At 47.0% G+C, this 424,621-nt stretch overlaps 13 protein-coding genes, 5 long non-coding RNA genes, 2 other non-coding genes and 4 pseudogenes across 69 annotated transcripts, besides 75 other annotated features; 12 read left to right on the forward strand and 12 right to left on the reverse strand.

Annotated features, from left to right (window-relative positions):
* Positions 8,198-8,407: a silencer, noted in NCBI's record as "silent region_6337". NCBI's record gives its function as "represses an Ori minimal core promoter by ATAC-STARR-seq in GM12878 lymphoblastoid cells {active_cell/tissue: GM12878}" and the evidence as "EXISTENCE:reporter gene assay evidence [ECO:0000049][PMID:35858748]".
* Positions 16,384-16,678: an enhancer, noted in NCBI's record as "tiled region #12089; K562 Activating DNase matched - State 5:Enh". NCBI's record gives its function as "activates a minimal TATA promoter and a strong SV40 promoter by Sharpr-MPRA in K562 cells {active_cell/tissue: K562}" and the evidence as "EXISTENCE:reporter gene assay evidence [ECO:0000049][PMID:27701403]".
* Positions 16,733-16,842: an enhancer, noted in NCBI's record as "active region_9246". NCBI's record gives its function as "activates an Ori minimal core promoter by ATAC-STARR-seq in GM12878 lymphoblastoid cells {active_cell/tissue: GM12878}" and the evidence as "EXISTENCE:reporter gene assay evidence [ECO:0000049][PMID:35858748]".
* Positions 17,587-61,636, reverse strand: CCDC32 (coiled-coil domain containing 32). Of its 13 annotated transcripts, none has more exons than NM_001382438.1 (5): positions 61,570-61,636; positions 59,366-59,621; positions 53,810-53,966; positions 35,833-35,949; positions 27,659-28,896 (listed from the first exon to the last, which is right to left on the reverse strand). In NM_001382438.1, exons 2-5 carry the CDS (start codon positions 59,607-59,609, stop codon positions 28,893-28,895), a joined length of 522 nt encoding a protein of 173 aa, NP_001369367.1. In that variant the 5' UTR covers positions 59,610-59,621; positions 61,570-61,636; the 3' UTR covers positions 27,659-28,892. The 13 variants fall into 13 exon arrangements, with proteins under 13 accessions (NP_001369368.1, NP_001369367.1, NP_001369369.1 ...); NM_001382437.1 differs by lacking the exon at positions 27,659-28,896 and adding an exon at positions 30,934-32,192; NM_001382439.1 differs by lacking the exons at positions 27,659-28,896; positions 35,833-35,949 and adding an exon at positions 17,587-17,769.
* On the forward strand, positions 26,164-26,236 carry RNU6-516P (RNA, U6 small nuclear 516, pseudogene; annotated as a pseudogene).
* MRPL42P5 (mitochondrial ribosomal protein L42 pseudogene 5) lies at positions 28,478-29,144 on the reverse strand (annotated as a pseudogene). Its single transcript, NR_002208.1, has one exon. The product of NR_002208.1 is annotated as a mitochondrial ribosomal protein L42 pseudogene 5 (transcript).
* Positions 40,281-40,380: a silencer, noted in NCBI's record as "silent region_6338". NCBI's record gives its function as "represses an Ori minimal core promoter by ATAC-STARR-seq in GM12878 lymphoblastoid cells {active_cell/tissue: GM12878}" and the evidence as "EXISTENCE:reporter gene assay evidence [ECO:0000049][PMID:35858748]".
* Positions 40,531-40,630: an enhancer, noted in NCBI's record as "active region_9247". NCBI's record gives its function as "activates an Ori minimal core promoter by ATAC-STARR-seq in GM12878 lymphoblastoid cells {active_cell/tissue: GM12878}" and the evidence as "EXISTENCE:reporter gene assay evidence [ECO:0000049][PMID:35858748]".
* Positions 50,137-50,226: an enhancer, noted in NCBI's record as "active region_9248". NCBI's record gives its function as "activates an Ori minimal core promoter by ATAC-STARR-seq in GM12878 lymphoblastoid cells {active_cell/tissue: GM12878}" and the evidence as "EXISTENCE:reporter gene assay evidence [ECO:0000049][PMID:35858748]".
* Positions 50,606-51,226: an enhancer, noted in NCBI's record as "OCT4-NANOG-H3K27ac-H3K4me1 hESC enhancer chr15:40846211-40846831 (GRCh37/hg19 assembly coordinates)". NCBI's record gives its function as "activates a minimal SCP1, AML or CMV promoter by ChIP-STARR-seq in naive H9 embryonic stem cells {active_cell/tissue: H9 hESC(naive)}" and the evidence as "EXISTENCE:reporter gene assay evidence [ECO:0000049][PMID:30033119]".
* Positions 55,248-55,297: an enhancer, noted in NCBI's record as "active region_9249". NCBI's record gives its function as "activates an Ori minimal core promoter by ATAC-STARR-seq in GM12878 lymphoblastoid cells {active_cell/tissue: GM12878}" and the evidence as "EXISTENCE:reporter gene assay evidence [ECO:0000049][PMID:35858748]".
* Positions 62,035-62,084: an enhancer, noted in NCBI's record as "active region_9250". NCBI's record gives its function as "activates an Ori minimal core promoter by ATAC-STARR-seq in GM12878 lymphoblastoid cells {active_cell/tissue: GM12878}" and the evidence as "EXISTENCE:reporter gene assay evidence [ECO:0000049][PMID:35858748]".
* Positions 62,564-62,858: an enhancer, noted in NCBI's record as "tiled region #4500; K562 Activating DNase matched - State 5:Enh". NCBI's record gives its function as "activates a minimal TATA promoter and a strong SV40 promoter by Sharpr-MPRA in K562 cells {active_cell/tissue: K562}" and the evidence as "EXISTENCE:reporter gene assay evidence [ECO:0000049][PMID:27701403]".
* Positions 63,811-63,990: a silencer, noted in NCBI's record as "fragment chr15:40859416-40859595 (GRCh37/hg19 assembly coordinates)". NCBI's record gives its function as "represses an EF-1alpha promoter that drives an FKBP-Casp9 reporter gene in an ReSE screen in HepG2 liver carcinoma cells {active_cell/tissue: HepG2}" and the evidence as "EXISTENCE:reporter gene assay evidence [ECO:0000049][PMID:32094911]".
* Positions 65,835-66,164: an enhancer, noted in NCBI's record as "active region_9251". NCBI's record gives its function as "activates an Ori minimal core promoter by ATAC-STARR-seq in GM12878 lymphoblastoid cells {active_cell/tissue: GM12878}" and the evidence as "EXISTENCE:reporter gene assay evidence [ECO:0000049][PMID:35858748]".
* Positions 65,893-71,543, forward strand: RPUSD2 (RNA pseudouridine synthase domain containing 2). 2 transcript variants are annotated; one of them, NM_152260.3, is made up of 3 exons: positions 65,893-66,537; positions 68,198-68,494; positions 70,121-71,543. In NM_152260.3, the coding sequence occupies exons 1-3, from the start codon at positions 65,932-65,934 to the stop codon at positions 70,853-70,855; spliced, it is 1,638 nt and encodes a 545-aa protein (NP_689473.1). In that variant the 5' UTR covers positions 65,893-65,931; the 3' UTR covers positions 70,856-71,543. The 2 variants fall into 2 exon arrangements, with proteins under 2 accessions (NP_689473.1, NP_001273336.1); NM_001286407.2 differs by having other exon boundaries at positions 65,893-66,354.
* Positions 66,226-66,725: an enhancer, noted in NCBI's record as "H3K27ac hESC enhancer chr15:40861831-40862330 (GRCh37/hg19 assembly coordinates)". NCBI's record gives its function as "activates a minimal SCP1, AML or CMV promoter by ChIP-STARR-seq in primed H9 embryonic stem cells {active_cell/tissue: H9 hESC(primed)}" and the evidence as "EXISTENCE:reporter gene assay evidence [ECO:0000049][PMID:30033119]".
* Positions 66,475-66,524: an enhancer, noted in NCBI's record as "active region_9252". NCBI's record gives its function as "activates an Ori minimal core promoter by ATAC-STARR-seq in GM12878 lymphoblastoid cells {active_cell/tissue: GM12878}" and the evidence as "EXISTENCE:reporter gene assay evidence [ECO:0000049][PMID:35858748]".
* Positions 86,766-86,815: an enhancer, noted in NCBI's record as "active region_9253". NCBI's record gives its function as "activates an Ori minimal core promoter by ATAC-STARR-seq in GM12878 lymphoblastoid cells {active_cell/tissue: GM12878}" and the evidence as "EXISTENCE:reporter gene assay evidence [ECO:0000049][PMID:35858748]".
* Positions 90,393-90,442: a silencer, noted in NCBI's record as "silent region_6339". NCBI's record gives its function as "represses an Ori minimal core promoter by ATAC-STARR-seq in GM12878 lymphoblastoid cells {active_cell/tissue: GM12878}" and the evidence as "EXISTENCE:reporter gene assay evidence [ECO:0000049][PMID:35858748]".
* On the reverse strand, positions 90,419-90,500 carry TRS-GCT4-2 (tRNA-Ser (anticodon GCT) 4-2). The gene has a single exon. It is a non-coding gene; the product is annotated as a tRNA-Ser (tRNA).
* Positions 90,563-90,782: an enhancer, noted in NCBI's record as "active region_9254". NCBI's record gives its function as "activates an Ori minimal core promoter by ATAC-STARR-seq in GM12878 lymphoblastoid cells {active_cell/tissue: GM12878}" and the evidence as "EXISTENCE:reporter gene assay evidence [ECO:0000049][PMID:35858748]".
* On the forward strand, positions 90,843-160,936 carry KNL1 (kinetochore scaffold 1). 2 transcript variants are annotated; one of them, NM_170589.5, is made up of 27 exons: positions 90,843-90,986; positions 99,509-99,560; positions 101,704-101,743; positions 102,987-103,046; positions 105,441-105,502; positions 106,839-106,891; positions 107,393-107,470; positions 108,072-108,105; positions 111,935-111,972; positions 115,553-115,605; positions 117,234-122,234; positions 124,664-124,802; positions 125,205-125,272; positions 125,867-125,965; positions 137,506-137,621; positions 141,591-141,681; positions 142,250-142,366; positions 143,581-143,668; positions 146,895-146,972; positions 147,138-147,177; positions 148,065-148,166; positions 148,599-148,699; positions 151,503-151,571; positions 153,636-153,745; positions 153,949-154,067; positions 155,933-156,055; positions 158,668-160,936. In NM_170589.5, exons 2-27 carry the CDS (start codon positions 99,526-99,528, stop codon positions 158,780-158,782), a joined length of 7,029 nt encoding a protein of 2,342 aa, NP_733468.3. In that variant the 5' UTR covers positions 90,843-90,986; positions 99,509-99,525; the 3' UTR covers positions 158,783-160,936. The 2 variants fall into 2 exon arrangements, with proteins under 2 accessions (NP_733468.3, NP_653091.3); NM_144508.5 differs by lacking the exon at positions 107,393-107,470.
* Positions 91,003-91,322: an enhancer, noted in NCBI's record as "active region_9255". NCBI's record gives its function as "activates an Ori minimal core promoter by ATAC-STARR-seq in GM12878 lymphoblastoid cells {active_cell/tissue: GM12878}" and the evidence as "EXISTENCE:reporter gene assay evidence [ECO:0000049][PMID:35858748]".
* Positions 103,806-103,906, reverse strand: LOC124903601 (small nucleolar RNA U13). Its single transcript, XR_007064828.1, has one exon. It is a non-coding gene; the product is annotated as a small nucleolar RNA U13 (small nucleolar RNA).
* Positions 107,774-107,985: a silencer, noted in NCBI's record as "fragment chr15:40903378-40903589 (GRCh37/hg19 assembly coordinates)". NCBI's record gives its function as "represses an EF-1alpha promoter that drives an FKBP-Casp9 reporter gene in an ReSE screen in K562 erythroleukemia cells {active_cell/tissue: K562}" and the evidence as "EXISTENCE:reporter gene assay evidence [ECO:0000049][PMID:32094911]".
* On the reverse strand, positions 112,259-112,522 carry RN7SL376P (RNA, 7SL, cytoplasmic 376, pseudogene; annotated as a pseudogene).
* Positions 172,892-173,092: a silencer, noted in NCBI's record as "peak2302 fragment used in MPRA reporter construct". NCBI's record gives its function as "represses an SCP1 promoter by STARR-seq MPRAs in K562 erythroleukemia cells {active_cell/tissue: K562}" and the evidence as "EXISTENCE:reporter gene assay evidence [ECO:0000049][PMID:32103011]".
* RAD51-AS1 (RAD51 antisense RNA 1) lies at positions 190,328-191,699 on the reverse strand. The gene is made up of 2 exons (NR_040058.1): positions 191,606-191,699; positions 190,328-191,389 (listed from the first exon to the last, which is right to left on the reverse strand). It is a non-coding gene; the product is annotated as an RAD51 antisense RNA 1 (long non-coding RNA).
* Positions 190,758-190,937: an enhancer, noted in NCBI's record as "active region_9256". NCBI's record gives its function as "activates an Ori minimal core promoter by ATAC-STARR-seq in GM12878 lymphoblastoid cells {active_cell/tissue: GM12878}" and the evidence as "EXISTENCE:reporter gene assay evidence [ECO:0000049][PMID:35858748]".
* Positions 190,758-191,447: a biological region, named in NCBI's record as "H3K27ac hESC enhancer GRCh37_chr15:40986424-40987021".
* Positions 190,820-191,417: an enhancer, noted in NCBI's record as "H3K27ac hESC enhancer chr15:40986424-40987021 (GRCh37/hg19 assembly coordinates)". NCBI's record gives its function as "activates a minimal SCP1, AML or CMV promoter by ChIP-STARR-seq in naive and primed H9 embryonic stem cells {active_cell/tissue: H9 hESC(naive and primed)}" and the evidence as "EXISTENCE:reporter gene assay evidence [ECO:0000049][PMID:30033119]".
* Positions 191,298-191,447: an enhancer, noted in NCBI's record as "active region_9257". NCBI's record gives its function as "activates an Ori minimal core promoter by ATAC-STARR-seq in GM12878 lymphoblastoid cells {active_cell/tissue: GM12878}" and the evidence as "EXISTENCE:reporter gene assay evidence [ECO:0000049][PMID:35858748]".
* Positions 191,327-228,934, forward strand: RAD51 (RAD51 recombinase). Of its 10 annotated transcripts, none has more exons than XM_011521857.3 (10): positions 191,327-191,414; positions 195,351-195,439; positions 197,658-197,795; positions 202,771-202,888; positions 205,619-205,710; positions 215,399-215,493; positions 225,305-225,418; positions 226,099-226,228; positions 226,447-226,568; positions 227,649-228,934. In XM_011521857.3, exons 1-10 carry the CDS (start codon positions 191,327-191,329, stop codon positions 227,770-227,772), a joined length of 1,110 nt encoding a protein of 369 aa, XP_011520159.2. In that variant the 3' UTR covers positions 227,773-228,934. The 10 variants fall into 10 exon arrangements, with proteins under 10 accessions (XP_011520159.2, XP_011520163.2, NP_597994.3 ...); NM_133487.4 differs by lacking the exons at positions 191,327-191,414; positions 202,771-202,888 and adding exons at positions 191,768-192,019; positions 198,400-198,520; NM_002875.5 differs by lacking the exon at positions 191,327-191,414 and adding an exon at positions 191,768-192,019.
* Positions 191,918-191,977: an enhancer, noted in NCBI's record as "active region_9258". NCBI's record gives its function as "activates an Ori minimal core promoter by ATAC-STARR-seq in GM12878 lymphoblastoid cells {active_cell/tissue: GM12878}" and the evidence as "EXISTENCE:reporter gene assay evidence [ECO:0000049][PMID:35858748]".
* Positions 192,015-192,612: an enhancer, noted in NCBI's record as "H3K27ac-H3K4me1 hESC enhancer chr15:40987619-40988216 (GRCh37/hg19 assembly coordinates)". NCBI's record gives its function as "activates a minimal SCP1, AML or CMV promoter by ChIP-STARR-seq in naive H9 embryonic stem cells {active_cell/tissue: H9 hESC(naive)}" and the evidence as "EXISTENCE:reporter gene assay evidence [ECO:0000049][PMID:30033119]".
* Positions 192,613-193,209: an enhancer, noted in NCBI's record as "H3K4me1 hESC enhancer chr15:40988217-40988813 (GRCh37/hg19 assembly coordinates)". NCBI's record gives its function as "activates a minimal SCP1, AML or CMV promoter by ChIP-STARR-seq in naive H9 embryonic stem cells {active_cell/tissue: H9 hESC(naive)}" and the evidence as "EXISTENCE:reporter gene assay evidence [ECO:0000049][PMID:30033119]".
* RMDN3 (regulator of microtubule dynamics 3) lies at positions 232,481-251,848 on the reverse strand. 7 transcript variants are annotated; one of them, NM_001323894.2, is made up of 13 exons: positions 251,793-251,848; positions 251,191-251,384; positions 248,580-248,772; positions 248,020-248,163; positions 241,571-241,853; positions 240,641-240,743; positions 236,727-236,787; positions 235,095-235,170; positions 234,559-234,636; positions 234,222-234,320; positions 233,882-233,935; positions 233,718-233,798; positions 232,481-233,188 (listed from the first exon to the last, which is right to left on the reverse strand). In NM_001323894.2, exons 2-13 carry the CDS (start codon positions 251,375-251,377, stop codon positions 233,135-233,137), a joined length of 1,413 nt encoding a protein of 470 aa, NP_001310823.1. In that variant the 5' UTR covers positions 251,378-251,384; positions 251,793-251,848; the 3' UTR covers positions 232,481-233,134. The 7 variants fall into 7 exon arrangements, with proteins under 7 accessions (NP_001310823.1, NP_001310825.1, NP_001291731.1 ...); NM_001323896.2 differs by having other exon boundaries at positions 240,641-240,821; NM_001304802.2 differs by having other exon boundaries at positions 251,707-251,848.
* Positions 237,123-237,995: an enhancer, noted in NCBI's record as "H3K27ac-H3K4me1 hESC enhancer chr15:41032727-41033599 (GRCh37/hg19 assembly coordinates)". NCBI's record gives its function as "activates a minimal SCP1, AML or CMV promoter by ChIP-STARR-seq in primed H9 embryonic stem cells {active_cell/tissue: H9 hESC(primed)}" and the evidence as "EXISTENCE:reporter gene assay evidence [ECO:0000049][PMID:30033119]".
* Positions 243,187-243,356: a silencer, noted in NCBI's record as "silent region_6340". NCBI's record gives its function as "represses an Ori minimal core promoter by ATAC-STARR-seq in GM12878 lymphoblastoid cells {active_cell/tissue: GM12878}" and the evidence as "EXISTENCE:reporter gene assay evidence [ECO:0000049][PMID:35858748]".
* Positions 251,239-251,453: a silencer, noted in NCBI's record as "fragment chr15:41046843-41047057 (GRCh37/hg19 assembly coordinates)". NCBI's record gives its function as "represses an EF-1alpha promoter that drives an FKBP-Casp9 reporter gene in an ReSE screen in HepG2 liver carcinoma cells {active_cell/tissue: HepG2}" and the evidence as "EXISTENCE:reporter gene assay evidence [ECO:0000049][PMID:32094911]".
* Positions 251,569-251,778: an enhancer, noted in NCBI's record as "active region_9259". NCBI's record gives its function as "activates an Ori minimal core promoter by ATAC-STARR-seq in GM12878 lymphoblastoid cells {active_cell/tissue: GM12878}" and the evidence as "EXISTENCE:reporter gene assay evidence [ECO:0000049][PMID:35858748]".
* Positions 251,989-252,108: an enhancer, noted in NCBI's record as "active region_9260". NCBI's record gives its function as "activates an Ori minimal core promoter by ATAC-STARR-seq in GM12878 lymphoblastoid cells {active_cell/tissue: GM12878}" and the evidence as "EXISTENCE:reporter gene assay evidence [ECO:0000049][PMID:35858748]".
* Positions 252,199-252,308: an enhancer, noted in NCBI's record as "active region_9261". NCBI's record gives its function as "activates an Ori minimal core promoter by ATAC-STARR-seq in GM12878 lymphoblastoid cells {active_cell/tissue: GM12878}" and the evidence as "EXISTENCE:reporter gene assay evidence [ECO:0000049][PMID:35858748]".
* LOC124903474 (uncharacterized) lies at positions 257,068-257,862 on the reverse strand. Its single transcript, XR_007064599.1, has 2 exons — positions 257,401-257,862; positions 257,068-257,320 (listed from the first exon to the last, which is right to left on the reverse strand). It is a non-coding gene; the product is annotated as an uncharacterized LOC124903474 (long non-coding RNA).
* On the forward strand, positions 257,191-257,468 carry SUMO2P15 (SUMO2 pseudogene 15; annotated as a pseudogene).
* Positions 260,226-260,675: a silencer, noted in NCBI's record as "silent region_6341". NCBI's record gives its function as "represses an Ori minimal core promoter by ATAC-STARR-seq in GM12878 lymphoblastoid cells {active_cell/tissue: GM12878}" and the evidence as "EXISTENCE:reporter gene assay evidence [ECO:0000049][PMID:35858748]".
* Positions 260,226-261,207: a biological region, named in NCBI's record as "H3K27ac-H3K4me1 hESC enhancer GRCh37_chr15:41055946-41056811".
* Positions 260,342-261,207: an enhancer, noted in NCBI's record as "H3K27ac-H3K4me1 hESC enhancer chr15:41055946-41056811 (GRCh37/hg19 assembly coordinates)". NCBI's record gives its function as "activates a minimal SCP1, AML or CMV promoter by ChIP-STARR-seq in primed H9 embryonic stem cells {active_cell/tissue: H9 hESC(primed)}" and the evidence as "EXISTENCE:reporter gene assay evidence [ECO:0000049][PMID:30033119]".
* Positions 260,662-264,302, forward strand: GCHFR (GTP cyclohydrolase I feedback regulator). The gene is made up of 3 exons (NM_005258.3): positions 260,662-260,810; positions 262,421-262,515; positions 263,820-264,302. The coding sequence occupies exons 1-3, from the start codon at positions 260,775-260,777 to the stop codon at positions 263,941-263,943; spliced, it is 255 nt and encodes an 84-aa protein (NP_005249.1). The 5' UTR covers positions 260,662-260,774; the 3' UTR covers positions 263,944-264,302.
* Positions 261,755-304,067, reverse strand: DNAJC17 (DnaJ heat shock protein family (Hsp40) member C17). Of its 2 annotated transcripts, NM_018163.3 has the most exons (11): positions 303,963-304,067; positions 276,522-276,591; positions 276,139-276,197; positions 275,817-275,904; positions 273,136-273,221; positions 272,790-272,886; positions 272,147-272,190; positions 271,625-271,702; positions 270,950-271,030; positions 270,321-270,431; positions 261,755-264,656 (listed from the first exon to the last, which is right to left on the reverse strand). In NM_018163.3, exons 1-11 carry the CDS (start codon positions 304,038-304,040, stop codon positions 264,534-264,536), a joined length of 915 nt encoding a protein of 304 aa, NP_060633.1. In that variant the 5' UTR covers positions 304,041-304,067; the 3' UTR covers positions 261,755-264,533. The 2 variants fall into 2 exon arrangements, with proteins under 2 accessions (NP_060633.1, XP_047288744.1); XM_047432788.1 differs by lacking the exons at positions 261,755-264,656; positions 270,321-270,431 and having other exon boundaries at positions 270,958-271,030; positions 271,562-271,702.
* Positions 261,985-262,774: an enhancer, noted in NCBI's record as "NANOG-H3K27ac-H3K4me1 hESC enhancer chr15:41057589-41058378 (GRCh37/hg19 assembly coordinates)". NCBI's record gives its function as "activates a minimal SCP1, AML or CMV promoter by ChIP-STARR-seq in primed H9 embryonic stem cells {active_cell/tissue: H9 hESC(primed)}" and the evidence as "EXISTENCE:reporter gene assay evidence [ECO:0000049][PMID:30033119]".
* Positions 265,235-265,853: an enhancer, noted in NCBI's record as "H3K4me1 hESC enhancer chr15:41060839-41061457 (GRCh37/hg19 assembly coordinates)". NCBI's record gives its function as "activates a minimal SCP1, AML or CMV promoter by ChIP-STARR-seq in naive H9 embryonic stem cells {active_cell/tissue: H9 hESC(naive)}" and the evidence as "EXISTENCE:reporter gene assay evidence [ECO:0000049][PMID:30033119]".
* Positions 266,472-267,090: an enhancer, noted in NCBI's record as "H3K4me1 hESC enhancer chr15:41062076-41062694 (GRCh37/hg19 assembly coordinates)". NCBI's record gives its function as "activates a minimal SCP1, AML or CMV promoter by ChIP-STARR-seq in naive H9 embryonic stem cells {active_cell/tissue: H9 hESC(naive)}" and the evidence as "EXISTENCE:reporter gene assay evidence [ECO:0000049][PMID:30033119]".
* Positions 266,472-267,133: a biological region, named in NCBI's record as "H3K4me1 hESC enhancer GRCh37_chr15:41062076-41062694".
* On the forward strand, positions 266,574-269,043 carry C15orf62 (chromosome 15 open reading frame 62). Its single transcript, NM_001130448.3, has one exon. It carries the CDS (start codon positions 267,090-267,092, stop codon positions 267,615-267,617), a length of 528 nt encoding a protein of 175 aa, NP_001123920.1. The 5' UTR covers positions 266,574-267,089; the 3' UTR covers positions 267,618-269,043.
* Positions 267,044-267,133: an enhancer, noted in NCBI's record as "active region_9262". NCBI's record gives its function as "activates an Ori minimal core promoter by ATAC-STARR-seq in GM12878 lymphoblastoid cells {active_cell/tissue: GM12878}" and the evidence as "EXISTENCE:reporter gene assay evidence [ECO:0000049][PMID:35858748]".
* Positions 267,091-267,707: an enhancer, noted in NCBI's record as "H3K4me1 hESC enhancer chr15:41062695-41063311 (GRCh37/hg19 assembly coordinates)". NCBI's record gives its function as "activates a minimal SCP1, AML or CMV promoter by ChIP-STARR-seq in naive H9 embryonic stem cells {active_cell/tissue: H9 hESC(naive)}" and the evidence as "EXISTENCE:reporter gene assay evidence [ECO:0000049][PMID:30033119]".
* Positions 288,909-290,108: an enhancer, noted in NCBI's record as "MED14-independent group 3 enhancer chr15:41084513-41085712 (GRCh37/hg19 assembly coordinates)". NCBI's record gives its function as "activates an origin of replication core promoter dependent on BRD2, BRD4, P300/CBP and CDK7 cofactors, and independent of MED14, by STARR-seq in HCT116 cells {active_cell/tissue: HCT116}" and the evidence as "EXISTENCE:reporter gene assay evidence [ECO:0000049][PMID:35650434]".
* Positions 290,185-290,479: a silencer, noted in NCBI's record as "tiled region #2594; K562 Repressive DNase unmatched - State 8:EnhW". NCBI's record gives its function as "represses a minimal TATA promoter and a strong SV40 promoter by Sharpr-MPRA in K562 cells {active_cell/tissue: K562}" and the evidence as "EXISTENCE:reporter gene assay evidence [ECO:0000049][PMID:27701403]".
* Positions 296,317-296,858: an enhancer, noted in NCBI's record as "NANOG hESC enhancer chr15:41091921-41092462 (GRCh37/hg19 assembly coordinates)". NCBI's record gives its function as "activates a minimal SCP1, AML or CMV promoter by ChIP-STARR-seq in naive H9 embryonic stem cells {active_cell/tissue: H9 hESC(naive)}" and the evidence as "EXISTENCE:reporter gene assay evidence [ECO:0000049][PMID:30033119]".
* Positions 303,346-303,435: an enhancer, noted in NCBI's record as "active region_9263". NCBI's record gives its function as "activates an Ori minimal core promoter by ATAC-STARR-seq in GM12878 lymphoblastoid cells {active_cell/tissue: GM12878}" and the evidence as "EXISTENCE:reporter gene assay evidence [ECO:0000049][PMID:35858748]".
* ZFYVE19 (zinc finger FYVE-type containing 19) lies at positions 303,683-311,678 on the forward strand. Of its 7 annotated transcripts, NM_032850.5 has the most exons (12): positions 303,683-304,007; positions 304,849-304,972; positions 305,713-305,834; positions 306,002-306,052; positions 306,446-306,564; positions 306,665-306,810; positions 307,243-307,351; positions 309,293-309,496; positions 309,932-310,011; positions 310,307-310,405; positions 310,537-310,664; positions 310,742-311,678. In NM_032850.5, the coding sequence occupies exons 1-12, from the start codon at positions 303,883-303,885 to the stop codon at positions 310,818-310,820; spliced, it is 1,386 nt and encodes a 461-aa protein (NP_116239.3). In that variant the 5' UTR covers positions 303,683-303,882; the 3' UTR covers positions 310,821-311,678. The 7 variants fall into 7 exon arrangements, 6 of the variants coding, with proteins under 6 accessions (NP_116239.3, NP_001070736.1, NP_001245350.1 ...); NM_001077268.2 differs by lacking the exon at positions 304,849-304,972 and having other exon boundaries at positions 303,683-304,462; NM_001258421.2 differs by lacking the exon at positions 304,849-304,972 and having other exon boundaries at positions 303,683-304,265.
* Positions 303,896-303,945: an enhancer, noted in NCBI's record as "active region_9264". NCBI's record gives its function as "activates an Ori minimal core promoter by ATAC-STARR-seq in GM12878 lymphoblastoid cells {active_cell/tissue: GM12878}" and the evidence as "EXISTENCE:reporter gene assay evidence [ECO:0000049][PMID:35858748]".
* Positions 303,986-304,035: an enhancer, noted in NCBI's record as "active region_9265". NCBI's record gives its function as "activates an Ori minimal core promoter by ATAC-STARR-seq in GM12878 lymphoblastoid cells {active_cell/tissue: GM12878}" and the evidence as "EXISTENCE:reporter gene assay evidence [ECO:0000049][PMID:35858748]".
* Positions 304,666-304,715: an enhancer, noted in NCBI's record as "active region_9266". NCBI's record gives its function as "activates an Ori minimal core promoter by ATAC-STARR-seq in GM12878 lymphoblastoid cells {active_cell/tissue: GM12878}" and the evidence as "EXISTENCE:reporter gene assay evidence [ECO:0000049][PMID:35858748]".
* Positions 311,679-312,044: 366 nt separating the features above from the next.
* PPP1R14D (protein phosphatase 1 regulatory inhibitor subunit 14D) lies at positions 312,045-325,302 on the reverse strand. Of its 2 annotated transcripts, NM_001130143.2 has the most exons (5): positions 324,981-325,302; positions 313,826-313,941; positions 312,764-312,847; positions 312,556-312,588; positions 312,045-312,355 (listed from the first exon to the last, which is right to left on the reverse strand). In NM_001130143.2, the coding sequence occupies exons 1-5, from the start codon at positions 325,233-325,235 to the stop codon at positions 312,241-312,243; spliced, it is 603 nt and encodes a 200-aa protein (NP_001123615.1). In that variant the 5' UTR covers positions 325,236-325,302; the 3' UTR covers positions 312,045-312,240. The 2 variants fall into 2 exon arrangements, with proteins under 2 accessions (NP_001123615.1, NP_060196.1); NM_017726.8 differs by lacking the exon at positions 313,826-313,941.
* Positions 321,808-322,308: an enhancer, noted in NCBI's record as "H3K27ac hESC enhancer chr15:41117412-41117912 (GRCh37/hg19 assembly coordinates)". NCBI's record gives its function as "activates a minimal SCP1, AML or CMV promoter by ChIP-STARR-seq in naive H9 embryonic stem cells {active_cell/tissue: H9 hESC(naive)}" and the evidence as "EXISTENCE:reporter gene assay evidence [ECO:0000049][PMID:30033119]".
* Positions 322,309-322,809: an enhancer, noted in NCBI's record as "H3K27ac hESC enhancer chr15:41117913-41118413 (GRCh37/hg19 assembly coordinates)". NCBI's record gives its function as "activates a minimal SCP1, AML or CMV promoter by ChIP-STARR-seq in naive H9 embryonic stem cells {active_cell/tissue: H9 hESC(naive)}" and the evidence as "EXISTENCE:reporter gene assay evidence [ECO:0000049][PMID:30033119]".
* Positions 322,805-323,099: an enhancer, noted in NCBI's record as "tiled region #7770; K562 Activating DNase unmatched - State 5:Enh". NCBI's record gives its function as "activates a minimal TATA promoter and a strong SV40 promoter by Sharpr-MPRA in K562 cells {active_cell/tissue: K562}" and the evidence as "EXISTENCE:reporter gene assay evidence [ECO:0000049][PMID:27701403]".
* Positions 322,805-323,099: a silencer, noted in NCBI's record as "tiled region #7770; HepG2 Repressive non-DNase unmatched - State 6:EnhF". NCBI's record gives its function as "represses a minimal TATA promoter and a strong SV40 promoter by Sharpr-MPRA in HepG2 cells {active_cell/tissue: HepG2}" and the evidence as "EXISTENCE:reporter gene assay evidence [ECO:0000049][PMID:27701403]".
* A 7,284-nt stretch (positions 325,303-332,586) lies between the features above and the next one.
* SPINT1-AS1 (SPINT1 antisense RNA 1) lies at positions 332,587-341,118 on the reverse strand. Of its 3 annotated transcripts, NR_146466.1 has the most exons (3): positions 340,773-341,118; positions 335,137-335,280; positions 332,587-332,876 (listed from the first exon to the last, which is right to left on the reverse strand). It is a non-coding gene; the product is annotated as an SPINT1 antisense RNA 1 (long non-coding RNA). The 3 variants fall into 3 exon arrangements; NR_146468.1 differs by lacking the exon at positions 335,137-335,280; NR_146467.1 differs by lacking the exon at positions 332,587-332,876 and having other exon boundaries at positions 335,009-335,280.
* Positions 340,080-340,262: a silencer, noted in NCBI's record as "fragment chr15:41135684-41135866 (GRCh37/hg19 assembly coordinates)". NCBI's record gives its function as "represses an EF-1alpha promoter that drives an FKBP-Casp9 reporter gene in an ReSE screen in phorbol 12-myristate 13-acetate-treated (for megakaryocytic differentiation) K562 erythroleukemia cells {active_cell/tissue: K562(+PMA)}" and the evidence as "EXISTENCE:reporter gene assay evidence [ECO:0000049][PMID:32094911]".
* Positions 340,215-340,786: an enhancer, noted in NCBI's record as "NANOG-H3K27ac-H3K4me1 hESC enhancer chr15:41135819-41136390 (GRCh37/hg19 assembly coordinates)". NCBI's record gives its function as "activates a minimal SCP1, AML or CMV promoter by ChIP-STARR-seq in primed H9 embryonic stem cells {active_cell/tissue: H9 hESC(primed)}" and the evidence as "EXISTENCE:reporter gene assay evidence [ECO:0000049][PMID:30033119]".
* Positions 340,215-340,793: a biological region, named in NCBI's record as "NANOG-H3K27ac-H3K4me1 hESC enhancer GRCh37_chr15:41135819-41136390".
* Positions 340,424-340,653: a silencer, noted in NCBI's record as "silent region_6342". NCBI's record gives its function as "represses an Ori minimal core promoter by ATAC-STARR-seq in GM12878 lymphoblastoid cells {active_cell/tissue: GM12878}" and the evidence as "EXISTENCE:reporter gene assay evidence [ECO:0000049][PMID:35858748]".
* Positions 340,642-354,801, forward strand: SPINT1 (serine peptidase inhibitor, Kunitz type 1). 9 transcript variants are annotated; one of them, NM_001386873.1, is made up of 11 exons: positions 340,642-340,872; positions 341,084-341,623; positions 349,718-349,845; positions 350,083-350,221; positions 350,305-350,523; positions 350,654-350,680; positions 350,991-351,116; positions 351,233-351,283; positions 352,486-352,656; positions 352,870-352,917; positions 353,364-354,801. In NM_001386873.1, the coding sequence occupies exons 2-11, from the start codon at positions 341,149-341,151 to the stop codon at positions 353,567-353,569; spliced, it is 1,590 nt and encodes a 529-aa protein (NP_001373802.1). In that variant the 5' UTR covers positions 340,642-340,872; positions 341,084-341,148; the 3' UTR covers positions 353,570-354,801. The 9 variants fall into 9 exon arrangements, with proteins under 9 accessions (NP_001373802.1, XP_047288924.1, NP_857593.1 ...); XM_047432968.1 differs by having other exon boundaries at positions 350,305-350,475; NM_181642.3 differs by having other exon boundaries at positions 340,642-340,780.
* Positions 340,734-340,793: a silencer, noted in NCBI's record as "silent region_6343". NCBI's record gives its function as "represses an Ori minimal core promoter by ATAC-STARR-seq in GM12878 lymphoblastoid cells {active_cell/tissue: GM12878}" and the evidence as "EXISTENCE:reporter gene assay evidence [ECO:0000049][PMID:35858748]".
* Positions 341,084-341,323: a silencer, noted in NCBI's record as "silent region_6344". NCBI's record gives its function as "represses an Ori minimal core promoter by ATAC-STARR-seq in GM12878 lymphoblastoid cells {active_cell/tissue: GM12878}" and the evidence as "EXISTENCE:reporter gene assay evidence [ECO:0000049][PMID:35858748]".
* Positions 354,676-354,725: an enhancer, noted in NCBI's record as "active region_9267". NCBI's record gives its function as "activates an Ori minimal core promoter by ATAC-STARR-seq in GM12878 lymphoblastoid cells {active_cell/tissue: GM12878}" and the evidence as "EXISTENCE:reporter gene assay evidence [ECO:0000049][PMID:35858748]".
* Positions 368,435-368,724: an enhancer, noted in NCBI's record as "active region_9268". NCBI's record gives its function as "activates an Ori minimal core promoter by ATAC-STARR-seq in GM12878 lymphoblastoid cells {active_cell/tissue: GM12878}" and the evidence as "EXISTENCE:reporter gene assay evidence [ECO:0000049][PMID:35858748]".
* Positions 368,808-370,828, reverse strand: RHOV (ras homolog family member V). The gene is made up of 3 exons (NM_133639.4): positions 370,526-370,828; positions 370,278-370,336; positions 368,808-370,095 (listed from the first exon to the last, which is right to left on the reverse strand). Exons 1-3 carry the CDS (start codon positions 370,731-370,733, stop codon positions 369,652-369,654), a joined length of 711 nt encoding a protein of 236 aa, NP_598378.3. The 5' UTR covers positions 370,734-370,828; the 3' UTR covers positions 368,808-369,651.
* Positions 370,336-371,182, forward strand: LOC124903475 (uncharacterized). The gene is made up of 2 exons (XR_007064600.1): positions 370,336-370,517; positions 370,904-371,182. It is a non-coding gene; the product is annotated as an uncharacterized LOC124903475 (long non-coding RNA).
* Positions 370,363-370,882: a silencer, noted in NCBI's record as "silent region_6345". NCBI's record gives its function as "represses an Ori minimal core promoter by ATAC-STARR-seq in GM12878 lymphoblastoid cells {active_cell/tissue: GM12878}" and the evidence as "EXISTENCE:reporter gene assay evidence [ECO:0000049][PMID:35858748]".
* Positions 381,541-381,590: an enhancer, noted in NCBI's record as "active region_9269". NCBI's record gives its function as "activates an Ori minimal core promoter by ATAC-STARR-seq in GM12878 lymphoblastoid cells {active_cell/tissue: GM12878}" and the evidence as "EXISTENCE:reporter gene assay evidence [ECO:0000049][PMID:35858748]".
* Positions 387,271-387,320: a silencer, noted in NCBI's record as "silent region_6346". NCBI's record gives its function as "represses an Ori minimal core promoter by ATAC-STARR-seq in GM12878 lymphoblastoid cells {active_cell/tissue: GM12878}" and the evidence as "EXISTENCE:reporter gene assay evidence [ECO:0000049][PMID:35858748]".
* Positions 388,589-388,638: a silencer, noted in NCBI's record as "silent region_6347". NCBI's record gives its function as "represses an Ori minimal core promoter by ATAC-STARR-seq in GM12878 lymphoblastoid cells {active_cell/tissue: GM12878}" and the evidence as "EXISTENCE:reporter gene assay evidence [ECO:0000049][PMID:35858748]".
* Positions 390,760-390,929: a silencer, noted in NCBI's record as "silent region_6348". NCBI's record gives its function as "represses an Ori minimal core promoter by ATAC-STARR-seq in GM12878 lymphoblastoid cells {active_cell/tissue: GM12878}" and the evidence as "EXISTENCE:reporter gene assay evidence [ECO:0000049][PMID:35858748]".
* VPS18 (VPS18 core subunit of CORVET and HOPS complexes) lies at positions 391,044-400,569 on the forward strand. Of its 2 annotated transcripts, NM_020857.3 has the most exons (5): positions 391,044-391,453; positions 392,532-392,673; positions 395,501-395,592; positions 395,738-397,608; positions 399,210-400,569. In NM_020857.3, exons 1-5 carry the CDS (start codon positions 391,363-391,365, stop codon positions 399,933-399,935), a joined length of 2,922 nt encoding a protein of 973 aa, NP_065908.1. In that variant the 5' UTR covers positions 391,044-391,362; the 3' UTR covers positions 399,936-400,569. The 2 variants fall into 2 exon arrangements, with proteins under 2 accessions (NP_065908.1, XP_011520145.1); XM_011521843.3 differs by lacking the exons at positions 391,044-391,453; positions 392,532-392,673 and adding an exon at positions 395,302-395,405.
* Positions 391,770-391,859: an enhancer, noted in NCBI's record as "active region_9270". NCBI's record gives its function as "activates an Ori minimal core promoter by ATAC-STARR-seq in GM12878 lymphoblastoid cells {active_cell/tissue: GM12878}" and the evidence as "EXISTENCE:reporter gene assay evidence [ECO:0000049][PMID:35858748]".
* Positions 402,765-403,059: an enhancer, noted in NCBI's record as "tiled region #6315; K562 Activating non-DNase unmatched - State 12:CtcfO". NCBI's record gives its function as "activates a minimal TATA promoter and a strong SV40 promoter by Sharpr-MPRA in K562 cells {active_cell/tissue: K562}" and the evidence as "EXISTENCE:reporter gene assay evidence [ECO:0000049][PMID:27701403]".
* Positions 402,765-403,059: a silencer, noted in NCBI's record as "tiled region #6315; HepG2 Repressive non-DNase unmatched - State 4:PromP". NCBI's record gives its function as "represses a minimal TATA promoter and a strong SV40 promoter by Sharpr-MPRA in HepG2 cells {active_cell/tissue: HepG2}" and the evidence as "EXISTENCE:reporter gene assay evidence [ECO:0000049][PMID:27701403]".
* Positions 402,765-403,328: a biological region, named in NCBI's record as "Sharpr-MPRA regulatory region 6315".
* Positions 402,989-403,328: a silencer, noted in NCBI's record as "silent region_6349". NCBI's record gives its function as "represses an Ori minimal core promoter by ATAC-STARR-seq in GM12878 lymphoblastoid cells {active_cell/tissue: GM12878}" and the evidence as "EXISTENCE:reporter gene assay evidence [ECO:0000049][PMID:35858748]".
* Positions 403,403-405,945, forward strand: LOC105370943 (uncharacterized). Its single transcript, NR_135836.1, has 2 exons — positions 403,403-403,479; positions 405,423-405,945. It is a non-coding gene; the product is annotated as an uncharacterized LOC105370943 (long non-coding RNA).
* Positions 403,979-404,038: a silencer, noted in NCBI's record as "silent region_6350". NCBI's record gives its function as "represses an Ori minimal core promoter by ATAC-STARR-seq in GM12878 lymphoblastoid cells {active_cell/tissue: GM12878}" and the evidence as "EXISTENCE:reporter gene assay evidence [ECO:0000049][PMID:35858748]".
* Positions 404,249-404,378: an enhancer, noted in NCBI's record as "active region_9271". NCBI's record gives its function as "activates an Ori minimal core promoter by ATAC-STARR-seq in GM12878 lymphoblastoid cells {active_cell/tissue: GM12878}" and the evidence as "EXISTENCE:reporter gene assay evidence [ECO:0000049][PMID:35858748]".
* Positions 411,891-412,558: an enhancer, noted in NCBI's record as "H3K4me1 hESC enhancer chr15:41207495-41208162 (GRCh37/hg19 assembly coordinates)". NCBI's record gives its function as "activates a minimal SCP1, AML or CMV promoter by ChIP-STARR-seq in primed H9 embryonic stem cells {active_cell/tissue: H9 hESC(primed)}" and the evidence as "EXISTENCE:reporter gene assay evidence [ECO:0000049][PMID:30033119]".
* Positions 421,780-422,625: an enhancer, noted in NCBI's record as "H3K4me1 hESC enhancer chr15:41217384-41218229 (GRCh37/hg19 assembly coordinates)". NCBI's record gives its function as "activates a minimal SCP1, AML or CMV promoter by ChIP-STARR-seq in primed H9 embryonic stem cells {active_cell/tissue: H9 hESC(primed)}" and the evidence as "EXISTENCE:reporter gene assay evidence [ECO:0000049][PMID:30033119]".

Genomic DNA, 424,621 nt, shown 5'->3' on the forward strand with positions numbered 1-424,621 from the left:
GCTCTGAATCTGGTGATTGGCTAAGGAATTAAATTTGTTTTTTATGTTAATTAGAACATAATAAAGAAAAGTATCTTTTAAAAATCTGAAGATGGACATTTGTTTAAAAAGGCAGTAACAGCCGGCTCACGCCTGTAATCTCAACACTTTGGGAGGCTGAGGTGGGTGGATTGCTTTGGGCACAGGAGTTTGAGACCAACCTGGGCAACATGGCAAAACCCCATCTCTACAAAAAACAAAAAAATTAGCCAGGCGTGGTGGCATGTGCCTATAGTCCCAGCTACTCCACCTACTTGGGAGGCTGAGGCAGGAGGATCACCTGAGCCTGGGAAGGTCAAGGCTGCAGTAAGCCATGATCGTGCCACTGCACTGCAGCCTGAGTGATGGAATAAGACCCTGTCTCAAAAAAAAAGTCACCTTGGATCATATTATCATATCATATGCTTATTTATTGTATGTACTAATGTAGGGCAGGAGTAGGGATCAACATTATGCAATAGATGCTTTGTTTCAAATAGTCTTATACAAATACAATATGTTGTCCGGGTGGTGGGTCATGCCTGTAATCCCAGCACTTTGGGAGGCTGAGGCCGGCGGATCACCTGAGGTCAGGAGTTCAAAACCAGCCTGGCCAACATGGTGAAACCCTGTCTCTACTAAAAATACAAAAATTAGCCAGGTGTGGTGGCAGGTACCTGTAATCCCAGCTACTTGGGAGGCTGAGGCAGGAGAATTGCTTGAACCCGGAAGGCAGAGGTTGCAGTGAGCCGAGATGATGCCACTGCACTCCAGCCTGGGCGACAGAGCAAGACTCCATCTCAAAAAAATATACACACATATATATGTGTGTGGGTATATATGTATATGTATATATACATGTGTATATATGTATATGTGTATATACATGTGTATATATGTATATGTGTATATGTGTATATGTGTATGTATATGTGTGTATATATACATATATATAAAATATATATACATACACACATATATATAAAAAATACGTTCTGCTCTTTTAACTCCTCCCTTAAAATGGGGAGACCTTTCTGTCTATGAATAAACTCCAGCAGCCACAAAAAGAAAAGATGGACATATTTTAACACACTAAAAAGAAAAACTCTCCTGCATGGAAAAAATGCTGTAAGCAAAGTCAAAAGACAATGTAAAATTTGGGGAAATATTTGCAACTTGCATCACAAAAACTTGATTTTTCGACCGGGCACGGTGGCTCACGCCTGTATCCCAGCACTTTGGGAGGCTGAGGCAGGCGCAAGGTGAGGAGTTCGAGACCAGCCTGGCTAATATGGTGAAACCCCATCCCTACTAAAAATACAAAAATTAGCCAGGTGTGGTGGTGCATGCCTGCAGTCCCAGCTGCTTGGGAGGCTGAGGCAGGAGAATCACTTGAACCTGGGAGGCAGAGGTTGCAGTGAGCCAAGATCACACCACTGCACTCCAACCTGGGCGACAGAGTGAGACTCTGTCTCAAAACAAACAAAAAACGTAATTTCTCTGTTACATGGGAATTCTTAGAAATAAAAACCCGAAACTAATAACCCAATAAAAAATGAGCAAAGGGTATAAGAGTTTATACACAGGAAAAAAACACAATGAGCTTTAAATATATGAAAAGATGTTCAATCTCATTCGTAGGATATATGTAAATTAAAACTACACTGAAAACCTTCTTCACGAAAAGTTTGGCAAGCATCCAAACCTTTGATAACACACTCTGTAGGTGAGGGCATAGGAGGGTGATGTGGGACAGCCTCTGCAGAGAGCAATTTGACAATATCTCTCAAAACTGCAAATGCACTTCCTTCCATCCAGCAGACTCCACTTTAGAAATTTACCTTAAAGATAAACTTATGTGTAAAATGACATGTATAATAGGTTATTCACTGCATTATTGTTTGTAATGGCAAAACATTGGAAACAACCTAAATGCCCACAGATAAAAGGACTGGAAAATTAAGTTATGGTACATTCATACAGTGAGATAATATCGTATTATTTGAAAAATATTTTTTAATGAGAAAGCTCTCTATAAGCTGATATATAAAGATTTTCAGCTGGGCAAGGTGGCTAACACCTATAATCTCAGCACTTTGGGAGGCCGAGGTGAGAAGACTGCTTGAAGCCAGGAGTTTGAGACCAGCCTGGGCAACAAAGTGAGCCCCATCTCTACGAAAAAATAAAAATAGCTGGACGTGGTGGCACATTCCTGTAGTCTCAGCTACTCAGGAGGATGAGGTGAGAGGATCTCTGGAGTCTAGGAGTTTAAGGTTTAGGTGAGCTATGATTGCGCCACTGCACTCCAGCCTGGGCAACAGAGTGAGACCTTGTCTCTAAATAAATAAATTTTAAAAATAAATAAATGAAAAGATCTTTAAAATATATTAAGGGGAAAAAGCAAGATATAGAGCAGTGTGAAGAGTATGCTATATTTTGTGTAAAAAGGAGGGGAGCTTATTCCTCTGTGTGTGTTGGTGCATAAAGCAACTCTGGGATCAGATTAATAAAGTAGAAGGAAAACAGATGGGAAGGGTGGCTAAGAGATGCCATAGGAAGGAGACTTTGTGAAAATGTTTTAAATATCTCCTGACGGTTGAATCTTGTTAACATATTGCCTATGCAAAAAGTTAAATGTAAAAAAATTCACATGATTTCAGTGAACTTTTTTTGAGACGGAGTCTCACTCTTGTCACCAGGCTGGAGTGCAGTGGTGCAATCTTGGCTTACTGCAGCCTCCGCCTCCTGGGTTCAAGCCATTCTCCTGCCTCAGCCTCCTGAGTAGCTGGGATTACAGGCATGCGCCACCGCGTCCAGCTAATTTTTGTATTTTTAGTAGAGATGGGGTTTTACCATGTTGGCCAGCATGGTATCAATCTCTTGACCTCGTGATCCGCCCACCTTGGCCTCCCAAAATGCTGGGATTACAGGCATGAGCCACTGTGCCTGGCTCAGTGAACTTTTAATTCTACTTTGGTAGGATGATGGTGGTCTTAGGAAAATTTGAATCTTCATGACTAGTGACATAACTACATGGTACAGACCATCCTGTATAGCGAATTGCTTCTTGTGCCTAAGTCTTGTCTTCCCAGTGAAATCAATCGCTGGCCCTCCTCACCTCTTTTGGAACCTCTGCAGTGTTTAACCTGGGAACCCAGTGAATATCTGAGAACAGACAACTGGTTGATTAGGCCTCTCAGACTTTCATTCCATTTCATCATGAACACTTCTCATATATTTACAACTTTTCCTTTCAAGTAAATCAAAATATTAACGTACAAGGACAAGTCAGACAGAAAAAGGCACATAGTTGCCAGGTAAATTGGGCCTCCTCAGAGTGTATCTTCAGGTTTTTAACAAAAGGCAGTTTCCATCTTATTGATGAAAATGTGTTTGCTTTCTATTCAATTACCCATTGTATGTTAGATGGTATTTCGTGGTTCAAATGGCTGTCTGTACAAAATGCTAACATTTAAAATCTATTTCCTCCACTCCTGTTTCAATGTCGACAACTCTATTGTTAGAATCTGTGAGTTGGTGTCTTTGCAACCAAAGGAATATTCAGCTGAGATGTTTGATTTTACTATTCGATGTGATCTCACTTCTCCATGTAAGCAGCTTCCAACAAAATCACTTACTGGAGAAAAGAGAAAAGACCTAACAGTCCAGCGCGCTGTGTATACCGCGGGGGCCGTGTCAGGGGAGCAGGCTCTGGAACACTCCCGCCAAGGCCAAGAGGGCTCCCGCCTCCCCTCCAAGCGGTGGAAACCCGCCCTCCGCCAGACTCTGGCGGTGGGAGCGGCTCCCCCTGCAGGATCTGCAGAGACGCCTCCTGGGCTTTCTGTTCTGGCCTCGCGTTTCCCGGGCGCCTCGGTGTGAAGGCAGCTTAGTGCTGTGCCCGCCCGCCTGCTGCTTCCCAGTGGGGGAGTTTGGGTGAGCAATGGGAAGCCAGGGGGCCCGAGAAGCTGGCGAGGGGTGATGTTGCCGGCCAAACCCCGGGCAGGACCCCAGAGCTCAGCCGGGACAGCCCTGTCTCCTGCCTGTAGCCGGGGCTCTTCCCCCAGCACACAGGACGGGACGGTTCGAGGCTGGCTCTCCTGGGTTAGCATCTCTTCACTCCCACCTCACAACCTTTTCTTTTCCCAGCCCCAGCTAGAGAGACTCCAGAACACATATGCCTGGGCTAATTATTCTGAGGCAATTAACGTGGCTGGGTCTCAGTTTCCTTTTTTTGTGTAATAATACCAAATTGACAATCCCTTTAGAAAACTATTTGGTAGTTTCTTATAAAGTTAGGCTGGGTGCGGTGGCTCACGCCTGTAATCCCAACACTTTGGGAGGCCGAGGCGGGAGAATCGCTTGAGCCCAGGAGTTTGAGACCAGAGAGAGAGAGAGAAAAAGAGAAAGAAATTAAAATCTATGTCCACCGAAACACTTGCCCACAAATGTTCATAGCAGGTTTATTCATAATAGCCAAAGACTACAAACAACCAAACGTCTATAAACAAAGTCATAATACATTGTGATGTATTCATATGATGGAATACTAAGCATAAGAGGAACAAACTACTGATACATACCACAGCATAAACGAATCTCAAAAGCACTGGATTAAATAAACCGCTCTACAATTCTGTATGAAGGTCTGAAAACACTAAGCTAATCTGTCGTATTAGAAATCAGAACAGTGGCTTCTTTGCATAGTACAGACTGAGAAGGGCACAGGGAACTTTCTGGAGTGATGGAAATGTTCTATATCTTGACTGAGGTGATGGTTACATGAGTACATACATTTGTCAAAACTCAGAATTGTACTTTAAAATTTGTACATTTTACTGTATGTAAATTAAGCCTCAAATTTAAAGTACCTTTATTTATTTATTTGTTTGTTTGTTTATTTATTGCAGAATCTTGCTGTGTTGCCCAGGCAGGAATGCAGTGGTGCAATCACGGCTCACTGCAGCCTCTACCTCCTAGGCTCAAGCAATCCTCAGCCTCCTGAGAGTAGCTGGGACTACAGGTATGTGTCACCACACCCAGCTAATTTTTTCATTTTGTTGTAGAGATAAGGTCTTGCTTAAAATACCTTTATAAGCCAGGCACAAAAACACATACTTTGCATGTTCTCATTTGTGGGAGCTAAAAATTAAAACAATTGAACAACTCATGGAGCTAGAGAGTAGAACCATGGTATGAGAGGTTAGGAAGGATAGTGGGGAGGGTAGTGGGGTTAATGAGTATAACAATATACTTGGATAGAATGGATAAGATCTAGCATTTGATAGTACAACAGGGTAACTACAGTCAACAATAATTTATTGTACATTTAAAAACAGCTAAAAGAGGCCGGGTGCAGTGGCTCACGCCTGTAATCCTGGCACTTTGGGAGACTGAGGCGGGTGGATCACCTGAGGTCAGGAGTTCGAGACCAGCCTGGCCAACATGGTGAAACCCCATCTCTACAAAAAATACAAAAATTAGGCCGGGCGCGATGGCTCACGCCTGTAATCCTAGCACTTTGGGAGGCTGAGATGGGCGGAACAGGAGGTCAGGAGATCGAGACTATCCTGGCTAACATGGTGAAACCCCGTCTCTACTAAAAATACAAAAAAAATTATCTGGGTGTGGTGGCGTGCGCCTGTAGTCCCAGCTACTCAGGAGGCTGAGGCAGGAGAATTGCTTGAACCTGGGAGGTGGAGGTTGCAGTGAGCCAAGGTCATGCCACTGCACTCCAGCCTGGGCAACAGAGCGAGACTCCATCTCAAAAAAAAAAAAAAATACAAAAATACAAAAATTAGCCCGGTGTGGTGGCACATGCCTATAATCCCAGCTACTTGGGAGGCTGAGGCAGGAGAATTGCTTGAACCTGGGAGACAGAGGTTGCAGTGAGCCGAGATTGTGCCACTGTACTTCAGCCTGGGCAACATAGCGAAACTCCATTTAAAAAATAAAAAGCTAAAAGAGTATAATTGGAATGTTTTTAACACAAAGAAATGATAAATGCTCGAGGTGGTAGATAACACACTTACCCTAATGTCATTTTTATTTTTATTTTTTTTTGAGACACAGTCTCGATCTGTCACCAGGCTGGAGTGCAGTGGCACGATCTTGGCTCACTGCAACCTCTGCCTCCCAGGTTCAAGGGATTCTCCTGCCTCAGCCTCCTGAGTAGCTGGGACTACAGGCACACGCCACCATGCCCAGCTAATTTTTGTATTTTTAGTAGAGATGGGGTTTCATCATGTTGGCCAGGATGGTCTCGATCTCTTGACCTCGTGATCTGCCTGCCTCGGCCTCCCAAAGTACTGAGATTACAGGCATGAGCCACCGCGCCCAGTTCCTGATGTGATTATTATGCATTATATGCCTGTATCAAAATATCTTATGTACCCCTAAATAGATACACCTATGCAGCCATAAAAATTAATAATTTAAAAATATCTTTGAAAAAAATAAGTTTCTACTTCATAGGGTGATTGTAATTATTAAATGAGTTACTATGGAAAGTGTTTAGAGCAGTACCTGGCATTTAGATGTTACCATATAAATATATAGCATTTATAGTGTGTGTGTGTGTATATGTCATATTTACACAGCATTTATATGTAGTATTTATAATTAGTTTGAAATCTGTGACACTGTGGAAAAGATTTACGTTTTGAAGTACTGTATGTTCAGAATTTTCCGTGAAGGAAATTCACAATGTGGAAGAAGGAATCACTTTACCACTGTTTCAGTCTCATAAGGGGTTGTGAGGATCGAATGAGGCCATATACCTCAGCTACATTTGTATTTGATTAATAAAAGAAAATACGGGTGTAGGTAGTTGTCATCCAACTTAACTTGCCAACATAATTTCTGTATCTGAGAAATGCTGCTTCAAGTCCAAAGCAGCATAAAATGATGCAAGAACATCACACATTCTCATGACCTGCACATCACATATGCAACAATTCCATGAATGCTCATAGAAGCACCAGAAGATATCACCCAGACATGGTTCTTTAAACTGCTGCTCTGTGAGACTCCTTGGGGAGGGGAAAGAGCTTGACTGCCTGGGTTTGAGTGCTGGTTCTGTCACTTATTACATGTGATACTGGAGGAGTTACTTAACCTCCCCAGGCTTCTGTTTCCTCGTCTGTAAAATGGGAATGATATCTACCTCCTGGATTTCTGGGCAAGTTGGATGAGAAAAGCTATGTGTTTCAGAAATAAAAACTGTTGCTGACCTCTGCAGACTGTGGATGCTGGCGATGCAAGTACTCGTTGAGCAGGCTGTCTTGTGTGGGTGACAGTGTGTATTCCCACGAGCAGTCTTGGAGAGGCAGGACCCGGGTGATCTTCTTAGGGAAAGGGGAGAGATGGAGAGTCCAGAGGAAGATCCTGGAGGGAGCACTTGGGGCTGGGCAAGATTCAGAGACTGCTCAGAGAAAGGGTCCATGAGAAACAGCCAAAAAGGAAAACAAGGGAGAGATGTTTAATGGAAAGAAATGCTTCACCCTATTGTTGTATGTATGAAAAATCTCCTCTTTCCTTGGTCTCCTCTATAAGCCTTCAATAAAATCCACCTGTGTAGGTGGCTTCTTTTGGGAGGAGTGAGAGCATTGGTAAACCCTGCTTCGAGGATTCCTTAGGGAGGAAAGGTAGGTTGCAAAACACCCACATCTGAGTTACTTCTGTAATGTGCCTTGCACAGTCCTAGGTTCAGGGTATGTGCGTAATAAGTGACAGACATTTTACGTCGTGTTACATGTGTGCACACATTCTGGTAAAAACTTGCCTCACTCCACGCCGCAGGCTCATGTCAGCGGCCCAGCACGAGTGTTTCTATGACAACCATGGCGTCTCTACGCCTTCAAGGTGGGCGCTCGTGAATGGGGATGTGGGTATAGTGGGTTCCAGTTCCGCCAGTAGACCAGCAAATCCTCCCTCTTTTGGCAAATTATTCTCTTCCACTCGCCACTTAGTTCACGCTGGTTGTAGGCGCCAGGCAGTGAACCGCGTCTCCGCTCTTCTGTCCCGCAGCGATCGCGCAGGTCCAGGGCCCGCTCCAGGGCACCTGGCCACGGTGGCTCCTAACCCTGGCAGATAACAGGCCTCTGTGCGCTCCGCTTGACCCCAGCGCGGCCCCAAGCTCCGAGGCGGGCTGGGGGCGTCCTCACTGCGCGCCCTCTGATCATGGCTCTGGCCTCACGCCTCTAGCCGCCGCGTAAGAGCCGAGGAGCGCGCAGGGGCAGGTTCCCTGGCCGGACGCTCCCTCCCCAGGGCCCGGGTCAGGGTCAAGGTCTCGGCTCTGCTCGTACGCAGCACCGCCCCTTGGCGCAGAGCCTGCGGGAATGTGCGGGCCGCCCCAGCGCCGACCTCGCGCAGCCGGTTCTGCCGCCGCCTCCAGGGCGGAGACTGGCTGCCCGCTTGGACTAGGCGGCGGGGCGGAGCGGAGGCCGCGGTCTGGGCGTCCGCGCGGTGCGGACTGTATGTGCCTCCCACGATGGCCCGTGGGGCCTGCGCTCTGCCCGATCAGATGGAAAAGAACGTTTTAGATTGAAGTTTTAAGACGACTCTCCCGATGCCGCTTGAACTGGGTACAGGTGTGTGTAAAAACAGGGTCACAGGCTCAGTGCATTCAGTGATGATGCAACTGTGGCTGAGCGCCAAGCCCTCCGGCAGGCAACGCCGGACAGGCAGCCCTCCAAACCCACAGAGGAGCGCGACCCCTCCCCATGTCTGCACCCCACCCGCCTCTGCCCTCCTCTCTGCTCCCCAAACCTCTACTTTGGGGATAAGTATTAACTCTCCTGGCTCTGACATCCCACCTGATGAATGTCCCTCTGCAAGGATCTGGGGTTGCCCTACACGTGTTTGGGCCCTCTTTTTTCGGGCCTCTGGCTTTAGCCATAGACCTTGGTCTTTGTCCTGCTTTCTCCTCTGCCTCACCATCACCCTGTTTTCCGTATGACCCAATCTCCTTCCAACACCCCAGTCCCTTCATCAGCAGCCCCAATCCTGATGCCTGAGCAACTTCATTAAAAGTAACTACCATCCACCATCAGCCCAGGATCACTCAGCTCCTTCAGCTGTAACCCTAGAATTCAACTCTCATAGCTATCCTCGCCTTCATTTCTTAGACTTCACAATTCTGTGGTTATTTCTGTCTCTCTATTCCCCATGCTCACTAATCTCCATCCTTAACATGCCCCCACATGCTGCCCTCCAGCTTTTTTGTCTCCATGGTCCCTGACTCAGACCTTCCCTCCTGAGTGGGGCCCCCACCTCCCTTGAATCTGGGATCACTGGCCCAGCCCAGCACAGAATCTTCTCCTGATGTTGGCCTGATGGAGTTTGTGTGTCCTGCTGGTGTCCGCATGTTGAGACTCCAGCTGCTGCCCTGCTCCAGGCCCCAATCCCAGCCTGCATCCTCATGTGTGCTCCCAAACCGGTCAGTGGAGTCCAGAGACTTGGCAGGACCCTCTTCTGTCCAGCAGGCCTGCCACAGTCTACAGAACAAATTCCAGTTCCTGCTGCTTCTGCTGAAGGAATTGGAATCCCATTTCTTTTTCTTTTTCTTCTGTGTTTGTTTTTGTTGTTGTTGTTGTTGTTGTTGTTTTTGAGACAGTCTTGCTCTGACACCCAGGCTGGAGTGCAGTGGTACCATCTAGGCTCACTGCAACCTCTGTCTGCTGGGTTCAAGCAATTCTCATGCCTCAGCCTCCCAAGTAGCTGGAATTACAGGCGGGTGCCACCATGCCCAGCTAAATTTTTTTGTATTTTTAGTAGAGACGAGGTTTCACCATGTTGGATAGGCTGGTCTCAAACTCCTGGCCTCAAGTAATCAGCCCACCTCAGTCCCCCAAAGTGCTAGGATTACAGGCGTGAGCCACCGTGCCTAGCTGGAACCCCATTTCTTAATCTCACCTGCCATTAAAGGTCCTGCATCCTCCTGGGTCCTCCTGGAACAGAAGTTATACTAGCCTTCACGGTGAAGGAGGAGCAGCGCTTAGCCTCATCCTTCCTCCCGGCACACCCAGGGATGCTATTGGGTCAGCCAAACATTACCACCAAGAATTGGTAAAGGAAACAAAGGCTGGTTTGATCTTCAGAGTCTTGGCTGCTCCTGTTTCCTAAAATTGATAGTGACTACATCGTTACTCTCTGAGTACCTACTGAGTATAGTAAGGGACTCCCAGAAGGGGAAAGCATCGTCCTCTTCCCTGGCTTAACTAAATCCTACCCCTTCCATCAAGGCCCAAGTCCTACACAGCTGAGGGCTTAATTAGAGCCTACCTTTATCACTCGCTGTGGTCTTCTCTGTCATTGCTGTTTCCAGAAAGAGACAGTGATGTCATCTCTGTGCCTCTGGTCAGCTCTGGAGCATCCGCCACATCTTAGGCTGGACAGCCAATCACATGCCAAGGGAGGCTGGGCTCCCCCTTCCAGGGGCTCTCAGGGTGTGTGCTGTGGATGTGTGCCCAAGAAGGTGTGTGTGTTCATGCGTCTCTCCTGCCCCAGGAGGCCTCTGCGGAGTTGTTCTTGGCCCATCACTGAGGACATGCTGTGTCCTGCCTCTGGATTCTGGATGAGAGCAGGAGTCCATCCTGTTGGGGATTCACACTAAAATACTGCTTCCCACATTTGAGGATTTCTTGCACCATGAAAGACTTCGTGGGGAGGGGCCAACAGGGGATGGCTAACTTTTTACTTTGCCAAGCAAGTTCATTCAAAATAATTACTATTGGCTGGGTGCAGTGGCTCATGCCTATAATCCCAGCACTTTGGGAGGCCAAGGTGGGCGGATCACTTGAGGTCAGGAATTTGAGACCAGCCTGGGCAACATGGTGAAACCCCGTCTCTACGAAAAATACAAAAATTAGGTGGGTGTGGAGGCGTGTGCCTGAAATCCCAGCTACTTGGGAGGCTGAGGCACCAAGAATCGTTTGAACTGGGGAGGCGGAGGTTGCAGTGAGCTGAGATCCTGCCACTGCACTCTAGCCTGGGCAACAGAGCGAGACTCCATCTCAAAAAAAAAAACAAAAAACCCAACAAAACAAAAAACCACCATCTACTATCCCATCAGTTCATAAATAAAGACTTTCTAATTCCCAAAATATGGAAATGACATCATTTTAGATGAATATCCATTTGTTTAACTTTTTGTTTTAGAATAATTTCACACATAAAATTTGCTACAATAGTACGATGAACTCCTATATACTCTTCACCCAGATTCACCAGTTGCTAATGTTTTGCTATATTAGGTTTATGAGTTTCTTTTTTAAAAAAAAAATTTTTAAGACAGAGTCTCACTCTGTCACCCAGGCTGGAGTGCAGTGGCTCAATCTCGGCTCACTGCAACCTCTCTCTCCTGAGTTCAAGCAATTCTCCTGCTTCAGCCTCCCAAGTAGCTGAGATTACAGGTGTATGCCACCATACCCAGTTAATTTTTGTATTTTGAGTAGAAACATGGTTTCACCATGTTGGCCAAGCTGTTCTGGAACTCCTGACCTCAAATGATCCACCACCTCGGCCTCCAAAAGTGCAGGGATTACAGGCATGAGCTACTGTGCACAGCCTTGGTTTATGATTCTGTCTCTCTACATTCATACACACAGAGAAAGAGAACACGTGCACAAGACAGAATACTCCCTGTTTATATAAATTTCTTTACTGAATTATTTGAGAGTAAATTATAGACATTGCACCTCTTTACCCTGAAATACTTATGTACTATCACCAAAACCAGGAAACTTAACATCATTGATATAATATTATAATCTACATAATTGATTAAAATTTTGCCAATTATCCTAATAATGTCCCCTCTCCCTCCCCCTGCTGCTACTTCTCTCTCTTCTCCCCTTCTCCTCCTCCCCACCCTCCTTTTCTTCCTCCTTCTCTACACCCTCTTCCTCCTCTTTTTCTTTTCTTTTTCCTCTTCTAGGCATTGCTTTCTCTGGCCCAGGATCCATTCTAGGATCACACGTTGCTTTTGGTTGTCATGTCTCTTCAGTTTCCTTCAATCTGTTGACAGTTTCCTCAGGCTTTCTTTTGTCTTTCATGACATTGACATTTGTGTGTATGAAAAGTACAGGCCTGTTATTGAGTAGAAGGTCCCTCAGTTGGAGTTTGTCTGATGTTTGCTCATGGTTACACTCAAGTAATGCATTTTTGCCAAAATACCACAGAAATGATACGTCCTTTCTCATTGCATGACATCAGAAGGCATATGACATTGGTTTGTCCTATTTAAGAGATGTTAACTTTGCTCTCTTAGTTAAAAGGGTGGCCACCAGATTTCTCCACTGTCAAATTACCATTTTCCCCTTTGTAATTAGTAAATAATTTGTTAAGTGGATTAATAAGTCTTTTAAAGGAAATAAAATCTTCATTTTACGTCTTCCTAAATGAGTCTTTTTTTTTTTTTTTTTTTTTTGAGTTGGAGTCTCGCACTGTTGCCCGGGCTAGAGTGCGATGGCGTAATCTTGGCTCATTGCAACCTCTGCTTCCTGGGTTCATGCGATTCTCCTGCCTCAGCCTCCCAAGTAGCTGGGATTACAGGTGCACCCCACCACACCTGACTAATTTTTTGTACTTTTAGTAGTGATGGGGTTTCACTGTGTTGGCGAAACTGGTCTCGAACTCCTGACCTTGTGATCTGCCTGCCTCAGCCTCCCAAAGTGTTAGGATTACAGGCGTGAGCCACCCCACCCGGCCAATAAGTCTTTTAAAGGAAAAAAGGCTTTTTGAAAAATTCATAACATAATCCTTATTTTGGACTGACTCTTAAAAACCCTGGCACAAGAATGCAAGCAAATTACTCATTTATCTATCAAATCCTTGAGTACTGCATGTGCCAGGTACTGCTCCAGACCCTGCCTTCTCCATCTAACTCCCTCTTTAGTCATCCTGGACAGACTGGCCCCAGGCTTGGGTCCCCAAAGTCATTTCTTGAGCCGCTTGAAGGCAGGAGCTGATACAGAGACACAGTAGGTAGTGGTTCTGGAATCTAGTGTACCCACAGTGTAACAAGGAGACCTGCTCTCAACTCTATGGATACAGCAAGGCTCTTCTGTGATGAAAGAAATAATATTGCTGACATATGTGTTTATATTTTAATTAGCTTTCTCTGAGTTACACTGTAGTAACAAATAACCCAAAACTCTTAGTGGCTTACAGTAAGAAGGGTTTATTTCTTATGCACATTTTATGTCGGCTGTGGTCATTGGTGGTTCTGCTCTGTGTTGTCCTCTCCATTCTGGGATCTGGGCAGAAGATGTAGCCTCTATTTGAAATATGTAATCCTCATGGCAGAGGGAAAAGGAAAGTGATAGAAGTCTGCCATAGTTCTTAAACCTTCTGCAGGGAAAAGCATAGTCATTTCCACTTACATTTATTGGCCACCTCAAGTCGTGTGACCATGCCCGCCATTAATGGGACAGTGAAGTGTATTCCTCCTAAAAAGGAGTGCCGCAAGTCACATAGCAAAAGGAGAGGACGTATAATCACCTCACAGGAAAGGATAGAATAAATCAGAACCAATAATGCAACCAACTATGGTAGAATTCTTTTTTTTTTTTAATTGAAACAGAGTTTCACTCTTGTTGTCCAGGCTGGAGTGCAGTGGTGCGATCTCGGCTCACTGCAACCTCCGCCTCCCAGGTTCAAGCAATTCCCCTGCCCCTTCTGAGTAGCTAGGATTACAGGCGCCTGCCACCACGCCTGGCTAATTTTTTGTATTTTTAGTAGAGACGGGGTTTCACCATGTTGGCCACACTGGTCTGGAACTCCTGACCCCAGGTGATCCACCCGCCTCGGCATCCCAAAGTGCTGGGATAACAGGTGTGAGCCACCGCACCCAGCCGGTAGAATTATTTTATACAGGTTCTCTGCACCAACCTTCCAATTTACAGAAAACAGAGAGGGCCAGAGGAACAAGTTAAACAACACCATGAAGAAACACTCACTCAATCCAAAATGTGGAACATTCTGTAAGAAAGCTGGCCTGGAGTCTTCAAAAAGACAATGTTATAGAAAAAGAAAGAAGCGACTCTTCCAGCTTAAAGGATACAACAATTCATAAGCTTGGATTGAATCTGATTTTTAAAAATCTATAATTAGGGACAATTGGGTAAAATGTTATATAAACTAAATATTAGATGATATTAGAGAATTATTGTTAACTTTTTAGGCATGATAATGATTTTGTAGTTATGTAGGGGAATGTCCCTCTTTTAGGAGATACATGCAAATATATTCAGAGGTGAAGTGACATAACATTTGCAATTTACTTTCAAAAGGTTAAGCAAAAAAGTATTCATGGCTGGGCATGGTGGCTCATGCCTATAATCCCAGCACTTTGAGAGGCCGAGGTGGGCAGATCACCTGAGGTCGGGAGTTCAAGACCAGTCTGACCAACATGGAGAAACCCTGTCTCCACTAAAAATACAAAATCAGCTGGGCGTGGTGGCGCATGCCTGAAATCCCAGCTCCTCGGGAGGCTGAGGCAGGAGAATCATTTGAACCCAGGAGGCGGATGTTGTGGTGAGCCGAGATTGCGCCATTGCACTCCAGCCTGGGCAACAAGAGAGAAACTCCATCTCAAAATATATATATATATTTATAAAGAGAGAGAGCAAAGTTGTATAATGCCTAAAATGTTGAAGCTTGGTGGAGAGTGGAGGGGTGTTAATACTATTCCTTCAAATTTGCTGTTTTTAAAATTCGTAAAAATAAAAAAATAGGAGAAGTATATAGGTGTAGTTGTGATTAATAAAAATAAAGCGGCAGAGTGCAGTGGCCTCACACCTGTAATCCCAGCAGTTTGGGAGTCTGAGGCGGGGTGGATCACGAGGTCAGGAGTTTAATACCAGCCTGACCAACATGGTAAAACCCCGTCTCTATTAAAATCAGAAAAATTAGCCAGTCATGGTGGTGGGCGCCATTAATCCCACTACTCAGGAGGCTGAGGCAGGAGAATCCCTTGAACCCAGGAGGCGGAGGTTGCAGTGAGCCGAGACTGCACCATTGCACTCCAGCCTGGGCAACAGAGCGAGACTTGGTCTCAAAAAATAAATAAATAAATAAATAAAGCTCACTTTAAAATGTTTCTGAATTTATCTTAAACAAAGTAACATGAGGAGAAAAAGAAAAATTATTTTGAAAAAGAATAAAATGTTTCTGAACTTATAGTATTTTTTAAATCGTTATAATTTTCTCTATTGGTTTAATCTCCACTAACATATGAGGAGAAAGCCCTTAATTTTTATTTTATTTTATCTTAATTTTTTTAGAGACAGCGTCTCAGTCTGTCAACCAGGCTGGAGTGCAGTGCCACGATCATAGCTCACTGTAGCCTCAAACTCCCAGCACTGTGGGAGGCTGAGGCAGGAGGATCACTTGAGCCCACGAATTTGAAGCTGTAGTGAGCTATGATCACGCTACTGCACAAAGTGAGACCCCGTCTCAAAAAAATTAAAAATAAATAAATAAGGTAGAAAGCCTCCTAATTAAGCCTTTCTGGAAAGTCTTAACTAATATACTGTATTATATGAAACACCTTACAAACTTCATATCCACTTTGTCTTGGGAATTTAACTAAGAAAAGAACCGTGGATTTCTGTAAAGATTCAGCAACAAGGAAGTTCATCCCAGCATTATTTACTTCAGTGAAAAAAAAATGGGTATAATTTAAGTGTTCCAACAATAGTTGGTTAAATAAACTATGGCCCAGTCACCCAAAGAAAGGAATACAATACAGCCATCAAAAATTATGTTGTGGGCCGGGTGTGGTGGCTCATTCCTGTAATCCCAGCATTTTGGGAGGCTGAGGTGGGTGGATCATTTGAGGCCAGGAGTTTGAGACCAGCCTGAGCAACATGCGAAACCCCGTCTCTACAAAAAATACAAAAATTAACCAGGTGTGGTGGTACATGTCTGTAATCCCAGCTAACTCAGGAGGCTGAGGTGGGACGATTGCTTGAGCCCAGAAGGCTAAGGCTGCAGTGACCAGAGACTGCACCACTGCACTCCAGCCTAGGTAATAAAGCAAGACCATGTCTCCAAATAATAAAATAAAATAAAAGGTATTGCAGAACAACAAGTGAAAGATACTCATACAATGTATTTAACAAGTGGAAAGATACTCGTACAATATATTTAGTTTATGAAACAACAGTATGTACTGTATAATCCTGTTTTTGTTAAAAAAAGAAAAAAAACAGAAAAAAGACTGGAAGAATATACACTCAAGTGCCTAATATCTTGGTTATCTCTGGAGGTTGGATTTACAGATAATTTTTATTATTTTATTTTTCCTTATATCTACTTTAAAAATGTTATAAAGTGAATGTGAATTACTTTTAAATTAAGAAAAAAACATAAAAATGATATTTGAAGGAAGGCTACTGAATTGCCAAATATTTTCTTCTGAAGAACATGAAGGAGCCCCCTTGTGGGTCCCTGGACCCTTAATCAGAGCTGAGACCAACCCAAGCCGCAAGGTGGCAGTGCTGTTCGCTGAGGCTGCCCTTGGGCTGAGCACTCTTGGGCCACACCCGTGAGAGTGCCCCCTCCCCCAGTTTCCCTTTTACCCCAACACACATGGGCACCCCCTGAAAGAAGAGACAACTTGGTGTGCACAGCTGCTCTGCCCATCTTTGCACCTAAGTCCAGGGTGACAGGGGAGTGGAGACGACAAATCAAGAATGTCCTTTCCTTGGAGGAAACTGGGAGGCTTCCCCCAACAACCATTGTCTCTGAATGTGGCTCCAGCTGCCAGATTGTGTGTGCGTGTGTGTGTGTGTGTGTGTGTGTGTGTGTGTGTGTGTGTGTGTGTATTCTGCATGTTTTGCTTATTGTATCGTTTTTCTTGGATGTTGTGTATTTGTTTTAATGTTTAGAACTTGTTCTTTTATTTCAGAACAATATGAACAGAACACAATGTTGAAGAAAATACATTTACTTTGTACCCAATTCTATGCATATTTTCTTCTGCTTTCCAGTCCACACGTTGTTCATCATATTGGAAATCCTCTCTACACCTGCTTTGAAGCAGGATCAATGCACTATACTGATATAATTTCAGCAAATAACTACTGACATGAATTCATAAATGGCATCATTTTGCATTCTGCTCTGTAGGCTTATAATAAAAGTACTTCGTCTACAAAGCAATAATGCAACTTTATTTATAAAATCATTTTCCAATTAAGAAAATTTTCAATGGTTTATAAAAGTGGACATTTGCACAATCTTTTTCATAATTCATGAAATTGTTTAAAGTGTAAAATTCAGTATTTTTTAGTATATTCACAGAATTCTGCAACATCACCAGAATAAATTTTAGAATATAATTGAATCTTGAACAACGTGGAGGTTAGGGGTGCCAGCCTCCCTGCAGCTAAAAATCCATGTATAACTTTTGACTCCCCCAGAGCTTAACTACTAATAGCCTTCTGTTTACCTGAAGCCTTAGTGATAACATAAACAGTTGATTAACGCATATTTTGTCTGCTATATGTATTATACTCTTACAATAAAGTAAGCTAGAGAAAAGGAATGCTATCAGGAAACTCATAAGAAAGAAAAAACTATGTTTACTATTCATTAAGTGGAAGTGGATCATCATAAAGATCTTCATCCTTGTCATCTTCGCGTCGAGTAGGCTGAGGAGGAGGAGGAAAACGGGTTGGTCTTGCTGTCTTGGGGTGGCACAGTCAGAAGAAACTTTGTCTATCAGTGGACCAGTGCAGTTCAAACCTGTGTTGTTCAAGAGTCAACTGTATTTTCATCACCCCCGAAAAAGAAACCCTATATCCATTAGCAGTCACTCCTCATTTCCCCTATATATTTGCATATTCTAGACATTGCATATAGATGGGATTATACAACGCGTGTCTTTTGTGACACTTTTCTCACTTGGCATAACGTTTTCAAGGTTCATCCACGTTGTAGCATGTATCAGTACTTCATTCCTTTGTAGTGCCAAATAATATTCCATTGTATGGAATTTTATTTATCCATCCATCAATGGATGGATATTTGGGTTATTTCCACTTTGGGCTACTATGAATAATGCTGCTATGAATATTCATATACACGTTTTTGTGTGGGATATACCTAGGAGTGAAATTGCTGCATCATATGACTGTTTTCCAAAGTGGATGCACCACTGTACGTTCCCACTAACAATGTATGAGGGTTCCAGTTTCTCTACATCCTCGCAGACTCTTGTTATTGTCTATCTTTTTGATAATAGCCATCCTAATGAGTGTTAAGTGGTATCTCATTGTAGTTTTGATTTGCCTTTCCATGATGGCTAGTGGCCATTTCTGTATCTTCTTTGGAGCTATGTCTATTCAGATCCTTTGCCCATTGTTTAATTGGGTTATTTGTCATTTTATGATTGAGTTGTTAAAGTTCTTCATAAATTCTAGACAGCAGTCCCTTATCAGATATCTGATTTGCAGATATTTTATGCCATTCTGTGAATTGTCTTTTCACCTTCCTATTGGTGTTCTTTGAAGCACCAAAATTTATAATTGTGATAAAGTCCAGTTTATCTATTTTTTTCTTTTGTCACTTGTGCTTTGGCCCATACCAAGGTCACAAATATTATTCCTATATTTTCTTCCTATATTTCTTCTAAGAAATATATGGTTTCTCCAAAGTAATGCAGATTATTTAAAAAAAGAGAAAAAAAGAAATATGTGGCATGTAGGGTGTCAGATAGGGGTCCAATTTCATTCCTTTGCAGTTGTATATCCAGTTGTCCCAACACCATTTGTTAAAAATACTATTTTTTTCTCCATTCAATTGTCTTGACACTCTTGTTGAAAATCAATTAATCATAAATGAAAGGGTATACTTCTGGACTCACAATTCTATTCTATTGCTTTATGTCTATCCTTATGGCAGTACCACACTGTCTTGATTACCACGGTTTTATAGGAAGTTTTGAAATTAGGAAGTGTGAGCCCTCCAACTTTGTTCTTCTTTTTCAAGACTGTTTTGGCTATTCTGGATTCCTGGAATTTCTATATGAATTTTAGAATCAGCTTGTCAATTTCTACCAAAAAATCCAGCTGTGATTTTGCTGTAGATTGCAATGAATCTGTAGATCATTTTGGGGAAAACTGGCATCTTAACCATGTTAAGTCTTCTGATCAATGAACATAGAACGTCTTTCCTTTAATTTAGGTGTACATCTGCTTTTTAAATGTTACTGGGCAGGGAGCTTAAATATCAGATGGTTCTAGTTTATTCTCAAACACTTGGGTAACTTGAGTAAAGCCCATTAAGCATGTAGATGTCACTCAGCAAAGCCTGAGGAGGACAGTCCCTACCTTTGCAGTACGGACAGTTGCTCAGCATAACTCAGAGGTGCTGCCACAGGTTTCTGGTTTTCCTTTCTTTTTTTTTTTTTTTTTTGAAACTATTTCGCTCTTGTTGCCCAGACTGAAGGGCAGTGGCGCAGTCTCACTCACTGCAACTTCGGTCTCCAGGGTTCAAGCGATTCTCCCGCCTCAACCTCCCGAGTAGTGGGGATTATAGGAGTATGCCACCACGCCTGGCTAATTTTTGTATTTTTAGTAGAGAGTGTGTTTTCGCCATGTTAGTCAGGCTGGTCTTCAACTCCTGAACTTACCTAAGGTCAGGAGTTTGAGACTAGCCTGGCCAACATAGTGAAACCTCATCTCTACTAAGTGATCCACCCACCTCAGCCTCCCAAAGTGCTGGGATTACAAGAGTGAGCCACTGTACCTGGCCAGCTGCTGGTTATCTGTTACAAGAAAAGGTGGATAAGCGCTGGGCGCGGTGGCTCATGCCTGTAATCCCAGCACTTTGGGAGGCTGAGGTGGGTGGATCACCTGAGGTCAGAAGTTCAAGACCAGGCTGACCAACATGGAGAAACCCCGTCTCCACTAAAAATACAAAATTAGCCAGGCATAGTGGCGCATGCCTGTAATCCTAGCTACTCAGGAGGCTGAGGCAGGAGAATTGCCTGAACCTGGGAGGCGGAGGTTGTGGTGAGCCAAAATCCCGCCATTGCACTCTAGCCTGGGCAACAAGAGCGAAACTCCATCTCAAAAAAAAAAAAAAAAAAGGAAAAGGTGGATAAGTCTCTCTGGATTTATTTTCCTTACCTGTAAAAAGGAAATAACCATAATTACCTCAACTACTTCAGTAAAATTGTGTTGAACAAATTTTTTGAATTATAAAAGTAAATAGGTAAAAGATAGTTTATTAAATAGGATATAAAAAGGGTCAATAAACAAATGAAAATATGCTCAATATCAATAGCCAACTGAGAAATGCAAATTAAAGCCACAGTGAAATACACACCCACCAGAATGGCTAAAATTAAAGACTGATACTACCAAGTCCTGATGAACACATGGAACAATTAGAACTCTCATTCATTGCTGGTGGGAGTGTTAAATGGGACAACCACTTTAGAAAACATATTGGCAGTTTTTAAAAATAAAACTAACAGACATAACAGTAGTTCCATTTTGTGGTATTTACCCAAGATAAAAGAAAATGTATATTCACAGAACAGCTGTACATGAATGTTCATAGCTGTTTTATTCACAGTAGCCAAAAACTGGACACAAATATCAGTTGACGGGAGAATGGATAAGTAAATTGTGGTATATCCAGAACAATTAAAGACAAGTCAGTAATTTAAAAGAAGAACAAATTATTGATACACACAACATGCATAATCTTTTTTTTTTTTTTTTTTTTTTTTTTTTGAGACGGGAGTCTGGCTCTGTCGCCCAGGCTGGAGTGCGATGGCGCGATCTCGGCTCTGCAAGCTCCAGCCTCCCAGGTTGACGCCATTCTCCTGCCTCAGCCTCCCGAGTAGCTGGGACTATAGGCACCCGCCACCACGCCCAGCTAATTTTTTGTATTTTTAGTAGAGACGGGGTTTCACCGTGTTAGCCAGGATGATCTCGATCTCCTGACCTCGTGATCCGCCCACCTCGGCCTCCCCAAAGTGCTGGGATTACAGGCCTGAGCCACCGCGCCCAGCCACAACATGCATAATCTTAAAAATATTATGTTGAGTGAAAGAAGCCAGACACAAAAGAGTATGTACTGTATAACTGGATTTATGTAAAATTCTAGAATGGACAAAACTAAGCTATAGGGACAGCAGATCAGTGGTTGCCTGGGGCTTATGGGGGTTGGGGCAATTGGCTGCAAAGAGGCATGAGAGAACTTTCTGGAATGATGGAAAGGCTCTGTCTTCATTGGGGTGGTGGTTACATGTGTGTATACCTTTGGAAAAATTCATCAAGCTGTTCTTTTTCTTTCTTTTTTTTTTTTTTTTTTTTTTTTTTTTTGGAGACTGGGTCTTGTTCTGTTGCTCAGGTTTTCTACAGCCTCGACCTCCTGGGGTCAAGCAATCCTCCTGCCTCAGCCTCCTGTGTAGCTATGATTACAGGCCTATGCCACTATGCCCAGCTAATTTTTTAATTTTTTGTAGAGGCAGAGTCTCGCTATGTTGCCCAGGCTGGTCTCCCAACTCCTGGGGCTCAAGCATTCCCCTCACTCAGCTTCCCAAAGTGCTGGGATTACAGGCATGAGTCACCATGCCCAGCCAAGCTGTTCTTTTTTTTTTTTGAGATGGAGTCTCACTCTGTCGCCCAGGCTGGAGTGCAGTGGCACAATCTCAACTCACCGCAACCTCTGCCACCCGGGTTCAAGCAATTCTGCCTCAGCCTCCAGAGTAGCTCGGATTACAGGCGCCTGCCACTGTGCTTGGCTAATTTTGTTGTATTTTTAGTTGAGATGGGGTTTTACCATCTTGGCCGGGCTGGTCTCGAACTCCTGACCTCGTGATCCACTTACCTTCGACTCCCAAATTGGTGGGATTACAGGCGTGAGCCACTGCGCCCGGCCAATTTTTGTATTTTTAGTAGAGACAGGGTTTCACTATGTTGGCCAGGCTAGTCTCAAACTCCTGACCTTAGGTAATCCGCCCGCCTCAGCCTCCCAAAGTGGTGGGATTACAGGCATGAGCCACCATGTATGGCTGAGCACTCTTCCTCTAAAGTCTCCCCAAACTATGTTATGTCTCCTAAATTCTGAAAAAGTCCTTCTAAATATTCTAAAGCCACACTCTTTTAGACTTATTTCCAAGACCTCAGGGAGGCCTACCAGTCCTTCTCAGGCCACTGTAACTGACCTGAAGTGTCCTCTTACCCAGACCTCAGCTCCTTTGACCTCACCCTGGCAGGCCACTGGGACCTCGCCTGCTCCTCAGAGCTGACCCTGCCTGACACCCCTTGTTTCTCCCTTAAGCTTTGAGTGCAGAGACCCAGGACATTCAGGATTCAGCCACAGGTGCTCAGGGAATACTGGGTGGCCTCTGGCCTGGGTTCTCCAAGCCTTAGAAGCCACCCACCCATAATGTCTGGTCCACCCAATGCCCTGGCCCTTGGATGCTCATACTTTGGTGTCTCTCCTTAGGTATAAATAAAATAGTGTCAATAATTACATATCTTTGTCCTTGGCCTTTTTTTTTTTTCTCTCCATGACCTGCAAGTCACCGTGGATGGTGGCTGGGGTGGTTGGGCTTTACTGTTCTTTCCCACTGAGAGTGCAGACGAAAGACCTCTGCAACAACACCTGTGAACTGCCTGGTGCCTGTGTGGGCCCACTGCGGCCTCACCTCACACAATGTGGGCTGTGTAGACCAGAGCCAGAGAAAGTTAAAGCTGCTCATGCACTAGGGATAAACACAATTGACAGTGGTTACTGTCCTTCCAGAACATTTTTTTTCATGAAAATATGTGGGCTTGTTTGTAAGTGTGTGTTGGGGGGTCATTTGTTTTTAACAGGCTGGGCTCATGCTCTTTCAGCTCAATAAATATTTATTGATTAGCTACTGTATGCCAGGTACTGTTTTATATAACTGAAAATAATACTGTAACTTGCTGTTTTTTCTTAAAAGCATAAAATCTTTCCACATCAGTACATAATGATCTCCATCATTATTATTGACAGTCACATGGTAGTCCATAGCAAGGCAGTTTCACAACTCCAGAATTTAACTAATTTTAGACATTCAGATTGTCTCCATATACTTTTCCATTACAAGTAATGCTGCAGTGAATGCCTTTGTCATATGACCTTGTACACATTTGTAAATATTTCTAATAGACTCCTATAAGGGAAACTGCTTAATTAGAACAAATGTGCTGGCTGGGCGCAGTGGCTCACACCTGTAATCCCAGCATTTTCGGAGGCCGAGGCGGGCAGATCACCTAAGGTCAGGAGTTCAAGACCAGCCTGGCTAACATGGCAAAAACCCATCTCTACTAAAGATACAAAAATTAGCTGGGCATGGTGGCATGTGCCTGTAGTCTTGGCTTCTCAGGATGCTGAGGCAGGAGAATCGCTTGAACCTGGGAGGTGGAGGTTGCAGTGAGCGTCACTGCACTCCAGCCTGGGTGATAAAGCGAGACTCTGACTCATAAAAATAATAATAATAAAGTAAATATACTGAATTTTTTATTTTACTTTCTTTTTTGAGACAGGGTCTTGCCAGAGCAGCAGTACACCGATACAGGAGTACAGTTATGTGATCTCAGCTCACTGCAACCTCTGCCTCCCAGGTTCAAATGATCCTCCCGTCTCAGCCTTCCAAGTAGCTGGGATTATAGGTGCAGGCCACCATGCTGGGCCGATTTTTGTATTTTTAGTAGAGACAGGCTTTCACTGTGTTGCCTAGGCTGGTCTCGAACTGCTTTTTTTTTTTGTAACACTGTCTCACTCTGTCACCTAGGCTAGAGTGCAGTGGCACGATCTCAGCTCACTGCAACCTCTGCCTCCCGGGTTCAAGCATTTCTCCTGCCTCAGCCTTCCGAGTAGCTGGGACTACAGATGTGGGCCACCATGCCTATCTAATTTTTGTATTTTTAGTAGAGATAGGGTTTCACCATGTTGCCCAGGCTGATCTCGAACTCCTGATCTCAAGCGATCCACCTGCCTCGGCCTCCCAAGGTGCTGGGATTACAGGCGAGAGCCACCGCACCCCACCGAATGTTCTTAATTGTTGTACATAGGTGCTATGGTTTGAATATTTGTACCCTCCAAAACTCTTGTTGAAACTTAATTCCCAGTGTGGCAGTATTGGGAAGTGGGGTCTTTAAGAGGTGATTGGATAATGAGGGCTCTGCTTTCTCACAGATGGGTTCTTTCATTCATAAATTCGTGGATTAATGGGTTACTGTGGGAGGGGAGCTGGTGGCTTTATAAGAAGAGGAAGAGAGACCTGAGCTAGCACATTAGCACGTTCAGCCCCCTCACCATGTGGTGCTGTGCTCTGCCTTGGGACGCTGAAGAGAGTTCCCACCAGCAAGAAGGCTCTCACCAGATACAGCCCCTTGACCTTGGACTTCTCAGCCTCCATAAGAGTAAGAAATACACTTCTTTTCTTTATAAATTGCTCAGTTTTAGATATTCTGTTATAAGCAACAGAAAACAGACTAAGATACCAGGTATCAAGATTGTACCCATTCATTCCGCTACTACTAGTGTACAAGAAGGCCCTTTCCCCTACTCCCTGTGGCCTATCTTCAGTAATTTTGTCAATTTGATAGATAAAAATGGGCAATAATCTTTTCAACAGAAATCAGCCTCAGCGGTCGATACTGACTGAGCAGTTTACAACCTTCAGCACAGGGCACTTCTAAAGTGTAAACTGAGAGAGGCGAAGCTCTGGCCGCTCTCATGGGGAAGATTCGGATTTGGCTAACACTTGCACGGTCAGTCATGTACGTTCACACACTTGGTCTTCTTTCTCCCTCACCACCACCCTCTAAGGTAAATGTCATTATCTCATTTTTTCAGATGAGGAAACAGGCCCAGAGAGACTAACTTCTCTAAATCAAAAAGTTAAGAAGTAACAGCCCAGGGGGTGGGGGAGTCTGAGAGTGAAGGGAAGAGTAGCAGAGGCAAGGCCATCATTAACCCTGGAGCTTGCGTGGAGCCAGGACTGGGTCTCAAGGCAAGGCCAGACCAAGGGAGGAGTGGAGGAGGGAATGACATGAAATTCTTTGCCATGGGATGCAGACTGTGGAATCTGTTTTGCCTGTGCTCAAGGCTTGTCCTGGTTGGGCATGAGGTAGAGGCTGCAAAGAGTCCAGGGCCCTCAAATCCAGGGAGGGGAAGACACCAGGTCTGGTAATGCAGAAGGCCTGAGGAGAGATTGGGCAGGGATGTTACCCTGGTGATGACGGAGGTGGGTTGGAGTTGATTATATGGGTGCAGGCCTTGTCCACAAGCGAATGGGAAACTTCTTCCGTCCTCCTAGCTGGCCTGCCCAAAGCCCTTAGCACAGATCCCATTTCTCAAAAAACTATTAAAAAAAAGAGAAGAAAAGAAAAGTAAAAGAAAACCCCTCAACAGTCCTCTTTGCATAATGGTGGCTCTGAGCCTGGGATTTCCAAGGACAGACTCGTGTCTAACCACCTCTGGCTCCAGCACGTGCTGAGTGGTATTCAGCGCTCAGCATTCTGAAGAAATATTTTCAGCAGTCTTTCGGTGGGGACCCAGTAGGCAGCTAAGTGCCTTTGTCTGGAGATTCTCTTCCCTGGTGAAGGTCAGCTCAGCTGGACAGGCTTCCAGGGTCACAGAAACCTCTGTGGACCCACACGTACACTAGAAGCTGCCGCTCTGCAGGGGTGGCTTCATCTCAGCCCCTTTTCCCACACAACCTTGGTGCACAATATGCTACTCTCTGCCAGGGGTCTTAAGGGGAAGCTTAACACATGGCAGCATCACTGGAGTGGTGGTTTGCCGGTGTTTTCAGATGACAGAGGTCCGAAGAATACAGAAAAGGGCCTTGCATCCTGAACCTGGTGAAATTGTGGCCCAGGATCACAGGAAAAGAGCACACCTTTCCTCAGTCTTTTTATTTGTGAAAATAGTACAAATAATAGAAACTCTATTCTTTGGTTGGTTATGTGTTTATTCTTAGGAAATGCGTTTATATGCAGAGAGAAAAAGCAGAGGGAGAGAGAGCAAGCACATGCACATAATGTGGTAACGTCAGTGAATCTGGGGAAAAGGTATTTGGAAATTCCTTGTACATTCAACTTTTCTGTAAGTTTGAAATTGTATCAAAATAAAAAGTGAGTACTCTCTTCCCGCAGTGCATATACTAAAATTGGAACATACAGAGATTAGCATGGCCCCTGCGCAAGGATGATCAGATGGTTTGGATGGTTTTTTTTTTTTTTTTTTTTGAGACGGAGTCTCGCTCTATCGCCCAGGCTGGAGTGCAGTGGCGCGATCTCGGCTCACTGCAAACTCCGCCTCCCGGGTTCACACCATTCTTCTGCCTCAGCCTCCTGAGTAGCTGGGACTACAGGCACCCGCCACTGCGCCTGGCTAATTTTTTGTGTTTTTAGTAGAGACGGGGTTTCAGTGTGTTAGCCAGGATGGTCTCGATCTCCTGACCTTGTGATCTGCCTGCCTCGGCCTCCCAAAGTGCTGGGATTACAGGTGTGAGCCACTGCGCCCAGCCGGTTGGGATGCTTTGTCCCTTCCAAATCTCGTGTTAAAATGTGACCTCAGGCCGGGCGTGATGGCTCACACCTGCAATCCCAGCGTTTTGGGAGACCAAGGTGGGTGGATCACCTGAGGTCAGGAGTTCGAGACCAGCCTGGCCAACATGGTGAAACCCCATCTCTACTAAAAATACAAAAAGTGAGCCAGGCGTGGTGGCACATGCCTGTAATCCCAGCTACTTGGGAGGCTGAGGCAGGAGAACTACTTGAACCTGGGAGGTAGAGGTCGCAGTGAGCCAAGATTGTGCCATTGCACTCCAGCCTGGGCAACGAGCGAAACTACATCTCAAAAAAAAAAAAAAAAAAAGTGACCTCCAATGTTGGAGGTGGGCCTAATGGGAGATGTTTGGGTCATGGGAGCAGATGCCTCATGAATGGCTTGGTACTGTCCTTATGGTAGTGAGTGAGCTCTCACTCTGAGTTCACGTGAGATCTGGTTGTTTAAAAGAGCCTGGCACCTCCTCTCTCTTTTTCTCTCTCTCTCCCTCTCTCTCTCTCTCTGGTTGTTTAAAAGAGCCTGGCACCTCCTCTCTCTCTCTCTTGCTTGGTCCCTCTCTTGCCATGTGACACACTAGGTCCGCTTTGCCTTCCACCATGATTGTAAGCTTCCTGAGGCCTCACCAGCAGCAGATGCTGGTGCCATGCTTCTCATACAGCCTGTAGAACCGTAAGCCAAATAAACCACTTTTCTTTATAAATTACCCAGTCTCAGGTATTCCTTTTTTTTTTTTTTGAGACAGGATCTCACTCTGTCACCCAGGCTGGAGTGCAGTGGCACAATCTTGGAACTGACTCCCGGGCTCAAGTGATACTCCCACCTTAGTTAGCTTCCTGGGTAGCTGGGATTATAGGCGTGCGCCACCACCCGGCTAATTTTTGTATTTTTTGTAGAAACAGGGTTTTGCCATGTTGCCCAGGCTGGTCTTGAACTCCTGAGCTCAAGCAATCCACCCATCTCAGCCTTCAAAAGTGCTGGGTTTACAGGCATGGGCCACCGCACCTGGCCAGATATTCCTTTAGAGCAATGCAAAGTGGACTGATACAGATGACATGCAAATTTGTGAAGTGTTCCATATTTTTTACTGCATGTTCTCATTTATAAGTGGGAGCTAAATGTGTACACATGAACACAGAGTGTGGAATAGTAGACACTGGAGACTTGGGAGGGTAGGAGGGTGGGAGGTGGGTGAAGGATAGGAAATCAGGGGGTACAATGTGCATTATTTAGATGATGGTTACACTAAAAGCCCAGACTTCAACACTGTGTAATATATCTATGTAACAAAACTTCACCTATACCCCTTAAATTTATATTTCTTTTTTTTTATTTTTTTTTTGAGACAGAGTCTCACTCTGTCACCCAGGCTGGAGTGCAGTGGCGGGACCTCGGCTCACTGCAACCTCCGCCTCCCAGGTTCAAGCGATTCTCCTGCCTCAGCTTCCCGAGTAGCTGATATTACAGGTGTGAGCCACCGTGCCTGGCCAAATTTATATTTTTAAAAAGTAACAAAAAGAATTACAAAAACCAGAGGAGCATTTTTAGGTAAATTAATCTTCATTCCCACAAGACTAGCGCAAGATTGGGTTTAAATTTTGCATAGATTTTGATTTTTGTTGTTGTTGTTGTTTGAGACAGGGTCTTGCTCTGTCACCAAGGCTGGAATGCAGAGGCATGATCACCACTCTCTGCAGCCTCAACCTCCTGAGCTCAAGCAATCCTCCTACCTCAGCCTTCCAAGTAGCTGGCACCACAGACACACATCACCACACTTGGCTAATTTTTTTTAGAGATGGGGTCTATGTTGCTCAGGCTGCTCTCAAACTCCTGACTCAAGCGATCCACCCACCTCGGCTTCCTAAAGATTTTGTGTTTTTTTTTTAAATATGAAAAGACATGTTATTATTATTATTAGTGCATACACCAGATTGCACTGTCTCCAATGGCAAATGAGGCAGAGGGTAATATTTCTCTTTAATTCCCCAAGAACCTCAATATCATCTGTCTTCTGGAGGTTCCGGTTTCTTCTGACATCTGTGCTAATGTCCACGAAGATGCCAACCGTACTTAGCATAAAGAACATTTTGCTAAGTTGTTCTATTATGGGTTCTCGCTCAAGGTGTTCACTTTTTTCTTCTCTAGTTTTCAGCACTTGACCATGTGTTTCTTCATTATTATACACAGGATCTGGTCAAGGGATAGGTTTTGTGCGTTCATATGGAATGTCTATAGAAGGATGGTAACATACTATTGTCCTGGCATCAGGTGTCAAAGCAAATTCTACTTTGCAATTGTAGTCACCTGGAAAAGAAGAGTACGTAGATTTATGACAAACATAAGGCTCCATTTTGGATTGAAGATAAATGTTTCCAGATAGTTCTCTTTGATATCACCCGTCTTACTGCTGCTACTGCCATGTAGCAAGACACTTATCAGGTAGTATGAAAAAAGATGCTTCAAAGAGAATCTGCTTCTGGGCACATTAATTTTCATCCCTGCTTCACAGCTGTTCACCATGAGCCCATCATCTTGTCTCCTTATTTTTGCATAGATCTTAAATTATTTTTACCCAGTTGTAATCATGGACAAATTTGTAGTCTGCTTTTTTTCACTTAACATTAGTTATAAACTGTTCCATACTGCTGCATATTCTTTGTAATTATAATTTTAATGATTTATAATTTAATTGTTTTACTTGAATTTGTTTTCTTTCTTTTTTTTTTTTTTTTTTTTTTTTTGAGAGAGAATCTCACTCTGTCACCCAGGCTGGAATGCAGTGGCATGATCACAGATCACTGCAGCCTCGACTTCCCGGGTTCAGTTGATCCTCCCACTTCAGGCTGGCGCGTGCCACCAGACCTGGCTAATTTTTTTTATTTTTTGTAGAGGTAGGGGGTTTCACCATGTTGCCCAGGCTGGTCTCAAACTCCTGTGCTCAAGCAATCCTCCTGCCTCAGCTTCTCAAAGTGTTGGGATTACAGGCATGAGCCATTGCACCTGGCCAATTTACAATATTATATATCATAATTTCTATTCTCCTGTTGGTGGACATGTAAGAGGAAGAGGATAATGGTTCATCATGAGCTCTGTACCAGGTGCTGCCCACCACAGGCTACATACAGGCATTATCTTGTTTGACCCTCATGATCCTGCTATGCCCCAGGCTCTGTTCTAGTCTTGGGAACACATCAGCAAATTAAATAGACAAAATGGAACTTACATTCTAGTTGGTGTCAGGGTCGGGGGCAGATGTGCAATTAAAAGTATACATAATGCTGAAGAATTAAATGTTGAAGGAGTTTAAATTTTGAAAGTGTTTGCTATACATAATTGTCCTGCATTATTATTATTTTATTTATTTATTTTGAGATGGAGTTTCCCTCTGTTGCCCAGGCTGGAGTGCAGTGGCGTGATCTCAGCTCACTGCAACCTCTGCCTCCTGGGTTCAAGCGATTCTCCTGCCTCAGAAGGAGTAGCTGGGACTACAAGTGCGCACCACCACGCCCGGCTAATTTTTGTATTTTAGTAGAGACGGAGTTTCACCATATTGGCCAAGCTGGTCTCGAACTGCTGACCTTGTAATCCACCCACCTCAGCTCCCAAAGTGCTGGGATTACAGGCATGAGCCACCATGCCTGGCCATTGTCCTGCATTGTTATAAAGAGTTTTCAGCACGTTTTTTAAAAAAGGATACACATAATAAATAAGAAAAGTATGTATTATAAGATGCCAAATAATGTGTAAAAATAGCAGAGTAAGGAGAGTAATGGGTTTAGGAGGAGGGAGTGTTTTCATTTGAAATAGAGTAATTGGGGTAGACCACACCGAGAACATTTGAGCAAAGACTTGGAGGAGATGAGAGCAATCCCTGAATAACACATGAAGAAATCAAATTACTTTTACAATATGTTCTCGCTATGCCGTTAGAAAGCAGGCATTAGAAGGGCTAAGATCCCAAGAGGGGCTGGTGAAACTTGTATATATCTACATCATTGGCTAAAATATAAATCAGCCCAGTTCTTTTGTGAAGCATTATGTCAATTCACACAGCCATTTAAAATATTAATGACTTTTGACCTGGTAATCCCACTCCTGGGAATTTGTCCTAAGGAAATTTTTGCAAAGAAGAGAAAAAGCTCTATGTGGAAAGATCACTGCAGCAGTATCCATTTGTCTTAGTCAGGTCTAACCTTAGTCAGGTTTATTTCTCACAGTTCCGAGGTTGGAGTCTGAGAATTGGGGGCCAGCAGGGTCCAGTTCTGGGAGAAAGCCCTCTTCTGGGTCTCCAGCTGTATTAATCCATTCTCACACTGCTATAAGAACATACTGGAGACTGGGTAATTTGTACAGGAAAGAGGTTTAATTGGCTCACAGTTTGGCATGGCTGGGGACGCCTCAAGAAACTTACATTCATGGCAGAAGGGGAAGCAAATATGTTCTTCTTCACAGGGCAGCAGGAAGGAGAATGAGAGCCGACTGAAGGGGGAAGCCCCTTCTAAAACCATCAGATCTCGTGAGAACTTACTATCACAAGAATAGCATGAGGGAAACTGCCCCCTTGATTCAGTTACCTCCCGCTGGGTCCTTCCCACCACACGTGGGGATTGTGGGAACTACAATTCAAGATGAGACTTGGATTGGGACACAGCCAAACCATATCACCAACTGTCTACTTCTCATTGTATCCTCACATGGCAGAAGAGAACTAGCTAGGTCTCTGGCCCCTTTTTGTAAGGGCACTAATCCCATTGATAAAGGGTCCACTCTCATGACCTAATTACCTCCCCAAAGTTCCATCTCCATATACCATCACATCAGGATTAGTGTTTCAACATGTATATTTTAGAGGGACACAAACACACAGTCCATTGCACCATCAAAGTGAGGAAGTGATGGGCTCAGAATGGTCTTGGAGTCAGATGTCAGGGTCTGAAGGCTTGGCTGTATGATCTGCCACTTGGTATCTGTGTGGTCTTGGGTTTAGTGACTTGATCTTCCCGAGCCCATGCCTGCCGTGATGGAAGGAAATCAGTTTGGGAAAGTCCTGGGGGACCAGACTGTGGAGGGTCTTGACTGCTAAGCCAGCGACTCCAGGCTCTGTGCAGTCAGCAGGAGAATCATTACAGGTATTTGATCAGAGCTGTGCATCAGGAAGATTAACGTGACGGTGGCATATAAGATGAATGGAATGGGGGAGAATGCAGAGGTGGGGAGGCCACTTAGGAGACTTCTGCAGTAGTCTACATGAGAGGCAATGACTAATTAAATGAAACAGCCCAAACTGTATGAGCACCTTGTAGGTGATGAGCCATTATCATAGATCTCCAGCCTCTCCATAGCATCTGTTTTAAAGTCTGCACTGAACAGAAATATTACAGAATAATGCTTTATATTTCTAACCCTTTGCAGTTCAAAAAGTGCTTTCATGAGCATTCTCTCATTTGATCTAGGGTGTTTACAAATTTATATTTTGAAGGAGTTTTTCCACATATTGAAATTGGGCCTATAGATTTATAGTTTTCAGGGCCCGCCCCTTCTCTCCTCCTCCACTCAGCTTCCTTTCGTTCAGTCTTCAGGCACTTCATGGTTCTTTATTCCTTTTCACAACCAAAAAAAAAAAAGAAAAAAAATAGTGCATGCTGAACAACACACCAGGCTCCTTGCTAAGTCTCTCCAAAAGCAGGGAAGTCATCAGTGTGCGGGATTTGAGCACATGTGGTTTATTTAATCATTCGTTCATCTTTCTCTGATTGCAGTGGAGTTTCACACGTTCCACCATATGCTGTCCCTGAAATGCTCTGCACACACTAGTGAGAGCCCATGAGGGGGCCTAGCCTTTGCCTTCCCTCCTTGTCTGCCAGGATTGAAGGAGGAAATCAGGTTGGGAAAGTCCTGTGGGACCAAATTGTGGAGGAGCTTGACTGCTAAGCCAAGGACTCCAGACTCTATGCTGTCAGCAAGAGAAACATAGGTATTTGATCAGAGCTGCCCATGAGGAAGGTTAATCCAGCAGCGACTCCCTTAATCCAGCAGTGACTCCCTCCAGCTTCAGCCCTTCCCCAGTCTCAGGGTTGGAGGGAGTGTCTTTTGCTGGAGTCCCCCAAAGGGGTCCCAAGTCACCAGGAGACACAGGACTAGCGATCACCCAGGAGGCCTGCAGCCTGGGTCTCCACTGTGATTGAGGCTTCCTAACTCTGGCTTCTTGGGCTTCCAGAAGCACTAATGAGCAGGGCTGAGCAGTAATTAAGACTGTGCTCTGTTCCACATCATCACGCAGCACAGCTGCAACTGCTGGGAGGAAGGGGAAGGAGAGAAGACCGGGAAGATGCCTTTAGCCCTGTCTTCCCACTCTGAACCTACTTGCTCTCAGGCTCTCCAGTGCAGCAAGGAGGGGTTGGTAAAGCCATGGGATGAGGGAACAGCTACAGGAGATGGCTGCCCAGGGCTGGGGAAATAGCGTTCAGACACCAGCCAGCTGTTGCTGCTCCATTCTGCATCCCAGGTGGGGTGCCAATGGGCCAAGCCATGATTTTCTCAGAGGTGAGGACCCCTGTCTTGCAACCAGCCTGGCACTACAGGCCCTGCAGCAGGAGGGGGCTGTGATCTGGCCAGGGGGAGCTGGGTGGAGGACGAGTATGACACATGAAATTATGAGTCTCGGACCTTCTCTGGCTCACATCCCAGAACAGGGGCCTCTCTTGGCAAGGGCCCACTGCAAGAACAAGTACTCAATGAGCAACACAGAGCCAAGCTCTGGAGGTTCACAGGTCACACTACAAGCCAGTTCATTCCACGGAACACACTCTCCAGTGGAGAAGTGGAGGTCAAAACAGAGTCATGACTGCTACGATGGTGATGAGAAAAAGTTCCATGGGGCCACAGAGTCACCTAGGGTCGACTGAGGACAGCTTCACTTATATGGTGGCACTTGAACTGAACCTTGAAGTAGAAGAGGGATTCACCAGAAAATATGGTTTTGGCAAAGGGAATAGAGAACAAAGGCAGGTGGCATGAGATAGTCAGCTGCCAGGAGACGTGGTGGGCCTGGCCCAGAGCATGAGTGGAGCGAGAAGGGAAGGATTCTGGAGAAAGGAACCAAGAGAATCTAGAATTCTAAAGGACCACCAGGGGCTCCAGGCCTGGCAGGAGCAACTAACAGGATGACCCACCTTCCCCAACTTACACCACCTCAGGCGCTGGGCAGATGCTCTGTGACTTTATCAGTATCCCTGGGGAGTGGTGCCAGCCCCAGGTGCTGAGCTGGAGGGGGGATCACAGAGGAATCAAGGGACTCAAGGAGGGAAGGCAGCTGGAGGGAAGGGGCTTGGGCAGAACGAAAGAGGAAGGGGCTTGGCCCTGGGCTCTCATCCACTCCTGAAGCCCATGCAGGGAACAGTGAATGATGCAGTGCCTGTGTCCCAAGGTCCCAGCCTCGTGTGGGACCATCGGGGCACTAGCAGCCTTCCTGTCTCCTACCCCTTGCTCTGGGGGCCACGGGTACATGAAGGTTTCCAGAACCCAGGGAAGAGGCCAGAGGTTCAGTAATAGCTCTACAGGAGCATAACTAGAGAGTGATGACCAACTCCCAAAATACAGAATGTTTATTTTGAGCTCCACAATACATGTCAGTCAGAGAAAGGTTCGAGTCTCAAAAATGCTGGCTCTTGGCCAGACGCGTTGGCTCATGCCTGTAATCCCAGCACTTTGGGAGGCTGAGGTGGGCGGATCACTTGAGGTCAGGAGTTCAAGACCAACCTGGCCAACATGGTGAAACCCCGTCTCTACTAAAAATAGAAAAATTAGCCAGGCATGGCAGTGGGCACCTGTAATCTCAGCTACTGGGGAGGCTGAGGCAGGAGAATTGCTTGAACCTGGGAGGTGGAGGTTGCAGTGAGCCGAGATGGTGCCACTGCATTCCAGCCTGGGTGATAGAGTAAGACTCCGCCTCAGAAAAAAAAGCTGGAGCTTCAGTAATGCTGACCACTTTTAAATATATGTAATCAGCACTCATTTCAAATAGTCTTTTAGCAGCATGCTAACTTATGACTACAAGGTCTGCGGTCCCCTCTCCTGCCAAGTGTCCCCTTCCCCTGTACAAGTGGCCCAGAGGCAGTTCTCCAAGGGGATTTGGGGACTGTACTCCTGTATAAAAGAAAGCCTGTGGTGCTGCTGTGTTAAGTTACCCACCTATTGGCTGGTGAGTGCCCCCTTCATGTCTTTCCTGAAGGTAGATTTTCAGTAAATAAGAAGACCACATTTTTTATTCTGAGGCTATGGTCTTGTTTTCCATAGCAGTGTGTCCCAGAAAGCTCGAGATCTCTTGCATGGCCATGATTTGAAAGTCTGGAAATGGGATCCACTGGTAAGCTATGTTCTCCATGGAGCTCACCTGAGGCTGCCCTGCACCCCTCGCCTCTCCCTCAAGGGGTCACAGGGCACCTGTGGGCACCTCTTTCTGCTGCCTGTATGTCCGCCCCAATAGGAGAAAGAGGGGGCATAGAGGGAAATGAGTCTCCTTCACTGGTTCGAATTAGCGGGAAGCCTGTGAGTCCAAGCCCCCCTCAAATTCAGGCAACGACCAATCCGGCTTCCCTTTCTGTGCCCTTGTCAGAGAAGAGGCCGCTGGGCCCAGGCCTGTCCCTTTCCTCCAACCTGGCAGGCATGGGAAGCAACTGTGGAGGAATTTTAGAGCTGGGAGAAGCAGAGGGAGGATTGGAAAGCCTTTTATTTTCTTTGAACTTTTCCATTTAAAATATTTCTATTTTTAAAAGAATAATTTGGTTCTTTTTAATTTAGCATGTTTTCCTTAGAGCAATAAAGGCTTTTGCAATATGGAAAAGGTGACATTTGATCTGAAGGAGTCTGGGGGAGCTCTGAGTATAGGGAACTGACCTTTAGTACCCACCCATGAGCGCTGCCAACTGGGGGCCTGAGGTCTAGTGCTTGCCACAGGTGGGCTCACCGCAGGAGCCTGCTGGTGACCAGCCTGTCCCTCTTCCCATGGGTTCTCTAGCTGGCTCTGACTAAAGCCCTGTCTCTCTCTTGGCTCTCTCGCCAGCTGTCCCACTTCTCAGCTTCTCCCTTTCTTCATTCAGCCCAGCCCAGAAGCCCTGAGGGCTGGGCCAGAGGGAAGTAGTTGTTGCTGTTTCTCCCCAGCTCCCGCTCAAACCTGACACCACAGAAAGGTCAATCCCACATGGTTCTGCACATCCCTGCCTGGCCCGCCCTGGCTGTTACCATGACGACTGCTGGGCTGGAAATGTCCTTCGCCACCTCTGCTCAGCACACTGGTGGCTGTCCCACGCTCCATCCTCAGAAAAGCTGCTGCTGCCAGGGGTTCTGGAGTTACAGGGCCTATGGGAATAAGACAGACCGACAGAGACGAGGAAGATAGACAGATACAGTCAGAGGCACACACTAACAGAGTCAAAGAGAGACAGGCATACATAGGAGCACCGAGAGTGCGAAGGTGCGAGGAAGTGAGGTGTCGACACAGCCTCAGCCGTGCAGGACTGCAGGAAAAATAAAGCAAAGTGGAGCCTGAGACAGAGACAAGAGACAAACGGAGGCACAGGGGACACGGGGGCCCGTGGCACCACAGCAAGAGGCCAGGCAGAGGAAGAGAGGAAAAGCAGAGACCAAGGCAGTCAGCTCTCCGCTGCCCCTGCTCCCATCCCAGGAAATTTCCTTGCCCAATAGGTCTCTCTTGGCCTCCTGCTCTCTGAGATGTCAGGCAGGGTCTGTCTGAGTTGATTTGTTGGCCAGGCTGTTCCTCTGGCTGGACAACATTTGCCACCTTAAGAGGGGCCCTCCCCTAATAAGAGTGATCAAACTGTTGCCACACACACACACACACACACACACACACACACACACACACCCCGCTCCTTGCCCTTGATTCCATGTCACCCCAAACTCATCATAAATACCTACTCAGCCTCACTTCGCCCAGGTGGTGAAATGGGCATTGGAACAGTGTGAAGGGTTGATTTTCAAATTGCGGCAAAATCTAGGGAATAAGTGTGAACCTCAGAGATGATGATGCCCCTGGAGGTAATGAATGGGCAAGAGGAGGGAAAAGACAGACTGAACAGTGAGTACCAGACAAGAGTGTGGGGCCCAGAGGGTGGGAGAAGGGATCAGGGAAGAGAGAGACAGGCTCAGAGCTCTGACTAGGGCAATCCAGAGGAGTGGTAACAGGAGGGCTGGGCCAACTGGATTGGCCTTTAGTGCCTGGCAGGGAACACTGCCTCTAACATCAGTGCCATGATTTCCCATCTTTGAAGTGTCTCCAAGGCTTTGAGGGAGGCTTCTCAGGGTCTTTGAATTCTTTGTCGTTCTTCTTAGCATTTTTTTCTTTTTCTTTTTCTTTTTTTTTTTTTTTGAGGTGGCGTCTCGCTCTGTTGTGCAGGCTGGAGAGCAATGGCGTGATATCGGCTCACTGCAACCTCCGCCTCCTGGGTTCAAGCTATTCTCCTTCTTCAGCCTCCCGAGTAGCTGGGATTACAGGCGCCTGCCACCATGCCTGGGTAATTTTTTGTATTTTTAGTAGAAACAGGGTTTCACCATGCTGGCCAGGCTGGTCTCCAACTCCTGGCCTCAGGTGATCTGCCTGCCTTGGCCTCCCAAAGTGCTGGGATTACAGGTGTGAGCCACTGCACCCAGCCCAGCATTTTCTTCTTAGAAAATGATTAGGCTGTCAATACAGGAAACTCTGGGGCCGGGCCAGTCTCTCATCTATCCTAACCTTGACCACAGTGTGAAAGGACAGTAGAGTCAGTGCCCCTAATGTCACCATGTTCCAAGCTCACATATGAGTGTTGAACAGGTGCCAGCCTGGAGCGTCCATTGCCCTGGTGCCCTCAGTCCAGAGAGCCCAGTGAGAAGCTGGGCCAAGAAGGAAGACTTGAACCCAAGAGAGCAGTGTGTGGACATTCAGACTAGGCTGGGCTGAACTCACCCCCGGGGAGAACCACTTCCCACACTGGGCCACAGAGACCAAAATGTCAAAACCAAAGGTCCCGCACAGCCCTGGAAGGCGGATCCTGGCCTGGGCGGGAAAGAGACTGTGCCAGATGCTCACGCGCTGCCTCACATCCCTCCAGCCCATTTCTGTGACCAGCCGCAGCTGCAGCGGATGCTTCTGGTACATGCTCAGTTTCCCTCCTCTCTCCTCTGCGTGAGGCTTTTCTTAGCCCCTGCAGGGCTGCCTGAAAGTGGCAGGGGCTTAATACCTCCAAAGAGCAAACCTCAACCAATGAAGGATGGGCACTGGTGGAACTGCAGCCCAGATGTGCCCCGTCAGTCAGTGGCAAAATTCTGAGCTGTAATATTTTTTTTTTTTTTTTTGAGACGGAGTCTCGCTCTGTCACCCAGGCTGGAGTGCAGTGGCTCCATCTCGGCTCACTGCAACCTCCGCCTCCCGGGTTCAAGCAATTCTCCTGTCTCATCCTCCCAAGTAGCTGGGACTATGGGCACACACCACCAACCCGGCTAATTTTTGTATTTTTAGTAGAGACATGGTTTTGCCATGTTGGCCAGGCTGGTCTCGAACTCCTGACCTCAGGTGATCCACCCGCCTCAGCCTCCCACAGTGTTGGGATTACAGGCCACCGCGCTTAGCCTAAGCCATAATCTTTATGTCTCCTCAGAGTGATCCCAGGGCGACAGCCCTAACTACCCACAGTGGACCTACTCAACACAGGGAGCTGTCTCATTCTCCTCCCTCCCTCACTCCTGCTCACCCCCTAAAATCAGCCACCTACATACAGGTCCTTGTCTCAAGGTACACGTTCAGAGAACATAAAACAGCACAAGAGCGACCTTTTTGTGATCTTCCAACCCAAGAGTCTGTCCCTCAGGGTTGAGCTAAGATAAGAACTGTTGGAGGGCTCTGCCTCTGACCACTGACTGGTAGGTGATCAGGTGTTTGTCATTATTATCTAGGGAGGAGAAAGAAGAACTCACCAGCTCTCCCTCCCAAATGCTGGGGAGACCAGGGCTGACTTAACAGCAGCAAGCCCCCATAGGTCTCCAGTAGCCAACCACAGATTTTCATAATTGGAAAGGACCTTAGGGGTGACCTGATCCAACTTTCTACACAATGCAGGAATCCCCTTTACAACCTTTCTGACATCTGCTGACACACCTCCAGTGACAGGGAATTACTATCTTCTACAAGGCCACCCTATTGTTGAACAGCTATTAGAAAGTTCTTAACACTGAATGGTAATTGGTCTTCCTGAAACTCCCTGCCATTGGTCCTAGTTTGTCCTTTGTACTTCAGTGTGTCTCAGCTTTCTACCCAATACTCCTTCAAATATTTTAAAGCCAACCGGGTCTCTCTTAAATCTCTTTTCTATGGAAAACAATCTTATTGTCTTGTCCTGTCTTCAAATAACTCGATCTGAGCCTGCTCACCCTGGACCCCTCCTCTAGGGAGCATTGCAGTTTGTCGATGTTCCTCTGTAGGAAAAGACCCTGTTGCAAGAATGGCACCACCTTGAAGCAAAACTGCCATAATGACTGATGTTTGACTCCTGCATACCAAGGCATTCCTGTGGCAAGGTCAAGAAACAATGCCTGGGCCGGGCGCAGTGGCTCATGCCTGTAATCCCAGCACTTTGGGAGGCTGAGGCGGGAGGATCACGAGGTCAGGAGATTGAGACCATCCTGGCTAATACGGTGAAACCCCGTCTCTACTAAAAAATACAAAAAATTAGCCGGGCATGGTGGCAGGCACCTGTAGTCCCAGCTACTCAGGAGGTTGAGGCAGGAGAATGGTGTGAACCCGGGAGCAGAGGTTGCCACTGCACTCCAGCCTGGGGGACAGAGCGAGACTTTGTCTCAAAAGAAAAAAAAAAAAAAGATGCCTGGCCAGGTGGGGTGGCTCATGCCTATAATCCCAACACTTTGGAAGGCCAAGGTAGGAGGATTGTTTGAGCCCAGGAGTATGAGACCAGCCTGGGCAACATACTGAGACTTTTCTTAAAAAAAAAAAAAAATTAGCCAGGGGTATAGTCACAGCAAACTCAGGAGGCTGAGGAGGGAGGACAGCTTGAGCCCGGGAGGTTGAGGCTGCAATAAGCTGTGATAATGCCACTACACTCTAGCCTGGGTGACAGAGCCAGACTCTGTCTAAAAAAAAAAACAAAATGGAAAAGAAAGAGAAAAAAGAAAAGAAAGAATGCCTGTAGCATAAATAACCCCTCATAAAGATGCTTATCTAACCTCCCCAGTGGTCATGAAACTTGCAATAAAGTCTGAGGTGTGACCAGCTGCACATGTTTTCCCCTAAAAACTTGTTATACAAAGGATACTTTCTGGAGGGCGGGCATGGAAACCACCATCTCGTGACCAACCAAGGTATGGCTTCTGTGCATAAGTTTCTATTAAGCATTTATCTCTGAGAAACTAGATTCGTCAGCCTCTCTCTCTGTTTTGTTTTTGTTGTTGTTGTTGTTGTTTTTTTGAGACAGAGTCCCACTCTGTCGCCCAGGCTGGAATGCAGTGGCATGATCTTGGCTCACTGCAACCTCTGCCTCCCAGGTTCAAGAGATTCTTCTGCCTCAGCCTCCTAAGTAGCTGGGAGTACAGGCGCACGCCACCGTGCCCAGCTAATTTTTGTATTTTTAGTAGAAATGGAGTTTCCCCATATTGGCCAGGCTGGTCTCAAACTCCTAACCTCGTGATCCACCCACCTCAGCCTCCCAAAGTGCTGGGATTACAGGTATGAGCCACTGCACCCGGGCTTGTCAGCCTGTTTCTTTGGCCCCTCAGCTCTCTTGGCCTTTAGGGGTAGGTTTGCATAGACCTGCTCACTGCAGAACATCCTCTTGCAATGTGGTGCCCAGACGATGCTTTCAGAGAGGCATGACCACTGCAGAATATATTTTTACACTACTATGTCCCAGGTACACAGGTACATTTCCACTATTGATTCCTAGAATTATAACTTTTTTTTAGCAGCACATAACACTGCTGACTCCATTGAACTGTTAAGACACTGAACACCTGTTTGGGGTTTTCCATACCACTTTCCCCTTTCTTCAGCCAACAGCAATCCTCTTTCACTTCCCATTCTCATATGGTTCTGGTGGGACTGTTTACCACAGTATCCTGTACCCCTAACCATAGATCTTGCCCTTGTCATAGTCAGTGCTCCAATGATGAGCATGTGACCCAGGCCAAGCCAATCTGAGTCCCTCCCCTGGAATGTATTTATTTATTTGAGACAGGATCTTGCTCTGTCGCCCAGGATAGGGTGCGGTAGGGCAATCATAGCTCACTGCAGCCTCAACCTCCTGGGCTCAAGCAATCCTCCCACCTCAGCATCCCGAGTAGCTGGACTACAGGCATGCAGTACCACGCCAGGCTAATTTTTAAATTTTTTTTTTGTAGAGACGGGGTCTCTTTCTGTTGCCCAGGCTGGTCTCAAACTCCTGGGCTCAAGTGATCCTCCCACCTTGGCCTCCCAAAGTGCTGGGATTGTTAAGCCTAAACCACTGTGCGGAGCCCCCTGGCATCTATTATATGGGGTTGGAAAGTGTTATCTTTCCTCTGGACTTCCTAAACTGGAATCATGTCAGCCCAGAGCTCCCTGTGCTATACCAACACACAGAGAGAGTCAACAGTGGGAGGAAGAGAGGCTAAAGATACTGCTGGAGTCCTGAGGTCCAGCTAACTGAAGCCAGCTCTATATGTCTTAGACTAGAATTGAGTCCGGCTTGGATTTTTTTTTTTCAACAGCCTTGGAAAACTTTCCAGAGTCTGGCTTCTTGGCTTCTGTCACTAGAACAAACTAATAAATACTCTGTTCTTCTCTGTCCTCTAGTTGTGTAGTTAATTTCTGATCCCAAATGAAAGATTTCACATTTATCTGTATCATGTTTCATACTTTGTCCCATCACTCTAGTCTATAGAAAAATTTTAGAATTGTTATTCTTTTATTCAATTACCTACTCCTCTCACTTTTGATAAGGTTACCTTCTATTCACTCAACCAAATCATTGATAAAGATGTTGAGCTGAACAGAGGAAAAAGAAACCAACAACATGTCAGTTTATCAATCCAAGAGTTTACCTTTGGGATGATTGTTCTAACAACTGTGGGTCTCCTCTACCATACTCTTACCCAATGTACACTCCGCATCCTGTCTGCCTTGATCAGGCACCATGCTGAAGACCACACTGCACCTTGGCATTCTGCTAAGCCAATATTTGATGGTCTCATCCCCAAAGGATGTAAGATTAAAGAGCCAAAACTGGTCCTGGAAATATCTGTTCTTTAAAATGCTCATAAACTCTCAGTAACCTATCTGCTTTCTTCTGCACACATACACACACACACACACACAATCCCTCTCACCTTTGCCTCCTCCCTTTCTACTTATCTGCTAAAGAAGTAATTTTTAAAAGTGGATTACGTCAAAATGAAGGGAGGAGAGAGTCAGTTTGTTTGGGAAAAGAAAACCTTTAGAGCAATGTGTGACACAACACTTGGGACAGAGGAGGTGGAGAGAATGGGGGGAGATGAACATCTCTCTGCCACACATTGACTAATAGGAATAGTACATTGAGGGCTTAGGAAAGGCTGGGGCTGGAGGCTAGGGAATCGAGGAGCAAAGGCCCACTACTGTTCCACTTTGGCCTGTAGGAGGTGGTGTGGGGTACCAGCAGAGAGCACAGGCACTGGAGAGCTAGGCTTGGCTCTCCATCCTGGCACCACCACCTGCTAACCACCCACTACTACCTGCTGAGAGCCTGCAGCTCCCAAGACAGACACTCAGGTGCCACACTTCCCTCCACTCAGTGACCAAGCCTCAGTGGTTCTCCTTGCAAATGCTCCCATATCCACTTCTCTCTAGCCTTGCCGCCACACCTCATTCATGTAACTATCATCTCTTCAAAGATTTATTCTGCCTCATTCTCTCTCTCTTCACCTTCTGAGGCTGGAATCACATGTATATTAGACTGTTATTGTCCCACAGCTCTTATAGGTTTTGCTTTGTTTTGCTTTTCCCCCATCCCAGTTTCTCTTTGTGTTTTAGTTCAGAGAATTTTTATTGACCAGTTCAAGTTCACTGGTTCTTCACCTATGCCTACCTACTGAAAAGCCTGTGGAAGCAATTCATCTCTAATATCATGTTTATTTCTAGCATTTCCATTTGACTTTATTTTTTCTTTTTCTTTCCTTTTTTTTTTTTTTCTGAGATAGGGTCTCACCCTGTCACCCAGGCTGGAGGGCAGTGGCATGATCTTGGCTCACTGCAACCTCCGCCTTCTGGGTTCAAGTGATTCTCTTGCCTCAGCCTCCCAAGTAGCTGGGACCACAGGCACGAGCCACCATGCCTGGCTAATTTCTGTATTTTTTGGTGAGATGAGGTCTCATGTTGCCCAGGCTGGTCTCAAACTCCTGTGCTCATGTGCTCCTCCTGCCTTGGCCTCCCAAAGTGCTGGTATTACAGGCATGAGCCACCACGTCCAGCCCCATTTCACTTTCTCTTAGTTTCCATGTCTCTGCCAAAATTCCCTATCTGTTCATGCAAGTTGCCCACCCTTCCCCACCAGACCCCATAGTAATTATAATTATTTTAAGTCCCTCTGTGATAGTTCCAACATCTGTGTCATTTGTGAGTCTGGTTCTGTTGATTCATCTTCTGATAATGGATTGGGTTGTTTTCTTCTTGTCTTTTTGTGTGTTTTGCAATTTTTTTTTTTTTGAGACAGTCTTGCTCTGTTGCCCAGGCTGGAGTGTAGTGGGGCCATCTCAGCTCACTGCAACCTCACCCTCCCAGGTTCAAGTGATTCTCCTGCCTCAGCCTGTGGAGTAGCTGGGACTACAGGCACACACCACCAACACCTGGCTAATTTTTGTATTTTTAGTAGAGATGGGGTTTCGCCATGTTGACCAGGCTGGTCTGAAACTCCTGACCTCAGGTGATACACCTGTCTCGGCCTCCCAAAGTGCTAGGATTACAAGTGTGAGCCATAGCGCCTGACCTATGTTTTGCAGTTTTTTAACTGAATGCCCATGGTGTATAAAACAGCAGAGACTGAGGTAAATAGTATCTGTATCTGGGAGTGGGGCTGCCTCTTCTGTCAGCCTGTTGGTCTGGGGGGTTGAGTCAGTCTTGTTAGGAATTGGACAGGGTTTGGGTTTGGTTGTGCTCTCATTACCTTCAGTGCACCCCAGGTTTCAAATTCCTCTAGTGGTGGGCTGCTTAGAGTGGGGACTGGGGTGTCAGGGCTTCCTCAGTGCTGCTGTCCCACACTCAGCTTTTCAGCTGGCAGAAGACTTCTGTTGCTTGTGATCTGGTGCCAGGCTCAGGCAGGGCAGGGCAGGGTTGATTCTGTTACCCTGGCCCGGCTTCAGTCTTAAATAGGTCCTAGGCACCCGAGCTTCAGCAGTGGGACTTTCTCAGTGTTTCTGTCCCTCTTCCCTATGGAAGCCAAACTCTGCCTTATATGTGGTTCATCTGGGATTAGCCAAAGTTCTTGCCCTCCCCACAACAGAGTGGACCTTCGCTTGAATCTTCAGCCCAGGACAGTTTCCTGCTTCTGCCCCTGGGTAGGGGGTTTCTGCTTCTAGTCCCAGGAGCAATGGGTCTTTGCCTGTTCAAGAAGGGCAAGAAGGTTTTGACACCTCACCAGAAGCAGATAAGTTTTGCTTTTATTCCTCCCACTGAAGCAAAAGTTTGTTACCCCTCCCGCCATGGCTTAAGGCTTTTGCTTAAAGGAGAGGATTGTGGAAGTTGAGGCTTTTTGCCTTCCACCAGCAGCCGCCTTGATCAACCTCTGCATGCATGCATCACCAAGGAAGAACAGTCCCTCCCTTTCCTGACCTGTTCCCACTTTTCTCCATGAACCCCAGGGGAGGCCTGTACAAAAAAGGTTGCCTTTGCACGCACTCTCGTGTCTAGAATCCTATTCAGCTATTCTAAACTGATATGCTAGGCCACATGTGGACTTTACAAATTTGTTAACATTTTTATTGTCTTTTTCTTACCCACTTGTAAGACAGCCACATCTTTGCCAAAGTTGAAACAGTTGATGGGTCACTATCTCTCCTTCTATTTCCTCTCACTCCTATTCATTTCTATGAACTCAGCTCCCCTAACACTATCTCTCCTTTATTTGGTTGCCTTGTGGCCTTGGCTTTCTGATGGGCTCAAGAAAAGTTATGATTTTGTACCTGCTTTTTCACATTGTTAGGACGGAAGGGACATTTTCTTGCAGTATTCTACATCCTAAGTGGAAAAAGTCCTCAAGTACTATCATCTCTTTCTTAGACAACTGCAACCACCTCACAGCTGGTCTCCTGTGTCCAATTTTGCCCCTCTCCCTACTGTAGCCAGCATAAGTATTAAATTCTGCAACCATCGCAGACTAGAGGGGGCTGCAAAATAAAATACTTAAAAATTAGCTACTTAAAACCTGAAGCTTAGCTTATGGTGCATTGGTTATCTATTGCTGAGTAACAAATCAACCCAAAACTTAGTGGTTTAAACCATGACATTTATTGAATCTGTAGGGCTTTGCAGGGACAGCTTGTCTCTGTACCACTTGGTGTCACCTGGGACAGCTTAAAAACTGGGGGATGAAATCATTTGAATTACTTACTTATATGTCTGATGCCTGGGGTGGGAAGACTCAAACAGCTGGGACTCCCTGGGCTTCTCTACCTCTCTGTGGCCGACTTCTTACATGCCGGCTCAGAACTACCAAGGAGCATGCTGAGAGAGAGAGAGAGAGACCCCAGGTGGAGTGCTTTCATGACCTTGCCTCAGAAGTCCCATTATTTATGCTGTACTCTATTAGCAAGGCAGTTACATAGGTCTGCCCAGGTTCAAAGGGAGGGAATATTGACTGAAGATCTCAGGGGAGGAGTGTCCACATCACACTGGAACATGAATGAGTGGGATGGGATACACTGATTTGGCCATCTTTGGAAAATACAATCTGCCATACATGATTCTACTTGTTCTGTAATAGTGAAAAAATAACAAGAAAAATTGAAGTAGAAAATAAAAACAAAGAAAAACCATTTCACATAGACATGTATCGCTGCCAAGTGTGAATAACTTGTCCACCCTCAATCACTTTAATTATGGCAAACCCATGGCAGCCATAACCTTCTAGATGTAAATCTCATCTTGTCACTGCCCCTCTTAAAATCAGCCATTAGCTCCCTGTTCTCCCACAATAAACTCCAAACTCCTTAACATGGTTTATAAAATCCTTCACACCTGGCCTTGTTTAGTAATTTCCACCCTCACCTCTCGTCTGTCCCTCCTTTGTTCTTTGTGCTCCAGCTACACTGAACTACCTTCCATCCTCCAAGTTCCCTTTTGCTTTTAGGGCTTTGCACATGCTGTTTTCCTCTTCCAGGACTCCTCTTGGTCCCCATGCTCTTACTCTTCTATTTCCTCTCACTCCTATTCATTTCTATGGACTCAGCTCCCCTAACACGGCCTCTCTCCTACCCCACTCCAACTGGTCTAGGGCTCTCATATCTCCTTCCCATGTGCTCTCAAAGCACCTTGTGCTTACAACTTCCACAGAATTAATGAGGTAGGCTCTACTCCCCCCTCCATCATTCTATGTGGGAAGATGCCGTTCTGCTTTATTTAACACCATGCACCATGCCTGGAACATGGCAGGGGCTCAACAAATATTGGTTAGATGAATGAATCTCTGCCTTAAATAACCTATTTCTGGGCTCAAGTAAACAGCCCTCGCACAAACCTAACATCCCAATGGCAGTATCCTATCTTGAGTCTTATAACTGACGTAGGGCCAAAGCTGGTTGGGATAATTTAGAATTTTCAAGAAAACCTTGCCTGCTTCATGTGGCTGGGGCTGTTCTCAGCCTTGGAGGACTCCTTCCAAAACAGGGCCAGGGAGAGGCTCCAGGGCTTCCGTCTTCCAGCAATGGTCCTGGTGGGCAGGTCTGCTTGGAAGGGTGCACCTCGGCCACAGCTGGCGGGACGTTTGTTTACTTGCTGTGCCTGCAGCCAGGGCCTATTTCTGGATCAGGTATTGGATGCATGCCTGTGTCACTCCAGCCCTGATCTTGCCAGGCGCTGAGTGATGAGCACGTGTGTGTGCCGGGAGAGAACAGCAGCAGTCCCTTAGGTTATCTGCCTGGCTGCAGCCCAGCCTTCTCTGGGTGTACCAAGTCATTACGGCTTGGCCCGTGTTGGTGATTACCCTCCCCTGGCTCTAAAGCTTTAGCACTAAATATTGCTCCATTTGCTCTAACTTGCTGTCTATTTCACTAAGGAGGAAGAAGGAAGAAAGTCAGGGGTGATAAGTAAGATTCTACCAACTTACAAATCTTACTAGGTTGAGGAAGCCCTAACTGGAGTTCCTTGGAGTTTTCAGGGTCAAAGGAAAGAGATCAGCATTTTAGGCCAATACTATTTTTTCCTATGGTTAGTCCCATTACTGAAAAGGAACTGGAACATGAAGAGGTCACTTGACTTATTTGTGACCATTCAGTAAGCCACAAGACAGATAAAAGACAGCACCCAAGACTCTCAGTTTCAAATTTAGTGCCACTTCACTAGCCTAAGATAAATCTGTATTAACAAGTTAGCTTTGGGAGCTAGTGTCAAATTTGGTTTTGGTAAATGGAGTTTCACCTTTTTTTAGAGCCATTGTTTACGCTGTCACCTCTAAATCAATTAAGAAACTATAGCTACAACTCACTGGGTTCCCTTCCGTGGAGTCGTGCAGAGCTCCTCTCACACCGCACCCAGGTTTACACATGGGCTAGAAACCATTCAACTTACAAACTCTGTTTCAGTTCCTCTAAAGCGATTCTCCACCCTCTCATATTCCAATTTCTGTTTCTGAGGTAGAAAATGGGAAGTAGGGAAAAGGCAAAGCTAGAATCTTGCCTGAATGACAGAAACACTATTTTCGGGTACAGAAACATTCTCTTACCATCCCATGATCTGCACTTTGGGAGAGTGTTTTGGGACCTCATTGCTTTTTTTTTCTTAAACTGTTGTTTCTGAGGAAGAATAATTGTTGTTTGTTTATCATGCAGGGAGAATAAAAATTTTAGTTTTTCTTTCTTTAAAAAATCCATCCTGGCAGGGCACGGTGGCTGACGCCTGTAATCCCACCACTTTGGGAGGCCGAGGCGGGCGGATCATGAGGTCAGGAGATCCAGACCATCCTGGCTAACACGGTGAAACCCCGTCTCTACTAAAAATACAAAAAATTAGCCGGGCGTGGTGGTGGGCGCCTGTAGTCCCAGCTACTCGGGAGGCTGAGGCAGGAGAATGGTGTGAACCCGGGAGGCAGAGCTTGCAGTGAGCCAAGATGGCGCCACTGCACTCCAGCCTGGGCAAGAGAGTGAGACTCCATCTCAAAACAAAAAAATCCATCCTGAAAGCCATCAGATGGCCCTGGAGAGGAGTGAGGCCTGGCATCTGAACTCCAGGTGGAGATGGCAGCCTGCAAGCCTGGATGACCGTCAATATTCTGGCTTCCTCAATGTACCCAGGGGCCACAGAGAGCCACTCTCTGTGTCACACGTATCCTGCCAATAAAATGCAGTAGGAATAAAGCGACTAAATCTACTAATAAAGGTGTTAACCCAGTCCAGACAACATGGCGAAATCCCATCTCTACAAAAAATATAAAAAATAAGCTGGGCATGGTGGTATGCACCTGTAGTCCCAGATACTCGGGAGCCTGAGGCAGGATCACCTGAGCCCAGGAGGTCAAGACTGCAGTGAGCTGAGACCGTGCCACTGCCCTCCAGCCCTCCTGGTGATAGAGTGAGACCCTGTCTCAAAAAAAAAAAAAAAAAAAAAAAAAAAAGGTTAACCATTAGTCAATGAAAAGAGAGGAAAGGGCCAGGCATGGTGACTTGCACCTGTAATCCCAGCACTTTGAGAGGCCAAGGTGGAAGGATAGCTTGAGCCCAGAGGTTCGAGACTAACCTGGGCAAAATAATGCGACCCTGTCTCTACAAAAATTTTTTTTAAAAATTAGCCAGGCATAGTGGCACATGCCTATAGTCCCAGCTACTCAGGGGAAGCTGAGGCAGAAGGATGGATTGAGCCTGGGAGGTTGAGGCTGTAGTGAGCCATGATTGTCACTACACTCCAGCTTGGGTGATAGAGTGAGGAGACCTTGTCTCAAAAAAACAAAAAAAAAATAAAGAAGGAAAAAAGAGGAGCGGCCAGGCGCGGTGGCTCATGCGTGTAATCCCAGCACTTTGGGAGGCTGAGGCGGGCAGATCACCTGAGGTCAGGAGTTCGAGACCAGCCTCAACATGGAGAAACCCCAAATCTACTAAAAAAAATACAAAATTAGCCGGGCGTGGTGGTGCATGCCTGTAATCCCAGCTACTCAGGAGGCTGAAGCAGGAGAATTGCTTGAACCCGGGAGGCAGAGGTTGCGGGGAGCCAAGATCGCGCCATTGCACTCGAGCCTGGGCAACAAGGGCAAAACTCCATCTCAAAAAAAAAAAAAAAAAAAAAGAGGAAAGTATATTTGAATATTACAATAAAAATATTTGTATCACTAAGCAAGTATATGGAACCACCTAATTGGTTCCTATCCTTTTGGGCAAGACAAATACTTGATTTAGAAATGAGCAAACAATAGCCGGGTGTAGTGGTTTGCACCTGTAATTCCAACTACTCAGGAGGCTGAGGTGGGAGGATCACCTGAGCTCAGGAGTTTGAGGTTACAGTGAACTATATGATTGTACCATTGCACTCCAGCCTGGGCAACAAAGTGCGACCTCAAAAAAAAAAAAAAAAAAAAAAAAAAAGCAAATGTTCTCAGAAGATTTATTTATTCTATTTTTTCTTTTAGCTCCTCTCTCGATCGGAAGATTTTTACAGCCACCCTACTGATCTTTAGGGATTTGTAAACTATTACCCAGGAAGAAGGCCCATGGAGCTAAGGCCTCAGAACACCAAAGTCTGGACTGTCTGAGGGCACATGCTAATAACAGGAGGCTGGCAAAGTGGCCAGCTCCCATGCCTTTGCATGCATTTGTCTTTACCTCCTGCTGCCTGGGAACATCCTTCCAGGAGCAATCGAGTCAACAGCACCACAGACACTGCTATTCCGTTGAGAAAAGTTTTATATGGAAACACATACTGATCATGAACACAATAAACAGGGAGGGAAGCTCGGGCTCAGCCAGGAAACCTGCCACAAGGAAGATGTTTGGAACTATCCAGGAGTAGTGTCAAACACTAACACCATATTTACAAGTCTAATTTGGAACCTGGCCCTTTTTAAGTGCAGGAGGAAGTTGGAGGAGAAGCCATGCATGAAGTAAAAAATACATATACACAGACATAAACACCCACATTTTCACACTTCTTTTGCCCATTTGTTCCACAAGGAACAAATGAGAGAAAGAAGCCCAGCCTCTCTCCCTGGAGTCCGTATACTTACTACAGATTTGTTAGAGAAGCCCCAGATGGGGCTTGGATTCAAGGAGCAGACTTCACTCTTACTGGCCCCACTCACGTGACAATTCACCAAGGGAATGCTTGGGACACAAGCATGAATGTCCGGAAGAGGCAAGAAAATATATGGCTCACTTAACTTACACATTACACATAAGAGGCCTCAGTTTCTCCAAGTACTTTCACATTTGATCTTTAGCAGACTTCTAACCTGCAGAGACAGAGCTCAGCCAAGCTGTGAGACACAGAGGAAAGCAGCATTTTGATCCAGTGTGCACTGGGTCAGTCACTTCATCCGAGACAGTCACACATGCCAGCCCCAGGTAAGTCCCTGGGGGCTTGCAGCTGTTTTCTTTGTGGAGTGGAAATTTGGGTTTTTTCCTTCAGTGGATTTCTCCCTGCTGCTGTCACTGAGCTCCACGCTGCTCGCTCTGGACCCGAGACAGCTGCTCGGCGTGTGTGTGTGTGTGTGTGTGTGTGTGTGTGTGTGTGTGTGTGTGTGTGTGTGTGTGTGTGTAATTTACTGTTCTGCTGCTGCTGGCTTGTCCCCGGCTGCTGGCTCGTCCTCGGCCACTGGCTTCTCAACCTGTGACTCTGGAGGAATCAGATACTGGACCTCCTCTGTGCTGACGGCTACTTTATCTGGCTGGAGCCACCTCTTGAAATGTTCCAAGGTGCTATGAAAGGGCAGAATAAAAGGGTGGCTGTGTCAGACCTCACTGATTAATTACTTAATGATTATCTCAGTTACTCAAACACTACCTTCCCGCCCACCAGCAATTTCTTCCTACAATTGTTTTTCACTGCTAAACTGGGAAGTACAAGGATACTCCTAATGGCAGCTGTGCATCCTGGCAGCTCTGCGCATAATTTACCCCATAGTGGGCACTTTGACTACAGGCAGCAGCAGGCCCCCTTCAAATGCAGAGCCTCTGAAGGCTTGATGAGAACCGCTGAAGAGTTTACGCCTCAGTCCTAAAGACCTAAAGATAGGTCTTTTTTCACTCAAAACAGGAGAGGAGAGAAATTGTCAAGGGGAAGAAACACTCAAATAAATACCAAATTATTATTGAGGCAGAAATCTGAGTATCTTTTGCCTCTTATAGCTGAGGCAGTCTGGGACTCAATTATAGCACTTACTTGCACTAAGTGATTTTTTTTTTGTGTGGGGTTTTTGTTTGTTTATTTCATCCTATAGCAAGTCCCTAAGATAAAAACATCTGAGCAGCAAATATTCCCCACAAGAGAATGACCACTATGCCAGAGGGCTGTCTTTTTGTTTGGATCTGTAGGGAGAGGGGAGATGTAATTGTCAAGCTCAAGGTCCCCTACCCGCCTTCCTTACAGGACCCTATACCCTAAAGCTATTAGACGTTCACAGTAAAATATAAATGACTAGAAATAATGTAAACCTTATTCTATGCTCCTCAATAGCACAAAGTCTTAACCCAAGAAAGAATACCATAACAGCAGATTTTAGGCATCTCTTGGTATATGGGGGAATTTATGTTTTGGATAGTCGGATTTCTCAGCCCATTACTCCCTTGCCAAAAGCATACCACAAGGAGGATCACCTACCTGGCCCTCACATACGTGAAGACCTATACAACCCCATTGTAAAATGGCCTCTGTTTAAAAGATAAACTTTGAAGAACTAGTGTTTCCTGGTGTTTGTTCTGGATAATGATAGAAAGAAACATTCCCACAGATGTAGGCTCTGGGGAAAAATCTAAATGTCAGAGGGCAATGAGAGCGGCTGATTGACTCTAGTGCTCACAGCTCAGGGGAATCAGGTGTGACACAGCATTTAATCTTCATTTACCACACTTTTCATCAAATTGTTCAAATTATTTCCATAGAGAAGGGAAATCTACATTATTTTACATATTGATAAATACGTAGGAACATGCTGATCTGATTTCAGAGAAAGAGGATTTCTACTTGAAAATGACACAGGAGAAAGTTTTGTCTTTTCTTCTCAGAGCTGGAGAGAAGAGAGGTATTCAGGGGGACAGAATATAAGTAAATACCAAATTATCAGTGGGTCAGGAGTCTGCATCTTCAAATCTCCTATGTTTGGAGCAATTTAAGACTTAATTAGGTTGGACCTTTAGAGATAGAAAAGAGCAAAATGTATATAATTTCCTGAACCCTCAGAGGAGAGTTGGCCTGACCTTAGATGCTACGCTGATTTCTGAAGCATCTAGAGGCATGCTGATTAAGCATTTGAGATAATGTAAGTGAAAGTATTTTACACATTTGCAAGTAAATGTACCTATGAAGTTTTATTCACATACTGTCCTGATTTCGGCAGCAGTACTTCTTCTGATATGATGGGATTCTCAACACCAATGTCCATATGTTGGAAACTCAAGTTAAATCACATTCCCCTAAGATCTTTTGTTAAAATTCAATTTTTTACTCCCCCCCATTGATTTTTACTTTGAATAATTTCTTACCAAACTCTAAAATTCTGTAGGAAGGATAATATTAGTAACAGCCAACACTTCTATAGTGCTTACCATGTGCTAGGCATTGTTCTATACCCTTTACAAATAGTAACTCATTTAACCCTCATAACAACTTATGAGGTAAGAGCTGATTGCTCCCATTTCACAGATCAGGAAACTGAGGCACACATAGGTTACTTACCCAAGAACATACAACCAGTAAGTGGCAGAGCCGATTTCCTGAGTGTCGAGCCCCATTCCTGCTCATTGTGGCAGGGCAGCATGCCCTCTCTATCTTTCTGCATCTAAACTACTTGCAGGTACTGTTCAAGTCCTGCCTCCCTCTATGGCAAAACACCAAAGCCAGGAGGGAGCTCAGTGGCCTCTCAATTCCCAAAGCACATTCTGTCACTTCTACTCAACTGGCCCTTCTCTTATTAATGCCTGGTATTGTTAGGTATGTCTTTATATATATTTGTCATCTGCCCTCAAGTAGTTTTGAGGACAAAAACAAATGGGTTTAAAACTTCCTTACACCATTCCCTCCATGACACCAAGCACAGTGCTATCACACAGTGGATGCTTAATAAATTCATTAATTTAGTCTGCGTAAATTCATTGAGTGGCTACAATCTGACAAAAATTCTGTAAGGCAGGCCAGGTGCAGTGGCTCCCGCTTGTAATCCCAGCACTTTGTGAGGCCGAGGCAGGCAGATCACCTGAGGTCAGAAGTTTGAGACCAGCCTGGCCAACATGGTGAAACTCCATCTCTACTAAAAATACAAAAATTAGCCGGGTGTTGTGGCACACGCCTGTAGTCCCGGCTACTCAGGAAGCTGAGGCACAAGAATTGCTTGAACCCAGGAGGCAGAGATTGCAGTGAGCCGAGATCGTGCCACTGCACTCCAGCCTGGGCAACAGAGCGAGATTCCATCTCAAAAAAAAAAAAAAAAAATCTGTAAAGCAGTGGAAATTCAGAGGTAAGAAGAGATGAAGAGATAGTTCCAGAAAATAATCTCTCTGAGGAGTAAATGGTTTTTCCTTTTGTTACAGTAACATGGTTTCCAAACCTCATGAGAAAGAATTCAAGAACATGAGAGACTGATTAGTTACTACTTTCTCAAGTTCATTGCATACTTAAAAATGAACACAATGCTTTATCCTTAACTCTATTCAATCTGTGACCAACACGTAGCTGCAGTATTTGCCTTTTGGCAAAAAAGTCTGTTCTTAAAAATCTACTGCTGGGCTAAAAACAAATAGAACAACTACATAAAGGATGATTTCAGCTGGAACTAGACGGGGAATCGATTACCTCTCATCAGAATCAAGTCCATCCACAAAGAACTCTGAAGCTAACTTCTCCTGGAGGAACCGATCCCAGCATTCCTTCTTGGCTTGGGCCAGAGTTCGAAGCATGTCCTTGGAAGTCACTTCCTGATTTAAACCTTTGATTCTTCTTAGCTTCTTCTCTAGAGAGAGAAGTAGAGCTTAACAAGGAAAATGAGCATGACATGAAATTTTAACTAAATCTAAAACTCAAAATACTAACTTAAAAAATCTCTCACCGATGAGGACATCCACACTCCCTGCCAAAGAGGTCATTTTTTAAGGACAGATAAAAGGGAATTGAACATTCTTCCTTTTTCCTTCACAAAGTCCTCACCCTGCATTGTATCAAATAAATGTTTAACCCGAGAAAAGGGAAAAGCCATAGGTTCTCATAAATAAGTCAATGGCATGTTTTCTTTGAAATCACGTAAGCCCAGCAGGTATCTCTCTAAGGAATGCTTGTTTTCCCTGGTTTGACATGTGTATACTACTGTCTTTTTTCAACTCCTTGAAAATAATCTCTCTGAGGAGTAAGTGGTTTTTTCTTTTTGTTACAGTAACATGAAGTGGTTTCCAAATCTCATGAGAAAGAATTAGAGAAAATGATGAAAGATCCAACGGTTCATTAGATATTAAAATTGACTTGATGAGAACTCAATAAGAGACCTTTAAAATCTCTATGTGTGATTAAATTCTTAATAAAAAGAATCTCCCAACATTTTTTAAAGTTGCTCAACTTGTGGCCTAGATGTTGGAGTCTAATAAAAACAAATGTCTTCTAATCCCATGACAGTGCTCCATATGGCTTCTTGATGATAGAGGTTAAATTACTCTTGTTTGCATTTTAACTCTAATTGTTTAACAGATTTCCCCTTTCGAAGAATACAAGAAAGGACATCACCATTTACCGTCTGCCTTAATTTAGTTTGCCTTCAACTATAAGTACATAGGTTAATGATGGCATGGTGGGGTGGTGAACATCAAGCTTAGAACCAATAGAAACTATGATTTGCAGTTCTGTTTTCATTTCTAAAAAAGTCACATCAGCTAACACCCACTGATCAAAACAAATACCTTTTGTTCCTGTTATTACCACCATGAGCTCACCCATGTAAAAAAAACCTGCAGTTGATAAATGTTAAATATTTGCAGGGTTTGTTTTCTCCTTGAGGATATAAAAAGGGTTATCCATAGCATACATTTAAGTTTTTAATTATTGCTGTTATCAGTGGATTCTCTTTGATATAGGTTATTTAACAATAAAAACAATCTTCATATTGTCTGGCCTCAGTTGTCAAAGTGGAAGGTACTCTTTTGGGCCGGAAAAGGTCTTCCTCTCTCTAAGTATGCTGAGTCCCTGGTCAGGTGTGATTTCAATAGGGCAAGCAGAAACAGGCACTAACACGTCCCTTCTGCCGCTGTCTCCCAGTCCATGCCATAGGCAACAGAAATGACTCTTATTTTCTTCAGAGATGAAAACTTCTTAACTGACTTTAGAGAAGATCATTAACTTTCCAAGCCAGTCTTCACTAATCAAAATCATCACTGTCTTCATTACACTTTTTCTTTCTTTCTTTTTTTTTTTGAGACGGAGTCTCGCTCTGTCACCCAGGCTGGAGTGCAGTGGCACGATCTCACTCAGCTCACTGCAAGCTCCGCCTCCTGGGTTCAAGCGATTCTCCTGCCTCAGCCTCCCAAGTAGCTGAGATTACAGGCGCACACCATCACACGTGGCTAATTTTTGTATTTTTAGTAGAAACAGGATTTTGTCATGTTGGCCAGGATGGTCTTGAACTCCTGACCTCATGTGATCTGCCTGCCTCGGCCTCCCAAATTGCTCTCTCTCTTTCTCTTCCTTCCTCTCTCTCTTTCTCAACAAGGTCTTGCTCTGTCACCCAGGCTGGAGTGCAGTGGCATGATCACAGCTCACTGTAACCTTGAACAACTGCTAGGCTCAAGCAATCCTCCCACCTCAGCCCCCTGGTAGCTGAGATTACAGGCATCTACCACTTCAGGCTAATTTTTAAAAATGTATTTGTAAAGACAGTCTCACTATGTTGCCCAGGCTGGTCTCAAACTCTTGGCCTACACGTGACCCTCCCACATCGGCCTCTCAGAGCGCTGGGATTATAGGTGTGAGCCACCATGCCTGACTTTCATGAAAGTTTCTTAGAAGCCCTTGTCATACAGCACCAACAAGCCAAGGGATCTCGTTCTATAGCTTTATCCAATTGTTGCCTCTTCTCCTTATCATCATTAAACAGATGCTTTGGCTACCACATGCAGAATTTTCATCCCCTAGGCCATGGCTGCAAGCATTGCTATCCTATCTTTGGTGGCTTCCTGGCAAATTTCACATTACTCCCTATCTTTCTATCACTCCACCTATGTTTTTCTCATATCTTTTTCCTCCAGTACATCATTAACAAAATCCCTTTTGTTTTTGCAAGATATTTCTTAGCTATCATGCAAGCTCTCTTCTGACTCTTCTTTCTGTCTTTCCTCAGAAGCTCCTTCTACCTGAATTGCCTTTCCTTCCTCAAAAAATTATTCCCAGGTTTGTAGCTGATCTTCGACAAAGCATATAACAACACAAATTGGGGAAAGGACATCCTATGTAACAAATGGTTCTGGGAAAACTGGCTAGCCACCTGTAGAAGAATAAAACTAGATCCCTATCTCTCACCTTATACAAAAATCAACTCAAGATGGATATAAGACTTGAAATCTTCAAAATTCTAAAAGAAAACCTAGGAAAAACTCTTCCAGACATTGGCCTAGGCAATTTTTATTTTGAGATGGAGTCTCGCTCTGTTGCCCAGGCTAGAGTGCAGTGGTGCGATTTCAGCTCACTGCAACCTCTGCCTCCTGGGTTCAAGCGATTCTCCTGTCTCAGCCTCCCGAGTAGCTGGGACTATAGGTGTGCGCCACCACGCCCAGCTAATTTGTGTATTTTTATTAGAGACAGGGTTTCACCATGTTGGCCAGGATGGTCTCGATCTCTTGACCTTGTGATCTGCCTGCCTCGGTCTCCCAAAGTGCTGGGATTACAGGCGTGAGCCACCGTGCCCGGCCTAGGCAAAAAATTTATGACTAAGATCCCAAAAGTAAATGCAACAATAACAAAAATAAATAAATCGGATCTAATTAAACTAAAAACTTCCGTACAGCAAAAGAAATAATCAGAGTAAACAGACAACCCATGGAATGGGAGAAAGTATTTGCAAACTATGTATCTAACAAAGGACTAATATCCAGAATCTACAAGGTGCTCAAACAAATCAGAAAGAAAAAAACAATCCCATCAAAAAGTGGGCAAATGACATGAATAGACATTTCTCAATGGGATTTGAGAAGATATACAAATGGCTAACAAACATATGAAAAAATGCTCAAAATCACTAATCATCAGGGAAATGCAAGTCAAAATGGTGAGCTACCACCTCACCCCAGCCAGAATGGCCACTATTAAAAAGTCAAAAGACAATAGATGTTGGCACGGATGTGGTAAAAAGAGAATCCTTATACACTGCTGATGGGAATGTAAATCAGTACAACCTCTATGGAAAACATATGGAGATTTCTCAAAGAACTAAGAGTAAATCTACCATTTGATCCAGCAATCCCACTACGAGGTGTTTACCCAAAGGAAAAGAAGTCGTTATATCAAAAAGATACCTGCACGCATGTTTCATAATTCATAATTGCAAAGATATGGAACCAACCTAAGTGCCCATCGAGCAATGAGTAGATAAAGAAAATATGGAATATATACACCATAGAACACTACTCAGCCATAAGAAATAATAAAATAATGTCTTCTGCAGCAACTTAGATGGAGCTGGAGGCCATTATCCTCTAAGTGAAGTAACTCAGGAATGGAAAACAAAATGCCATACGTTCTCACTTATAAGTGGGAGCTAAGCTATGGGTACACAAAGGTATACAAAGTGGTATATTGGCCGGGCACGGTGGCTCACACCTGTAATCCCAGCACTCTGGGAGGCCGAGGTGGGTGGATCACGAAGTCAGGAGTTCGAGACCACTCTGACCAACATGGTGAAACTCTCTATCTACTGAAAATACAAAAATGAGCCAGGCGTGGTGGTGGGCGACTGTAATCCCAGCTACTCAGGAGGCTGAGGCAGCAGAATTGCTTGAACCCGTGAGGCGGAGGTTGCAGTGAGTCGAGATCGTGCCACTGCATTCCAGCCTGGGCAACAGAATGAGACTCCGTCTCAAAAAAAAAAAACAAAACAACAACCAAAAAAAAAACAAAACACAAAGTGGTATACTGGACTTTGGAGATTCAGAAGTGGGGAGGTTTGGAGAGGGGTGAGGGATAAAAAACTACACATTGGGTACAATGTCCACTACTTGGGTGATGGGTGCACTAAAATCTCAGACTTCACCACTATACAATTAATCCATGTAGCCAAAAACCGCTTGTACACCAAAAGCTATTGAAATAAAAAAATTAGGGCCAAGCGCGGTGGCACACGCCTGTAATCCCAGCACTTCAGGAGGCCAAGGTAAGCCTTATTCCCAGGTTTGGCTTTGTGAAACATGGATGAATCTCATGGTTGTTCCACAATAAAAGGATATTACAATTCTAAAGACTGCCCCTCACCGCCCTAGACTGATATTTCTTTTTCCCCTAGCATGGGACAATTTGAATCTCTTTCCTGTGTTTGGAATCTCTCTAGATACTTATACTATGGCCGCAGGACAGGGTACTGAAAATGTGTTCAGGAAATATTTTTAAAATAAAATGGCTAACAAGAGGCAGAATGAATCTTATGTCAATATGCTCCCATTCTCAACAATCAATCTATTTATGTAAGTTTTTCAAACTCCAGCATCAGAAATCCACATGTAGCCCTGGGGCCATCACATTTTCTTGCAGGATGGCATAAGGTTTAACACTTTTGAGTTATTTGAATATACGGGCAACCAACAGTAGGCAAGAGGGTTCTACAGAATGCCAAGAAATCAAACACAGAATTTAGATGAACTGGGCAGAGGCAGGAAGTGACAAAAACTGTTTTAAGAGCTGTTCGGGTAGTCACGGCGGCTCATGCCTGTAATCCCAGCACTTTGGGATGCCGAGGCAGGTGGATCACCTGAGGTCAGGCATTCGAGACCAGCCTAGCCAACATGGTGAAATGAAACCCCATCTCTACTAAAAATACAAAAAATTAGCCGGGCATTGTGCCAGGCGCCTGTAATCCCAGCTACTCGGTAGGCTGAGGCAGGAAAATCGCTTGAACCCGGGAGGTGGAGGTTGCCATGAGCTAAGATCACGCCACTGCACTCCAGCCTGGGCAACAAGAGTGAAAGTCTCAAAAAATTAAAAATAAAAATAAAAAAAGATCTGTTCAAGGAAAAGGGGGCTGCTTCCCAACAGCCGGCTTGAAACATCCCTTGGAATTATATCTGACAGATACGTGTGACAGGAATAACAACAACACAAAAGAATAGGAAACCAAGTTTGATGTAACAGAACTTCAATATGCTTCCCTAGAGCCGTCAAACTTACCTAGAGATGCTAAATACACTTCTGAATCCTGCAAGGGAGCCCAAGGCTTTACAGCTGGCTGGACAGCAAAGTCAGCCACCTCCCTCTGGCCTTCACCTTCAGGGCAAGAATCCACAAAGGAGTCTGAGAATGCATTGTTGGCACCATCTTCTTGTTCAGGATTTGGCAGACAGGAACAAATTTCAGCCCAGAGATCCTGGCCAGATCTTGTGGCTGTAGAGTCAGCGCTCTCAAACATTTTCATTTGGAATCTGAGCTATAAAACAGAAGCTCAAGTGAGTAAGAACTGGCTTTAAGAATACAGCATAAGGTTGAGCACAGTGGCTCACGACTGTAATCCCAACACTTTGGGAAGCCGAGGCAGTCAGATCATTTGAGGCCAGCAGTTCGAGACCAGCCTGGGAAACATGGCAAAATCCCATCTCTACTAAAAATACAAAAATTAGACAGGTGTGGTGGCACATGCCTGTAGTCCCAGCTACTCCGGAGGCTGAGGTAGGAGGATCACCTTAGCCCAGGAGATAGAGGCTGCAGTGAGTGGTGATCACGCCATTGCACTCCAGCCTGGGTGACATTGCGAGGCCCTGTCTCACAAATAAATAAATAAAATAAAAATAAAAATGGAATTCCTACAAGCCATACACAAAAGGCAGATACTGTGATTCCACTTATATAAGGTACCTGAGTAGTCAAATTCATAGATACAGAAAATAGGATGGTGGGAGCTGGGGGCTGGGAGGTAGAAAGAATGGGGAATTACTGTTTAATGGGTACACAGTTTCAGTTTGGGAAAATGAAAAAGTTCTGGAGGTGGATGGTAGTTATGGTTGCACAACAATGTGAACACCACTGAATCATACACACAAAAATAGTTAAAATGGTCAATTTTATGCTACATATATTTTAACACACACACACACACACACACACACACACAAATCTGTAGGGCATTTCCAGGTTGGACAACCAGCCTGCACTTTTCTCCAAAGATCTCCAAAATGCAACAGTTCTATCTCCAGTCAATTAAATTCTGTTTTTTTTTCTTTCTTTCTTTCTTTTTTTTTTTTGAGACAGAGTCTCGCTCTGTCGCCCAGGCTGGAGTGCAGTGGCGCTAACTTGGCTCACTGCAACCTCCGCCTCCCGGGTTCACGCCATTCTCCTGCCTCAGCCTCCCAAATAGCTGGGACTACAGGCACTCGCCACCACGCCCGGCTAATTTTTTGCATTTTTTAGTAAAGACGGGGTTTCACCGTTTAGCCAGGGTGGTCTCGATCTCCTGATCTTGTGATCCGCCCGCCTCGGCCTCCCAAAGTGCTGGGATTACAGGCGTGAGCCACCGCGCCCGGCCCCTAAATTCTGTTTTCAACAGAACACAGACTAAAGGTCTTTCCACAGTTCCATATACATGAAGATCCTGCTTGGTAAAAAGTGTCTGTCAGAGAGTACTGTTACAATGCAAGGGCTGTGTGCTCAGCGCATGCAGTTCAGCCGTATGTCTCATGCTCTTATTTTAATACAATCACTGAAAGGTAGGTATTTTCACCATTTTACAGATGAAAAAACAAGTTCAGAAGGGTAACTTGCTCTAGGGCACATTACTGATATGTGGGGAATCCTTGACAGGAAAACCAGATCTGTGCTGCTCCAGAATCCATGTTTTTATCAAATACCATCCTGCTTGTTTGGAAAATATAACGAAAGCAGCCCAAGCACGGGCAGGTAGGAAAAGCTACGCAAAGAGCCTGGAGGCTTTTATAACTATCTAGGCATATGAGACAGGCTGACACCTTCTTTCAAGAGGAGACTTAGAAATCAGGAAGGCTGCCTGAGGCAAGGTCTGAATAATGCCAGGAGACAGAGCCCAGCCAGCGTAAAGGCCGGAAGTAAAAGGGACAGCTATGACACGGCGGTCCTGGGTGAACTGATGTCTAGCGCTACAGTGAACCCCCAACCCGAATTCGTCTAAAGCCACCCAAAACCAAAACTTTGCTCACACCAGAGCCCCGCATGGCCCCTTACCCCAGGGCAGGGCGTCCAGAACCACGCAGGAAATTCCGGCGTCCAGATCCCAGGCCTCAGTCGCTCAGGTCTCTAGGGCTGTCTGGACGGGATGAATCAGGTCCCAAGGCCTCTATGTGGTATTCCGGGGCCGGGCCAGAGTGGGAGATCCAAAACGCTGGGCACCCCAGCCCCTCCTCACTTACCGTAACAGCTGCCCAGTAAACGCTTGGCTCAGCTCTGTCGCCTGTAGCCCGGAGGAAATCGGGAGGGGCGGAGTCCCCTAGTGACGGAGCCCAGGAGTCCTCCAACTACCTTCCCACCCGACGATGTTCTGTGCGTCGATTGGTCGAGAGGAGCTCAGCGTGGTGAAGAAGTGAGGAGCAGCAAGAGGCGAGCGGTGGACGGGGCTCTGGTTGCCGGGAAACGGTGGAGTCACGTGCCCTGAGCATTGCCCCTCCCCTCCCGAGGGCCAGGTTGATTCCTTGCAGATCCAGGGTTCCAGTCCCTGCTTGGATAGGGAAGTCGTTTCCAAGACTTTTGACTTTTCCTAGTCGCCGGAGCCAGTTCACCTCCTCCACAACTTTCTCTGTCGGTGTTTGTCTTCTAAAAATTTCACCCCTTCGTTACCCAAATTAGAGCACTTCGGCGGCTTCTTTCCTTACTCTCCCAGGAGACTCGTGTCTCATTCATCAAATTATGAAGCTTTCCTTCATTCATTTAGTCAATAGATACCAAGCACCTGCTGTGTTCTAAGCATTGTGTTAAGCGTGAAGTTAAGACACATATGACTTGATATAAGTCCTGGAGATCCTTACAGCTTAGTAGTGTAGGAAGGGGGTCCGCCATGGAGGCATAAAAGTTTACAAATAACAGTAAACAGTGATAGACAGCCGGGCGCGGTGACTCACGCCTGTAATCCCAGTACTCTAGGAGGCCGAGGCAGGTGGATCACCTGAGGTCAGGAGTTCGAGACCAGCCTGGGTGAAACATGGTGAAACTCTGTCTCTACTAAAAGTACAAAAATTAGCTGAGCATGGTGGCACATGCCTGGAATCCTAGCTATTCGGGAGGCTCAGGCAGGAGAATCGCTTGAACCGGGAAGGCAGAGGTTGCAGTGAGACAAGATCGCACCACTGCATTCCAACCTGGGCAACAGAGCAAGACTGTCTCAAAAAAAAAAAAGGAGGGGGGCGTTGAGGATTATAGAGTATATGATGGAAGTGTGGCCAGAGTACATAAAGGAGAGAGTGGTCATAAGAAGTGTGTGTCAGAATGCTTTGTTGTTGTAGTTGTTAAAGGAGATGACCTTTGATATCCTTCAGGGGATAGATACCAGCTTGTTCATTGAGATCGACCCCTCCCCATCCCCAGCTTCCAGGATCAACACCAGTTACTCTCTCCCAAGAAACACGTGATGAAAGACATCAGCCAACCATCAGTAGCCAAGTAACTTGGCTGAGGAAATAGTTCTCACTCCAGCCTGGGTGACAGAGCAAGACTCCGTCTCAAAAAAAAAAAGAAAGAAAGAAAAAGAAAACAACAACAACAAAAACAACATAGTTTTAGGATTACAGATGTGAGCCACTGCGCCCAGCTAAAATACAATTTAAAATTCAGTTCCTGGCCGGGCTTGGTGGCTCATGCCTGTAATCCCAGAATTTTGGGAGGCTGAGGGGGTGTGGATCACCTGAGATCAGCAGTTCGAGACCAGCCTGGCCAACATGGTGAAACCCTGTTTCTACTAAAAATACAAAAATTAACTGGGCGTGGAGGCGCATGCCTGTAATCCCAGCTACTCAGGAGGCTGAGGTAGGAGAACTACTTGAACCCAGGAGGCGGAGGTTGCGCCACCACATCCGGCCTGTAATCCTAACACTTTGGGAGGCCAAGGTGGATGGATTGTTTGAGCCCAGTTTGAGACCACCCTAGGCAATGTGGCAAAACCTCGTCTCTACTAAAAATACAAAAAATTAGCCAGTCATGGTGGCACATGTCTGTCGTCTCAGCTACTAGGGAGCCTGAGGTGGGAGGATCACTTCAGTTTGGGAAGTCAAGGCTGCAGTGAGCCAAAATCGTGCCACTGCACTCCAGCCTGGGTGATGGGAGTGAGATCTTGTTTCAAAACTTGTTAAAATTTTAATTAATTTAAATTTAATTAGCCACATGTGGCTATTGTACAGCACATGGCTAATGGTGATCCTATTGTATAGCACAGGATTGGAGAATATTACATAGTTCACAGAACCTCAAGGTGAGTGGAGAGTCAGGCTTTAGGTCTATACAGCCAGGGACAGTATCTGAATCTCACTGAGAGACTGCTCAGGGAACACCCCACAGCCACTGAACATCTATAGCTGGCATTATTCGTCGATTGGGTACTTGACACAAGAACCTCCCCGACTGTTGGCCTCCCAGATTAGATGCCTCCAATGCTACCTTGTTAGACACGGATTTCACACTGAGCCTGCTTCCGCGGCTGTGTGCCTCTGAACCAAAGCCTCTGTCTAAGAGATAGAGCCCAGGTCAAATGCCTATGTCCAAGCTGCAAGAGAGTGTGGGAAGGCTCTGGCTTCTACCTTTTGGGGGCAGTAATGAAATGTGAGAAATTCCCCACCCAAAAGAAGGGTGTTCGGAAGATGCTGGATGTTTACAGAATATGACAAATGTCTACTCTACATGGTCTATGCCAGTGCTTCTCAAGCTTTAATATGCAGAAAAATCACCTGAGGATCATGTTAAAGTGCAGATTCTCATTTAGTAGGTCAGAAGGGGAGGAGGAACAAGATTCTGCTATGTTTTCTGTCTCCACAGTTTTGCCAGGCACTAGTCCAAGTATTTTACTTGAATTAACTAATTTAATTCTCCCACCCCAATCCTATGGAGCAAAGAGGCTAGCTAAGAATACATACTTTTCTTTTGGATAAGGTTCTGCTTTCACTGTAAATATCTTAATGAAATGATGCACTTGAGAGATGATGTCCCTCCTGTGAAGTAGTTTGGTTCTAACATACCCCACAATCAATGGAGAATTCTACCTCTTATTTCTGGAGGTAGTCAGGAATCAGACTTTTCAGCATATGGAGTTCTGCAGCTGTGGATACCTCAGCTGCAGTCCCTCAGTTAGTTTGGTGAGACTAATGACTTGAAGAAGGAATTTAGCTAAAAAAGATTTCCCTTTCTCCTCTCCAGAATACAAATGCCTAGGATAAGAATTAGACTGTCTTTTTTTTTTTTTTTTTTTTGGCAAACTAACATTGAAATGCCTCCTTATTTGGAAGAATCCCACTCTGGATACCAAAGAGGGTTAGATTCTTGGCCGGGCGCGGTGGCTTACGCCTGTAATCCCAGCACTCATAATATAAAAATTAGCCAGGCGTGGTGGTGCGTGCCTGTAGTCCCAGCCACTCAGGAGGCTGAGGCAGAAGAATGGCTTGAACTCAGGAGGCGGAGGTTGCAGTGAGGTGAAATCGCTCCACTGCACTCCAGCCTGGGCGACAGAGCAAGACTCCGTCTCAAAAAAAAAAAAAAAAAAAAAAAAAAAGAGGGTTAAATTCTTCCATCTCCAGGCACCCTGGAAGTGAGGGCTCAGAGCAATGAGGTTTGGCTGATGGAAGTCCTCCCCTGCAGGACTCTTAACCTTGGAAGAGGGACACAGAGACACAGGGAGATTTAGGGGTCTCCAAGGGGTGGCAGGGCTGCAGGAAAAAGAGTCCTTTGGCACAACATAGTTTCTTGTGTCTACTGCATCCCAACTGGGTTTCTTCCCTGACATGTCTGAAGCCAGGCTCTCAAAAGGCTTGGTTTCCCTTGATTTGGCCCTTTTTCTGAGCCTAGTCTCCAGTTGTCTTGTGAATTCTATGAGGCACTAATATACTTTCCATAATTCTATCTCTGATGAAATTAGCCAGAGTTGGTTTATTTTGCACTTAAGAACCCTCGCCATATATCCTCTGATCTATTTGCAGTTTTAATCTCAGGATGGAAGCATGTGGGAGGCGAATGGGGATCACTAATCCTTCTCATGCTGTTAGGGGGAAACACAGGTGTGAACACATTGCTTCTGGGGTGCTTGTGTGTGTTTTAAATACATATATAACAATCTTACTGAGATACAAGTCACATACTATAATATTGACCCTTTTAAAATATAGAATACAGTGGGTTTTAGTATATTCGCAGAGTTTAGCAATCTTTATTCTGGTTGTTAGTTTTTGTTTTGTCTTAAATAAAGCTCCTTTCAAGCGTTTCTTCAGACCCAAGGGACTACTCGGAATTTACACGACCTACTCCTGTCATGGCCTTTACACGGAGCAATTCCAAGGGTTTCCTTTATAAATAACGTCGTATCTCCCTAATAGGAAGACGTCTGAGTAAGGTCACTTTTGGTGAGACATTTACAGTCTCTCATCTCTAAGCTCACTCAATTCACCTAATTTAATTCGAGCAGCTCACTCATTCGCTCACTTATCGCAGACCCCGCCTCGGGACTGGGCCTCCCTGATTCGCTGGGGCCGAGTGACGTCCTCAGATCGCGACCCTGGGAGTGGAGTGGGGGCAGCGTGGTTATGTGGCTGGACCGCCGCGGATGGCTCAGGGTTCTTGGACATTGGCGCTACGACCTTAGGCGCCCTAGCTTTACCAGGACTTGGAGTGGCGATAAGGGCCCAATGGCAGAAACAGTGTCTACCCAGGTTGGGACAGAGGGCGGGCTGAGGGCTTCGCATCAGCAAAACGGTGACGCTGGTGGCGACGCGAAGGTTGAGCTGTCCCCCGGGCCCCCGAAGCCGGCTGGCCGGGAAGTGGAGCCGGCCCCAGTAGGCGGGGAGCATCCCTCGGCTGCAGCCCCAGGCCCGGGCAAGCATAAGAAGCGGCGGGGCGCAACCAGGGAGCGTGTCGTGCCGCCCCCGAAGAAGCGGCGGACCGGGGTGAGCTTCGGAGATGAGCACTTTGCAGAAACCAGTTATTACTTCGAGGGCGGCCTGCGTAAGGTGCGGCCCTATTACTTTGACTTCCGGACCTACTGCAAAGGTCGCTGGGTGGGCCACAGCTTGCTGCACGTCTTCAGTACCGAGTTCCGAGCTCAGCCCCTGGCCTACTATGAGGCCGCGGTCCGGGCGGGCCGCCTGCAACTCAACGAGAAGCCGGTGCAGGACCTCAACATCGTGCTCAAGGTGGAGTCCTGATGGGGCTGGCCAGAAGCGGGCGAGGAAAAGGGGCCGGGTTTTGTTTTGTTTTGTTTTGTTTTTTAGTCTTAGTAAAGCATAGGTACTGGATTAAAATCATGGCAATTCTAAAGCGTTCTCGCTTTCATTTGGAACACTATTTTAGCCCGTTTCCCACCTCCGCAAGTGGCCAGGGTGTCTGTGCTTCAGGACTCAGCCTGTTTATCCTCTTCCTCAAGGCAGCTTCCTTGTTTCCAAGGGACAGAAGTTGGAATTTTCATAATTCCTTTAAACACCGTCTTGTGGCAAGGGCACTGATCACTTTACCCTGCGTTGTAGATCTCTGTGCAAATAGTAATAATAGGGGCTATCATTTATGTCTCTTTACTGTGTGCTGGGCACAAAGTTAAACATTGTATGTCCACTAATTCTAATGACAGCCTTGTGAAGTAGGTATTGCCACTCCATTTTACCTCTGAGGAAACTAAGGAAACTCACAGGGGTAAGGCTATCAACAGTGCCACTACCAAAGCCTATGTTCCTATAACTACTACTTAAACTATTTAACATAGAGTTATGAGATGTCAGGGATAGAGACTAGAATTGTTTAGCCCAGTGCTTTGACTCCTTTAAAATTCCATCACATCTATGAGGTACCAGACACCCCTGTCAGAAGTAACACTGTTTACCTCTCAGTAACACTAGTTTACCATGGTTGTGAGTGGAGAAAAGGCGATTACAGCATTTGGGGAATGGATGGTTTTGGAGTAACTTGTTCCATTGATCAATCGATTTGCGTCAATATATCATACATTGACGAATTCCCTCTCCTATCCCAATTTCTAAAGCACAGATCTGGTCTAACCCTCACATTCCACAGGAAGCAGAGACCCAGAAAAGATAAATGACTTGCCCAAGAGCATGTAGCGAGCCTGTGGCAAATCCTGGTCTAGAGCCCATATCCCTGGACTTAAGCCTTAGTTTTGTTTGTTCAAGATCGTAATAAGTGATGATTTATGGAGGTTTTTTCCTCCATTAAAAAAATTTTACCTTGATTATTTATTTTTTTTTTTTTTGAGACAGAGTCTTGCTCTGTTGCCCAGGCTGGCGTGTAGTGGCGCGATCTCGGCTCACTGCAACCTCCGCCTCCCAGGTTCAAGCGATTCTCCTGCCTCAGTCTCCCAAGTAGCTGGGATTACAGGCATGTGCCACCACGCCTGCTAATTTTTGTATTTTTAGTAGAGACAGAGTTTGACCATGTTAGCCAGGATGGTCTTGATCTCGTGATCCACCCACCTCAGCCTCCCAAAGTGCTGGGATTAGAGGCGTGAGCCACTGCGCCCGGCTAAAAAATTTTACCTTTTAAATACCTTTATTGTAGAGAAAATACAATTAGCAAAGCCAAAAAACATTCATAATCTAACCACCCAGAGATAACACAGTTAACATTTTTGCATATGTCCTTCCAGTACTTTTTCAGTGCCAGCTATCTGCCTGTGTCTGTCTGTATTTTTACAAAATGAGATCACACTCTGCACACTGCTTTTTCAGCCCAAGATGTGCTTTCACCATTTTTCCATGTCAGTGAGGAACAGGGGAAGCTGGATATGAAGTTGACTGATTACAGGCTGCGGTCCCTAGGCTGACTTATTACCTATGTCTTTGACAGGACAATGATTTCTTGCGGAACACAGTGCACAGGCATGAGCCACCAGTCACAGCAGAGCCCATTCGCCTGCTAGCTGAGAACGAAGATGTGGTGGTTGTAGACAAGCCTTCCTCCATTCCCGTTCACCCCTGTGGCCGCTTCCGACACAACACAGTTATCTTCATCCTAGGCAAGGAGCACCAACTCAAGGAGCTACACCCCTTGCATCGGCTTGACCGCCTTACCTCAGGGGTGCTTATGTTTGCCAAGACAGCTGCAGTCTCTGAGAGAATTCACGAGCAGGTTCGGGACCGGCAGGTGAGTCAGGCTTTTGTCTCCTACAGGCCACTTCTTGGGCTCACGAATGCTCTGTGTCAAAAGGGCATCATGGAGTTCCGAAGTGGTCCTTCATATTTATCTGGCCATCCTTCCTACCTTCCTACCTTAAGGCAGGTCAACACCTAAAGTGCCAAATGCAGGATATCTCATATGTTTCCAAAAAAATCTTTAGAGATGGCATACACTGCCTCTCTTAGTAGTTTGCTATTTTGAAGCTTTAAAATGCTGACAAGGCCAGGCTCACACCTGTAATCCCAGCATTTTGGGAGGCTGAGGTGGGAGGATAGCTTGAGCCCAGGAGGTAGAGACCAGCCTGGGCAAAATAGGGAGACCCTATCTCTACAAAAAAAAAAAAAAAAGGCCAGGCGCAGTGGCTCACGCCTGTAATCCCAACACTTTGGGAGGCCGAGGCGGGCAGATCACGAGGTCAGGAGATCGAGGTCATCCTGGCTAACACGGTGAAACCCCGTCTCTACTAAAAAAAAATACAAAAAATTAGCTGGGCGTGGTGGCGGGCACCTATAGTCCCAGCTACTCGGGAGGCTGAGGCAGGAGAATGGTGTGAACCCAAGAGGTGGAGCTTGCAGTGAGCCGAATCGCGCCACCGCACTCCAGCCTGGGTGACAGAGTGAGACTCTGTCTCAAAAAAAAAAAAAAAAACTTACCCTGGCATGGTGGCACATGCCTGTAGTCCCAGCTACTTGGGAGGCTGAGATAGGAGGATCACTTGGCCATGGGAGGTTGAGGCTGCAGTGAGCCATGAGCATGTCACTGCGTTCCAGCCTGAGCTATAGAACAAGACTCCGTCTCAAAGAAATAAATTAACATAAGAAAATAAAGTGCTGACAGGCTGAGCAAGGCTTTTAAGATTATGGGGAGAGCCTGCTTGGTGAAAAGATTCTAGATGTAGTTGGAAAAGTCTTGGGTAGAGGAGTTTAATGGTAATGATTGTTGTCCTGAGACTTGTAATTCTGGATCTGAATCATAATACATTTATTGAGTGCATGCTATATACCAGGCTTAGTATCAAGCACATTAGAGCCTAACTTACTGAATGCTTATCACAGCCCAATGAGGTAAATGCTTTTCTTTTCTTTTCTTTTTTTTTTTTTTTTTTTTTGAGATGGAGTTTCGCTCTTGTTGCCCAGTCTGGAGTGCAATGGTGTGATCCTGGCTCACTGCAACCTCCGCCTCCTGGGTTCAAGCAATTATCCTGCCTCAGCCTCCCAGGTAGCTGGGATGACTGGCATGCGCCACCACGCCTGGCTAATTTTGTATTTTTTAGTAGAGACGGGGTTTCTTCATGTTGGTCAGGCTGGTCTCGAACTTTCGACCTCAGGTGATCCACCCACCTCAGCTTCCCAAAGTGCTGGGATTACAGGCGTGAGCCACCTCACCCAGCTGGTAAATGCTTTTCTAATTTCACATTTTCTAGATGAGTTAGTAGGATTTAGAGGTTAAGTAATGTACCCAAGATCGCAAAACTGGCGAATGGTAGAGCTGGAGTTTGAATTTTCTGACACTGGTCCTTATCACTCCACAAAGAGTTTGGACTCCATGAATTTAGGCTTTGTACTGACTTTCTCCCTCTTCCCTCCTATGTAGCTGGAGAAGGAGTACGTGTGCCGGGTGGAAGGGGAGTTCCCCACTGAGGAAGTGACCTGTAAAGAACCCATCTTAGTGGTGTCTTACAAAGTAGGGGTGTGCCGTGTAGATCCCCGGGGCAAGCCCTGTGAGACAGTGTTCCAGAGGCTAAGCTACAATGGCCAGTCCAGTGTGGTACGGTGCCGGCCACTCACAGGCCGCACACACCAGATTCGAGTCCACCTTCAGTTCTTGGGCCATCCCATTCTCAACGACCCCATCTACAACTCAGTTGCCTGGGGTCCTTCTCGAGGCCGGGGCGGCTACATTCCCAAGACAAACGAGGAGTTGCTACGGGACCTGGTAGCAGAGCACCAGGCCAAACAGAGCCTGGATGTGCTAGATCTCTGTGAGGGTGACCTGTCCCCAGGACTCACAGACTCTACGGCCCCCTCCTCAGAGTTGGGCAAGGACGACCTGGAAGAGTTGGCTGCAGCTGCCCAGAAGATGGAGGAAGTAGCTGAGGCAGCCCCTCAGGAGTTGGACACAATAGCCTTGGCATCAGAGAAGGCAGTTGAAACAGATGTCATGAATCAAGAGACAGACCCACTCTGTGCAGAGTGCCGGCTGGTGCGACAGGATCCCTTGCCCCAAGACCTTGTGATGTTCCTACATGCCCTACGCTATAAAGGGCCAGGCTTTGAGTACTTTTCACCAATGCCTGCCTGGGCACAGGATGACTGGCAAAAGGACTGAGGGTGTGGCCAATGGAGGGATTGCTTCTTGGGTTGTGACAAGGATGGGCTATAGGGCAAGGGCTGACCCCATGGGCTAGTACTTGGGGTTTCTATAGGAATGAGGACGGGCTTCTAAAGAGACCTGCTCATACTTGCTACCTCCTTCCAGTGGGAATTTGGAGACTTTTTGGTTTGTAAATATATCCCTTTTTCTAACATCTTTGATGTCTGGTTTTCTTCCGGCTTCTTTTTTATTACTGATGTAAAATTCACATAACATAAAATTAACCACTTTAACTAGCCAGGCACAGTGGCTCATGGCTATAATCCTAGTACTTTGGGAGGTAGAAGTGAAAGGATCACTGGAGGCCAAGAGTTCAAGGTTAAAGTGAACTGTGATTGTGCTGCTGCACTCCAGAGCCTAGGTGACAGAGTGAGACCCTGTCTCTTAAAAAAAAAAAAAATTAACCAATTTAAGATGTACAGCGTAGTCACATTTAGTACATTCACAGTGTTGTACAACCATAACCTCATATATTTCCAAAACATTTTCATCACCCCAAAAGGAAACCTGTACCCATTAAGTAAGTGGTCACTTTCCACTCCCCTTCCACCAGCCTCTGGCAACCACTAATCTACTTTCTGTCTGTTTGGATTTGCCTGTTTATTCTGGACATTTTATATAAATGGAATGATAAAACATGTGACCTATGTCTCTGTTTCCCTTGGCATAATGTTTTCAAGGTTTATTCAACTTGTAGCATGTATCGGTACTTCATTCTTTTTTTATGGCAGAATAAGCTGTTGTATGGATATACCACGATTTGTCTATCTGTTCATCAGTTAATGGACATTTGGGTTGTTTCCACCATTTCATTATTGTGGATAGTGCTGCTGTGAACATTAAATATGTTTTCAGTTCTTTTGGGTATATACCTCACAGTGGAATTGCTGGGTCATATGGTAATTCTATGTTTAAATGTTTGAGAATCCACCAAACTTTTCCACAGCAGCTGAACCATTTTATATTGCCACCAGCAAGCATAGGGTTTCAATTTCTCTACATCTTCACCAACATTTGTTTTGTTTTGATTATAGTCATCCTAGTAGGAGTGAAGTGGCATCTCATTCTGGGTTGTTAGTCTTTTTGTTGTGGAGTGTAAGTGTTCTTTATATATTCTGGATGTGAGAGTCTTAGCAAAAAGACTAACAGCCCAACTTAAAAATGGGCAAAGGATTGGAATAGACATTTTTCCAAAGAAGATATACAAATGACCAGCTAACATATGAAAAAAAAAAAAGCTGAACATTATTAGTTATCAGGGAATGCAAATCAAAACTGTGGCATTAGTATAAGAATAGACATAGAGTGATGGAATAAAATCAAGAGTCAAGAAATAAACCCATCCATCTAAGGTCAATTGGTTTTTGACAAAAGTGCTAAGACTGTTCAGTGGGGAGAGAATAGTCTTAAACAAATGTGTTTTTTCTTAAACAGTTCGTGCTGGGAAAACTGGGTATTCACATAAAAAAGAAAAAAGTTAGACCCCTACCTCATACACAAAAATTAACTGAAAATAGGCCAAGGACAATGGCTTACACCTACAATCCCAACACTTTGGGAGGCCGAGGCAGGAGGATCCCTTGAGGCCAGAAGTTTGAGAACACCCTGGGCAACATAGCAAGACCTTATCTCTACAATAAATAAATAAATCAGCTGCGTGCGATGATGTACGCCTGTAGCCCTAGGTACTCGGAAGGCTGAGGCAAAAGGATTAGTTGAGCCCAGGAAAAGTCTTAGAAGAAAATATTGGGGTAAATCTTCAAGACCTTAAATTTGGCAATGGGTTCTTAGATACAACACCAAAATAATAATCAATGAAATACAAAATAAATAAATTGCACTTTATCAAAATAAGGACTTTTGCGAATCAAAAGACACTATCAAAAAAGTGAAAAGACAGCCTACAGGATGGGAGGAAATTCCAGAAGAGGAATAGTTGGGTATATGGTAATACTAATTTATATTTTTGGAAGAGCCTCCATACTGTTTTTCATAGTGGTTGCAGCATTTTACAATCCTACAAACTGCACAAGGGTCCGATTTCTTCACATCCTCACTAACACGTGTCATTTTTTTCATTTTTTGATAGTGTCCATCCTAATGGATGTGAGATTATATCTCATTGTGGTTTTAATGTACATTTCTCTGATGATTACTGAGAACATCTTTTCATATGCTTGTTGGCAATTTTTATATCATCTTTGGAGAAATGTCTATCCAAGTTCTTTGCTCATTTTTTGATTTACAATTGTCTTTCAGTATCCATGCATGATTGGTTCTAGGATACCTCCACCTTCATCCCAAGATACCAAAATTCACAGATGCTTAAGTCTCATATAAAATGACATATTATTTGCATATAAACGTCCTCTCGTACACTTTAAATCATCTCTAGTTTACTTACTATACATAGTAAATGCTATATAAATAGCTGTTATACTGTGCTGTTTAGGGAATAATAAGGAAAAAAAGTCTGTACATGTTCAGTACAGATGCAACCATCCATTTTTTTTTCCAAATGTTTTCAATCTAGGATTTGTTGAGTCCACAGATTCAGAATCTATGGACATGGAGGGCCAACCATATTTGATTTTTTTGTTGTTGAGCTGCAGGAGCCCTTTATGTATTCTAGGTATTAACTCATTATCAGATACATGCTTAGCACATATTTTCTCTTATTCCATAGGTTGCCTTTTCACTTTCTTGATTGTGTTCTTTGATGCACAGAAGTTTTAAAGTTTAATACAGTCCCATTTGTCTGTTTTTTGTTTTTATTTATTTTATTTTATTTTATTTTATTTTATTTTATTTTATTTTATTTTATTTTATTTTTTTGAGACAGAATCTCATTCTGTCGCCCAGGCTGGAGTGTGGTGGCACAATCTCGGCTCACTGCAACCTCCACCTCCCGGGCTCAAGCATTTCTCCTTCCTCAGCCTCCCGAGTAGCTGGGACTACAGGCACACGCCACCACACCTGGCTAATTTTTGTATTTTTAATAGAGATGGGGTTTCACCACGTTGGCCAGGCTGGTCTTGATCTCCGGACCTCAAGTGATCCACCCACCTTGGCCACCCAAAGTGCTGGGATTATAGGCGTGAGCCACCATGCCCGGCCAGAATTGTTTTCTTAATTTCATGTTTAATTATTTATTCATTGGTAGTCTATAGAAATATGACCGATTTTTGGCTGGGGGCGGTGGCTCATGCCTGTAATCCCAGTACTCTGGGAGGCCAGTCGGGGGATGGATCACCTGAGGTCAGGAGTTTGAGACCAGCCTGGCCAACATGGCGAAACTTCACCTTTACTAAAACTACAAAAATTAGCCGGGTGTGGTGGCATGCGCCTGTAGTCCCAGCTACTTGGGAGGCTGAGGCAGGAGTAACACTTGAACCCAGGAGGCAGAGGTTGCAGTGAGCCAAGATGGTGCCACTGCACTCCAGCCTGGGTGACAGAGTGAGACACCGTCTCAAAAAAAAAAAAAAAATATGACTGACTTACGTATGTTGATTTTGTACTCTGCAATTCTGCTGAATTTATTAGCTTTTTTTGTGGATTCTTTAGGGATATATATTATCTAATACACAAATTATACTATATATTATATTTATATATATATATATAATCCATGTCATCTGCAAATAGAGATAATGTTACTTCTTCCTTCCCCATTTGGATACCTTTTGTTTCTTTTTCTTGTCTAATTGCTATGGATAGAACTTCCAGTACAATGTTGAATAGAAATAGCATAGGGAAAGTGGGTCTCCTTGTCTTGCTCCTTATCTTAGGCGGATAGTTTTCAGTCTTTCACCATTGTGTGTGATGTTACCTCTGGGCTTTTCATAAATGCCCTTTACCATACTGAGGATGTTCTTGCCCTGCATTTTTTTTTCTTTTTCTTTTCTTTTTTTTTTTTTTTTTTGAGGTGGAGTCTCGCTCTTTCACCCAGGCCAGAGTGCAGTGGCGTGATCTTGGCTCACTGCAAGCTCTGCCTCCTGGGTTCATGCCATTCTCCTGCCTCAGCCTCCCGAGTAGCTGGGACTACAGGTGCCTGCTACTGCGCCCAGCTAATTTTTTGTATTTTTAGTAGAGACAGGGTTTCACCGTGTTAGCCAGGATGGTCTCGATCTCCTGACCTCGTGATCTGCCTGCCTTGGCCTCCCAAAGTGCTGGGATTACAGGCGTGAGCCACTGCGCCCGGCCTTTTTTCTCTTTTTGAGACAGAGTCTCGCTCTGTCGCAAAGCCTGGAGTGCAGTGGCACTGTGTCGGCTCACTACAACCTCCGTCTCCTGGATTCAAGCAATTCTTCTGCCTCAGCCTCCTGAGTAGCTGGGATTACAGGCGCCCACCACCACATCCAGCTAATTTTTGTGTTTTTTAGTAGAGACTGGGTTTCCCAATGTTGGCCAGGCTGGTCTTGAACTCCTGACCTCAGCTGATCCACCCACCTTGGCCTCCCAAATTGCTGGGATTACAGGCCTGAGCCACCGCGCCTGGCCCTTGCCCTGCATTTCTGCTTGTTTCTTGCCCTGCATTTCTGCCTGGACAGCCCTTTGACTTCTGCTCAGGCAGAAACCTTTTCTTTCCTGTTCCTTCTGTTGTACACCTGTCATGTATTTCCTATTTCGTTGGAGTACTCATAAAGAGAACCATGGATTTTTGTTTTCAGGTAACTTCATGGTGAATAACAAAGGCTTATTCATACCGAATCCATTGCCTTTGACCAGAACATATGGAGCAGAAGTAGTGTAGGCGGGGAAAGCAATTGTGTTTATATTCTTTTAGTGGTTCATATTGGTCGTTAACCACCTACTATATGCCAAACATTATTTATTGCTGGGATACAGAGATGAATGGCTGGCCCCTGCCCTGTTAGAACACACATGATGAAATGTGCAAGTACAAAGGGAACCAGTGGAAATATGATATAATTCTGTCTGGAAGTACTAGCATAGATTTCCCAGAGAAAGAGGCATTTAACAGTGAGTTAGAATTTGCCTACTAGAGATATAAGAGGATTCCAGATAGAGGGACAATTTGAGAGAAGGTGGTCATATTCTAGAACTCGAAAAGACAGAGGAGGAGACACCCAAGGAGAGCGTTTAACCCTGGGGCTCTAGTATATGTCTCCCTATCACTTACTATTGAAGCCTTTTTTTTTTTAAATTTGAGACGGAGTCTTGCTCTGTTACCAGGCTGGAGTGCAGTGGCGCAATCTCAGCTCACCGCAACCTCCGCCTCCCGAGTTCAAGCAATTCTCCTGCCTCAGTCTCCCGAGTAGCTGGGACTACAGGTGCACACCACGCCCAGCTAATTTTTGTATTTTTAGTAGAGACAGGGTTTCACCATGTTGGTCAGGCTGGTCTCAAACTCCCGACCTCAGGTGATCCGCCCACCTCGGCCTCCCAAAGTGTTGGGATTACAGGCGCCGGCCACCGCACCTGGCCTATTGAAGCCTTTCAGTGGCTTGTATATCACACCAGTGATAGGGGATTCTCATGAATCTGAGTATTTGCTCAGCTTCAAGAAAACCCTATCTCCATTCCATGAGCCAGCCAACTCTCCTTATCACTGAGACCCTCCATAACTCAGGAGCTGTGGGGTCCTAGGACTGGGAAGAATGAGATATCCAATAAAATGAATTCATATGGCAGATATTTGAGAGCCAACTATGTGCTGGATTCACACTAGGCTCTGGGTATATAATGGTGAGTAAGACAGATAAGGTCTCCACTCTTATGAAGTATACAGTCCGAATGTCCAGCACAATGTGGGAAAGTAAACAGTAAACAATGTGGTAAATGTTCTGTGTGACAGGAGAAGGAGGGAGGCACACCTAGTGTGATTCCTTCCAGGATCCCAGGGTTCTGAATGGGAGCATTAGCATTTGCCCATTTTCCATCTCACCTCTTAAGTTCTGAATTTTACCCTCTCTAGTGCTGTTTATCCTATTCTCATTATTTCAGAGGTTCTTGAGCTAGAGACACATGGATGGGCTTGAGAGGATCCCTGGATCTCTTGAAATTTTATGTAAAATTTGGTATATGTGTATACTTTTCTGAGGAGAGTCTATATATTAATTTCTCAACAGATCTTTTAAAGCTGCGTTGTCCAATGCTAGCAACATATGGCTATTTAATTAAAATTAAATAAAATTTAAAATGCATGGGAAGCCGAGGCGGGTGGATCACTTGAGTCTTGGAGTTCGAGACCAGCCTGGCCAATATGGTAAAACCCTGTCTCTATGAAAAATACAAAAATTAGCCAGCCATGGTTGCATGTGCCTGTAATCCCAGCTACTCAGGAGGCTGAGGCAGGAGAATCACTTGAAGCCAGGAGGTGGAGGTTGCAGTGAGCTGAGATCGTGCCACTGCACTCCAGTCTGGGCAACTGAGTGAGACTCTGTCTCATAAAATAAAATGCAGGCCGGGCATGGTGACACATGCCTGTAATCGCAGCACTTTAGGAGACTGAGGCAGGTGGAATGCCTCAGCTCAGGAGTTCGAAACCAGCATAGGCAACATGGTGAAACCCTGTCTCTACTAAAAATACAAAAAATTCACTGGGCATGGTGGCGGGTGCCTGTAATCCCAGCTACTTGGGAGGCTGAGGCAGGCAAATCTCTGGAACCCAGGAGGCAGAGGTTGCCGTAAGCTGAGATCGTGCCACTGCACTCCAGCCTGGGCTACAGAGCAAGACTCTGTCTCAAAAAAAATAAAAATAAAAATAAGCCAGGTGCGGAGCCTCACGCCTGTAATCCCAGCACTTTGGGAGGCCGAGGCGGGTGGATCACAAGGTCAGGAGTTCAAGACCAGCCTGGCCAAGAGGATGAAATCTGGTCTCTACTAAAAATACAAAAATTAGCTGGGCGTGGTGGCAGGTGCCTGTAATCCCAGCTACTCGGGAGGTTGTGGCAGAGAATTGCTTGAACCCGGGAGACAGAGGTTGCAGTGAGCTGAGATCGTGCCACTGCACTCCAGCCTGGGGACAGAGTGAGACTCCGTCTCAAAATAAATAAAAATAAAAATGAAACAAAATGCAGTTTTTCTGCTGTATTTGCCCCATTCCCAGTGTTCAAAGCCACTTGGTCTAGTGACCACCATATTGGACAGCACAGACATAGAATAGTTCCATCACCTAGCAAAGTTCTATTGGGTGCCATTGCTTCAAAGGATCTCTACACAAAACAAGAGTTCCTAACTACAATTACTCCACTAGTCTGCAGATGCCTAAAAAGCAGGGTGTGTGTGTGTGTGTGTGTGCATGTGTGTTCTTCTATCTTGCACATACTAATCAAGCAATTGGTCTCTCTGTGTTAATTAAATGCTGTGCTAGGTGCTAGTGTGTCCGTTCCTTCGGGTGGGTTCTTGGTCTCCCTAACTTCAAGAATGAAGCCACAGACCTTCGGGTGAGTGTTACAGCTCTCAAAGGTGGCACGGACCCAAAGAGTGAGCAGCAGCAAGACTTATTGTGAAGAGCGAAAGAATACAGCTTCCACAGCATGGAAGGGGACCCCAGTGGATTGCTGCTGCTGGCTTTTGGAGGGGGTGGGGGTGGCCAGCTTTTATTCCCTTATTTGTCCCTGCCCATGTCTTGCCGATTGGTCCATTTTACAGAGTGCTGATTGGTCCATTTTACAGAGTGCTGATTGGTGCATTTACAATACTTTAGCTAGACACAGAGGGCTGATTGGTGCATTTTTACAGAGTGCTGATTGGTGCATTCACAATCCTTTAGCTAGACACAGAGCGCTGATTGGTGCATTTTTACAGAGGGCTGATAGGTGTGTTTACAATCTTCTAGCTAGACAGAAAAGTTCTCCAAGTCCCCACTGACCCAGGAAGTCCTGCTGACTTCACCTCTCACTGGAATGTTAATACAAAACCTGTGACAAAAGTACTACCTATAAGGAGCCCAGGTTGAATCTAGTTGTCCTTTGCTATGCTGAACAGTTGGCTGTTCTTGAATGTGTTTTTTATCCTTATAAAATGGTATCCTTTTGGCTGGGTGCAGTGGCTCATGCCTATAATCCTAGCACTTTGGGAGGCCAAGGCGGGCAGATCGCCTGAGCTCAGGAGTTCCAGACTAGCTTGGGCAACACGGTGAAACCCTGTATCTACTAAAATACAAAATAAATTAGCTGGGCGTGGCAGCGTGCGCCTGTTGTCCCAGCTACTCAGGAGGCTGAGGCAGGAGAATTGCTTGAATCCGGGAGGCAGAGGTTGCAGTGAGCCGAGATCGCGCCACTGCACTCCAGCCTGGGCGAGAGAGCAAGACTCTGGCTCTACAGAAAAAAAAAAAAAGTATCCTTTTAAAACTTTTATTATAGCCCCCTTCCCTCACCCCTGCTCTGGAGGTAACCACTATTAATAACTAAGGGGTCCCAAAGGGGTGGGGGTGAGGCAGAACAAGGTCTGGAGGCAGGGAACCTAAGGCCATTTCACACTGACTTCCTAGAACTAAATTGATAGGAAAGCCCTAACTGTCCACTCCTAATAACAAAAGGACCAGAGGTTACTCCCTTTGCAAACCCCCAACTTTTCTGCCCCGCAGATGGGAAATTGAAAGTACCTCTGATTGGTTGCTTTTTGCAATCGATCAGATGTTTCCATGGGACTGTGACCTTTGTAACATCACTTCAGCCTCCGATTGGTTGTTGTCTGCAACCAATCAAACTGATTGCTGGCCAAGTCTTCCTTTGCATAGAAGTGCAACTTTGTAACTTCAGTTTAGCCTCTGATTGGTTGCCTTTGCAACCATGAGGTGAACACCAAGTGGCCAACGGGAAACCTCTAGGGGCTATTTGGACCCGAGAAGATTCTGTATTGGGGGCCCTTGAGCCACTGCTTGGCCCACTGCCACACTGTGGAGTGTACTTTCATTTTCAATAAATCCCTGCCTTCATTTCGTTCCTTTCGTTGCTTCATTCTTTCCTTGCGTTGCTGTGCATTTTGTCCTATTCTTTGTTCAAAATGCCAAGAACCTGGACAACTTGCAGTCAAGACCCTCTAGCGGTAATGGGGAGGGGGGAAAATAATGATAAAAATAAAGGGTTCTCCTGCCTGTTTTCTATTCATAGATACAAAAATCTATATGTATTTCCTTTAATAAAAATAAAAATGAGATCATGCCATGCAAATTGTTCTGTAACTTGATTTTTTGGATTTTTTTTTTTTTTTTTTTTGCGACGGAGTCTCTGCCACCCAGGCTGGAGTGCAGTGGCGCAATCTTGGCTCACTGCAACTTCCGCCTCCTGGGTTCAAGCAATTCTCCTGCCTCAGCCTCCGGAGTAGCTGGGACTACAGGCACACGCCGCCACGCCCGGCTAATTTTTTTTTTGTATTTTTAGTACAGACGGGGTTTCACCATATTGGCCAGGCTGGTCTCCAACTCCTGACCTCGTGATCTGCCCGCCTCAGTCTCCCAAAGTGCTGGGATTACAGGCGTGAGCCACGGTGCCCAGCCTTGATTTTTTTTTTTTTTTTTTTTTTGAGACGGAGTCTCGCTCTGTCGCCCCAGTCTGGAGTGCAGTGGCGCGATCTCAGCTCACGGCAAGCTCCGCCTCCCGGGTTCACGCCATTCTCCTGCCTCAGCCTCTCGGAGTAGGTGGGACTACAGGCGCCCGCCACCACCCCCGGCTAATTTTTTTTTTTTTTTTTTTTTAGTAGAGACGGGGTTTCACCGTGGTCTCGATCTCCTGACCTCGTGATCCGCCCGCCTCGGCCTCCCAAAGTGCTGGGATTACAAGCGTGAGCCACCGCGCCCAGCCGATTTTTTTTTTTATAGCTGCATTGTGTTCCATTGTACTACAATCTATCTTCTGTTGCTGGAATTTTAGGTGTTTGCAGTTTTTCACTATTCTCAGGCCATAGTAAACATCCTTATATACCCTTCCACACTTGTAGCATAGTTTCTACAGGACAGTTTTTTAGTGTAATTATGGGGTCAATGGCTTTAAATATAAATAGGTAATAGGAAACTGCCCTCCAAAAAGATTATACCAATTTTCATTCTGTCCAGTCATGTGAGAGGCTGAGGCAGCTGAATGCAGCAACTGAAAATGCAGCTGGTCCAGCAGCTGCATTTTTCAAAGTTGGCATTGTTTCCAGTCAGGGTTGGAACCATGGGTTTCCCTGAATGTCTGTATCTTTTCACGGATGACCTAGACTTGCTTGAGTCAATCTTGCTTCCAAAGACTTTAGAGAAAATGGACTGATTTCAAAGCCTTTTCGAGGTTTGGATGATTGATCCTCAAGACTCACATATTCTAGAACATAGGATTATTGAAAACCAAAGACAGAAGCAGAACAGCCATGGAATGTGACCAGTTTTTAGTTGGGTAAGTTTACTGTGGTCCTGACGAGGTATCATCACCAAAGGCACTCATTCTGCTTAGAACACTGTCTTGTACATGGTGAACAATATTGTCTATGATTATGATTTTTGTTTTCTTCCCCTCCAAGTCCTCTGTCATCCTCTTCTTTTCATTTGAAGCTTGTCCACGTTTTCAAAACTGCAACATTTTTGTCAACCATTAACTAGGTGAAAACAGTTAAGAATTGCCTACTAAAGTTGAACACACACATAACCAATGACTCTACTTCTAGCTATCTACCTACAGAAACACTTGTACATGTGCCCCAAGAGACATATAAAAACAGTCACAGCAGTGTTCTTGCAGCAAAAGACTGGAGATAACAAAAATATCCATCAATAAGAGAATGGATACCTAATTGTATGTTCAGATAATTGCAAACTAATCAGCAGTGAAAATGAACGAATTATACGGATAAAACAGTGTCCAGTGACAGAAGTTACAGATGAATACGTTATATAAAATGAATACATTATATAAAATTAAAAAACAGACAAAACATATTTAAGACTACAAATATGTATAAATATGTATATTTGGTAAGAAAAACAAGAGAATGATTAACATGAAATTCAGAAAAGTTGTTATCTTTGCCAGACACGGTGGCTCACGCCTGTAATCCCAGCACTTTGGGAGGCCAAGGCAGGTGGATCACGAGGTCAGGAGATCGAGACCATCTTGGCTAACACGGTGAAACCCCGTCTCTACTACAAATACAAAAAATTAGCCAGGCGTGGTGACATGCACCGCAATCCCAGCTTCTCGGGAGGCTGAGGCAGGAGAATCGCATGAACCCGGGAGGCGGAGTTTGCAGTGAGCCGAGATCGCGCCACTGCACTCCAGCCGGGGGCGACAGAGTGTGACTCCGTCTCAAACAAACAAACAAACAAACAAACAAAAAGTAGTTACCTTTTTTTTTTTTGGAAATGGAGTCTCACTCTGTCTCCCTGGCTGGAGTGCAGTGGCGGGATCTTGGCTCACTGCAACCTCCGCCTCCCAGGTTCAAGCGATTCTCCTGCCTCAGCCTCCCGAGTAGCTGGGATTATAGGCGCCCGCCACCACGCCTGGCTAATTTTTTGTATTTTTTTTTTTTTTAGTAGAGACAGGGTTTCACCATATTGGTGAGGCTGGTCTCAAACTCCTGACCTCGTGGTCTGCCTGCCTCATCCTCACAAAGTGCTGAGATTACAGGCGTGAGCCACTGTGCCCGGCCAAAGTAGTTATCTTTTTGGTGGGAGGATGCCTCCAGGAAGGGACACACAGGAAGCATCAAAGGTGCTAGTAATCTGCCACCTGCCAAGAGGGTAGGAAAAAAAAATTAAAATAATTAAAAATCATTTTTTAAAAAAGAAACAAAGGGGCTGGTAATGTTCTATTTCTCAAGCTGGGTGGTGTATATACAGCATTGCTGTTTTTTTCTTTCTTTCTTTCTTTCTTTTTTTTTTCGGAGACAAGGTCCTGCTCTGTTGCCCAGGCTGGATTGCAGTGGCACGATCATGGCTCACTGTACTCTCGACCTCCCAGGTTCAAGTGATCCTCCCACTTCAGCCTCCTGAGTAGCTGGGACCGCAGCACACACCAGCACACCCAGCTAATTTTTGCATTTTTGGTAGAGACAGGGTTTTGCCATGTTTCCCAGGCCTGTCTGGAACTCTTGGGCTCAAGTGATTCACCCATTTGAGCCTCTTGAGTAGCTGAGAATATGGGTGCATACCACCACACCTGGCTAATTTTTAATATTTTGTAGAGACAGAGTCTCACTGTGTTACCTAGGCTGGTCTCGAACTACTGGCCTCAAGCGATCGTCCCCAACCTTGGCCTCCCAAAGTGCTGGGATTACATGTGTGAGCCACTGCACCTGGCCTTATTATTGTTATTTTTAAACTGTACATGCATATTACATTACGTATGTATGTATTGTATAATTGTGTAATACTATCAAGATAAAACTTTTAAACAACAAATATTAAAATATCTCACCTCTTTTTTTTAACATTTGGTTATCTCTGAAATAGTGACTCTCCTCTTTCAGTCCCACTGCACAACTCTTTAAGATCCATTTGACCTTCACACAGCTGGTGGGTGCTACTCCAAAGTGCCTAGACCATGGGTTGTTTTCACCAGTGGTGGAAAGATAACACCATACACCTAGTATTTTGGAGACTATAATGGTAAGCAATAATTAATAATTTGCAAAAATGGGCCAGGCGCTTGGTGGCTCACACCTATAATCCCAGCACTTTGGGAGGCTGAGGTGGGCGGATCATGAGGTCAGGAGATCGAGACCATCCTGGCTAACACGGTAAAAGCCTGTCTCTACTAAAAATACAAAAAAAAAATTAGCCAGGCATGGTGGCGGGCGCCTGTAGTCCACCTACTAGGGAGGCTGAGGCAGGAGAATGGCATGAACCCAGGAGGTGGAGCTTGCAGTGAGCTGAGATAGCGCCAGTGCACTCCAGCCTGGGCGACAGAGCAAGACTCCGTTTCAAAAATAATAATAATAATAATTTGCAAAAATGACTAACTGCTTTAATTTGCCTTAGCAGATTCAAATACAACTTCTCCATCATAAAAGAACTGAGGGATCTAAAAGCAGTTCATGGCTTTGGAATTCTAGACCCCGCATGCTCTCCGACACAAAGAGCCCAAGAACTTGCATCTTCTATCTCTTCATTACCAAGACATCTAGACAAAAGGTTCTTGAAAATGTTTTAGTAATTCAAGTAAATAATAAGTGATGCAATTATTCTGGTTCTTTTTTCTTTCCAACATTCCAAATGTTGAAGTTAAAGTAGGTTAGGAATTTTAAAAGGAAAGCTTTATATCTGATCTAAATGCCAAATCTTCCAGAATCACAACTGAAGCAAAATTGCAAGGATTAGTCATTTTATAAGCCAAGATATGCCAGAAACTGCCAGTAAACTACAGAAGCTAGATGAGAGATATGAAATAGATTCTCCCTCACACCCCTCCTAAGGAACCAACCCTGTTGACACCTTGATCTCAGACTTTAGCCTCCAGAACTGGGAGACAATAAATTTTTGTTGTTTAAGCAAAATTTTTTGGGTTTTTCTGAGACAGCCTGTCACCCAGGCTGGAGTACGGTAGCATGATCAAGGCTCACTGCAACCTGGAACTCCTGGGTTCAAATGATCCTCCTGCCTCAGCCTCCCGAGTAGCTGGGCCCACAAGTGTGCACACCCATGCCTGGCTAATTTTTTTTTTTTTTTTTTTTGAGGTAGAGTCTCACTCTGTTTCCCAGGCTGGAGTACAGTGGCACAATCTCGGCTCACTGCAACCTCCATCTCCTGGGTTTAAGTGATACTCCTGCCTCAGCCTCCTGGGTAGCTGGAGTTACAGGTGCATGCCACCATGCCTGGCTAATTTTTGTATTTTTAGTAGAGATGGGTTTTTTTGCCACATTGGCCAGGCTGGTCTCGAACTCCTGACCTCAGGTGATCTGCCTGCCTTGGCCTCCCAAAGTGCTGGGATTACAGGCGTGAACCACCGTGCCCAGCCGCCTGGCTAATTTTTTTAATTTTAATTTCATTTTTTGTAGAGACAGGGTCTCACTGTATTACCCAGGCTGGTCTCGACCTCTTGGCCTCAAGCAGAACTTCTGCCTTGGCCTGTCAACATGCTGGGATTACAGGCATAAGCCATGGCACCTGGCCTCAAAAAAGAATTTTAAAGCCTTGCATCTTGGGCTGAAATAAAGGCCACCTCTGATACCTCCTAGGTTATATAAAAAATGACTACTGACAGTCATTGAAAGGAGAGTTGATTGGAAGTGATCCTTTCAGTGAGTTCCCAGAAACTGACATTAAGGAACTATTTCAGTTTTTTAAAGCTAAAAAATCAAAACAAAAACAAAACATTTTTTCAGATGTCAAGTTTCTGTGTTATTCAATAATTTAAAAATCAGAATTCTAGACCAGGCACGGTGGCTCACACCTGTAATTCCAGCACTTTGGGAGGCTGAGCGGGGCAGATCACCTGAGGTCAGGAGTTTGAGACTAGCCTAGCCAACATGATGAAACTCCATCTCTACTAAAAATATAAAAATTAGCTGGGTGTGGTGTGGCGCGCACCTGTAATCCCAGCTACTCAGGAAGCTGAGATGAGAGAATCGCTTGAACCTGGGTGGCGGAGGTTGCAGTGAGCCAAGGTCGCGCTACTGCACTCCAGCCTGAGTGACAGAGTGAGACTCTGTCTCACAAAAAAAAAAAAAGGAAAAAAGAAAACGATCAGATAAACAACTGGCTAACTATCCATCACTACCTCAGCTTGGGATATACCATAAAGTGTTATTCCCTATTTCCCTGAGTCTTTGGCATTTACTCATTCATCTTGGCTTTCCTAGACAATGTTACTAAAACTGGATTTCCGTTTTGCTCTACTGATCTTCAATATGAAAATGTTATTTAGTTTTCAGTTCACTAGACATTCCTAGAAGTTGTTGTAGTATTTTCACACGATAGAGTACATCTCAGGGAATGATTTTAGAAAAGAAAAACGTTTTGGGTCGGTGTTGTAGACTCAGAGCAGAATGCATGGATTCACTATGGAACCTCTCCAGACCCTGTCATCACTGTGTTCCCAGAGATGGTTCTCCAGTGGGAGAACCTAATGGTAAGGAACAAATTGACTTCACTTCTGTCATTGCCTGCCTCTCAAAACCAGTCTTTGCAAGTCTTGGAGCCTGAGGTCTGGGTTTTTCTTGCAAGAGTTAAGAAATAAACTTTAGATGTGTCAAAAAAAAAAAAAAAAGCCAAACCGAACAAACAAAAACAAAGCATTGATTTCAATTCTTCCTTCAGAGCTATGTCATATAAGGGCTGCTGCTGACACACACAGCCTGTCTGGGCTGTGGACCAGTTTATTATTTCATAATAAACATTGGCCATTGATTCCCAGAGAACCTCATTTTCAAAAGAGGGAATTGGTCCTCTTAAAGCTGGCCCCAGATAATGAAGACGCATTGCCTAACACTCCAATAGTAAAAGAGCTGGAATATCTTGGTAAGATATTTATGCAACAGTCCTTTGCTGTGGTCTTCCAGAGGTTGAGGTGTCCTGCAATAGTTGAGGATAGTACTTGCAAGGAAGAACGTTGGTGTTGGTAGAGAACGGTTTCTTTGAGCTGTGGTTTGTTGAAGAATTTGGGGAGTTAATGGAGATCTCTGTAGACGAGAGCATCCATCTCGGTAGACGAGAGCATCCATCCCTGTAGATAAGAGCATCTTGTCCGAGTCTTGCAGTTGCAGCTGCTCCAGTAGATGGCGCCTCTAACTCTTTTCCTGTCAGCTTCTTACAAGCTTCTCTTTCCGTTTCTAATTGAAGTATTTCTTTTTCTTTCCCTTGACTTTTTTTTTTTTTTTTTTTTTTTTGAGACGGAGTCTCGCTGTGTCGCCCAGGCTGGAGTGCAGTGGACCGATCACGCCTCACCGCAGCCTCAACCTCCGGGGCTCAAGCGATCCTCCCACCTCAGCCTCGCAGGACTACGGGCGCTAGCGACCACACCAGCCTCTTTCTTTCTTTCTTTCTTTTTTCTTTCTTGTCTTTCTTTCTTTCTTATTTTCTTTTTCTTTCTCTTTCTTTCTGTCTTTCTTTTTCTCTCTCTTTCCTTCTTTCTTGAGACAGATTCTCCCTATGTTGCTTGGGCTGGTCTCGAACTCCGGGACTCAAGCAATCCTCCCACCTCAGCCTTCCAGAGTGCTGGAATTACAGGTGTGAGCCACTGTACTCAGCCTAAAAAAGTGAGTTTTCAACTCACAATTTTTTTCTTTTTTTTCCTCTATATTCTGCCAGTACATTTCATTTTCATAACTTATACAGCTGAAGATTTTCCTTTGAAAAAATAATCTTCCCAGCCCATGCAGCACGCCGTCCCATCCAGCATGGCCAACATGGTGATGTTGCGGGACAATCAAAAGATGGGAGAGACCGAACAGAGTGAGTTCAGGAAAGGTCTTTATTAAAAGGTGGTCACTTGGCCCAGTAGGACTAGCCTCCAGGAAAGTCTGAGCCCCAGACAAAGAAAGTAGCCACGTTTTACGCAGTCAGTGGCCGGGAGCAACGTGATGCAGGAAGGGTACTTACAGAAGCGAGAACAAAGACAGTTGATCAGTCTTTTACATTTATCTATACTACACGTTCCACATCCCTGGGAAACCATGTTTCTGTACCAACCTTATAACTTTGCAGCTGCCCTAGGGAGGGGAAGCAGGAACTCGCTGAGCCTCAAGGAATGTGAAACTAGCAAGTACAGATAAGGCTCGCCGAGCACAGAAGGAAAAGCAGGCAGTTAGTATTCTTCTCTAACTTGGCCGGGGGTCTTCTCTAACTTGGCTGGGGGCGGGGCGGGGGGGAGGTGGCTACACTACACTTAGCTTTTGAAGGAAAAAGTAAAAATTTTCGGTTGTCTTTGATTATACTTGTAAAATTCATGAATTCCTTCTTCAGTGAAACCCAGTCTCTCTTAAAAATACAAAAATTAACAGGGCGTGGTGGCACACACCTGTAATCCCAGCTACTTGGAAGGCTGAGGCAGGAGAACTGCTTGAACCTGGGAGGTGAAGGTTGCGGTGAGCGGAGATAGTGCCACTGCACTCCAGCCTGGGCGACAGAGCGAGACCCTGTCTCAAAAAAAAAAAAAAAAAAGTCTACCCATGCTCTGCACAGACGTTGATAGACCTATAGTTATCACTGCAAGAAGCTGGCAAACCTCAGGAAAATGATGCAGCCCTGGCGTCTCTAGAGAAGTTGCAGCACTAATGGGCAATGTAAATAAAAATGTATTTACAAATGCATTCCCAGCACTTCCCTGGCAAGTGCTGGGAAAAGCCTAGCAGGCCACAGAAGCGTCTAGGAGGGTTACAAAGGTCCAGAAGCAAGAGAGAGCGCACGGGCTAGTTGAAATGGAAGAGGGAGCTGCAGGTTGCAGGGCTTGTTGATGGGGGTGACCTCTAAGCTCAGATCCGAAGGAGAAGCAGGAGCCGCCCAGGCAGTGACATGATGGGAAAGAAGAGGGTGGGGTCAGGGGTATGTTGCAGGGAGAGGAGCAGGGACGGTATCTACAAACGTGTTGTGGAAAGAGAAAAAATCCTAGTTCAAGGAAAGGTAGATCTGTGTCTCCAGGGAGATTTAGAAAGGTCTCTCTCAGGGGCTCTTAACCTTTTTTTTGTGACACAGACCCTTTTGGCAGTCTGGGGAAGTCTAAGGATCTCATCTCAGAATTTTTTTTAAATTTTGATTAAATTTTTAAATTTTTTTGTAGAGACAGGGGCCTCACTATGTTGCCCAGACTGTCTTTGAACTCCCGGACTCAAGGGCTGCTCCTGAGATTTCAGGCATGAGCCACCATGCCTGGCCAGAATGTTGTTTTTAAATGTATAAAATTAAATATGTTAGAATACAAAGGCAACCAATTTTGTTGGAATAGTTGCCAAAATATTCTCAAAGTTTGTGATGTAATAATATAATAATGCATGCACTTTTTTTTTTTTTTTTGAAATGGAGTCTTGCTCTGTCGCCCAGGCTGGAATGCAGTGGCATGATTTTGGCTCACTGCAACCTTCACCTCCCGGGTTCAAGCAGTTCTCCTGCCTCGGCCTCCCCGGTAGCTGGGACTACAGGCACGTGCCACCACGCCCGGGTAATTTTTGTATTTTTAGTACAGATGGGGTTTCACCATGTTGGCCAGGCTGGTCTTGAACTCCTGACCTCAAATGATCCACCCACCTCAGCCTTCCAAAGAGCTGGGATTACAGGTGTGAGCCACCGCGCCCAGCTTAATGCATGCACTTCTTTATGAATGCATAACATTACAAGACATAATAGCAGGTCTAAAAATTACCACAATTTTGAAGTAGCAATGAGCGTAAAGCAATAACAGTAATCTGATATAAAAATATCTGTGATTTCTATTGGTGACAAAATAATGGATAAGGTTAATATTACTGTAGTTAGTTGCTTACCGTTATTGAAGGATGTGCTTTCAATTAGGGAGTGTGGAAATAAGGATGAAATCTTTTTCTGAACCAAATAACCCACTGAATTCTATCCATGGACCCCTTGGAAATGCGTGGAACCCAGCAGAAACCCTTCCTAGCAGCAGGGTAGAGAATGCATTGGAGAGCAAGGCTAAGGAAGGGTGACTCAATGTCCTGAGCCCAAGGAGGTATCAACATTCCCAACGGATTTGGATCTGTAACAGAAAGAAGCCACTGGAGCCAGCAGAGAATGGGGCCACTGCTTTCCATACTCAGTGCCCAAACCTTGCTGAAGCACCTGCCAGAGGCCGTGTTGTGGAGCATGGTGCAATGCAGACAGCCTTGTGGAGGAGACAATCTGTAAACCATGACTGCAAAAGATTGATAAATACTGATTATTAATCTACAGCACAGTGTAGGATTGATAAATACTAATTATTAATCTACAGCACAGATTAGAAGGGTGATTAAGCCAGCGTCTAGTAGATTTGGGTTACACTCTCCTTTCTTCAATTTAGAAGCTGTATAACCTCGGGCAAGCTAATCTTTCAGTCTCCTCATCTGTAAAATGGAGTAATAAAAATATTTGTCATGATCAAGGGTTATAGTGATGTAATTCATGTAAAACATGTGGTGCCTGTAGATAATAAATACCGGATAAAGTGTCTCATGGTAGCTTTTGAAGTGAAACCTGGTATCTCATAATCAGGACAGGTGTTAAAAACCCCAGAGTAACAGTCTACAATAATTGAAACTCCTCAGTTAGGAGCTGTGTTAAAGTTGGAACAGAGCAGCATTGGAACATATGGGATGGTAATAATTGTGGAATTCTATTCACTGTTGTTAACTCCATATAAAAAGAAATTAAATCCAGCATGATTTCTGATTCCTGGAAAGTCTCTTTCCCTCCCTTTTCTTTATCTGTGATGTCAGAACGTTCCAAATACTGTATTTCAACATTTCAGGCCTGAAACTGATGGTGCCAGATTAATTGAGTAATAAATAATAAGTATTCAAGTTTTTCCGCTCTGCAAATTTACTTTGGTTATTAAAAAATTTATTCTGCTCTGCAAATTTACTTTGGTTATTAAAAAATTTATTCTGCTCTGCAAATTTACTTTGGTTACAAGCAAAAGTAAGCCACCACATCGACGAGGATGGGATTCGAACCCACGCGTGCAGAGCACAATGGATTAGCAGTCCATCGCCTTAACCACTCGGCCACCTCGTCCCGGTAAGTTACTGTTTCCTGATTGCTATAGGGAGTAATATCAAGGGGCTGTGACGCAATGTTATGGAAGCCGCCATTTTGTACGGAAGCCAAAGTCCAATCACTTCCATAGCAAGCAATCGAAAGAAGATGGCCGCTCCCACGATTGTGGGGGAGGTCTCCACTGGGGAGGGGCAGAGGAAATTCGGTCGAAAAAGAGATAAAGCTGAAGGAAATAAAATTGGCACGGAGTCTGGGAAAGTAGTTTCCCTAAAGGAGTCTTAGAAATAGGGTTGGTCTGGAACCTAAGGGGCGGAGCCGACGCGTAGAGCCGCTTTGCGCGTGCGCATCACCTAGGCGGTTAGATTTGAATACTTCACTGAGGCGAGCCGGGCGTTGTGAGCGGACTGCTAGAGGCGGCTGTCTGTTTCCGCTCTAAGGAAACTCAGAGCGTGTGGACCCCAAACAAGTCTGCGCAAAATTTGTCGAGGAGGTTTGCCGCGGCAGGTAAAGAGAATGACTCTTTCGTTCTGGGCTTCAGGGAAGGCTTCGGGTTTTGTCTGGGCGCCCTGAAGTTCCTGCGGTGGGAGGTAGGGTACGCTCCCTCAGCCTGGCGGCCTCCGTTAGCGCCGGGCCGAGTAGACGCCCCTGCCCCGGGCCGGGCACACTGTGCCCTTTTTCCCCTCCTCGGCCTGTACGTTGTGCCGCCTCCCGCTTCCCTAACACTTCTCCGCCTGCACCTCGGCCCCTCCGGCCACCCGGCTCGGGTTGCTTGTCCGTCGCTCTCTTGGCGTCCTCTTCCGCCCCGCCCTGCCGTCCTCTGTCAGGGCTCGCGGACTCTTCTTGCACCCCTGCCGCTCTTCCCTAGGGACCTCTCGGCTGTTTGTATTTCTCACTTAAGCTTTTTTTGGCTCTAAATGAAGTGACAGCAATGAGTGATTTTAAAATTCTCAGCTCTTCGTGGTTTAAGGTGTCTGCTCGGAGTGCTGGCCGCACGTAACAGATTTTTCGTTTTCTGCAAGTATAATAACCTTAACAAATGAAGTCAATATTAGTACTGCGCAAATTAGTTTTTAAAAATCCTCTTCTGTTCATTATTCCTCAGGATTTAAGCCCTTATTCTTCACGTTTATTTAAATACTCAAGTTTGAGGGAGGAAAAAGTATTGCCGATTGGAATTTTACAGATAGGTTTAATAGGCATTAACAGATAAAGGATGTGGATGAAGACCAAAGCAGAAGCTTATTCCAGTCTAGATATTAAAATTGATGTTTTCACTTCCGTCGAATCCTGTAGATATTTATTGGGTTCCTTATCCTGTGATAGGGCCGGGGACAGATGATTCCCAAACCTAGAGGGGTTTACAAAGGGAAATAACTAATATACACAAATAACTAGAATACAAGACAGAATGTAAAAGATTATAGGACATTCTAAAGTGGTGTGGGAGCACGGAAAAGGGAGAGCTTATTTGATGCTTTTGGTGATGGATTTGTGGAGAAGACCGCATTTGAGGTGGACGTTGGTTGGAGAGATGATTTACAGATGGGAGTTAATATGTGGTAAAATTTTGGTAATTAAAGGTTAGGGTCAAAGCAGTATAATTCTTGACTTTGCGAATGGCTGGAAATCTTTACAAGATGATAAATACATGTAAATTGAATTAAAATGTTTGGAATGGTAGTATTAATGATGTGTTCGATGTTAAATAATAGACTGTAAAAGATACTGACTCTAGATATTGCCAGTAAAGCAGTGCTGTCCAACAGGGCTTCCTGTGAAAATGGTAATGTTTTATATGTGCACTCCAACATACTACCCATTAGCGACATGGGACTATGGAGCACTTGAAATGTCATTATTGTGACCAAAGAACTGATTATTAAATTTTATTTTATTTTCATTAATTTAAATGTAAATAACTACTATATTGGACAGCACAGGTCTAGAGTCTCTGTCATTTCACTCTTATCCTCCTACAATCCCGGAAAATACTAACTCTAGATATCGGTCGTATAAATGTAGGAGTGGGCAAAGAGCCAGATAGTAAATATTTCAGGCTTTGCAGGCTACATGGTCTTTGTCACATATTCTTTGTTTAGTTGTTATTGCTTGCCTTGTTTTCTACAATCCATTAAAAGGGTAAAAAAACACTCTTAGCTCAAAGGCTAATTGGGCTCAGTCGCTGTTTGAGGACCTACGGATTATTTAGAGTAGTGGTTCCCAAATTTTCTTGATGCATGGCACCCTGAGATCAAAGAAATACCTAACAGTCTATTTATTGAGTACAGTGGTTGGGTCCAAACATTAAGTATATATGTCCCAAACTTAGTAGCCATTTAAAAAAATACAGAAATTGAAGGAAAATATGATATTTTAAATTTTATTTATTTATTTATTCTTTTTTGTGAGACGGAGTCTCGCTCTGTCACCCAGGCTGGAGTGCAGTGGTGCTATCTTGGCTCACTGCAGCCTCCGCCTCCTGGGTTCAAATGATTCTCCTGCCTCAGCTTCCGCAGTAACTGGGATTATAGGCACCCGCCACCATGCGCAGCCAATTTTTATATTTTTAAGTAGACACGGGGTTTCACCACGTTGGCCAGGCTGGTCTCGAACTCTTGACCTCGGGATCCGCCTGCCTTGGCCTCCCAAAGTCCTGGGATTACAGGTGTGAGCCACTGTGCCTGGCCAAAATTTTATTATTAAATAATCACACTTACTGATTGGATATCTGTGCCTGTTGGACACTGCACAACTTCTGAAACTTTGGAATCAGTTTATACCCTGTCACCCTCATTTCCTGTAGTACTTTAATAAAAAATACTTGCTTTTGGGCCGGGCACGGTGGCTCACACCTGTAATCCCAGCACTTTGGGAGGCCGAGGCAGGCAGATCACCTGAGATCAGGAGTTTGAGACCAGCCTGACCAACATGCAGAAACTGCGTCTCTACTAAAAATACAAAATTAGCCAAGCGTGGTGGCGCATGCCTGTAATCCCAGCTACTTGGGAGGCTGAGGCAGGAGAATCACTTGAACCTGGGAGGCAGAGGTTGCAGTGAGCCAAGATTGCGCCATTGTACTCCAGCCTGGGCAACAAGAGTGAAACTCCATCTCAAAAAAAAAAAAAAAAAAAAAGGTACTTGCTTTTTATCACAGCAACTGCAAACAGTTTATCTTTACAGTGATGTTATTAAAACTAATGTAATGCAAATGTACTGTTTTGATCTAGTAGTTCACACAGTACCTGACAGGTGTTCAGAACTGCTGTGCATCTCTCAAAATTTTTAAATATCCCAGGACACCATTGTGAGTATGCTGCAGCACCCTTGGGTGCCAGGTACACAGTTTGGAATCAGTAACTTTTTTGTTTTTTTTTCTTTTCGAGACAGAGTCTCACTCACTGTGTTGCCCAGGCCAGAATGCAGTGGTGCCATCTCAGTTCACTGCAATCTCTACCTCCTGGGTTCAGGGGATTCTCCTGCTTCAGCCTCCCAAGTACCTGGGATTACAGGAACACGCTTCCATGCCTAGCTAATTTTTTTGCCCTGCTAATTTTTTTGTAATTTTAGTAGAGACAGAGGTTTCACCATGTTGTCCAGGCTGGTCTTGAACTCCTGGCCTCAAGTGATCCACCCACCTCGGCCTCCCAAAGTGCTGAGATTACAGGCTTGAGCCATCGCACCAGGCCCCGGGAACCAGTAACTTAATGTGTCAATAATCAAGAGTTTGGCCGTACCAGTGTTTTATAAATGAGGCTTAACTTGTGAGTCTGGAGTCTCCTATTTGTGTTGAAAGTGGAACTTAACAGTTACAGAATATTTTAAAAGGGGGACTTCAGTAAGTTTGAATTTTATCAGTTAATTGCTAACTGATTGGTCTACAGATTGGACAGGAATTATGCTTAATGACTGTTTTAAACAACAAAGATATTTAGGTGATCTTGAGTTGATAGTAGTTATTATCTGTGAATTTTGAACATGTGCACTGAATTTGAAAATATTTCCCCTGGGCGCGGTGGCTCACGCCTGTCATCCCAGCACTTTGGGAGGCCGAGGCGGGCAGATCACTAGGTGAAGAGTTCGAGACCAGCCTGACCAACATGGTGAAAACCCGTCTCTACTAAAAGTACAAAAATTAGCTGGGCGTGGTGGCAGGCGCCTGGAATCCCAGCTACTCTGGCGGGTGAGGCAGGAAGGAGAATCACTTGAACCCAGGATGGGGATGTTGTGGTGAGCTGAGATGGCACCATTGCTCTCTAGCCTGGGCAACAAGAGGGAAACTCCGTCTCAAAAAAAAAAAAAGAAAAAGAAAAAAAAAGAAAATATTTCCAAAGGAGAAAAAATATGCGAGTTGGTGGTCAAATAATTGTTTCTTAATTACTCATTCAGCAAATGTTTATTGAGGCTGGGCCTGCTGGCTTATACCGGTAATCCCAACACTTTGGGAGCAGAGCTGGAAGGATTGCTTGAGGCCAGGAGCTCATGACAAGCCTGGGCAGCCTAGTAGACTCCAGCTCTACAAAAAATAAAAATAAAAAAATTAGCCAGGAATGGTGGCAGGTGCCTGTAACCCCAGCTCCTCAAGAGGCTTGAGGATTACTTGAGCCTAAGAGTTTGAGACTGCAGTAAGCCTAGATCACACCACTGCACTCCAGCCTGGACAACAGAGCAAGACCCTGTCTCCCTGCCCCCTCCGGCCCCCCAAAAAAAACAAAAAAATGAGTGGGTTGGGGATATTGGGGATATATATTGGAAATCGAATTAGATGTTGGATTGAATAGAAGTAAATGGCTGTCATACTTTTTGGATCTTGGAAAGTTTTCAAAGTTTAACTATTAAGTTGATCTTTCCTATTAGTTTTTTGAATATATACTGTTAACTTACCTTCTATTTCTCGTTTGCTGTATTAAAAAGAAATTTTTTTAAATTTGTTTTCGAGACAGGGTCTAGCTCTGTTGCCCAGGCTGGAGTCTAGTGGCGTGATCACGGCTCACTGCACCACCTACCTTCCAGGCTCAAGCTATCCTCCTGCCTCACCCTCCCAAGTAGCTGGGACTACAGGCATGTGCTACCATACCTGGTTAATTATTTTTATTTTTAGTAGAGACAAGATCTCACTATGTTGCCCAGGCTGCTGTCAAACTCCTGGAGTCAAGCAGTCCTCCCACCTTGACTTCCCAGAGTGCTGGGATTACAGGCATGAGCCACCATGCCTGGCCCATTTGAAAAAAAAAATTTTTTTTAAACAACTATAGCTTTAAAAAAAGAGTATTTTTCAAAAAATTAGCTGAGCATGGTGGCGGGTGCCTATAGTCCCAGCTACTAGGGAGGCTACTTGGGAGGCATGAACCCGGGAGGCAGAGGTTGCAGTGAGCCAAAATTGCGTCACTGCACTCCAGCCTGGGTCACAGAGCAAGATTCTGCCTCAAAAAAAAAAAAAAAAAAGTTTTGTTTTGTTTTGTTTTTTTAAACAGGAAAGGATGTTAAAATTCATTAAGCATCCTCCCCCACCCCCCGAGACAGGGTCTTTCTCTGTTGCCCAGGCTGGAGTGCAGTGGTTTGATCTCTGCTCACTGCAGCCTCTGCCTCCCAGGGTCAAGCGATCCTCCCACCTCAGCCTCCAGAGTAGCTGGGACTACATGTGCGAGCCACCATACCCGGCTAAGTTTTGTATTTTTCGTAGAGGTGGGGTTTTGCCGTGTTGTCCAGGCCCCTTTGGACTCCTGAGCTCAAGTGATCAGCCTGCCTCGGCTGCCCAAAGTGCTAGGATTACAGGTGTGAGCCACTGCCCCCAGCCCTTAACTTTTTTCTTCATCTGTTGAGATGATTATATGATTTTTACCTTTTAATCTGTTAGTAAGGTAAATTGCAAGGTTGATTTTCTGATATTAAACCGATTATGTATTCCTTTTTTTTTTTTTTTTTTTTTAAAGAGACGGGGTCTCCCTATGTTGCCCAGGCTGGAGTACAGTAGCTATTCACGGTTGCAATCATAGTACACTGCAGCCTGGAACTCCAGGGTTCCAGAGATCCTCCTGCCTCAGCCTCCCAAGTAGCTGGGACTGCAGGCACATTGCCCCATATCTGCCCACCCAATTTTGCATTTCTGCAATAAAACCAACATGACCGTGATATATTATCCTTCTTACAAATTGCTGGATTCTTTTTGCTGATATTTATTTGGGATTCCTTTTTTTTTTTTTTTTTTGCAATGGAATCTCACTTTGTTGCCCAGGTTGGAGTGCAGTGGCCCCGTGTTGGCTCACTGTAACCTCTGTCCCCTGGGTTCAAGCAATTCTCCTGCCTCAGCCTCCTTAGTAGCTGGGATTACAGGCACCCACCACCATGTCGACTAGTTTTTATATTTTTAGTAGAGACGGGGTTTCACCATGTTGGCCAGGCTGGTCTCAAACTCCTGACCTGAGGTGATCCATCCACCTTGGCCTCCCAAAGTGTTGGGATTACAGGCATGGGCCACCACGCCCGGCTATTTGGGATTTTTATACTTTTGAGAATGGCATGTAATCTTTCCTTGGTGTGTGTGTATGTGTGTCTCAGAGGTGGTTGCAGGAAAGGAAGTTAAATTTTGATCTCCCATGGTGGGAAGACAGACAGTTTAATGGCTAAAACTAGAAAAATAGCTGGGCACAGTGGCTCATGCTTATAATCCCAGCACTTTGGAAGGCAGAGGCAGGTGGATCGAAGCACATCAAATATCTTTCAGGTACCTGTTTACTTATTGCTAAAAGCAAGAACATTGATCCTGTTTATGTGTATTGTATTAATTTAGTGTTGTGGTGGAAATGCTAATATGGTTGAGTCAAAATCTCTAGCTATTCTTTTTTGAAATCTGCAGTGGCATTTTTTTCTTATCCAAGGATGAGATTCTAAAGTTAATACATAAAGTGAAAATCAAATATAGGGAGGCAGGAACTGAGACCAGTTCAGGAAACTTCACGTTATGCCTCTAAGTTCATATTCTTTCCAGGGCAAATACTCACTGAGTGAAATTTAAAGCATTATCAGCTATGCTAATAAGGTGCTATTTTCATGTGTTAAATTTTTTTGCTGAGTACTTATCGTTGACTTTCCCTCAGATAAATATACATATGATGCAAATTCACTATATTTAGATATCTAATTCAGGTGTCCCCAACCCCCTGGGCCGTGGAACGGTATAGGTCCACTGCCTGGATGGCACAGTGGGAGATCAGTAGCAGCCCAGCATTAGCGGCCTGAGCTCCGCCTTCTGTCGGATCAGCAGTGGCATTTGATTCTCACGGGAGCACAAACCCTGTTGTGAACTGCGCACACGAGGGATCTAGGTTGCGGGCTCCTTACGAGAGTCTAATGCCTGATGATCAGAGGTGGAACAGTTTCATCCCGAAACCATCCCCCATCACACCCTCCTGGTCTGTGGAAAAATAGTCTTCCCTAAAACTGATCCCTGGTTTGGAAAAGGTTGGGGACCACTTATCTAATTGATGTCCACTTTGGGAGTGGATTATTAAATAATCTGCAAACTCTTATAAGCTAGGCCAAATTTTTATTTGAACCAGTAAAGTCCCTAGCATCCTGATCAAAGTTAGTCACTGATTTTTATCTTGAGTGTGATAATTTTCCAGGAATATTAATTATAATAGTGGTTTAAATTTATTAAAATGGGCCAGGCGGGGTGGCTCACGCCTGTAATCCCAGCACTTTGGGAGGCCGAGGCGGGTGGATCATGAGGTCAGGAGATCGAGACCACGGTGAAACCCCGTCTCTACTAAAAATACAAAAAAAATTAGCCGGGCGCGGTCGTGGGCGCCTGTAGTCCCAGCTACTCGGGAGGCTGAGGCAGGAGAATGGAGAATGGCGTGAACCCGGGAGGCGGAGCTTGCAGTGAGCCGAGATGGCGCCGCTGCTCTCCAGCCTGGGCGACAGAGCCAGACTCCGTCTCAAAAAAAAAAAAAAATTCCTTAAAAATGCATCTTTTTTTTTTTTTTTTTTTTTTTTTTGAGACAGATTCTCGCTCTGTCGCCCAGGCTGGAGTGCAGTGGTGCAATTTCGGCTCACTGCAAGCTCCGCCTCAGCCTCCCTAGTAGCTGGGACTACAGGTGCACGCCGCCACGCCTGGCTAATTTTTGTGGGTTTTTTTGTTTTGTTTTTGTTTTTTTTTTGAGACGGAGTCTTGCTCTTTCGCCCAGGCCGGACTGTGGTGGCGCTATCTCGGCTCACTGCAAGCTCCGCCTCCCGGGTTCACGCCATTCTGCCTCAGCCTCCTGATTAGCTGGGATTACAGGCGCCCGCCACCGCGCCCAGCTAATTTTTTTTTTTTTCTATTTTTAGTAGAGACGGGGTTTCACCGTGTTAGCCAAGATGGTCTCGATCTCCTGACCCCGTGATCTGCCCGCCTCGGCCTCCCAAAGTGCTGTATTTTTTTTTTTTTCAGTAGAGACGGGGTTTCACCGTGTTAGCCAGGATGGTCTCGATCTCCTGACCTTGTGATCCACCCGCCTCGGCCTCCCACAGTGCTGAGATTACAGGCATGAGCCACCGCGCCCGGCCAAAATGCATCGTTTTATATCTTCATAATGTAGTTTTTTTCCTTCCTTTTTTTTTTTTTTTTTTTTTTGGAGACAGAGTTTTGCTCTTGTCGCCCAGGCTGGAGTGCAATGGAGTGATCTCAGCTCACCGCAACCTCCGCGTCCTGGATTCAAGCGAGTCTCCTACCTCAGCCTCCCAAATAGCTGGGGTTACAGGCATGCGCCACCACGCCCAGCTAATTTTGTATTTTGGTAGAGACGGGGTTTCTCCATGTTGGTCAGGCTGATCTCAAACTTCTGACCTCAGGTGATCTGCCTGCCTCGGCCTCCCAAAGTGCTGGGATTACAGGCATGAGCCACTGCGCCCGGCCTTTCCTTCCCATCTTTGGTCTTCCCTCAGAAAGTAACCCTGAAGTCACCATCTGTACTCTTAATCTTTTCTTAGACTGTAGTTGCTCTTCCTTTTTCCTCATGTTTTCTAATATTGTATATTTGTTACAGAAAAGTTTTCTTCAAAAATGGATGGGGTGTCTTCAGAGGCTAATGAAGAAAAGTAAGTTCATTTAATGCAGCTAAAAATATTATATTCTATCAGAGAAAGATATTTTTCTAATTAGTAAGACCTATCCATAACTTCTGAGATCTTTTTCCATTGTGTTCCAAGAAAAAGTAGTAGTTTTTTTTTTTAAATTATACTTTAAGTTCTAGGGTACATGTGCACAACGTGCAGGTTTGTTACATATGTATACATGTGCCATGTTGGTTTGCTGCACCCATCAACTCATTTACATTAGGTATTTCTCCTAATGCTATCCCTCTCCCAGTCCCTCACCCCCTGGCAGGCCCCGGTGAGTGATGTTCCCCAACCCTGTGTCCAAGTGATCTCATTGTTCAATTTCCACCTACGAGTGAGAACATGCGGTGTTTGGTTTTCTGTCCTTGTGATAGTTTGCTGAGAATGATGGTTTCCAGCTTCATCCATGTCCCTACAAAGTACATGAACTCATCCAAAAAGAAGTAGATGTTACAGACTCATAGCTTTCCTTGCCATTGCCATAACTTTGTATAAACTCATCTACTCTGGGCATGGTGGCTCACACCTGTAGTCCCGGCACTTTGAGAGGCTTAGGCCCAGTAACTTGAGACCAGCCTGAGCAACATAGTAAGACACCCCCGCCCCCCCATCTCTACAAAAAATAAATTTTTTTAAATGGAGGGCTCTTGGCTTTACCAGCCAGGGAGGATGCTTGGCTTTGCCCAGGAAAGAATTCATGGGCTAGCCAGCGGTGTTAAACAGCACTTTTATTGAAGTGGCATAGCGTAAAGCAGCAGCACTGGTATAGCTCCTTGCAGAGCAGGGCTACTCTGTAGGCAGTATGCCCAGAGTAGCAGCTCAGAGGCAGTTCTGCACTCATATTTATACCCATTTTTAATTATATGCAAATTAAGAGGTGTTTTATGCAGACATTTTTAGAATGAGGGTAGTAACTTCCAGCTTGTCAGGTCATTGCCATGGAAAGGGCAGGTAACTGCTGGGTTTTTGCCATAGCAATGGTAAACTGACAAGGCACCCTGGTGGGAGTGTCTTGTGGGGAGGTGCTTTTGCCCCAGACCTGTTTTAGCTAGTCCTCAATTTGGTCCTGTGTCCAAGCCCCACCTGTGGAGTCAAGTTCTGCCTCCTACCTCAAGACCCTGTCTCACATATCATCATCATCATCATCATCATCATCATCATCATCTCATCTAGGGTCAAATCTGAGAGGGACTTTAGATACTATCTCCTATCTCTTCAATTTAAGGATGAGAAAATTGAGAACCAGGAAAATTGAGAACCTATCTCTTCAATTTAAGGATGAGAAAATTGAGAACCAGGAAGAAAAATGATTTGTCTAAAATTGACATCACAACCTGGTGGCTTGTTTGCAGCCTGCAGTCATAAGTTTTTGGCTTATACATAGTATTTTTTGATTGTTTCTTTTTAAGAGACTGTGTCTTGCTTTGTTGCCCAGGCTAGATTTGGACTCCTGGGCTCAAGTGATTCTCCTGCCACAGCCTCCTGAATAGCTGGAAGTATAGACATGGGCCACTGTGGCTGGCTTTGGCCTACACATATTTTTTAGTTTTTGAATTAGTTGCCAAAATTTTAAAATCTCAAAATTTTGTACAATCGGGTTTTCAGCTTCTCTTGAAAAATCAAGCGTGGCAACACTGGGCTCCTATTCTTGTTTGGCAACAACTAACCACAGCAGAGGAATGACTGACCTTTAGGTGAGAGAGGAATTCTCTAGATTATTATAATCTCAACACTACCTATTTTTCTTGCTCCTAAAAAATTATCTGTTTAGCCTCATAGGCATTTGAATTTTCAAAACCTGGTCTAAAAATCGTATAGTAGTAAAACCAAAGCTAGCGTCTCTTGACTTATAGCCCATTTATCTTATTATTATACCTCTATAAATATGGTAAATTATGTTGTACTGATAATTATTCAAGAGATAGTCTCGTAGTACACAATATGTATTTTAAAACACTGAATTCCTAACTGAATTTAAAGTCTTGTATATAAATTTTGCTTGCCAGAGTGCTAAGAGAAAGTGATGACCAGTTTGAAAGCATGTAAGGGGTGCTGTGATGATGCCTTTTGTGAATTCATTTTTTTAAATCACTGTGTATATAATTTTGTTTTCCTTTTTCAGTGACAATATAGAGAGACCTGTTAGAAGACGGCATTCTTCAGTAAGAAAGACTTTCTTGAATTAATAATTGTCAGCTTTTATTTAATGATAACCATATATCACAGTAGTTTTGACTGTGGCTTCACCATCCTACCCTTACTGGCTTCCTGTTGCTCTCTAGATAAAGACTCAAATATTTAACGTGGTTATACAATTCTGTAAATATACCAAAATTCATACTTTATGAATTTTGTAGTAATTTTATGAATTTTATGCTATGTAAGTTATACTTCAATAAAGCTGTTTAAAAGATATGTTTAACCTGTGGTACAAAGCTGTTGCAAGAGACAGAAGACCTACCCAAACTGCTTTTGTGTTTTTGAGATAGAGTCTCGCTCTGTCGCCCAGGCTGGAGCGCAGTGGTGTGATCTCGGCTCACTGTAACCTCCGCCTCCTGGGTTCAAGCGATTCTCGTGTTTCAGCCACCTGAGTAGCTGGAATTACAAGCATGTACCACGTGTGGCTAATTTTTTTATTTTTTAGAAGAGATGAGGTTTTGCCATGTTGCCCAGGCTGGTCTCAAACTCCTGGCCTCAAGTGATCCTCCTGCCTCAGCCTCCCAAAGCGCTGAGATTACAGGCGTGAGCCACTGTGCCCAGCCCAAACTGCTTTAAGCACAAAATGTGTTGGGTTATGATACTAAAAAATCCAACGAAGGGATGGCTTTAGGCACACTTACTGACCAGAGATTCTAACCATGACACCAGTACTAGGATTTCCTTTTGCTTTTTCTACTCTTAGTGCTTCCTCTGGGTAATCTCCAGCAGATAGATTCTTTCCCTATAATTACTGTGATACATCTAGCTCTTTTACTTCCAGGCCCAAGTCCTACGTGAAGAATAGTGTCTTTTTCCTGAAAACAGAAAAGACTCAGAATTGAATCATGTTAGCTTGATTATCCTGATATGGGTCAAGTCCTCATTCCTGAACAAATCATCATTGACAAGAGAATATCAGATTGTTCTAGACAGAGCTATGTGTTTTACCCTAGAGTTGGTGTGGCATTCACTCAGACCATGTGGGATGAGAGCGGGTAGAATAATTGGAGAGGATGGGCAGGTAGAAGGGAATAGATGTCAGATATTTAAATCTGCCACACGGTATAGCATTGAGCAGAATGAATTTGAGGAGTTTCAGAGTTTTTAATGAAAATTTTAGCTTTCTACCTATGATATAACTTGAAATAAACTGATTCTTAATAGATATGCCAGATTTTTTTTGAATAATTCTAATTGTTACCCTAGATATTGAAACCCCCAAGGAGTCCTCTTCAGGACCTCAGAGGTGGGAATGAAAGAGTTCAGGTAAGTCTTTTGTGCAAATACTTTATAGATGACTATTTTCAGTTATATTTTTAAGTCAAGAAGTTTATTAGCTATTTGAAGAGGAAATGTGTAAGCATCCCATGAGTTTCCAAACACTTGAATATACTGGCATTCTTGATTTTTCATTTTTCTTCTTTTTTCTAGGAATGGCATCTCCCTCTCTTACCCAGGTTGGAGTGTAGTGGCACAATCATAAGTCCCTGCAGCCTTGCATTCCTGGGCTCAATCAATCTTCCCGCCTCAGCCTCCTGAGTAGCTGGGACTACGGCACATGCCATCATACTTAGCTATTTATTTATTTATTTAGAAACAGGGTCTGACTGTTGCCCAGACTGGAGTACAATGGTGCGATCATGGCTCACTGCAACCTCCTCCCCCTGGGCTCAAGAGATCCTCCCACCTTAGCCTCCTGAGTAACTAGGCCTACAGGAACATGCCACCATGCCCGGCTAATTTTTTATTTTTTATAGAGACAGGATTTCGCCATGTTGCCCCACGCTGGTCTTGAACTCCTGGGCTCAAGTAATCCACCCACCTTGGTCTTCCAAAGTGCTGGCATTACAGGCGTGAGCCACTGTACCCAGCCCTTAAAAAATTTTTGTTTTTAGTATAGACAGGGTCTTGCTATGTTGGCTGGGCTGGTTTTGAACTTCTGGGCTCAAGTGATCCTCTTGCCTGGGCCTCCCAAAGTGTGGGTATTATAGGCATGAGCCATCGTGCTGGGCCTTTCTTTTTTCATGTCAGATGTATAATGTGCCAACATCGTAACAAAGTTTGAAGAAAGCACATCTCACACATGCGTGTGAAAACCCAATCACACTTATGAACTACGAAAAGATCAGTATTCTTTTTTTTCAGTAAGAAATATATTAGTCTCTGTTAGTCCCAGTGTTTACCATGTCAGTATTGTCATATTAAGCTCAAGGCTACCTGTAGCATCTTCTAGGGCCTTAATCACATCACTGCTTTGATGCAGAGGGGTTACCATTTCTGATTCTTTATTATAATAAGACTTATGGTTAGGTATTCAGAATTAACCCAGTAAAACTCTCTGTGGATTTTGTTTCTGTCTTTTGATTATTATTATTATTTTATGTTTTTACTTGACAGCAAGCTCATCCTTAATGTCTTTTAGTTTTTGTGTATGGTATTTATGTGAGTAGAAATGTTTGCTCTTGTTAAAGAAGGTGGGGAAGGAAGGTAAAAATAGTGTATTCTAATGAAGAGATGCTCAACATCATTGACCATTAGGGAAATGTAAATCAAAACCTAAATGAGATATCACCTCACACCCATTAGGATGGTTAAAGTAAAAGACAATAACAAGTGTTGATGAGGATGCAGAGAAATTGGAACACTTGTGCTTTCTTGGTGGGGGTATAAAATGGTACAGCTGCTATGGAAAACAGTATGGCAATTCCTCAAAAAATTGAAAATAGAATTGCCATATGATCCAACAATTCCACTTCTGGATATATATCCAAAAGAATTGAAAGGAGAGTTTCAAAGAGATATTTGTACACCCATGTTCATAGCGGCATTATTCACATTAGCTAGAAGGTGGAAGCAACTCAAGTGTCCATTGATGGATGAATGGATAAACAAAATGTGGTAATATATACATGCAGTGAAATATCATTCAGCCTTGAAAAAAAGAAGGAAATTCTGACACATACTACAAAATGTGAAGAAGTAATTCAGAATAAGACTTGATCTCTGGCCGGGTGCAGTGGCTCATGCCTGTAATCCTAGCACTTTGGAAAGCTGAGGCGGGAGGATCACTTGAGGTCAGGAGTTTGAGACCAGCCTAGTCAACATGGTGAAACCCCATCTCTACTAAAAATACAAAAAATTAGAGGTTGAGACATGAAAATCACTTGAACCTGAGAGGCAGAGGTTGCAGTGAACTGAGATCGAGTTACTGTACTCCAGCCTGGGCGACAGAACAAAACCGTCTTGGAAAAAAAAAAAAAAAAAAAAAAGACTTGTCTGGGTGCAGGGGCCCATGGCTATAATCCCAGCAGCACTTTGGGAGGCCGAGGTGGGCCGATCACCTGAGGTCGGGAGTTCGAGACCAGCCTGACCAACATGGAGAAACCCCATCCCTACTAAAAATACAGAATTAGTTGGTCGTGGTGACGTATGCCTGTAATCCCAGCTACTCGGGAGGCTGAGGCAGGAGAATCGCTTGAATCCGGGAGGCAGAGGCTGTGGTGAGCCAAGATCACACCGTTGCACTCCAGTCTGGGCAACAAGAGCGAAACTCCATCTCAAAAAAAAAAAAAAAAGGACTTGATCTCTGTCTATAGTACTCTGGAGATGTAATTCACAGTGATTTTATTAAGAATTATACCATATATTCTCTGCCCTTAGGAATCCAATGCTTTGAGAAATAAGAAAAACTCTCGTCGAGTCAGCTTTGCAGATACTATAAAGTAAGTTGAAAGCAGAAATAACTAAAATATTATAGGTACTGGTATTTTGTGTATCAAACCAAATGTATTGGTACTGACTTGAATAATCTGTTTTGATTAAACATTAGTTATTCTTCAAAGGGTTATTCAGTATTATGTTTAAAAGAGAAACAAAGCATTCCCTCTAAAGTCAGGAACAAAACAATGATATCCAACTGTTATTTGACATTGTACTAGGGGCCGGGTGTGCTGGCTCACGCCTGTAATCCCAGCACTTTGGGAGGTTGAAGCCAGAGGATTGCTTGAGGCCAATAGTTCGAGACTAGCCCAAGCAACTTAGCGAGATCCCATCTCTACAAAAAAAAAAAAAAAAAAAAATTAGCTAGGCATGATACCCTGCACCTGTAGTCCCAGATACTTAGGAGGCTGAGGCTGGAGGATTGCTTCAGTTCAGGAGTTCTAGGCTGCAGTGAGCCATGATAGTGTCATTGCACTCCAGCCTGGGCAACAGAGTGAGACCCTGTCTCAAAAAAGAAAAAAGAATAGCTTCTATATAGTGAGTGATACCTAATATTAGCAGAATTAGAATGAACTGGTCGGATTCAAGGCAGATGTCAAATGCTCCTTGAAGCTTATTCTTAACCAGCCCAGTGAAAAGGGATCCCTTCCTATGGAGTCCATGCTACCATACCTGAACTGTTAATAACAAAAGCCAGTGAAATAATGTTTATAATCACTGTTCTAGCTCTATTTATAGTGGAAGCTCCTTGAGTCAAGGATCATGTGTTTGTATCCCAGGCCCTAGTATGATACCAGGTATATAGTGAGTGTTTAATAAATACTTGTTGAATTAAATGAATATTTTAGGTGATTGAGAGGGATATAATAATTACTAAGTCAGAGCTCATTTAAAAATTATAACCTCTGCAGTAACAAATGGCTCAGAATCTTAGTTAAAAATAAATAAATAAATAAATAAACTATAACAGCATTGTCTCTACTAGAAATAAAAAATATTAGTCAGGCTTGTTGGTGAGGCTACTCGGGAGGCTGAAGTGGGATGATCACTTTAACCTGGGAGATTGAGGCTACAGTGAGCTGTGATCGCACCACTGCAATCTAGACTGGGCAACAAAGCGAGACCCTGTTTAAAATCAAAAATAAAAACAAAACTATAGCAGATTTTATTGTGGTAAACTACTTTTGGCATTTGAAATACTAGGAGTATATGGCATAGCAAAGAGGAAGCTAAAATCAAAGTATTATCTTGACCTATCTCAACACAGACTATAAATCAACACCAAAAGATAATGATTACAAATTGCAGGTTTTCAATAATCTTTATTTTCTCTTCTAGGGTATTCCAGACGGAGTCTCATATGAAAATAGTGAGAAAGTCAGAAATGGAAGGTAAGTATGTTACTATAATTCCTGCTAAATCTGCTTTTTAAAAAATTTTACTGTAGCTATCTAACCAGACAACTAATATAACTTATTGTCTATCTTATTGCTTAAAAAATATATGATGGGCCATGCATAGTGGTTCACACCTGTGATCCCGACACTTTGGCAGTCTGAGGTGGGAGGATCGCTTGAGCCCAGGAGTTCAAGACCAACCTGGATAGCATAGTGAGATTCTGTCTCTACAAAAAATAAAAAATTAGCCAGGTGTGGGGGTGCATTCCTGTAGCCCCAGCTACTCAGGAGGCTGAGGTGAGAGGATCACTTGAGTCCAGAAGATTGAGACTGCAGTGATTGCACCAGTGCACTCCAGCCTGGGCAACAGAGCAAGACTCTGTCTCAAAAACAAAAAAAGTATACCTTGAGTCTTGGGAGTAGAGAGTAGAGTGGATAGTAAGTAAATTTATTTATTTATTTATTTTGAGACGGATTTTCACTGTTGTTCCCCAGGCTGCAGTGCAATGGTGCCATCTCAGCTGCAACTTCTGCCTCCTGGGTTTAAGCGATTCTCCTGCCTCAGCCTCCCAGGTAGCCGGGATTACAGGCATGCACCACCACACCCAGCTAATTTTTGTATTTTTAGTAGAGACAGGGTTTCACCATATTGGCCAGGCTGGTCTCGAACCCCTGGCCTCAAGTGATCCGCCTGCCTTGGCCTCAAAATGCTAGGATTACAGGCGTGAGCCACCACGTCCAGCAGTTAATAATTTTTTTAAATGTTGTTAATGTCCTTAAGTAATTTTTTAAAAATTTTATTGTATTTTTTTTTTTTTTGAGACAGAGTCTTGCTTGCCCTGTCGCCCAGGCTAGAGTGCAGTGGTGCGATCTCGGCTAACTGCAATCTCTGCCTCCCAGGTTCAAGCAATTCTCCTACCTCAGCCTCCTGAGTAGCTGGGATTACATGTGCACGCCACCACACCTGGCTAATTTTTGTATTTTTAGTAGAGACAGGGTTTCACCGTGTTGGTCAGGTTGATCTCGAACTCCTGACCTCGTGGTCCACCCGTCTCGGCCTCCCAAAGTTCTGGGATTACAGGCATGAGCCACCGGGCCCAGCTGTCCTTAAGTAATTTTTCTAATGCTTTATCAGTGTATCCTTGGACAAATTTAATTTTAATTTTATTTTTAGAAACAGAAACAGGAGAAAATCTTCTTTTGATACAGTAAGTAATATTCAAATTATATTTAAAAAGTTATAAATTAATATTATTTTTATTTCTTATTTTTGTGTTCCTTTTGTGGAATACTTAGGATTAATTCAGAAAACCAGTTATTTGCAGAATTTAGTATACTGCTATATCTGATTAATATGGCCATTGTACTGTTTATAGTTTTAATAGTGATGAAACAATATAATATATAAACCTTTATATTTATTAACTAATATAAAACAATAGATAGCAAGTCTTTAGTTTTTTTATTAAATTAATCTTTCTTATAATATTATTACATAGAAAGGCAAATACCAGTAGCTCTTCAACAAATGAAAAGATGGTTATCTTTATTCATCATAAGAGAAGTACAGATTTGATTATATTGAGATATTTTTGGCTGGACGTGGTGGCTCATGCCTGTAATCCGAGCACTTTGGGAGGCCGAGGCTGGTGGATCACCTGAGGTCAGGAGTTCGAGACCAGCCTGGCCAACATGATGAAACCCCATCTCTACTAAAAAAATACAAAAAATTGGCCGGGCACAGTGGCTTACGCCTGTAAACCAAGCACTTAGGGAGGCTGAGGCGGGTAGATCACGAGGTCAGGAGATCGAGACCATCCTGGCCAACGTGGTGAAACCCCATCTCTACTAAGAATACAAAAATTAGCCAGGTGTTGTGGTGGGCGCCTGTAGTCCCAGCTACTCAGGAGGTTGAGGTAGGAGAATCACTTGAATCTGGGAGGTAGAGGTTGCAGTGAGCCGAGATCATGCCACTGCACTCCAGCCTGGGCGACAGAGCGAGACTCCGTCTCAAAAAAACAAAAAAAACCCCAAAAAATTAGCCAGGTATGGTGGCACTGTGCCTGTAATCCCAGCTACTCAGGAGGCCAAGGCACGAGAATCGCTTGAACCCGGGAGGCGGAGGTTGCAGTGAGCTGAGATCATGCCCCTGCACTCCAACCTGGGCAGCAGAGCGAGACTCTGTCTCCAAAAAAGAGGTTTTTTTGCTGTTGTTGTTGTTTGTTTGTTGTTTAGACGGCATCTTCCTCTGTCGCCAGGCTGGAGTGCAATGGTACGATCTTGGCTCTCTGCAACCTCCGCCTCCTGGGTTCAAGTGATTCTCCTGCTTCAGCCTCCCGAGTAGCTGGGACTACAGGCGCCTGCCACCACGCCTGGCTAATTTTGTTGTATTTTTAGTAGACACGGGGTTTCACCATGTTGGCCAGAATTGTCTTGGTCTCTTGACCTCGTGATCCGCCCACTTTGGCCTCCTAAAGTGCTGGGATTACAGGCGTGAGCCACTGTGCCTGGCCTAAAAAAGAGATATTTTTATCCAGTCAGTTAAGGAAATAGGTAAAAAGTCACTCCGTGCTAGTGGGAGTATAATTTGTAGAAGGCAACTTGGTAATATCGTTCAGAATTTTAAATGCACATGCCCTTTGACTTCAGTTTTATGTCTGGAAATTATCTCACCAATATACGTGTAAATGTTTGAAATGATGAATAGATAAGGTTATTCACAGCAGCGTTTATTATAATAGTAAACGTTGTGAAAGGTCCTGAAGGTCCATCAGTAAGGGCCTGGTTAAATAAATTGTACATTTTCCATATAATTGACTATGCAGCCGGAAAAAAAATTTTATGCTAAATAGAGAAATCTCTAAGCTATATTACTTAAGATAAAAAGCAAGACGCAAAACAAAGTATATCATGTATTACCACTTGGGTAAAACAGGGAAGAAGAAAAGCGTGTGTGTGTGTGTGTATCTTCTCGTGTGTGTACATGTATAATGTATGTATATGTAGTGACTTATGCATATATATGCATAATATCTCTGGAAGAAACTAGTAAGATTGCCTACAGAGAAAAGAACCTTGCTATAGGTTACATGTTGGCTTTGTGGTTTATTAATTTAAAACCATATGAAAGTATTACCTATTACATTCTTAAAATTGTTGAAACGAAGAAATGGAAGTAATAGTAGTCATGGTTTAGAAAAGGTACAGAATCAACTCCAACAGAACTTAAAGGAAAAATAATTTTTTAAATAAAAAGGTACAGAAGTATATACATTGAAAAGTAAAAATTATTCCCTCTTTCCCTCTTCTTTCTTTTTTGTGAGACGGGGTTTCGCTCTTGTTGGCCAGACTGGAGTATAATGGCATGATCTTGGCTCACTGCAACCTCAGCCTCCTGGGTTCAAGCAATTCTCCTGCCTCAGCCTCCTGAGTAGCTAGGACTACAGGTGTGCACCACTACACCTGGCTAATTTATTTTATTTTTATTATTTTATTTTATTTTATTTTATTTTGAGATAGAGTCTCGCTCCGTCACCCAGGCTGGAGTGCAGTGGCGCCATCTCGGCCCACTGCAAGCTCCGCCTCCTGGTTTCACGCCATTCTCCTGCCTCAGCCTCCCTAGTAGCTGGGACTACAGGCGCCTGCCACCACGCCTGGCTCATTTTTTTGTATTTTTAGTAGAGACAGGGTTTCACTGTGTTAGCCAGGATGGTCTCAATTTCCTGACCTTGTGATCCACCCGCCTCGGCCTCCCAAAGTGCTGGGATTACAGGCGTGAGCCACCACGCCTGGCCCCCCTTTTTTTTTTTTTTGAGATGGAGTCTTGCTCTGTTGTGCAGGCTGGAGTGCAGTGGCCTAATCTTGGCTCACTGCAACCTCCGCCTCATGGGTTCAAGCAATTCTCCTGCCTCAGCCTCCCGAGTACCTGGGACTACAGGTGCACACCACCACGCCCAGCCAATTTTTGTATTTTTAGTAGAGATGGGGTTTCACCACGTTGGCCAGGCTGGTCTCGAACTCCTGACCTCAGTTTATCTGCCTGCCTTGGCTTCCCAAAGTGCTGGGATTTTAGGCATGAGCCACCACACCCGGCCTAATTTTGTATTTTTAGTAGAAGCGGTGTTTCACCATGTCGGCCAAGCTAGTCTCAAACTCCTGACCTCGGGTGATCTGCCTGCCTTGGCCTCCCAAAGTGATGGGATTACAGACGTGAGCCACCACACCCAGCCTATTCCCTCTTCTTCAGGTGACTCACTCCTTACAGATAACCACTGTTGACAATTTTTGGTGTACTTGCAGAAATTTTTTTTGTATGTCCAAGTGCATGTTTAGCTTTTATTTTTTTAAACAAGACAAAAATGGGATTGCCTAGTAATATGTCTTATAGCACTTTCTATGTTATTACATAAAGATTTACCTCAGTCTGTTACAATCTCTTGTATGGCTGCACCAACATTTAGTGAACTCCCTATTGATGGACACTTGAGTGGTTTCTTTCATGTACTTTTTGTTTTAAGGCTCAAGTTTTAGAAAAGGAATTGCTTTATAGGTCATTTTTTGAAAAAATAAGCAAGCAGTATATATTAAGCATATTTTTCTAGTTTATTTTTTTGAGATGGGGTCTCACTCTGTCACCCAGGCTGGAGTGCAGTGACATGATTATAGTTCATTGCAGCCCTGGACTTCAGGTCTCAAGTGATCCTCCCACTTCACGCTCCCAAAGTGTTGGGATTACAGATGTGAGCCACCACGGCTGGCTGATAATATTCTTGAAATTAGCAAACCATTAAGACCAATCTGAAAAGTATCCTTTAGTTGCCTTGTAATTCCTTCAGCCAGTATTAGATGAGTCTTTTTTTAAAAAGATGTCTTTATAATTTTCTGCATTAGATGAGTCTTTTTTAAAAAGATGTCTTTATAATTTTCTGCTAGTCATTCTATGAAAGTCTTTCACCTTCTGTACTCTTTCAGCTGTTATTGAAAGATTCTTGGTAATTGTTTGGGGTATAGATTATAAAAATACTTTTTAATTTTTAGGAATAAGAAATTAGAAGATAATTACTGTGAAATTACTGGTGAGTATGACTAGAATACTTTTCTTATAGTAAGATAGTCTATTCATCTAGGTTTCTTGATCACTATTATGTACAAGAAACCATGAACCACGAAAAAAAAGCAAACAGAGGCCAGGCACGGTGCTCACGCCTGTAATCCCAGTATTTTGGCAGGCTGAGGCAGGCAGATCACGAGGTCGGGAGATCGAGACCATCCTGGCCAACATGGTGAAACCCAGTCTCTACTAAAATACAAAAAAGTAGCTGGGCGTGGTGGTGCGCTCCTGTAGTCCCAGCTACTCGGGGCTGAGGCAGGGGAATCGCTTGAACCCAGGAGGCGGAGATTGCAGTGAGCTGAGATCGCGCCACTGCACTCCAGCAATGGCTCCAAACAGAGCTTTGTTCTTTTTTTTTTTTTTTCTTTTTGAGATGGAGTTTTGCTCTTATTGCCCAGGCTAGTGCAGTGGCACAATCTCAGCTCACTGCAACCTCCGCCTTCTGGTTTCAAGCAATTCTCCTGCCTCAGCCTCCCAAGTTGCTGGGATTACAGGCGCCCGCCACCACGCCCAGCTAATTTTTTTGTATTTTTAGTAGAGACAGGGTTTTACCATGTTGGTCAGGCTGGTCTCGAACTGCTACCCTCGTGATCTAACCGCCTTGGCCTCCCAAAGTGCTGGGATTACAGGTGTGAGCCACCGCGCCTGGCCCAGGGCTTTGTTCTTTACACATTGTCTTCAATTTAAAATTTCACAGGCTCACTATTACTTCTTTTTTTTTTTTTTTGAGATGAATTTTCATTCTTGTTGTCCAGGCTGGGGTGCAGTGGTGCAATCTGGGCTCACTGCAGCCTCTACCTCCCGGGTTCAAGCAATTCTCTTGCCTCAGCCTCCTGAGTAGCTGGGATTACAGGTGCCCACCACTACACCCAGCTAATTTTTTTTGTATTTTTAGTAGAGACAGGGTTTCTCCATGTTGGCCAGGCTGCTCTCAAACTCCTGACCTCAGGTGATCCACCCGCCTCGGCCTCCCAAAGTGCTGGGATTATAGGTATGAGCCACTGCACCCAGCCAACTCACTGTTACTTCTTTCAAACCTGCTGTTTCTCCTGTTTTCTCTGTCTTGGACTCCCACTCATTCAGTCATTCACTGAAGTCAGGAATCAAGAAGTCATTTTCAATTCTTCCTTTATGTCTAATGGCCATTTGGCCTACTTTCTGTTTTGTCTCCTAAATGTCTTGAAAATCGTTACCTATTCTGTATTCCTTCTGTGACTGCTTTAATTCAAGTTGTTATTATTTTTTCTTGGGCTACTGTATTTCATTTCTTATCCTTCCAATCCATTCTCCATATTTCTAAATTTGATTATGTTACCTCCCAGCTTAAAATGGTTCAATGACACTGTTTTGCTTACAGAATAAAGCCCATACTCCTTAGCAATGAGTTAGAATGTCCTTTATCACTTGGCCTGTTTTCTTCTCCAAACTTATCTCCTACCCATTATATAGGTATCCCATGCTCTAGCCCATGATGAATTATTTGCAGTTCACTATATAAACTCTTTTTCTGCCTATATGCATTTATTTTTCATTTTATTTCATTTTATTTTTTTGAGACGGAGTCTCACTCTGTCACCCAGGCTGAAGTGAGGTGGTGCGATCTTGGCTCACTGCAACCTCCGCCTCCCAGGTTCAAGCGATTTTCCTGCCTCAGCCTCCCGAGTAGCTGGGATTACAGGCACGTGCCACCAGGCCGAGCTGATTTTTGTATTTTTAGTAGAGATGGGGTTTCACCATGTTGGCCAGGCTGGTCTCAAACTCCTGACCTCAGATGATCCACCGCCTTGGCCTCCAGAGTGCTTGGATTACAGGCGTGAGCCTCCGCACTCAGCCCCTATATGCATTTATAAATGCTATTTTCTCTATCTAAAGTGATCTTTCTACTCCAGTTTGCCTATCAGGCTTCTCATTTTTCACTTCACTTAGTTTAACTTCAGTGCTATCCAAAGTGTCCAGTCCACAAACTAACTGCTCAGTCCATGACAGAAAAGGAATTTGTACCATAATGTGCCTTAACTGTGGCATTAAGCCACAGTTTAGTTTAGTTTACACTTTTTTCCTAGCAATTATTATTATATGATTTATGTTTGCCGCCAGCTCCTTATCTCGTTATGAATAGGTAACAAGCAGTTCACAGTCTGGCACCATACTTCAAGTAGCACTGGCTTAAATGGAACCCTCTCTGGCAAAACTAAGGAGTTAGTCAGATGTTCTGTGCTCCCATAACACCTCTTTTATTTTTCAGTATATTTTAGAATTTATCACATTGTACTTTAAGTATTTCTGGCTGTCTTATTAAAGAGGCCAAACTTTTTTTGCAGGCGGTGGGAGATACTCCTCCTTGAGGAGCACAGCTACCCCATAGGCAGTGTGCTCAGAATAGCCTGAACTACCATCTCTGAGAGTCCAGAAATTCAGAAATTTTGTCTTGTTCTTCTTTATACCTTAGTAGACATTTGAGGTGTGTTCGTTTGTTTGTTTTGTTTTTTCATGTAATAGGTTCTGAACCAACATTTGTTGAAAAAATGAATGGAAGCCTGAAATATAAATAAGGCTTTTAGTAAAAAAAAAAAAAAAAAAAAAAAAAAAAAAAAAAAAAAAGCTTATAATTATTTCATTATATGTACTCAAGCTCGTCATACATTCTTTAATGTGTTCTAAAGATTTGCCTTTAAACTTTAAATGTAAGTATTTTTAAATGTATTTCCTGTTTTAATATAGCCTTTTGAATCCCTTCCTTATTTACAAAGTCTGATTTGTAGTTCTAAAATAAGTCTTGAGTCTAATCCTTTATTTCCATTTTCATTGCTCTGTTGCCCTAACATGACCTCTTGCGTTAATCTGAACTATTGTAGTAACTTCCTTATTGGTTTATCTTCTCTTGAATCAACTTCTCCTTATTACTTTTTACTATTTTTCTAAAATGCATTATATTTTATAATGGGATTATTTTTATAAAGCACATGTGTCTTATCATGGGAATATCTAGATTCCTTAACATAGAATAAAAGACCCTTCAGAATCCTACCCTAACCTTTCAGTCTCATCATTTGATACTCTTCTCCATGGGACTTCTACTATCCAGGAAATAAAAATAGAGAAGTGAATAATAATAATAATAATAAGTAGTAGTCCAAACTTTCCATCTTTAAAATCACCACCACATTATAAAAATATTTCAGCCACACAGAGGATACAATAATTATTGGTCTCTCTGTCACTAACATAGGATAATTAAGTCTTATGAAATTTTATATGTTCCCAACACAAAAGATAAATGTTTGAGGTGGTGGATATTCCAGTTACCCTGATTTGATCATTACACAATGTATACAAGTATCAAAATATCACATGTAACACAAAAATATGTACAACAATGATGTATCAATTTTTAAAAAATTAAAAAAATTTAATACGTAAGTTCTTAAGGGCTTAGTTACTGGTAAATTCTAGTAAATACTTGTAACTGATGAAGAACCTAAGAAAAGGAAAATCAGGCTCAGTGTTATATTTTCTGACTACAGTTTTTTCTTTTTTCTAAATAGGGATGAACACATTGCTTTCTGCTCCCATTCATACCCAGATGCAACAGAAGGAGGTATGAGTTCATGCAAATACCTTCATATTGTAATGTCATTTGATTGTTAAAACAGAAAACACAATTCAATGATAATGGCATAGTTTAGGGATGACTTAAAAAAATGAATCAGCATAAACTGGAAAGGCTTCCTACCTTTCCAGTTAACTTAAGGATAGTTAAGTCACAGCCAGTTTAAGTAATGGGAGATACAGTATACCAGTACCTCTCAAAGTTTAAAGAGCACATGAGTCTTTATTTCTATTTCCTTAGTGATACTAGTACACAAGTCCATAGGCCATACTTTCAGTAGCAAAGAGTTAATCTGTGTCCTCACTGAGAAAACTGTTGTAGCACACAGTGTAATATATATATATATATATATATTTTAGGCTATCTCCTACAAGAAGGATTTTTTTTGGTTGTTGTTAGACACAGTCTTACACTGTTGCCCAGGCTGGAGTGCAGTGGCACAATCTTGGCTCATTGCAGCCTCAATCTTCTGGGCTGAAGCGATCCTCCCACCTCAGCCTCCTGAGTGGCTGGGACTACAGGTGCATGCCACCATGCCTAGCTAATTTTGTTCATTTTTTTGTAGAGACAAGGTCTCACTCTGTTGCCCAGGCTGGTCTTGAACTCCTGGGCTCAAGGGATCTTTCTGCCTTGGCTTCTCAAAGTGCTGGGATTACAAGTGTGAGCCACCAAGCCCAGTCTAGAATGTAATATAGATTAGCCATCATGGGCTTATGTCTTTCCTAGACTTTTAAAATTTAGGATAAGAATGACCTATTCAATATAGTAATTAGAATTTTTGTCATGTTTACATTTGGTGCTGTCAGTGTTTTTAATTTTTTAGTCATTCTAGTGGGTGTATAATTAACCTTGAATTTTTAATTTGTCCCAAAACACTAAAAAGTAAATTACTCGCAGACTTTAGATTTCTTTTTCTTTTCCTAATAGATTGGGTATTACTCTGTTGCCGAAGTTGGAGTGCAATGGTGTGATCCTAGCCTATGACAGCTCAAACTCCTGGACTCGAGCAGTCCTCCCACCTCAGCCTTCCTAGTAGCTAGGACAACAGGCATGCACCACTGTGCCTAATTTTTATAATTTTTTGTAGAGACAGGATCTTACTTTGTTACTCCTGGCTTCAGGCAATCCCCCTGCCTCAGCCTTCCAAAGTGCTTGGATTACAGGCGTGAGCCACTGTGCCTAGCCTAGAATAATTTTTTTTTTTTTTTGAGACAGAGTCTTGCTCTGTTGCCCAGGCAGTGGTGCAATCTCAGCTCGCTGCAAGCTCCGCCTCCCAGGTTCACACCATTCTCCTGCCTCAGCCTCCCGAGTAGCTGGGACTACAGGTGCCCGCCACCATGCCTGGCTTATTTTCTTTTTTGTATTTTTTAGTAGAGACGGGGTTTCACCATGTTAGCCAGGATGGTCTCGATCTCCTGCCCTCGTGATCCACCCACCTCGGCTTCCCAAGAATAATTTTTAATGACAAATTATATGCAACATGCTACACCATTGATTCAAGCAAACCAACGTGTTATGAAACCATCACTGAGGATTTTTTATATAATACATGTTGTAAAATGCCTTTTTAAAAGTTTGCTTTTGTTCTGATCTCTTATATTTTGCTTTCATTATAGTTTTCAATTATAGAACATACCCGTGAAAGGAAACATGCAAATGACCAGACAGTCATTTTTTCAGATGAAAACCAGATGGACCTGACATCAAGTCACACTGTAATGATTACCAAAGGCCTTTTAGATAATCCCATAAGTGAAAAGTCCACCAAGATAGATACCACATCATTTCTAGCTAATTTAAAGCTTCACACCGAGGACTCAAGAATGAAAAAAGAAGTAAATTTTTCCGTGGATCAAAACACTTCTTCAGAAAATAAAATAGATTTCAATGACTTCATAAAAAGATTGAAAACAGGAAAATGTAGTGCTTTTCCTGATGTGCCTGATAAAGAAAATTTTGAGATACCTATTTATTCCAAGGAACCGAACAGTGCCTCTTCTACACATCAAATGCATGTATCTCTTAAGGAAGATGAAAATAACAGTAATATTACTAGGCTCTTTAGAGAAAAAGATGATGGGATGAATTTCACCCAGTGTCATACAGCCAATATTCAGACATTGATTCCCACATCCAGTGAGACCAACTCACGGGAATCTAAAGGTAATGATATTACAATTTATGGCAATGACTTTATGGACTTGACATTTAACCACACTTTGCAGATCTTACCTGCAACAGGTAATTTTTCTGAAATAGAAAATCAAACTCAGAATGCCATGGATGTAACAACAGGTTATGGAACTAAAGCTTCAGGAAATAAAACAGTTTTTAAGAGTAAACAAAATACTGCTTTTCAAGACCTTTCCATAAACTCTGCAGACAAAATACATATTACCAGAAGTCATATTATGGGGGCAGAAACTCACATAGTCTCACAGACTTGTAATCAGGATGCCAGAATATTAGCCATGACCCCAGAATCTATATATTCTAATCCATCTATTCAAGGTTGTAAGACTGTTTTCTATTCTAGTTGTAATGATGCCATGGAAATGACCAAATGTCTCTCAAATATGAGAGAGGAGAAAAATTTGCTAAAGCATGACAGTAATTATGCTAAAATGTATTGCAATCCAGATGCTATGTCTTCTCTCACAGAGAAAACTATTTATTCCGGAGAGGAGAACATGGACATTACCAAGAGTCATACAGTTGCAATAGATAATCAAATTTTTAAACAAGATCAATCAAATGTGCAAATAGCAGCTGCACCAACACCCGAAAAAGAAATGATGCTCCAAAATCTTATGACCACATCAGAAGATGGGAAAATGAATGTAAATTGTAACTCAGTTCCTCATGTATCTAAGGAAAGAATACAGCAGAGCCTGTCAAATCCTTTGTCTATTTCATTGACTGATAGAAAGACTGAACTCTTATCAGGTGAAAATATGGATTTGACTGAAAGTCACACAAGTAACTTAGGAAGTCAGGTTCCTCTTGCAGCTTATAATCTAGCACCGGAGAGTACCAGTGAATCTCACTCTCAGAGCAAAAGCTCTTCAGATGAATGTGAAGAAATTACCAAAAGTCGTAATGAACCATTTCAGCGATCAGACATAATAGCCAAAAACAGCTTAACCGACACCTGGAACAAAGACAAAGATTGGGTTTTGAAGATTTTGCCCTACCTTGATAAAGATTCTCCTCAGTCAGCTGATTGTAATCAGGAGATAGCAACAAGCCATAATATAGTCTACTGTGGTGGAGTTCTTGATAAACAAATAACTAATAGAAATACAGTATCATGGGAACAATCTTTGTTTTCTACCACAAAGCCATTATTTTCATCAGGACAGTTCTCTATGAAAAATCATGATACTGCTATAAGTAGTCATACAGTGAAATCTGTACTAGGCCAGAATTCTAAACTGGCTGAGCCACTGAGGAAAAGTTTAAGCAATCCCACACCTGACTATTGCCATGACAAGATGATTATATGTTCAGAGGAAGAGCAAAATATGGATCTAACAAAGAGCCACACTGTCGTCATTGGATTTGGTCCTTCTGAACTACAAGAACTTGGTAAAACTAATTTAGAACACACTACTGGCCAGCTAACAACAATGAACAGACAGATAGCTGTAAAAGTTGAAAAATGTGGTAAAAGTCCCATAGAAAAAAGTGGAGTGCTTAAATCTAACTGTATTATGGATGTGTTAGAGGACGAAAGTGTACAGAAACCTAAATTTCCAAAGGAAAAGCAAAATGTCAAAATTTGGGGAAGGAAAAGTGTTGGTGGACCAAAAATTGATAAGACTATTGTATTTTCAGAAGACGATAAGAATGATATGGATATCACTAAGAGTTATACAATAGAAATAAACCATAGACCTTTATTAGAGAAACGTGATTGTCATTTGGTGCCATTGGCAGGAACTTCTGAAACTATTTTATATACATGTAGGCAGGATGACATGGAGATCACTAGAAGTCACACAACTGCCTTAGAATGTAAAACTGTCTCACCAGATGAAATAACTACTAGGCCTATGGACAAAACTGTAGTGTTTGTAGATAATCATGTTGAACTAGAAATGACAGAGTCCCATACTGTTTTCATTGACTACCAAGAAAAGGAAAGAACAGACAGACCTAACTTTGAACTATCCCAAAGGAAAAGCCTAGGAACACCAACAGTGATATGTACTCCTACTGAGGAGAGTGTTTTCTTTCCAGGAAATGGTGAAAGTGACCGTCTAGTAGCAAATGACAGCCAGCTAACCCCTCTGGAGGAATGGTCTAATAATAGGGGCCCTGTAGAGGTAGCTGATAACATGGAATTGTCTAAATCAGCCACTTGCAAAAACATCAAAGATGTACAAAGTCCTGGATTTCTGAATGAACCTCTATCAAGCAAAAGTCAGAGAAGAAAAAGCCTTAAGCTAAAAAATGACAAGACCATTGTATTTTCAGAGAATCATAAAAATGATATGGATATTACCCAGAGTTGTATGGTGGAAATAGATAACGAAAGTGCCCTGGAGGATAAAGAGGACTTCCATTTGGCAGGGGCTTCTAAAACTATTTTGTATTCATGTGGGCAGGATGACATGGAGATCACTAGGAGTCACACAACTGCCTTAGAATGTAAAACTCTCCTGCCAAATGAAATAGCTATTAGGCCCATGGACAAAACCGTATTGTTCACAGATAATTACAGTGATCTGGAAGTCACCGATTCCCATACTGTTTTCATTGACTGTCAAGCCACAGAGAAAATACTTGAAGAAAACCCTAAATTTGGAATAGGAAAAGGAAAAAACTTGGGTGTTTCCTTTCCTAAGGATAATAGCTGTGTTCAAGAAATCGCTGAAAAACAAGCACTGGCTGTAGGAAACAAAATAGTTCTTCACACCGAGCAAAAGCAACAACTCTTTGCTGCTACTAATAGAACTACTAATGAAATCATCAAATTTCATAGTGCTGCTATGGATGAAAAGGTCATAGGGAAAGTTGTAGACCAGGCCTGTACATTGGAAAAAGCGCAAGTTGAAAGCTGTCAGTTAAATAATAGAGATAGAAGAAATGTGGACTTTACAAGTAGTCATGCAACTGCTGTTTGTGGATCCAGTGATAATTATTCCTGTTTACCAAATGTTATTTCCTGTACTGATAATTTGGAGGGTAGTGCCATGCTCTTATGTGATAAAGATGAGGAAAAAGCCAATTATTGCCCAGTGCAAAATGATCTTGCTTATGCAAATGATTTTGCCAGTGAATATTACTTGGAATCTGAGGGACAGCCTCTCTCTGCTCCTTGTCCTTTGTTAGAGAAGGAAGAAGTTATTCAAACCAGTACCAAAGGACAGTTAGACTGTGTTATAACACTGCACAAAGATCAAGATCTGATTAAGGATCCACGAAATCTATTGGCTAATCAAACTTTAGTATATAGTCAAGATCTGGGGGAGATGACTAAACTTAATTCAAAGCGAGTATCTTTTAAGCTTCCAAAGGATCAAATGAAAGTCTATGTTGATGACATTTATGTTATTCCTCAGCCTCATTTCTCAACCGACCAACCTCCATTACCTAAAAAAGGACAGAGTAGTATCAATAAAGAAGAAGTAATACTGTCTAAAGCTGGAAATAAGAGTTTAAATATTATAGAAAATTCCTCTGCACCCATATGTGAAAACAAGCCCAAAATACTCAATAGTGAGGAATGGTTTGCTGCAGCCTGTAAAAAAGAACTGAAGGAAAATATTCAAACAACTAACTATAATACAGCTCTAGATTTCCACAGTAACTCAGACGTAACTAAGCAAGTCATTCAAACTCATGTCAATGCTGGAGAAGCACCAGATCCTGTAATTACATCTAATGTTCCATGTTTTCATAGTATCAAACCAAATCTGAATAATTTGAATGGAAAAACTGGAGAGTTTTTAGCCTTTCAAACTGTTCATCTACCACCCCTTCCAGAGCAATTACTTGAATTAGGAAATAAGGCACACAATGATATGCATATAGTGCAAGCTACAGAAATACATAATATTAACATAATCTCCAGCAATGCTAAAGATAGTAGAGATGAGGAAAATAAAAAGTCTCATAATGGAGCTGAAACCACCTCTCTACCGCCAAAGACAGTTTTTAAAGATAAAGTAAGGAGATGTTCTTTGGGAATCTTTTTGCCTAGATTGCCCAACAAGAGAAATTGTAGTGTCACTGGTATTGATGACCTGGAACAGATTCCAGCAGACACAACTGATATAAATCACTTAGAAACTCAGCCGGTCTCTAGCAAAGATTCAGGCATTGGATCTGTTGCAGGTAAACTGAACCTAAGTCCTTCTCAATATATAAATGAGGAAAATCTTCCTGTATATCCTGATGAGATCAATTCTTCAGACTCTATTAACATAGAAACTGAGGAAAAGGCCTTGATTGAGACATACCAAAAAGAGATTTCACCATATGAAAATAAAATGGGAAAAACTTGCAATAGCCAAAAAAGAACGTGGGTACAAGAAGAAGAAGATATTCATAAGGAGAAAAAAATCAGAAAAAATGAGATTAAGTTTAGTGATACGACACAAGATCGGGAGGTGAGCTCTGTCTTGAACCAAAGAATGTTCTTGAATTTTGGGTTTTGTTTTGTTTTCTTAAATTGTGGGTATTCTCAAATTTTAATCTTAGTCTCGGGTAGGCAGAAAATAATTATTTCCACTTAGAGGGCTGGAGAAATATTCTTATGTAGAACCTTCAGAAATTAATTGACTAACAGCTAGACTTCAAAGCAATTTAAAGTGACAAATAGTCACAAAAAAATTAAATGGAAAATTGTACAAAAAGTAGCCAAAGTTAAAATTGTATAATTTCAAAAATTTCAAAAGGTATGTATACTGTCACCTCTAGTGATTTGTCAATTTGGCTTTATATAAGAATCTCTAGGGAGGTTATATATAGCTTGAAAAGTCATCTTCAGTGTTGTTATATTTGGGGAGTAAAAAGCTTTTTATTTTGCCAACTGCATGAAGTAAAGCTTGACTGAATTTCCTTGGCTGACAAGGATATGTAGAAGTTGAGAGTCCATTTTCTTTATTATTTAATTTTATTTTTATTTTATTTTATTTTTGAGACAGAGTCTTGTTCTGTTGCCCAGGCTGGAGTGCAGTTGTGTGATCTCAGCTCACTGCAACCTCTGCCTTCTGGGTTCAAGTGATTCTCCTGCCTCAGCCTTCCGAGTAGCTAGGATTGCAGGTGCCTGGCACCACACCCGGCTAATTTCTTTCTTTTTTTTTTTTTTTGTATTTTTAGTAGAGATTGGGTTTCCCCATGTTGGCCAGGCTGGTCTCGAACTCCTGATCTCAGGTGATCCACCCACCTTGGCCTGCCAAAGTCCTGATATTACAGGAGTGAGCCACCACGTCCAGCCTGCATTCTATTTTCGATAAATATATAGATTATCTGCTATGTCTTAGGCACTGTTTTATGTGCTGGGAATGCAGAGAAAAATCTGCTGTCATGGAGTTTACATAATATTTATTCATTTATTTATTTTTGAGACAGACCCTCGCTCTGTTGCCCAGGCTGGAGTGCAGTGGCGCGATCTCGGCTCACTGCAACCTCCATCTCCCTGGTTCAAGTGATTGTCGTGTCTCAGCCTCCCAAGTAGATGGGAGTACGGGTGCACACCACAATGCCCAGCTAATTTTTGTATTTTTAGTAGAGACGAGGTTTCACCACGTTGGCCAGGCTGGTCTCAAACTCCTGGCCTCAAGTGACCCACCCACCTCGACCTCCCAGAGTGCTGGGATTACAGGCATAAGCCACCACGGCCCATAATGGCGTTTATTTATTTATTTTTGTTTTGTTTTGAGATTAAGTCTTGCTCTGTTGCCCAGGCTGGAGCACAGTGGCGTGATCTCAGCTCACTGCAACCTCCGCCTCCCAGGTTCAAGCGATTCTCCTGCCTTGGCCTCCTGAGTAGCTGGGATTACAGGCATGTGCCACCACACCCGGCTAATCTTTGTATTTTCAGTAGAGTCAGGGTTTCACAATGTTGGCCAGGCTGGTCTTAAACTCCTGATCTCAAGTGATCCACCTTCCTTAGCCTCCCACAATGTTGGGGTTACAGGCGTGAGCCACAGCGCCCAGCCCCCTTAATAGCATTTACATAAAAGAATATATTGTTTTCAGCCAGGCGCGGTAGCTCATGCCTATAATCCCAGCACTTTGGGAGGCCAGGGCAGGTTGATCACGAGATCAGGAGATCAAGACCATCCTGGCTAACACGGTGAAACCCTGTCTCTACTAAAAATACAAAAAATTAGCCAGGCATGGTGGCGAGCACCTGTAGTTCCAGCTACTCAGGAGACTGAGGCAGGAGAATGGCGTGAACCCGGGAGGTGGAGCTTGCAGTGAGCCGAGATCACGCCAGTGCACTCCAGCCTGGGCAACGGAGTGAGACTCCGCCTCAAAAAAAAAAAAAAAAACTTACCAAAAGCATGTAAGAAGATAGATGAAGATGGCATTTAAAGCTGTGAAGTCAAATGGTTAAAATAGTAAAAGCAGGACCACATAACTTATTCAGCTAAAGAAGTCTTGGTCAGCTGGGGAGGAAAGTAGTAAAGCCTGGAAATAAGTTTATTGTCTGGACTCTAGCCAGGGCCACCACATACAGCCAATATTCTAGTCTGGTTTTCTGCAGTGTGGTTGCCCTGCTGTTGGTGGCTAGTAGTTGAATAATTGGATAGGTGAACATTTGATAGCTTACAGGATCTGATTATAACTTAGATATATAATGAGAAATAATTTGCATACACAGTATAATCCATAGAGTAATTTTCAATAAAATTACTTTTAACTCTAATTAAAGGCTTAAGATGTTTGTTACTTATTCTAATTCTTCACTAAGATATTTCATATGAATTATAGATTAATTGTATGTTAGAAGTAGTATTTCTGTTAGTGTTTGTCGTAAGTATACAGTGTATATTTTATTCTGATGATATTCCTTAATTGACAATTTCAGATTTTTGATCACCATACTGAAGAGGATATAGATAAAAGTGCTAACAGTGTATTGATAAAAAACCTGAGCAGGACCCCATCTAGTTGCAGCAGCTCTCTGGATTCAATCAAGGCTGATGGGACCTCTCTGGACTTCAGCAGTAAGAGCTTCATGAAGGCTAAATAATAGCAGCCATCTGCTTACTTAACTAATAATAAGTAGTTTTCAGTTCAGGAAATATTTGAATGTTGTATATGCCTTTTTGGGGTTATAAAAAGTTGATCAGTAAAATAATATTTAGTTTATTTTTAATTCTTAGTTTGTAATGCACTGAGAAGTGACATACTACAGAGAAATAGAGTGATTTCCTTCATGGGCTTATAATTAGTGGAGAAACACTGGAGCCTTAAAACTATAATATACTTTGCCCTGCTACATGACTGTCTTCCCAGAAAGATCCCAATGGGTAGCTTCAGGATCAGAAACAATCTGAATGATAACCACAATTAAGTTCACAGTTTAGTTTTGACTTGTTCGTCACCAGAATTTGCTTTACTTCTAGCTTACCGCAGTAGTCAAATGGAATCACAGTTTCTCAGAGATACTATTTGTGAAGAGAGCTTGAGGGAGGTATGTTAAAATTCTTTTTCTTTTTTTTATTTATAAAGAAAAGAGGTTTAAACGTCTCATTTCTAATACACGTAATATTCTTGGTTTAAAAAATTTTTTTTAATTACGAAATATTTCAAATATACAGAAGACTACTTTTCTTTGTTAAAGATCCAACATAACAATTAATTAAATGGAGTAGAAGTCATGATTAAAAGGTATTTGTTTTGGCCGGGCATGGTGGTTCATGCCTGTTATCTCAGCAACATGGTGCCTGAGGGAAGAGAATCACTTGAGCCCAGGAGTTCAAGGCTGCAGTGAGCCATGATCACACAACTGTACCCCAGGCTGGGTGACAGAGCAAGGTCTTGTCTCAAAAAAAGAGAAAAAAATGATGTATCTTTTGGGTTTTGGGATTTTTAAAACTCTATTTGTTATTCAATAACCTTAAGAAATGATCTTAGATAAAATCTGCTCATGTATAGCCTGCAGATATCTGGATAATATTTCCATAAATGTATACAAGATACCTTAAGCTTTTAGAAACAAATGAAGTGGTTATATCAAAGTGAAATCACATTGAATGGTCATGCAAACTTTTTTTTCTTTTCTCAGAAACTCCAAGATGGGAGAATAACAATAAGGGAGTTCTTTATACTTCTCCAGGTCCACATCTTGATACAGAAACCCCGACAGAGCAATCTCCCAGGCAATGTAAGTGCAGTTTCTTGGCAAAATGTTTGCATCAAAGCAAACATTTATTTAAAAGCACAAAAAGAATGGAAGAGAGCAAATTTTCCTATAGAGAGTTTTCTTTTTTTTTTTTTTTTGCCTTTTCTTTTTTTTTTTTTTTTTTTTTTTTTTGAGATGGAGTCTCGCTCTGTTGCCCAAACTGGAATGCAGTGGCGCCATCTCAGCTCACTGCAACCTCTGCCTCCTGGGTTCAAGTGATTCTCTTGTCTCAGCCTCCTGAGTAGCTGGGACTACAGGCGCGTGCCACCACACCCGGCTAATTTTTGTATTTTTGTAGAGACAGGGTTTCACCATATTGGCCAGGCTGGTCTTGAACTCCTGACCTCGTGACCCACTTGCCTCAGCCTCCCAAAGTGCTGGGTTTACAAGCGTGAGCCACTGCGCCCGGCCGAGAGTTTTCTTATAGTAGAGAGATTTGTGGTTAGCATAAACAAAAACCAAAAATTTTCACATGGATTTTTTTAATCATGGATTTCGATAAGATAAAATTTGAATTTTCCCTTCATTCCTTGCCATCTATTTTTTTGATACATTTTCCTGATTACAGAACTAACATGGGCTTTTTCCTCCATTATAAAAATCTAAGGGTAGCAGAGGTTTTTAATGAACAGTTTTCAAAATCAAAAATATGTAAACTGGATACAGTGGCAGGTGCCTGTAATCACAGCTACTCAAGAGGCTGAGGTGGAAGAATCACTTCAACACAGGAGTTTGAGGCCAGCCTGGGCAACATATCAGTATCCTGTCTCAAAAAATTTAAGATCATAGAATATTTGAATAATACAATCAACGCTTTCAATTGAAAAGATTAATAGAAAAACTTATATTCCTTACATAGGAATGTTTTTTGTCTTAAGGCTGTCAGACATTTCCAAAAGTTAGTTATACTCTTGGCCACAAAGAAAACATTAATAAATTTTTTAAAATGGAGGTTTTATAGAGACTACATCATCTAATCTTGATCCAATACAATTAGAACTTATAAAAGAACCAAAACATTCTGAGATTCTTAGAAATTAAGAAACACAATATCTTGTAGATGAAGCATCCCCAACCCCTGGGGTTAGGAACTGGGCCAAACAGCAGGAGGTGAATGGTGGTGGAGTGAGCAAAGCTTCATCTGTATTTACAGCCACTTCCCATTGCTTGCATTACCAACTGAGCTCTGCCTCCTTTCAGATCAGCAGTGGCATTACGTTCTCACAGAAGCACGAACCCTATTGTGAACTGCACACATGAAGGATCTAGATTGTGTACCCCTTATGAGAATCTAATGCATGATGATCTGTCAGTGCCTCCCCACCCCGAGATGGGACCCTCTAGTTGCAAGAAAATCATCTTAGGGCTCCCACAGATTCTATATTATGATGAGTTGTATAATTATTTCATTATATATTACAATGTAGTAATAATAGAAATAAAGTTCAGACTGGGCATGGTGGCTCACACTTGTAATCCCAGCACTTTGGGAGGCCCAGGCAGACAGATCGCCTGAGCTTAGGAGTTCAAGACCAGTCTGGCCAACATGGCTGAACCCGTCTCTAAAACAATACAAAAATTAGCTGGGCATGGTGGCACACACCTGTAGTCCCCGCTACTCAGGAGGCTGAGGTGGGAGGATGGCTTGAGCCCAGGAAGTGAAGGTTGCATTAAGCCAAGATTGCACCACTGCACTCCAGCCTAGGCAACAGAGCCGGACCCTGTCTCAAAAAATAAAAATAAAAATAAATAAAAATAAAATAAAAACAAGGAAGTTCACAATAAATGTGCTTGAATCATCCTGAGACTATCCCCTCTTCCTGGTCCTTGGAGGAATTGTCTTCCATGAAACTGGTCCCTGGTGCCAAAAAGGTTGGGGACTGCTGTTGTAGACAACATAGTTGGGTAAAAAAAAAACAGGAAACACTTCTAGATAACTCCTAGATCAAAGAAGTCGAAAATATTTCTTAGTAAAGGAGAATATTTAATGGCTAGTCTGTGGGACATACAGCAAAAGCTATACTTAGCAGGAATTAAAAGCCTTAGATATCTTTGTTGTCGTGGAGTCTAAAATTAAAGAAATTTTTATTTATTTATTTTTTATTTTTAGAGACGAGATCTTGCTATGTTGCCCAGACTGGTCTTGAGCTCCTGGGCTTAAGCAGTCCACCCACCTTGGCCTCCTAAAGTGCTAGGATTACAGGCATGAGCCACCGTGCCCAGCCAAGATATTAATACTCATAATATCCACAAAAAAGATAGGAAGATAGAATTAATATAGGTAAAAAGTAGAGCTAATGAAATAGAAAACAAAAATTGTTGGAGAGGATAAATCCAGGCCAGGCATGGTGGCTCACACCTGTAATTTCAGCACTTTGAGAGACCAAGGCGAGAGGAATGCTTGAGCTCAGGAGTTTGAGACCAGCCTCGGGAAAATAGGGAGACCCTGTTTCTACAGAAAATTTTAAAATTAGCCAAGTGTAGTGGCCTGTGCCTGTGGTCCCAACTACTCAGGAGGCTGTCATGGGAGGATCTCTTGAGCCCAGGGGTTCAAGGCTGCAGTGAGCTATGATTGTACCACTGCCCTCCAGCCTGGTCAACAGAACAAGACCCTATCTCAAAAAAAAAAAAAAAAGAATAAATCCAAAAGCTATACTTTGAAAAGACAATAAAATAAGAAAACTCCTGAAGAGTCTAATTAAGAAGAAATAAGCAGCTGCGCACAGTGGCTGGTGTCTGTAATTCTAGCTATGTGGGAGGCTGAGGAGGGAAGATCACTTGAAACCAAGAGTTCAAGACCAGCCTGGGCAACATAGCGAGACCCCCCCCCACCCACATCTTTTAATTAAATAAGTGAATGAAAAAAGAGAAAGCTAAAATATAGAAGATTAAGAAAGAAAACGTACTCATAGATTAAAAGAGACTAAAATAATTTTTTGTTGGGTGCCATGGCTCACATCTGTAATCCCAACACTTTGGGAGGCAGAGGCAGGAGGATTGCTTGACCCTAGGAATTTGAGACCAGACCAGGCAACAGGTGAAATCCTGTACAAAATGAAATAATTAGCCAGGCCTGGTAGCATGTGCCTGTAGTCCCAGCTACTCGGGAGGCTGAAGTGGGAGTATGACTTGAGCCCAACAGGCAGAACTTGCAAGGAGCCAAGATTGTACCACTGCACTCCAGCCTTGGAGATAGAGCCGGACCCTGTCTCAAAAAAAAACGAAGAAAGTGAAAAGGCAACCCACAGAATGTGAGAAAACAGTTGAAATCATACATCTGATAAGAAGCTTTATCCAAAATATATAAAGAACTCTTACAACTCAATAATAAAAATACAATCCAATTTAGGCCTGGCTTGGTAGCTCATGCCTGTAATCTTAGCACTTTGAGGGGCCTAGACTAGAGGATTGCTTGAGCTCAGGAGTTTGAGACCAGCCTGGGCAACATAGTGAGACCCCATCTCTATTTAAATAAATAAATAAAACATAGTGAGACTCTGTCTCTATTTAAATAAATAAATAAAATACGACCCAATTTAAAAATGATCAAAGGATCTGAAAAGATATTTTTCCAAAGAACAGTCATGTACTGCGTAAGGACGTTTTGGTTAACAACGGACCACATATACACAGGGGGTCCCATAGGATTTTTATGGAGGCCAGGCATCGTGGCTCACACCTATAATTCCAGTGCTTTGGGAGGCCAAGGCAGGTGGGTCATTTGAGGCCAGGAGTTTGAGACCAGCCTGGCCAACATGGTGAAACCGCATCTCTACAAAAATTACAAAAGTTAGCCAGGCATGATGGCGCGTGCCTGGAGTCCCAGCTACTGAATCGCTTGAACCCAGGAGGCGGAGGCTGCAGTGAGCTGAGGTCACGCCACTGCGCTCCAGCCTGGGCGACAGAGCGAAACTCTGTCTCAAAAAAAAAAAAAAAAAAAATTGTAATGGAGCTGGAAAATTCCTATTGCCTAGTGACATTGTAATGTAGCACAACACATTACTCACATGTTTGTGGTGATGCTAATGTAAACAAACCTGCGCTGCCATTCCTGTTAAAGGGTAGTACATATAATTATGTACAGTAACATAATACTTGATAATGATAACAGACCATTAGGTTGCTGTCTTATGTATTTACTATACTATACTCTTTATTGTTATTTTATTTTTTTGAACCAGAATCTCACTTTGTCACCCAGGCCAGAGTGCAGTGACCTTGGCTCACTGCAGCTTCAACCTCCTGTGCTCAAGGGATTCTCTTGCCTCAGCCTCCCAAGTAGCTAGGATTATATGCACAAGCCACCACACCTGGCTAATTTTTAAATATTTCTTAGAGATGGGGTCTCGGTATGTTGACCAGGCTTGGTCTCAAATTCCTGGCCTCAAGCAATCCTATTTTGCCTCTCAAAGTGCTGGGATTGCAGGTGCAAGCCACCATGCCCAGCCCTTATCGTTATTTTAGAGTATATTCCAACTTATAAATAAAACAAGTTAACTGTAAAACAGCCTCAGGCAAGTCCTTCAGGAGTTATTCCAAAAGAAGGCATTGTTATCATAGGAGATGATAGCTCCATGGGTGTTATTATTTCTCAAGACCTTCCAGTAGGACAAGAAGTGGAGGTGGAAGACAGTGATATTAATGATCTTGACCCTGTGTAGGCCTAGGCTAATGTGTGTGTTTGTATTTTAGGTTTTTGTTGTTGTTGTTGTTGTTTGTTTGTTTGTTTGTTTTGAGATGGAGTTTCTCTCTTACTGCCCAGGCTGGAGTGCAGTGGCATGATCTTGGCTCACTGCAACCTCCGACTCCCAGGTTCAAGCGATTCTTCTGCCTCAGCCTCCCAAATACCTGGGATTACAGGCACATGCCACCACACCTGGCCAATTTTTGTATTCTTAGTAAAGACAGGGTTTCACCCTTTTGGCCAGGCTGGTCTCGAACTCTTGACCTCGTGACCCGCCCACCTCAGCCTCCCAAAGTGCTGGGATTACAGGCATGAGCCACCACGCCTGGTGCGTGAATATACTTTAAAATTCGTTTAATTGTATACTTAAATGGATGGATTGCATTGTGTGTGGATTATATCTCCATAAAGCTGTTTAGAAACAAATCAATTACTGGAGAATTATATATTTGAATGTGAAAGGTAAATCAAGGATAGAAATTGGGAAGATGGGCACACAACTCTTTTGGGCCTCAGCCTCATTACCATGATAGCTGCCAGTAGAATCCTCTTGCCTCAGCTATAGATAGGGAGGAGAAAGGAGCTTAGGTGTGCATCCAGGGGCTGATACTCTTTCTACTTTTCTTATAAAGGGAAAGTAGAAAGAGTATTAGGAGACCAAGACCAAACAGAGGAGAGCAGAGGGGAAGGATAGGAACAGGGAGGATATTGGCAGGGTGAAGGAGGGAGAGGATGCTTTAGGAATTGATCCTTGACAAATTGATGTTATGAATCTTCCCCTTTCCTCCCAGGTCTTGCTGAAGTCAGGAGGGGTAGTGATAGGAAAATATATCTGGGAACAAACCTATCAAAATGGAAAGAGTTCAGGGTACTTCGGGAAAGAAGTTGAAAATCCCAAAATAGGAAAAGGCCAAAGAGATGGATTATATGTGGACCATGGAAAATGAGGTTCGTGGCTGTGGGCATCTGTTTCAGGATTTTTTTTTTTTTTTTGAGATGGAGTTTCGCTTTGTCATCCAGGCTGGAGTGCAGTGGCACGATCTCGGCTCACTGCAACCTCCACCTCCTGGGTTCATGCCATTCTCCTGCCTCAGCCTCCCGAGTAGCTGGGACTACAGGCACCTGCCACCATGCCCGACTAATTTTTTGTATTTTTTTTTAGTAGAGACAGGGTTTCACTGTGTTAGCCAGGATGGTCTCGATCTCCTGACCTCGTGATCTGCCCACCTCAGCCTCCCAAAGTGCTGGGATTACAGGCTTGAGCCACCATGCCCGGCCTGTTTCAGGATTTGTTTTTTGAGATGGAATTTCACTCTTCTTGCCCAGGCTGGAGTGCGGTGGCATGATCTCAGCTTACCGCAACCTCCGCCTCCCAGGTTCAAGCGATTCTCCTGCCTCAGCCTCCCAAGTAGCTAGGATTACAGGCATACACCACCACGCCTGGCTAATTTTGTATTTTTAGTAGAGGCAGGGTTTCCCCGTGTTGGTCAGGCTGGTCTCAAACTCCTGACCTCAGATGATCCGCCCGCCTCAGCTTCCCAAAGTGCTGGGATTATAGGTGTAAGCCACCACACCCACCTGGGGAATGTATTCTTGAGGCAGGGGGAGAGATGTGTGCCAGCCCTCATAGACATGTACACACCTCCCATATATACGTACAGTTGCAGGAACTCAGTTGGCGGCACTAGCAGAAGGTGCTATTGTAGAGGCCCATGACCCCCTGCATGCTCATGTAGTGACTCAGGCCAAAGCACTAGAACTCACATCTCCTAGTAAGGGTGAGGATCTGTTTTTGTTTTTTGTATTTTTTTGAGACGGAGTCTCGCTCTGTCACCCAGGCTGGAGTGCACTTCCCGGGTTCAAGTGATTCTCCCTGCTTCAGCCTCCCCAGTAGCTGGGGATTGCAGGCACCTACCACCATGCCTGGCTAATTTTTGTATTTTTAGTAGACATGGGATTTCGCCATGTTGACCAGGCTGGTCTCGAACTCCTGACCTCTGGTGATCTGCCTGCCTCGGCCTCCCAAAGTGCTGGGATTACAGGCGTGAGCCACCGCACCCAGCTGGTTGAGAAATTATTGCAAGTGCTCCTGCTAGGCTTGAAGTTCTCAGGTGCTGATTATGTATAAGTTGGACACTACTTAATCATAGTAAGTCCAGGAGAGGAGGGTGGCTTTACACATGGTGCTGAATTCAAGGTGCAGCAATTAATCTACCCACTGCATACAGCATAGGCAACTGCATTCAATATGTGCTTGCTGTGCATGAGCCTAATATTCACTGGCACTTTTCTTCCTGGCAGATCTCTGGGAATGTGGTCTTGTGCTTCACTTTATGTGTTATGAAAGTTTATGATGAAACCTTTTTAAAACAATTTTAGTATTATAGAAAATTTCAAACATATCAGAAAATAGAGAATAGTTTTATTAACCCCCTGTGTGTCTGTCACCCAACTTCAAAAATTATCAACTCTAGTCTTGGTGCTATGGCTCATACCTGTAATCCCAGTACTTTGGGAGGCCTAGGCAGGAGGATCACTTGAGGTCAGGAGTTCAAGACCAGCCTGGCCAACATGGTGAAACCCCCCCTCTACCAAAAAAATACTAAAATTAGCTGAGAGTGGTGGTGCATGCCTGTAGTCCCAGCTACTCGCGAGGCTGAAGTGGGAGAATCACTTGAACCCGGGAGATGGAGGCTGCATGAGCTGACATCGCGCCACTGCACTCCAGCCTGAGCAACAGAGTGAGAGCTTGTCTCAAAATTATCAACTCTTGTTTTTTCTCTACCTAACCCTCCATTTCCCCTCCCCCGCATTATTGTGAAGCAAATTCCAAGCATCATCAATCTATAAGTATTTCAATATGTATTCCCTAAAAAGGTGAAGACTCTTATTTTAAAAACATATCCAATATAATCATACCATAAAATGGTTAATTATTCAGTCAGTGTTTACATTTCCCTGATCGTCTTATGCCTTTTTTTTTTCCCCAGTTTGTTTTCTTGGGATCCAAATGAGATTCAAACATTGCCGATTAGTTGAAATCTCTCTCTAGTCTTATAATCTATAAGGTCCTTTTCCATCTCTCTTTTTCTTTTTTCTTTCTTTTTTTTTTTTTGGTATTTAAAAAATTTTTTTAATCTTCACTTTTTTTCTTTCCTTCCTTCCTTTTAATGAAGAAACCAGGTTTTTCTGTAGAGTTTACCACAGTCCAGATGTTGCTAATTGTGCATGCCCAAATATTTCTCTGCCCTTTTTTTTTTTGTAAATTAATATAGGCTTGATTAGATTAACAGCGTTTTTTTTTTTTAAGTTTACTTTACCGTTGTAATTCCATTAGGAAATAGATAATGTCTGGTGATGACGTGTATGCAGCCATTAATTCATTAGAGGTTGTAAAGAAGTGATATACTCCAGGTTGAGCATCCCTAATCCAAAAAACCACAAATCTGAAATGCCTTAAAACCCAAAATGTTTGAGTGCTGACGTGACACCACAAATGGAAAATTTCACACCTGACCTCATGTAATGGGTTGCTGTTAAAATGTACTGTGAGTCAGGAATGGTGGTGATGCTGAACAGCCACAGATAGTCCACATGGGTGGCCAAGGTAGTGATACCTTTGCTTTATGATGGTTCAATATATATAAGCTTTGTTTCATGCAGATTATTTAAAATATTATATGAAATTACTGTCAGGCTATGAGTATAAGATATATATGAAACATAAATTTATTTCATGTATAAACAGGTTCCATCCCCAAGATATGTCATTATGTATATGCAAATATTCCAAAAATCTGAAAAAAAAAATCCAAAATACTTAGCTGGGCATGGTGGCTCACACCTGTAATCCCAGCACTTTGGGAAGCCAAGGCAGGCAGATTGCCTGAGCTCAGGAGTTCAAGACCAGCCTGGGCAACACGGTGAAACCCTCTCTCTACTAAAAATACAAAAAAAATCAGCCGGGCCTGGCAGCATATGCCTGTAGTCCCAGCTACTCGGGAGACTGAGGCAGGAGAATTGCTTGAACCTTGAACCCAGGAGGCAGAGGTTACAGTGAGCCAAGATCACGCCACTGCACTCCAGCCTGGATGACAGAGTGAGACTCTATCTCAAAAGAAAGAAAGAGAGAGAGAGGGAGGGAGGAAAGGAAGGGAAGGGAGGGGAGGGGAAGGGAGGGGGGAGGGGGAGGGGGAAGGAAGGGAAGGGAAGGATAGGATAACATAAGCTGGGTTCTAGTGTTGTCATTATTTAGAGATGGGGTCTCACTTCCTCACCATGCCCAGCTAAAGTTTAAAAACTGTTTTAAAGACAAGCTCTTGCTTTGTTTCTCAGGCTGGTCTCAAGTGATCCTCCTGCCTCAACCTCCTGGGATTACAGCATGAGCCACTGTGCCCAGGTCTGCCATTTCTTTTTCTTTTCTTTCTTTTTTTTTTGAGATGGAGTCTTGCTCTGTCACCTAGTCTGGAGTGCAATGGTGCGATCTCGGCTCACTGCAACCTCCGCCTCCCGGGTTCAAGTGATTTTCTCGCCTCAGCCCCCCAAGTAGCTGGGATTACGGGTGCCCACCACCACGCCCGGCTAATTTTTGTATTTTTTAGTAGAGATGGGGTTTCTCCAGGTGGGCCAGGCTTGTCTTCAGCTCCTGATCTCAGGTGATCCGCCTGCCTTGGCCTCCCAAAGTGTTGGGATTACAGGCGTGAGCCACCGCGCTGGCTGCCATTTCTTTTTTTTCTTTCTTTCTTTTTTTTTTTTGAGACGCAGTTTCGCTCTTGTTGCACAGGCTGGAGTGCAATGGCACTGTCTCTGCTCACTGCAACCTCCGCCTCCCGATTTCAAGTGATTCTCCTGCCTCAGCCTCCTGAGTAGCTGGGATTACAGGCATGCGCCACCACACCCGGCTAATTTTGTATTTTGTATTGTTGGTCAGGCTGGTCACCAACTCCCAAACTCAGGTGATCCGCCTGCCCTGGCCTCCCAAAGTGCTGGGATTACAGGCATGAGCCTCTGCACCCAGCCTGCCATTTCTTTTTTAACCAGTACATATAGTTTTGATTTTTATGTATAATTCTAGCCTTAAAAATCCTTTTTTTTTTTTTGGCTGGGTGCAGTGGCTCATGCTCATAATCCCAGCACTTTGGGAGACCAGAGGAAGAGGATCACTTGATCTGGGAGTTTGAGACCAGCCTGGGCAACGTAGCAAAACCCCATAACTAAAAAAAAAAATTTTGGCCGGGCACGATGGCTCATGTCTGTAATCCCAGCACTTTGGGAAGCCGAGGTGGGCAGATCACCTGAGGCCAGGAGTTCGAGACCAGCCTGGCCAACATGGTGAAACCCCATATCTACTAAAGATACAAAAGTAGCCGGGCGTGGTGGCACACACCTGTAATCCCAGCTACTGTGGAGGCTGAGGCAGGAGAATCGCTTGAAGCCACGAGGTGGAGGTTGCAATGAGCTGAGATCACGCCACTTCACTCCAGCCTGGGCAACAAGAGCAAAACTTCATCTCAAAAAAAAAAAAAGGAAAAAAAAAATTTTTTTTAATTAGCCAAGCATGGTGGCTCACATGCACCTGTAGTCCCAGCTAATTGGCAGGCTGAGGTTGGGGGACTGCTTGATCCTGGGAGGCTGAGGCTGCAGTGAGCCGTGATCACACCATTACATTGCAGCCTAGGTGACAGCTAGACCCCATCTCAAAAAAAAAAAGGCTAGTCATAGCTGGAGACAGTGGCTCACATCTATAATCCCAGTGCTTTGGGAGGTTGAGGCAGGAGAATCACTTGAGGCCAGGAATTCGAAACTATCCGGGGCAACATAGCAAGACCCCATCTCTACAAAAAATTTTAAAATTAGCCAGGCGTGGTGACACATCTGTAGTACTAGCTACTGGAGAGGATGAGGCAGGAAGATCGCTTGAGCCTAGGAGTTGGAGATTCAGTTGTAGGGTTTTGTTTGATTTTTGTAAATAAGGAGCTGACTTGATTTTTTTCTTTTCTTTTCTTTTTTTTCTTTTTTTCTTTTCTTTTTTTTTTTTTTTTGAGACGGAGTCCTGCTCTGTTGCCCAGGCTGGAGTGCAGTGGCGCAATCTCGGCTCACTGCAGCCTACACCTCCTGGGCTCAAGTAATTCTCCTGCTTCAGCTTCTGGAGTAGCTGGGACTACAGGTGTGCGCCACCATGCCCAGCTAATTTTTGAATTTTTAATAGAGACAGGGTTTCACCTATTGGCCAGGCTGGTCTCAAACTCCTGACCTCAAGTGATCTGCCTGCCACCTCCCAAAGTGCTGGGATTACAGGTGTGATCCACTGTGCCCGGCCCTGACTTGATTTTTTCAATACTGCATCAAGGACATCAAAGCCATTGGATTAGTTCTATAAAACATTTTTAAATAACCAAATTTTCACTGCCTTATTTTATAATTGGAGGATGTGCCAGAAAAGTTTGAGTTCAGCCTGGGATAGAGTAAGGATTATGGCTAGAAAATGGGAATAGTTACTAGGAAACTGGCTTAAAAAAAAAAATTAAAAAGGGGTTCCTGGTAAGTTGAATTTTTAGGTAATATTTATTTTCTTAACGCATAGCCATTTTCAAACTACTGTCATTCCCATGTGAGTAAGAACAACCACAGTTCCAGTAAAATCTATGGGGAAAGGGACTTAGAAGTCAGAGACTTGAATTCAGATTCCAATTTTTTGTTTACTGGCATTATGAACTTGAGTATTCAAATTTTTCTTTGTAGAACATTTTAAAATAGGCACTCTGAAATTTGAGTTAATTCTTATATATGGTTTTGTCTGCAAGATACCAGTTCTCAGGGACTGAATTTTTTTTTCCAGTTTACTGTAAACACACCACCTACTCCAGAAGACCTGATGTTAAGTCAATATGTTTACCGACCCAAGATACAGATTTATAGAGAAGATTGTGAGGCTCGTCGCCAAAAGATTGAAGAGTATGAAAGCTTTAATTTTTATGTGTGTTTTTTTGAGGGGAGGGATCAGTTAATAGTTTGTGTGGTAAGGTTTTGATTAGAATAATGCTGGCATGGGGTAAAATTGATGGCATTAATTGGCAGTGTGATGTGGGAGAAAGAGCTTTGGCCTCGTAGTCAGATTGAAGCTCAGTCTTGGCTTCAACACTAGCTGTGTAACCTTGGGTAAGTCATTTAACCTTCATTTCCAAATCCTTAAAGTGAGGATAATAAAACCTACTCAGCCAATAGATATGAACAATAGAAATGGCGTATATAAATTGTTTTCATACCATTCTTAGGAAAAGGTAGGTCCTTAATAAGAATAAACAGTAATTTTTAGATTATGATATCATAAGTTGATTGCTAGAGAACACCTTCAAAAGAAAATATCCTTTAGAGATTTACGCAAGTTGAGTAACCTTAATCTGGAAATCGGAAATCTGAAATGCTCCAAAATCCAAAATGTTTTAGCCACCAACATGATGCAAGTGGAAAATTCCACACATAAATACGTAAGTACTTTACACAAACTTTGTTTCATGCACAAAATTGTTTAAAATATTGTATAAAATTACCCTCAAACTATGTGTACAAGGTATATATGAAACATAAATGAATTTCACGTTTAGGCTTGGGTTTCACCCGCAAGGTATCTCTTATATCCAAATAGTCCAAAATCCAAAACACTTCTGGTCCCAAGCATTTCAGATAAGGGATACTCAATCTATATATAGTGCCTGAAATCAGATTGCCTTTGAGTTTATAATTTTACCACATTTACGCTTGTTTACATATATAAAAGAACATGGTTTTACGTAGAAGATAGCTCATTGCTATGGTATACGTAAATACTGCAGACTGATTTACAAATTAGATACATCTAGATTCCCTTAGGTAAATCAGACTTTAAAACTCAAAGTAATGTTTATGTCATACTTATCTGGGACTATCCAACTAAATTTGAACCAATCTAACAGAAAAGAAATAAAATAGTCTTTAAGAATTATCTGGGTTTTAGAAGTAGAAGGAAAAGAATATTAAAAATTTTTCAAAAGAATTATGTAGTTTTGGCTGGGCGCAGTGGCTCACGCCTGTAATCCCAGCACTTTGGGAGGCTGAGGCAGGTGGATCACGAGGTCAGGAGATCGAGACCATCCTGGCTAACACAGTGAAACCCCGTCGCTACTAAAAATACGAAAAATTAGCCGGGCGCGGTAGCAGGCACTTGTAGTCCCAGCTACTCGGGAGGCTGAGGCGGGAGAATGGCGCGAACCCAGGAGGTGGAGCTTGCAGTGAGCTGAGATCGCACCACTGCACTCCAGCAGCTTGGGCCAAAGAGCGAGACTCTGTCTCAAAAAAAAAAAAAAGAATTACGTAGTTTTAAAATCAGAAATTTAAGATATTTCAGATTTTCCTGATTCTGTTCATTTAACAAATATTTATTGAGCACCTACATCTGCCAGGTACTATACTATGCACTGGGGTTCATCGCTGAACAAAACTGGCAAATTTTGTATCTTCATGTTGTTGGAAAGAGTTGGCTGTGTCAGGATTTCCCTGAGAATGTTTGTTTGTTTGTTTCTTTGTTTATTTTAATGAGACAGAGTCTCGCTCTGTTGCCCAGGCTGGAGTGCAGTAGCGCCATCTCGGCTCACTGCAAGCGCTGCATCCTGGGTTCAAGCGATTCTCTTGCCTCAGCCTCCTGGGTAGCTGGGATTACAGGTGCCCACCAACATGCCAGGCTAATTTTTGTATTTTTAGTAGAGATGGGGTTTCACCATGTTGGCCAGGCTGGTCCTGAACTCCTGACCTCAAGTGATCTACCCACCTCGGCCTCCCAAAGTGCTGGGATTACAGGCGTGAACCACCACACCAGCTGAGAATGTTTATTTTGAATGAAACGGGATCTTACACTCAATGAGCGGTAGGTTTAGTTGTGCTTTACTGTTTGATTTTGCATCTGTATGCCTGCATATATCCTCTACAAGAGATATTCTATCTCTGTTAGAAATTTATTTTCTCCATTTATTAACAAAAGACTAATATATATTGAGACTATCATAACTTTGCTGCTTTTATAGATGCTATTCTAAAAATGTGAAATATGCCTTTGAACTGAATTGGAAACTTTTATTTTATTTTTTATTTTTATTTTTGAGACAGAGCCTCACTCTGTCACCCAGGCGCGATCTCGGCTTACTGAGAACTCTGCCTCCTGGGTTGACGCCATTCTCCTGCCTCAACCTCTACTACTACAGGCACCCGCCACCATGCCTGGCTAATTTTTTCTATTTTTAATAGAGACGAGGTTTCACCGTATTAGCCAGGATGGTCTCGATCTCCTGACCCCCGTGATCCACCTGCCTTAGCCTCCCAAAGTCCTGGGATTACAGGCGTGAACCACCGCGCCTGGCCGGGAACTTTTATTAAAATAATACATAAAAAAATTAGCTGGGCGTGGTGGCACGCGCCTGTAGTCCTAGCTACTCGGGAGGCTAAGGCAAGAGAATTGCTTGAACCCAGAAGGTGGAGATTGCAGTGAGCCAAGATTGCGCCACTGCACTCCAGCCTGGCAGCCTGGCAACAGGGTGAGACTCCGTCTCAAAAAAATAAAATAATAATAGCTACAACTTTATAGCAGCGATCATTGACAGACCTTAGGATTCTTTATAAGCGAAATGTTTCACATTGGAACAAGTTGGTACGTTGAGATGAGAATTCTGTTAGTGATAGAAGTTTTTTTGATGTATGACATTCTTGAACTACTATTCTTCAAGTGAATAATCAGGCTTTTCTTGAATGAATTCCCCTCTTATTATGTAGAAAAAAACTAGGAAGAGTTAAATTAAACATGATTGTAGACCTGAGCTGGTTCATTCAAGCTGGCTTCTGAACCCTACGCTTGAAGAGGTGGCCTGCCCCTCCACACTTGTGGGTATTTCTAGTCGGATGGGACGAGAGACTGAGAAAAGAAATAAGACACAGAGACAAAGTATAGAGAAACAACAGTGGGCCCAGGGGACCGGCTCTCAGCATACCAAGGACCTGCACTGGCACCGGTCTCTGAGTTCCCTCAGTTTTTATTGATTATTATCTTCATTATTTCAGCAAGAAGGAATGTAGTAGGAGAGCAGGGTGATAATAAGGACAAAAACATGTAAGCAATAGAATCTACGTCATAGTTAAGTTTAAGAGAAGGTATGGTGACTGGATGTACACCTAAGCCAGATTTATGTTTCTCTCCACTCAAACATCTCAGTGGAGTAAAGAATAACAAGGCAGCATTGCTGCAAACATGTCTCGCCTCCCACCATAGGGCGGTTTTTCTCCTATCTCAGAATCGAACAAATGTACAATCGAGTTTTATACAAAGACATTCAGTTCCCATGGGCAGGCAGGAGACAGTGGCCTTCCTCTATCTCAACTGCAAGAGGCTTTCGTCTTTTACTAATCCACCTCAGCACAGACCATTTACGGGTGTCGGGCTGGGGGACAGTCAGGTCTTTCTCATCCCACGAGGCCATATTTCAGACTATCACATGGGGAGAAACCTTGGACAATACCCCGCTTTCAAGGGCAGAGGTCCCTGCGGCTTTCCGCAGTGCATTGTGCCCCTGGTTTATTGAGACTAGAGAATAGCGATGACTTTTACCAAGTATACTGCTTGTAAACATTTTGTCAACAAGGCACGTCCTGCACAGCCCTAGATCCCTTAAACTTTGATTTCATACAACACATGTTTTTGTGAGCTTCAGGTTGGGTCAAAGTGGCTGGGGCAAAGTGGTTGGGGCAAAGCTACAAATTAACAACATCTCAGCAAAACAGTTGTTCAAAGTACAGGTCTTTTTCCAAATGGAGTCTCTTACGTCTTTCCTTTCTACATAGACACAGTAACAGTCTGATCTCTTTCTTTTCCCTACAGTGCTAATTAACTTTTCCGTATTTTAGATTAAAGCTTTCTGCATCGAACCAAGATAAGCTGTTGGTTGATATAAATAAGAACCTGTGGGAAAAAATGAGACACTGCTCTGACAAAGAGGTACTTTTGTCTCATTTTCTGAATGAGAATCAGTGAAGACATTCTGAACGATGTTTATTGTGAAATGAGTAACTGTTACTTGGTCATAGTGATGAGTTATTTAACTTATTTTTTAAGTGTAATGTGGTACCAAGGTCTTATTTAATTACACACAATTGTTAATATATAATCTTTTCAAACCTGAGATGATCAATTTAATATATGAAATATAGTTGAAGTTTATTTAGAGTTCCCTCCTTGCTATTTGCCTTTCACTTAGATTTAGACGAAGAAAAGATTTACTTTAATTGATTAAATAGCAAGCAACCCATTTTATATGTGCCCTAATATATTAAAAAGTTTCATTAACTAAGAGCCTGTCATTTTCTAATTTATAATATGAATAAGTGAATTAAAGGCAGGAATCAAAACTGAAATCTTTTTTCTGGTCTTAGACAATTACATGGAATTAAATTTGCAAATGACAAATATCCTGCCTTAGGATAGGCAAAGCCTAGCCTTCCTAGACCATTTACCTCTTCTGACTCGTTTGTTTTAGTACAGTGTTCTCTATAACTTTCCCTTCCAGCTGAAGGCCTTTGGAATTTATCTTAACAAAATAAAGTCATGTTTTACCAAGATGACTAAAGTCTTCACTCACCAAGGAAAAGTGGCTCTGTATGGCAAGCTGGTGCAGTCAGCTCAGGTAATTTGAGACAGTTAATATCATAGAAAGAGAGAGATATTAAAATTACTTTCTAATGGTTATAGAATATGAAGAATCTTCCTTAGAAGACATGTGAATAAGACTTGGGCAAAAACTTAACAATTAAGAGGTAAGGTTCAATTTGTCAAAAGTGGCAAATCCTGACATCTTGAGTAATACTGGAATATAATTACTAATGTGGGCCTATGTCTCATCTCAAATACTATTATCCATCATACATACTGAAATAAAATACATAGGATTCTGGTCTCCCATTGCTAAGGACTATACCATAGTATTATCTTCTTCATAGTCCATACTAAGCTGTATATGTATGCACATGTGTTTAAAGTAGCATTTCCCAAAATGATTAGCTTTTTTAAAAGGCTCTGCATAAAAAAACTTTCCATTGGCAAGTAAGTATGGGAAATGTTGCAAGCAATATGCCCTTTCAGAGAAACATAATTTTTTAAAGTCTAAGCATAAATGCTGTAATTCTTTTTGACCACTGTTTCCTATGTTTAGTTTATCATAGAAATGTTTTTAAGTAATAAATATTAATATATTGTATTCCATGGAACACCTATAGAAATGCTAAAATAAAGTACCAGAATTAGTTTTATGTCAATATGCTTTTTAAATTATTTCATTTTCTTTTAATAAAATATTTTATTAAATTTATAAAATAAACATTTTATTTTCCAGAGTTCTTTTGGCTAAAACTTATTTTAATAAAATTTACTTTTATTTTTTAAGTTCCAACCTAAAGCTTTGACCTTCATTTTAAGATTTGCCTGTTTGTAGGCTGGGTGCGGTGGCTCACGCCTGTAATCCCAGCACTTTGGGAGGCCAAGGCGGGCGGATCACGAGGTCGGGAGATCGAGACCATCCTGGCTAACACGGTGAAACCCCATCTCTACTAAAAATACAAAAAATTAGCCAGGCATGGTGGCAGGCACCTGTAGTCCCAGCTAATCAGGAGGCTGAGGCAGGAGAATGGCATGAACCCGGGAGGCGGAGCTTGCAATGAGCCCAGATGGCGCCACTGCACTCCAGCCTGGGTAACAGAATGAGACTCCGCCTCAAAAAAAAAAAAAAAAAAAAAAGATTTGCCTGTTTGTGATCATGATAGAGCGATTATGTGAGCAGTTTGAACCATTTATAATATTTTCTTTAGAGGTTTAACTTGACAGTCTATAATCTTTTGTATTTAGAATGAGAGGGAGAAACTTCAAATAAAGATAGATGAGATGGATAAAATACTTAAGAAGATCGATAACTGCCTCACTGAGATGGAAACAGGTAAAGTATTTTAAATACTTTTCCAAAAGAAAATTTAATTTTATCTAAATGCTCTCCTACAGTAGAGAATGTTGGTACCACGATATTGAAGACTTGTATTAGCAACTTGAGATATTAAATTAGAGTAAATTGGCTCACGCCTGTAATCCCAGCACTTTGGGAGGCCAAGCCGGGCGGATCACCTGAGGTCAGGAGTTTGAGACCAGCCTGGCCAACATGGTGAAACCCCATCTCTACTAAAAATTTTAAAATTAGCTGGGCGTGGTGACGGGCGCCTGTACTCCAGCTACTCGGGAGGCTGAGGCAGGAGAATAGTTTGAACCCAGGATGTGCAGGTTGCAGTGAGCCAAGATTGCGCCACTGCACTCCAGCCTGGGTGGCAGAGCGAGACTCCATCTCAAAAAAAATAATAATAAAATAAATAAATAAATAAATTAGAGCAAATTAAAGTTCCTTTACTATAGTCATCCATAATACAATCAAGAGCTGCTCAAGATAACCCAGACTGTAATTTTGTGTTTTTTAATAGATGAATTTATCTCAGTTTGAAAACCGTCTATCCTTTCAGTTTGGTCTTTCATAATCCCAACTTTTTAGAGTTACTCTCCTGAAACTCCTTTCTCAAAGATCACATAATTCTGCATAGTCATCAAATTTTGTTCTTCTCAGTCCTTAGCCATTTTGACCTCTTTCAGCATTTGACACTGATGACTGTTCTTTTCTTCCTGAAATGTTCATCTCCCTTAATCTCTGTGATAATGCACTATCTTGACCCAGTTGTTTTCTCCTGGCTGCTCAATCCAGCTTCTCTGTTGGCCTCTCTTTCTCTAACTGATCCCTTGTGGGGATTTAGATTTTATCATCTGTTCTTTTCTATATTCTCTCCCCTAGTGCTTTCGTGTGCCTTAATAATTATGTGACTGATTCCCAAATTTAAATTCCTCAAGCATTTTTTGAGCATATACTGCATGCCAGATACTGTGCTTAGTATCAGAAAATAAATAAAAATATTTAAGACACAGATTTTGCCCTAAAGGTAGCTTATAATCATTTCAGGTGAGGGCATCTTTAGCCTCTCTTTCTTGAATTCTAGACTCAATTTCTAGCTTCCTTCTGAACCTGTATGCAAAAAATATCCTTAAACACCTTAAACTGTGAATACAGCCTGGGCAACAGAGTGAGGCACTATCTCTACAAAAAACAAGAGATTAGCTCAGCGTGATGGCACATACCTGTAGTCCTAGCTACTTGGGAGGCTGAGGCAGGAAGATCTCTTGAGCCCAGGAGGTCAAGACTACAGTGAGGCAAGATCACACCACTGCACTCCAGCCTGTGCAACAGAGCAAACTAAATAAATAAATTTAAATATATTCTCCGAGCTCAAAAATAAAATTCAAAAACTTGTTCTCTCTTATGATGTTTCTCATCTTTATGTATAGCAGTCACAATTCTTATACATTGTAAAAGCTCAATACTTTCATTGTCTTTGAGGCTCTCTTAACAAGTCCTGTCATCGGCAGCTTCAGCATCTCATGTGTTTATTTTCCTTTCCTATTAAGGCTCACCTTAATTCTGAACTGTGCTATTTCAGTCTTCTAACTAATCTTTATACATTCTTACCATTATTCCACCTTCTTCCATTCCAACCTGCACATTGCTGCCAGATTAATAATTATGAAAGACAGTTTTCATTAATGTTACTCCTCTGAAAAACTTCTGTCTTTCCATTTATTATAAAGTCCAAACTTAACTTTCTTTTTTTTTTTTTTTTTTGAGATGGTATTTCACTGTCGTTACCCAGGCTGGAGTCAATGGCACAATCTCTGCTCACTGCAACCTCCGCCTCCCAGATTCAAGCGATTTTCCTGCCTGAGCTTCCCGAGTAGCTGGGATTACAGGCATGCACCACCAGGCCCTGCTAATTTTTTTTTTTTTGTATTTTTAGTAGAGACGGGGTTTCTCCATGTTGGTCAGGCTGATCTCGAACTCCCGACCTCAGGTGATCCGCCCGCCTCGGCCTCCCAAAGTGCTGGGATTACGGGTGTGAGCCACTGCGCCTGGCCCAAACTTAACTTTCTCTGTGGTTGGCTTAAAGAAAAAAAAAAAGTCCAAACTTCTGAGCTTGACATTTCATATCTTCTACAGTTGTTTTCAGATTTACATGATTTGTTACTACTCCCATACACCTCTTAAATTCTAACCAAACATTGCTATTTTTATGCAGTTCTGCCACTTTTTTGAGACAGAATCTCTCTCTGTCACCCAGGCTGGAGTGCAGTGGCATGATCTCTGCTCACTGCAACCTCTGCCTCCTGGATTCAAGCAATTCTTGTGCCTCAGCCTCCCAAGTAGCTGGGATTACAGGCATGCACCACCACCCCCAGCTAATTTTTGTATTTTTAGTAGAGATGGTGTTTCACCATCTTGGCCAGGCTGGTCTCAACTCCTGGCCTCAAGTGATCTGCCCATCTCAGCCTCCCAAAGTGCTAGGATTACAGGCATCAGCCACTACGCCTGCCTTTTTCTTTTATTTAAAAAAAAAAAAAGAGAGGCAGAGTCTCACTCTGTTGCCCAGGCTGGGGTGCAGTGGCATGATCATAGCTCACTGCAGCTTCAAACTCCTGGGCTCAAGGAATCCTCCTTCCTCAGCCTCCTGAGTAGTTGGGACTATAGGCACATGCCACTAGCCTGATCATTTCTACTTTGGTCTTTGCTACTACATACTACGTTCTCTTTCTGTTTTTCACCAAAGAAAGTAGTCTCTTTTCCTTGAGCTCTCATGGCTCTTTTGTTAGTACTTCTTATATTACCCATCACATCTACTTGTATTATAGTTATTTTGTATAGTTTATCTTCCTGATTAAATTATAAGCTCTGTGGAGGCAGGAATCAGCTCTTCTTTTTCTCCATCTCCTTCAGAGTCCCTAGGACTATATTTCATACAGAGTAAGTGCCTAGTACATGTTTTTTGCACTGAATTGACCATGAGTACATGAATTCCATAGTCTAAAGTTCACCCCTTTGTTGACTACCTTACTTTCTCTTTCACAGAAAAAAAAAAAAAAATAGAAACCATCAGACTAGAACTTCTGAACTTCCTACTACCAAAGAAACAATCTGTCGTTTAATAAATTGTTTTTGATTGAATTATTCTTTTTTTCCTTACTTTGTTTTCTTTTTTTACTATTTTTCACTGAATTATTCTAACAAATACTGTCTACTTTAGAAACTAAGAATTTGGAGGATGAAGAGAAAAACAATCCTGTGGAAGAATGGGATTCTGAAATGAGAGCTGCAGAAAAAGGTAATTGAATTAGTTAAGGAGATAAATGGGTGTGGGGGAAGCCCTTCTGTTCTGAGTTTGTTTATATACTTTGGTGAGATTAAGTCAGAATTTTCAATAAAACAGATTTTTGTGGCAACATTCTAATATGTTTGTTCTGTTTTTTTTTTTTTTCTGTTTCCAAAGAATTGGAACAGCTGAAAACTGAAGAAGAGGAGCTTCAAAGGTCAGCCTTCAATCCAAGTGTTAGAAAATATAATGCTAAATCACAGAAGGCTAGATGACTTCCTGCCTCCAGAGACTGACAGGATTTGGGGACATGAGTCTTGATTGAGGCTGACTCAGGGCTTCTCCACTTTGAATGGAAACCTAGAGTCCATCTTAGTCAACAGTAGTTTTGAAGCACTTATTGTTTACAGGGCATTTATCCACAACAGTGTTTCTCAAGCTTGAATACTACCAGTATCCTTTTTGTTTAATAAATGTAAATATAAACAAGTATAAAATGAAGTATATATTTCTTAGGCCTATGAATCTTATTCAACTGTAAGTGTAAAAGAAAGTAAATAGAAATAATGACAAAGCCACTAAAATTCTAGTTGACAACATTAATTTGACAGGTGATAGTGTTTGGCTGAAATTAAATTGATGCTAGCAAAATGATTAACAAAGATATGTTCTGTTTAGCTCTAACAACTAAACGAAACCAAATACAGGCAAAAAAAAAAAAACTGTGACATGTCTCAGTTTTAAAGTATATCTTATGATCTACATTATGCTTATATTTTTATATTTTTGCTTTTTATCAAAAATAAAAATGTAGTATTTAAAAGTTATCTTAACATGTGAATCCCAAGGATATCTTCATGGATCCTAATTTGAAAAACAATGATTTATGCCTTTCCCAGGTAGACCCACTTCTAGATTAATGCTTATATAAAAAAAAAAAAAAAAACTAAACTAAGAATGCAGAAATGGATGCCATACACCTAACATTATTACCTCAATGGGGAGTCATGTAGCATGTGACTTCTTATCATAAACCTTTTATATTGATAGAGTGAATTCTCTAACAAAAACCTTATCTCTCTGAATACCTGCTTTTATTTGCAGAAATCTCTTAGAACTGGAGGTACAAAAAGAGCAGACCCTTGCTCAAATAGACTTTATGCAAAAACAAAGAAATAGAACTGAAGAGCTACTGGATCAGTTGAGGTAAGGAAATGCAGGCATCATTTGTTTGTGTTTTATTCTGTACCTTGTGGTTGTTTAAACCGATTGGAGCAATTGATGTATTTTTAATGTGTTGCTGTTTTTAACCTATACAGTGCTGTTTCAAAAAGAGTCAGTGTACTCAACAGTAAGCTGGAAATAGAGTAGAAGAACTATGGAATTATAATTTTTCCATATTTTATACTTTTCATTGCGTAGACTTGGTGTTTCTCTGATATACAACTCAAGATTGGGTTCTTAGTTATTTCAAAAGCTTAAGTTTGTACATCCACAATATATGAATTGAAATATTTTCTCCCAGTCCAGTGGAAAAACATTAGCAGCTGCTGTTGGTACTGTTTGGGTGGTATCAGAAGTTCTCTTTTATGTTAATTTTAAAAACGCTTTTTAAAAATCTTGTTTATCTCTCTACAGCTTGTCTGAGTGGGATGTCGTTGAGTGGAGTGATGATCAAGCTGTATTCACCTTTGTTTATGACACGATACAACTCACCATCACCTTTGAAGAGTCAGTTGGTAAGGAGCCAAAGTGAGATAATTCTTTTACAGAAAAATGAATGGCTACACTCACTAAAGATTCAAATCTTTATTTTACTATACTGATAACTATTGGCATGATGAGAGCACTGCTGAAAGTCTTAGAACAGTCACTTTATTGATAGCAGAATTTTATTTTATTTTGTAAAGAATAAAATAAAAATGGAATTAGTGAACGTTGCCCTTTGTTGAATTACATTAAATAAAAATTTTGCTCTGCAAATAATGGATAAACATGCTACTCATGTCTATTTACTATGAGTTTCTTTCTTTTCATCTCCATCTTTCGTGATAGAGAATAGAGAATTTACCCTAATGGCTGGAGATTCTTTTTTTTTTTTTTTTTCTTTTTTTACTTAAGAGTGAGGCCCTGCAGCTCACGCCTGTACTCCCAACACTTTGGGAGGCTGAGGTGGGCGGATCATCTGAGGTCAGGAGTTCGAAACCGGCCTGGCCCACATGGTGAGACCCCATCTCTACTAAAACTACAAAAAATGAGCTGGGCATGCACCTGTAATCCTAGTTACTCGGGAGGCTGAGACAGGAGAATCATTCGAACCCAGGAGGTGGAGGTTGCAGTGAGCCAAGATCGTGCCACTGCACTCCAGCCTGGGCAACAGAGCAAAACTGTCTCAAAAAAAAAAAAAAAAAAGAATGAGGCCCTAACAAGTTAATTGGAAGTTCTGTGTGTATAGGTGGGTTTATCATCTAAAAGGATAAAATCACTATATAGGGTGGAAATCACTATATGGTAACTGGACAGAGGCCCAGCTGTTTTGTTGGAGTTTACTAGTTGTCAGTGTCTTTTAGGTATTTTCTCTTTAACCAGTCAGCGTCAACATGGCCAACCATGGGCAAACATGGCCGTATTGGAACGTAGGATCTTCACAATCTCTGGGCCTCTAAACCTGATTCTCCTTGAAAGTTTCTTTTCTCAATGAATAGCGTTACCTTCTGTCCAGGTCCAAAATTAAAACTTAGGAATCACTCTATACCTCTTTCTCCCTCGCTGTACATATTCAAATCATCAGTAAGACATGCTTTTTGTTTTTATTTATTTATTTTTATTTATTTATTTTTTTGAGACAGTCTCACTCTTCCACCCAGGCTGAAGTGCAGTAGTGCAATCTCTGCTCACTGCAACCTCTGCCTCCTGGGTTCAAGTGATTCTCCTGCCTCAGCCTTCCAAGTAGCTGGGATTACAGGCATGCGCCACCACACCCGGCTAATTTTTTTATATTTTGTGGGGATGGGGTTTCACCATATGTGTTGTCCAGGCTGGTCTCAACTCCTGGCCTCAAGCGATTTGCCCACCTTGGCCTCCCAAAGTGCTGGATTACAGGCATGAACCACAGCGCCCAACCTACTGGTTTTAATTTCTTAATATTCATCCACTGTTTTTCATCTGTTCTGTCAATAATCATCTCTAACCTAGATGACTACAGTAACATTCCAACTGGACTTTATGGATCTTCTCCTCCTCCTCCCTGAAGCTATAGTGATTACTGAAAATCTGACTATGCACCTATTACTCTTAGGCTAATGATCAAAGTATTTGATCTAGCCTATGAAGCGTTGCCTGAATTGAATTTTTCTCCTTTTCCTATCTCATACTACCTTCCTACCTCTGCACGTTGGCCACAGTGGACTTCTTTTATTTCCTTAAATGATCATGGTGTTTCCTGCTCAGCCATATTCATCCTATCTCAACACCTTCATGCTGATGTTTCTTATGCCCGAACGCTGTTTTCCCCCACTTCACTAATGAACTCCTACTAATAATTGTAAGAGCTCAGCTCTCAGTGATCAGTTTCTCACCCTTCTGTTGTATGTTCTTGCTTTCTGTGGTTTTCCTTAATAGTGCTTATCATAGTTTGTAGTTCTTGCTGTGTTTATTAGTGCAGTTGTGTGTCTCCCTGAGTTGTAAGCTTGAGGGCACAGGTTGAGTATGCTGTTTTTCTCATGGTATCCACAGTGCCTAACACATAGAAAATATGTAACAAAGCATTCAATAAAGAGAAAATAATCAATTCAGGAGACAGTTAACTCTAGAGTCTGGGGGAGCGAGCAGCTATCTCAGCTACCTAAAATGTATTATAGCAATGCTAAAAGCATAACTCATTTTTACTGTATTTATACAATGATAGGAGTTGTAGAGAGATGATAGCCATTTTCCTTATATGATTGCTGAAAATAAAATTATCTTTGCACAGAAGTTAGGGGTTAAAAGAGGAGGCCTTAACAAATATAGCTGTGTACTACCTTTTAAATGTCCTTCAAAGACATACCAATCAATGTAGTTGAACAGTCTCAGGGGAGCCTTTACTAGATACAGAGAATAATGATTCAAGGATAACCCTTCAACTTCCTGTGGAAAAAACTCTGCTACACAGAAGGAGTAGGATTCTAAAGTACTGAGTTTTATGTGACTTCAAATCAGGTAGTTTAAAAAAAAAAAAAAGGCCAGGCACGGTGGCTCATGCCTGTAATCCCAGCACTTTGGGAAGCTGAGGTAGGCGGATCACGAGGTCAGGAGATCGAGACCATCCTGGCTAACATGGTGAAACCCCGTGTCTACTAAAAGTACAAAAAATTAGCCAGGTGTGGTGGCGGGCGCCTGTAGTCCCAGCTACTCAGGAGGCTGAGGCAGGAGAATCGCTTGAACCTGGGAGGCTGAGCTTGCAGTGGGCCAAGACTGCGCCATTGCACTCCAGCCTGGGAGACAAAGTGAGACTCTCTGTCTAAAAAAATTTTTAAAAATCATTATTCTGGTTCTTTCTAGTTGGTTTCCCTTTCCTGGACAAGCGTTATAGGAAGATTGTTGATGTCAATTTTCAATCTCTGTTAGATGGTAAGTAGAAAACATTTAAGCCTCTAAAAATTTGTTGGGGCTGGGCACTATGGCTCATGCCTTTAATCCCAGCACTTTGGGAGGCTGAGGCGGGTGGATCACCAGGGGTCAGGAGTTTGAGACCAGCCTGACTAACATGGTGAAACCCCGTCTCTGCTAAAAATACAAAAACTAGCCGGGTGTGATGGTGCCCTCCTGTAGCCCTAGCTACTCAGGAGGCTGAGACAGGAGAATCACTTGAACCTGGGAGGTGGAGGTTGTGGTGAGCCAAGATTATGCCACTGCAGTCCAGCCTGGCAACAGAGTGAGACCTTGTCTCAAAAATAAAAAATAAGGCTGGGCACGGTGGCTCATGCTTGTAATCCCAGCACTTTGGGAGGCCGAGGAAGGCAGATCACAAGGTCAGAGGCTCGAGACCAGCCTGGCCAACATGATGAAACCCATCTCTACTAAAAATACAGAAATTAGTTGGGCGCGGTGATGGGTGCCTGTAATCCCAGCTACTCAGGAGTCTGAGGCAGGAGAATCGCTTGAACCTGGGAGACGGAGGTTGCAGTGAGCCGAGATTGCGCCACTGCACTTCAAGCTGGGTGACAGAGCAAGGCTCCATCTCAAAAAAAAAAAAAAAAAAAAAGATTTAAAAAAAATTATTACATGCCGGGCATGGTGGCTCACGCCTGTAATCCCAGCACTCTGGGAGGCCTAGGCGGACGGATTACAAGGTCAGGAGATCGAGACTATCCTGGCTAACACGGTGAAACCCCGTCTCTACTAAAAAATACAAAAAAATTAGCCGGGCGTGGTGGCTGGCGCCTGTAGTCCCAGCTACTTGGGAGGCTGAGGCAGGAGAATGGCGTGAACCCGGGAGGCGGAGCTTGCAGTGAGCCGAGATCGCGCCACTGCATTCCAGCCTGGGCGACAAAATGAGACTCCGTCTCAAAAAAAAAAAAAAAAATTATTACTGGGTCTTGAGCAATGATTAATAGTAGCTATTTTCATAATTTAAAAATTACTGTTATGAGCACTTAGTCTGTATCAGGCATGTGTATTACTTAAATTAACACTATGAAGTCCATGCGATTTGTTCCCCATTTTACAAATTAGGAAACTACAGATCAAAAAACTTAAGTATTGTGTCTAGGATCACTTAGGTATTAAAGAAAGCCAGGATTGCTGGGTGCCGTGGCTCACACCTGTAATCCCAGCACTTTGGGAGACCAAGGCGGGCGGATCACTGGAGGTCAGGAGTTCAAGACCAGCCTGGCCAACATAGTGAAACCCTGTCTCTACTAAAAATACGAAGAAATTAGCTGGGCATTGTGGTGTGTGCCTGTAGTCCCAGCTACTCGGGAGGCTGAGGCAGGAGAATTGCCTGAATCCGGGAGGCGGAGGTTGCAGTGAGCTGAGATCATGCCACTGCACTCCAGCCTGGGCAATAGAGTGACACTCCGTCTCAAAAAAAGAAATGAAATCCAGGATTTAAACTCAGGTCTGTGTTACATGTAAACCCACACTCTTACTCAAGTACTGTTTCTATATGTGATAAAGTCTTGAGTTTTTGTAGAAATGTCCTATCTTCACCATACATGTTATAATCATGTTTGAAAATAAAAATGGAGAGAATACATCTGGGCATGGTGGCTCATGCCTGTAATCCCAGCACTTTGGGAGGCCAAGGCGGGTGGATTACCTGACATCAGGAGTTCAAGAGCAGTCTGTCCAAAATGGTGAAGCCCCCTCTCTACTAAAAATACAAAAAGTAGCCGGGTATGGTGGCAGACGCCTGTAATCCCAGCTACTCAGGAGGCTGAGGCAGGAGAATTGCTTGAACTGGGAAGGCAGAGGTTGCAGTGAGCCAAGATCACGCCATGGTACTCCAGCCTGGGTGACAGAGGGAGACAGGAGACTCCAGAAAAAAAAAGAAAAAGAAAAAATGGAGAGAATACTTATGTACCTGGTAGTTTGAGAATATTTCTAGCTTATATAATATAGTATTTTTCACTTATATAAAATATATGAATCATAAGTAATAACCTGCTTTTGCTTTTTTTTTTCCTTCCCCAGAGGATCAAGCTCCTCCTTCCTCCCTTTTAGTTCATAAGCTTATTTTCCAGTACGTTGAAGAAAAGGAATCCTGGAAGAAGACATGTACAACCCAGCATCAGTTACCCAAGGTAAAGCCCGATTGAAGTATTTAAAGGAAAATTTGTGATATCTTTCCAAAAAAAGCAGAACTGAAACTTTACATAAATAATAGTGGATCCTGAAATGATAAATGTATTCAATTGTTTAACTTTTTTGAGTTCTTTGTAAGTGAGCCACTAAGCATTGAAATGTTTTCATAATTTCACTGGATTTTTTTTCCCACTTTTTCTAGATGCTTGAAGAATTCTCACTGGTAGTGCACCATTGCAGACTCCTTGGAGAGGAGATTGAGTATTTAAAGAGATGGGGACCAAATTATAACCTAATGAACATAGATATTAATAATAATGAGTAAGTGTATTAGTTCCCAAGGACTGCCATGACAGAGTACTACAAATTGGGTACCTTAACAGGTTCTGGAGGCTGGAGGTCTGAGATTAAGGTGTAAGCGGGTGTTATTCTTTCTGAGGGCTGTTAGAATCTGTCCATGCCTTCTCCCAGTGTCTGGTGGTTTGCTGGCAATCTTTGGCATTCCTTGGCTTGTAAATGCATAACCTTGATCTCTCCCTTCATGTTGACATGGTGTCTTTCATTGTGCATGTCTGCATCCACATTTCCCCTTTTTATAAGGACACTAGTCATAGTGGATTAGGGGCCCACCTTACTCTAGTAGGACTTCATCTTAACATATTACTTGTGTAGTGACCAGATTTCCAAATAAGGTCACTTTCTGAGGTATTGGGGGTTTGGAATTCAACATATGAATTTTGGGAAATACAGGTCAACCCAACAGTAAGTACTTGGTCAGCAGTTTATTAAATGAATATATATATATAGTAAGTTCTTGGTCAAGTTGGTCAACAACTTGGGTGCAGTGGCTCACTCCTGTAATCCCAGCACTTTGGGAGGCCGAGGTGGGCGAATCACAAGGTCAGGACTTCAAGACCAGCCTGGCCAATATGGTGAAACCCCGTCTCTACTAAAAATACAAAAATTAGACAGGCATGGTGGTGGGCGCCTGTAGTCCCAGCTACTCAGGAGGCTGAGGTAGGAGAATCACTTGAACCCAGGAGGCGGAGGTTGCAGTGAGCTGAGATTTTGCCACTGCCCTCCAGCCTGGGCACAAAGAGACTCCATATCCTCACACCTGTAATCCCAGCACTTTGGGAGGCTGAGGCAGGTGGATCACGAGGTCAGGAGTTCAAGACCAGCCTAGGCAAGATGGTGAAACCCTGTCTCTACTAAAAATACAAAAAATTAGCCGGGCACGGTGGCAGGTGCCTGTAATCCCAGCTGCTTGGGAGGCTGAGGCAGGAGAACCGCTTGAACTTGGAGGATGGAGGTTGCAGTGAGCCGAGATCACGCCACTGCACTCAGCCTGGGTGACAGAGTGAGACTCCATCTCAAAAAAAAAAAAAAAAAAAGAGAGAATCTGTCTCAAAAAAAAAAAAAAAAAAGAAAGAAAGAAAAGAAATAATATATACCTAAGTTGGACATGCCAGTGTGAAAAGAAAATGAAATTGGGCTGGGACGGTGGCTCACATGAGCCTGTAATCCCAACACTTTGGGAAGTGAGGCAGGTGGATCACTTGAGGTCAGGAGTTCAAGATCAATGTGGCCAACAAGGTGAAACCCCATCTCTACTGAAAATACAAAAATTAGCTGGGCCTGGTGGCACACACCTGTAGTCCCAGCTAATCAGGAGGCTGAGGCAGGAGAATCGCTTGAACCTGGAAGGTGGAGGTTGCAGTGAGCCGAGATTACTCCACTGCACTCCAGCCTGGGTGACAGAGCGAGACTCCATCTCAAAAAAAAAAAAAGAAAAAGAAAAGAAATAATGTATGCCTAACTTGGACATGCCAGCGTAAAAATAAAATGAAATTGTGCTGGGACAGTGGCTCACTCCTGTAATCCCAACACTTTGGGTGGTGAGGCAGGCGGATCACCTGAGGTCAGGAGTTTGAGGCCACATTGGCGAAACCCTGTCTCTACTAAAAATACAAAATTTAGCTGGATGTGGTGGCAGGCACCTGTAATCCCAGCTACTTGGGAGAATCGATAGAACTTGGGAGGTGGAGGTTGCAGTGAGCCGAAATTGTGCACTGCACTCCAGCCTGGGCGATAGAGCAAGACTCCGTCTCAAAAAAAAAAAAAAAGAAATTGTGTTTCATGCTATTATTTGTTGCATTTTTAATTGTGGATCTTGTCTTTTACAGATTGAGACTTTTATTCTCTAGCTCCGCAGCATTTGCAAAGTTTGAAATAACTTTGTTTCTCTCAGCCTATTATCCATCTGTACCATTACCTTCCACCATTCAGAATCACGTTGGGAACACTAGGTGAGTAAAGGGCCAACAGGGTAAGACTCTGGGCTACTTCTTTTTTTTTGAGATGGAGTCTGGCTCTGTTGCCCAGGCTGGAGTGTAGTGGCGCAATCTCGGCTCACTGCAACCTCTGCCTCCCGGGTTCACGCCATTCTCCTGCCTCAGCCTCCTGAGTAGCTGGGACTACAGGCGCCTGCCACCGCACCCGGCTAATTTTTTGTATTTTTAGTAGAGACGGGGTTTCACCATGGTCTCGATCTCCTGACCTCGTGGTCCGCCCACCTCGGCCTCCCAAAGTGCTGGAATTACAGGCTTGAGCCACCGCGCCCAGCAAGGACTACTTTTTAATGTTCATTTTATTTGAAAGATTCCTCAAAGTGGTCAGCAAATTAGTGGACCATAGTGAGAGCTAAACTTCAGTTCTCTTGAGTTCATTTTGAAGAATTTATGTGTGTGTGTGTGTGTGTGTGTGTGTGTGTGTTTGAGATGGAGTCTCACTCTGTCACCAGGCTGGAGTGCAGTGGCACGATCTCGGCTCACTGCAACCTCTGCCTCCTGGGTTCAAGTGATTCTCCAGCGTCAGCCTCCTGAGTAACTGGGACTTAAAGGCAAGCGCCACCACACCTAGCTAATTTTTGCATTTTTAGTAGAGATGGGGTTTCACCATGTTGGCCTAGGTGGTCTTGATCTCTTGACCTCGTGATCTGCCCACCTCAGCCTTCCAAAGTGCTGGGGATTACAGGCGAAGAATTTTTTCTTAAAGTTATTGACCTTCATTGCTATCTCCAGTGGATGCTGGAGACCACTGGTCTATTCTTTTGTACCTGCTTCACTTTTTGAATACTCCAACCTAAAACATGAATCAAGAAGGAAAAAACTCACCATTAGCTTAGTACAGATGATATGTAAACAACTTTTATGGCCTTAAAAACAGAGTCAGCCGGGCACAGTTGCTCACACCTGTAATCCCAGCACTCTGGGAGGCCGAGGTAGGTGGATCACGAGGTCAGGAGTTCAAGACCAGCCTGGCCAAGTTGGTGAAACCCCGCCTCTACTAAAAATACAAAAAATTAGCCAGGCGTGGCGGTGGGCGCCTGTAATCCCAGCTACTGGGGAGGCTGAGGCAGAGAATTGCTTGAACCCAGGAGGTGGAGGTTGCAGTGAGCCGAGATTGCACCACTGCACTCCAGACTGGGAGACAAAGCGAAACTCCGTCTCAAAAAAAAAAAAAAAAAAAAAGTGCAGGATACGATGGCTCACGCCTTTAAGCCCAGCACTTTGGGAGGCTGAGGTGGGCGGATCACTTGAGCTTGGGAGTATGAGAATAGCCTGGCCAACATGGCGAATCCCCACCTCTACTAAACATACATAAATTAGCTGGGTGTGGTGGTGAGTAGTCCCAGCTAATCTTGAGGCTGAGGTGGGAGGATTGCTTGAGCCTGGGAGGTGGAGATTGTGGTGAGCCAGGATCATGCCACTGGCCTCCAGCCTGGGTGACAGAACCAGGCTCTCTCAAAACAAAACAGAGTCTGTGGAACCAGCCCTAAAAATGTTTCATTCCTCCTAGACTGTGACGTATTTTGTGACTTTTTAGATGCACTGCTGACAGATTGGAAGATAACAGAGTTAAAAATGTGCTCACCTAGGCCGGGCATGGTGGCTCATGCCTGTAATCCCAGCACTTTGGGAGGCCAAGGTGGGCAGATCACTTGAGGCCATGAGTTTGACACCAGCCTGGCCAACATGACAAAACTCTTTGTTTTTGACTGGGCGTGGTGGCTCATGCCTGTAATCCCAGCACTTTTGGAGGCCGAGGTGGGTGGATCATGAGGTCAGGAGTTCAAGACCATCCTGGCCAACATGATGAAACCCCATCTCTACTAAAAATACAAAAAAATAGCCAGGCGTGGTGGCAGGTGCCTGTAATCCCAGCTACTCGGGAGGCCGAGGTAGGAGAATTGCTTGCACCCAGGAGAAAGAGGTTGCCGTGAGCCTAGATTGTGCCACTAACTGCACTCCAACCTGGGCAACAGAGCAAGACTCTGGGGGTGGGGAAAAATTTGCTCACCTTATATTTGTCAGCAAACACCAAGACTAAGATTTTTTATGACCAACAAAAGTAGCTAGGTTAAGATACTTCACAATTACATATAGAATTGGTTCTTAGGCCCTGTTTTGGAATCCCATTTCAAACTGGATATCTGGTTATTTCCAGAAATGCTCATTTGTGCTTCCTAGGAAACTGAGAGACCAAGAACATAAATTCCACTGAATTAGAGACAAGTGTAAGATTTTTTAAAAAATTGATTAACCTGGCTGGGCGCGGTGGCTCACGCCTGTAATCCCAGCACTTTGGGAGGCCGAGGTGGGTGGATCACAAGGCCAGGAGATCGAGACCATCCTGAGTAACACAGTGAAACCCCATCTCTACTAAAAATACAAAAATTAGCCGGGCGTGGTGGCAGGCGCCTGTAGTCCCAGCTACTCGGGAGGCTGAGGCAGGAGAATGGCATGAACCCGGGAGGTGGAGCTTGCAGTGAGCGGATTGCGCCACTGCACTCCAGCCTGGGCGACAGAGCGAGACTCCGTCGCAAAAAAGAAAATTGATTAACCTTTGTTCTTTCCAGCCAAGATGATATTGCTACCATTCTATCTAAAGTGCCACTGGAGAACAACTACCTGAAGAATGTAGTCAAGCAAATTTACCAAGATCTGTTTCAGGACTGCCATTTCTACCACTAGACCCTTGGACCACCATTGGAACAACCAAGCAGAATGTACTTGATATTATTTCAGGGTCCCATTGCTGTTCAGCCTTTGTTTTTACGTCATTACAAGCTGAGTAAAATTCCTTCTGATGATGTTATAGTTAATCTGTATGTTTTTTATATCTCTGCAGAATGATGGTGATGAAGTCTGGATGGTAGGCCTCATAGCCTACTATCAACTTACTCATCTTTGTACCAAAGGTTTAAGTAATAGGACACTTAGGAAAAATGTCTCCTAACTAAACTAGTGCTTTCTGCTTTAGTACAAGCCCTAAGGATTAACTTAAGTATAAGAAGTGTTATCACTGACAAGAACATTAGCCATTTTCCCATAACTAGATAGAGCTATGATTTTTTAGGTTGCCTGGCTTCTGCCTAGCAGATATTTCTGGAGTAGAAATGTATCTGTCTACAAACTATTATCCTTTTTCTCCGTTACTAAAATGCTATTAAGAGAAAGTAGGGCTGGGTGCGGTGGCTCACACCTGTAATACCAGCAGTTTGGGAGGCCAAAATGGGTGAATAGCCTGAGTCCAGGAATTCAAGACCAGCCTGGGCAACATGGCAAAACCCCACCTCTACAAAAAATACGAAAGTTAGCCAGTCATGGTGGCTTGCGCCTGTGGTCCCAGCTACTTAGGAGCTTAAGGCAGGAGGATCACTTGAGCCCAGGAGGCAGAGGTTGCAGTAAGCCGAGACCATTCCACTGCACTCCAGCCTAGGCAACAGAGCAAGACCCTGTCTCAAAAAAACAAAAAGAGAGAAAGCAATAGCACTCAGCTATTGAAATGGTTGCCATCTTTTTTTGAAGGCCTTGCTTTTTATTCTATGGTGTCTATTATGTTTTCTTTTTCTTTTTTTTTGAGACGGAGTCTTGCTCTGTCGCCCAGGCTGGAGTGCAGTGGCATGATCTCAGCTCACTGCAAGCTCCGCCTCCTGGGTTCACGCCATTCTCCTGCCTCAGCCTCCCGAGTAGCTGGGACTACAGGTGCCCACCACCATGCCGGGCTAATTTTTTGTCTTTTTAGTAGAAATGGGGTTTCACGATGTTAGCCAGGATGGTCTCGATCTCCTGACCTCGTGATCCGCCTGCCTCGGCTTCAAAGTGCTGGGATTACAGGTGTGAGCCACCACACCCAGCAATGTTTTCTTAATAAGTATAGTTTTTCTAGGGAAAGTTAATTCATTTTTGTCTAGTACATATATGTAAATATATTAATGTTGTTTTTGTGTTTGTGATGTAGTAAGGAGATGTACATAGAAATTCATTGAGGTATATAGATACTCATCTGTCTAGGCAGTTCCCAATTTTCTGAAGAATGTTTTACAGCAAAATTTTCTATTTTCTTTTATTAAATAGTGACACGTCAAACAATGTCACATCCAAAACACTAGTTTCATCAATTTCTAGCAGTAATAATAGACTTGCTGTAAGTATTGTTTTCTGATGCCATACCCTTGTCATACATATTATTAAATGACCAATATTATGTATGAAGTAGACAAAAAAATTTACTCAAACTTCATTCAAATCCTAATTGTGATAATTTTTGTTTTATATTTAATTATAAACCAAAATACATTTGCATTTTTAAGCTAATTTGTCTCAAAATTTTGCTTTATATTTTTGGATCAGGTTAAAGTCCTGTGGATCCCCTGAATGTTATTGTCCCTCTTGATTGGTTTTTACTTCTGAGCTATACGTCAAAAGACACATAAGCTTCAAAAGTCAAGACAAACCTCATTTGCCATAAAAATCAAGATATAGATGTTCTGTTCCGTAAACTCCTTGAAAAACATTTTAAAGTCATCAATATGATCTGTTTCCCATGAAACTTAAGTTAGCTTTCTTATTGGAGTTATTTCTTTTCTGTAAGTCTGAAAAGTAGAGATTTTGTTTTACGCATTTTAGTAACCTGCAACAACCAACTCTAAAAAAGATTTGGCTTGTAATGACGGTCTCTGCTTTTTTGGGTTTGGAGTACACAATTGTAATATTTACTTAGTTATTTGTGTTTTTCTTTGTTCAAGGTATTGACTAGTTTCATAAATTTTTTGAAAGTTTTTCTTTCATTGGTTGGAAAGCAGATTACATTTTGCACTATTAAAATAAGTTTATTACTTTAAATCTTTTGTGAGTAGTGTTTCTTTATAAAGAATATTTTAGCATTTATCCAATAGACCTTTGAAGATATACCAAAGAAACCTTCCTCTGGAGACACCTACCTATTCAAAACTGAGATTAGGCCGAGTTCAAGCAGGGTGCTTCAGGCCAAGAATTCAAATCCAGCCTACACAACATAGCAAGACCCTATCTCTAAAAAATTTTTTTTTCTTGGCTGGGCATGGTGGCTCATGCCTGTAATGCCAACCCTTCGGGAGGCTGAAGTGGGCAGATCACCTGAGGTCGAAAGTTTGAGACCAACCTGACCAACATGGAGAAACCGTGTCTCTACTAAAAATACAAAATTAGCCAGTCATGGTGGCACATGCCTGTAATCCCAGCTACTTGGGAGGCTGATGCAGGAGAATTGCTTCAACCCGGGAGACAGAGGTTGCAGGGAGCCGAGATCGCACCATTGCACTCCAGCCTGGGCAACAAGAGTGAAACCCCCATCTAAAAATTAAAAAATAAAAATTTTTCTTGTTTTTGAGATGTGGTCTCACTATGTTGCCCAGGCTGGTCTCGGACTCCTGGGCTCAAGAGATCCTCCCATCTCAGCTTCCCAAATTGCTGGGATTATAGGTGTCGGTCACTGCACCCAGTTTGCTATTCTTTTTCTAACTTCTTGTGATGGTAGGTACCTAGCTCATTTATTTTCATTCTTTTTTTTTTGAGACGGAAGTCTTGCTGTGTCACCCAGGCTGGAGTGCAGTGGCCTATCTCGGCTCACCAAAACCTTCGCCTCCCAGGTTGAAGCGATTATCTTGCCTCAGCCTCCTGAGTAGCTAGGATTACAGGCGTGCACCTCCACACCCAGCTAATTTGTGTATTTTTGGTAGAGACAGGGTTTCACCATGTTGGCCAGGCTGGTTTCAAACTCCTGACCTCAGGTGATTCATCCACCTCGGCCTCCCAGAGTGCTGGGATTACAGGCATGAGCCACTGTGCCCAGCCTATTTTCATTCTTTTAACAAGTACTTATGATATATTTCTTTTCTTTTCTTTCTTTCTTTTTTTTTTTGAGGTAATCCATCTGCCTCTGTATCCCAAAGTGCAGGGATTACAGGCGTGAGCCACCATGCCTGGCCCCATATATTTGTTTCTAAGTAATGTTGTTTATCACTCATTCTTCTCCTAATCTGTTTTTTTTTTTTTGTTTTTTTTTTTTTTTTTAATATTTATGTCTTTTTTTGTTTGTTTGTTTGAGAGGCCAAGTCTCACTATGTTGCCCAGGCTGGTCTCAAACTCCTGAGCTCAAATGATCTTCTCGCCTCAGCCTCCCAAAGGGCTGGAATTACAGGCCTGAGTCATTGTGCCCAGTCTCAAATATATATGTCTTTTTTGGTCAATAAGAAAGTGAGATTATTACTGTTTCTTAGAACATGACTTCATAACAGAGCTCAGCCCCAAAGATCCAGATCAGACTTGAAGAACAAGAGTTTGAAGGTGATTGCTCCACAAATAAAAAATACTTGTGGGGCAAGAGATTGATTCCAGCATTAATATGTTTGCTTCTAAAATTTTTTCTTTCTTTTTTTTAGACAGGGTCTCTCTCTGTCACTCAGGCTGGAGTGCAGTATCACGATCATGGCTTACTGCAGCCTTGACCTCTCTGGGCTCAAGCGATCCTACCATATCAGCCTCTCGAATGGCTGGGACTACAGATGCACACTACCACCCCCAGCTAATTTTTGTGGAGATGTGATTTCAACATGTTGCCCAAGATGGTCTCAAACTCCTGGCTCAAGTAATCCACCCACACTGGCCTCCTAAAGTGCTGGGATTACAGGTGTGAGCCACCACAGCTGGCCTAAAATTTTCTTCAGTTCTAAAGTTTGTGAAAAGCAACAGTAAGGCTGGGCACGGTGGCTCATGCCTGTAATCCCAGCACTTTGGGAGGCCGAGGTACAAAGATTTCATGATATATAAACTGATTCTGTCTAAAATCTGTTTTTATGCTAAACTTAGTATCACATATAATTATTTTTAAAAATTTTTAATCACCTTATGTTATCCTATACTAGATTTTATTCATTCTATCTAACTGTATTTTTGTGCTTCATCACTTGAGGTCGGGAGTTCAAGACCAGCCTGGCCAACATGGTGAAACCCCATCTCTACTAAAAATACAAAAATTAGCTGGACGTGTTGGCACATGCCTGTAATCCCAGCTACTTGGGAGGCTGAGGCAGGAGAATTGCTTGAACCTGGGAGGCGGAGGTTGCAGTGAGCTGAGATGGCGCCACTGCACTCCAGCCTGGGTGACAGAGTGAGACTCCATCTCCAAAAAAAAAGAAAAAGGAACGTAAATAACAAATCAGACTGAGCCTGGTAGGACCTATAGCTGAGATTAATTACACTCACAGCTGAAGAAGGTTTTTAGACTGAATGACAGAATAAATCCCAAGTGGCAAAAATATACATTTCACTCCTTTAAAAATATTTCACCAGAAATATTTAGGGAAAAAATCATGATGTAAGATATTTTAATCCCCAGGAAATGGCTGGGCGCAGTGGCTCACGCCTGTAATCCCAGCACTTTGGGAGGCCAAGGCGGGCGGATCACGAGTTCAGGCGTTTGAGACCAGCCTGACCAACATGGTGAAACCCCGTCTCTACTAAAAATACAAAAATTAGCCGGGCGTGGTGGTGCGCGCCTACGTCCCAGTTGCTCAGGAGGCTGAGGCAGGAGAATCGATTGAACTCGGGAGGCAGAGGTTGCAGTGAACTGAGATCGCTGAGGTTTGCCACCACAGTTGTCTATGGGTAAATACACAGATTTCACAATGCATAAGCAGATTCTGTCTAAAATATTTTCCTGGGTCAAACTTTACTGGAGCTCTGTAAGGTGTTCAGACTGGCACTAACCAAACACAAGAGACTTCTACATAGCAATTCTTATCTAGTGTAACATAAACACCATCACAGCATTTTATTAATTGTTATTAATGAAACCTTAACACATTTATCCATATACTTTATTGTAAACACAACTGACATTCACATTACCATAAGAGCATTATTGCAGGAATCAATGTTATGAGAAAGCAATTGCTATGATTTGAATGTTTTGTCCCCTCCAAAACTCTTGAGACTTAATCCCCAGTCCGCCAATATTGAAATGTGGGGCCTTTAAGAGCTGATTCAGTCATGAGGGCTGTACCCTCATGAAATGGATTAATGTGTTACTATGGGAGTGGGACTGGTGGCTGTTTCAGAAGAGGAAGAGAGGCTGGCCAGGTGCAGTGCCTCACACCTGTAATCCCAGCACTTTGGGAGGCTGAGGTGGGCAGGTCACATGAAGTCAGGAGTTTGAGACCAGCCTGACCAACATGGTGAAACCCCATCTCTAATAAAAATACAAAAATTAGCTGGATGTGGTGGCACCTGCCTGCAGTACCAGCTACTCAGGAGGCTGAGGGAAAAGAATTGCTTGAACCCCGGAGGTGGAGGTTGCAGTGAGCTGAGATCACACCACTGCACTCCAGCCTGAACGACAAGAGCAAGACTCCATTTCAAGAAAAAAAAAGGATGAGAGAGCCAGGTACGGTGGTTCACACCTGTAATCCCACCATTGTGGGAGGCCGAGGAACGGGTTGGGGGATCTCTTGAGCTCAGGAGTTTGAAACTAGCCTGGGCAACATGGCAAAATCCCATCTGCACAAAAAATACAAAAATTAGCAGGGCATGGTGGTGCATACCTGTGGTCCCAGCTTCTTGGGAGGCTAAAGTGGGGATATCACTTGAGCCCAGGAGGCAGAGGGTGCAGTGAGCCAAGATGATGCCGCTGCACTCCAGCTTAGATGAGAGTGAGACCCTGTCCCCCACAAAAAAAGAAAAAAAAAAAGAGGAAAAGAGACTTGAGCTAACACTCTCAGCTCCCTCGACCTGTGGTGCCCTCTGCCAACAGGCACCCCATCAGAGTCCCTATCAGCAAGAAGGCCCTCATCAGATGTGTCTCATCAACCTTGGACTTCTCAGCCTCCAGAACTGTAAGAAATACATTTTTGTTTCTTTATAAATGACTTGAGTTTTAGGTATTCTGTTACAAGCAACAGAAAATGGACTAAGATGGAAAATATTGTTGTCCATGGCTAAGTACAAAGATTTCATGATATATAAACTGATTCTGTCTAAAATCTGTTTTTATGCTAAACTTAGTATCACATATAATTATTTTTAAAAATTTTTAATCACCTTATGTTATCATATACTAGATTTTATTCATTCTATCTAACTGTATTTTTGTGCTTCTTCACTATCCACACTCGCCTCCATCCCCATTACCCTCCCAGTCACTGGTAACCACCATTCTATTGTCTTTTTCCATGAGTTCAATTATTTAAATTTTATTTAATTAATTAATTTTTTATTTTTTGAGACAGAGTCTCACTCTGTTGCCAGGCTGGAGTGCAGTGGCATGATCTTGGCTCACTGCAACCTCCACCTCCCAGGTGCAAGCAATTCTCCTGTCTCAGCCTCCCAAGTAGCTAGGACTGTAGGCACCAGCCACCACACCCAGCTAATTTTTTGTACTTTTAGTAGAGACGGGGTTTCACCATGTTGGCCAGGATGGTCTCGATTTCTTGACCTCGTGATCCACCTGCCTCGGTCTCCTAAAGTGCTGGGATTACAGGCATGAGCTACCGCTCCGGGCCTCAATTATTTAAATTTTTAGCTCCCACAAATAAGTGAGAACATGTAAAGTTTGCCCTTCTGTGTCTGGCATATTTCATTTACTGTAATGACCTCCAGTTCCATCTATGTTGTTGCAAATGACAGGATCTCATTCTTCCTTTTGGCCGAATAGTACTCCATTGTGTGTATGTACCACATTTTCTTTATCCGTTCGTCTGTTGATGGGCACTTAGGTTCCTTCCAAATATTGTCTATTGTGAACAGTGCTGCAATAAACATGGAAGTGCCGATACCTCTTTGATACACTGATTTTCTTTCTATTGGGTATACCCCTAGCTGTAGGATTGCTTGATCATATGATAGCTCTATTTTTAGTTTTTTGGTGTTTTTTTTTTTTTGAGATGGAGTCTCACTCTGTCACCAGGCTGGAATGCAGTAACGTGATCTCGGCTCACTGCAACCTCTACCTCCCATGTTCAAGCGATTCTTCTGCTTCAGCCTCCCAAGTAGCTGAGACTACGGGTGCGCACCACCACGCCCAGCTAATTTTTGTATTTTTAGTACAGATGCGGTTTCACCATGTTGGCCAGGATGTTCTCGATCTCTTGACCTCATGATCCGCCTGACTCGACCTCCCAAAGTGCTGGGATTACAGGCGTGAGCCACTGCACCCGGCCTATTTTTAGTTTTTTAAGGAACCTCCGAAGTGTTGTACATAGTAGTTATACTAACTTTCATTCCCACCAACAGTGTACAAGGGTTCCCTTTTCTCCAGATCCTTGCCAGCATTCATGCCTGTCTTTTAGATAAAAGCCATTTTAACTGAGGTGATATGATTCTTATTGCAGTTTTGATTTGCATTTCTCTGATGGTCAATGATGTTGAGTACTTTTTCATATGCCTGTTTGCCATTTGTATGTCTTTTGAGAAATGCCTATTCAGATTTTTTGCCCATTTTTAATTGGATTATTAGATGTCTTGTCTATTGAGTTGTTTCAGCTCCTAATATATTCTGGTTATTATTATTATTATTGAGATGGAGTCTTGCTCTGTTGCCCAGGCTGGAGTGCAGTGGTGCAATCTCGGCTCACTGCAACCTCCACCTCCTGAGTTCAAGTGATTCTCCTGCCTCATCCTCCCAAGTAGCTGGGACTACAGGTGCATGCCACCAGGCCTAGCTATTTTTTTGTATTTTTAGTAGAGAGGGTTTCACCGTGTCAGCCAGGATATTCTTGATCTCCTGACCTTGTGATCCACCTGCCTCAGCCTCCCAAAGTGCTGGGATTACAGGCATGAGCCACTGTGCCCAGCCTGGTTATTATTATTATTATTATTATTATTATTATTATTATTATTTGAGACAGAGTCTCGCTCTGTTGGCCAGACTGGAGTGCAGTGGCATGATCTTGGCTCACTGCAACCTCCACCTCCCAGCCTCAAGCAATTTCCCTGCCTCAGCTTCCCAAGTAGCTGGGATTACAGGTGCACACCACCACACTCAGCTAATTTTTTTTTTTTTTTTTTTTTGTAGAAATGGGGTTCCATCATGTTGGCCAGGCTGGTCTTAAACTCCTGACCTCAAGTGATCCACCTGCCTCAGCCTCCCCATGCGCTGGCATTACAGGCATGAGCCACCACACCCAGCCTATATTCTGGTTATTAATCCCTTGTCAGATGGATAGTTTGCAAATATTTTCACCCATTCCGTGGGTTGTCTCTTGACACTTTGTTGATTGTTTCCTTTGCTGTGCAGAAGTTTTTTAATTTGATGTGATCCCATTTGTCCATTTTTGCTTAGGTACCTGTTTTAATAGTTTCAAAGTTTGAGGTCTTAGATTTAAATCTTTAATCCATTTTGATTTGATTTTTGTATATGGTGAGAGATAGGGGTCTAGTTTCATTCTCATACATATGGATATACAGTTTTCCCCACCCCTTTTATTGAAGAGAGTGTCCGTTTTCCAGTATATGTTCTTGGCAGCTTTGTCAAAATGAGTTCATTGTAAATGTATGGATTTATTTCTGAGTTCTCTATTCTGTTCCATTGGTCTATGTGTCTATTTTTATGCCACTACCATGCTGTTTTCAATATTATAGCTCTGTAATATAATTTGAAGTCAGAAAATGTGATTCCTCCAGTTTTATTCTTTTTACTCAGGATAGCTTTGGTTATTCTGGATCTTTTCTGGTTCCATATACATTTTAAGTTTGTTTTTTCTATTTCTGTGAAGAATGTCATTGGCATTTTGATAGTGATTGCATTGAATCTGTAGATTGCTTTGGATGGTATGGACATCTTAACAATATTTATTCTTCCAATCCATGAACATGGAATAGCTTTCCTTTTTATGTGTCCTTTTAAATTTCTTGTATCAGTTTTTTTTTTTTTTTTTTGAGACGGAATCTCACTCCATCGCCCAGGCTGGAGTGCAGTGGCATGATCTCCATTCACTGCAAACTCCGCCTCCCGGGTTCACGCCATTCTTCTGCCTCAGCCTCCTGAGTAGCTGGGACTACAGGTGCACACCACCACATCCAGCTGATTTTTGTATTTTTAGTAGAGACGGGGTTTCACCATGTTGGCCAGGATGGTCTCGATCTCCTGACCTCATGATCCACCTGCCTCGGCCTCCCAAAGTGCTGGGATTACAGGCGTGAGCCACCACGCCCGGCCGTGTCAGTGTTTTATAGTTTTCATTGCAGAGATTTTTCACTTCTTTGGTTAAGTTTATTCCTAGGTATTTTATTTTATTTGTAGCTATTGTAAATGGGATTACTTTCTTGATTTATTTTTCAGATGCTCATTGTTGGCATATAGAAATGTTGCTGCTTGGCCGGGCACAATGGCTCATGCCTGTAATCCCAGAACTTTGGGAGGCCAAGGTGGGCGGATCATGAGGTCAGGAGTTTGAGACTAGCCTGACCAACATGGTGAAACCCTGTCTCTATTAAAAACACAAAAGAATTAGCCAGGCATGGTGGCACACGCCTGTAGTCCCAGCTACTCGGGAGGCTGAGGCAGCAGAATCACTTGAACCCAGGAGGCAGAGGTTGCAGTGAGCTGAGATTGCACCACTGCACTCCAGCCCGGGCGACAGAGCAAGACTCCATCTCAAAAATAAATAAATAAATACAAAAATTATTTGGGTGTAGTGGCACATGCCTGTTATCCCAGCTATTTGGGAGGCTGAGGCTGGAGAATCACTTGAACCCAGGAGGCAGTGGTTGCAGTGAGCCGAGATCGCGCCACTGCCCTCCAGCCTGGGTGACAGAGCGAGATTCCATCTCAAAAAAAGAGAAAGAAATGCTGATGCTTTTCGTATGTTGATTTTGTATCCTGCAACTTTACTGAATTTGTTTATCTTTACTGAATTTGAGTTTTTTGGTGGAGTCTTTAGGTTTTTCTAAATATAAAAGCCTATCATCTGCAAACAGAATAATTTGACTTCTTCCTTTTCAATTTTGGGTTCCCTTTATTTCTTTCTTTTTTCTGATTGCTATAGCTAGGACTTCCAGTGCTATGTTGAATAACAGTGCTGAAAGTGGGCATGCTTGCCTTGTTCTAGATCTTAGAGAAAAGGTGTTATCAAAACACCAGGTGTTAGGCCGGGCACAGTGGTTCACACTTGTAATCCCAGCACTTTGGGGAGCTGAGGCGGGTAGATGACTTGAGTAGCTGAGATTACAGGCATGTGTCACCACACCTGGCTAATTTTTGTATTTTTAGTAGAGATGGGGTTTCCCCATGTTGGCCAGGCTGGTCTTGAACTCTTGACCTCAGGTGATCCACCTGCCTCAGCCTCCCAAAGTGCTGGGATTACAAGTGTGAACCACTGTGCCCGGCAGTAGGATGAGTTTGGAAGTATTCCCTCGTGCTTTATTTTTTGGAATAGTTTGAGTAAGATTAGTATTAATTCTTATTTAAATGTTTGGTAAAACTCAGCAGTGAAGCCATTGGGCCCCAGGCATTTCTTTGCTGGGAGAATTTTTATTATGGCTTTGATCTCATTACTTGTGATTGGTTTGTTCAGGTTTTGAGTTTCTTCATGGTTCAATCTTGATAAGTGGTATGTGTCTAGGAATGTATTTGTTTCTTCCAGATTTTCCAATGTATTGGCATATAGTTGTTCATAGAAGCCACTAACAATCCTTTGAATTTCTTCTGTATCAGTTGTAATGTCTCCTTTTTCATCTCTGATTTTACTTACCTGGTTCTTCTCTCTTTTTTTTTCTTTTTCTTTTTTTTTTTTTTTTTAGATGGGGTCTCACTCTATCGCCCAGGCTGGAGTGCAGTGGTGCGATTTCGGCTCACTGCAAACTGTGTCTCCCGGGTTCACGCCATTCTCCTGCCTCAGCCTCCTGTGTAGCTGGGACTACAGGTGCCCCCCACCACGCCTGGCTAATTTTTTTTGTATTTTTAGTAGAAACGGGGTTTCACCGTGTTAGCCAGGATGGTCTCAATCTCCTGACCTCGTGATCCGCCCACCTTGGCTTCCCAAAGTGCTAGGATTACAGACATGAGCCACTGTGCCCGGCCTTCTCTCTTTTTTTCTTAGTCTGGCTAAAGGTTTGTCAGTTTTATCTTTTCAAAAAAAAAAAACAACTTTTTGTTTTGTTGATTTTTGTATTGTTTTCATTTCAAATTCATTTATATCTGCTCTGATACTTATTATTTATTTTCTTTTCCTAATTGTGGGTTCAGTTTGCTCTTACTTTTCCAGTGTCTTTTTTTTTTTTTTTTTTTTTGAGACAGAGTCTTGCTCTTTTGCCCAGGCTGGAGTGCAGCGGCACAATCTCGGCTCACTGCAACCTCTGCCTCCCGGGTTCAAGGGATTCTCCTGCCTCAGCCTCCCGAGTAGCTGGGATTACAGGCATATGCTATCATGCCCAGCTAATTTTTGTATTTTTAGTAGACATGGGGTTTCACGATGTTAGCCAGGCTGGTCTTGACCCTTGACCTCAGGTGATCCACCTGCCTTGACCTCCCAAAGTGCTGTGATTACAGGCCACCGTGCCTGGACATTACTTTTCCAGTTCTTTAAGATGTATCATCAGGTTATTTACTTGAAGTTTTTGTTATTTTTTGATGTAGGCACTTATAGCTATACATTTCCCTCTTAGTACTGCTTTTACTGTATCCCATAGGTTTTGGTATGTTATGTTTCCATTATCATTCTTTTCAATAAATTTTTCAATTTCCTTCTTAATTTTTGCATTGACCCACTGTCAGGAGCATATTGTTTAATTTCAATGTGTGTGTATATTTTCCAAAATTCCTGTTGTTATTGAGTTCTAGTTTTATTCCAATGTGGTCAGAGAAGCTGCTTGATATTATTTCAATTTTTTGAATGTTTTAAGACTTGTTTTGTGTTTTAACATACGGTCTATCCTTCAGAATGATCCATGTGCTGAGGAGAAGAATGTGTATTCTGCAGCCATTGGATGAAATGTTCTATAAATATCTATTAGGTCCATTTTTTCTATAGTGCACATTAAGTCCAATGTTTCTTTGTTGATGTTCTGTCTGGGAGAAAAAGAGTCTAGGAGATCTGTCCAATGCTGAAAGTTGGGTGTTAAGGTGTCCAGCTATTATTGTATTCAGGTCTATCTCTCTCTTTTGCTCTAATAATATTTCCTTTTTTTAAATCTGAGTGCTTTAGTGTTGGGTGCATACATACTAATAATCATTATCTCCTCTTGCTGAATTGGCACCTTTATCATTATATAATGACCTTCTTTATCTATTCTTACAGTTTTTGTCTTGAAATCTATTTTGTCTGATGTAAGTATAGTGACTTGTTCTCTTTTGGTTTCCATTAGCATGGAATATCTTTTTCCATCCCTTTGTGTTAAGTCTATGTGCATCTTTATAAGTTAAATGTGTCTCTTGTACACAAGAGATCATTGAGTCTTGTTTTTTTATCCATTCAGCCACTCTGTGTCTTTTGATTGGAGTGTTTAGTCCATTTACATTCAATGTTATTGGTAAGTAGGGACTTACTCTTACCTTTGTTTTCTGGTTGTTTTGTGATCTTCTCTTCCTTTTTTCCTAACTTCCTGTCTTCCTTTTAGCGAAGGTAATTTTCTCTGGTGGTATGCTTTAATTTCTTGCTTTTTATGTCTCATGTATCAATTGTATGTTTTTCTATCTGAGGTTACTATGTGGCTTGCAAATACTGTCTTACAACTCATTATTTTAAGTTGATGACAACATTGATTGCATATACAAACACACAAAAAGAAAGTAATTTCCCTGCTTTTTAACTTTTTGTTTCTCTTTGTCTCATTGTACTATCCATGTCTTGAAAAGTTGTAGTTAAGGCCAGGCATGGTGGTTCACACCTGTAATCCCAGCATTTTGGGAAGCCAAGGTGGGTGGATCACGAGGTCAGGAGTTCAAGACCAGCCTGGCCAAGATGGTGAAATCTCATCTCTACTAAAAATACAAAAATTAGCCACGTGTGGTGGTGGGTGCCTGTAATCTCAGCTACTTGGGAGGCTGAGGCAGAGAATAGCTTGAACCTGGGAGGCAGAGGTTGCAGTGAGCTGAGTTCGCGCCACTGCATTCCTGCCTGGGTGACAGAGTGAGACTCCATGTCAAAAAAAAAAAAAAAGAAAGAAAGACAAGAAAAAAAAAGAAAAGTTATTTTTGATTGGTTATTTAGTCTGTTTCACTCTTATTACCAGGCTGGAGTACAATGGCACAAAATCAGCTCACTGCAACCTCTTCCTCCTGGGTCCAAGCAATTCTCCTGCCTGAGCTTCCTGGGTAGCTGGGATTACAGGAGCCCACCACCACGCCTGGCTACTTTTTTGTATTTTTAGTAGAGACAGGTTTTCCCATGTTGACCTGCGTGGCCTTGCACTCCTGACCTCAGGTTATCCACCCGCCTCCGCCTCCCAAAGTGCTGGTATTACAGCCATGAACCACCTAGCCTGGGTCATTAGTCTTTCTACTTAAGACAAGAGTAGTCTACATACCACCATTACAATCTTGAAATCTATTTTGTCTGATATAAGTATAGCAACTCCTGTTCTCTTTTGGTTTCCATTAGCATGGAATATCTTTTTCCATCCCTTTGTGTCCGGAATTGGTGGGTTCTTGGTCTCACTGACTTCAAGAATGAAGCCACAGATCCTCGCAGTGAGTGTTACAGCTCTTAATGTGGCGCGTCTGGAGTTTGTTCCCTCTGATGTTCGGATGTGTTCGGAGTTTCTTCCTTTTGGTGGGTTCGTGGTCTCACTGGCTCAGGAGTGAAGCTGCAGACCTTCACGGTGAGTGTTACAGCTCATAAAAGCAGTGTGGACCCAAACACTGAGCAGTAGCAAAATTTATCGCAAAGAGCAAAAAGAACAAACATCCACCATGTGGAAAGGGACCCGAGCAGGTTGCCACTGCTGGCTCAGGCAGCCTGCTTTTATTCTCTTATCTGGCCCCACCCACACCCTGCTGATTGGTAGAGCCAAGTGGTCTGTTTTGACAGGGTGCTGATTGGTGCGTTTACAATCCCTGAGCTAGACACAAAGGTTCTCCACATCCCCACCAGATTAGCTAGATACAGAGTGTCGATTGGTGCATTCACAAACCCTGAGCTAGACACAGGGTGCTGATTGGTGTGTTTACAAACCTTGACTAGATACAGAGTGCCGACTGGTGTATTTACAATCCCTGAGCTAGACATAAAGGTTCTCCAAGGCCCCACCAGAGTAGCTAGATACAGAGTGTGGATTGGTGCACTCACAAACCCTGAGCTAGACACAGGGTGCTGATTGGTGTATTTACAATCCCTGAGCTAGACATAAAGGTTCTGCACCTCCCCACCAGACTCAGGAGCCCAGCTGGCTTCACTCAGTGGATCCGGCCCAGGGGCTGCAGGTGGAGCTGCCTGCCAGTCCTGCGCCCTGCGCCCGCACTCCTCAGCTCTTGGGTGGTCGATGGGACTGGGCGCCATGGAGCAGGGGGCGGTGCTCATCAGGGAGGCTCGGGCGGCACAGGAGCCCACGGAGCGGGTGGGAGGCTCAGGCATGGCGAGCTGCAGGTCCCGAACCCTGCCCCGCGGGAAGGCAGCTAAGGCCCGGCGAGAAATCGAGCGCAGCGCCGGTGGGCTGGCACTGCTGGGGGACCCAGTACACCCTCCGCAGCCGCTGGCCCGAGTGCTAAGCCCCTCATTACCTGGGGTCGGCAGGGCCGGCTGGCTGCTTCGAGTGCGGGGCCCGCCAAACCCTCGCCCACCCGGAACTCCAGCTGGCCCGCAAGCGCCGCACGCAGCCCCGGTTCCCGCTCGCGCCTCTCCCTCCACACCTCCCTGCAAGCTGAGGGAGCCGGCTCCGGCCTTGGCCAGCCCAGAAAGGGGCTCCCACAGTGCAGCGGCAGGCTGAAGCGCTCCTCAAGTGCCGCCAAAGTGGGAGCCCAGGCAGAGGAGGCGCCGAGAGCGAGCAAGAGCTGTGAGGACTGCCAGCACGCTGTCACCTCTCACCTTTATGTTAAGTCTATGTGCATCTTTATAAGTTAAATGTGTCTCTTTGTTAAATGTGTCTCTGCTTTTTGTGTGTGTGCTTACTATTACCAGTGAGTTCTGTACCTTCAGATGATTTCTTTTTCCTTTTTTTTTTTTTTTTTTTGAGACAGTCTCTGTCGCCCAGTCTGGAGTGCAGTGGTGCGATCTCGGCTCACTGCAACCTTCAACTCCTGGGTTCAAGTGATTCTCCTACCTTAACCTCCTGAGTATCTGGGATTACAGGCACCCGCCACCACACCCAGCTACTTTTTGTATTTTTAGTAGAGACGGGGTTTCACCATGTAGACCAGGCTGGTCTCAAACTCCTGACCTCAGGTAATCTGCCCACCTTGGCCTCCCAAAGTGCTGGGATTACAAGCATGAGCCACTGCACCTGGCCCACATGATTTCTTTTTTCTCATCAACATTCTTTTCTTTCAGATTGAGGAGCGCCCTTTAGTATTTCTTGTAGGACAGGTCTGGTGTTGATGAAATCCCCCAGCTTTTGTTTGCCTGGGAAGGTCTTTCTTTCTTTTCAATGGAAACCTTACAAGCAAGGAAAGAATGGGATGACAAGGAACACTTTAAATATGTCATGCCATTCTCTCCTTGCCTGTAAGGTTTCCACTGAAAAGTCTGCCGCCAGACGTATTGGAGCTCCCTTGTGTGGTATTTTTTTTTTTTTTTTCTGTTGCCGCTTTTAGGGCCCTCTCTTTAACCTTGACCTTTGGGAGTTTGATTATTAGTAGTAGTCTTATTTGGGTTAAATCTGCTCGGTGTTCTATAACCTTCTTGTAGTTGAATATTGATTTTTTTTTCTAGGTTTGGAACGTTCTCTGATATTCTCTCTTCCTTTGAGTAAGTTTTCTTTTTCTTCTTTTTTTTTTTTTTTGAGACGGAGTCTCTGTTGCCCAGGCTGGAGTGCAGTGGCCCAATCTCGGCTCACTGCAAGCTCCGCCTCCCGGGTTCCCGCCATTCTCCTACCTCAGCCTCCCGAGTAGCTGGGACTACCGGCGCCCGCCACCACGCCCGGGTAATTTTTTGTATGTTTAGTAGAGACGGGGTTTCACCGTGTTAGTCAGGATGGTCTCAATCTCCTGACCTCGTGATCTGCCCGCCTCGGCTTCCCAAAGTGCTGGGATTACAGGCGTGAGCCACCGCACCCGGCCATATTTTTGTTTTCTTTTACATTTTTTAGATGGCTTATTCTGAAAAATTTTCTATCTTTATCTCTTTCTCTACCTCCTCTTTCAGGCCAATAACTCTTAGATTTTCCCCTTTTGAGGTTATTTTGTAGATCCTGTGTGCTTCATTTTTTATTCTTCTTTTGTCTTTTGTCTTGAATTTGAGTTTTCTCAAAACAGCTATTTTGAATTTTCTGTCTAAAAGGTCAGAGATATCTCTGTTCCTCCAGGATTGGCCCTTGGTGCCTTGTTTAGTTTGTTTGGTGAGGTCATATTTTTCTGAATGGAAATGATGCTTGTAGATATTTGTCAGTGTCTGGGCATTGAAGAGTTAGGTATTTATTGTAGTCTTCACAGTCTGGCTTTGGGACTTGGGCCCGAAGCCCAATGAGGCTGTGGTTTTTGCAGACTCAGAAGTACTGCCTTAGTAGTCTTGGCTAAGATCTGGAAAAATACTCTAGATTACCAGGCAGAGAATCTTGTTCTTCCCTTACTTCTCCCAAACAAATGAAGTCTCTTTCTCTCTCTGTCCTGAGCCACCTGTAGGTGGCAGTGTGGTGCTGCAAGCATCTGTGGCCTCACCACTGGGACTGCACTGGGTTAGACTTGAAGCCAGCACAGCGCCGAGTTTTTTTTTTTTTTTTGAGACAGAGTCTCGCTCTGTCGCCCAGGCTGGAGTGCAGTGGCGCAATCTCGGCTCACTGCAAGCTCCGCCTCCTGGGTTCATGCCATTCTGCTGCCTCAACCTCCCAAGTAGCTGGGACTACAGGCGCCCGCCACCTCGCCTGGACAATTTTTTGTATTTTTAGTAGAGACAGGGTTTCACCGTGTTAGCCAGGATGGTCTTGATTTCCTGACCTAGTGATCCGCCCACCTTGGCCTCCCAAAGTGCTAGGATTACAGGCATGAGCCATCGCGCCCCGCCTGATTTTTTTTTTTAATTTATTTTTATTTATTTATTTTTTTTTGAGATGGAGTCTCGCTCAGTCGCCCAGGGTGGAGTGCAGTGGCATGATCTTGGCTCATTGCAACCTCCGTTTCCCGGGTTCAAGCAATTCTCTGCCTCAGCTTCCTGAGTAGCTGGGATTACAGGCAACCGCCACCATGCTTAGCTAATTTGTTTGTATTTTTATTAGAGATGAGGTTTCACCATATTGGCCAGGCTGGTCTCGAACTCCTGACCTCAAGTGATCGGCCCGCCTTGGCCTCCCAAAGTGTTGGGATTACAGGCGTGAACCACCATGCCCGGTCAGCACTGGGTCTTGCCCAAGACCTTTCCCTTCAGGGCAGCGAGTTCCACCAGGTCCCAAGTGTGTCCAGAGATGTTGTCTGGGAGCCAGGGATTACAGTAAAAAATTTTAGCAGTTGCCCTGATGTTCTATTCTACACAGCTAAGCTAGCCCACCTCTAAGCCCAGCCTCACACTAGGAATTGCCTAGGAATTGCAGTCCTTGTGTCCTAGACTGCCTCTCAAGTTTATCTAGGACCCCAGAGAAACTCAAGTTGCAACCACTGAGATGGGCAATTTCCCTCTGGCTAGGGCTGGTCCAAATGTTTTTTGCATGCATGGGTGCTCAGCTCATGGCTTTATTCTCTTCTCTGACAGGGCAGCACTGAGTTCAATGTAAAGTACCCCAGTCACTGTGCAAAGTGCACAGATTCTCCCTACACCACATGGGTGCTGCCAGGGGATGGGGGAGGGGTGGCATTGGTGATTCAAGACTGCCCTCCTCAATGCCTTTTTAGTGATATGAAGTTAAAACCATGTACTATGATTGCTCAACTGATTTTTTGGTTCTTGTTATGGTGCTTTTCTGTGTGTCGATAATTATTAAAATGTGGTGTTCCAAAAGCAGGGACAGAGTGTAGCCTTCTGTTCTGCCATCTTGCTCTGCCTCTTCACTAATGAGTTTTGTACGTTCAGATGATTTCTTGCTCATCAACATTCTTTTCTTTCAGAATAAATATTCTTTAGGATTTCTCATAAGATAGGTCTGGTGTTGATAAAATCCCTCAGCTTTTGCTTGTCTAGGAAAGTCTTTATTTCTCCTTCATGTTTGGATATACTATCCTGGGATAAAAGTTTCTTTCTTCAGCACTTTGAATATGTCATACCATTCTTTCCTTGCTTGTAAGGTTTCCACTGATAAGTCTGCTGCCAGAAGTATTAGAGCTCCTTTGTATGTTATTTGTTACTTTTCTCTTGCTGCTTTTAGGACTCTTTCTTTATCTCCGACCTTTAGGAATTTCATTATTAAATGACTTGAGGTAGTCTTATTTGGGTTAAATTTGCTTGATGTTCTATAACCTTCTTGTACTTGAACATTGATAACTGTCTCTAAGTTTGAGAAATGCTCTGATATAATCCCTCTAAATAAACTTTCCACCCCTATTTATCTCTCTACCTCCCTTTTAAGGCCAGTAACTCTTAGACTTCCCCTTTTGAGGCTATTTTCTAGATTCTGTAGTGTGCTTCATTGGTTTTTACTCTTTTCTCTTTTGTCTCCTGTGACTGTGTTTGTTCGTTCCTTCCTTTCTTCCTTCCTTCCCTCCCTCCTTTCTCTTTTCTTTTTTTCTTTCCTTTCTTTCTTCCTCTTTTTTTTTATTCTTTTCTCTCTTTCTTTCTTCCTCTTTCTTTTTCTTTCTCTTCTTTTTTTGTCTCTCTGTCTTTCTCTTTCTTTCTTTCATCTTTTTTTTTTTTTTTTTTTTGAGACAAGAGTTTCACTCTTGTTGCCCAGGCTGGAGTGCAATGGCACCATCTTGGCTCACCACAACCTCTGCCTCCTGGGTTCAAGCAATTCTCCTGCCTCAGCCTCCTGAGTAGCTGAGATTACAGGCATTTGCCACCACGCCCGGCTAATTTTATATTTTTAGTAGAGACAGGATTTCTCCATGTTGGTCACGCTGGTCTTGAACTCCCGATCTCAGGTGATTTGCCCGCCTCCGCCTCCCAAAGTGCTGGGATTACAGGCATGAGCCACTGCGCCTGGACTTTTTTTTTTTTTTTTAAAGAGCCTCACTCTGTCACCCAGGCTGGAGTGCAATGGAACAAACTCGGCTCATTGCAACCTCTGCCTCCTGGGTTCAAGTCATTCTTGTGCCTCAGCCTCCTGAGTAGTTGGGACTACAGGTACATGCCACCATTTCCTGGCTAATTTTTGTACTTGTACTAGAAACGGGGTTTTGCCATGTTGGCCAGGCTGGTCTTGAACTCCTGACCTCAGGTGATCCGCCCACCTCAGCCTCCCAAAATGCTGGGATTATAGGCATGAACCACTGGGCCCGGCCTGACTGTGTATTTTCAAATAGCCTGTCTTCAAACTCACTAATTCTTTCTTCTGTTTGATCAATTCTGCTGTTAAAATACTCTGATGCGCTCTCGCTCTCCCTCTCCCTCTCCCCACGGTTTCCCTCTCCCTCTCTTTCCACGGTCTCCCTCTGATGCTGAGCCAAAGCTGGACTGTACTGCTGCCATCTCGGCTCACTGCAACCTCCCTGCCTGATTCTCCTGCCTCAGCCTGCCGAGTACCTGGGATTGCAGGCGCCGCCACGCCTGACTGGTTTTCGTATTTTTTTGGTGGAGAAGGGGTTTCGCTGTGTTGGCTGGGCTGGTCTCCAGCTCCTAACCGCGAGTGATCCGCCAGCCTCGGCCTCCCGAGGTGCCGGGATGGCAGACGGAGTTGCGTTCACTCAGTGCTCAATGGTGCCCAGGCTGGAGTGCAGTGGCGTGATCTCGGCTCGCTACAACCTCCACCTCCCAGCTGCCTGCCTTGGCCCCCCAAAGTGCCGAGATTGCAGCCTCTGCCCGGCCGCCACCCCGTCTGGGAAGTGAGGAGCGTCTCTGCCGGGCCACCCATCGTCTGGGATGTGAGGAGCCTCTCTGCCTGGCTGCCCAGTCTGGAAAGTGAGGAGCATCTCTGCCCGGCCGCCATCCCATCTAGGAAGTGAGGAGCATCTCTGCCAGGCCGCCCATCATCTGAGATGTGGGGAGCGCCTCTGCCCTGCCGCCCCGTCTGGGATGTGAGGAGCGTCTCTGCCCGGCCACCCCGTCTGAGAAGTGAGGAGACCCTCTGCCTGGCAACCGCCCCGTCTGAGAAGTGAGGAGCCCCTCAGCCCGGCAGCCACACCGTCTGAGAAGTGAGGAGCCCCTTTGCCCGGCAGCCACCCCGTCTGGGAAGTGAGGAGCGTCTCCGCCCGGCAGCCACCCCGTCCGGGAGGGAGGTGGGGGTCAGCCCCCCACCCGGCCAGCCGCCCCGTCCGGGAGGGAGGTGGGGGGGTCAGCCCCCCGCCCGGCCAGCCGCCCCGTCCGGGGGGTGAGGGGCGCCTCTGCCCGGCCGCCCCTACTGGGAAGTGAGGAGCCCCTCTGCCCGGCCAGCCGCCCCGTCCGGGAAGGAGGTGGGGGGGTCAGCCCCCCGCCCGGCCAGCCGCCCCGTCCGGGAGGTGAGGGGCGCCTCTGCCCGGCCGCCCCTACTGGGAAGAGAGGAGCCCCTCTGCCCGGCCAGCCGCCCCGTCCGGGAGGGAGGTGGGGGGGTCAGCCCCCCGCCCGGCCAGCCGCCCCGTCCGGGAGGGAGGTGGGGGGGTCAGCCCCCCGCCCGGCCAGCCGCCCCGTCCGGGAGGGAGGTGGGGTGGTCAGCCCCCCGCCCGGCCAGCCGCCCCGTCCGGGAGGGAGGTGGGGGGGTCAGCCCCCCGCCCGGCCAGCCGCCCCGTCCGGGAGGTGAGGGGCGCCTCTGCCCGGCCGCCCCTACTGGGAAGTGAGGAGCCCCTCTGCCCGGCCAGCCGCCCCGTCCGGGAGGGAGGTGGGGGGGTCGGCCCCCCGCCCGGCCAGCCGCCCCGTCCGGGAGGTCAGGGGCGCCTCTGCCCGGCCGCCCCTACTGGGAAGTGAGGAGCCCCTCTGCCCGGCCAGCCGCCCCGTCCGGGAGGGAGGTGGGGGGGTCGGCCCCCCGCCCGGCCAGCCGCCCCGTCCGGGAGGTGAGGGGCGCCTCTGCCCGGCCGCCCCTACTGGGAAGTGAGGAGCCCCTCTGCCCGGCCACCACCCCGTCTGGGAGGTGTACTCAACAGCTCATTGAGAACGGGCCATGATGACAATGGCAGTTTTGTGGAATAGAAAATGGGGAAAGGTGGAGAAAAGATTGAGAAATCGGATGGTTGCTGTGTCTGTGTAGGAAGAGGTAGACATGGGAGACTTTTCATTTTGTTCTGTACTAAGAAAAATTCTTCTGCCTTGGGATCCTGTTGATCTGTGACCTTGCCCCCAACCCTGTGCTCTCTGAAACATGTGCTGTGTCCACTCAGGGTTGAATGGATTAAGGGCGGTGCAAGATGTGCTTTGTTAAACAGATGCTTGAAGGCAGCATGCTCGTTAAGAGTCATCACCACTCCCTAATCTCAAGTACCCAGGGACACAAACACTGCGGAAGGCCGCAGGGTCCTCTGCCTAGGAAAACCAGAGACCTTTGTTCACTTGTTTATCTGCTGACCTTCCCTCCACTATTGTCCTGTGACCCTGCCAAATCCCCCTCTGCGAGAAACACCCAAGAATGATTAAAAAAAAAAAAAAAAAATACTCTGATGCATTCTTAAGTACATCAACTACATTTTTCAGCTCCAGTATTTCTGGTTGACTCTTAAATTATTTCAATTTCTTTGTTAAATGTATCTGATAGGATTCTGAATTCCTTCTCAGTGTTATCTTGAATTTTACTGAGCTTTCTCAAAAGAGCTATTTTGAATTCTCTGTCTAAAAAGTCATATATCTCTGTTTCTCCAGGATTAGTTCTTGGTGCCTTATTTAGTTTGTTTGGTGAGGTCATGTTTTCCTGGATGGAACTGATGTTTATGGATGTTTGTCAGTGTTTAGGCATTGAAGAGTTAGATATTTATTGTAGTCTTCACAGTCTGGGCTTGTTTGTACCTGTCCTTCTTGGGAAGGCTTTTCAAGTATTCTGAGGGACTTGTGTGTTATGATCTAAGTCTTTGATCACTGTAGCTGTATCTGTATTAAGGGGCACCCCAAGCTCAGTAATGCTGTGGCTCTTGCAGACTATTAGAGATACCAACTTGGTGGTCTTGGGTAAGATCTGGGAGAATTCCCTGGATTACCAGGCAGAGACTCTTGTTCTCTTCCCTCACTTTCCCCCAAACGTCTCTCCGTGCTGAGTTGCCGAGGTCTGGGGAAGGGGTGACACAATCACTGCTATGACCACCACTACTGAGACTGCACTGGGTCACCCAATGCCCATGGTGACCACTGCTTGGCTACTGCCTATGTTCACTTAAGGTCCAAGGGTGCTACAATCAGCAGGTGGTGAATCCAGCTAGTCTTATGTCCTTTCCTTCAAGGCAGTGAGTTCCCCTTGGCCTCGGGTGGGTCCAGAGATGCCATCAAGGAGCCAGGGCCTCAAGTCAGGAACCTTAGGACTCTACCTGGTACTGTATTGTACTGCAGCTAAGCTGGCACCTATGTTGTAAGATGAAGTTCTTCCCACTCTTCCCTCCTCTTTCCTCAAGTAGAAGAGTCTCTCCCCATGACCACTACTGCCTCAGTCCCAGGGCAAGTAGCCTGGCTACCACCAAAGTTCACTCAAGGCCCAAGCGCTCTTCAGTCAGGTCATGGTGAATGCTGCCATGCCTGGTTCTCTCCCTTTAGGGCAATGGATTCCCTTCTGGCCCAGAGCAGTTCCAGAAATGCTTTGCAGGAGGCAAGGCCTGGAAATGGGGACCCTGGAAGCCTGCTTGTTGCTCTACTACACTGTGACTGAGCTGGTACCCAAGGTGCAAGACAAAGTCCCCTTTATTCTTCCCTCTCCTTTCCTCAAGCAGGAGTCCCTACCCATAGCCACCACAGCTGGGAATGTGCTGGGTCACATCTGAAGCCAGCGTGGCTCTGAGTCTTACCCAAGGCCTGCCGTGAGTACTGCCTGACTATTCAGGTCCCAATGGCTCTTTAGTAAGCAAGTGATGAATCCTGCCAGGACTGGGTCCTTCTCTTCAAGGCAGCAGGCTCCCTTCTAGCCCAGGATGTGTCTAGAAATGTCATCCAGCAGCAAGGGCCTGGAATGAAGCCTCAGGACTTTGCCTGGTGCCCGATTCTATGGTAGTTGAGCTGGTATCCAAGATGCAAGACAAAGTTCTCTTTACTCTTCCCTCCTCTCCTCAATCAGGAGGAAGGAGTCTCTCCTAGAGCTGTGAGCTGCACTGCCTGGGGTTCTGGGAGGGGTGATGCAAGTACTCCCTTGGCCACCCCAGCTGGTATCTCACTAGGTTGTGTGCACCCCAAAGTCCGCTGGCTCTGAGCCTAGCATGGCACAAGGACTTGCCCAGGAATTGCGGTCCCTGTGGCCTGTCGGGGGAAATTCAGCCAGATATCAGGAGAAATTCACCCCCAATATTTCATGTAGGTTCTTTTCTATTTTCCCTAAGTGTTGGCCGGTTTGAGAAATAAAGGGACAGAGTACAAAAGAGAGAAATTTTAAAGCTGGGTGTCCAGGGCAGACATCACATGTTGGCAGGTTCTGTGATGCCCCCTGAGCCATAAAACCAGCAAATTTTTTATTAGTGATTTTCAAAAGGGGAGGGAGTGTACAAATAGGGTATGGGTCACAGAGATCCCATGCTTCACAAGGTAATAAGATATCACAAGGTAAATGGAGGCAGGGCGAGATCACAGGACCACAGGACTGGGGTGAAATTAAAATTGCTAATGAAGTTTCGGGCATGCATTGTCATTGATAACATCTTATCAGGAGACAGGGTTTGAGAGCAGACAACTGGTCTGACCAAAATTTATTAGGCAGGAATTTCCTCGTCCTAATAAGCCTGGGAGCACTCTGAGAAACTGGGGCTTATTTCATCCCCACAGCTGCGACCATAAAAGACAGCTGCCCTGAAGCAGCCATTTCAGAGGCCTACCCTCAGGGATGCATTCTCTTTCTCAGGGATGTTCCTTGCTGAGAAAAAGAATTCAGTGATATTTCTCCCATTTGCTTTTGAAAGAAGAGAAATATGGCTCTGTTCCGTCCAGCTCACCGGCAGTCAGAGTTTAAGGTTATCTCTCTTGTTCCGTGAACATCACTGTTATCCTGTTCTTTTTTCAAGGTGCCCAGATTTCATATTGTTCAAACACAAATGCTCTACAATTTGTGCAGTTAACACAATCATCACAGGGTCCTGAGGCGACATACATCCTCCTCAGTTTACGAAGATGACGGGATTAAGAGATTAAAGTAAAGACAGGCATAGGAAATCACAAGGGTATTGATTGGGGAACTAATAAATGTCCATGAAATCTTCACAATTTATGTTCTTCTGCCATGGCTTCAGCTGGTCCCTCCGGGGTCCCTGACTTCCCGCAACATCTCTCCCTTTCTTTTTATAATAAATGTGCCATGGCAATGAAGGCTTGTTCGTTCTCTTGATTTTGACGCAGGATTCTTTGACTAGTCTGGCAAACTAAAAACAAGCCGATTAAACAGAGAAACATAATTCCAAAATTTACTACAGTGGAGCCCCCAATAGACTTAATCCAAGTCCTGGGGTTTAATCCAGAAAGATTTTCTGCCACCTGATCTAACGCCTCAGCTCCAGGCACAATGGATAAGTGAGCTTGAGAGGCTTCAAAAATTTGTCTCTTTAATTTAGTTATGTCCAGTGATAAATTATCTTCCCTACCCAGAAGATGTCTTTTGACCATTTCCCATGAATGATCAGTCTCGTTATAGGAATACGGGGTGATGCAGAAATCTCAAGTGTTCCAATCGTACTGCATTTGCATGTGATGCTCGAGACTCACTACCTGATCTCCAAGCCAAATAACAGACTGTCTTAAATCACTAATTTGATTTGCCAATTTTCGATCGATGCCTTGTTGAGAATTCCACATTTGGATGGAATTGGCTTGCCAACCATTAACAAAATGAGCCGCTTGAATGGACTGGTGTAATGCCATTCCGGCAGTGGTGGCCACTGCAGTGACTGTAATTAGGCCCATGATAACAGCAATTAAAGTGAAAATAAATCTCTTAGATCTTTTTAGAATTCACTGTAACACTTCATTAATTAAATGTATTGAAGGGGAGGATTCCCAAGGTCTGGGCAAAGTTACCGGAATCCAGATTCCTTCTTGAGCTCGAACCAACATTACACTTTTCCTGGAATCAAAATGGGAGTTAATACAAGTGTATAAATGACAATTAATGCATTGGACAGTTTGATTGTTCATCCAAATTTTGATATATCTCACTAACAGCATGCAAGGAGGCTTAACAGAACTCTGTATGGAAACAGGTTGGAGGTAGGTAAAGCAGAATGTCTGGATCTACGTTGATACTGAGAGAGGGAGATGGTAGTGGGGACAACAGACAGAATAGTTTCTGCTTCCCATACTTGCAGTCCAGACATGGCAATAGCCAATTTCCAAAGTTCTGGGTGTTCTGGGTCAGAATGGGGAGTATCATATGAGGCCTCGGAGAGGGGGTAATGCCTTTATCTTCCCATTTTAAGGAAAAGAATGAGCTTAACCTCCGATGCAAAGTAGTATGATGATTCTCGTTCTCCTGATAAGAAATAAAATAAGTGCTGGGATTACAGGCATGAGCCACCACACCCAGCCCAAATGGTTGTAATTTTAAACATTACTTATAGAAATTCTAAAATCTGTCAAACAGATTTAATAAGAAATTTGCAGCAGGGAGCAGTGACTCTCACCTGTAATCCCAGTACTTTGGGAGGCTAAGACAGGTGGATCACTTGAAGTCAGGAGTTCAAGACCAGCCCGGACAACATGGCAAAACCTCATGTCTACTAAATGTACAAAAGTTAGCAAGACATGGTGGCAGGCATCTGTAATCCCAGCTACTTGGGAGGATAAGGCAGGAGGATTGCTTGAACCCAGGAGGTAGAGGTTGCAGTGAGCCAAGATCGCGCCACTGCACTCCAGCCTGGGTAACAAGAGGGAGACTTCATCTCAAAGAAAAAAATGAAATAAATAAAATTACAAACACTTGAACTTACAGTTGCACAAAACTGTTGAATTTTATGTGTTGCAAGAAGGCAGAGCAAGATGGCTTAATAGAATCCTCCAGCAGTCATCCCTCCGACAGAAATATCAAACTGAACAACTACATTAAAAAAGCACCTTCATAAGAACCAATAATCAGGTGAGTGATCGCAGTACCTGGTTTATTATCATATTAAGGAAACAGGCACTGAAGAGGGTAAGAAATAGTCTTGAATTGTCAACATCATCCCTCTTCATCCCCTGGCAGTGGCCAATTGGTGTAAAGAGAGAATGGGTGCTCCTGGGGGAGGAAGAATACAATGATTGTGAGACTCTGCATTTGAACTCAGTGCAGCCCTGGCACAGCAGAAAGCCACACAGGGCAGAACTCAGCCAGTAACCCAGAGGGAACATTAGATCAACCCTAGCCAGAGGGGAACTGTCCATTCCAGGAGCTGGAACCCGAGTTCTGGCAAGCCCCACAGGCTAAAGTGCTTTGGAGGCCTAGGTAAACTGAAAGGCAGTGTAGGCCACTGTTGCGAGAAGTCAGGGACCCCATACTTTCCATATAAACCTGCAGGAAAACCATGCCCTAAAAATTTTGAGGGCCCATCTAAAACTTTAATTTGGGAAGACTATGTTAACTCACATGCAGTAATATTAAAAAATGACTCATATGGTTTAGTAATAGACTGGGCGCCAAAGGGCTATTTAAAAAACAATTGCTCCTCTGGTGGAAGGGAATGCCTGGAGGCTACTTATTGAAAGTATGGGGTATGTCCCATTACTCCCCCTTTCATTTGTTTTAAAGGAGAAAGGGAGAGGCCAGAGACCAAATGTCCCGGTTCCTCTGTAGCTGATCTCTCGGGAAGATAAGCAGCCCAGACTTGAGTTTCTAGATGGATATAACCAGGTGCATTTCTGAGGCACAGAGGGTGTTATTTATAACCCATGATAACATTAAATGTAGTGCCTTCTTCTCCTGGTTGAGCAGGGCAACGGTCATCTGTAGCTCCAGGCATCCACAAACTATCGTTAATGTAGATTTCCGCAGGAGCATCAATCCAGGTGAGAGGTCGAATAAGTGGAGGAAAGGGCACATAAGCCCAATAAGAATAATTTTGTGTAGCAGGTAAATAAGTGTGAGAGGAAACTGGTGAGACAGAAAGTATAAGGAGGAGAATCATTAAGTAAAACCTAGTGTAAGCGAGATTCAGTGCTGAAGGAGGAAGAGAAGAACAGAGGGATGTTATTTTCAGGCTAATAGAAATGGTGAGATTTTTTAGGTCTGTAAGGAGAAAAAGAAAGGTAATTAGAAGTGGGATTAGTTAGATGGGTCTCCATTGCCATCAGGGAGGATCGAATCAGACCCATTGTGATTTGGTGTGCCTGCTTCTGAGTTAACAAATCCATCACCTCACGTACTTACCATTTTTTGTGGTGAAAACATTTAAAATCGATCATGTATATATGTTTAACACAGAGGTATTTTTCCCAAGGTTCGGCTGGGCTTAGTTTTCCTAGGAAAACTGGATTACGGTACTTGTAAGTTTAATGGATGTGAAATTGATTGAATTTTAAGAAATTATAGCAAACTATATTCAGTTGAACCTTGGGGAAATATACTTGTAGAAAGATGTTCATTTATTTACAATGCATGTCTGCTATTCCAGGACTCTCATTTTGTAAGCATACTAGAGGAGGTGAATTAGGAGCAGATTAGATCACTTGATACACATTACCTTATATATAAAGAATACATATATATGTATGTGTGTGTGTATGTATCTCTATATATATACATTTATATATATGTATTTATACTTTTTTTTTTTTTTTTTGAGACAAAGTTTCACTCTTTCGCCCAGACTGGAGTGCAGTGGTGCAAGGTGCAATCATAGCTCACTGTAACCTTGAACTCCTGGGCTCAAGCAATCTCCCCTCCTCAGCTTCCCAGACAGCTAGGACTACAAGTGTGCATCACCGCACCTGGCTAATTTTTAAAAAAAGGTTTTTTTTGGCCAGGCGCGGTGGCTCACGTCTGTAATCCCAGCACTTTGGGAGGCCGAGGCGGATCATGAGGTCTGGAGTTCGAGACCATCCTGGCCAACATGGTGAAACTCCATCTCTACTAAAAATACAAAAAATGAGCCGGGCGTGGTGGCATGTGCCTGTAGTCCCAGCTACTCGGGAGGCTGAGGCAGGAGTATCGCTTGAACCTGGGAGGCCGAGGTTGCAGTGAGCCCAGATCTCACCACTGCACTCCAGCCTGGCGACAGACCGAGACTCTATCTCAAAACAAAAACACAAAAAAAACAAAACAACATTTTTTTTTGTAGAGTTGGGGGGTCTCACTACATTGCCCAGACTAGTCTCTAACTCCTGGCCTCAAATGGTCCTCTCACCTCAGCCTCTCAATGCACTAGGATTACAAGTGTGAGCCACCACACTCCAAAATTTTTCAATTAACACATTTATAAATATTCTCAGAGAATGCCAATTTAACTATTAGAGGGAAATCTAGTTTGCCTTATTTCCAAGTTCTCAGTGGGTTGTTTTGGAAGAAAGGAACAGAAACTACTCAAACTAGTTTAATCAATAAAAATAGAAGGTAGAGTTATTGGAATGTAGGGATATCTCATAACTCAAGAGCATTAATCCTTAAGAGTTCAAGGTTTTTTTTTTAAAAAAAAAAAAAAAGTAAAAAAGAACCCAAGAGCAGGAGGAGTAAGTACTGCTAGGCTTCTGAGAAACTGGAAAGGCGATCTGGAAAGGAGTCAGAATTCAAATGGTTTATTTATCTTTGACTCTCTCCTTAGTATCTCAATTTCTTTTTCTTTTTCTTTTTTTTTTTTTTTTTGAGACAGAGTCTTGCTCTGTCATCCAGGCTGGAGTGCAGTGGCACGATCTCAGCTCACTGCAACCTCTGCCTCCCAGTTTCATGCGATTCTCCTGCCTTGGCCTCCTGCGTAGCTGGAGGCTAATGTTTGTATTTTTAGTAGAGATGGGGTTTCACCATGTTGGTCAGGCTGGTCTCGAACTCCTGACCTCAGGTGATGCGCCTGCCTCAGCCTCCGAAAGTGCTGGGATTACAGGCTTGAGCCACCACACCCGACATCAATTTCTTAATCTTTCTGCAGATGTGCTTTCTCTGATTGGACATTCACACACATCTATCTGTGTACTTTGCCCCATAAATTCCTGAGGTCAGACTTGAATATAAAGCCAAGTCTAATTTTCCAGGAGCAGGAAAATGATTGGCCAATTTGGGGCCAGATGAACACTGCTGGTACAACTGGTGGCCAGAAAGGTAAAAGTCATGTGACTACAGTCAGCTAGGAGGAGGGCTGTAGGTTTGCAGATGCTCTAAGGGTGTGGGAAGAACCGGAGGCAAAGGTGTGTAACTTTGATATGGAAGAAAGTTCACTATTATCACAGGTAGTATCTATAATCACTAAGTTAGGTTGTTTCTACATCCAGAAAGCTGCCTGAGTCTGTTCTCTCTGTCATTCCTCTAATTCAGAGGACCCCAACGCCCCAACACAGACCTGTCGCCTATTAGGAACTGGGCTGCACAGCAGGTGAGCAGCTAGCAAGCAAGCATTACTGCCTGAGCTCTGCCTCCTGTCAGATCAAGGAGAGCATTAGATTCTCACAGGAACTCAAAACCTATTTTGAACTGCACCTGTGAGGAATCTAGATTGCACACTCCTTATGGAAATCTAATTGATGATCTTGAGGTGCAACAGTTTCATTCCGAAACCATCCTCTGCCTCATGCCCACCCCCCGAGCCCTGTGGAAAATTGTCTTTCACAGAACAGCTCCCTGGTGCCAAAAAGGTAGAACTGGAATCTAATCCAAATCTTCATCTCTTTGTTGAAATATTGCAAGAACTTCCTTTTTGGTGTCTTCACTTTCACGCTCCTGAAATCTGTTCTTCAACGCCACAAGGTAATAGTGTGAGGATTAACTAAAAACTTTGTCAACTTTAAAGCACTCCACAAATATAAAGTAGTAATAAGGCCATTGCAATGGTTCACACCTGTAATTCCAACACTTTGGGAGGCCAAGGTGGGAGGATCACTTGAGGCCAGGAGTTCAAGGCCAACTTGAACAGAGCGAGATGCTGTCTCAAAAATAAAAAAATAAGGCCGGGTGCGGTGGTTCACACCTGTAATCCCAGCACTTTGGGAGGCCACGGTAGGTGGATCACCTGAGGTCAGGAGTTCGAGACCAGCCTGGCCAACATGGTGAAACCCTGTCTCTACTAAAAATACAAAAAATTAGCTGGGCGTGGTGGCAGGCGCCTGTAATCCCAGTTACTTGGGAGGCTGAGGCAGGAAGACTCGCTTGAATCTGGGAGGTGGGGTTGCAGTGAGCTGATACCACGTCCCTGCACTCCAGCCTGGGCAACAGAGCAAGACTCCATCTAAAATAAATAAATAAATAAATAAATAAAAATAAAAATAAATTGGTAAGTGGAGGGAAAATAGATCTAACCAAATGACTTGTCTTCTTAAAAACTTCAATGATTTCTTCAGTACCTAGAGACCAAAGCTCCTTACCTTTTTTTTTTTTTTTGAGACGGAGTCTTGCTCTGTTGCCCAGGCTGGAGTGCAGTGGCGTGATCTCGCTCACTGCAACCTCCACCTCCCGGGTTCAAGCACTTCTCTGCCTCAGCCTCCCAAAGAGCTGGGATTACAGGCATGCACCACCACGCCCGGCTAATTTTTGTAGTTTTAGTAGAGATGGGGTTTTGCCATCTTGGCCAGGCTGGTCTTGAACTCCTGACCTCGTGATCCGCCCACCTTGGCCTCCCAAAGTTCTGGGATTACAGGCTTGAGCCACCGCGCCTGGCCTCTCCTTACATGTTTTGTTGTTGTCGCTTGTCTTTTGAGACAAGGTCTCACTCTGTAGCCCAGGCTGGAGTGCAGTGGCCCATCATAGCTCACTGCAGCCTTGACGTCCTGAGCTCAAGCAGTCCTCCCACCTCAGCCTCCGGGATAGCTGAGACCACAGGCACAAGCCACCACGCCCAGCTTATTTTTTTTTTTTTTTTTTTTGAGATATGGGGTCCCACTATGTTGCCCAGGCTGGTCTCCAACTCCTGAGCTCAAGCGATCCTCCCCCACCTTGGCTTCCCAAAGTGCTGGGATTACAGGTGTGAGCCACCGTGCAGGCCTTATATGATCTTCATATCCTGAACTAAATGTAACCTTCCAGTTTCGGCACTTGCTCTGGCACTTTTCCTCCCTCGCCAGATAATACTAATCTTTAATCATGTAGTTCGTTTCCATGCCCATACTACCCTATTTGCTTATAATGTCTTCCACTTCGCCCAAGAATCCCTACTCAGCTAGCTTGTGGTGTTGTTTTGACACAGTCTCGCTCTGTCGCCCAGGCTGGAGTACAGCGGCGAGATCTCGGTTGGCTGCAACCTCCTCCTGAGTTCAAGCGATTCTCATGCCTCAGCCTTTCGAGTAGCTAGGATTACAGGCATGTGCCACAAAACCTGGCTAATTTTTGTATTTTTTACTAAAGACGAGGTTTCACCACGTTGGCCAGGTTTATCTCCAACCCCTGACCTCAGGTGATCCGCCTGCCTTGGCCTCCTAAACTGCTGGGATTACTGGCGTGAACCACCGCGCCCGGCCCTACTCAGCCTTTAAAACCGGAATCACGGGTCAAAACTTTCTGGTAAACCACGATACGGTTTAGGTTATGAAATTCAATGCCCCCTTCCTCTGAACTCCTGCAAATCTCCAGTAAAGCACCACAGATTGACGAATATTCCAGCCATTTCCCTCTCCCGTACGCTAGCTCCATTTCCCACTTCTATCCATCTTCTCGAGCTTCCTCAGCTCCTCCACCTCCATGAGGCCTGGAAAGCACCTTGCTCCAGGAATGCGAGTAGGAGGCTCAGAGCGACCAGAAGTGCCAAAAGCTGACATTCAGATACTGCCGAAACAAACCACAAGAGCGCTAGGGCCCCCGCTAATAGTCCAGCTGCGATGGTGAGAACTCGCGGACCCGCCGGCGATGCATGCCGGGAGATGTAGTCCCGGGCCGACGCATTACCTCTTGGGAGTCGTGGTCTTCGATCTGGTAAACAGAAGACGGCAACTCGGTTAAGTCTTCCCCCACCGCCCCCTGAAATCCCTCGCCCCACCCGCGAGGGACTGGGGTAGGAGTAGGGGCGTTGCCGTGGTTAGCCTCGAACTCCTAGGCTCAGACGATACTCTCGCCTCGGCCTCCCGAGCAGCTGGGACTACACGCGTGAGCCACCGCCCCCGGCATAAAGTTTGAATTAGTCCTTACGCAAAAAGGGAAGAGGGCAGTCTGTAAACTCGCGCAGGATCAAGCTCTCGAGCTCCCGTCTTGGGTTAGCGCGCAGGGCGGAAGCGGGGAGAAGGCGGATCCGGGAGGCGGGGATACGTTACGTCGACGCGGGCGTGACCCTGGGCGAGAGGGTTTGGCGGGAATTCTGAAAGCCGCTGGCGGACCGCGCGCAGCGGCCAGAGACCGAGCCCTAAGGAGAGTGCGGCGCTTCCCGAGGCGTGCAGCTGGGAACTGCAACTCATCTGGGTTGTGCGCAGAAGGCTGGGGCAAGCGAGTAGAGAAGTGGAGCGTAAGCCAGGGGCGTTGGGGGCCGTGCGGGTCGGGCGCGTGCCACGCCCGCGGGGTGAAGTCGGAGCGCGGGGCCTGCTGGAGAGAGGAGCGCTGCGGACCGAGGTGAGTGTGTGAGGCGCAGGCTGGGCCCTCCAGAGCCGCGGCTCGTCCTCGCCCACCTGCGTCCTGGCCGGTCCAGTGCTCAGCGGCAGTTGGGGCCTCCGCGCGCAGTGTGAAACCCGGACGTGGCAGGGCGTGTCCGCGCCCGACCGACCCTCAGCTGCTGGGGCGAAAACACAAGTGGACCTCAGTCTTTAGAACTAGGGGAGAAACATTAGAGCCTTTATAGGCAACACCTATTTTATGGGTTCGAGCGAGAAGTCCGAGATCAGAGCGGTGTAGCCACAGCTGTTTAATATCACAGCCAGGGCTTCCGGATTCCTGATCTGTCTTTCCATTACACCGTGCTTAGAAAGTACCAATCTCCGATTGCCAAAACAGTGTTTTCATCATCTAATGCGGAAAACCATTCACATGATGCCTAGAGAATGATCTGAAGTGAGGTTTGGTTTTCTTAAAACTTTTTTTTTGAGATGGAGTCTCGCTCTTCCGCCCAGGCTGGAGTGTAGTGGCGCGATCTCGGCTCACTGCAACCTCCGCCTCCCGGATTCAAGCGATTCTCCTACCTCAGCCTCCCGAGGAGCTGGGATTACAGGCCCCCACCACCACGCCGCCAGGCTGATTTTTGTATTTTTAGTAGAGACGGGGTTTCACCATGTTGGTCAGGCTGGTCTCGAACTTCTGACCTCAGGTTATCCACCCGCCTCTGCCTCCCAAAGTGCTGGGATTACAGCCGTGAGCCACAGCGCCTGGCCCCTGTTTTTTTGTTTGTTTGTTTGTTTTTAACTTCTAAAGCGCAATGTAATATACATGTAGAAAAATTCACATTCACAACTGTATACAACTCCGTGAATTATTACAAAATATACTGGCCGGGCGTCGTGTCTCACGTCTGTAGTCCCAGCACTTTGGGAAGTGGAGGCGGGAGGACGATTGAGCCCAAGAGTTCGAGAACAGCCTGGTCAAGATAGTGAGACCCGCATCTCTACAAATAGGAAAAATTAGCTAGGCATGGTGGCGTGCACCTGTAGGCCCAGCTATTCAGGAGGCTGAGAAGGGAGGATCTAGCCTGGGAGGTATAAGCTGCAGTGAGCTGTGATCAGGCCACTGCACTCCAACCTGGGCGATAGAGCAAGACAAAATGAATATACACCTATGTAATCACCACTTAATAGAATGGTCCTCAGAAGCCTTCCTGTGTAGTATTTAATATTTTCCCCTTTTTACAGTGGTAACTGCTATACTGGTTTCTAATGAGATGAACTAATGTTGCTTGTTTTTGAATTTTATATAAAAATACATCAGGAGTGTTGAGTGTTTCGTTGTTTCACATGCTTGCCAACACGATATTTTTCAGCCTTTTTGATTTTAACTATTCTGCTGGTTACACAGTAATGTCTTAATGTGATTTTAATTTTCCTGATTAATAATGATGTTGGACATCTGTTCATATGTTTTTGCCCATTTTGATATCTTCTGTGATGTGCTTGTTCAAATCTCTTGCCTATTTTTCTATTATCTTTTTCTTACTGATGTGAAGTTCTTTATATACTGGTTATCAGCCCTCAGTTATGTTTGTGCTAAATGTTTTCTCTACTGTGGTTTGACTTGTCACTCTCTTAGTGGTGTCCTTTGATGAATAGAAGTGCTGAATTTATTTTTTTATTATTTATTTATTTATTTATTTTTCCTTTTGAGACAGAGTTTGGCTCTTGTTGCCCAGGCTGGAGTGCAATGGCACAATCTTGGCTCACCGCAACCTCCGCCTCCCGGGTTCAAGCGATTCTCCTGCCTCAGCCTCCCGAGTAGCTGGGATTACAGGCATGTGCCACCACGCCCAGCTAATTTTGTATTTTTCTTTAATAGAGACAGGATTTCTCCATGTTGGTCAGGCTGGTCTTGAACTCCTGAACTTAGGTGATCTGCCCGCCTTGGCCTCCCAAAGTGCTGGGATTGCAGACGTGAGCCACAGTGCCCAGTAGAAGTGCTGAATTTAAATGTAGTTCAGTTTTCAGTCTTTTCCTTTTTGGCTAGTGCGTTATGCATCCAGTTTCAAGAAATCTTTTTCTGTCCCAAGGTTGTGAAAATAATAAGTGTTACTTTGTTTTTGACAGACGATTGTACATATTTATGAGATACAAGATGATATTTCTTTTTTTTTTTTTTTTTTTTTGAGACGGAGTCTCACTCTGTCGCCCAGGCTGGAGTGCAGTGGCGCGATCTTGGCTCACTGCAAGCTCCGCCTCCTGGGTTCACGCCATTCTCCTGTCTCAGCCTGCCACCACGCCCAGCTAATTTTTTGTATTTTTTAGTAGAGACAGGGTTTCACCATGTTAGCCAGGATGGTCTCGATCTCCTGACCTGGTGATCCACCCGCCTTGGCCTCCCAAAGTGCTGGGATTACAGGCGTGAGCCACTCCACCTGGCCCAAGATGATATTTCAATACATATATACATTGTATAATGAATGATCAAATCAGGGTAATCAGCATATCCATCAGTTCACTTAAACACTTGTCATTTCTCTTTGTGATGAGAACATTCAAAATACTCGCTTCTGGCTATTTTGAAGTATACATTACATTAGTGTTTACTGTAGTCACCCTACTGTGAAATAGAACCCTAGAACTTATTCCTCCTATCTAACTGAAACTTTGTGCCTGTTGACCAACCTCTCTCCTTCCTGCCGCCCCCTGCAACAGCTGCATTCTCCTCAGTCTCTGGTTACCACTGTTCTATTTGTTCCTTGTATGAGATGAACTTTTTTTTTTTTGTTTTTTTTTTTGAGACACAGTCTCACTCTGTCATGAGGCTGGAGTACAGTGGCACGATCTCGGCTCACTGCGATCTCTGTCTTCCGGGTTGAAGCCATTTACCTGCCTCAGCCTCCCGAGTAGCTGGGACTACAGGCGTGTGCCACCACACCCTGCTAATATTTGTATTTTTAGTAGGGACGGGGTTTCGCATGTTGGCCGGGATGGTCTTGATCTCCTGACCTGGTGATCTGCCCGCCTCGGCCTCCCAAAGTGCTGGGATCACAGGCATGAGCCACCGCGCCCCGCCAAGATCAACTTTTTTAGATTCTACATATGAGTGAGATCATGCAGTATTTGTCTGCAAACACATTTATAATGTATAATGGGGTATATAAAAATAAGTAAAACTTGGCCCCTACACTGAAGGAATATAAAGCAGGAGAACAGAGAGGCACAATAAGAGAATGGCCTTGGCTTTTCCTAAAGTCTTTTTGATACGACTAGCTAGATAGAAGATGGGGAGAGAGATGCACCTTATTTCTCTAGTGTTTATACTGATAAGCATTTGTATTTTTCAGTAATGGCAATGCAGATGCAGCTTGAAGCAAATGCAGATACTTCAGTGGAAGAAGAAAGCTTTGGCCCACAACCCATTTCACGGTTAGAGGTATGTGGTTAGTTGCTAATTTTGGAATTATATACTAGATTCTTCTACCTAGTGGAAGGTATTACAACCTTTACATAAAATATAGGTTTACTACCAAGGTCAAGACCCAAATTAGACTTTTCAGAAGTGTTGTCAATAATCCTGTGGAAAGGCTGCAGATCATTGCTAAATATGTCTGGCAGGGCCTCTTCCTTTGTCAACAATTCTCTTCCTACTTTATCATTTTTATTTCTGAGAGTTGGACTGTCAGAAACTAAGGCCTAGGATCCCATGGTGGAATCTCTGTGCTGTTTTTGTTTGTTTGTTTGTTTGTTTTTGATGGAGTTTCGCTCTTGTTGCCCAGGCTGGAGTGCAATGGCGTGATCTCGGCTCACCGCAACCTCTGCGTCCCAGGTTCAAGCGATTCTCCTGCCTCAGCCTCCCAAGTAGCTGGAATTACAGGCATGAGCCACCACACCCAGCTAATTTTATATTTTTAGTAGAGACAGGGTTTCTCCATGTTGGTCAGGCTAGTCTCGAACTCCTGACCTCAGGTGATCCACCCTCTTTGGCCTCCCAAAGTGCTGGGATTACAGGCATGGGCCACTGCGCCCAGCCTGTGCTGTTTTTTTGTTTGTTTTTTAAGAAATGGGTCTTAACTGTGTTGACCATGTTGATCTTGAACTCCTGGCCTCAAGCAGTCCACCTGCCTTGGCGTCCCAAACTGCTAGGATTACAGGCATGAGCCACCATGCCTGGCCAAAGCATCCTGTGCTATTTGCACTAAGTATGAAAGTGCTGTTCTGGGAATTATAGCGGCCTGGACCAGTTATGCAAGGAAGACAGGGAAGCACCTTCTCTCCATTAACCTAGATTTGTGCTGTCAGCTGTCATTGGCAGAGAGAAGGGTGTGGTGGTGTTATGGTATAAGAGACAAGCTCCAATTCAGGATTCTGCACAAGAACATTAAGCACCAGAGCTGAGGCCTTACACTATTTCTGCCCATTGTATAGAGACTGCCCTGTGAGTGCAGCTGATTTGGGCTAAGTAGGAGGAAAGCAGAGAAAGACTTGATTCTTCTGTCTCTTTTTTTCATATTTCCCATCTCTGACTAATCTTCAAGACTCTAGAAGTTAGGAGTGCAAAAGGCTAATAAAAAAAAAAGACTCTAGAAGTTACTTAAATGGATTTGTGATAAACATTTGAAAGTTCAGAGTCATAACTTCTGGTGCCATGAGCATCCTTATACTCAAACATGCATATTGCTTAAATATTAATAGCAGACATGGCTTATGTTGGCAAACTAATCTCTCCCCTCTTCTAAATTCTCCCAACCCCTGAATGCACCCACATTCACCTACTAACTCATGTTTTCCCAGAAGTCATGGTTTTGGTGGCTAATGAAACCAAAGCTGACTTGAATATAGGAAGAAAGAGGTGTCTTTGGGTGGTTTGTTTTGAGAAGAGGTATAAAAGTCCCTGACAAAAAGTAGTTTTCCTCACTGTTAATGTCAGTTGTTAGAGCAGAGCTTTCTGGTCATTGTTCAACAAAAAGTATTGACAGGCCAAGATAGTGCTCTTTATATTCTGAGCAGCCTTATCTATTTACCCTACCATAGTGTAAAAATACAGTTTTTTATGTGTGCTTGATGTGGAAAGTGTTGAGCAACACTGTCTTAAAGTGGTCTTGTAGGGCCCAAGGTCTCAGAGATCATTTAGGGTCACAAAAAAAGGTTGGGAGTTACTTTTTAATTCCAATTGCTAATAGGAGTTCTTTTTAATGTACATGGCTTAGTGCTAGTTTAAAATTATTGATTTTGATAATGAAAAGGTTGTTAATTTGTTATTAAGTACCTCATATATAGGGCTCATTTTTCAGCTTTTGCATATAATAACAGTAGGCTCTCTGTATCTCCGGATTCTGTATCAGCAAATTCAACAAACTACGTATCAAAAATTCAATCAACTACATATCAAAAAAAAGTATACAGGAGGATGTACATAGGTTATATGCAGGTAATACGCCATTTTATATAAGGGACTTGAGCATTGTTGGATTTTGTTATCTGCTGGGGGTCCTGGAACCAACTTCCCATCTCCCCCCGCCCCCCCAAGGATTTCAAGGGACAGTTGTATTACAAGTCTTCAAGCACCTCTGTGAAGTATGTAGGACACATAACATCTGTGTTAGATTAGAGAACTAAAGCTTAAATTTATCCATGGTTTTCTTCATTTGCAGCAGTGTGGCATAAATGCCAACGATGTGAAGAAATTGGAAGAAGCTGGATTCCATACTGTGGAGGCTGTTGCCTATGCGCCAAAGAAGGAGCTAATAAATATTAAGGGAATTAGTGAAGCCAAAGCTGATAAAATTCTGGTAAGTACTGCTTACTTAACCTAGGGAGGCATTAGTGGGAATAGTACAAAAGGGAATGTAGTGAAAGACTTCTTCCTTCTATCTCTTATTCTTCGGTCATCTCATTATCCTTTCCAGGGGTGACTGTTACCTGTTTCTTTTCTTCTTTTCTTTTCTTTTCTTTTTTTTTTCTTTCTTTTTTTTTTTTTTTGGAGACGGGTTCTCGCTCTGTCACACAGGGTGGAGTGCAGTGGTGCCATCTCAGCTCACTGCAACCTTCACCTCCCAAGCTCAAGCGATCCTCTCACCTCAGCCTCCCAAGTAGCTGGGACTACACTACAGGCACATGCCACCATGCCGGGGTAGTCTCGAACTCCTGAGCTCAGGCGATTCACCTACCTCAGCCTCCCAAAGTGCTGGATTATAGGTGTGAGCTACTGTGCCTGGCCTATTTATTTTTCTAGCTTCATATAGTTCTTTAACATACATACTTCCCCATGGTTACATTTTGTTTTATGAACCTATTTCTTCAGTGTTTATATAGTTACACAGTTTTATTGCCTTTACCCTTGAAGTTTTATGTAGTATAAAGCAGATTTTTTTTTTTTTTTTTTTTTTTTTTGAGACGGAGTCTCGCTCTGTTGCCAGGCTGGAGTGCAATAGCGTGATCTTGGTCTACTGCACCCTCCGCCTCTCAGGTTCAAGTGATTCTCCTGCCTCAGCCTCCCGAGTAGTTGGGACTACAGGTATGTGCCACCACACCCAGCTAATTTTTGTATTTTTATTAGAGACAGGGTTTCACCACGTTGGCCAGGATGGTCTCGATCTCCTGACCTTGTGATCTGCCCACCTCAGCCTCCTAAAGTGCTGGGATTACAGGTGTGAGCCACCGCGCCCCACCGCAAATATTTATTTATAAAATTGTATTTTCACGTATCGATTACTGTTAGCGTTAGATAAATTTATTGGATTACTCAAATGAATATTTGCTGAAGTGGTTGCTTAATTGGAAATAAGGGTTCTGAGTCCCTAACAGTATTTTTGTTAAAAGATTGTCATATTGACTAAGCCAGTAGGGGTCCCTAAAGTCTTTCTGTTTTCGCTTTTTGGGTATCAGTTTTTGTGAATGAACAAATGCTGACAGGATCTTTTCTTTTTGCCTTGCGAGATCTTGGTTTCAGAAATCAAGTCACTTCTCTGTTTCTATGAACACAACAATGCAAACCTAGAATACATGATTTGAGATGCAATATGGTATAGACTTACGTGTCTTTACTTTTCAATATTTTATGTTCTTTGTTTCTGGCCAGTAAAGATTATGATTGTATTGTTTGTTTTCTGTTTTTTTTTGAGGCAGAGTGTCGCTGTGTCACCCAGGCTGGAGCACAATGGTGCAATTTTGGCTCTGCTCACTGCAACCTCTGCCTTCCGGGTTCAAGTGATTGTCGTGCCTCAGCCTCCCAAGTAGCTGGGATTACAGGCTCCCACCACCACACGTGGCTAATTTTTGTATTTTCAGTTGAGACGGGGTTTCACCATGTTGCCCAGGCTGGTCTCAAACTCCTGGCCTCAAGCAATCTGCCCACCTCAGCCTCCCAAAGTGCTGAAATTACAGGCACTAGCCACTGTGCCCACCTTTTTTTTTTTTTTTTAAAGAAAAAAAAGAAAAGTCTCACTCTGTTGCCCAGGCTGGAGTGCAGTGGCATGATCAAAGCTCACTGCAGCTTCAGCTTCAAACTCCTGGGCTCAAGGAATTCTCAGCCTGCTGAGTAGCTGGGACTATAGGCACATGCCACTAGCCTGACCATTTCTACCAGTTTTGTCTTTGCTAATACATTCTCCTGTTTTTCACCAAAGGAAGTAGTCTATATTCCTTGAGCTCCCATGGCTTGTTAGTACTTCTCATATTACCCATCACATCTACTTGTACTATAGTTATTTTGTATAGTTTATCTTTCTGATTAAGTTATAAGCTCTGTGGAGGCAGGAATCAGCTCTTCTTTTTCTCCATATCCTTCAGAGTCCCTGGGACTATGTTTCATACGAAGTAAGTGTCTAGTACATGTTTGTTGCACTGAAATGACAGTGAGTATATGAATTGGCCAGGCTGGTCTCAAAATCCTGGCCTCAGGTAATCCGCCCATCTCAGTATCCCAAAGTGCTGGGATTACAGGCGTGAGCCACTGCACCTGGCCGTGCAATGAATTTTTAAATGAAATATTAAGTATATAGAAAAGTTTAGAGAATAAACTTTCATTGATTTTTCAGCTATTTGTTGATTTTTTTTCTTCATGGGAAATTTAAACATTATGAAAGTTTAATCTTTTTACTTTCTATGGGTCTATTTAGATTTTCTTCTTGAGTGAGTTTTGGTAGTTTATCTTTCTAAGAATTTGCTTATTTCATCTAAGTTACCTAACTTGTTGACATAGAGATGCTCACAGGGTTTCCTTATACTACTTTTTATTTACATAAAGTCAGTAGTAATGTCCCCTCTTTCATTCTTGATTTTAGTAATTTGAGTCTTTTCTCTTTTTTTCTCGGGCAATGCAGCTAAAAGTTTGTCAATTTTGTTGATATTTTCAAAGAACCAGCTTTTGGTTTCATTGATTTTTCTCTATTATTCTGCCCTCTACTTAATAGTTTCTACCCTAACCTGTATTATTTCCATCTTTCTGCTTGCTTTGTTTTGTTTGCTTTTCTTTGGAAGGTTAGGTTATGATTTATCTTTTTTATTTTTAGAGGCAGAGTCTTGTTCTGTCACTTACGTTGGAGTGCAGTGGTGTGATCATAGCTCACTGCAGCCTCCAACTCCTGGCTCAAACAAACCTTCTGCCTCAGCCTCCCAGGTAACTAGGACCACAGGCACGCCCCACCATGCCCTGCTATTTATTTTATTTTATTTTATTTTTGAGACGGAGTCTCCCTCTGTGCCCAGGCTGGAGTGCAGTGGCGTGATCTCTGCTCACTGCAACCTCTGCCTCTTGGGTTCAAGCGATTCTCCTGCCTCAGCCTCCTGAGTGGCTGGGATTACAGGCACGTGCCGCCATGCCCAGCTAATTTTTAGTAGAGACAGGGTTTCACCGTGTTAGCCAGGATGGTCTTGATCTCCTGACCTCATGATCTGCCTGCCTCAGCCTCCCAAAGTGCTGGGATTACAGTCGTGAGCCACCGCGCCAGGCCTTTTTTTTTTTTTTTTCTGATGCAGTCTCACTCTCTTGCCCAGGCTGGAGTGCGGTGGTGTGATCTCGGCTCACTGCAACCTCCGCCGCCCGGGTTCAAGCAGTTCTCCTGTTTCAGCCTCCTGAGTAGTTGGGACTACAGGCGCACGCCACCACGCCCAGCTATTTTTTGTATTTTTAGTAGAAATGGGGTTTCACCATATTGGGCAGGCTGGTCTTGAACTCCTGACTTCGTGATCTGCCCACCTCACCCTACCAAAGTGCTGGGATTCAGGCATGAGCCACCATGCCCAGCCATGCCCTACTAATTTTTTTTTTTTTTTTTGAGATGGAATCTCGCTGTGTCTCTCAGGCTGGAGTGCAGTGGTGCAAATTCAGCTCACTGCAACCTCCGCCTCCCAGATTCAAGTGATTCTTCCACCTCAGCCTCCCGAGTAGCTGGGACTACAGGCGCGTGCCACCACGCCCGGCTAATTTTTGTATTTTTAGTAGAGAGGAAGTTTCACCATGTTGGTCAGGCTGGTCTTGAACTCCTGACCTTGTGATCTGCCCACCTCAGCCTCCCAAAGTTCTGAGATTACAGAGGTGAGCCACCACACCCAGCCACCCTGCTAATTTTAAAACATTTTTAGAGCCAGGGTGCTGCTTTGTTACTCAGGCTGGTCTCAAACTCCTGGCTTCCAGCAGTCCTCCCACCTCAGCCTCCCAAAGTGCTGGGATTACAGGTGTGATTCACCACACCCAGCCTTCTTTTCTAATATAGCTGTTTATAGCTATGAATTTCTCTCTAAGCACTGCTTTTCTTGGAGCCCATACGTTTTGGTATATCTTCGTTTTCATTCATTGCAAAAACATTTTCTGATTTCCCTTGTCATTTCTTCTTTGACTTGTTGCTTATTTAGGAGTGTGTTGCTTTATTTTTGCATATTTGTGAATGCACTTACTTTTCAATTTTAGAATCAACCCATAGTGCTATTACAGAACACTTATCTGTAATTACAAAATAGAATGTGAATGTTCTCAGCCAGACAATATGAAAGAAAAGGTACAGCTGATAGAGGTGGGGAAGTAGCCATGGAGAGAGAAAAGATTGAAGGGCAAATGTCCTCATTTTTACAAAGTAGGAAGTTAAGGGATACAGTCTGCGGTTGATGGAGCAGGAAATGAAGGTGTACTGTATTGTCATTTTTGTCATAAATTGGGCAAAACACATATGTACGGATCTCTAATAGTTTTTTGTTTTGTTTTGTTTTGTTTTTTGAGACAGAGTCTCGCTCTGTCCCCCAGGCTGGAGTACAGTGGCGCGATCTCGGCTCACTGCAAGCTCCGCCTCCCGGGTTCACGCCTTTCTCCTGCCTCAGCCTACCAAGTAGCTGGGACTTCAGGCACCCGCCACCACGCCCGACTAATTTTTTGTATTTTTTTAGTAGAGATGGGGTTTCACCATGTTAGCCAGGATGGTCTCGATCTCCTGACGTTGTGATCCGCCTGCCTTGGCCTTCCAAAGTGCTGGGATTACAGGCGTGAGCCATCGCACCCGGCCGGATCTATAATAGTTTTTAAAACTATATTAATATATTAACTTGAATTGGCAATTTAAAAATTGATCTTCATGGAATCTCTGAATTAGATTATCCTTTTTTATGACTTTCTAAAGAGAAATCATCCTGGTAATTTTATTTGATATTTTCTCTTCCCATTGCACACCTTGTTTTACTAATATTTCTTTTTTCTTTATATATATTTTTTTGCCATCAAGATCACTGTGGTAAGGAATATTATTTTGTTGATTTAATATTTCTTATTTTTCCCAGGCTGAGGCAGCTAAATTAGTTCCAATGGGTTTCACCACTGCAACTGAATTCCACCAAAGGCGGTCAGAGATCATACAGATTACTACTGGCTCCAAAGAGCTTGACAAACTACTTCAAGGTGTAGTAATCCTTTATCCTGTGTTGTGAACTCTAGTTAGGAAAGCTTCCAGGTTATAAAACAAAACTGAAATATTTGTGTAGCATTTCCTTGTTAGATAATGATAAAGAGATAGAGGAAGGCCAGGTGCAGTGGCTTATGCCTGTAATCTCAGCACTTTGGGAGGCTGAGGTGGGCAGATCACCTGAGGCTGGGAGTTCGAGACCAGCCCAGCCAACATGGAGAAACCTATTAAAAATACAAAATTAGTTGGGCATGGTGGCACATGCCTGTAATCCCTGTAGGTGCACATGCCTACTCGGGAGGCAGAGGCAGGAGAATCACTTGAACCCGGAAGACGGAGGTTGCTGTGAGCCAAGATTGTGCCACTGCACTCCAGCCTGGGTGACGAGCAAAACTCTGTCTCAAAAACAAAGAGAGATAAAGGAAGTATCCACATTGAAGAGGTAAGACTGCTGCAAGGTAGGACCTTATTTATAAAATACTAAACTTATCTGCAAATTAAATAATTTAGTCTCCATTTAATATTGTGTTAAGAGAGTAAGCTCCTTTTGCTTAAGGAGGTAACTGTAATTATAACCTACTCTACCACAGGGTTGAAAACCTGATGACTGGTTAAAACATTCCATGTTTGAATACTACTCATTGTGTACACACTAATCTTCAGGACTTCAGGGAAAACTATAAAGCTTTTGACCTTATTATTTATTTTTCGAGACAGGGTCTCACTCTGTCACCCAGGCTGGAGTGCAGTGGCATGGTCTCAGCTCACTGCAACCTCTGCTTCCTGGGCTCAAGTGATCTTCTAGCCTCAGTCTCCCCAAGCTAGGACTATGATCATTTACCACCTGGCTAATTTTTTTTTTTTTTTTTTTTTTTTTTGAGTCGGGGCATCACTCATTATGTTGCCCAGGCTGGTCTCAAAATCCTGAGCTCAAGCCATCCTCCTGCCTCAGCCTCCCAAAGTGCTGGGATTATAGGCTTGAGCCACCTTGCCTGGCCCAATGTCAGTTTTCTTTCCCTTTTTTTTGAGACAGAGTCTCACTCTGTTACCCAGGCTGGAGTGCAGTGGCATAATCTCAGCTCACTGCAACCTCCGCCTCCTGGGTTCAAGTGATTCTCCTGCCTCAGCCTCCCAAGTAGCTGGGACTACAGGCAAGTGCCACCATGCCCAGCTAATTTTTGTATTTTTAGTAGAGATGAGGTTTCACCACGTTGGCTAGGTTGGTCTCGAACTCCTGACCTCAGATGATCTACCCGCCTCAGCCTCCCAAAGTGCTGGGCTTACAGGCGTGAGCCATCATGCCTGGCCCCCAATGTCAGTTTTCTAATATCAGTGCTATACTATCATTATGCAAGAGGTTAACACTGCAGAAGGCTAGGTGCATAGAAATTTCGTATGTTTTTTTTTGTTGTTGTTGGTTTGTTTGTTTGTTTTTTAAAGACAGAGTCTTGCTCTGTTGCCCAGGCTAGAATGCAGTGGCACAATCTCGGCTCATTGCAACCACTGACTCCCAGGTTTGAGCAGTTCTCCTGCCTCAGTCTCCTGAGTAGCTGCAATGACAGGCACCCGCCACCGTGCCTGGCTAATTTTTGTATTTTTAGTAGAGACGGGATTTCACCGTCTTGGCCAGGCTGGTCTCAAAGTCCTGACCTCCTGATCCATCCACCTCGGCCTCCCAAAGTGCTGGGATTACAGGCATGAGCCACTGTGCCCAGCTTTTTTTTTTTTTTTTTTTTTTGAGATGGGGTCTTGCTATGTCACCCCGGCTGGAGTGCAGTGGCATGATCTTGGCTCACTGCCACTTCCGCCCCCAGGTTCAAGCTATTCTTCTGCCTCCGCCTCCCGAGTAGCTGGGACTACAGGCATGCACCACCATGCCCAGCTAATTTTTGTATTTTTAGTAGAGACAGGGTTTCACCATATTGTGCCCAGCTTTTTTTTTTTTTTTTTTGAGGAGTCTCACTTTGTCACCCAGGCTGGAGTGCAGTGGCGTGATCTCGGCTTGCTGCAGCCTCCGCCTCCCAGGTTCAAGTGATTCTCCTGCTTCAGCCTGCTAGTAGCTGGGATTACAGGTGCCCATCACCAGTTCCAGCTAAGTTTTGTATTTTTAGTAGACATGAGGTTTCACCATGTTGGCCAGGCTGGTCTCGAGCTCCTGACCTCAGGTGATCAGCCCGCCTCGGCCCCCTAAAGTGCTGGGATTACAGGTGTGAGCCACCGCACCTGGCCTTATTTGCAGCTATCTATAAATCTAATTATTTCAAAATACTTTTGGTTTATTTGTTTGTTTGTTTGTTTGTTTTGAAACAGGGTCTCACTGTGTCACCCAGGCTAGAGTGCACTGGCACGATTTTGGCTCACTGCAACTTCTGCCTCCCAGGCTCAAGTGATCCTCTCACCTTAGCTCCTGAGTAGCTGGTACTACAGGCATCCGCCACCATGCCCGGCTAATTTTTGTAGAGACAGGGCTTCACCATGTTGCCCAGGCTGGTCTCGAACTCCTGAACTCAAGCAATCCACCCACCTAAGCTTCCTAAAGTGCTGGGATTACAGGCATGAGCCACCACGGCTAGCCTCAAAATACATTTGTGAAAAATTATCGCTTGTTGGAAATTGAATTTTTAACTTACATAAACATCTTTCTGATGAGCTCCAAGAACATTTCTATGACTACAGTTTCTACATGTTTGTATTATGCTAAGAGTTATTTCTTATCGCTTTTTTAGGTGGAATTGAGACTGGATCTATCACAGAAATGTTTGGAGAATTCCGAACTGGGAAGACCCAGATCTGTCATACGCTAGCTGTCACCTGCCAGGTGAGCTGTTGGGGCTATAGCTAATCAAATAAGCAAGCATTACTTCATTCCTGCTATTTGCAAGCATCTGTTAGGATGGCCATAAAAGGTACTTTCTCTGTCCTCAAGAATCTTATAGCTGTTAATAGTTAGAAGATAGACTCCTACTTCAAAATCCTTCCATGTCATAGAAACTTCCAAATCATTGATCTCCTATCAGATACGTTAATTTCAAATACTTTTGCTACCAGGCCTTTTCCTGGCTTTACTTGCTACTTTTTTTTTTTTTTTTTTTTTTTGAGGCAGAATCTCGCTGTGTCGCCCAGGCTGAAGTACAGTGGTGTGATCTCAGCTCACTGCAACCTCCTCTCTGGTTCAAGTGATTCTCCTTCATCAACCTCCCGAGTACCTGGGATTACAGGCGCCCACCAGCATGCCCGGCTAATTTTTGTGTTTTTAGTAGAGAGGGGGTTTCACCATGTTGGCCAGGCTCCTCTTGAACTCCTGATCTCAAGTGATCCACCCACCTTGGCCTCCCAAGTGCTGGAATTATAGGCGTAAGCCACTGCGCCCAGCCCTCCATCTTCTTCATTAGTCTAGATTTTATGATTCATCATTAAAGTAATTCTCTTGCAGATAGCCTCAGTTTACATACCCACTTGAAGAGATGCCAACCTTAGATGAAACTCATCTATCTTCTCAGTGTCTGTACCCAAATAGCTGATTATACTGGAGAAAAATCGTATCATACAGCTGACTGACTTCACTTTAAATTCAAGATGACAGGCCAGGCACGGTGGCTCACGCCTGTAATCCCAGTACTTTGGGAGGCCGAGGCGGGTGGATCACTTGAGATCAAGAGTTTGGCTGGGCGCGGTGACTCACGCCTGTAATCCCAGCACTTTGGGAGGCCGAGGTGGGCGGATCACAAGGTCAGGAGATTGAGACCATCCTGGCTAACACAGTGAAACCCCATCTCTACTAAAAATACAAAAAATTAGTTGGGCGTGGTGGCGGGTGCCTGTAGTCCCAGCTACTTGGGAGGCTGAGGCAGGAGAATGGCGTGAACCCGGGAGGCACAGCTTGCAGTGAGCCGAGATTGCGCCACTGCACTCCAGCCTGGGCGACAGAGCGAGACTCTGTCTCAAAAAAAAAAAAAAAAAAAAAAAAAAAAAGAAGAAGAAAAAAAAAAGATCAGGAGTTCAAGACCAGCCTGGCCAACATGGTGAAACCCTGTCTCTACTAAAAATACAAAAATTAGCTGGGCGTGTTGGCACGTGCCTGTAATCCCAGTTACTTGGGAGACTGAGGCAGGAGAATCGCTTGAACCCGGGGGGCAGAGGTTGCAGGGAGCTGAGATCGCACCATTGCATTCCAGCCTGGTCAAAGAAGCGAGACTCTGTCTCAAAAAAAAAAAAAAAAAAAAAAAGAATGAAAAAAGGAAAAAAATTCAAGATGACAAAACTTTAGATTAACATTCAAAACTTCTTGGCAGTCTACTTTCTCCATTTAGGTGTACTTTCCCACTGAGTTAGACAGGCATCTCATATCTCATACTTCGTCTTCTGTTATCAGAACTTTATGCTCCTCTTCAACTCTCATTCTTAGCCAAAAACCTAACCTGCTCTTTGCATCAAATCTACATTTGTGCCCATCTTTTCTTATCTCAGGTTACAATTGAGAAAGTGTCCCTTTTCTTCTCAAAGGCCCATTCTATCAATATGATTTGGTTACCATCTCCTGCCACCTTCTCAAGGACTCTACTCCTTCCATTTTCTCTTGTACCTCTCTATGAGATTATCCTCATCAGTATACAAATATGTCTAGTGTCTCCTCCATTAGGAAAAAACCTTCCCTGGACCCCTTCAGTTTCTTTTTCCTTTACTTATGCTCCTATTGGTGGGAAGATTTGGAAATAGACACAGTAGGTTAAATAATTGCCCAATACATTGTATTTAAGTAGCAAATACTGGACTCAAACCAGACTTCAGAGATGATGTTCTTAAAACTTCATAAGAGGCCAGCATGGTGTTTCATGCCTGTAATCCCAGTACTTTGGGAAGCCAAAGTGGGAGGATTGCTTGAGACCAGGAATTTGAGACCAGCCTGGGCAACATAGTGAGACCCTGTTTCTGAGATGCCATTTCTAAAAACAAACAAACAAAAACAGACAATTAAAAATATTAGCCCAGCATGATGATGTGTACCTGTGGTCCTAGCTACTCAGGAGGCTGAGGTGGTAGAATCTCTTGAGCCCAAGAGGTCGAGGCTCCAGTGACTGGGATCGTGCCACTGCATGTTTTCTGCTGTATTGCTAGTGCCTAAGGCAGTGTTTGGCTCTCAGTAAACAATAAATGCTTGAATGAGTGGAGATAATAGATGTCCAAAAACATGCCTGATATATAAAATGAATGTCACAGAGGAAATGGGTTAGCTGTTTAAGGAATAGAAAGGGGTAATTTCACCCTAGAGTGATCATGGAATACTTTATGGAGAAAAGATTTTGGACCAGACTTCTGAAGAATGCTAAATTTGGGAAGGAAGGAAATTAAAAGCATTTAACTGTATAGAATGGGATGAACAGAGGATGGGAAGGCATAAGTTAGAAGGAAAAGACAATAAATAAGCAAGGTCATTTAACTGGTTTAGAGTTTGTGTAGAAAAGTTGTAGGAGATGACCCTTAAAAAGATACATCAAACTGGGCATGATAGCTCACACCTGTAATCCCAGCACTTTGGGAGGCCACGGTGGGTGGATCGCTTGAGCTCAGGAGTTTGAGACCAGCCTGGGCAACATGGCAAGACCCTATCTCTACAAATAATATAAAAATTAGCCAGACGTGGGCTGTGCCTGTAGTGGCAGCTACTTGGGAGGTGGAGGCGGGAGAATCGCTTGAGCCCAGGAGGCCAAGGTTGCCATGAGCCAAGATTGTACCACTGCTCTCCAGCCTGGGCAACAGAGCAAGATTTTGTCTCCATCTCAAAAAAAAAAAAAAAATTAAGATCCTATTTCAGAAGGTTAAGAAGTTTAAACTTGATTTTATGAAGAGTAAGCATTAGCTGGTCAGGAAACTAAGATAGTGACAATAAAGAGAAGTAGGGAAAAGATGTTGTAAAGGGCAGCGCTTGATGACTGACAATAAAAAATACACCTCAGCCCAACAATGTATTACAGTAACTTAGTAAACCTAAAAAGTGTTTGAGAGGGGAAGACAGTTTTGTTGGAAACATGAGTACAGGTTTAGAGATGACAGGTTTGAGGTGACAAACCCCGAGTGAAAATTTCTAGCTGTATTGAGAGATGTGGAACTAAGTCACACAGAGAAGTAAAAATGGAATCTGGAAACGAAAGATCCATGAGAAAGGAAGGGAGTAGGATATAGAAGAGAAAGCTAACAAACTTTCATCTTTTCTGCAACTTCAGGCAGTGTAATGGGGAGCCGTTTTTCCTTGTCTAAGTGAGTCTTAATGTTCTCTGGCTTTAAGGATGTGCTGCATAAGTGGCCAGTCCACAAAGTATCCTTGAACCTGGCCCATGCCCATGGACCAACTCTTCTGTTATAATCTTTTGAAGCTTTATTATAATTTTAGTTATTTTGAAAAACATGGCATTATTTTAATCTAGATAGATTATACCCACTTCTGCCATGGGCACAACTTACTGTTGGAGATCAAAACAACTGAAACAAAATCTGCCTTATATCAGTGTTACAGAAGAGGCTTCCTAGTGTTTTTCTATCCTCGGGACTCAACTCTGTTGAGTTTTTTTTTCTTTTCTTTTCTTTTTTTTTTTTTTTTTTTGAGAAAGAGTCTTGCTCTGTTGCCCAGGCTGTAGTGCAGTGGTGTGATCTTGGCTTGCTGCAACCTCTGCCTCCCAGGTTCAAGCCATTCTCCTGCCTCAGCCTCCCGAATAGCTGGGATTACAGGCATGACGGCCACCACGTCCAGCTAATTTTTGTATTTTTAGTAGAGACGAGGTTTCACCATGTTGGCCAGGCTGGTCTCAAACTCCTGACCTCAAGTTAATCTGCCCGCCTTGGCCTCCCAAAGTGCTGGGATTACAGGAGTGAGCCACCGTGCCTGGCCCAAGTTTATTTAAATTTAACATCAAGTAACCTAGCTTGATAGCCTCCCATTTTTCTTATTTTCCTTTTTTTTTTTTTTTTTATTTGAGACGGAGTCTCTGTCGCCTAGGCAGGAGTGCAGTGGCGCAATCTTGGCTCACTGCAACCTCCATCTCCTGGGTTCAAGCAGTTCTCCAGCCTCAGCCTCCCAAACTGGGATTACAGGTGCCTGCCACCCAACACAGCTAATTTTTTGTATTTTTAGTAGAGACAAGGTCTTGCTGTGTTGGCCAGGCTGGTCTTGAACTCCTGACCTCAGGTGATCCACCCGCCTCAGCCTCCCAAAGTGCTGGGATTACAGGTGTGAGCCACCATGCCCGGCTTTTTGTTGTCATTTTAATTGTTTATTGCTCCACTGATATTTTCTTTGCAGACCAAAATGTTACAATTTTTTTTTTTTTTTTTGAGGCGGAGTCTCATTCTGTCGCCTGGGCTGGAGTGCAGTGGTGCCATCTCTGCTCACTGCAAGCTCCGCCTCCTGGGTTCACGCCATTTTCCTGCCTCAGCCTCCCGAGTAGCTGGGACTACAGGCGCCCGCCACCACGCCTGGCTAATTTTTTGTATTTTTAGTAGAGACAGGTTTTCACCGTATTAGCCAGGATGGTCTCGATCTCCTGACCTTGTGATCCGCCCACCTTGGTCTCTCAAAATGCTGGGATTACAGGTGTGAGCCACCGTGCCTGGCTGGCTGCCATATGTCTTATGAGACAGCCAAGCTAGCATGTCAGTATCGAGTAGACCTAATCCATTGTTAACTCTCCTCAGAAATAAATTCTTTTTTTTTTTTTTTTTTGAGATTGGGTCTCACTATGTTGCACCGGCTGTTCTTGAACTCCTGAGCGCAAGCAATCCTCCAACCTCAGCCTCCCACATAGCTGGGATTACAGGTGAATGCCTCTGCACCCAGATCCTCATAATCATTAGGAAGAAAGAGCTGAGGGGGAGGGGTGGAGGAGGATGCTTAGGAGACCTTTTATGATAATAAGGGAGGAAACATTGAGAAGAGGAAGAGTAAGTTATAGAAGCTATAGCTATTGCGTGAGCTCCATTAGAAATTTGATAGCTAAAGGGAATTAGGGCTGTTTAAAATGTCACTCTTACATCCGTCATTTGACATGATATGTGACCTTTTTAAATAGAAATGTTTTCCCATGTTTTGACAGGGACTTATGTAGAATAAGTATTTAGACTACAGTACATAATATCTATAGTTGCCATGGCAACTCAGCATAGCATGCTGACACTCCAAAGTTGTACAAATAGAATCCTAATCTGAGAATGTTTAAGTAGTCAGATAATGTCTGTCAACAATAAACTAAAGCAAAATTCTCAAGTAAATATAGCCTGTTAAAATAACATTTACAGATGGCTGAACAACTATATAGATCGTTGACTTTTTTTAAAGAAAAAGAATGCTAATTAATTAATAATAGAAAAGATTACATTTCATCAGCCTAAGAGCTGGAACCAGGGATATAGAGAGGATGTTAGACTATTACTTAAATCTAAATATTATCTACTCTCATTTGTTTTCTCAATTTAATGAAGTAAAACCCCATTATATGTTAGGTCTCTCTCTAATAGAAAAGTCATAAAGTTGAGAGCTACAGTTAGGTTACAAAATGAATTAGCCCATGCTTGTTCAAAGTACTGCAGTAGTTTTAAAATTCTGGGCCGGGTATGGTGGCTCATGCTTGTAATTCCAGCACTTTGGGAGGCTGAGGCCGGAGGATTGCTTGAACCCAGGAGTTCCAGACAAGACTGGGGAATATGGCGAGATCCCATTTCAATTAAAAAATAAAAACAGTTCTGAGAAGACAATTTAACATAAGTACCAGTTTTAAAAGCACATGCCCATGCGGGCATGGTGGCTCACGCCTGTAATCCCAGCACTTTGGGAGGCTGAGGTGGATGGATCACAAGGTCAGGAGTTCAAGAACAGCCTGGCCAAGATGGTGCAACCCTGTCTCTACTAAAAATACAAAAATTAGCCAGGCGTGGGGGTGGGCGCCTGTAATCCCAGCTACTTGGGAGGCTGAGGCAGAGAATTGCTTGAACCTGGGAAGTGGAGGTTGCAGTGAGCTGAGATCGTGCCACTGCACTCCAGCCTGGGCAACAGAGTAAGATTCTGTCTCAAAAAAAAACCAAAAACCAAAAAACCACAAAACAAAAAAATCACATACCCTTTGACAGAAAATTTGTCTTACAGAACATTTCACATATATGCAAAGATAAATGTACAAATAATTTATACCAAAGCATAATTAAAATGGTAAAAGTTAGAAACATACTGCATCACTATAAAATGAGAAGTGTTAAATTATGCTCCTAAGCAGTTATTAAGAAGAGCTAACCTGATGGTATCCCAATCCAGTAACAGAAGATGGCTATGATGGCACTGGGAGGGCAAGGTAGAAAGGGCCAAATAAGCTGGAGAACAGAGCATGCAATCCATCCCCATGATCTTACCCTGGGAGCTTGTCCACTATCCTGTTGTCAGTCTACCTACCTATTCCCAATCATCTGTGGCCTTTCCTTTGCCAAGGAAGTCTATTCAATTGGAAAAGAATCCCCTGTCATGTTAGCACTTAATATTACCTGGAGGTAGGAGAAAGGAGAACTTCGTTCATCTTATTTCCTGGGGACTTAGTCCCCAGAGTGTTAATATTTCCTCCTCTCCAAGAAACTGAGGCAGATTCTGCTCTCTGTCCTCTTGGCCACTGGTTCCAAGTCTTTCTTTAGGCATGACCCTCTTTTGTTGTATATGTGTCCTTTGCTCCTTCCATGGATTCCCATGATGTGAGAGATTTTATCTGCCAAATAGTAACGTAATTTTTCCCTTCCAAATTAACAAAGCCTTCCGTAACTGTATACACTAAAGTCAGTGCCCTAAAGGTTGGGAAAATCATGTCTTCAGAGTGTACCGTGCTAAACGCTTTACATGAATTATTTTATTTAGTTTTTAAAACAATCCCATAAGGTCGGTTTTATTTACATTTTACAGAAAAGGAAACAATATTCTCAGTCACATAGTAAGTGGAAGAACCACTTATATAAAAGAAGTATATGAAAATGCATAGAAAATAATCTGGGAAATTATTTCTGGGAGATGGAGAGTGGTGAAGAGCTTTCAGTTTTTTCTCCGCCACTTCCTCTTTTTTTTTTTAGACAAAGTCTCACTCTGTCACCCAAACTGGAGTGCAGTGGCATGATATCGCTCACTGCACCCTCCGCCTCCCAGGTTCAAGTGATTCTTGTGCCCCAGCCTCCCGAGTAGCTGGGATTACAGGTGTGCACCACCACGCCCCACTAATTTTTGTATTTTTAGTAGAGACAGGGTTTCACCATTTTGGCCAGGCTGGTCTCGAACTCCTGACCTCAGGTGATCCACTCGCTGGGATTACAGGTGTGAGCCCCCATGCCTGGCCTCTCTACTTCTTTTTTTTTTTTTTTTTTTTTGAGATGGAATCTCGCTCTGTCACCCAGGCTGGAGTGTAGTGGCACGATCTCGGCTCACTGCAAGCTCTGCCTCCCAGGTTCACGCCATTCTCCTGCCTCAGCCTCCCAAGTAGTTGGGACTACAGGTGGCCGCCACCACGCCCGGCTAATTTTTTGTATTTTTAGTAGAGACAAGGTTTTACCATGTTAGCCAGGATGGTCTCGGTCTCCTGACCTCAGGTGATCCACCTGCTTCGGCCTCCCAAAGTGCTGGGATTACAGGCGTTAGCCACTGCGCCTGGCCTCCGGCCCTCTACTTTTATATTGTTTAGATTTTTAATATAAGCATATAGTTGTTTTGTAATTTCAAAAAAAAATTCTCAAAGATAAGAAAGAAAATTTGGGCTGGGTGCAGTGGCTCACGCCTCCCAGCACTTTGGGAGGCCAAGGTGGGTGAATCACCTTAGGTCAGGAGTTAAAGACCAGCCTGACCAACGTGGAGAAACCCCATTTTTACTAAAAAATGCAAAATTAGCCGGGCGTGGTGGTGCATGCCTGAAATCCCAGCTACTTGGGAGGCTGAGGGAGGAGAATCCCTTGAACCCGGGAGGCAGAGGTTGTGGTGAGGCAAGATCATGCCATTGCACTCCAGCCTGGGCAACAAGAGCGAAACTCCGTCTCAGAAAAAAAAGAAAGAAAAAATTTGGTTCTCCTAGGCCTTTAACATAAAATGTTCTAAAGGATTTTCCTCATAATTTAAATGGGAATTATGACTCCAAAGTAGATTTCTAGAGTAGAAATTACCCTTTAGCATCATTCACTTAAACTTTGTAGAAAAATTCAAAGGTATCTGGTATGGAATGGGTAGTCTAAAGCAGAGATTTCCTTGAGTGGCTCATAAGACAGTTTTCATGGCATTTCATTTACTTCTCTTTTCTTTCCTTTTTGTTTTCTCTTTAAAATTCTTTCTACTTATTTTTCTGTTTTCTCCAATTGTTCATTTTAAACATCTTGTTTATACTATTGGAGTAAATATGTTTTTTTCTTCTTTCTTGCTCACACTCGAAATTTGCTATAGACACTCCGAGGGCATTGACTAGTCCCTTTAGTACCCCTAAAGAATGAACTGCTCAATAAAGTGAAGTATAAGTTTGATATAGACATGCTAAAATTAACTGGGCTTTGGATCATGGCCCATTATTGATTAAAGCTAAGGTAAATGGTCTTCCAAGTTTCTGTACTTTTGAATTGATCAGTCTTGTGTTGGTATGCAGTTCTAGAATTTTATTACTGGCCAGGTGTGGTGGCTCACGCCTGTAATCCCAGCACTTTAAGAGGCCGAGGCGGGCAGATCACTTGAGTCCAGGAGTTCAAGACCAGCCTGGGCAATGTGGCAAAACCCTATCTATAAAAAAATTTAATCGGGTGTGGTGGTGCACACCTATGGTCTCAGCTATTTGGGAGGTGAGATGGGAGGATCTCCAGAGCCCGGAAGGCAGAGGTTGCAGTGAGCCAAGATTGCACCACTGCACTCCAGCCTGGGCGGCGGAGTGAGACCCTGTCTCCAAAACAAAAAAAGGCCAGGTGCAGTGGCTCGTGCCTATAATCCCAACACTTTGGGAGGCCAAGGCAGGCAGATCACCTGAGGTCAGGAGTTCAAGACCAGCCTAGCCAACTTGGTGAAACCCTGTTTCTACTAAAAATACAAAAATTAGCTGGGCGTGGTGGCATGGACCTTTAATCTCAACAACTCAGGAGGCTGAGGCAGGAGAGTTGCTTGAACCCAGGAGGTGGAGGTTGCAGTGAACCGAGATAACGCCACTGCACTCCAGCCTGGGCAACAGTGAGACTATCGCAAGAAAAAAAAAAAAAAGAAGAAAAGAATTTTATTACCTACTTTGGGCTATATTTCTAAGCAGTCCAGTTCTGACAGGACTAGCTGTATGTACTGAGACACAATCAGCTTTACATATTTTTCTAGCTGTATTTCTATTAATATCAGAAGGGAATGCCTCCTTCCTACCACTGTCATTTTTAAATGTTTTTTTCCCTTTGCCTTGGAGGAATTATAAAGATGTCATGAGGAGCTTGGTCAGCTGTATCAGAAATACAATGTTCATTTCTACTGTTGTTTTTGTTCTCTATAGCTTCCCATTGACCGGGGTGGAGGTGAAGGAAAGGCCATGTACATTGACACTGAGGGTACCTTTAGGCCAGAACGGCTGCTGGCAGTGGCTGAGAGGTAGGTTACTGGTTTAGATAAGAGAGACTATGGCTACACTTATCAATGTAGTGATTGCCAGGGTTAGTTTGGCCGAAGAATGTCTCTTCTATAACCCCACGTCCCAAAGTTGTATGTGTGGTTCAAAAGAATGACTTCCTTAGTAGAAAAAGGCATTCTTTTTTTTTTTTTTCTTCAGATGGAGTCTCGCTCTTGTCACCCAGGCTAGAGTGCGGTGGCGTGATCTCAGGTCACTGCAACCTCTGCCTCCCGGGTTCAAGCAACTCTCCCACCTCAGCCTTCCTAGTAGCTGGGATTACAGGCGCACACCACCACACCCAGCTAATTTTTTGTATTTTTAGTAGAGATGGGGTTTCACCATATTGGCCAGGCTGGTCTCAGACTCCTGACCTCAGGTGATCCACCTGCCTTGACTTCCCAAAGTGCTGGGATTACAGGTGTGAGCCACCGCACCCGGCCAGAAAAAGGCATTCTTTAGAGTTGCTGTCAGACTGGATTTAAAAAAAAAAAATCCAACTATATGTTTTCTTCCAGAGAAACCCTTTAGAAAGTAAAAGAATGGAGAAAGATATTGCATGCAAATAGTAACCATAAGAGACACTGCGTGGCTATACTAATATCAGACAAAGTACACTTTAAGGCAGACACATTGGCTGGGCGCTGTGGCTCACGCCTGTAATCCCAACACTTTGGGAGGCTGAAGCGGGTGGATCACGAGGTCAGGAGATCGAAACCATCCTGGCTAACACAGTGAAACCTCGTCTCTATTAAAAATACAAAAAGTTAGCCGGGTGTGTTGGTGGGTGCCTGTAGTCCCAGCTACTCGGGAGGCTGAGGCAGGAGAATGGCCTGAACCCGGGAGGCGGAGCTTGCAGTGAGCCGAGATCGCGCCACTGCACTCCAGCCTGGGCGACAGAGCAAGAATCCGTCTCAAAAAAAAAAGACAAACACATTATATACAAAGAGGAACATTTTATAATTAAAAGGTCAGTTTGTCAGGAAGATATAACAGTTGTAAAGATACACACACGCCTAACAACAAAACCCCAAAATAACATGAAACAAAAACTGAATTAAAGGGGAAAATAGACAACTCATCAATAATAGTAAGGGACCAGTTTTTCATTTTCATTAATGGATACAGGCTTCAATATTTCACTCTCAATAATGAATATAACATGTATCAGAGGCCCTGCTAAAGGGCATCTGTGAAAAACCTACAGGTAGCATCATACTAAATGGTGCTCTGTTACCCAGGCTGGAATGCAGTGGTGCTATTTCGGCTCACTGCAACTTCCACCTCTTGGGTTCAAGTGACTCTCCTGCCTCAGCCAAAAATTAGCCTGGCTAATTTTTGTATTTTTAGAAGAGACAGGGTTTCTCCATGTTGGCCAGGCTGGTCTCAAACCTGACCTCAAGTGATCTGCCTGCCTTGGCCTCCCAAAAGTGCTGGGATTACAGGTGTGAGCCACTGCACCCGGCCTTAATGGTGAAATTCTGAATGCTTTTCCCCCTAAAGTCAGTAACAAGGCAAGGATGCCCACTTTCACTATTTACATTCAGCAATGTACCAAAGATTATAGACAGTGTAGTCAGACAAGCAGATGAAATAAACGGCATCCAGATTGGAATGGAAGAAGGAAAACTATTTGCTAATGACATGGTGCCATATGTAGAAAATCCTAAGGAATCCATCCACAAGAAAAACTAGAACTAAATAACTGTTCAGCAAAGTTGCAGAATACAATATCAATATACGAAAATCCATTGTATTTGTATATACTAGACAATAACAATTCAAAAGTAAAACTTGAAAAAAAAACTTCATTCACAGTAGCAAGAAAAAGAATAAAATACTTAGGAATAAATTTAACAAAAGAAATGTAAGATTTGTACAGCAAAAACTCTGAAACATTACTGAGAAAAATTGAAGATTTACATAAAGAGAAGCATTCCACATCATGGATGGGAAAACTCAAGATTACTAAAATGGCATTCTTGGCCAGGTACTGTGGTGCACACCTGTAATCCCAACACTTTGGGAGGCCAAGGTGGGCGGATCACCTGAGGTCAGGAGTTCGAGACCAGTCTGGCCAGCATGGCAAAACCCTGTCTCTACTAAAAATACAAAAATTAGCCAGGCATGGTGGCACACTGCCTGTAGTCTGAGCTACTTGGGAGGGTAAGGAAGGAGAATCACTTGAACCAGGGAGGCAGAAGTTGCAGTGACCTGAGATCGCGCCACTGCACTCCAGCCTGGGTGACAAAGCGAGACTCTATCTCAAGAAAAGGCAGTTCTCCTCAGATTTTATCTATAGATTCAACCCAATCCTTATCAAAATTCCAGCAAGCTTTTTTTGCAGAAATTTACAAAGTAATCATAATATTTATGGAACATAACGTGGAAATGCAAAGGACCCAGAATAGCCGAAATGTCTGGAAAAAAAAGAAAATTTGAGGTCTTAGACTTTTTGGTTTAAATTCTTATTATAAAGCTACAATAACCAAGACAATATGGTGATGGCATATGGATAAATATGGAGAGTTCGGAAATGAAACCTTTATGGTCACTTCATTTTTGACAAAGGTAACAGGCAATTTTTTTAAAATTTAAAATTTTTTACAAATACACGTGGTCTCGCTGTCTTGCCCTGGCTGGTCTCGAACTCCTGGCCTCAGGTGATCATCCCTACTCAGCCTCCCAAAGTGTTAGGATTACAGATGTGAGCCACTAAACCTGGCTGACAAGGCAATTTAATGAGGGAAAAAATGGTCTTTTCAATAAACAGTGCTGATGTAGATGAATTTCCAAATGCAAAATAACTTTAGACCCTTACTATATACCACACATAAAAATTAAAATAGATAACAGTGTGGTCATTCCTCAAAAAATTAAACACAGAATGACCATGTGATCCAGCAGTTCCATTTCCAGCTATATAAAGAATTGAAAACAGGAACTCAGATACTTGGACAGCGATGTTCATAGCAGCATTACTCACAATAGCTTTGGAAATAACCCAATGTCCATTGACAAATGAATAGATAAAATGTACATACACACAATGAAATATCATTTTAGCCTTAAAAGGAAGAAAACACATTTTTTTTCTTAGACCTAGTCCTGCAGATAAAAAGGTAGGAAATTCTGACACATGCTATTAACATCCACTAACCTTCAGGGCATTATGCTAAGTGAAATAATTTAGTCACAAAAGGACAAAAACTGAGGCCAGGCGTGGTGGCTTATGCCTGTAATCCCAGCACTTTGGGAGGCCGAGGCAGGTGGATCACCTTAGGTCAGGAGTTTGAGACCAGCCTGGCCAACATGGTGAATCCCCGTCACTACTAAAAATACAAAAAATTAGCCAGGTGTGGTAGCACAGACCTGTAATCCCAGCTACTCTGGCGGCTGAGGCAGGAGAATCGCTTGAACCTGGGAGGTGGAGGTTGCAGTGTGCCGAGATCATGCCATTGCACTATAGCCTGGGCAACAAGAGCGAAACTCTGGCTCGGGGAAAAAAAAAAAAAAAAGGACAAAAACTGTATGATTCCACTAACATGTGGTACTTCAAAATCAAAGAGACAGAAAGTAGAATGGTGGTTTTCTGGGGGTAGGGAGACTGGGGAGTTGTTGTTTAATGGTACAGTTTCAGTTTGGGATGATGAAAAAGCTCTGGAGATGAATAGTGGTGATGGTTGCACAGCAGCATGAATGTCCTTAATGTGCCTGAACTGTATACTTTAAAATAGTTAAAATGCTCAATTTAATGTTATATGTGTACGTTTTACTATACTGTTTTTAGAAGGGTGATAGTCCTAAATAAGAGCCTAACTATAATTTTTCAGAGAGAACATGGGAGAAAATCTTAGTGACCTTGGGGTAGGCAAAGATTTATTAGCTACAACACCAAACACACAGTCCATGAAAGAATAAATTGATAATAGAGTTAGTTTTCACTTCATCAAAATTAAAAACTTCTGTGCTTCAAAGGACACTATGAAGCAAGTGAAAAGATAACCCAAAGAATGTGAGAAAATATTTGCAAATTACGTATCTGATAAATGTCTAGTATCTAGAATATATAAAGAACTATTATAACCCAACAATAAAAAGATAACCCAGTTGTTTAAATGGGCAAAGGATTTGAATAGACATCTCTCCAAAGAGGATATACAAATGGTTGATGAGCACATAAAAAGATGCTCAACATCATTAGTCATCAGGAAAATGCAAATTGAAACCATGGTGAGCTACCACTTCACACCCACTATGAAGGCTATAATAAAAAAGATGGTAACAAATACTGGGAGGATGTAGAGAAACTGGAACCCTCATATACTGCTGGTGAAAATATACAACGGTGGTCTCTTTGCAAAATAGGTGGCTTCTTAAAAAGTTAAATATAAATTTACCATATGATGCAGCAATTTCACTCTAGTTATATACCCCAAGAGAAATAAAAACATGTCTATACAAAGACTTGTATGATAATGTTTATAGTATCATTATAATAGCCCAAAATGTTCATCAGCTGGTAAATGAATAAACAAAATTTGTTTTCTCCATACAATGGGATACTCTTCAGCAATAAAAAAGAACTTAAGTACTGATACGTGTTAACAACATGGATGAGGTTTCAAATATGCTAAATGATAGAAGTTAAACACAAAAGACCACACAATGTATGATTCCATTTATATGAAATTTCCAGTAGGGGATAATCTAAGGGATAGAAGAATTGTGGTTAGTGGCGATAGGAATGAGGAATAACTGTGAATGAAGTTGAGAGATTTTTTAGGGGTGATGAAAATGCTCTAAAATTGGATTGTGTTCATGGTTATACAACTCTGCAAATTCACTAAAGCTCTCAATGAATTTTATACTTACAGCAGGTCATTTTTGAGGTATGTTAATTATACCTGAGTAAAGCTCGTGAAGAGTTTGTAAGTTTCTATATCAAATAAAGTTTTTAAATACATCCTCAAAACTGTTTCACTTCTTTTCCTTTGTCTAGGGTCAAATGTGGTAATTTAGTCCCTGCCACACATTTTATGGAAACCCAGTGATAAAACAATTTAATTGTCTGCTGAGATGTCAGACTCAAGTTGGAACCTGCCTAAATGAGGAGAATATTCTCTCTCGTTTTATAATCGAATTATCTTTCCCAGCTTATAATTTGAGAACTGCAACCTATTGAATGTATACCACTGAAGCATAAAATTAGGTTGGAATGGTAATTGCAGCTTTTTGTCTCTGCCTACAAAATTCCTATGAAGGAAAAGGAATTACTCTTTTGCAGTCTGATCTTAGTTTTCTGAGGATGTATATACTTAATTGTGTCTTCCCTCTCAAAATTGTTTTGGCAATCATGTACAGCATTCATACTTTTAAGTATACTGTTTTAGTAGTTTAAGGATTAGCTTTTGGACAGAGTCACTAAAACATTCTCTTGTAACATAAATAAGTATTCAGATAGGATAGATGACCTAGTAGAATATAGGCTATGAGGACAAGAACTTTGATTTGGTCACCTATTGGATGCCCAAGCAGTAGAGCAATGCATTCAGGATTTGTTAATGAATATTTTGCTGACAAAAAATTTTTTGTTGTTTGTTTTTTTAGAGACGGGTCTCACTCTGCCCCCACTAGAATGCAATGGTGCAATCATAGCTCACTGCAGCTTCTAACTCCAGGGCTCAAGCAGTCCCCCCTCCTCAGTGTAGCTGGGATTACAGGCACACACCACCAAGCCCAGCTAATTTTTTTATTTCTTTTTTTTTTTTTTTTTTTTTTTGAGACAGAGTCTCGCTCTGTCGCCCAGGCTGGAGTGCTGTGGTGCGATCTCGGCTCACGCAAGCTCCACCTCCCAGGTTCACGCCATTCTCCTGCCTCAACCTCCCAAGTAGCTGGGACTACAGGCTTCCGCCACCACACCCGGCTAATTTTTTTGTATTTTTTAATTTTAATTTTTTTTAATTTTTTTTAATTTTTTTTTTTTTTTTTTTTTGAGACAGAGTCTCGCTCTGTCGCCCAGGCCGGACTGCGGACTGCAGTGGCGCAATCTCGGCTCACTGCAAGCTCCGCTTCCCGGGTCCACGCCATTCTCCTGCCTCAGCCTCCCCAGTAGCTGGGACTACAGGCGCCCGCCACCGCGCCCGGCTAATTTTTTGTATTTTTAGTAGAGACGGGGTTTCACCTTGTTAGCCAGGATGGTCTCGATCTCCTGACCTCATGATCCACCCGCCTCGGCCTCCCAAAGTGCTGGGATTACAGGCGTGAGCCACCGTGCCTGGCCTATTTCTTATTTTTGTAGAGATGAGGTCTTGCTGTGTTGCCCAGGCTGGTCTCAAACTCTTGGCCTAGAGTGATTCTCCCTCCTCGGCCTCCCAAAGTGCTGAGATTACAGGCAGGCATAAGTGACTGTGCCTCGCTGAAAAATATGTTTACATAGAAATTTCATTAATTTGTTTTAATCAGGTCTCTTTATCAAGAAAAAAATTTTATAATTGAATTATATTTCTGAGAATGTCACAAGGCCTCCTTAAGCTAATAAAAATAGCCCTCTTTCATTCACAACAAAAGAGCCCTTACTGATTAATTTTTGCCGTGCCCTGTTGAAGAATATTAGCCCACATGCATGTTACTGTAGCTCTGGGGTTCCCAGAACATGGTCCCCAGAACAGCAGCATTATCATTACTTGAGAACTTGTTAGAAATGCAAATTGTCTGATGGGACTTCAGATCTACTGAATCAGAAACAATCAGATACTCGGGCTAGCAACCTGTTTTAACAAGCTCTCCAGGGCCAGACACGGTGGCTCACGCCTGTAATCCCAACACTTTGGGAGGCCAAGGGAGTGGATCACCTAAGGTCAGGAGTTTGAGACCAGCGTGGCAACATGGTGAAACCCTGCTCTACTAAAAATACAAAAACTAGCTGGGCATGTTAGCGGGCACCTGTAATCCCAGCTACTCGGGAGGCTGAGGCAGGAGAATCACTTGAACCCAGGAGGCGGAGGTTGCAGTGAGCCAGGATCGTGCCACTGTACTCCAGACTGGGCGACAGAGTGAGACTCCATCTCAAAAAAACAAAACAACAAAAAAAAATGCAAGCTCTCCAGGTAATCTGATGCTTGCTAAAGTTTGAAAACCATGACCACAATTGCTAGCCTTTCTTGAAAGTCTGAAGTACTGTGAAAGAATGACAGAACTCCTTTGAGATGAGCTTAGTTTTTCAAACTTATATGTTAAGAATAACCTGAGGTATTTGTTAAATATACAGATTACCAGGCTCTTCCCTGATAATTGTAATTCATTGAGTCTAGGTTAGGCCCAGGAATTTTTTTTTTTTTTTTTTGAGACGGAGTTTCACTCTTGTCTCCCAGGCTGCCAGGCTGGAGTACAGTGGCGTGATATTGGCTCACTGCAACCTCCGCCTCTCGGGTTCAAGCGATTCTCCTGCCTCAGCCTCCCAAGTACCTGGGATTACATGCGTGCACCACCACACCCATCTAATTTTTGTATTTTTTAAGTAGAGATGGGTTTTCGCCTTGTTGGCAAGGCTAGTCTCGAACTCCTGACCTCAAGTGATCCGCCTGCCTTGGCCTCCCAAGGTGCTGAGATTACAGGCATGAGTCACCACAGCCTGCCCAGGAATTTGTTTTCTAACGGGTGTTCCAGGTTATTATCTTTAAGGAAGTTCAAGAAACACTATGAAAGAGGATGCTATGGCCGGGCGCGGTGGCTCATGCCTGTAATCCCAGCACTTTGGGAGGCCGAGGCGGGTGGATCACAAGGTCAGGAGATCGAGACCATCCTGGCTAACATGGTGAAACCCCGTCTCTACTAAAAATAAAAAAATTAGCCAGGCGTGGTAGCGGGTGCCTGTAGTCCCAGCTACTCGGGAGGCTGAGGCAGGAGAATGGCGTGAACCTGGGAGGCGGAACTTGCAATGAGCCGAGATCGTGCCACTGCACTCCAGCCTGGGCGACAGAGTGAGACTCCGTCTCAAAAAAAAAAAAAAAAGAGGATGGTATTTCCAGCCAACTTGTCCCAAGCTGTGGGAATTCCATGTCCTGCTTCTGGAGCCTAAGCACAGAGGTTCCCATAGTTTTTTTTGTGAGTGCCGCTGAGAGAAAAGCTAGGATAACTCTTTATTCTGGTAAACCTTCTCTGTTTTTATAGCAAATAGATAATCTCCCTTTCTTTTTTAATTTTTAATTTTTTTTTAATTTTATAAATAGAGATGGGGTTTTGCCATGTTGCCCAGGCTGGTCTCAAACTCCTGAGCTCAAGCAATCCTCCCCACTCAGCCTCCCAGAGTGCTGGGATTACAAGCATGAGCCACCGTGCCCAGCCTTTTCTCCCTTTCTGATAGTAGATTATATCAGTGTATTTTTTTGTTCGTTTGTTTGTTTGTTTTTGAGACAGAGTCTTGCTCTGTCACCCAGGATGGAGTGCAGTGGTGCGATCTCGGCTCACTGCAACCTCTGCCTCCCGGTTTCAAGCGATTCTCCTGCCTCAGCCTCCCAAGTAGCTGAGAAGCAGGGATTACAGGCGCCTGCAACCAACCCGGCTACATTTTGTATTTTTAGTAGAGATGGTGTTTCACCATGTAGTCTAGGCTGGTCTCAAACTCCTGATCTCAAGTGATCTGCCCACATCAGCCTCCCAAATTGCTGGGATTACAGGTGTGAGCCACTGCGCCCAGCCATATCAGTGTTTCTTGAGGCAGAACTAGAAGACTTGTGCAGTAAAGTACTTACACCTGTTACATCTTTTTTTTTTCACCATACATTCATGATCTAAATAGAGAAAACTTATATCTCTTCATTCTTGTTTTATTTGGTCAGGATCGTAAGGTGTAACTCTATCCTAATGCCATCTGTTTATCCTCATGACAGAATCGTGAACCTAGAACATAATCATAGCACACTGGGTTTTATGTAAACATTCTCTTTTTTTTTTTTTTTTTGAGATGGAATCTCACTCTGTCACCCAGTCTGGTGTGCAATGGTATGATCTCGACTCACTGCAACTTCTGTCTCCCGGGTTCAAGCGATTCTTCTGCCTCAGCCTCCCAAGTAGCTGGGATTACAGGTGCCTGCCACCACGCCCGGCTAATTTTTGTATTTTTAGTAGAGATGGGGTTTTGCCATGTTGACCAGGCTGGTCTCCGACTCCTGACATCAGGTGATCCACCTGCCTCGGCATCCCAAAGTGCTAGGATTACAGGCGTGAGCCACCGCACCTGGCCCTCAAAGAATAGGTTTGATTTAGGTCAGGCGTGGTGGCTCACGCCTGTAGTCCCAGTATTTTGGGAGGCCAAGGTGGGCGGATTATGAGATCAGGAGGTCAAGACCAGCCTGATCAATATGGTGAAACCCTGTCTCTACTAAAAATAAAAATATTAGCTATGCATGGTGCTGCATAGCTCCATGCTACTTTGGAGGCTGAGGCAGGAGAATCGCGTGAACCCAGGAGGTGGAGGTTGCAATGAGATCACGCCGCTGCACTCCAGCCTGGGTGACAGAGCAAGACTCCGTCTCAAAGAAAAAAAAAAAAGAATGGATTTGATTTATCCCAAAGACTTGCCAGGTAGAGCTCCAGAGTAGTTGGGTGCTATCATCTCTCTGCTTATAGTTTGCCTGAACTTCTTAATAGAAAGGGAAATACATTCTTTGGTCCTGAAACTACTGTCAGTACCACTTCTTCCCTACCTATTCAGGTAATTTAAGTGTCAGAAACAAATTGCTCATCTGCCTGAGTTCTGTGTGCAGCCTAAAAATGTTCTCTCCTCTCTCATAGGTATGGTCTCTCTGGCAGTGATGTCCTGGATAATGTAGCATATGCTCGAGCGTTCAACACAGACCACCAGACCCAGCTCCTTTATCAAGCATCAGCCATGATGGTAGAATCTAGGTATGTGTTCAGTATAAGACACCAAATATGTTCTTAAGAGTCCTTCCCTGAATCTTGTAATGGCTATTTGGCCAGATTGATAGTAGTTTGAATTAGAAATGAGGAGGTTTAAGTATAATTCCTGTGTTGACACTCTTGCTTTGTAGTTTAGGTCAAGTCACTATTAAAAATGAAACCATAATCTACTTGAACTTGCTGGAAATCTTGTTAAACGGTGCCTCAGATGTTAGTACTGTGCAAATATTTTAATAAAACATCTATATACAGGCCGGGCGCGGTGGCTCAAGCCTGTAATCCCAGCACTTTGGGAGGCCAAGGCGGGTGGATCACAAGGTCAGGAGATCGAGAACATCCTGGCTAACACGGTGAATCCGTCTCTACTAAAAAAATACAAAAAAATTAGCTGGGTGTGGTGGCGGGCGCCTGTAGTCCCAGCTACTCCGGAGGCTGAAGCAGGAGAATGGAGTGAACCCGGGAGGCAGAGCTTGCAGTGAGCCAAGAATGCCCCACTGCACTCCAGCCTGGGCGACAGAGCTAGACTCCATCTCAAAAAAAAAAAAAAAAAAAAAAAAATCTGTATACAGGAAAAACTATGAATATGAGATTTTAGGGTGGTAAGGAAGGGACCAGAATCTGACACAGGCTAGAAATAGGCTTCAGAGAATCCTTGTTTCCTGTAGGTATGCACTGCTTATTGTAGACAGTGCCACCGCCCTTTACAGAACAGACTACTCGGGTCGAGGTGAGCTTTCAGCCAGGCAGATGCACTTGGCCAGGTTTCTGCGGATGCTTCTGCGACTCGCTGATGAGGTAAGTTGTGGGATAGGGACAGAGAATGCCTACTTTCAGTGGCTGTGAATTCCAGGAGCCTTGCTAGGAGGCTAAGACATCAGTGCCTGAGATCATCAAGCTCTTAGGAAGAAGAGAGACATTAGTTATTCGTTATTTTGTGGGGGAAAGTGGTGGCAGCATTAAGGCTTTTGGAGTGTCTATGGCCACAAAATTGACATTTATCCTTTCCCCATCAGTTTGGTGTAGCAGTGGTAATCACTAATCAGGTGGTAGCTCAAGTGGATGGAGCAGCGATGTTTGCTGCTGATCCCAAAAAACCTATTGGAGGAAATATCATCGCCCATGCATCAACAACCAGGTAAGGTGTTGATGGGATCAGTTCTTCTTTTCGGAATGTCATATTAACTGTGAAGACATGAAGATATAACATTTTCATTTAAGCCCTGTTAAAGCTACTGTTGTATAGACACTTAGGAACTCTTGCTAATCTAATTAACATGCTCTCGTTGGTATAGATGTTTTAGTTCATAAAAGAATTAAAAACCCACAAGTGTGGAAGAATGAATATGAGTAATTGATATGCCTCTCCCCTGTTATTTAAAAAATGTTTGGGCTGGGCACAGTGGCTCACACTGGTAATCCCAACACTTTGGGAGGCCAAGGTGATAGGATGGTTTGAGGCCAGGAATTCGACACTAGTAAGGGCAACAAAGTGAGGCCTCTGTCTCTACAAAAAAAAGTAGCTGGTGTGGTGGCGTGTGCCTGTAGTCTTAGCTACCCAGGAGACTGAGGCAGGAGGATCAGTTGAGCATAGGAATTCGAGGCTGTATTGAGCTATGATCACACATCACTGCACTCCAGCCTGGCAAAAGAGCAGGACACTGTCTTGAAAAAATTTTTTTTCTTTTTTTTTTTTTTTTTTTGAGATGGAGTCTCGCTGTGTCACCCAGGCTGGAGTGCAGTGGCACGATCTCGGCTCACTGCAAGCTCCGCCTCCCGGGTTCACACCATTCTCCTGCCTCAGCCTCCCGAATAGCTGGGACTACAGGCACCCGCCACCACACCTGGCTAATTTTTTTGTATTTTTAGTAGAGATGGGGTTTCACAGTGTTAGCCAGGATGGTCTCGATCTCCTGACCTCGTGATCTGCCCAACTCAGCCTCCCAAAGTGCTGGGATTACAGGCGTGAGCCACCATGCCCGGCCTAAATTTTTCTTTTTTTAATGTTTGTTTCAATATGGACAATCCACTGAGAGGGGCCAGGGCAAAAATGGATTCTGCCAGGTTGGAAATGCACTAAGGAAAACAGTACAGAAACATTCCCAGGGTCCTTCTAGGAAGAATATATGTCTAAAAAATTTTCAGCTCTGTTACAAAGTCAGGAACGGAATTGTTTAATTATAATAAATTGGTGCTTTGGTCTGTGTCTTTGGGTCAGATTGTATCTGAGGAAAGGAAGAGGGGAAACCAGAATCTGCAAAATCTACGACTCTCCCTGTCTTCCTGAAGCTGAAGCTATGTTCGCCATTAATGCAGATGGAGTGGGAGATGCCAAAGACTGAATCATTGGGTTTTTCCTCTGTTAAAAACCTTAAGTGCTGCAGCCTAATGAGAGTGCACTGCTCCCTGGGGTTCTCTACAGGCCTCTTCCTGTTGTGACTGCCAGGATAAAGCTTCCGGGAAAACAGCTATTATATCAGCTTTTCTGATGGTATAAACAGGAGACAGGTCAGTAGTCACAAACTGATCTAAAATGTTTATTCCTTCTGTAGTGTATTAATCTCTGTGTGTTTTCTTTGGTTTTGGAGGAGGGGTATGAAGTATCTTTGACATGGTGCCTTAGGAATGACTTGGGTTTAACAAGCTGTCTACTGGACAATCTTATGTTTCCAAGAGAACTAAAGCTGGAGAGACCTGACCCTTCTCTCACTTCTAAATTAATGGTAAAATAAAATGCCTCAGCTATGTAGCAAAGGGAATGGGTCTGCACAGATTCTTTTTTTCTGTCAGTAAAACTCTCAAGCAGGTTTTTAAGTTGTCTGTCTGAATGATCTTGTGTAAGGTTTTGGTTATGGAGTCTTGTGCCAAACCTACTAGGCCATTAGCCCTTCACCATCTACCTGCTTGGTCTTTCATTGCTAAGACTAACTCAAGATAATCCTAGAGTCTTAAAGCATTTCAGGCCAGTGTGGTGTCTTGCGCCTGTACTCCCAGCACTTTGGGAGGCCGAGGCAGGTGGATCGCTTGAGCCCAGGAGTTTTAAGTCCAGCTTGGCCAAGGTGGTGAAATCCCATCTCTACAAAAAATGCAGAACTTAATCTGGACACACTGTTACACGTGCCTGTAGTCCCAGCTACTCGATAGCCTGAGGTGGGAGAATCACTTAAGCCTGGAAGGTGGAAGTTGCAGTGAGTCGAGATTGCACTGCTGCATTCCAGCCAGGGTGACAGAGTGAGACCATGTTTCAAACAAGAAACATTTCAGAGGGTAAGTAAACAGATTTGATTGTGAGGCTTCTAATAAAGTAGTTATTAGTAGTGAATGTGCTGTTTATAGCAATTATTGCAGTGCAAGCTATTTCAAGACAGGGTTTCCATAATCTTTTTGGCACTGTATAGGGGTGATCAGTTTCTGTTGCTTCAAGATTTGAAACCAGAAAGGAAAGTCCCACTTGCAGATGATTGTGCTTAAAAGCTAATGGAAAAATAAAAGAAAGACATACCATGGGTTGCCTTGTGGCCCCCCTTTCCTTTTTTTTTTTTTTTTGTTTTTGAGATGGAGTTTCATTCTTGTTGCCCAGGCTGGAGTGCAATGGCGTGATCTCGGCTCACCACAACCTCCACCTCCTGGGTTCAAGCAATTCTCCAGCCTCAGCCTCCCAAGTAGCTGAGACAACAGGCGCCCGCCACCACGCCCTGCTGATTTTTGTATTTTTAATCGAGATGGGGTTTCACCATGTTGGCCAGACTGGTCTCGAACGCCTGATCTCAGTGATCTGCCGGCCTTGGCCTCCCAAAGTGTTGGGATTACAGGCACGAACCACCACACATAGCTCTACAATGCTTTGTTTTAAAAGCCGTTCTAGTCTTTTTTGAGACCGTCTCTCACTCTGTTGCCCAGGCTGGAGTGCAGTAGCACAACTCACTACAACCTTCACCTCCCAGGTTCAAGCAATTCTCCTGCCTCAGACTCCCGAGTAGCTGGGATTACAGGCACGTGCCACCACGCCTGACAAATTTTTTTATTTTCGGTAGAGAAGTTTTTCACTATTTTGACCAGGCTGATCTTGAACTCCTGACCTCAGGTAATCCGCCCACCTCGGCCTCCCAAAGTTCTGGGATCACAGGTGTGAGTACTTTGGGAGGTCGAGGTGGGTGGATCACCTGAGGTCAGGAATTCGAGACCAGCCTCAACATGGAGAAACCCCGTCTTTACTAAAAATACAAAATTAGCTGGGCATGGTGGTGCATTCCTGTAATCCCAGCTACTGGAGAGGCTGAGGCAGGAGAATCGCTTGAACCTGGGAGGCGGAGGGTGCGGTGAGCCGAGATTGCGCCATTGCACTCCAGCCTGGGCAACAAGAGCGAAACTCCGTCTCTAAATAAATAAATAAATAAATAAATCAGGGACTGGGCCAGGTGCGGTGGCTCACATCTGTAATCCCAATGCTTAGGGAGGCCAAAGTGGGTAGACCACTTGAATCAGGAGTTTGAGGTCAGCCTGGGCAACATGGTGAAACCCTGTACAAAAAATTTAGAAATTAAAAAATTATTTGGGCATGGTGGGACGCACTTGTAGTCCCTAGCTACTCCGGTGGCTGAGGTGGGAGGATCCCTTGAGGCCGGGAGGTAGCAGCTGCAGTGAGCCCTGATCACACCACTGCACTGCAGCATGGGTGAGAAAGCAAGGCCCTGTCTCAAAAAAAATCAGATTGAAAAGTAGCATTGTCAATGTCCCTGGAAGCCAGATGCCAAATGGAGTTTATGGGACTCTTTTTTTCCCCTTTACCTCTTTTCACTAGTTAGGACTTCCAATCCAGATCTTACCCAAAGTGCTCAGTGACCCACCCAAAACGTTTTCCTGTTTGTTACATTAGTTTATTGTATATTTAAGGTATACAACATGATGTTATGAGATATTAATACATATAAGGAGGCCAGGCATGGTGGCTCATGCCTATAATCCCAGCACTTTGGGGGGCCAAGGTGGGCGGATCACCTGAGGTCAGGAGTTTGAGAACAGCATGGCCAACATGGCGAAACCCCATCTCTACTAAAAATACAAAACTGGCCAGGCGTGGTGGCTCACGCCTGTAATCCCAGCACTTTGGGAGGCCGAGGCGGGCAGATCACCTGAGGTCAGGAGTTTGAGACCAGCCTGACCAACATGTAGAAACCCCATCTCTACTAAAATTACAAAGTTAGCCGGGCGTGGTTGCACATGCCTGTAATCCCAGTTACTCAGGAGGTTGAGGCAGGAGAATTGCCTGAACCCCGGGGGTGGAGGTTGCAGTGAGCCGAGATTGTGCCATTGCACTCCAGCCTGGGCGACAGGAGCGAAAGAAACTTTGTCTCAAAAAATATGTATATACAAAACTTAGCTGTGTGTGGTGGCACACACCTGTAATCCTAGCTACTTGGGAGGCTAAGGCAGAAGAATCTCTTGAACCCAGGAGACGGAGGTTGCAGCAAGCCCAGATCGCACCACTGTACTCCAGCCTGGGTACAGAACGAGACTCCATCTCAAAAAAAAAAACAAAACATTATAATTAAATGGTCTTAAGTGTCCTATGACACTGATTTCCTTGCCAGGAAGAACAGTTTTCAGCCTGGTCTGGCTCAGGTACCTTTTCCTCTGAATGCTCGTGTTATTGGTGGCTGGGCCAAGCCCTGTTTGTTTTCTGTACAGAATAGTCTGTTCCTAAAGATTAAAAAAAAACCTTTAAAACCTCTTATTCACACCTTAATCTTTTGGTGACAGGTCTCACATGAGCTGGCTAGGAAAAAAAAAAAAAAAAACCGCTACAGCCTTGCTTGAAATTTCCTCTCAGTGCCACTGTGCAGGATGCCATCCAGAGCTTCCTTAAAGGTATTCGGGGATATGAGGGATGTGGGTGACAGAAATACCAGGGTAACCTTGTTTTTCCTTGAGGACATTATTGAGACCCTTGGTGGGAGGGGTTTCTGGTAAGGGGCAATTTTGTGTTTGCCTGTTCTTTGGGAATATCACCTGGAGATAGATGGATTCCCAGACCCACCAAATCTAGGTTTTAGACCAAAAAAGAATGTTTTATTATTAGAATTGAGTATATCTCAGGTCCTCTTTCATTACTACAACACAAAATAAATCTGGGGGCCAGGAACGGTGGCTCACACCTGTAATCCCAGCACTTTGGGAGGCTGAGGCAGGTGGATTGCCTGAGATCAGGAGTTCCAGACCAGTCTGGCCAACATGGTGAAACCCCGTCTCTACTAAAAATACAAAAAAAATTAGCTGGGCGTGGTGATATGCCCCTGTAATCCCAGCTACTTGGGAGGCTGAGGCAGGGGAATTGCTTGAATCAAGGAGGTGGAGGTTGCAATGAGCCAAGATCGCGCCACTGCACTCCAGCCTGGGTGACAAAGCGAGACTCCAGCAAAAAAAAAAAAAATCTGGGTTGGTATAATAAAGACACAGTGACATTCTAGATTAAGGGGTTGGTTCTTATATGAAAGCATCTCAATCTTTTTTTTGAGACAGAGGTTTGCTCTTGTTGCCCAGGCTAGAGCGCAAGGGTGTGATCTCAGCTCACTGCAACCCCTGCCTCCCAGGCTCAAGTGATTCTCTTGCTGTAGCCTCTCTAGTAGCTGAGATTACAGGCGTGCGCCACCATACCGAGCTAATTTTTTCTGTCTGTATTTTTAGTAGAGATGGGGGTTTCACCATGTTGGCCAGGCTGGTCTCAAACCCTTGGCCTCAAGTGATCCACCCGCCTTGGCCTCCCAGAGTGCTAGGATTACAAGCAACAAGCATGAGCTACCACGCTCGGCCTATGCATCTCAGTCTTAAATTTTCTTCTAGGTGGATTTAGGGGTTTGTGCTCGTGGCCCTAAAAATGAACATGAGAAAGGCAGGGAGTACCTGCTTAGTTGCAATAGGCCTTGTTTAGGCTAAAAATAAGCTCGATACCTGTATTTTATATACTGTAAAGAGCATTAACCATAACCTGCCTGCAACAGCCTCTGTAGGTAGAAACAATTATGGAGGTGTCAAGTAAGAATAAAGAGCTGATAACATCAAATTTGGTTTATTTCAAGTTTGTAACAAAATATATTCTAGGCAACTTTTCAGACATTGTTTTATAGCATCATAAACCCCATACCACTGCTGTCATTCCAAAAGCTGCCAGGACACTGGAAGTTATCAAGTGGTCCAGCCCAGGAATACAGGTAGAATTCACATGATAGGTGATAAGAAAGCAATGTCTGTGGGCCACTCTGATCCCTCTTTTTACCTTGGTAGGTAAGGTATGATCTTAAGACTATATGTACTGAGTCCTATTAGTCAGTGAAAAAGATTAAAGTGACAAGTTATGTGCTTTGTTCCTATAGCTTTGAAGTTCATCCACCTCACCAGCAATTGGAAGGTCTCAGGTCTTGCAGGCTCTACCCATGTGTAATCCTGGGGCAGGTGTGAATCTTGATTTTTTTAAGAGATTACTCAAGGGAGAGAACAACAGAAACGGAAGCCATGAGTACTGCCCCAATTCTAGATTAGGTTAGAGGTTAGAATAAATTAACTAATGGGGAGTGGTAGTGGGTAGCAGTCAGACCCAGGAGACAGATTTGTGTGGTTTCCTGATCTCAGCAAGGTCTAAGGAAAAAAGCCTCCCCGCCCCCCCACCTTAAATAGTGGCATCAAGTCATGAAGGCCAGTGAAACGTGGTTAGTCTCGTAAAATGACTTCCAGTTCTTCCAGGTCCTTCTGGATAGCCAAATCCTAGGGAGACAAAGAACAAATCTAGGGCTCAAAATTTAAACCAGCATTTTCCCAAACCAGTGGAACCTAAGAAGAGGGGCCCTTTGCTTCCTTCCTGAGCTCTGCTACAGTCTTTTTCCTACTTCCCCAGGATAGCCTGGAGCCTATTAAATCTGTCTCTTCCCCTAGAGGTAGACTCTTTTTTACTAGGGAAATAAGACCTCTAGGAAAGATTATTTTCTAAAAATGTCACATGATGATTCAGTGATGACAGGCAGTTTTGTTTGGTTTTTTTTTGAGATGGAGTTTTGCTCTTGTTGCCGAGGCTGGAGTGCAATGGCACGATCTGAGCTCACTGCAACCTCCACCTCCCGGATTCAAGCGATTCTCCAGCCTCAGCTTCCCGAGTAGCTGGAATTATAGGCGTGCGCCACTAGGCCCAACTAATTTTGTAATTTTAGTAGAGATGGGGTTTCTCCATGTTGGTCAGGCTGTCTCGAACTCCCGACTTCAGGTGATCTGCCCAACAGGCAGTATTAAAAAGCCTTACCTCCTTCGTGACATCTGGCAGCTCCAGGGCCAACTTCATCCACCATCTAGCTTCAGAGTTTTTCCCTAGTTCTCTGTAGCACTGAAAAGAGACAACAGTGAAACCTGATACTGTGTACTTTCAGGAGTTCCCAGATCTATGTTGAAGTAGACAAATGAGTTTACCTTGGAAATATATACCCTTCCTGCTTTGGAAAATCCTGGCTGTAGTTCTTCAGCCTGGGAAAAGGGACAAAGATATTTCAGTAAGAGGTTCCTATATTCTAATCAGGCTGAAGTTTATTAAACTAGATTTCTAGTCCCCAACCATGTGGCTGATTCAGTGGGTCTGAAGAAACCTATATTTTTGATAAGCTGTGCAAGTGATTCTGGTTTTCCCATAGAACAGGCAAACACAAAATTGCCCCCGACTAGGAAAACCCCTCCCATTAAGGGTCTCAATAATGTCCTTAGGAAAAAACAAGGTTACCCTGGTGTTTTTGCCTGCCACCTGCCCCTCTCATACCTTTAGGAAGCTCTGGAGGGCATCTTCCACAGTGGCACTGAGAGGGCTTTCAAGCAAGGCTGTAGCAGTTTTTTTTTCTAGCCAGCTCAGGTGAGAGACCTGCCACAAAAAGATCAAGGTGTGTATAAGAGGTTTTAAAAGGTTTTTTTTCTTTAAATCTTTGGGGATATATTGAAAATAGGGTCAAACGGGGCTGGGTCGAACCACCAATAATACGAGCATTCAGAAGAAAGGGCACCTGAGCCAGAGAAGGCTGAGGATCTTGTTCTTCCTGGCAAGGAAATCGGTGTCAGAAGGCATTTAGGACCATTATGTCAAGCACTGAAACGCAGCTTACCTGATAGCACCACCTGCCAAGAAGAAAGTGAGCCATGGGGTTTTCTGGCTGGAGAGCAATGGCTTTGTCCACATGCTCCTAAGGGGAAAATGTAAATATAAACTAACATCAGACACCAGAGTTGCTAAAAGAGAGGCAAGGGCCGGATGCAGTGGCTCATGCCTGTAATCCCTGCACTTTGGGAAGCTGAGGCAGGTGGATCACCTGAGGTCAGGAGTTCGAAACCAGTCCTGGCCAACATGGTGAAACCCCATCTGTGCTAAAGATACAAAAATTAGCCGGGCATGGTGGTACATGCCTGTAATCCCAGCTACTTGGGAGGCTGAGGCAGGAGAATCGCTTGAACCCAGGAGGTTGCAGTGAGCCAAGATCACACCACTGCACTCCAGCTTGGGCGATAGAGTGAGACTCTGTCTCAAAAAAAAAGAAGAAAGGCAAGTCACTGAGGCTGTAGAAAAGTTTTTGGCAGGGAGCTGGAAAGGAGTGGGGAATCTGGGATAGGCCAGCACAAGGAAGGAGGAAAAGCCTGTCCTCACCTTGAAGCTAAAGCCACTCTGGATGCGCCTCTGGATGCTCTCATGCTCAGCCAGCTGACCACAAAGCACCGCATACCTAGGGGGGAAGCAGCAAGCTCAGGGACAAGGGCTGAGTACCATCACTGCAAGGAATGGATGCCCCAACCACAGCCTAGTTGCATTGTCCCCTATCCCTGTACCCTCAACTAGAGCTGAAAATACCTAATTTTCATCTGTACGTAATCCCCATTCTTTACGGACCTCTGGCCCCAATTAGTATTCTTTAGTAGATAATGGTAGGCTTACAAGTCTCCAAAGTATTCTAGGTATAAAAAAAGCTGGGTTCACCACAGTAAATCTCTCTTACACAGTAAATCTCTCCTACACTCATAAGGAGTACAGCCACAGGCATTAATAAAAACTTGAAAAGCATGAAAACAATCAGCATAAAAGTATGAGACCTGACTATACTACTTATCTTCTGGGCAGACAAAAAAGTGGGTCTCATTAGCCTTTAAGCATACAGGTGTATCACTGGGACTTGGGAAGCAATTTCTTAGGATAGTCACATTGGGAGGGGATATTCTAGGAATTTCTGATGTTACTTGGAAACCAACAGAACCAGAGGAAGAAAGACCTCCTATATATGCCTTCTCCCCCACATCCCCCCTCCCAAAGGGAACCAGCCAGCCAGCTTCCCATCATCTGTCTTCAGAAACAAAGTCTTACTTCCCCATCCCCCCAGCATTGTTCCTAGCAGCACAGTTGACATTCGATGAGTAACCAGCCCAAGTTGCTTTTTCATGTATATGCTAAGTATCCGGGGGGTATCAGATACTTCTAGAGGCTCATTTCCATGTTTAATCCAAACAGCTGTTCCTCAGGAATAGCTGTTCATCCTTGGAAGCCCAGGGAAGCAGTGACACCCAAGAAACAGTTACCTGGCCTCTGAGAAGAACCCTTGCAGAGACAAAAGTTTCAGCAACAGATGGAGAAACACAGCCTCTCACTTAGCTCACAGTCTGAGGGTGGAGACATGGAAAGCAAGGGTGGCGGTGGGAAAGGAAAGGAACATTTTCACTAAAACTCAGGTGCTGGAACCAGACCCCAGGATATGAGTTAGCCGTGGCCCAGGTAAGCTGACAGAACTTTGCCTCACATGAGACCACAAAAAGGGCTGATGTTTTTGCAGCCTAATAAATTGACCACTAAACTTCTGGGGGGTGAGCTCACATCTACTTTTCCTCACATGAACCAAGCAAAGAAGCCAAAGTACCAGCAGCCAGGGATCACACGCAGGGGAAAGAAGAGCTTATGCAGGATAGGGGAGCTGCAGATTGTCCCAGCCTCCTGAGAGCCAAGAACTCCAGTTTTGTAGCTAGGATGACTCTTAACAAAGCTACTCATTTCTCCAAGCCCCATCAGAAAAAAAGCTTGTATTCCCCGCTTGCCTCATCCCTAAGCCACCTCCCCTACCAGAAACTTCCCTTGTCTCTGGCTAGGGGTAGACTGAGGCATGTGGAGATACAAGCCAGAACTCCCTCTCCTGGATCCTTTGGAAAATGCCTCTGTGGCCCAGGCAGAGAAAAGAAAGGGCTGTCCTCTGCTTTGGCCCTTGCTGGCTCTTCCCAGAACACTGCAGGGTGTTATTACCACAGGTGACAGTCAGCACTCTCATCCCCCTTCTCCAGAGCAGCCTCTGCTTCTTCTTTTCCTGTAGGACGAAGGTAGATCCAGAGTTGACATAGCTCTTATGCACACTTTCATAGGAAGGCTTGTGGGAAGAATGACTGCTTTAGCTCTCACCAATCCCTACCCAGCTTGGACTTGTTTGGAAATAGTTGTGAACTTGAGCAGAATGAAAGGCCGCAAAGAAGCCAGTCACAGTGGCTCACGCCTCTGTGCTGTGTAATCCCAGCACTTTGGGAGGCTGAGGCGGGTAGAGCGCCTGAGGTCAGGAGTCGGAGACCAGCCTGGCCAACACAGTGAAACCCCATCTCTACCAAAAATACAAAAATTAGCTGGGCGTGGTGGCAGGCGCCTGTAGTCCCAGCTACTCAAAAGGCTGAGGCAGGAGAATCGCTTGAACCCAGGAGGCAGAGGTTGCAGTGAGCCGAGATTGCACCACTGCACTCCAGACTAGGTGACAGAGCAAGACTGTCTCAGAAAAGGCTGCAAACGGCTTCTAAGGGAAGACTTCAGGGATGACTTCTGCTTCACCTTGGCTTCCCCATCTGTCATTAGAAACCCCAGTTACCTTCTTTTTATAATGCCCACCTGATGTGCTTGAAGCAGATTTTAGCATTTAAAATATAAAAGGATCCAGCCAGGCACGATGGCTTATGCCTGTAATCCTAGCACTTTGGAAGGCCGAGGTGGGTGGATCACTTGAGGCCAAGTGTTTGAGACAAGCCTGAGCAACATGGTGAAACCCTGCCTCTACTAAAAATATAAAATTAGCCAGGCATGTTGGCACATCCTGTAGTCCCAGCTCCCCAGGAGGCTGAGGCAGGAGAATCACTTGAACCTGGGAGGCAGAAGTTGCAACGAGCCAAGATTGCACCACTGCACTCCAGCCTGGGCGACGAACTCCACCTCAAAAAAAACAACAACAACGGATCCAACACAATCAGAAATTGTCCCCAACAGACCTTACTCTGGAGGGGCAGTGTCCATGAATCTCAAGTTGTATAAAATTTAAGTAAGTGGGGAGAGAGATCACAGCTTTGAAAAAATTCCCTAAAGGGGATGGGTACATTGGCTCACACCTGTAATCCTAGAACTTTGAGAGGCCAAGGAGAGGATAGCTTGGGACCAAGAGTTCAAGACCAATCTGGGCAACATAGGCAGACCCCATCTCTTTAAAAAAAAAAATTCTCAAAAGGATCCACGATCCAACAATATTAATTAGCTCTAGGCCAAAACTCTTTCACAAGAGCCACATGGACTGAGGTCTGACCAGAGATGACGTTCACTTAGTCTTACCCGAGTTTTCTAGGTTAGTGTTCTAACAAAGAAATGAAAGCCCATAAACATGAAAGTTCTGACAAGCGTCACTTAAGAGTATCGAGGCTGGAGCTTACGGACCACCAGATAAGGACCATCATGCCTATGCACTGGAGAAGACACTGCAACATAGGATTTTTTTTTTTTTTTTTTTTTTTTTTGAGACAAGAGTCTCACTCTGTCGTCCAGGCTGGAGTGCAATAGCACGATCTAGGCTCACCGCAACCTCCGCCTCCAGGTTCAAGTGATTCTCCTGCGTCAGCCTCCCGAGTAGCTGGGATTACAGGTGTGTGCCACCACACCTGGCTAATTTTTGTATTTTTAGTAGAGACAGTTTTGCCTTGTTGGCCAGGCTGGTCTCAAACTCCTGACCTCAGGTGATGCGCCCACCTCAGCCTCCCAAAGTGCTGTGATTACAGGTGCGAACCACCGTGCCCAGCCAAGAATTCTTTGAAGAAAACAAGTTTGGAAGGGAACATGGAGAAAATGGAACAAATGTAATGCATTGAGGTGGTAAACTGGCTAATCTGAAATGTTTTCCTTTTTTTATTTGAGACAGGGTCTCTCTCTGTTGCCCAGGCTGGAGTGCAGTGGTGCAATCTCAGTTCACTACAACCTCTGCCTCCTGGGCTGAAACAATCCTCCTGCTGGCATGTTCCACCACCATGCCTGGCTAATTTTTTAAGTTTTTTTTTTTTTTTTTGTAGAGACAAGGTCTCACTATATTGCCCAGGCTAGTCTCTAACTCCTGGGCTCAAGCAATCCTCCTGCCTTGGCCTCCCAAAGTGCTAGGATTATAGGCATGAGCCACCACACCTGGCCACAAATGCATTCTTAAGACAACTGATGCTGTGAAAGACTCTACCTCTCTTCCCAAAGAGAGGGACCACATGGCCCCACCAATGAGGGACGCTGCCTCTTTGGGGATTTCTCTCTGCCCTCTTCAAAGTACTGTCTCACTAGGAAAATAATAGCAAAGAATGAGACAACTAGTTCCTGCCAAGCTAGACAGACAGTGTTGTAGACAAGACATTGCCTGAGACCCCACAGAATGACTGCCTCCTGGTGGTCCAGCTCCTAGAGATACAATGAAATAAACTTTATACCCAGTAAGGATAATTCTTAAAGGCTGTGATCTCAGAGCAGAACCTTCAAAGACATTCCATAGTCATCTGACCTCCAGCAGGTAAAGCTTTGTCCATGGGTGCTAAGCTCAGGAGGCCAGACCAACCAAGTGCTGCCCTGCTAACCACTGCCTCCACTTCTGTCTTTGGGGTTCATGCTGGCTACTAGCACTAATAAGAGATGACCAATGATCAAGAGGGAAAGGAAAGGTTGTTGACATGAAGAGTCCAAAAATCAGCCCAAAAGCTGAGAATCCTCATCTGAAATTTAGGAGGGAAAACAAACTTTTGGAGAGAAAAAGTAATCATAAATAAGCATCTTTTGTTAAAACTTCCAGGAATTTTTCTGAGGGTCTACAGAGACATCCTACTCAATTGGTCTGTTCTTTCTCCATTGACAGAATTCTACAAATGTTTAGAATGTTAACTTTGAGGTACTGTTTGAGTATACATTATCAAGGATTCAATAATATTTGTAAGGCTGTACTTACAATAGAAAGGTAGACAAATCCATTTTAGACAGTTAACTGGCCAGGCACAGTGGTTTATGCCTGTTATCCCAGCACTTTGGGAGGCCTAGGTGGGTGAATCAGTTGAGGCCAGGAGTTCAAGACCAGCCTAGCCAACATGGCGAAACCCCATCTCTGCTAAAAATACAAGACTTAGTCGGGTATGATGGCATGTGCTTGTAATCCCAGCTACTGGGGAGGCTGAGGCAGGAGAATTGCTTGAGCCCAGGAGGTGGAGGTTGCAGTCAGCCGAGATCAGGCCACTGAACTCCAGCCTGGGCAACAGAGAAAGACTGTTTAAAAAAAAAAAAAAAATAGATATTAACTGAACCACAGACCTAGAAACCCATTACCCATTGATGGTACCTGACTCAGTGTGTGGAGTTCAGCAGGACACATCAGTCTCTAAAGTCCAAGCATTCTCTGACCTCATGACAGATAAGGCCAAGCCCTGAGCCTGGCACAGGTCAGATGCACCCTATCCTCCAGGGTGGAGCCTTTGCCAACAGACTTGCCAAGTGGATTCCAGAGTCTTCTAAGCTAGCTATATTCTTAGAACACCTGCCCCACCAGCTCAGAAAACTGAAACCAGATTTCTAAGCAGCAGCAAAAAACCTCAGGTTAAGAAAAAAGGTTTTGCCCTCTGTGGCTAGAGTGAGAAAAACGAATAACATTGATAGGATACAACTACTCCTAGAAACACATGCACGTGTGTTACTAATCAGCATGATATACAGATAAGCAAAGACTGCTCTCTTCTTCCAGAGGAGAAAGCAAGGGTCTTTGGGAGCCAGAGTTTGTCCCTAGTGGGTAACTGAGCCACAACTGCTGACAGCATCTTGGTGGTTCCCCGGGTCCCCAGGCAGATGGGCCAGCCCCACCCCTGAATCAGTCAGTCACCTTCCCACAGGAAGCTGTCAGCACTTACCATCTAGGGCATATGACTTCTTCTCGCTCACCTCCTCAGTGAGCTCACACATGTCACTGTAGGCTCGGGCCAGGCGCCAGAGAAAGTCCTGCCGGCTTCCATACTGCAGACCAGACAGAAACGGGTGAGGCCCCTTTTTCCTCAACTGTGGAGAATGGGGGCCTTGGCCTTCCCCCACACCCTAGGTTTGAATTTCCAAGCTAGTATGTTACAGTCATCAATATCAGGCCAGCTCCTACACGCAGCCTTCCCCCCAGTCATCCCTTCCCACGTGCAGTTAATGTATGACACATTCTCTGTCTAGCCAGTAGCTTGCACAATTACGGGGTGAGGGCATTCTGACCTCCTAGAACTGCTGGGAGGAAAGGTCAACTCCAAGATGTCATAAGGCACGAGAGGTCTTTTGCTGACACATGAAGAAAGTGTGAAAGGAAAAGGGAAACTTCTAACTTCTGGGGGGGGGGCATTTATACCTGGGTGGGCATATATTCTGTCAGTGAACCTGACAAGAGAATTATGGTTGAGTGACCTACACAGTTGTCGCTTGTAATGGGGCTGGCAGCTTGGACTCTGCCTCAAGGGAAATGAGGAGAAAAAAAAAATACAGTTCTTTCCACATTTCCCCCTAGAGGTGAGAGGTAGAGCTCTTTCTGCAGTAGCTCTACAGAAAGCAGAGAACTACACTCCCCCTCCCAAGAGGGGAGGCAGCTCTGGGGCAAGCAGTACACTGGCCCTAGGATCCACGCTGGGCCTCCTTGGAAGAGGATATGTGACCTGGGGGACAGATGCAAAACCAGCTGTCTCACCATTTCTCGTCCCATGTCACCTTGTAGGGGCAGTAACCACACGGGCCTTCATTCCCCAGGGGTCAGGAACAGAGAGATGGAGGGAGGGAGGGAAGGAGAAGGAGACAGGCAGCTGGAGCCTCACCACCAGCTTGTTGTTGAGCAGCAGCTGGAAGCCCTCCCGCTTGCCTTGCTCATCACCCCTGTGCAGCTCGTCGGCCTGCTGCAGGAGGGGCAGCACATCCTCCAAGCCTGAGGAACCTCCAGCCTCCAGGGCACTGGAGGCACCTGAAGCTGCCTCTTCCTCCAAGTCAAGAGAATCCTTTCTCCCCATCTTCACAGTCTCACAGCTCACTTCATCTTCCCCGTCCTCACTTTCTTTGTCAGAGTCCCGCTCATTGTCAGACTCCGCATTGGCTGTTGTGTAACTGGCAGAGAAATGTAAGGGACAACAAGAGGATTATTCAGCTCAGAGCCCCTAGGGTCTGTCTATCCCTCACCCCCAAAGAAGCACTCTACATGGCATTGTCCAAAGCACCAAATCACAATCATTCATACCTCTTAAGGGCAGACTTTTTTTCTTTTTTTTTTTTTTTTTTGAGACAGGGTCCCGCTCTGTCACCCAGACTGGAGTGCAGTGGTTCGATCTTGGCTCACTCAAACCTCCACCTCCTGGGGTCAAGCAATTCTCCCACCTAATTTTTTTGTATTTTTAGTAGAGACGGGGTTTTGCCATGTTGCCCAGACTGGTCTCAAACCCCTGGCCTCAAGTGATCCGCCCACCTCGGCCTCCCAAAGTGCTGGGATTACAGGCATGAGCCACCATGCCCAGCAGAAATCATTATTTGAGAGAAAGTTTCCTATGGGAACTAAGGGCTGGGAAAATGATCCAGGAAGGAAAGAGCAGACAACCAGCTGAGGCCCTGTGACAGTTAAGGCAAATGTGAGAAGTCCCTGCTCGTTTTTGCCTTATCAGTCAGAGACACTTGCCACAACCAACATGGGTGGGTGCAGCCTCAGGCCATGGGCAGCCACACACACATCCACAAACTCGCAACCTCTGGCCCAAGTCAACAACCAAACCTAAACCGCAACAGGAGTAGCCCATAGTAACCTTGAGAACTTAAGGGTGTGAGGAGAGGTGATAGGAACCACTTTGCAGCCAGAAGCAAGAAGGGGAAGACAATGCAAACTACCCCCTGAAAAGGTGTTTGGGGGGCTGCCATATGCCAGGTGGCTCCTAAGGAGCCCCAACCCTGATGCACCCACTAAAGAGGAAGCTGAGTTTCTCTTGGATCTCAGCCACCAGCAGCTGATTAGGGTGTTTTCCCTAAATGCCTAAAATAGATAAGGACTGAGCAGGGGAAAAGGTAGGACTTCTGGGGGTCAGAAGCAAACACAAGGCTGGGGGCGGTGGCTCACGCCTGTAATCCCAGCACTTTGGGAGGCCGAGGCGGGCGGATCAGGAGGTCAGGAGATCAAGACCATCCTGGCTAACACGGTGAAACCCTGTCTCTACTAAAAAATACAAAAAATTAGCCAGGCATGGTGGCAGGTGCCTGTAGTCCCAGCTACTCGGGAGGCTGAGGCAGAAGAATGGGCGTGAACCCGGGAGGCAGAGCTTGCAGTGAGCGGAGATCACACCACTGCACTCCACCCTGGGCGACAGAGCAAGACTCCGTCTCAAAAAAAAAAAAAAAAAAGAATAGGCTCCCTGTGGCTGGAGCAAAACAGGACTGAAGGAGAGATGACACACCACCTACAAATAAAGTCAACAACTGACAGCCTAATGTCAGGGCAGAAGTGCTGTCCTGCCCAGAAAACCAGAAACCACAAGGTGGCAGGCTCTGAAGGCTCTGGAAGTGAGCAGCCAGACCTGGTACCCAGTCCGTGCTGACTGCATCCTTACAGAGGAGCTTCAGCCTCATCTAAAAAAGAGGCCCCAGACACATCTACTACAAGAACTTGTAAGGTATTTAAAACCTTTCCTAACTGCACCTTTGTTTTTTAAGAGGTTATCCAAGTAGATTTCCCCTTTAGTTATTAGAAAAAAAAAAAAACACCTTTAGAAATCAAAGGGACAAGGATAAGTGTCATTAGATTTCGTAACCAACCTGGGTACTGATGAGGGAGACCACCCACAGGCAACCTAGAGAATGAAACTCCCAACTGCACCTGCCAGATTGAGAAAAATCAAACCAGAGTCTCCTCTGCCCAGCCAGGCCCAAATGCAAAATGGGTAGATGGTTTATCTGGAACGGGAAGCTGGAATTGCATCATCTCCCTTTGCTAGAAGGAGGGGGAGACCCTATTTCTTGCTGAGTTGAGGGCTGCCTCAGCCAATCAGGAGTCCAAAGAGGAGTCTCTCTGCCTCCAGCACTCCCAGGGAGGGACCTAGCCCTGCTGGAGCCCAGGCATCAGCACAGAATCCCCTGGGACCTGAGCTGCGATGCTGCCATCCCTCTGGATCCTAAAGGCCCAGCTCACAAAGCCAAGAAGAGAGGTCAGGGAGCCTTGCTGCCACAAACAGAGTGAAAGATGGTAGAGCCCTGTGAGGCAGGGAGGCTCCAGGGAAGCTGGCATAGAAAGTAGACTTTAATTGCATCTCAGCCCCACTTTAAGGAACCCTCAACAATCTGAAACCCTACTGCCTGAGGCAGCTTCTGGGGCCTCAGAAGAGATTAATCACATGCCAAGGGCTACCACATTTACACCATTCTCTCTCACTTTCCACCTCCCAGACTAACCCAGCCAGCCTTTGGAGAAATCTACCAGAGAGGAGTGACCCTTTTAACATACCCTGAGGCTTTTGAGATCTGCCAGAGACGAGCAGGGACCTTTGAAAAGGCCCTTTGGTCCTGTGCACTCCGGAGGACAGGAGTTCCCACAGTGGGCCAGAGACCCAAGGCTCCCTCTGAGCAGAGACTGCCACTCTACTCTTAAGCAGTAATGAAGGACTCAGTTACACACATCTCTCCTCCTGGCAATTAAGTTTCTCTTAACCTAAACCATGTTAGAGACTGAGTATGAGGCCTTCAAAGATAACCAGGCACATGGACCCTGACCTTGAGATAAGACCCAACTTAATGAGGTCATAAATGCCCAAGAAGGAGTCTTCACGATGAGGCTGCAGGCAATTTCTCTTGGCTGAGATGCCTGGGAAGGCTTGCTGGAGGAGCTGGTATTTTAGGGCAAGTTGGGTTCTGACAGAGGGAACTCAAGCTGTGTTTGGTACAATGCCCGGGGAACAAGCTCACAGAGCTGCACAGTGATTCTGCCTCTGCCACCCTCAATCTCCTGAGACCTCAAAGTTGTTATTTGGAAGAAGGAAGGAATACAGCTTTCAGTGAAATCAAGCAGCCCATCAAATCTCAGCCCTTCATCCCTCAAAGCAGCTCTCCTTGCCCCAAGACACACATGTTCAAAGCCATTTCAGAGTTTGTAGACTCCTAGAGCTCCCCCCTTGACCTACATGGCAATGACCATGGCACAAAGAATCATTCACCACGGCCACTGCCCTAGAGAACAGCCGGCTCAACCACACAGTGTTGCACCACCACCTGCTCTCATGCCACGGGACTGGGCATGGGACACAGCCTGAAGGCGCTATAATTAAGAAATCCACTCTTCCCCTTGCCCCATCACAGGTGTCTGGCAGCCCTGGCCTGCTCCTTGTGGCCTTGGGAGTCCCAGTGAGCACCCCTAGCAGTGAAGGACCCCCAGGTGTCCCTGGTTAACTGCTCTGGCTCCCACTGACCCCAGAAGTTTGTACTTCTTTATTTTTTTGGGATGGAGTCTTTCTCTGTCACCCAGGCTGGAGTGCAGTGGTGCAATCTCGGCTCACAGCAAACTCCACCCCCTGGGTTCAAGTGATTCTCCTGCCTCAGCCTCCGGAATAGCTGGGATTACAGGCATGCACCACCACGCCCAGCTAATTTTTCTATTTTTAGTAGAGACAGGGTTTCACCATGTTGGCCGGGCTGGTCTCGAACTCCTGACCTCAAGTGATCTGCCCACCTCAGCCTCCCAAAGTGCTGGGATTATAGGCATGAGCCTCCACACCCCAGCCTCAGTAATTTTTTTTTTTTTTGAGACAGAGTACTGCTCTATCACCGAGGCTGGAGTGCAGTGGTGCCATCTTGGCACACTACAGCCTCCACCTCCTGGGTTCAAGTGATTCTTCTGCCTCCGCCTCCTAGGTAGCTGGGATTACCGGTGCCTGCCAACATGCCTGGCTAATTTTTGTATTTTTAGTAGAGACGAGGTTTCACCATGTTGGCCATCTGGTCTTGAACTCCTGATCTCAGGTGATCTACCTGCCTTGGCCTCCCAACGTGCTGGGATTACAGGCCTGAGCCACCGCGCCTGGCCTAGTACAACTTCTTTAAATCATCACAAAGAGGACCAGGTGCGGTGGTTCATACCTGTAATCTCAGCACTTGGAGGCTGATGTGGGAGAACTGCTTGAGGCCAAGAGTTCAAGAACAGGCTGGGCAACACAGTGAGACCCCATCTGTACAAAAAAAATAAATAGAATTGGCTGGGCATGGTGGCACATGCCTGTAGTCCCAGCTATTCAGAAGGCTGAGGCAGGAGCACCACTTGAGCCCAAGAGGTTGAGGCTGCTGTGCTGTGATGGCACCATGGAACTCCAGCCTGGGCAACAGAGTGAGACCCTGTCTCAAAACAAAACAAAACAAAAACAAAAACAGTTGTGAAGGGCCTCAAGCTTTCTTTGATTTTGGGCAGAGCTGTGACCTCTCCTTCTGTTCAACCTCCTTACAGAGTTCAAACATCAATTCCCCACCCAAGTGGCCTGCTTCCTTGGGTTGCAGAGATGTTCTTTACATCTCAGTGCCCACTATCAACTACTTCCTCGGTCTCTCTCTTCAATTCAGATGTATCAAATATTAATTTCATTTTTGCCCCCTCTTTAACACAACTTCTGGAAGCATCTCTTGGCCCAGAGCCATTTAGGTAAATTGAATAGAAAAGGGCCACCTCTGTTTGCCCTTGAGAATGCAGATAACAGGGATCTGACAACCCAGGCAACAGCAGTCCCCCATGGAAGAGCAGAGAGCTCTTCACCACCACTCCACAGGTTTCTGGAGACCCCGGAGCACTCATCAAATCCAGCGTTGGTGATAATGACATTTCAGTCAACCACGGACTGCGCATATCAGTGGGTGCATACGATTATAATGGAGCTGAAAAATTCCTATCACCTAGTATTTACATTGTATTTTATTTTTCTGAGGCAGGGTCTCACTCTGTCACCCAGGCTGGAGTGCAGTGGCACAATTATGGCTCACTGCATCCTCAAACTCCCGGCCTCCCAAGTAGCTGGGACTACCGACCCATGCCACCATGCCCAGCTCGTTTTTTTTTTTTTTTTTTTTTTTCTTTGAGATGGAGTCTCACTCTGTCTCACAGGCTGGAGTGCAGTGGCGCAATCTCGGCTCACTGAAACCTCTGCCTCCTGGGTTCCAGCAATTCTCCTGCCTCAGCCTCCCGATTAGCTGGGATTACAGGCATGCACCACCACACCTGGCTAATTTTTGTATTTTTAGTAGAGACAGGGTTTCGACATGTTGGCCAGACTGGTCTCAAACTCCTGAACTCAGGTGATCCGCCCACCTTGGCCTCCCCCAGGTAGTTATTTTATGTAGAGACGTGGTCTTGCTGCCTTGTCCAGGATGGTCTCAAGCTCCTGAACTCAAGCAATCCTCCTGTCTCGGCCTCCCAAAGTGCTGGGATTACCCATGAGCCACCACCACACCTGGACTGATTTTAACTTCTAGTTTCCATGTACCTGCTTATAGCTAATTCCTCTGATCCAGCATAAAACTTGGCTGTTCTCTACACCAGTCTTTCCCTTAAGAAGAATAAAGGCTGGACAAGGAGAAATCGGCCTCTAGGCCTCACACAGGCTACCTGAATAACTGGAGCTAGCAGCAGATAAGGTCAGATGGGTCAGATGCTGCTACTGACATCACACTCTATCCTTGGGACCAGAGTTTCAAAGTGGTGCTAGTGGTTTAAACTCAAAACACCCTTAGCATGACCAGACTTGGAGGAGGCTGTCCACCAGACTCCTGCCAGCTGCCCCGCCTCACAGAAAGGCCTATCGTCAGCCCTCCTGGGCCACTGAGAACTCAGGACATCCACCTCCCACCTGTAAAAATGCAAAGGATCACAGGCAAGGCTCCCCTGTGGGAAGAGGGTGACTCCCAGGGAGGAGCATGCTTCGTGCTTAGACATCTCCGTATACCAGCTCAGCCACCCAAGGAAAGGAACAAAGTCAAACAATGCTTATCAAGTCCTTGTGATAACACAGAAAAATGCCCAAATAATATATCATAACTATGTAATAAACTAAGATAACAGATGCAAGCAATAACTGCTATTAACATCTACATTTGTCTGAATGACATAAATTGGATGGGTTTTTTGTTTCAACTCTTCTGTATTTATTATACTCTTACCTGTTCCAAAAATCATTTGCAGCAGCTTGGTTTGAATTTTCCATTGATAATACTTTTACAAAACACAACCTGGCTGTAGCCATAACTGCCTCCAAGAGAGACAACTCACCCCCCTTCACTCTCAGCATCTGTGAACGTGGCTCCCGAGGAGGCCGTGAAGTAGACAGAGCTGGAGCCAGTGGAGTCACTCCTCTCCCGGACAAACGGAAACCTTCGCCGCCGAGCCACTCTCTGGTTCTCTTCCATGTGGCATCTGGAAAGCAGGCCCCATCCCGAAGGGTACCATTAGGTCCCATCCAGCTTGTCTTTCTGCTCACCATGGGGTGCCTCTTACTACTGCTCCTCATTAAAGGGCTAAAAGCAGAGAAAATCCTAAGTCTCTAACCCTCAGGAGGGCAAGCAGGGCAGCTTCCTGGGCCCAGCCCGCACAGACAGACTAGGTTAGGCAAACAGAGCGCTTCAGCTGCTACAACAGATCAACCATGAGAGTCCAGAAGCAGCAAGGAGCATGTGCAAGGCGAGGTACCAAATGTACAGCTTCAACCCAGATTAGGCTAGAAGCTATAGAACTGGTTTATTCTTTAGAGACAGACAGCGAAGGCCAGAACACACCCCAGCTGAAAAGCTGCAGGGGAGGGATAAAGCAGGAGAAGAAGCCGCATTACTCACCGGACCTCCCCAACAATCTCCCCCGCAAGCCCTCGCAGGCTGCTTCTCAGCTCCTCCACCTCCCGCCGCAGCGCCACAAGGCTGGTCAGCACAAAGTCCAGGCGGTCCAGCACCTTCTCCTGTCCTTCCCGTGGAAGGCTGGGCAGCACTGAGGCATCTCCAGCCCCACCTGGGACAGCCCGCAGGAGCATCACTGAAGGGGGAAACGAATGGGAGCCAGTGACACACAGGAATATGGTGGGGAAGAGATCTCACACCCAGAATTCAAGAATACCTGCTTTCCATTGGAAGAGAAGGCCCAGTGACGCTCAGATAGCACACGTTCACAGCCAGGTCATGGTAACAAGTCTCAAGAAACTACCCAGGGATCTCTAAACGAGAGCCCTCTGCTCCAAGAACCTTCCATACCAGGGCCCTTCAGGAATGCTGCACACCACGATAGATAATGTAACATGCTTGCCCAAGTGTGGAACCTGAAGGAGGACAGCTGTCCTGCTAGAGTTAAAAAAAAACAAAAACCTTCACCTCACCATATAGTGCCCAATACCAAGGAGTCAATACCAACCACATAGCAAAACTAAAACTAAAACTGAGCTCCCTCAAATTCTGATCTCTCACTTCACAAATAATAGTAGGGAAAACTTGGAGTTTCTCCCAGAACTTCATTTAGTATATCAGAGAAGGACTAGGAGAAAGGGGGCAGTTATTAAGAGAAAAGGTACACCAGAAAAAGCCCATCCAAACTGCCTCAGAAAGACACCGTCACTAAGCCCTGCTGACCCAACCCTAGATCTCAGAGTAAATTCCAGCAGTGAAATGCTAGCAAAGTGACAGCCACCTATGGTAACTGAACTGGAAAATGCAAAAACAAAAAAGAAACCAGAGAGGCAGGACCCTACAATACGGCAAGCATAAATCCCTTCTTAAAGGAAATCTGGTAAAAAACTAGGCCAGGCCACAACATACATCCAATAATGCTCAAGAATGTAGTGCAAGAAAGATCCCTGGCAATGTGGCCACTTTCTTCTAATCTCAGAAGAAACACTACTGCGAAGCAATTACAAACAAAATACAAGGGAAGGAAGCACACTCCAATACTAGATTACCACAAGATTATAAAATGCTGACAATCATTTGCAATCTAAGCTGATAGCTCTTTGAAGACTCCAAAACTAACTTTTCCAAACCATCTAACATTGGCAATCAGAGAAAACACTCATTTCCAATTAGCATGGGAGTGAGATAATGTAAACGCTCCTCTTGGCCAGGTGTGGTGGCTCACGCCTGTAATCCCAGCACTTTAGGAGGCCGAGGCCAGGAGTTGGAGACCAGCCTGGCCAACATGGGGAAACCCCATCTTTACTAAAAATACAAAAATTAGCTGGGCATGGTGGCACGCACCTGTGATCCCAGCTACTCGGGAGGCTGAGGCACGAGAATCACTTGAACCCAGGGAGGCGGAGGTTGCAGTGAGCCAAGATCATGCCACTGCACTCCAGCCTGGGCAACAGAGCGAGACTCCATCTCAAAAAAAAGAAAAGAAAAGAAAAAAGAAAAGAAAAGAAAAAAAACACTCCTCTTGCACAAAGATGGTAGTAGTTTGAACCAGCCCTAGATCCTTTGCTCAAATGAATTGACAAATCTGCAAGAACTACTCATTTCAGCTGTACAGGCTGCCAGCCACATTCAGCTTCAATTGCATTAAGCGTGCTCCTAGCCCTATGCCGTAGAAAGTCCACTGGACCAGGTGACCAGGCCCAACCTTGCCACTTAATCTGTGACAGCCTCAGGAAAGTTATACCATCTTTTTGAATCTTGGTTTCCTCATAGGAGGGATAAAAAGAAAAAAAAACTTGAATGAGATAGTTGCCAAGTTGTCTTGATAGTTGCCAAGTTGTCTTCAAATTCTAATATATGATTTAATACATAAGCCTCAAGACTTTTAATCCCTACAAGATTATTCTTTTTGCCCTCTTTTGGACTCTTCCTCTACTTATTACACACCTCACCCAACACTAAGCAAGTGCCTTTAATACCCACATAGCACTATTGTGGCCAGAACTAAAAGTGAAAGTTAAACAGTCTTTTTGAAATATACTTTCTTGTGAGTACAGGCGAAAGAGTAGAGAAAACCACGACTGCTTTTTTTTTTTTTTTTTTTTTGAGACAGAGTCCCACTCTGTCACCCAGGCTGGAGTGCAGTGGCGCAACCTCAGCTCACTGCGGCCTCCGCCTACCAGGTTCAAGCGATTCTCGTGCCTCAGCCTCCCCAGTAGCTGGGACTACAGGCCGCGCCACCACGCCCGGCTAATTTTTGTATTTTTAGTAGAGATGGGGTTTCACCATGTTGACATCTGGTTGAACGTTGGCCAGGCTGGTCTTGAACTCCTGACCTCAGGTGATCCGCCCGCCTCGGCCTCCCAAAGTGCTGGGATTACAGGCGTGAGCCACCGCGCCCAGCCCGACGACTGCTTTTTCAACAAGCTTCCAAAAAAGTGAAACCCTAAAGCACTTCTCTCCGTTACCCTGTCCCACAGTCTCCACCGAAAGCAGCCCAGACCTCAGGCCCATTAGTCTGCAGTGACCGCGGTCTCAGGAGACGGGCTCCTACCGTGGCGTCCGGGATCTGAAGTCTGCGTATAGTCCAGGGAGTTGGGCAGGCTCTGGCTGCGGCCATGACGCTGGGTCCGTTTCCATCGCTGGCTGTAAAGGAGGCACAGGAATCCAAGGCCGGCGGCGGTACCCAGCAACAGTCCCAGCCCGGCACGGGCACCACCCAGGGCTCCCAGTCTAGACATGCTGCACCTGCGGCCAGCAGAAGTCACCGGGAGCAGGCAGGCGGGCGGGCGGGCGGGGGTAAGGAGAGAGAGAGATTCGTGAACCCGGTAAACCCACCCTCAAGGCTGAACCCCGGCAGGTATCCCCTTGCCCAAACCCTGAGCTCTCGACTACGTGCACCCCAGTCTGAACCCTAAGGCTTCCTCCAGCCTCCTGGGCCCCACTGCCTCTCTTCTCACCCAGCCTGGACGTAGCCGCCCCTCCAGTACACCCCCCGACCCGGGTCACAGAGTCCGGCTTCTGGGCCTTCAACCCCCACCTCAGCCTCACGACACTGCAGACCACAAACCCGGCGCCCTGGCTGCAAACTCCTGGCCTTCCGCCGCGGCCCCCGAAGGCGCTCTGGCCTGGCAGGAGATCCACTCAGACCCTTACCCGGCCGCCAGCCACCATGGCAGCAGCCGCCGCGGGCTCACGCTGTCAGTGACCGTGACGTCAGGCAGGCGGCGCCAGGTGCTCGGCGCCCTGCGGGAAGGCGCAGAGAGATGACCGCGCCGGCCCCGCCCCTTGTCTGTTTCCCTCAGGGGCGGGGCCACGGGCGCCGCCGGAGGGGCGGAGTCAGCACAGAGCGCGAAAGGAAAGCAAGAAGGGGCCCAAGACAGGGGAAAGGCGGGAAGGCAGGGAGACTTCTTGGGCGGACGCTCGCGCAGTCACCCTCACCGTCCGGCAGCCAGGCCTCCATTTCCCTCCGGTCACACCGGCTTAACTTGCTGCTCCCGGAATACGCTCAGCATATTCACACTTTCTACCTGCGCTTCTGCCTGGACCTCCCCTCTGTACCTGGAAAACGTCACGCTCTCCCCACATTTTATTTTTATTTTTATTTTGTAGAGACTGGGTCCCGCTCTCCTGGTCTCTCAAAGTGCGATCCGCCCGCCTCGGGCTCCCAAAGTGCGTGAGCCGCCGCACCCGGCCATAAATCTTAAACCTAACGTGCTGTCTTATAATTCTGTTTTACTCTTGTAATTGTATGCAACTTCTTATAATTGTGGCAACTAAAAAGACCGATTTTATGGACTATGATAACAATTTTATTGTGAACATTTCTTAAGAGTTAAAATTTAGTTTAGTGAAAGAAATATCTAGGCCAGTCCTCCCAATACCCTTGACTAGATCTTATATTTATTTACCCTTTAATTGTGAGATATTGTATACATATAAGAATACAGGAGGCCGGCCGTGGTGGCACGTGACTGTAGTCACAGATACTCTGGGGGCTGAGATGGGAGGATCACTTGAGCCCAGGTCGTCGAGGCTGCAGTGAGCCATGATCACTCTGGGCAACAGAAGTCAGGATATCGAGGCCACCCAGGCCAACCTGGCGAAACTCCGTCTCTACTAAAAGTACAAAAATTAGCTGGGCATGGTGGTGCACGCCTGTAATCCCAGCTACTCGGGAGGCTGAGGCAGGAGAATTGCTTGAACCCAGGAGGCAGAGGTTGCAGTGAGCCGAGATCTCGCCACTGTACTCCAGCTTGGGCAACAGAGTGAGGCCTCCTCTCAAAACAAATAAACAAAAACAACAACAACAAAAAATATATTTATATATATATAAAGTATATATATATATATACACTTTATTTTGGAGGAAATAAAAATTTCCTCTGGAAACCTTCCCAGATCACCACCTTGGTGAAATTAAGCTTTTCACCCTGCTTTGCTCCTGTGGCTCTATTGCCTCCATTATACTTTTTTTTTTTTTTTAGACGGAGTTTCGCTCTTTTCGCCCATGCTGGAATGCAGTGGTGCGATCTCGGCTCACTGCAACCTCCTCCCCCGCCCCTGGGTTCAAGCAATTCTCCTGCCTCAGCCTCCGGAGTAGCTGGAATTACAGGCTTGCACCCCCACGCCTGGCTACTTTTTGTATTTTCAGTAGATACCGGATTTCTACATGTTGGTCAGGCTGGTCTCGAACTCCTCACCTCAAGTAATCTGCTTGCCTCAGTCTCCCAAAGTGCTGGGATTACAGGCGTGAGCCACCGCACCAGACCCATTACACTCTGTTCTGTGATTATTTGCTTTCTACTCTGTCTACACCACTGGACTGCCCACTCTTCCAGGATGGGGTTCACTCCTGATTCATCCCAGGTCCCCTGTGCCTGGCACAGCTCTAATGCAAAAGCATCCATAAAAGCTGAATGGAGGAAGGAAGAAAAGAAGGCGTGACCGACAGCACGCCCTGCCACTTTGACAGTGTGTTCTCAGCTGTGGCAGAAAACTCAGTGGCAGAACAATAATTTCTCCTCTCTACGGGGGGGAGGCAGCTCTGTGAGATAAACGGATTGTGATGAGAGGCTAGGCCAAATGGGCAGACCAAGCAGGGGAATTCATTTCCCCCTGGATATTAAAGATGTTATCTGGCAGGCACGTGTCTGCCAGGGCAATCAGCAGTGTGGTGGGTGGCTCTGGACAGAGCTCTTTATCTTGTGCTGCATCTGCAGACTAGCTTTGCAAATGTAATAAAGGCCTGGCTGCCTGAGATATGCACTGCCCACCTTCCCACCCCCTCCACAGCCCAGCCTGAGAAGAGAGCAGACCAGACCCCAAACTGTTGTCCTGCCCTCTGCCCAGAACATCTGCCTCATCTACCCCGGCTCTTCCAAGAGAGGTGACAAGTCAAATGCCTTGGGATGGTGGCCTTACCCTTGTGTATAATGTTTAAGGTTCTTGATGCCTTAAAAAATAATTCTTTCTCTAGGCCAGGCACGGTGGCTCCCGCCTGTAATCCCAGCACTTTAGGAGGCCTAGTTAGGTGGATCACGAGGTCAGGAGTTCAAGACCAGCCTGGCCAATATGGTGAAACCCCATCTCTACTAAAAAATACAAAAATTGGCTGGGTACGGTGGCTCATGCCTGCAATCCCAGCACTTTGGGAGGCCGAGGTGGGTGGATCATGAGGTCAGGAGTTCGAGACCAGCCTGGCCAACATGGGGAAACCCTGTCTCTTCTAAAAATACAAAAAAAAATTAGCCAGGCGTGCCATGATCTCAGCTCACTGCAACCTCTGCCTTCCAGGCTCAAAATATCCTCCCACCTCAGCCGGGGGTGGAACTACAGGCACATGCCGCCATGCCCAGCTAATTTTTTACTTTTTTTGTAGAGACAGGGTCTCCCTGTATTCCCCAGGCTGGTCTTAAACTCCTGGGCTCGGACAATCCTCCTGCCTCGGCCTCCTAAAATGCTGGGATTACAGGCATGAGCCACCATGCCCAGCCCTTTTAGAAATATATATATATAATTTTTTTTTTTGAGACAGGGTCTTGTTCTGCCATTCAGGCTGGAGTGCAGTGGCACAATCACCACTCACTGTAGCTTTGAACTCCTGGGCTCAAGCTATCCTCCTACCTCAGCCTCCCGAGGAGCTGAGACTGCTGGTGTGTGCTGCCATGCATGGCTAATTTTTCAGTAGAGACAGAGTCTCACTATGTTGTCCAAACTGGTCTCAAACTCCTGAGCTCAGGCGATCCTTCTGCCTTGGCGTTCCAAAGCACTGGGATCACGGGCATGAGCCACCATGCCCAGCCAGAAACTTTCTTTTTTGTAGAAATGGGAGTCTCACTGTGTTCCGCAGACTGGTCTCAAAATCCTGGGCTCAAGCAGTCCTCCTGCCTTGGCCTCCCCGAGTGTTGGGACTTACAGGTGTGAACCACCCAACCTAGCTCAAAAACTTTTAGTCTAATTTTGATAGATATAAGGGCTGTTTCCAGTTTTTTACTGGTTACAGTGCTGCTGTGAACATTCTTGTACATGTATCCTGATGGCTGTGAGTTTTCCTGAGGTTTATTTAGGAGAGGTTTGGCTGCGTCACAGGGTATCATTCACACCAACTTGCAAGCCCAACAGTAGTGGGATTGTTGACATCTTCACCAACACTTGATATTTACAGATTTTAACATTTTAAATTTATTTATTTATTTTATTTTTTGCTAACCTGTAAAGCACTATCTCACTGCAGATTTAAAATGTAGCTTATGGCCGGGTGCGGTGGCTCATGCCTGTAATCCCAGCATTTTGGGAGGCCGAGGCGGATGGATCACGAGGTCAGGAGATCGAGACCATCCTGGCTAACATAGTGAAACCCCATGTCTACTAAAAATACAAAACAATTAGCCGGGCGTGGTGGCGGGCGCCTGTAGTCCCAGCTACTCGGGAGGCTGAGGCAGGAGAATGGTGTGAACCCAGGAGGCAGAGCTTGCAGTGAGCCGAGATCACACTACTGCACTCCAGCCTGGGCAACAGAGCAAGACTCCGTCTCAATTAAAAAAAAAAATGTAGCTTAGGCTGGGCACAGTGGCTCATGCCTGTAATCCCAGTACTTTGGGAGGCGAAGGCAGGAGGATTGTTTGAGGCCAAGAGTTGGACACCAGCCTGGGCAACACAGTGAGACTGTCTCTACAAAAAATTAAAAAAAAAAAAATTAACTGGGGATGGTGGCATGTGGGAGGTGAGGTGGGAGGATGCCTCAAGTCCAGGAGCTCAAGGTTACAGTGAGCTTTGATCACACCACTGCACTCCAGCCTGGGTGACAGAGCAAGACCCTGTCTCTTAAAAAAAAGAAAAAAAGTAATTTAGTCTTCTGTACTCCTGGTGTTGCTTATGTGCTTGTTTGGTTGGATCTGGTACTGTTACCGCAACATGACCTCAATTCTTTTTTTTTTTTGAAATGGAATCTCACTTTGTTGCCCAGTGTGATCTGGGCTCACTGCAACCTCCACCTCCAGGGTTCAAGTGATTCTTGTGCCTTAGCCTCCCAAACAGTTGGCACTACAGGCACACGCCACCATGCCCGGCTAATTTTTCTATTTTTATTTTATTTTTTTCAGACGGAGTCTTGCTCTGTCACCCAGGCTGGAGTGTAGTGGCTTGATCTTGGCTCACTGAAATCTCCACCTCCCAGGTTCAAGCGATTCTCCTGCCTCAGCCTCCCGAGTAGCTGGGACTACAGGCACCCGCCACCAGGCCCAACTAATTTTTTGTATTTTTTAATAGAGACAGGGTTTCGCTGGGCAGAGAGCAGCTGCCCAGGCTGGTCTGAACGCCTGACCTCAAGTGATCCACCCGCTTTGGCCTCCCAAAGTGCTGGGATTACAGGCATGCGTCACTGTGCACAGCCAAATTTTTGTATTTTTAGTAGAGACGGGTCTTCATCATGTTTGCCAGGGTGGTCTCTAACTCCCAGCCTCAGGTGATATGCATGTCTTGGACTCCCAAAGTGCTGGGACTACAGGCGGGGGCCACTGCGCTGGCCCTCAGTTCTTTCAGGAAGTCCCAAAACCTGTGAAATTAACCATCCTCCCAGCTGCGCTTGCTTACAGAAACAAAGGCCAGGTGCCAATAACCAGGAACCAGCCACAAGATGAACTGAACTCAGCAGTGCTGCCTTGACCTGAGTTACTGCTTCACTGCTATACTAAAATCTCCACTCAGTGCGGAGAAATGTACCTTGCTAAGCACAAACAGTGCCAGGTGCAAAAAGAATCTACACACTCCAGCTGCTCCTGGAAGAACCCATCCAGGAATCCCTACCCCAGTCTTCACCTATCTGCCCAAAAAACCCTTAAGATCCCCCTTTACCCAATGTCCAGGGAGCAGGTGCTTTGAGCAGAAGCTCCCCTTTTCCATTCTTGACCAATGAACGTTTCTGCTCTGCTTTACTGAACCTGGTTTCATTTTATTGGTAAGAACTGCACTGGACGGGTCAAGCGACCCTCCCTTGAGGGCGGTAACAGTACCTGCTTTGTGAAGCAGCAGCTGCAGAGATTCTGGTGCTTGCCATGGCCATGGAAGCTCAAGGAAGAAGTTAAGACTGAGAACAACGATCATATTTGTTTGAAGGTGGTGTGGCAGGATAGTTCTGTGGCGCAGTTTAAGAGGCATACACTGCCTAGTAAACTGATGAGAGCCTATTGTGAATAACAGGATTTGTCAATGAGGCAGATCAGATTCGGATTTGATGGGCAGTCAATCAATGAAACAGACATACCTGCACAGTTGGTAATGGAGGATGAATACACAATTGACGTTTTCCTGCAGGAGACAGGTGTCTACTAAAAAAGGAACCTACTACTTTACTCCAAACCTCTGTTCTTACAGACCAAGATTACATCCTCAATTAGAAAACTGCAATTTGGTTCCACTACATCCCGACCAATATAGTATAGTTTTATTTCATTTTCACCTTCCCCTTTCCTTTGCTGTACATACAGTAATGGGTATGTGTGCACCAGCGTATTGCATTTGTGTTTTTGTTTGTTTTTTTGTAAAATGGCCAATGGTGTGTTCTGATTGACATCAGGTGGAGATGGGACTGGGAAAAATACTGCTTCTGTGAAAATACCCCCTTTCTCCATTCTTGGCATGCTCATTCAGCTCTTATCTTTTTTTCATATATTTATTTTAGATGAAGTCTTGCTCTGTTGCCCAGGCTGGAGTGCAGTGGTGTAATCTTGGCCCACTGCAGCCTCCGCCTGCCAGGTTCAAGCGGGACTACAGGCATGTGCTACCACATCTGACTTTTTTTTTTTTTTGAGACAGAGTCTCACTCAGTCACCCAGGCTGAAGTGCAGTGGCATGATCTCAGCTCACTGCAACCTCTGCCTCCTTGGTTCAAGCGATTCTCCTGCCTCAGCCTCCCGAGTAGCTGGGACTACAGGTGTGTGCCACCACGCCCAGCTAATTTTTGTATTTTCAGTAGGACAGGGTTTCACCATGTTAGCCAAGCTGGTCTCGAACTCCTGAACTCAAGTGATCCACCCACCTCGGCCTCCCAAAGTGCTGGGATTACAGGCATGAGCCACCGTGCCCGGCTCAGCTCTTGTCTCTATATTCCAGTGAGTTATATTTTGCTCTGTTTTAACTAAAAAATGACAACATAAAAATCCTTCCATACTTTATTCAACTGAAGAATTTTAATGTTTTTCATTTATCATTGTAAAAACCAAGGACAATTGTATAACTTAAAAAAATCCTTCTAATCAGTGGATGATTTTTGTACATAGCTTTCACATGTAGGGTAATCTGTCTTTAAGTAGGGATAAATTACTTAAAAATAAACCAAATCATGGCTCACTGCAGCCTCAACCTTCTGGGCTCAAGCGATCCTCCCACCTTGGCCTCCCAAAGTGCTTAGATTACAGGCGTGAGCCACTGTGTCTACAAAGTCTTGGGGTTTAAATAAATTTGGTTAAAATGAAAAAAAGTAAAATTGACTTTAATTTGTATTTCCTGTATTTCTAATGATATACTAGGCATCATGTTATATGTTTATTGGTCATTTCTATTTCCTCTTTTGTGAAGGGCCTATTCAAGTCAGTTACCCCTGTTTTTTCCATTGTTCATCTTTTTCTCACTGAGTTGTAGGAGCTCCTGGGCATCAATCTTTTGTTAGTTTTTTTTTTTTTTTTTTTTTTTGAGACGAAGTATTGCTCTGCCCCAGGCTGGAGTGCAGTGGCCCAACCAATCTCGGCTCACTGCAAGCTCCGCCTCCCAGGTTCACGCCATTCTCCTGCCTCAGCCTCCCGAGTAGCTGGAACTACAGGCGGCCCCCACCACGCCCGGCTAATTTTTTGTACTTTTAGTAGAGACGGGGTTTCACTGTGTTAAGCCAGGATGGTCTCGATTTCCTGACCTCGTGATCCGCCCGCCTCGGCCTCCCAAAGTTCTGGGATTAGCAGCGTGAGCCACCGCGCCCGGCCCTTTCGTCAGTTTTAACACATCCTTTGTTAAGCATGAATGTGTTTTATCTCTCTGGCTAACTTGTTAGGTCAGTGGGTAAGAGGGCAGGGGTAGGAACTACAGAATAATAAATTAGACCAGTTAAGGAACGTTTAGGATTACAACTTCCTGCTTCCCTTATAGCTCTCTCCACGTCTGTCAAAGTGTTGGAACGGCAGCATCCCCTATAAAGGCCCCTCTTAAAAAGTGAAGATTATTACCCTCCCATGGGAGGGAAGGCTACCTACAGGCTGTTTTTGTTTTGCTTTATTTTCTAGAAAACCAATCACAGGCCGGATGCGGTGGCTCACGCCTGTAATCCCAGCTCTTTGGGAGGCCAAGGCGGGTGGATCACCTGAGGTCGGGAGTTCGCCACCAGCCTGACCAAAATGGAGAAACGCCGTCTCTACTAAAAATACAAAATTAGCCGGGCGTCGTGGCGCAGGCCTGTAATCCCAGCTACTCAGGAGGCTGAGGCAGGATAATCGCTTGAACCTGGGAGGCGGAGATTGCGGTGAGCGGAGATCGCGCCATTGCGCTCCGGCCTGGACAATAAGAGCGAAACTCCATGTCCAAAAAAAAAAAAAAAAAAGAAAAGAAAAAAGAAAACCAATCACAACAAGGCAGATAAAGAAGGATGAGTTGTCAGATTTTGATAACTGCGGATGAGGGGCGTGGACACACGGTTGGGAACTCGCAGCCGCTCATTGGTGGCTGGTGCGGGGGAAGTTGTTTCATTTGCCCCAGGTGTTGCCCAGTGACCTCCTGCGCGTGCGCCGCGTCTGTCCAGCTGCGCGGGAAGCTCAGGGGAGGGAAGGCCAGGTTCCATCCATTCAGTCACTCCAGACCTGGCACCCAGCCAAGCGCGCGGTTCCTTTACAGACTTTCCTGCGGGTCCACAGAAATGCAAGGATCCGCCTCTGTGCTGGAATTAGAGTCTGGGAGGGGGAATGCACAGTGCGCCCTGGGTGGTATTTTAGTTGTCGCCTTCAGGGCTAGCTCCGAGCCTCGTGCCCCGGCCTCCTCAGCGCTTAAGGAATCTCTGGAGCGCATGTCTTGGCGAGGGGAAGTGGGGCCCCGTTGAAGCTGTCGAGGCGTCTCTGAGAGGGGTGGGCTGGGGCCTGGAGAGGCCTCCGTGAGGACGCCGTTTGCTCTGGGCTCTGCCTGGCAGGGGACTTTGGAACCTGGCCTGAAGTGTTCAAGAAGCGGGCGCGGGGGCAACACGCGCGCGGGGACGCAGTAAGATCACAGGCTGCAAAGAAAACAGCACTAAGCGTCCTGGAGGACGCTGGAGCTTCAGGATAGTGTCCTTCCAGGTCGTGGGACCGCCCCCTCCTCCCCGCACTCCACCTTCCCGCAACTGGATCACTCGGCGGAAGCCTCAGGTGGGCCCCGGGGTCCAAGTCCGCCGCCGGGAGGGCGGGGGCGGGCCCCGAACCGCCGACTGCAGGGCGCGTCACGGCAGCCGCTCCTGATTGGCGGCCACGGCGGTCACGGGCAAGGTGCCCCGGGATTGACGCCGCCTGTGGCCAGAGCCGGAGTAACGGGACTCCCAGCTGCGCGTCGCAGTCCCGACGCGAGAAGGGCTGGAGTCGGCGTCCAGCCTAGAGCCCCCGGTGGGAGCCAGGCCGGGACGCGTGCACCATGCCCTACCTGCTCATCAGCACCCAGATCCGCATGGTGAGTACCGGCCGCCTGGCGACTTGGAGCCGGGACCAGGCCCTAGGGGGCTGCGACTGCACCTTCATGCCTCCCTCCTGGGCTGCACCCACCGGGGACTGGACCGGGAACCCGCCCAGACACGCCCCCTTGGCCGGGGAGAGGGAGTGGAGAAGCGGGCTCAGCTCGGCTTCCGGGACTCAGCGAGCTCTGGCCGGCCTGAAGCCTTTATTGCCGCGAAGGGGCCCGGGTACGTGCGTCCCGGCAACAGGGCGACCTCCGGGCGCTTCCGGCTCCTGTCCTACCTGTCGGCGGGAGAGACCCAGGGAGCCCTGGCCTCACGCGCAGCACCTAGTGCCCTGCACAGAGCCGCTCCGCAGGGGAAAAAAGGGCGAATAACCTGAGAGAAAGAGGTTTGGAAAAGATAAGGACCTGCCAAGGCGCTAAAACCCCGGTGCCAAGTCCTTGACCCATAAACAGCAACTAGCTGCACCCTTAGGCACTTCCAGGAAGGGCTATCCCTGAAGCTTTAGGGAAGGAAGAAAAGAAAGAACACCCTGCTTGGAAAAAAGGAAGGCGAGAAGGGGCTGTGCAGTTAGAGGTGGGAACACCATGAGTTAGAAGTCACGTTCCTTTCTCTGGGCGCAGTTTCCTTATCTGTAAAAAGGTTCTGATTGCCCCTCAGGAGTCCCCTTTTAGCTTCAGAAAGACATGACGGGCAGCAAGGTGCTCTCTGCCCTTGCTCACTGCCCAGTGCTGGGGTGAACCAGCAAAGGGTACACAACCCCCTTGGTGGGTTCACCACGCAACAGAGAGCTCTTGCAGAGCCCTGGGCAGCGGTTTGTGAAGCAGCCATCTGCTCAGCTGCCAAAATGTGGATTCCTGGGTCCCTTCCCAGACCTCCTAAAACTCTGTCTGGGGCTTGGGAACCCATACTTGGAAATGGCCCCCCAAAGTGATTCTTATTTCTTAAAAGATATGGCTTTATTGATATGTAATGTGCATACCATAAATTCTTTGATTTAAAGTGTACAATTCAGTGTTGTTGTTTCTTTAGTGTACTCAGAGTTGTGCAACCATCACCATAATCAGTTTTAGAACATTTCTAATACCCCAAAAGGAAACCCTGTACCCACTGGCAGACACTCTTGATTTCCCCCAAGTCCCTCAGCCCTAGATAACCACTAATTACCTTTCTGTGGTAATGTGATCTGAGTCTGGCTTCTTTCATTTACATGTTTATTTTGTTTTGTTTTTTTGAAATGGAGTCTCACTCTGTCACCCAGGCTGGAGTGCAGTGGTGCAATCATGGCTCACTGCAGCCTCAAACTCCTCCCACCTCAAGCGATCCTCCCACCTCAGCCTCAGTAGCTGGAACTATAGGCTCGTGATACTTTGCCTGGCTAAAGCTGAGCTTTAAGGCACTAGGGAGGGCGCCTACATTGCTCCTCCTGATCATTGATGGGCTCCACCCCTTCACAGCTTGTGCTCAGCCCCTAAGAATCCTTGCTACTCTCTGTAGCCTTTACCTGAACCTTACTCAGGGCTAGCAGGCAGGGGAGGAAGGACAGGCAAGACCTTCCACCTCCTCCTGGCAGCCAGCCAAGCAGCCACTGTGGCTTACCTTGCAGGAGGTGGGCCCCACTATGGTGGGCGATGAACAGTCGGATCCAGAGCTGATGCAGCATCTGGGGGCTTCAAAGAGAAGAGCCTTGGGAAACAACTTGTAAGTAGCAGCCTCCCTCAGTATCCTCTCCCTGCCAGCCCCTAGACCTGCCTCTGCTCCCTTTATACAACCTCCAAGCCCAGGGACAGGGCCCAGCATCAGAGCCCCCTGCCTGCATCCTGGGGCTCTGTTCTCCGGAGGAGTTGGTCCCATCTGTAGCCTCTCCAACATCCCCCCTCTCCCCCACGAGGCTTGCTCTGAAAGCTTTCCACATCCTTACTGGAACCGCAGAAACAGAGTCCGTTCCCTGGGTCTAGGACTCCACTAGCAGACTGTTCCTTGCCCTGCCCTCTCCTAAGCTGGACCCCATCAAGGACAGACAGGCACAGAGAGAAAGGTTTTTGTCGTGAGGATCTGCATGAGTCGCAAAGCTAAGCCCTAGAAGCAGGGAGCAGGGAGCCTGCGTCCTACCTCCAGGGTGGCTGCTGCCTGGGGACCTAGCCATTTCCCTTGGCATTCTTCCTAATGCCTCCATGTCTAAACTGTGACTACTGCTTCCATTCCTCCTCTCACCCCTGGAGGCAGGGAGAACCCAAGCTACACAGGCTCTCTGAAAAGAGTTGTCAGAGTGAGTGCCAGTTCAAATCGGGGAAAGAGGAGGGCTGATCCCAGCCCCTGGGTCAAGGCTCGGGGACAGAAGCCAGCCCCCTCCCTTTGCCATGAGGCACTTGCCTCTCCATGCCCAGCTTGGGGCTTGAGCCCTTTGTCTGCTTCATGGTCTTTCAGCATCAATTAAACCTGACAGAAGGACTACCAGCACTCTCCATGCTAGGGAGTGGCGCACAGAGCCAGGAGCTACTGGGGCTCAGCCTTGTTGCTACAGAACTGCAGGACAGCCAGGGCAGTGAGGGGCCTGGAGGCTTATTTTTTTTTGAAATGGAGTCTCTGTCGCCCAGGCTGGAGTGCGGTGGTGCAATCATGGCTCACTGCAGCCTCAGCCTCCTCCTACCTGGAAGCCTGGGTGGGGAGCAAGCCCAGGGAGGGCGGCAGCAGGGCTGTGGTCAGACTAACATGGTCTACCATCTGGGACGCTGGGGAACCTGATTAACCCCTCTGTTTTCTCATCTATCAATGGCCACAACAGTGGCACCTTCACTAGCTTGTTGGGAAGAATAAATGAGATAGCTCGTGAAGTACCTAGAAGGGGAGGAGGCAGGGGGCGTGCACTTACCCCAGCGCCCAGCAAGCAGCCAGCAAGTGTGAGTCACTACAAGAGTGGCCAGGCTGCCTGCTGCAGACACTAGCTTTGTACCAGGAGCTTGCTGTGTGCCCCTCCTCACCCCCCCCATCCTGTCTCTTTGCAGTTATGAATACTACGTCGATGACCCTCCCCGCATAGTCCTGGACAAGCTGGAACGCAGGGGCTTCCGTGTGCTGAGCATGACGGGGGTGGGCCAGACGCTGGTGTGGTGTCTGCACAAGGAGTGACCTTCTCATGCTGATTTGCAGACGGGGCACCCCTGTGGAGGGGCTGCTGTGGGCCCTGACCTCCAAGCTCCTGCCTCACCGTCTGCCTTGCTCCTCTCTTCCCAAATCATCACCGCCATGGGCCCAGCCCCAAAGGGCAGTGAATGGCCTTCTCTGAAACCCTGCGTCAAGCAGTGGGAGAGGGCAGTGCCCGGTGCCCTGGTGCTCCCAGCTGCCCTCCTGCTTCGGGCCTGGGCCGAGGGCCTTGTGTAGGCCATGTTCCTCGGGCAGCTGCCCCGGGCCGGAGCTGGGCACTCCAGCGGCCCTGGCGCGTGGCTCCTGCATAGCTAGCCCAAGCCAATAAAGGGCTGTGATGAGTGGCTGCGCCTGTGCTCTGCTTGTGCACGGACTCTGGGACTCTCACCCTGCGGAGCGTTTCCCTGGGGGTCTGCCCACTTCCTGGGAGGGGCGCCAGGCCTGGGTGGAGCGCTCTGCGGCAGAGCCCAGCACCTTATACCTATGTATGGGATAGAGGTAAAATCTTAAAAAAAAAAAAAATTTATTGGTGACGTTGAAGAAAAGGGCTGAGGGGTGGATGGCTGGAGCTGGGGCTACGTAGGCGGCCCCTCCTGGTCTTCCTGCTGCATCCGTGCGATCAGCTGTTGCCGCTCGGCCGCCTGGCGCATGCGCATCATGACGAGGCTCTCGTAGTCCCTCTCTGACAGCACTGAGCCCTGTCGGACAGGGCAGGGACAGGGAGGGGTCAGGGACAGCAGGGCACAGCCTCACAGACTCCGAGTACGGTGCCGAGGCAGTGCTGCGTTCTAAGAGTCTCGGAGGGAGGACGGCAGAGGAAGGGAAGGAACCCGGAGCATCCTTTTGGAATCCTGGCTCGCCTGTGTCCCCCAGAACACGCCACCTTTGGCCTCCAGGCCGGCTTCTACCCAGCCAGCTCCCCCTCCCTTTCCCCAGGCCGCGTCAGCTCCGGTCCATCTGTTTCTCAGGAATCACCTGCGGGCCCTCTAAGCCAGGCCCTCGTCTCCCTTCATTTCCTCTGGGCCCTTTACCCTTCACCCCTTTCCCTCTACCCCGTAGCTTCTGCCTCTTAGGTTCCCAAGGAAGGGAAGTTGTCTGAGGAGCAGGGATGCACTTGGCTCTGCTGGGCACTGACCCTGGCACTCTCTATGCCCGGTGCCCTGTGGTCTGGCTCTTGCTGAGGATGCAGAAGGGAGCCCTACCCGAGGCAGCCCGGAATGCCCCACCCTCGAAGGGGAAAAAGGCAAGCATGAGGCCAGCGTGCCTCTAAAACTACACACCAGGGCTCCTGGAGGGCAGGGCCCATAATCAAAAGAATAATAAACAACCATCTGAATGGGCCAAGGCTGTAGGGTGGAGAAGCAGCTCTACAGCGGGACCTAAGCTGCCAACCCACGCCCTGATAAGGTCTGCGGTGGGAATTAAACCTTTTCCTCCCTCGGTGCCGCTTAGGCTGTGTGATGATCATGTGGTCCCAACAGCTTCTCAGAGAAGTGTGAAGCACACCTGAGTTGGCACAGAAGTGAGCTAGGCCAGGGATTGCAAGATGCGGTGGCCTGCCCGTAGCAGAGAGCTGTGGGGCCCTGATCCGCGGTACCCCGCATGGGGACGCTGTCACAGAGCAAGGCAGGAGGAAAATGTGGTGGTCAGTGACCCGGGGAATAGGAAGGGAGCAGCTAGGGTTGAGATGCCAGGCCCTGGCCAGCAGGTTTGGAGTAAGGGGTGTAGAGAAACAGGAAGTGTTACTCAGCCTGGGTTCCCCTGTTCCTCCCGATGGCTGCACCCCTCCCCTCTCCCCGGCTGCAGCAGTCCCAGCTAGGCCGGACTGCTAAGCCTGGCCCAGAGCACGGCTGACAATTCACGGCAGCCTCCCTGGCCCAGCCTCCTGCAAGAGAAGGAGGACCCCAGAGGAAGCCCGGTAGCCAGAGGGGAAGGGCTGGAGCACAGCCAGGTAGGAGGCAACACGGCCCGGCCTTCAGCAGCCGCTCTCCTGGCAGGAGCCCTCTAGGGTAAAACAAGGGAGGACAAGGAAATAGCAGCCAGGCTGATGGCAGGCCAAGAGGAGGCCACATCTCCCATCCCCAGGTTAATGCTGCTCTGCCAAGAAAACTTGGAGCCACCCTTGGCGGGCCCCCAGCCCAACCCTGGGCAGCAGAGCCCGCCCATCACAGGCATGGCGCTGCTCCCCATTAACACACCCTCTGCCCCCCTTCCTGTTCCTGCTCGTGAGGGCCTGACAGCGGGGCTGAGTCACCCATACCAGCTACAGGTCTCTTCCTTCCCCAACAATCGTTCCACACGCCTGCCTTTCAATTAACTCCCACCCGCCCCGAACTCTTCCTACCCAGACACTGTGGGCAGGGAGCCAGGCGCACCTGCTGGGGGCCCAGGGTGGTGGGGCTGTGATCAGAAAGGAAGCCGCGTGGTGACACATAAAGCAGGGCTGCCCCCACACGAGTCCCCAGAGGAATCTTAAGCTCCCCATTGCCCTGGGGTGTTGGTCCCAGCTGCCCCATCCCTGCACGCGGATGCTGCAATTACCCAAGAGCACGAAACCTGGCTTCCCACCTGACTGAGTCAGCTGAGAACAAAAACACATCTCCACCGCCACAAACAGCCAGGCCACTCATCAGAGTCCGGGAGCCACTGGCAGAGAGGGCACGGCCCCACACTGCCCCAGAGACATATAGGAGCCAGGCAAACACCAGGGCGAGTGAGCTCGGGCCATCTGCTGCCTGCCTGTGGAAGGAGCGCTCGCCAGCCTCACCCAGCCCGAGAAGGTCCACCTCTGCCTCCGCCGGAGCTGCCCTCATTCTGGCTCCAGTAAGTGCTGCTTCTTCCTCCTGGGTTTTTTTCCACTACCCTATTCAGTAACCAGGCCACTCCTGTCCCTGTGGGAAACTCTTGCTGCCAGGAACTCCCAGCTGTCTGCTCTCCTGGGCAAAAAAGTTCCTTCTTCCTGAGCCCTCCTCTCACCATCCAAGATGTGGTCAAAGGTCTGTGCTGAGTGGAAACCCTGAGGCCTCTGCTCCTAGGGGAGCCTCCCCAGCTGCTGGCACTCACTGCCCCAGCAGGGACCACATGCACCCTGGCTGCTCCTGAACACCTGTCTGCTGGCTCCCCTGGGCCCCATGGAGACCTGGCGGAAAGGCTCCTTCCGCAACGCCTCCTTCTTCAAGCAGCTGAGCCTGGGGCGGCCACGGCGGCTCCGGCGACAGAGTAGTGTGCTTAGCCAGGCCAGCACAGCAGGTGGGGACCACGAGGAGTACAGCAACCGAGAAGTCATCCGGGAGCTACAAGGGAGGCCAGATGGCCGGCGCCTGCCACTGTGGGGGGACGAGCAGCCCCGGGCCACCCTGCTGGCCCCACCCAAGCCCCCACGCCTCTACCGAGAGAGCTCAAGCTGCCCCAACATCCTGGAGCCCCCACCTGCCTACACAGCAGCCTACTCTGCCACCCTGCCATCGGCGCTCTCTCTGTCGAGTGCCCTCCACCAGCACTCAGAGAAGGGCCTTGTGGACACTCCCTGCTTCCAGAGGACACCTACCCCAGACCTCAGTGATCCCTTCCTCTCCTTCAAAGTGGACCTGGGGATTTCACTTCTTGAGGAAGTTCTGCAGATGCTAAGGGAGCAGTTTCCTAGCGAGCCCAGCTTCTAAATGGGGTGAGGGTGGGCAAAGCCGGGGTGACTGGAAGATCCAGAGGCTGGGGATTAAGGAAAGGACAGGGACAGGACTCCAGGCCCATCGCTGGAGGGTTCAGGCAGGCAGAGCTTCTTCATCCTGGGGGAGGATTCCAGGATAGGAATCCAGGGCTCTGCCTGCTCTCTGGGTCCTGGACAGTCCTTCCAGGCACCCCAGAGTGGAGGGACAGAGGCAATCTGGAAATGTTGGGGGGGCGGCCCTTCCTGGCAGGACCCTGAAGAAAGCTGGCTATGCCGGGAAAGGGAGGCTGTGCCGGGAAAGGGAGGCTCTGTGCGGCACTACAGGAACCAGGTAGAGGCTGGCAGAGCCAGAAGGTGGCACGGGGTCAGATCAGGGAGTGGGAGGACACAGACTGAGCAGAAGAGATGAGTGCCCCATGCCAGCCTCTTTGGAAGCCACTGTCAACAGAGAGAGGTCACAGGACAAGCTTGGGTAAAGGCAGTCCAACCCAGGCAGAAGAGGAAAGTGGGAAGGCCCAGGAAGAAAGGGGAGAAGGCCTGACCCTGTCTAATCTGGTGGCCACTCACTGCATGACACTGAATTGAAATAAATAAAATTAACAGTTCAGTTCCTCAGCTGCACCGTTATTCCAGATTCCACATTCCAAATGCCCGGTGGCCACACATGATTAATGGCTACCACACTGGTCAGTGCAGAATGGACGTAAACATCGCTGCACAAAGTTCTAATGGACAGCGCTGTCTAGACCATGGCCTGGAGCCACCAGCAAAGGGGAGGCGCATACAGGGGCTGGCCACATAGGAAGAGATAGGTAGAGATAGAGTATAACTCAGGAAAAAGACCAGGCAAATCCTTAGCAGAAATGAGGACGTGGCTCAGTCTGCCAACACAGCTACCCGGAGCAATCCCTGGTGAAGGAAGGCAGCTCTAGAGAATGCCAGCCACAGGCACGCGCACGGCTTGCAAAGGGGTACTTTGGGGAATTCCCAGAATTACTAGTGATGGGAGCCCTGGCAGGTTTCCTTCCTCGAAGAGAGGAGAACTGGATCCAGGGATGGGCATTCAACAGCGAAGCGGCACAGCTGGTTTCCAGAACCGTCTCCCGGGATTAGACAGTTCTGCCGCCTGAACCCTCCGACGATGGGCCTGCCAACCAGGCCAAGCCCACTGGGTCAAAGCCACAGGCTGTGCTACGGCCCCACCCCATGGCCTCACCAGAACACAGAAACCAGAGCCCAGCAGCACTGGCTGGGCCATGTGTTGGTGGCCCCCCGGGACTCGCTAAGAGTAGCAAAGGGGAGAGGGAAGCTCTGACACACACCATTTCTACGACCTAAATCAGTGGCCTCCCTCTTTCCTCCTCTTGTGTATAGGTACCGAGCTGTGGATACAGGAGAGAATGAATAAAATTCTAACACAATCTATGGAGTGTTATCTGGGGCTGTGAAATGCTGGGACTTGAAGGTGGGAATGAGGTCTCTAAAGCAGGGCCCTGAGTCAGGCCCAGGCCAGTTTGTTTCCCTCCATCCAGGATCTGGGACACACTTGCAGAAAGCTGCTTTCCAGTCACCCCAGTCAAGTGGAGGGGCAGGCAACGGAGCAGGCTGGCGTGGGTAAAGTAATGAGAGCAGCCTCCTGCCAGCCTGCTGAGGGGCTGTGGACACACCAGACAGGCCCTGGGCCACTGCAGAGAAGGGAAGAACCAGGTTGCTAGATCTTGCCCCCAAAGCAATCTGTTCCACCAAGGTGGGGACAGGTGTGGCCAGGAGCCCCACAGCCCTAGCCTTTGTATCCAGGCCAAAAGACACCAGGGCCATGGTTGCAGGTTGGGGGTTACACACAAGCTGGAAGGTCTACGCTTCACCCAGGCAGGGCACCCAGACTCTGGGCAGGCACCACCCCGTGTCAGCAGGGTAGCCAGAGTTCCTTCTTTTTTTTTTTTTTTTTTTGAGATGAAGTCTTGCTCTGTTGCCCAGGCTAGAGTGCAATGGCACGATCTCGGCTCACTGCAACCTCTGCCTCCCTGGTTCAAGCGATTCTCCTGCCTCAGCCTCCTGAGTAGCTGGGATTACAGGTGCGCACCATCATGCCCAGCTGATTTTTGTGTTTTTGTAGAGACGGGATTTCACTATGTTGGTCAGGCTAGTCTTCAACTCCTGACCTCAGGTGATCCGCCCCCCTCGGCCTCCCAAAGTGCTGGGATTAACGGCATGAGCCACTGCGCCCAGCCTGCCAGGGTTACTTCAAGAGGAGATATTGCCTCTTGACAGTCGGTCCCTTTCTGGGGCAGCCAGAGACACATCCAGAAAACTGAAGTGCTGGGAAGGAAGTGGCTGTCCTAGTCACCTGCCCCTTCTCTGCAGCACTGGGTCGTCTAAGCTCCAAATGCTTCACACACCACAACCAAGCAACCTGAGGGCCAGGAAGATCCCTTTGGTGAGAAGGAGAGTCCCAACAGGAGGCCAGATATGGAGAGAAAGCAAGGTCTAAGAATACAGTGTGGGTGGGGCCTCTCTGGCCCTCAGAGAGGAAAAGGGTTCAACGTGAAATCACAGCCCCTCTTGCCTGGGTTGGTGGACCTGCCAAGCTCACTCTAGGCCCCAAGATCTGAATTTGGAAGGAAAGAGCCTGAGAGGAGCCCAGGTAGGAAGAGCTCCGAGACCTGAGCGCCCAGCCGGGCGAGGCCTGACTCCTCACCTTTGACAGTCCTGAGTGGCTGCGGCCCACGGCATCCTGGGGCTGTCCCTCCAACCAGGAAATCTTCAGAGGGTTATCCACCAGGCCAACTTCATTCTGGACAGCCAGCTCCTGCCAAACACAGCATCTAGTCCTGTCCCATCCGTTGAGTCAGCTATAAAGAGGCTCTCTCTACCCCCACAGAGAGAACGGAACCAGCGTTCTAGCCCTCTAAGCAGAGATGCCAACCTCAGCAGCCTTCAAGTGATGGGTGTTAACGCTTTGGCCTTTCCTGCGGGAGAGGGGTTGGGGGAGCTTTCTGATGTGGGGAGGCGAGGAGCACAAAGGGTGGGAAGGCAGTGCTGGGGCTCACAGCCCCAAGGGGTGCAGGTGGAGGGTGTGAAGGCACCAGCAGGGAGCAGAGTCAAGTCTGTGCTCTCCTTTCTCCCCAGAGCACCCCCCATCCATCCCTTCACACACGGTGCCTCTATTTCCAGGAGTCAGGGGCCCCTGGGAAGAGCCTTGGCTCTAAGCTGGCCTGGAGATTCCCTAGGAGTGCAGACCACCTAACTCAGAGGGCCCACAGAATTGGGTCCCTGCCCTAGAATGACAGGGCCACGAGGGGCCCCCAAGCCTCATGCAGCACTCACCGCTGCCTTGACGGTTGCAAACTCCACCACAGCAGTGCCTGGCTTCTTACTGGAAAGCACCAGGTTGAGAACCTCACCATACTGTGGGGACAAAGGGGTCCTAATAAGCATGACTTGGCCTTCAGGATGGCCCAGGTCATGCCAGAGACAAGCCTGGGCTACCTTGAGGCCCATGGGGCATTTTCAGTTGGGAGATAACTTCTTGCCCCACCTACTTATCTTAGTGAAGTGAGATCAGAGATAGGAAAGAAAGAAATTTTTTTCTAGGAACACAGAGCAGCAAAGGAATGATGAGCAAAGCCCTGGTGACTTAGACTGACACATTTCATTGCATAGCGTCCTTGCTAGTTGAACGTGGTGAAAAGGACGGGGCTTTCGTGCCAGATACGCACCTCGTCCCTCCCAACCCACTCAACCAAGCTCTTTGCTTCTAAGGGTAAGGGTTAGACCGAGGTAGCAAAGGACAGCGGGCTGGAAGGGGGCACATGGCCACACAAGTGAAAGCAAGGCTGTAGCCTGGGGAGAAGTCTCTAAGACGTCCCATGGTCTATGAGACAGAAAAAAAAAGCAAGTAGATATGTTAAGGGAAGTTCAGGCATTGAGAGCAGAGACCTAGGGTGTGGACTGAGACGTGGACTGAGATGATAGGAAAGAGTGGACGTCAACAGGGCCGACCTTCTGCAAAAGCCGTAGGAGGACGTCTTTGGAGTAGCCACCTTTTGACTCATCCTCCTTCTTGCACTTCCATTTTAGCTGAAAAGAGAGCCTCATGAAACACTGATTCTTGGCTGAACAGTACCTCACCCCACGACTGAGCTTGACAGTCTGAGCAGACATCCTCCCACCCTCCAAGCCTCCAAGGCTCCTGCAATCTGGGGAGTGCCACCAGAAACATTTTCCCCTTGGGAACTTGAAGGCAGGATGGCCTGCTCACCCCAGGGACGCTTCCCGCCCAGAAGACCCTCTCCTGAGAGGGCTTCTAGAGAATCCTCTGCCCTGTGATCAGGGCTAAAAGCAGCCTTTCGTGGCAAGCTCTGATCTCCGGGCGGCTGGAGCATGGAGGGAGGTGGTAATGGTGCGGGCTCCACGCAGATCCAGCAGCCCCACCAGAAACCCTCGAGCCACAGGAAGCATCTATTCCTGCTGAGGGGAGGCGGTGTGAGTGTGAGGTGGCCCACAGATCCTGCCCAGGCTCACCTTTAGTTTGGGGGTTCCTTGGCCTTCAGTATTTTCTGCCTTTCCTAGAAATATTGGGAAAAGAAGAAAAGTAGAATATGAGGGAGTCAGAGATTCTCCCAAAGGAAATGCAGCCCAGAGCAAGAAGGGTCTGGAAAGGGTCACTCCTGACCAAGGGCAATGCCTGCCCAGCTCTGGTGAGGGCCTGGTGGGGAAAGCAGATGCCCATCCCCAGAGAAGCTGCCACCCCAGGGGTGGTCTACCCAGCTGCCTCCTGAAGGCCACTTGTCAGCACTCTCTGAATGGAGAGCTAGGAACACTTTCTAGGGACAGGAGGCAGAGAGACAGACCATGAGGTTCTACGGGCACAAAGTGTCCCAGGGCCCCTCCCCGTGGTGATCTGTCCCAAAACAAGGCCACCTCTGCTTGGGACAAAGCCAAATGTGGCCAGGAGATCTCAGGCAGAGTAAAAAGCAAATAGGCCCCAGAGAACTGGGAGGAAGACGGGATAAGTGGCATGTGTCAGAGTAAGGTACCATAGGGTGACCCCAGGGTTCCAGCAGGTAGAAGCCTCCACAGCAGCTCCACCGAACAGCCAGTGTGGCCGCTCTGAGCAATCTGGAGCTACCTTGGAGGGGAGATAGGCGGGGTGATAGACCTGCACCTCTCAACCTCTGGTCACGCTCCTGGCGTATCTGCTCCCGGATGAGCCTCTGCTGTTCCTCCAGCTGCCGGGAACCCTCTTCTCTCAGGCGTTCGATCTGCAGAGCAGGGGGTGGGGGTGACAATTCTGTGCAGGTCCAATTCCAGGCTGGCTCACCTTGTAAAAAGTCCTTGGGAGCTTCCACCTGCAAGCTAGGGCTCAGCAACCTGTGGGTGGGACAAATCACCCAGCTCCCACTGAAGGTGCAAAGAGCATGCCCTCTCTAGCCACGGCGACCACCAGGTCCATCCTCCCCCACCTCCTCCTCCTGCAGGTGGCCTTCTGGCCAGTGTGCCTGAGTGCTCACCTCTTGCTCTAGTGTCCTGGTGCTCCGGCTCTCCTCTTCCTCCTCACTCTCCTGGGCCTGGGCCTGCCGCTCCCGGGCCTCCAGGTCTAGACACAAGGGTTGAATGACCAGACTGCTGGTCTGTTCAGTTTCCATGTGGCCTCGGCCCACCCCAGCTCTGGCTGCCTCCCCAAAGTCTCAATCACGACGAGATCATACAGTAACTCTGCCCCCTCCCTCCATGCCCACGCCCCCGAGTCAATTTCCATTGAGAAAAATCACAGCACAGAAGTATGGGGTCTAGCAGAGTGGCCAGGGGTCTGGAAGAGTTAAAAACAGCTCACACTGACCAAGCTGGTTCTCTCTAGTGAACAGGGTGTGGGTGGTGCTTATGTCAGCAGCCCAGGGCCATGTGTCAGGGGTGCCAATGGGCGGAGCTGCTGGGCTCGATTCCTGTGGTTTGGCACCACAGCTTGACTTGCTTTGGCTTTGATTCTTTTCACACACTGAGCTCAGGTTCTCACTGTCTCCTTTACCTCCCACCTCAACTCACATTTACCAAGCCTCACTGTGGACCTGGCTACAGGGATGGGCAGAGTGTTAGGGCATCACCCCGGGTCCTGGATTGTGTGAGGGCGTTACCTTCCAAGAGAAACCTGCTTGCAACCATGTGCCAGGCCAGCTGCTGTGAGAAACCCTTCTCTTAGTCCAGAGAAGTTTGTGCACTTTACTTACTTAGACTCTCCTTTTCTCTCTCTCTCTTTTTTTTTTTTTTTTTTTGAGATGGGGTCTCCTGGCACTTGCTTTTCTTTTAATATAGAAATAGATATTGGGATGCTATATGCACATATTAAAATATATGGATGTTGAAGAGCAAGAGGAAAAGGAGAAACTTGAGTAAAGAATGCTTGGACTGGGCCAGGCGCGGTGGCTCACGCCTGTAATCCCAGCACTTTGGGAGGCCAAGAGGGGTGGATCACCTGAGGTCAGGAGTTCGAGACCAGCCTGGCCAATGTGGCAAAACTCCGTCTCTACTAAAAATACAAAAATTAGCCGGGTGTGGTGGTGCGCAACTTAGTCCCAGCTACTCGGGAGGCTGAGGCAGGAGAATCGCTTGAACCCAGGAGGCAGAGGTTGAAGTGAGCCGAGATCGTGCCACTGCACTCCAGCCTGGGCAACAAGAGCGAAACTCCGTTTAAGAAAAAAAAAAAAAGAGTGCTTGGACCATGCTGCTATAACCAGTGACTTTTTTTTAAGTGAGAAAAAAAAAATGCTTGCAGCAATCTTATTGGGTTGATGAAAATGTTCCAAATCTGATTTATAGTCAGAGTTGCATCATTTAGTAAATTTACGAAAAATCATTGAAGTGTACACTTGAAATGGGTTGATGTTGTGATATACAAAGAATACCTCAATAAAGCTATTAGAGAAGAGAAAGCCTGGACCTCTTTGAATCCTTCTGAGGGAGCTTCTCAAAGTGAAAAGTCTGGGTAGGAATTGGGGTTAGAACAAATTAAAAGACCCAGCCGGGCACAGCGGCTCGCACCTGTAGTCCCAGCTACTCAGGAGGCCAAGGCAGAAGGACTGCTTGAGCCCAGGAGTTTGAGGCTGCAGTGAGCCATGATGGTGCCACCCTAGCCTGGGTGACAGTACAAAACCCCGTCTTTCTTTAAAAAAAAAAAAAAGAAGAAGAAGACTCAGCCAGAAATGGTGAATACAAGCACCAATTTTTTTGTTTTGTTTTGTTTTTTGAGATGGAGTTTTGCTCTGTCACCCAGGCTAGAGCACAGCAGCGTGATCTCAGCTCACTGCAACCTCTGCCTCCCGGGTTCAAGCAATTCTCTGCCTCAACTTCTCGAGTAGTTGGGATTACAGGCACCCGCCACCACACCCAGCTAATTTTTGTATTTTTAGTAGAGAAGGGGTTTCACCATCTTGGCCAGGCTGGTCTCGAACTCCTGACGTCGTGATCCACCCGCCTCGGCCTCCCAAAGTGCTGGGATTACAGGCGTGAGCCACCGCGCCCGGCCACAAGCACCAATTTTACTCACACTGGATAAGTTTAAATCCCACCTCCAGCAAGCTCTTAAACTTTTGGTGCCTTAGCTCCTTTGCCTATAAAAAATGGCTTCAGAGGCCAGGTGCGGCAGCTCACCAGCTGTAATACCAGCACTTTGGGAGACTGAGGTGGATAGCTTGAGGCCAGGAGTTTAAGACCAGCCTGGCCAACATGGTGAAACTCCATCTCTAAAAAAACGGAACAAAATTAGCCGGGCGTAGTGGTGCATGCCTGTAGTCCCACTATCGTGAGGCTGAGGCACAAGAATCGCCTGAACCCAGAGGGTGGGGGTTGCAGTGAGCCGAGATCATGCCACTGCGCTCCAGCCTAGGTGACAGGGTGAGACCCTGTCTCAAAAAACCATGTTCTTAAAAAAGGTTTAGTACCCACACTTCCTTGTATAGTTATGATAATTAAAGGGACAATAAGGCATTTGTCACAATGCTTAGCTAATATTAAACCTTATTATTGTTATTATTCCTAAGAGTGTCTTTAGGAACCAACCTCTAAGAACAGCGTTTTGCCCAGAGCCTGAGCCAAAAGGCTTTGAGATGAGTTGCTGGAAGTGAAGCTTCAGGTGAGGGAGATGAATGAAAATGACCACAGGAAACCACAGGCCACCGAGCACTATGATGGCACCTACCAAGCTTCACTTTCTTCCTTTTCTCATCAAGTTTCTGGGTCCTCTCTGCTGCTTGCTTCTTGGCTTTCCTGACCTTGTCATATGCAGCCTGGCAGGAGAAAGGGGCACAGGGCAGAGGGTCAGTGAGAGAGTAAAGACAGAGCCCCGGCAATCTGCCTGGCCCCTAGCCCACGAGCCATCAGAGTGGCAGCCTGGTGACTGGGTCTCCTGGGCTTAGACAGCAAGGACTGTGCCACATGGCAAAGGGCAGAGGACCGAGGTTGAGAGGCAGCAGTGGTCTCTAACCATGGGGGACGATTCCGATGAAGGAGGCTGTGCTTACCCTGGCTGCAGCATCGGTCAGCACCTCCAAGGCCTGAGAAAGCTGGTGGAAGAGTTCAGCTAAACATAAGGATCAAAAAGACAGAAGAAAAATAAAGTTAAGACTTCGTAATGGTGTGCTCCCTCAAAAAAAAAAAAAATCTTCAAAGAAGTCACAGGATGGCAGACAAGCCGACATCAGCAGATGACAGACCAACAAGGAGGGGTGAGCATATCAGCAACTGACCAGACACCCCTCACAGGAGGGAAGCCCTGGGACCCATTGCCTGGAGCCAGGCAATGTGTGCTTACACCCCACAGCACTCACATGCAGAGCTTACATCGGGAAACACAATGCCCGGGTGAGTGGGTTTCTTTCTCCCCACGCCCTGAGAAGAGTCTCACCTGCTCTGGGATTATCTGGATTTTTGTCTGGGTGGCAGGAGAGGGCCTTCTGCCTATACGCCTTCTTTACCTGGAAGAGTCAGACAGAAGACATGGCCATTCACTCTCATCCCAGGGACAAACAGGAAAACCTTGCTCAATGGGTAAGGGGAATCCCATGCACACCTAAAAGAGAAGCTGCTGGCGCCCACTTCCTAGCCACCAGGGAGACTGGCAATGGAGGAGGCCAAGGCCATGGAGGGAGTGAGCCACTGTCGCCCAGCACAGGAGCTGGGCCCACCTCCTGCTAAGTGCTCAACCTCACCACTGCAGATGTCCAGGGGCTGCTGCAACAGGCAGGAGCACAGTACCCCGCTTTCTCGACAGCCACTCGAAGACAGGTACTCTACACATTCTTGGTGGGCATATAAACTGGGGCAACCTATCTGGAAGAAAATTCAGCCATCAAAATTTAAAATGTTCTTTCCCTTTGACCCAAGTCCTAGGAATCTGGACTTGTAGAAGTATGGCAAAAATAAATATACAAGGATGCTCTCTACAACACTGTTGATACTAGCCAGCCAAGATCCCCATCAACGGGGAGACTCATTTAAAAGATTATGATTGGCCGGTGCGGTGGCTCACGCCTGTCATCCCAGCACTTTGGGAGGCTGAGGTGGACAGATCACCTGAGGTCAGGAGTTTGAGACCAGCCTCACTAACATAGTGAAACTCCATCTCTACTAAATATACAAAAATTAGCTAGGCATAGTGGCGGGCAGCTGTAATCCCAGCTACTTGGGAGGCTGAGGCAGGAGAATCGCTTGAACCGAGGAGGCGGAGGTTGCAGTGAGCCGAAATCGCACCACTACACTCCGGCCTGGCGACAGAGCAAGACTCTGTCTCAAATAAAATAAAATAAAATAAAATAAAAAATAAAATAAAAGATTATGATTGAGGCCGGACATGGTGGCTCACGCCTGTAATCACAGCACTTTGGGAGGCTGAGGCGGGTGGATCACTTGAGGTCAGGAGTAGGAGACCAGCCTGGCCAACATGGCGAAACCCCATCTCTACTAAAAATACAAAAATTAGCTGGGTGTGATGACATATTCCCCTGTAATCCCCCTACTTGGGAGGCTGAGGCATGAGAATCGCTTGATTCATGCAGGAGGCAGAGGTTGCAGTGAGCCAAGATTGTGCCACTACACTCCAGCCTGTGGGACAAGAGCGAGACTCCATCTCAGAAAAAAAAAAAAAAAAAAAAAGATTATGATTGGCCAGACATGGTGTAATCCTGTAATCCTGGCATGTAATCCTGTAATCCTCATGCCTGTAATCCTGGCACTTTGGGAGGCTGAGGTGGGCAGATCACTTGAGGTCAGGAGTTCGAGACCAGCCTCGCCAACAAAGCAAAACCCTGTCTCTATTAAAAATACAAAAATTAGCCGGGCATGGTGGCGTGCACCTGTAGACCCAGCTACTTGGGAGGCTGAGGCAGGAGAATCACTTGAGCCCCAGAGGCGGAGGTTGCAGTGAGCCGAGATCATGCCATTGTACTCTAGCCTGAGTGACAGAGGGAGACCTTGTCTCAAAAAAATAATAAAAAATAAATTTCAAAAAGTTTGTTCAGGAATTTGCCACGCTTATTAAAATTTTTTTTAAATAAAATATTATAGTAGACAGAGGTATCCATGTTCTGACATAGATCTTATTATAAACTTTTGAGTTTAGTCCAGGTGCGGTGGCTCAAGCCTGTAATCCCAGCACTTTGGGAGGCCGAGACAGGTGGATCACGAGGTCAGGAGATTGAGACCATCCCGGCTAACACGGTGAAACCCCGTCTCTACTAAAAATACAAAAAAATTAGCCAGGCATGGTGGCGGGCGCCTGTAGTCCCAGCTACTCGAGAGGCTGAGGCAGGAGAATCGCTTGAACCTGGGAGGCAGAGGTTGCAGTGAGCCGAGATCACACCATTGCACTGCAGCCTGGGAGACAGAATGAGACTCTGTCTCAAAAAAAAAAAATTTTTTTTTGTCAGGTGTGGTGGTGCATGCCTGTAGTCCCAGCTACTCAGGCGGTTGAGGCGAGAGGATCGCTTGAGCCCAGGAGTTCCAGCCAAGCCTGGGCAACATGGCAAGACCTCATCTCTACAAAAATTTTTTAAACATGAGCCAGGTGTGGTAGCATGTGCCTTTGTCCCCCTACTCAGGAGGCTGAGGTGGGAGGATCACTGGAGCCCGGGAGGTTGAAGCTGTAGTGAGCATGTTCACACCACTGCATTTCAGCCTAGGTGACAGAGTGAGACCTTGTCTCAAAAATAAAAATAAAAAAATTTTAAATTAAATTAAAATAAAATAAAAAATTAGCCAGGCATAGTGGTGCGTGCCTGCAGTACCAGCTACTAAGGAGGTTGAGGAGGGAGGATCACCTCAGCCAAGGATTTTGAGGCTGCCGTGAGCTATGATGATGCCACTGCACTCCAGCCTGGGTGACAGAGCAAGACTCTCTCTTAAATACATAGAAAGAAAGAAACCCCAATATTTCTTACATAAGTAAAAATAAACACAGCTACCAAGATTCTCTTTCGTGTGCTACCTAATAGCTGTTGTAAGTGAAGACAGTGTACACAACCCCAGAATCCGTCCTCTGCCTCCAAGGCCTTTGCTTTCTCCCTTCTGCTTGGTGTGTGTTACCTGCTGCTCAAACCTCCTGGAGGAAGAGCTAAGCAGATTGGATTTCTAAGCTTCCAAGATGGACGCAAGAAACGCTTCTACACCCAAGTGTGCTAAATAAGGACTTTCAGAGGTAAGCAGCCAGCATCCACAAGGTGAGCACCTGCTGGGCAACTCCTCCATCCATGAGGCAGCCACCGGGCCCAGGACCTCTAGGGGTGTGCTGCCACCTGCTGGGCCATAGCCAGGGCACCTGCCATGGCAGCCCAAGCTGTTTGGTTCTCCTGACTGCCTTGGAGGCAGCAGGAACCACCCAGGACAGGCGCTGGGCAGAGAGGGTGTAGACGTGCCACCTGCCTTCCCAATCGCCCACCGAAGCACATCTGCCCTGCCTGCTCACCTCCCACCCTAACCCTCCCTGCCTAGCTCTGTTTTCACTACAAAAAAGAACAATATTAAGGGAAAGGAGGTGCTAGCTTAAGACAGTGTCATCTTTGCAATATATCATCTTTACTTTTTAGGTCCCTTATCATTCGTCTTTTCTTTCTTTTGCTCTCTTTGCCTGCTTTATTGTGCCTCCAGCCTCATTCCTTTACTGAACATATTTTATATTTCAGGGCCCCTGTTTGCTTTTTTTCAATAAGTAAAACAATACCAAAAACATTATAAAGATGTTCTTTCTCAATCTCCCCAGCCCTCTGACATCAAGGTTCATTAACACATATAAAAGCACCTACACACACTGACAGGAGTCTGTTGGGTGTTTGTTCCTGGCCTCTGGGCCCCTCCTCTCTGATCCTATCTCCACCCTCTCTCTGGGATGGGTGAGAGGAAGGGAGGGGGAGGCGGTCCATGTCCCAGTATCTATGGCATCACCTGCAACACTACCTTCAAGATGAACTTCCTCAGGACTAGGACTAGTAGGCTTGCCCCAGGGATGTAGGGGGGTTTTGTGGAAGATGTTTTCTTTTGTATCATGGGGCTCTTTTAAAGTGGTTTAGGCTGGGCATGGTGGCTCACACCTCTAATCCCATCGCTGTGGGAGGCCGAGGTGGGTGGATCACTTGAGGTCTGGAGTTTGAGACCAGCCTGGCCAACATGGTGAAACTTGTATCTACTAAAAATATAAAAATTAGCCGGGTGTGGTGGTGCATGCTTGTAATCTCAGCTATGGGGGAAGCTGAGGCAGAAGAATCACTTGATTCCGGGGGGCAGAGGCTTCAGTGAGCTGAGATCGTGTCACTGTACCCCAGCCTGGGTGACAGAGTAAGGCTCTGTCTCAAAAAAATAAAATAAAAGTTTGTATGTTCCTTGTTATAAATCTGAGAGGGGGAGTAGAAGTGAGTGTGAAGAAGAAGGAGCAGGCTGGGTGTGGTGGCTCACGCCTGTAATCCCAGCATTTTGGGAGGCTGAGGCGGGCGAATCAGTTGAGGTCAGGAATTCGAGACCAGCCTGGCCAACGTGGTAAAACCCCGTCTCTACCAAAAATACAAAAATTAGCTGGGCGTGGTGGCACACGCCTGTAGTCCCAGCTACTAGGGAGGCTGAGGCAGGAACCTGGGAGGCGGAGGTTGCAGTGAGCCGAGATTGCACCACTGCACTCCAGCCTGGGCGACAAAAATAAAATTCTGTCTCAAAAAAAAAAAGAAGGAGCAGTAAGAAAGCAAGACAGAAGGGGTGTCCAGCAGTGGCATCTCCTTCATTTTCTTTCCTTTTTTTGAGAGAATGCTTTCTGAATTTTATTCTAAGGGAATGATAAATATTCTTTTGTGTTTCATAATTTATTTTGAATGTTCTATATTGGAATTTTGGTTTTTCACTGTAATAGGAAAATAAAATTATTCAAGCTGAAAAATCCACTCATATTGTCAAATATGCTTTACATATATTAACTTATTTAATTCTTAAAGCCCCTATGAGGTAGAAATTATTATCCTCCTCATTTTACAAATGAGGAAACTGTGACATAAGGGTTAATTATGATACCCAAAATCCATTCAATGAAAAGCCATACAAACATTACTTTAGGCAAAAACTATTCTACTCCAGCCAATTACCACAGAAAAAACAGTGGACACCACCCCACCCATGCCATCAAAGGCCAGGTAGAGAGCATAGACTTCCATTCTTGCTACCCTAAACCTCTGCCAGAGTGGTGTCAGATAAAGCCAAACAGGGAGGCTAGGACTTTCATCCCCAACAGATGGAAATACAAAAATATAAAAATATCTCTGGGCCGGGCGTGTTGGCTTACACATGTAATCCCAGCACTCTGGGAGGCTGAGGCGGGCAGATCACCTGAGGTCAGGGGTTGGAGACCAGCTTGGCCAACATGGTGAAACCCCGTCGCTACTAAAAATACAAAAATTAGCTGGGCATGGTGGTGGGAGCCTGTAATCCCAGCTACTCAGGAGGCTGAGGCAGGACAATCGCTTGAACCCAGGAGGCGGAGCTTGCAGTGAGCCGAGATCATGCCATTGCACTCCAGCCTGGGAGGGAAGAGTGAAAGTCCATAACAACAACAACAACAAAACAACAACAACAACAACATCTCTGAAAGAAAAGGGATATCCCCGAAAAAGCTTCCAGTCTCAGTATCGTTTATTATTAAATAATCCTACCTTATAAACAGCTGAAAGGGTTATAGCTGATATTTACTTTCTATAATAAGCTTGTATTACTTTTCAAGTGATACAAGAAAAAAACTGGTAAGAAACAAAAACAAAATTGTTTAGCTTCTTTCCACAATTCTAAGCTAGGAGGCAGCATGGTTCACTAAAAGAGGGCAAGTTCTGGAGTCTGGCAGATGTATTTTCAAATTCGGAATCTTCTACATACTGATAGCATGACCTTGGGCAAATTACTGAAGCTCACACAGCCTTAGGGACTTCAACATCAAACTGAGAAGAATAAATCCTACACACAGGGCTGCTGGAAGGATTAAAGAAAATGATCCGTGTAAGCACCTGACAAAAACTAGGTGCTTCCTACAAGTTCCCAAACCTTTCTCTCCTCTACTTCTGGAAGAGGGTAAACTGTGACACCAGGCCAGCAGGATGCCAATTGGACAGGAATTCAGGAATGGACCCTGGTCCACAGTGGATGCAGGTCAACTCCATTTGAATTCTCTAGGTGGACAGGGCTGGATTTGAGTCTGCTGTGGGGTAGATCTAAAATTCAATCCTGGGTTCACTCCCAGGGTCTCTGAAATACTCTTATTCAAGGGGTAGAAGGGATGGGTAGGTAGCCTGAGATCTTCCAGAGTGGCCTTGAATCAAAACCCAGCTGGCCTAAGAATGTTGGTCAAGTATGTCTGTCTTGATTAACTAGTTATTACTATATTTAACTGTTAAACCTGCCCTGGGCAGGGCCCATCCCTTGGTTTTAGCCTGGAAGACCAGTTTTGACTTTGAACCGGTTGGCCTAGAATTTGGTGCTTTGTACTACAAACTAGATTCCCAGCTTTGTCCAGCCCTCCTGGAGTTGACTGCTGCCTGAAGAATTTCTCACCATGTAAACACAACTCTCCTAAAGCAGGCCTTTGAAAAACCTTCCGGTCTCAATATTGTTTATTATTAAATAATCCTACCTTATGAACAGCTCAAAAGGCTAGATTCAGGGTAAAAATGTACAACAATTATTTTTTATAACTATCACAAAATTGGGAAGGAGAGGAACTTTCAGAAGAACAAGAAATAGAAGGGCCATCCTCTATAATCTTACTCCTTATGATATAGGATAAACAGGACTGCTGAAAGCCAGGTATCCCGGGTTGGAAGCTCCTCCAGAAACTGACTCTGGCCCAGGTCCAGTGGCTCACGCCTGTAATCCCAGCATTTTGGGAAGGTGAGGCGGGAGGATCGCTTGAGCCCAGGAGTTTGAGACCACCCTGGGCAACAGAGCAAGACCCCATCTCTAAAAAGAGAAAGAAAGAAACTGTGTCTGCAGGTGCTGGGATCACTGAGGCAGAGCTGAAGCAGCCACAGCAAGGTGTGGCTTTTCACTTGCAGCTTTTCTTCTTTACCTATAGGTTTCCCCTAAATCCCCTGGTCTCTCTAGCGCTTAGAAACACTTGCATTTCTGAGACTTCACAAAGGATCCAGGTGACAGTTCAAATGTTTCCAACCCAAAGTTCCCCATCCAGATCATGGCTTTTCAGAGGAGAAGCTCTTTCTAAGGCCCAGCCTCAGAAGGACGAAGATCTCAGATAAATGTAAGCTCCGTGAGTACTTCGAACTGCAATTTGCAGAAACTTGGTCTTTCTCCTGATGGCTTTCTAAAAACCTCACTGTCTACCACCCTTTTTCCATCCTAGACTGGTTGAGTTTAATCTGTTTTTGATGTCTCAGGATCATCATCCAGAACATCAACTACTGAATAGTATGACACGTTCTACGGAGAGTGGTGTCAGGCTTTTCATTTGCTTCCCTAGGTGGCGAGGATTTTAAATTCTACTCTTTTAATAGTTTTCCTATTACTTCCTTAGTTGGCCTCTACTAGACTGCCAGATGCCAGCCCTTCCCTAGAAGTGCTGCTCATCTGCTGCTTCTTTTCTGGTATGGTCTAGAGAAACAGATAAGCTGGTTATAACTATACCTTAAATGAGAGCATAAGGGTATAGGAAGGTATGGGGGTTCCCCTTACAAATAAAGTGGATGTACTTAGGAGGCAGGGAGTTCTGCTTCTCCCCAGGGTCCAGAACAGTGAACAGCACCTGGCATTCAGCAGGCACACAATAAATATCTGTTGCATGAATTGGCAAACATTCATTTGTTCTCAACCAAAACACAATCGGAAACCTCAACTATGTCAATTACTTCAGACCCACTGAGGAGCAGAAGGAAGTAGGTGCCATCCAGACCCTAGGAGATCTGACCACTATTTCACAATTTCTCCTCCTCCCTGCTAACACCTCCTCTTAAAAAACCAAGTCTGGGAAAGGGAAGGAATTACTAAAGCAGACTGCCAGGATAACCACAGTGGGAACTAAATGTTACCCCCTCATTGCCCACATCAGACAATGAATAATAAATTGGCAGCCACCCAGCCCTTCCCCGGAAGCTCTATAACCGGTTCTACCACTTTCAGCAACCTGAACCCAGAGCAGGGGAGGAGGGCTGGAAGCTGGGTCTCTAGCCACCTCCACTGGGTTTTGCCGCAAGCACACAGCAGGGCCTCTGACATCCACCTGCCTCCAGTTTCACCTCTTGATGGGGGAAGGAACTCCTGACTCACCCAAAAAAGCTAAGTGCTAAGGGATCCAATAAATACAAAATAGCCATCATTAACTTAAAAGAAAGGTGCCCTACAAAGAAGGGATCATTATTTTTTAAAAGGTTGCTGTCCTTTCTTGTAATAAAGCTTGGAGCCAGGTAAGTAAGTGGTACAAGTAAAGAGGCCGAGGCTGATAGGTTAGACTTAGATAAGGAGGACACAGAGGGAGGCAGCTCTATGTGACAACAAGCACTGAATGGACAAAGCATCCCGGGTAAATCAGCTGGAAACCCACTGCCAGGCCCAGTTCCAGTCACAGGCACAGTGAGTGATAACAGCTGGGGCAGCCACGTCTCCCCAAGCCCGGAGAGGCAGATGCCTCCCCATCCCCTCACTAGCAGGAACCCCAGAGGTATATGACTGCCTGATGTCACACGCAGGAAGCAAACAACAGAGCTCTGGGCACCTGCCTAAAAGTCCCCTCTGGCCAGGCATGGTGGCTGATGCCTGTAATCCTAACACTTTGGTAGGCCAAAGCAAGAGGATCGCCTGAAGCCAGGAGTTCAAGATCAGCATGGGCAACAAAGCGAACCCCACCTCTACAAAAAATTTAAAAATGGGCCGGGCACGGTGGCTCACGCCTGTAATCCCAGCACTTTGGGAGGCCGAGGTGGGTGGATCATGAGGTCAGGAGATCGAGACCATCCTGGCTAACACGGTGAAACCCCGTCTCTACTAAAAATACAAGAAATTAGCCGGGCATGGTGGCGGGCGCCTGTAGTCCCAGCTACTCGGGAGGCTGAGGCAGGAGAATGGCATGAACCCGGGAGGCGGAGCTTGCAGTGAGCCGAGATCATGCCACTGCACTCCAGCCTGGGCCACAGAGCGAGACTCTGTCTCAAAAAAAAAAAAAAAAAATTTTTTTTTAAATGAGCCAGGCATGGTGGCATGCACCTGTAGTCCCAGCTACTTGGGTGGGGCTGGGAAGGATTATTTGAGTCCACGAGTTTGAGGCTGCATGCCACTGCATGCCAGCCTGGGCAACAGAGTGAGATCCATCTCTTTAAATAAACATAAATAAATAAAAATAAAAGAGAAGTTCCCTGTGCCTGAAAGATTGATCCTTTCATTCCTTACAGCCTGTGACCCCTATTGGGACAGCACTACAGAGAAGTCCCCAAATGCCTGGGCACTGTACAACCTATGGGCTGCTCCCAAGGCTTGGCACAAGCAGAGAGCTGGCCAACCCCAGACAGCCCCCTCAGCTCAATGCTCCCAAAACATGGGCCTGCTGGTGGTACCAAGATAATACCAGAGAACCTGGGCCTCACACTGACATCCCTCTCAGGCTGATAGCCATGGCCCATGGTTCAGTCTCAGAACAGGGGCCTGTGCCACCTAGAACAGCTGGGACCACACACGGAGCCTGGCCTGCTTCTCCCCAAATGATGGCCCTTGTACGCCCTTTGGGCTCTGGTTCCTCAGCCAATCCTGAGGCCACTCTTTAGCTCCTCCCATCCCCCCGGATCTCATCTCCAGGTCCCCCTTCCTTCACTCCCCCACAGTACTCCCTCCTATCCTGCTCTCCTCGGTCCACTTCCCCAAACCAGCCCACTTGAAACCCAGTCTACAGCCCTCTTTCTCCTCCTCAGATACCACCCTGCTCTCTGGCCCACCTCCTCCCTTTTAACCTTATCCTAACCACCGCTATATTAGGCTCAGACCCCAAAAGCCTTTCCTACCTTCTCTCAGCTTGTAGATTCTCATGCCCAGATCTGCCAGAAACGTCTCCCCACTGCCTGCTGTCACTCTTAACTCCTAGAGGCCTGGGTCTCTAGCCCCAGAACCACTTCCTCTGCCCAGTCTCTGCCCTTTCCCAGGGGGTAGAACTCCTTCCCTCTGGGCCCTGGTACTTCCTACACCTCATTCATTTCTGTCTTCCCTTAATGCATTGTTTCCTTTATAAACAAATTTGTATTAGTAAAAAGAAATTAGTTGATTTCGGAAGTCTGAGGCAGGAGAATGGCGTGAACCCGGGAGGCGCATCTTGCAGTGAGCCGAGATTGCGCCACTGCACTCCAGCCTGGGAGACAGAGACAGACTGTCTCAAAAAAAAAAAAAAAAAAAAAAAAAAAAGAAAAGAAAAGAAATGAGTTGATTTAGTGAAAATAACTAAATAACAATACTTACGAACAGCAAAAATAGGGAAAGCGCTATGCAAATGGAAAACATTTTGAATGCCACTAACTTCAAGGAAATGGAAACTGTGCTATGGTAGTTTTAACACAAATCTTAACACAGTTCCTTAAGCTGTTCAGAGCAGCTTACTACCTGCTGGGTTTACCCAAGTCCCAGGCAGGTAAAATCTCTATCTGTGTTACAGATGGGGCTGCGAGACTCTCTGGGGCCCACAGACCCGTCTCCTGTTGCTCTAATTGGTCCTGAAGTGTGGGTCACGGAAAAAGTTCTCAAAGAGGAGTAGAAAATTCAGGTGTGGGCCGGGCGCAGAGGCTCACGCCTGTAATACAAACACTTTGGGAGGCTGAGGCGGGTGGATCACTTGAGGTCAGGAGTTTGAGATCAGCCTGGCCAACATGGTGAAACCCCGTCTCTACTAAAAATATAAAAATCAGCTGGGCATGGTGGCGCATCACATGCCTGTAATCCCAGCTACTTGGGAAGCTGAGGTATGAGAATCACTTGAACCCAGGAGGCGGAGGTTGCAGTGAGCCAAGATCGTGCCACTGCACTCCAGCCTGGGCGACACAGCGAGACTCTCTTTCCAAATAAAAATAAAATAAAAATAAAATAAGGTGGCAGTACCAGCCACCTTATGCTGGGCGAATCACTTAAATTCTTGGAGTCTTTGTTTCCACATCTAGGAATTGGTGCCAGTAGTCCTTGACCACCTCACAGGCTTGCTTTCAAGGTCTCATCAAATGAGATAATTTATGTGAAAGCACTTTGGTGTCATAGAAATGTGAGGTATTATCTTGAATGTTAATGAATCGCTTACAGCTTACAAACACAAATGAATCATTCCTTTTGACTTAACAGGCACCTAAGTAACTTCAAAAATCCAGAGCTTCAGCCAGACAGCTTTGGTGAAGAGTGATACTGAGGGGACTTGGAGATACTGAGAGGACTTAGAGACCAGCTGCTAGATCCACCCAGAGCTGGTCAGGCCCTTGGTGAAGAACAACTATCTTCAAGTGAAACCAGGCTTGGAAAAAATAACTTAAAATAAATAAAAAAAAATAGGCCGGGTGCGGTGACTCATGCCTGTAATCCTAGCACTTTTGGAGGCCAAGGTGGGAGGATCCCTTGAGCCCAGGAGTTTGAGATCAGCCTGGACAATGTAGGGAGACCCTGCCTCTAAAAAACCATAATAAATAAATAAACAAATAAATAATGTGGTAATATATTGAGGCTACAAAAAAAATTTTAAAAAGCTGGGTGCGGTGGCTCATGACTGTAATCTCAGCACTTTGGGAGGCCAAGGCAGGCGATCACCTGAGGTGAGAAGTTTTGAGACCAGCCTGGCCAACATGGTGAAACCCCATCTCTACTAAAAATACAAAAATTAACTGGGTATGGTGGCGTGTGCCTGTAGACCCAGCTACTCGGGAGGCTGAGGGAGAAGAATTGCTTGAACCTGGGAGGGGGAGGTTGCAGTGAGCCAAGATCGCACCACTGCACACCAGCCAGGGTGACAGAGTGACTCCATCTCAAAAAACTAAAATAAAATAAAATAAAAAACAACAGGCAGCTGGTCGCAGTGGCTCACACCTGTAATCCCAGCACTTTGGGAGGCTGAGGTGGGCGGATCACCTGAGGTCAGGAGTTCGACACTAGCCTGGCCAACATGGTGAAATCCTGTCTCTACTAAAAATACAAAAATTAGCTGGGTGTGGTGGCACGCGCCTGTAATCCCAGCTACTGGGGAGGCTGAGGCAGGAGAATCGCTTGAACTCAGGAGGCGGAGGTTGCAGTGAGCCAAGATCACGCCATTGCACTCCAGCCTGGGCAACAAGAGCGAAACTCCATCTGAAAAAAACAAAACAAAACAAAACAAACAGGCTCAGTACCCAACCTCAAGGCCTCAGCACCTGGTCTAGATATAAGAGGTTCTGGGAAAAGCCCCCTTTGGAGACAGCAGATTACATCAGGCACACTTCAGATCCAGAAATGGCCCCCAGATGCTCACAGAATCAAGTGTAACCACCCTAGGGCCTAGAGGCCCAAACACACATTTCTCAGATTCATCTCCTGCGACCTCCTCAGCAAACCCTAGGCCATGCCCATTCCCTGTCATGCTAGGCACTCCACATCTGCATGCCCCGGTTGCTCCTTCAAGCCCTTGTCTGTCCTCTGTCCTCAAAAACCAAGTCTTCTTAAATTTTTAAGAAACAATGTTGATGCACCACCTTCTAGGGTATAAAAGAAATATGTAGCTAGTGGTACCAAGATAATAGCTAGCTTAAAGATAAAATAGCCTTTTCCTTGCAGTAATTTATATGCTATAATATAACCTCCCTCCCAGAAAATGTCAATATTAAGTTTCCCTGGTAGTTTTCCTGATAAATAGACTTAAGCTTTGAGTCTTGAAAAACAATCAAAATGCATTTTCAAACATCTGGCTTCCCCAGGTAATTACCTGCCAAGATGAATGAGCTACACACCCTTCAAAGGGCTTCAAATGAAAGGTAAGGCTGCTACAGACAGAAGAGAAAGACAGGCTGGACATGCTGACTCATGCCTGTAATCCTGGCACTTTGGGAGGCCGAGGCAGGAGGACTGCTTGAGCCCAGGAGTTCGAGACCAGCCTGGGCAACATAGGGAGACCCCATCTCCACAAAATATTTTTCTAAAAATTATCCAGGCGTGGTGGTGCACTCCTGTGGTCCCAGCCTGGAGGACAGAGTGAGACCCCCAGAAATACACATGTGGGCTGCACAAAAGTGGAAAGGATCTTGATTGGAGCTCTAGTCTCAGGCTGATGCTCACTCGCTGGATGGTCGTGGAAAATTTTGTAACCTCTCTGAACCTCCATTCTCCAGTCTACAAAATAAGACAGTAAATGACCATGAAGATCCCTTCTTTTTTTTTTTTTTTTTTTTGAGATGGTCTCACTTGTCACCCAGGCTGGAGTGCATGGCACGATCTCAGCTCACTGCAAGCTCTGCCTCCGGGTTCACGCCATTCTCTTGCCTCAGCCTCCCGAGTAGCTGGGACTACAGGCACCCGCCACCACGCCTGGCTAATTTTTTTGTATTTTTAGTAGAGACGGGGTTTCACCATGTTAGCCAGGATGGTCTCGATCTCCTGACCTCGTGATCTGCCCGCCTCGGCCTCCCAAAGTGCTGGGATTACAGGCGTGAGCACCGTGCCCAGCCCATGAAGATCCCTTCTAACTGCTGCAATATATTCTTTTCTCCCTTCAAGATCTTGCATAAAAACACCAGTCATATAAATCATGTCTTCCTCTTTATTCTTACAGCATTTTCTTATATACTCTTACTGAACCTCATTCATTGCACCTCAGCGTTCACTGAGTATATAACTGTGTGAGCTGTCAGAAGTCAGAAGTGGTATCTTACTCAGCTCTAAGTCCTACCATGCTCAAACAGTACCTTGTCCATGGTGAGAAACTCCATTCATTTGTTGATGTGAACTAAATGTTGAACTCTGGTGATCCTCAATTTTGTTCTACTTGATCCTCCACCGCCTTCCTACCCTGACCACTGCCTCAATTGAGAATCACTGATTTGCTGTTAGGTGACTCAGCACTAATGTGTCAGGAATGGAGTGAGTAAAGAAGGGGTCCAGGTGGAGGGCAGCCTTGGACACAAGCTGGGGGCGATTCATATTTGACTTTCCAAGCTTACAGTGTAAGGAAGATGGACTCACAATGAAAACAGCAAGAACTGACTCATAGTGAGCGCTCACTCTATGCCAGGCACTGTGCCAAATGCTTACGTGGATCAAGCCTCAAAACAATGCGATCAAGGACAGACTATCATCATCCTCGTTTTGCAGACGAGGAAACCAAGGTACAGAGCGGTTAAATATTTGCTCCAGGTCACAAACTAGGTCATGGGGCAAGTATCCAGGCAATCTGACTCCAAAGTCCACTTTCTTAACTATAACTGCTAATAAGTACAAAGGTGATTATGAAGGCACATTTACAATTCTAACATCTGTATCATGATTTCCATCTATTCTCAACACATGGTAGATGCAACAAGCAACAATTCTTAGCCTTACACATTAAAGATAGTTATAAAAACTGTTACTTTCAATCCCAGCACTTTGGGAGGCCGAGGCGGGCGGATCACAAGGTGAGGAGTTTGAGACCAGCCTGACCAATATGGTGAAATCCCATCTCTACTAAAAATACAAAAATTAGCCAGGCATGGTGGTGCATGCCTATAATCCTAGCTACTCAGGAGGCTGAAGCAGGAGATCTGCTTGAACCCAGGAGGCAGAGGTTGCAGTGAGCTGAGATTGTGCCACTGCACTCCAGCCTGGGGGATAGAATGAGACTCCATCTCAGAAAAAAAAACAAAAACAAGAACAAAACCTGTTACTTTCGGCTGGGCACAGTGGCTCATGCCTGTAATCCCAGCACTTTGGGAGGCCAAGGCCAGAGGATCACTTGAGCCCAGGAGTTCAAGACCAGTCTGGGCAACATGGTGAGACCCCATCTCTACAAAAAATACAAAAATTACCCTGGCATGGTGGTGCACACCTGTAAGCCGAGCTACTCAGGAGGCTGAGGTGGGAGGATCACCTGAGCCCAGGAAGTCAAGGCTGCAGTGAGCTATGATTGCACCACTGTACTTTGGCTGGGGCAAAGCGAGACCATCTTTAAAAAAACAAAAAACAAAAATAAAAACGGTTACTCTCTTTATTAAATTTATTTATTTATTTATTTTTTGAGACGGAGTCTTGCTCTGTCGCCCAGGCTGGAGTGCAGTGGCACGATCTCGGCTCACTGAAACCTCTGCCTTCCGGGTTCAAGTGATTCTCCTGCCTCAGCCTCCTGAGTAGCTGGGATTATAGGCGCCTGCCACCAAGCCCAGCTAATTTTTTGTATTTTTAGTAGAGATGGGGTTTCGTCGTGTTGGCCAGGCTGGTCTCGAACTCCTGACCTCAGGTGAGCCCCCCGCCTCGGCCTCCCAAAGTGCTCGGATTACAGGCATGAGCCACCGTAAGTTTATTTTTAATATATATTTTTAGCCGACTCTTGCTCCTCTCTGGAAAAACTGTTATTTTCTGCACCAACTTCCTCTCTAGGAAATCATCAGCTGATTAAAAAACATAAACTTCTCGGCTGGGCACAGTGGCTCACGCCTGTGATCCCAACACTTTAGGAGGCCGAGGCGGGAGGATTGCTTCCATGACCACGCCCCTGCACTCCAGCCTGGGCGGGAGAGGGAGATGGTGTCTCAAAAAAAAGGAAGGAAGGGAGGAAGGGGAGGAAGGGATGGAAGGGAGGGGGGAGGGAAGGAAGAAAAATATGAATTTCTAGAAGAACTGCCAACGTTAGCCTCTGCATTTCAAAATGATGGGCCCCAGGAGCAAGAGACAGAAAAGATGGAAACAAACAAGATGTGGGGGCCCTAAAACCGCTTCTCTTCACATCTGTTTCCTTAGCACCAGGCTCAGAGTTTGACACACAATAGGCACTTAATAAAAATGCTGTTTATGGGAAATGTTTCAACCCTCCTCTAAAACACTCATGGAGAAAAGGAAGGGAAATGAAAAAGAACCAGGCAGAACACTATCAAGTTTAATTTAATAAAGGTTCAGTGTGGGCTGGGCGTGGTGGCTCACACCTGTAATCCCAGCACTTTGGGAGGCTGAGCCAGGCGGATCACAAGGTCAGGAGTTCAAGACAAGCCTGGCCAACATGGTGAAACCCCGTCTCTACTAAAAATACAAAAATTAGCTGGGCGTGGTGGTGGGCACCTGTAGTCCCAGGTTGTGAGGCTGAGGCAGGAGAATCGCTTGAACCCGAAAGGCAGAGGTTGCAGTGAGCCAAGATCGTGCCACTGCACTCCAGCCTGGGCGACAGAGTGAGACTCTGTCTCAAAAAATAAAATAAAATAGGTTCAGTGAGTGCCTGCTCTGGGCAAGGCACCAAGCGCACAGCATTGCTGCTTTCTAGAGTCAGGGCTGCAAGTGGAAAGATGGAAGACTTCCTACCTACCGGGTGGGAATATAGGTCAGTATGACCTTTCTGAAATGCAATTCTGCATTATAAACCAAAAGCTTGTAAATATATTTACTCTCAGTCTAATAATTTCACTACATCATAAAATATTACTGCCCAAGAAAATAAGAATGCATGTTCATCAATCACTCAACAAAGATTTATTAAGCATCTACCAAGGGCGAGGCATTGTTCTAGGTGCTGGAGACATAGTAGTAAACAAAACAGAGGAAGTCCTTTCCTTCCTGGATTTTTTACATTCTAATGGGAGAGCAATGGTAAGCAAATGGGCATGTACTATAAGGTGTAGTAGTGAGATCTACTTCGAAATAGCAGATAAGGGTGTGGGGCTAGCTCATTTAAATAGGTAGTCAGGAAAAGCCTCTCTGAGCAGATGATATTTGAATGGAAACCTGAATTAGGTGTGGGAGATAGATAACTGCCCAGAGAAAGAATTTTCTAGCAGAAGGATTAGCAAGTATAAAGGCCCTGAAAATCAGGAATGTGTTAGGTGAGTTTGAAAAAAATCACAGGAGGCCCACTTCACACTTATTAGGATGGTTATTATCCAAAGAAAACAGAAAATTTAAGTGTGGAAAGGATGTGGAGAAAATGGAACTCCTGTGTATTGCTGGTGGGAAGGTTAAATGGCACAGCCATTGTGGAAGCCGGTATGTCAGTTCCTCAAAACATTAAACATAGAATTACCATATGATCTAGCAGTTCTCCTTCTGGGTATATATCAAAAGAACTGTTTTTGTTTTTGTGACCCAATCTCACTCTGTCACCAAGGCTGGAGTGGAGTGGTTCAATTCACTATAGCTTTGACCCCCTGGGCTAAAGCAATCCTCCCTCCTCAGCCTCCCGAGTAAAGTAGCTGGGACTACGGGCGTGCGCCACCACAATGAGCTAATTTTTTCTTTTTTTTTCCTTTGTAGAGACAGGGTTTTGCCGTGTTGCTCAGGCTGATCTCAAGCTCCTAGGCTCAAGCAATCCTCCTGCCTCAGTCTCCCAAAGTGCTGGGATTACAGGCATTATCCACCACACTAGAACAAGAAATTAGAGTAGGGACTCTGCCAGGGATCGTAGCTCATGCCTGTAATCCTAGCACTTTGGGAAGCCAAAGCAGAAGGATAACTTCAGGCCGGGAGTTTGAGACCAGTCTGGGCAACATAGCAAAACCCCATCTCTACAAAAAATTTAAAAATCAGCTGGGCATGATGGTACATGCCTATTGTCCTAGCTACTCAGGAGACTGAAGTGGGACGACTGCTTGGGCCCAGGAGGTTGAGGCTGCAGTGAGCTGTGATCGCACAATTTCACTCCAGCCTGGGCAATAGAGCGAGACCCTGTTTCATCAACCACAAAAAATTCATAAAGTAGGGACTCAAACAGATTTCTTTCTTTTTTTTTTTTTGAGATGGAGTTTCGCTCTTATTGCCCAGGCTGGAGTGCAATGGCACAATCTTGGCTCACTGCAACCTCCGCCTCTGGGTTCAAGCGATTCTCCTGCCTCAGCCTCCCTAGCAGCTGGGATTACAGGCACCCGCCACCATGCCCAGCTAATTTTTGTATTTTAGTAGAGCCGGGATTTCACTATGTTGGCCAAGCTGGTCTTGAACTCCTGACCTTGGGTGATGCACCTGCCTCAGCCTCCCAAAGTGCTGGGATTACAGGTGTAAGCCACCGCACCTGGCCGATCTCTTTTTTTTTTTTTTTTTTTTTTGAGATGGAGTCTTGCTCTATCGCCCAGGCTGGAGGGCAGTAGCACAATCTCGGCTCACTGCAACCTCCGCCTCCTGGGTTCAAGCAATTCTCCCGCCTCACCCCCCTGGGTAGGTGGGATTACAGGCACCCACCACCACGCCTGGCTAGTTTTTCTATTTTTAGTAGAGACAGGGTTTCATCATGTTGGCAAGGCTGGTCTTGAACTCCTGACTTCAGGCAATCCACCACCCTTGGCCTCCCAAAGTGCTGGGATTACAGGTATGAGCCACCACACCTGGCTCAAACAAATTTCTAACCCACATTCATACTAGCATTACTCACAATAGTCAAAAGCTGGAAACAACCAAAATATTCATCAACAGATGAATGGATAAACAAAATGTGGTATATACATAAAATGGAATATTATTCAACCTTAAAAAGAAAGGAAACTCTGACACATGCTACAACATGGCTGAACCTTGAAAGCATGATGTTAATTAAGCGAAATAAGCCTGACACAAAAGGACAAATATTGCATGATTCCATTTATATGAGGTTCATAGAATAGTCAAATTCATATAGAGAAAGAAAGTAGAAGAGTGGTTCACAGGAGCTGGGGGGAGGAGGGAACAGGGAGTCACTCTTTGTTAAGTACAGAGTTTCAGATTGAAATGATGGAAAAGTTGTAGAGATGGATGGTGGTGATGGCTGCACAACAATGTAAATGTACTTAATGCCAGTGAATCCTTTAATCAAAAAGGATTAAAATGGTAAGCAGTAAATTTTGCGTTAAATACATTATTTATCACAATGTTGTAGGAAATATCAGGAGGACTGATGTGGCTGGAGCACAGTCAGCAAAGGGGAGAGTGGTGGCAGGGAACGTGCAGGACAGGCAGTAAGGGCCGCGTGGGCCAGGGGAAGGACTTCAGATTTCATTCTAAGACTGAGAGAAGCCACTGGGAGTTGTGACCAGAGGTGACAAAATCTGATTTACATTATAAAGGCTCACTCTGGCTGCTGTGTGAAAAGGATCAAGAACAGAAATAGGAAAAGGATTAGACGGTCACTGCAGTCACTCAGGTAATTCCTGAGATTACTTTGGAATCTCTCTTGAAGGTTTGCAAACAGCGTTAACTCACGACTTAATCCTTCATTCTGGCAGCCGTGGTGCCCCGCCTTGTGAGTGTGTGTGTAAGAATTTGGCGCTTGCTGGCTGGGCGCGGTGGCTCACGCCTGTAATCCCAGCACTTTGGGAGGCTGAGGCGGGCGGATCACGAGGTGAGGAGATAGAGACCATCCTGGCTAACACGGTGAAACCCCGTGTCTACTAAAAATACAAAAAAAATTAGCCATGGTGGTGTGGTGGCGGGCGCCTGTAGTCCCAGCTACTCGGGAGACTGAGGCAGGAGAATGGTGTGAACCCGGGAGGCAGAGCTTGCAGTGAGCCGAGATCGTGCCACTGCACTCCAGCCTGAGCGACAGAGCGAGACTCCATCTCAAAAAAAAAAAAAAAAAAAAAAGAATTTGGTGCTCGCTGCTTCAGGCTCTAGCAGACTGATCCTCTCCCTAGGAGCACTTCCACCCGAAACCCAGGTCCTCAACTTAAGGCTTTCCCACAAAAAAAAAAACCACACCATGCCCTGCCTGTATCCTCTAGGGCTGGATGGGGAACAAGGAGAATGGCTGATTGTTAAATCCCCATGAAAGGTGGTGTTTAGCTCACTTTTGGCCTGCTAGGTTTGTTGTGATATGAGGGAAGAACATTTGCAGAAAGGCTAGTTCTGTGTACAGAAAGGCAGAGTTGAACTTGTCCCTAACTTGAAGAGGGATGAGCAGATTTTTCTGTAAAGGCCCCCGGTTGAGAGTAAAAATTTTAGGGAGCTACATATAGTCTTTGTTGTATATTCTCCTTTGTTGTTTTGTGTTTGTTTCTGTTGCTGGATCATATTACTTCTATATTTAATTACCATATGAATCATATGGTAATTGTTGGGTCATATGGTAATTCCATGTTTAATTTTTTGAGGACTCACCATACCATCTTAACATTATCTGCACCACCAACAATGCACAGGGCTCCAATTTCTCTGCATCCTGACCAACATTTATTTCTCTCTCTCTCTTTTTACTTTTTATTTTTAGAGACAAGGTCTCGCTTTGTCATCCAGGCTGGAGTGCAGTGGCACAATCATAGCGCACTGTAGCCTGGAACTCCTGGGCTCAAGCAATCCTCCCACATTAGCCTCTCCATGAGCCATCACACCAGGGTTTTTTTTTTGTTGTTGTTGTTGTTTTTGTCTTCATAATAGCTATCTTAATGGGTGTGAAGTGGTATCACAACATGTTTTTGTTTGTTTGTTTTTTGAGATGGAGTCTTGCTCCATCACCCAGCCTGGAGTGCAGTGGCACGATTTCGGCTCACTGCAACCTCCGCCTCCTGGGTTCCAGCAATTCTCCTGCCTCCTCGAGTACATGAGACTACAGGCAACTGCCACTACGCCCAGCTAATTTTTGTATTTTTAGTAGAGACGGGGTTTCACCATGTTGGGCAGGCTGGTCTTGAACTACTGACCTCAGGTGATCCACCTGCCTCGGCCTCCCAAAGTGCTGGGATTACAGGCGTGTGCCACCGCACCTGGCCTCAACATGGTTTTGATCTGCATTTACCTAATGACTAGTGAAGTTGAGCATCTTTTCATGTGTTTATTGACCATTTGTACATCATCTTTGGGGAAATGTCTATTGAGATTGTCTTTTTCTTTTTTTTTTTTTAATTTTTTTACAGACAGAGTTTCACTCTGTCACCCAGGCTGGAGCATGGTGGCGTGATCAGAGCTCACTGTAACTTCAAACTCCTGGCTTGCCCATTTTTTAACCGAGTTGTTTTTTTGGTTGTTGAGCTGTGTTTTTTTTTCTACAATCATTTAAACATGTAAAACCCATTCTTAGCACATAAGCCATTAAAAAAAAAAAAGGTCAGCTGGGCACGGTGGCTCACGCCTGTAATCCCAGCACTTTGGTCAGGAGTTCAAGACCAGCCAGGCCAAGAGAGTGAAACCACATCTCCACTAAAAATATAAAAATTAGCCAGGCGTGGTGGCAGGAGCCTGTAATCTCGGCTACTCCGGAGACTGAAGCAGAGAATTGCTTGAACCTGGGAGGCAGAGGTTATAGTGAGCCGAGATTGCGCCACCATGCTCCAGCCTGGGCGACAGCGAGACTCCGTCTCAAAAAAAAAAAAAAAAAGGTCATGGGCCATTTGGCCCCTCAAACTGTAGTTTGCCCTACTCCTTCATTTTACATTTGGGGAAAGTCAGGTCCTGAGAGACGCAGTGACTGCCCTTGGTCTCCTGATTCTCAAGTAAAGTCGTTGCAGTGGTCTCTTTAGCTACTACTTCATTCATTCAACAAATACTTATTGAGAACCTACTATGTGCCAGTCACCAGGTAAGGGGCTGCTACAGAAGAGCATGAATCAGATCTGGTCCTCAGAAGTAGGAGTGCAGAGGGGATTAAGGCATGAGACAAATAATCACACAGATAAATACATAATTGCAAACTGAAATAAGTGCTAGAAAAAAGAAAAACCAGCTGCCATGAAATAGAATATAAGGCAAGGCTTCTCTGAGGATGCCATTTCGACTGAGTTCTGAAGGACAAGTAAAAGCAACCCAGATTAGCAGAAGGGGAGGAAGAGCATTCCTGGCAGAGGAAAATGTATGAATGAGCTAAGAAATTGTTGAGTATTGGCTGGGTGCGGTGGCTCACGCCTGCAATCCCAGCACTTTGGGAGGCCGAGGTGGGCGGATCACGAGGTCAGGAGATCAAGACCATCCTGTGAATGGTGAAACCCCGTCTCTACTAAAAATACAAAAAATTAGCCGGGCGTGGTGGCGGGCGCCTGTAGTCCCAGCTACTCAGGAGGCTGAGACGGGAGAATGGCGTGAACCTGGGAGGCGGAGCTTGCAGCCACTGCACTCCAGCCTGGGTGACAGAGCGAGACTCCGTCTCAAAAAAAAAAAAAAAAAAAAGAAAAGAAAAGAAATTCTATTGAGTATTTTATTAGAAGTGCTAAATAGGGTTTTCAGGGAGTAGCAAGATCATTCCATTTTCTGTGAGGAGAATTGGAGAGGCTCAATAGATCAGAATGGAATAGGCTGAAAGCAGAAAAAAGTTGGCAGGCTCCTCTAAACATTCAGCTGAGTGGATGGGGGCCTGGGCTGGAGCAGTAGTGGTGGAGACAGAGAGGGTGAACAGGTTTGGGGATTATTTGGGAGGCTGACTCATCAGGACCCGGTGATGTTCTAGATGGCAGGGGTGAGAGGATAGGGAGGTACTGAGAATGACTCCAGGTTCCTAGCTTGAATGGATGGATGGTGGTGCCACAAGATGGGGAAATCCAAGGAAGGAGCAGGTTTGGAGAGAGAATTGAAAGAGTTCAATTTTTTTTTTTTTTTTTTTCGAGACAGATTCTAGCTCCGTCACCCAGGCTGGAGTGCAGTGGCTTGATCTCAGCTCACTGCAACCTCCGCCTCCCAGGTTCAAGCGATTCTCCTGCCTCAGCCTCCCAGTAGCTGGGACTACAGGCACGTGCCACCGCGTCTGGCTAGTTTTTATATTTTTAGTAGAGATAGGATTTCACCCTGTTGGCCAGGCTGTCTAAAACTCCTGACCTCAGGTGATCTGCCTGCCTGGGCCTCTCGAAGTGCTGGGATTACAGACATGAGCCACTGCGCCTGGCCAATTTTTGGATGTAGTAAGATTTAGACCGCTGTGAAACATCCACATGGAGGGATCAAACAGGCAGATAGATACACAGATTTGAGATTCAGAGAAGTAGTCTGAACACAAGTTAAATTTGGTGGTGGTGCTCATCACTACCACTGAACCGCGCTGGACAGGGCCAGGGAGCCTTAGCAGAAGGAGCAGAGGCCTGAGCTGGACATCAGGGCATCAGGGCATCAGGGCATCAGGGTTCTAGTCCCAATTCTGCCACTAACCACCTTCTCCGAGCTGCAGTTTCGCCATCAGTAACACAGGGAGCTTGGCCTCCATTAGGGCTTCTTTGACTTTTGGATTAAAATTCCCTCCTCTGGCCAGGCGTGGTAGCTCATGCCTATAACCCAAACACTTTTCAGAGGCCAAGGCGGGAGGACTGCTTGAACCCAGGAGTTCAAGACCAACCTGGCCAACATGGTGGAACCCGATCTCTACAAAAATACAAAAATTAGCCAGGCATGGCGGTGCACACCTGTGGTCCCAGCTACTTTTGAGGCTGAGGTGGGAGGATTGCTTGAGCCCAGGAGGCAGAGTTTGCAGTGAGCAGTAATCATGCCACTGACTCCAGCGTGGGTAACACAGAGAGACCCTGGGTCAAAAAAAAAAAAAAGAAAAAAAAAGTCCTCCTCTCCTCCAGAATAAATACAAAAAAAAAAAAAATCACGCATGATTTTCAGAGGTTCCTTCACCCAGTTCCTGGAGCCTTTCTGTAGAGGGCAAATTGAGAACTCCTAGGCTATTTGGACAACCAGTTTAGGAGTTCTTCCTTGTATACACTTTAAATATTTGTTTGTCCTCTAGGTTGCCCTATGGCAGCAACCTAGGTTGTCTATGACAGGTATTAAACCATGGTGCGGGGACACCAGGGCCTAGGTTTTTCTTGCTTTCTACCAAAAAGTGTGTTGCCATGAAGCTAGCCAGTGTATCCAAAGTGTAAATGGGAGTAAGTGCTAGAAAGGAGAATGGCTGCTATGAAAAGAAAAATAGGTAAGGCCTCTTTGAGGGTGCCACCTACTTATGCTCCAAAATAGACTGTATGTATTAATATATACATTTGCTTTCTTGGAATGCCCTGCCTCCATCTCCACATGTCCAAACTCTGCCCATTCTTCAAGGCCCCAAATACCTTCTCTCCTGCCTTTATTCCTTCTCTCAAACTAATAGCAATCTCAGCCTACACTGAACATCCACAGCACTTTGTACCCCTCTTAAGGAACTCACCATGTCTCCCTTGTATGCGTGAATCTTGCCCCCCCATTAAAGGCAGGAGCAGCACCTGTTACCCTTTATAGAGTGGCTTCACACCTATCCCTTATCTCATCTGAGTTAGAACTGGATCCCAGCCACCACTGCCCAGCTCAGACCTTGGTCTCTTGCCTAGACACCAGCCCCATCTGACCCCCTAGTGGCAGCTCTTCCATTCCTCCCACCCCCACCCATTTTCATTATGCACACTAGTGTTGAATTTTCTTTTCTTTTTTAAGAGTGGCAGGGTCTCACCCTGTCATCCAGGCTGGAATACAGTGGCAAAATCATAGCTCACTGAAACTTCCCAGGCTCAAGTGATCCTCCCACCTCAGCCTCCCATGTAGCGGGGACTACAGGTGCGTAACACCCTGCCCAGCTTTTTTTTTTATATATAGAGAGAGAGACAGGCTCTCACTACGTTTCCCAGGCTGGTCTCAAACTCCTGGCCTCAAGCGTTCCTTCCACCTTGGCCTCCCAAAGTGCTGGGATTGCAGGTGTGAGCCATCACACTCAGTCAAATACTTTCTTTAAAATCCAATTATGGGCAGGGCACAGTGGCTCATGCCTGCAATCCCAGCACTCTGGGAGACCAGGCAGGAGGATAGCTTGAACCCAGGAGTTCGACACCAGCCTGGGCAATATAGCTGGACCCCGTCTCTGGAAAAAAAAAAAAAGCAAAAACAAACACAAAACAAATTAGCCAGGCATGATGATGCACACCTGCAGTCCCAACTACATGAGAGGCTGAGGTGGGATCACTTGAGCCCAGGAAGTCGAGGCTGCAGTGAGCTGTGATTGTGCCACTGCATTCCAGCCTGAATGACAGTGAGATCTTTTCTCAAAAAATAGACATAAAAATAAAAAAAAAATAAAATCTGATTATGTAACTTCTCTAATTAATAGAGAATGACTTCCAACTGACTTCCTCAGGAGTTCTCAACTTCAGGGTTAGAAACTCTAGATTTCAGCCGGGCGCGGTGGCTCACGCCTGTAATCCCAGCACTTTGGGAGGCCAAGGCCGGCAGATCACTTGAGGTCAGGAGTTCAAGACCAGCCTGACCAACATGGTGAAACCCTGTCTCTGATAAAAACACAAAAATTAGCTGGGTGTGGTGGCACATGCCTGTAATCCCAGCTGCTCAGGAGGCTGAGGCAGGAGAATTCCCTGAACCTGGGGGGCAGAGGTTGCAGTGAGCCAAGGTTGCACCACTGCACTCCAGCCTAGGCAAGAGAGTGAGACTCCGTCTCAAAAAAAAACCCTCCAGATTTCCCACTTGGATCTTTTGTGAAATGTCTCAAATAGTTTCTCACTATTAATAAAGTACTAATTAAATAATTTGCAGGCAGGGCATAGTGGCTCACACCTGTAATCCCAGCACTTTGGGAGGCCGAGGTGGGAAGATCACGAGGTCAGGAATCCAAGACTGGCCTGGCCAACACGGTGAGACCCCGTCTCTACTAAAAATACAAAAATTAGCTGGGCGTGGTGGCGGGTGCCTGTAATCCCAGCTACTTGGGAGGCTGAGGCAGGAGAATCACTTGAAACAGGAAGGCGGAGGTTGCAGTGAGCCGAGATCATGCCACTGCACTCCAGCCTGGGCCAAAGAGTGATACTCTGTCTCAAAAAAAAAAAAAAAAAAAAAATTAGCCGGGCGTGGTGGTACATGCCTGTAGTCCCAGCTACTCCGGAGGCTGAGGCAGGAGAATCGCTTGAACCTGGGAGGCAGAAGTTGCAGTAAGCTGAGATTGCGCCACTGCACTCCAGCCTGGGCGACAGAGCGAGACTCCGTCTCAAAAAATAATAATAGGCCGGGCACGGTGGCTCACGCTTGTAATCCCAGCACTTTGGGAGGCTGAGGTGGGCAGATCACGAGGTCAGGAGATCGAGACCACGGTGAAACCCCGTCTCTACTAAAAATAAAAATTATTAGCCGGGCATGGTGGCAGGCGCCTGTAGTCCCAGCTACTTGGAGAGGCTCAGGCAGGAGAATGGCGTGAACCCGAGAGGCGGAGGTTGCAGTAAGCCGAGATCGCGCCACTGCACTCCAGCCTGGGCCACAGAGCGAGACTCCGTCTCAAAAACAATAATAAAAAATAATAATAATAAAGAATTTAAAAAATAATAATTTGTAAACATAGAGCACTTAGAATACTATCCAGAAAAAAAAAATACTGTCTAGGACATAGTAAGCATTATACAGATGTTAGGAATTATTAATCCTAAAATATTGAAACACGAGAGAGGTGGAGCAGATGCTTTTGATGCTTCATAGACATCCCATGGCCATTTCTGATTTCAGCTGCGGCTGCAGGGGACAGATTTGTGCAGGTTGACAGCATTTCTCAAGGGCCCTCTGGGTCTCTCTGATTTTCTGCCCCAGAGCTTCCTCTTCTCAAAAGCTCACTCACCCCATGAGCAGGGCAGCCCAGAAGTACTGGGACATTAGTGGGCACTATTTTTTTTTCCTTTTTTTTTTTTTTTTTTGAGACAGTCTCGCTCTGTCGCCCAGACTGGAGTGCAGTGGTGCAATCTCAGCTCACTGCAACCTCCGCCTCCCGGGTTCCAGTGATTCTCCTGCCTCAGCCTCCCAAGTAGCTGGGACTACAGGTGTGTGCCACCACGCCCGGCTAATTTTTGTATTTTTAGTAGAGAAGGGGTTTCAGCATATTGGTCAGGCTGGTCTCGAACTTCTGACCACATGATCCGCCCGCCTCGGCCTCCCAAAGTGCTGAGATTACAGGCGTGAGCCACCGCGCCCGGCCTAGTAGACACTAATTTTCTTTCTTTCTTTCTTTTTTTGAGAAAGAGTCTTGCTCTGTCGCCCAGGATGGAGTGCAGTGGCGCGATCTCGGCTCAGTTGGGCACTAATTTTCATTTGATGAACGCCTCTCCTTCGTATATTGTTAAAACTACCACCATGATCCAGGGGGAGATAAAAGAAATCCTAAATCCAGCTTGATCAGTGTTTCACTCCCTGGCATCTTTATCACCACCTAAGGTAGCATGGACCTCTATACCATCTGCCTTAACCTTCTGATCCTCCTGCTTTTAGCCCACTAACTAGCACATGCTGAGAAGGGCATCAGCTACTTGAAAAGAGTCAATGGGCTTGAGTGGAAAAGAAAATAGAGACAGCAGGGTCATCGGTCACATTGGCAAGGGGGCATGAAAAGGGAGTGGAGAGGCTTTGAGATCTTACTTTTCTTTCGTTCTAGGCTCTTAGTGGAAGAATTAAATCAGCCTGCAGAAGAGACTGAAATGAGGCACCTCTTGTCACAGTCAAGGCAGAAGCGGAAACGGAGGCCGAGACTGCGCAGGCGCAGAGGAGGCTAGCGTTCCTTGCTGCCTCGCCCCGCGGCCTCTAGGAGACAGGGGCCACGGGGAGAGCACAGCCACCCGGCGCGAAGAGCCCTCTGTACCCCGCTTCCTCTTGAGGCCCTCGGACCGTCCAGGAAATGTCTGGGAGCCCGCCTGCGGAGGGCATAGCGCCGACCCTCGCTCCCCGCCCAGGACCCGAATGAACCTGGAGAGCGGATGCCAGCAGTGGCCGAGGCGCTAGGACAGGAAGGACCGCCAGACCTCTCAAGATCAGCCTTCCTCGCCACCGTTCTCACCTCTTTGTCCGCTGCCTTCTCCTCAATGCCTAGCAGCGCGTACAGGTCCATCTGTAAGAGCTCCTTGGTCACTGCCATGGTTCCGGCCTGACGGATTCGTACTACAACTCCCAAGAGTCTAAGCGCGCGTGAGGACTGCAGGCTCCGAGCGGCGCCTAGCCCTCTGGGAATTGTGTTCTGGGTCAGGCTTGACTGACTCTGAGGGAGGCCGGCAGTCGTGAATGAACTACGACTCCCAGCAGCCCCCGTTGCCGCCGCTGCCGTACGCTGGCTGCAGGAGAGCGTCCGGATTCCCTGCTCTAGGTCGCGGCGGGACAGTGCCAGTGGGCGTGTGGGGCGGGGCAGGGCAGGGAAGGGAAGGGCGGAGCTGGGGTGAGGGTCCAAGGGGCCCAGGACTTGGCCGGCGTGATCTCAGCTCTGCAGACCCTGCGGTGCTGGGAGCCACCATGGAGAGTAGGTGCTACGGCTGCGCTGTCAAGTTCACCCTCTTCAAGAAGGAGGCGAGTCTTCCCTCCCCGAGGGCTGCAGGGCCAGGGAGGAGAGGAGGGAAAAGCGCGGGACTTAACGTCCAAAGACTTGGTCTTACGGCTCCTTTCCAGCTGTGTGGTTTTGATGAAGTCATTGATCCTCAGTTTCCATTTCTGTAAAATGGGGCTAACATTCTCTCGCTTTCAGGGTTTATGTGAGGGTCCACTGAAGTGCTTTAGGTGAGAGTTCCCTATAAACTGTAAAGCGCGCTGCCGTCGTTTTTGCAAAGCTACTCTTTTCTGTCGGCCCAGTGTAGCATCTGGCGGTTTTCTTCTCTCCACCCTGCTCCTCCGAAGCGCGGTGTCCATCACACCAAGCCCGTTACTCCCTCTGCTCTGAAATCTTCCCCATCCCGCAGCCTGCCCTTCTCCAGGTCGCTGGAGTTAGATTACCACACTTCCTCCTGCTTCCGGGGCACCATGGTGAAGGCTGACTGTCCTGTCCCTATCACAGACCTGCCAGATTCCTCTGGTAAACTGCAGGTTCCCTCTGCCTCAGTTGTGGCCAGGGATTCTGACCAGGAGATGATGGGAACTAGATGGAGTAAATTAGTGTCACGCAGGAAGGCAGGACCGTGCAGCATTCACCAACCTGGATTTTGGAGTCAGCGTTCAAATCTGAGCTCTGCTGTCTTATTGAGGCGGTGACCTTGGTTTGGATAAGTTATGTAACCTCTCTGGCCCTCTCAAAATAAGGATAATCACGGTTGGCATCAAGATTAAGTAAAATAATGTGTGTAAATTGTAAGGAATAAATCACATGATGAATGTTAAGTACTGGGTTTAGTGCCTGGCACATAGTAAGTGCTTAATAAATGGAGGCTATTGTTAGCCCATCCTGAGCCAAGCCTCCCTCCATCTCTGCAAGAGCAGAGGAGGCATCGGCTCTGCCCTGTCTCTCTGATTCTCCTTTGTGGAAGAGTCAGTGGCCTGAAATACTGGGCTTTATCTATCTGTCTTCTACATCCCTGGGTCAGGGAATTGAAGACAGGGTAGAAAGCATGGGAATTTTGTATAAACCTTCATTTGGCTTGAATAAGGTACTGGAAACCGAGGAATTGCTTTACTCACCATCCCTAGGCCTTAGGGGCCCCACTCCTCTTCTTCCTCCCAGCAGCTGGTCATAACTTCAGTGACTTCTCTCTGTGTGTGCTTGGAGAGTCCCTGGGAGCAGCCTGCAGGGGCGGGTGAGAGGGGGATCTCCCGCTTCATGTTTCTTGTAGTACGGCTGTAAGAATTGTGGCAGGGCCTTCTGTTCAGGCTGCCTAAGCTTCAGTGCAGCAGTGCCTCGGACTGGGAACACCCAACAGAAAGTCTGCAAGCAATGCCATGAGGTCCTGACCAGGTAAGAGGCAGGCATGGGTGAAAGTTCAGCCAAGTATGGCAGTGGGCATCTGGCCAGCCCTCACAGCTTTGTACTCTGTCGCGAGAGTCAGCCGAGGAAGTGTTTGGAGTGGGGGGCACTGCCTGGTGGGATGGCAGGATTTATAACACTAGATTTCTTCTCTGTAGAGGGTCTTCTGCCAATGCCTCCAAGTGGTCACCACCTCAGAACTATAAGAAGTAAGTGCTGAAGAGAAAAAGACAAAGAGCATTGGGGAAAGGATAAGGGAGCCATAGGGAAAGACCCTGCCCCCATCTTCTAGATAAAATGAGCACAGAATCAGGAGAATTCTCTCCTCTCTGGCTCCTGACTGCCCTCTTGGGCTGGTAAAGCAGCTCTTCAGCCCTCTCTCCAGGACAGGCACTTGGTAGAGCTTGTCCTTTCAGCTGGACCGTCTGGCTGGTCAGCCAGGTTGGGCTGCAGGGTGACATGAGTGAGGGGCACAGCAGATTGCCCATTGGAGGCCTCCCTAAGTGCCCAGAAATGATTTGATTTGAATGGGAAACAGTGAGTGGGTGCCTTCACTCTTCCCCTCTGCCTTCTTCAAGAGCCTCTATCTCATATCCTGCCAGGCGTGTGGCAGCCTTGGAAGCCAAGCAAAAGCCCAGCACTTCCCAGAGCCAGGGACTGACACGACAAGACCAGATGATTGCTGAGCGCCTAGCACGACTCCGCCAGGAGAACAAGCCCAGTGAGCAGGGGCAGATGGGGTTGCCTAGAGGACACAGTCCAGGGCTTCTGGGACTGAGATGCCTCTGGCCCTTACAAGGCTCCCCCCATGCCAATTGCAGAGTTAGTCCCCTCACAGGCAGAGATAGAGGCACGGCTGGCTGCCCTAAAGGATGAACGTCAGGGTTCCATCCCTTCCACCCAGGAAATGGAGGCACGACTTGCAGCGTTGCAGGGCAGAGTTCTACCTTCTCAAACCCCCCAGCCGGTGAGTGTTATGGCTTAGGAGAGAAGCGGGGGTGCTAGCGGGAGGACCCAGCAGAAGCCCAGATACAGGTATTGGGGTGATACAAAAGTAATTGTGGTTTTTGTCATTACTTTTAATTGCAAAAACCTCAGTTACTTTTGCACCAACCTTTGTACTTTATGTACTTTGCAGGAGTTGGCAAAGCCTCCCACCCCTACCTCCTGATCCTCAGGCCTGCTACCAGACCCGGGGACCAGGGACAAACAGCACGATAGGGTAGGGCAGGAAAAAGTGGCCCCTCAGTCCTGTTGGGGACGGCCAGACCTACTTGATTATGTGGGCCCTGGATCCCTCTCCTTTCCCTGGGCTTTGAGAACTACTTAGCATCCATCCCTGACCTAGACTGCTTCTGGGCTACCCCTGCTCTCCACTGAGGTTTCCTCGTCTGTGCAGGCACATCACACACCGGACACCAGGACCCAAGCCCAGCAGACACAGGATCTGCTAACGCAGCTGGCAGCTGAGGTGGCTATCGATGAAAGCTGGAAAGGAGGAGGCCCAGGTAACCCCTCCACTTGGCTCCCTAGGAATCTGCCCTACCTCTTTCCCCAGACTGGAGAGGCTCTGCTGTCCACCCTCTGGGAGATGAATATAAATCGGAGAGTGATCAACGTTATAAGAGTTACCATTCATTGAGTGCTTACTCCAAAGGGAGCCAGTGTAAGCCTAGTGTTTAAGTGCACGGGCTTTAGAATCAGACAGTGATTCCCATTTCTACCACGTATTAGCTGTGTGATGCTGGACAAGTTACTTGACCTAAGTCTCACTTTCCTCATGTGTAAAATGAAGGTATGTATGGAAAAACCTACCTCACAGGGAAATCAGGAGGAGTAAACGAGATAATCCAATAAGTGCTTGGGAACATACCTGACTCATAGTGAGTACTCAGTGAATATTCTCTGCAATCATGATGTTGATAAGGAGGAAGAAGCTATTTAGTAAAACCAGCCACATCTCAATGCTCAGTAGCCATATGGGCTTCATGGCTACCATCTTGGACAGCACAGATATAGAACATGATATGGAATGTTTCCATCATCATAGAACATTCTGTTGGACAGTGCTGTTTGAAGGCTTCAGAGCAGTGGTTTTCAACAAAGGATGATTTTGCCCCCAGGCTACTTGTGGCAACATTTAGAGACTTTTTGGTTGTCACAACCCAGAGGATATTACTGGCACCTACAGGATAGAAGCCAGGGATGCTACTAAATCTACTATGTCACAGGACAGCACATCATGATGAAGAATTACCCGGTCCAAAGTGTCAAGAGAACTAAGATTGAGAAGTCCTGCTTTAGAGGCACAATCTCATTGAATATCCTCAATAATCTTATGAGGCCAGGTGTGGCTCACGCCTGTAATCCTAAGCACTTAAGGAGGCAGAGGCAGGAGGGAGGATAGCTTGAGCTGGGGAATTTAAGACCTGCCTGGGCAACATAGCAAGACTCTGTTTAAAAAAAAAATCTTATAAGGTACATACTATTCTTTTTTATAAATGAGGAAACAGGCCTGGTGAGCTTGAGGAACTTGACCAAGGTCACACAGCTATTAAGCTGCAGAGATGAGACTTAAACCTAAAGCTGTGATTTTAAACCTCTTGCTCTGAAACACTAAACTGAAGGTGACTGTGTCAGAGCCACACCTAATCTGGTAAAATTCTTCCTGCCCAGTGATATACAAGCTCTTAGCTTCCTTCATTGCCCTCTCTGTGCTAATCCCAGGAGATGCTAATTCCTGCCCTGAAAGGCAAAGAGATCGGCTGAACCTGGGCCTTATCATGTCTTGATCCTTTAGGGCAGTGATTCTCAAACCATAGGACGCCCACCCTTAGGGCAGAATGTTAAAATATCAGGTAGATGGGGATGGATGTGGTTGGAAAAGACATGGGTAAAATTATTAGTTTTTTACATTTGGAAAAATGGAGGAATACTAATTTTATTTGTGATAGAAACCATAGGCGCTAGTGCTGAGCAAAAAGCTGATGATCTGTGATTAGAAAGGGTTGAGAAAAGCTGGGCATGATGGCTCACGCCTGTAATCCCAGCACTTTGGGAGGCTGAGGCGGGTGGATCACGAGGTCAGGAGTTGGAGACCAGCCTGACCAACATGTTGAAACCCCGTCTCTACTAAAAATACAAAAATTAGCCGGGCATGGTGTCACGTGCCTGTAATCCCAGTTACTCAGGAGGCTGAGGCAGGAGAATCGCTTGAATCCAGGAGGCAGAGGTTGCAGTGAGCTGAGATTGCACCACTGCACTCCGGCCTGGGTGACAGAGCGAGACTCCATCTCAAAAAAAAAAAAAAAGAAAGAAAGAAAGAAAGAAAGAAAGAAAGAAAAAATTATTAAAGAAAAAGAAAAGAAAAGGTTGAGAAATGGGCTCATTGGCTTCTGAGGAGAGATACTGGGATGTCTCGGCCTTGCTGATGGCATTACCCCTTCCAGCTGCCTCTCTCCAGAATGATCTCAACCAGGGTGGCCCAGGGAGCACTAATTCCAAGAGGCAGGCCAACTGGTCCTTGGAGGAGGAGAAGAGCAGACTGCTGGCTGAGGCAGCACTTGAGTTGCGGGAGGAGAACACGAGGCAGGAACGGATTCTGGCCCTGGCCAAGCGACTAGCCATGCTGCGGGGACAGGACCCCGAGAGAGGTGAAGGCTGGGGAGCAGCTGCTCACTGGTATCCCTTGGTCAAGGCCTCCCTGGCAGGGCTGAGTCAGGTGCTGGGGGTATTTGCGCCCAGAGATCTACTGAGCCCAGCCCAGAGCCACAAGGAAGGTGGTAGAGCAAAGCAGTGGGTGAGGAGTCAGGGGCAGCCATGAGGGCAGGGGACCTTCAGTCCATTCAGGGGCTGAGGCTTTCGCTCCAGCCCCCAACCTAGCCCTCAGGCCTGCTTCAGTGATGGCCCAGCCCTGCAGGGCTGGGGCAGGCAGGGACAGGTCATCAGGGTGGCTGAAGAGGCTTCTCAGCTCTGGAATAAGTGCCCCTGGGAACCGAACCAGTTCTGGGAGGCAGGAGGGCAGCCACTCATGTGAAATCTCTCACTCTCACTCCCCCATCCCCTGTTCCCATGTCTCCCTCTTCAAGTGACCCTCCAGGACTATCGCCTCCCAGACAGTGATGACGACGAGGATGAGGAGACAGCCATCCAAAGAGTCCTGCAGCAGGTGGGCCTGGATTACCCACCTGCCACCCCTTGTCCCGTCTCCGCCTCATTGCCCCACCTCTACTCTGGGGCTGGGTGGACAGTAACTGTGAAGCTCCTGTTCTCTTTGGGCCCCCTCCTGTGACCCAGACCCAGACCTGCCCACTGGTCCCTGGAGATAGGGAATCAGCAGCCACAGGCCACAAGTAAAGAAAAAGATGAGTTTGAGAAGCTAAGTCCACAGTGCACAGAAATACTGGGAGATGGAGGGCCTGGGCCTGAAGCAGGGGAGTAGTACATCTTCACCCTGTCCGCAGCTCACTGAAGAAGCTTCCCTGGATGAGGCAAGTGGCTTTAACATCCCTGCAGAGCAGGCTTCTCGACCCTGGACGCAACCCCGCGGGGCAGAGCCTGAGGTGAGAAAAGCCCCAGATGCAGACCCCCAGGCTCCCCCCAGCCTTGCTTCCTGCCTGGCTGACTGCTCCTGCAGCAGCTCACATACCCCACTGGGTACCTTACTTCCTCCATTCCTCTCTGATCCCTGAAGGCCCAGGATGTGGACCCCAGGCCTGAGGCTGAGGAAGAGGAGCTCCCCTGGTGCTGCATCTGCAATGAGGATGCCACCCTACGCTGCGCTGGCTGCGATGGGGACCTCTTCTGTGCCCGCTGCTTCCGGTGGGTGCAGGTGGAATGTTCTGTGCGAGAGCTCAAGGGCTGCCTGGATCCCTGACTTGTATCCCTTTGTTCCACAGAGAGGGCCATGATGCCTTTGAGCTTAAAGAGCACCAGACATCTGCCTACTCTCCTCCACGTGCAGGCCAAGAGCACTGAAGACACCCTGGTCCTCCCGGAAGGGCAGTCCCACAGGCAGCGGCACCCATTTCTGGGCCCAGCCACAGGACGTCCGATGGGAGAGCTTGTCTGGCTCTACTGATGATGGATAGGCCCCTTCCTGAGCCTTGGTGTCCCTGGAATGAGGAAAGATTCTCCATTCGAGAGAATGACTGGGAGGGAAGAAGTCGGGGCCCTCCTATTAGAAGCCCAGACTGGAAGTGAGAGGCATGATGGGGAGAGACCAGACTGAATCTACGGGTGAGCCCTGTAACCTGGCTCTAGGGCACAGGCCCCTCCCCTGGCACTTAGTGGGTCTAATAAAGTATGTTGATTCATTGGGCCCAGCATCTCATTTCTACAACCCTATGAGCCTGGGCCCTGTGAGAGGTGGCAGGAACAGAGCAGGCTGTAAGCACAGTTGTGGGGAATGGGGGAAAAGGTTGAGCCATCCTATGAACTTCTCCAGGCAGGAACAGCCCTACCCATCCTGGTGGCCTCATACGAAGTAAACATGTATTCATTCAACTCAACTGTGCTCCAGCTCTGGGCAGCCCCACTTAGCCACCAGTCCCCACCATCTTGGATTTCTCAGCCTCTCTACTACTCACACAATGCACGCAGGAACAATGCACACACACCCTGCTTCCTGCCTTACTGGCAAAGGACCCCAGCTCCTAGGGCTCCTGTCCCAACCTGCCTGCCATTCAGTCTCAGTATCTCTCTTCCAGTAATGCGCCCTAACCGGACCCCTGACCTCTCGGCATGTACCCTTTACATGCCTCTGCATTGCCTCTGCTGTTTCTCTTCCTGCCCCTGGCTGGAACCAACTATAAAGAGCCCTCGGGCTGAGGTCTACCTCCTGCATCACTTTTGGTTGGAAGAGCCTTTTCTGAGGCTCTCAGATCCAGCTAGGTTTTTCCTGTTACTTCCTCTCTGGGATTTGAAACTAGTCTTTGCCATTGGCGTCCCTCTTGTTGGTTATGCCAGTAGGCTGTGTACCTTAGGCAGATAATGTCTGCTTGGCCCCGAGGCCTTGCTAGATTGTGATCTCTCTGAAGTGGAGCTGTGACTTTCGTCTTTGAATTCTTGAGTCCTTTGGATGGATGGATGGATGAGGTGTGTGGGCACAGCCAAGTGACTTAGGTTGTGGCCTTCCTGTGTATCACTTCATTCTCTCCTCCCCTGTCCCTCAGCACAGATATGTTCCACACTCCATTGAGCTGGGGCTCCTAAAGGTTTTATCCACTTGGCTGCCAAGGAAGGCATTGGACAACAGCCAGCTTTCTCCCAGAGAGCCCAGCTGACAGAAACTAGCTGTGACCACACAGACAGTAGGAGTATGCAAATGTCCCTCCTTGTCCACATTTCTTGTTTGTGTCCCAAGGAGCTATTTCCCTCTTAGCCAGGATCTGGAGTTTCAGGGCAGGCCTGGCAGTGCTGAGGCTGCTAAAGATGGTCTCTCAGGCTTATTTCTGAGGCCGGCTGAGTCTCCGGAGTTTCTTGAGTTGACTGAGCAGCTCAGAGATAAAAGCCTGAGGGAGAAACAGGAGTGAGACCAGGCTTGGGGTCACAATTCACCCCCCACCCTGCCCTCCCTAATCTTCCCCTGCCCCTGACTCCCCAGAGAAGGGAGAAGGACCCACAGCCAAGCCTTCCCTTCAAATACTCCTCATTAGCTACCTCCCCCATTGGGCCTCCTCTTACCCCAGACCAGCAGAAGAACATCCCTTACCTCTGTGGGGCGGGGGCAGTTCCCAAGAATGGCCTAGATAGGAGAGAACACAGACAGGGCCCCAAGTCACAGCACTTTCCCGCAAGTCCCCACCAATCTCCCAAGAATTCTCCCCTCTGGATTGGTTCTCTGCACTCCACCAAAGGAGGCAGAACCTGGGTTTCTGGGTTCCCACTGACCCAAGGCCAGCTTCTAGCCCCCATCCTACCTCCAGCTGAGTCTTCTGCTCCTCTGTGGATAGATCCATGAGAGCTTCCAGGTCAATCTCAGGCTCAGAAGGGGTTGCTTGATCCTATTTGGAAATCACATGGGTCTCAGAGGGGCCTGACCAGCTGGTGCTGGAATGAAGGTTACTGTCAGGGACTCAACCCACCTCTCTCCAATTTCCCATGGTTAGACTTTCTCCTCACTCAGAACACCCATTCAGTTTTCCATTCAACAGTAATTTACTAAACATATACTATATTTTGGCTGGGTGCAGTGGCTCATGCCTGTAATCCCAGCACTTCGGGAGGCCGAGGCAGGCAGATCACCTGAGGTCAGGAGTTTAAGACCAGCCTGGCCAACATGGTGAAATCCTGTCTCTACTAAAAATACAAAAATAAGCCGGGCATGGTGGTGGACGCCTGTAATCCCAGCTACTTGGGAGGCTGAGGCAGGAGAATCACTTGAACCCAGAACCTGGGAGGCAGAGGTTGCAGTGAGCCGAGATTGTGCCACTGTACTCCATCCTGGGTGACAGAGGGAGACTTCGTCGCAAAAAAAATAAAAATAATAAAAAAAGACATCTGTTAAGGGACTGTTACCCAAAAAATACAAAGAATTATTGACCAGGCACAGTGGCTCACTCCTGTAATCCCAGCACTTTGGGAGGCTGAGGTGGGTGGATTATTTGAGGTCACGAGTTCGAGACCAGCCTGGCCAACATGGTGAAATCCTGTCTCTACTAAAAATGCAAAAAGTAGCTGGGCCTGGTGGCACATGCCTGTAATCCCAGCTATTCAGGAGGCTGAGGCAGGAGAATGGCTTCAACCAGAAGGTGGAGGTTGCAGTGAGCGGAGATCGTGCCACTGCACTCCAGCCCGTCTGGGCGAGTCTCTGTCTTAAAACAAAAGCTGGCCACGGTGGCTCATGCCTGTAATCTCAGCACTTTGGGAGGCCAAGGCGGGTGTATCATTTGAGGTCAGGAGTTCTAGACCAGCCTGGCCAACGTGGTAAAACCCCGTCTCTACTGAATATACAAAAATTAGCTGGGTGTGGTTGCGCATACCCGTAATCCCAGCTACTCCAGGAGCTGAGGCAGGAGAATCGATTGAACCCGGGAGGCAGAAGTTGCAGAGAATGGATCACACCACTGCACTCCAGCCTGGGTGACAGAGCAAGACTCTGTCAAAAAAAAAAAAAAAAAAATTAAATTACAAGAAGAAGATGAACAACACAATTGAAAAATGGACAACAGATATGAACAGACACCCCACTAAATAAGATATATAGATGAAAAGTGAGTGTATAAAAAGATGCTCAACATCATATGTCATTAGGGAATTGCAAATTAAAACATTCATTCATTCATGTCATTCATTGCTAGTGGGAATGCAAAATGGTATGGCTACTTTGGAAGATAGTTTGGTGGTTTCTTACAAAACTAAACTTTTTTTTTTTTTTTTTTTGAGACAAAAGTATTGCTCTGTCACCCAGGCTGGAGTGCAGTGGCATGATCAAGGCTCACTGCAGTCTTGACCTCCCAGGCTCAAGGGATCCTCCCACCTCAGCCTCCCAAGTAGCTGGGACCACAGGTGCACACCACCACACCCAGCTAATTTTTTATTTTTTGTAGAGACAAGTCTCAATATGTTGTCCAGGCTGGTCTCAAACTCCTGGTCTCAAGTGATCCTCCCACCTCTGCCTCCCAAAGCACTGGGATTACAGGCGTAAGCACCATGCCCAGCCCTAAACACACTCTTACCATGCAGTCCATTAATTGCACTCCCTTGGTATTTACCCAAATGAGATGAAAACACATTCACACAAAAACCTGCACACAGATGGCTGGGTGCGGTGGCACACGCCTGTAATCCCAGCACTTTGGGAGGCTGAGGCGGGCTGATCACGAGGTCAGGAGATTGAGACCATCCTGGCTAACACAGTGAAACCCCGTCTCTACTAAAAATACAAAAAATTAGCTGGGCGTGGTGGTGGGTGCCTGTGTCCCAGCTACTCGGGAGGCTGAGGCAGGAGAATGGTGTGAACCCGGGAGGCAGAGCTTGCAGTGAGCCAAGATGGCGCCACTGCACTCCAGCCTGGGCGACAGAGCGAGACTCCATCTCAAAAAAAAAAAAAAAAAAAAAAAACCACACATGCACACGGATGATCTATAGCAGCTTTATTCATAATTGCCAAAACATGGAAGCAACTAAGATAGTCTTCAGTAGGTGAATGGATAAACAAACTGGTATGTCCAGAGAATGGAATATTATTCAGTGCAAAAATGAATGAGCTATCAAGCCAGGAAGAGTCATCGAGGAACCTAAAATGCATATGACAGTTAAATAAGCCAGTTTGAAGCCAGTCACAGTAGCATGCACCTGTATAGTCCCAAGGAGTCTAGCCTGGGCAGAAAAGTAGAGACCCTGTCTCAAAAAAAAGAAGAAGCCAACTTAAATACTCTATGATCCCAACAGTAAGACCTGCTGGAAAAAGTATGGCGATAGTAAAAAGATCAGTGATTGCCACAGGGGTAAGAGGGAGGAGGGACAAGTAGACCACAGGGGATTCTCAGGACAGTGAAACTCTTCTGTATGACACTATAACGGTGGATACATGTCATGCACATTTGTCCAAAACCATAGAATGTACAACACCAACAGTGAAGCCCAATTTAAACCATGGACTTTGGTTGATAATGTTGTCAGTGTAAATTCATTGATTGTAACAAATAATATATAACCTTGCTGCTGGGTGGGGGATAGTGGGGGAAGCTATACATATGTGGCGGCAGGGAGATATGGGAAATATCTTTTACCTTATGCTCAATTTGTCTGTGAACCTAAAACTGCTCTAAAAAATAGGTCTATTAAAAAAGGACGTGAGCTCAAATATAATTAATAAAATTAATATTTTACTGCTTCAACAAGGACATTCTTTCTGTTATCTTTTCATTTACCCATTTTACAGATGAAGAGGACTTTCTTAAGTGAAAACGATGTAGTAGTGAAGAACACGACTACTAGTACAGTTTAGTGCCACTTTCTTGATTCATGTGAAGGGCCACTGTTGCTTTTGCATTATCAGCACAAATGTCAACGTACTGAAAAAGGCAAACAAAATCTTAGCATTGGCCAGGCGCGAGGCTGAGGCAGATGGATCACTTGAGGTCAGGAGTTCGAGACCAGCCTGGCCAACTTGGTGAAACCTCCATCTCTACTAAAAATACAAAAATTAGCCAGGTATGGTGCCGTGTGCCTGTAATCCCAGCTATTTGGGAGGCTGAGGCAGGAGAATGGCTTGAACTCGGGAAGTGAGCCAATATCACGCCACTGCACTCCAGCCTGGGCGACAAAGCAAGACTCTCTTTCTCAAAAAAAAAAAAAAAAATTACCGTTATTATGAAAATAATCACAGAACCTCCGAAAGAGTTCTTGGGAATCTCCGAAAGAGTTCTTAGGAACCTCCATGGGTCACTAGACCACACTTCAAGAACTGATATGTTATCCATTTTTCTGTTGAGATTTTCAGTTTTTTTCTTACTGATTTAAGAACTCTTTCTTTTTAACTTATTGAATTCAGATTAACCCTAGATTCCACATATGATGGAAATAGCTATTGTGCTGGAGGGGTGCTGTTGGGGAAATACATGTATGTGTTTATATAGTTGAGTCTAATGGTATTTTCCAGTGTATATTGCTATTTTTTTTTTTTTTTTGAGATGGAGGTTTGCTCTTGTTGCCCAGGCTGGAGTGCAATGGCATGATCTCGGCTCACCGCAACCTCTGCCTCCCGGGTTCAAGCGATTCTCCTGCCTCAGCCTCCCGAGTAGCTGGGATTATAGGCATGCGCCACCACGCCTGGCTAATTTTGTATTTTTAGTAGAGATGGGGTTTCTCCATGTTGGTCAGGCTGGTCTCGAACTCCTGACCTCAGGTGATCTGCCCGCCTCGGCCTCCCAAAGTGCTGGGATTACAGGCATGAGCCACTGTGCCCAGCCCTTTTTTTTTGCTGACAGGGTCTCGCTCTGTCACCCAGGCTGGAGTGCAGTGGTGCGATCTCGGCTTACTGCAACCTCTGCCTCCCAGGGTGAAGCAATTCTCCTGCCTCAGCCTCCCAAGTAGCTGAGATTATAGGTGCTTGCCACCATGCCTGGCTAGTTTTTGTATTTTTAGTAGAGATGGGGTTTTACCATGTTGACCAGGCTGGTCTCTACCTCCTGACCTCAGGTGATCCACCCACCTCAGCCTCCCAAAGTGTTGGGATTACAGGCGTGAGCCACCGAGCCTGGCCTAGATTAAAAAACTTAAAAAGCAGAGCCAGAAAAGACATAAATGATAGAATTAGCAGACAAGGAAAACATAAACACAGTAATGAGAGATACAGAAGATAAAAGAAAGAATCAGGCCAGGTACAGTGGCTCACGCCTATAATCCCAGCACTTTGGGAGGCTGAGATGGGCGGCTCACTTGAGGTCAGGAGTTTGAGAGTTTGAGACCAGCCTGGCCAAAATGGTGAACCCCGTCTCTACTAAAAATACAAAAATTTAGCGAGGTGTTCTGACGTACACCTGTAATCCCAGTTACTCGGGAGGCTGAGGCAGCAGAATGGCTTGAACCCGGGAGGTGGAGGTTGCAGTGAGCCAAGATCATGCCACTGCCCTCCAGCCAGGGTGACAGAGCAAGACTCTGTCTCAAAATAAAATAAAAATATAAATAAAGAAAGAAATAAAAGAACCAGCCAGGCACAGTGGCTCATGCCTTAATCTCGGCACTTTGGTGGGGGTTAAGACAGGAGAGTGCTTGAGGCCAGGAGTTTGAGACCAGCCTGAGCAACATAGCAAGAACTCTTCTCCATTAAAAAAAAAATAAGAAGAAAAAAAAAGAACCAGGCCGGGTGCCGTGGCTCACGCCTGTAATCCTAGCACTTCGGAGGCCGAGGTGGGGATCACCTCAGGTCAGGGGTTCGAGATCAGCCTGGCTAACATGGTGAAACCCCATCTCTACTAAAAATACAAAAATTAGCCAGACATGGTGCGCATGCCTGTAATCCCAGCTACTCAGGAGGCTAAGGCAGGAGAATTGCTTGAACCAAGGAGGCAGAGGTTGCAGTGAGCTGAGATCATACCATTTGCACTCCTGCCTGGGTGACAGAGTGAGAGTCTGTCTCAAAACAAACAAACAAACAAAACCAAATGGAGCACCTAGAGAAGAAAAATTGCATATTTTAAATGTAAACCTTACTAGATAGAATTAACAGCATGTTTAACACTGTGGGGAAAAAAAAAAGGTCAGTTGAAGATATAGCAAATGAAATGAGCCAAAATGAAGCACAGATTAAAAAAAAACCTGGGTGGGCAGGGTAGTGGGGGAGGACAGAATAGAAAAGAACTTCGATGACCTATGGATATCAAGTGGTCTAACATCTGTAACTGGAATCTCAGAGGGTGTGAGTGGGCATTATAATAAAGATAAACTCTAGGCCAGGCGTGGTGGCTCATGCCTGTAATCCCAGCACTCTGGGAGGCTGAGGCAGGCGGATCACCTGAGGTCAGGGGTTTGAGACCAGACTGGCCACCATGGCGAAACCCCATCTCTACTAAAAATACAAAAATTAGCCGGGTGTGGTGGTGCATGCCTGTAACCCCAGCTACTGGGGAGGCTGAGGCAGGAGAATCAGTCAAACCTGGGAGGCGGAGGCTGCGGTGAGGCGAGATCGTACCACTGTACTCCAGCGTGGGCGATAAAGTGAGACTGTGTCTCAAAAACAAACAAACAAACAAAACACACTCTAATGATTAGAACTTTGCCTTTAAAAAAGTATCAGTCTTGGTCAGGTGCAGTGGCTTATGCCTGTAATCCCAGCACTTTGGGAGGCTGAGGTGGGAGGATTGCTTAAGTTCAGGAGTTCGAGACCAGCCTGGGCAACATGGCAGACCCCATCTCTATTTTTTAAAAAACATTTTAAGTTTATAATGTAAAAAAGTTACAGTAATCTGAAGTTAGCTTATTACTGAAGAAAGAAAAAAAATGTTATAGGCTGGGCACAGTGGCTCATTCCTATAATCCCAGTACTTTGGGAGGTCAAGGCAGGCAGATTGCTTGAGCCCAAAAGTTCAAGTCCAGCCTGGGAAACATAGTGAGACCTTGCCTCTAAAAAAAAAAAAGAAAGAAAAAAATATTTTTATAAATTTAGTGTAGCAGCTGGTTATGGTGGTTCATGCCTATAATCCCAACACTTTGAAAGGCCAAGGCAGGAGGATCGCTTGAGGTCAGGAGTTCAAGACCAGATTCTTTTTTTTTTTTGAGATGGAGTTTCGCTCTTGTTGCCCAGGCTGGAGTGCAATGGCATGATCTCAGCTCACTGCAAACTCTGCCTCCCGGGTTCAAGTGATTCTCCTGCCTCAGCCTCCCGAGATGCTGGGATTACGGGTGCCTACCACGTCCTGCTAATTTTTGCATTTTTTTAGGAGAGACGGGGTTTTGCCATGTTGGTGAGGCTGGTCTCAAACTCCCAACCTCAGGTGATCCACCCGCCTTGGCCTCCCAAAGTGCTGGGATTACAGGCGTGAGCCACCATGCCTGGCCTCAAGACCAGTTTTTTAAAACTTAAAATGACATTTTGTTGTTGTTGTTGTTTTGTGGAGTTTTTGTTTTTGTTTTTGAGTAGGGTCTCATTCTGTCACCCAGGCTGCACAATCATGGCTCACTGCAGCCTCAACCTCCCGGGCTCAAGCAATCCTCCTACCTCAGCCTCTCAAGTAGCTGGGACTACAGGTGCACACCACCACATCCGGCTAATTTTTTTTTTTTTTTTTTTTTACAATTTCGCTCTTGTCGCCCAGGCTGGAGTGCAATGGTGCAATCTTGGCTTACTGCAACCTCTGTCTCCTGGGTTCAAGCGATTCTCCTGCCTTAGCCTCCCAAGCAGCTGGGATTACAGGTGGCCACCACCATGCCTGGCTAATTTTGTATTTTTAGTAGAGACGGGATTTCACCATGTTGGCCAGGCTGGTCTCTAACTCCTGACCTCAGGTGATCCGTCCACTTCAGCCTCTCAAAGTGCTGGGATTACAAGCATGAGCCACTGCACCTGGCCCCTGGCTAATTTTTAAAAATTTTTTTGTTGAGTGGGGTCCCACTATGTTGCCCAGGCTGGTCCTGAGCTCCTGGGCTCAAGCAATCCTCCTGCCTCGGCCTCTCAAGTGCTGGGATTACAGTTATGAGCCACTGTACCCAGCAGGAAAAAAAGAATTTAGTGCAGCCTATGTGTACAGTGTTTATGAAATCTACAGTAATGTCCTAGGCCCTCACATTCACTCACCAACTCACCCAGAACAACTTCCAGTCCTGCAAGCTCCATTCATAGTAAGTGACCTATATAGTTGTGCCATTTAAAATCTTTTCTACCATATTTTTACTATACCTTTTCTATGTTCAGATATATAAATACTTAGCATTACATTACAGCTGCCCACAGTATTCAGTACAGTAAACTGCTGTACAGGTTTGTAGCCTAGGAATAATAGCTACACCATATAGCCTACATGTGTGGTAGGCTATACCATCTAGGTCTGTGTACATACACTCTATGATGTTTGCACAATGATGAAATTGCTTAACAATGTAGCATTTCACAGAATGTATCCCTGTGGTTAAGCAGGGCATGACTATATATTGAATATAAGGTATGTGTATTACTGAGTACAAGACTGCCACTGGGGTGCAGTGGCTTACCCCTCCCAGCACTTTGGGAGGCCAAGGTGGGAAGATTGCTTGAGCCCAGGAGTTAAAGACAAGCCTGAACAACATAGCAAGACTCCATCTCCATTAAAAAAAAAAAAAAAAAGGACTACTACGGCAACCTGGTGTTGAGAATATGGGCTCATATCACAGTCCAAATACTCTTGCCCTCAAATAATTTTTGAACTCTCAGAACATAAGCAGGTATATAAAACAACCCCTACTGAGATGAACAAGTGTGAGACTTGTGACTCTATGTCATGTAGGGTAGTTTCCTGGAAGCTGCTGCCTGATTTGACTCCCTTTCTTACTTCCTTTCCATACCCAGGGTCCTTACTCCTGACCTCTCCACTAGGGAGACCAGCAATTAAATAAGGCTCAGATGAACCAACAATTTTTTTTCCTTTTTTTATAGAGGCAATCAAGTTAAACACAAATGTTTGTTTCACACATTCATTGACAATACTGTTTTTTTTTTTTTGAGATAGGGTCTTGCTTTGTCACCCAGGCTGGAGTGCAGTGGCACGATCATGGCTTACTGCAGCCTTGACCTCCCAGGCTCAAGCAATCCTCCCTCCTCAGCCTCCCAAGTGGTTGGAACCACAGGCACGCACCACCACACCCTGCTAATTTTTTGTATTTTTTTGGACAGGGTTTCACCATATTACCTATGCTAATCTCGAACTCTTGGACTCAGGCAATTTGCCCCTCTCAGCCTCCCAAAGTGCTGGGATCATAGACATGAGCCACTGTGCCCAGCTGACAATACTTTTTTTAAGTCAAAAGTTTAATAGAATTATTAAATTCTAATTAATAGAATTAAAATGTCACTATATCAAAAAGGAAGCTACAGGAAAGGAATGTTTCAAAACTCTGGGATGGTCAACAGTGTCCCTTGCTAATGTGAAGATTAGATTTACCCCCAAGGCAGTGACTGGTGACCTTGGCCAGAGCTCTCAAAAGAGTGGTGGAAACAGAAGCCGGATTCCAGTGGATTGAGTGATGACAGGCAGGGAAAAAGTAAATAAGGCTGTGAGTGTGGACAAGTCCTTTAAGGAGTTTGGCTCTAAAGTGACAAGAAATGGGGGATACCAGGCCAGGCGCGGTGGCTCATTCCTGTAATCCCAGCACTTTGGGAGGCTGAGGCGGGTGGGTCACCTGAAGTCAGTAGTTTGAGACCAGACTGGCCAACATGGTGAAACCTCATCTCTACTAAAAATACAAAAAATTAGCCAGGTGTGGTGGTCGGCGCCTGTAATCCCAGCTACTTGAAAAGCTGAGGCAGGAGAATCACTTGAACCTGGGAGGCGGAGGTTGCAGTGAGCCAAGGTCATGCCATTGTACTCCAGCCTGGGCAACAAGAGTGAAACTCTGTCTCAAAAAAAAAAAAAAGAAAGAAAGAAAGAAATAGAGGGGATGGTAACAAAAGGGGTGCATGTTGGGCAAGGGTCTCCATAAAATAGAAGAAACTCATGTGTGTTTAAGTCCCTGCTTAGAAGGCAAATCATGCTCTACCTCCGGACAACAGGAGCTCTAGGACCCCAAGTCTGCGTCCCCAGACTTGGTTCCTCTGAAGACCCCACACCAGGCTGCACATCCAGGGAGAAGAGGTAGGTCCCTCCAACAAACGAAGGTTGGTCCCAAGATATTAAACAAGTAGAGTGTTGTATCCTTAGATGCTTTCCCACTGCTGCTGTCTAAGGTGGGTATCTGGGGTAGAGCCCTGGTGGGTGGGCAGGGGCTCTCCGTAAACTGGAATGGAGCAGAGTAAGGCTGGAGACTGTGCTGTCTTGACCTCTGCCCAAGATGACCAACAACCTGGGGCTTCCCCAGCCACTTAACTGCTTCCTGCTGAAAAGAGCAGGGATTGGGAGAGAAACTGCCACCTGGCACCTTTGGACAATTACCATGGCAATCACAGGCCAGGCATTTTATTCCAGTCATTGCCTGGGAACGCTCCTTCCACATGTCTTGCTTTCTGTGTTACAGGCTTATTACTGTACAGCCTCCAGCCCTCCACTTTCATCTTGCAAAACAAGGTTCTTTCTTTGATGTCTGGAAGGATTTGCCCCGGAATGTCAGAAATTTGAGACTGTATGCAAGTGCACAATAAACAATCTGAAATTGAAACTGATCCAGTGGAGAGTGCTGGAATTAGGGAAGAGCAGTGGATATGTCCTGCGAGGTCAGAGCAGATACAGGCCAAGATAGTTTGCCTCCCAGCTCCAAGGGGTCTCCCTACCCTCAGTGAGTGGGCTTGGGAGGTAGATGCTTGGGATGCTGCATCTTTGGTCAATACCTTGACCAAACTGACACATGACCCAGTTAGTTTCGAGATAGACTGGGTCACAACAATCATTCTTCACCACCTGCAACCCTAGGACTGCTGATAACCCTTACCCACAGGAATTATAGGGCCCTGCTGCTCCAAAAAGATAGGATCTGAGTCAACAAGAAAGAGAAACAAGGACAACATATTTTGAACTCCTGACTAGCTTGGCGTATGGTTCTCAGCCCAGCCACACATTAGAACCAACTGTGGGGCTTTTAAAAAATGCCCAGTATCTGGACTCCACTGTAGTAGATTTAAATTCAGTTGAGGAGGAGCCAGGGCATCTGTTTTTTTTCTTAAGTATTTCAAGTGTGGAGAACCATTGGCTGCTCAAATAAGTGGCCAGGCTCCACACCTGGTCCCAAGGTTTCCTAGTTGTGTGACCTTGGGCAAGTTACTCAACATCTGTAAACCTCCATTCCCTCAGCTGTAAAGCAGTACCTGCTGGCCAGGCATGGTGGCTCACACCTGTAATCCCAGCATTTTGAGAAGCCAAGATTGGAGGATCGTTCGAGCCCAGGAGTTCAAGACCAACCTAGGCAACATAGCAAGATCTCATCTCTATAAAAAAAGAAAAACAGTACTTGCTTAATGGAGTTGTGGGAAGGATTAAATGAAAGAATGCATGTCAGTGCCTGGCATTGAGCCTAGCACGTAGTTGTGTTCAGAATGTTATTCTTATTGCTGGAACAGCAGTTCTTACCTCTCTAGAATCCAGGTTTAAAGGTATATAAGTAAGAAAGTGCCGTTTCCAGTAACCAGGGACCAAGACCTGTCCTTTTCCCAGAGTGGGGTTGAAGAGTGTTAGTCAGAGCCAGGGTCAAAGATTGCTTAGGTCCTGGTATTGGCACTCAACTTTGGTTACTCTTAACATTCTAGTCCCGCACTGTCCATTCTGAAATAACGAAAATATTCTATATTTGTGCTGACAACATAGTAGTCACTAGCCACATGGGGCTATTTAACACTTGAGATGTGGCCCATGTTGGCTGGGTGCGGTGGCTCACGCCTGTAATCCCAGCACTTTGGGAGGCTGAGGTGGGCAGATCACCTGAGGTCGAGAGTTCGAGACCAGCCTGACCAACATGGAGAAACCCCGTCTCTACTAAAAATACAAAATTAGTCGGGCACAGTGGCGCATGCCTGTAATCCCAGCTACTCGGGAGGCTGAGGCAGGAGAATCGCTTGAACTTGGGAGGCGGAGGTTGCAGTGAGCCAAAATCACGGCATTGCACTCCAGGCTGGTTTACAGAGTAAGACTGTCTCAAAAAAAGGCAAAAGAAAAAAGAAATGTGGCCCATGTGACTGGGGAACTGAATAATTTTATTTAATTATAACTCATTTAAAGTCAAACAGCTACACATGGCTGATGGCTACAGAATTGGAAAATGTAGCTCTAGGCTGGGCATGGTGGTGCACACCTGTAATCCCAGCACTTTGAGAGGCCGAGGCAGGCAGACTGTTTGAGCCAAGGAGTTCAAGACCAGCCTGGGCAACATGGTGAAAAGCCGTCTCTACAAAAAAAAATACAAAAAAATTTGCCAGGCGTGGTGGTGCGCACCTGTAGTCCCAGCTACTCAGGAGGCTGAAGTGGGAGGATGGCTTGAACCCAGCAGGCAGAGCAGTGAGCTGAGATTGCACTACTGCATTCCAGCCTGTGCAACAGGGCAAGACTTTGTCTCAAAAACAAACAAACAAACAAAAAACAAAAGAAAGAAAGAAAGAAAGAAACAAAGAAAAAGAAAAGAAACGAAAATGTAGCTCCGGACATGTATGTGCATTGAACATGGGAGTAAATAAAGATATAAAATTTTGAAACATAGTGTGACCAAGCATTTTCCCTTCTATTGTCTCATTTGAGCCTCAGAAAGTCCTATAAAGGAGATATGACAGGCACTAACAGCCCTATTATAGATTAGGGATGTTAAAAGACCTTCCCCAGATCACAAAGAGCATTAGAGGCACAGACAAGCCTAGAGGGAGGCAGACTTCTGGACTTCAAACCGATGCTTCTTTCTTTCATCAGTTACAAAAGCTTTCTCTTCACGGAAGCACCTCACATCAGCCCTCCAGCTCCTGTGAAGGTCTCAGTGCCCTGGGTGGACCCCAGGCCCCCATCTCCTCCCACTATCCGCTGTGCTACCTACCTGGAAGAGCTCCTGAACTTGAGCATCCACCCATTGCTCCATCTCCAGCCAGCGCTGGAGCTGGCCCCGGTCATACTTCACTGTCAGGCGGCTGGGTCTCCGGGACCTGGGTATCTTGGAGGAGTCCGGGTGGGACTTGGACTCTGAGTCTGTGGATGATGTCCTTCTCCTCCCAGAAGCCCAGTGGACCTTCTTACATGGGTTCTCCCCATCTGGGCTGGGAGATGTGCAGGAAGCAGGGCTTGAAGACAGCATGGAAGTATTGGTCTGGGCAAGGAGCTGGGAAAAACCGCCAGTTCTGAGCAGAGCCACAGAGGGAAGTGAGGAGACAGAGAACAGGAGAGGCCAGCAGAGAAGAAATGAAGGCAGGAGGAGGGCCAAGGCTCCCAGGGAGGGGCAAGGGCAAAGATCAATAGGACTTTGGTGCTGGGAATGCCAGTCTCCTGGCTCCTCACTGCCAGCCAGTGAGTGGCACTCCAGAGCCATGCCCCAGCCTCCCTTTCTGCAGCTTCTAGGGCCCAAAGTGGCATAAACTGCAGATGAGCAAAGGTCAAGAGGCTGCCATGCCCAGGGAGGAGGAAGGGGCCCTGGGGTCCTGAAGGGTACAGGGCTCCAATCGCTGCTCTATGGCCAGCTCTGGAATGGGACCTGAGTCGTTCTCACCTGAGATCCCTCTGTATCCCACCTTCCTGGGGCTGGATCCACTCTGGGCTCTGAGAAGCTGTGGTCAGATTCCGCAGAAGCAGGGTCCCTGGCTGGCAGGGATTCTTACTCAGAGCGTAGCACTACTGGGGGCAGAGCCCCAGCTGGTAGATAGAGTTGGAGGTCAGTTATTGATGGCTCCCGTAGGACCAGTGCCCCCAGTGTCTGGGTGTGTCCGAATGTAAACTGCTATCAGCCTGGCCTATAAAGGCAGTTTACCTGCTTGTAAAGGCAAATTTATCAAGACTTGTCTACTATGCCCGCTCCCCTGAGGCAACTGCTTAGGAAGCCATGTTTATTACCACGTGACCCTCCCCCGATTCATGTATTTGCTGACACAGAGGAAACCTGCAAACCTAACTTATACACAGGTGTCAGGGACTAATACTTCCAGGCATACATACTTGCATTCTAAGGCAGGGTATTTTTGTTTAGTCTTTTATAATGAAAATTTCTAAACTTTAAAAAAAAAAAGTGACAGAAGAACACTGTAATTTTTTTTTTTTTTTTTTTGAGATGGAGTCTCGCACTGTCACCCAGGCTGGGGGGCAATGCTGCGATCTTGGCTCACTGCAACATCCGCCTCCCAAGTTCAAGCAATTCTCCTGCCTCAGCCTCCCAAGAAGCTGGGATTACAGGCGCCCACCACCATGCCCGGATAATTTTTTGTATTTTTAGTAGAGACGAGGTTTCACTATGTTGCCCAGGCTGGTCTCAAATGCCTGACCTCATGATCCACCCGCCTCGGCCTCCCAAAGTGGTGGGATTACTGGAGTGAGCCACCGTGCCCAGCCTGTAATTTTTTTAAAATGGGGCCAGGCATGGTGGCTCACGCCTGTAATCCCAGCACTCTGGGAGGCCGAGGCGCGTGGATTGCTTGAGCTCAGGAGTTCAAGACCAGCCTGGGCAAAATGGTGAAATTCTCTCTCTACCAAAAAAAAAAATAATAATAATACAAAAAATTAGCTGCTTTGGGAGACCCAGGCGGGAAGATTGCTTGAGGCCAGTAGTTCAAGACCAGTCCGGGCAACACAGTGAGATCTTGTCTCCATTAAAAAATGTAAACAATGGGCCAGGCACGGTGGCTCATGCCTGTAATCCCAGCACTTTGGGAGGCTGAGGTGGACAGATGACTTGAGGTCAGGAGTTTGAGATCAGCCTGGCCAACATGGCAAAACCCTGTCTCTACTAAAAATACAAAAATTAGCCGGGCGTGGTGGCACACGTCTGTAGCCCCAACTATTCAGGAGGCTGAGGGAGGAGAATCGCCTGGGCCCAGGAGGCGGAGGTTGCAGTGAGCCGAGATCATGCCACTGCACTCCAGCCTGGGTGACAGAGCAAGACCCCGTCTCAAAAAAAAAAAAAAAAAAAAAGTAAAAAATGAAAAGCAAGATTACTCAGATATGGTGGTGCACACCTGTCATCCTAGCTGCTTGGAAGGTGGGAAAATCACTTCAGCCCAGGAGTTCAAGGCTACAGTGAGCTACAATGGCAACACTGCACTTAAGCATGGGTGACAGAGCAAGACCCTGTCTCAAAAAAGGAAAAAGGCGAATGGATGACAGTTTAATGATGAAATTTTAGGCCCTCACTTAAGAAGATAAGGGAGGTGTTTGAGTGGCTGGAAACTAAGATGGCAGCCAGGAAAAGCCCAGGCTTTGGAGGAAGGCTGACAATCTGAGTTCAACTCAGCTTTGCCCTGCATTGGTTTTATAATCCTTGGCCAAGTTTCATAGCCTGTTTTCACATCTGCAGATTGGGCTTGTTGGGAAGATAAAATGAGATGATGCATGTAAACATTTAGCATGGCATCTGAAACAGAGTCCCTGTCAGTAGACATTCATTCCTGTCCTTTATTTACCTCCCCACTCTCCCTGCCCTCCTGGCGAGGCTCTGGTGGTCAATGCCTGGGCTTTCATCAGTGTGGCTCTCTTCCTGAGCAGGAGGAGGGGGGCCTCTAGGATGCATCTTGTTGACTCAGCTGTCACTTTAACAGTCTGTGGCCAGGAGGCATTATTATGGTAGTTCCCTGCCTCTTCTGTTTCCTATCTTCTGAAGGGTTTGAGAGCCCTTTCGGGAAAAGAAACTAGATGAGAAGAGTCACTGTGTTTTGTTCATTTATTTACTCACTCATTTAACAAAGATTTTATGAGCTCCCCTGGTAGGCCAAACATTATGCTCAGTGGTTATTCAAGAGCCACAGGATGGGCACGGTGGGTCACACCTGTGATCCCAGCACTTTGGGAGGCTGAGGCGAGAAGATTGCTTGAAGTCAGGAGTTCAAGACCAGCCTGATCAACATAGTGAGACCTTGTCTCTGTAAAAACTAAACAAAGGGCAGGCACGGTGGCTCACACCTGTAATCCCAACAGTTTGGGAGGCTGAGGTGGGTGGATCACCTGAGGTCAGGAGTTTCAGACCAGCCTGGTCAACATGGTGAAACCTCATCTCTGCTAAAAATACAAAAAGTTAGCCAGGCGTGGTGGTGGGTGCCTGTAATCCCAGCTACTTGGGAGGCTGAGGCAAGAGAATTGCTTGAACCCAGGAGACGGAGGTTGCAGTGAGCTGAGATCGTGCCATTGCACTCCAGCCTGGGCAACAAGAGCGAAACTCTGTCTCAAAAAAACCCCAAAAAATAACAACAACAACAATAACAACAAAAAACAAACAAAACAAAAAACAAACAAAGAAGAACAAAAGAGACACAGTCCCTGCCTTCATGGAAGGAACTTATAGTCTAGTGTGAAAATAAACAAACAATAATCAACTCATCAAATAAATGTAAAATTGCAATTTCATTTAGTGATTTGAAGAAAAGTAGGAGGTGCTATATGAATGTCTAATGGAGGTGTAACCTGGAAAGTGATAACATCTGGACTGAGTTCTGACAGATGAGTAGAAGTTAAACTGGCCTAGGAGCCAGCAGGGATGGGCCTGGCAGAATGCAGAGGACATGCAAAGGCCCTGTGGCAGAAGGGAGATGGTGAGTACAAGGGACTAAGAGGGTCAATGGGGCTGGAACAGAGGGAGGAGAGAGGGAAAAGTGAGGCAGGAGAAAGGGTTGAGGTACCCAGGCAGGGCCCTGTAAGCCACGTTGAGGAATTTTGTCTCCATCTTAAGGGCATTGGGCAGGCACTGAAGAGTCTTAAGCAATGGTGCTTGGGCAAGTTGACATGTTCAGATTTAAACTTCCAAACAATCACCGTGGCTGTTGCACAGAAAGACAATCAGAGGGCACAGAAGGGCTGGTGGAGGCCAGTTGGAAGGCCATTGCAGTAAAGCTAGTAGGGGAGGTAGTGCTGTCAATGGCAAGAAGCAGGCAAATTGGACAGCTATTTAGGAGGTAACGTTTAACAGATATTGACTGGTAATGGGCTGGGGACACACAAACATGCAAACTTTATGAAAGCCTACACAGGGACAGACAGATGCATACATGCAGCCTCTGTGAACATGTTTCAGGCCGGGCGCGGTGGCTCATGCCTGTAATCCCTGCACTTTGGGAGGCTGAGTCGGGCGGATCACCTGAAGTCAGGAGTTCGAGACCAGCCTCACCAACATGGAGAAACCCCGTCTCTACTAAAAATACAAAATTAGCCGGGCGTGGTGGCACATGCCTGTAATCCCAGCTACTAGGGAGGCTGAGGCAGGAGAATCGCTTGAACCTGGGAGGCGGAGGTTGCGGTGAGCCGAGATCGCGCCATTGCACTCCAGCTTGGGCAACAAGAGCAAAACTCCATCTCAAAAAAAAAAAAACCACCAAAAAACGAAAAACAAAGCAAACAAAAAAAAAACATGTTTCATTCGTAAACTGGGGGTTGATAAGATTCTATATGAGCACACAGCATGGATACCATGAAGCTTGATGGCACACTAATGAGTGATGTCCATTATTTATAGCAAGAGGCTCCTTATTATATCCTTCCAACTTAGCACTGACCCACATCTCCTCCCTGGCCTATTGGTACCACCATTCATCAGTAAGTTTGCCCAAAGATAAGGGAGCTCAAGATCCAAGATGAGATAAGAGATAAAAGCCACCAGGAGCACACAGCCACATCAGGGCAGAAAAAGAGGGTGGGGGCCTGGGCAGGGAGAAAGGTGCCTGCCTGCTCTCCTGGCTTGGGCCAGGTCCAGTGCTGAGATGAAATGGGCAGCAGGCAGACTCCAGCAGAACCAGGCTGCTCTTTTTAAATGTCTTTTCTTTTATAAAAACTTTATTATAGCCGGGCGCAGTGGCTCACTCCTGTAATCCCAGCACTTTGGGAGGCCAAGGCGGGCAGATCATGAGGTCAGGAGATCGAGACCATCGTGGCTAACACGGTGAAACCCCATCTCTACTAAAAATACAAAAAATTAGCCGGGCGTGTTGGCAGGCGCCTGTAGTCCCAGCTACTCGGGAGGCTGAGGCAGGAGAATGGCATGAACCCAGGAGGCGGAGCTTGCAGTAAGCCGACTGCGCCACTGCACTCTAGCCTGGGGGACAGAGCAAGAAGCTCTCTCAAAAAAAAAAAAAAAGAAAGAAAAACTTTATTATAGAAGAAAAACATGTTTATTTAGAAACTTTTCTAAATTTTCTAAAACATGGACAGGCACGGTGGCTCATGCTTGTAATCCCAGCACATCGAGAGGCCGAGGTCGGGAGTTCGAGACCAGCCTGGGCAACATGGTGAAACCTCATCTCTACTAAAAATACAAAAAATTAGCTGGGCATGGTGGCACGTGCCGGTAATCCCAGCTACTCGGGAGGCTGAGGCAGAAGAATGTCTTGAGCCCGGGAGGCGGAGGTTGCAGTGAGCCTAGATTGTGCCACTGTACTCCAGCCTGGGCGACAGAGCAAGACTCTGTCTCAAAAAAAAATTTTTTTTAAACATTCAAAATTTCCCATAATCCCACCAGACAAAAACCACCACCACTAACATTCTGACAAGTTTCTTTCTTGTCTAATTTTTTCTAGTCTTTATATATATATTATATATATGATATATCTTGTCTAATTTTTTCTAGTCTTTATATATATCATATATATGATATATATATGATATATATATAATATATGATATATAATATATATGATATGTATAATATATGATATATATAATATATATGATGTATATAATATATATCATATATATAATATATAGATATATATAATATATATGATATATATTATATATACATATATATATATATATATACTTTTTTGAGATGGAGTCTTGCTCTGTCACCCAGGCTGGAGTGCAGTGGTGTGATCTCAGCTCACTTCAACCTCTGCCTCCCCAGTTCAAGCTATTCTCCTGCCTCAGCCTCCCAAGTAGCTGGGATTACAGACAACTGCCACCACGCCCAGCTAATTTTTGTATTTTTAGTAGAGACGGGGTTTTACCATGTTGGCAGGGTGGTCTCAAACTCCTGACCTTAGGTGATCTGCCCGCCTCGGCCTCCCAAACTGCTGGGATTATAGGCGTGAGCCACCGCACCCGGCCCTCTATGCATATATATTTAACATAGTTAAATACTATATACAGTTATTTGGAAAACTTTTAAATTAGTATGATTATTCAAGAAATGAATTTTTAAGAAGATATGCTCATTGCGGAAAACTCTAAAATACAAATGAACAAAGAAAAGTATAAATTATCTGGTGTATTTACTTTCCATTTTTTTCACATAGTTTGGGTTTTCACAAAATTCGATCATTTTGTAACATTATGAATACATTTTATAACTTAATATATTTTGGTTACATTTTATGTCATTAAGTAGTTGTATTTATTTATTTTTTGAGACAGTCTCACTCTGTTGCCCAGGCTGGAGTGCAGTGGTGTGATCTCAGCTCACTGCAACCTCTGCCTCCCAGATTCAAGTGATTCCCCTGCCTCCTGATAGCTGCGATTACAGGCACATGCCATCATGCCCAGCTAATTTTTTTTTTTTTTTTTTTTTTGAGACAAAGTCTCGCTCTTGTCCCTCAGGCTGGAGTGCAATGGCGCGATCTTGGCTCCCTGCAACCTCCACCTCCCGGGTTCAAGCGATTCTCCTGCCTCAGCCTCCCGAGTAGCTGGGATTAGAGGCGCCTGACACCACGCCCAGCTAATTTTTGTATTTTTAGTAGAGATGGGGTTTCACCATGTTGGCCAGGCTGGTCTACAAACTCCTGACCTCAGGTGATCTGCCCACCTCGGCCTCCCAAAGTGCTGGGATTACAGGCATGAGCCACCACACCCAGCCTATTTTTGTATTTTTGTAGAGACAGGGTTTCACCACGTTGGCCAGGCTGGTCTTGAATTCCTGACCTCAGGTGATCCGCCCGCCTTGGCCTCCCAAAGTGCTGGGATTACAGGCATGAGTCACTGTGCCTGGCCTAAGTAGTTTTATATACATCTTTTATTAACACTGCAGTTATTCAAAATTTGGACCATGACTCAGAGTAAGGAATTTAATATCACAATGTACACATGTACATATACAAAGCTAAATTTCTTATGAAGCAAAACTTGTCCTTACTCTGATATTTTTCATTCTATTTCATTTTATTTTGTCTTTTCAAATGCCAGTGGCAAATCCCTTTACTGTTTTTAAAACTCACTAATGAATCCCATCCTGTTCTATTAGAGGTGATTCCATGATTTAGTCACTCAATCCCATCTTTGGATATATGGATCACCACCAATTTGCCATTATAAATAGTGCTCCTCTGCTGAACATTTTTGTAACTATTTCTTTGTTGGCATCCATGATTTCCCTTAAGAGAAGTTTATAGATGTAGAACTACAAAGTCAAAGAATGTGCAAAATTGTAGGAGGTTTGATATTTATGGCCATATTAGTTCCCCAAAAAGTTGACTAAGTAAACGGTTTATAGTTTGATATTCTAATTTTTTTCAGTGAATGCATTCCAAAAGTTACCAGCTTGAAACAATAAGCATTTATTATATCACTGTTTTAGTAGGGGGGATTCTGGGAGTAGATCAGCTGGGCCCCCCAGCTCAGGGACTGCAGTCAAGGTGTCAGCCAGCACTATAGTCACCTCAAGGTTCAAGAGCAGGAGGTCCACTTCCAGGCTCACTCACAAGGGTGTTGGCAGGTCTCAGGTTCCCAGATGCTGTTGGCTAAAGACATTGGATCCTGCCATGCAGGCCTCTCTGGAGGCTTACTTATCACATGGCACCTTGCTTCCACCACACCAAGGGCACTAAAAGAGAGAGAGAGAGAGAGAGACAAAGAGAGAAAGTTACAGTCTTTGTAACCAAATCCAGGAAGTGACATCCTATGACTTTTGCTTGATTCTATCCATTAGAAGCAAGTCGCTAGGTCCAACTACACTCAAGGAGAGGAAATTATACAAGGCATGAGTACCAGGAGGTATGGATCACTGGGAGCCATTTAGAAGCAACCTACCACAATGGAATATTGTGAACATTTTTTTTTCAAATGTTTAATATTTTTAATAATGAAAACATTTGAAATTTATTCTCTCAGCAATTTTGAAATGTACAGTACTCAATTATTAGTTATATTTGCCATGTACAATAGATCTCAAACAAAAATATCAAACTTCCTCCTGAGGTATTGTATCCTTTCATTATCACCTCCCTGTACCCTCCACCCTCATGTGAGCATTTCTGACATTAGAATAATTCCTCAAAAATAACCCTTTAGGACACAGGGAGGGGAACAACACACACTGGGGCCTGTGGGGTAGGTTGGAGGGAGGGAGAGCATCAGGATAAATAGTTAATGCATGCAGGGCTTAATACCTAGGTGATGGGCTGATAGGTGCAGCAAACCACCATGGCACATGTTTACCTATGCAACAAACCTGCACATCCTGCACATGTACCCCAGAACTTAATAAAATAAAATAAAATAAAATAAAAACAGGATGGGTGCAGTGACTCATGCCTGTAATCCCAGCACTTTGGGAGGCCGAGGTGGGTGGATCACCTGAGGTTGGGAGTTCGAGACTAGCCTGACCAACATGGAGAAACCCCATCTCTACTAAAAATACAAAATTAGCCGGGCATGGTGGCGCATGCCTGTAATCCCAGCTACTCAGGAGGCTGAGGGAGAATTACTTGAAGCTGGGAGGCGGAGGTTGCAGTGAGCTGAGATCGAGCCATTGCATTCCAGCCTGGGCAACAAGAGCAAAACTCTATCTCAAAAAAAAAAAAACAACAACAAAAAACAACCCTTTAAGAGCTGTTAAAAGAAAATCCATAGCCAAATTAGGCCAGGCGCAATGGCTCACGCCTGTAATCCCAGCACTTTGGGAGGCTGAGGTGGGCAGATCACCTGAGGTTAGGAGTTCGAGACCAGCCTGACCAACATGGAGAAACCCCGTTTCTACTAAAAATACAAAATTAGCCAGGTATGGTGGTGCATGCCTGTAATCCCAGTTACTCGGGAGGCTGAGGCAGGAGAATCACTTGAACCCGGGAGATGGAGGTTGTGGTGAGCTGAGATTGCACCATTGCACTCCAGCCTGGGCGACAAGAGCAAATTTCTGTCTCAAAAAAAAAAATCCATAGTCAAATTAAATTTAAGAGTTCAATTTAGCAAAGTACGATTGGTAAATTGGGCAGCATTCTGAGCCAGAGTAGGCTCAGAGATTTATGGGCAGCATAAGGAAAGTGATGTACAGAAAATGGAAATGAGGGACAGAAACAGCCAGATTGGTTACAGCTCAGTGTTTGCCTTATTTGAAGAGGGTTTGAACAGTTGGCCCCTTTTGATTGGCCAAAACTTGGTGTTTGGCACAAGGGTAGATTACAGGCTGTTTACACCTCCATTTAGGTGACAGTTCACTATGTACAGAGAAACCTTTACGTCAAACTCAAAATATGTAAGGAGGCTAAATTTGATTTAACAGAGCTGTAGCAGTATCTGTGAGGGGCTGTCTTTTTAAAATAGAAGTTAAATTGGCTGGGCACAGTGGCTCACACCTGTAATCCTAATACTTTGGGAGGCTGAGGCAGGAGGATGGCTTGAGCCCAGAAGTTAGAGACCAGCCTCAGCAATATGGCAGGACCCCATCTCTACAAAAAATTTACAAAATTAGTCAGGTGTTGTGGCACATACCTGTGGTCTCAACTACTCGGGAGGCTGAGGTGGGAAGATCGCTTGAACCAGGGAGGTGGAGGCTGCAGTGAGCTATGGTTGTGCCACAGCACTCCAGCCTGGCAACAGAGCGAGACCCCGTCTCAAAAAAATCATTTTTTTCTGCATAATGAATTAGTGGGCTTTTACTTAGATTATTAAAACTAAAGTTTATTCTGTATATATTATCTGTTTCAGTTATTATTGACACATAAACCACCCCCAAAATTTAAAAGCTTAAAACAGAAACAGCCATTTATTTGCTCATGATTCTGTAACTTGGGCAGGGCTTGGCAGGGTCAGCTAGTCTTTGCTGAGGTAACTTGACTGGGGCTAAAGATGCAAGATGGCTTCACCCAGCTTCTCAGTTGGGGGCTGGCGTGGCTGGAAGACAGCAGGCCCTTCCCTTTTCCTTTAGAGTCTCTCATCCTCCAGGGCCTCATTTTCTTCAGGTGCTATCTCTCTCATGCAGCACAAACTTCTTTACATCACAGCTGGCTCTAAAAGGGAAAAACAATGCTACAAGATTTCATAAGGCCTGGAAGTCACAGGGCCCCACTTCTGCTAGGTCCAACTGGTCAAAACAAGTTCCAGATGCAAAGAGAAGGAAAGTAAAAGACACCTTCTAGTGGGAGAAGCAGCATGCACACACAGGAATGGGAGGCACTGTCGGTGGCCACATTTGGAGACAATCCACCACTCCTACCTACAGAAACTGCCAGACCACATCCACGACAAGGCAGTCAGTGTTCCTCCTCTAGTAGTGGTGTAAGAACTGAATATTCTCATCAAATCATCCACTCCTTAGAGCAATGATTGGTATTTGTGATGTGGCAAACAGGAATGGAGCCTGTGGCACAGAGCTTTTCCCAAAGTTTGCACTGGGAAAGTGAACTACACAGCCTAAGAAAAGAGTGAGCTACGTGGCCTAAGAAAAGAGCTACATAGCCTTGGCCGGGCACGGTGGCTTATGCCTATAATCCCAATACTCTGGGAGGCCGAGGTGGGTGGATCATTTGAGGTCAGGAGTTTAAGACCAGCCTGGGCAACATGGTGAAACCCCATCTCCACCAAAAAATAAAAAAAATAGCCAGACATGGTGGCAGGTGCCTGCAGTCCTAACTACTTGGGAGGCTGAGGCAAGAGAATCACTTGAACCTGGGAGGCGGAGGTTGCAGTGAGCTGAGATCATGCCACTGCACTCCAGCCTGGGTGACAGAGTGAGACTCCATCTTGAAAAGAAAAGAAAAGAGAAGAGTGAACTCCCCTTGGGCCCACAGTATAGAATTAAAAAACAATATCATTTGCAAATACTTTGCAGGAAGGCAGCTCAAATCAAGGAAAGGGCCTAAGATTGGCAGTCAAGAGACCTGAGGTCTGGAGCTGGCCCTGTGTCTATGAACAAACCAAGGCCAAATCTCTGGGCCTCAGTTTGCTGTATGTAAGGGGAAGAGTTTTTTTATTTTTTATTTTATTTTATTTTATTTTTTGAGCTGGAGTCTCGCACTGTCGCCAGGCTGGAGTGCAGTGGTGCGATCTCGGCTCACTGCAATCTCCGCCTCCCGGATTCAAGCGATTCTCCTGACTCAGCCTCCCGAGTAGCTGGGACTACAGGCGCCTGCCACCATAGCCAGCTAATTTTTGTATTTTTAGTAGAGACGGGGTTTCACCATGTTGACCAAGCTGGTCTCAATCTCTTGACCTCGTGATCCACCCACCTTGGCCTCTCAAAGTGCTGGGATTACAGGCGTGAGCCACCGTGCCTGGCTGGGTTGTTTTTTAAAATTTATTTTTTCAGACACTATGTTGCCCAGGCTGGTCTCGAACTCCTGACCTCAAGCAATCCTCTTGCCTTGGCCTCCCAAAGTGTTGGGACTACAAGCGTAAGCCACGGTGCCCAGCCAGGGGAAGGGTTTTAGCTGACTCTCCTCTGACAGCTCTGACACTCTCTGCCTAAGCAAATACTGAACTTCATGAGTCGGTCCAGGGAACAGTTGGCTCTGTACACTCTGCCAGAGAAGTTCTTGGGGATGACTGAGGGTCTGAACAGGTGAGGGACAGATGAAGGCAGGGCTGGAGGAGGGAACCACATGGCAGTGTGCAGGGTGGCCTGGAGTTCCATCAGGAAGCTGGCACAGAGCCTAGATTAAGGGCAGCAGTGGGAACAGACAAGAGATGGATGTGAGTGATTACCAAGGAAGACTGTCATCAAATATGGTATGTGGAGGTCATCACGGTGTGTCTCTCTCTTCATTATGGAAGCATCCCATGTTCACTGAAGGGATCTTGGAAAATATTTTTAAAACTAGAAAGAAGAAATGTTATCCTACAGTCTCACCATTCAAATACCATCACTTTCCCTACTTTGATGGCATACCTTATAGTCTTTCTTCTCTTCACATGTAGTTTTTCTTATTAGTATGTAAGAAGCAGCATAAGGTAGTATGGAAAGTATGGCTTTTAATGTCAAAAAGACTTCAGATACAATCCTGGCTCTGTCACTTTTTTAAAAGAATCATTTCGACTTTTATTTTGTTTACTTATTTTTGAGACAGGGTCTAGTTCTTTCACCCATGCTGGAGTGCAGTGGCATGATCATAGCTCACTGCCACCTTGACCTCCCTGGCTCAAGCAATCCCCCCACCTCAACCTCCTGAGTAGCTGGTACTACAGGCATGCGCCACTATGCCTGGCTAATTTTTTGTATTTTTTTTTATAGAGACGGGGTCTTGCCATGTTGCCCAGGCTGGTCTTGAACTCCTGGGCTCAAGCAATCCTCCTGCCTCAGCCTCCCATAGTGCTTGGATTACAGACATGAGCCATTGCACCTGGCCTCAACTTTTATTTTAGATTCAGTGGGTACACATGCAGGTTTGTTACATGGGTATAGGGTTTGGGGTACAGATGAGCCTGTCACCCAGGTAGTGAGCATATTACCTAAAAGGTTGTTTTTCAGCCCACGCTCCCCACGCTCCCCTCCCTCCTTCTCTCTTCTGGTAGTCCTCAGTGTCTATTGTTCCATCATTATGTCCATGTGTACTCAATGCTTAGCTCCCATTTATAAGTGAGAATATGTGGTATTTGGTTTTCTGTTCCTGCCTTAATTTGCTTAGGATAATGGCCTCCAGCTGCATTCGTATTGCTGGAAAGGACATGATTTTGTTAATTTTATGGCTGCATAGTATTCCATGGTACGTATGAAGTACATTATCTTTATGCAATCCATCATTGATGGGCATCTAGGTTGATTCCATGTCTTTGCTATTGTGAATAGTGCTGTGATGAACGTACAAGTGCATGTGTCTTTTTGGAAAAACAATATATTTTCCTTTGGGTATATACCCAGTAATAGGATTGCTGAGTTGAATGGTAGTTCTAAGTTTTTGAGAAATCTCCAAGCTGCTTTCCACAGTGGCTGAACTGATTTACATTCCCACCAACAATGTATAAGCGTTCCCTTTTCTCTGCATCCTCACCACCATGTGTTTTTGTTGTTGTTGTTGTTGTCGTTTCAAGTAACATTTATTGAGAACTCTTTGTGTCAAATGCTTTGTCTGCATTAACTCAATTAATCCTCATAAAAAACCTTATGAAGCCCCACTTCCCATTCAAGGAGACTAAGGCAGAGAGATCAAATAACTTGCACAAGGCCACACGAATAGTAAGTGGCAGATGCAAGAGCTAAATCCAGTAGTCTGAGTCTGAAGCTCACAAGTTCAACTTCTCTACAACCTGTCACCACTCTTCGTTCACTACCTGACCTTGATGGAGTCAGTGAACCTTTCTGCAAAGTGGAAGCAATTTTTAGAGTTGTCCTGAGCATTAGCAATCCTATGTCAAGTGCCTGGAGGGAACACAGTGGGCATCTCAACAAATGGTGGGTGCTCACCACTTGAAAGTGAGTTATGGGTTTAAGCAAGTTGAATCTGAGGTGAGGGCAGAACTTCCAGATGAAGTCAGAATTGCAAAGGCCATAAAGCCCAGGGTTTAAGCACTGAAGCCATGGAATTGGCCTGCCTGGGCTCCAATCCCTACTCTGCCGCTTCAATGCTGAATGACCTGACAAGTCAGTTTACCTGTCTGAGCCTGTTTGCTCATTTGTAAAATGGGGCTAAAAATACTACCTCCCTAGGTTTGTTTTGAGTATAGGGTAATATGTGGGCAGTGCTTAGGAACAGAGTTTGGGCATTGTCAGTGCTGAATTCATGTTGGTTTTTATAATGGTGTGTATAATGGATGTAATGATAAATTTATGGTGATGTAATATTACCATAAGGTAATATTTTCCTGTATTAAGATTCTTGAGGTCAGGCACAGTGGCTCACGCCTATAATCCTAGCACTTTGGGAGGCCGAGGTGGGTGGATCACCTGAGGTCAGGAGTTCAAGACCAGCCTGGCCAAAAAGGTGAAACCTCGTTTCTACTAAAAATACAAAAATTAGCTCGGCGTGGTGGTGCCCACCTGTAAGCCCAGCTACTTGGGAGGCTGAGGCAGAATTTCCTGAATCTGGAAGGCAGAGGTTGCAGTGAGCCGAGATCGTGCCATTGCACTCCAGCCTGGGTGACAGAGCAAGACTCCGTCTCAAAAAAAAAAAAAAAAAAATAAATAAATAAATAAATAAAGATTCTTGAATGTGTTAGCCATAAGGGGAAATCAAATCACAACAAAACCCTTTCTTCCCAGTGACTGCACAATCATTTTCTTCATTCCCAGCATACCACCATTGTTGTATATCCACCAGTGTGCCAGGGTCTGTGGATAAACCCTAAACATCCAGAGAAGGGGAGACAGGCCCCAGATTCCCACCCCAACACGCATCATGTGAGCAGCTGGAGGATGTTGCAGTTCAGCAAAATCCAAGGGTTGGCCACAGGATCTGCTAGGCAAAGCTGCTCTGGATGAGAAACTGGGAAGAATGTTCCCATTGGTTTGGGGGTTGTTAAGCCATCAGGAAAAGGTTTGGAATCTGTATTTTAAGAGAGCATGCTATGTGATTCCTTCCTCCAGCCCTGCCTTCATCTGTCTTTCACCTGTTCAGACCCTTGCCGTAGAGAATGGTCTCTTAAGAGTTTTTTACTCAGGAGGAGCAATGAGCTTGGCTTCAAGGAGTCCACTGTTTCGTGAAGGGCATTAACTCAGCTACTTGGTGAACTGGAACCTCCAGGCTTCCAAGGATGACATTTCCCTGGAAGAAAGTAGCCAGCAGCGTCCCCTTTGTGAAAGAGAGGAAGCCTGGGCTCCAGGGAAGGGGGCAACAGTCCAATGAGCCATAGCAGGGAATGGACCGAACTGTACATACAAGATGAGGAGGGGCCTCGAACAACAGGGAAGCCCCGTGGAGCACGCAGGGGAGCCTGGACGCGGGGAATCGCCTCCGTTTCTCACCCTGACAGCAGGGAGGGCTTCCCGGAGCTGACAGTGAGGCAGACATCCCGGATCCCTGTTATCACAGGTGCAGCCACGCAACTTTTGGGTTACCTTCCCGCCACGAAATGGAAATGATTTCCTGAGGGCCGGAAAGATCATTTGCATCGGGCCTCAGGTCTGGGGCTGGGAAAGCAGGCCCCGGCCGGAAAGGAAGACTGGAGGCCGCCGCCCCAGAGGCCGGACCCTCGCGTCCCGGCCGCATCCCCTCCCGGCTGGGTATGCGCTTCGGGCGCGGGGCTCCCTCGCGAGGCTGGACTGGGTGGAGCCCGAGAGCCCCTCCGGGGAGCTGGCTGCCGGGGAGGCACCGGGGCTGCGGGGCCGCGGGGCGGGCCGGGCCTGGAGCTCCGCGCTAGAGGCGGCCGCAGCGCACCGGGCGTGGGCGGGGCCGGCAGCGCAAGGGTGAATGTCGGCCCCGCCCCGACGGCGCTGACTCAGTTTCACCAGAAACCAGGGGGAGAAGGCGGCCGAGCCCCAGCTCTCCGAGCACCGGGTCGGAAGCCGCGACCCGAGCCGCGCAGGAAGCTGGGACCGGAACCTCGGCGGACCCGGCCCCACCCAACTCACCTGCGCAGGTAACCCGGGCCCCCGCGCGCAAGGCCGAGGCGCAGGCGGAGCGGGCTGGAGCATGTCCGGCCCTTTGTTCTGCGCTCGTGCGTGTGTCCGGGTACTTGAGCTCCCTAGCGGTCCGCCTGTCCGTCTGTCTGGCTGCCGGGTCCCTGGAGGGCGCGTGGGAGGGCCGGGCCCGTGCGCCCTCTTCGATCCTGGGGTGCTCCGGTCCCTCCTCCCCGCCACTTCCTCCCGGCCGGCCCGCCTCCTCCAAAGTCTCCCGGGCTGATCAGGTGTGTCTCCTCCTCTGTCCCCTCCCTTCTTCTCAGGTCACCAGCACCCTCGGAACCCAGAGGCCCGCGCTCTGAAGGTGACCCCCCTGGGGAGGAAGGCGATGGCCCCTGCGAGGACGATGGCCCGCGCCCGCCTCGCCCCGGCCGGCATCCCTGCCGTCGCCTTGTGGCTTCTGTGCACGCTCGGCCTCCAGGGCACCCAGGCCGGGCCACCGCCCGCGCCCCCTGGGCTGCCCGCGGGAGCCGACTGCCTGAACAGCTTTACCGCCGGGGTGCCTGGCTTCGTGCTGGACACCAACGCCTCGGTCAGCAACGGAGCTACCTTCCTGGAGTCCCCCACCGTGCGCCGGGGCTGGGACTGCGTGCGCGCCTGCTGCACCACCCAGAACTGCAACTTGGCGCTAGTGGAGCTGCAGCCCGACCGCGGGGAGGACGCCATCGCCGCCTGCTTCCTCATCAACTGCCTCTACGAGCAGAACTTCGTGTGCAAGTTCGCGCCCAGGGAGGGCTTCATCAACTACCTCACGAGGGAAGTGTACCGCTCCTACCGCCAGCTGCGGACCCAGGGCTTTGGAGGTGAGGAGGGTGCCAAGATGGATGGGTTTGGAGAGACTCAAAAAAGGGACTGGTTATGGGGTCCTAGGGGAGACGAACATCAGAGAGGAGTTAAGGAGAGTTCACTTTTTTTTTTCTTTTTCTTTCTTTTTTTTTGCGACGGAGTCTCGCTCTTGTCGCCCAGGCTGGAGTGCAATGGCGCAATCTCTGGTTGCTCACTGCAACCTCCGTCTTCCACGTTCAAGTGATTCTTCTGTCTCAGCCTCCGGAGTAGCTGGAACTACAGGCACCCGCTACCAGACCCGGCTAATTTTTTTTTTTTTTTTTTTTTTTTTTTTTTTGGTACAGACGGGGTTTCACTATGTTGGCCAGGCTGGTCTTGAACTTCTGAACTCAGGTGATCCACCCACCTTGGCCTCCCAAAGTGCTGGGATTATTTCTACCTGAAGCCCTCCTTAGAAGTAGGCAGTACAGCCGAATCAAGCCTGGTGATCAATGGGGTGACAGATGTCACAGCCAGATCGCCTTCACATCGGTAGTAGGCAGTACAAACAGTAAACAAATGAAAGGGGACATGAGTAGGGAGGGCAGGGCCCAGGCTCTGGCTCCTGAACTCAGGATGTTCAGAGGTGATGGGCTGGTGCTCACAGGGAGGCCTTTGGCTCTGGGCTGTGTGTACTGGAGGGGAGAGGAAGTCCCCAGGACTCCTGACCTCTGGCACTGATAGGCTGATTGAAGGAGTGAGCTGTCTGGATGGTCTGGTGACTAGAAAGGCACCTTGGCCAAGCACTGGTCTGGGCACACCGATGCCCTGTCAGGTGAGCCTGGCCATAGTCTCCTCCACTGGCTGGACTTGGGACTGCTTAGCATCTCTCTACCCCCTAGGAATGCATTGGCCTTTTGGTGGTCCAGGAAGACTGCCAGATCCGAGACTAGAAAACAAGCCCAGTCTGCGGTTGATCCAAAGGGAGAGAAGTGATGTTGTAGGCACAGAAGCCTAGAGGCTCTGGGGTGGGGGATGAGGAGGGTTGTGGGGTGAGTCAGCCTGTTGGTATGTATACCTAGTAGGGAAGGGATGTCAGCTGTCCAGGCAGGTGTGTGTGCATGCGCATGAGCCAGACAGGGCTCTCCCTGCTTAGAATCTGGTAGCCAAACCTTGTTTACTTCCATAGATAAAGGCAAAGCGGAGGCCAGGGCTCCTCCTCTTTCTTCCCCGGACTGAACTGTCTGCTGGGATCAGGGCCAGTCCAGAGCCTTGGTTCCCCCTTTCTCTCTACCTGCTGTTCTGGCCAGGTGGGGCTCCAGGGCAGGGGTAGGTCACCTCTCATAACCTCTGTGAGCACTTTACAGCTTACTGATTGCTGTGCCACACATCCTCTCACTCAGGCCTCATCACAACAACTTCCAAAAAGGGTGCTACTAGCAGTCATCCCACTTTTTAGATTAGGAAACTAAGACTCCCATGTTAAAGAATTTGCCCAGGGTAACACTGCCCATAAATGGTAGGCCTGAGATTCACCCCAGGGGAGACCTCCAAAAAAAGTCCTGTGCTGTTTTTCACACAAGACCATCTCTCTGGTAAAAACCTAGCATTCTGACCCAAAATAGCCCAGTGGATAACAGAACCGGGGATTGGGGAGTTTGGGGGCCAGAACTGGGCTGGGGCCACATCTGGGGGTGGTCTCCGTTCTGGAAAGTGGAGAAAGGGCTTTCCTCCGCAGACTTTTCCTGGGCTAGTCTCTCTGCCAGGCTAAGGAGGGTCCTCTTTCCTCCCTATCCTTCCAGTAGCTCTCCTGGGTCTCTGAGGAGAGGCGAGATGGGGATTCCTGTGGATGGGAGGGGGACATATCTGAGGGCCAGTCTGGGCCACCAAGTCCCACTGAACCAGGGCTGCAGCCTGTTCCACAAGGAAGTAGCAGAAAGTGTAGGTGGTGATGACTCTTACTGACCTGAGTTGCTCATGCCCTTCCTGCTCCACAGAGGCCCCATGGGAGTCCCTCTCCAGAGCCAGAGTGTGAAATTCTGGAGTCTGGTCAGGGAGCTTAGCTGGACTATGGCCCCATGGTCTTGAGACCAGCCATCCTCATCTGGAAACCCCCAGGACCTGCCTGTTTGCCACAAGAGAGGGTGGAGTGGGGATTTCCTGGGACATTGAGGGAGGCAGGTAGGGCTTGGACTTAGTATGAGCTCCAGGCCATTCTAGGCCATTCTTAGAGTGCTGCAGTGCTTTGGGAAGAGGAAAAAGCTGTGTGTGTGTCAAGGGGTTTATTCTCACCTGGGTCCAGTTAGAGAGGTTGGAGGTGGGTAATGACAGGGTAGAGCCATTAAGGGCTAGGGTGGATGAGGTGGGTTGGGTGACGTGGGTCACGGGCACTGAGAGCTTCCAAACCTTTGATTCTCCTATTGCATAGATAAATGCTCCCCAGAATGGGTTTGTTTGTTCCTCCTTCTGCCTGTGGCCAGGCCAGGCCAGTACAGATTCCTGCAGCTGGAGGCGGAGCAGCTTGCACTTCCTCTTCTCCCCTTCTCTTCCCCCACCTCTCCTCCTCCCCAGTCCTATGAAGGAGTGGCTTAGGAGGCGGAGTCTGCACTTCCCTGAGGTCCTGAGACCTGGTAACTAACTGGGGGAGGGGCTGGTTTTATTGCCACTCTAGCCCTTTGCTCTCTTGCGGGTGGGAGGAAGGGAGTGGTAAGGCAAGGTACCTGCTCCTTGGTCCTGGGGGCTGGGGCTTGGAGAGGACTGAGTTGTGTTGGGGTGGGATTCAGCCCCTGATTCAGCTCAAAGTCTGATGCATCACTCTGCATGCTACTTCCACTCTGGGGGCCTGGTGGGGCTAGCCTGTCTGTCTGCTAGGCAGACTGCTAAGTAGTCTGTCTTCTTTCTACAAAATGCAAGGAGGGAGGACTGCGCTCCTCCCAGCTCGCTACTCCCTTGGCAGGTGTTCTCAGGGTACTCTCCTGTTTGTCAGCCAAGCCCCTGGGCTGGGAGGTTGCCTCCAGACAGCCACTTTTCGTTCCTGCTCATCCCTGTCTTATTTTCCCTAATCCCTGGAACCCAGTTCTCTTTTTACTATTTTTGTAGGCCTCTGAAACATTCAACATGTTTCTTCCTGAAATCTCTCCCTTCCCATCCCTTTTGCTGTCATTGTGCATCCTGGTCTTCTCAGCCCCAGAACCACCTTCTGTGAGTCCCCCATTGGCTCTGCTTTCTCTACTTCATCAAAGAGGAATCCCTGAGACTCGGCCTCCTACCAGCTGTTCTTAGCTCTTTACCTTCTCTTCTTTCTTTGCATTCACTCTAACACTTGAAAAAACTCTCTAGAGAGCCTCTGTGGAGGGTAGTTGGGCAATATCTATCAAACCTAAATGCACACAGCCCTGGACACAATTCCACTTGTAGGAATTCATCTTGCAGCTGTACCTACACACGGATAAAACAACTTACCAGCCAGTTAGTCCCCGTAGTATTGTTTATAATAACGAAGAATTGGAAACAATCGCATTGTCTGTCAACACATCCTATAATTGAATACTGTGATGCTGTTTTCATAATAATAATAAACCCTAAGGTAGCATGGTTTAGTTCTTAGGAGAGAAAGAAAGAAAATCTAAATCAGGAAACTGGTAGGGACTGTTTAAATAAATTATAAATTGTGGTGCATTTATACAATGAATATGATACAACAACAACAACAAAAGGAAACTCTTTATGTGTCACTATGGAATGATTTCCAATATATATAAAGGGCAAAACAAGATGAAGAACTCAAATGCTTGTGAATTCAAATACTGTCTCTTGATATTCTCTCTCTCTCTCTGTCTCATACATACCTTTGGGGTAATAAACCTGATGGAGAAGGTTCCTTCTTAAGGAGAAGAGGTGACTTAATTTTGACTAGGCTTTTGTACCTTTTGGTTTTGGTTTTTCTGTTTTTTTTTTTTTTGAAATGGGGTCGGGCCGGGCGCGGTGGGTCACGCCTGTAATCCCAGAACTTTGGGAGGCCGGGGCGGGCGGATCACGAGGTCGGGAGATTGAGACCATCCTGGCTAACACGGTGAAACCCCGTCTCTACTAAAAATACAAAAAATTAGCCGGGTGTGGTGGTGGGCACCTGTAGTCCCAGCTACTTGGGAGGCTGAGGCAGGAGAATGGTGTGAACCCAGGAGGCGGAGCTTGCAGTGAGCCAAGATCACGCCACTGCCCTCCAGTCTGGGCAACAGAGCAACACTCCGTCTCAGGAAAAAAAAAAAAGAGAGAAATGGGGTCTCACTCTGTCACCCAGGCTGGAGTTCAGTGGTGTAACCACAGCTCGCTGCAGCCTCAACCTCACAGGCTCAAGCGATCCTCCCAACCTCATCTTCATGAATAGCTAAGTAGCCATCACACCATCACACCTAGCTAATTTTTTATTTTGTAAATACGAGGTCTCACTATGTTGCCCAGGCTAGTCTCAAACTCCTTGGCTCAAGCCATCCTTCTGCCTCAGCTTCCCAAAGTGTTGGGATTACAGGTATGAGCCACCACACCCAGCCACCTTTTGAATTTTATGTCATATATGTATTACCTAAACTAGAAAAGCAAAATTTAAAAACCCAACATTATAAAAGCAATTAAAATCACAACCTCTGAGGGGGTGGATAACCTATAGAATTACGTTTTGGAGAGAGCATTTGCTGTGGAGTCTGACAGACCTTGGTTCAAATCCCAGCTCTGCCTTTAGAAACTGAATGACTCTGAGCAAGCCATTTAATCTTTCTGGTGTCAACTTTCTCATCTGAAAAGAGGGTGAGAATGTAGGTGTAGCAGGCTGGTTTTGAAGGTACATCATGGACTCCAGGGGTCAATAAACTTTTTCTGTAAAGATCTAAATAGAAATTATTAGGCTTTGTGGGCCATAGGGTCCCACTTGCGACTGCTCAGCTCTGCTGTTGTTACATGAAAGCAGCCATACTCAACATGTAAATGTGTGGGCAAGGCTGTGTTCCAATCGATGGACACAAATTTGAATTTCATGTGCTTTTCACATGTCATTACAAAGGATTCTCCTTTTGTTTTTTCTTTTTCTTTTCTTTCTTTTTTTGAGACGGAGTTTCGCTCTTGTTGTCCAGGCTGGAGTGCAATGGCGCGATCTCCGGCTCACCACAACTCCGCCTCCTGAGTTCAAGCAATTCTCCTGCCTCAGCCTCCCGAGCAGCTGGGATTACAGGCATGTGCCACCACACCCGGCTAATTTTGTATTTTTAGTAGAGATGGAGTTTCTCCATGTTGGTCAGGGTGGTCTTGAACTCCCAACCTCAGGTGATCCACCCGCCCCGCTTCCCAAAGTGCTGGGATTACAGGCGTGAGCCACCGCACCCGGCTGTTGTTTTTTCATCCATTCCAAAATATAAGATATGGTGGGCTGGATTTGGCCTGCAGGCTTAGCTGATGCTAAGCTATAGCTGATGCAGGTAGAGTACCTAGCATGCTGCCCAGCATACACTCAGCCAGTGCCTCTATTTCCAACCCTTGCCTGTCTGTCATTGTCTGCTGGTTCGGGTGGCCTGCCTTCTCCCAAATTTAACTTCTCTTATGACTTAACCTATATGTTCCCTCTAAATCCGGTTTCCCTTCTGCCTGTACCCTGGCTTTTCCTTCCCAGTTCCCAGAGACTGGCAGGGGAGAAGCCAGAAGCATCAGCCCAGCGTTGTTTCTCACATCTTTATCTCCATTCCCTTGGCTGCTCTGGCATTTGGGCCACTCCTGTTGCATCTGCCCTGGACCGCTGCACTGGTATACTTGCCAGCCTCCTCGCTCCACAGAATGCTTCCAAACAGATGGGAAAATAGCTGCTGCTCAGAGCTCAGGAGTGCTCCTGCTGCCCAAGCCCTGGGCCCCTCCCTTTGAACTCCTGGACCTCTGTCATGTATCTAGGAGGTCAATGTCTGGTGCAGCTGGCCTCCAGGACTCTACGCCACTGCTCACGGCCAGTGTCTGTCCCCTTTCTGTACTACCAGTTGTTTAATATTTGAATGTTACTCCTGCTGTGTCCAAACACCCTGGCCTGGCCTCCAGGACGCTTTAAGATCAACTCAAGCCCAGCGAACTGGCCTTGCAAATTCCTAACTCCTTGCTTTGGTTTCTCATGTGTTCTGCCATTTTCTTTTTTCTTTTTTTTTTTTTTTAAACGGAGTCTTGCTCTGTTGCCAGGCTGGAGTGCAGTGGCACGATCTCGGCTCACTGCACCCTCCGCCTCCCAGGTTCAAGCGATTCTCCTGCCTCAGCCTCCTGAGTAGCTGGGATTACAGACATGTGCCACCATGCCCAGCTAATTTTTTGTATTTTAGTAGAGAGGGGGTTTCACTGTGTTAGCCAGGATGGTCTCAATCTCCTGATCTTGTGTCTGCCCGCCTTGGCCGCCCAAAGTGCTGGGATTATAGGCGTGAGCCACCGCGCCCAGCTGTGTTCTGCCATTTTCAACAACACCCTACATTCTCCCAACAACCAAACAAGAACAAAAACAAAAAAATCAAAAAATCCTTTCTCCCTCCTCCAGAAAGCCTTGCCTTATCCCCCTAGCCTGCCATGGCCTCCTTTCTCTGAATGTCCACTGCCTTGTTTAGTCCACGTGTTGCTTCATGTCGTGGGGTCTTATCTGCCCAACTGGACTAATCCTCTGAAGGGCAACGTATTAATTTCCTAGAGCTGCTGTAACAGATGGCTATGAACTGGTTGGCTTAAAACAAATTTGGCCAGGTGTGGTGGCTCATGCCTGTAATCCCAGCACTTTGGGAGGTTGAAGCAGAAGGATCACTTGAGGTCAGGAGTTCAAGACCAGCCAGGCCCATGTGGTGAAACCCCATCTCTACTAAAAATACAAAAATTAGCCGGGCATGGTTGTGCACACCTGTAATCCCAGCTACTCGGGAGGCTGAGGCAGGAGAATCGCTTGAACCCTGGAGGCGGAGGTTGCAGTGAGCCAAAATTGTGCCACTGCACTCCAGCCTGGATGAAAGAGTGAGACTCCATCTCAAAAACAAAACAAAACAAAACAAAAAAATTATTCTTGCAGAGTTCTGGAGGCCAGAAGCCCCACATCAAGGTGTCAGCAGGGCTGTGCTCCCTCCAAAGACCCTAGGAGAGAATCCTTCCTTGTCTTTTCCAGCTTCTGGTGGCCCCAGGCGTACCTTGGCTGTGGCTGCATCACTCTAGTCTCTGCCTCTGTCTTCGCGTGGCCTTCTCTTCCTTCACTCTGTCTTCTCCTCTTCTGTTTCTTATAAAGATACTTTGTCGTTGGATTTGGGGCCTAACCAGCTAATCCAGGATGATCGCATCTGGAGATCCTAATTACTTCTGCAAAGACCCTTTTCCCAAATCAGGTCACGTTTATGGGTTCCAGGGGTTAGATGTGAACATATCTTTGAGGGGCCACCATTCAGCCCCCTACAGGCAGCGATCCTGCACTGTGCTTGTCACCCACCCCCATGCCTGACCCTGAGGTGGGGAAGCCTCAGACACAGGCACTGTCAAGTCAAGGAAGGGCGTGGCTCCCGGGACCCCTTGTAACTGGAGGCCGAGTCTGTCTGAGGTATTTCTATTGTAGAAAATAGAAATAAGCCTATCCCCTCAAGTAAGTGTCTGTGTGTGTGTGTGTGTGTGTGTGTGTGTGTGTGTTTACTCAATAAGATCAGATGGCAGTTTGTTCAGTAATTTGCTTCAGAAAGAGGGTTTTACAGCTGGGTGTGGTAATTGTACCTTTAGTCCCAGCTACTCACGAGGCCGAGGCAGGAGGATTGCTTGAGTTTGAGGCTGTACTGGCCATGATAGAGTCTGTGAATAGTCACTGTGCTCCAGCCTAGGAAACATAGCAAGACCCCATCTCTAATAAAAAAAAAAAAAAGGAAAGAAAGTGGGTTACAACATAAAAATATCTTCAGTATACCAAAAACATGCTCTCTCTGAATAGAGATCAAGAAGCTGGTTCTGTTGGGGGCTCCCACCCGCACCCCATGCAGGCTGTGGAGTCCCAGTTTGGTCTAGGTGGGGCCCATACTTTCACCACCCCACTTTGCTCCTGAGAGAAGCCTGGTCCATCTAGTGAGAATTGACCTTATCTCACTTTCTCTCCCCGCCAGGGTCTGGGATCCCCAAGGCCTGGGCAGGCATAGACTTGAAGGTACAACCCCAGGAACCCCTGGTGCTGAAGGATGTGGAAAACACAGATTGGCGCCTACTGCGGGGTGACACGGATGTCAGGGTAGAGGTGAGACACTGGGCTGACTCTGACCCCGCCCTCTGCCTGCCAGCCTTCTTGGAGCCCCTTTCTGGGGCCCTAGGCCAACCAATGGCCCCGGATGGGATGGGGTGGAGAGAGGCTGAAGATGCATTTAATCCAACTCCCCCTGGCCTCCCCAGGGGTGTGGGTGTGTGTCTGGCCAGGCCTGGGGCAGCCCAAGGGCATCAGGGGGTGCCCAAGCCTGATAGCCACTCCTGTGTGCAGAGGAAAGACCCAAACCAGGTGGAACTGTGGGGACTCAAGGAAGGCACCTACCTGTTCCAGCTGACAGTGACTAGCTCAGACCACCCAGAGGACACGGCCAACGTCACAGTCACTGTGCTGTCCACCAAGCAGACAGAAGGTGAGGGAGGGGTGAGGAGCAGCACCTGGAGCCCCCGCTGTGCGGATTGGCCGCACGGTCCCCTCATAAGCTCTCCCCCCTAGACTACTGCCTCGCATCCAACAAGGTGGGTCGCTGCCGGGGCTCTTTCCCACGCTGGTACTATGACCCCACGGAGCAGATCTGCAAGAGTTTCGTTTATGGAGGCTGCTTGGGCAACAAGAACAACTACCTTCGGGAAGAAGAGTGCATTCTAGCCTGTCGGGGTGTGCAAGGTGGGCCTTTGAGAGGCAGCTCTGGGGCTCAGGCGACTTTCCCCCAGGGTGAGTGGTCTCTCTCTTCTGTGGCCAGGGAGGTGGGTGGTGGGAGCTCTCCCTTGCCCACCCACCCCAATTATCTCATCCCCACTGGAGCCTGGTCATGCCTCCTCTCATTCTCTGTTCTCTCTCCCAGGCCCCTCCATGGAAAGGCGCCATCCAGGTGGGCTTTACTCCCCTCCCCATCCCCCATCCCCACCACATCTCTAGCCCATATCATCCCTATGCCCCTAAGCAGCCTGCCTTTGACCAAGCCATTCCTCCCCTCAGAGTTTGTGGAAGGACCACAAACATCCCACCCCTTCCAGCCCAGCATCGTCCTATGAGGATCTGCCCAGTTTGCGTGGGGCAGGAGTGGGGTTGGTGGAAAGGGAATGGGGGATGTGCTGTGTCTGGGCAGAGAGGGCCAAGTAGAAGGTGGGCCCTGGGCACTTGTTCTTTGCTTGAGCCTGACCTCCCTTCCACCCGTCCAGTGTGCTCTGGCACCTGTCAGCCCACCCAGTTCCGCTGCAGCAATGGCTGCTGCATCGACAGTTTCCTGGAGTGTGACGACACCCCCAACTGCCCCGACGCCTCCGACGAGGCTGCCTGTGAAAAATGTGAGGCCTGGGGGATAGAGGGGGTTGGGCAGCAGACAGGGAGGTCCTGACAGCCTTGCCCTGAACCCCTGGGAGACCCTTGTTGGGTCTGAGACTCTGACCTTTCCTCTCTGCAGACACGAGTGGCTTTGACGAGCTCCAGCGCATCCATTTCCCCAGTGACAAAGGTGAGATCCTCCCCAGGTGCCCTGGATCAGGGCAGACGCTGACACTGCCATCCTCACTATTTCCATCCAGCAGTGCCTGAGGGGCCTGCTGGGTGTACGGGCCTGTGGGCACAAAGAGCCAGGGTGGGCTCCCCGTTCTCCAGATGGCTCAGCTTCTTCCCTGGCTGGCTCTTGGGCTTTCTTCTGTGGCTCTGTGTTTTCCAGGCATCACTCATTCTCCGAACACCTTCATAACTTCAGCCATGTCCACCACATATTGCTCAGATCTTATTTACTTAATCAGTTACTTTTTAAATGTAATATATTAAAAAGGAACTTTCACATCACTACCATAAATGGGAAGCCACTATTACTTGCCAAACATTGAAAAACAACACAAATAAATATAATAAAACAGTAAGTTTTAGCTTGCCAGGCGTGGTGGCTCACACTTATAATCCCAGCGCTTTGAGAGGCCGAGGCTGGCAGATTGCTTGAGCTCAGGAGTTCAAGACCAGCGTGGGCAATATGGCAAAACCCCATCTCTACAAAAAATACAAAAATTAGCCGGATGTGGTTGCGCGTTCCTGTACTCCCAGCTACTCAGAAGGCTGAGGTAGGAGGATCACTTGAACCTGGGAGGTAGAGACTGCAGTCAGTTGAGATGGAACCACTGCACCTCAGCCTGGGCAACAGAGTGAGACCCTGTCTCAAAACAATAATAATAATAATAAGCTCTAGCTAGTTGCTTGCCTGCCAAGGCTCAGACCCTGAGGCCCATCCTCTTTTTTAAGAAAGGTAAACCAGCCAGGCGTGGTGGCTTACACCTGGAATCCCAGCTACTAGGGAGGCTGAGGTGGGAGGATCGCTTGGCCTAGGAATTTGAGGCCAACCTGGGCAACATAGCGAGACACTGTCTTTAAAAAAAAGAGGTAAACCACCCAGTGTTGGAAAACTGAGACCGTGACCCAGTCAGAAAAGCTGAAAGAAAATTGAAATAACTATGAGTCGGCGTAGTTTACTTTTGTGCCTACAGTTATTGTCCAGGGTTTGTCTTCCCTTTTCTGGCACCACTGCAGCTGGGCCAGGTGTTTTGGGGCCTCTCAGGCCCTCCCTGAGCCATGGCAGGTGGGGAGGTGCTGGGCAGCAGCCACGTGGAGCCTAGCAGAAGGTGGCAGGGAGGCCATGGACTCGCTCACCATAGCCTACCCCATACCCCCCAGGGCACTGCGTGGACCTGCCAGACACAGGACTCTGCAAGGAGAGCATCCCGCGCTGGTACTACAACCCCTTCAGCGAACACTGCGCCCGCTTTACCTATGGTGGTTGTTACGGCAACAAGAACAACTTTGAGGAAGAGCAGCAGTGCCTCGAGTCTTGTCGCGGCATCTCCAGTGAGTGGGCCAGTGAGAGGGTGGGCATGTATGGGGGAAGGCTTAGCCAGTGGCCTCCACTCTGTCCCCAGGCCTTTGGGAGTCACCCCTCCATCCTCAGAGCGCCTGGAGTAGGAGTGGGAGAGGATGCCAGTGTGAGGTCTGGGGCACTGGGGAGCAGCTGAGTCTCTGAGCCCTCAGTACTGACTGGTCTTTCCCCTCATCATTCTGCAGAGAAGGATGTGTTTGGCCTGAGGCGGGAAATCCCCATTCCCAGCACAGGTAAGCCCTGATCTGTCCTGTAACTGAGGTTAGCATGTAGGTATCAACTCACGGATCAACTCCACCTGTTGTGACAGCCTAACCTGTGTTGAGAAGGATGCCAAGGTGGCCTATAGAGACAGAGTACCGTAATCAAATGGGGATGCCTGCCACACACGAGGGAGGGAGTACAGTAAAGTGCGTGCCGATGTCTGTCAGCAGCGTCCCAGGCTTCCCCCAAGTTAACTGCAAGGAGAGCGACTTGAGCTGAGACCTGAGGCCCACCAGAGTTCCTCTGAGCTCCTGGACAGAGCTGTTCAGCTGTTCATATGTGGGAGGTCTGAGTCGGGTGCCCATGTCCTTCCATACCTGGCATCCATTTGACTTGGTCTCTTCCATAGATTGGGGGTGGGTGTCAGAACCAGGCAGGCCCTGGGAGCCCCTTATTCTACCCCTTCTTCCCCCAGGCTCTGTGGAGATGGCTGTCGCAGTGTTCCTGGTCATCTGCATTGTGGTGGTGGTAGCCATCTTGGGTTACTGCTTCTTCAAGAACCAGAGAAAGGACTTCCACGGACACCACCACCACCCACCACCCACCCCTGCCAGCTCCACTGTCTCCACTACCGAGGACACGGAGCACCTGGTCTATAACCACACCACGCGGCCCCTCTGAGCCTGGGTCTCACCGGCTCTCACCTGGCCCTGCTTCCTGCTTGCCAAGGCAGAGGCCTGGGCTGGGAAAAACTTTGGAACCAGACTCTTGCCTGTTTCCCAGGCCCACTGTGCCTCAGAGACCAGGGCTCCAGCCCCTCTTGGAGAAGTCTCAGCTAAGCTCACGTCCTGAGAAAGCTCAAAGGTTTGGAAGGAGCAGAAAACCCTTGGGCCAGAAGTACCAGACTAGATGGACCTGCCTGCATAGGAGTTTGGAGGAAGTTGGAGTTTTGTTTCCTCTGTTCAAAGCTGCCTGTCCCTACCCCATGGTGCTAGGAAGAGGAGTGGGGTGGTGTCAGACCCTGGAGGCCCCAACCCTGTCCTCCCGAGCTCCTCTTCCATGCTGTGCGCCCAGGGCTGGGAGGAAGGACTTCCCTGTGTAGTTTGTGCTGTAAAGAGTTGCTTTTTGTTTATTTAATGCTGTGGCATGGGTGAAGAGGAGGGGAAGAGGCCTGTTTGGCCTCTCTATCCTCTCTTCCTCTTCCCCCAAGATTGAGCTCTCTGCCCTTGATCAGCCCCACCCTGGCCTAGACCAGCAGACAGAGCCAGGAGAAGCTCAGCTGCATTCCGCAGCCCCCACCCCCAAGGTTCTCCAACATCACAGCCCAGCCCGCCCACTGGGTAATAAAAGTGGTTTGTGGAGTTTCTGGCTCTGTTCTGTGGGCCAGGAGAGGGACTAGGTTGCTGGGGGGTGATGGGACCGTCCTGTTCAGCTGGTTCAGGCTTCAGCCACCCTGTTGAGCAGGTTTTCCCATCGTCTCTCTCGAAACTGGCCTGGCCCCTGACTTTGGAGAGCAGTGCCATGTTTGACCACCAGAGGGGAGGAGTGAGCGGGCCACGGGAGCCACGAGTGTGGGGAGGCTGCAGTGCTGCTGTGTAGCATTTCTTCCTGGTGTGAGCCTCTCCACAAGCCTGTTGAGTGGTTGAGCTCTCCACAATTCTGCTCATTTGGAGGTTGGGGTTAGGGGTGCACAGGCACCTTGGCTCCTACCTCCATGTTAGGGCCCAGGTGACTAGCTGTCTCCCTCCCAACAGAAGCCCTGGCTTCTGCGCTGGAGTGCAGCACCCCCAACCAGGCTCTGAGCTCCTTCCCAGGAGCCTTTAGTAGAGACACGCCACTCCAACCCACACCCCTGCATTTGTTCAAGCTACCTCCCGGTGCCAAAAAAAAAAAAAAATCATACTTTGAGCTCATTCGTTCGTTTATTCAGTGAATTACATTGAGCTCCTCTGTGCCAGACACTGCCAATCATTAGAAATTTGATACTGCTGAGAGGGGCAGAGGAAGCACTATTTAAATGCTTTACGTATCTCGAGTTGCTGGCGCTGCACACAGCCCTTGTGATGACAATACAATCATCCGCATTTTACAGGTGAAGAAACTAATTCATTGAAATTTCCTCCCCAAGGCCCTAGAGCTGAGATTGGACTGGATCCCCAGAGTTTAGTCTTACAAAAGAGGTATCGGGGTTGGTGGGGGTGGGGGGGGACTTAAAAGCAAATTTTAAGCAAGTACAACTACCATGAATGTACATATATGAAGTTATAAGTGTATAGCTCAGTGAATTTCCATAATGACACACACCTCTGAGGCAGGCACCCAGATCAAGAAGCAGAACCTTCTTAGCACGCCGGGACAGGCCTCGTTTTGATGGATAACACCTGGTTTTGGACTCGTGCTCTCATGGACCACCTCCCCATTTTGCACGCCTCAGCCTAAGCTCAAAACCCTCCCACACAACTGCAGGTGGTGGACACTCCCTGCCTCACACCCCTGTGTCTGCTAACACCACCCTGAGCCCAGAGCACCTCTTATTTCCTTTACTGCCTGTCTTCTTGCCGGATTGTGAGATCCCAGAGCCGCAGATGGCATCCAGTTGTGTCTGGGTTCCCGGCACCCCATGCTCCCTCTGTGACCTTGGTAAATCGTAGTTTAGTAAATGTTGAGTAAGCGGCAGGGGGTGGGGCTCATCCCCATTGTTCCACTTCATAGGGCACCGTGTTTTCCCTTCTAACCCCCTACTCTGACACTCGTCCATCCTTCGAGGCTCAAAACGGACTTGATCCCTACTGGGAACAACCCCCATTATCAGTTGGTTCTCAGACTCTACCCTAGTGTCCAGAACAGTGATCAACACAGAGCAAGTATTTAATAAGGGTTTGTTGGCCTGAAGTGAACATCCTCTCAGGGAGGGATAGACATCAAGTGAGAGGATGCCAGGCAAAGGGCCACCCCTAGTAACAGCTGCTTGCATGTGCAGAGGGAGTGCCCGAGGAGGTGGGAGCTCTCGGGGGTCACTAGGGGGCGCTGTGACTATGACTGGATGCCGTGTTCTTCCTGCAAGGATGTGAGGACTCAGTCTCAGGCAGGTGACAGGAGTGGAGCAATGAACGCCAAGACACAGCTCCTGCTCTCCTGGCGCTTACACTCTGGCGTGCAGGCTGCAGGGATGCAGATACGGTGACAAAACAGTCTGGTCCCCAAACTTCTCCTTATCCCTGAGACCGCCCCAGCCATCCTCTGCTCTGTGCCCACCCACATGACTCAGAACTTTGATCCCTACCTCCATGTCCTGAACAGGCAGTTTCCTCCACTTCAGAAGTCCCCTCCGCCCTGGAAAGCTCCTACTTTACCCCGTGTTCCAGCTCACGAAGCTTTCTCTGGCTCTCCAGCCAAAGTTCATTGCTGCCCTCTCCACGCACTCCTGCTCTACACAGCTCCGCTGCACGCATAAGTCCAAGCTAGTGTGTGTCTCCCTTTATCCAGACAAGACTCCTCAGGGCGCTGACCAGGTCTTAGTTATCCTAGCGTCTCCCAAGCTGGGCCCTGCTTGTGCGTACCAGGTATCTGAAAAATGGCTGCTGGAACAAAACAGAGGCCGGTCAAGTGGAGGAGATTAAGGTTAATAAGTGACTTCGTGGAGAAAGTCTAACATCAGGTGAGTGGCCCTGCACGGTGGCTCACACCTGTAATTCCAGCAGTTTGGGAGGCCGAGGTGGGTGGATCACTTGAGGTCAGGAGTTCGAGACCAGCCTGGCCAACATGGTGAAACCCCGTCTCTACTAAAAATACAAAAATTAGCCGGGTGTGGTGGCACACACCTATAATCCCAGCTACTTGGGAGGTTGAGGCAGGAGAATCACTTGAACCCGGGAAGTGGAGGTTGTAGTGAACCAAGATGGCACCACTGCACTCCAGCCTGGGTGACAGAGTGAGACTCCATCTTAAAAAAATAAAATTAAATTAAAAAAAAAACTAGGTGAGTAGGGGTCTCCAAGAGATTCTTGCACACGTATGTACATAGCATTATTCACAATAGCTAAAACATGGAATCAACCTGAGTGCCTATCAACAGATGAATGGATAAGCAAAATGGAGTACACACAATATACACGGTGGAATAATATTCAGCCTTAAAAAGGATGTTCTAACATATGCTACAACACAGATGAACCTTCAGGACATCTATATTATGCTAAGTGAAATCAGCCAGTCACAAAAAGACAAGTATGATTCTACTCATCTGAAATGCTTAGAGTAGTCAAAATCAAAGAGACAGTAGAATGATGGTTGCTGGGAAAAGGAAAATAGAGAATTATTGCTTAATGGGTACAGAGTTCCAGTTTTGTAAAAGGAAAAGGCTCAGGAGATGGATGGTGGTGATGGTTGCACAACAATGTGAATGTACTTAGTGCCACTAAACCATATACTTTAAAATGGTTAAGATAGTAAATTTTACATTATATGTATTTTATCACAATAAAAAAAGATTGGAAAAAAATAAGATGAGCAGATGGGTGTGGGTGTTCCATGCATAACAAAATCACACTGAGCAAAAGCTGGGCAGTGGAGATCCTGGGTTTTGTTTGGGAATCACAAGCTGCTCAGTTTGGAAGCAGGGAGGTGGAAGCTGGGAGTTTGGTGGGTGGAGGGGATTTAAGCAGGGGAAAGGAGTGATCTGAACTTTAAAGAGTGGGCCGGGCGCGGTGGCTCATGCCTGTAATCCCAGCACTTTGGGAGGCCAAGGTGGGTGGATTACCAGAGGTTGGGAGTTCGAGACAAGCCTGACCAACATGGAGAAACCCCGTCTCTACTAAAAGTACAAAATTAGCTGAGCATGGTGGCACATGCCTGTAATCCCAGCTACTCGGGAGGCTGAGGCAAGAGAATTGCTTGAACCCGGGAGGCAGAGTTTGCAGTGAGCTGAGATCATGCCACTGAACTCCAACCTGGGCAACAGAGCAAGACTCCATCTCAAAAAAAAAAAAAAAAAAAAAAGGAGTGGGCAGATAAGCAGGCTACATCACCAGAGGTCACAGCACAGGGAGAGGGACAGAGGGAGGAAGCAACACCAAGTAAATTAGGCGAGGGAACCTGTGTGAAGCACATAGCAGATCTCTGGTGAAGGCTAGTCAAAGGTTGCACACTGGCAGCCTACAATCATGCTTTGACTCAAACAATCGTTTAGTTTCTTTAATTTAGTTGCCAACATTTAAGGAGTCAGAAGTCTTCATTGAAAAAAAAAATCCATATTGCTAGCTTCTTGTGAGAACTCTGGGGACCTAGCAATCCAGGCACAGAGTTCAGGGTCCTCTTTAGCTGGGCAGGCATTAACCCATTCACAGTCCTCCCCCACCCCACCCAGCATTAGGTGCTTGCCTGGGACTTCTAGGCATTCGCCTCTGGAACCCCCAGCATCTTTTTTTTTTTTTTCTGAGACAGAGTTTCGCTTTTGTTGCTCAGGCTGGAGTGCAATGGCACAATCTAGGTTCACTGCAACCTCGGCCTATCGGGTTCTAGCAATTCTCCTGCCTCAGCCTCAGCCTCCAGAGTAGCTGGAATTACAGGCATGTGCCACTACGCCCAGATAATTTTTGTATTTTTTAGTAGAGATGGGGTTTATCAATGTTGGTCAGGCTGGTCTCGAACTCCTGATCTCAGGTCATCCGCCCTCCTCGGCCTCCCAAAGTGCTAGGATTATAGGCGTGAGCCACCACGCCCGGCCTAGAACCCCCAGCATCTTGTCCCTTACAACGCATCTTGCCTTCCCTATATTGGGTAGTTGTCTCCAAAATTTATTGGTCCCAACAGTTCAGGTAAACACTCACAAAAACTGGGTGGTTTCTCCCAAACCCATCCCTGCCCACTAAAATAAACAGCCCTGAATGAGGAGTGGTTTGCCCTATTGCACAAGACCACTCCCTTCCCCACCCAACCACAGCAGGACTAAAGCCTGGGAAGGTACCTTTAAGCTCCCCCGGGGAGAGATTCTTGTTAATAGCTCCACCTGGAAGTCCTAAACCCGGAAGCCCGGGGGTTTCCTAAGCCTTCCCACAGGCTCTCTGAGGGCTTGCCTCTCCTTCCCCACCTGCAGTGGCTCCCAGAGTTTGTATCAGAGGAGCCCAGAACCAGGGAGACTAAGAAAACAGACTGGGGAAGAAATAAAGACACCGCTTGTAGTGGAGTTTTTTGTTGTGGTGGTTTTTTCAAGGCTACATGTTTAGGAAAAAAAAAAAAAAAACTAAAAAAGGGTGTTAACCCAAATGACCATAGTGTTGTCTCTCACTGATACAATTACAGATTGATACAAAAACAGTTTTTGTGTTTTTTGTCAACTTGCATTTTCTAAATTTTTTTTTTTTTTTTTTTTGGAGACAAGTCTTGCTCTGTCGCCCAGGCTGGAGTGCAGTGGCGTGATGTCGGCTCACTGCAACCTCCGCCTCCTGGGTTCAAGCATTTCTCTGCCTCAGCCTCCCAAGTAGCTGGGATTACAGGCGCTCACCACCATGCCCGGCTAATTTTTGTACTTTTAGTAGAGACGGGGTTTTGCCATGTTGGCCAGGCTGGTCTCCAACTCCTGACCTCGGGTGATCCAACTACCTCGGCCTCCCAAAGTGCTGGGATTACAGACTTGAGCAACTGCCCCTGGCCTCAGATATATTTAAGAAAGAAAGAAAGAAATCACCAAAACATGAAGCTCTGAGATGTGGGAGAGACAACAGGGAGGGAGAAGAAGACAGAGCTTCTGGAGACCGGGGGAAGGGAGCCACTCCAGACTGTGGTGGCAATGCCACCAACAGAAACAGGGATGAGCAGAGGAGGGGCAGTTTCAGGGGAACCAGGCAGAAGGTGAGGGGCCACCCAGCACCAGATGGAGACTGGTTTTATTGATTTTGTCATCGGTTATTTAGCCTTTGTTTGCTTATGTCTTGCCTTATGGGGGAAGAACTAAAGACAGCTTAAAGGAGTCTATAAATTACGAAATAACATGGGTATAAAGTAGAAAGAAGTTTATTTATTTATTTTTTTGAGATGGAGTCTTGCTCTGTTGCCCACGCTGGAGTGCAGTGGTGAGAACTCGGCTCACTGCAAGCCCCACCTGCAAGGTTCACGCCATTCTCCTGCCTCAGCCTCCCGAGTAGCTGGCACTACAGGCGCCCGCCACCACGCCTGGCTATTTTTTATTTATTTTATTTTTTTAGTAGAGATGGGGTTTCACCGTGTCAGCCAGGACAGTCTCGATCTCCTGACCTCGTGATCCGCCAGCCTCGGCCCTCCAAAGTGCTGGGATTACAGGCGTGAGCCACCGCACACAGTCCACATGATCCCCTTTGCAACTAGTTTATGACCTTGGGTTAACCAGGCTGACCATGGAGTTAATCTGTGGTTTAACCATGGGCCCCTTTTTTTCTTTACTTAGTCTATGAAGAATGAAGGAGCTGGACTAGATAACAAGATCCTTTCTGTCTCCAAACGATGGCCTCCAATTACAGCCTCTAGGAGTGCCCCCTGAGTATAGGGCTGATGGAGGCTGTCAGAGCTGAGGGGTTGAGGCCCAGAGAGGGGCAGTGACTGGCCCAAGGTCACACAGCCAGTGGCTGGGGACATAGCCAGGCCAGGAGGTCAAAGTTCCAGAGCCTCAAACCCTGTGGCTAGGCAAATCTCATCTGCTCCAGACACCAGGCTCTTAGGTTCGGTTTCTGTCTTTTTTCTGGAAGTGGGACAAAGGAGCCACAAGCCAAGAAGCTGTCAGGGCTGGTCCCGAGCCCCAGGAGGCTGGGAACCAAAGGTCCACACCCATGTAAACACGGGCCAGCACTGATACCTCTTACTTGGCCCTTGAGAGCTCCCTCCACATTAGTTCCTGGCTATTATCTTGCTTATCCCTGCAGGTCTGCTGGGAGCCAGGGAGGGGCAGAGAGTATCAGCCCCACTTCACAACCAGGAGAAACTCTAAAGAGGATGAAGGTGGTAATTTGCCAAAGCCACCCAGCGAGTCGGGATGCGGCTGGAACAGGAGGCTGAGTCTCCAAGGCCCTGTGGGTGAGAGGGTGGTCACCAGAGCTCATGGCCTGCTTGCCGGGGGAGGCGAGGGGAGCGGAGGTAAAGAAATGTACACAGTCCCAGGAATCGAGGGTCCACTGTTGCATAAGGAGAGGGATCTCACCACCCCTGGAGAGAGACCTATAGGGACAGGCTCTGCTTGCTGGTGTGGGGCTCTGAGGGAAGACAGGCAGAAGCAGTGGAACACAGCCACAGAGAATACAGGTCTGAGGGAGGGAGTGATCATGTGGCAGGTGTCCCAGGTGTCCCTGGGTGGGGTCTGTGCTGCTTTTCTGCCAGCTCCAAGTTACCCCAAGGAACCCTTATGCCCACCCGGGACCCAAAGACGCCCCTGCTGCCCCTCACTGCTAAGAAGTCAGGAAGTTGTCAGGATACCAGGTGAGGAGAGGGACACTGGCACAGGTGAGGGTCAAGGAGACCATGGAGCTGGTGACAATGACTGAGTCTCGCTTCCAGAGGGGTTACAGGTAGGGTGACCATAACCCACGTTATTAATAGAGCTCCTGTTCAGTCACAAAATCATTGAGTATGACAGTGAATTCCATGGTCATCCCAGTTATGGGACCAACACTTTAAGCCTCTGCTCATGGAGCAAGTCTTGAGAACATTCCAGTAAGAGGGCAGGCCTGTTCAGTGCTGACACCTGTCCTGCCTCCTGCTCCCTCACTCCCCAGCCTAGGACAACCTAGTGAATCCCAGAAATCATGCCTCCCACTGTTGCCCTCTAAGGGAACCATTTCTGGGGAGCAGAACCCCCATATGGAACGCCGGGAAGAGGCATAGACCCAGTGTCCGGAAACCTGGGACCAAGGCCCAGCTCTGCCTTAACCTTGGTCATCATGCTTGGTCTATCCCCTCATCTGAAAACTGGTGCTAATAAAAGCCATGTGGGCCGGGCATGGTGGCTCACACTTATAATCCCAACACTTTGGGAGGCTCAGGCGGGCAGATCACTTGAGCTCAGGAGTTCGAGACCAGCCCAGACAACATAGTGAAACCCCATCTCTACAAAAACTACAAAAATCAACTGGGCATGGTGGCGCACACCTGTAGTCCCAGCTACTCGGGAGGATGAGGTGAGAGAATCCTCTGAGCTCAGGAAGTCAAGGCTGCAGTGAGCTATAATCATACCACTGCACTCCAGCCTGTACGTCAGAGTGAGACCCTGTCTCAAAACAAAAGGTCCGGGAACAGTGGCTCACATCTGTAATCCCTGCATTTTGGGAGGCCGAGGTGGATGGATCACCTGAGGTCAAGAGTTCGAGACCAGCCTGGCCAACATGGCAAAACCCCATCTCTACTAAAAATACAAAAATTAGCCAGGCGTGGTGGCACATGCCTGTAATCCCAGCTACTCAGGAAGATGAGGCAGGAGAATTGCTTGAACCCGGGGGACAGAGGTTGCAGTGAGCCGAGATCACACCATTGCACTCCAGCCTGGGCAACAGAGCGAGACTTCGTCCCCCCCGCAAAAAAAAAAAGAAAAAGAAAAAAAAAAGCCGCTGTCTGGGCCATCTTGGAGTTCAGTTGTAAGGATGTATTAGAGCGGAGGATGGGAGGCAGCCTCCGCATTACTGCATGCAGAGGCAGTAGTGCCCAGGTCCAGGAAGTTACTCCCTGCTCTTGCCACAGGGTGACTAATGTGGCCCCTCTGCTGAATTCTGCTCACTGGGGATCTGGCCCAGGCCCAAGGAGGGTGCTGGGAACAGGGTTTCCTGGCAGCTGAAACACAGTGGGCAGGTCTGACCTGTGAGAACCGCAGTTACTGCCTGAGGCCTGGGCTGGTTACAGAAGGGGCTGGTGCTCCTGACGCAGTCTGCTCTCGGTCTCTCTGTAGCTCGTTCCCAGGAGAATGGGGAGCTCAGGGAAGGTGCGTCACCTCTGCCCTGGGCACGACTCTGCTCCCAGGGAGAAAGCAAGGCCACAGCTCCTTCAGGTGTGCACACACTCACACACCAGCCCAGTCCCAGCGTGCACACCCAGCACAAACATGCACACACAGATCCACACAGAGATGAGCATAGGTACATACAGATGCAGACACACTGCCCCAAGAAATGAGGTCCAGCCTAGCTGTATACACACAGGCATAGATACACATATAAGGTTCTGTATAATACACACTTTTTTTTTTTTGAGATGGAGTCTTGCTCTATCGCCTAGGCTGAAGTGCAGTGGCGAAATCTTGGCTCACTGCAACCTCCGCCTCCTGGGTTCAAGTGATTCTCCTGCCTCAGCCTCCCAAGTAGCTGGGATTACAGGCATGCGCCACCATGCTCAGCTAATTTTTGTATTTTTAGTAGAGACGGGGTTTCACTATATTGGTCAGGCTGGTCTCAAACTCCTGACCTCAGGTGATCCACCCACCTTAGCCTCCCGAAGTGCTGGGATTACAGGCGTGAGCCACCATGCTTGGCCTTATAATACACATTTCTAATGACACGTGTGACATGGATACACAGGCATATACACATCTTGCGCAAAGGTACACACTGTATTTATAGATGTAGATACACAGACTTGCACATATATGGAATTTCTGTATTTAGAGTTTTTCCACAAAGACAACACCCACTTTAAATATACAAGAGCAAAACCAGGGACACAGGGAAAGGTACATGAACACAAATATATACATACCTTGTCAGCATTTGGTATTTATTGAACACCCCACAATCTGCTACTCATATTCCAACAGAAAGAGACCCCCACACAGAGTCATAGACATAGAAACCCAAACATCCTCATCAGTTCCACTCAGGATTATATGGAGACCCAGTCTCCAAGCCAAAGATGAAGAACTGTTTTTCTGTAGATAGTCAATGAGCCATGGTGGATAAAACAATCAGTTGTAGATGTAGTGTCATTTATAATAGAGAAAAAAAAGCTTAAAGGTAAATAACCTACATGCCCCCAGATGGGGATCTACTTAAAGGTATTCAGGTCAGAGTGGAACAGTAAGGAAACATACACATACAGTTACAGCCTCATGGTCACAGTTTATAACATGAAAAGACAGTTAAGTTTTTAAATTAAAGAAAATTGTCTACACAGCATAATCACAAAAAGTGTGTAAAGAAATATGCATAGGGCCAGGAGCGATGGCCTACACCTGTAATCCCAGCACTTTGGGAGGCCGAGACGGGTGGATCATCTGAGGTCAGGAGTTCGAGACCAGTCTGCCCAACATGGTGAATCCCCATCTCTACTAAAAATACAAAAATTAGCTGGACATGGTGCCGCATGCCTGTAGTCCCAGGTACTCAAGAGGCTGAGGCAGGAGAATCACGTGAACCAGGGAGGCAGAGGTTGCGGTGAGCTGAGATCGCGCCATTGCACACCAGCCTGGGTGACAGAGCAAGACTGTCTCAAAAAAAAAAAAAAAAGATGCTTAGAAGAAAAGATTGGAAGGAATTACACCCAAATATTATTATTGATTGTCTTTGGGAGTTAAGACTTTAGAATACCTTTTTTTTTTCTTTGAGGCAGTCTTGCTCTGTAGCCAGGCTGGAGTGCAGTGGCGTGACCTCGGCTCACTGCAACCTCCGCCTCCTGGGTTCAAGCGATTCTCCTGCCTCAGCCTCCCAAGTAGCTGGGATAACAGGCACACGCCACCATGCCCAGCTAATTTTTGTATTTTCAGTAAAGACGAGGTTTCACCATGTTGGCCAGGCTGGTCTCGATCTCCTGACCTCGTGATCTGCCTGCCTCGGCCTCCCAAAGTGCTGGGATTACAGGCATAAGCCACTGCACCCGGCCTAGAATACTTTTTAAGATTTTTTAATCTTCTAAATCTTTGGATTTTCTAATTTTTATAAGTATTTATTATGGAAAAAAAGACATTATTTTTAAAAAATCTAGCCAGGTGAGGTGGCTCACACCTGTAATCCCAGCAATTTGGGAGGCCAAAGCAGAAGGATCACCTGAGCTCAGGAATTAGAGACTAATCTGAACAACATAACTACACCCCATCCCTACAAAAAAAAAATTGTTGAATTAGGTGTGTACCTAATGGTAGTGCACATCTATAGTTCTAGCTACTTGGGAGACTGAGACAGAAGCATTGCTTGAGCCTAGGAGTTCAAGGCTGCAGTGAGCCATGATCACACCACTGCACTCTAGCCTGGATGACAGTGCAAGACCCTGCCTCAAAAAAATGGAAAACGGCTGGGTGCCATTGCTCACACCTGTAATCCCAGCACTTTGGGAAGGTGAAGTGGGTGGATCACTTGAGGTCAGGAGTTCGAGATCAGCCTGGCCAACGTGGTGAAACTCTGTCTCTACTAAAAATACAAAAATGAGCTGGGCCTGGTGGTGCACGCCTGTAATCCCAGCTACTTGGGAGGCTGAGGTAGGAGACTCACTTGAACCTGGGAGGCGGAGGTTGCAGTGAGCCGAGATCATGCCACTGTACTCCAGCCTGGGCGACAGAGTGAGACTCTGTCTCAAAAAAAAAAAAAAAAAATTAGCTGGATGTGGTGGTGGATGCCTGTAATCCAAGGTACTTGGGAGGCTGAGGCAGGAGAATTGCTTGAACCCAGGAGGCGGAGGCTGCAGTGAGCCAAGATTGTGCCACTGTACTCCAGCCTGGGTGACAGAGTGAGACTCCATCTCCAAAAAAAAAAGAGAGCTGGGTGCAGTGGCTCATGCCTGTAATCCCAGCACTTAGGGAGGCTGAGGTGGGCAGATCACGAGATCGGGAGATCAAGACCATCCTGGCTAACATGGTGAAACCCCGTCTCTACTAAAAATACAAAAAATTAGCCAGGCGTGGTGGTGGGCACCTGTAGTCCCAGCTACTCGGGAGGCTGAGGCAGGAGAATGGCGTGAACCCGGGAGGTGGAGCTTGCAGTGAGCCGAGATGGCGCCACTGCACTCCAGCCTGGGCCACAGAGCGAGACTCCGTCTCAAAAAAAAAAAAAAAAAAAAACAGAAAGAAAGAAAAAATTGAAAAAAATCAACTAAGGGTTACACAGACATTAAAAGCAATTTATATTGATAAGGACATATGTAAGAATGTATATGTAAGAAACATATAATTTTATCCAATTCATATAATAAATATTCCTTTAAATATAATTTAAAAGAGCAGAGAAAAGGGAAAAGAGGCCAAGGAAACAGACAGAGAGATAAAAACAAAAAAACTACCCCAGAAAAGTAGGTACCATATTCTAGAGAAAGAGACAGAACCAAAGAGAACCAGTGGATTCGGAAGCAGAAGCGAATCCCTCTTGTCCTGCACAGGCTTGGGGCCAGAGCCTTAGAGGTCCTTTCCAGCAAGCTGTTGACATTAGGCCTCAGTCTTCAAGCTCCAAATCTGGAGCTAAACTTAATCCTCCCAGCCTCTCCAGGGCTCACTGGCTGGCTTTTTATTCCTAAGCATTTCAGGGTCAGCAGCAAACATTGCCTGAGCCCCAGACCTTGTGGGAGCAAAAGGAACTTAAACGTGGCTCTCTCTCTCTCTTCATTTAGCTGGGAAGATGCAGGCTGAGTCAGTCGCAGAACGCCCAGTGTCCTCAGTGTGCCAAGGGAGCAGTGAAGACACTGATACAGGTAAGCATCTGTTCTGGAGGAGGGAGGTATTGAAAGCTGGTTATCATGAGGAGAAATGGGGCATCTGGGAGGTGACAGGGAGCTCTTTCCAAACTAGGGGATCTGGCACAAGCCAAGACTGGGAGTCAGGAAGTCGGAAATAGCTGGGGATCACCAGAGCGAGCTGGCCTGGTCCAGGGTGCTGTCAGATTTGAGAGGGCCTTGAATGCTGAAATGAGGAGCTGGAAGTTCATCATCAACAGTGAGAGCCAGTAACAGTCTTGAGCCTTGAGTTGGGGGATGCCAGAGTGAACACAGCAGCACGGGACAGATTGGAGTGGGGAGCTGCAGTGGCAGGGACCTTGGGGTGTGGGTGACAGAGGTCCTGACCAGACTTGGAGACCCAGCAAGAGAGGAGGCATGGTGACCGAGGTTTCAATTTGGGTGACATGGATATACTAGTACCACAAGAGAGAATTAGGGAAGAAGTTGGAGGTGGGGGCGGGTACAAGGATAACCCCCTTGTGGGGGATGATCCCCACCCCAAGGCACGTCCAAGGCCCCTCAGAACAAGTTTAAGAACCTCAAACCCAGTCTGAGTCCTGAGTCCTTCATTTTTCAAATGAAGACTGAGGCATAGAGAAGGGAAATTATTTGCCTAAGGTCATGGTTGGTGTCAGAGTCTGAACTTGAACCCAGGTTTCTGCCCCAGAGGGGAGTGTGTCAGGCTGGGTTGAGGTAACAACAGGCCATGCTGCTGGGGTGTGAGACCCTCAGCACCTCCACCTGAAGGGTAAAGGGAACAGAAGGAGCTCCAGTTGGCTGGAGCTCTGGGGACAGGCCCTGGTGGGGCAGGAAGTGGACAGTCTTGGCTAAAACTAAACTTGGGGATTATCTGAAGTTTCACTTGGCTGGGATTTCTGTCCCTCAGCCATGCTCTTTCACACACACAGACACAGACAGAGACAGACAGACAGACAGACATACACACACACACACACACAGACACACACACACAGCTGTAGCTTCCTGCAGAGGGAGATGGGCTCAGAGGTGGGCTGGGCCAGGGCATGAGTGCTCATCTGACCCAGCAGCTGCCTAGCAGGTGTGCCAGGTGTGCCTCAGAAATTCCTCTCCCAGCTGAGCCCAGTGGCTCACACCTGTAATCCCAGAACTTTGGGAGGCTGAGGCAGGCAGATCACAAGGTCAGGAGTTCGAGACCAGCCTGACCAACATGGTGAAACCCCATCTCTACTAAAAATACAAAAATGAGCCAGGCATGGTGGCGCACACCTGTAATCCCAGCTACTCAGGAGGCTGAAGGAGGAGACTCGCTTGAACCCAAGAGGCAGAGGTTGCACTGAGCCAAGATCACGCCACTGCACTCCAGCCTGGGTGAAAGAGCGAGACTCTACCTCAAAAGAAAAAGAAAGAAAGAAATTCCTCTCCCAGAGTAACACATACCCCTGTATCCAACTCTAGAGTTTGCAAAGTGCTCTTACAGTCACTGGGTGATACATATCATTTAAGCTATTACCTTTTCTGTCTGGTCCTCAGTCTCCTTATGGTAAAGTAAGTTTTGTTTTGTTTCATTTTCTCCCTGGGTGTCCTTCAAAGTCCCTTCAAGCTCCAACATGAGGGAATGTTCTCCAGATCCCTGCTCCTCTCCAAGTCCTCTCCCAATGAACTCGCTCTTGCACAGGATACTTGGGGATAAACCTCTATTTAAATTGTTCACAAGCAGCACCCTGACCTTCACTAGCTCCTTAGGTGCCAAGGCTGAAGACTGGGTCCAACCCAAGTCTAAGAACTTTGGCCAGTGATTGAGGTTTAGGCTGTATGGGTTCCCTTTATGTTCAGGCTGTGAATAGAGGTCGGAGGGGGGGATGGTCCCCTAACCTGAGCCCCAGGGCCCTGTGAACTGCCAGAAGGAACAGAGCAGAAAAGTTAGAAGGCTGGGGACTGACCTTGAGCTCCAGTGCTGAGCATGGTGCTCTAGAAAGGAGGGGTGGAGGGGAGGGGCTCCACCCACCAGGTGAGGTCATGGGAAACCAGCTCTGGCGCTGACACCTGGGGAAACCCGTTTCCAGGCCGCTTCCCACGCTAGCTCTCCTGGGAACCAGCTGAGCCCCAAGCGGGGAGCTCCACACCTACCCCCACAGTCCAGTTCCCATTACACTGCCCCCACCCCCAGTCCAGCCCCCACCTTTCAATCTAGCCTCAGTCCTTTGGTCCCCAATCTGTCTCTAGCCAGGCAGTTAGGCCTTGAGGAGGGTTCTGAGGGAGGAGTGGGCTCCAGGAAATGACAGAGACAACGCACGCCTTCACAGACTTAAGGTTTTATTTGCAGACTCTGCACTGCTCTAGCTTCTAGGCTGTGTGACCTTGAGGAAAGGGATGATCCCCAACCCGGTCCTCCTTCAGGTTCTAATTTGCAGCTCCTCCCCCTCCTTTTGCTGGGCCTTGACTCTCACTTCCTGCCCCACTCCTGGCTCAGCCAGTTTGGGCAGTGCCTAGGGAGCCCAGAGACCCAGTTCTTCCCAGGGGCCAGCCCCGCCCTCCCTGGCCTTGGGGATTGAGGGCAGCCCAGGTGTCAGCCTGCTCCTCATCCACCCCACTTCCCTCTCTCCTCCTCCTCGTCATCTTCTTTCCAGGCCTTATCCACCATCAGTCCCAGGCTCCAAGACCTCTTTTCCTGCTCGCTCTCTCAATCTCTCGCCCACTCCATCCCAAACTTCTCTCCAAATCGGGGTTGAGCCCCTTCCAGCCCTCCATAATGCCAAGCGTTCCCCAAGCTCTTTCTCACCCCTGTGCCAAGGAAGGGTCCTAATTCAGCCAGGCTGACCTGAGGGCCCAGGACAAGAAACTGGGTTCCCAAACTGCTCGGAGGTGACTGACCCTGTTAGGACCATCCCATGAAAATCAAAGTGCCAGGTTTTTTTCTGTGAGCTTTGACTGGAGAAATCCAAATCAGAGCCTTCCCTCCTAGGCTCACCCAGGCATATCAGAGTGGGCAGTTAGAGGCCCATGTCCCCCGAGTGTTCAGAAGGGAACTGAGTCCTATGAGGTGGCCAGGCCCTGCCAGTAGCTGCCGCAAAGGCCCGGGTGCCCCAGGTCTCAGAAGTCTTTGGCCTCCTGCCTACTACTTGCTATGCAGCCATAGCTGCTCAAACGAAGCAGAAGAACTTCTTCCAGCGGCAGCGGGAGAGGGTGCGCACACCTTTGGCATTCAGTTTCTTCTCCAGCCGGGCTTTGTGCTCAATGGCACTGAGAATAGCCGAGTCAAATACTTCCTTCAAGTTCTTCTGCGTCAAGGCTGAGCACTCAAGGTAGCAGCAGGCTCGGATCTTCTCGGCCAGACCCTGAGCCTGGGGTTGGGGCACGGGGCCCTCCCGGCCCCCCTGGTCCAGCTGAATTAGTACGTTGACATCGTCCCTCAGGTCGGCCTGGGTGCCCACCAGCAGCACAGGCGCCTGGGGGTTGTGCGTGCGGATCTCGGGCAGCCATTTCTCTGTGATGTTTTGAAAGGAGCTGGGCTGCACCACGCTGAAGCACGCCAGGAAGACATCGGTATCCGGGTAGCAAAGGGAACGAAGTCGGTCAAAATCCTCCTGGGGTGGGAAGGCCAGGTGGTAAGGATTAGCCCCCCGACACATGGAATCCATTTCTCACCCGGGGCTGGAAACCTGAGACTCCAAGAGCCCAAGGCTTTCTCCATTTGCTCCATATGGGGTCCTCCCAGCCTCCAGCCCATCTCCCCGCAGACCAGTAGAGGCCGCGCCCAGCTTCTCACCTGTCCCGCTGTGTCCCAGAGCTCAATGCGCACCGGAGCTCCATCCACCAGGACTTGCACTGCAGGGGCGGGGCGGGGAGAGCCTGAGTTAGGAAGAGCGTCCTGGGCCGCACCAGCGCCACCTCGGGGCCTGCTCCAGTCTCCTCCCCGGGGTCCTCTGCGCCCTCCCGCCGAGACGCCCGCCCCAGCTCCCCGGTGCACAGCCCCGCCGCAGCCACGCGGCCGCACGGGCGATTGAACGTACGTACCAGAGAAGGTGTCCAGCGCAGTGGGCCGGTAGCGCGCGGGGTACCCATTGCAGGTGTAGCTGACGATGAGGCTGCTCTTGCCCACGGCGCCGTCGCCCACCAGCACGCACTTGATGCCCAGCTCTGGGGGCGCGCTACGCCGCCGCGGGGGAGGGGTCGGGGCCCGGAGCGGGGGCGGCTCGGCCTCGCTCAGCTCCCGCGGCGGCATGGCCCGCTCCGGGGGCAGCAGAGGGGCCAGCCCGGGTCTCGGCTTCGCTGCGCTCGGTGAAGCAGGTCCCGCTGGCTGCCTCTGACTGAATGGGTCCAGGCTGGGCGAGTCGGCCCAGCGCTACCAGCGGGTTTGTGTAGGGCCCCGCCCATCTCATCTACATGTTTCAGGCGGCCCCGGACCCCACCCATCGGCGAAGATCTCCCGCGGCCAGGCACCCTGCGAGGCCAGGCGAGGAGGAGGAAAACCCCGGGAGGAGGAAAGGCAGGCAGAAAGCTGGAGCTCCAAGAGTCACGCAGGTACAAGGACAAAGAATCGTCAAATGAGAATACCAAGAAGAGATAGACATCCATGATTTATTGTTAGGAGGAAGAAGCAAGTTGCAGAACATATAATACAGTATGTTCAGGTTAAACAAGTGTGCAAATTAAACCTTGTTCAACTTACAAGAAACAACTCTATGCATATGTTTGCATGAGTATTAAAAAGTTGGGATAATTTTATTAATGAAAGAATTACTTTTTTAAATATTGAGGCTGAGAGCAGTGGCTCATGCCTGTAATTCCAGCGTTCTGGGAGGCTAAGCCAGGAGGATCACTTGACCCCAGGAGTTCAAGGTTACAGTGAGCTATAATAGTGCCATTGCACTTCAGCATGTGTGACAGATCCTAAAAACAAACAAACAAACAAAAAACCTGTTGACCCCTGAACAAAGCGGGAATTATGGGCGAGAAACCCTGTGCAGTCAGCCGAAAATCCCTATATAACTTTTGACTACCCCAAAATTTAACTATTAATAGCCTGCTGTTGCTGGGCTCCGTGGCTCACGCCTGTAATCCCAGCACTTTGGGAGGCCGAGGTGGGTGGATCACCTGAGGTCAGGAGTTCGAGACCAGCCTGGCCAACATGGTGAAACCCCGTCTCTATTAAAAATACAAAAAATTAGCCAGGTGTGGTGGCGGGTGCCAGTAATCCTAGCTACTCAGGAGGCTGAGGCAGGAGAATCACTTGGACCTGGCAGGTGGAGGTTGCAGTGAGCCAAGATTGGGCCACTCCACTCCAGCCTGGGTGACAGAGCAAGACTCTCTCTTAAAAAACAAAAACAAAAAACCCCCCAAAAAAAGTAGCCAAGCATGGTGGTGTGCATCTGTAATCCCAGCTACTCGGAGGCTGAGGTGGGAGGATGGCTTGAACCTGGGAGGTGGAGGTTGCAGTGAGCTGAGATCATGCCATTGCACTCCAGCCTGGGCAACAGAGCCAGACTTTGTCTCAAAAATAAATAAATAAATAAATAAAAAATAGGCTGGGCGCAGTGGCTCACACCTGTAATCCCAGCATTTTGGGAGGCTGAGGCGGGCAGATCACATCACGAGGTCGGGAGATCCAGACCATCCTGGCTAACACGGTGAAACCCCGTCTCTACTAAAAATACAGAAAATTAGCCGGGCATGGTGGTGGGCGCCTGTAGTCCCAGCTACTCGGGAGGCTGAGGCAGGAGAATGGCGTGAACCCAGGAGGCGGAGCTTGAGTGGGCCGAGATTGCGCCACTGTACTCCAATCTGGGAGACGCAGCAAGACGCCATCTCAAAAAAAAAATAAAAATAAAAAAATAAAAAAGGCCGGGCGAGGTGGCTCACACCTGTAATCCCAGCTAATTTTTGTATTTTTAGTGGAGACGAGGTTTCACCATGTTGGCCAGGCTGGTCTTGAACTCTTGACCTCAGGTGATCCATCTGCCTCGGCCTCCCAAAGTGCTAGGATTACAGGTATGAGCCACCACGCCCAGGAGGCTTATCATATTTTCAAACTTTTTTCTTCTGACCTGTATCAGAAAGTTAGAATCATCGTAAAGGTCTGCACCCTTGTGGTCTCCAGTTGGGTAGGCTGAGGAGAAGGAGGAAAAGGAGTTGGTCTTGCTGCGTCAGGGGTGGCAGAGGTGGAGAAGGTGGAAGGGGAGGCAGGAAAGGCAGGCACACTTGGTATAACTTTTATCTATTTTTAGAGATGTGGTCTTGATCTGTTGCACAGTCTGGAGTGCAATGACGCGAGCATAGCTCACTGCAGCGTCCAAACTCCTGGCCTCAAGCAATCCCGCCCCAGCCTTCCAAGTAGCTGGGATTACAGGCATGCACCCCCAGGCCAGGCTACATTTTTTTAATTTTTTTTTTTTGTAGAGACAGTCTTGCTTTTTTGCCCAGGCTGGTCTTCAACTCCTGGCTTCAAGTGATCCTCAGGCCTCAGCCTCCCAAAGTGCTGGGATTAAAGGCATGACCCACCACACACGGCCCTCAGTGTAACTTTTATTGAAAAAATTCTGCCTAAAATGGACCTGTACAGTTCACACCCATGTTGTTCAAGGCTCAGCTGTATACAGATCATGAGAGAGGCAGAGAAACACAAGTGTGAATACAGCAGGCAGGAATGTACTGTACTCCTTTTCAGAGGAGAGCTTTCTCTAGACTCAGCCTGAAGGCAAGCTGTGAACACTTTCACTCCCCTCAGCTAAAGGAACTCAGGGTGCTGAGAAGCTAGCTGGGGAGGATCTTCAAGGACAATTTCCATTTGAATATTTTATAAATCTCCAAATACCTAATATTATCTCATCATCATCAAAAGCACATAATAATTACCTATCTGCAGATGCTGTTCTGGGCCACCCACTGCCCTTGCCCTAGAAGGAGTTTGCAGACTGAGACAATATCTCCCAGGTAGCCCTGGGAAGGTCACCTGGAGAGCAAGTGAAGAGTAGCCTGATGCTAATTTTGTCTCTTTATTGCAACCACACCAAGTGACACCAGGCCCAGAATCCTTTCTCTGATCTCTGACCCTTTCATCTCAGCCTATGCAAAGATCACAGAAAACACCGTCACCTTCAGGGAGTCAGCCATTCACGAGTTTTGGGAAAGGAGAATGTTGGGAGGGGGAGGGGCAGTGAATATTAAAAGAGATAATTCTATTTCTCCAAGAGCTGGTAGTATAAAAGCCATAAATCCGTCCAGGTGCGGTGGCTCACACCTGTAATCCCAGCACTTTGGGAGGCTGAGGTGGGTGGATCACTTGAGGTCAGGAGTTCGAGACCAGCCTGGCCAACATGGTGAAACCCCGTCTCTACTAAAAATACAAAAATTAGCCGGGCGTGGTGGTGGCGCCTGTAATCCCAGCTACTTGGGAGGCTGAGGCACAAGAATTGCTTGAACCTGGGAGGCAGAGGTTGCAAATGAGCCGAGATCGCGCCACTGCACTCCAGCCTGGGTGATAGAGCGAGACTCAGTCTAAAAAAAAAAAGCCATAAATCCAAACCAAATCTTTACATCTCTTAGAAAAAGTGACAGGTTCCCTGATTTTTCTTTTCTTTTTCTTTTTTTTTTTTTTGCCAGGGTCTCGCTCTGTGGCCCAGATCAACAGATTCAACCTCAGCTCACTGCAACCTTCACCTCCCAGGTTCAAGCGATTCTCCTGCCTCAGCCTCCCAAGTAGCTGGGACTACAGGTGCATGACACCATGCCTGGCTAATTTTTATATTTTTGGTAGAGACAGGGTTTCACCATTTTGGCCTGGCTGGTCTTGAACTCCTGAGCTTAAGCAATCCACCTTCCTTGGCCTCCCAAAGTGCTGAGATTTCTTGTTTTCTCTTTTTGAGCCCAAAGGAGAGGACTACAGCTAGAAAGATGACTTAATCATTAAAATCTCGACTATGGGGATGGGGAAATCGTAGGAGCCCCTGTAACCACTTCTACATGCCAATGTCTTCATCCTACATGCCATACCTCTGAATGTCTGGGGATGCTAATAATCCCTAATTGTAGCCCCAAGTCTCAAAAACTTCTCAGACACATCCACATAAGTTTATTCATCTAGCAAGTGAAAGAGGCCTTACCTGTTGTCCTGCCTTTGTATTCCTCTAGAAAGCCCAAAAGCTGTTGTATTTGCTCTCCTGGAAAAGGAGTGGCATTTTTTTTTTTTTTTTTTTTTTGAGACGGAGTCTCGCTCTGTCACCCAGGCCGGACTGCGGACTGCAGTGACGCAATCTCGGCTCACTGCAAGCTCCGCTTCCCGGGTTCACGCCATTCTCCTGCCTCAGCCTCCCGAGTAGCTGGGACTACAGGCGCCCGCCACCGCGCCCGGCTAATTTTTTTTTTGTATTTTTAGTAGAGACGGGGATTCACCTTGTTAGCCAGGATGGTCTCGATCTCCTGACCTCATGATCCACCCGCCTCGGCCTCCCAAAGTGCTGGGATTACAGGCGTGAGCCACCGCGCCCGGCCAGGAGTGGCATTTTAAAAGACCTGGACATCAGGAGACCTGTCCCAGTGTTCCCAGTTCTTCAGCTCACTAGCTGTGTGATGCCTACCAAATCACTTCATCTGTCTCAGTCCTATAAAATGACAGGTGAAGCATGTTTATCTCTGAAAGCCTTTCTGGTGCTAGCAATCTGTGATTCAGGGATCCCAGGGAAGCTGCCCCAGCCCAGGTGTCTGGGACAGAATTACTACACACGCGCGCACACACACACACACACACACACACACACACACACACACACACGCTCTTCTTTGCAGTGCTCTTGTTTTTTTACCTGGATTTTAATAATAGTTTAATTATAGCTGTAAATTTGAGGGTAATCCTGTTTCATCCTTTCTGCAGGCAGGAGGGGTGTAAATACACAAATTGGGGGAGATGTCTGCTTGGGCACAGGTAAAAGCCCTGATGTGGCCTGAGACAGGTCATTATTTTCTGGCCGCTTAGGTGGGGACACTTTCCAACCTAGGTCCCTCTGTCTGAGCTGGTTTAGGGGCAGTTTTGTCAGCAAGAGGGGGAGGGAGGAAACAACTTAAGGTGCTGATGAGTCACCTGTTTCTCAGAGAAGGACTTGCTGGGGAAGTTTGCAATTCTGGCTGCTACTGCTGGGAAACTCCCCTCCTAAGGGTAGGCTGGGTCTTATTCCTGCTGCCTGCCAGATCTTCTGCCCCAACTTCCAGCTAGACACACATTTGCTAGGATTAAAACTTGGCTCTGACATTCTCCATGGAGAAATAGCAGATTATAGGACTGGGGCAGGAAATATACAAGTCTATACCAATATAAATAAATAATTAAATACATAAATAAGTGAGACATGCCGGGCCTGGTGGCTCATTCCTTCAATCTCAGCACTTTGAGAGGCCAAGGCAGGAGGATTGCTTGAACCCAGGATTTCAAGACCAGCCTGGACAACATGGCAAAACCCAGTCTCAAAAAAAAAAAAAAAAATTAATGGGGCATGGTGGCATGCACCTGTAAGTCCCAGCTACTCAGGAGGCTGAGGTGGGAGGATCACCTGAGCCTGTGAGGTTGAGGCTGCAGTGAGCCACTGCACTCCAGCCTGTGTGACAGAGTGAGATTCTGCACCCCCTATCCCCCCACCGCAAAAAAAGGCAAAAAAAAAATAGTTTACTTAAAAAAAACCAAAAACTAAAAAACTCAACCATAGCCCTGACATTGAATCACGGCAGTAATATCTTGCCTCCAAAATGTCCATCACAGCTGTATATGGCTTTAGACTTGTAAAAGTGCTGCAGTCTGCCCTGTCTCATAAGAACCAAGTGACATGGCTTAGGAGAGGGGTGTGTCTGAGAAGGTGTGGCTGTGTGTGTGTGTGTGCGTGCGTGTGTCTATTCCCATTTTATCAGTGAGTATAGGGGACCTGCCCCAAGATGAAAGAAACTAGTAAGTGGCAGTCTGTTCCAGAATGAACAAGCCAACCACAGGTCCACCCTCAGGCGTGGTCAAGTTTTTTTTTTTTTTAAGATAGAGTCTGGCTCTGTCGGCCAGGCCACAGTGCAGTGGCAAGATCTTGGCTCACTACAACCTCTGCCTCCTAGTTCAAGCGATTCTCCTGCCTCAGCCTCCCAAGTAGCTAGGACTACAGGAGTGGACCACCACGCCCAGCTACTTTTTGTATTTTTAGTAGAGATGAGGTTTCACCATGTTGATCAGGCTGGTCTCGAACTGCTGACCTCAGGTGATCCACCTGCCTCGGCCTCCCAAAGTGCTGGGATTACAGGCATGAGCCACTGTGCCCAGCCAGTGTTGTCAAGTTTTATTAGGTATTTTTGTTAATTCCATATCTTAAGTTTACTGAAAACACTGGAATGCCTATAGCAAAACCTGGACAAGAATAAACCAAAAGAAACCAACCCCCTACCCTACCACCACAATTATTCCGCTGGCAAATAAGGGATTAACAAAAGAACACCACGGCCAGGCACGGTGGCTCACGTCTGTAATCCCAGCACTTTGGGAGGCTGAGGCAGGCAGATCACCTGAAGTCAGGAGTTCAAGAGCAGCCTGGCCAACATGGTGAAACCCTGTCTCTACTAAAAACACAAAAATTAGCTGGGCATGGTTGCATGCACCTGTAATCCCAGCTACTCCGGCAGCTGATGTAGGGAGAATTGCTTGAACCTGGGAGGCGGAGGTTACAGTGAGCTGAGATCACGCCACTGCACTCCAGCCTAGGAGACAGAGCGAGACTCCATCTCAAAAAAATTAAAAACAAAAACGAAAGAACACCAGTGGTGGGGAAAAGTTATTCCAAGGGCTCCATCCAGAGAGAGGTTGTTTTTGAGTGAATGCACTCTCATTGTCTTTTTCTGTTTCTTCTGCATACTCCAGTCCAAGACCCCCAAAATCAGGCCTGCTGCTTAGGATGAGCTCAGAGACTGAGATGGGCAGGTCAGAAAGCTTTGAAATAAAAACAGAATTCAAGAAAAAGAATTTTATATTTAACACTTGCTTACCAACATACTGATAATAATTATATATTATATATAACTTAATATATAATTATATATTATAATATAGTTATATGATACAATAATAATAATACAATAACTTGACTACCCACTTTCTGAGCTTTCAGTGGAAATTGGGCCACCATAGGTTTTTCTCTTCCTTTTTCTTTATTTTATGCATTTTATTTATTTTCTTTGTGGAGACAGAGTCTTGCTGTGTCACCCAGGCTGGAGTACAGTTGTGCGATCAGGGCTCACTGTAGCCTCGACCTCCCAAGCTCAAGTGATCCTCCTGCTTCAGCTTCCTCAGTATGTGGCACCACAGGTGCATGCTACCACACCTGTCTAACTTTTTAATTTTTTTGTAGATACTGGGTCACCCTATGTTTCCCAGGTTGTTCTCAAACTCCTGGGCTCAAGCAATCCTCCTGCCTCAGCCTCCCAAAGTCCTGGGATTATAGGGGTGAGCCACGACACCCAGCAACACAGATTTTTCTCTATTTCCATGTGCTTGTGTCCTTGGAGGGAGTTTGTGGCAAATTTACCCAGCTGGGCTGAGTTTGCCCCATGGTGCTGCTGGTCAACCCTTCAAGTCCATTTCCTCAGTCCCCACACCCTCTAGACCACCCTTGGGCTCAGGCTGGCTCCTGGACTTCTGTCCTGTCTTCCCTGCTCCCTCGCACCCAGACTTGGCCTCCGCTTCTCCCTTCATTTCTCTCCACCTCGCCATCCAGCTGATCCCACCGCTACTGCCCCCTTCCAACCTCTCTTTCCGCTCAGATCTTGCACCCAAGCCCTAGCTTTTTAAATGCCTGCAAGAGTTGCCACCTAAAACCTTTACCTAAAAAACTCCCCTACTAACTTCCTTATTTTCTCTTATTTTTATTTTATTTTTATTTTTGAGAGAGTCTGGCTCTGTCACCCACGCTGGAGTGCAATGGTGCAATCTCAGCTCCCTGCAACCTCTGCCTCCTGAGTTCAATTGATTCTCCTGCCTCAGCCTCCTGAATAACTGGGATTACAGGTGTGCACCACCACTCCTGGTTAATTTTTGTATTTTTAGTAGAGAGGCGGTTTCACCATGTTGGCCAGGCTGGTCTCGACCTCCTGAGCTCAAGTGATCTGCCTGCCTCGGCCTCCCAAAGTGCTGGGATTACAGGCGTGAGCCACCACGCTGGCTCTATTTAATTAATTAATTTATTTATTTATTATTATTATTATTTTGAGACGGAGTCTAGCTCTGTCGCCCAGGCTGGAGTGCAGTGGCACAATCTCGGCTTGCTGCAACCTCCACCTTCGGGTTCAAGAGATTCTCCTGCCTCAGCCTCCCGAGTAGCTGGGATTACAGGTGCCCACCACCACGCCCAGCTACTTTTTGTATTTTTAGTACAGACGGGGTTTCACTGTGTTGGCCAGGCTGGTCTCGAACTCCTGACCTCATGATCTGCCCACCTCGGCCTCCCAAAGTGCTGGGATTACAAGCGTTAGCCACCGCGCCTGGCCATTTATTTATTTATTTTTAGAGATGAGGGGTGTCTCGCTCATCTCTGGACTCAAACTCCTGGCCTCAAGAGATCCTCCTGCCTCAGTATCCTAAGTAGCTGGGATTACAGGCGTGCCCCACTGCATCCAGCACCTCAGTATGTTTTTGAGATTCACTCATGCTGTTGTGTATAAGAGTAGCTTGTTTTTTTGTGCTTTTTAATTTTTATTTTACTTATTCTTTTTTTAGAGATGGGGTCTCTGTTGCCAGGCTGGAGTGCAGTGACATGATCATGACTCCACTGCAGCCTTGAACTCCTGGGCTCAAGAATCCTCCTGCCTCAGCCTCCCAAGTAGCTGGGACTACAGGCACATGCCACCACACCCGGACAGTTCTTTTTTTTTTCTTTGCTGAGTAATATTCCATTATATGGATATACCACAGTTTGTTTATTTTTTTTTTTTTTTTTGAAATGTCGTTTTGCTCTTGTTGCCCAGGCTGGAGTGCAGTGGTGTGATCTTGGCTCACTGCAACCTCCTCCTCCCAGGTTAAAGTGATTCTCCTGCCTCAACCTCCCAAGTAGTTGAGATTACAGGAGCCTGTCACCACGCCCGGCTAATTTTTCTATTTTTGGTAAAGATGGGGTTTCCCCACGTTGGCCACGCTGGTCTGAAACTCCTGAACTCAGGTGATCCTCCCACCTCGGCCTCCCAAAGTGCTTGGATGACGGGTGTGAGCCACCACCACACCCAGCCTGTTTATTCTCTTGATTGACATTTGACTTGTTTCCAGTTGCAGCTATTATGAATAATGCTGCTATAAACATTCATGTACAAATCTTTGTGTGGACATATTATTTTCATTTCTCTTGGATAAATACCCAGATATTGAATTGCTGGGTCATGAGGTAAATATGCATGTTAAGTGGCTGTTAGTAGTTGTACCATTTTATATTCCCACCAGCATTTTATGACACCCCAGTTGCTCCACAACCTCACAACACTTGGTGTTGTTGGTTTTTAATATTTTGGCGCTGGGCACGGTGGCTCACGCGTATAATCCCAGCACTTTGGGAGGCTGAGGTGGGCAGATCACTTGAGGTCAGGAGTTTGAGACCAGCCTGGCCAACATGGTGAAACCCCGTCGCTACCAAAAATACAAAAATTAGTTGGGCAGTGGTGGGTCCCTGTAATCCCCACTACATGGGAGGCTGAGGCAGGAGAATTGCTTGAACCTGGGAGGCAGAGGCTGCAGTGAGCCGAGATCGCGCCACTGCACTCCAGCCTTGGCGACAAGAGCCAGACTCCATTTCAAAAAAAAAAAAAAATTGGCCAGGCGTGGTGGCTCACACCTGTAATCCCAGCACTTTGGGAAGCTGAGGCGGGTGGATCACACGGTCAGGAGTTTGAGGCCAGCCAGACCAAGATGGTGAAAGCACGTCTTTACTAAAAATACAAAAATTAGCTGGGCACGGTGGTGGGTACCTGTAATCCCAGCTACTTGGGAGGCTGAGGCAGGAGAATCACTTGAACCTAGGAGGTGGAGGTTGCAGTGAGCCAAGATCTTGCCACTGCACTCTAGCCTGGGCGACAGAGCAAGACTCCATCTCAAAAAAAAATTTTTTAATTAAAAAAATATTTTGGATTTTGTTGCTGTTGTATTGTTGCTGTTTATTTTATTTTATTTGTTTTTTTGAGTCTCGGCTCACTGCAACCTCTGCATCCAGTGTTCAAGCAATTCTCCTACCTCAGCCTCCTGAGTAGCTGGGAGTACAGACACGCTCTACCATGCCTGGGTAATTTTAGTATTTTTAGTAGAGATGGGGGTTTCACCAAGTTGGTCAGGCTGGTTTCGAGCTTCTGACCTCGTGATCCTCCCGCCTCAGCTTCCCAAAGTGCTTGGATTACAGGCGTGAGCCACCATGCCTGGCCTGCTGTTGCTTTTAATACTAAATCTCATCATTTTTTAAAAGCTTGAAAACAGGCTGTGCACAGTGGCTCATGCCTATAATTCCAACACTTTGGGAGGCCAAGACAGGGGGATTGCTTGAACCCAGGAGTTCTAGACTAGCCTGGGCAATATAGCAAGACTCCGTTTCAGTTATTTTTTTAAGTTTGAAAACAGTTTCTGCAATAGGTCATACGGATGAATATATAGTTAACTCATATATACGCGTGTGATATAGTGTGTGCATGTGATGCACGTTAACATGCCAAGTCATGCATTCATTCAGCAGGCACTTCCCAAGTACTTACAGTGTGTCAGGCCTTATGATCTAAAAGGTTGTCAGGGCTGGAAGGATGAGAGGTGGCTATTAGATTTCACATTAATCAGATGAGGTTCCCTGGCTTCAACATCTTTTGAAATATCTTCTAGACTACTAAAGGATAGGTAAGAAGCATAGCACCCAGCTCTGAGGCAGTGCTCTGAAAACCATTATTTCCTGAGCACTGACCTCAAAGATCTCTAAATGGACCACAACAAGGGTTTGGCATTTTTTTTTTTTTGAGACGGAGTTTTGCTCTTGTTGCCCAGGCTGGAATGCAATGGCGTAACCTTGGCTCACTGCAACCTCCACCTCCTGAGTAGCTGGGATTATAGGTGCGCACCACCACGCCTGGCTAATTTTTGTATTTTTAGTAGAGACAGAGTTTCACCATGTTGGTCAGGCTGGTCTCGAACTCCTGACCTCAGGTGATCCACCCGCCTCGGCTTCCCAAAGTGCTGAGATTACAGGCGTGAGCCACTGCACCTGGCTGGGTTTAGCTTTTAGAGAATCACAGAATTATTAGAGATGGTTAAGTTCCCCCTTCACAATTTACAGGTGAGAAAAGAAAAGCGTAGCTCAGAGGGGGTAGGGGACTTGTCCAAAGGTGTTGGCTAAGTTGGGTTTCATATCTGAAAACAAGAGGGGCTTTAAGAGCTTGGCCAAGGAGGCCACTGGAGAAACAGCATGGAGAGTGGTAGTGGGGAGAGCAAAAACCAGCGGGGTGAGGGTGGGGCTCCTGGCAGATGTGGTGCTGGCACAAAGCATTGACTCCCCATTTCCCATGCTCCCTAAAGAAGCTTATAAACTATGCTGACAACTCAAACATTTCATCTTTTTTTTTTCTTTTTTTGAGATGGGGTTTCGCCCTGTCACCCAGGCTGGAGTGCAGTGGTGTGATCTCAGCTCACTGCAGCCTTGACCTCCTTGGCTCAAGCCATCCTCCCACCTCAGCCTCCTGAGTAGCTGAGACCACAGGCATGCGCCACCACGCCTGGCTCATTTTTGTATTTTTTTTTTTGGTAGAGATGGGGTCTTACTATGTTGCCCAGGCTGGTCTGGAACCCCTGTTTTTGTTTTTGTTTTTTTTTTAGACAGAGTCTCGCTCTTGTCGCCCAGGCTGGAGTGCAATGGTGCAATCTCGGCTCACTGCAACCTCTGCCTCCCAGCTTCAAGCGATTCTCCTGCCTCAGCCTCCTGAATAGTTGGGAATACAGGTGCCTGCCACCAAGCCCAGATAATTTTTATATTTTTAGTAGAGACGGGGTTTCACCGTGTTGGCCAGGCTGGTCTCAAACTCCTGACCTCAGGTGATCCACCCGCCTTGGCCTCCCAAGATGCTGGGATTACAGGTGTGAGCCACCGCGCCCGGCCACTCCTGGTCTTAAGTGATCCTCCTGCCTCAGCCTCCCAAAGCCCTGGGGCTCCAGGTCTGAGCCTGTGATGGAGTGGTGTGTGATAAGCTTCTTCTCCTAAAGCAGGGGCCGGGCAGTAGGAATGCAAGGGGACCTGCCACTTGTTTACAGGTACCTAGACCTGCTGGTCACCTTTAGGAAAGAGCCCAATGCAGTTGGGGATCTGGAAACTGATTCCCTTAAAATAATTTCTACCCTCTGTCACTTGGGAGACCCTTTCATACCCCTAAGGATGTGTGAACCCCTGTTCGAGGACCCCTGGTTTGAGGATGCTCTCATTTCTGACCTAGACAAGTGAGGCCACTGGGCCTGCAGTCCTGAGGGCAGTGGGGGGATGAAAGAGAGCAGCTTGGCTAGAAGCTCCCTCAGTGAGAGAGGGATGACAGTAGCAGGGAGGGGATACTTTTTGAGAATTGGGGCGATTCAGGTAGGTTTAGACACATGCAGAAGGGAGCCAAACATGAAGGAGAAGAAAGAAGGGCGTGGAGAGCTGTTCTGAACAGGCCAAGGGTCTTCTTTCCTCAGCATATTTTAATGGAAGCCAACAACTGTGCTAGGCCCTGTGCCAGGAAGTGGTGTGCTAGAGACACTTTTCCCTGTCTGGTGAGAATTAGAGAAGACAGGGGCCTGGTCCTGGCAAGGGGAGGAGTATCAGGGAAGCCATTCTAGAGGGAGCAAATCCTCAACACCAGACACTCTAATGTCCAAATGGGTGTGGTGCATTTTGGAAACATCCTTAGATCAGCGTGACTGGGGCTCTGAGCAATGAAAACAGATGGAATTTAACTGGGGATGGGGCAAAGGACTGCTAGGTTTTCTTTCTTAGTAAGTCTTTTTTTTTTTTTTTTTTTTTTTTGAGACAGCAGGCTCACTCTGTCACATAGGCTGGAGTGCAGTGGCACAATCTCAGCTCACTGCAACCTCTGCTTAGCGATTCTTCAGGCTCAGCCTCCCGAGTAGCTGGGACTACAGGTGTGCACCACCATGTCTGGCCAGAATGCCAGAATTCCAAAGGATTTATGCAGATACTTCACCCTCAAGGAAGCAAAAACTCCCACCCCTTAAGTGCAGGGTGTGTAGGTGTGTAGTGACTTCCTTCCAAACAGTACAGCATGGAAAGGAGGGAAAAGAGTAACTCTGTAGTGGAGAATCCTGACAAGCACTATCTTGGTCAGGTGATCAGTCATGATGATAAATCATGTTGATAGTGTGTATCCTCGATATAATAGAGAGGTGTTGATAATGGTTCTTTATCTCCCCAAACCATAAATAGCCCTAGTCTAAACATGAAAAAAAATTAAATGAATTCCAACAGAGAGCATTCAACAAAATACTTGCCTAGTACTCAAAATTATCAAGGTAATCAAAAACAAGGAATATCTGAAAAACTTAAAAACTGCCAGTCAAGAGCAGTCCAAGGAGACATGACGACTGTTTTTCCCTATACATAACCTGTGATAAAATTTAATTTATAAATTAGGCCCACTGTGAGATTAACAACAATAATAATATAGGACAGTTATAACAACAGACTGTAATAAAAGCTATGTAGGCCAGATGAGGTGGCTCATGCCTGTAATCCCAGCACTTTGGGAGGCCAAGGCAGGCAGATCACCTGAGGTCGGGAGTTCGAGACCAGCCTGACCAACATGGAGAAACCCTGTCTCTACTTTTAAAAATACAAAATTAGCTGGGCATGGTGGCACATGCCTGTAATCCCAGTTACTCGGGAGGCTGAGGCAGAAGAATCACTTGAACCCGGGAGGCGGAGGTTGTGGTGAGCCGAGATAGCGCCATTGCACTCCAGCCTGGGCAACAAGAGTGAAACTCCGTCTCAAAAAAAAAAAAAACAAACAAGTTATGTGAGGCTGGGTGCGGTGGCTCACACCTATAATCCCAACACTTTGGGAGGCTGAGGTGGGCAGATCACCTGAGGTCATGAGTTGGAGACCAGCCTGGCCAACATGGTGAGACCCCGTCTCTACTAAAAATACTAAAATTAGCCAGGCATGGTGGTGGGTGCCTGTAGTCCCAGCTACTCGGGAGGCAGAGGCAGGAGAATTGCTTGAACCCAGGAAGTGGAGGTTGCAGTGAGCCGAGATTGCACCATAGCACTCTAGCCTGGGCAACAGATCAAGACTCCATCTCAAAAATAAATAAATAAATAAAAGTTAGGTGAATGTGTTCTCACTCTCTCAAAATATATTATTCTATTATCCACACCTATTTCAGACTGCTATTGACTGCAGGCAACTGAAAGCCCAGAAAGCAAAACTACAGATAAGGGGGAACTGCTGTACTTCAAATGGACACAGGCATCAATGAAAAAGCCTCCGGCAGGGCACAGTGGCTGATGCCCATAATCCCAGCACTTTGGGAGGCCGAGGCGGGCAGATCACAAGGTCAGGAGATCGAGACCATCCTGGCCAACATGGTGAAACCCGTCTCTACTAAAAATACAAAAATTAGCTGGGCGTGGTGGTGCGCCCTTGTAGTCCCAGCTACTCAGGAGGCTCAGGCAGGAGAATTACTTGAACCAGGGAGGCAGAGGTTGCAGTGAGCCAAGATTGCGCCACTGCACTCCAGCCTGGTGACAGAGCCAGACTCCGTCTCAAAAAATAATAATAATAAATAAAATAAAATAAAAAAGAGAGACTCTAGTGGCCCAAACAGGAACAATCTGAGTAATAATATAAAGTAGTATTGGTGGGTTCTGGAAGTTAAAAATAAATAAATAAAAATAGACCTGGCGCGGTGGCTCATGCCTGTAAACCCAGTACTTTGGGAGGCCGAGGTGAGTGGATCACTTGAGGTCAGGAGTTCGAGACCAGCCTGGCCAACATGGTGAAACCCCGTCTCTACTAAAAATACAAAAATTAGTCAGGCGTGATGGCACGCGCCTGTATTCCCAGCTACTTGGGAGGCTGAGACAGGAGAATTGCTTGAACCCAGGAGGTGGGGGTTGCTGTGAGCTGAGATTGCACCACTGCACTCCAGCCTGGCCAACAGAGTGAGACTCAGTCTCAAAAAAAGAATAAATAAATAAATAAATAAAAAGGGAAAAAAGAAAAAAATGTCCACAATTCTCTACTGATATAAATAAATAGGAAAGGGGTGAAAAAAAAACACTACATTTGAGAATCCTGAAGAACACTCCTTCAGCCAGGTAATCAAAAGTAAGATCAATAGTGTTAAGTCAAGCTGATATGCACCTTCATATAGTATGATGAGAATGTAGTGTGGAATGCTGGATGAGATCCTGTTCCAGAAAAAGGGCATTCAAACTAAGGGCTGGGCACACTGGCTCACACTTGTAATCCCAGCACTTTGGGAGCCCAAAGCAGGCAGGTAGCTTAAGCTTAGAAGTTCAAGACCAGCCTGGGCAACATGGGAAAACCATCTCTCTACAAAAAAAAATACAAAAATTAGCTGGGCGTGGTGGTGTGCACCTGTAGTCCACGCTACTTGAGGGGCTGAGGCAAGAGGATCGCTTGAGCCCAGGAAGTCAAGGCTGTCAGGCCGGGCCTGGTAGCTCACACCTGTAATTCCAGCACTTTGGGAGGCCGAGGCGGGTGGATCACCTGAGGTCAGGAGCTCAAGACCAGCCTGGCCAACATGGTGAAACCCATCTCTACTAAAAATACAAAAATCATTTGGGCATGGTGGCGCATGCCTGTAATCCCAGCTACTCAGGAGGCTGAGGCAAGAGAATCGCTTGAACCTGGGAAGTGGAAGTTGCAGTGAGCCGCATCAAGCTACTGCACTCCAGGCTGGGTGACAGAGCGAGACTCTGTCTCAAAACAAAACAAAACAAAAAAAGGCTGCAGTGAGCCATGATTGAGCCAGTGCACTACAGCCTGGGCTACAGAGTGAGACCCCGTCTAAAAAGAAAGAAAGAAAAAAAAAACACTAAGGAAATTTGAATAGAGTATGAACTTTAGTTAATAATAATATGTCAATATTGGTTCATTAATTTTAACAATGGCACCATACTAATGTAAGATATTCATACTAAAGGAGACTGCACATGAGGTATATAGGAACTCTCTGATCTATCTTCTCAATTTTTCTGTAAATTTTTATTTTATTTATTTATTTTTTTGAGACAGAGTCTCACTCTGTCGCCCAGGCTGGAGTGCAGTAGCACGATCTTGGCTCACTGCAAGCTCCGCCTCCCGGGTTCACGCCATTCTCCTGCCTCAGCCTCCCGAGTAGCTGGGACTACAGGCGCCCACCACCACGCCCAGGTAATTTTTTTTGTATTTTTAGTAGAGACAGGGTTTCACCATGTTAGACAGCATGGTCTCGATCTCCTGACCTTGTGATCCGCCCGCTTCGGCCTCCCAAAGTGCTGGGATTACAGGCATGAGCCACTGCGCCCGGCCTGTAAATTTTAAATTATTTCAAACAGAAAATCTTTTTTTTTTTTTTTTTAATAGAGACAAGTTCTCACTATGTTGCCCAGGCTGGTCTTGAACTCCTGGACTCAAGTGATCCTCCTGCCTCAGCCTCCCAAACTGCTGGGATTATAGGTGTGAGCCACTGCACCCAACCAGAAAATTTATTTTTAATTAAGTCAATTAAATCATTCCTTTTAATCTTGGTCTTAACTAAGTCAACAATTACTACTGGTAGTTAACTTGTATAGAGCATTTTGTATTGAGGCACAGCTTTGGGTGATTTGCATAATATGCTATTATACTCACAATACTCACCTTACAAATATAGAAACTGAGACATGAGAGAGCTCATTCATGCAACTTTTAACAACTGTTTATGAGTGAGTTAGTGAGTGTCCTGGAAGAGTGTGCCCATGGTCTGGGCTCCTCCACGGAGTGCCCTGCAGTTGTCTCATGTGCCACTGTCCAGGTTGAGCTCAATCAAGTGACCCCACCCCTCTTCACCGGGATCCTCCTCCTTGACCATTATGTCACTGCCACCATCTGCCAGGTCTCCCCAGGAGTCATCCTGCACTCTTCTGTCACTTCTCAAATCTAACTTGACACCAAGTCCTGGGGGCCCTTCTTCGGAAAGTTCTCCCCAGCCTATGTTCTTTCTCCTGTTTGGGTCCTCACTGCTTCTCCTTTGCCTCTGCTCGGGTCTCATCTGCTCTGAGGGGATCTCCACCTAAGCCACCACCCATTTTTCCAGAACCCACATCATATACTCTCTCAACCCCAACCAAAACCTTCCCATGGCGCATTGAATAACTTTGCAACCTGGCCACAGCCCGCCTCATTCCCTCCACTCCCTAGCACTCCACCGTTGTACCCCAAAATCACACTGCTTGCAGGCCATTGCTGTTTTCTTTTCCTTTCCTTTCCTTTTTCCTTCCTTCTTTCCTTTCTGTTTTTCTTTTTTTGAGGCAGAGTCTCACTCTGTCACCCAGGCTGTAGTGTAGTGGCACAACCTTGGTTCACTGCAACCTCTGCCTCCCAGGTTGAAGCGATTCTCCTGCCTTAGCCTCCCGAGTAGCTGGGACCACAGGCATGCACCACCACACCTGGCTAGTTTTTGTATTTTTAATAGAGATGGGGTTTTGCCACGTTGGCTAGGCTGGTCTCAAACTACTGGACTCAAGTGATCCTCCCACCTTAGCCTCCCAAAGTGCTGGAATTACAGGTGTGAGCCACCGTGCTCAGCCCTGCTCTTGGTTTTCTTGAGGACTGCATAATACCTTCTCTTTTTGCCCTTAGAGGTCCTACATGCTCTTCAAGTCTTAGGTCAAATTCAACTGCTTTCTTACACAGATCCTCTCTCTCATTGGCTTAGCAGTCACCTGTTACCTGTCTCATGGTAACTGCTACAATGACTCTGAGGACTAGAGGCTGGTGCGTATGTCTCTAGCTGTGAGTTCCCTAAGGCACCTCTGTATCTTCATGCTCAGAAATCACTGGGTTATTTCCTGCAGTTTCTATCAAAGCAAAATGTCCACACTGCATCATTAGGGGCCCCCAAGTGGCCAGAATAAGAAAAGCCAGCTGGGCGCAGTGGCTCGCACCTGTAATCCCAGCTACTGGGAAGGCTGAGACAGGAGAATGGTTTGAGCCCAGGTGTTTAGATGAGCTATGATCACATCACTGCACTCCAGCCTGGGTGACAGAGCAAGATCCCATCTCTAAAAAGAGTTCTGAGGGATCCAGAGAGGCTTCAGGAAGGAGGAGGACTTGAGAGAGACTGTCAGATGAAAGTCACATTTAGAGTTTATTAAGCACATGCTCCATGTTGGGCATTATACTATAGCAGTGAGCTTTCACGTGGATCCCTCATTTACTTCTCAGCACAGACCTACTAGGTAGGTATTTGTCTCTGTAGATGAGGAAACTGAAGCTAAGAGCATCAACTGTGCAGTGTCACAGCTAGCAAGTGGCTGGGCAGGGATAAGAGATACAGCTTGCCCTTGGAGATCATACATGCACTTCAAGTCTTGGGTCAAATTCAGCTGCTTTCATACAGGAATCCTCTCTTTTGATGCCCTAGCAGTCATCCCTTACCTGTCTCATTGCAACTGCCACACTTGATTCTGTGGCTCTCAAAGAATCCAAAGTCCAGCCTAAGAACTGAAGAATGAGTAGGTGGAAATGCACTGTGGTAATCAACGCATAAGGGAGACTGTACTGAGTCTGCCACAAACAGGGTCCACCCAGGCCTATCCCATACATCCCGGAGAGCCATGGAGCCCAACAATGGGGTGCTGGGGTCCCTGAGGCTGTAGCTGGAAGTACTCTGTGTCCCTAAGGCAGCACTCCTATGCTGACCTCCAACTGCTAATGGGCTCTGTGCAGCAGGGACAACCCTCTGCACAGTCCAGACCTGAGGGCAGATGGCAGGTGACCTGGGGGTGAAGTGTTATGTATGGAGCAGGGCAGCTCCCTGTCTGGGATCACTTTTCTTAGAGGAAGCCTCCTGCCTATTGTCCTGCTCCTGCACTTCCCTCCTGGGACCTGGCAACCTCAGGTGGGAAGGCTGCATTGAGGCTGCAGGCTTGGTCAAGAGAAGCAGGACCCTGGTGCGAAGGGAAATGAGCCTGGACAGCATACTTGTCACCTGCCCCAGGACTAGTGCCCCTCCAAGCCAGAGAGCCCAGATAGCCCTCAGTGGGGCTGGTGAGAGTCACAGTTCTCCGCACGTGGCCAGGAAGTTGAGCAAGAGTAACCCAACCACATAAGGTATGGTGCAAACCTGGAAACTTCTGAGAGCAAAGGGATGCTCTTAGTTGTTAGGCGGGGGCCGCCCAGCAGAGCCAGGACGGTGGCGACCCTAGTCCAGAGCCTTCCACTTTAGCAAGGTAGAATCCAAGGGCCCCAGAAGGGAACAGACTCCATCTGGGTCGCCTAAGCAGGTGAGAGAGGAAAACCCAACCACAGTCGCGCCCCAGCCCTCGCAGGTCCCTGGCTGAGGACTCCCCTCTCCACCTCAGGCTGGGCGGCCCCCGCCTTCACGCTTGCTCCCACTTGTCCCTCGTTCTTGCTAGGCTTGGCAGGTATTTGTTCCCTGCTCCTTCACGCTCTCAGTGCCGTGGCCACGTCGCTGGGTACGCCCCACCAGGCAAGAGACATTTTCCGTCTTGTTCTCTGCCACGTCCCCAGAGCCTGGAACAGTGCTTGGCACAGAGTGGACGCTCATTCGTGGAGTAAGTGCCTGATGGATAATCCATCACTTGCTTTTCTAGTATGAATGGTCTATTTACGGGTCCAGCGCCCCTGCTGGCTTACGACCTTTTCCAGGGCGGGGAGGGGCTGTCCTCATCTCTGTGACCCCAGCGCCCAGCCCAAGGCCTGGCACAGAGTAAGTGCTCAACCACATTTTGGTGAATGAGTGAATGGAAGCGGCCCAGCAACCCTGAGCCAAGGAGCCACTGTGGGGCAGGTCAGGGCGGTTCCTGGCACAGGGCTTCCCACTAGCCTGGCCACCAGCTCTGCGGTCTCCTGGAAGCTGGGGGGCCTTTGGGTAAGGGAGAAGAGTGGCCAGGAGTTGTCTGCGTGTGCCCTGTGACGGTGGGATAGAGACAGCGATTGGATTGAGGAACGGGAGGTTCCCCGAGGCTGTTTAGAGAGGCGGGAGCGGGAGCTGGTCAGGGAGGCTGGACAGACCACCCGAGGGAGCGGAGCTTGGGCACGAAAGCCAAAACTGGGCGGCGCGGGGCGGGTGGGGAAGGCCGGCTGAGAAAGCCGGGATTGCCTCCTGGTGTCAAAGCTCGGAACTGCAGCAGGATCCTGGGGGCGGGGCTTGTGTTCAGCAGCACTCGCCACGCGCCCAGCCCTCAGCCCTCGTCTCGCCTTCTGCTGGCTGGCCCGGCGACGTTGTGCGCCAGCGTACGCGGGGCTCTGAGAACCCGGAAGTTACGTTTTAGGCCCGCGTCACGGGGGCGGGAGTCAGCTGAGCTGCCGGGGCGAGGTTGGGATCACCTGGCACCGGCTGAAGGGAGCCTGTGATTTTTTTGTAGCGGGGGCGGGGAGTAAGGTGCAAGACTGCGCCAGATTCAAGGACGAGGGCTGCCCGATTATCTCGCTGCATAAGGCAAGAGCAAGAGGATCCTCAGGATTTTAAAGAGGAGGCGACGGCTGCAGGTTCCCAGGATCTGTCAGAGGCTGGGGAGTTACAGCTTCCATTCTGGGGCGACGGGGACCCCGGGGGGGTAGCCCTTTTGTAATCCCCAGGCCCCGGACAAAGAGCCCAGAGGCCGGGCACCATGGCGTCCATCCTGGATGAGTACGAGAACTCGCTGTCCCGCTCGGCCGTCTTGCAGCCCGGCTGCCCTAGCGTGGGCATCCCCCACTCGGGTAAGGAAGAGGAGGGTGCCGCTGCCCCTTTCGGCTCTCCTAGCATTTGCGTGGGAGCAGCGAGGAGGGCAGCTCCAAGAGCTCGGGGTCATCCCCTGGGCCGTGCCTTCCGGGTCTAGGCCCCTGATTCTCCTCAGGCTCTCTTGGCCCCCAGCTGGTGGATAGTCGAAGTTTGAAAGAGCAACGGGAGCTGCCGCGTGATCTAGGCTCTACCGCTAGGGTCCTTTTGAGAGGGAATTGGGGCCCAGATAAGGAATTACTCACCTACAGGGCGCAGTTGGGCTGTTGGGAGAACTTAGAATGGGCTCCCGGCTTCTGCTGATGCTTTTCCCACCAGGCCCCTTCTGGAGGTGGGAGGGAAGGAATGGACAAAGAAAGTGGTGAAGGCGGAGTATTGCAGAGGAAGAAGGGAGGGTCCCAGAGGGAATTTTGTCGCTGAACGGGGAAAATGGAGATGAAATCTTTTTGGCCTTGGCTATAGCTGGGTGCAGCCTGGAGTTTGGGGACGTTTTTGTAGAAAGTAGTGAGTCTCCAGGAGAATGAGGGCATAGGGAGCCCTGGGGAACTGTTCCAGTGAGTGGAGTTAACGAATTGGAGCTGCTTTCACTCTAGTCTTTACCTTCATTCAATGCTCAAAATATCCCAGCACTTGCCAACTCTACACTGAGGCTCATTACCGCATGGGCAGGGAGGGGGGCAGAGAATGGGGCTATACTACTTCAGTTAAGCTGGGATTGCTGGGCCAAAGACCTGATAAGGGAGAATACCCAGACCACCAGTCCCGTCCCACCTCCACGCAGCCCCATTACCAGTGGGAGCAGGTATATCATGCTGTGACAGCATCTTAAGGGTTCAAAGAATCAACCCCTCACTGCTGTCAGAGTGTGGAAAGAGCTCCAGACCTCTATTGTAAAGGTGACCAGCAAACGACTTGATATCAAACTATTTGTTAACCAAGGTCCTGGGGATAGGAATATGTCAGGAAAGTGGCGAGGAGCACTGTGGTGTTTTTTCTGCCTCTCCTTGCCCTTCACCTGTCTCTTCCACAGCTAATCTTCTTGTCATTCCTTACCTGTAGGGTATGTGAATGCCCAGCTGGAGAAGGAAGTGCCCATCTTCACAAAGCAGCGCATTGACTTCACCCCTTCCGAGCGCATTACCAGTCTTGTCGTCTCCAGCAATCAGCTGTGCATGAGCCTGGGCAAGGATACACTGCTCCGGTAATCAAGAGCTCACAGAGCTTAGGAGTAGGGACTAGAGAGGTGTTTGGGGACTGTTAACTCACTGGGCCTTTCTTCTATTCCAGGCAAGTAAAGCAGTGAATTTGGAGTTTTCAGGAAATATCCTATCCCTTTCCAAAGAGAACCAATACAGGGTAGTGGTTAAGTATCTGGCCTGGCAGGGCATGGTGGCTCACACCTATCATCTCAGCACTTCGGGAGGCCAAGACAAGAGGATCACATGAAATCAGCAGTTTGAGACCAGCCTGGGCAATATAGTGAGACCCCCGTCTCTACCAAAACAAATTTTTAAAAATTAGCTAGGTGTGATGGTGCAGTCCCAACTACTGGGGAGGCCGAGGCAAGAGGATCACTTGAGCCCAGGAGTTCAAGGCTGCAGTGAGCTGTGTTTGCACCACTGTACTCCTGTCTCTTTAAAAAAAAAAAAAAGTCAGGTGCAGTGGCTCACACCTGTTATCCCAGCACTTTGGGAGGCTGAGGAGGGTGGATCACCTGAGGTCAGGAGTTCGACACCAGCCTGGCCAACATGGTGAAACGCTGTTTCTACTAAAAATACAAAAGTTAGCCGGGCGTGGTGGCAGGCGCCTGTAATCTCAGCTACTGGGGAGGCTGAGGCAGGAGAATTGCTGGAACCTGGGAGCCGGAAGTTGCAGTGAGCTGAGATTGCACCATTGAACTCCAGCCCAGGCGACAACAGTGAGACTCCATCTCAAAAAAAAAAAAAGGAAAAGGAAAAAAAAAAAAACTGTTTAGGAGTGTAGACTTAAGAGTATTAGAGTATTGATTAGAGCATTCTTGTGGTGGGAAAAACTGGATCCATGCTGAATGCTCATCAATAGGAAAATGGTGATTAAACTGCAATTCAGCCACAAAATAGAATATAATGCAGTTGTTTAAAAAAATGAATTATCCTGGCTGGGCGAGGTGGCTCACGCCTGTAATCCCAGCACTTTGGGAGGCTGAGGCAGGCAGATCACCTGAGGTCGGGAGTTCAAGACCAGCCTGGCCAACATGGAGAAACCCCTTCTCTACTAAAAATATAAAATTAGCAGGGTGTGGTGGCAGGTGCCTGTAATCCCAGCTATTTGGGAGGCTGAGGCAGGAGAATGGCTTGAACCCGGGAGGCAGAGGTTGCAGTGAGCCGAGATCATGCTCACTGCACTCCAGCCTGGATGACAAGAGCAAGACTTTGTCTGAAAAAAAAAAAAAGAGTTATCCTGGAAAGCTGGGTTTGGGGGTAAAAACAAAAAAAGTTAGAGCTATATCGATTGACTAGTGGAATGTTCATGAAATATCATTAATTTAGAAAATTTACAAATTAAGACACATACACATATGTGCAATATGAAGGCATTTTTATAATGACAGCAACAAAACCACCCTATTTATGTTATGAGTATGAAAAAAGATGTTAACATGAATTTTCTCAGTTGGGAATAACAGGAGTTTGAGAAGAAAATTAAGTCATTCTTTATACATCTTTGCATCGATTCTTTAGTTAGAACAAGCATATAATTTGGAAAGAATTTCATAAGGAAAATATAAACAGGAGTACTTCTCAAGGTTTTTGTCAAGATTAATTGAGATAATACTAGATTGATGAAGCTCTTGGCATGGTGCTTGGTATATAAAAGTGCCCAGTAACTATGAGCTACTCTTTGTTGTTCCCTTCTTACCTCAGCAATCTGGGATATCTCTGCCTATCTTCCCAGATGCACTGGAGATCTTTTTGTTTTCTTCCTTCAAGTCTGATTCTTTTTTGAGCAGAGGGGAAAAACTTCTCCTTAGTGATTTCTCAAAATAAGGTGAGGGAGCTTGCAGAGCTGAGAGGGTTTTTGTTGTTGTTGTTTGTCTTTTTTCTTTTCTTTTTCTTTTTATTTTTTTGAGACAGAGTCTTGCTCTGTCACCCAGGCTGGAGTGCAGTGCCTCGATCTCGGCTTACTGCAAGCTCCGCCTCCCGGGTTCACGCCATTCTCCTGCCTCAGCCTCCCCAGTAGCTGGGACTACAGGCGCCTGCCACCGCGCCCGGCTAATTTTTTGTATTTTTAGTAGAGATGTGATTTCACCGTGGTCTCAATCTCCTGACCTTGTGATCTGCCCGCCTTGGCCTCCCAAAGTGCTGGGATTACAGGCGTGAGCCACCGCGCCCGGCCTTTTTTTTTTTTTTCCCCCCTTTTTGTGGAGAACACGGTCTTGCTATATTGCCCAGGCAGGCCTCAAACTCCTGGGCTCAAGCTATCCTCTCGCCTCTGTGCCCCTAAAAGCTGAGATGACAGGTGTGAGCCACTGCACCTGGCAAGAGAGTTCTTAAGTAGGGCCCTGTATATTTTTCAGGGCTACTCCATAGGCAGAGCTGCTGTATTCAGCAATTTCTTTTTTTTTTTTTTTTGAGATGAGGTCTCACTCTGTTGCCCAGGTTGGAATACAGTGGTGTAGTCTCAGCTCACTGCAACCTCTGCCTCCCGGGCTCAGGTGATCTCCCACCTCAGCCTCCCAAATAGCTGGGACCACAGGTGTGTACCACCACACCTTGCTAATTTTCTTGTATTTTTTGTAGAGATGGGATTTCGCCATGTTGCCCAGTCTGGTCTCAAACTCCTGAGCTCAAGCAATCTACCCACCTCGGACTCCCAAAGTGCTGGGATTACAGGCTGAGCCAGTGCACCTGGCCTGTATTCAGCATTTTATGCATAGATGTATATTTCAGGGAAGTAAGTCTATGGCTTTTATCAGATTATTAAAGAAGATCATGATCCAAAAAAGGATCTTCCCTTCTCTAAAGTGATGGTGACGCTTGTCCCCACAGCATTGACTTGGGCAAGGCAAATGAGCCCAACCACGTGGAGCTGGGACGTAAGGATGACGCAAAAGTTCACAAGATGTTCCTTGACCATACTGGTAAGTAACAGTGGAGATCTGAGGAGGGGGTCTCTGGTCAGTCACTGCCTGGGTGGGTGGGCTCTGAGGGTGGTGTGGGGGCCAGGAGGAGGCTGAGGATGGGAACGGCAGCATCCACTGGGGCGCCATGCTCTCCCCACTCCAGGCTCTCACCTGCTGATTGCCCTGAGCAGCACGGAGGTCCTCTACGTGAACCGAAATGGACAGAAGGTACGGCCACTAGCACGCTGGAAGGGGCAGCTGGTGGAGAGTGTGGGTTGGAACAAGGCACTGGGCACGGAGAGCAGCACAGGCCCCATCCTGGTCGGGACTGCCCAAGGCCACATCTTTGAAGCAGAGCTCTCAGCCAGCGAAGGTGGGCTTTTCGGCCCTGCTCCGGATCTCTACTTCCGCCCATTGTACGTGCTAAATGAAGAAGGGGGTCCAGCACCTGTGTGCTCCCTTGAGGCCGAGCGGGGCCCTGATGGGCGTAGCTTTGTTATTGCCACCACTCGGCAGCGCCTCTTCCAGTTCATAGGCCGAGCAGCAGAGGGGGCTGAGGCCCAGGGTTTCTCAGGGCTCTTTGCAGCTTACACGGACCACCCACCCCCATTCCGTGAGTTTCCCAGCAACCTGGGCTACAGTGAGTTGGCCTTCTACACCCCCAAGCTGCGCTCCGCACCCCGGGCCTTCGCCTGGATGATGGGGGATGGTGTGTTGTATGGGGCATTGGACTGTGGGCGCCCTGACTCTCTGCTGAGCGAGGAGCGAGTCTGGGAGTACCCAGAGGGGGTAGGGCCTGGGGCCAGCCCACCCCTAGCCATCGTCTTGACCCAGTTCCACTTCCTGCTGCTACTGGCAGACCGGGTGGAGGCAGTGTGCACACTGACCGGGCAGGTGGTGCTGCGGGATCACTTCCTGGAGAAATTTGGGCCGCTGAAGCACATGGTGAAGGACTCCTCCACAGGCCAGCTGTGGGCCTACACTGAGCGGGCTGTCTTCCGCTACCACGTGCAACGGGAGGCCCGAGATGTCTGGCGCACCTATCTGGACATGAACCGCTTCGATCTGGCCAAAGAGTATTGTCGAGAGCGGCCCGACTGCCTGGACACGGTCCTGGCCCGGGAGGCCGATTTCTGCTTTCGCCAGCGTCGCTACCTGGAGAGCGCACGCTGCTATGCCCTGACCCAGAGCTACTTTGAGGAGATTGCCCTCAAGTTCCTGGAGGCCCGACAGGAGGAGGCTCTGGCTGAGTTCCTGCAGCGAAAACTGGCCAGTTTGAAGCCAGCCGAACGTACCCAGGCCACACTGCTGACCACCTGGCTGACAGAGCTCTACCTGAGCCGGCTTGGGGCTCTGCAGGGCGACCCAGAGGCCCTGACTCTCTACCGAGAAACCAAGGAATGCTTTCGAACCTTCCTCAGCAGCCCCCGCCACAAAGAGTGGCTCTTTGCCAGCCGGGCCTCTATCCATGAGCTGCTCGCCAGTCATGGGGACACAGAACACATGGTGTACTTTGCAGTGATCATGCAGGACTATGAGCGGGTGGTGGCTTACCACTGTCAGCACGAGGCCTACGAGGAGGCCCTGGCCGTGCTCGCCCGCCACCGTGACCCCCAGCTCTTCTACAAGTTCTCACCCATCCTCATCCGTCACATCCCCCGCCAGCTTGTAGATGCCTGGATTGAGATGGGCAGCCGGCTGGATGCTCGTCAGCTCATTCCTGCCCTGGTGAACTACAGCCAGGGTGGTGAGGTCCAGCAGGTGAGCCAGGCCATCCGCTACATGGAGTTCTGCGTGAACGTGCTGGGGGAGACTGAGCAGGCCATCCACAACTACCTGCTGTCACTGTATGCCCGTGGCCGGCCGGACTCACTACTGGCCTATCTGGAGCAGGCTGGGGCCAGCCCCCACCGGGTGCATTACGACCTCAAGTATGCGCTGCGGCTCTGCGCCGAGCATGGCCACCACCGCGCTTGTGTCCATGTCTACAAGGTCCTAGAGCTGTATGAGGAGGCCGTGGACCTGGCCCTGCAGGTAAGCCAGTACGTCTTGACCCCAGCTGGGAGAGGGACCCAAAGAGCAGTAGCTTTAGATGTGGAAGGGCTTGGGGGGCCATGGCTAGAGGGTGCTGGCTTCCCTTGCAGAGAGGGAAGGTTAAGAGCATGGACTGTTAAGTCAGATTTGAATTCTGGCTATGCCACTTACTAAGCTGTGTGACCTTGGGTTAGTTTCTGAACCTCTCTGTGCTCAGATTATTTGGCCACAAAAGGGGGTCAGTGTTATAGTACATTTACCTCATAGGGTTGATAAAGTTCTGTGTATGAAAAGTACGCAGGGCTGGGTGTGGTGGCTTGCGCCAGCACTTTGGGAGGCCGAGGTGGGCGGATCACAAGGTCAGGAGTTCGAGACCAGCCTGACCAACATGGTGAAACCCCATCTCTACTAAAAATGTAAAAATTAGCCGGACATTGTGGTGCATGCCTGTAATCCCAGCTACTCAGGAGGCTGAGGCAGGAGAATCGCTTGAACCTGGGAGGTAGAGGTTGCATTGAGCTGAGATCACGCCATTGTACTCCAGCCTGGGTGACAGAGCAAGACTCCGTCTCAAAAAAAAAAAAAGAAAAAGAAAAGAAAAATACTCGGGGCCGGGCGCGGTGGCTCATGCCTATAATCCCAGCACTTTGGGAGGCCAAGGTGGGTGGATCACCTGAGGTCAGGAGTTCGAGACCAGCCTGGCCAACATGTCGAAACCCTGTCTCTACTGAAAATACAAAAGTTAGCTGGGCGTGGTGGCACGCACCTGTAATTCCAGCTACTCAGGAGGCTGAGGTAGGAGAATCACTTGAACCTGGGAGGAGGAGGTTTCAGTGAACCAAAATCGCACCACTGCACTCCAGCCCGGGCAACAGAGTGAGATTTTGTTTCAAAAAGAAAAAAAGAAAAGTACTTAGAACACTGCCTGGTACATGCACGTTAGCAGAAGAGGAGGGTGCTGCATCGCATGAAGTGCTATTTAACATGCAGTTCCTAGGCCTGAACTCAGGACTTACTGAATCAGAATGTCTGGGGGCAGGGCTCAAAAATTTGTATTTTGAATATGTTTCCCAGGTGATTTCTTTCTTTCTTTCTTTCTTTCTTTTTTTTTTTTTTGAGACGGAGTCTTGCTCTGTTTCCCAGGCAGGAGTGCAGTGGCCCAATCTCGGCTCACTGCAAGCTCAGCCTCCCAGGTTCACGCCATTCTCCTGGCTCAGCCTCCCGGGTAGCTGGGACTACAGGCGCCCGCCACCACACCCGGCTAATTTTTTTGTATTTTTAGTAGAGACGGGGTTTCACTGTGTTAGCCAGGATGGTCTCGATCTCCTGACCTCGTGATCTGCCTGCCTTGGCCTCCCAAAATGCTGGGATTATAGGCCTGAGCCACTGCGCCCAGCCTCCCCGGTGATTTCTAACTTCACTAAAATTGGAGCCCTACTACTCTAAGTAGCTTTTACATAGCTGTGGCAGCGGCAGGCCCCCTTGCTTCCAGGAGTGCTGGGAATCCTGCCTCGGGGCCTCTCCTCGGCCATCTCTCTCTCCCATAGTCTCCATGTTGGGCAGGGAGGGGCTTGGCCCTAAAGCCCATGCTCTCCCCACAGGTGGATGTGGACCTGGCCAAGCAGTGTGCAGACCTGCCTGAGGAGGATGAGGAATTGCGCAAGAAGCTGTGGCTGAAGATCGCACGGCACGTGGTGCAGGAAGAGGAAGATGTACAGACAGCCATGGCTTGCCTGGCTAGCTGCCCCTTGCTCAAGATTGAGGATGTGCTGCCCTTCTTTCCTGATTTCGTCACCATCGACCACTTCAAGGAGGCGATCTGCAGCTCACTTAAGGCCTACAACCACCACATCCAGGAGCTGCAGCGGGAGATGGAAGAGGCTACAGCCAGTGCCCAGCGCATCCGGCGAGACCTGCAGGAGCTGCGGGGCCGCTACGGCACTGTGGAGCCCCAGGACAAATGTGCCACCTGCGACTTCCCCCTGCTCAACCGCCCTTTTTACCTCTTCCTCTGTGGCCATATGTTCCATGCTGACTGCCTGCTGCAGGCTGTGCGACCTGGCCTGCCAGCCTACAAGCAGGCCCGGCTGGAGGAGCTGCAGAGGAAGCTGGGGGCTGCTCCACCCCCAGCCAAGGGCTCTGCCCGGGCCAAGGAGGCCGAGGGTGGGGCTGCCACGGCAGGGCCCAGCCGGGAACAGCTCAAGGCTGACCTGGATGAGTTGGTGGCCGCTGAGTGTGTGTACTGTGGGGAGCTGATGATCCGCTCTATCGACCGGCCGTTCATCGACCCCCAGCGCTACGAGGAGGAGCAGCTCAGTTGGCTGTAGGAGGGTGTCACCTTTGATGGGGGGTGGGCAATGGGGAGCAGTGGCTTGAACCCACTTGAGAAGGCTGCCTCCTAGGCTCTGCTCAGTCATCTTGCAATTGCCACACTGTGACCACGTTGACGGGAGTAGAGTAGCGCTGTTGGCCAGGAGGTGTCAGGTGTGAGTGTATTCTGCCAGCTTTTCATGCTGTTCTTCAGAGCTGCAGTTATGCCAGACCATCAGCCTGCCTCCCAGTAGAGGCCCTTCACCTGGAGAAGTCAGAAATCTGACCCAATTCCACCCCCTGCCTCTAGCACCTCTTCTGTCCCTGTCATTCCCCACACACGTCCTGTTCACCTCGAGAGAGAGAGAGAGAGAGCACCTTTCTTCCGTCTGTTCACTCTGCGGCCTCTGGAATCCCAGCTCTTCTCTCTCAGAAGAAGCCTTCTCTTCCTCCTGCCTGTAGGTGTCCCAGAAGTGAGAAGGCAGCCTTCGAAGTCCTGGGCATTGGGTGAGAAAGTGATGCTAGTTGGGGCATGCTTTTGTGCACACTCTCTGGGGCTCCAGTGTGAAGGGTGCCCTGGGGCTGAGGGCCTTGTGGAGGATGGTCGGTGGTGGTGATGGAGGTGGAGAGCATTAAACTGTCTGCACTGCACTGGTGGCTTTGTGTCGATGCTGGGCCGAGCGGTGTGTGAGTGATCTCCAGGCGGGGCTGGAGTGTCACAGGGAGGCTGCCAGGCCCTACATGCCCCCACACCTTGGCACGCAGTCCTTCACCTTGTCCGCCAACTCTGCCTCTCCAGGGCTCATTGGGGATTGCAGCCAACCAACCTGAATTGTGAAGCAGGGGCTGTTCTTCCCTTTGGCCAGCAGATGGTGCTGCTCCCCACAGAATCCTTGGCTTTCCGGCAGCTGGGAGCAGTGATTTCTGTCACTCTATTAGTGCTTGCTTCCTCCCTACTTGTCGCAAGAATTTTCTTGGAGTCGCCCGGGCATGGTAGCTCACGCCTATAATCCCAGCACTTTGGGAGGCTGAGGTGGGCAGATCACAAGGTCAGGAGATCGAGACAATCCTGGCTAACACGATGAAACCCCGTCTCTCCTAAAAATACAAAAAATTAGCCGGGCGTGGTGGCAGGTGCCTGTAGTCCCAGCTACTCGGGAGGCTGAGGCAGGAGAATGGCGTGAACCCGGGAGGCAGAGTTTGTGGTGAGCTGAGATTGCGCCATTGCACTCCAGCCTGGACGACAGAGCAAGACTCCATCTCAAAAAAAAAAAAGAATTTTCTTGGAGTCTCCACTGTCTAACCATAACTTCAAGCCCCTCATTCTTCCTCCCTCGAGTAGCCCTCAGGCATGCTAGATTTTGCTTGCCCCTCTGCCAGCTTGGATCCCCGCCTTCCCAGCTCCTGCCTGGCTTTAAGATGGCCCTGCCACTATCTGCCATTTAACCACAACGTTGAGGCCCAGCATGAAGGTGAGACTGCTGTGGCCTGTATCCATGGCATTTGGCAGACATGTTTTCTCATCTTGCTCCTGTGACCTGCTCCTCCCCACAAATTACACATCTTTAGTTGTGGCTAAATCCTAGGGAGTCCTGGAATGGGGTCTCCCCGTGACATCAGCAGAGCACCCTTTGCCCCATGGACCGGTGTTCACAGTGCACTGCCCAGCTCTCTGGGTGTGATCTGTCAGCTGGCAAGACAGTTCCTGCAGTCAGGCCAACCTCGCTGGCCACTGCAGGCTGCTTTCCCCTCCAGTCTAATCCTCTTCCTAGCCAGGCATGGGGTCTCACACTTGTAGTCTTAGCTACTTGGGAGTCTGAGGAAGGAGGATGGCTTGAGCCCAAGAGATGGAAGCTGCAGTGAATTATGATTGTGCCACTGCACTTCACCTGGGTGACAGAGCAAGAACCCTCTTTTTTTTTTTTGAGATGGCGTCTTGCTCTGTCACCAGGCTGGAGTGCAGTGGTACAATCTTGGCTCACTGCAACCTCCGCCTTCCGGGTTCAAGGATTCTCCTGCCGCAGCCTCCCTAGCAGCTGGGATTACAGGTGCACATCACCACGCCTGGCTACTTTTTTTATTTTTAGTAGAGACGGGGTTTCACCATGTTGGCCAGGCTGGTCTCGAACTCCTGACCTCAAGTGATCCGCCTGCCTCAGCCTCCCAAAGTGCTAGGATTACAGGCATGAGCCACTGTGCCCAGCTAGAACCCCTCCGCCTTTTTTTTTTAAAGAATTTTATCTCTGGCAATACAGGTTGAACTTTGCTGCAGAATTCCCTAACCACTAAAACAAGAGGATCTCTTCATGGACTCTGTTAGCTGAGAGGGCTGGAAGCTGCCCATTTTTGATGACCCCTCAGACTCCCGTCTTCCTCCAGAAGCAGAAGTGGGAGCAGATGTGGGGGAGGGGTCCCATTGAGTAGAGGGCATCCTAATTCTGTTCTTCGCACTGTCCCAGGAGGTTTGGAGGGCTCCTGCTTCCTTCTCCCCATGTGGCCTAGGCTCCCCTTACACCTACCATAGTCATCTGAGGGCTCAGGGTCTTTGTCCCCTGACAGTGAGTATAAAGCTTTAGCCTACCTCTGAAGGGGTCACTTTCTTAGAGAAAACAGACTGGGGCCTCTGTCTTTGCACATAATGGGTGCCTAATACTTGTTAGTTAAACAAACACTGCCCTATTGCTCCCTGCTCCCAGAGGGCTTGGCTAAAGCAGCTTGGGACACCCCTGCCCCTTCTGTCTTCTCCTAAGCCAGCCCATCTGGTCCTAGGCTGCTTCCTCTTTCCTGGGAAAAGGCCCCAGGCTTCCCTGGCAGGGACAGAATAGGGTTCCGGTGAGTCAGGGCAACGGGAAGCCACAGCTCTTAGATCCCTGGAAGCCAAGCAAGACATGGAATGGAGAGCAGAGCGGAGGCCCTCAGGGCTTTGGCCCTAAGCCTGGAGGGCCAGAGGGGGGTGGGGTGGGGGAGCAGCTGCGTGGGCAGGGGCCAAGATGAATGAGCTACTCCTGGAGCGGTCACTGGAAATAGAAGGAGTGGCCACAGGCAGTGACGCTGGGACCAGGGCAGGAGGCCTGTAAACAAGGAAGCCACCTGGGGGAGACGCAGGGCGGCCACTGGTCCTGGGGAGCAGGTGCTTCCTGAGGCCCGCCCTGGAGAGGGCCCTGGGGGCCGCCCCGCCGAGTCTGCAGTGGGCACTAGGGGGCGCCGTCTACCGGCTTCCCGAGCCCACCGCTCCCTACCCTGGCTCCTGGGGGTGTGGCCGCCGGAGGGTGTGCCGGCCCAGAGTCCCAGGCCCTGCCTGCCCGGCCTCTCCCTCCCTTCTCCTGTCACCGCGGCCGACTGGCCAAGGGCACCAGCCCTGGAGAGGGCACAGGGCTCAGCGTGGCCAGCTCGGATGTGAGCTCATTCCCCCGAGACCACCAGTTCTAGTTCCTGCCCCTCCCCCAAAGGCTCGGGTCGCAGGCTGGTGCCTGGCACCCACCCCAAAGGTTGGGAGGGGGCTCGAGGCCATCAGGCTCCAGGCCGCACTTGGCGCTGCCCCCTGGCGCCAGGGAAACAAAGGTTAGGGGCCCAGAGGGAGTTATCTGGCCCCACCGCCACCGGGTGGGGGAAGGGGACCAAGAGGGGGCGCAGTTCCCCTCCACTCCCCCAGCCCTACTGATTCTTCGAGACACTTTCACAGGCGGAAATTCCCAGAGGTCAGAGGAGGGAAACGGTTAATTCCTTTTATTCAATGGGTCCCCCCTACACGCCTCCCCCCAACTTCCTCCCTCCACTTCCCGCCCCCCCCTGTGTGAACAGGAAGTGGAGAGGAAAAGGCTCTGAGCGGAGCAGCTGGGAGCAGGAGGCAGGGAGTGGGCGGCGGGCTTGGTGCCAGCCCTGCCCCTCATGCTTACTTGCCGGAGGGCCAGGCCAACCGCGGCCTGGGAAAGAACCTGCAGCCCCGCTGGCGAGTGGCAGTTGAACCGGGAAACAGCAAACTCCATGCCCTCTTTCCTTAACCTGCTCCCAGGTTACAGGCTGCTGTCCTCAGGGTGCCAGACATCTTCTGCTCAAGAGCCAGCTGCCCTGGCCACCACAGCCCCACCTCCACCACCAGGCTGGGCATCCCGAGGCTGGCAGGCATCTCTTCAGGCAGCCGCCAGTCCTGGCACTGGCTCCCCCACTCAGCCCCTTGGCCCTGCCAGCCCTTTGAAGCTCATGCAGCGCTTCCTGTTTGGGGCGGGCGATGCCAGGGCCCCTCCCCCACCATTGTTCTGGAGAGACCATAGGTCCATCTGTTGCCCCATGGTGGGGCCCCTAGGCAGTGCCACACGGGAGCAGCACCACAAAGGACGCTGCTGGCAGCTTTGCTTATGTGGGGTGAGGCTGGGCCCTGCAGCAGGTTGAGGGTGAATGGTGGTCAGAGGCAGGCCTGGGGCGGGCACTGGGATAGGAGGATGCTAGAAAGTTCTGGTGCTTGGGCAGCTGGAGCCCTCAGCTTTCTCCTCCACCTGGAGCATGGAGATGATATTCAGGGAGCCATACGTGCTGAAGCCACCAGGAGAGGGCCACCATTCTCATGCCTGGATTCCCAAAAGGAAAACTGAGGCAGAGGGGCAAACTTTGGTCCAGGATGGCCAATAAAAGGGTCACAAAATAGGGTTGTCATTTCAAGGGGATTGGCCCCACTCTCTGAATGCCCAGTAATTGGGTGCTTTCCTCTCCCTGAGCAGCTTTACCGTGGCTCAGCTTTCACCTTGAACCAGCCCTTACTGAGCAGTCAGAAACCATACCGTGAGGTCAGGAGAGGCTGCGCGGCCTTAGTTTGGTGGCCAGCAACCCATGTCCACTGAGAATAAGCTTGGGCAGAGAAAAGGGAAAGGGGCACTGGTCTGGCCCCCCGGAAGGTGGCTGCTGCTTCTGGTTCCCAGGCTGCTGTGGCCAAAGGTCTGTTTGTGTTTGCCAGGTGCAGAGGCAGGTGGCTGCAGCTCACCTTCCCTCCATGGCATGATCTCCCAGCTCTGACCCTTGACCTGTTCCCTCGCGGCATCTCCACAGGGCTAGAAGGTGAACCCTACTTCCTTTACCAGGTCCTCTGGTTTCTCTTCCCAGGCCAGGACCTAAACCGTTCACAACTCCCAGCAGGCCAGAGCTGCAGAGACCTCAGATAGAGACTATAAAGTGCTGTGGAAGCCTTGTTCAAATAAAAACATTCATGAATGTCCAGTACTTGAAATTGGTATGCTGAGATTCTCCGATGGAAACTGGGCTGGAGGGACCCACACTCCTGTTCACTCAGCCTGTTCTCCACTCCTATCTCAATGTCTCTCTCTCTGTTTTTTTTTTTTTTTTTTAATAGAAACAACACCTTGTTCTATTGCCTAGGCTGGAGTGCAGTGGCGCCATCATAGCTCACTGCAGCCTTTAATTCCTGATCTCAAGTGATCCTCCCACCCCAGGCTCCTGAGTAGCAAGGACTACAGACACCACACCTGGCTAATTTTTATTTCTATTTTTTGTAGTGACGGGGGTCTTGCTAGGTTGCCAAGGCTGGTCTTGAACTCCTGACTTCAAGCAGTCCTCCCACCTCAGCCTCCTAGGGTGTCCGGATTACAGGCATGAGCCACTGTGCCCGGCCCCCTATCACGATATCCATAAGATGCCAGGATGCCCAGGAACCGAGTTTGAAAGACATTGTGCTGCTGATCCCACCTCCTGACTTTACAGCTGCTGAATTGCAGAAGACAAATTGGTAGCTAACAGGAGGCTCCATCCTGGATCCTGCCCCTGTCCGTGAGATTCAGCCTTGATTAACTGTGTTCCCATGCTGGTCGTGAGCAGGGCACCATCCTAGGTCCTTCTTTATACTCATTTTCCATCTCCAGCCAAAATGGGTTGAACCGAGGAACAAGGACATAATCTGTAAAGAGCAAGTGCAAGTCTCTGCTCTGCCATTACCAGCATCAGGCTAATCAAGCCCTTGGAAACTCAATTTCTTCTCCTGTAAAATGTGAATAACTGTTACAGACCTGGAAAGGCTCTTGTGAGGCTGAAATGAGAGCGGTGCCGCCCATCTGTCAAGGTAGCCCAGGGCCTGGCGCCCAAGCAGCCCTGGGCACTTGCCCCTCTTCCCTTTTACTCTGCACCTCCTTTCTGTAGGCGTAGGACCCTGAGACCTGTCCCAGCTCATCCCTCACAAGGCCCTCTGACTTCTTCAGATATCAGAGTGGAATTGGAAGAAAGAAGCTTGCTTGAGTAGGTTTTTCTGGTTTCTTGAACAATGGCGATTCTAAGGAAAAGAGGTTCAGGATGAGAATGAGAGGAAGCCCACAGGCATGTAGAATATGGCCACAGGTGGGACAAGAGTGCTTCCTTGGGATGGGGGTCCTGGTTCCCTGAAGGAAAGGAGACAGGGCACTACTCCAGCTCCAGGAGTCTCATAGGACAGGCCAAGAGGGCTGGGCAGACACCATGCTGGCCGCTGATCAGGCATGACTCCTCTGCCAGCCTGCCCTCGCAGGCCAGCCCAGAACTTGCACAACAGTCGGCCTGGCTGGCACTCTCCCGGGAGCTTCAGGAAGTCCCCCTTGTCCTCCCCTTGACCTTTGACCCCTTGGGCCTGCTGCCGACCAGAATACCAGGCAGATGTTCTCTCTTTTACCTTTTGTTCCTGGTCTTTCCCTCTAAGGCTGGAACTCAGAGATACCCCAAACCCCCAGCTTCCAGCTCATCCTTCCCCATGCTCTCAGTGCGGACCAGCTGGAGCCTCCACTGGGCCGCTCTCCATGTGAGCCAGTGTGGATCCTTGGCCACAGCCGGCAGGACGCTTGCAAGTGCCCCGACTCCAGACATCCTCCCAGGTGTCCTTCCCGACTAGCTCCCTGTCCCAGGCCCCAGCAGGTGAAGCAGGAACAGCAGACAGAGCCTCCTTCCCTCCCCGGCATCCTCTGAACAGTCAAAGTTGGAAGAACCCTAGATATTGTTCCACATTAAACTATGCACGCCTCGTGGCACTCAGTTTCACAATCAAATAACTCCCTCTGGTTTTCTAGTGGAATTTCTGCTTTTATTTTATAGGGTTTCTTGGCTTCTTTTTTTTTTTTTAAGCAATCAGTCTAAATTTGTCATCACACATCCCCCATTTCCGCCCCTAAGGGCCTCCTTTTCATCCCCTGGAATCTGGAAACCATATGTGTGGGCAGAAACCCCCCAGCATCCCCCACTGCACCCTGGCCCAGCCTGGCCTCCGCAGGGATAACCGTGTTAGCTGGGGAAGAGTCTACACTCCACACTGGGGCTAGAAAGGGAGTTTCTCTTTGGACCTTCCCAGCTGAAGCCATGGAGAAGCCGTGTGGTCTAGTGGTTAGGGCTAGAACAGATGGGTTCTGTTCCCGGCAATCTCTTTGACTAACACCAGAAGCCTGGGAAAGTCCCCTTAACACCTAAGGGACTCAGTTTCCCCACCATCTGAGGGGCTCAGAGTTTCACCAGCTAGCTCATCTCCTACCCGCCTTGGTGGAAAGAGTTTTTGATCTGGAATTTCTGCTATGTCACTTACAAGCTGTTTGACCTTGACAAATTGCTTAACCTTTCTGAACCTCAATTTCCTCATCTATAAATTAGAGACTATTATCGTACCTACCACCTGGCTATTGTTGGGATTAAATAAGAAAACATATTCTCAAGGGCCTCGCACCAGACGTACTGTGAGAACTCAAGAAGCAGGCGTTGTGATTGTTAATAATAAGTAGAAAGGCACAAAGAGGTGGGAGTGTGTTCTTAGCGAGTCTGCCCCGGGCCAGACCTGTCTGCCCCTGCCTCTCCTGCTCCGGCTGACTTGTCCCAACCTTCCCTGGGCCTCCTCTGCTCTGGAAGGCAAGGATGCGTTACCAGTCATTGTGGATCAAGGCTGAGGCCTGTCTGCTCGTCCCTGTCTCCATGACGACCCCAGCCCCTCCCCTCCTTCCTTCCTCAAGAGCTTTCTGTTTACTGTAAACAGCTGCCCCAGCTCAGCCCTAGCTGATCCCCCCCACACCCAGGGCCAGCCAGACCCTCTTTGAACCCGGCCTGGACTGGTGTGAAGGTCTGCTCACTGCTTCTCGGGCTCCACAAGGCCTCAAACAAACTCTGTGTTTCCACCTTGCCTGGCCGGGAGGGGAGAGGAGGAGGGGAGGGAACTGTTACCTCAGACCAGGGCAGCCAGGGCCTCAGAGACAAGGAACAGATGGGGCGTAATGGAGGAGGACCACACCAAGAGAGTTGGGTGGAGACATCTCTGGCTTGGCCTTAGACTGACCGGGTTCAAATCCTGGCCTAGATTTGCTCACCGCATGACCTCAGGCTGGTCACTTAACTTCTCTAAGCTTCATTCAATTTATCGATTTATAAAATGGAGATAATAATACCTCCCTCAGAGGGTTGGCTGCTGGGCAGATTGGTAATAATGCATGTAAAACCCCTGGCTCAGGTCTTGACACATTGCTAGCCTACAATGGTGGTGGCTGGACTATTATTTCACTTTTCAGGTCCTCTCCTTCTGCTCAGCAACCTTGCATAAATTCCTGCCTGTTCCTTGACCTGGCATGTCTCAATCACACAGGCCTGCACATACATGTGTACTCAGCAAACATATGAGCTGGGTAATGAAATGAAAATTCACAAGCGTATCTGAGGCACAGGAGACTCAATAAGAGCAGAGGAAAAGTCTGTTTCCTAAGCCCTTCCACAGGCCTGAGCTGGGACGTCCATGTGTGCCACCATCACCAGGGCACTATGGCTTCCTCCCTCTTCCTCCATTTGGCCTCCAGGATTGCACCCACCCTCCCTGCCCAGCGGAGCGCAGTGCAGGGATAGAGGGAATGCTGTATGGGATAGCTCCCCTTTCCTGTGGGCCAAGCTTTCAGGGCAAGATGGTCTGGGATGTGGGGCTTCTGGCTCCCAGCTCCTGATGGGTCCAACTTGGCTCCCTTGACTCTCCAGCATCCTTGGAAGTGCTGGCTAATTAATGCTGCCTTGTGAGATGAGATTTAGACCTGCCATTTCGCTTACCACCAGGCCCGCCCAGCAGCCCTGGGGCAGAACCTGGGGTTAAGCAGGGGCATTCATCAATTTGAGTCATTCCCCACAAGCCCATGAGTAAGTATGGTGCTGGATTTCCAGACCCCTGTCCCCTCCCTGAGATGCCTGTTGGGGTCTTCCAGGGCTGGGTCTCTGTTGGTTGCAGGTACAGCCCTGGGGTTCTCTTGAGCAGGGCGTGGCAGCTGCAGGCTTTCAGGCCTAGCTAACTCCACTGCCCCCACATGCTCTTGCCCACAACCAGGTCTAACTCCAGCGTTTGTGTGCTCACCCCAGCCTGGCTGCATGAGAAAGGAGAGGAGCCCCCAGTACTGAAGTCAGCCCCACGGGTTGGGCTGGAAATCCCCCACTTCTTACCTTGGCTGCTTGAGGAAACAGCCTCCCGGCAGAGGGCCGCCTCCCGCCAGGGACTTTTCTCCTGGGGATGACATGGAATGCAGGGCAGCTACAAGGACCCTAGCCTCACTGAGCCACACATCAGCCAGCCTGAGGGGCAGGGGAGTGTGTCGGTCACCCAGGACCACTCTCTCCCTTGCAGGGAGCTTGGCAGCTAGGGTCCTAGAACCCCTGAGACTTACGCAGGCCTAAAGGGGGAACAGGGAGAAGGAGGCCGTGGGGACCAGTGGTGGCCAGGAATATCCAGACTGCTGCGTGGTCCTGTACCTGGAGCGCACCAGCCCCTCCTCCACACTCCCTTCCCCTACCCCAGCACCCAGCCTGAAACTGGCTTCCAATAGGATGTAAAGCCCTCACTGATCTTCCAGGATGGTGGTCTCCAGACTTTTTTTTTTTTTTTAAACAGATGGGGGTCTCACTATGTTGCCCAGGCTGGTCTTGAACTTGGGGCCTCAAGAGATTCTCCTGCCTTGGCCTCCCAAATTGCTGAGATTACAGGCGCGAGCCACTGTGTCTGGCCTCCCAAACTTTTTTGATTGTGAATATTTATGCATAGATTATACACTACAGTCAAAACACATATTAAATATTATTTATTTTAAAACATTATTTATTATTAAATATTTTATTTATTTATATATTTTTTGGAGATGGAATTTTGCTCTTGTTGCCCAGGCTGGAGTGCAGTGGGGCAGTCTCAGCTCACTGCAACCTCCGCCTCCCAGGTTCAAGCGTTTCTCCTGCCTCAGCCTCCCGAGTAGCTGAGATTACAGGCGCCCGCCACCACACCCAGCTAATTTTTTGTATTTTTAGTAGAGACTGGGTTTCACCATGTTGGCCAGGCTGGGCAGGCTGGTCTCAAACTTCTGAACTCAGGTGTTCCACCTGCCTCAGCCTCCCAAATTGTTTTTTAATTAAAAAATAAATCAAAATAGAAATCATATTTCCTCCCATCCCCCCAACAAATGCCTCACTGGCCCCATATAGGCCACTGTGGAGCCCACTGTGTAGATAGAGGAAGGCAGGAGAGCCTCTCGGAGCAGACCATCACCCTACAAGAGGATCCAGGGCCTGAGGGGGCAAATGATTTTCTTAATCCATTGCCAACCACAATCGAGTAACCCACATCTGAAGCCGTTCTATTTGTTGTTGTTAACTTGAAAAGAAACTTGGTCATCTTAGGCAAGGCCCTGTTGCTGTGGTGGTTGTGCTGCCAGTTCCTACCCCAAAGGCCCAGGCAGCCTGTCCCATCCTAGGACCGCAGCACCCAACGTAGAAAGTGAGAGTTTATCGAGGAAGAACACCCAGCCTGTGTGTGTGTGTGTGAGTGTGTGTGCGTGTGTGTGTGACTGTGAGTGTGCGACTGTGTGTGCGACTGTGTGTGTGTGACTGTGTGTGACTGTGTGTGTGTGTGCGCGACTGTGTGAGTGTGACTGTGTGTGAGTGTACGACTGTGTGTGACTGCGTGAGTGTGTGTGTGTGACTGTGAGTGTGTGTGACTGTGTGAGTGTGTGTGCGACTGTGAGTGTGTGACTGTGTGTGACTGAGTGTGACTGTGTGTGTGTGTGAGAGTGTGTGTGAGAGAGAGTGTGTGTGTGCACATGTGTATGTGTGCATGCACGTGCTGGCCCAGAGTGTGTCATTCTAACAGAACCTGCCCGGTGATGGCCTCTGCTTTCTGGTCTGCTCGTCTTGGAGGCCCCACTTGTGTCACATAGGTACTGAGACACCTGCATTAACCCTTCTGACGGAGTCATAAGAACCCCTGACATTGAATTAGAATCTTTCTCTCGTCTACATCCTCACCACATGGCTGTTTAGGTAGGTGAGGCAGGCATCAATTTGTCCATGGTGGCGGGCAGGGGGCGCCCACGGCACAGAGAGGTTTGGGGAATTGCCCAAAGTCACACCATCTAGTGGAGCTGGGTCTCGCGTGTGCTCCCACCCTTCCTAGGTGTCTTTACTCATGTTCTGCCATCCTGGTCCCACAGGGCTGCTTGACCGTTCAGAATTCTGGCCTGGGAAGAATCAGTTCCCAAGGGCCATGGGACCTCTCTCCTGCAGCTGGGGGGCAGCCTGCCCTTCCTGCCCCACTAGAGAGAAGGCAAGCCCAGGACCCTCTCCCTATCCTTGGACATGTGGGCCCGTGGATAACAATCTTCGCAGGAGCAGGGTCCCTGACGGTAGAGGAGAGAGGCCTGACTTTCCTGCCAAGGCCAGAGTTGCCCCTGGCTCCAGCTCGCCTGGCTGGATCTGGGTCCAGGGCTTCCTCCTTCATTCAAAAGCTCGGCCCTCTGAGGGTGGCAGTGGGGGAGGGGGAAGGGCTCAACCTCCAGCCCCCTCCCCCCATCACTGACAGCTGTAATCTGCTTGGGAAAATCTCTTTTTTTTTTTTTTTCTGCACAGGAAAAAATATTAGTTGTCCCGATAACAAGGAAAACAAAATCTAGCGCAGGGCATCAGAGACTTCCTGAGGCGGGAAACAATGTCCAGTGGAGAGATCAGTGGAGACGGCCCAAGCTGGGAGGCTGAGGGGGAGCTGAGAGAGGACTCTGGTCCAGTCCTATCCGGCCAGGGGGGAAGGGGATGACAGATCGAGGAACTTGGAAAAAAGATTTCCCCCCAAAACCTTGAAGTCTGGGCTGTTGAGCTATATCCGGGAAATGATTCAGGACCAGAGCACGTCCCTGCCTGGGGCCAGGCCCCATTGGCTCAGGTGCTCCGGGTCTACCTTTTTTCCCTCCCAGTCCCCTGCCTGCTCTCCCAGGTGCTACCCCAGGCCTGGGGGCCTGGAGAGTGAGACAGTAGGGTCCCTTCGGAGGTGGTGGATGAGGCCACGGGTGCCCCATAGGCAACCCCCGCCCCCTGCCCCTGGGGCATCTTGCCTTATCTGCCCACAGCTGCTTCCCTGAGGAACTTTCCACTAAGGGAGGGGGGTCAAGAAGAGGAGGACCTCTCCAAAGGCCCAGAGACTCTGGTCCCCTCCACCTCTACCAGGAGACTGTGGCAGTGGGCAGCGGCTCCAGGAGCTTGCACTGGGGGGGCTTATGATGGAGGGGCTCCAATCCCAGCTGCCTAGTCGTGGGTGCCGGGACACTGGGCTGTTGGGTCCAGTGGGCGTGGCCTCTGAGCACTGTGGGCCTCAGCGAAGGGACAGGAGGAGGAACAGGAGGCCCTGTGCTTCCAGATAGCAGTATCCCTCAACCCTGGCTGCACACTGCGTCACTGGGGAGCTTTTGGAAAATACCAGTGCCTCCAAGGCCTCATCTCAGAACAGTTCTATCAGGGTGCCCACAGGAGCTGCTCAGGTGATCCTTGTGCATGGCCAGGGCGGGCGGAGAACTCCTGCTCCATGGCCCTGTAACCCTTCAGTCACTTTCTGGCTGGCCCCCTCCACCTCTGCCAGCAGAACTGGCCCCTCCATTTCAGATTGGAGCCCCTCAGAGATGCCCACCTAGCCGGTGGCTGCCCGAGGTGCCCACAGAGTTCCCTGACCCAGCTGGAGGCCAGTTGCCCAACCCAATAGCAGGTTCTGGGTTACCCCCGCTCCCTCCTTCTGCTCCTTCTCTTTCCCCCTGGGCAGTGATGCTGGGGCCTTTGTTCTCGGCCAACAGGAGTGTGACCAGAAACCTACCCGCAGTTTAATTACAGTCCCACTCAGTGGCCATAGGCTGGCCACCGTCCTCACTCAGCCTGTAGCTAGGCCAGCCCGGCGCAGCTCCTCCCCACATCCCAGGGTCATGCCAGCTTTGTTCTCAGGAGGACCTGGTACTCCTTCCCTCACAGTGCCCTCAGCCCTTGCTCTGCACAAGGCCCTTGGGGAGGTGCAGAGGGAGGCCTGGGCTCTGAACACAGAAGCTGGGACCTTCCCCAAGCACGGGGGACCCTGACAGGGTGCTGACGCTGTTGCTTGCTGAATTGTGGGCTGACACGGTAAAATCCTTGAAGTCAGAGAGGTGATTTCTGGTTCATTTTTGATTGGTTACAAGCATGTACCAGTCACCTACTAAGCACTGGGTCTGTGGGGGGATATGCAGAGAGAGAAAGTCATAGTTCCTGCTCTCCAAGGCCTTTTCAAGGCAGAGGGAAGGGCAGTGCTTACAGTAATGGGCTACCACAAGGTAGTACCGTTTATATTCCCCGCAACCTCTCCAGGAACTCCCCACTGCCATGGCGGAGGGAATATTGTTAAGTGAAATATGTTAAGTGAATATTTGTTACTTAAGTAGAGCATAGAATGTCCCTTCCCTGGCATTACAGATAGAGGGAGACATCTTAGGGGTCAGGGACAGAATGAGTTTCAATTGCATCAAATGTTGGAGAAGCCCAGGCGCGGTGGCTCACACCTGTAATCCCAGCACTTTGGAATGCCGAGGGAGGCAGATTGCGTGAGCCTGGGAGTTCGAGACCAACCTGAGCAACATGGCAAAACCCCATCTCTACTAAAAATACAAAAAATTAGCTGGGTGTGGTGGTGGGCACCTGTAGTCCCAGCTACCTGGGAGGCTGAGGTGGGAAGATCACCTAAGCCTGGGAGGTGGAGGCTACAGTGAGCTACGATTGTGCCACTGCACTCTAGCATGGGTGACAGAATGAGAGCCTGTATATATATTAAAAAAAAAGCCATGTTGGACGAGAGAGGGGATGGAATGAACCTGGACCTGCAAGCTGGCCATAGAGGAGAGCTCACTAAGATCCCTTTTGGTTCTTGGCCGCGCTGTTACTAGCTGAGGGGGCTTGCAAGTCCCTAGGGTCTGCCTAGAGGTCCTGTGGGTTACCACCCCCTCTGCTCAAGTGATCTTGCCCACCTGGAGGTTCACCAAAGCCTGAGAAGCAGGACCGCAGAGCAGGCTTTTTTCTCCTCTTGAGGGGGGCTTCTTGCCCTAGGATTCCCAGGGGTCTCCCCTTTCCCCCTAGAGGAGCCCAACACAGCCCTTTCGCCATCACAGTATTTTCCAAACAGGTGGAGGATGCTGTGGCCCAGTAGCCACCTGGCTGCGGAGCGGGGAAGCCCAGTGCACGTCCCTGGGGCTTCTCTCAAGCTGCGGCCGCTCCTTACGAGCTTAGGCTCTAACCCTTGGCCTGGGCAGTGGGCAATAGCTTCAGGAGCTTGGAGTGAGGGGGCTTATGAGGGAGGGGGCCCACTCCCAGCTGCCTAGCTGTGGGTACTAACAGGCCACGCTGGGGCGGGGTCGGGGGGGCAAATAGATTGAGGGGGGGCACCACCACCTGCTTTTCCTTGTTTTGTTTTCAGGGCACTAATTACTGTGCTGAGCTCCGAGCTGCCTAATGAGGCCGTTTGGATTTCCTGTTGTTCTGGCTTCCCAAGACCCTTAAAGGGCCAGCATGGAACTAAGAGTGTGATCTGGGTGGGACACCAACTGCTCTGGTGGAGGTAAGCACAGAGGGGCTATCCCCAGATTTGGCCTGAATGCCGGGGGCAGTGAGCGGATGAGAGGCTGGTCCAGTTCGCTGCTCCCACGCCCTCTATGAGTACCCGCTCAGAAGTGCCCATGCCGGAAGCAGGAGCTTCAGGGCTGCATAGCCTGGCCAGGGCATGGGGTGGGGAGGGGGAGGCAAGGAGGCCAGGGCTGAGGAGGAAAGGCTGGTGATGTCACCAGTGCCCAGACTGTGAGAACCGCTGCAGCACCAGGCAGGAGGGAAACGCTGTGATGTCCTGCCTCCCCACTGGAAAATAAACACTTGTTGTCTGAGCGGCCAGCACCACTTCCAGAGGGGCAGGCTGGCGAGCCTAGGGGCCCAGAAACAGGCTCGGGCCCAGTGTTGGGCAGAGATCTTTGCCCAGGCTGGATGCAGGAGGGTCAGGCTGCCCCCAACCTAGCCTCGCTGTTGCACACCACCCAGCAAGGCTCATGGGCTGCGCCGGTCCCCTCTGCACCTTAGGGCTCTTCTGTGCATGCAGAGGAGCTGAGCATGGCTGGGGATGCCAGGAGCCCACTTCCTTAATGGACTGGCCGGGCAGGAGGGCACTCATCTGCCTGCCTGTGTCTGCCTCCTATTTGGGGCACAGCCTCCGCCCCAGGACCTATCCCAAGTGCCCCTCGCGCTGCCTCAGGCTGTGAGTCCCCTGGGCCCCTAGTATGCCTGGCCTGCAGCACCCTCCCCCCCAGACAGGGTGACGACATTGTTGTTCTTATACGGGGCCTTCCGCCTGAAGTTCCGGCTCTGCTAAATGGTGGGAATGAGGGTCCACGGGACAAAGCCAGCCTGGTTCCCGCAGCCACCTCAGAATGGACGGAATCCCCATTGTGTGCGGGCGCCTTGTGCCCACCCTCCCCTTACCCTCGCCGGACGTTGCCAACAAACAGCTCATTGAGCCCAGGGAGGGGCCCAGGAGACAACAATGTCCCCCAGCCGGCCAGAGCAGTGAACTCAGCTAGGGGTGGGAGCTGCCACGGAGGCTGGAGGGTGATGATCTCAGCCTGGGAGACCTGAGTCTGACCTGGGTCTGGTCTCCCTGGTGAGGGTGAGAAGGGCTGACCTGGCGGCCTCACCCTGGCTGCTCCACCCCCAGCTTGAGCTGGAAGGTTCTCGTGGCCCAGCCTAGGGGACCAAGCAGGCTGTCCACAGGACCCAGCAGAGCCATCCCAGGCCCAAGGGGCTAGTGGACCCTCCCTCTTGCAGTGCCATTCTGGAATTCCCTCCGCAAGGCCTAGACCAAAGCCCTCTCAAACCATCAGCCCAGTGCCAAGCATGTGTCAGGACTTTCAGATCCACAAGAGGCTGCACTTTCTATAACCAGAACCATCTAAAGAGCATGGGACAGCCTGGAGAGGGGGTGAGAGTCCTGTCCCCAGAGGTATTCGAGTCATTAGTTATTGAATATGGTGTTGGTCCAAGTGCCCTTCAGAGCTCACCTCACCCTGAGCTTCTAGACATAGGGCCCCAAGTCATTCCCCCAAGGTACCTCTGGACTCCCTTTTTGCTTTCCAGGCCCGATCCAACCTTTCTCCTCTTCCAGGCAAGTCTGGGCTGCCAGGAAGGGCCTCGGGCTTCTAAGGGGAAAGAAGGCAGGGGAGAGGGCTGGCCAGGAGAGCAAGGAGGCAGGGGAGAGGGCTGGCCAGCCCAGCAGCATGGCTGAAGCTGCCTCCACTTTCAGTATGGTTGCCCGGGAAGCCCTGATGCCAGTCTCATGTTTGCAGGGGACTATCTGGAAAGCAGAGGGTGAGAGGAGAGAGAAGCTGCTTTCAGGGAAAATGTGGAGTCTATCTCAGCCAGTCATCAGGCCTCTGGCATTCTCAGGTGCCCCACCATCTATGCATAGGAGCTGCCAACTCAGGGACAGGACTCAGAAATAAGTGCTCACCTGGTCACCAGCCACAGATATAGAAATGTTCCTAGCTGCCTCTGGCCTTCTTTCTGTACCTCCCTGCTCCAGACTACCCTGCATACCACTGCCAGAAAGCATGCAGACGGCACTCTCCTCTGCTCAAGAACCCACAGGCTCCCTAGTACCTATCAATCAAATCCAAATTCATCTGTCTGGTGGGTTTCCATGCCATAGCTATGTAACTTCATGTCCACCCTCCATAGGTGAAGTCTCTGCCCCAGCCATACTTGGTTCATTTGCACCCAGATCCTTTGCCTCTCTTCATTCTCTTGTCCTTTTTTTTTTTTTTTTTTTTTTTTGAGATGGAGTCTCGCTTTCTCACCCAGGCTGGAGTGCAATGGCACGATCTTGGCTCACTGTAACCTCTGCCTCCCAGGTTCAAGCAATTCTCATGCCTCAGCCTCCCAAGTAGCTGGGATTATAGGCGCCCGCCACCACGCCTTGCTAATTTTTGTAGTTTTAGTAAAGACGGGGTTTCACCATGTTGCCCAGGCTGGTCTCCTGAGCTCAGGCAATGAGCCCGCCTTGGCCTCCCAAAGTGCTAGGATTACAGGTGTGAGCCACCGCGCCCGTGCCCCCACCCCCTTCTCTTTATCTAAATTCTGTTCTTTTTCCAGGCCCAGTGTCATCCCTCCTCCCCTACAAAGCCTCCTGTGACCCTCGGGGCCCCAGTTGCTCTCTGAAGCCTGGTTCCACAGGTCATCACACTCCTTTTCATGTGCTTCTATCTAATTTCCAGCTGCTGTGAGCAACAAGGGCTGAATTTTATGTTCCTGTGTGGCCTTACTAACCTGAGCCCAGTGCTAGGCACATGGTAGACCTCATCCACAACTGAGTGGCTGATGGACCCAAACTCTGCACATGCACATCACACACACACAGGGGTCCTGGGAACACTAACCATGGGGCCCATAGGGCCATGCCCCAGATAGAATGCACCTTTTGCATGCCTTCTCTTCTCTTGGTGATGGTTTTGATAGACTTGTCCCAGGTCTCCCCAGTTTCCTCCTCACCTGGAGAAAGACTATAGTAAGGGGGTGGGGGTTAAGCCACAGGAGGAGAGGAGGGGAAGCAGGAGAAGCACTGGGAAGCACAGGGATCTCAGCAGCCACAATGGCTCCAACAATAGCAGTGTTCACGCTGCCCAAGCAGGACTCATGAGACTGGGGCAAGTGGGCCCAAGTGTGGATGCCTATTTCTTTTTTTTTCTTTTTGAGACAGAGTCTTGCTCTGTTGCCCAGGCTAGAATGAAATGACACGATCTCGGCTCGCTGAAACCTCCGCCTCAATGGTTCAAGGGATTCTCCTGCCTCAGCCTCCCAAGTAGCTGGGATTATAGGCGCCCACCACCATACCCAGCTAAGTTTTTTTAACTATTATTTTTAGTAGACATGGGGTTTTGTCATGTTGGCTAGGCTGGTCTTCAAACTCCTGGGCTCAATGATTTGCCCACCTCGGCCTCCCAAAGTGCTGGGATTACAGGTATGAGCCACCATGCCTGGTTGATGCCTATTTATTTTTTTATTTTTATTTTTATTGTTATTGAGACAGAGTTTCGCTCTTGTCACCCAGGTTAGAGTGCAATGGCTTGATCTCGGCTCACTGCAACCTCTGCCTTCCGGGTTCAAGCGATTGTCCTGCCTCAGCCTCCCGAGTAGCTGGGATTACAGGCGCCTGCCACCACGCCCAGCTAATTTTTGTGTTTTTAGTAGAGATGAGGTTTCGCCATGTTGGCCAGGCTGGTCTTGAAGTCCTGACTTCAGGTGATCCATCTGCCTCGGCCTCCCAAAGTGCTGGGATTACAGGCGTGAGCCACTGCGCCTGACTGATGCCTGTCTATTTCTAAACATACAGAGTTGGTGGAGGCTGTTACTGAAACCCCTGGTGCTAAACACCCTGACTACATTGTCACTTGGGAGATTCTCTATGAGCTCCCAGATCTTAAATCCAGCCTGCCCCTTTGCTGCAGTTTGTGTGGCTGGACAGCTCCACTGGGCTTGATTTTCTGAGAGTGGCACCCAGAGGGGTGGGGGCAGGAGAAACAAAGTGAGTTTGGCTCACAGTGGTCTAAACATTGTCCAGAAAACTCCTTGGGTCTCCCAGGGAGCCTAGCTCCTGGTGCCTCCAGGTCTCTCTGGACTTCTTCCCTGGGGAAAGTCTAGACACGAGGAGAATTCTCTGGCCTGGGGTTTCTTTGCTAATCACAGGCAAGGCAGGTTACTCATTAGCAAGCATCAACGTGCAATTCTCATCAGTTCAGGGGAGAGTTCAACCTGGATTGACAGCTGGGATCCACTGTATAGACACTCGGTCACAGGAAGTTCTCCCATACGTCTAACCTAAATCCTTCCTGCCACAGTTGAAGCCTGTTTCCTCTCATTCTGACTGTGGTGGGAGAAGGAGACAGCCGGTCATCATCCTCTGCTTAAGACCCAGCACCTACTTGACCATGGCAGTGGGATTCCTCCCCAGCCTTCTCCAGGGAACAGTGGCCTGCCTGCTCAGGCCGTTGTTCACAGTTGGCACCTGTCCCCCGACTCTCCCCGTTTCTTCCTCTGTGTCTGAGAGTATTTGAAACAGTACTTCCTGGTTCAGGATTGACCCTTCTTTCCAGGGAGTCTGCGGGGGAGCAGGGCCGATCTGAGTACAGCCCACTCCCAGGTTGCCCCAGCGGGAGAGAGTGAGGTGTGGCCCCATCCCCGCCTCGTGCTTGCTTCAAGTCCTGGGTGGCAGCTGGGATCAGAGATCAGAGGCTATGTGGAGAAATGAGGAAAGGTCAGGGTTTCTTCCAGGAGATGAATTGTCACTCAGTAGGGGGAAGGCAGAGGACACGCAAGGACCTGGGGACGCCAAGGGATTGGGGAAATCATGGGCCTGGATGCTAATGGAAGGCCAGAGCCAGAGGAGGGGTGTGAGGCTGAGGGGGAAGGTGGGGCTGGGAGAGCTTCCCAGCTGGCAAAGGTCACAGAGGAAATAGGTTTCAGGGATGGGCAACCAGTATCCTGAGAGGGGGCAAGAGGAGAGGACAGTGAGGTGAGCACGGCCAGGGTGGAGGATGAGCAGGTAAGGAAGCTTTTACAGGGGAAGCAAAACCTCAGGGTAGGGAGGCAGGTCCAAGAGGGTGGCTGAACCCCTGCTTTCAGCTCAGGCTCTGCCCCCCACCCCACCATGTCCTTCAGCACAAGTTCTCTTTTGCCCCAGTGACTCCCAGCAAGGCTTCGCCCTGTGCCCTCCATTCTCTGACCCTACAAGACCTCTTAGAGGCCTCTGAGCCCTATAGGATCCAGGTGGGGAGGCAAGGGCAGGCTCGGGCCAGGCCTCCCACCCGGGGGTCTTCATGCAAGGCTGCCCTGAGCCTTCCCTCCCTTCCCCTGAGCCTCCCTGCTTGCTGGCTAGGGTAGGGACAGGAAGGAGCTAGGGAAGGGGAAGCCGGGGGCTCTGGGAAAGTTGCTGCGGAGGCTGCCCTAAACCCTGGCCTGCTCCGTGGCTGGAAATACCCACTGCGTGGCTCCTGGCCCTAGCTTTCCAGGCATTCCCTGGGTTTGGCAAATGAAGCTGGGGCAGCTGCCGGGTCACCGTAACTCTAGCCCTTGCAGCCAGGCCTATCTAGGCTTCTCCAGCTGGCAGGTCTTCACTCTGCCCCCTCTTCTTTCTCTCCTGCTGACCAGCACCCAGAAGGCCTGGAGAGAATGTCTGCCGGCCATGAGTCATGGTTAGAAGATGCTTCTCATGTGGCGAACCCTCAGCTTCTCTTCTCTTGGGCCCATGGTCTCCGCAGACCCAAGCTGTTCTCCTCCAGAAGAAGAGGGCCCAGTCCATACCAGTTACCGCAGTCCCAGGCATCTCCTGCACTGGGGCTTCTGAGAAGGCAAGGGAGACAGTCTGCAACTAGCCTAGGCCCTCGGGCTCCTGGGGAACATGGGAGGAGGAGAGGGGAGGCCCTCCTGGTCTTGTGAGAAGCAAGAGCAGGGACTCTGTCTCCTGCCAAGGGTCCCAACCACTTGGACATCCCTTCCTTGGCACATTTGGGTCATCAGTCATGAGCCATCAGCCAGTGGATGGTCCAGCCCGGTCAGTGTGCTGTCTTGGTGACACAGAGAGGGCTGATCTGCCAGGAGCTTCAAGGACCAGGGCAGAAGATGCCCCTCTTTCCTGCCACAGGTCTCAGCTCTGAACTGCCACCATGAAGGAGGAGGGGTTACAATTTGAAACCTACACTTGGCCCTGGCAGGAGTGCCGTCTTGGTTTCCGAAGGCCAAGACTGTGAGCAGTTAGTTCCTCCAAACCTTCATATCTTCCCCAAACCCATTCTCAAAGCTCCAGTCTTCTCCCTCCAGTCAAGAACTTTGTCACACCCTCTTGCCACAAACAGGACCTCCAACAGTTGGCTTTTTCCACAGGGTCCGGATCCCTTCCGAGCCCCACCTAGCTTTCCTCTCTTTTTTCCCCACCCTCTGCTCCTCATGCCTCATCCCTTATGAGCATTTGTCTGCGGTTCTCCTTTTTCCTTCATTTCCTTCTGGAACTCATTTGCAGTCAGGGAGCTCCCCTCCACTCTAAGTCTGCCCCTGACTGTCTGGATGTCACCTGGGGGAAAGGAAATGACTGTTTATTGGGTCCCATGAATGCATAATCTGATACAGTCCCTCAGCCACTCTCCAAGGCTCCAAGGTTATTATTATTATTATTATTATTATTATTATTATTATTATTATTAGAGACAGAGTCTCATTCAGTCGCCCAGGCTGGAGTGCAGTGGCATGATCTCTGCCCACTGCAAACTCCGCCTCCCAGCTTCAAGCAATTCTCCTCCCTCAGCCTCTTGAGTAGCTGGGATTACAGGCAAACACCACCATGCCTGGCTACTTTTTGTATTTTTTTTTGGTAGAGACAGGGTTTCACCATGTTGGCCAGGCTGGTCTCGAACTCCTGACCTCAAGTGATCTGCCCTCCTCAGCCTCCCAAAATGCTGGGCTTATAGGCATGAGCCACCACACCGGCCATCCCTATTATTATTATCCCATTGCACAGATGAGAAAACTGAGTGTAGAGCTAGAGTTAGGTTACAAGCCCAAGACCACATGGTTAGGAAGTGCCAAGAAGCAGGTCCATGTCAGGCTTATTCACCAGACTCACCTGGAGGGTGGGGAGAGACTCGTTCCTCCTGCCTCCTCCCCATCTCTGCTCAGTCCCCCTGACCAAGATTCTTCAGAGTTCGGTGTCCCTCAGCGCCCATGCCCTACCCCTTCCTTCTCACCGGGGCCCTTCTTATCATCAGTCACTGCATCCTGTTCCTCCCTTGAAGCCCCCAGATGAGTTCTCAAGGCCACCACCAAGTCATCACCTTCCTCACTCCTCTCTCCAGTCTCAGGCCTGTTCTATGGGGAACCCACTCTGTCCCGCGGGAAAAACCCTCAGCAGGCGGTTCCTTGTGGGGGCTCCAGAGAGAGGTGAAGGAGGCCACGCGGGGCACCGCCTGCTGAGCGGGAATCCCGTCCCTAACCGCTGGCGCCCCTCGAGGGGAGGGGCGAGGGCGGAGGTGGTTCTGCTGCGGCATCTGTCCCAGGCGGGCGGGAAGCTGCTGCATTAAATTGTAAAATCGATTTATTGACCGGCAGGTGCGAGCAGCGGCAGATGGAGAGTAGCCCTGCCGGGGCGCATCTGCGGGGAGCGGCGGCATCGATCCCGGCCCCCCTCTGAAACCCGTCGGTCCTGGGCCTTTCTCGCCAGCTCACTCCCAATTGTAGGGCCAAGGTCCTTGAAACTGCGGCGCCTGAATGGCTAGGGTAGCTCGACTCCCTCCCCCAACACCCTCCTGGCCTCAGGCCCCGGGCTGCGCCCCCACGGCTGCCAGGCTCTGCCAGTCCCACTGCCCCAGTTGGCACGCGGCGGGCCGGGCTGACGCGTGGCAGCGCCCTGCGGCAGATGAGGCACGCGCCGGCCTCATTTCAATGTGAATGGATCGAATGGAGCAGCCATGTGGCAGCAACAGTTTGCAAATCTCCACGCCTTCTGTGCAGCTCCCCGGCCGCCGCTCCCTGCACGTGGCCCCTTCTCCGCAGCGACCGCAGCGGCGCCCCTCAAGGCTTAAGCGCCCCGCCCAAGCCAGGCCTGCTTCCCCGCCCCTGGTCTGCCCAGCAGGCACGGTGGCCCGGCCCCCACCGCGCTCCTACCCGGGTGCAGTGTGCCCCGCGAAGAGCGCCGTCCCCTGAGAGGGGGTTGGGGAGAGGAGAGGCAAAACCGCGCTGAAGGTCTCGGAGCTGCGCCTGCGGCCGTGGGGAGGGCACAGAGGCTACGCTGCGGGGGAGGAGTCCCGAGGCTCTACGAGGCTCCTGTTGCGCCCCAATAACCTGGGGTCAGCTTGGGGACACCGCTGGAAGGCGACCTTAGCGCTTCCCGGTCCTCAGTGCCGGTTCTTATGGCTGGAGGACTATGCGCAATGGCCAAGCGTAGGGGGACAGCAGAAGCAGAAGGCCTCTAGGGGCAGAGGCGGTGGGCCTTTCATGAAGCCAGGCCTCGACCCTGCGCCCGCTTCCGACGTTGGGGAGTGTTGAGGGTGCGGGTCGAATTGAGGAACCCTGGGCCTGCGGAGGGTCAGTGGTCTTTCGGACTCTGGGTCTATCTGTGCACCCTTTCCATGCTGTTGTGGAGGGTCTGCGTCAGGGGCGGGGGCAGCCGACTTCGATGGGGGTCCAGCCCCACGGTGATCGGTGGCCTCCCATCCCAGGACCACGCGTGTAGCGTTCTTCCGCCCGCAAGTCCGAAAGTCCCGAGTGGGAGAAGAAGGAAGGCGCAGCCCCAGTTTTGGGCTGACAGAAACACTTGCGGCCTTCGCACTGGGCTCCCCACCCGCAGCATGACCCTCTCCTGCTCAGCAAATGTGGGCAAAGCTCGACCGCAGCGTGTGGGAGCGCTCGTAGGTACCCAGGGCCAAGGGTGGCAGTGTCCTAGCCCGGGAATGAGCTTCTGGGACAGCGCCTCCGCAAATAGGTGTTTCATGAATGTCTTTTGATGCTGAGAATTTAACCCTTTCCTCTTCTGGTCAGAGCCTTTCTAGATCTCTGGGATCTCCTGGGTGCTGCCTCTCTGAAGATAATAATCCCAACTTTTGTTTGGTCCTTGATAATTTGCAAAGTACATTTGGGCACATTAGTCTGGGCGTGTATGAGGGTAGAGAGTGTTCCAGATTTTCCAGTATTGGGAGAGATGCCTTGTGTGGGACTAGATGTCTCCCTTGAGGGTCAGGTAAGCAGGACCAGCGCCAGAAAAGGAGGATGTTTTTATTAACTCCTGGGCCAGGATTTGGAGTTGAGAGAGGACAGGGCTAGGTAGGGCTGGATGCCAGCTTGGAGGGGAGCAAGGGGCACCCGCTGGCATCTTAGAGAGGCAAGTCCAGGGATCCATAGGGTATAGGCGGAGAGAAGATCTGGGAGCCCACTTGCCAGGATCGCCGGGAGGCACGCCCCGGACTCCCCCTCCCTCGGGCCTGGGACTCCGCCTGCCCATAACCTACATTAACTCCCGAGCGCAGCCTGGGCCCATCTGCCGCCCCGCCCCACCTCGGTTCCCCACGCCAACCCGCTCGCGCCAGATGGTGGCTGGGAGGGGTGGCCGTGCGTGGGGGACCCCGGAGCCCGTCTCCTCACCTCGCCCCTCCCCCAACCCACGCTCCCAACCTCTTGTTTCTCATCCTTCCCCCCCCCACCACACCCGTCCCCCAGTCCTCCACCACCACCACCCAACTCAAAAAAAAAAATCAGACCATGCTCGGCATTGGCAGCTGTTGGGCTTCTCGCCGCTCCCCCACCCTTACCGCCTCCCCCGGGTTCGCGCCGCGTCCCGGCTCCCCCCCCGCGCTGATCTTACCGCCCGACTACAGCCATCACCTCGCGGGCGGGC

Source organism: Homo sapiens, chromosome 15 (genome assembly GCF_000001405.40).
Source record: "Homo sapiens chromosome 15, GRCh38.p14 Primary Assembly".
Classification (NCBI taxonomy): Eukaryota; Metazoa; Chordata; class Mammalia; order Primates; family Hominidae; genus Homo; species Homo sapiens.

Coding starts and splice junctions, on each gene's coding strand:
- CCDC32 (NM_001382442.1), bottom strand. CDS start 59,609: ATGAAAATGTTTGAGAGCGCTGACTCTACAGCCACAAGATCTGGCCAG. Junction 53,985..59,365: donor AGTGTATTTAGCATCTCTAG/GTAAGTTTGACG, acceptor TTCCTTGTTAAG/CTCTACTTCTCTCTCTAGAG. Junction 50,722..53,809: donor GGACTTGATTCTGATGAGAG/GTAATCGATTCC, acceptor GCCCTTTCATAG/CACCTTGGAACATTTCAAGA.
- RPUSD2 (NM_152260.3), top strand. CDS start 65,932: ATGTGGCTGGACCGCCGCGGATGGCTCAGGGTTCTTGGACATTGGCGC. Junction 66,538..68,197: donor ACCTCAACATCGTGCTCAAG/GTGGAGTCCTGA, acceptor TGTCTTTGACAG/GACAATGATTTCTTGCGGAA. Junction 68,495..70,120: donor AGCAGGTTCGGGACCGGCAG/GTGAGTCAGGCT, acceptor CCTCCTATGTAG/CTGGAGAAGGAGTACGTGTG.
- KNL1 (NM_170589.5), top strand. CDS start 99,526: ATGGATGGGGTGTCTTCAGAGGCTAATGAAGAAAA. Junction 101,744..102,986: donor TTAGAAGACGGCATTCTTCA/GTAAGAAAGACT, acceptor TTGTTACCCTAG/ATATTGAAACCCCCAAGGAG. Junction 103,047..105,440: donor GTGGGAATGAAAGAGTTCAG/GTAAGTCTTTTG, acceptor CTCTGCCCTTAG/GAATCCAATGCTTTGAGAAA.
- RAD51 (XM_011521857.3), top strand. CDS start 191,327: ATGCATGCCGGGAGATGTAGTCCCGGGCCGACGCATTACCTCTTGGGA. Junction 215,494..225,304: donor CTGCTGGCAGTGGCTGAGAG/GTAGGTTACTGG, acceptor CCTCTCTCATAG/GTATGGTCTCTCTGGCAGTG. Junction 226,229..226,446: donor TTCTGCGACTCGCTGATGAG/GTAAGTTGTGGG, acceptor TTTCCCCATCAG/TTTGGTGTAGCAGTGGTAAT.
- RMDN3 (NM_001323896.2), bottom strand. CDS start 251,377: ATGTCTAGACTGGGAGCCCTGGGTGGTGCCCGTGCCGGGCTGGGACTG. Junction 248,164..248,579: donor GAGATTGTTGGGGAGGTCCG/GTGAGTAATGCG, acceptor CCTGCTTTCCAG/ATGCCACATGGAAGAGAACC. Junction 234,321..234,558: donor TTGGCAGGTGGTGCTATCAG/GTAAGCTGCGTT, acceptor TTTTTGTGGCAG/GTCTCTCACCTGAGCTGGCT.
- GCHFR (NM_005258.3), top strand. CDS start 260,775: ATGCCCTACCTGCTCATCAGCACCCAGATCCGCATG. Junction 260,811..262,420: donor TCAGCACCCAGATCCGCATG/GTGAGTACCGGC, acceptor CTTACCTTGCAG/GAGGTGGGCCCCACTATGGT. Junction 262,516..263,819: donor AGAGCCTTGGGAAACAACTT/GTAAGTAGCAGC, acceptor GTCTCTTTGCAG/TTATGAATACTACGTCGATG.
- C15orf62 (NM_001130448.3), top strand. CDS start 267,090: ATGGAGACCTGGCGGAAAGGCTCCTTCCGCAACGCCTCCTTCTTCAAG.
- DNAJC17 (NM_018163.3), bottom strand. CDS start 304,040: ATGGCAGTGACCAAGGAGCTCTTACAGATGGACCTGTACGCGCTGCTA. Junction 273,222..275,816: donor AAGGAAGAAAGTGAAGCTTG/GTAGGTGCCATC, acceptor CCTTGTGTCTAG/ACCTGGAGGCCCGGGAGCGG. Junction 264,657..270,320: donor GCCACTCAGGACTGTCAAAG/GTGAGGAGTCAG, acceptor CCTGTCCGACAG/GGCTCAGTGCTGTCAGAGAG.
- ZFYVE19 (NM_001077268.2), top strand. CDS start 304,184: ATGAACTACGACTCCCAGCAGCCCCCGTTGCCGCCGCTGCCGTACGCT. Junction 306,565..306,664: donor CCGCCAGGAGAACAAGCCCA/GTGAGCAGGGGC, acceptor TGCCAATTGCAG/AGTTAGTCCCCTCACAGGCA. Junction 309,497..309,931: donor GGGACAGGACCCCGAGAGAG/GTGAAGGCTGGG, acceptor TCCCTCTTCAAG/TGACCCTCCAGGACTATCGC.
- PPP1R14D (NM_001130143.2), bottom strand. CDS start 325,235: ATGCTGTCTTCAAGCCCTGCTTCCTGCACATCTCCCAGCCCAGATGGG. Junction 312,848..313,825: donor TGGAGTAGCTGGGATTACGG/GTATGCGCAACC, acceptor ATTTCCAAATAG/GATCAAGCAACCCCTTCTGA. Junction 312,589..312,763: donor AGCAGAAGACTCAGCTGGAG/GTAGGATGGGGG, acceptor TCTCCTATCTAG/GCCATTCTTGGGAACTGCCC.
- SPINT1 (NM_001386873.1), top strand. CDS start 341,149: ATGGCCCCTGCGAGGACGATGGCCCGCGCCCGCCTCGCCCCGGCCGGC. Junction 351,284..352,485: donor CCATTTCCCCAGTGACAAAG/GTGAGATCCTCC, acceptor CATACCCCCCAG/GGCACTGCGTGGACCTGCCA. Junction 352,657..352,869: donor GTCTTGTCGCGGCATCTCCA/GTGAGTGGGCCA, acceptor ATCATTCTGCAG/AGAAGGATGTGTTTGGCCTG.
- RHOV (NM_133639.4), bottom strand. CDS start 370,733: ATGCCGCCGCGGGAGCTGAGCGAGGCCGAGCCGCCCCCGCTCCGGGCC. Junction 370,337..370,525: donor TGCGCTGGACACCTTCTCTG/GTACGTACGTTC, acceptor CCGCCCCTGCAG/TGCAAGTCCTGGTGGATGGA. Junction 370,096..370,277: donor TCTGGGACACAGCGGGACAG/GTGAGAAGCTGG, acceptor TTCCCACCCCAG/GAGGATTTTGACCGACTTCG.
- VPS18 (NM_020857.3), top strand. CDS start 391,363: ATGGCGTCCATCCTGGATGAGTACGAGAACTCGCTGTCCCGCTCGGCC. Junction 391,454..392,531: donor CGTGGGCATCCCCCACTCGG/GTAAGGAAGAGG, acceptor CCTTACCTGTAG/GGTATGTGAATGCCCAGCTG. Junction 397,609..399,209: donor CCGTGGACCTGGCCCTGCAG/GTAAGCCAGTAC, acceptor CTCTCCCCACAG/GTGGATGTGGACCTGGCCAA.